General features: G+C 46.7%; 63 protein-coding genes, 2 long non-coding RNA genes, 3 other non-coding genes and 2 pseudogenes across 87 annotated transcripts in view; 34 read left to right on the forward strand and 36 right to left on the reverse strand.

Moving 5' to 3' along the window:
* The first annotated feature begins 2,507 nt into the window (after positions 1-2,507).
* LOC117839714 (binding partner of ACD11 1) lies at positions 2,508-7,028 on the forward strand. 3 transcript variants are annotated; one of them, XM_034720117.2, is made up of 6 exons: positions 2,520-2,793; positions 3,551-3,625; positions 5,166-5,269; positions 5,358-5,433; positions 5,591-5,674; positions 6,175-7,028. In XM_034720117.2, exons 1-6 carry the CDS (start codon positions 2,788-2,790, stop codon positions 6,754-6,756), a joined length of 927 nt encoding a protein of 308 aa, XP_034576008.1. In that variant the 5' UTR covers positions 2,520-2,787; the 3' UTR covers positions 6,757-7,028. The 3 variants fall into 3 exon arrangements, with proteins under 3 accessions (XP_034576010.1, XP_034576008.1, XP_034576009.1); XM_034720119.2 differs by lacking the exon at positions 3,551-3,625 and having other exon boundaries at positions 2,508-2,793; XM_034720118.2 differs by lacking the exons at positions 2,520-2,793; positions 3,551-3,625 and adding an exon at positions 3,639-5,062.
* A 3,863-nt stretch (positions 7,029-10,891) lies between these two features.
* On the reverse strand, positions 10,892-12,252 carry LOC117840468 (mitogen-activated protein kinase kinase 9). Its single transcript, XM_034720979.2, has one exon. It carries the CDS (start codon positions 12,081-12,083, stop codon positions 11,085-11,087), a length of 999 nt encoding a protein of 332 aa, XP_034576870.1. The 5' UTR covers positions 12,084-12,252; the 3' UTR covers positions 10,892-11,084.
* A 1,061-nt stretch (positions 12,253-13,313) lies between these two features.
* Positions 13,314-18,907, reverse strand: LOC117840732 (exportin-2). The gene is made up of 3 exons (XM_034721255.1): positions 17,213-18,907; positions 15,008-16,313; positions 13,314-13,768 (listed from the first exon to the last, which is right to left on the reverse strand). The coding sequence occupies exons 1-2, from the start codon at positions 18,853-18,855 to the stop codon at positions 15,008-15,010; spliced, it is 2,949 nt and encodes a 982-aa protein (XP_034577146.1). The 5' UTR covers positions 18,856-18,907; the 3' UTR covers positions 13,314-13,768.
* An 808-nt stretch (positions 18,908-19,715) lies between these two features.
* LOC117840736 (mitogen-activated protein kinase kinase 9) lies at positions 19,716-21,562 on the reverse strand. The gene has a single exon (XM_034721259.2). It carries the CDS (start codon positions 21,480-21,482, stop codon positions 20,484-20,486), a length of 999 nt encoding a protein of 332 aa, XP_034577150.1. The 5' UTR covers positions 21,483-21,562; the 3' UTR covers positions 19,716-20,483.
* Positions 21,563-23,498: 1,936 nt separating this feature from the next.
* On the forward strand, positions 23,499-27,162 carry LOC117840733 (NADH dehydrogenase [ubiquinone] iron-sulfur protein 1, mitochondrial). The gene is made up of 5 exons (XM_034721256.2): positions 23,499-23,968; positions 24,266-24,512; positions 24,802-25,096; positions 25,219-25,593; positions 26,011-27,162. The coding sequence occupies exons 1-5, from the start codon at positions 23,551-23,553 to the stop codon at positions 26,908-26,910; spliced, it is 2,235 nt and encodes a 744-aa protein (XP_034577147.1). The 5' UTR covers positions 23,499-23,550; the 3' UTR covers positions 26,911-27,162.
* A 252-nt stretch (positions 27,163-27,414) lies between these two features.
* LOC117840738 (uncharacterized) lies at positions 27,415-28,424 on the forward strand. Its single transcript, XM_034721260.2, has 2 exons — positions 27,415-28,056; positions 28,146-28,424. The coding sequence occupies exons 1-2, from the start codon at positions 27,703-27,705 to the stop codon at positions 28,317-28,319; spliced, it is 528 nt and encodes a 175-aa protein (XP_034577151.1). The 5' UTR covers positions 27,415-27,702; the 3' UTR covers positions 28,320-28,424.
* Positions 28,425-28,485: 61 nt separating this feature from the next.
* LOC117840734 (phragmoplastin DRP1C) lies at positions 28,486-35,007 on the reverse strand. Its single transcript, XM_034721257.2, has 16 exons — positions 34,752-35,007; positions 34,569-34,632; positions 34,381-34,485; positions 33,443-33,544; positions 32,760-32,810; positions 32,606-32,667; positions 32,201-32,291; positions 31,993-32,057; positions 31,631-31,825; positions 31,422-31,541; positions 31,153-31,223; positions 30,774-30,999; positions 30,144-30,194; positions 29,829-30,057; positions 29,267-29,406; positions 28,486-28,849 (listed from the first exon to the last, which is right to left on the reverse strand). Exons 1-16 carry the CDS (start codon positions 34,884-34,886, stop codon positions 28,724-28,726), a joined length of 1,833 nt encoding a protein of 610 aa, XP_034577148.1. The 5' UTR covers positions 34,887-35,007; the 3' UTR covers positions 28,486-28,723.
* Positions 35,008-35,971: 964 nt separating this feature from the next.
* Positions 35,972-40,711, reverse strand: LOC117840735 (threonine dehydratase 1 biosynthetic, chloroplastic). Its single transcript, XM_034721258.2, has 9 exons — positions 40,206-40,711; positions 39,235-39,414; positions 38,869-39,138; positions 38,415-38,621; positions 37,678-37,926; positions 37,528-37,601; positions 37,246-37,363; positions 36,757-36,891; positions 35,972-36,456 (listed from the first exon to the last, which is right to left on the reverse strand). Exons 1-9 carry the CDS (start codon positions 40,620-40,622, stop codon positions 36,304-36,306), a joined length of 1,803 nt encoding a protein of 600 aa, XP_034577149.1. The 5' UTR covers positions 40,623-40,711; the 3' UTR covers positions 35,972-36,303.
* Positions 40,712-46,764: 6,053 nt separating this feature from the next.
* Positions 46,765-49,481, reverse strand: LOC117839480 (pentatricopeptide repeat-containing protein At4g01570). The gene has a single exon (XM_034719819.2). It carries the CDS (start codon positions 49,217-49,219, stop codon positions 46,907-46,909), a length of 2,313 nt encoding a protein of 770 aa, XP_034575710.1. The 5' UTR covers positions 49,220-49,481; the 3' UTR covers positions 46,765-46,906.
* Positions 49,482-53,392: 3,911 nt separating this feature from the next.
* Positions 53,393-56,642, forward strand: LOC117838069 (glutamine synthetase cytosolic isozyme 1-3). The gene is made up of 13 exons (XM_034717943.2): positions 53,393-53,649; positions 54,107-54,146; positions 54,345-54,448; positions 54,543-54,591; positions 54,692-54,798; positions 54,903-54,990; positions 55,199-55,327; positions 55,417-55,491; positions 55,590-55,643; positions 55,740-55,777; positions 55,889-56,048; positions 56,202-56,262; positions 56,355-56,642. Exons 1-13 carry the CDS (start codon positions 53,576-53,578, stop codon positions 56,477-56,479), a joined length of 1,104 nt encoding a protein of 367 aa, XP_034573834.1. The 5' UTR covers positions 53,393-53,575; the 3' UTR covers positions 56,480-56,642.
* A 537-nt stretch (positions 56,643-57,179) lies between these two features.
* LOC117838068 (phosphoglucomutase, cytoplasmic 2) lies at positions 57,180-63,376 on the reverse strand. Its single transcript, XM_034717942.2, has 18 exons — positions 63,143-63,376; positions 61,625-61,706; positions 61,258-61,313; positions 60,780-60,893; positions 60,601-60,663; positions 60,397-60,516; positions 60,203-60,303; positions 60,012-60,071; positions 59,830-59,929; positions 59,595-59,752; positions 59,403-59,498; positions 59,023-59,086; positions 58,867-58,948; positions 58,413-58,591; positions 58,256-58,332; positions 57,937-58,069; positions 57,586-57,702; positions 57,180-57,490 (listed from the first exon to the last, which is right to left on the reverse strand). The coding sequence occupies exons 1-18, from the start codon at positions 63,215-63,217 to the stop codon at positions 57,419-57,421; spliced, it is 1,749 nt and encodes a 582-aa protein (XP_034573833.1). The 5' UTR covers positions 63,218-63,376; the 3' UTR covers positions 57,180-57,418.
* Positions 63,377-73,580: 10,204 nt separating this feature from the next.
* LOC117838729 (probable inactive receptor kinase RLK902) lies at positions 73,581-77,056 on the forward strand. The gene is made up of 2 exons (XM_034718867.2): positions 73,581-75,223; positions 76,045-77,056. The coding sequence occupies exons 1-2, from the start codon at positions 73,789-73,791 to the stop codon at positions 76,686-76,688; spliced, it is 2,079 nt and encodes a 692-aa protein (XP_034574758.1). The 5' UTR covers positions 73,581-73,788; the 3' UTR covers positions 76,689-77,056.
* A 6,067-nt stretch (positions 77,057-83,123) lies between these two features.
* Positions 83,124-92,150, reverse strand: LOC117835185 (uncharacterized). Its single transcript, XM_072290395.1, has 13 exons — positions 91,728-92,150; positions 91,125-91,242; positions 89,988-90,289; positions 89,781-89,912; positions 89,605-89,703; positions 88,889-89,411; positions 88,796-88,806; positions 87,441-87,445; positions 86,950-87,240; positions 84,110-84,249; positions 83,897-84,022; positions 83,681-83,807; positions 83,124-83,321 (listed from the first exon to the last, which is right to left on the reverse strand). Exons 1-13 carry the CDS (start codon positions 92,126-92,128, stop codon positions 83,263-83,265), a joined length of 2,334 nt encoding a protein of 777 aa, XP_072146496.1. The 5' UTR covers positions 92,129-92,150; the 3' UTR covers positions 83,124-83,262.
* On the reverse strand, positions 86,154-86,943 carry LOC117838054 (uncharacterized). The gene is made up of 2 exons (XR_004636494.2): positions 86,511-86,943; positions 86,154-86,387 (listed from the first exon to the last, which is right to left on the reverse strand). It is a non-coding gene; the product is annotated as an uncharacterized lncRNA (long non-coding RNA).
* A 512-nt stretch (positions 92,151-92,662) lies between the features above and the next one.
* On the reverse strand, positions 92,663-94,759 carry LOC117838053 (uncharacterized). Its single transcript, XM_034717922.2, has 8 exons — positions 94,548-94,759; positions 94,213-94,462; positions 93,924-94,107; positions 93,729-93,799; positions 93,552-93,629; positions 93,325-93,412; positions 93,158-93,213; positions 92,663-93,068 (listed from the first exon to the last, which is right to left on the reverse strand). The coding sequence occupies exons 1-8, from the start codon at positions 94,611-94,613 to the stop codon at positions 93,001-93,003; spliced, it is 861 nt and encodes a 286-aa protein (XP_034573813.1). The 5' UTR covers positions 94,614-94,759; the 3' UTR covers positions 92,663-93,000.
* Positions 94,760-97,097: 2,338 nt separating this feature from the next.
* Positions 97,098-97,232, reverse strand: LOC117841155 (small nucleolar RNA Z247). Its single transcript, XR_004637184.1, has one exon. It is a non-coding gene; the product is annotated as a small nucleolar RNA Z247 (small nucleolar RNA).
* A 1,656-nt stretch (positions 97,233-98,888) lies between these two features.
* On the reverse strand, positions 98,889-101,055 carry LOC117835186 (uncharacterized). The gene is made up of 5 exons (XM_034714567.2): positions 100,200-101,055; positions 99,967-100,025; positions 99,727-99,852; positions 99,405-99,540; positions 98,889-99,317 (listed from the first exon to the last, which is right to left on the reverse strand). Exons 1-5 carry the CDS (start codon positions 100,899-100,901, stop codon positions 98,952-98,954), a joined length of 1,389 nt encoding a protein of 462 aa, XP_034570458.2. The 5' UTR covers positions 100,902-101,055; the 3' UTR covers positions 98,889-98,951.
* Positions 101,056-104,053: 2,998 nt separating this feature from the next.
* On the forward strand, positions 104,054-104,192 carry LOC117841163 (small nucleolar RNA Z247). The gene has a single exon (XR_004637191.1). It is a non-coding gene; the product is annotated as a small nucleolar RNA Z247 (small nucleolar RNA).
* Positions 104,193-110,121: 5,929 nt separating this feature from the next.
* Positions 110,122-126,417, forward strand: LOC117840388 (probable serine/threonine protein kinase IREH1). Its single transcript, XM_034720893.2, has 18 exons — positions 110,122-110,882; positions 111,929-111,996; positions 112,097-112,282; positions 112,429-113,766; positions 115,609-115,781; positions 115,911-116,145; positions 117,232-117,324; positions 117,399-117,539; positions 117,611-117,703; positions 118,294-118,504; positions 118,602-118,687; positions 123,942-124,030; positions 124,753-124,804; positions 124,900-124,956; positions 125,029-125,202; positions 125,379-125,456; positions 125,784-125,948; positions 126,033-126,417. The coding sequence occupies exons 1-17, from the start codon at positions 110,246-110,248 to the stop codon at positions 125,865-125,867; spliced, it is 3,795 nt and encodes a 1,264-aa protein (XP_034576784.1). The 5' UTR covers positions 110,122-110,245; the 3' UTR covers positions 125,868-125,948; positions 126,033-126,417.
* Positions 126,418-126,856: 439 nt separating this feature from the next.
* Positions 126,857-130,233, reverse strand: LOC117840389 (uncharacterized). The gene is made up of 5 exons (XM_034720895.2): positions 130,009-130,233; positions 129,866-129,906; positions 127,386-127,469; positions 127,244-127,300; positions 126,857-127,156 (listed from the first exon to the last, which is right to left on the reverse strand). Exons 1-5 carry the CDS (start codon positions 130,124-130,126, stop codon positions 127,082-127,084), a joined length of 375 nt encoding a protein of 124 aa, XP_034576786.1. The 5' UTR covers positions 130,127-130,233; the 3' UTR covers positions 126,857-127,081.
* A 2,325-nt stretch (positions 130,234-132,558) lies between these two features.
* LOC117836443 (uncharacterized) lies at positions 132,559-133,786 on the forward strand. The gene is made up of 2 exons (XM_034715866.2): positions 132,559-132,766; positions 132,874-133,786. Exons 1-2 carry the CDS (start codon positions 132,689-132,691, stop codon positions 133,456-133,458), a joined length of 663 nt encoding a protein of 220 aa, XP_034571757.1. The 5' UTR covers positions 132,559-132,688; the 3' UTR covers positions 133,459-133,786.
* A 2,406-nt stretch (positions 133,787-136,192) lies between these two features.
* LOC117836961 (coatomer subunit alpha-3) lies at positions 136,193-141,323 on the reverse strand. The gene is made up of 3 exons (XM_034716491.2): positions 140,952-141,323; positions 139,884-140,378; positions 136,193-139,434 (listed from the first exon to the last, which is right to left on the reverse strand). The coding sequence occupies exons 1-3, from the start codon at positions 141,157-141,159 to the stop codon at positions 136,478-136,480; spliced, it is 3,660 nt and encodes a 1,219-aa protein (XP_034572382.1). The 5' UTR covers positions 141,160-141,323; the 3' UTR covers positions 136,193-136,477.
* Positions 141,324-146,342: 5,019 nt separating this feature from the next.
* LOC117838476 (phosphatidylinositol 4-kinase alpha 1) lies at positions 146,343-163,446 on the forward strand. Its single transcript, XM_034718519.2, has 26 exons — positions 146,343-147,266; positions 147,347-147,688; positions 147,779-147,940; positions 148,794-148,964; positions 149,088-149,246; positions 149,354-149,481; positions 150,673-150,979; positions 152,319-152,487; positions 152,973-153,190; positions 153,837-153,995; positions 154,075-154,257; positions 155,389-155,865; positions 155,946-156,305; positions 157,136-157,350; positions 157,544-157,721; positions 157,871-158,007; positions 158,101-158,254; positions 158,566-158,832; positions 158,954-159,031; positions 159,181-159,225; positions 160,416-160,588; positions 160,670-160,865; positions 161,514-161,654; positions 161,932-162,140; positions 162,217-162,378; positions 162,878-163,446. The coding sequence occupies exons 1-26, from the start codon at positions 146,514-146,516 to the stop codon at positions 163,134-163,136; spliced, it is 5,802 nt and encodes a 1,933-aa protein (XP_034574410.1). The 5' UTR covers positions 146,343-146,513; the 3' UTR covers positions 163,137-163,446.
* A 1,205-nt stretch (positions 163,447-164,651) lies between these two features.
* Positions 164,652-166,538, reverse strand: LOC117838477 (zinc finger protein CONSTANS-LIKE 16). The gene is made up of 2 exons (XM_034718520.2): positions 165,562-166,538; positions 164,652-165,447 (listed from the first exon to the last, which is right to left on the reverse strand). Exons 1-2 carry the CDS (start codon positions 166,468-166,470, stop codon positions 165,136-165,138), a joined length of 1,221 nt encoding a protein of 406 aa, XP_034574411.1. The 5' UTR covers positions 166,471-166,538; the 3' UTR covers positions 164,652-165,135.
* Positions 166,539-170,068: 3,530 nt separating this feature from the next.
* On the reverse strand, positions 170,069-178,853 carry LOC117838994 (protein CASP). 2 transcript variants are annotated; one of them, XM_034719215.2, is made up of 18 exons: positions 178,554-178,853; positions 177,575-177,864; positions 176,948-177,097; positions 176,422-176,510; positions 176,185-176,294; positions 175,992-176,086; positions 175,240-175,292; positions 174,992-175,157; positions 174,353-174,445; positions 173,871-173,999; positions 173,639-173,758; positions 173,264-173,344; positions 172,200-172,307; positions 171,703-171,846; positions 171,240-171,338; positions 171,079-171,151; positions 170,499-170,591; positions 170,069-170,398 (listed from the first exon to the last, which is right to left on the reverse strand). In XM_034719215.2, exons 1-17 carry the CDS (start codon positions 178,687-178,689, stop codon positions 170,509-170,511), a joined length of 2,019 nt encoding a protein of 672 aa, XP_034575106.1. In that variant the 5' UTR covers positions 178,690-178,853; the 3' UTR covers positions 170,069-170,398; positions 170,499-170,508. The 2 variants fall into 2 exon arrangements, with proteins under 2 accessions (XP_034575106.1, XP_034575105.1); XM_034719214.2 differs by having other exon boundaries at positions 171,072-171,151; positions 178,554-178,850.
* A 4,349-nt stretch (positions 178,854-183,202) lies between these two features.
* Positions 183,203-185,481, forward strand: LOC117836146 (ACD11 homolog protein). The gene is made up of 4 exons (XM_034715523.2): positions 183,203-183,764; positions 184,268-184,440; positions 184,734-184,879; positions 185,125-185,481. The coding sequence occupies exons 1-4, from the start codon at positions 183,483-183,485 to the stop codon at positions 185,229-185,231; spliced, it is 708 nt and encodes a 235-aa protein (XP_034571414.1). The 5' UTR covers positions 183,203-183,482; the 3' UTR covers positions 185,232-185,481.
* Positions 185,482-188,215: 2,734 nt separating this feature from the next.
* Positions 188,216-189,993, forward strand: LOC117840593 (uncharacterized). Its single transcript, XM_034721115.2, has 2 exons — positions 188,216-188,721; positions 189,393-189,993. The coding sequence occupies exons 1-2, from the start codon at positions 188,335-188,337 to the stop codon at positions 189,561-189,563; spliced, it is 558 nt and encodes a 185-aa protein (XP_034577006.1). The 5' UTR covers positions 188,216-188,334; the 3' UTR covers positions 189,564-189,993.
* Positions 189,994-191,136: 1,143 nt separating this feature from the next.
* On the reverse strand, positions 191,137-193,370 carry LOC117840592 (heat shock 70 kDa protein BIP2). The gene is made up of 2 exons (XM_034721113.2): positions 192,086-193,370; positions 191,137-192,001 (listed from the first exon to the last, which is right to left on the reverse strand). The coding sequence occupies exons 1-2, from the start codon at positions 193,368-193,370 to the stop codon at positions 191,247-191,249; spliced, it is 2,040 nt and encodes a 679-aa protein (XP_034577004.2). The 3' UTR covers positions 191,137-191,246.
* A 1,901-nt stretch (positions 193,371-195,271) lies between these two features.
* Positions 195,272-200,359, forward strand: LOC117836221 (serine/threonine-protein kinase prp4). Of its 4 annotated transcripts, none has more exons than XM_034715602.2 (12): positions 195,272-195,702; positions 196,499-196,602; positions 197,346-197,515; positions 197,792-197,814; positions 197,893-197,961; positions 198,128-198,200; positions 198,286-198,442; positions 198,540-198,831; positions 198,948-199,062; positions 199,214-199,377; positions 199,661-199,732; positions 199,837-200,359. In XM_034715602.2, exons 1-12 carry the CDS (start codon positions 195,481-195,483, stop codon positions 200,026-200,028), a joined length of 1,653 nt encoding a protein of 550 aa, XP_034571493.1. In that variant the 5' UTR covers positions 195,272-195,480; the 3' UTR covers positions 200,029-200,359. The 4 variants fall into 4 exon arrangements, with proteins under 4 accessions (XP_034571493.1, XP_034571494.1, XP_034571492.1 ...); XM_034715603.2 differs by having other exon boundaries at positions 197,346-197,458; positions 197,756-197,814; XM_034715601.2 differs by having other exon boundaries at positions 195,273-195,702; positions 197,756-197,814.
* Positions 200,360-200,745: 386 nt separating this feature from the next.
* On the forward strand, positions 200,746-203,825 carry LOC117840693 (homologous-pairing protein 2 homolog). The gene is made up of 7 exons (XM_034721212.2): positions 200,746-200,956; positions 201,101-201,126; positions 202,379-202,646; positions 202,752-202,822; positions 202,911-203,099; positions 203,222-203,367; positions 203,489-203,825. Exons 1-6 carry the CDS (start codon positions 200,929-200,931, stop codon positions 203,321-203,323), a joined length of 684 nt encoding a protein of 227 aa, XP_034577103.1. The 5' UTR covers positions 200,746-200,928; the 3' UTR covers positions 203,324-203,367; positions 203,489-203,825.
* LOC117840691 (uncharacterized) lies at positions 203,816-205,456 on the reverse strand. Its single transcript, XM_034721211.2, has 2 exons — positions 204,743-205,456; positions 203,816-204,648 (listed from the first exon to the last, which is right to left on the reverse strand). Exons 1-2 carry the CDS (start codon positions 205,205-205,207, stop codon positions 204,067-204,069), a joined length of 1,047 nt encoding a protein of 348 aa, XP_034577102.1. The 5' UTR covers positions 205,208-205,456; the 3' UTR covers positions 203,816-204,066.
* Positions 205,457-216,495: 11,039 nt separating this feature from the next.
* LOC117840922 (basic blue protein) lies at positions 216,496-217,414 on the forward strand. The gene is made up of 2 exons (XM_034721473.2): positions 216,496-216,829; positions 216,922-217,414. The coding sequence occupies exons 1-2, from the start codon at positions 216,637-216,639 to the stop codon at positions 217,119-217,121; spliced, it is 393 nt and encodes a 130-aa protein (XP_034577364.1). The 5' UTR covers positions 216,496-216,636; the 3' UTR covers positions 217,122-217,414.
* A 2,143-nt stretch (positions 217,415-219,557) lies between these two features.
* LOC117840923 (basic blue protein) lies at positions 219,558-220,443 on the forward strand. Its single transcript, XM_034721474.2, has 2 exons — positions 219,558-219,853; positions 219,929-220,443. The coding sequence occupies exons 1-2, from the start codon at positions 219,664-219,666 to the stop codon at positions 220,126-220,128; spliced, it is 390 nt and encodes a 129-aa protein (XP_034577365.1). The 5' UTR covers positions 219,558-219,663; the 3' UTR covers positions 220,129-220,443.
* A 2,344-nt stretch (positions 220,444-222,787) lies between these two features.
* Positions 222,788-223,694, forward strand: LOC117840924 (basic blue protein). The gene is made up of 2 exons (XM_034721475.2): positions 222,788-223,152; positions 223,250-223,694. Exons 1-2 carry the CDS (start codon positions 222,978-222,980, stop codon positions 223,447-223,449), a joined length of 375 nt encoding a protein of 124 aa, XP_034577366.1. The 5' UTR covers positions 222,788-222,977; the 3' UTR covers positions 223,450-223,694.
* A 23,119-nt stretch (positions 223,695-246,813) lies between these two features.
* On the forward strand, positions 246,814-249,450 carry LOC117838514 (uncharacterized). Its single transcript, XM_034718562.2, has 4 exons — positions 246,814-247,015; positions 247,108-247,183; positions 247,308-247,480; positions 249,174-249,450. The coding sequence occupies exons 1-4, from the start codon at positions 246,903-246,905 to the stop codon at positions 249,256-249,258; spliced, it is 447 nt and encodes a 148-aa protein (XP_034574453.1). The 5' UTR covers positions 246,814-246,902; the 3' UTR covers positions 249,259-249,450.
* Positions 249,451-249,605: 155 nt separating this feature from the next.
* On the forward strand, positions 249,606-250,987 carry LOC117838515 (uncharacterized). The gene is made up of 3 exons (XM_034718563.2): positions 249,606-250,200; positions 250,290-250,459; positions 250,554-250,987. Exons 1-3 carry the CDS (start codon positions 250,012-250,014, stop codon positions 250,639-250,641), a joined length of 447 nt encoding a protein of 148 aa, XP_034574454.1. The 5' UTR covers positions 249,606-250,011; the 3' UTR covers positions 250,642-250,987.
* On the reverse strand, positions 250,868-255,139 carry LOC117838513 (uncharacterized). Its single transcript, XM_034718561.2, has 6 exons — positions 254,548-255,139; positions 253,827-253,944; positions 253,331-253,692; positions 251,820-251,936; positions 251,635-251,733; positions 250,868-251,558 (listed from the first exon to the last, which is right to left on the reverse strand). The coding sequence occupies exons 1-6, from the start codon at positions 255,024-255,026 to the stop codon at positions 251,279-251,281; spliced, it is 1,455 nt and encodes a 484-aa protein (XP_034574452.1). The 5' UTR covers positions 255,027-255,139; the 3' UTR covers positions 250,868-251,278.
* Positions 255,140-256,124: 985 nt separating this feature from the next.
* On the forward strand, positions 256,125-257,467 carry LOC117840791 (uncharacterized). The gene has a single exon (XM_034721328.2). The coding sequence runs from the start codon at positions 256,148-256,150 to the stop codon at positions 257,249-257,251; it is 1,104 nt and encodes a 367-aa protein (XP_034577219.1). The 5' UTR covers positions 256,125-256,147; the 3' UTR covers positions 257,252-257,467.
* Positions 257,468-266,223: 8,756 nt separating this feature from the next.
* Positions 266,224-271,188, forward strand: LOC117838404 (myosin-binding protein 3). Of its 3 annotated transcripts, none has more exons than XM_034718422.2 (4): positions 266,224-267,757; positions 268,271-268,798; positions 268,900-270,238; positions 270,519-271,188. In XM_034718422.2, the coding sequence occupies exons 1-3, from the start codon at positions 266,761-266,763 to the stop codon at positions 270,234-270,236; spliced, it is 2,862 nt and encodes a 953-aa protein (XP_034574313.1). In that variant the 5' UTR covers positions 266,224-266,760; the 3' UTR covers positions 270,237-270,238; positions 270,519-271,188. The 3 variants fall into 3 exon arrangements, with proteins under 3 accessions (XP_034574313.1, XP_034574314.1, XP_034574312.1); XM_034718423.2 differs by having other exon boundaries at positions 266,224-267,700; positions 268,897-270,238; XM_034718421.2 differs by having other exon boundaries at positions 266,225-267,757; positions 268,897-270,238.
* An 8,063-nt stretch (positions 271,189-279,251) lies between these two features.
* On the forward strand, positions 279,252-281,870 carry LOC117839761 (DEAD-box ATP-dependent RNA helicase 21). The gene has a single exon (XM_034720176.2). The coding sequence runs from the start codon at positions 279,325-279,327 to the stop codon at positions 281,557-281,559; it is 2,235 nt and encodes a 744-aa protein (XP_034576067.1). The 5' UTR covers positions 279,252-279,324; the 3' UTR covers positions 281,560-281,870.
* A 3,499-nt stretch (positions 281,871-285,369) lies between these two features.
* Positions 285,370-286,526, forward strand: LOC117839766 (peptidyl-prolyl cis-trans isomerase FKBP17-2, chloroplastic). The gene is made up of 2 exons (XM_034720179.2): positions 285,370-285,854; positions 285,962-286,526. The coding sequence occupies exons 1-2, from the start codon at positions 285,517-285,519 to the stop codon at positions 286,365-286,367; spliced, it is 744 nt and encodes a 247-aa protein (XP_034576070.1). The 5' UTR covers positions 285,370-285,516; the 3' UTR covers positions 286,368-286,526.
* Positions 286,527-286,889: 363 nt separating this feature from the next.
* LOC117839764 (uncharacterized) lies at positions 286,890-290,659 on the reverse strand. The gene is made up of 10 exons (XM_034720178.2): positions 290,381-290,659; positions 290,191-290,260; positions 289,636-289,703; positions 288,358-288,419; positions 288,170-288,251; positions 287,849-288,082; positions 287,454-287,582; positions 287,302-287,363; positions 287,104-287,216; positions 286,890-287,004 (listed from the first exon to the last, which is right to left on the reverse strand). Exons 1-10 carry the CDS (start codon positions 290,429-290,431, stop codon positions 286,994-286,996), a joined length of 882 nt encoding a protein of 293 aa, XP_034576069.1. The 5' UTR covers positions 290,432-290,659; the 3' UTR covers positions 286,890-286,993.
* A 313-nt stretch (positions 290,660-290,972) lies between these two features.
* On the reverse strand, positions 290,973-293,608 carry LOC117839762 (putative F-box protein At1g65770). The gene has a single exon (XM_034720177.2). It carries the CDS (start codon positions 292,640-292,642, stop codon positions 291,500-291,502), a length of 1,143 nt encoding a protein of 380 aa, XP_034576068.1. The 5' UTR covers positions 292,643-293,608; the 3' UTR covers positions 290,973-291,499.
* A 640-nt stretch (positions 293,609-294,248) lies between these two features.
* On the reverse strand, positions 294,249-298,279 carry LOC117839763 (F-box protein At5g03100-like; annotated as a pseudogene).
* A 7,077-nt stretch (positions 298,280-305,356) lies between these two features.
* LOC117837871 (sugar transport protein 7) lies at positions 305,357-309,751 on the forward strand. The gene is made up of 4 exons (XM_034717671.2): positions 305,357-306,150; positions 307,973-308,292; positions 308,387-309,013; positions 309,117-309,751. Exons 1-4 carry the CDS (start codon positions 306,006-306,008, stop codon positions 309,585-309,587), a joined length of 1,563 nt encoding a protein of 520 aa, XP_034573562.1. The 5' UTR covers positions 305,357-306,005; the 3' UTR covers positions 309,588-309,751.
* A 1,755-nt stretch (positions 309,752-311,506) lies between these two features.
* Positions 311,507-315,921, forward strand: LOC117837872 (uncharacterized). The gene is made up of 5 exons (XM_072291296.1): positions 311,507-311,736; positions 313,874-313,979; positions 314,120-314,306; positions 314,517-314,619; positions 315,440-315,921. Exons 2-5 carry the CDS (start codon positions 313,899-313,901, stop codon positions 315,588-315,590), a joined length of 522 nt encoding a protein of 173 aa, XP_072147397.1. The 5' UTR covers positions 311,507-311,736; positions 313,874-313,898; the 3' UTR covers positions 315,591-315,921.
* Positions 315,922-316,354: 433 nt separating this feature from the next.
* LOC117835189 (phosphatidylinositol N-acetylglucosaminyltransferase subunit A-like) lies at positions 316,355-323,296 on the reverse strand (annotated as a pseudogene).
* A 10,467-nt stretch (positions 323,297-333,763) lies between these two features.
* On the forward strand, positions 333,764-337,334 carry LOC117838817 (phytanoyl-CoA dioxygenase 1). Its single transcript, XM_034718989.2, has 9 exons — positions 333,764-333,968; positions 334,139-334,260; positions 334,680-334,740; positions 335,114-335,182; positions 335,758-335,876; positions 335,963-336,110; positions 336,205-336,349; positions 336,443-336,529; positions 337,115-337,334. Exons 1-9 carry the CDS (start codon positions 333,914-333,916, stop codon positions 337,131-337,133), a joined length of 825 nt encoding a protein of 274 aa, XP_034574880.1. The 5' UTR covers positions 333,764-333,913; the 3' UTR covers positions 337,134-337,334.
* A 1,919-nt stretch (positions 337,335-339,253) lies between these two features.
* On the forward strand, positions 339,254-342,441 carry LOC117838816 (phytanoyl-CoA dioxygenase 1). Its single transcript, XM_034718988.2, has 9 exons — positions 339,254-339,413; positions 339,549-339,670; positions 339,927-339,987; positions 340,267-340,335; positions 340,795-340,913; positions 340,999-341,146; positions 341,239-341,383; positions 341,480-341,566; positions 342,190-342,441. The coding sequence occupies exons 1-9, from the start codon at positions 339,359-339,361 to the stop codon at positions 342,230-342,232; spliced, it is 849 nt and encodes a 282-aa protein (XP_034574879.1). The 5' UTR covers positions 339,254-339,358; the 3' UTR covers positions 342,233-342,441.
* Positions 342,442-342,939: 498 nt separating this feature from the next.
* LOC117838818 (phospholipase A2 homolog 3) lies at positions 342,940-344,532 on the reverse strand. The gene is made up of 4 exons (XM_034718991.2): positions 343,977-344,532; positions 343,805-343,853; positions 343,571-343,693; positions 342,940-343,459 (listed from the first exon to the last, which is right to left on the reverse strand). The coding sequence occupies exons 1-4, from the start codon at positions 344,097-344,099 to the stop codon at positions 343,287-343,289; spliced, it is 468 nt and encodes a 155-aa protein (XP_034574882.1). The 5' UTR covers positions 344,100-344,532; the 3' UTR covers positions 342,940-343,286.
* Positions 344,533-347,937: 3,405 nt separating this feature from the next.
* On the forward strand, positions 347,938-356,937 carry LOC117839136 (outer envelope protein 64, chloroplastic). The gene is made up of 13 exons (XM_034719400.2): positions 347,938-348,337; positions 350,898-351,050; positions 351,204-351,328; positions 351,941-352,063; positions 352,194-352,376; positions 352,469-352,610; positions 353,227-353,386; positions 354,239-354,373; positions 355,149-355,349; positions 355,696-355,823; positions 355,934-355,985; positions 356,221-356,290; positions 356,462-356,937. Exons 1-13 carry the CDS (start codon positions 348,129-348,131, stop codon positions 356,542-356,544), a joined length of 1,764 nt encoding a protein of 587 aa, XP_034575291.1. The 5' UTR covers positions 347,938-348,128; the 3' UTR covers positions 356,545-356,937.
* A 4,689-nt stretch (positions 356,938-361,626) lies between these two features.
* LOC117841131 (small nucleolar RNA Z247) lies at positions 361,627-361,762 on the forward strand. Its single transcript, XR_004637164.1, has one exon. It is a non-coding gene; the product is annotated as a small nucleolar RNA Z247 (small nucleolar RNA).
* A 14,041-nt stretch (positions 361,763-375,803) lies between these two features.
* On the reverse strand, positions 375,804-378,388 carry LOC117838658 (DELLA protein DWARF8). Its single transcript, XM_034718773.2, has one exon. The coding sequence runs from the start codon at positions 378,147-378,149 to the stop codon at positions 376,284-376,286; it is 1,866 nt and encodes a 621-aa protein (XP_034574664.1). The 5' UTR covers positions 378,150-378,388; the 3' UTR covers positions 375,804-376,283.
* Positions 378,389-388,925: 10,537 nt separating this feature from the next.
* Positions 388,926-392,299, reverse strand: LOC117840412 (uncharacterized). The gene is made up of 8 exons (XM_034720916.2): positions 391,945-392,299; positions 391,518-391,759; positions 391,317-391,439; positions 390,396-390,512; positions 390,118-390,300; positions 389,880-390,021; positions 389,549-389,714; positions 388,926-389,391 (listed from the first exon to the last, which is right to left on the reverse strand). The coding sequence occupies exons 1-8, from the start codon at positions 392,297-392,299 to the stop codon at positions 389,373-389,375; spliced, it is 1,347 nt and encodes a 448-aa protein (XP_034576807.1). The 3' UTR covers positions 388,926-389,372.
* Positions 392,300-394,989: 2,690 nt separating this feature from the next.
* Positions 394,990-401,609, forward strand: LOC117838329 (uncharacterized). 2 transcript variants are annotated; one of them, XM_034718313.2, is made up of 15 exons: positions 395,533-395,579; positions 395,786-395,888; positions 396,154-396,244; positions 396,335-396,419; positions 396,565-396,649; positions 397,839-397,908; positions 398,497-398,566; positions 399,093-399,138; positions 399,216-399,465; positions 399,832-400,037; positions 400,161-400,235; positions 400,338-400,407; positions 400,521-400,601; positions 400,931-401,010; positions 401,121-401,609. In XM_034718313.2, the coding sequence occupies exons 3-15, from the start codon at positions 396,212-396,214 to the stop codon at positions 401,197-401,199; spliced, it is 1,230 nt and encodes a 409-aa protein (XP_034574204.1). In that variant the 5' UTR covers positions 395,533-395,579; positions 395,786-395,888; positions 396,154-396,211; the 3' UTR covers positions 401,200-401,609. The 2 variants fall into 2 exon arrangements, with proteins under 2 accessions (XP_034574203.1, XP_034574204.1); XM_034718312.2 differs by lacking the exon at positions 395,786-395,888 and having other exon boundaries at positions 394,990-395,579.
* Positions 401,610-406,861: 5,252 nt separating this feature from the next.
* LOC117840952 (uncharacterized) lies at positions 406,862-412,191 on the forward strand. 2 transcript variants are annotated; one of them, XR_011897241.1, is made up of 4 exons: positions 406,862-407,183; positions 408,585-408,708; positions 410,060-410,396; positions 411,536-412,191. It is a non-coding gene; the product is annotated as an uncharacterized lncRNA (long non-coding RNA). The 2 variants fall into 2 exon arrangements; XR_004637123.2 differs by having other exon boundaries at positions 408,585-410,396.
* Positions 412,192-414,042: 1,851 nt separating this feature from the next.
* Positions 414,043-415,886, reverse strand: LOC117840951 (transcription factor TEOSINTE BRANCHED 1). Its single transcript, XM_034721497.2, has one exon. The coding sequence runs from the start codon at positions 415,369-415,371 to the stop codon at positions 414,262-414,264; it is 1,110 nt and encodes a 369-aa protein (XP_034577388.1). The 5' UTR covers positions 415,372-415,886; the 3' UTR covers positions 414,043-414,261.
* A 15,836-nt stretch (positions 415,887-431,722) lies between these two features.
* LOC117835018 (uncharacterized) lies at positions 431,723-433,734 on the forward strand. Its single transcript, XM_034714367.2, has 2 exons — positions 431,723-431,920; positions 432,015-433,734. The coding sequence occupies exon 2, from the start codon at positions 432,061-432,063 to the stop codon at positions 433,333-433,335; it is 1,275 nt and encodes a 424-aa protein (XP_034570258.1). The 5' UTR covers positions 431,723-431,920; positions 432,015-432,060; the 3' UTR covers positions 433,336-433,734.
* Positions 433,735-448,011: 14,277 nt separating this feature from the next.
* LOC117838968 (phosphatidylinositol 4-phosphate 5-kinase 1) lies at positions 448,012-452,558 on the forward strand. Its single transcript, XM_034719185.2, has 8 exons — positions 448,012-449,268; positions 449,364-449,531; positions 449,661-449,826; positions 450,164-450,274; positions 450,351-450,544; positions 450,652-450,782; positions 450,852-450,945; positions 451,683-452,558. Exons 1-8 carry the CDS (start codon positions 448,265-448,267, stop codon positions 451,990-451,992), a joined length of 2,178 nt encoding a protein of 725 aa, XP_034575076.1. The 5' UTR covers positions 448,012-448,264; the 3' UTR covers positions 451,993-452,558.
* Positions 452,559-478,950: 26,392 nt separating this feature from the next.
* LOC117837931 (oxysterol-binding protein-related protein 1C) lies at positions 478,951-487,388 on the reverse strand. Its single transcript, XM_034717747.2, has 10 exons — positions 486,735-487,388; positions 486,298-486,663; positions 485,116-485,215; positions 483,317-483,753; positions 482,369-482,524; positions 481,610-481,777; positions 481,404-481,544; positions 480,518-480,748; positions 480,322-480,435; positions 478,951-479,292 (listed from the first exon to the last, which is right to left on the reverse strand). The coding sequence occupies exons 1-10, from the start codon at positions 487,254-487,256 to the stop codon at positions 479,122-479,124; spliced, it is 2,406 nt and encodes an 801-aa protein (XP_034573638.1). The 5' UTR covers positions 487,257-487,388; the 3' UTR covers positions 478,951-479,121.
* Positions 487,389-496,542: 9,154 nt separating this feature from the next.
* On the reverse strand, positions 496,543-501,672 carry LOC117840326 (uncharacterized). 4 transcript variants are annotated; one of them, XM_034720825.2, is made up of 7 exons: positions 501,143-501,672; positions 500,397-500,840; positions 499,460-500,322; positions 498,342-498,533; positions 497,536-497,697; positions 497,262-497,394; positions 496,543-497,140 (listed from the first exon to the last, which is right to left on the reverse strand). In XM_034720825.2, the coding sequence occupies exons 1-7, from the start codon at positions 501,348-501,350 to the stop codon at positions 497,019-497,021; spliced, it is 2,124 nt and encodes a 707-aa protein (XP_034576716.1). In that variant the 5' UTR covers positions 501,351-501,672; the 3' UTR covers positions 496,543-497,018. The 4 variants fall into 4 exon arrangements, with proteins under 4 accessions (XP_034576716.1, XP_034576715.1, XP_034576714.1 ...); XM_034720824.2 differs by having other exon boundaries at positions 496,543-497,394; positions 499,460-500,244; positions 501,143-501,670; XM_034720823.2 differs by having other exon boundaries at positions 496,543-497,394; positions 499,460-500,247; positions 501,143-501,669.
* A 518-nt stretch (positions 501,673-502,190) lies between these two features.
* On the reverse strand, positions 502,191-504,752 carry LOC117840329 (superoxide dismutase [Fe] 1, chloroplastic). Its single transcript, XM_034720828.2, has 8 exons — positions 504,524-504,752; positions 503,866-504,093; positions 503,598-503,792; positions 503,352-503,523; positions 503,130-503,248; positions 502,999-503,025; positions 502,873-502,896; positions 502,191-502,783 (listed from the first exon to the last, which is right to left on the reverse strand). The coding sequence occupies exons 1-8, from the start codon at positions 504,683-504,685 to the stop codon at positions 502,583-502,585; spliced, it is 1,128 nt and encodes a 375-aa protein (XP_034576719.1). The 5' UTR covers positions 504,686-504,752; the 3' UTR covers positions 502,191-502,582.
* Positions 504,753-505,194: 442 nt separating this feature from the next.
* Positions 505,195-507,341, reverse strand: LOC117840331 (large ribosomal subunit protein eL13y). 2 transcript variants are annotated; one of them, XM_034720831.2, is made up of 5 exons: positions 507,196-507,341; positions 506,643-506,763; positions 505,926-506,059; positions 505,670-505,828; positions 505,195-505,581 (listed from the first exon to the last, which is right to left on the reverse strand). In XM_034720831.2, exons 2-5 carry the CDS (start codon positions 506,746-506,748, stop codon positions 505,357-505,359), a joined length of 624 nt encoding a protein of 207 aa, XP_034576722.1. In that variant the 5' UTR covers positions 506,749-506,763; positions 507,196-507,341; the 3' UTR covers positions 505,195-505,356. The 2 variants fall into 2 exon arrangements, with proteins under 2 accessions (XP_034576722.1, XP_034576724.1); XM_034720833.2 differs by having other exon boundaries at positions 507,092-507,223.
* Positions 507,342-507,351: 10 nt separating this feature from the next.
* Positions 507,352-512,217, forward strand: LOC117840327 (histone-lysine N-methyltransferase ASHR1). 4 transcript variants are annotated; one of them, XM_034720826.2, is made up of 14 exons: positions 507,352-507,531; positions 507,774-507,919; positions 508,073-508,207; positions 508,490-508,544; positions 508,628-508,746; positions 509,369-509,457; positions 509,560-509,641; positions 509,773-509,871; positions 509,971-510,049; positions 510,197-510,316; positions 510,436-510,551; positions 510,748-510,817; positions 511,363-511,426; positions 511,801-512,217. In XM_034720826.2, the coding sequence occupies exons 1-14, from the start codon at positions 507,420-507,422 to the stop codon at positions 511,979-511,981; spliced, it is 1,467 nt and encodes a 488-aa protein (XP_034576717.1). In that variant the 5' UTR covers positions 507,352-507,419; the 3' UTR covers positions 511,982-512,217. The 4 variants fall into 4 exon arrangements, with proteins under 4 accessions (XP_034576717.1, XP_034576718.1, XP_072147301.1 ...); XM_034720827.2 differs by having other exon boundaries at positions 507,354-507,531; positions 510,445-510,551; XM_072291200.1 differs by having other exon boundaries at positions 507,396-507,691.
* A 212-nt stretch (positions 512,218-512,429) lies between these two features.
* On the reverse strand, positions 512,430-515,280 carry LOC117840330 (probable plastid-lipid-associated protein 4, chloroplastic). Of its 2 annotated transcripts, XM_034720829.2 has the most exons (6): positions 514,785-515,269; positions 514,566-514,679; positions 514,270-514,368; positions 513,471-513,545; positions 513,048-513,115; positions 512,430-512,679 (listed from the first exon to the last, which is right to left on the reverse strand). In XM_034720829.2, the coding sequence occupies exons 1-6, from the start codon at positions 515,130-515,132 to the stop codon at positions 512,607-512,609; spliced, it is 777 nt and encodes a 258-aa protein (XP_034576720.1). In that variant the 5' UTR covers positions 515,133-515,269; the 3' UTR covers positions 512,430-512,606. The 2 variants fall into 2 exon arrangements, with proteins under 2 accessions (XP_034576720.1, XP_034576721.1); XM_034720830.2 differs by lacking the exon at positions 513,471-513,545 and having other exon boundaries at positions 514,785-515,280.
* A 1,666-nt stretch (positions 515,281-516,946) lies between these two features.
* Positions 516,947-517,694, reverse strand: LOC140220109 (small ribosomal subunit protein uS13c-like). The gene is made up of 2 exons (XM_072290700.1): positions 517,497-517,694; positions 516,947-517,257 (listed from the first exon to the last, which is right to left on the reverse strand). Exons 1-2 carry the CDS (start codon positions 517,677-517,679, stop codon positions 517,081-517,083), a joined length of 360 nt encoding a protein of 119 aa, XP_072146801.1. The 5' UTR covers positions 517,680-517,694; the 3' UTR covers positions 516,947-517,080.
* A 1,285-nt stretch (positions 517,695-518,979) lies between these two features.
* On the reverse strand, positions 518,980-520,571 carry LOC117838635 (small ribosomal subunit protein uS13c). Its single transcript, XM_034718735.2, has 3 exons — positions 520,390-520,571; positions 519,588-519,827; positions 518,980-519,348 (listed from the first exon to the last, which is right to left on the reverse strand). Exons 1-3 carry the CDS (start codon positions 520,486-520,488, stop codon positions 519,172-519,174), a joined length of 516 nt encoding a protein of 171 aa, XP_034574626.1. The 5' UTR covers positions 520,489-520,571; the 3' UTR covers positions 518,980-519,171.
* A 1,510-nt stretch (positions 520,572-522,081) lies between these two features.
* Positions 522,082-525,220, reverse strand: LOC117838634 (uncharacterized membrane protein At4g09580). The gene is made up of 4 exons (XM_034718734.2): positions 524,798-525,220; positions 523,309-523,579; positions 523,013-523,183; positions 522,082-522,373 (listed from the first exon to the last, which is right to left on the reverse strand). The coding sequence occupies exons 1-4, from the start codon at positions 525,049-525,051 to the stop codon at positions 522,242-522,244; spliced, it is 828 nt and encodes a 275-aa protein (XP_034574625.1). The 5' UTR covers positions 525,052-525,220; the 3' UTR covers positions 522,082-522,241.
* Positions 525,221-540,280: 15,060 nt separating this feature from the next.
* LOC117841041 (mitogen-activated protein kinase kinase kinase 1) lies at positions 540,281-546,178 on the forward strand. Of its 2 annotated transcripts, none has more exons than XM_034721608.1 (9): positions 540,281-541,662; positions 543,346-543,430; positions 543,533-543,595; positions 543,749-543,906; positions 544,455-544,530; positions 544,618-544,677; positions 544,818-544,925; positions 545,501-545,760; positions 545,887-546,178. In XM_034721608.1, exons 1-8 carry the CDS (start codon positions 540,473-540,475, stop codon positions 545,705-545,707), a joined length of 1,947 nt encoding a protein of 648 aa, XP_034577499.1. In that variant the 5' UTR covers positions 540,281-540,472; the 3' UTR covers positions 545,708-545,760; positions 545,887-546,178. The 2 variants fall into 2 exon arrangements, with proteins under 2 accessions (XP_034577499.1, XP_034577498.1); XM_034721607.2 differs by having other exon boundaries at positions 540,282-541,662; positions 545,868-546,178.
* Positions 546,179-546,680: 502 nt separating this feature from the next.
* The window catches only part of LOC117841042 (uncharacterized), a 3,876-nt gene continuing 2,577 nt past the window's right edge, over positions 546,681-547,979 (reverse strand). The window contains exons 8-10 of the mRNA XM_034721609.2: positions 547,553-547,630; positions 547,081-547,168; positions 546,681-546,970 (exon numbers count right to left, since the gene is read on the reverse strand). Coding sequence (XP_034577500.2) covers positions 547,082-547,168; positions 547,553-547,630 — 165 coding nt within the window. The 3' untranslated portion in view covers positions 546,681-546,970; position 547,081. The remainder of the gene's footprint in view (positions 546,971-547,080; positions 547,169-547,552; positions 547,631-547,979) is intronic.

The following is a 547,979-nucleotide window of genomic DNA, read 5'->3' on the forward strand; positions in this document are numbered from 1 at the left end:
GGCCCCACTGTTCGGGCGACCCCTAGGAACCTTGTGCAGTCACATCACTCGAACGCTCATCGGGCACACCTCCGCTCCCTAGCGCTCAACGCGGCCGACATGGGTGGGTGTTTGTGAGCCTGATGGCGGCGCAGCGCTGGCTCACCAGTGTAGCGAATCCTGTGGACGCCGGCTCCCAGCCAAAAAACAATTAATCAAATCAGCTTGATGTCAGCAACAACGACTCTTCAACTCCGTAACTGAATGACTGAGATGTGTTTGACAAACATCAACTGGAGCAATGCAAATTAATCGATTGCTAATTTGCACTTCACGAACTTTCTGTTGTGGTGAATTTCCTACAGCTGTCGCTGGCATAAACAGCTTGGCCTGCCCAGTGCCCACTACCGCTATGGCCTCCCGCCAGTCGGCACCAGCGGCAGCCGCACCCACACCCGATGTGGCCTACTCCATGGCGCAACTGCGCAAGCCACCCCCACGCCCAATGTAGGTTCTGCGCATTTGTGCTTGCCTTAGCTGGCTCGCCGTTTCGCCCCAAAATTTGCCAATAGCCGAACCTATCTCAAACGCGTGGTTGCATAAGAATGCTAGGGATGACCGGCGGTTGCACGACGGCAGTTGCTCGACGCGTGGCACGGGGTTTGGAGTTTGGAATCATTTCACGTGCCACGTCCATTCAGGAGGCAGCCTCTCTGCGTCCCTGGGCGGGCGGGGTCACCGGCTTGTTTTACTGCGGCAGCCTTGCACCACACGACGCCGGAGGCCGGCGACCGGGGTGCGTGTCCGCGGCGGCGCGGTACCTCCCGGCCGAGTTGATTCCAATAGCTTTTGGGCAGCCTTTCGACGGTCTCGGAGCTGCCACTGCCAGGCTAAGAGGGCGTTTGGTTCCCTTTGCTTATTTTTAAGCAAGTGTCACATCAATATTTAGATACTAATTAGGAGTATTAAACGTAGGCTATTTACAAAACCCATTACATAAGTGGAGGCTAAACAGCGAGACAAACCTATTAAGCCTAATTAATCCATCATTAGCAAATATTTACTGTAGCAACACATTGTCAAATCATGGACTAATTAGGCTTAATAGATTCGTCTCGCCGTTTAGCTTCCACTTATGTAATGGATTTTGTAAATAGTCTACGTTTAATACTCCTAATTAGTATCTAAACATTCGATGTGACGGGTGCTTAAAAATAAGCCAACTAACCAAACCAGGCCTAAAGCACGTTGCCGTACTGCCGAAAGAACGTGCGTACGAGCTAACGAAGCTAAAGTCGTGACAGCGCGCCCAGAGCATGAGTAGCTGAGAACCATCACCATTCATCAATTTCTAACGCATCCAATCATTCCGTCACGGACGGCATCAGTGTATTTTTTTCTTTCTTTTGTTTCGAGCAACGCATGCGTTTACCTGATCCAACCTGCTGCTCTTTTTGAGTGTTCTAACAAATAATAGTCGTAGTACCTCGTGGCTTTAATTTTTCTTGTTCTTTTAGGCTAGTCTTAGTGGACAATGTTCATGATAAAAATATGAGAATAGGTAACTTTATCAGCTGAGTTCATGATGATGAAACTCTTCTCACGTATCATGAAACTCTCTCTCCTCTCTTCTTATAATAATCTTGCTGTGTTTCATGATGATGAAACTCTTCTCACATATTATGAAACTCTCTTTCTCCTCTCTTTATAATAACCTTGCCACGTTAGTAAAATTGCTGATGTGACATGTTATGGTCATGAAACTCTTGATGAAATCTCCATTGAGATTGATCTTAGGGTTGTGTCTTTGCACTGGAAAGCGACACGAGTAATTGCTGCTTTAACCAAAAAGGTGACCCGTTTGCATTTACCTCGACAGCAAAGCAATGCAATCAGTACTATTTTTATGGGCCAATCGGCCGTGGATTAATGATGTTATGGTCTGCTCGTTGCGCTCTGTGTCCTAGAGGATGTAAATGTCTGAAATCTGGATGGACGAAAGGAAAAGTCGGAGACGCGCTAGCAGTCTAGCGCATTTCGTTGAAAACACCATGCAATGTAGACTTTGGGTTGCGTGCTGTACTGGTTCAAACCAAGTCAGAAGAACGTTCGTAGCTTTCACCTCAAAACCTAGACTTTCAATTTAAAAAAATTGACCTCCAAAAATTACCAAGCTTTTGTTACAACTTACAAAATCAAACTGTCGCAACCCGATTTGAAGGGGCACAAGATAAAGTAGGCTGCATCAAACAAAAGTTTGGCAGGATGTCAATTCCAAAAGTACTCCATGCAAGAGAACCAAAAAGACAGGAGAGAGAGAGAAAAGAGGAAAATAGACACGAGTGACATTTGAACTCCCAAGCCACCAAATGGCAGCAGCGCCCCCCTACCGCTGACAAATCGTGCATGAGACCGGACCAGACGCCCTACACTACAGCCAGCTACAGGCTACAGGCTTCAGGGCTTCAGGCTACAACTACCGGTCCGCAACCACCGCTGCCGCCGTAGTGGCGTAGTGCCGGCCGCGCCCGTGCCACTCTCAACGCGCATCGCGGCCGGCATCCTCGCCATCTGCCGGTCGGTACGGTACGTTACAACTCCACGCGACGCGCAAGCGTGGGGGGGCGACAAAAACACGCGCCCGCACAAGTCGTCCTCTTCCTCCGCACGCCGACACGGCGCAAATCCCCCCACCCCAAGCCCACAAACCCCGAGCGACGCCACACGCCGGCTCGTGCGGCTGCTCGCCCCGCGCCCGCCTCGGATTCACCGCCGCGCTCCGCGTCGCCGCGAGATCCCGTCCCCGCGATGGAGGTGAGTGCCGGCAACTCCATCTCCACCTAGCCTTCTGCTGGTCTGCGGAGGCGAGCTGAGCCTCAAAACTCCCTAGTACGCGGCGCTGTTGCTGTTTGCGTGTCTGGCGGCTGCGGGCTCAGTCGCCGGCGGGGTTTCCGCGGCGGGTTTGCTTGATTTGTGTTGGGAATGTCCACCGCGGTGAGCGGCATTGCGAATTCTGCGGGACGGCGTTGCTCCCGTTTGGGCGGTGGTTGCGGGTTTTCCTGGTAGATTTGGTACGCCCCGGTCCTCCGGAAGCCTGCTGCTTTGCTGAGAAATTCAAAGTGCAGACGAGCGCGCAAACGCTCGAGTTGCGAATTCGTCTGTTTGCCGTTGGATTCTAGCATTGTGTTGTGTTTGGTTGATGGTATGTGGATTGGCTGCACCTATTCGATTGCTTATTTCAGGCCCATCTCCCTCCGATCAGGGACACACGAACCCTACTGGTCACTCACTCAACCTTTGGCGGTCGTGTGTTTATAAGAGGCGGCTAGATCCGATCTTCAAGTTTGTTTCTCGTTGGGATGCCTCCCCTGAAATTTTGTGGCATGGTAGCAATTGACGATTTGTGCAATGGCAGTAAACATTAAACTGCATATTACTTCATTTTCCACAGTCTACATTGAGATGCCTAATGATGTCATGGTTTTGCTCGAGTTGCGAATTCTAGCATTGTGGTGTGTTTGGTTAATGGTATGTGGATTCAGGGCTGGACCTTTTCGATTGTTCTTTTCAGGCTCATCTCCCTCCAATCAGAGGCTCACCAACACCAAACGCCTGCGGTTCTCTACTATTAGAAGTTACTCTACTGGTCTCTCACTAAACCTTTGACGGCTGCGTGTTTATTGGAGGCGGCTAGATCCGATCTTCAAGTTTGTTTGTTTCTCGTTGGGATGCTTCCTCTGACGTTTTGTGGCATGGTAGCAATTGATGATTTGTTCAGTGGTAGTAAATACTAAACTGCATATTACTGCATTTTGTGCAAAAGGGATGCCATGATTTTGCTTGGTTTGCCATGACCTGTTGCCTTGCTTCATTGATTTGGCCATTTCATTGTGCCTTTTGGGTTTTTTGTTTTCGGTTAATGAATGCTTCTGTTGATTTTTGCATTTACGAAAAAATAATTCGTCCCGTGTCCTGGTAATGTGACAGGATGACAAGGTACTTGCTATCCTGCATCATGATACTAGAACATATATCTTGAAATTAAATCAAACATGCTGAACTTGACAATGTGTAAATGAATAAATGAATTGTGTTTCTACTTACACCGAGTCCCAGTGATACAAATGGTTTAACAAAAACGATTGGAGTATGAATAGTGGGTTGATCATGGTTCGTCATTGTATTTAAACTGAAATTTTGCAAGCATTCATTTCTAATATTTATTTCACAAACTCTCTTAATGTTTATAGTTATTAATACATACAATACTGGAAATAGTATACCCCACTTGAGATTTAGGTTTCTAGAATCAACTTGATGCTGCTATAGCATGTCATCTGTGATCTACAGTAACTTTTGCAACAGTTGTAACTACATCGCACTGCACACTTCAATCTTTTGCACAGAGAGTTTGTTGAGGATAAACATGTTTTAATTCAAAAAAGGATAAACATGTACATATTAGGCATCTGACATGTTACATATTCTGTGAAATATTCTTTAAGATAAGTGGGTTGGCAGGTACATGTTCCTTCTTGTCAGCTTATTGTAGCTTTGTTAGCTGTTACGTTGTTTGCTAAGAACTATATTCAATATGTTTTCCCATGTTAAACTGTTGAGCATTTTAGGCAGCACAAGATCTTATTGGGAAACTTTTAGAAAATACGCGAACCCTCTAGGGCTAAAACGGCACCAAAATTTATCTAGAGTTTATATTTTGCCTACTGCCTTAAAAAATTTCTTCTCAAAATGACACTCTGGCAAGGTTCACAGAGTGCATTTTCTCTAAACCCCTCGCAATTGTTAATTCCCAATTACCCTGTTCTCCCTTTGGCTGGTAGTACGCTGCCTTACTCTTTTCTCTGGTAGCTGTTGCCTCACTGGCACTGATGTACCAGGCGTTCTGCGCCATTGCCATAATCGACTGACCCAATTTGGTTGGATACTACAGTAAACACCTTTTAGTAATTCAGTCCATTCGATTTGACAGCTGCCTGCAATTTGTCCTTTTTCAGCTTGAACTCTGGAATGTTTGGACTTTCAGGAGGGCTGAAATGTGTTGATTCTAATGTCACCTAATGCAGTAATGCATAATCACTAAAATTGCGAGCTTATTTCCTGCCATGTACTGAGGTACTATTCAACCAAAGATCTAATACCATTTGCTCTTCTTCCTTTTTTCACAGATGCGAACAGTAAAAGTTAGCAACCTTTCGTTAAATGCTGTGAAAAGAGAGATAACAGAGTTCTTTAGTTTCTCCGGGGATATAGAATATGTTGAAATGCAAAGGTAATTTGTCACTGCTTCTAGTATTGGCTGTATATGCCTGGAAAATTGGAATTATACTTCTTAAAATATTTGCTTCTCTTTTCATCAGTGAATCCGAATGGTCACAGCTTGCTTATGTCACATTTAAAGACTCACAGGGAGCAGACACTGCTGTTCTTCTCTCGGTATGTTCAAATTCCTGCAACTCATTTCTTGCCATAGCCATTTAGTTTTTTCTGTTGCACTAGGATGGTCTTACCCTTTTCTGTTCATGCTATTTCATCTCAAATCTTTTGTTTTGATCCAGTATATGGCTTGCAATATCTGATTATTTGTTAACAGGGGGCAACAATTGTTGATCGTGCTGTCATCATAACTCCAGCTGAGAACTATCAGCTGCCTCCTGAAGCGCTCAAACAATTATCGGTAAGAATATTTTACATTTTATGACATGATCCTCATTTCAAGTTACATCAAATTCAGAAGAAAACTGGCCATTTTATTGGATTAAGATTACTTTTGTTCCCAAACTGAAGAGCTAGTTTATTGCAAGTTGTTTTCACAAACAATTTATTCTCGCTATGAGAGTGTTTAGGGGTTAGCCGGTTAGGGCAGTTGTTCACATAATCACATTCTACTTATCAAGAAAATACTCAGCATTGCAAACAATAAGAAAGTAGTGTATCTTTAACAATTCTAAACAAACTATGCATGGTGACAATCAGCAAGAAAACTTCTCAATTGGGCAGTTAATTTGAATCAGTTCTATTCAGCAAAATGAAATGCATGTGCTGTCTCTCAAGTCACTTACGTGGAAGTTTACTTTACAGTCCATTTGATGATCTGCGGTTCATTTTCAGATACAGCAGTACTTTTCTTGGATATGTACTGATATACTTTTTTTTGCATCTTGTTGGTACAAAAAGGGAGCAAGCCCCACTACTGAATCTACAGTCAGGAAGGCAGAAGATGTTGTCAGCAGCATGTTGGCCAAGGGCTTTGTCCTCAGCAAGGATGCTCTCAACTTAGCAAAATCCTTTGACGAGCGTCACAATATCCTGTCCAATGCTACTGCTACGGTCGCATCTATAGACCGCCAGTATGGCCTGAGTGAAAAGATCAATCTGGGCCGAGCCATTGTTGGCAGCAAGGTCAAGGAGGTGGATGAACGGTACCAGGTCTCAGAACTCACTAAATCTGCTTTGGCTGCTGCTGAGCAGAAAGCCAGCATTGCAGGCTCTGCCATCTTGAGTAACCAATATGTCTCAGCTGGTGCCTCCTGGTTAACCAGCGCATTTGGTATGGTAACTAAGGCGGCAGGTGACATGACCTCGATGGCGAAAGACAAGGTAGAGAGGGCTGAGGAGGAGAGGAAAGCCATCATGTGGGAGGAGAGGAACGGGCTGGTGAGCGAGTATGCAAAGATGCACCTTGATGAGCCCTCTTCATGGGAACCTGCAGTTCTTCCTTTGGAATCAGTGGATGAGCAGAAGCTCCAGGCTGTGTGATCGCTTCTCACACGTAATTCTTTTGCTGCTTGTCCTATATATAGATGATTCTTTTTCGTCGATGCACTAGATCAAAACAGAGGGTCATAATCACTATAGTGTCATGTAAATTTCAGAGCGTTGTCATTGTTTTCTTACCAGCTTTGTTATACTAGACCACTGAATGTGAATGGTCTACTTGTTTCTGCTACTACATACTGTAATACAGCTTGCTCCGTTAGATACAGCTTCTAATGCTGAGTTGAAACGTGGTTACTAAATTTACTGCTCCAGCACCTTCCAGGATTCCTGTTGCAACTCCAGAACTATGTGCTGCAAGTATCTGATGTTACCTGCTAAATGTTGAACTATACCAATTACCAAAAGAATTCGTCGGAAAATTGTGTCTTGTTTACAGTTTCATTATATACAGCACCAAAATTATGGGACGTCAAGCTCTATGGATCCCGTAAGAAATAATCTGTCTAGCAGACACGATAGCTTTCATCGTGCTTGCACTACGTTACACTTTCAATACACTTGCAGCACAATGACCTTTTCTGGAAAACACCTATGTCTGCAACAAGAAATTTCGTGCGCTAGGGGCTCATAGCAGCCTGACGCTTTGCGTACACCTGACACCTCCCCTCGTGCTTGACGGACACTTCCGTAATCCCTAGCTCTTCTTGTAGCTGTTGCAGCTGGTTATTCGATTATCATGTCCTAATTGATTCTTGGTGTTGCCAATGATACAGGTAGCCAGCAGCCTCTGCTATTGGCGAGAGGAGGCATTGGTTGACAATGGCTTATGGCTTATGCACATGCCGCTTTGGATTGGCTCAAGGAGAAAAACAAATTGCAACTTGCACAGCACAGATAAGCTTCCTACGCGTACATACATTGACAGCCGATGAAGCCTGCAATTAACAAGATCCTAACACGTGTCACGAGCAGCCAAGATTGTATAGTGGTATAGTCAAATGTAACAGCCATGACCAATTTGGTTATGATGATCATGAACTCATCATAACATGGTAACTCTTGGACCGAACGTGTGGTGCCCTAAATTAAGCCCATGATGGTCATGCCTGATCCCTGACGGCGCACCATATGACTGCGCACCACCGTCAAAATGTTTTCAGAGTAGCCGCCAACCTGTTTCTTTCGGCCTAATCCATTTATCTCCTTTCCTTACTCGAGCAGTCTCTGTCTTCTGAAATATCTACGTGAGCTTTAACGATCTAAAACTGAAAAATCGTATACATCACCTGAAATTTAAAGATGAAGTGTTCGTCACTGGCGGCGCTTCCAACCTCCACGTGTCCTGGGTAAATTATCGAATCAAGTTTTGGACAGTTAAATAACGTCGGTCTACCGCACTCCAAAACATAATCTTACCATCAGCACATGGTAAATAATCTTCTTGCCAGGACTTAATCATAGCCTCCATGAACAATAAAGAGCAATAGTCATGCTTATTTGGAACGGATGAATCGCAAAACTAAAACCATAACGTATTTAAATTAAAGTTAGTTAATTATAGAATTTGGCACCAACTAATTCCAACAGGCGCACAATACTGTAAAATTTGCCCACTAAACTAGCGTAAATACAGTCATCTTTTGTAAAAAAAAAAATATTATAGGAGTGTCTGCCTCCATCCGTCTGCCATAGTGCCATGCATTGATATTGATCCAGGCGTGTTGGAGTCACTTCTGCTAGTAGCAGTAGTGTTGCTTTGTACACTATGCATCTTCACGAAGAGGGAGAAAGCATGGGAAAATAAATGGAAATCATTCGGTAGAACAACCTTGCATATGATCGATAGCATCAACTAATCTATAGCCGCCCCCTCAAAACTAAAGTATACAGGCAATGCAAGCATAAACCCTCGTTGTGTTTATTCCAGATATATCCTGATCCGTATCAGTACATCTCTTTCCTAGCACCATCATCTCAGTCGTCATAGAAAGGACAGGCTAACGGAACCGATTGCAACAGGTATGGTGCACCTGTCAGAGCAAAGGGCGGCTGCCTTTAAATTGCTGGGTAAGTAAAGAACCGAAGATTGTGAGGTTTAACTGGCCATCACTCATCACGGCCAATCACATTAGATCGAGTACTCTAAACAATCGTCACAGCATCGTGTGCATCGTTTTGCAATTGATAGGTTGTTACTAAATCTTGCTTCCTAAGATTTGGTAGGTGCTGATGAACAATCAGTCCAAAAAGTATGTTTTTCGTTCCAAAAAGTATTGGTTAGTTTAGTTTTGTTCTAAGTCAAATGTCTTTAACTTCGATCAAGTTTATAGAAAATTAGTTAATCCACAATACGAAACAAATACAATAGCAATATATAAAGATGATTTAATGAAACTAGTTTGATATTGTTGTTAGTCCTTTTTTTTAAAAAAAACTTGATCAAAACCGCTCTATGCTCACGCTTGCTTAAAGCCCCTGGTTTTGCGTCTGCCACTTGTGGACCAAATTGAAGCAATCCCAACTTCGAGGGAAGTGGGAACGGGGCTCTGTTCGTATGCTCAGGTCAGCTTTCAGTGCCACGACTGCGTGCGGACATGCCAACGCGCCACGGCCTCTGCGTGCATGGATGCTGACGGTTTAGTCGGTTGGTTGCGCACTTGCCCTGATGGCCTATGCCCAATGGGTACGATTACTATTATATCTCTTTTATCCTTCCACCATCACAAATTGTATATCGTTTTGATATTTCTAAATTTATAAATTTTTCTATGCCTATAGAGATACACTTTGTTTAGATACGTAGTAAAAGTAGTGAATTTAAAAAATATCAAAACAATCTTATAATTTGGGATAGAGGGAATTAAAATTAGTTGAAGTGAATCTAAATTGATCAGTTAATGAACGTTTGAAACCATAACTAATACGAGCATCAAGGATTAAAGACATGATGATGCCATCCATATCTAAATCGTTTTAACGTCGCTGTCGAAACAGAGGACAGAACAATGACTCGTGAGTCGTGAGTGCGAATGGCAAGACGTCGTGGGGGGTTTGTTCCGATCGACCGAATCAGCCGTCGATCGGATTCAGGCGAACAAGTCACTATTCTAGTCCCAGTGCCACCCAGCCCGACTGCGACACTGCACGCGCGCTTTTGGTTTGGCGGCAGATTCAGAAATCAGAAGATGTAGCCGTCAAGGCGTCAAAATGGCTGCTTTGTTGTTTGCGTCTCTTGGTGGTTGGGCTCTTGCACCACCGGATAAAATGCACGAAGATGGCGTCGGCTCTTACTCAAGCTGTCGACGATCTGTGCGGAGATTTTTGTTTTAGATGACATAGCAGCTGACGCTTCCTGTTGTGCGTGTAATAGCCATGTGTTTTCTTATCTCCTTCTTTTTTAAAAAAAGGAGATAGAGGAAATTTCCCTCGATGAAGTGTCAGTGGCCAGGTACTTCGATGCCAGCGTACATGTAAAATGGTGAACGTGACCGGAATGCTTGTGCATATGCAGGCTGCACTTTCCAGTGAAATAGCTCCCGTGAGTAACTAGGTGACGGGTTTGGATCATAGGAGGACGTAAGAAATGACGGTGCTTGTGAAACTGACAGCGGGAAATCTTAGTCTGCTGATATCCTTTCGTTACGTCATTTCGGTTCATCGCATTCTTATCATTTTTCTTTGACAACTTCAAGGATGCATAAGATCGCTAGATGAAGAACGTATGCATTAGAATTCAAGCAAGCTAGCACCCGCGTTTTAAGATGAGATTTGGAGACAGGATGGATTAATTTTTGCTGCCATGCCACCTATCCATAATTGCCAGTTCCTTTCTCTAGTCTCATCCAATCGGATTAGGAACATTATCGCAATTGAGCGCAGGTTTCAGTACAATTTAAGGAAGTTCTTTTAGTGGTAAATTGTTGTTGGATCTTTGATTCTCTTCTGTGATAAAAGTGGTAAATGAACCCAGGTTTCAGTACAATCGGATTAGGAACATTATCGCAATTGAGCGCAGTGGTAAAAGTTCTTTCAGTAAGGCACTAGGAGAAAGTTCCATTGCGTCCTGGATATAATCTCAAAGCTTTTGTGCGGTAACGATCAAACTGTCCCTCGTACGAGTGGTTCCACATCTCAGTGTGATTCTTGACCTCGCATGAGGGCCATGCCGGCAAACTTGTTTCTGAACAATATCCTTAATCCCTTTATTTATGTACCGTTCTTGTTGAAGATTCATGTCCTCAATCTTATCTGTCTATTTCATGTTAGTCCCTAGATTAGATTAGTAAATTATGAGTGAGAAAGTGCTATGCACATATGCACAAATTGTACAATCCTACTCCTACGGCTGCGATCAATCTAATGCCAGTTCATGCTCCGGCGACCAGCCACCGGAGCGCGTCTTTCGAGGCCGCGACGTCCCTTCCGGCGACGAACGGGTGCGCAAGAAGCTGCGCCACAGATGCTCGCTTCGTGTAGTCCTTCTGCATGCATGCGGCCACGAACGCTCGGAGCTCCGGCGACGCCGCGCCGTCGGGCAGCGAAGGCAGCTCGCCGAAGCATATGGCGCACATCAGCGCTGCCCAGCTCGGCTTCTGCCCGGCGGGGAGGAGCGGGTACCGGCCCATGAGGAGCTCGAGGATGGTCACGCCCAGGCTCCAGACGTCGGCGGCGCAGGGGTCGGCGTGGCCGTGGCGCTCCGTGTCGAAACGCTCGGGGCTCATGTACGCCGCCGTGCCCTCGTAGGCGGCGCAGTGGTCGCCGGCGCGGGAGAGGACCTTGGCGATCCCAAAATCGGCGATCTTGACCTCCCCAGCAGCGCTGACAAGGAGATTCGCCGGCTTGACGTCGCGGTGGACGATGCGGCGCGCGTGGAGGTGCGCCAGGCCGGCCAGCGCCTGCGCCGCGACCTCCGCGAGCGCGAGCTCCGGGAACGCCCCGCGCCGGGCCACGACGGCGTCCAGCGAGCCGCCGTCCACCAGTTCGAGCAGGAGCGCGACGTCGCCGGAGGCCCCCGCCCCCGCCGCGGGGAGCACGGAGTGGCACCGCACGACGTGCGGCGAGCTGTCGGCGCGGCGCAGGGCGTCCACCTCCGACGCGGCGCCAGGGTCGCCGCGGTGCAGCACCTTGAGTGCGTACAGCGCCGACGTCCGGCGGTGGGCGACCTTGTACACCGTGCCCCCGTTCCCGCGCCCCAGCACGGCGACCCTCTCGAAGTCCGAGAGCCGGAACTCGCAGTCAGCCCGCGACGCGGACGTCGAGGCCGGCGCGGCCACCGGAGGAGGGTTGGGGTGCCGGAACGCGCACGAGGGGACGTCGAGCGAGATGTGCAGCTGGGGGAGCCTCCTCTCTCTGACAGTCAGAGCCATTTGCTTTGAGACTAATCACCGAGATTAGCACAATAATCAGGAATATCTTGAGATCGAAAGGGAGGCTTATTGCAACACATATGATCTGCTTATATACTCCCAACTCTGATTATTTTATGATTCGAGCTGATTGTGCACAGAGACTCAGAGAGTGATGTGCAACCGCCAGTAATTTTCTGATTTAGTTTCATTCCCATTTTTTTACTCCAAGATTTTTTCTTGGAAAATGATGGGGAACTTTCTGAACAGCGCATGCAACGTCTGCCTGAACTTGTTCTTGGTGGACGAGAGATGCAGAAGCCATGGCAACAAGGTTTGGTCCATGGGAAGTCTATGAGATGCGCATCGCAGGTAGGCGGTAAGAATGTTCTCCAACTCCAAGCACCTTGGGATCTTTCCGTAACCAACGAGATGGAGACGGCGTGGTGTGGCATGCGGCCCACAATCTCGCCGTCTCCGCCGTCATCGTAGAATAATCGTGCCATTTTAAACTGGGAGATCGGCTGAGAAGATCCCCGGATAAGCATTAGTGATTCAGCATGGCCTGCATTTTTTTTTGAAGGAACAGCATGGCCTGCATTTGTTTTGCAATTTGCAGTAAAAGAAATTGTGTTTTATTAGCCTTTTTTAGGGCAGTCTTTTATTAGCCTTGACCAAACCAGAGTATTACCCGGCGAGGCTCTGATCCGCATTCCAGTGAGGTGGGGGCCGCTAAGCCATAGCCAAGTCGTCAAAGAGGAATCAACGAAGCCACTGGATTCCGGGAGTGAGCTCAAGTTGATTTGTTAATGGCGTTGTGTGCGCCGTGTGCCATCAGTCGCGACCGAACCGTCATCTAATTTCCAATGCAAGCAAGGCACAAAAAAGACGTCTCTTTTAGTTAGATGCGCGATTAATATGGGTAAGACTATTGCAGAAAATGAAACTCGATTCAAGAAGTGAAGCCTGAGACACCTCTGAGCAGCCAAACTGCAAGTTGCTTAGCTGGGCGTTTCAATGAGCAGAGCGGGTAACAATGTAGAAAAAAAGACCTCCGAAACGAATACATTTCTTAAAGCGAAAAAGCTTCAAATTAGAAAAGAAACGTGAAATACCGTCAGCAACACAAGGTTAGTCTGTGTAACTAGTATGATTTAATCATCTCATGTAATTAGCCCATGCATCAATAAAGAGAGAACTATGCATGCAGCAGCTATTGCACGATTGCAGATTTCATAAACTCAGGGGACAGACACTAAACACTTTCCCTTCCCAAAGAAGAAAGGGACTATACGTTCATTCAGTTTAAGCACGGTTTTGACCCAACTGGGGAGGACGCCAATGCATCTGCAGAATACCATTTCCCGTGCTAGGCAGGCACAGATAAAATTACAGCATGTTCCAACAATCATAAGGATCCAGGACCGACAGACACACATCTCGACCAGTACCAATACACTTTCCCCCAAAAATGGACCTGCCTGAAAAAAAAAATCCTCGGCCAAAACACATAGAGAAATCCTCCACAAAGATAATGTTCTTCGTTCTACATGTTTCGGCATCCAAGGATCCATCCTTCCCATGATAACCAACGGTGCCACTAAACAAGGATGACACCAGAAAAGCTTGACAGATAACTCCCAGAGACTCATCTTTTTGACAAAACCCATTGGAAACAAGCAAATGCCTTCCCTCACAGTTGTCTCCTGAAATTTAGGGAGAATAAGAGTTAGAGTTCACAAGAATAAGGACATGTATAGTGGGTCAACTAAGATCAAATTACAAGCTTGCAATGAATACGGTTCTTATTCAAAACCGTTGGAACATTTCTGGAGCAAATATGACACCTCTCATATTCCATACAAACTATTATAAAACGATTGATACTTAAGGAATGAACATGCAACCAACAAGACAGCACATTCTCGATCACTGTAACAGACTTTTTGGGTTCCAGAGACATAAAGAATGCAGCAGAAAAGGGCATTTCTTCACTTAAAAGGGAGTTCCATCTTAAAAGGAAGTGCTCTATTCTTAGCTTCAAAATTCCATATGCTACTCAAACTTCAAAATATTTTGACATTGTCTCTCAAACTATATCTCGAGGAACCTTCATTGGACAACAGATATTCACTGGAATCCTAAAGAATACTGGCTTCCTCAAGACACTTGTATTTAAACCTTTTTCAGAGTTAAAACTAGTGACTCAACACTACAATCCTGTCAGCATATGTAATAAAATATGCCATTTTTTGAACTCGATCATTCTGTTGTGTGCTTTTCTTTATATTTCAGCTCACACATATAATGTGTAAATCTTTTCGCAGCTGCACATTAACCATCCTGATATTTAGGGGTGATAAAATTTCCCAAGACATCTTAAAAGGGACAAATTTAGTCATTTCTTGTGCCAGGAGCAAGAATAATAATGGGACAGCCATGTAGTCTTTCAGTTCTGATAATTTACTAATTCATATCCTAAAACACAAAGAGATAAGATATGCAACCATTAAAGGTTCTGATTGAAAAATGTCAATAAAATCACTGAAGTCAAGAAAATGTTAGCTAGAAGAGTTCCGAGAGATGTTCAATAGCCACTAGTGGCTAATCTACGAACATCTTTTCAAGTGTGCGCAATTGTATCCAGATGTACAAGGCTTTTTAAAGAAATGCTTGAAGCAACTAGATATGAAGTTGCAAAACGGAGAACACAAACAATTCATAACAACTAGATATGTTAGCTAATCGAGCTTTTGCTGCATGTGACAAAATTGATTATTCACTAAAAATGGTGAAAACTGACACCCAAATAACCTTACAGTGTTGAACAGTTTTTATTGTTATTTGGTACAGGTATATGCATGATTAACAGAACTTCAGAACAAAATAGCACTTCTACAGTAAAAGCATGAAATACATAAATGAATATCATCGAAGGCGTTTACCTAGACGACGTTGGCATTGTAGGCTGCACAAAGTTGAAGAAGCACACTTTTGTTAGCTGGATCCACATGCTGCTCAATGACAGGACCAAACCGACCAGGAGATTGTGCAGAAAGTGTGGCCAAAGATGTGACAAGGAACTGTTTTGGATCATTTATTTCTTTCAAAAGGTCATCTTCACTCTTTCCAGCATACTGAAGCCGTACAAATGAGACAGAATAACCTGATGTCTTCTGAATATCCACTGCATCAGCACCATCATTTTGCTCTTGTTGTGCTCCATCTTGATTCGTTCTGGATAACAGCGTGACGATACTGTCAAGTAATTTGCCCCACAACTGGGCTGCAGCAGCATCCAACAGCACCGCAGACTCACAAAGCAATTTTGTTGAAGCAACTGCTGTCAGCTTAACTTCAAGGGCACCTTTGATCAATTTGAGATTGGGAATCCAAAAACGCTGAAGGATTTGGGTGAATAGATTTGGTTGAATTGCATCAACGGAACTGACAAGAACGCCTGATCCATATTTGACCAGCACTAAGGACATGAAGACCACAAGAGAATTCACAAACTTCACTGCCTGTCTAGACTGTAGCCGAGTAAACAAAGCACTCCATATCTCACTTATGTAAGGGTTCATAATGTCCAAACCAACATTTTCCACTAGCGTGTTCAGCATGTAGAATGCAGAATCTTCAGTGCTGCTTCGTGAGAGGAGACTACGGGATATTGCCAAGATATTTGGAAGCCTGCCCTCTTGGTTTAGCTCATTTGGAATTTTCCTAAGGAATGCTCGCAGCAAACGAACCAAGGCAGGAACACATGGTGGCCGGTCCCAAGTGGCATTGCTAAGGAGGACACCAAATAGCTGCATATAATTCTGCGAGAGAGGTGGTCGGCTCAAATTGAGAAGTTGTGCAAATATCTGAAACGCATATGGCCAGAACTCTGAGATGTCTTCAACCAATATCCTCTGGAGCACTGGGAAGAGGCAGGCCTCAAAAGCAGGGAGTAATGCTGGGTCCTGCTCACCAGTACGGCCAATAATTGCTGCCAGAGCCTCAAACAAGTAATGGTTGAAGTCAGGGTTCTTGGGGTTATTGCACACTTCCATGAGAATGCCCACAAGACGAGTGGTGATCTCGTGAACAATTTGACCAGCTATATTAGCAATCCCAAGGACCCGCATCAGGCACTTCATCAGATAGGGGTTTTCGTATGAATCAGGAAAACTTAGTGCCGTGGACAGGTTCTGAATGATCTGTGGGGCAAATGGATTGATATCAGCAGCAACATAACGTGGAGACCTGGCATTGGAAAACAAAGAGTGCAACAAATAGGTTAGGCTAAAAATGTAAATCAGCATTGTATTTCATATTTCTTTTATAGCATAAAAGTAAAAGGGAAGCACATACACATAATACATAATTGGACAAGATGCCTATTATCATAATTAATAAAGTTGCTTTGCACACAATAATAGTCAAGGGCATCTTTTGGAAGTAAAATACACATGACAGAGTCAATCTATACGTGAACAATTCACTATTGCAAGCAAACATGTTCCAACAGTAAATCAACATTAGGAAGATGTACTAATTATCAACTTCTGCCCACAAAATTTCAGTGTACAGAACATGGCATGCTCACGTCAGAATGAAAGAGAATTAAATGGAGCACAATTAAGTCCTTACATGCTAACCAACAGCTATGCTAATACACAACTTATTCCAGAACACATGCACTGAAAAGGCAGAACAGCATATGCAGCTAACAAGAAAGGCAAATAAGGGAAGTTCTAACTGATCAATATCAGAGACTGAAATGCATTGTTTTTGTGCACTCAACAGACTAATCCAGACTTAGCAAGAAAACTAGCAATCTAGTACTAGAAGGAAACTAACTGGCACAGCACTTGTGCACATGGTTATCTGCTTGTCTGGTCCTCTATTCTAGAACTGAAAAACACTGTGGTTGAGGATCTAACAGAATCGATTATAACTAATAGAGCATTGCATCGAAGATCACTCTAACAACACAAGGTGTAAGCAATTCCTAGTGCGCGCTTGAAACCATTGTTAATATGTGGTTCAGCCCAAAAGGCACACTACGGAACTGCTTGCATATAAACAGTGGCGAAAGAGGATATAATGCGTGAAAGCCAAAGTTTAGAAGTTATGGTGGGGGTTGTTGGAATTTTACGCACCTGGTCACTGTGTTCACCCCTGGTACCGGGACCGCATCCTTGATGATCAGCAGGTTCTCGATAAAAGTCGCAGCATATGAATGAACAACATTGGACTCATGTGTGAGAAACCTCACAACGCTTGGTAACAGCGCCAGTGCAGTGGCTTTGGGGATTTGATCCCTGAACTCCTTCAAGAACCTGAGGACAGTTGCCTTCAACATTGGCTCAGACTGCCAATCAGGGGCCTGGAGCTCAGGCACAATCACAGATGTAAAGAAGCTCTCCATGTCAACCACGGGTGTGCCGCCACCTGTTGCACCAGGCTTCTGCATAAGAGCGATAACAAGGTATATCGCAGCATCCTTTTCCTTCCAGTTATTCGCCCGATCAGCTGCATATGCAGCCAACATCTGCTGGACCTGTGCTGACACGAGTGCAGCCACCTGCTCCCGGTAGTTTGCTGCAAGGCCTCGCAGCAACCGGCACGCTGCCCGTCTGAGCGTATCCGCATCACTCCCCTCAGAGTCACGCCTGACATATTCCACCCAGTTGCCCTCAAATAACTCCTCATCCTCATCCCGCAGCCGCAGGTTAGGCACGACAACACTATCACATATCTGCTTCATCGCCTCAGGACTCCCGAACAAGGCATGGTGCACACTCTCAGCGACTGTGGTCAAGAACCTTATAGCAGTCACAGCGAGCTGCGCACGGGATGGTGAAACGGTCTGCGCCATGAGGAGCCCCCACACAGCCTCAACAAATTCCTTCAAGTATCCCCTGAACTCCTCCTCGTACTTCTCCATATAGAGCTGCAAGTTATCACAGACAGCAGCACGCAGGGCGTCCGGGGCACCATCCGCCTCAACAGGCGGTGGGTATGATGTGGTGAGGAAGGCACGGAACTCTGTCATCCACTGGCGCATGTTGTCCTCGAAGAACTCAGGCAGGTCGATGGAGTTGAGCGAGTAGAAGATCTCGCAGCAGAGGCGAAGGCACTCAAACACGGGGCGGAGCTCAAGCGGGTTGGCTGTGGTAGCGGCAGCCTGAAGACGGCGGGAGGCGAAGAGGAAGACCTCAAGGAGTGGGGCGGCAAAGATGTCGAGGCAATACTTGAGGTCGAGGCGGAGGGCATTGTTGTCGAAGGCGTTGCGGAATCGGGAGAAGAGCGACGCCGCCGCGGCGAGGAGGGAATTGGTGGCGGGGACGTCCCCCGCGTTGACGGCGGTGCCGAGGGAGGATACGATGGACGGGAGGAGCGACTCCCATCTGGCGGGGAAGTCGGACGCCGCGGCGGCGGCGAGGGCCTCCGAGAGCTGCGCCTGGATAAGAGGCGGGGCGGTGAGGAGGAGCTGGAGGAGGTGCGCCTTGATGATGGCGCAGTCGGAGGCGGGGAGGTGGTCGGCGGCGTCATCGGCGTCCGCATCGGGCTTGGGCCACCGGCGGCGGAGCAGGTTCTTGAAGTGGACGGCGGCCGCGAGGCGGGCCTGGAGATCGTGGCGCGGGGAGGCGGCGAGGCCGAGGAGCGCGAGCGCGAAGCCCGGGGAGGCGGCGGAGGAGGAGATGCTCTGCTCGGCGGCGCGGCGCGCGGCGGCGTCGGGGGAGAGCGACTGCGCGAACCAGCCCGCGAGGGCGTCGAGCATCTCCGGCGGCACCTCCATTACGCGCCGCCGCGGCTCGGCGATCTGGGTGGGATTGGGAGATCGGGGGTGGGGGTGGGGTAGGGTAGGGGGAGGTAGGGTTTTTGAAATCCTCCTTGCGTTTGCGACTTGGAGAGGAAGGGGAAGGCCGCAAGGTAGACAGGAGGAGCAAAATGGGGGCGAAGTGGGAAACAAGGGGAAAGAAGAACGTCGGCTGGGTTCGGGCCGCAGTATTGGGCCTGTTGTTCGCTGGCCTGAGACTTGGGAAATTCGGGGTCGTTTGGGCCCGTATTTGGGCTGAGAGTATTTGGAATTACGGGTCGAAAAATCACATTTTCTTACACAGTAGATACTACTGTACCTGTCACTTGTCAGGCATTTGGATTTCGGCTTGCTCGACAGAGGACGACACGAGCAGATCCTCGTGTGCAAGTACGTGAGCATTCCGTAACCATTCGCCGGTAAGCCCAATTTTTCGGATTGATGGACAAGTTCATAAACTGACTTCTACGTTTAGGATTGGCCTACTACTATTACCCCTCTTCCACTAAAAGTCAAACTTAACAAGCTTGATTCTTGTTTTGTAAAAAAAAACAAGCTTGATTCTTGTTTGAATAATTGAACTTTGTGTGCCTACTATGTAGGCAAGTTAAATACTTTGTGAACATAGAGGCAACTGCCCACCCGCACTCTTAGCTATCGGATTAAGTAAAATACGCACACGCTCAGCACTATAGTAGTTACACGCAACCAACAGCGCACACCCTCTTCAAACAAAAAAGAACTCTTTAAGAAAAAAACGGCACACAGTCATACCCGCACACGTACAATACAAATATCACCGTTAAAAACAATCACGTGTATGTAATTTACGGGTAGAAGTACAAATTAAGTCGTAGGCAATGACAAACTTACAGGTTCAAAGGAGATTGAAGTAGTAGTAACCAGAAAAAAAAATCTCTGCAAGAGGTACATTTTCTAACTAAAAAGTTTCATCATATATTAAAATGGTTTTTTTTATAACCTCATGTGTGTCTAGTGACATGCTGACATTAATCCACGCGTTGATGAAGATAAAACTGAACGCTGCTTCCCATGTTAGCAAGAAGTCCGAGAGCATACGGACACTGGGCAAGTGACACTCATAATCCCGAAGCTAATTCACAAAATGGCAAGTAGCGCAAGTCCGAAATAAAATCTGGACACGCAATTCGCAGGAGACAAGTTAAGCGTATACTCCCCCATTTTAAATTGTAAATTGTTTTGAGTTATCTAAGTGCAGGATAAAAATTACGAATCTATAAAAATCAAAACGACAAGAGTAGTTAATAAGTTGACCTTTCGAAAAAAAAAAGGATATACTCCTGTCTGTCACTCTACAGTGTTTAATTTTAATTAGTAAAGTGTATCACTTATTTTTGTCCCCTCATTTACATTTTTTGTGTGATACCTAATCCAAATCCTAACACATTTATGTGCAGCATCATGTACAAATGTACAATACATCCTACACAAACATGTACACAGATCTAACAAAATTGATCGTATCCAAGTGCGTGCCGCCGGCGACGAGGTATTTGATGGCGCTCTAGATGAGGTGCGTGATCGAGATCGACGATGCCTCGCCCCCACGCCACAGTGACGGTGGGCTAGGCCTCCGCGACCAGCTCTCGGAGCGCGCGCCTCGACCTCGTCACGTCCCTCCCGGCGACGAACGGGTGGGCAAGAAGCTCCGCGACGGACGCCCTCTTGCGGTAGTCCTTCTGCAGGCACGCGGCGACGAAACTCCGGAGCTCCGGCGACGCGGCGCCGTCGGGTAGCGCGGGACGTTCGCCGAAGCAGATGGCGCACATGAGCGCCGCCCAGTTCGGCTGCTGCCCGGCGGGGAGCAGCGGGTAGCGGCCGACGAGGAGCTCCAGGACGGTGACCCCGAGGCTCCACACGTCGGCGGCGCAGGGGTCGTAGTGCCCGCCGTGCGCCTCCGGGTCGAAGCGCTCGGGGCTCATGTACGCGGCGGTGCCCGCGTACGACGTGCAGTGGTCGCCGGCGCGGGGGAGGACTCTTGCGATGCCGAAGTCGGCGACCTTGACCTCCCCGGCCGTGGTGGCAAGGAGGTTCGCCGGCTTGATGTCGAGGTGCACGACGCGGCGGGCGTGGAGGTAGGCCAGCCCGGACAGCGCCTGCCCCGCCACCTCCGCGAGCGCCGCCTCCGGGAACGCCCCGCGCCGGCCACTGACGGAGTCCAGCGACCCGCCGTCCACCAGCTCGAGGAGCAGCGCGACGTCGCCCGACGCGGGCGCCGGCAGGACGGAGTGGCACCTGACGACGAACGGCGAGGCGGTGCGGCCGAGGATGTCCGCCTCGGCGGCGGCGTCGCCCTGGTGCAGGACCTTGAGCGCGTAGAGCGCGGAGGTCTCACGGTGGCGCACCTTGTATACGGTGCCGCCGTTCCCGCGACCCAGGACGGCGAGCCGGTCGAAGTCGGCGAGCCGGAACTGGCTCGACCGTGCTAGCGGGGTCGAGGCGGGCTGCGCCGCGGCGACCGGAGGGTTGGCGTGGCGGAAGGCCGGCTCCTGGACGGCGGGGCGGGACGGGACGTTCAGCGAGAGGTGGAGTGGCGGAAGCCTCTTCTCTCTGGCTAGAGCCATGTGTGATACGGTTAACCAAGTGCTATGTGGCTAATGACTACAGGTAACAAGTGATTAGTGTGCTATGCTACTGCTTTAGGTTGGAGACTTGGGAGTGTTGGACCTGAAACTAACAGGTTGCTCATTTATACATGTGCAATTTGTGAGTCATCTGTATCTCCCTGTGCTGCTTTCAGTCAATCACACTCAGATTGTGACATGTAATTCTCTCTCTGCTTTTTTTTTTAAAAAAAACTGCCTTTTCCCGAATGAGATCTAGAAGGTGATTATTCATCAAACCTTGCCTGCACTTGTTCTGGGGAGGCTATAGTTGACAAGAGGCTGATCCCTGAATCTTCGTGGACTCTGGTTACTGGTTTACACAGGAGGGCCACGGTAGTTAGGATTTGCTTGTGGCTCGTGAGGACTCTTGCCGGGAATATTCGATTTCCTCGTGGCATGTATTACTCCATCCGTTTCAAATTATAACTTTCCTAAGAGTCAAACCATTTATATTTGACTATAATTATAAAGAGAATCACAAAGTTTTATGGCACCGAATAGATATACTATGAAAATATATTTAATGAAAAAACTAATGATACCAATTTGGTATCATGAATATTAGTATTTTATTGTATAAATTTGTCAAACTTAAGATGCATCGACTCTTAAAGAAAATTGGAACGATTTATAATTTGGAACGGAGGGTTGGGAGTATAATATAAAAGCGTCACTTGCTTAATACTATAATCAGCAGAGGTAGCTGTCGCCCGTCAGAGATTAACAAACAATTTCCGGAGGAATGACGTGTGAGAACGTGACCCAAAATGCTTGTAACTGCGGCAGAAAAATATTGAGGTGTACCGGCGCCAATTGGCATGTTAGGCGTTAATTAGAACAAAAAGCGAGAGATATGAGAGCTCAGTATGTGTGTGCGTGCGTGAAAATGGCCATGTCAGCACCAACGAGTCAAGCTAGCTGTTCTCGTAGGACCTACTGTGTATAGCAGCGGCGACGTCCTTAGTTGAAAGAATGTTGGGCGACGTGTGTGATCAGCCGTGGCCCAGGTTAGACTGCCATAACACGCCGTGGCACTTCAGGCGCGCGCGACCATTGTTTGGCAGCCGCCGCGTGCCCGCGTGCAGTGCACTGCGCCATTCCTGATAGTGATCCAGTTTAGCACCTATAGGTTCAAAATTCGTCAGTTAAAATAAAGTACTCGCTCGCTCGTTAACTTTTCTAGGAAGTTGAACAAACCGTGTCCAAAGGAATTCGAAGATACTCCTACAAATAAGCATACTCGCAAAAGAAAGATATAGTTCAAGTATTTAGCATTTTCTTGGGAGCTCACAGCTGCAAAAGGGACGGGTATCAAATTATCAATTTAAATAATACAATTTAAAAGACACGCATAAAACATGTTAATCTCGGATGGTTTCGAAATGAATATCTTAAACACTTGGATGAAGCTCACGAAATATGAATGAAAAGTGTCCGAATTGGTGGATCGGTCCAGACAATATCTGGAAGGCCCAAGTCCATTGCTACGGATGTCAAATGTTAGGCCCAACTAATAACAAAATTAAGGCCTATCCCTTTCAAAAATCCTGGGAGACTGACCTTACCAAATCCGGCCCATTTCTTCCAGCGTTGGCAGCAGCATTTCATACACCCATAGACCATGCACACTGATCTTCTTCTTCCCTTTGCCTCGTGCCAGAGTGCCAGCTGCCGGCCTGCCGCACCATGGCATTGGCACCAGCCATTTCGGGCCCACCGTCCATGCACCGAGTCCATCCAAGGTCTCGACCCAACACCTCAGCGAAATACAGCGCCCACGCGCCCATTCCACAACCGCAAAACTGTCGTCTCACTGCGTGTGGGTCCCGCAGGTGGAGCCCAGACGTCATCCTCACACCACTCTCGAAACTACGTGTAGACGTAGCAGCGGCCACCTCTCTCCGGAGACAACCGCATCCCTCTCAATTCACCACTCTCCCTAGGCTGAGGGCTCCTCTTCCCCCCCCCCCCCCCCCCCTACCGTCTCCGCGCGATCCCATCGCCTCACCGCCGCGCCGCCGCCGCCATGGCGTTCCTCGCGAGGGCGCTCCGCCAGTCAAACTCGCGCCTGTCGTCGCGCTGCCCCGCCGTGGCCGCATCCTGCCGCTGGATCTCCCCGACCGCCGCCGCGGGATCGCCGGAGGCCGGCGCGGCGGTGGCGCCGGCCGACCCGGAGCTGCCGCCGCCGAGGGAGCCCGTGGGGGGCGCCCGGGTGGAGCTTCCGCCCAACCCGGAGGACGCGCTCGAGGTGTTCGTGGACGGGCACGCGGTGCGGATCCCCAAGGGCTTCACCGTGCTCCAGGCCTGCGAGGTCGCCGGCGTCGACATCCCGCGCTTCTGCTACCACAGCAGACTCTCCATCGCCGGGAACTGCCGCATGTGCCTCGTCGAGGTCGAGAAGTCGCCCAAGCCCGTAGCCTCCTGCGCCATGCCTGCCCTCCCAGGTCAGCCGCAGCCACCCATGCGCGCCCGTCGCGTTTCGTCGGCGGTTTCCTTGTTCCTGCGTGTTGATTTGAGATTGAAAACTGGGTCATGTTGATCTGTTGCTCTGGTGAATTAGCTAGTGTTGGGTGCCTCAAATGCTCAGATCCATTCCGTTCCTTGGCATCTCAGCAATTTAGAGTTATGAGTAGATTTGCTTGTTTGATTTCCATGTCATTGGAAATGGTTGGAGAAAATAGATACCTCAACCTTGATTTAGTGGATTTTGGAGTACTGAATGACCACTCTTGCTGGATTAGGGATGAAGATTAAGACAAACACCCCAGTGGCGAAGAAGGCGAGGGAGGGTGTCATGGAGTTCCTGCTGATGAACCATCCACTAGACTGCCCAATTTGCGATCAGGGTGGGGAGTGCGACCTCCAGGATCAGTCTATGGCATTTGGTGCTGACCGTGGTCGGTTCACCGAGATGAAGCGGTCAGTTGTGGACAAGAATTTGGGCCCCTTGGTAAAGACAGTGATGACCCGTTGCATCCAATGCACAAGGTAATGCATTTGTGCTTCTTGGTCGTACCTGTTAGTATCCGCTTCAGGGGAGTTCATGTCTATCCTGTTTGCCTATGTTCTAAATTCTGCAAGTGCTTCATTCTTAAAGCATTATATACTGGGTTAAGAGCTGATTATCATCAACCTTTGGAGCCCTGCCTTTTTTCTGATCTTTTTTGTGCTTCAGTCTGCTGGTTTCTTATTTTGCATTGTCATTGTCTGCTGTAGAAAAAAACTGTTCTCAATACCTTGGCTGACATGTAATGTTATTTTCTATTTTATATTTCAGGTGTGTCAGGTTTGCAACTGAGGTTGCTGGTGTTCAAGACCTTGGTATGTTAGGTCGTGGCAGTGGTGAAGAAATTGGAACATATGTTGAGAAACTTATGACAAGTGAACTATCTGGAAATGTTATTGATATCTGCCCTGTTGGGGCTCTTACATCCAAGCCATTTGCATTTAAAGCTCGGAACTGGGAGCTGAAGGGCACCGAGACTATTGATGTTACTGATGCAGTAGGGTCAAACATAAGAGTTGACAGCAGAGGTCCTGAAGTTATGCGTATTGTTCCACGTATCAATGAGGTTTGATTATTCCCCACTTCTCTTACAATTTTGACTCCTTTGTGTTTGTTTTAGTCCTTTATTCTATACCTTTGAGAAAACAAAGATTATGTTTAGTTAACATCACTTCCTGTTCCTTGCAGGACATCAATGAGGAATGGATATCTGACAAAACGCGGTTTTGTTATGATGGTCTGAAGAGGCAAAGACTAAATGACCCTATGATTCGTGGTCCTGATGGCAGGTTTAAGGCCGTGACATGGCGTGATGCTCTTGCTGTTGTTGCTGAGGTCTTGCATCAAGTTAAGCCAGAAGAAATTACTGGAGTTGCTGGAAAACTTTCTGATGCAGAATCCATGATGGCTCTGAAAGATTTTGTTAACAGAATGGGTTCAGACAAGGTCCTCTGCGAGGGAAATGGTCCGAATCCTCCAGCAGATCTGCGATCGAACTACCTGATGAATACAGGCATTGCTGGGCTTGAAAAAGCTGATGTCTTCCTTTTGGTTGGCACTCAGGTAGAATTCTCCTCATTGTTCTCATGGCTAATATCTAGTACCATTTTATCGACTTGTGTTCTCTAAAACACCATTATATTGTATGATCACTTAATCATATGCTGTTGGCATGCTTTTGCGATATCTATGTGGTGCACACGAATTAAAATGGAGCTGATACTATTGAAACAAAAGATATGGTTGATTTCAGTTTTCAAGCATATGGAGACACCATTACTATAATTATCTGTCAGAAAGGTTATATAATTGATCTGGTTCGACCCCCAAAAAAAAATTCTTTCCTACATGTAATAGTTCATCTTTGAAGTGTCATGTTCTATTATTAAACCTTTTGTCTCCTCATGCTACCTTTTAGTCATGTCTTGCTATGTGAGGTCTTATTATAATGACATGACCCTCTTTTGTGCCATGGAACAGCCAAGAGTGGAGGCTGCTATGGTTAATGCTAGGATTCGGAAGACCGTTGGAGCAACACAAGCAAAGGTGGGCTACATCGGTCCTCCAGCCGACTTGAACTATGACCATGAGCATCTTGGCACAGGTCCTCAGACCCTTGTTGAGATTGCAGAGGGTCGACATCCTTTCTGCTCAGTACTGCAATCTGCCAAAAACCCTGTCATCATTGCTGGAGCTGGATTATTTGAACGGGAGGACCAAGATGCCCTATTCTCAACGATTGAGACTGTAGCCAAGAAGTTCAATGTGACAAGACCAGACTGGAATGGCCTTAATGTCCTATTGCTCCATGCTGCGCAGGCTGCAGCTCTTGATCTTGGCCTTGTTGCTAATCCTGCTGAGAGCATCAAGTCAGCGAAGTTCTTGTACCTGATGGGAGCTGATGATATAAGCCTAGACAAGCTTCCAGAAGATGCATTTGTTGTTTACCAGGGACACCATGGTGACAAGGCTGTCTATAGGGCCAATGTTATTCTGCCATCTTCAGCATTCAGTGAGAAGGAAGGTACCTACGAGAACACTGAAGGTTGCACCCAGTGGACCATCCCAGCTGTTCCTACTGTTGGTGATGCTAGGGATGATTGGAAGATCATTCGTGCTCTTTCTGAAGTTGCTGGGGCTCAGCTGCCTTACGACAGTCTCTCAGCTGTGAGGGACCGAATCAGTACTGTTGCGCCTAATCTCATTCATGTAGATGAGAAGGAACCATGCACAATTTCTGCTGAGGTGAAGCCGCCAGTAAAGCAACAAGTGAGCTCAACCCCGTTCAAAACCGTCATCGAGAACTTCTATATGACTGATGCAATCACACGAGCTTCAAAGATAATGGCCCAATGCAGTGCGACCTTGTTGAAGAAGTGAGCTCTGCTCCCCTTCAAGCTAATCATCGGCAAACAGCATCCTAGTTCCCTTTTTTCCTTGCTACGAGTTTCACCACCCGTTGCTTGCTTGGTTGGGAGGTTGGTGTATAATTTGGACTGCCTCTAGATTTTCAGAGCAGCAAAACTTGATCGGTGCATTTCTGTGTTGTGTATGAGAAGCAGAGCACACTCAATAAGCTTGTTGTCCTTTTGAATCATACAACGACTGCAAGCAATGATTTTGCCTTTCTCAGATTTGTTCCCTCCGCTCGGTGTTGAATGCCACTTATGTAAGCTGGCAAAATAAATTAGTAGGTTAAATTGCTAAAATGATTTAGGGTCAACTGATATACCACTCTGCTTCCTTTGCCAGATTTTACTGGCCCGTTACTCCGTTGAAAGACTTGCCTCGCACCTGTTGTCATTTGGTTATGTCAACCTGACCTCCTTATCTGGTGATAGTACTTGGACCCTCTGTGTTTTTCCTAAAAGAATTCACATTTTTCACCTGGGTCGCAACATAACTCTTGGAGATCGTAAAATTTCTTCACATAAATTTGGTAACCAAGACCACTCGCAAAGATCAGCTGATCGCTTCGTCTAGAACCTACCCTGTATAACACTTTCACCGTGTCTTGAACATGCTAGAAATTCGAAGAGAGCGTCAGGGCACTCTATTTAGGCTTTATACTCGTCTCCACAGCAAGAGGCTGCAGGAAGCGACCAATAGAGGCAGCGCTCAAGCCGTGTCTTATCCAACCGCCACCTCGCTCGCTCAACACCCACTCTCGGCATGGTGCTCCACGGCGTCACACCGGCCGTGTCTCCGCCCGCCGCCCGCCCCTGCCTCATCCACGGCGCCTGCGGAGCCCTCCCGCACCCGGCTGCAGCCCCAGCGCGCGCTCTCGGGCACCTTCCCTCCCGCCTCCTCGTCAGCGTCGGCGACCCGCGCGCGGGCAGAGCCGTCTGGCGCGTGAGGCGGCGGGTGCGGTACGTGGAGGAGGATGAGGGGGAGGACGACGAGGCGGAGTGGGGGCACAACGAAGACGTCGCGAGGATGGAGCGGTACACCGAGGACGCGCGCGACCAGGCGCTGCTGGTGAAGGCCCGGGTGGACGACGAGGTGGAGGTCGTGCTCGTCTTCAGGGTACTCTCCCAACACTAGCAGGCCGTTGTCCTCGTCAGGATGGATGCTTTGGCTCTGCTGCTTATGCGTGATCGCACTCCTGTGGGCAGGGCTTCTCGTCGAGCTTGAGCGGGGGAACGGCGACGGATCCGGCGAGGAGCATCCTGCCGGAGAGGGCGATCGTACAGTCGGTGGACGTGGTGAAGGGGCCGTTTGACCCCAACAACATCGAGTACCTGGAGAAGGGGGTGGAATGGGACGACTTCAAGAGCCGCCTGCAATAGAAAGAATTTTTCCTTGCAAATGTTGCATGCTGCTGTGTCAGTTAATCGAGAGAAAAAAACGGTCACCGCCTTTCTTTTTGGAAACAACTTCTGTTCAACGACTTATCAAGACGTGCTTGTGCATTGGTCATCACAAATGATCAAGAGATTGATCGAGGCAGTAAAATCAACAAAAGAATGCATCTATACTCGATGGGACCCTACAGATCAGGTCATCCATAGTCATAGAAAAGGCCATGACGGCTGATGAGGAATGTCTGACAAGCAGAAGATCACTCGCGTTTGAAAAATCGTGTACAAACCCCCCAATAAAACTCATATAAAAAGAATCGACCATTCTACTGCAGTCGCACGTGTGCGGCGGTTGTACATTCTATGTTCCAGCTGCGGCTGTCACTAGCCGATCATTTCCATGCGACCGAGTCGATCTCGTTCCTTGCAGATTTGTACAGCTCTAGCCTCTTCACCAAGGCATCCCTCTTCTCCATCAAAGTGGGATCCTCATCCAACATCGCGCTGAGCTGTTTCTTCTGCATTATGAAAAGCAAAGCAACTGAGGGATTAATCCATTGTCCAATTTATTTTTTGAACATGTTGAGAATAAATTTGGAGTAACCAGGAATATATAAAAATCTTCCAAGGATCATTGCTAACACGAAATGATCTAGACTAGATTAATAAAAAAATAAGGGGGAACTAAATGCTACTCTCAGATTCTCTGAACCCTGTGCGCAAGAACAAGAATCACTAACAAAAAGTTCACAAACTACACGAGAAACCAGGCACGCCACACCAGCGTGCCTTGTACAAAACAATAAAATGAAGAGCAATAACAGTACAGTCCCCTATCTTTCTTTTCAGTCAGTTAACTGTGATTTAACTACAAACACATGCACCTGTCTTCTAATTGTGTGCAAAATAGTATAATTAGTGAAAGTAAAACATACCTCCTTGCTTCCCACGTGAGCGTAGAAACGATTAAGCAAATTTCTTTTTGCCTCTTTCACTTGACAATGTACAATGGCTTTCGGAATTGTGTTCCGCAACGTCTCACAGACCATGTTAATATAAGATGACACATTTGATCCTGACAAAGGAAAAAAAGTAAAACAACAATTAAGCCATAATTAGCATACATCATAATGGACTCAATTTACATGGTTATTCACACTGGTGGTGAATTTTACTGACACAGAAAGCATGCAGCTAATGCAGAATATACCACAAGCATGAGCGTTAACAAAGGACAGTGGCACTACAATCATGTGTCTACAGTTGATACAAGGAAGAAGAATGAAAGACACCACAGATTGGTCACTAAGTAGCAACCTATAATATCATATTTCGCCGTGCAATGGAGATATAAAACTGTAACTACAACCAACTGTTGGGGAAACCTATGGCACCGTGGCTGTCTGGCTAAGGGCCACAGAATTCAAGGAAGGTGTGTTGTGCATTTTTTAAATCAAATGTCCTTTTCTACAAAGAGAGTGAGGAAGGTGTATTTACCGATTCTTCTGAGATGATTGTCCTGATACCTATCACTCACTGGAGTGTTCTTATCAGCTGCTTTCTCTGGTTCAGTAGGAAGTTTACGGAAAAATTCTACTGTTAGGTAGCTGGCTTCCATCTCAACTAGACGGAGAACAGTCTTTCGACCGTCCTCGCGGAACCTTTCCAGGCTTTCATTTGCAGCAGCAGCTATATCTGATTGAAGTGTTGGGAATCGCTTCAACTCCTGTGATGTCCAAGATAAATTGTGATTCATCAGTAAGAAGAAATGGTAAGGCAAAAAGAGAAAGAAGAAACAAAGAAGGCACTAACGTCTGTTGCTGCAATAGATCTCCGAACAAGCTCCTTCAAGACCAAATGGACCTGAAAAAATGAGAACATCATTAACTACATGTAGAAGATCCTGTGAAATACAATTCAAGTGGCCTAGAAAACACAGGTAGTGGACATCTTCATCCAGCAACTTCTTGAAAAATTCATTTCAGTGTCAACAATAGAATGTCCTTGCATCACATTTCAGAATGTCCCTGACAAGATAAGCTTTTCTGCTACACATAACGCATAGGGGGCATGGCTTCTATCATTCATTGGGACACCCCTAGATTAGCGTCAGGGAATAGTGTGCACATCATATGATTTTGGCAGCAAGGCCAATGAACCTTTTAATTTCAGCTCTACCTTGATGATTACAAGAGCCTTATAGTAGTTCCCTGCTTTTCCAGTTTGTCTTTCTAATAACAGTAACATTGTCTAAGTTTTTTCCAGCAGACAGTAGAACATCCAAACCAACATGTTGTAGATTTATTAATGGGTGGATAATATAAAAATCTACGCACGCATATAGGATATGAAATTACTAAATATATTCACTTATACATAAACTATTGAAAACATGAACCAAAAAAGACTAAAAGGAGCCATGCGCCAACAGAGAAGCCATACCGCATCAACAGAAGCTTCAGCTGGACCCTTAAAGTAGCTTAGAGAACTATCTATAAGCCTTCTGTAACCCTGCTCAGGGGCAATCAAGTGGGGCTGGTAACCATCAGCCTCTGAAATAACTTTCCGAACATTTTGCATTGAAAGATGCCGGTCAAATGGAAGTTTCTTCAGTGCTGCGGGTAATTGGTTGTCAAAGACACCATAAATCCGATCTCCACCTGGCCGACTGAAAAAAGGGGAGTAATGATTAAGTGTAAATTGTCAAAAGCATTCCTCAAAATGATTCTGCTATCTTAACAATACATATTATAAGTATTGTATTGGCAATAATTATGGAAGGGACAAGCACATTAGGAAAAAGGCCAGTTGAATATCTTACCCGCCATCCAAGTGCTCTTTAAAAACACGATCAAATGCACGGCACATATCCAATATTGTGTACAACTGAGCCTGCAGATTATGTGACCTTTATGAGAGAAATACAACATAAACAAGGTTCAGAAATATATAATGCACAGTTGCTTTGTTTTTTTACTCATCCCTGCAAATAAACAGTGCAGATTGTGGCACAAACCAGCACTGATACTTATACTTAATTCACACAGCAACCTAACACAGATAATAAAAGAAAAATACAGTTATTCTTACCCCAGCATCACCACCAATTGGCCTACCCAGTTTATCTAACTGGGCTTCTATTTCATCAATTGTTTTGTTAATCAGGGCTATAATACTTGGAATTTTTGCTCTGATCACAGCCTCTAAATGCTGCATATAAATGGAAATACATCAGCAGTCAGCATATGCAATTCAAAAGTATATTTTAATAGCATACCGCAGGAGCAAAATGCCCTCACCTGTGACAGAAGCTTGGCAAGATACTCTGCACCCATTTTATGTGCCAAGTGTCCATATTCAGGACTACTCTCAAAGTATTCTTTTTCTTTGCGCCTTGCTGAGAGCATGTCAACATTCCTGTTGATATCAGCTTGTGAGCGGTTGACAATTCCCACCCAGGGGTGTTGTAAGCGATACTGCCTCCCTTCAAGTACCTAGAATTCCATGAGGTGCCAAAGAAGAATGAGAAGAAGCCCCCAAAAAAAGCAAAAAGGAACATAGCCTCCAAGACTATGAAGAGAATAGAACCCCATGAAGAGAGAATTTATTTTAGTGATATGTACATAGACGATGAGTTAGGAGAAACTGGGAAATGTCATACATCAACGGCATTGGTACCCTTGTCCATCAAATCAAGCTTTGTTAAGACTCCAAAAGTCCTGTCACCTTAAGATGTCAAGAAAAAAGATGTTAATATATGATTGGAATTAAATAAGTATACCAACAAAATGATTTATCAATAATCCTATCTAATGGAAAGTGAGATATTCAAATGCTGCAGGGTGGGGGAAAATATTCAAAAACTGCACCTGAAGGATCAACATCCCTAGCAAGCTTGATAGCATCCGATGTTGCTATATCTTGGTTAGCTGGGGAGATGGCCAAGATGATGCAATTTGGCTGAAGTATCCAGACAAAAAGACCATAAGTAAAAAAATGTTACGATTTAAACAACATAATCAAAGCATCTTTAGCAACACATAATATATATCTCATAATTTAGTGATCTAGATACACAACCAGAGTGAAAAATGCTATGTGTAAATTCATAATGCCCAGATCAGGGGAAAAGCGCCCACAAGTCACTGTAAAGCTAGAACAAGGATAATACTGGGAATGGACTAATGTGCCACAGAAGATTCAATGACGTACAAGTAACTCTAGCAAACATCACACTATAGTAAGTAGCAATCAGCAGAGATTATTTTCTTTACCTTGTCAACGTAAGATCGAACCATGTTTTCAATATCTTGAACAATAGATTCTGCCTGCCCCTCTGTAGTAAAATGTTACAGGTACAAAAAGTTAAATAAAAGAAGGATATGGTAACTAAAACCAAAGCAACTAATTCATCAACTCTAGCATTACCTACAGCAACCTTTGTCAATCCAGGAAGATCAATAAGTGTCAAGTTAACAACTGCAAACAGAAGTATGGCAAATTAATTTACAGACGGTTCAAGGGGTAAGGAATATAAATGTACTCACTGCATATAAAACTTCAAGTAACATAGTAAAGCCTGTGCATCAAGAATGTAAAGTTACAGTTTTTGTTACTTGTGCTTCAGGAACAGGAACAAGAAAGAACCTCAATTCTATATATGTGGCTATTGCTTTGATTGTACAATGAATAGAAGACATGACACACCATTTTTCATTATCTTGACACTTTAAAATCAGAGTCGTTTAATCTTAAAATCTTAATGCATCAAAGATTGAGTGTTCTGATCATTCGGTCCTGAGTAAAGTTAAATCTTATGATCTTAATGTACAGATGACTGAATATTATCTCATGCCATTACTCTGTACTGACTTCTGTGCACAGGTGTTCCCAAAAGAAGAATCAACAGGCACAAAATTACTCATATTAGACTATTGCCTATACCAATTCACATGAAAACCTACAATATTTATAGGTTTTGCTGGAGGAGCAGAATCAATGAAATCTTAAAGAAGAGAACAATTGGATTTAAGGCCAATGCTGGAAAGTCCAAATTCCCATGTTTACTGTGCATCAATACTTCAGAAACCAGAACAAGAATCAATACTTACCATGCGGTGAATAGATGCTCAAATGGATGGGAACATTTGAAATAGCTTTAGTTTTCCCAGTTATGCGATCTGTTTCATCAGCAATCTCCTTCCTCACAGCAGCTGCAATTACATGGAGATTAAACAATAGTTCAACTAGACTTATTTAACAAATATACAAAAACAGAAATAGAAGTTCAATAACAAATGCTATTTGATGTCTCATTAATAAAATACAGATATAGATGGATATAAATAACTATAAAATTGCCATTCTAGACACAATAGAAAGCAGCCCAGGAATCGATGGATGAAATCAATTCAACTGCAAGCAAATATTCAGGGCTCCATCAATAAACTGGTTCCCAGTTATCTCTTTCCTGAACTAATAACAATTAGTTCCTTTCACACATGACATTTCTACTTTTTTTTTAAATACAGTGAATAGTTATGTGCAGCATCGATAGAAACTCAGTATACAAATAAAAAGAGATAAAGCCAATGTATTTCATTCGTTTACGGAAAGCAAAGCAACCAAGATTAAAGCAAGGCAAAACTACAATATTTATAATTTATATGCATTGCAAATATTTCCTAAATATGTTGTAGTACACATCGCGTTGGTTGTCCTTGTCAATATTTATATAGTAGCAAAAGGCAACTCCTAATATGCCCTGTTGCTCTCAAATACTATGCCATGCTGACTATTAGTCAAAGCATGTAACAGTAAATGGCATCATACATTGTTTAACTCTGTAGTATCAGTTTCGTTCAATTTCAGTAAGACAGATGCCGCACAATGTTCAAATTGTATCTATCTTATTTGAACATAATTGAAATGAACCTTCCCAACAGGCAGGCAGGCATCTTAGTATAACACTAACCCTAACAATTAGAAGTGAATAAAACAAGCAAATTGCTGTGATAATTGATAAATAAACACAAACCCATCGCCTTACCAAAGTCGGTGAACCGCTTCCTCGGGGCGTGGAGGAACTCCGCATACTCTTGCCCACCCTCCGTCTTGTGCAGCTGCAGCACTAGAGGCCGCCTCGTCACAATACCTAATCAAAACCCAAATTAAATCCTCAAACGCCCAAGCCGATCCAAATCAAACAGCACGCGCGCGATCTAGCCACAGCATTACCAGATCCACGGGGCAGGAAGTCCCTCCCCACTATGCTCTCGAGCACCGACGACTTCCCGGAACTCTGGAGGCATCAGGAGAAGGAAAAAAAACGCCAACCAAACATGAGAGAGAGCGCTGGCTAGATCTGAGGCGGGGTCGAGCGGATCTGGAAGCGAAGCAGCAAGCTGCGGCGGTGCGTACCTGCCCACCGACGACAGCGACGGAGGGGAGCGCCTCCCAGAGCGAGCCCTCGCCGCCGCCGCCGTGGTCACCGAGGACGGTGCACGCGCGCTGGATCCGGTTCACCAGCCCGATCAGGCTCTCCATGGTCGCCATCCCGGGCGAGGCCGCACGCGAAGGTTCGCCGGCGGCTCTGTGTCAGGCTGCGGCGGTCGTCGGCGGCGAGCGGGCGGGAGGCGGTGGGATCTAACGAGTGGGAAGAGGGGAAAATCGCAGCGACAGATTTTAAAAGCGAGCAGCATGTAGTTTTGCTCGCGAGGTGGTGGCGGTCGGGACTCGGGAGGATGGGTTTGCGTGGACGCGGCGTTCGAGCGCCGGGGCCGGGGAGCTGAGCCACTGCAGGTGGGGATACGAGATCTGTGGGGTCACGATGGCAGTGACAGTTTTCCGAGGTGGGGCCGGCCGTCCGGCTGGTATGGACGTTTGAACGCGCGGAGGACGTGCGCGGTGGATGGGCTTGAATGGACCGGGGCTATGGATCGGGAACCGTGGGCTCAGATTGTCGGAAAGCAGCTGGTTTCGGTGTGGCACACTGGCAACCTCTCAGCCGTGTGAGCCTGACGCTTCAGCAAAAGCTACGCGGTGGTGTCATGTTCGATTTGCAGTCGATTTGCAAAATTTACTTCGAGTTTTATTCAAATTTGGAAACTCCAGAAGGCCGATGCTAACAGTGTCTTGGCAGCTGGCAGGACAATCTGTCAACATGTAAAGATAAAAGAAAAGAAATTGAAATTAACAAGTCCTCCATGATACTCCATTATGGATCTATTGGAAAATGCCAGGAAATGTCACTGTGCGTGCCGCACACATGGCGCTTTGTAAATTGTAAGCTTAACCACCAATTGATCATCCAAATAACCCTGAGCATTCGCAACACAACACAGCCATCTAAGCGTAACATCAGAACAGTACACATTCTCAAATTCGCACCACATGACTCACAACCCCGCAGATAAGGTTCATCACAACTGGTAATAGGCTTCCCCAGAGGCGCTTTAATTTACTTGAGAACTGTAATGCAAGATACACTCATGGTTTGTACTCCACATAACTGCTAACAATATAGGGGAGGTTTAAGATGTTAGCATATTTTCCACATTGTTATAAGAAACTCTGCGAAAGTTACCCAATTTTGTTTTAGAACTCGATGTTGCAAAGAGATAGAATGGATACACTACGCGGAAACAATGCAGCCCGGATCTCAATTACATAATTATTATCAGATATTCGGGTTACATATTTATTATCATTATTTGAGAAATACTAGGTGACTTGCACCAGTAAGTTGATACCATAAACCACAATACAGACACACAACAACAGATGCACTACACAATCTAACAAGTTAACAAAAGCCAAACCAGCACTACATAAATAGGTATGGCGATGGCTTTACTCCAACAGAAGCAGCAAGGTGTGCCTTCTACCTTGGAGTCGAACCTTCCTTGCAAAGTCTCACCAATTTATGGGGGCAAAGGAAAATAGCCATCCATTCATCATGTGATGTGGTGCATTAAATCTTTGGATCACGCAACAGCAGTCGGTATATCTCATTGTTGTGCTCTGACATGTACTCGTACCCAAGACTCTCAGCACGACTCTTGAATTCATCGAAGTCTTTTGGTGGCACTTGTATGCCAACTAATACATTTGCTCCAGCTTCACCCTGCACAAGAGAATTAGTTGATGACATTTAAATAATTACAGCTCTTTTTTGGTGGTCTGCATTGTTTACTAACATTCATACAAGCAATATACATGTCCCAGAACAACTTCAGCATGGTATATACTTTTTTTTCGCAAGTTCAGAATGGAAAGAGCACATGATCGTTTAAAGATCAGGGTTTTTTTTATTCATGTTCCGACTTCGTGGACTGGAAGTAACAAAAAGATCATAGTTTCAAATTATGAGATTGCATAGATAGACACGATTATAAGAAGGGTACAGACAAGACTGATCACGTACCTGTGCACGATAATGGAAAAGGCTGATATTCCAACAAGGACTGAATGCATCCAAAAATTTCATGAGGGCCCCAGGCCTTTCTGGAAAAATGAACCGGTAAACAAGTTCATCTTTTATTTCTGATCTGCCTCCAATCTGAAAATTGACAATGGAATCACTAACAAAATAACAGGATATGTGCACAAAAAATGGTCCTAAGGGAACTAAAACAATTTTGGCAATTCAAAACCTTGGTAGTGTACTAGATTATCTTACAAAATACGTGAGCTGCAATCTGCACTTTTTAAAGTAATCATTTCCAAACTAGACAGCTTCTCAGGTTGCAATTTGCAAAAATCATACTAGACATCTTAACGGATGTAAATGCATATCCATTTGAACATACAAACTAGATATTGACGTAATATCACTAACAATAAACTACATTGACAACTGATTTCTTTGAAAAATAATGTGGTAATAGCTATGAGTGTGAGAGATGCAACATACAAAGTATCTAAGATGGTCCTTCGCCAAATCATTGTCAGTAAGGTTAACAGTCCTCAGTTTTGCAGATTCCATGCGATCCACCATTGCTCCAAGCTCATTGTCAGTGTAAATGCCAACGCTGTAACAAATAACAATTTAAGTATTTAAGGTAACCATTGCTGTGCATTAATAAATAAAAAGATCAAATAATAAACTAAAAAATGTACATCTCAGCCAAGGAAAAGAACATTGGCAATTTGATACGGATGAATAATAAGAAAGAGTGTCCAACTTTATATGTACCTGTAAAGAACAAGGGCATCTTTAGCGTTAGAATCGTATCTGTATTTAAATTCAGTAATATTCATCCGGCCAACCTGCAGAATGAGAAGTCACAAGAATTGAATTGGATTTTAAACTATATCATGTTGGCATTACTATCACAGGGTATACCAATTCCGTGAATCTTTTGAAGCTTCCCTGCTCCTCTGGCAGAAATGTAGCTAGCACTGCTTCCCGTTTTCGACCAACATCAGCAAGTTCAGTTACTAGTCTAAGTCGGTCAAAGTTCATATTTGCTCCACTAGTTATTGCAACAACAGTTTCTCCTTTCAAGTTATAGTATTTGCAGTAGGCTTCAGCCCCTGCCAATGCAAGGGCACCAGCAGGTTCAAGGATACTTCTTTTCTCCTCAAACATATCCTGCACACATGAAAAAAGATACATTTCAGTACCATCGATATACTAGGTGCATACTGCAGCATATGTGATGAAACAGGTCGATATGAATACGATAGCCAGTTTGTGCATAGATATTTGTAAATTCTATTTCTGTATCCATACCACCAGAACACTTATGCACAGTATTTTTTTTTTGGGGGGGGGGGGGGGGGGGGGAGGCTACATTAGAAAATGCAATACACAGTACATGAACTCATGCTAGATACATAGTTACTGAATCGTAACCTTATAGGGGATGGCCACTAGTAGTGTTCTGAACATGTTACAAAAACACTTCAAATGGTGCTTTACATTGACCGAATGACCGACCACTACAGCAGAGAATACTAATGGAGCATTGCATCCACTATCCAGAGCTTCAAGTGAGTTGAGACTAAGAAATATAACAGTGTTCAAACACCCATTTAAAATATTAATGAATAGCAGAAAAATACATGTATAGTTCTCACCTTTATAGAAGCACAAATAGCATCTCGACTGACCATAACGATGCCATCTACTAGTTCTCTGCACAGGCGAAATGTTTCCTCCCCTACAGTTTTGACAGCTACACCATCTGCAAAACCACCAACATGCTCTAACATGACCCTCTTGCCATGACACAATGACAATGCCATTGCATTTGCATCTGAGGGTTCTACTCCGATTATTTTCACCTGTACCAAAAAAAAAAGCCAAAACATACAAAAAAAATATCAGCCTGGATAGAAACCAGCGCAAGGTAGCTATACTGGGTTCAATTGTGCAGAGGATTGCAGTAAAATATTGATTCAACATGAAAGAATTCAACTACACAAATGCAATTAAATATCAAATCCAAGTCTCCATGATGGCATGCAAAGAAAGTCGTTGTCTTGAGCATAGGATTGTTTTTGTAAAGAAATGGAACGATGGAAAACTGACCTCTGGGCGAACCCGTTTCACATAAGCAGCAATTCCAGCGATTAATCCACCACCTCCCACAGGTACAAATATTGCATGCAGTGGACCTTGCAGTTGCCGAACAATTTCCATGCCGACAGTTCCTTGTCCAGTGATAACATCAGGATGGTCAAATGGAGGTATGAATGTGCGACCTTCCTGCTCACATCGTAATTTTGCATATGACTGAGCTTCATCGTATGAGTCCCCCTCGAGGACTACCGTTGCACCCAACCTCTCCACTGATTTCCACTGGAATTAAGGTGTTAAGTTTATTATTCAGTGAGCATTAAGTAAAATGAATCGTGAAAAGGGAAGCCTTAAGTTTGGCATCTAAAGATCAGAAACCTTGATTTCTGGTGTTGTCACCGGCATGACGATGACGGCATCACATCCCAGTCTCTGAGCGGAAAGAGCAACTCCCTGGGCATGGTTTCCAGCAGATGAGCAGATGACGCCCCTCTCCAACTGCTCAGGGGAGAGCTTTGCCATCATATTATATGCCCCACGCAGCTTGAATGAGAATACCTATACACCAAACAAACAAAATTTGAGAAAGAAAAGAAAGAAAGCATAGAAGTGAAATAGTACATTTCAGGGAACTTGAAATTAACCACATAGAAGAACTAAATACAGTCAAGCAAAATAAATTAGGAACTGTACTGTATGTAAAAGGTGCGTACGCAAAACAGATAGGGAAACAAATACGAACTTCCCAGACCCTGAATCATGCTGCATTCCACAAGCATAGCTTAAGCTCAAAAAGTGAGATTTCAAAGAAATAAAAGTTTCGTGGAATCAAGTTTCAGACTCTGTCAAGTAAAAAAAAAGAGCCACATCAAGATTTCAGCACTATAAAAATCAAGCGTTAATTAACAAAGGTAAAAGTGCAAAATATCCTAAAACATCTATTCTCCTGGGAGAAAGCGTTGACAAAATGACAAGATCGTATGAAAGCCAAGGTGGAAAATTAAAGGGAATGTCTAAGTACCTGTCCAGGCACCAAGAGAATCCATGAGATTCTGTGAATCCAAACATCCTATTCAAACCCGCAGAACCATAACACGACACTACCGAGGTAAACACCCAAAAAGTCTCACCGTTACCAAAATATTCCATTGAACTTGGTTATTGAGGAGTGCAAAATGTATCCACAAACACAAGTAGCAGCTAAAACTTCCAAACCCTGGCATTTCGATGAAATCATGCTGTTTCGTTGGCAATAGAAATGCGTAAATTGCCGCGTCCATGAACACAAAACCAACCCAAAAAGGTGGCGGGGACAAGTAAATGGAAGGCTGAGCGTCGCCGTCGATTACCGGCTGCAGGTCCTCGCGCTTGATCCAGAGGTTGACCCCGAGGCGGTCGGAGAGCTTGGTGGCGAGCTGCAGCGGCGACTCGATTGCCACGTCGTACACCTTGGACGACAGCACGCTGGTGAGGTACTCCATCGCGCCGGGCCCTCCTCCTCCCCCAGGCGCCGCGTCCCCGAACCCATCCCCATCCGCCGCGCCCGCGCCTCGCTCCCGGAATCCCGCCACGAGGCACCCGCTCTCCCGCTGCAGCGACTCCGGCACCACCCGCACCATCGGCGCCGGGACGGCAGCGAGCGCCGCCGCCTCCGCGGGCGTCGTCGCCGCGGCGCTCACGCGGGAGGGCCGGCGGCCGTCGCGGCGGAGGGCGGCGGCCGCGGGGAAGGAGGCCGAGGCGGCTGCGGCGGTGGCGGCGGCCGCCATGGTGGTGGTGGTGGTGGTGGTGGTGCGGTGCCCTCCCGAATTTCTGATTTGTTTTCCTACGCTAGGCGGCGGCGGGCGGGTAAAGCGCAGCGGGATGCGTCGTCACGAGTCGCGCCCCGCGGGATGATATGATGTGGCGCGGACGAGGACGTGGGTCGTGGGGAGGGTGGTGGAGGCCGGGGCCCGCGCCGGAACGGGGGCTCAGCGTCGCTGCGTCAGGACTCAGGATCCCCACGGTGTGGCCGTATCCGCGCGCGCGCGCCTGGTTCCTTGGCCGTTTCTACCGTCGTTTTCCGCGCGGGCGCCGGGGTGGGAAGCCCGGGAGGCATGCTTAACACGAGCACGTCGAGGGAGACCGGCGGCGGCTGGGCCGGGCGCGTAATGGCGTACGGGATTCGTTTCTTTTATCGCCGTCAGGTGGCGAGCAAAACGGTCCCGCTTTGCCCCACTTCTTCTGATTTTCATCGATCAACCAAGCCGTCACCAGTTCGACTTCACCTTGTTGCTTCGCTCGCGTAAAACCCTCCGCCGCCAAGTTAGCAAACCAAAGAAGTCGTTTGCACCGTCTTCCGACGATGTACCGCATCGGGTAGCCCAGCCAAACTGAGCAACCCACCACGATCCACTACAAGCCTAATTGTCCTACGATGCTATTGCCGCAAGCGCCATCCTCTGACGCAGTCCCACGCCGCACTGATCGTTGTCAAGAAACGCCAGCCGCCGCGGTCTGCTGCAAGCAGCCAAAATCGATACTATACGACAACCCCTGGCCGCCGCCATACCTGCGATCGCCTCCACATGGCCTTGGTAACACCGTCCCGCTTGCCACGCGACGGAAATGCTACCACCAGCTGCTGCCGCCCGTGACCAACGGACCAGAAATGCCACCAACCAGATGGATCTCTAAAGATAACGCCTCCAAGGAGGGCACGACGCTAATGGTGCCGCCGTCGCTCGTCCGGGGACTAGATGGGGTTTTCACCTAGAGTATCATGTGCAGTAGGGTTTTAGCTCAGACATGACGCCCTGTTGAGAGAACGACGCCTTAGGGTGCTGCCGTCATCTCCACCAGCAAACGTCGGCAAGGGATTTTGCCCGAAGCATCCCAACCCCTCACTGCACGCACACGGCTCGGCGCTCCCGAACCGCAGTCACGTCAACCCATCTGGGGTGGCATCGCCGCCGTACCTCCACCTCCGCTTGCTTGCCACCGTGTCCACCGGACCCCCACTCCTCACGGCCTCCTCCACACCGTGCGAGCCCCCACTAGTGCTCAGCCACCTTCCTCTCCTGTCGCCGCCTCCGCAACTCCTCAACCGAGGAGAGGTGGCCCGACGACGCCCGCAGCACCACCTCGGTGCCATCAGCGTGCCCCTGTGTCAAGTGTCCTTGCTGCGCCTCCATGGTGTCGCTCGCACACCTTGCATAGGCCACCCCGGCTGCGACACCACGCCGCCGTCGTTGAAGGCGCGGGAGCTATCGTGCCCCGGCCTATCGCTCACCCTACTTGACCGTCATCGCACTAACACCGTGCAACCACGCGCTAGACCGGCCGCCCTCCGTCCGCCGCCGCTAGCCGGTCCTCTCCTTCCACCACTTGGTGCCACCTCCCTCCGCGCCCGGGGCCAGCCTTCGCGGGCCACGCCGGTCAGCCTCCTTTGCGCTGACACCGTGGAGTCACACGCCGGCCTCCATCCGTATGCCGCTGCCGGTCGGTCGTCTCCTTCCCCCGCGCGGCGCCTCCTCACCTCCACGTTGTCGCCAACCCCCGCACCGTCGCCGTCGGCCCCAGCCACCACGGCCTTGACATCCGCCACCGCCTCGGCCTGTCGGTCCCCCCGCCGAGCAACGAGGCAGAACCATCGGCACGCCGGCCCCCACCAGGCCCATCCACGTGACGCCCCGTGGCTGCCCACGCCGTCCTCCCTTCTCGCTCCGCCGCTCGCTCCCCTCCGGCGCCACCAGCGAGGCGTCGTCCTTGGCGTCTCGGCCACCATCGCCCTCCTCCTCGTCGGCGGGCTATCGGCGGCGGATCCGCCCTTGGGGCACCGGATCCGCACCGGCCACCCATGCGGGCACTGCCATGGCCGTCCTCTCCGTTGATTGGGCGGCCGCGTCCGCCTGGACCCGAAGGGGGGGAGTCGCCCCGCCGCCGCCATCATTGCAGCCGGTCAGGCTTCCAGCGGGTGGCTCGGACGGCGGCGCAGCGAAAAGAGGAGGGAGAGGAGTGGAAGGTGGCAGTGACGGTCACCCGCCCGTGTCGCCCACGTGGGGGCGACGCGAGGGGAGCGAGATGAAATGACTGCTGCTTGTGATTCATGTGACTGCAAAATAAATTAGTAAATTGTTCTTTGAAAACTTTACCTAATTCGCAAAGAATCATGGGCATGTGACTATACACGTTCGTCGATAGTACACTATTTATTTTGACGTAATGATAATGTAAGATTCGGATGGTGGTTGCCTCTACCAACAGAAAATGCAAGGTGAAAAGAATGACAAAATTAGGACTGCAGAATATACACGTGAAAGAACATCGCTAGTGCTCTCTTCTAAAAGAAAAGAGCATTAATACAAAGGTGCTCAGAAAAATGAACGACCAGATCAGCACTTCGCAGGTTTTATTAATACTTGGTTTAGTTGGGAAATGACGCATTTCGTCCATACTCGATTGCGTGATGCTGTTCTGTACGAAGAGGAATCAAAATTCAGCACCAATCATCATAATGCTTGCAATTTGCAAAAAAGAAAACACAAGCATGTGTTACCTTGTTACACCTGTAACTCGACTACGATAAACTTGTTATGTGCACAAGAACTCACGGAAATCGTAGAGCTTCTCCTGCTCAGACTTGTCTGGACCTATTTAAACGAATACTCAAAATAGCACGACGCGAGGCAAGTTGTATGGGATACAGAGAGATATTAGCCTTATTTTTTGCAACGAGAAGGTCGTAGAGCCCAACCAACTTCTATCCAGAGGTGACATGAAGAGGCCTCCAAGTCCTTTTCCTGATTCTGGGACGGTTTACGGCAAGTTGGAGTAGTAGGAAACACTCGTGTAACCTTTTCTGACCTGATTCACTCAACGTGCAACGGCCACTGCCCGAGGTGTGCATGTGAAAACAGGACATACGACATGCCACGCGGTGCAACAGAGAAGAGGACCACATCGTGGCTCCAGGTCTTACAATTCAATCTGGATGGAACAAATTTGGCTCAAAGCACGAGTCTTTTCCGGTATTTAAATATGATCTAGAACTGTTTTAAAACAAGTATCGTCGTCTACCGACCCTAACCTATCTGCAGATAACAATCACTAAATCAGCACGAGTGCCATGAGCTATTTCTATACTATCTACCCTCGAAAGGTGTACAAATTCAAAAGCACAAATCACAGGTGTCCTCCAACTGTTTACCTCTTGGAGTGCTTAGAGGCCAAAATACTTGGGGCTTCGTTTGGATGTCGATATTGTGGGATTTGGCATTGAATTGATCCCAATACCAAATCAGAGTAGTTTTGGAAATGGGTCACAATACCAAAGCGATTGTTTGGATGTCAATGAAATTGCTAGATGGAATTCAACGAGAGTGCCCATACCTATTCGTGTTTGGATGTGCATGGAGTAAGATTTGGCATTGACTCATCTTCTCTCCCCGTTGCTCCTCCCATCGCCGCTGGCCGCACCCCCACCAGCTCCTCCTCCATGCATCATGGACGCCCAGATCCACCAGCCACAAAGAGCTGTTGTCCGTGGAGATGAGGAAACCGAGCCGCCGCTCCGTTTGGCGAAGGGAGGGAGAAAGGGGAGCAGCGGGGAGGGACGGTGGAGCGAGGTAGGGGAGGAGCAGCGCGACACTTCAAGGGCAGCGTCACTCGTCGGCGGAGCGAGGCAGGGGAGGAGCGGTGCAGCACGGAGGGAGGGGAGGGCGTGGGTGGCTCGCCAGCGAAGGGGCTGTGCGGCTTGCCGCTGAGGGAGGCAGGGGAGGATAGGGAGGGGGCGGGGCGCCAACCGCGAGGAAGAAGGGTGCTGACAGGAGAAAGAAGGGGCGCCGGCTGCGAAGAAGAAGATCGAGGAGGGGGACGCCGCCACAGCGGAGTAGAGGCGCGGCGGCGGCGGCATCGTCGAGAGAACGGCTGCACGGGCGTTTTTCAGGAGGAACACGAATTCAACACGATATGGAGGGGAAGAGGTCGGTATTGAGGGGAAGGGTATACTGGAGCGATGAATACCGGTTGGTACTGGAGTCTATTTCCAATTCCGAATTCCAAACCATCCAAACAGCTGGAATTGGAGCTAGTCAATTCTAATTTCCAATTCTGAGGCTGAATATCTACGTCCAAACACTACCTTAATGATTTTATACACAACTAAGTATATTAGGCATCAAGGTCTGCATTTTGCTGCATCCAGATCATATACTATATCTTAATACCAATTGCTAAGTGAAGAATATTTTAAAAAAAACAATTATCAGCGCTGTAGTTACATGATTCCTTCAGATCATGATGCATGATGTAGTGTGCAAACAAAATATCAGCAGAATGTAATGTCATGACAAATTGTTCAGCACAGGAGCAAGCCTATGCTTCTGTTTGTGTCATCCTGTTGTGTTTTACATGTGAGCAATGTCAATGTCTGAATATGTCACAATCAGTTCTCCAACTGAAATTAATTCACAACCAAAAACAAGATGATAGAGACCCTCCTAGTCTAGATCATTGCAAAAGTACAAAATGCTTAATCCAAAGAGAATATATGAACCAATACTGAGCTTCATACACAAGTACACAATGTCCATAAACTAAGCTTTCCAGTTAATAATATATATCTGTGCTTATTGTGAATGAACAGATTGTGTTACATATGGACCAAAATTCTTAAACAAGTTTCATCCGCCAACCTCCTTATGTCAGTATCCTAGGGATAGGAATATAATCATGTGATAGATATCAAATGTATCATACAGTGCAACAGAGTAATCATAAGCAATAATGTTGTGTTCAATGTGATTCTTAATATTTCTCCTAACCAGAATTGCTACTTCTGAAAAGCTGCATCTTTTATTATCAGCTTCAAAATCGGAGGATCGAATTGGCTTCTTTTGAAAGAAAGGAAAATATCTTATGTTACTGAAAAGTAATGCTAAAAGTATCACCATGAACTTCCTATCCCAAATCAACCAGCTACAACCAACCAACCAAAAAATAAAAGCAACTTATTGCACTTAAGCTATTCAGACAAGAAGTAAAAAGAGAATACCAACAAGATGTTGTCCAACATCAATCTGTATGAGGGCAAGTTGATGGCATGACGGCAACATCAACCTCGGTCAGTGCTGAATCTGTACTGCACTTAAGCTTATTGGTATAATAGACATTGCTGGAACGCTGGAGGTTAGTTGTTCTCTATTCTCTCAACAAAACCTTACATGTGCTTCACAAGGCCAAAGCAAGATTCTCAGAACACATAACATTGAAATCAGCATAGATAAAAACCAGAAATTTACATATGTGGTCACCTCAATGAGATCCTGTAACTTGTAGGCAAGTTAAATTTCATAGCAACCATGGTGACATATTAGAGGTGCCTCTTTTTTACATACATTTTTAAAAAACAATTGCACGAGCATAAAGGAATAGGTAGTCCGTAGTCCTGAGTAACTCAACTGTTGACTAGACACAAGGGAGTATTTGTTTTAGCTTTTCTAGGTATATCTAGGTGCATAGCAAAAGCTAAGTATCTAGAAAAGCCAAAACAAATATTAGTTTGGGACGGAGGGAGTATCTATAGGTACCTACTGAGTACTCCAGCTATCCAATACTCTGAGAATCCATTCTTAACAATGACTTTGCAATAGACAATTGTGATTAAGTAATTATAGCTCCAAAAGATAATAAACCAAAACTTACCTCATGGCAGTTTAGATTGACTCTGGAGATGTGATGTGGAACTGGAAGATCCCATTAGATGCAACTAATGCAGTTTGTGGTATTAGACATGCCATTGAGCCAACAGGCTGCCTAATCACCTGAGCACAGGAAACCTGCAGTAATTTCTCTAAACCATCATGACATCAGATATCGTGAGCATACTGAAAGTATCACTCTAGTAGTGCGGTTCAGCCAAGCCTCCTGAACTGTGTTAGTACCCAAATTTTTTATACTACAATAATCATGATTTGCACTGCAGTTTTTCAGTTTGAATATAGAAAGAACATGCCTTGTGATGATCAATACAGATAACAGATGTTATGGTACTGTTTTTGTTCATATTTTTTTGCTAGTTCATTTGGCCTTCTGCCTTTTTCTTTTCAATCTCCTTATGAAGGAAAACCAATATTGTTTCTGTGGCATGGTTTGGCGCAATGCCTTCTGTAATCATCCTCCTCAAATACTTGTCAGCTTCCTTTAATCTACCAGCTTTTGCATTAATATTGATCAAGGTATTAAAAGTGACAACATCTGGCTTCATCCCGCTTCTGACTATCTGCTCAAACAAGCAGCTTGCTTCTTCAACCTTCCCAACCTTCCCAAACTGATGGATCAGTGTGTTATACATGACAATGTCCATGTAAACACCTTTCTTTGACAACCGGTCAATAATTGTGCTAGCAAACTCTGCTTTTCCCATCTGGCCAAGACCCTGAATGATTAGATTATATGTTGCTACATCATTAGGGCAGAGCTGTCCGCCCCTCTCGTGAAGAATTGCCCACACCTGTTTCAGATAACCCTTCTTGACAAATGAGGTCATCAGTGAATTGTATGTATAGCTTGTCCCTTTGTTTCCTAGATTTGTAAAGATCTCAAATAACTTGCAGGCTACACTCAACTTCCCTTTGGCTAAAAAAATTGACAAGTATGTATTGATCATGTCAGCATCGAAAGTTTTGCCCCCCATACCTTGCACCCTCTGCCCTCTGTGCATTGTAAATATAACAGAGTTGTTCAAACTGTCAGCACGTTTAGCAATATGATCCAAGTGTGGTGACAATGACCAATCATCCTTGGGATCATTATTTGTGGGTCCTTCATCAGTATCAGTGTGTCCCGCAGGGTTAACCAAACTCATCACATCATCCATATTACCATCAAAGGAAAACATTGGTGTCCCATCTTTCCCTCTGTCCTGAGGGCCTCTCAGGGCGACCATCATGTTTGATTTCCACCGAATGGCATCCGGCAATACAGAGCCGTCCCTTATAAACTTTACTATTTGTTCTTCCAGGTCCCAACGTTTACTCTTGTTGAAACCTATTAGCAATGATGTTATGGTAACCAAATCAACAACGAAGCCCCGCTGCTCCATCTCCTTCACCAAGTCTAGGGCCTCTGCAACTTGGTCCCCCACCCCCTCCTTGCAGAACTCCCTCACCATGATACTATAAGCAATTCCATCTAACAGTTGCCCTTTCCTTCTTAGCTCATAAAACAGCCGACATGCTGCTTCTGCCCTCCCATTCTTGAACAGCCCATCGATCACAGTGTTGTGCGTGCTCGCTGAGCATTGGATTCCATCCGCTACCATTGTCTCAAAAAAACCACATGCCTCATCAAGCTTCTTCGCTTTAAACAGCCCATCGAGGAGCGAATTGTACACCACAACATCACTCACCGCACTGCTGCCCCGCATCTCATGAAACACACGCAATGCGTCATCCATCCGAAAACTCTTGCAGCATCCGTTCACCACTGCTCGGTAAGTGAACACATCTGGCTCGATTCCAGAAGACTTCATTTCATCAAAGGTCACCAAAGCATCAGTAACCCGCCCACCAATCACAAGCGCTCGGATGATCGAATTATACGTGCATATGTCTGGCGCAACAGGTGGAGTGGCAGCCTTCATTGCCACGAATAGCCTCAGCGACATATCCATCTGCCTCCACTTGCCAAACGCGTAGATGCAAATATTGTAGAACCTTACATTCGAAGGGAGGCCCCTCCTCGACATTTCGTCGAACACATGGCGGAAGTCATCGCTGAGGTTCTCCTTCGACAAGGCGAGAAGGAGGCGGTTCGTGGCCCGGACGGGCGGTGGCTGGGAGGCGATTGGAAGCAGCCTGAGGATGGCGGGAACGGCACCGATGAAGTCCGGGGAGGCAATGAGGGAAGGGAGAGCGGCGGCGGCGAGGCGGGGGAGGAGGTCGGGCGGCGCGGCGTCCAAGAGGGCGAGCGCGGCGTCGAGGCGCGAGGCCGAGAGGAGCGACGCGAGGAGTGCCGGGAGGAGGGTGGCGGGTGACGGGGAGGAGAGCGCGAACTGGAGGAGCGCGTCGAGGAGCGGCGGGGAGCCCGCGGAGAGCGCGCGGAGGAGGGCGGGGAAGGTGGAGGCGAGGAGCGGAGAGGCCGGCGGCGTGGCGGCGAGGAAGAAGGAGAGCTTGGAGGCCGGCGGGAGCGCCGGGTGGCGGAGGATGTGGAGGTGGACGGGGAGCGGCAGCGGCGCCGCGGGCAGCAGCGCGGCGGGCAGGTGCGGCGTGGTGAGGAGGTGGCTGGCGAGGCGGGTGGCGAGGAGCGCGTCGGTGAGGCTGGAGAGCGGCGTGGGGGACGCGGCCGAGAGCCCGCGGCGGATGGGTGCGGCCAGCCCGGGCGCCATATGCTGCCCCCGCGGGCGTGGCTTTGCTGCCTGCGACGGCCCGGCCGCGCTTTCAGGGGTTTCCTCTGTGCGCGACCGCGATTTTGCGTGGTTTTCTGATTTTCTCCGTGCGCAGGGCCGCGATTTGGTGGGGTTACCGGCTATCCCACTTCCCCGGCCGGGCGCGCACCGGCACTGATGAGACGAGCAGAGCTCGGCTTTGCCGAGTGAGCGTTGGAGTGGGGATCGCCGAGGCGGCTCCGCGACTCGTCAAGACAATGCCGTGTCTTTCTGCAACTCCAAACTCCCGTCAGTCTCAAGCCTCGGTGCAATGGCCAACGCTCGTACGTCCTTTTCGCCTCGCTAGGGACGACAAAGGATCCTTGGAAAGATCCAGTGCCACGTCGTGGTCGTGTCGGCTGTATCGCGTTTGCATTTCGCTTCTGCTACCACCCTGCTGATCTGCCATCTGCGCCTTGACGATAATTCGCCGACCCATGCGCGAGACTTTCAGCAACGAGTAGATCGACCTGCAGACAGCTGCACAGCACTTTAAGGATTCTTCTGTACGGACCAACCAGGTTGTCGTGATTTGCATGACACGTCTTTCAAACAAATCAAGCTACAGTGTACATAAGTACATTCGGAGTGCAATTATCCAGCACACTGCACACCCAGTAAGCAAAAGCAGGTTCATGAGCTGCTGCTCGCCTGCTCCTGTAGTATCTCTTTTTTTCTGAGAGTGTTTTGGACTGCCCAGCTGATCGGAGGCTGATGCTGCGTACCAGCCACTTAGAGTTAATTAGGTTCTCTTCTTCTCCCAAAAGGAAAAAGGAGGCCTAAGGTCATGTTTACTTCCCTCCAAACTTCCAACTTTGACACTATGTAAAAAAAAGATTCACCATCACATCAAACTTGCGGTACATGCATGGAGTACTAAATGTAGACGAAATCAAAAACTAATTGCACAGTTTTGTTGTACTTTGCGAGACGAATCTTTTGAGCCTAATTAGTCAATATTTGAACAATAATTCACAAATACAAACGAAACGCTACAGTTGCGCATTTATGGCAAAATGTCAATTTTGCCTATCCCAAATTGGGAACTAAACAAGCCTCAAGCAAAGTTAGGTCTGGATCCAAGTCCTGATAAGCTAGCAAGGCTGCAAACGCGCAATTATGTAGCCTTTTCAATTCGTACCAACCAAACTCCACAAAAACACCCACCATACCCGCAAAAAAGGCACAAACAAACCCCGCATAATAATGTTTTAAAAAACCCACAGAATACCTGGAGATGTGCAATTATGTGAAGATAAGATGACGGTTCTCCTTATCTTCGATCAACAGGCTCATCTTTCGCCGCGCACACCGATCTCATGAGATAGGATTTGGTTATCCTGCGATGAACTGATGATCGTAAATTCGTAATGCCCATCGTGATACGCCTGCACGGTGCCCCTGCCGCTGGGAGGGCAGCTGGCAGCAGCACTTGGATTCCATGCAACGCAAAACGGACGGACGATATACGGCCTGCCCCCTGCTGCACTGCATACTGTAGCCTCGCGTGACCTGTAGCGCGTCCGTGCATGTGTCCGCGGCCCAAGGTTGCTACACGCCACTGCCGCCCATCAAGTCGTACGGCGCCGATCAGTACGGCCAGGTCGGTGAGGAATCCGCGCAGGGATTCGTCCAGTGCCAGCACGACGTCGTGGTCTTGGTCGGTCGTGACTCCGACCCGACTCCTGCCGGTTGTATCGCGTTTTGATTTCGCTTCGTTCCAGGGCCTGTTTATTTCCTAAATTTGGAGTGATGAAATTTGCATTTTGCCATAAATACGCAACTATATCATTCCGTTTATATTTGTGAATTATTGTCCAAACATTGACTAATTAGGCTCAAAAGATTCGTCTCGCAAAGTACAACAAAACTGTGCACTTAGTTTTTGATTTCGTCTACATTTAATATTCCATGCATGTACCGCAAGTTTGATATGGTGGGAATCTTCTTTTTGCATAGTGCTAAAGTTGGAAATTTGAGGTAACTAAGCAAGGTCCAGATCTTGCGCCATGCCAGTGCCGGTACACTCACCGGACGGGCACGGCTGGTGCCGCCGGGCTCATCCTAAACGCCATCACCATGCATGTGCACGAGATCAGTGCAGGGGGGGCGCTGCAAGGTGTTGTCTGCGCGGTGAAGATAAGCTCGATGGGTCTTAGGCAACGTGACGAACGGAAACGCGAACCACAACAGCGGCAGAGCGAGCTGGGTTTATCTGTCAGCACGGACGTTTCTATTGCTTGCGTCGCGTGCAATGGACACGCGCTGCACCTGAACATCACCCGGTGGACGCTACCACGTGCAGAATCACAGCTCGCGCGCAACCTAACATGGAAACCGCAGCGAAACCTTCCTGATCCGTTGCTTTCCAGCCTCGCTCGAGACATTTTAATGAAGGGTTGCATTCAATCAAAGCAGATCTTGAATTCTAGTAGGTTGATCGATCTCGGTTCTGAAGGGGTTATGATCTTTGATGCTTGAGAAACACACACCACAAAATGCCTGGAAAGATTCGTTTCAAAGGAAAATACCTGGAAAGATTAAAAGAACGGCGGGCGTGGAAAGGAAATAAAGGCCGCCGGCAGATAAGGCCGGCCGGCCGGCCGGTGATATGACCCCCCTCATCTCTGCTTCGCCTGGCCGGTTCCTCCATCTCTCGCCGTGCAAGTCGGCCCACCGACCTCCACGGCCACGAACGCTACGCCGCTTTATGCCGGCGTGACCTGTCGTCGTCGTCGTCGTCGCCATCCCGATCATGGCGCGCCAGCACGCCACTAGCTACTGTGGACGTGACGCCTCACCTTGATGATCTATCGATCGGTGTGTCGTCTTCTCCTTTCCGCGCGAGCGGACGTGTACCTGCCTGTCGTCTCTTGCCGGAAGCGGCCGGCGGAGAAGAAACTGGCGTTAGGTGCCGTGCGGTGCCTCGTCACGCGACGCGAGCCAGATCTGGGGTGGTTTTTGCACCGGCGAGCGGCGACACGGCACCGGCTGGCTTCGACCGGAGTTCGGAAAGGGTTCAACGGACGCGGAGGCTCGGGCGTGCGGCGACGTCGGTTTTGGTCGTCTTAGGCCAGTCCACATCACTATAGAAATTACACGCTACAATCCATAATTTCTTAATGTGGTTCGTAATAAATTTATCATCTCTTATCTCAACCGATCATAATTGTTCCTCATCAATTATGAAGACACAATCTTCTCATAATATAAGATTTGGCAATACTTGTGTTGACACTGGATCTTACATAAGATTTAATTTCTTATTTTTTTTCATTCTCTCTCACTTAATATAGTGCCACATAAGCTAAAAATCTTATGTGGTAATACAATTAATGTTACGGAAATCATCTTAATTGGAGTCCCAAGGGTTGGGACTGCTCTCGGAAAGTGGGCGACGACGCATCCATAATGCTGGATCCGCGGCTCCGTATTCTCCATTATTGTTTGCTAATTTCTGCGTGTTGTTATCCCCCAGTCTGTGCATTGAGCGTTGGAGCTTCTCGATGCCACCGCGCTCAAGATCCCATCAGCACCGTCTCTAGCCGATCATCAACGAGGCACAGCAAAATAATACTCCCTCCCGTCACGGTTTGGACATCAACACAACACGCCTCCAAAAGACCAAAACAAACTCAACTTTTGGTTTTCGACATATGGGAAAAGTATATACTTTGAAAGAAAAATGTTTTTTAGGCGAAACAACTCTTATAATTCCCAAATATCCAAAGGAAATTGTAACTGAACTTTCAAATGATATGCTTTGTGCAGCCCAAGACGCCACCTTTTTGTAAGTGGAACTGGAGTACTCATTGGACTAGTGTGTAGAGATAACTCCAAGTTCGATCGGTGCAATTCTGGCCGCTGAAACAGCTAAGCAGGGCTAAGGCAACAGAATAACAGCATCTCAAACTGAAACCAAGCACCGTGTCAAAAAAGCATCCGCTTTCTTACCGAAGCCCTCCAAATGCACTGACAGGTGGTCGAGCGGCTGAGACGTCTGCGGCCGAGGACAACCGTACCACGGAGCCTTCCGGAGTTCAAAGACCCCAAAAGTCAGCACCGCACTTCGCAAAAAGGCCCACCAACCGCCACGGGGGGGGCGCCGGGGCTCTCCCTTCACTATTTAATAGAGAACCAGCCAGCTACGGCTGTGACACAAACGCAGAGATCAAACACTCTCTGAGCCTCGGCCTGCGCAGCTACACTGCAAGAGAGAGGGGTCCCTGCCATTAGAGTCACTGCTCGTGCTCTGCCTTAGCGCCCTTGCCGAGGAGGAGGAGAGGGGATCATCAGGAAGGCATCCCCGTCGTCGCCATGGCTCTGCTCACCGACCTCGTCAACCTCGACCTCTCGGACTGCACCGAGAAGATCATCGCAGAGTACATCTGGTGAGCGTTGCCGCCTTCCCCTCTCGTTGCATCCGATGATTTTCCATTTCGATTTTCCATTTCCGTACGTCAGTCACCATGGTTGTTCGTTGGGACCTTGTTGTGTTTCACGGTGTGTTTATTTTTACATGGAAGGCAAGCAAAGAAGAAAATATATATTCACTGGCAGGAATTTCCATGACCATCTTACGGATGCTGTATTAAACAATTTAGAAATGCTTGTATGAATTATGCTAGCTAGTTTGAGAGAGAGAGAGAGAAGGAACTTCTGAATTGTGGCTTTGTTGATTTTTATCATGGACTCTAGCCGGTTGTGCACCATCATTTGCCTTTTCAAGATTGTTCCAAAATGCTGGTGTCAACTTGTTCCCCTTCACCAGTAAACTAGACACGTCTGCATGTCTGTCACTCTTAGGCCGTACTAATCCACTTGTAATTCCACCTTTGTCTGATGCAGGGTTGGCGGTTCTGGGATGGATGTGAGGAGCAAAGCCAGGGTCAGTACATTTTTTTCCTTCCTCCCTGATAAGTGATAACCATGGACCCTTATCTTGATACAGTTTTCTTTGCATGATATGTGCCGTGCAAGTGTAACTTTTGAACCGTGACAAGTTTTCAAGTGCCACGAAATCTCAAAAAAAAAATCAGTACTTTTCAAAGTGCGTGACAAGCTCCTCTGACTGCCTTTTACTCAGACACTGTCCGGACCTGTGGATGACCCTAGCAAGCTTCCGAAATGGAATTTCGACGGCTCCAGCACCGGCCAAGCTACGGGTGACGACAGTGAAGTCATCCTTCGGTACCATACTCTTGACCCCACCCTTAAAGGCTGTGCGTCTTGTCGTTCAATAGTTGAACTAATTCGCTTTCACAATTTTATTTTGGGTATCAAGTCCTCAAGCCATCTTCAGGGACCCATTCAGGAAGGGGAAGAACATACTGGTAACAGACCCTCCTTCGATTCACATCTGCAGGTTTTCTGCAAGAATGTTGGCCATGGGTATGGAGATGATCTTTTTATCTATCTTTGACCTGTGTGCAGGTTATGTGCGACTGCTATGCGCCGAACGGAGAGCCGATTCCGACCAACAAGCGGCACGGGGCGGCGAAGATCTTCAGCCACCCTGATGTTAAGGCTGAAGAACCATGGTCAGTATCTCCAGCATTCTGTAGTCCTGCACAGATTGAACTTATTTTATCGATATCTCATTGCATCAGATGGTGTTCCTTATGGTGCATCTGTCCAAATTCAGGTTTGGGATTGAGCAAGAGTACACGCTTCTTCAGAAGGACACCAACTGGCCTCTTGGCTGGCCATTAGGCGGCTACCCTGGCCCTCAGGTAGCTACGCATTTCTTACAGCAAAAAGCTACTTTTCAGCATAATTAAAAGAGAAGAGAAAAATTAATTCAGTACCTCCTAAAAACCATAGCTTTGCAATAACCATAGCAGAGTTGCTAAGCTTATAGATCAATGATCGTGTCCATGCTTGCCAACATGCATGCACGAGTTTTAGTAAATTCAGTGAGCGGTGGTCATGGTGTAACAGGGACCTTACTACTGCGCCGCCGGAGCGGACAAGTCGTACGGGCGGGACATCGTGGACGCGCACTACAAGGCCTGCCTCTACGCCGGCATCGACATCAGCGGGATCAACGGGGAGGTCATGCCAGGACAGGTACAATTCTACTCTCACTGCTATTCCGACGGGTTTTTTTTCCCCCGGATGTGTTGGCGTCATCTGCTGATGGGGTTTTGCGTGGACAGTGGGAATTCCAGGTTGGCCCCGCCGTCGGCATCTCCGCCGGCGACCAGATCTGGGTGGCTCGCTACATTCTTGAGGTAGACCTGCTTGCGTTCGGTTCGGATGAGACATGGCGTGCTGTGTCGGTGTGATTTGCTAATGTGACGTGCGTTTCTGTTTTCCCTGTGGTTGGCAGAGGATCACCGAGATCGCCGGTGTGGTCGTCTCCTTCGATCCCAAGCCGATTCCGGTGACCATTATTTCTTTACCAAATGCGCGGGTTTTTGGTCTGTGTCTGAAATCATCCTGCTGATCTTATATGTCATCTTTGCGCATGTGACTGCAGGGAGATTGGAATGGTGCTGGTGCTCACACCAACTACAGGTACAAAACTAAAGCCACTAGTACTTAGCTGGATAGTGAAATCTTGCTCTGGGTAGTGAAATCTTGCGCTGTACCGTGTTTTAATCTGCTCCCTATGTGATGCGCATCCAGCACCAAGTCGATGAGGAGCGACGGCGGGTACGAGGTGATCAAGAAGGCGATCCAGAAGCTGGGCCTCCGCCACCGGGAGCACATCGCCGCGTACGGCGACGGCAACGAGCGCCGCCTCACCGGCCGCCACGAGACCGCCGACATCAACACCTTCATCTGGGTGAGCGCGACGAGACCGCAACCAATTGCACATTTCTTTCAGTCAGTCAGATCACACGGCCCTCCTCTCTTCCTCCCATAACAAAACGTACTCATCTCTCTCTCTCTCTCTCTCTCTCTCTCTCTCTCTCTCTCTCTCTCTCTCTCCTGTCAGGGTGTTGCCAACCGCGGCGCGTCGGTGCGGGTCGGCCGCGACACCGAGAAGGAAGGCAAAGGTGAGGCAGGCGAACGAAACCTTGGATGGATTCAGGAAGTTTTGGTGGGTTTATGCGGCTGAACCGTGTGGGTTTTTCTTGGTTTGTTTCAGGCTACTTCGAGGACCGGAGGCCGGCGTCCAACATGGACCCGTACGTGGTGACCTCGCTGATCGCGGAGACCACCCTCCTGTGGAACCCCAGCCACTCCAACGGCAACGGCGTCGCGGCTCCCTGATGATTCCGCGATCCTGCGGAGGAGCCACGGGTTTCTTCGTACCCGAGTCTCTGCGTCTGCGTGTGTGTGAGCCGCGCGGCTGCGGAGATGACGATTGAGACTGACGCTGTCAGACATCTTCAGATAATAACAATAATAAATTGCCGTGTGCTCGTTCTCGTTGCGTGCTTGGACGTGCAGAATCAGCTTCGCGCGTGTTCGGCTCTGGTCTGTCCTGGACGATCTCTTATCATATCTATGCATTTAGAGGAGCTCAATGTATCTATACATCTAGAAAAGCTAAAATGTCGTATAATGATTTGTCTTCAAGAAACAAAATTATGGACAAGAAGAAGCTCAGAGCGTCTGATACTCTGATCATCACTGAGTCAGGAACAGAGCATGTATCAGAGCTAGCGATTTCCATGCCCAGATGTTTACTGCTCTAATTTACTTCTACCACTGTAAGGCAGGGGATTGAACTTATAACATGAAATTGGCAATAATATCGTCCAACAACTAGATTAAGTGCAAAGACCAATTTAATTCGACCTCAACCCAGATAATCTCCCGGCATCCATGATTTACGATCACTTACTACGAAGGCAGGATTGGCACAGGGAAAGGTTGTCACGTCTGACGATTCATAGCACAGGCTCAACTCCAAGCAGACCACAAAACAAGAGTGACGAGTGTATACAGGTGGGTGAAGATTTTGACATGCTCAAACAAACAAAACACATCTGATATATTACGAGGAGAAACACGCTCCCAATTACAGCACTGTAACAAGATTTATTACCGCATGCTGTGCCAGCGGCAAGTCTGCAGTATGGGCAATAAAAATACATTTTATTCACTGGTGAGATGCAACAGAGGGGGAAAAACTATCAAATACGAGGCCGGAATGAAGGTTTGTAAGTGCCTCAACTCATTCTAAAACACAGGTTCTTCAAAAATTTATGTGATAACGGTGGGGGCAGAGCGGCCAGTGTACTCTTGCATCTTGGAGAGCTTGAGTGCAACATCAACCTGAGATGGATCACAAAATCAGTAAATCAGTTCCACAAAAGTACTGAGCCATGTTCATCTCTGTGAGCCGAAAGAATACACGGGAGATATCTTACCAGTGGAGCAAGGGCATCCGATGATTCCCTGCCGGTCTTGGACGAATCCTTCTCGTACTGCTCGATGTAGACACGGATGGTGGCACCAACAGAACCGGTTCCAGAGAGACGGAACACCTAGAATGCCACGAAACCATGTCAGTTCACCAGCATGTCTTGCAATCAGTATGATACAATCCAAGCTATCAAATATATCCATCTGGCCAAAGATGAACCCAGCATATTATTAAAGATTATTGCAAAAATGTATGGTTGCATGTGGGGTGTGGTTTATACCCTGCTTCTTTTCTTTGGGTTCAGGAAAAAAAATAGAGGATATCTGAAACAACTTAGGTTTTTCACTCTACATACCAGTCGTGAACCATCTCCAAAGAGGTATCGGATACCCTGGTGCTTGGACACAGAGCCATCAACAGGATCCTGATACTCAAACTCGTCAGCTGCAACTACTTCGGAAACATCAGATCGGATCTCCTTGATCAACCTAACAAAGAGATAATTTAGACATGGTATACAAAAAATTAAGTTTTGTGATTGCTTGTATCGATTAAGGAACTACATACAGCGCATATAACTCTAGGATAACAATTTAAAATATCACTTGAATAGTTTGTTTTGGGGAAAATACTAGTTCTTTTTATGTACCAAAGTCAAAAGAATATTCACTTACTTGTTAACATCAGATAGTGATGATTGCATGCTGACTAGATTTGCCATAAGCTCCTTAGCAGCCCCTGCATCAACGTTCTTCACAACAAACATGTACAATTAACATGCTATCTTAAGTGTGGTAAACATGCAAGATGCATGTAAAAAAAAAGAAGTACCTCATAGTCATAGCGTGTGTAATAATGGCGCCCATAGGTGGCCCAGTGCTGACGAACAATATCTTCAACAGAGACAAGCTTATCTCCTCCTCCAAGGTTGTCCTTGTTCTTGAAAGCAAGAATAGACAGCCACGCAAGCACAGCCCAAATACCATCCTTCTCACGAATGTGGTCAGACCCTAACCAAAGTAGTAGATATTAACATTTCAACCATGTCTATGCTGCAATCCCAATATCAACGAGTCCTAGACTTATGGATTTATTAATGCAAATCACCAACTAAAGAAAATGGTGAGAGCTCATTGCCAGAACACATTAAGCCACTAGCTCCATTCATTTACCAAACATTAAACCAATTATTTCACTGAACATGCCAATACAAGAGGCGCTGACACGTTTATTACTGTAGTCAGTATGTATAAAAATGATAGCCACAAGTGTTTCCAAAAATTACCAGTGCCAAAGCTCTCTTCACCACAGATTGAGCACATTCCAGCATCCATCAAGTTCCCAAAAAATTTCCACCCAGTAGGCACCTGAGACATGGTTTTTTGTGTTAGATTTGTCTGATATTCAAAAATCTTACAAATCAAGGTCTTCAAAACTTTACCTCAAAGAACTTGAGATTTAAATTCTTCGCAACAACATCAAGAGCAGCAGATGTTGGCATGCTCCTGCAGTTCCACCAAAGGAACAGCAAAAATTAGATATAGAGAAACCGTAAATGCATCTAAGATTTTACCAGATGAAAAAACTGGCACTAGCAGTCAGCACGTTCCAGATGGAATTATCACTGATATCTTAGACGGATCCATTGAGAAGAACCTTGCAAATCTTTCTTGCAAGAAGAGCACTTTGTAGAAGGAAACTTTCATTTTACTTCAGGCTGTGGTGAAGCCTACCACTTAAAAGCCTTAACTATAGTGAGAAATTTTGACAGCAACATGATCTAGATGCTACATTGGCAGCAATACAGAGAAGAGTTTTTACCTGGCAACTCCCTTCAGGCCGGAAGCAAAGTAAGGAATTGACTGAACAGCATTGGCCGCGATAATGGCGACAGAGTCTGATGGTGTCACAAAGAATCTAGAACAAGAAAAAGGGAGCATCATGAATTCGTTCTGGTCCCTTTCTATATTCCAAAAACAAGTTTTCTACGAAAGATACTCTGACAGATCACACCTTTTACCCAGGATCATGTTTCGGTCAGCATCTCCATCAGCTGCAGCACCAAATTCAGGAGGCTCGACATTGGAGGATGACTTTCCAAGACCCATCCGTTCAACCAACTCTTTTGCATAGGTGAGGTTAGGGTCCGGATGACCACCTCCAAAGTCCTCCTGCAAAAACATAAGTGGTCAATTAATACCAAGCTGCATTCTTAACTACAACTTTGTGACAATGAAGAACAAATTACCTTCGGGACACAATTCAACAGTGAGCTTTCATCAGCACCAAGCTCTTCCACAAAGATGTGTTTGGCATAAGCTCCAGCAACACCATGCAGGGCATCATAACTAAAGTGCAAAGCAAGATTTTAAATGCACTACAATATGTGAATATGAGAATGGTAACATAGTTGCAGTTATAGGTGCGTACCAGAATGTAAATTTTGGAGATGTCAGCAGCTTTTTTATTGCCTCAAAATCAAAAATTGACCTGCAATTGAATAGTAGTAATTAAATCATTAGATTCCCTTGTTAACATAACATAACAATATCCAAGAAATATACAAACATGAAAATTCTCTCTTCAATAAAAGAAATACCAAAAAACAGTAAGCTACTTACTTCATTAACTTAATGTAATCTACACTGGAGTCAAAGACCTCCACATCAAAGGGACCTTCAGGTCCACTGAAGCTAGAGACGCCGATTTCAGAAATATCAACCTGCAGTAGGAAAGTAAAAGGAAAAAATGAATTCCAATAACTTGTCAAAACAAATAGCAAGAAAACATTTAGCAGGGTAGCACTAAATCATACATCTGGAAGGTCCTCGGAGATAAGGTATTCAGAGATTGTCGTTGTATTAGAGAAAATCTTGTCGGTAACAGATTCAGGGGCAGGCCCACCATTTCCCATGTTGTATTTGATCCCGAAGTCCTGGAAAGTTCAGTGGGATGTATTCAACACATAGAATAACGGTGGAACTTGATTTGACAGGGATAGCAGCAGCAAAGTTGGTACCTCAGTGGGACCACCTGGGTTGTGGCTTGCTGTTAAGATGAAGGCACCAGTAGCCTTCGATCCCTATTATCCATGCGTTTATAAAACCAATAGTCAGGTAACTTATTACAGCAGTGAAAAGAAGTAATGAGTAAACATGTTTATACTTCTAAACATTGTCCTTTATTAATCAAACTTACATCTTCACCAATTCTTTCACGGATGACAGCAGATACAGCTGGAGTAGACATGAGACTGTTTTGTCCAACCCAAACACGTCTCAATCCATTGGCAGCAGCCATTTTTGTTATGATCTGTAACAAGCAAAATAAATGTTATTTCTTGCCACCATTATATCTAGTATATGAAAACTAAGACTAAATATTAACAACAAAAACTTGACCACAGGAAGAAAACAACACCCAGAATCAAGACGCCTGCCATGCATGGACTGCTCTGGTCTCTGCTAGTAAGTTAGCATCATGGCATCAAATGAAAAGTGCACAGACTAGTTTACAGCAAACTACTGCATGCTGTAGTATCTAGCTAGCAAGCCAGGCATCTAATGAATCAATATCGAAATTGAAGTCTACAGCAGCCAGTATCAAAACAGTATAAACATTACATAATTGGATTTATAGAAAGGATTTAAGGGATATGGAGACTATTCTAAATCACCTGAACAGCATCTTTTGAGAAATAGCGGCCATCACCAGAGACAACAATAGTCGCACCTATAAGAAAGGAAAGGAGAGGTGAGCAAAGACTGCAGAGAAAGATCAAGGGAGACAATGGAATATTTTGGCTAGGGCAACTGCATGTCCCATTTACAATTCAATTGATGAAGAAACAAATGCATGAAAACAGCACAACCATAATTTATTAAAACCTTGTGTTATCCTCAAAACTAGTTAGGCCCAGTAATACCAGTTACTGTACAGTACACAGTTTACTTGGCTAATCATATTGGATTATATGAACAAAAGAAAAGCAGAGAGGAAGTATGTTTAACTCAGGACTGGTACTTATTTGATAAGCAACTTGCCTTTAACTTCTTTAGCAGGAAGGGCATTGAATGTTGATTGGACAAAGTTCTGCAGATAATGAGGCTGCTGGAATACAGTAACCTGGTAATAGTAACAAAAGATTAATCATAAGAAAATAGCCTGAATTTTACAATGCTACTGATAACATTATAAGTACTAAATTCACAGAAAAAAAATCTGATGAAAAATTCACTAGCATCTGCAATAAGTAATCAGTCCTACATTTTACTTGATGGGGAAATAAAATCATAAAAATTAAAATACTCTTTGTTCATTCCCATGAAGAGAAGACTAGTTGGCTAGGAGCAAATACAATGCTCAGGATCACAGTAAAACAAGGTATGTGTAGAAACACTAGAACTTTTAGCTATCTGTGCAGACAGATACAATAGACATGGCTGCCTCAACTGGAGGAATAGTCCATAGTTCTACCCTGCTAAATAGTAAAAGTGTATTGTTTTAATGTTTTTCCTACTTAACGCAGTACAGTACGATAAATAAACAACCACGTGAAACCAATCAATATTGTGTTAAAACATTAATTTGGTAAGATTCCATATGGACATTGGAATATACCACATTGGAGATCCATAGACATGAATTGAGAAATACTCAGGTCACACCCCAAGAAATTTGCACCGCATTTGGATCAAGACAATTATCAGAATTGCACCATCACATCCAATCAAGAAAAGGCTGAGAGTCCGAGATCAAATTTTTTAATATACTGCAACATACTTCCACCTCTTTACAACACCAAGTCACCAACTACACATTTAAGCCAAGGGTGTCAACAACAAAATAAAAAACCTCTGCCTCATCCCATTTTGGAAATACACAATCCAATCAAGCCTCATAGCCACGACCCACTCAAGCATGGACACATGAGGTGTTATTAGATTATAATTAACATCAAACAGACCCAACCAGATGCAGCAAACCATGGCTGAACAGTTTTTTCTGTGAGATATCTCTCGGGAGTAAACACTGAGAGACCGAAAACCATATGATCCAGTACAATAGCTAGGAAAACAGAGGTCCTGATTATCATCTCCACCCACCTAAGTCGGTAATCTAATCAGTGAGATCCAGTAACAATTAGCCAAAGCTGATCAATGCTCGTACGAATCTTACGGATCAAAGCCATGCAAGCATACAATTCAGATCATTCTGTAGGAACCAATGGATCAGGCCAGCAGGCATGCTCCGAACCACACCTGTCCACAACCTGCTGCACCTATCAACCGCAAGCAAACGCACTACCGCGGATCACGATCACAGCAGCGGGGTTCCCCAGCAGATCCAACCGAAACGACGGATCGAACAGAGCCCCGAGATCCCGAGCGAGATCCGCAAGGCGGCACGCGGCAGGAAGCCAAGGCTGGCGCGCGGCGGATCCGAGGCACCAGAACAGAGGACGAACCCACCGCATCACAGAAACAGAGAGATCCAGATTTGGGCCATAGGAACGTAGAGGGAGATCGGGAAGCGAGAGAGGGCGAGGGCAGGAGGGAAACCTTCTTGCGCAGGCCGGAGGTGCCGGGCTTCTGGCCCTCGAAGGGCGTGGTGGCCTTCTTCGTCACACTGAACATGGCTGGGCCGCCGACGATCCGCCGCCGGTCGCCGCGCGAGGCGAGGAGAGGGGTGGGGCGGAGGAGGCGCTGGTGGTGGAGGAGAGATCGGGAGTGAGAGGGCGGGGAGGGAGTGGTGGTGCGATGACGATGGCGACGAGGGCGTGGCGGTATTATAGCGGGGGAGGGCAGGGAGCAGGAGCACACAGGAGGGATCATTCCGTCGTTCTCCTGGCTTCTTTTTTTTCCCGTTCACTTTTTATTAAAATTTCCTTCCGGCGTGGCCCTTTTTGGGTTGTGTATCCCGCCGCTTCCTGTGGACGTGAAGAGAAAGACTGCGATGGAAGAAAGCGGGTGATGTAATCTGCCGTTTATATACTGTGGTACTAGGTGGCTGTAGTTTCCATGTTTCGATTTTGTTGGCGCAGTATCATCATTAGTCTTCGAATAAGTCATACAGTGTGTGGTTTCAACTGTTGAGGGGTTAGCTTGGAATTTAACAACTTGCTCATCGTGAATGAGCATGGGCTTCCTCTGTTAAGAAAATACCATGGGCAGTAGCAGTTTGCATGTTTGATTTTGCTGCTACGCGTTCTATAATCTTAGGACAAGTCAACTACAAGTGGTTTAACCTGTGCTAATGTGCTAAAGGGTTTAGCTTTGGGGGTCAACAAGTCATAGTTTTTGTGTCTTCTATTTTGAGCAGCAGCAAAAACGAAAGTTTGATATCACAATTTAAAGCGAATATGGAAAAGTGTGATGAGGCCTACGTACTCAAAAGAAAAAATACTACTACTCGTATAGTTTATTATTGAATAAATTACAGTTTCACCGATCTTTTTTCGAGTATAACTCCACTGATTTGTAATAATAACATTTTTGAAAAAAAAATGGGTGACAACGAAATCATCATGAGCTCTAAATACTTTGAGCTGTGCTTTTGTTGCAGTTCATGCATTAGGTACTATCAAATTAGTTAGGCGCAAAAGAAAAAGGAAACAAAAGTAGTTTGTTTTTTAAGGAGGTACTATGTCATATCCTTCCAACAAAAAGCGAGGAGTTCTCTCCTTTGGTAGCTAACTGCACCAAGCTGTAATTTGTTGTTCGCAGCAAAAACGAGAAATGGGCCTGCAAAAGACAATAGTAGCATCTGTGGAAAATATCAACAACCCACATCTTGCACATAGCTTTTCTTTAGCTTCATATATATGTTCTACAGTCCTGACAAACAAAATACATTTTTAAAAATTTGCAAAAGATTTTAATTAGGTAAAATAAGGTTATTGTTCACATGACACACTTGCGCAGATGATGCATTCCAAAATATGAGAATCCTTACGATCGAGCTTTCCGAGCAATGGTTGTATAAGGCTATTTAATATGCGCACTACAAGATTAGTTCTAAATATAAAAAAAAGAAAATATCTTGTCTTTTAAGCATCCTCCCAACGAAAGGAACGCGAGGTCCTCTCTTGTAAAAGCAAGTTGCGGTTGCACACATAGCTGTGCCTCGCTGTTTGCAGCAAAAGCAAGAAATGGGCATGTAAAAGACAAAAGTAGCCCGGGATGAACTGTGAGAAATACCAATGACCCACATGCGATGATTTGCGGCACATATCTAGGCATCTAGCTCTTCCTCAAGTACAAAAGCACCTGGTTTTGCATCCTTGTTGTCTTGTTGAGTAGTAGCTGTCGCCTAATCAAACTCTTCATCCCACTACATTACGCGCAGAAAGCGAACTAAAAACCAGGGATGGCATTGACGTATGCATGTACGTACCAGAAATCGAAGTAGTGCGCGATGATCCGCGGGAAAGAATTGTTCCGATTCCGTGGTCGTGAACACGACGTTTTTCTCAGATAAGTACCACCAGATTATTTCCCGAAGCAAGGTTAGATGTAGCGCCCGGTGTGGTCACCTGTGATCCGGACGTCGCACTATGCCACCAGCGCGGCATCTGATTCGACGGTGACCGGCTACTTAGGCACCGACACCACGTGTTCCCGAGATCGTCGGGCGTCGGTGGACCGACCGGACCCGAGTCCTCGTGAGAGGAGCCTGAGCGGGCTGAGCTGGCGTAGTTTTTTTTTTTATCAGGAAAGGGTACGCTGGAGGCTGGAGCACAAGCCGGAAGGGGCCTTAGTCGTCCTGCCGTAGTAAAAGTTCGGTCCACCAAGCCCGAAACTCGTCGGTGGGTTAGGCCGAATGCTTTCAGATAGATGACGAACAATCCAGTGTCCAGCAAACCAAATCGAGCCCAGGACGGAAATAGCATCGTCGCCATTGCAATGAACGGGTTTTAACTCTTAAGTGCTTCTCTCCCGGCGAAGCCTCCACATCTCGTCTCTCAGATCAGGCGGGAGGCGAAACCAAGGTGACTGAGCCCTCCTTTCCCCTCCTCCCCCTCTAGTTGCTATAGCTACTTCATCCATGCGCAGTCCTGCTAGCTCATTAGTGTTTCTAGTGGAGTTCGAGTCGTTTTGTTTCCACTCAGAGTCGGAGGCCTCGAGGTCGTTTGTGCTGCTCGAATCGGAAGTTTTGTTGCGCTAATCTTGATGTAATCTATGTCAATTCGTTGGTTTAGTGGGTCCTTGACAGTTCTCTCTCTGACTCGTCCGTCCGATCTGTAGAGATGCGGTGGATTCCTTGTTGACTCAAAGCGGTTCCAGACTCCTCTGTTGTTCCCAAATTTTTTGTTTCAACTACTTTGGATCTGTTTGGTAGAGCTTCATGATTCTGATTCTTCATGGGAGATTCTTCAAGAAAAGTAATTCCGTGGCTGAAAGTAATTCTCTTTTATTCTTTAGTATAAACTTTTAAAATCAGGAAGAACCACTTCACAGAACCAGGAGAAACTATTTTTTTTCAGCTCTCAGCCTCTTAGTCACAGAATCAATAGAGAATCATTTCTCTCTGAAAAACCATTTGGCAGAACTCATTCTGGATTTAACAGAGAATCAGCTCTGGGAGCTCTGCCAAACGCACCCTTAATTTGCATGTTAGGGCCCTATCAAGTGGATATGCTGGGATCCTTTGGTGAAACTGATCTGTTTACTCAGACCTGCTGGTAGCTCCGAGGTTCAGGGTAGTTATGTTTATGGTCTAGTTTTGGTAGTTTCATTGCCGATTTCTGTCCATTTTTGTGATGTTCAGTATGTTAAAATACTATATGTGCTTCTCCATGTCTTGTTACATGAATTCGTTGGGTAAACTATGCATTCCTTTTGGCATCATTTTTTTTCTGAAGGTTAGAATTGTCTGCTAAATGGTTGTCTAAATTAATATTCTGGTGTTTCCCTATGCCCGTTCTGATAATCTGTCTGTATTAGAGTGTTTTTTTTGAAGTGATATTGTACATGGTACACCCTGCAGTTTTTTTTTGATGAAATACACCCTGCAGTTTTGCATGTCTAATATTGGATCTCCTTGTTTGTTGTATGCATTAAGGATTAATTTAACTCCTAGTAGCTCCCTGCAGATGCTTTCTTAGTTGTGTAATTTGCTATGTACAATTAAGATAATTCACTTTATTTTTTCTAACTCTTAGAATCTGGGTGCGTTCTTGGTGCCTATCCACTAGTTTGTTTTGATATTCATGTAGAAGTTACTTACAATTTCTGTCCAATATCTTACATGCTTTTGGCCTGTTATTCTAGCCCAAAACCCTCTCGTTCCAGTCGGTGGTGCAGCGAGGTGAGCAGCACAGCGGCGGAAGGATGGCGAAGGGTGGCGGTGGCGACGGCGGAGGATCTGGCGCGGAACCGGCCGGTGGTGCTGTCTCTGTATCGGCAGATCCTGCGGGCGCTGAACTCGCCGGAGTTGCCACTGGGGCATGCCACGCGGCTGGCGAAGAAGGCGGAGTGCCGTGCCACGTTCATCTTTGGCGCCGAGGAGAGGTCAATCCACAACATCCGGGACCTCCTCGACGCCGCGCGCCACACCCTCGGCCTCCTCAACCACGGCCGCCTCGTCTTCCCGTAGGGAGGAACGAAGAGTCTAGCAAGTCTAGCTGTTCTCAATCCCCATCGGTATCTCATCTCCCAGCTTCCTTCATAGGCCCAATTGTAAGATTTGGTGCTGCTGCGTGCTGATAAATGGCTAAAATTGGTGTAGTCTGTTCTAGTAAGCTACTGCTCCGTATCTCGACTTGTTTCCATGCAGGCTGGAGAAAGGGTGTACTGTAGTAAATTGCAAATTGAAAGAAAGAAGTTTTTCAGTATGAAACTATTAACGTGCTGTCACTTGAGTCATCGAATAGCCGGTGTTCTCTTCTTAAATTTGAGATTGGTATGCATGGTTTTGGAGGTACTCTGCAAAAATTGAGTAAATTGTAGCATGGGGGGGTATTAGCATTAGTAGCACGCCTTTGTGCTATCCAAATGATTGGTGCATTATGTCATTGCTTTTTGCACAAGTGTTTAGATTTGCAATTCGTGTGATCAACTGCATTTCACGTACCAGAAATATGCGACCCTAAAAGCAACTCCAAGTGTCTAAAAAAAATCTTCCCCAAAACTATCTACTTGAGGGTCTACTAAAAATTTATTCTCCTAAAATTATATCATCCCACAGCATATCCTCACTAATAAACTATCCAATACTTCAAAACTAACCACATCAACACCTGGACCCCTTGGGCTCCAACAGCTATCTGCACGGTCCAGATGCATGGTCAAGATTTTACACGGCGACCTACATTTCCAAAATCAAAATTTTAGCTGCCCCAGGACACGCGGCTGCTCCCATCGCCGTCCCCTTGCTCTTGCTGGCGGCGCGCCAGCATCTCGGCGAGCGCGGGAGTGCGCCACTCGAGGTTCCCCCGCGACGCAGCCTCCCGGAACATGGCCTCGACGCACGCCAGCGAGTCGTCCGCCGTGTCCTCCACCGTCCGGGCTGACACGTTCGCGTCCCGGTCCGACGCGCCGCCGTCCGTGGCACGCATGATGGGCTTCCTAGTGTCCGCGAACTCCACCTCCGCCAGCGGCGACGGCTTGTGCGTCCGGTAGTACTCCCTGTCCTCCTCCCAGTCCTCCTCCCTCACCTTCCGCGCCGCCGGGCGTCGCCTCCTCGCGCGCGTCCCGCGCTGCGGCGCCGGGCCCGGACGATCGGGAAGGATCGGAACTCGCGAATATACGCGGGACGACGGAGTTGTATTTCACGTTCGCGTATTTTTATAGGAGGGTGGGGAGCTGCTGGAGATAATTTTTTTCCCTTAAACAAAATTTTGAGGTAATTTTAAGGATTTTCTTTTGAGTTGCTCTAACGTAACTGGAATGGCTCGTAAGTTCATCATGAAAGCCGGAGCTGAGTCTGGTGGAGGCTGGTGGGCCTTAGTCGTCCTGCCGTAGTAAAAGCTCGGTCCACCGAGCTAGAGGCCCAAATCATCAATAGCCCATGTAACGTAGACTCCGAAACTAAGAAAAACGTCGGTGGGTTGGGCTGTATACTTTCGGATAGATGACAATCCAGTGGTCCAGCAAACTAAATCGAGCCCAGGACGGAAACAGCATCGTCCGTCGCCACTGCAATGAACTACAGACATGTTCACCAACCACCACCGACCTGATAGCAGGCTCACCACAGAATGAAAAATACCCCCAGGCTAAGCTAAGCATAGTTTAGGGGGTGTTTGGTTCCACCTTACTATTAGTTACTAAAGTTTAGCAACTCAACTTTAGCAAGTTTTAGCAAAGGTGTTTGGCAGTTTATTGGTTGCTAAAACTTGCTAAAAAGTGGATTGGACAATATATACCTCTTCATTTATTGCTTGTCTCCCCCCTCCTGCGCACCTTTAATAAAGGTAGATAGATCTTTTTACAGCTCATTAAATGTCTTTTAGCAAGAGTATCCAAACAACTTTTGCTAAAGTTTAGCAACTAAAGTTTAGTAACTTTTAGCAACTAAAGTTTAGCAAGAGGGAAAAAAAAACCCTAGGTTTGTTTTCTACTACTACTATGCTGCAAAACCAAAGACTGCAATGCAAGGCCAACACCTTCGAGCGGGGACAGAGTCATCGGGACCTCGGGTACCACTCCGCACCCGTGCAGGAAGGACGCTCTGACGGTACGAAGCAATGCAGCGTCGCTGTCGTCTGCGTACAGCCGCAACCGCCCACCTTGTCGCCGCCCGCCGTATCAAGTCAGCACGTGAAGGCGCGCGACAAGTCGTGCTTGGCAACCGGGGAACGGCGCATCGGAGGCCGACCCCGCCCGCTCAACGGCTCAAGCTCTCAAATTGGCCGGCGGGCGCGCGCGCGATGGCAACGTGAAGTCGTGAACACGCGCCGCGCGGCGTCGCCACCCTCCCCGCCTCTCTAGTCCCTACCACTAATTCACTATCAGGTTCACCGGCGAAACTTGTCCACGGCGCCGTGCAGATGCAGACTGCACAGATCTGCCGGGGCACGCCCGGTCACAACTCGCAAGGATGACGAAGCGCTGACGCGCGGGAGCTAGGCATGCAGTGACCTCACACTCTCACGGTCACAGCAATAATAATGCAGCATCGGACAATAGTGGGACGAACCGGGAGCAAATTCGGATCATCAGCTCTCGACGGCAAGTGGGCAACAGCGCACACTCGCGCCGCTGCAATAAGGTGAATTTTGAAAGAAGAAAAGAGGTACGATGTGAACAATAATCGCCTGGTACCGGATGGGCGTACGTTAGCAAGTTTGCCGTGCGACGAGTAGTAGTTTACCAGTTCAGCGGTCGAGGGCTACCATTTTGAGGTGGACAATCCGGAAGTGCAAACGACCTGTGTGCACTTTGGATCCTTGATCCGTGACATGTTGACTGTTGAAACTTGAAACCCGACTACGGAGTGCAGACAGACTCTGTGTTCCGACTTTTACACGCGTCCTGCAGTCGTCTACCCGTGCGTTGCACCCTACCAAATGTCGATCACGCAAACCATCCACCATCCACGCGCACGAAAATTTCCCGGCACGCGACCACGAGAAGGTCGTCCGGTCGTCAGGCTGGACCGGGTCGGCCGCTGTTCGCCAAGGCTTCGGTGCCGACATGCGTTGCGCATTTGCCGCGACGAGCCGCCATTAAAACTTTCTTTGCGCGGGCACCGATACGCCGCCCGCCGGCTCGCGCGGCGCGGTGACCGTTCCCCGGCTTCGGCTTCGCCAGACCCGGCGGCCGGCGCGTTACGACGCGACGCAATTGATTAACCCTCTACCGGCAGGCCGCACGAGGAGCCGCGTGGGAGTGGAGCGCGAGAGACAAGGCGGGCGCCGCGCGCGTCGGGTCCCGCGGCGCAACGGCGTCGGGTCGACGTCGCGCGGGGTGCCGTGCCGTGCGCCGGCGATACACCTCGCGATTCGCTGCGGGCGCGAGTCCAGTTTGAAAGGCTTTTCGTCTTGCTGGTGCCGAACACAGGAGATGGTGATACTTTTTCCTCCGAGCGAGATCCTTGGCCGGCCCATTGCGGAGAACATGTGACCCCGGAACTGGGCCTCATGTCGTCGCCTTTCACTTTCTCCCTTTTCCACTCACTGCGAGCTTTTGCCCTTTTCTTTAGTTTAGCGAAGTGGATTCCTGACTTCCTGCAGAGAAAAATGCTAGCGACGGGGTTAGTTTAACTTCCAACTTTTCACGCAAGAGATTCCAAAGGGGCTCGTCTAGAGGAGCTCGAGCGTACTCTACTTGATTGACACTATATTTTCCTGGGCTATGGATCCAATGACATGCAACTGCTGGAGATGGAGTTGAAGTTGAACGACACGAGCGTGTCACATGGTGGATGTGATCGCAGGGCTGAAGCAGCCGAGGGGAAAAATTGGAGTCGAGGGACTTGTGGCCGTCCTCGAAGCACAGAGAACTTGTAAAACCTAACTACGCTCCACTTCTCAACCATGTGCTTTTATCAAGATGTACCAGGAGGTACAAAATTATAACTTGAATGTTGATACATAAATACCTAATACAGTAACTACCTACTCCCTCGGTCCCAATTCTAATTTTTCTAAGACAGATTAGGGTGACGTGAAAAGATTCTAATACCCTTATTTGTTGGCCACATGCAGTATGTTTTGGCACGCAAATCAGATCTAACACTTAATTAGGTAGGTAGTTAGATCTATTTTCTAGGATGGTACTCTTTTGTAGGATTTTTTTCAAAAACTAGAATTGCACTTTTCATAGGACGGAAGGAGTAAATAACAATAGATGTACCTCAAATGTCAATTATTGATATCTCCTATGTTGCAATTGGTGATACGTTTTGATAGACCGAAAGAAAAACTCAGTTACGCGATAGGGCATTAGGGCCGGCTGATATACATGCATTTAAATGTATCCCTTCACGTTAGGGGGTGTTTTCTTCCCGTATCTTATTTTTAGCACGTGTCACATCGAATGTTTAGATACTAATTAGGAGTAGTAAACGTAGACTATTTACAAAACCAATTATATAAGTGGAATCTAAACGACGAGACGAATCTATTAAGCCTAATTAAGCCTAATTAATCCATCATTAGCAAATATTTACTGTAGCAACACATTGTCAAATCATGGACTAATTAGGCTTAATAGATTCGTCTCGCCGTTTAGATTCGTCTTATGTAATGGGTTTTGTAAATAGTCTACGTTTAATACTCCTAATTAGTATCTAAACATTCGATGTGACGGGTGCTAAAGTTTAGCAAGTGGAAGAAAACAGACCCTTAAAAAAAAAGGGATATCCCGTATCCCTTCCAAAGAAATTGCAAGGCAAGCAAATCGAAGTAACCGGTGCGCACAGTTGTCAATTTGAGCGGGCCAACCAATTTGCCGAGAAAGGGTCCAGGAGGGGCGCGTCAAGCGCCATGCATGATTTATTCCTACCAAGTTCACCAACAAAGTACAGCGTCAAGTGCGTGACGAAAACTGATGGTGGCGGCCGATGGTCTGTCCATCATCAGGCGCCACCCGTCTCACGAAAAATCGTTCAGAGTCCACTGGGTAAGCGAACGGTTCTTGCCTACCCGGCCGGCCACCGCCCGGCCGGGCGCACCATCGATCAGCTCAGCTGGTTGCTTATCGGGAACGAAAAGCTCGGTACGTCGACGCGACACGCAAGTGATCCATGGCGGTTTTGGCCAGGCAAGGCCATGTTCAACGCGGGGACGCAATTTCAGCTACGCGCTGCACGGCTGTACCCGAAACAAGAATGGAATCGGTATACGCGCCTGATGTTCCCGTAAATTTCCAGCGCTAGATAAACGGAAAGCAACATTTATTTAGGCCAGTTTTAATGAAGTTTCATTGTATTAAATTTTACGTCACATCAACAATTTTGTTGGCTTGACAAGATTATTTATGAGAAGAGTTTTATCAGATTTGAGAGGAGTTTCGTCCCCATGATACTCCGTTGTTATAGTTATCTAATTTTCAATCTTGCTAACCTAATAAGAGGGTGTTTGGATCTTTAATCCAGACTAAAATTTATGTCACATCGAATATTCAGAGGCTAATTAGGAGGGCTAAATATAAGCTAATTATAAAACTAATTACATGGACGGAGGTTAATTCGCGAGACGAATATATTAAATCTAACTAATTCATCATTAGTACATATTTACTATAGCATCACATTGTCAAATCATAGAGTAATTAGGTTCAATAGATTCGTCTCGTAAATTAGTTTCTATGTGTGCATTGGTTTTATAATAAATCTATATTTAATACTCCTAATTAGTATCAAACATTCGGTTTTATAATTAATCTACGTTTAATACTTCTAATTAGTATATAAATATTCTATGTGATAGAAATGTTAGGATGTTTGACCAAACACCCTAACTCGTATACGCGTACTAGGACCTTCAGATTGGAGTTTAATTATGGGCATTATGGGTAAATCCAGCATTCTAGCTGTTCATCACCACCGTACCAGTAGGAAACCAGCAAAACCTGCCCAGTATAAACCGGTCAATTAACCCGCCCCAGCCGGCCGGTAGTGGGCCCATCTGTCAGAACCCCCCGCCCCCAGCAACAGCCAGGCCTGCTGCACCTGCACGCGAAACAACACGCATTTGTTGGTTTGTTTGTTCCGGGTCCAGCCGGAGTCCAACGCGCCAGCACGGCACCGTCCCCTAGGCGAGTCTGAACCCAACCACCCACCCCGGCAGTGCGCAGCGCACGCGCACCCCGCCGCTCTCCGCTCCCATTCCCACAGCCGCGCAGCACGGCGGCACGGCGCTCCCGGCCCCGTCCGTCGGATCCCCTCCCCGGAGAGGAAACTGGAAACCCCATTCCCATTCCCACCCAGGCCCTCGCGCCACCCCGTCCCTCTCGCCCGCGCCCCAGCCGCCCACCGAACCCCAACGCCCCGCTCTACTTCAACACCCCCTCCCCCGGAATAAAATCCCGCGCCGCGAATTACCCAACTCCCAGAGCCCCAATCCGCGAAAAACGCGCACGGGACTTTTTAGGGTTTTTCTCCCCGCACGCCACCTCTCCCCCCTCCCTCCGCCCGCACACGCAGACGCGGCACCCGACTCCCACAAACCCCCAAAACGCCAACGCCACCCTCTCCCTCTGCCTCGCGTCACCTCACCCCGGCCCGGTCCTCTCTCTCCACCTTAGCCGCCGCCGCCGGGATGCGGTCGCCGCCGTGCCGGCCCCCGCCATGGGGGCCCCGGCGCCTCCATTCCGCGCTACCCCTGCTCCTGCTCGTCGTCGCGGCGCTGGCGGCGCGGGCGGGGGCCGACGACCTGGCGAGCGACGCGCGGGCGCTGCTGGCTTTCCGCGACGCCGTGGGGCGCCGCCTGGCGTGGAACGCCTCGGGCGCCGCGGGCGCCTGCTCGTGGACGGGGGTCACCTGCGAGAACGGCCGCGTCGCGGTGCTGCGCCTCCCCGGGGCGACGCTCTCGGGGGCCATCCCCGCGGGGACGCTCGGAAACCTGACGGCGCTCCACACGCTCAGCCTCCGCCTCAACGGGCTCTCCGGCGCGCTACCCGACGACCTCGCCAACGCCGCCGCCCTCCGGAACGTTTTCCTCAACGGCAACAGGCTGTCCGGCGGGTTCCCGCAGGGGATTCTCGCGCTCCCGGGGCTCGTCAGGCTCGCGCTCGACGGCAACGACCTGTCCGGGCCCATCCCGGCGGCGCTCGGCAGCCTCACGCACCTCAAGGCCCTGCTACTTGAGAACAATCGATTCTCCGGCGAGATTCCGGATTTGAAGTTGGAGCTGCAACAGTTCAATGTCTCGTTCAACCAGCTGAACGGATCTATCCCGGCCGCACTTCGGTCACAGCCGCGCTCCGCGTTCCTGGGGATGACTGGCTTGTGCGGCGGGCCCTTGGGGCCTTGCCCTGGTGGGGTCTCCCCTTCCCCTGCTCCAGCGGGGCAGACTCCCTCGCCGACACCTGTGCCCAGCGGGAGTGGCGGCGGCGGCGCCAGTAACGGCGGCAGCAACGGTGGAAATGGGGGACGAAGTGGTCATAAGAGCAAGAAGCTATCTGGCGGCGCCATTGCCGGAATCGCCGTAGGCTCCGCCTTGGGAGCCGCGCTTCTCCTCTTCCTCTTCGTCTGCCTCTGTCGCAAGTCTGGGGGCACAAAGACACGGTCTCTGGAGATGCCACCCCCTTCTTCCACGCCTGCCGCAGTGGCCGGCGGTCGGAAACCTCCTGAGATGACGAGCGGCGCGGCTGTAGCGCCGTTGACGACAATAGGCCACCCTAATGTTCCCATCGGCCAGTCGACATCCGGTAAGAAGCTGGTCTTCTTTGGGTCAGCGGCAGCTGTGGCACCATTCGATCTGGAGGACCTGCTGCGTGCTTCCGCTGAGGTGCTCGGAAAGGGAGCGTTCGGGACGACGTACAAGGCAGTGCTTGAGTCTGGGGCAACTGTGGCGGTGAAGCGGCTCAAGGACGTGACTCTTTCTGAGCCTGAGTTCCGTGAACGCATTTCCGAGATTGGTGAGCTTCAGCACGAGTTTATCGTGCCGCTCCGTGCCTACTACTACAGCAAAGATGAGAAGCTGCTTGTATATGACTTCATGCCCATGGGCAGCCTTTCTGCGGTCCTGCACGGTGAGATCTTTGTTTTTCCGAATTGTTTGTCACAAGTTTCTGTTGCATATTACTTTGATTATACACTAGAACTACCATTTGGTTGTACCTGCATTTGCTAGTACCATTGCTTTGTGTTATTCTTCGGTGGTGGTGGTAAGGTATTGTTTGATTTCTTCACACATGTTTGTTGTTTAGGAGCTACTCAGTATTGTTTTTTGGTTTGAATATTTATCCTCTGGTGGTATAGCACCCTAGATTTGTCCTGGTCTAGAGAGACCAAGTCAAATTCAGTTGGGATCAAGGCATCATTATCTGCTTGATATCTAAATCATTTGAATTCTGGGTGATTATTTATTGGGTATACTAAGTCGTATTCATTGTTGACTCAGATTTATGTGTTAACTTGTGTGATGTGAACATGGAAGCTTTGTGATAAAAATAATTGTCATCGTGCCAAACTCCCCTTTCACGTTATTGGTCCCTCACTGTTTCTCAAGTTGAGAATGTTTGAAGTAATTGATTTTGTCATCCTTGGTTAGTTGTATGTTCTTCCGAAGGTCATTTTCATTTTTCAATTTATTTTTTCTGTGCTCTCTGCTTGGCTGTTAGACTATTCTGGATTGATTAAAGAAGATAAACACTTGAGGTCATTGTAGTTTGTGCGATGATATTTTATTCATGTAGATGTTCTTTGGTGCTCTTACGTTTGCCATCTTATTAATTGTGTCCTATGACCATTTACGTTTGCCATCTTATTAATTGTGTCCGTTGACCATCAGGATGCAAGGGGTTAAGACTCAGTCTCACTGAAACTATCTGACTTTCTTTTTGTTGAACAGGTAACAGAAGTTCTGGCCGTACACCACTTAACTGGGAATTAAGGTCAAGCATCGCCCTAGCTGCAGCCCGAGGCGTGGAGTACATCCACTCAACAAGCTCAACAGCCTCCCATGGCAACATCAAGTCATCCAATGTCCTCCTGGGTAAATCATATCAAGCACGTGTATCAGACAATGGGCTTACCACTCTTGTTGGTCCATCATCTTCACCGTCTCGCACCACTGGATACCGTGCGCCCGAGGTTATTGATTCCCGGAGGATTTCTCAGAAGGCAGACGTATACAGCTTCGGTGTTCTGTTGCTTGAGCTGCTCACAGGCAAGGCCCCAAGCCAGGCTGCTCTCAACGATGAGGGTGTTGACCTGCCCAGATGGGTGCAGTCAGTTAATCGCTCAGAGTGGTCTTCAGAGGTGTTTGATATGGAGCTCATGAGACACCAGAATGGTGAGGAACCGATGGCTCAGCTCCTGCAGCTTGCTATAGACTGCGTAGCACAAGTCCCAGAGGCCCGGCCATCAATGGCGCATGTTGTTATGCGATTAGAGGAGATCAAGAAGTCAAGCGTGGCCTCAAACATCGAAGGAGGTGATGATCAATCTTCCAAGGCTGAATCGGAGGTGCCCACCAATCCGTTCGCTCCTTGATCTTGATTGACTTGACAGAGGAATCGGCTATAACTCTAGCTCGGATTCGATCGATTCATGCATTTGATGAATCCTATCTTCAACTGAGTCGACTGTTTTTTTTTCATCTTTTAGCCTATTGAATTTAACGGTTAAACTGATTGTCATTCAGTAGCACAGGGTGCTTGGCACGCTGTGCTGCTGAAGGTGATTGGTGGTGTGTTTAGGGACCAGTTCTAAAGTGTGATTGCTAAATTGCCGTGCTCATTCTAGCCTTGATTAGGTTGGTTTTAGCTTAGTAGCTGCTGCTGTCTTCGTCTTATCCATCCATGTGTAATTACTCAGCCCCATCTAGTCTTTCGAATTATTTTTGCCGGATTTTTCTTGAAGTTTGCTTTTTCTGGTGGCCGATGAGTGATGTGTTTTCGTGGGGTTACGGTTTGCAAGAGTTGGTGGGCTACTGACCTACTGTTGACTACTGGTGGTGGCAGCATTGTCATCGGTTCGTGAAAGCATAGCCTTCTCATGAAGTCGTGACCTGGTGCCACGGATCATGTTGAAACCTACGGATCATGTTCTCGGCGAGACTGTTTTGAAGTTGGAGTGATTGGTTGCCCTGCAGCGGCCCCTGCCTGCCTGATATCTTGATGAGCAATATAGTGATGTGCCCGTCGACGAGCACAATTTGGCCTTGCTCATTAATAGTATCTGACATAGTACTCGCTGATAATTCAAACCGGGTGGGGGCTGCGCCTGTGCTGCCCACCCACAGAATTCAGAAACCGCGAAATATCAGCGGCTCACGCCCTGGATTCTTGCTCCAAAATTGGGTGGGACGCGTCGAAACTGCTGAACAAACTGCTCTTGATTAGTTTCTTCCCTCCTATTTTCCCTGATTCTGGTAGAGCGAGACGCTCAACAAACCGACCGACTTTTTCTCGTCACGAGCGGACGCGTTGCGCATGACAGCACGAGACGGGAAGTGATCCGTTCTTCCGTGGTAGGTCACCTGTGTTCCTGTCCCGCCCGGCTCGGCGTGGTCCTGGACAATCGGGCGGGCGGGCGGGTGAGTCCGCCAAATCTGAAAAAATCCCCGGCCCCTCCCGTGCTCCCGTGTACCGCCGCGCCGTCCCAGGTAGACGACGCTGCCGCGTCACGGACGGCGCCCGTATCGCGGCACGTATTATCCCGTACCGGCGGCTGGCGCTCACGGGGGAGAGCTGGGGGACCGATCCGGCCGTGCGGAGCACCAGCAGCAGCGGCAGGGCTCGTCTCCGGCCTAGGGAGCACCAGTATTGCTGCGGGGACCTCCTCTCATTACCACCACCTCGCGCCAAAGGCTTGGGGTCGTCTCGTCCGATACGCGAGCGCGCCGTCGTCCCGGATCACGGGCCTCAGTGCCGTGTTCTGTTGTGCGGTTGTGCCGCGCCGTCGAAACCTCGTGAGGTTTGAGAGGAATGGCACGTCCGCGTGGGGCTTGTGGCTCGCAGCCGCCGGAGCAGGGAGCACACACCGGCAGGTAAGGGTCTGTTCGCTTCAACTTAGGGGGCGTTTTCTTCCACTGACTTATTTTTAGCACGTGTCACATCGAATGTTTAGATACTAATTAGGAGTATTAAACGTAGACTATTTACAAAACCCATTACATAAGACGAATCTAAACGGCGAGATGAATCTATTAAGCCTAATTACGCCTAATTAATCCATCATTAGCAAATGTTTACTGTAGCAACACATTGTCAAATCATGGACTAATTAGGCTAATAGATTCGTCTCGCCGTTTAGATTCGTCTTATTTAATGGGCTTTGTAAATAGTCTACGTTTAATACTCCTAATTAGTATCTAAACATTCGATGTGACGGGTGCTAAAAATAAGTCAGTGGATGAAAACGGGACCTTATTCAGCTGGCTTATCAACTACCAAATAGTATTTTTCTCTCACAACAAATCAGCCGTTTCAGCTTTTCAGCCGGCTTATAAGCTGAAGCGAACATGCCCTCATCAAGGTCTGCCCAGTGTACCACCATGGAAGTTGGAAATGGCGCGTGATTTCTACACCTACGCGGAAAATTGAACCGATTCACGCAAAAATGATGTGTTGCGAGGCCCTAGCTAGAATTTCCCTATCAAAGATGTACTACTTCCAAAGCTTCAAATCCGGACCAAGACGTATTTCCTCTTCCCTTTACGATTTTCTATAAAGAAAGATTTAGACTTTTTGCCTTTATTTTAAACTTCCAGCAACATGCTGGTTTTAACTTTTAACGACGGCATACTGAGAGAGACTTTGCCGAGTCACACCGCGCGTTGCAGTGATGAGCGCGAGCACCCAAAGTTGAAGCAGGTTAGGGGTTGGTGTCGTCGCAGGCCCAGATGCTGCGTGCGTGACGTCCGTTTCGTTAGTAATCGAGACGGCTTTGCTACACATTGAACACGTAGTGGTGGTGGGGATTTGACCAAACACATCAGGTTTTCAGATTAAGAACCGTGATTCCGACTCGCTTTTATGGCTCTATTGACTAGTGCCACACCAAGAATGTTCTAGCATTGTTAAGTAGGAAAAATAAACAGCATGCACGACGCGACCTTAAGCAAGCGAACTTCCGTCAGATAACACTATCCTTTATTTTTATTTTCTAAGTACCTAACCACACCTTGGTTTGGACCCTTAACTTCAGAGCAAGAAGATGGTCTCACCCTCCCTCCTAGTGCAAATTCCTCCTGTTTTTTACTCTAGCTTTATCACTAGTAATAGTGAATCCAATTATCTTTGAAAAAACATGTCTCAAACAAAAATACTACAAGGAGTCAAGGATAACATATCAACGTCTTCTAGAATTGTATTCTTCCTTACAATGCGAGAAAACAGATATGTTTAAACAAAAGCAAGATTCTTTGAACATTTGCTTTTTTGCCGCCACCTGTTACCGTTAGACATGCATACACCATTCAAATGTCTCCGGGTGTCATCACTCTCATGTTAGAAGCTTCAAAATTGACGAGAAGGAATCGGAGGAAAAACATGTCGTCAAGAAAAGCATCTAGTAATCATCGTTCAAATGTGAAAGTAAAAAAAAAAAGATGTGAAAAGCATCTGACAATGTGACATGTATGCATGTGTCGTCCTGTCCTTCCTTCCACAGGCCGGGCACCGAGCGCCGAGGATGCTGTTGGCCAAAGGCGACGCTCGCAGGCTAAGCTGAGAGCGACAGAGGCCAATCCTTTCCAGCATGACACAGCGGCCTGTGTCAAAGTCCAAGAGACTCTCTAGAATTCAGTTCCCAATGAATAGTATTTGATCCATGAAAAACAGTGATAATGACTTTTGGGATGGAGGCTATTGGATGATCTTGCAGAGGTGAAGGGACTACGTACTGCTGCTAGTGCCTTCTGAAAAAATGAAGATAGATTTTGCTAATCTTAATCTGAACTTGTTGGGGTTTGTACTTGGTACTATTGATTTTCATTATGTTGTCCGGCACCTGTCAGTGATTCTTTAGGGTAAGTGACCACCACCGTAGTTTCCGACTGGTAAAAAATGATCTGGAGTCTGGAGGTGTTGATTGGTATTGTGGTAGTGATTTGTTGATTTGTACTATGTGGTATACAAATATGATGAAGAAAAAAAAAATGAACGTGCAAGGTGCTGTCTTGGGCCCCGTAATTTGTACTACCTCCGTTCCAAATCGTAGGTCGTTTTATGTTTTTTTTTCATAGATATATAGTGTATATCTAAATACATAACAATATCTATGAACCTAGAAAAGTCAAAAAAACCTACAATTTGGAACGGATAGAGTAGAAAAAAAAGCACACCATAAAAAAAGATTCAAACACCGATTTATATCTTTTGTATACGGATTTTAATATTTTAACCTTTCGTTTCTGTTGGCTTCTGACAACATGGAGAACCCAACGGTGAACTTTATATGATCTTGCCAGGTCAAGCGACCCTTGTAGGGATCAGCGTACGCTCTTGAAGCCGGCTCTCAGTGGCCGCCTCAAGGCGACATATTGACTACGGCATCTGTTTGATAGTTTTTGAGATGGGTTGCTAAACGCTGAACACGTAGTGGTCAGAATTTGACCCGACACATCAGGTTTACAGATGAAGGACCGTGATTTTGACATTGCTTTTGCGCCTCTGTTGACTACTACACCAAGAATGTTCTTGTAGTAATATAAAGTGGAAAAAAAATGTAATACTCTCTCTTAAACAAGTAAACTTCAGTTAGATCCTTCTTTCTTCTAACCTACCTAACCACCTTTGGTTGGACCGTTGACTTCACAACAACATATGCGTGGCGTTTTCCTCCTGAACAGCCCAAAATTCTTGAACAGGTGAGCAAATTCCCACTGTATTTTACTCGAGTTTTTGTCCACCATACCCGCTGTCGTTGAACAAACATGTAAAATTTTACTTGAACACTCAACATCTTCTGGAATTCTTCCTTACAAGAAAAAGAAAAAAAAATAAATGTGAAAAGACAGGAATCTTTGAACACTTGTCGCCACCTGTTAACCTCAGTCCATGCTCACAAGTCACAACCATACCAATCATCTTACTAGAAACTTTAGAACCCTAAACATTGACCACAAGGAATAGGAGAAAACACAGCCATGTGGCGGCCATGTCGTCAAGAAAAGCATCATCTGGTAATTGCGACATGCAATGCATGCGTCTTAGTCCTGGCGACGCTCTCACTTTCCCAGCATGCCACATCAAAGTCTCAGAGTCTCTATAAAAAATGAATAGCATGCAGCTCTCGCAGGGAACAGTAGTAGACTAGCAGTTTGGCCCATGAAAGGCGATGATGACTTTTTTTGGGATGATAGGGCAAAGGTGAAGGTACTGCTGCTAGTGCCTTCTGAAAAAGATGGACTGGGAAGCTTTTGCTAATTTTACTTTGAACTGGTTAGGATTTGTACCTGACACAACGACACGTACTCATTTCCAGTGGTTACATCAGGGACCTCTGGACCTGTCAGTGATTTCTTTTGGGTCAATGGTCCCTTTCCAACTGAGGTCTAGACATGTCTAGTTCCCTCCAAACTCCTAACTTTGACACTATGTAAAAAGAAGATTTCCCATCACATCAAACTTACGGTACATGTATGGAGTACTAAATGTAGACGAAATCAAAAACTAATTGCACAGTTTTGTTGTACCTTGCGAGACGAATCTTTTGAGCCTAATTAGTCAATATTTGGATAATAATTCACAAATACAAACGAAACGCTACAGTTGCGCATTTATGGCAAAATGCCAATTTGGCCACTCCCAAATTGGGAACTAACAAGGCCTGAATACTGTAGTTTCTGACTGCTTGAAAAAGGATTTGGGGATGTTGATTGCTACTTATGCGCTGTATTCCTGTATTAGTAGGGCTGACGGCGGATGCCAGGATTAGGGCTGAAGTGCTGAACAATAGTTCTTGTGCTACCTTGAACTTTGCGATTACTGCAGCTCTCCCAATCCAAGCGTTCTGTGTGGCAGACAAGTGCTCGTAGGAGTCGGCCGGCGAGAGAAGAGCAGACGATGACCAGTCGACCATGGCGATGATTCCATAGGATAGGACGTGTCGTCAGCCTCACAACTCGCAAGGTCACAACTCGTAGGAGCATCTCGCTTTCTTCTGATGATCGTGTTGTTGTTGGCCTTTGGCCCGAACGGCAACATGTTCCCTTGCCTTTCGGGGGCGCCTTTTCTACTACCCGTCCTTTCGTTCTCCTGTCCGTCCATGTCCTCTGTGAGAGGAGCTTTCTCAAGCTGAAATGTCAGCAGCCTCTAGATCGATGTGGACAAGCAGACTGCTCAGTGATGATCCGGTTTTTCAGAGATAAGTCTGTGGATATATATGAACGACATAGCCGATTGAAATTGGTTTCAGATCTTTATGCAAACAACTGGTCTGCCTAGCACTTTACATGCAGCGATGAATGAAACTGCCCCTCTCGTCATGCGCTTGACCATGGTTCTTTTTGAATGCAACGCAGAAGCAGTGCTGTTTCATGTAAGACCAAGTCTCATATTGTGGGAAGCGAGGCCTAATCGTATCATTCCCAGTTGATTAAGGAAAACTGGGCAAAAACCACAAGCACCAGGGGCAAACCACCTCGCTAAACTAGGCCAAGAAGCACCGTAAAACGACTTAAACCGCAGCACCTGCCCAAAAAACTTGACCGTGATTCTGATTTCTCATGGTCATGCTCACTGATTACTTGATTAGCATGCGTGTTTCTACCCATCATGCTTTGCAACTTACTCAGAATCGATATCCTTCATGACTTTAGAAAGAGCAACAACCAGGCTGCCGAGATCATATGGTGTCCCTGAAGAAAATACCAGGCCTAGACAGATAACCCAACCGTACAGAGTGTTACAAACAGGCAGAACAAGGGATGCAAAAACTCAAACCTGAATGGGGTTACATGTTACACGGTGCGCAGGCAAATTAACAGAGTCATCAATACTTTATTGCAACGCTTGCGCAATTTGGATGAATTACAGGATTTCCTGAGAGGGTTTCTCACTTCTGCATCTCATGCAGTCATGCTACTCAGCCCGATGCTGTACATTGCAATGCACATCTCTTACATGATGACACATTTAACAGATAGCCCTTTCTGCTCTACTCTTTGGTCTTCATTACCTGCAGAGAAGAAACAAAGATTAAGGAATCAGGGGAAATTTAAACAGAGAATTGTCGCAAGCAAGTGACCTCATAAATTCACCCCACAAGCTTCGATAACTAATAATACTGATTACATTGCATAATGAAGAAGATTGCTTATGACCATGAGCATTAGCCTCCTGTGTTTTCCCATGCTATTAGGTTCCTGTTTTCGGCCATGCTGCCAGCTGCTGGCTTGACACGCGAACTATGTTGTCGCTTGACAAGCTACTCTTGACAAGGATTTCAGATATTCAAGGCAGATTCCTTCAGGTAGCTAAGTTCAACAGCATTCTCAGCATATCAGCTACTGAAGCAATGAAAAGGAAAAAAAATACCTTCTTGAGGTTGGTGCAGCCTGCGATTCTGAGGAGTAGACATCTCCCTTTTCAAGCTGGTTAGGATGTCCTCCATTGTATGTTCCCTTTGCCAGTTTCCAAGCATAGGAAATAGCCTCGGGTCAACCTAGAAAGGTTGCTAGTTAAGTACTAGGCCTAACATCATTTATAAACAGCCTAAGAAGTTGGCATGTATGAAAATAAATGCATTAGTACCAATCCAGTTTCTTGGTTCACACATGTCATATTGATTCGAGTCTGAAATCGAACAGTTGGTGGTTTATCTGGATAATCTGTATCACAGAACAGCTTTAATTGATATATTCGTCCCTCGTGAACAGTCTGCAATAAAATGCAGTAAGTCCTCAGGTTAGAGCACAATCATGCAAATGTAGTATGTATTCAGTTATGGGTATTTCTGCAACATACATTGGGAGGGCCAATAATAGTTCCTGTCCAGGACCGCATATAAATGTCATCAGCATCATCCATCCCATAGCTCACTGTTCCATCACCAATACCCTTCTCACCACGTTCTAGTTCTTCTAGCAGCCTAAAGTTTCTTGGAACTGCAGAAAACATAGTACAACAAAGTATGAACTAAATTATTATTAGGCGACTAGCAACTTGCTTACTGGATATTGTGAATCCAAATTCATCGTTCTTATGAATGAAATAAAAGTGCAATAAAGTTTCATAATTTACTGGAATTTTGTTTGGCCACCCATGAGACTTCAAATTTCCAAAACAATTCATATTGTAGATTTCTATAAAATTAGGGAATGGCAGATATAAATACTGCGCCTGATTTATGTGTGGAATAGCATATTCTGGTACCTTTTGAGGAACAGTGCTAGTTTCCACATACCATATATTTCTACAAAATTAGAGAATGGCAAATATCAATGCATTATACTGAGCCTGCTTTACGTGTGGAATATCATATTCCAATACCTTTTGAGGAACGGTGCCATAAATATACACAGCAAAACAATGATGAACTATTGATGCAAGAAGGCTGAGTGGCCAATAGCCACATCTTTAATAAACCACAAGAAACATTATCTGGACTTCTAGAGGCATTAAAGCTAGAAAACATCCCTTCCCCCCCCCCCCCCCCCCCCCCCACCCTATTTCCAAGGCATCCTTTTTGTGAGAGTGAGAGCCAAATGACTAAATTCAGCATCATAAATACCACTTCACATTTGGGGCAATATAGAAGAGGTTTTGGTCAGATTAAACAGATGGCAGATAGCCTTTTTTCCAGCAAATTATAATTTCTAGCTACTCTAAGATGAAGACGAAGGGCCAACCAAATAATTCCCAATCATCTAAAGAGTGCACATTGAATAATCTCAGATTTCCAATAACTATTTTGACACTTGAAGCTTCATAAGCCATCTGAAACTTAGTAGTTGGGGCCAACGGGCCTTTGAGTTGAGAATGAGCTTAAACTTACCAAATAAGCCAAATAAAAGGCCGTTAAACATGTCTCAACTCTAATTATGTAGTCTCTAGTCTGCGAGATCAACATCGGTGCCATCTCTCGGTGTGTGATGCCAGGTTCCTTTGGTCAGCCATAGCAGGCTGGCAGATTATGATGAGATAATGCTAAGGACTATTTTGTCAAAGTAATGGAAAACTATAACATGACATGGAACTAATTTTGATTGGACTCTGCTTGATAATAATCAGTTAGTAAGTATAGTTGCAAAATCGGGATATTGGTTTAAAAGAAGATTATTGACTAGGACCATTGACCACCCCACCCCCAGCAATGCGAGCGTGTGTACAAAATTTTGAATTACTTTAGTCACTTTTATTAAAGACACCAAATCACCCTACACAGAAAATACATTCATGTTATCTCACTAATCTGTCCTCCTAATATGTACAACAACCCACTTACCCACCGCTCTTTTGCTCAGAGCCAGTGACTGTCTATCTATCCACTGTTGGCAAGCAGAAGTGCGTACCATCTATAAATCTCTCAGCAAGATTGCATAGAGGCGCTTCTACACAAGTAAGGCCACACACATCAACTGAATATGTGATAGGTTCAGAAAATCTGGTTAATCATGGTGAGTCACGGATTGGTGCGATTTCCATCAAGGAATGGCAAACCAAAAAAATGAAGGAAAATGCTATGAAAGCTAGGAGTAGGACTAACAAGTAGATAGAATCGGTATCGCTGCCAAGAATGCCAAGCATCCAAGCCACATGGAAGAAAATTTTACAAATAGATCCTATTTATTAAATGTTAAAACTGTTAGGAGTAGTTTTCACTTTTCGTTGCTTTCGGATTTGGGGGATTATCTTTTGGTTATTTGGGGGCATGCTGGTCAGAAATAGCTAACCTTGACTCATTCTGAATACCATTAGTGTAGCTACTCAAAAGGATTTATAATCACAAGATTACTATATACAAATGGTCCCAAGTAGAATTCGATTCCTACCAGATTGCACTTATGGCTTAATGGAATTCCTGCTGGATAACAGGCAAGTATGCATACAAGTTTGCTACCACACATTACAAGTACCCGAATGAATATATGACTCAACTGTCCTGAAACTTTTACAAAAAAAAAAATAATTCTCAGACTACAAAGCCATTTCATGAGCAATGATTTCCAAGAAAAGATGATGTGACTGCTCAACAAAATTGATGTGGTCCCTCCAAATCCTGAGCCAACCCATTCATCTAGACCTGCACCAATAATTGACGAACTGAACCCATCTTGCTTATTCAGGAAGGAAAAAGCCTTCCAAGTCTCAACCAAACACACAGCATAATGATCATATTTAGAAGGAATGGTCAATTGGGCCTTACCAACAACTACAGGTGGATGCTAACTTTACCGCAGCATTTCACCTTCGCACTAAATCCCGACAGAAAAATAATCTTTGTTTCAATAAACCTATCTTTTGCCGAAGAGTTTCTTCCACCACATGGCGATGGAAACGGTGACCTAAGGTGCGCCAAGGCTAACTTCACATGGCATGGATGATAATCAGAGGCATTGGCGGATCGGGTTCCTCCAGCATCCCCAAGTTACCCTGACCCTGAGCCCAATCCGGCCATCCCGCGCAGCTCCCTCCTCCCTTACTCGAAGCGCGGCCAAATCCGATCAGGAATCCAAGCAGCCACGACCTCTTGGCCACACAGATCCCACCTCTTTTCACTTGAATCAGCAGCCCAAGAAACAAACAAACCCACCACATACACCATGGAACCTCGGGAGAAATGATGAGCAGAGACAGCTACTCACCGACGACCGGAGCCGACGGTCCCTCGGACCCCATGGCGAGCCCCTCCGATTCCTCCAGCTTCATGTGCTGCAACTGCGATTTCTTGAGACGGGATGAGAGGGGGACGCGTACTGGAACCGAAGCGGCGGTGACAATTGGTGCCAAACTGCGCCGGCAAGACAAGGAATATTCGAAGCCCCGCGTGAGGCTCTTCCAGTTCCAAGAATGGTCGAGGGGAAGAAGACTAGAAGGGAGACTGGGGGAGCAGCAGCAAGGGAAGGGAAGTACTCCATAAAGGAAAAGGAATACAACTGGCAAGGCAAGGACAGCACACAAAATAGGGAAGCGAAGAATAAGGGGGTGTTTGATCCCAATATCCCATGGACTAAACTTTAGCACTCTTTTTTTATGTCAAATAGAAGGATTAAAGTGGGCTAATTGCTAATCTAATTGTACAGATAAGGGCTAATTAGCCCTTAATTAGACCATGTTTTAGCCCATCAACACATACATGAGCTAAGTAGAGTAGTTCAAACTTCAGAGCAAGACCGCAACAGGACAGTTTGTCAGTTTGCCTTGGCCACAGCCCACAACCTGTGAGCCTTTCCATCGGGAAAAAACATAAAAAAAACCAATGAAAAAATAACGCCAAGACATGAAATTGTTTTCTATTTTCAGAAATGTTTCAATCCATCGACCAGAGGTCAATTGCTACTCCCTCCATTTAAAATATAATGTGTTTTAGTTTTGTTCTAATCAAACTTCTAACTTTGATTTAAAAGGTACATTAACATATGTAATATCAACGCATATAGATTTAATGAAACTAAATTTATGTTGTATATATTGGTGTATTTTCTTTATAAAGTTGATTAAATTAAAAAGTTAGAGAACACTTGCGATAACCTTTTATTTTAGAAGGAGAGAGTAGGAGACAATCCAGTGCAGCATCAAACCATGCTCAGAAGTCAGGTGCTGTTGTTATTGCCCCAAATGCCATGCCTAGCGAGTAGCGAGGACATTATCTACAATGAACACGCTATTATAATATCTTTTTTTGTAATATCTGCTATTATAATCTTGTGGGTACTCATGAAGGATGACAGATAGAATCTATTGGCTTCGCGCTATGATGCAAAGGATTGACTTCCACTCATTCTCCTCTGGGATCTAGGTAGACAAGCGCGGTTCCTCAAAACATCTTAGACACATCGATTTTCGTTTCTATGTTGTGACTTTGTCTTTCCGACAATTAGCCAGCCTAGGTAAGTGTGAGAAACCTGGACGATATTATTCCCTCCGTTCCTTAAGTTGTTTTAGCTTTCATAGATATATTGATTTTACTATGCACCTAAATACTAGGTCATGTCTAAATGTTATGAATCTAGAAAATCAAAATATATAATTTGGAACGGAGAGAGTAGTATATTTGGAACGGAGAGAGTACTAGGACAGGTCTTAGAAACTTGAACTTGGATTTGTGAAATAAACACGTAAAATCAAAGAACGTGAATTTTTCTTCATGCCAACCATTCATTTGTAGCATCAACTTGAAGCAAACTCCATTAGTTACCATTTTGATCCAATCCCACTGGTTACCGTCTTGCTTTTACTTCACAAAGTTGCAGGATTTAAACCCCATCCTCACTACCTTTTCTTTAGTATTTACATCTACAAGCGTATAGAATTAAAAATACACTAGGGAATATTATTCAAATGCCAGAGGAACAAGAAAATGACACTCTCTGCAGCTCAATGCCTCAATCACGCACAAAGACCCCTAGCAAAATCCTATGATGCCATCTCTGAGCAGCACATAATAGAACTCCAAAAAATCAACAGTACAGTTCTCCATTGAGCTTTTACTTTTTGTTCGCCTGTATTGCGATAACTCTTAAAGATGCAAATTTTACATATGGGAATCCACAAGCCACGTACATTTACAAAATTCAGTTATGCCTTCTCCAGATTCTTATTATTTTCCCCACACGAAAACCATGAGGCGATATCATCATCAGAGTCAACCAATTCCATGCTTCTAGGAAGACGGGCAGGGGCGAAAGGTCGGCTGTGTTCTTGTGATTCCTTTGTTGGTAGGCCTTTGCTTCTCCTGGACATTTCATCCTTCCATTTCTCCCTTTCAAGATGATCTTGGGAAATAGCAGTCTTGCCACCAACAATGGGAAAACTCTCAAGGAATTTGTAGTCCTTCTGTAGCGGGAACATATCGTTAGCCCTGCTATCATCCCCCTCATCATCCGCGCTCCAGAAATCTGAATCTTCATCAGATAGTGGAGCATTCTTCTGTGGAATTTGCCACTTCTTCGACCGGATGCCATCTTGAACAAATGAAATAGTGGGATTCCTACTATGCTCTAAATCATGACGTGATTCGATAGAATCTTGACTGTTCAGAGATTTTGGTCTTTTCCAACAACATTTCAAGCAGAATGCGTTCCTCTTGAAGTTCACATAGTTACACCTGTTATTGAACATTTAACATATAATTAACTTCCATGTTCTGATAAGTAATAGAAGTTACCATCATGGCAGGGGAAGGATAGTCACACATTTCAAACATCTTTTCTTCCAATTATAAGCTCATATTGGTGGTAGACATCAAAACAATTCAATGGATAAAAAGATATAATAGCATAGTGGAAATAGGCACTCACGAGATGCATTCCCATTCTCCTGGATTGAGTAAACGGTTTGTTGGTTTCTCATGGCATTGCAAGCATCTTGTATTCTTTGCAAAATTCAAAAAGTTGCACCTAAAAAATGTAAGGTCAGTACAAGAAAGAAAAGAAAAACTAATTGCAGTAGATCCTAGAGATATAAGCAAGCTCACCTTTTGCATATCCAGTCACCCTTTTTGAGAGGTAGATGCTCTTGGTCTTCATGCTGCAACCGATACCTCTCTTGGAATTCTCCATCGCAGCGCAAACATTTGATATTCTTTGCAAAGTTCAGGAAGTCACATCTGACAACAATTGCAAGGCATTGTGACCAAGTGGATATGTTATAGTCTTATAGAATACAAGCTTTACAAACATACTTGGGACAATTCCAATCACCCTGCTTCCTGGGTAAAGATGATTGACATTTGAGCTGTGCAGATTTAGCAGTGCTGGAACCTGGTCCCCTAGAATCGACCTTGACAACCTCATTTAGTAGGCTCTTTATTGATTCCTTGACAGTTTTGTTCAGGCATGCTCTGTTCTCTACATTGTCAGTAATAACATCAAGACCATAAGTCAAAAGGATGCGTATAACATCCACAGTCCTTCCAACTTCTTCTTTTCGAGCCTTTACATATGCCCTCTCGCAACTTCCTCTTAAATTGCATTGACTGCAAACCTATCAGGACAAGCTGATGCTACATAAATTAATGTCCCTGACTTAAAACACTAAAATTTTCAAGCATAAACGAAATTACTGAATTTACAATATAAAGATTGAGGACCAATGGGTTTGGCAAACTAGACTGCATCAGCAGCAGACCAAGTGAACCTTTCCCCTTGTCACCAAGAGGTATGAACACTGATTAATTTCAATGACTAGTTCTCAAGAAAGGAAAGTATAAAATCCATATTGCAGACATTTTCTATACTCTAGTTCGCTAGTGTGCAATGGATTTGATGAAAGAAGGGTTACCGATGAGTTCAAATAGGTGATCTGTTTTATTCCTTCACGACATACGTTTGCAGTCAAATCTTTCTAACGTGCAGTTCAAAAGCAAACATGTTAAGATCACATACAATTATTATCATCACCCGTTGCTTGGGTGAGCATGTTAGCATGGCGGATCCGCTAAAATGGCCAGGCAAGCATCTCCTATGCAGCCAGGTGACAGAGGGGGCAAGAGACGAACAAGCATGGGGAAAATTAAGCAGGGTAGACGGTCATTTTACATGTGTACATGGCCAGCGTAAAACCTAGTAATTCATTGCTGACTAGTCTGACAACATGGCATGTTATGTCGGACGAGGGATGAAATTGACCCAAAACAAAAGTTGGAGGACTGAAAAGGTTGGTCTAAGCCTAGGGATGAATTTGAGCATTGGGGCAAAGTTGGAGGACGAAAATGACTATTCCATGGATATCTAAAATGCGAGGTACTTTTAAAATTGATGTGAAATGGAAAATGTGGTGCTTCAAGAGAACTTTTCAATAAATAGTTCCATGTAATTACCTCCCCTTCATCAAGGCCTACATAAGCCCGCAATCGCTTCCCAGAATTTACAACCTTCCTGTCAATGCTGGGGCAACCACATCGCAGGGCGACTTGAATGTCCCATCTCGATATATGCCTGCAACAAAAGGCTTTCAACTTTAGCTGCACTGCATCCGTTTAAGTCCTTTAGTTGAAAGTTGGGACTCATGAGACAAACAATACAATACTTTACATGCTGAAACCATGTAGTGTAATTGTACACATGACACATCTAAGCGTTTTTATAGTGTACTACTATACTAGTAATTTTTGCAGCATCGTACTGTACGAAAAGTTGCTACTGAAGTGTGCATGACCAAGTTAGCAAGCTGAGGGGAAAATGCTGCAAAAACTGCTGGAATATGTGCCTTGATGGTAAAGGCGCAAACACCTTGCATGCACCCGCGGAATGCCTGATGAAAGAACTAGAAGGCGACGCAAATAGCTAGTAATACATTTTCACAAACACCTCGCGTGCAACTAAAAACATAGCCCCCAACAGAGACAATGGCCTCGATCTGCACACCAACCCAGGCGAAGAGCCCCACCCCAGCACGATTCCTCCATGCTAGGCCACTTCACCTGATGAGCTCAGGCTGCTCGCGCCCAAAACGGAGGCAGGCGGTGCGGACAGCGTTGGCGTCCTTAGAAGACGGCGAGCTGGCGGCGAAGGCGGAGGGGTCGACGTGGCCCCGCCGGAGGAGAAGCTCCATCAGAGCGACCCACTCCGGCCACGGATGCGCTATATCCACGGCGGCCGGTGCGCCTCCGGCACGAGCAAGACCGCTTCTTGGCCCTTCTGTCACTTGGCGTTGGTCGCTAGGTGGAGGTCGTGGTGGTGGTTTATGGGAGGAGGAGAGGGAGAGGTCGTCGAGCTCGGAGCGGATGAAGGCAAGCTTTGGGTCAGGCCGCGGTGGCGCGCTGTGGTGCGAGAGCCGCCGGAGCGCCGGCGCGGCGGCCGCGGTGGCAAGGCGGCGGTGCATCGCTTGCAGTTGCTGAGTGCAGAGGTCCAAAACCGCATTGGGCTCCGGCTGGTTTCAGGTTGCCCAGTATGGCTGTATCAGACCCAGCCCAGTTTAGTAAACTAGTCCATGTTTGGCCCAACTAATGATGAATGAACATTTTGATTTACTGAGATTTCCATAAGCAAGCAACTTTATCCTAAAAAACTTTATTCGGCCAAGAAAAACCTAAACAGTTTTTAATGTAAGATAGTTTGGAATATGGACAATTCTGTACGATCCCCGCTGGAATCACGCTCGCAAAAATCCACGCGTGGGTATAAAATTCTAGCTCATCCTATGCTAGCTAGCTGGAGTCATTTTGGTGACTCTACCTGATACCGCTAAAAAGGAATGATCTACAACTGTAAAGATATGAATTGGCCGTATAATTCAAGACCAGTTGAAAAATTATACTGCTCTATCACGATACAGTAAAATGACAATTTTCATCAAGTCGTAGACTGCAACAGAGACAATGGACTCATCCTTGCTCTGATCCTCAACAAAATGCGGTTACAATAAATAGACAAGTTGCCATTACGATTACCAGTCTGATCCCTGGGCATCTCATAAGTGACAGAGTTTTTCACATTCTTGGGCACAAAGGTGTACCAAATCAATAGAACACTTACCCTAAGAGGATAAGATGCTCCTCTACTCATATGTCACAGAGTTCCTAACTTCCATTCTTGGGTGCAAAAGTGGAAAAAGTGGACCGTTTCAACAGAAACACTTCACCTAAAGAGGACAAGATGCCTACCATCTAAACTACCAGAAAAGGGAACTCTCACTACAATGCAACCATCATCACTAAATCACTGAAGAAGTGAACATGTTAAAAAGGGTTATCGTCAGAATGCTTGTTGCTTCAGCCTGTCCATGAGAAGGTGCGCAACTGACTCGTATCCTTGCTCCCTTGCTGTTGCGATGACAAAGAAAGTGAAAAGGAGGCACATATATGGAACAGCATTTGACACACATATATAATAGTAGCAGAACCAGAATTACCATTGTATATGGCAATCCCAGTCGGTGGTATCTTCCTCTTCTTCAAGCAGAAGGAGCTGCATTGTTGTATGACCAAAGATTACCACAAGTAAGTGATGGGAGATTAATTCTGAGAGCGCCATTTCAGGCCTCTGATGGTAGAACGAGGTTAGGGAAGCGAAGCTCACCTGTTGCATATCCAGAACTTCTTGATACCCTTCTCCTCAATGCAGTGAGGGCACATCCAGTTCTTGTTCTTCCTCACTTCTTCCATCTCTGCTAAAGCAGTTCAAAATTCAGCTAGCAGGCCAATACAATCCAGCAAGAACAATGGCATTTCTTAACATTGTGCATGATACATACAGCTGCAGTTCAACCACAGCATTTCTTAACAACGTTGAGCAAGTTCACTTACCTTCGCCATACCTAACTTTCAGGCAAGCACGGCAGAGTATCCCATTGGAAGAATGACAAGATGAGCAGTCCGTCTTTCCTGTAAAATATTTACAAGAGTATTGAGTATTGACCATGATCAGACTAGTACACACGATTGGGGAAAAGAAACGAGAAATATTCACGGATTCTTTTTTACCTAAGCATGGTTGTTTCAGGTCTCCTTCCCCGCAGCGCTTGCAGTCCTCCTCGCCGCACAATTTCTTCTGCCTTCGGTCACAAAAGAACGAGTTTTCTCAACTACTTACACGAATACGCTAATCCCGCATGATAACGGGATAAAGAGCACAGATCGGTGACAAACGTTGTTAATGGCGCGAGATTGCGAGTGTACCTGCAGAAATGGCAGCAGATCCCAAGAACAGGGTCGTACACGCCTCCCCTCCCCTTGCTGTCGCATCGCCTCTCCTGCAGCGCCTCCACCCTCTTCTTGTCCACCACCAAAGCTAGATTCTCCTCATCATCATCATCTTCATCTGTCTCCCCCGCCGTGGCCACCGCCAATTTGCTCAAAGCTCCTATGAGACGACAAAAGAAACTTGTTTTGAGTCGTTTCTCATCACATACAACACGAGTAGCGCACGACCCGAATCCACGGAAGAGCAGCAGATTCGGCAGGCAACCTTTGGGAGGCAGCGCCTTGTACTGAACAGACTGCCCGTTCAACCGGGCGGAGAGACGACGGCTCGACGCGGATCCAGTCGGCGTCGCGGCGGCGAGGCGGCCGGAGCGGCGGAGCGGGGTCATGCTCATGACCCGCGGCCTGGGGGTCTTCCGGGGAGTCGCGCTCCCGGCCGTGCGCTGGCTGGAGACTGCGGCGATGTCGCTGAGCTCCCCCGCGCAGCGGCGCAGGCCGAGCATCTCCATCCGGGCCTGCACACGCGCCAAGAATCAGTGGTGCCGCAAGAAATTCCTCATCCGGTGGAGATCGAATCTGGGGAAGACGGTTGCGCCTTACCATGTTCTCGGAGATGCGGGCGTCACGGAGACTCTCATAGTCGGACTTGGCGCTGAGCCTCCCCATGGCGGCGGCTTCCGGGCTTAGCTTCGGCGGTGGCGGCGGCCTTGCCTTGCAAAGATGGGCTGTGATGGATGGGTGGCTGATTGGGTCCAGGGTTCTGGTGGGCGGTGGCTGAGCGCTGACCAACGGCTATGTGCGAAGTTCGAATGGGAAAAGGTTAGGAAATTTTACTTAAAAAAAAAGTTAGCAAACGGCTCTATTTTATGCGCAGTCTTTTGGCAATTTGGCAGAACTTTTTCTACGGTGAAATTTTACCATTTTACCCATGACGCTTAAGGTGGCTAATTCTTTCCCTTTTTCTTCTGCCAAAGGAATGCAGCTAATTCAAATGATCAAATCCAGGAAATGATGAATCAGGAGTGTATGGTAATTTCTGCCGCGTGTCAATGACCTGAGCTGGGTTGCATGAAAAATGCATTAATATTAGTTTCTTTTGTTTTAGCATTCTACTCATTTTTATTGTTTAGTTGCCGTGTTTAGTTCTAGGTTTATTGCCAAAGGGCAAAGGCCAGGCCAATGCCAAATTTCACTTGCATTGCGTATTTTCGCACAAGGAAGATTGTTTCTTGGACTATTTTTCGTAAGGTTTCGTCTTTTGCTCCGAACCCCGGGATGTAAATCCGCCGCGGGAAGCCCTTGCGGCCTTGTGTGCGAACGTGCACTGTTTAATGTTAATGTCGGGGCCTCAAAATTCAGAGACCATGCTCGAAACCTACTTGGACCTTGTTTAGTTGCCCAAAATTTGGAGGTGCAAAATTACTATTATAGCACTATAGCACATTGTAGCGTTTCGTTTGTATTTGTGAATTATTATCCAAATATTAACTAATTAGGCTCAAAAGATTCGTCTCGCAAAGTAACAAAACTGTGCAATTAGTTTTTAATTTCATCTACATTTAATATTCCATGCATGTACCGCAAGTTTGATGCGATGGGAATCTTCTTTTTGCATAGTGTCAAAGTTGGAAGTTTTGAGGGAACTAAACACGGTCTTGGAGTCTGCATGGCGCCATTGCCTGCTATCTTACTCATCTGAAGTTCTCCATGGAGGCTCATGGAATTAATCGACTCTAAACTAGACACGGGTTATCTATATATTTAGCTGGAGATTGCAGAAGCGTGGTAGATGGGCGCACCCTCATGCCTGTAAAACAGTAAAAGATTAGTCAAAGTGATTGCAAATATCAGACGAGGTGGACATGATGGGGAAAAGGACAGATCTTTGCTGCTTCTTGCTTTTACCTGAGCGCTGCACGATTTCCTCTGCATTCGATCACACAACCAAGTTTTCTCAGCAAGCTGTATACGTAAATAATCTGACTACATATTTTTTCCCCTCAGAAAAACGATCATCTTTGCAACTGAAAAGTAAGTACTCTACTGAATAAATCAGCAGTACATATCGTAGGAACAAATCAGCAATGGTATGCGTACCTGCAGAAATCAGCAGTACACGGCCCCCATCGCCTCGCCGTCACCGTCCTTTGGCTCCGGCACCACCTCCTCGACACGCCCGCCGGCGCATTGTGCTCGCCCTCCTCCACCTACACAGCCGTCACCTTCCCCAGAGCCCCTACGAGACAAACACAGAAGAAACGCGCTCCCATCTCAGACAACCCGGAGCAAGAGCAACCTCGGACGGAGAAGGAGACGCAGTGCAAACCTGTGAGAGGCAGCGCCGTGTGCTTCACGGCCTGCCCGTTCAGCCACGGGGAGTGGCGGGGTGGGCCCATGTGTAAGAAAAGAGGGAACGTGGTTGCCTATCTTGGTTCATCACGGTTGCATGTTAATATATGGTGAAATTATCAAGAGATTTACATGAGTATAATTATGATCACTTAGGACTTGTTTGTTTTATAACTTGAATTACAAGAAAACCTATCTCTAAGCAAACTAAATTTATCTCCAAGACCACAACCGTATAGCACAAGCTATCCGGTCTAACCGGTTAAGCTATCCGGTCCAACCGGTTACACACATATTCTAACATCCTCCCTCAATCTAAACTTCTCTTCCTTTTGAGATTTAGATTGTGCTTGAAATCTTCTAACTTACCAATTATCAAGACTTTAGTAAACCCATCTGCAACTTGATCATGAGTAGATACTAATCAGACTTGTAATTACTTCTTGGCAACTCTCTCTCGCGTGCAAAGTGAAAATCAATTTCAATATATTTTGCGCGAGCATGAAAAACTGGATTTGCTGAAAGATACGTAGCTCCCAAATTATCACACCATAAAATAAGTGATTATGTCAATTTCACTCCAAGTTCAAGCAACGAAGATTCCAACCAAATCAATTCTGCGGTAGCATTAGCCATAGACTTATATTCTGCTTCACTGCTAGATCTTGAGACTGTAGCCTGCTTTCTAGCACTCCAAGATATAAGATTAGGGCTAAAAAAATATTGCAAACTTGAATCCTCTACCACCCATATTGGCTGACGACTGAAATTGGCCACCTTCTTGATACATCTCCATGCGTTGATCATATGTAAGCAATTGGGAGTACAAATCACTCAAAGAAAGATCAACCAGGCCAAGCACAGAAGACACAAAGGGATTAAATCAAAATCAAGGCCATTCAAGATAAAGTGAATCATCTCATCATCATCTATGAACTTCCCAACCGTGGCTAACTCATCTTTGAAAGAGCACATCTTGGTAAAATAAGCTGAGGACGTATGTTACCCTTCTTAGTTGTATATAGTAGGACGTGCAGATTTGCAATTCGCGCCTTGGAGTGCGTGAGAACATCCTCTCAACCATCTCCCATTCTTCTGTTGCTGTGGTTGTCATTGCCACCGATGCTAATGCATCCTTGGTGAGAGAATTCAGCAGGTAGCTCAACACCTGCTGATCTTTTGCAACCCAGGAGTCGTACTCGACGTTGTGGACGATCTCCTTCTTGCCGTTCGCCTTGACCACCTCCAGAGTCTTGGGCGGCTCAGGAATAGATCCATCTAGGATCTCCATGACTTGAGCTCGTATAGCAGGAAGGAATTGAGCCTTCCATACGAGGTAGTTATCTCGAGCCAATTTCTCGGAGACAACCCCTGAGTCAATTTCTCGGAGACAGCTCCTAGTAGCGCCGGCGTGGTAGTTGAAGATGGCACCATGGGAGGTTATGGATGTTTGTGGAAGAGGATGTTTTGATTACCATGTAAGAAAAGAGGAAACGTGATTGCCTATCTTGGCTCGCCACGGTTGCGTATTGATATATGATGAAAAACTACCAAGAGATTTACATGAATACAATTGTGATCACCTAGGACTCGTTTGTTTTATAACTTGAATTACAAGAAAATCTATCTCTAAGCAAACCGAGTTTATCTCAAGACCAGGTCTAACCGGACAAGCTATGCGGTCCAACCGGTTACGCACATATTCCGATATTCCAACACCGTGGCGTACTGCTTGTGGACGTAGGGGCGGCGTGCGGGCGCGGCGGCGGCAGCCATCGCGTTGAGCTCCTCCTTGGCGCGGCGCAGCCCGAGCATCTCCAGCCGGGCCTGCAGTACAGCGACGCATGGGTTCCCTGAAGGATCAGTGGTCGATGGAGATCAGGTAAGGGGAGACGCGTGCGCCTACCTTGTTCTCGGAGATGCGGTCGTCGCTGAGGCTCTCGTAGTAGTCGGACTCGTTGCCGCGCTTCCCCATGGCGGCGGCGGCGGCGTCCACCGGCTTGCCAAGTTTTTGGATCGGAGGGTTGGTTGCTTTGGGGCGAACCGAATGCAGGGTAGCTTGCGGCTCAGCTTTGAAATTTGAATGCGAATGGTAACAACGCCGTGCAGGGCGAGAAAGTGGCAGGTGGCCCGTGCATAGCCTCCTGTTCATCTCTAGGGTGTCAGTGGAGACTGGAGAGAGAGGAGGGGAAGCTGGCCAACACAGTCGTCACTCGTCACCCACTCACCCTCAACTCAACCATTCAAAGGCGATCGGGCTTGAATCACCCTCAAAAAGGTCGTGGATTACACAGGAGGAGCTCCATGGTGCAGATTAAGGTAAGCTCTCTTGCACGCTGACAGCATCACCAAGATAATTGGCGAGTCCAATCCCTATCTCTTCCTTTATTCGTTGGACTTCATGCGATACTCCGGAAGGTGTTCGTGGCATTGCTTCATCGGTAGAAGCACCTGATTTTTCTTAGAAGTTCTTCTTCTACTGCTTATCCTAAAATTTATAACTATGCCCGAAGAATGACTGATTTTTGGCTCAAAGACTTGCAGTTAATTGAGTTAATATATCCCAATTGTTGCCTAAACATGACAAATGAATTGAATAATATGGCCCAATTACATATTGGCGGTGGACATACTTGTTGGCAAGAGGCAATATTCTTATTTACAACGAAAAGGCAGATGATTCAGAATGATTTCACACGATTTTTCACCACTGTCATGTCCTAGGTCATCGTCATGTTCATGATCACCTAGGAAAGCCCCCATAAGCTCATCCCACTCGGATGGTTCACTCCTCGGTGACGGTGAGGTGGTGCACGACGTTGTTGAGGTCCTAGGGCTATCAAAGTCCAATGATGACGATGAGGAATTGCCTTGCAAAGTCTTCTCTTCGAGATACACCAGATGCTCAATACTATGAAGGCCGTTTGTCCCCTCCTCTACGTCGATTGACTGCAGCTCCTGTGCTCTTAGCATCTTCTGTTGCGCCGGAGGCGATGTCGACTCTTCTTCTTGCTCCATCAACTGATGACAGTCAAAACAGCTGAAGTAATGTCACAATTCACATGATCACGAACATATTTAGAAGGTGGAATCACGAGATGAGCTCACATCTAAAGCCTTCTGAGCCTCTTTTTCGATCCAAATAATTCCATGGTCAGCGGCAGCATTGCACGACAGAACAACATGCTCGAATCTGCCCACTGTTGGGACTGCTGTTCTGACCTCAGGTGGAAATCTTCCACATCTGCATACATAAAGAACATGGCTGCAATACTAAATTGCAAGACTCCATAATTCAAATTAAGAAACAAGAGAATATGGATTTTGTTTTTTCTGCAGAAACATCGGTTTCATATGATTGCAAGAAATCAGGAGAAACATTTACTTTACTTGCATGATTTAGAAACAATGGAAACCTTGCAAGGAATACCTGCAATTCTTTCGTTCCACGATATGGAACACTGTGCCAGGAGCGTAGAGCTTAGCTGGATCCTTGAGCTTCCCTTCTGAGACAAACGTGTCTCTCATGCAAACGAAACATAGCAGGCACGGCAAACTGCAAAACGGAAAAGAAAACAAAAGTGAGGCAAAGTAGTAAAAAACAGCAGGAACTAAGCATAAATCCTCAAAGCATACTTTTTTTCTTCAAAAGGTGTCCGAGCACACTTACCAGAAAATAGATCCAAAAATGTGCTGTAGGGGTGCCGGAGTTCTGGGCAAGAAATCATCCTGCAGAGGTTCCAGAAATAAGCATGATCAGGACGATTGTTGATTGCCAAAATATTGCAAGTGATATCTATTGTAGTTGCATGTGATTTGATACTGCAATTCTGCAGCTTCAAGACTTTATTTCTTCGCATGGAGACCTGAGAGGAGCAAAGAAGCATCAAGAGGCAGACTTGCCTGCAGCACAACGGAGTGGACGACGTCGGCGTGCTCGACGGCGAGCCCGAGCGACATGCACCGCGGCGGCGCCATGGCGTAGCACCTCACGTCTTCGCGGCGGAGCCTGAGCCTCCCGAGCCAGCACCTCACCGCCACGACGGCCGCCAGCGCGGCCACGCCCGCGCCGAGCGAGTGGCCCACGAACACGAGCCTGCACCGTTCGGGCCCGGCCTCCGCCACCATCCGCCGCAGCGCGGGGCCCTCGCGGTCGAGCAGCCACACGGCGGCGCGGAGCAGGCCGCGGTGCGCGTGCCCTCCCGCGAAGGGCTCGGGCCCGCCGGCGTCGAGGAGGAGGCGGTAGTCCTCGGGCCGCGCGAGGCCGAGGCCGCGCACGGCGAGCACGACCTCCCCGCGGGCGCGGTCGTGGACGAGCCGGTACGGCGGGCAGAGCGGCGACGGCCGATCGTCTCCCGCGCCGTCGTCGTAGGCGGCGAGCGCGGCGCGGCAGGCGCGCGGGACGGGCGCGAAGGAGGCGGGCGAGGCCGCGGGCCACGACGCGCTGTCGTCGGCGCCCGACAGGGAGAGGCGGCGGGCCGCCCACCGTGCGCAGGCGAGGGAGAGCGCGCACTCGGCGGCGCAGGAGATGGCCATGGCGCGCGCGTGGCGTGGAAGCGGCGGGACTGGAACTGGAAGAGCATCGATCCTTGGAGAGCAAGGCATTTAGGGGAGGCCATGGCGCGCGTGGCGTTCTCGAAGGCAAGTCAAGGGGGGTTGATTTCGCCAACGCGCCAACGAAGGTGGCGAAGTAATGCACGGGAGAGAGTTCGAAAATTCGAATTTCTAGATCGGAGAAAGATCCGGACGTCGATGCTTTTGTTGAAAAAAAAAAAGAACGAAAAAATAATTTTTATTCATCGACCGAGAATCTCTCTGACCGTGGCCAGACCAGGAATCGGCCGGCCCAGTGGAGCCCACGGAAACTCCCCCCACTGGCCCACTGCCACTATCCAGTCAAAGGCTCAAAGCGCAGTCGCGTCGTCGGCCGGTGGTCGCCGCTGCTCGCTTGTCTCGCAGCGGCGGAGCCAGGATTAGAGTTGGGTATTCCCAGCTAAAAAAAATTATACCATCCAAGCTACGTTCAACGGTAAATATGTTTGCCTGAATTAGATCCTAATTGTAACTTTTTGCTTAACTTCATCCGTGATACATGTATTTCACAGCCTAATCATCGTGTGTTGCTATTGTCAGAACATGGTTAGAATTAGCAATCGAGGATCATCCATCTTACAATACACTGATCGATACGAAGGGTTGATTAATGATTAGGCTAAGGTCATTGGGATTAGCATGGAACGAGAGCTTGGAATCCTTGGTTTCACTTTCCACTAATGCGCTTCCACAGTTTGCTAGAGGTGCACCCCTCTTTGGTCCGTCGCCATGATGTTGCTCGGGGACACCACTGCGTGCAAGTGCGCTACAACTCCGTCTAAAGATACGTGAAGTTGGGAAATTGTAGCTAAGATTAGGAATTTGAGAAAGGGGAATGGATTTTGGGAGAAATCAAAGAGGAAGAGCCTGAGCGGGATGCAATGCCAGCTATGGTGAAAGAATATGTTGTGTTTGTGGTAGTTGGCACTTTCAGGAGGAACGAATTAGACCTTAGCACAGATGATACTGGTTGGTCCAAGCTACATGTATCGGGCTCGTTTTACTCCAGGAAACGAGAATTGCTTAGTATCTTCCAATTAATAAATATACACATGTATATAGCATGTATGTACATTAATTTTTACGAAAAATGTTGGGTATTCCCGGGAATATAGAGGCATCAACGTGCCTCCGCCCCTGTTGTCTCGTCGCTGGGGCTCAATCGGATCAACCGATCAAGGTGAGATCGCGAGCGCATAGCATCACCGTTGCACTCGGGAGCAGTGACTTCTCGCGCGGACGGGCGCAGGCGGGGAGCCGTCAGCTGGCTCGGCCGGTGGGCGGTGGCGGCGGGAGCTCGTGGGCGAATTGCCAGATTCCAGTAGCAGTGGCTCTAGTAGGTAGGGATGGTAATGGCAAGGTCAATGGAGCAAAACCCACTCATAATAAAACACGTCATATCTATCTACACCCATACTCATAATACCTAATGGGTGGAACTGTGCACACAGGCCCGCACCCGCTGGGCACCCAACGGGCTGGATCTGTTTAAAGAAGTAGAAATCTACATAATATACACATGAGCATACTAGTCAAGCGATATAATACGAACCTGACACACAAAGTACAATTTGAGCAACACACCAAAGTAGGGAACTAAACTTTCATGTTTAATCTCAACAAAAAAGTTAGTCTAGCAATGGCACCAAGCCAAACTTTTATCTAACATTATATGCATGATACATCAATAATACAACTTCACTAAGAAATCAGTCCAAAAGTTCACCTCATAACCCATTGACACATCAACAATTAAACATCAAAAGTCCAAAATATTAGTATTAATTCAATACTTTGACAAGGGTTGGAGATATCAAGACCTTAAGAAATGGGCATCCATTAAGCACCCACGGGTGAAATCGTACACCCACCCCCGACCCATCTCAATATGGGTCGGGCGGGTTTAGACGCATATGTGGAATTTTACACCCATGTCCGTACCCATTGGGTGCAAAACCCGTGAGCACCACGCTCATGGGTCCGACTGCCATCCCTAATGGAAGGGGAAGCCGGCCTGCCGAGCAGCTTAGCAAAAAGGTGGCGATCCTACTCCTGTTCATTTCGGTTTTCTATAAATCTGTTCAGGGTTCACACTCTTTTTGTTTCACGCCTTAGAAGGCGATACTTATCTGCGTTAACGTCTTGTTCAACAACGTGCATTTGAGGTCCTGCGAAACACCAAAGGAAACCAAAATGCAGGCTTCCAATGCGCCAGGAAATGGGATCCCTGGAGGCAATCAGGTTAGCAGGCACCGGTCTGAATCGAACCAGCCAAATATGCTTCGTTTGGCACATTGCACATGGGGGTTAAAACTCAGGAGACGTGGAACCACGGGTGGATTGGACGATTCCCTTCCACCACCCAATCTGCGCGTAGATTCAATTTCGTGTAGTGCACATCTCAATCTACATGCTGTTAGATAGAAAGGTTAGATGCATGCGTATTTACCTTACCATATTGTGCCAAAGCCAAGAGATCTAGATTGTCTATGTACAGGAATAGATCATCTACGTATAGAAGGTTTATATTTAGAAAAGATCTCTTGGCTTAGCCCTCAAGTTGTAACGCCTATATGTAACTGCTACATGCAGGGCTATTATGCATCTAATCAACACGTAATCATCGCACGACCTAGATAGGGCGTCGGTGTTCTCCTCCGCTCCTCTGAACTTTCACAACTACAATGGCGTCATCATCTGCTTCCTCCAATCCTCTCCTCGCCCAGCCTGTCACGGAAAAGCTTAGCAAGAACAATCACGTCATGTGGAAGGCACAGGTGCGTGCTACGATCCGTGGTGCTCGTCTTCAGGGGTACCTCACGGGTGCCACCCCTATACCTGCGGCGGAGCTTGTGCAGAAGGGCGCTGATGGGAAGGAAGTGAGGGTTCCCAATCCAGCGCGCGAAGACTGGGAGGCCACGGACCAACAGGTCCTTATCTACCTCCTCGCATCGGTCACCAAGGATGTCCTCACACAAGTGGCCACCAGCGCCACCACGGCGGATGCCTGGAAGATCATTGAAGACATGTTCGCGTCACAGACGCGAGCGCGATCCGTCAACATGCGGATTACTCTGGCAACGACCAAGAAGGAAAATTCGTCCGTTGCCGAGTACTTTGCCAAGATGAAGGCTCTTGGCGACGACATGGCGGCTGCAGGACGGCCCCTAGAAGATGAAGAACTGGTGGAGTACATCATCACCGGCTTGGGCGAAGATTTCTCACCCATCGTCTCTGCTCTATGCGCTAGAGTGGAACCCATCTCCGTTGGTGAGCTTTATTCACAACTTCTCAATTTTGAAACTAGAATGGACTTGATCTATGGAGGCAGCCCTGGGTCTGGATTGGCAAACTCGGCATCTCGTGGTCGTGGCTCGTGGCGCGGGAAGAATCACGCGCGTGGGAGAGGCCCCTCACGTGGGGGCGTGCAGTCTAGCCGCGACGGGTCCAGTCGCGGGCCTCCTGCAGGAGGTCGTGGCTCCCACAACAACAACAACTCCCGCGGCTTCTACAACAACAATAGTCGCGGGACATCTGGTGGTGCGCCCGATTCAGATGACAACAGGTGCCAGGTGTACTTCAAGAAGAATCACTCAGCCGCTGAATGCTGGCACAGGTTCGATGAGAACTTTGTGCCAGATCAGCGTCTTGTTGCAGCAGCTACAAACTCGTATGGCGTGGACACCAACTGGTACACTGATACCGGTGCTACGGATCATATGACAAGCAATCTCGAGTAGCTGTCTCTCAAGAAAAAGTATCATGGTGGTGATCAGATCCACACAGCTAGTGGAACAGGTATGAACATTAGTCACATTGGTCGTACTACAGTTCGTACCCCCACTCGTAACATACAATTAAATGATGTTCTTTATGTTCCACAAGCCAAGAAAAATCTTGTTTCAGTTCATCGTCTTACCGCTGACAACTCTGTCTTTATAGAATTTCACCCTGATTTCTTTCTGATTAAGGATCAGGAGGAAATGAAGAATATACTCCTTAGAGGAAGGTGTCACAGGGGTCTCTATCCTTTACCTGCGCAAACAATAAAGCAAGCCTACAACTCCAACAGATTGCCCTTGCCTCGATGGCACAGTAGGCTGGGTCATCCATCTTCGTTAATTGTTAAGCAAATTGTCAGTAATAATAGTCTCCCATATATCGATGAGTCGTTGAGTCAGTCAGTTTGTGATGCTTGTCAGCAAGGGAAGAGCCATCAGTTGCCCTATCCCAAGTCTTCTAGTATTTCCAAGTCTCCTTTAGAACTTGTGTTCTCTGATGTCTGGGGTCATGCACCAGAATCAGTTGGTCGAAAACGATATTATGTTAGTTTCATTGATGATTTTAGCAAGTTCACCTGGATTTACTTTCTTAAGAACAAGTCTGAAGTATTTCAAAAATTTCAAGAGTTTCAAACTCTTGTTGAACGCTTGTTTGATCGTAAGATTCTTGCTATGCAAACTGACTGGGGAGGCGAATATCAGACACTTAATTCCTTTTTTAATAAAGCTGGTATCGTTCATCTTGTTTCATGCCCACACACTCATCAGCAAAATGGGTCAGCTGAGAGAAAACACCTTCACATAGTTGAAGTCGGTCTCTCTCTTTTATCTCATGCGGCTATGCCCCTAAAATTTTGGGATGAAGCCTTCCAAACAGCAGTTTATCTCATCAATCGTGTACCCAGCAAAACGATTGGTCATGCTACGCCTCTAGAGCGTCTCTTTAATCAAAAACCAGATTACTCCTCGATGAGAGTTTTTGGATGTGCTTGTTGGCCTCATCTTTGTCCCTATAATAAGCACAAACTAGAATTTCGATCCAAAAGATGTGTCTTTCTTGGTTATAGCACCTTGCACAAAGGCTACAAGTGCCTTGATGTCTGCACTGACCGTGTTTACATCTCCAGGGATGTGATCTTTGATGAAAATATTTTTCCCTTCACTGAGCTGCATCCCAATGCCGGTGCCCGTCTTCGCTCCGAGATCTTATGTCTTCCTTCTGATCTTGTTTATCCGTATGTAGGGGGCGAACATGCAGTAGATCAATGTGCTAATGGTTCATCTAATTCTTCTAATGTTTCCTCTGAGTTGCATGATGAGAATCAGGGAGACGCTGGTGACAATTTGGAAGGAACCGGTGTACACGGAGCAAACCAGACAGACGCAAACTCCGGAGGCAATTCGCATGCGGGCTCGGGATCGGAGTCTGGTTCGGGCGCGTCCATTGGCCAACCGCCGGACGCCACGCTATCTCCGGTTTCTCCTCTCGCGACGGCGCCTGATCCGGACACCGCGCTGCACCAGCCAGGCGCGGCCACGTCTTCTTCCCCGCGCGCGGGAGATTTGCCGGGCCAGGCAGGCCAGACTGTTGCTGCGGCAACAGAGGCACCTCCAGCTGTAACCCAACCTGTAACCAGACTTCAAAGTGGCATACGCAAGGAGAAAATATACACAGATGGTACTGTCAGGTATGGATTTTTGACAACTACAGGGGAACCTAGTAGTACTGACGAGGCTCTAGCTGATAGTAATTGGAAAAATGCAATGGATCTTGAGTACAATGCCTTAATGAACAATAAAACTTGGCACCTTGTTCCACCTCAAAAGGGTAGAAATATTATTGGTTGCAAATGGGTATACAGAATAAAGAGAAAATCTGATGGTAGCTTGGATAGATATAAAGCTCGATTGGTAGCAAAGGGTTTTAAGCATAGATATGGAATAGATTATGAGGAAACTTTCAGTCCTGTTGTTAAAGCTGCTACTATTCGTATTATTCTGTCTCTTGTTGTTTCTCGAGGATGGACTCTCAGACAACTTGACGTACAAAATGCTTTTCTCCATGGCAATCTTGAAGAAGAGGTATATATGCAACAGCCACCTGGTTTTGAAGATCCTTCAAGACCAAACTTTGTTTGTCGCCTAGATAAAGCCTTGTATGGTCTGAAACAGGCGCCCAGAGCATGGTACTCTAGACTAAGTGCTAAATTGATATCACTCGGTTTTCAATCTTCAAAGGATGATACCTCTTTGTTCTTTTATCGCAAGAATGATGTTAGCATGTATCTCCTTGTTTATGTTGATGATATTATTATAGCCAGCTCTACACCACATGCTACCACAGTGTTACTTCAAGATTTGCAGGGGGAATTTGCTCTAACGGATCTGGGAGATCTGCATTATTTTCTCGGTATAGAAGTTGCCAAGGTGCGAGATGGCATTGTTCTCACTCAAAGCAAATATGCTTCTGATCTTCTAAAAAGAGTTGGTATGTCAGATTGCAAGCCTGTTAATACTCCATTATCCACTAGTGAAAAATTATCATTACATGAAGGATCATTGTTGGGACCGGATGATACATCACGGTATAGAAGCATTGTTGGTGCTCTTCAATATCTAACCCTCACTAGACCTGATATAGCCTTTTCTGTTAATAAAGTCTGTCAATTTCTTTATGCACCTACCACAGTACATTGGGCAGCAGTTAAAAGAATATTACGGTACTTGAAGCAATGCACAGAATTGGGCTTGAAAATATAGAAGTCTCCTTCGACTTTGGTGAGTGCATTTTCAGATGCAAACTGGGCTGGCAGTGTTGATGACAGAAGGTCTACAGGAGGGTTTGCTGTGTTCTTGGGTTCTAATCTTGTATCATGGAGTGCAAGAAAACAGGCTACTGTTTCAAGATCTAGTACAGAATCAGAATATAAAGCAATTGCTAATGCTACTGCAGAAGTTATGTGGATACAAACTTTACTGCGTGAATTGGGTATTCCTAGTCCAAAGGCAGCAAGACTTTGGTGTGATAATATTGGTGCAAAGTACTTGTCTGCTAATCCTGTTTTCCATGCCAGAACAAAACATATTGAAGTTGACTATCATTTTGTCAGAGAAAGAGTTGCTCGAAAATTACTAGAGATTGAATTTGTTTCATCAGGAGATCAAATTGCAGATGGCTTTACAAAGACCTTGTCTGTTCGGCTGTTAGAAAATTTCAAAGTCAATCTGAACCTAGAGCGGTTAAGATTGAGGGAGGCTGTTAGATAGAAAGGTTAGATGCATGCGTATTTACCTTACCATATTGTGCCAAAGCCAAGAGATCTAGATTGTCTATGTACAGGAATAGATCATCTACGTATAGAAGGTTTATATTTAGAAAAGATCTCTTGGCTTAGCCCTCAAGTTGTAACGCCTATATGTAACTGCTACATGCAGGGCTATTATGCATCTAATCAACACGTAATCATCGCACGACCCAGATAGGGCGTCGGTGTTCTCCTCCGCTCCTCTGAACTTTCACACATGCATATGGTCACACAGCAAAGCGGAACGTTGCGCGAAGTCCACCCCATGGTCCAGTGTTCCCGCTCAGCACTCGCACGCTCTCGTTTCCCTCCCAGTCCGTCTCCCTATCACTTGCTTCGCTTCTCTTCACTTCACCATATATTTTCTTTGTGTTATCTCTATTCACACTTTCTCTTTAACATTGTGCGGAGTCCACTTCATGGTCTATGTATTTCCCTCCGGTGTTCATGCTCGGCGCTCGCATGCTCTCCGCTCCTCCCTACCAGTCCATGTACCCGTCGCTCGCTTAGCTTCGCTTCCGCCACCTGTTCGCCAAAACTCTTCCCCGACGGGCGAGGCGGAGTGTCGCTTAGCTTCTTCTCATTGCAGCATAAGTCACCAAAGTCCTTGTCCAGCTTAGACCCCGTTTGGATACTCCCTGTTAAAGTTTAACTCCTATCACATCGGATGTTTGAATGCTAATTAGAAGTATTAAACATAGGCTAATTACAAAACTAATTGCACAGATGGAGTCTAATTCGTGAGACAAATCTATTAAGCCTAATTAGTCCATGTTTTGACAATGTGATGCTACAGTAACCATTTGCTAATGATGAATTAATTAGGCTTAATAGATTCATCTCGCGAATTAGCATAGGGTTCTGCAATTAGTTTTATAATTAACTCATGTTTAATTCTCCTAATTAGCATCAGAACATCCGACGTGACACTGCTAAAGTTTAGCACATAGTATCCAAACACCCCTTAGGACGGTAGCAACAGCCCGCGCACGCCTACCTCTCACTATCCCCACTCGCACGCTCTCCTTTCCTTACCAGTCCATCTGCCTGTCGTTGCCCGCTTCACAGTATATTTTTCTCTACCTTATCTGTATTCGCACACTTAGCTATTTCCACATCTAGCTTCACTGCATAAACTTCTACGGTCCGAATAGGATGAAAACACAACCAACTAATACGACTTAACTTATGTTCGATTGTTGTTGTATTTCTTTTTTGCGTAGCACACATCTTGCACTATCATATGCATATTGCGGTTACTAGCGAAAAAAAACACTTCGCTGGGTCCACCCCACTTGTTCCTGCATTTTCCTCCTATTGTTACTATCACATACATATTACGGTCACTAGCGGAAAAACACTTCGCGGAGTCCACCCCATTTGTCCCTGCATTTTTCTCCTATTGTTCGGGCTCGCGCACTCCATAGTCCCTACCGGTATGCATCCACCACGACTATATGTTGCATATGCAACAGATAGTTTGTGGGCCACACCTGTCGGCGATAGGGTCCTCCTCCTTCCTCTTCCTCCATCACCCATCGCTCCCTCCTCCCCCGCTGCTTCCTCCTCTTCCTCCGATCACTGCCGGCTTCAGGCTTCAGGGTTCGGGGTTGCTGGGGAGGTTTATGGCCGCCGGATCTAGAAAAAGGGGTGGGGTTGGAGGGGAGACCGGCGGCGGAGGCAGGTTGCGGGGTGGTGTGGCGCGGCGATAGGGATGCCGATGGTTGGGGTTGGCTGCTGGATAGCCGGTGGGTGAGGGGCGGGTGGGACCGAGGGTTGGAGGTGGGCTCCCGGCGGAGTCAGGTTAAGGCGGTGGAGGGTGGTGGTGGTGGATGCGGCGGTGCTGCCGGAGACGGTTTAGAATGACGGCGCGGGAGTGAGCGGAGGAGAGAGGGCAGCGGCAGTGGGAAGGAATCGGCGCGGGGCTGTCACCAAAGGCAACATCAGCGGATCGTCGCCTCCAGTGACGTGTAGCGCCGCCTGTCTGCGTCCCTGCCTCGCTTAGCTTCAATTCGCAATATATTTTCTCTAATATTGTCTGTATTTTTTTTTTGAGTAGTGCACGTGTTGTCCTACCCTATGCATACTGCGATCTGTAGCCGAAAAACACTGCGCGGAGTCTACCTACTGCTCCGTGCATTTTCCTCCTGTTGTTCCGGCTCGCACGCTCCGTAGTCCCTGCTCCCTACCACTCCGCGTCTCTGTCTTCGCTTCCACCGCCTGTTCGACGGAACTCCTCCCGGCGGGCAGAGCGGGGCGGGGCGACGCGATGGTGTTCAAGGGCCGCTTCTTCTCGTCGCGGCATAAGTCGTCGGAGTCCTCGTCTAGCCCAGACGGCAGCAACAGCCCGCGCACACCCACCTCGGCGCCGGCCTCGGGCTCCGCGGCGTCGCCGGCGTCCTCGTCCTCCTCCAGATCCGACAAGAAGAAGACTAAATCGGAGACTCCCAGGAAGCGTGACAAGCTCTTCGGCTCCGCGGCCGCCGCGCCCAAGAGCGCCTCGTCGTCGGCCTCCTCGAGCCCGGCAGGTGATGGGAGGAAGGGGTCCATGGCGCAGCTTAGGGATGCGGGCGGCGGGGGCGGCGGTGGCGCTTCGGCAGCCGCGCTGTCGCCGATCCTGGCTTCCTCGCTGGGGCTTAACCGGATCAAGACGAGATCCGGGCCGCTGCCGCAGGAGGGGCAGCGCATGGCCGCTGCGCTCGGGAGCAGCAACCTCTCGCGTGGGCAGGGCCAGGCGGAGCCGCCGGCTGCCTCAGCCGGCGTCGGCGGGAGGAAGGGCGTGAGCTCGTGGGCGGATTCGAGTAGCAGTGGTAGTAACAGCCGGGGAAAGGGGAAGACGGCCGAGCCGCCGAGTCGAAGTGCAGCTGGGACGAGCTTGGGAGCAGAAGGGAAGAGCGCTGTAAAAGGTAGCAAAATACTTTCCCTGTTTTTTCATCCAAAAGCTAGTTTAGTTTAGGGTTATCCAGCACGACTCTATAAGCTGGTTAGTGATTTGTCCAAGCTAGGGGTTCGAATTTTGCCTTGTTGAGCTCTTGCTTAGGCAGGGGATGATGGAGAATGGGTGAGCAAACACTAGCTATTCGACGCTCCCTCTAATGGTTAGTGAGTTGGCTGCTTGAGAAAAAGCAGTTGACATAGAGGTCTTAAGCTGTTAGGATTTGAGATTGCACGATTCATCTTGCTCTGCGGTATCTGTTTAAGGAACTTGAAACACTAGTGCAAGGAAGAAAGTTTCTAGCTGTTTAACGTGAAATCCACAAGCTAGAGAGGGTTATAATACAAGTCAAGTTAGCTGTTGCTTGCTCTTTTTGGTGCTTGAACATAAGTCATTTCTAATGAGCTCATAAGCATGGTTTATTCCTATATATGCAGTTCATTGGATCTGTGCTTGAGTGACGTGTTCTATCACATCTAGACACTTTTAACACTTTACACTATAACTTCCTTGACACTTTAGCAATGTTTATAAGAGTTGCGGAAGTCAATTTGCTGTTTATGCTTTAATAAATTAAACTTTTTGAAAAATGAAAATCACAGCACACTGGATGGTATTATGTGGTGAGTGAGAGTGCTTTACTACAAAGATGCATCTCCTTCTACCCGAACTAGCTGATCATTACGTGATCTGAACTTATATCTTTCGGCACATCCCACATGAAACTACATTATGTTAGGCTTGCCAGCAACTAGTCTTGCTTTGCCCCATTGGGCTGCCCAGATGACAATATCTAACAGCTGCACATTTGATTTATAAAAAATGGAGTCAAATGCTTCTTCTGTAGCAGAGATATCTTGTTTGTGCATGTTCATAGTCCTTTCTCCATTAATTTTCCCTCTTTTAGTCTGCTATGAAAATATCCATGCAACTAATTGGTGGTCTCTCTTTTGGAGGCTTTGTTCTATTTTTTTTTATCTCTGTGATATGTGGCCATCTAATCCATCTCATACACAGCTAAACCTAGTGCACTACGAAACCATTCTGGAGATCTGAGGACACCGACTCACATACCAGAGGCTGCGGTAGTGATATTTCCATGTTTTTTTTTCTTTTCTATGACTTCCATTTGAGAAAACGATGGCTAATCTATCCTTGCCTTTGCCTCTTTTGCTTGCATTTTAGTGTGCATATGATCCGTGTGAGACACCAAAGGAATCTGAGTCTCCACGCTTTAAAGCCATCATGCAGGCTACTAGTGCACCGAGGAAGAGAGTCCCTGCAGATATAAAAAGTTTTTCACATGAGCTGAACTCCAAAGGGGTGCGCCCTTTTCCTTTTTGGAAACCTCGGGGCATTTACAACTTAAAGGTAATCCCTGTTCATGGTCTGTGTGAGACAAGTGCCATATATATGTGTGTATTTGACGTCTTCTTTTTTTTCCCTCTCTTTTACCCCATTCTAGATTTTCAAGGTTTGTGAAGTAATAATAATATTGTCTCCTGTTATCTATGCAGGAAGTAATAAAAGTTATCCAGGTGAGATTTGAGAAGGCAAAGGAAGAGGTAAATTCAGATTTGGCAGTATTTGCAGGAGACTTGGTTAGTGTAATGGAAAAGTATGCAGAGTCTCATCCTGAGTGGAAAGAAACCTTGGAGGATTTGTTAATACTTGCACGTAGCTGCTGTGTCATGACACCTGGGGAATTTTGGCTTCAGTGTGAAGGAATTGTGCAAGATTTGGATGATCATCGTCAGGAGCTCCCAATGGGTGTGCTGAAGAAACTGTACACCCGGATGCTTTTTATCCTTACAAGATGTACAAGGCTTCTCCAGTTCCACAAGGAAAATGGCTTTGATGAGGGTGAAGTTGTTATTGATCATCGCGATAAGATTATACAGTCTGCGGATAGGCAGATTTTATCTCAATCAGGTGTGGATGACGCAACATCCAGAGCCAGTAAAAGCGAAGCAAGAAAATCATACAGTCAGGAGCAGCATAATATGAAATGGAAGCGCAGCCAGGAGATAAAGCCTGTTAAGCTCATTCCGCCCCTTGATACAGATATTAAGAAAGAAGCTGATTCTCCAACCAAAGAACGGATGTCTTCCTGGAAACCTTTTCCATCACCTGTTATAAAGGCCCCAAAAGAATCTACTCCTACTAAATCCGAATCGCCTAATAAGAAAACCGATGCACACTCTACAGTTAGTAACCATGTTGAATTAAGCAGCCCAGTCGAATCTGTACCACAACAGCAGCTTCCTTCCAAGCATCAACATAAAACTTCATGGGGACACTGGTCTGACCAGCCAAATATTTCTGAAGAGGGTTCAATAATGTGCCGCATATGTGAAGAATATGTTCCAACACATTATGTAGAAGATCATTCAAGGGTCTGTGCGGTTGCTGACAGATGCGATCAAAAAGGTGTTAGTGTTGATGAACGTTTAATCAGAGTTGCAGAAACATTAGAAAAGTTGGTAGAATCTTATTCGCAGAAAGATCTTCCAAATGCTGCGGGCAGCCCAGATGTTGCAAAAGTTTCAAATTCAAGCATCAATGAAGAATCTGATGGTCCCTCTCCAAAACTCTCCGATTGGTCTAGAAGAGGATCTGCTGATATGCTTGACTATCTCCAAGAGGCTGACAACACTATTTCATTGGATGACTTTAAAAATCTTCCTTCAATGACATGCAAGACTCGTTTTGGACCAAAATCTGATCATGGGATGGCCACATCATCCGCAGGAAGTATGACTCCTAGATCTCCATTAACGACTCCAAGATCAAATCATATAGACATGCTTTTAGCTGGTAAAAATGCAATTAATGAGAGTGATGATCTTCCGCAGGTAAGAGATACAGTTTCCATATTTTGCTTGTCTCTTCTCTCTTTTGCTACCTGACATTGTGCTATAAATTTATCGTTTGATGCATGACTAGAGAATTAGCATCTATTTAATTATTTGTACTGGTGTAATGTGCAAAGCAATTGATCACAACAAAAACCAACTGATTATATCGTTCTATTTGTCTGCTGTTTCTGGCAGTTGAAGTTTTTTCCCATGCAACTGCTGCATATCACTTGGCAAAAATAAGTGATCGTGTATCAGCAAGTGCTTTCATGCAATTTGAAAACATCAATGGGTTTATTCTATTAAAACCTATAATATTAGATTAGATAACTGCATGATATCCACAGTTTATTAAATGCTGGTGTAGTTTATCAATATGCCATATCTCATGTGTGCTACTTTTAGTTTATGTACAGTTTGTCCTAGTTTCAACCTTTCACAAATATGCAGACTTCTTAACTAAAGGTGTGAGATTTAGATAATCACATTTATCTTCTGATATCTCACCATGATCTTATTCTAATCCTAGTGACATTTCACATTTGATAGGGACGTAGGGCTCTAGCACAACCATATTGTGCAACTCTGTTCACACACCTTGTGTGTACCTCTTGGGTGTTTGATCTTTGTAACTTGTTTATAGTCTATGGAATATTAAGTATGTACCACTCTGTTCAATGGGATTCCATAAACCATTCCATTCCCCCATTACCCATATATCAGTGAGGCATCAGGTGGAATTCCTAGAAATTTCCCTCCTCGTGCTATATTTTCACTAGGATTGACGAAGCCAATGGAACTAGGCCCTGTCCTGAAGCTTGAATATGTTGTGGACACTTTCGCCGGCAAGTCCTACACAGGCTGGAAGCAAGAGCAGCAGTTGTCCACAGCTTGAGTTGTTAGGCATCAGTTTGCTAGTTTGTTGAGTCTTTCGTATCCATGGTTGTGAGTTGTTGAATCGACGGAACTGTTAGCTGTTTAATAGGAGTGATAGTTGGATTGTTAGGGCTGCCTCAACATAAAGAGCTCGGCAGAAGCATTTGAGATTAAGCAAGGAAATTGTCCGCCTAAACTGGTTGCTCAGAGCTTCCCTGTGAATACACCATCACCCTTGCTGTTCATCACCCAATAACCCAGTATAGTTTCTCTTGCCTCACCCCACCCCCCAAAAAAGAAGTGAACAGTTTATCTTGTAAATTGTATTACTGATGTGAGTTATCCTGGATTATATTTGAATGGAAGTTTCGAACATGGTAAATGTGTTGTACCCTGAAAGTGTGTTGCGTAGTGCATTATAACGTGGAGTGATAAGTTTTCGCTAGAATGCAGCAGTGAAACTATACCTTGGACGTTTCAGATATTTACTGACTTCAGGGTCCCGAGAAATGTTTGAAGGAAGTTTTGACATGGTGAATCGGTGATAGCTTGATAGTTTGAGATGTCCTCTGCACTGTTAGGTGTGCATACTGAAAGAAAAGAACAGATCCAAAACAGCTGTAATATGTGGTAATGCTATAGAGTTCATGAGATGAGTTCATGAGATTTAGAAGGCAAGTTGGCAACACAAGGGATACATGATTCCAATATATAATTCATGCGGAAGTTATGGTTTATCTGAGAAGCGTAATTTCACAGGCCTTGCTAGCTTAAGAGTAAACTGTAGATCAAGTCAGTAGTAGTTGAAAAGGTTCTCATTCTTGTGTTCACATTATTCCTTCTTTGGCTGTAAGGAAAATGAATTCAGTTGTTAACACTTGTATTCTGGATATTTGATTCCACCTTGAACTCTAGATATCAAATTGTAAGAGTTGCTATAATAACTTCCTTCAATTTATGTAGATTGTTGAACTTGCTGATATTGCACGATGCATCGCGAATACTCCTCTGGATGAAGAAAGTGCATTATCCCAAATGGTTACCTGCATAGAAGATCTTCAAGAAATTGTCAACCGCAGGAAGCATGAGGCCCTCACAGTGCAGACATTTGGAACACGTATAGAAAAACTACACCGGTGAGACTCTTACTTGGCCTTCTATTTTAAGTAATGTCCTGGCCAGATAATAGTAGTTATTATTGCGGGTCACTTCATTTTTCGAAGCTTATCAATGTAGTGATGCTACTTTCTTGTATAATCATTTAGGGAGAAGTACCTGCAGCTATGTGATTCAGTCGATATGGACAAGGTTGATTCAGCAAGCACTATAATGGATGAAGAAGATGATGTTGTTCGTAGCTTGCGTGCAAGTCCTGTCCATCCAGTCAAGGATCGCACGTCAATTGATGACTTTGAAATCATGAAACCTATCAGTCGTGGAGCATTTGGACGTGTTTTCTTGGCCAAGAAAAGAACTACAGGAGACCTCTTTGCTATAAAGGTATTCACTGGTTGATTTTCTTTTTCTTTCATGCAACCATGCACGTCTTTCATCAGACGCTGGTCTTATGGTTCATACCCAAGTTGTGCAAGTGGTTCAGGTCCAAAAGTTGAAACTTTTCTGTATTGCGTCATAACAGTGGGTTCGCCCAATTACTTTGTTTTCAAGTTGTGTGCACATATTTCTTAGTGGCTAGTGCTGTGACTGCTGTTCAATTAGTTTGATGGCCTTGTGTCACCTGTGGATCCACAATGTGAGTCTGGCTGGTACCATCAATTCATTAACAGTTCACATGAGGTTGCACTCAAGCTAAATGGCTGTCGCTGATTTATCTTGGCATAGCAACACAGGGATATTCCTATGGATCACTTTGCACCATATACAAATATCCTCACCCATTATGATTTGACTATCCAATTAAACATTAGCATTCTTATGCTGCAAGCTGTAGTTGGCTGTTCTAGATCATGGTTGTCGCTTTGTGTTGACATGGTAACAGATTTCAATGGGTTTTTTTTACTCTACTGCATATCGTCAGAGAGCTCACGTGTGGTACCTGCTAATGTCAATTACAGATTCAGACCACATGCTGTCATGTTTGTGATGTTCTTGTGATAACTTTTGCAATATAGCTTTTCAGCTTAAGTGAAGTTAATGCTAATTGTGATACTTCTGGTGTGGGTATCTTGTTGAACATATAACATCTTGCTTGCTTCTTGCAAGCATTGTAGTCTAAGATATCTAGCAAATAGCAATACAACTACAACAACAGCAATTTTCTTTTGGGTTTCATGTCCATCAGAATGGCTGAGTTTTTATGCTGGACTGCCAAGCTTGTCACAAAAAAACAATCAGCTATGTCAAAACAACATAGGAGGGGATCTGACTCTGCCGAACATAGGTGGATTTCTAGCAAGGAATGATACCATGAAACCAATTTCACTAACCTTTCTCAGCTTAATTCCGTTTATAATTATAGTAAAAATTGTCTCATACGTACTTCAGCGCACCCTGCTTCCTTTGATTTCAGGGCATACATTGCTATTTTATTGGCTGATTTAACAAGATGTCTTCCTGTTTAAGCAGGTTCTTAGGAAGGCAGATATGATTCGTAAAAATGCTGTCGAGAGTATATTGGCTGAACGTGATATCTTGATTACAGTCAGAAATCCTTTTGTGGTAAGTGACCCTACAAATCTGACCCTGTTTTGGAATGTTATAATTTGATTATAAAGTCGCCATGCTTTTGGAAGGTACGCTTTTTCTATTCATTTACCTCGAGAGAGAATTTGTATCTGGTCATGGAGTACCTAAATGGAGGAGACCTTTACTCATTACTGAGGAATTTAGGATGCCTGGATGAAGATGTTGCTCGCGTATATCTTGCAGAAGTTGTAAGTTCATAGTATCTAATAGTTTTCTATCTTTTTCATTCCCCCTGTCTCATAATCCAATTATCCTGCAGGTTCTAGCTTTGGAATATTTGCACTCCATGCAGATAGTTCATAGGGATCTAAAACCTGACAATTTGTTGATAGCGCATGATGGACATATTAAGGTATGGAGGATATGGTCATTAAACCTTCTCTCCTTGTTATATATTTTTATGTTTCATATTAGATATGGAAAAACTAAAGTTCATTCCCCATGCTTTTTAATGGCAAGCTCTAACTTGTGTTGTCTGACTGGCTGACAAAGTTTGATATATCAGCGATTTGGTATATTTTGTTCATGGAATCAAAATGCATAATGGTTAATGGCAGTTGTAGAACAGCATGCACTAGATTTGCAGTAGGAGAGGCCAGCACATGCGACTATTGAGGAGTGATCTTTGGAGATCATGATGGATGATTAGAAAGTTTGTGATGCCTTCATATTTTCTTTTGGACTTTACATACTGGATAGAAGGCTATGCTCAAAATCTTGGAGGTTCTTTTTTCTTGAAGAAAAAGAGCACTCCACTGTAGTTTTCACATAGAATCAAATATCTGTTGTTATTTACTGTTCAACTTTCATGTCACTAATTCAATATCCTTTGCCTTTTATATTTTTATGGACATGAAACTCATTTTTTTATCTTAATCTGACATGTTTACTTGTACTAGTGTGTTTTCTATTTGTGCTGCTTATTAATGCTCATTTCTTCAGTTGACAGATTTTGGGTTGTCCAAGGTTGGTTTGATCAACAGCACAGATGATCTGTCTGGTCCTGCTGTTAGTGGGGCTTCACTGTATGGAGATGATGAGCCTCAGATGAGTGAACTTGAGCAAATGGATCACCGAGCACGGAGACAAAATCGTTCTGCCGTTGGAACTCCTGATTATTTAGCACCAGAGATCCTTTTGGGGACAGGACATGGTAAATGCTAAACGAATTCATTTTTTAGGTTCGGTACCTATTCATTTTGACTACCTATTTGATACTAACTATTTTATCATTATGTATATCCTCCTAGGTTGCAGTGCAGATTGGTGGTCTGTTGGTGTCATTCTTTTTGAGCTCATTGTTGGCATACCTCCATTCAACGCAGAACACCCCCAGGTATTGTATGTTACATTAAATGAATGATTCTTTGCAGCTAGGTTATCAGTCTCCCTGTAAGTCATGGCCATAACATCAAAATATCAGTTTTGCACAGTTGCAGCCAGCCAGGGCGTATTAGATATTTTCTGGAAATAAGTGTTTCTTACTAATTTTTCTTAATAAAACAAGTTATGGAGCGGTATAGGGAGAAGAAGAAGGACCTACACATAGTTTTCATTGACTTGGAGAAGGCATATGATATGACCAGTTGATTGGCTAGAACACAATGGCAGATTGATAAACAACCTACTCGGCCTCCCTAGGAGGCTCTGAGCTTGAGGTTTCTCTTTTGCTTAATCTAATCTATTGTGCCTATGGCTCTTATTTAATGAGTCGGCTTACAAAACCCAACTAACTCTTATCTCTAATCTGAATCTCAACTAACTAGCCTCTCCTGGAGGAGGCGAGCCCTTGTTCCTGCGGTGGAACTTCTTGCCAAAGAAGTTGTCCACAACACTTCCACCCCCCCTGACAGAAAAGCTCGTCCTCGAGCTTGAAATCTAGGTAGCTCTCCTTGAAAGTGTGAAGTGGCTCCCAAGTAGCATCAGCAGCTCCACGGCCTGCCCATTGCACCAGAAGGTCCCAAGAGGTGGCTGTCGGCTTGGCACGCACCACCTTCTCCGAAGTAGGCATTGCGCGGCCATGAACCACTAGCGGCAAAGCGAGGCACAGGACCCTCGTGCTTCTTCAGAAAGACCACATGAAAGACATCATGGATCCTAGCCTTTGGGGGCAGGCGAAGACGGTATGCCACCAGACCAATGCGTTCGACCACTTGAAAAGAAGGTCCATAGAAGCGGGGAGCAAGCTTGGCGTTGGACTTGTCAGTGATGGCCACGGCCGAGCGTTGATGCAGGCGCAACCAGGCCCATTCGCCCACCTCAAACTCCAGCGCACGGTGAGCTTTGTCATGCGTCGCCTTCATGTAGTCCTGCACCTGGAGAAGACGTTCTCGGATTTCTGCTTGGAACTCATCCCGCTGCAACAGCTGCCTATCCAGGGCCACCACACGTGCCAAGCTCGGTTGGTAGGATAACAGGGACAGTGGATCTCGGCCGAACACCACCCGAAATGGTGAGCACTGCAAAGCGGACTGGTAGGACGTGTTGTAGCAGTACTCTGCCCAAGGCAACCAGCGCAGCCAGCTGCGAGGACGGTTGCCCGCCAAGCAGCGAAAATACACCCCCAACACGTGATTTGTCACCTCCGATTGACCATCGGTCTGCGGGCGAAAGGCGGAGCTGAGGCGCAACTTGATGCCCACAAGGTTGAAGAACTCCTTCCACATGGCACTGGTGAAAACCGGATTGCGGTCATTGACAATGGAACAGGGAAGCCCATGGGGGCGAACGGTGCCGTCAAAGAAGGCCTGAGCCACCATCAAGGTGGTGTAGGGGTGACCCAAGGCGATGAAGTGCGCCATCTTAAAGAATTTGTCAACCACCGTGAGCACCACAAACCGGCCTTCTACCTTGGGGAATCCTTCAACAAAATCCATGGCGATGTCACTCCAAACCGACTGAGGAACGTCCAATGGTTGCAGCAGGCCTGCTGGATGAAGATGCTTGGTCTTGTTGCGCTAACACACGGCGCAACCCTTGACATAATCCCGTACCATCATGGGCGCATGCGGGCTGTAGAAGGAAGCGCGCAGGCGGTGCAGCGTCTTCTGGGTACCTTCATGTCCGGCGTCGTGGGCCGTGGCAAGAAGCTGAGGCCAGAGCGCGGAGGAGTCAGGCACGAAAATCCTTCCTCGGTGCATGACAAACCCGTCCACTATGGTCCACGCCGCCCCTGCCGTGCCGTCTTCGATCTCCTTGGCCTGCACTTCCGGTACTGAAGACGCCTCCTCTCGGAAGTCCTCGAACAGTGCAAATTCCGGTTGGGAGATGGTGTGGACGCGGCCGGCCACTTCATGTTCATTGTGGCGTGACAAGGCATCGGCGGTGGCGTTCTGCTTGCCCAGCTTGTACTCAACCTGGAAGCCGTAGCCGAACAGCTTGCTCACCCATGTATGCTGCGGAATTGTCAATAGGCGCTTGTCGAGGAGGTGCTTCAAGCTTGCAATGGTCCGTGCGGATGACAAACTCCCGGACCCAGAGGTACGACCGCCAGTGCCGTGCTGCCTGTACCAAACCGATGAGCTCCTGCTCATATGCTGCGAGCTTGGCATGTTGAGGCGCCACCGTCTTGTTGAAGAACGCGATGGGATCGGCCCCTTGTGCAGAACCGTGCCAAAGCTTGAGCTAGAGGCGTCGCAGTCCACTATGAAATTAGGAAGCTGTAGCATGGGACCTGTCGTAAGGGCGGACTTGAGGGCCTCGAATGTCGCCGTTGGGGCCGGACTCCACTGGAATGCCTCCTTCAGTAGCATCGTCAAGGGTGCTGCGATGACGCCATAATTGGGCGATGAACCGGCGATAGTAACCGGTCAGCCCGAGAAAACCGCGTAGCGCCTTGACGGAGTGTGGGAGTGGCCAAGCTTGGACTGCGGAGATCTTGTTAGTGTCCATGGCCACGGCGTTGTTGGCGATGATGTGGCCCAAGTAGTGAACCCGATGCTCATCGAAGAGGCACTTGGACCGCTTGAGGACGAGGCTGTGCTCGTGCAAGACGGAGAACACGGCATGGACGTGTTGGAGGTGCTGGCCGATGTGGACGACGACGTTTCGGCAGACGCCGGCGGACGGCACGCGACCGCCGTTGGCAACGCTGACGGTGAGGCCCGACCGTGCGTCGGGAGTGAGCCCAAGCTGGGCGGCGGTGTCCGCGATGATGAACGAATGGGTGGATCCTGAATCCACCAAGGCGGTGAGGCCCACGACGTGGATGACAGTGGCAAGCTGTAAGGTGGAGCTCGTCTGGATGCCTGTGATGGCGTTGACGGAGATCATCGGCTCGTCCTTGGCCGCGCCATCAGAAACGTCATTGTCGCCCTCTAGCTCCATCCAGTAGATGCCCTTCATAGAACACTGCCTGGCGTGTTCGCACGAGAACTTCTTCGGGGCAGTTAAAACACAGGCCGTCGAGGTGGCGCGTGAAACGCATGCCTGACAGTGCAGTAGGCTTGACTGGCGCGCCCAACGTCAACGACGAAACACTGGATGCTGGCGGTGTCGATGGAGGCTGGGACGGGGTGGCGGAGAACGTGCCATTGCATGATGATGAATGCGTCGAACGCACCAGGGAACGTGAGCCGTCATCAACCTCTTGGGTGTGGCGCTCGTAGGCACGCGCAAGCGCCATGGCGTCCTCGAGGGTCTCGGGCTTATGCATCTCCACGTCGATGCTCATCGGTTGGAGGAGGCCGGCGGTGAAGATGTTGATTTGCTGCTGCTTGGTGATGCCCTCGCATCGCGCCAGAAGCTTGAGGAATTGCTCCTGGTAGTCATCGACGGAGCCCGTGCGACGTAGATGGGTCAGCTCGCCGAGGGGATTGCTGCACACCGGAGGGCCAAACCGCTTGTTGACGCCTTCGACGAATGCGGGCCAAGTAGGAACGCCGCAATTCTTCTCCAGGCGGTAGTACCATTGGCTGGCGCCACCCTCCAAGTAGAATGTCACCATCCAGACCTTCTGGTCTTCTGGGGTGCCCTGCAAATGAAAGAACTGCTCGCACTTGTGAAGCCAGCCCAGGGGATCCTCGGTGCCGTCATACTTGGGGAAGCGGAGCTTGTGGACTGACTGTGGCGGCGGTCCGTGCTTGCCATCGCTGGCAGAAGAGGAACCAGAGGCGTTGAAGCGGCCATTCTTCTCTAGCACCTGAGTCTGGATGTTGCTGATGGATAAGGAAAGGCGGTCCTGTTCCTGGCGGACGTTGCCTAGCTCCCGGTCCAACTTCTGGCTGATGTCGATCATCTTGGCGATGGCGTCCTCGAAGACAGCTTGGTTGACGAAGAAATCACCCATGGTTGCGGTGGAGCGGTGGGTTTGGCGGCAGAACGGCGGCGGAAGGGTGGTGGCGCGGAAGAACAGGTACCAGGAGTGGCGGAAGGCTGATACTAGAGAATGTTATGTGGAGGGCTTTGGACAAACATAAAGTCCCAACGAAATACGTTGGACTTATTAAGGACATGCATAACAATGTTGTAACTAGAGTTTGAACAAGTGATGGTGACACAGATGACTTTTCGATTAGAATATGACTGCATCAAGGGTCTGCTTTGAGCCCTTATCTATTTGCCTTGGTGATGGATGAGGTAACAAGGGACATTCAAGGGGATATCCCTTGGTGTATGCTCTTCGCGGATGATGTAGTGCTAGTTGATGAAAGTCAAGCAAGAGTAAATAGGAAACTAGAGTTGTGGCGGGAGACCCTAGAGTCAAAAGGTTTTAGACTCAGCAGAACTAAAACTAAATATATGAGATGTGACTTTGGCATTACTACACAGTTTGGAAAGCCAAGTAGTGCCCAGAAAGGATACATTTCGATATTTGGGATTAATGCTACAACGAGATGGGGATATTGATGAGGATGTTAGTCATAGAATCAAAGTGGGGTGGATGAAGTGGCGCAAGCATCAGGAATTTTATATGACAAGAGGGTACCATTGAAGCTAAAAGGCAAGTTTTATAGGACGGCGATTAGACCTGCAATGCTGTATGGTGCAGAATGTTGGCCTAAAAAAGACGACATGTCCAGCAGATAAGTGTTGCGGAAATGCGTATGTTGCGTTGGATTTGTGGCCATACGAGAAGGGATCGAGTCCAGAATGAGGATATACATGATAGGTTAGGGGTAGCACCAATTGAAGAAAAGCTTATCCAACACCGGTTGAGATGGTTTGGACATGTCCAACGAAAGCCTCCAGAGGCACCGGTACGTAGGGTAACCCTAAGGCGTGACAATAATGTGAAGAGAGGCAGAGAAAGATCAAAATTGACATGGGAAGAGGTATTAAAAGGAGATTTGAAGGGATGGAATACACCCAAAGATTTAGCCTTGGATAGGAATGCTTGGAAAACAACTATTCATGTGTCCGAACCCTGATTTGTGGCTCTTGTTGGGTTTCAACTCTAGCCTACCCTAACTTGCTTGGGACTGAAAGGCTACGTTGTTGTTGTTGTTGTTGTTGTTGTTGAAGTGTTTCTTACTAATGTGTGTTGGTCATTTTAGCAAATATTTATCGATATACTATATTAGATCTTCTCTGTAGATCAATTATCTGAAAACTTGGTTTAGCTTAACATTATTATTACACTTGTGATGTAGACAATCTTTGACAATATTCTGAATCGCAAAATACCTTGGCCACATGTCCCAGAAGAGATGAGTGTGGAGGCACGAGATTTAATTGCCAAGTAAGAAATATGTGAAACTTTTTTAGCACTCAATTGCTTGTGGTATAGGATTTCATGTTATAGCTCGTGTTCAAATGTCTGTGTGGTAGATATTTGTGCTTGGTTGCACGGAATCCTATAACACACAATTTAGGGCTAACCATATCATATTTTTGCATGCTCGTGCCGCAATGTCCTTTTCCTTTGCAGCATTCTTTTTAACTTATTGTTCCAATTCAAGCTTCGAATTCCATGCAGGACTACCTGTGTCATTTGATCCATCATTGTTGAACTGTGCTTCAAAGAAAACTTAAATATGTTCTGCCATATTTTAATTTTGAAATCGTCATTTAAGTATCAGTTGTTTCGGATAATGTTATCTATTAGATTCTCAGAATGGGAGTATCAAACTTTTGTAATCTTACTCTTCTGGAAGTTGCCCGTGAGAATCTAGATAGTTTGTCATTTCCAGTTTGCTTTTATAGGATAATGGCGGCAGAGTAACCTTTATGGCTATATGCTTTCCCCTTTCAGTTTATCAGTTGTATTCTGTTGTTTTAAATTACTTTAGTTTACTTCCTCAAAGGTATGAATTTTCACTAGTATGTATGTTGGGATCTTATATGTTAGGACAGGCATATGCTACTCATCTAGTTCATACTCAATTCTAACTATTTCAGCAAGTTCATTTCTGATATGATTGAATTAAAACTAATCTGAAGATCTTCAAAAACTTTGTCCAGATTATTGACAGAAGATCCTCACCAACGACTAGGGGCAAATGGTGCCTCAGAGGTATTTTAAAGACACTACAGACCATCTTTCTCGGTAAATTTGTTAAAAAAAAGGTTATGATATGGACGTGATGTTGGGAATCTTGTTTCTTTTAGGTTAAACGACATCCTTTTTTCAAGGACATTAGCTGGGATACCCTTGCTAGGCAGAAGGTGAGATAGGACCTACTTCTTGTGCATCTCGTTTCTGTATGTGTACCAGGGATAACAGAAAATCATTCGCAGGCTGCCTTTGTTCCCTCCTCGGATAGTGCATTTGATACTAGCTACTTCACTAGTCGCTATTCTTGGAATCCGTCCGATGAAAACATATATGAAGCATACGAGTCTGAGGATTCCAGTGATAATGGAAGCCTTAGTGGAAGCAGTAGTTGTGTGAGCAATCGCCAAGATGACATGGTATGGGTATTTTTCTTATTTAGTTGCTGAGCAACAAATAAAAATCTTCCTTTTTCATTTTAAGCAGTGTAGGAAGCATAGAAAAGAAAAGCCAAAAGAATACTGTATTTTGAATAGTTGATCTAGCTTTGTGTTCTTAAGTTGCTTTGCTAACTGTTCCATATATTGTGCAATAGGGGGAGGACAGTAGTGGCCTCAATGAGTTTGAATCTAGTGCAAATGTCAATTATTCTTTCAGCAACTTCTCATTCAAGGTAAGACTACATGCACTGGGGACTGGGCTATGATTTCCTATCATGTCTTGACGGTGATTGAAACATAGGCACCTTCTTCCATCGTTTCATTTGGCTTGTTCCTTTCACTTAACGCCCTCTCAACTTTAGCCACATCACCCTTCTCTTTGTCTTGCATCTCGGTCTTATATTTGAACAAGTAGTAACTATCACTTCTTGTGGTGTTACTGTGATTGTAGTATCACTGTATCCCACGAGCCAGATACTGAATGGTTGAGGCATTATCCAGTGACAACTTGCGTAGAAGATTGTACCACGACATTCTTCTAACATCATTTTTCGCTGCAGAATCTGTCACAACTTGCTTCCATCAATTACGACATGCTGACCAAAGGATTGAAGGATGACCCGCCGCCGAGATCAGAAACGTAGCAGTCAATCTAAATCTGGATTGACTCATTTGGAGTAATCCAACAGTTTACAAGGTGCTCGTGTGACGTAGGTCTTGTACATGTAAGAATATCACTTCTTCTATTTGCTCTTAATTATCTCTTCTCAAAATGCTGCTTATCTTGGCTGTTATTGTGACTTTTGCAGATCAAAGTGTGAGGCAGGGTCTGTTCTTGTTGAGGCTGTTCCTACCTCTCGCGGAGCTGAGTACAGTTTTGCTGTTACCTTGTTTTCATGACAATTGCCATGCCATCGTCAGTGAATCATCCTTGACCAAATTTGGCATGAGACCTAGGAGCGCTGTTTTTTGTTCTTTCCCCCCTTCCCATTATCAGCCTTGGGTTCGTGAAGATTGGTCAAGGTTACTGTATTCAGAATACAACCCCTGAAGATTTAGGTGGGTTTCAGAAATTTGCCATTTAATCGACAATGGCTCGTTAAGCTGGCAGCCCGCAGGATTTCTCTGCGGCCAGAACTGTTCGCAACATTTTGGTGGCCGTGGAACTGGTCGAAAAAGATGCAGTTGGCTCTACTTTCTTGGTGATAGTGTTAAACTTGAAATAACTGCATATCTGACCGCGCCAAAAAATTTGCATATCTGACACTGTTTACACTAAACATCTGAAATCTCTCGAGCAGAAGAATATATTGATCATCGACTTAATCGCATAAACTATCTCCACATAAGCATTATGTAGAGTTAGCTGTTACCATAATGATTTATCAACACGAGATTGCATGCACGAGATTGCATGCAAAAGATTGCAGCCCATTTATAGCATCGTGACCCCAGAATCTGTAACATGAAAACATGGCATCACACTCGATCCAGTTTTGTAGTTTTTTGGTAAACTTGTTCAAACTAAATAAGTCATATTGCCGGTTGGGGTTGGCAAAAGAGATCAATTGTTTTAAGTTTAGAACGCTGAGAAGGGAAAGATAAAAGACAAACAAATGGACCAGCCAGCAAATGTCAACAAGCACGCTGCAGAAATGCAGCTTTCAGGTCAATCACTTTTAGAAAGTAGTGAGAAAGTAGTAGCACTTCCTATGGATACGTGCACATTCATATTTATACACAAGGAATAGGCTACTCAGCACATTGAGGTTCCGTCAAAAGTAGTTTGGCACAAAGCACGGGTGTGCACTTCCATGTAACACTGGTACTTGGCCACTTGGGCAATAAGATTGCCATTCTAACTGTTGATGAAGTTGTGATGGCATTTCATGCACTCGTAGAATGTCGTCTCTCCCTCGTCTGCTGAACGCATCTGCAATTTCAGGTGTCAAAAGCTTAGAATTGCAAACAGAAAACTAGGAAGGAATTTACCATCAATGCTTAAGGATGAGTTGCTTACTTGTCTGCTGTAGTATTCAGCTATTGGATGATTGCACTCCGGACAGGGTTTTCTTGTCTAATGCAGAAATCAGATTTGTGAAGAGCTCATAATAACAAGGACTTATTAGACATAGATTATACTAGAAGGACAGAGTACTTACCTTAGGTCTTCGCACAACCACCTCCTGCATTGGTGCTGATTCAAGAGTCACAAATGGCTCGATCTTCAGCTCCCTTCGAATATCCTGCAAAATAGCATGTAGTTAAACACCAGAAGCATATTGACGGTTAAAGCCAGCCTAGCTCAACATGAGACAGCACTTTCATTTCTGCTGGGACAAAAGAACAGGATAAGCGTAGAAATTGAAATTTCCAATTAGTAAGAGCATCTCCAAGAGTTTCTCAAAAAATTCTTCCCCAAAACTATGTATTGGGGATTCTACTAAATTTTTTTCCCTAAAATCATCACATCTCACGGTAGATCACCAATAATAAATTCCTCAATATTTTAAAACTCGCTACATCAGCACGCGTGAGCCCCCTGAGCTGGGCCGCCCCCCTCATCCATGGTTGCCACCACCGCCGCTCCGGTTCCCTGTCCTCCTGCTGCTCTGCGCTGCCTTCTCCTTCCACGGTAAGCACGCTCGAGCCACCTACCTATGTCCTCCGCTGCGTCGTCTTGACAGCGGAAGGCTGGAGCTATGGCAAACTGAGCTGAGCTGGAAGCTCATGTTTTTCCAGTTTTTTCCTTCTTGCATCGGCGCACGGGGTGAGCGGCGGCAGTGGCCACAGGCTCGGCGTCAACTAGGGTGGCAGACGACATCCCCTCGCTGCGGCGGTCCGTGGAGCTGCTACACGCGACGAGCGCCGGCTCCGTCAAGATCTACGATGCCAACTGCTTTCCGTGACGGCACGCACGACCGCTCTGGATCGTCTGTAAATCCATCCCGACCATCTCGTGGACCTCTCCGCCTTGTCACAAAGCCAGAAAGCCTGTTGCTCTGCAAGTATCCTTCCAGGAGGCAGTGCACAGTAGCTCTGAACAACTGAAACATACACTGCACACTCCGAACAACTTGTTATCTGAACACAGCCTGAAAATATGAACAAACACAACCCTAGCATGCTAATCTGAAGTTCTGGTGCCACAGAAACAGCACTGGACATGAAGCATCTGAAATGTAGAGCTTAGCTCCCCTATGGTTGGTCACGGATGCTAGAATTGATGTGGACAAGCCGGGCGTGCGCCGCGCGCTGGCGGGCATGCGTTGGCCCGTCTCCATCATGGTGCCCAACGAGACCATCCCAGACATCGCCGCCTCGGCCGCCGCCGCGGACCGCTGGAACACCGAGAACCTGGTGCCCTACTACCTGGCAACGCGGGTCAAGTTCCTCCTCGTGGGGAACGAGATCCTCTCCGACTACTCAATCGCCAACTCCACCCGGTCGCACCTAGTCCTGGAGATGGAGAACATCCACCTGAGCCTCCGCAAGCGGGGCATCCGCAGAGATCAGCACCATGCTCGCCATGGACGTGCTCGCCGATGGCGACTTCCCGCGCCCGCCGTCCGCCGCTGCCATCCACGCCTTCCTCACCTCCCAAGCTCCACCCTCCACTACTCCTAGGCCCCGAGCATGGCCCCTTCGGCCGAGGATTGAGGTTCCCCAACCCACCATTGCCGCTGCAGCCCAAAGCTCCGCCCCGCCGGTGAACTCCACCCTCCGGCCATCTTCTTCCCCAAGCGACCATCAAAACGGAATCCTGGTGAGACGCTAGTGCCCAAGACCTCGCTTCCTCCCTTTCTCCGCCGTTGTGGTCGCCGGAATCGGCATGCTGCCGGTCCGCTGTGCGCCACCGCAGGGGAAATCAATCGCGGGAACGAAGGAGCGCGCGGGAAAAGAGTGGGCCAAGGGAGCGATTGGGGAAGGGGCGAGGTTGCGCAAATATGCGGGGGAGAGGACGATAGATTCGGGTCACCGTATTTTTCCAGCAAGGAAGCGAGAGCTGTTGGAGCGGCAGTTTTCATTTTTTTCTCCCCAAACCATGTTTTTGAGATGTTTTGAGGGGTCTTTTGGAGTTGCTCTAACTACGGCAAACTGTGAAGGCTTAGTCTGATAACACATCTTGTATAATTCATTGGTCAGCAACTCAGAGTATACCCTATACACACAAAGCTAGAAAATCATCGGTGCTTAGTTCAACTGCTACACAAGATTTTGTGCTAAATTTACACTAGAATCCATAATGTCGGAAGCATGACCTATGCTACTATGTTGTGCATTGTACTTCTAGTGCTCTCTCAAAAATCAAAGGACAATCACCCGAAAGCCAATGGTTTGGAAGCTTGGTTGAAAACTTGACATAGCCTCATTAAGGGGAAATTTTGATAAAATGGACAGGGGCAGAGACAACTTCATAAAAAATTAAGTCGGGGCATGCAAGCATCGTACAAATCATTCACTGAGTTTAAACCAAACTCGGTTTGTTCCATCAGATAACCGTCATTCATATACTTGAACAATTCTCACAGAGGTCGCACATTAGAATTCTTCTAAGACTATGCGTTTTCGTTCTGGATTGAAATACAAGGGGATGAGAAAAGCATCACGACTGCTACAGAAAGAGAGCCGTGAGTTTTACCTCGGCGGTGACGGTGTACCGTGTTTCCTTCCCTTCAATCTCTGCAAAAAGGGGGGCAAAGCATTCCACGTTATTATCAATCAGTCCCACATATCAACGAAGCGCCATAGGAGGAGGAGAAGGCGGCAGAGGAGGAAGGATACCTTTGGCCTTGCGCTTGAAGCCGCAGAGAGGGCAGGACGCGGAGCGGATGGAGTCGAAGGTCAGGAGGGTGCCGCACACGCCGCAGAAGAGGAAATCGCGCGCCTGCCAGAACGCCATGGCTGTCGCCTGTCGCTTGCTCAGTTGCTCGGTCGCCCGGTTCACCCCTCCCGCTCCGCCGCCGCCGCCTGAAAAACAGTCAGCGTAGCCCCCGCCCGCCACGGAGAGAGAGCTAAAAGCGCCGCGGTCTGCCGGATGGCCTCATTTAGGGTTTTGGTGGGCCCAAGGTTGGCCCAATGGGCCTGCCTAACTCGGAAGGGCCTCGTGACGTGCCAGTGCCACGTACGTGTCTACAGTCTACGGAGTATATGTGGCACTGATGAATGAAGGGCTCTAACAAAAGCAACTAGTAGATCTTAAAATAAAACAAAAGCTAGCTTGAGGGTATAATATAAAATAAAGATGCGTATGGAATGATCGTACGTGTTGCTTTTAGCATAAGATTTTTCCAGCTTTGCTTACCATTTTGCGGACACGTCCTTGAACTTGAAGCAATGGTCTGTAGCCAAACCCCTGCTTGTTGTCTTTGCTTGCAACACTTGTAACAGGCTGCGATTAACTTTCTGATGTACAGATTTCTAGCCACGCATTTCTTTTCCTACAAATTACCTATCGAAATTCATGTTTTATCTGATGGCTTGAGATTGTCAAAGCAAAGCATTTGTGTGTCCGCTTATTGTGGCACCTGTATATTGCCTTAAAATAAATAAAAACAAATGTAAACCATAACTGAAACTAATTATAATCTCCCAACAACCCTATCTCCTTTTACGATACCCCACAACTTTGCATTGCCAACCTCTTATCCTCTATTTTACTCAATCACGCCATAAAAAATCAACTCGGGCTACACCACAAGGTGAGGCGCTCGGGGATCGCTTCGATAGTCTCATGGATCTCCTACCCGTGTACAGGGCCATCTCCTCCTCCTCGGTCGGCAGTGGCACCGCAACATCCTTCTGGCACGACAATTGGCTGCCGGTTGGCCGCCTCAGTGAGGCAATGCCAGCACGCTACAGGCACTCCACGGCGCCAGATGCCGTCGTAGCAGCTGTCCTCGGCGCGCCACTGAGGGACCACCTTGTGCCACGCCTGACAAGAGTAGCGGCAGCTGAACTTGCAGCCTTGGAGGAACTGCTGCAGCCGATCGAACTCTCAGGCGACGCTGACATAAGAAGCTGCCCACTTGCAGCTCCGGATGGTGTGCTCCGGGCGGGGCCTCTGTACAGAGCAACCATGGCTGCGCGATCAGGAGTGAGTCCTTTCTACAAATCCATCTGGATCAACAGAGCGCCCCCAAAAGTGCGCTTCTTCGGGTGGCTCCTGGTGCAAGGTAGGATCCAGTGCAAGACCAACCTGCTGCTGAAAAAGGTCGTCGACAACGATCGCTGTGAAGTTTGCAATTCTGGCGCTGAGTCTCCTGATCATATGGCACTGCGCTGCCCCCTTGCGACTCATCAATTCTGGGCTGCAGTCGGCGTGGTCGGAACTGACAGTGGCGACCCTTTGGGAGATCCCCAGGCCGGCGCGGCTGCCTGCGTCGTCCTTCACCACATACATCCTCCTGTGCGCCTGGCAGCTGCGGAAGCACCGACACGACGTGGTGTTCCGAGGACAGGACGCCTCTCCCTCCCACGCCTCATGATGGCCTGCAAGGAAGAAGCACGTATGTGGCGATGCACCAGATTACCTCGCGACGAGCAAATGGTGACTGAAGCCTGATGTCAAACGTTCTGTTTCTGGTTTGTAAAATTGTTGAACCTTCCTGGTTTATTGAGCTTACAATAAGCTCCATGAAATGAAAAGGTGGGGATTCTCTCCCCCCGTCACACCTAAAAAAGCCAACTCGGATTATCTTCTCGGTTAATTCGTTTGATCCGAGCGCAGCGTGTCTACCAGCAACATAAAACACCATGGCATTCATAAGAGCGCAACGGTATCAACAAAACGGCGTACGGAGAAAGTTACAACTAATAAAGTGAAGCGACAGGTGGTCTTGAAACGCATGGACCTCCACCGTTTCCATACACGTCCAAAAAATCACTAAAAGTTGTTATGACTTGCCGTGACATGCTTTGCCTGTGTTTATTTCTCCACTGATTGGAAATTCAGAATCACCGCGAAACTTCCCTTTCCCTTTGGCATCACCAAATTTTTCCACAGCACTTCAGCGCCCTCGTCCTGGTCTGGTCAGCCGCCCATAAAGTCTTTTCAGAAAAGAAAAGGCCGACCATAAAGAAAAAAAAACAAATTGAATGCCCTGGGCAGCCACCACGGTCGACACTCGACAGCGCACGCAGGTGCCGAACGGTCGAGCTGAGCCGCCGAACCCCCCGTTGGAGTGGAGACCGGTAGACCGCGACCGCGACCGCGAGCACCCGCGGCGCCGAGCCGGGTCGCGCCCCGGGTACCACACCACCCGACAGATTCCTTGTCGAAACTGTACTTGCATTCCCTGAGGCCTCTCCCCCCCTCAGATCCGCGTCGTCGCGGCCCCCCTCCCTCTCCCCCCCACCCCCCTCCCGTGCGCTGCGCCCCCAATTCCCAGTCCCCCCACACGCACAGACACGCCGAGGGAGGGAGAGGAAGCGACAGCCAGCAGCCAAGGCGGCCGTGGCAGGCATGGCCACTCCCACTTCCAGTGGCGGCGGTGGCTCGCCCCCCGCCGCCTCCGACCTCGTGCCCCCCTCCTACCCCGAGGCGAGCCTCCGAACCCCTGCCTCTCCCCTGCTCCGTTCCTTTTTTCCGCCAGATCTGCGCCGATCTGCCCAATTGACTGACCCGTGACCGTGCCGTGGCCCCTGCAGATGATCGTCGCGGCGATCGCCGCGCTCGCGGAGGAGAACGGCTCCAGCCAGGCCGCCATCGCGCGCCGCATCGAGGCGGAGGCCCGCGGCGACCTGCCGGCCTCGCACCCGGCCCTCGTCGCCGCGCACCTCTCCCGCATGTCCGCCGCCGGGGAGCTCGTTGCCGTCGCGGGGGGAAAGTACGCGCTGCCCCCGCCTCCGCCTCCGCCGCCGGCCCCGCTGGCGCCGGAGTCACCAGCTGACGACGAGGACGACGACTGCGCCGACGAGGAGGAGGCGCCGGAGCCTCTGCCACAGCCGCCCGCTAAGCGCGGGCGCGGAAGGCCCCCGAAGGTGCGGCCCCCGGGCTTCCCCGCCGCCGGCCCCGGCCCCGTCGGCGCGCCTGGAGCTGCCGCCGCCGCACCCCGCCGGCGCGGCCGCCCGCCCAAGCCGCGGGACCCGCACGCGCCGCCCAAGATCCCGCGGCCGCGCGGCCGCCCGCGCAAGAACCCGCTCCCTGAAGGGATGGCGCCGCGGCCGCGCCCCGGCGCGCCGACGACGGCCAAGGCGGCGCGCCCGCAGTTCGCCGAGGTCGGCTTCGTGTGATGCGAGGACCCCTCTTGCCGGCAGGCCGGGGGCGGCGTGGGTGCAGGCGCTAGCTAACATTTTGCCCTTGTTCCAGCTGTTGTCTGATGTGGGGTTTCTTCTTCTCAGTTCGCGTGTGTTGTCTAATTCCGGGAGCGTGTAGGGGCGGCAGGAGTCTGAGTGGACGCAGGGCGACGGCGGCGGTGGCCGGCGGTGTGTCGTGGTTCGTGGTGTTGCTACCTTACTGCTATTGGCAGTGGTCGGAGGGTTTCGCCTCCGGCGGTGTATCTTGTGTCTCCTTGTCGCGCGCGCAATGCAATGCAGTTAGTCTGATCGTTTCATTTGCCAATCTTTTGTCTTCTCCGTGATGATCCATCTGATTTTGTTTAGCTCAGCCAGCCAAGAATTGCAGTGATTCATGGAATATGCGTCTACGAGATTGAAATCAGCCTGCTTCGATCTGTGGCCTCGTTAGGAACGATGATGAATTCGTTGATGTTTGTAATTTGCAGTTTGCTGTTGCAGTCATGGATCGATGAACAGGATCAGTCCATCATCTCTGCTGTCACAACACACACAGATGATCCAGCGATTGTGTTGGATGAAACGCGTGTGATCTGCTGATGTAGAGAAGCGTCGGTGTGACAGGACGAGCCGATGGACTGCCCCCACCGGATCCGATGATCCTGTGTCAGTTCCGGGCGATGGTGACACACAGACACTGGCCAGTCCTAGGTTTCATGGTGGCACAACCAATGCAGCCGCAGAAGGTTGTTGCACAGAAGACTTGGGCACTTTTTAGTTTGGTAGGTGCCTGTGCAAGTGAGCCTGACACGTTCTGATGCTTGTCAGCTACGCAAGTCGCTGCTACTGGGTGTGCTGTTCACGTGTAGTTAGCTCAAGATTATGATCTGTCAAACAAACAAATCTCACTTGACTCGAGTAGATCAGGGGTGTTTGGATACCAGACGTTAAACTTTAGCAGGTCACATCAGATGTTCGGATGCTAATTAGGAGGATTAAATATAAGCTAATTACAAAACTAATTGCACGTATGGAGTCTAATTCGCGAGACGAATCTATTAAGGCTAATTAATCCATCATTAGCAAATGGTTACTGTAGCACCACATTGTCAAATCATGGACTAATTAGGTTTAATAGATTCGCCTCGCGAATTAGACTCCATCTGTGCAATTAGTTTTGTAATTAGACTATGTTTAATACTCCTAATTAGGGGGTGTTTGGTTCCTCCCGTAGACTTGAGCCCCTATCCCATCGAATGTTTAGATACTAATTAGAAGTATTAAATATAGACTATTTACAAAACTCATTACACGGATGGAGGCTAAACGGCGAGACGAATCCATTAAACCTAATTAGTCCATGATTTGACAATGTGCTACTATAGTAACCATTTGCTAATTATGGATTAATTAGGCTTAATAGATTCGTCTCTCCGTTTAGCCTCATCTGTGCAATTAGTTTTATAATTAACTTATATTTAATCCTCCTAATTAGCCTTCAAATATTCGATGTGACACGGACTAAACTTTAGCTTAAGGAACCAAACACCCACTTAGTATCCAAACATCCGATGTAATAGGTGCTAAAGTTTAGCAGGGTATCCAACCACACCTTTAGTCTCGGCAGCCTTGAAAATAACGGAGTTTGTTGGGAATTTTGGCTGCACTGGCAGGCTGGTTTCGCGTCATCTTCAATGTTTCTGCCGGTTCACTCATCGTGCTCGGTTGAGTTTTTCTGGAGGACGTGTTGTTCCTTAACTTTGCTTGGACTTTAACCTTCCCCGGCATCTAATTGACCTGTCTGAAACTCTGAACAGAAGCGCAGTATGGGGGGAACGGATGGAGTGGCATGCGTTCCCTGAATATCTTCCCGAGTCATTTTCGCCCATCGGATACGGATTCCCTTGACCTGCCATCTCTTTTCTGTTGAGAAGCTATCTGATCCGAAAGCAACGCTCGAGGTCCTTTTCGAGTGGTGTCCGATCTCCGGGACCGAAAGGAACAAGATCCGAGTCCTTGTAAAAGTTGTGGAATTTGTTCGGCTGAGCTGAAACTTCATGCAAGTGACACGTTTGAAAAATCTCAGGTTCATCCCTAGCCTTTGATCGTTGCATACCCTCTCTCGCATGCATCTGCTCTTTAGCTAGGCAAGCAGCAGAGCAGTATGCAGGGATTCAAACCCAGAACTGTTCATGCGCTCCAGAACAGCACCGTTACACACAACGTAACTGCAGCGTTGCACGAGAATCTGTTAGGACAAAACCGTACCATAGCAAGAGAATATTTGCCAGCCGGGGAGTGCAGATAAACCGTATATACCATTATATACATGTCATGAAGTTTGCAACACGAAAATATTTACGATAGTCCAATTACCAAAAAACAGCAGCGCCCATTTATCGGGTTAAAACACATCGAAGGACACATCAAAGGCAAGGCAGCTGTGCTCATGGCACTCGATTCTTCTGTAGACTGCGGACACGGCCCTCTCGGCTCTGGCCTCAGCTTCTCGCAGATGAGCCATCAAACAGGTCTTGCACGATGTTTACCTGATGATCTGAAGAGCACCTGACGCAGATCAAGAGAAGGCAGCAAGTTGAATAACCAAGAGCCAGCTAGCAGGTAAACTCTTGCAGGCTGAGGCGTTTCAACAATCAACATATATATCACATAGAACCAACATATCAAGCAAAGATAAGCTCCAGATTACATATTCAATGCACCCGAGACATCCAAAAGGAATTTTAAAGAGTGAAAGAAACTTTGCATACATCAATGTATATCATAGCTTACATAGGTCGATCAAAAGTCTAAGCCATATGGCAAGTGATCACAGCAGTCTCTAGGCAAACAAAAATTATGGTAAGAAAACACGAAAAAGAAAAACTCGAGATAAAACCATGTATAATACTTATTCCTTACAATCAGTAAAGTTCCTGATAAAATATATGATAAAGTCTTACATTTAGAACTTTTAGACACTAGAAAGAATATAGGGGCCTGTAGCTTCCATCGCCTATCTCAACTGTGTCGGGGAGCAGAGGAGGCCTGAGGCATCTGCCCCAACAGTGGCAAGCTCGCATATGGTACAAAGCTGCCCTTCGATGGAAGGAACAAACCGGGATCCACAGTATGGGCAGGAAACATCCTTTTGGCCACGATAGATAGGAACATATGTAGCACCACAGACAACGAATGGATTTCTGAAGTCATAGTTCAGTTGGTGAGAATCATTCTTGTCCTGGCAAGCTTGCATCACCTGCCGAGCCTTCTTTGCTTGAGCCTCCTGAGGGCTGTTCTCAAGAAGCATCCTTGCAAAGTGTGCTGCAGTAGCATAGTTTCTTTGCTTGAAGCAAAGAGCCATAGCGCTTGCAAGCACAAGCCTCATATGAACTCTCTGAAGCTTGCAATTAGTGAAGTAAGCAGCCAACTCTTGTTGACGGGTCACATCATCCCTCAATTCCTTTCTCTTAAGCTCCATTTTCAGACCAAGAACATACTCTTTCACTATCTCAATTAATTCCTTCACTTCATCAACTTCTCTCCGTGAGTCCACCACAATAACAGGAATGGTATGTAAGATGTTAAGGAACTGCCTCAGTGCTTCTGGGAACTTGCCCTCAGTTGTAGCTTTGTAGGCAGCCTTGAGTCTGTCTTCCAATTGTGAGAAGCTGAAAACAAGTGCAGGAGGGCCTCTCACATTAGGACTTGCAGACTCATTCCATCCTTTCTCAACAGCAACTGATATAACTGGAGCAGCAGCAAGTGCACGTAGGTATGTGTGACTGCCCATGTGCAAATCAAGAAACAAGGGCTTTAGAGGAGTGAAGTTCTTGATACCCAACTGACGGCTAAGCAACCGCATAGCTGTGTCAAAGTTCCCTGCAGCCGCATGCTCCCCAGCCAGAGAAGATCTCTGAGTCCAAATTTGGCTGACAGGAATGCCAGGTGTAGGAGCAACAAATACAGCAGAGCGAGCATTGCCAACAGCTTTTGGAGTCTCTGTTTCAGGCGGAAGTTCCAGATCTTCCAAGTCCCAGCCACCTTCCTCACCATCCTCCTCATTTGGTTCACCCTCCTCAGCTTCAACAAAACTATCACCACCATTTGCCACCACCTCACTTGCATCAATAATATCCAAGTCTTCATCACCCCAGTCAGCACCAGCAGCTTCATCATCTTCCTCAAGCTCTGCCCTTCCAGTAGCATCCAGTCCACCTTCAAAAATTCCACGCATCACCCGCAGCAATGGCCAATCACCACAGGCTGTAAGAGGTGCAGGGGGGATCAGCAGCGAGTGAGATTTTCCTTCAGGCAGAGAAGGAGCATTTTCGCCTAATTCAGCAGCAATCCTCTCGGCAATTTCAGTGAGCCCATGAGTGACAGCAGTAACATAAGCAAGTGGTAGCTGCCCAGCATTCTCCAAGATCTCAACTCGCTTCTTAGCATCCCCGAGATATAATGCATTGTGGAACTGTCCCATCAAATTGTTATTCTGACCAGCAATTTTGCACATGAAGCCTACCTTGTCCAAGTAGCCAGTAATAAGATACAGAAAAGCAAGCCTCTCAAAATTCTTTGTCCGTTGGTATGCATATTCCACAATACCAACATTTCCTTGCCTCAGGGCCTCAATCCCCAGCCTGTACCAGTGATCTTTGTCATCAATCTCCTTTGCGGAAGCAACTGCAATTTGAATGTTACCACTCTCAAGAGCTAGGTTAAATCTGGTCTTCTCATCCTTCACAAAATGTAGAGCAACTTCTGGAAAACCTTTCTGCTGCAAATAAGAAATAACAGCCTGTCCACATAGCTGGGAGTTCTTAATCATACTCATAACATGGTCATAGCGTTTTCGGAGAAGAGCGAGCTTGAAAATGTACTCTGATGCATCAACAGCAATCAGCTTGTTCTTTCCATCACGATCTAGGCAAAAAATATTGTTCCCAACAACCCTTGTTATGTAAATAGGAACATCAAGCGTTTTTATGATCCCGCTGTCTCCATTGGGAAGACAGTACTTCATATGGTTCAGTGTAGTGTAAATGAACACGCCATTCTCATCCCAGGCACCACTTTTCACACGGATGGTTTCATGCAATGTGCATCGATGGACAAGCTTCTTGCTAGCTATAACGACTGCATGCTTGCTCAAAAGTGCAACAGATTCCATATCAGTGGACCAAGCAACATATTTAACAGCAGGCGTCTGGAGCTCACCAAGAACTAGCCTTTGCTGAAGATCAAAGATGGCAACCCGGTCTTCAGCTTTGCACAGCAAGTTACCGGTCCCAGCATAGTATATTGCATCAGTCGCAATTGGAAGGGGGCTTTTCTTCACAATTTCATTCTTAAGATTCTTCACCAAAACTTGATTGCTACTCTTCTCAAGGACTGCAAACCTGTTGCGCGCCACAAAAACAGCAGAACCACCAGCTCCCTTCTTTGCCTCTTGCAAATAATCAGACCTGCCAGCTGAATCCTTGGGAACAATGTAGAGTTCATATGAGCCTCCATCAGCATCTGAACAGATCAAGACAGCATTTTCGGTTGGACTGTATGATAGTGTCCTTGGTGACTGGTTCAAGCTAACTGATCCGGGCCTTCTTATTGGAGCCACTTGAACTTCCTTCTGGGTGGAGTATTCGAAGAATCGGAGAAATCGATCCTTCACATAGAAAACAGTGTCACCACTAACACAGAAGGCTGGGCGTTCCCTCTCTAGTTTGAACACAATCATGCCACTGTCATGACCAGCAGCAAGAAGATTCATTTCAGGGTGAGCAGCAAGAATCCAAAAGCGGTCGTGTTCCCGCCTAAATGTTTGAATACCAGTTCTCTTTGTGGCATCCCAAATGCGAATGCTTTTGTCTTCTGAGTTAGACACAATGATGTCTTGCTTTGCATGGAACATCACGCAAGACACATTATTCATGTGGCCCCTCAAAGTATCAACTTCCCAAGCCTTGGTGTCTGCAATAAAGGGCAAATACAAATTATTACATCTCAAAGATTTTCCTTTGTAATAATGTAATAGCTTTTTGTATATGTAAGTTACTAATGAGTAACAAAATTCTGTGTGCTAAACTTCACCATCAAAAGCCACTTTACATGCAATATTGAAATAAAAAATCCAAAGCAAGAAATTACTAATTGTGAGACATGACTCCGGTATTTAGCAACAGGTTACAACATATCGATTAAGCCATACCTAAATGGTATAAATTTTTATGAGGCAAGATATATCGAGCAGAATGGGGAAAAAAAAGAACCATGTTTAGAAACATATACTATTAGGTAATTCTATCATGTGAAAACATCAAAGCATACATACTCGAACTGTTATTGTTCGGCTACACACAAATAGAAAACCACATGCAAAGATAAGAAGTGGTACAACACATGCAACGTAAACCACTTACCATTCATTCTCCATAGCTTCACTTGCCGGTCATCTGCACCAGAAACAATGAGTGGCAAAGAGGGATGAAATGAGGCCCAATTGACACCACGATCATGGCCTTCCAAGACATATTTCACTACAGCATCAACACCTCCAAATAGATCTGTGTTCATCTGGGTGAGACGGAGGATGTCATCTGCAGGTGACACTGTCTTCTTCCTCAGAGCTCCGATATCCCAGACGCGGACAGTCTGATCAAGTGATGCTGATACAACCAAGTCCTCTTTGGGATGGAAAGATGCACACATGACATAGTGGTTATGCCCAGTCAGCACGGCTACACAGGTGCGTGACTGCCAGTTCCAGATCCGGATTGTTTGATCATCACTAGCACTTACGATCCATGGGTACTCATGATGGAATTGCACAGTGCGAATGTAGTCAAGGTGCCCATGAAGTGTGAAGAGGCAGCGGTGCGTCTTGTAATTCCAGACCTTTATCTTATAATCATCACCTGCATTGCATCACAATAACCAAAATCTTAGAATGAATTTAACATGACATCTCAAAGTCTAAAAGTTGTACAAGTAACAATGGTAACACACTAGAGGATACAGTTTCATTAGTCTGAATTCTATAGTTTTGGCATGTGGAAATGAGAATGCCTTTAATATTTGTGACATCAAGTATTGTACCTCATGTTCCAAAATACTATAGAATCCACTGACTATAGTCGCATGAAAATTCAAGTACTAAGGAACTATTTATCATGCAGATCATCGTAAGCACAGATGATAAAACAAGAACCAGATCTGACCAACCAATCGTACCAACAGTTATTTCCTTAACCACTACACTTCCTAGCAAACACGATCTAATCTAGCAGAACTTATAAACAAGTCTAGCCCAAGCGCCCACGATTACACAATCGACGGATCGCACAGACATCAACGTAACCCGCGCAGGCGGGTCCTGTCCGGGAGAGTGAGGGAATTGGGCTAAACGTGCGAAGCGCAGCAACAATATAGCCGGTCATGACGAATCACGCACCAGACGAGCGACGACGAGGAGAGATCTAGCTGATTACCTCCGGAGACGAAGAGCGGCTGGGTGGCGTGGAAGTGGACGCCGCGGACAGGCCCGTCGTGCTCGTCGAAGCGGTCGAGGAGGGTGCCCATGCGGTAGTCCCACATCTGGATCACCCCGCTGTGGAGGCTCGCCAGGATCCATGGCCGCCGCGGGTGGAAGCTCAGGCCCTTCACCCGGTTGCTCTTCGTCTCGAACTTGGTCAGCATCCTCCCGGCCTGGCGTCCCCGGCCACGGCGGCGGGTGAAGCCCGAGACCCTCTAGCCCTTGGCCGCGGAGAGGAGCGGCGAGGAGGTGGTGGATCTGGAGGGGAACGGGAGAGAGGGAGGAGTATGCACCGGACGAGGGAAGATGGGGATCTAATGAGTGATGAGCCTCGGAGCGGTGTGAGGCGGTGGGAGGGGTCATGGTCGTTCGATGCAGGGGCGAGACAATCCGAGACGTTGGTGAGGGTACGCCCGGGTTGTCAGCGAGGCATTAGCGTTGCCGTACTTTGGATCGGAGCGGAGGGGGAGAAAAGAGTACAGGATCACGATTCCTCGGGTTTGCCCACTGTTCATGCTGTTTGGAACGCAGGATTGAACAATTTCGATCCTCTCCTGAACGTGTACTGTGTTTGGAGGAAATAAGATATCCAGACCACGTTGGAGGAAAATCTTCTATGAATGGACTGTCTAACGTTTAAGGATTGGTCAATTGGACAAAGAGGATGAATCCAAATTAAGATGGATGCCCGATCATTGAGAAAGAAGGACGGCCATGAGCCAAGAAAAAAAATTGGTTGCATGGACCGGCGGCTACAACACTGCTTGAGTCGAAAAGAAGAGAGTATTGTAGCAACCAGCATCGTGTCACCAGCACACGCACAAGAGAGAACTCTCCTTCATCTATCTTGACACTGTATTCCAGTTCCTTTCCTATGTTTTTCTTTTTATTCATGTGTGTTTCTTATCTTCTATGAGAAAAGGCTATTAAGGAGCTTTTGTTGGAAAGAAATTGCATATAACAAAGCCATAACCATAATTGACCAGTTGAGCATTTTACGGCAGCTCGATGCTCGAATTTCGTTGTTCGAATACTTCTTGTTCCTCTTCTTTAACACTATTGAAAAAAAATGGGTTTGTTCACCTGAGTGTTTCGGGACCGTTAAACATATGGGGTTGATGGTATGTCGTGGTAGTTTATTTTAGCAAATTTTGGATCGATCCAATGGTCGGAAACAAATCAAACTTCTAAGCCGCCGGGGATGCTAGCCACCCCCAGGCCTCCTTCTAATCCGCCGAGCATCGAGAGCCCCTCCTCCAAGCCCTAACCCTAACACCCGAGTAGGTGGCTGGATTGAACGTTTGAGAGCAGGCAGCGACGAAGGAAGAAGCACGGGCACGGTGGAGGCGAGTGGGTGAGGAAGAAGCAAATCGAACGGTTGAGACTTTTTCGCATGAATCACGAACATTGGAAGTTTATAAAAAAAAATCCGGAAGCAAGAGGATCTCCGCTTTCTCCATCTGCTCATTGGAACCAATCGGCCCATTAGAACCATCCACATGTGTTTCCTCACGAGCGGCCCATTGGGTCCCCCAGTCTCCGGATCCGAACCTCCTACGGTTTCGTTGGGGCGTTTTTAAACTGACCAATCCCTCCGTCTCGATCCGTCTTTCCCTTCAGCTCCGCGGCCTTTATCTTGTCGATTTTAGTTGCGGTATGAGTAGGATTTTGCAGTCGGATCTTAGGATTTTTCGCTTTTAGCTGCGGTACGAGTTTTTGCAATTAATTCTTGTTTACAATGAACTCGAATTCGAATTACAGGGTTAATGGTCTTCGGAAGGTATCGGATTCGTCGAGTAGGCGTCTTGTCCTCAGGATGTCGAGGGGGGACGATGGACGAGGAAGAAGCAATGATCTCAATGCAGCAGCCGCACCTCTATCTCATTTTTGATGACTGGGAGTGTGGATACAGCTTCCGCAAGGTTGATTTGCCATCTCGTGCCCCTGCCCTGATACCTGAAGGCATTGCCCGGGGAGGCGCCACCTGCCTGCCACCTCCCTTCTTCCGCCTTCAGGCGCAGCGGGGGTTGCCCTATTACTTCACTGCCAGTGGATCCAAGATCTGGAGTTTGCATCCCAACGAAGAAGGCAAAAGCCTTGACAGTGGTGGTTCCTGCTTCGACGTCCATGCAGAGAGACCTTCGCCTTCGTTCCTCGACACACTGATCAACCCAAGCCTGTCTACTTTCCCATTGGCAACGACAAACTTGTCACACTTGGGTGCTTGTCCATCCAGTGCTTGGACATTGGCGTGAAGAAACACCCTACCGGGGTAGCCTTGTCATGGAGCGATCCCCTGGACGTGCCTGTCGACTCCATGGATATCATCTCGCACGCTGTTTTCCCGGATGGACGAACCATCTTCGTCAGCGTTGGGTTTGTGGCTGCCGAGTGCACCTACAGCTTTCACCTTTCAGATGATGGAGGAAGCCTTCGCATGTGCAAACACCAGGGTGAGTGGGTACTCCCTTTCCATGGCCGTGGTCACTTTGACGGTGAGCTGAACACCATGGATTGGCCTTTCTTTGTATCGGGAGAAGCTTGGACACATCTGCTCCTGCGATTTGGCGTCTGCCGCCACTTCCCAGCGCCGCCCAGACGTGAAGTATACCGAGGATTACCTGTTCACCATGGACCCTGATGAGACGCACGTAGGTGCCACCCTCGTCTACATGGGACACGAAAGCACATTCTGCCTTGTGGAGTGCATCATCAACGTCTTCAACGACCGTTACGGGGGACCTTACAACTTTGAAAAAGAGAACACGGACCAAGAGAAAACTGATGATTATATGCTTCGGTTGACGACGTTTTCTCTGGAGTACAGCAGTGATGGAGACCTAACGACTGGCCACAGACGGGTTCGGTACTACAAGATGCCTAAAAATGTTTCTAGGCGTGTTTGTCAGTATCCCGTGGCGTTCTGGATGTAAATATAACCTGCATGTAAACCAGCAACTATTCATTCGTGCTGGATGTAACCCAGCAGCAGTTTCAATTGCGTTTGTACTGCATGTAGACCAGCAGTTTCAACTTTCAATTGCGTTTGTTTTGCATGTAGACCAGCAGTTCTTGCTGTGCAGGATGACAAATTTGCTGGTAGGGGAACAGAATTGTATCTGCCAACGCCATGGTTCTGTGGAACCTGATGGAACCTGTCTGCATCTCCATTCCACTGGTTGCAGTTTAACCGGGGTGCCTAGACAGACAACAAACGCCTAGATGATCTGGCTGCTGTGCAGTATCGTGATAAATAGGCATTCGGGCATGCATTTCATACAAAGCTTATCCTTACCTGTTTGCTACTCTGCATGAATATTCAAGGCACGAATAGGTCCACAAAGCCTGAAGATGCTCCATAGCTGCAGGTCTTCAGTGGTAAGAGGATCCGACCAATGCACAACGATCTAGCACACAACAATAAGAGAAAAAAAAATACAGTAGGCAGGAGCGACGACTTGTTGCAAAAGGAATCAACCAACACTGTTACTTATACTGTTGTGTCAAAGGGAACATTTTTATCATCATCTCTTCTTTTTCTATGGCTACCAGCTGCGATGATAGATTGATAGATGACACGCAGCCTGAAGATATTGCTCCATAGAGGATCTGACGAATGCACAACGATCTATCACACAGCAATAAGGCAATAAGAGAAAAAAAAAATAGGCAGGAGCGATGACTTGTTGCAAAAGGAATCAACCAACACTGTTACTTACTGTTTGTGTCAACTGGAACATTTTTATCATCATCTCTTCTTTTCTTGGGCAACCAACTGCGATGAAGATTGATAGATGACAATCATGGCAACGAACTTCAAAAGGAACTAGCAAGGCAAAAAGGTGCAATGTGGCTCAAATTGGTTCGCTGATGATGCGTCTGCATATACAGCACTAGCTAGAACAGTTTTCCGAAAACTGTTCACGTATCATACTCCAATGATTTTAAACTATACACTCGCATGTCCTCCTGCCAAAGTGTCAGGAGAAACTCAAAAGATAAAGGATAAATAAGGAGTAGCTATATATAATCAGCGGCTAAAGACAGTTGAGACTCTGAAATGACTGTGTCTCTGCGCCCAAAAGTGAATGAACTAATTAAACAGCATCCGCACACGACGAAGCTAAAATAATCAGCACGAGTAGTCAAGCAGCAGAAATTAAGTACCTTTGCAGTCGTGTGGCGCCATGTTCATATTTTCTGAAGAGTGCACAGGGATGGTAGGGCAGATGGAAGCGGTGGACTCTATCGGTAGAAAACGGCGCTAGATCTTCCAAGCTTTTCCTCCTCATGCTGATCGTGAATATCCATGCGGTATCCTTTTCGGTTGTCCCGTTCCTGCGGTTGGCGATGTACGCCACTTTGTTATTCTTCTGACGGAGCTGTTTAGGTGGTCAACTTATCATTTTTCTTTATTTTTTGGGTACATGATAGAGTGCATCTCTGAGCGAGTAAAACCGCCAATTTTGCACTGTAGCTATAGGATACACGCTGTCACCGGCCAAGATGCCTTAAATCGTAGTCGGTCATTGGAACTGAAAACACTGTAGTATTGAAAGCTTTCTCTCTAAACGCTATACTCATTATATTCATTTCATGAGTGAATGATGACTACCAGCAGGAAAATGTGATGCAAACTTATTGCAACTGCATCCTTTGTCGTGTTTATGAGGTTGATGAATCAATGGTTATAAATGCAATTGAAATGATGCGATATGAGGGGTTGGAGGGTTCCCTTTTCTGACGGGAAGAGTTGTTGGGTTCTCAAACTTGTCAGATTTGCGCAAATTCTGTCTGAAAAATTGAATCATCATGGATTTGTTAAAATCAATTTTAAACCTGCCTGGTTCTTGTCTCTTCTCTCCAGTCTCCACGCATATTCTACAACTCTTGTCAGGGTGTTGGAATGACCTTACAGAATACAGATGGACAGTGCAGTTCCAGAACTACCGCGATCTCCAACTCCAAGGGTAGGAGACAAGCGAATGCAACGTAAACGAGAGCATAGAAGCTAAAGATTCGCAGTAAATAATCCAGCTTCGTGTACACGTCCGGACCACTTCTCGTGGGCACAGCAGCGGCATCAATGCATCACACGAGCCGCCACCGGCCGCGTCGAAATCGCGATAGCCTCCCGCAACTCCCACTTCGCCCTTTCCCCGTCTCGCGTCGTCGACCTCCCCGATCCCGACCGCACCGCGCCCTGGGAATCGCATCGACGTCGCCTGCTTTTCTTCCTCGTTTCCCTTGCCTGTCTGGCTGTGCCGCCCACCGGCCCCAAACATTCGGCGGCCGAGTCAACCGAGAAAATTAACACGAGCCGTCCACCCACCCTGCCTGTCCCTTCCCGGCTTCCCCCCCGGTCCTCGGCTCCACCAATCGCTCTCGCGTCAGTGGAAGGGAAAAACCAAGGGGAGGGAGGAGCGCATCTCCGCCCCGCCCGCGTCGCCGTCCCCCGATCTACCCCCCATGATCTGACACCGCATTGCCGCCGCGGTGACCCCTCCCGCCCCCAGGAATGGAGGCGCTCAACGAGCTCTGCGACCTGGTGGCCGCGCACCCGGATCTCCTCCTCGCCGACAAGCTCGCGTGGCTCTCCTCGCGCTGCGCCGCCGCGCCGGCGGCCGCGGCAGCCCCGCAGCGCGCGTCGAGGGCGCACCTCCACTCGCTCCTCGCGCTCGCGCGCCTCCTGCCGGCGGGCGCCACCGGCGATGCGGCGCCCCCGGCCCCGCTCCTGTCCTTCCTCGCGTCCCACGCCTTCCTCTCGCCGGCCTTCTGGCCCCAGTCCTTCGCCCCGGCGCCGTTCCTCTCCAGGCTCCTCCCGCTCCTCGCCGCGGCCCCGGCCTCCCCCGCCCTCTCGTCCGCGCTCTCCGCCGCGCTCCTCGCCGCGCTCGACGTCGCCGACCCGGCCGCCGCGCCGCTCGCCCGCGCGTTCCTCTCTGCCGCGGCGGCCGCGGCGCCCTTGCCGCTCCTCCCCGCGGATGCCGCGCCCGTCGCTGCCCGGCTGCTCCTCGAGTTCCCCGGCTCTGACGAGGCGCCGGCCAGGGCGAAGGGGAAAGGGGAGGACGCGGTGGGCGAGGAGAACGGAGGGGTCAGGGACGTGGTGCGGAGGTTCGAGGAGGAGGAGGTCGAGGAGCTGGAGCGGAAGGAGGTCGCATTCAGGCTGATCGTGCATATGCTTGGGGCCGAGGGTGGGCTGGAGACCGAGCAGGTCGGGAAGGTCAGGAATGCTGCTGCACGGCAGGTCCGATCACTCACGGATTTCCTCAAGGTGAGGTTCTCCCCTTAGTTTGTGCCTCTGTGTGGCTATGCTTGTTGCGCTTTGCTCATTATTGTGGTGATGGTTTGCAGATTAGAAAGCGGGACTGGAGGGAGCAGGGTGCCCAGCTGAGGGCAAGGATAAACACCAAATTGATGTGCTGCCAAGCTGCAGTAGTGGTGCTGGTGCGAAGCGTTTCCACCATTGATACTAATAGCAAGTCTTCCAAGGATATGCTCCAGCAGACTCTAGCTTGGTTCATCGAGGCCACCAAGTCATGCATTCTGTCATCCTGGCGGAAACTGAAGATCTGCGAGGAGCTATTTTGCACCCTGCTCAATGGGATCGGCCAGATAACTGTCTCACGCGGGGGCCAGCTCCTGCCGGTGCTGCTGATTCCCTTAAAACCGCTTGTTGTGAGCACGTGTTCGCAGGCATGTTTCTTTTTCACGTGTCTTGCTTGGACTAAGGAACATTTGTGCTCATGGTGCGTGATCTAATGTGAAATTGTTATTTTGATGCAGGCTGACATGACAGGCAGTAGCCCTGGGGCTTTATTTGAGGCAGTGGTGAAGTTGAGCTGTGAGATTATAGAGTTTGGCTGGACTAAGGATAGGGCCCTTGTTGACACATTCATTATGCGTCTAGCTGCATATGTTCGCGAGCGGAATGACTATGAGGAGGAGGTATTCCCCTTTGCCTTCTCTTAATTAGCACATAAAAGTTCCGTGATCTAGGAGAGTTGCTGCGACTCAGGATCTTTTTTTGTACTATATATTATGACAATATCCACAAATCGACATAACTAGATGTTGCTCCTGTGGGTTTTGTGAAATAGTTTTCTCAGCGGAATCTCAGTTATAGTCGGGCATGATATAGTGCGTCATAGATCTATTTGGATATTTTGATAGGGCAATCTGGCTAGTTGGTGTTTACAACAGCACTTGGTTATATCATGAGCCTTTAGCGATTAACTGATTATATGTATAGATCATCCCGTTTTTAAGCAGGGTTGTTTTAGTAGTGCAAAGTTTGTGTGAATATATAGATAGATCAAGTTCATGTATAATTCTGTAAATTTGCTAAAAAAAGCAGCACTCAATAACTATTCGAAGCTACCATGCTGCTTTAGAATGATATCTGTAACATCTGTTGTTATCAGTGCTGCGACCTGATGCATTTGCGGGCTTCATTTCCAGTTTCTCAAAATTTAAAATCTGCAAGCAGAGTCAGCAGCTATCCTTTTAGTTGGTCTGTATTTTGATTTTTACAGTTTGAACTGCTGTAGCATGATTGCGGATTGCAAGCACTGCAATTGTGGTTGTTAAACGTATGGTCAGGGTGAGACCATTCTGAGAGTGAACTTCACATCTATGTTTGGGGCTGAACATTTGTTCTGTCGAAGAATTAACCTTACTTGCTGCTGGCAGATTTTATATGACTTCACATGACTACTTGAAATGACAACACACATGCATTGCAGTAGCATTGAATAATATTCCATTCCTGATTGTTTACTTGACTGTGAATCTGTTCCAGGATGGTAAAGGAAAAGAGGCAGTTCCAGTTATTCGACTTAATGTCATACGCCTTCTGGCTGAGTTATGTGTTTTCTTGAAAAAATGGGAAGTTGTAGACATGATTTTGCCCCTTTTCATTGAACATCTAGAAGAGGGTGATGCTTCATCTCCAAGTTCATTGCGTTTACGAGTATGGAACTTTGTCTCTTACTCATTTACATATTTCTGCCTTCATTTTTTGTTTGTGTTTCTTGCAACTTTTCATTTTAAACAAAAAGACTCTTTTGGAACTCACTTGGTTAAAATATTGCAGTTATTAGATGCAATATCTCGTGTTGCATGCTTGGGTTTTGAAAAGTCATATCGTGAGAGTATTGTCTTGATGACAAGAAGCTATCTTGACAAAGTTAAAGCTCTAGGGGTTTCAGAAAACAACACAGTGCCATCAGAAGCAACAACTGAGCGTACAGAGGTATGTGATGAGTCCTGCAAGAAATTGATTCTATATGTTTATTTTACGAAGTGTGATTTTGACTTCCTTTCCATGCTCCATGCTAACTACATCAAACAATATTCTAGACTCTTCCTGCAGGCTTTCTGCTTGTTGCCTCCAACCTCACAAGCACAAAACTCAGGTCTGATTATCGTCATAGGTTACTGTCTCTATGCTCAGATGTGGGGCTAGTTGCTGAATCTAAAAGTGGGAGGTAAGGTGCTTTGCTGTTAATTTCTATCAATCATATATATTCTCTAGGAAGCTCAATTTCACCGAGTCATAAAAATGGCATATATACTATCTTGTTGGATGCAAACATACTCTTGCTATGTCTGCAATCTGATTGCGTGCTGGAGTGTTGTATGGAAACCAACAATTTACGGATGGTGGTTTATCTTAATTCTGATTACTGCTAGAAGTCCTGTCAGAATAGGGAAAAATCATCTTTAAGTGCTACCTCTGGACTAAAATGATCCTCAAATTTGTTATGGGCATGGTTGCGTGTGGGTGTAAGGGTGAGGTTGGCCTTTCTCCCTTGACAGGCTGGTGGGGGATCTTTTCAGATGACATCTAACCTAGGCTCTGAGGTGAATTGGAGGGAAACTACAAATTCTTATGATCTGATCATCTCTTGCTTAATGAATACAAAGACACAACCTTTAAACTGCATATGGCTCCTATTCCATATGCTGTGCATCTAACCAATTGATGAAAGCTGCATGCAACTCATACCAAATCCTGAGATATGCCAGCTAATGCAATTTTCTAATACTAGCTTAAATAGATAAGCATGCACACAACTAATCACTGCCCTCATCTGTTGCTGCCGATGGTGCTGCTGCCTCTCCTTGGGGCCACCCTTGCAGGCTATATATTAATTAGACTGTTATCTATGTAATCTCTATATGAATGAGCACTCATGCACGTGCACATCGATCTTTGTTCATCTCTGCTTTTATATGAATACTTTTCAAAGGATATGTTCTGTTTTCTAGCACGCCAAGGTATTATGATGTTTTTTTTGCTAGAATTCATATATTGAGGGCAGCAAAACCTCAATGTAGTAAATAAATGCTAGTTTGACTGTTCTTAGGTAAGTATTTTACATGCTGTCTCGATTCTATTCCAAGACGAGCTGTAGGGACATCCACCTTACCCTTTAGCAACCAAAAGATAGAAAAGGCTGTCTTGTTGGTTTCCAAGTGAAGAGTAATGTCTAATATACAAAGCAAGCAACTAACTTGTGGTGCTATCTGTTATCACATGATTCTGTATGTTGTATTATTTCGGTTCATTTGTTCATTTGTTTTACACGATTTTATTATGTTATATGCTTGTCTATTGGTCATAATAAAGCCAGCTGAAGCATAGTTTTCTTCGATTTTAATTTTCATTAATGCAGGAGTGGTGCTGATTTGATGGGTCCGTTACTTCCCGCAGTTGCTGAAATATGCTCTGATTTTGATCCAGTGTCAACTGTCGAGCCATCATTATTGAAATTATTCCGAAACCTTTGGTTCTACATTGTATTGTTTGGCCTAGCTCCACCCATACAGAAAAATGAGGCACCTACAAAACCAGTTTCCACTTCATTAAACACAATGGAAAGCAGCAGTGCTATAGCCCTTCAAGCTGTAGCTGGACCATACATGTGGAATAGCCAATGGTGTGTAGCAGTGCAACGTATTGCGCAAGGAACTCCTCCTCTGGTAAGTTAATTCGGGGCATAGAGCTAGGAACAGTTTGTTTATGTTATTAGAAATATGAACTTCTCCTGGAACTAGTGAACATAACTTGTGCTTTGAATGAGGGTGGCAGAGGAGTTTAGTCCTAAGATCTCTGTGCCTCCTAATTTGAACCTGCATATTGTGTATTTTTGTCATAGGGTTTCATGCTCCCTAAGTTTGGAGTGGTTTTCATTTTCTGTTGACATATTGTCCGGACAAATCTAGCTTGGCCTTAACCAATACAGTTCCAAAGTCTACATTTAGTAAAAACTAAAAACTAAAAAGGCCTGCATTATCATGTTTTCTCCAATGAACCTCCTCTACCTTTTAAACCAGGCCTGCACCCTGAACTTTGTTTTGAAGGTAGTTTGGCCATATTGGTTGCGGGCTGCCAGCATCCTTTCCGATATGTACCATTTGTCATTGACCATAACTTTTAAAGATAAGAATTTATGAGTTAAAGACAGTTCACAATTGCTTTGGATGGATGAGAGCTTCTCTTATTTTGTCTCCACCCATCATGAATATTTAGGCCCTGTTTGGATCGCAGGACTAATTTTTAGTCCTGAAATTTGTCATGGACTAGTCAGGGTTAAACATGGACTATTTGCTAAACTAAGGGGCTGTTTGGATACGAGGTGCTAAACTTTAGCAGGGTCACATCGGATGTTCGGATGCTAATTAGGAGGACTAAACATGAGCTAATTACAAAACTAATTGCACAGATGGAGTCTAATTCGCGAGACGAATCTATTAAGGCTAATTAATCCATCATTAGCAAATGGTTATTGTAGCACCACATTGTCAAATCATGGACTAATTAGGCTTAATAGATTCGTCTCGCGAATTAGACTCCATCTGTGCAATTAGTTTTGTAATTAGACTGTTTAATACTCCTAATTAGTATCCAAACATCCGATGTGACAGGTGCTAAAGTTTAGCGGGGGTATCCAAACACCCCCTAATTGCACAGATAGTGGCTAATTGGTGGTTAGATCCCATTAGTTTCATGTTAGCCCATTATCACACCTAGGGCTAAACTTTAGTCCTCCACTTTTAGTCCATCCAAACAGGCCCTTAGATGTTATTTCATCTTGTTCAGCTTTACTTCGGTCACCCCCTTTTGGATCTGCTAAAGCCTTTGATGTTTACCATAACAGTTGATCAGGATTCTTGGATTGTCAATTCTTAGTTTTCCCTCTTTTTATATAGTAGTAATTGTGATTAATAATCCATTGTTGATCACTATGTGCAAATAGCTAGTGCTATTCTTGCTGTGATTTATATGGTGTTTACATCCTGTATGCTTTCCTGATTTCAGGTTGTCAGTTCAGTGAAATGGCTTGAAGATGAGCTAGAGCTAAATGCTCTACACAACCCAGGTAGTCGTCGTGGTAGTGGTAATGAAAATTCTGCTGTTGGGCAGAGAACTGCACTTTCTGCTGCTTTGGGAGGTCGAGTTGAGGTAGCGGCTATGAGTACTATTTCAGGTCAGTGTTTATCCTCTAATGAATGCTTCACAGCTTATTTGGTTGGTATTCTGGGGAAAAAATATTGCTCTCCAATAAAATACATTGATGTGTATAACCAAAGTATATTGTGCTGTAGGTCCTTAGTTATAATGTTCTGTATAAGGTCTGTAAACTTCAGTCTTTCTGGTATATGTAAACAGTCATGCAACTAAATAGGCTATGTTCCCTCAGCTTCAGATTTTTCAATATGCCTGATGAGTTTTATCTGTTGCATATTGTTCTGTAGAAATGAATTTCGTTGGGGAACAGCTTATACAGGAAAAACCTGCTATTTTTGGAAACAAAATGGGAAGCAAAAGATATTCTTTTGTCCATTAATTTCCCTTGTTAGAACTAGACTGGGTTGTTGGTATTAACATATTTCTAGGATTCTTTAATTGGTATAATAGGCAGATGAAATTTTGTTGATGTATTCCATTAATCCTTGTTTACTTTCATTTCAGGAGTAAAAGCTACGTACCTCCTTGCTGTTGCTTTCCTAGAGATACTGCGTTTTAGTTGCAATGGTGGCATACTTTCAGCTACATCTACATTGAATACATCAAATAGTGCATTCAGCTGTGTATTTGAATATCTGCTCACTCCAAACTTGACACCAGCAGTATCTCAGTGTTTGACGGCAGTCGTGCATAGAGCTTTTGAAACAGTATTGTCATGGCTGGTACACTCCTCACTTGAGCAATCTTTTGGAAAATCTTTGGCATGTGATAAACTATCCTGTGTCCCATCATTTACTTTGAAATATGACTGGAAGTCCTGCTCACCATTGTGTTTAACTATGTACTCTGTAATTTTCTGTTGAATTTAATTTGTATGTAAAAACGCTACACTTAAGGTCATTGCTCTGTCTGATAGCTTTTAGTTGCTGCTCATATTTCCTTTTGCATTGGACACCTGTTAAAATTGAGGATTCTTATTGAGCTATCAAGTTGTTAGGAAATGTGTGATAGCAAAAGGATATACTAAACACGTTCAAATTGTTACTTCTGTTGATCTGAAATAAAGAAATTGTGCCTCACAAGAAAATGCCTCATCCACTGATGAAGAGGTGTTTTACTTTTCCTTTAAGCAATATTAATGGGGCACTGACTATTAACTTGCATCTAGTGTTCCATAAGCACAATCTTTTTTGAATCTTGTTTGCACCATGAAATTTCTTTGTGCCTGCTCCGTTTAACCTGGAGATATTCCATCATCCATTCATTGCTTGTGCACTGTATTCATTTATTGAGATACATCTTAGAGCTAACAATAAACTGGTACTGCTAGCTGCGCAAATTGATTATATCTTTTAATTTTGTGGCCAGGAGGATCGCATATCCGACATAGGTGAAGGAGCTGATGTTAGAGAATCAGTTCTTTCTGTTCATGCTTGCTTCCTCATAAAGAGCATGTCTCAGAGGGATGAGCATGTTCGTGATGTGAGTGTTAAGCTATTAACACAGCTGAAGGAAAAGTTCCCGCAGGTACCTTTTATTTGGCTTGTCGTGTTTTAATATTATTGATTTGAGACACATTGATGTACACTTATATTCTGCATTTCAGGTCCTCTGGAACTCTTCATGCTTGGATTTACTTCTTATTTCTGTTCACAATGAGTTGACTTCTGGCCCAGTCAGCGATCCTGCTTGGGTTGCAACTGTACGATCACTATATCAAAAGATAGCTAGGGAATGGTTAACAAGTGCTCTTTCATATGCTCCGTGTACCACTCAAGGCCTTATACAGGTTTAGTGAATATAATCTTATTCAGTCTGCCTTTTGTTCCCAGCAACATTGTTCTGAGTTTGCCTGAGGCTGTGCTTTATTTCCTAGTAGACGGTCACTGTCCTGCCAATGTTTCTGTTGCCGATTGATCATGTAGATCTTTTTTTCCTTTATTGGATTTCCTTTATTGTATGTTTTTAACTTCGTTTCGAACAGTTTATTTTCTTCTTTAATTGTGCTCATTAATCATGTTCTGCTGCTACTTTGAATAACTCTTTTGATTGTGCATGCATGCATAACATTTTGTACGACTTCATTAAGAAGTTCTCCTGCGTTGTTTGAGAAAAGAAACATTTTCCTGGCTGTTTTCTTTTTCTTTCTGTTTAATCTTCAAGAGTTCATACTACATTCAGTAATAAACAAGTGGAAGTTTTTGGTATGTGGTAAGGATTTTTTTATTGCTGTGGGGGCAGTTACCAGACATAGATTATCTTTGTTGGATCTGACATGTCGAGGGAAACTATTTCCTTTGGATTAGCTTGTATCAGTAGACATTTATGAAATTAATTTTTCTGAATCAAAATAACTTGCCACAACGTTTAGCATTTGGCCATTTTTTGCTTGAACATTGTACATGAATAATATCTGAAGTTTGTGCTTTGTCTTTTTGGTTATTGCATATGGGTTTCACATCCCATGCAACTACTAAATGGAAAAAAGTCTTCATGGGATAAAATAACTGTCAGTATTACTGCCAGAAAAGGTAAGGAAGAAGTACTGAAAAGTGAAAACCTTTCTCAAGTGACATCGGACTACTGTAAGTGGTGTGTCACTGCATCAGTTCAGTAGCTCATTATCCCATTGTTTATTATCAAAAGATGTCCATTGTTGACATCAGTTGTGTCAAATGATACACACATCTAAAGAGTATCACTGAACAAAAATGATTGAAGAAATTGCCTTATTGTTTTTTGGTTCTATATTTTCCACCAGGAATTCTGAGTCAGCCTTTCTTTTAAATGTTTATAGCGCAAACTTATGCCACTGGCATTTTCGTGCTGGCATGAGAAGTTCATACTTGCAACTAGTCTCACTCTTTTTCCATCCAATGCCTGATACACTATTGATGAGGGTTTTAATTGCATTGCCTAGGAAAATTTTTGCAAGCCAAGCGGAGTACAAAGAACACAGCATACAGCAGATGTTGTCTCACTTTTATCTGAGATACGTATTTGTAGTGGAAAGAATGATTGGAACGGCATTAGGACGGCCAATATTCCTGCAGTTATGGACTCTGCAGCAGCAGCATCAGGAGCCAAAAAAGAAGCACCTGACTTCAGTCTGGAAGTACTCTCTACTGCAGTAGTAAGTGCAACTGTGAAATGCAACCATGCTGGCGAGATTGCTGGTATGAGAAGGCTATTCAGTACTATGGGAGGTGTAAACATGGGTATGGCTCCTCATGGTATGCAGTCTGCACAGCCCCATCAGTCATTTGATGAAGTTTTTGTATCCAAGTTTGTTAGTCTTCTTCAGAACTTTGTTGTTGCGGCGGAGAAACAACCAATAGATAATTCACAATTTCGTGAAACATGTTCTCAGGCTACAGCATTACTTCTTGATCATATGGTAAGTCACTGTTGCATCTAGGTGGCCTGTTTTTCCTTAATTCTGGATTTAATTGTACTTTCCTATATTGTGACATGTAGATGTCTGATTCTAGAGCAAATCTGGAAGGATTTTCTCAGCTTATACGGCTTCTATGTTGGTGTCCTGCTTATATTTCTACCCCTGATGCAATGGAGACTGGAATCTATATCTGGACATGGCTAGTGTCAGCTGCACCTTCTTTAGGTCCTCTTGTGCTTGCAGAACTTGTTGATGCATGGTTGTGGACCATAGATACAAAGCGTGGATTGTTTGCATCAGATATGAATTACTGTGGCCCAGATGCAAAATTGAGGCCACATCTTATCCCTGGTGAGCCTGAGGCACCACCAGAAAAGGATCCAGTCGAAGCAATAATAGCTCATAGACTCTGGCTTGGCTTCTTTATCGATCGTTTTGAGGTATAATCTCACCTTTTCTTCATTTATGTTATGAATTGCTACTATTTCTTTCTAATGGTACCAGCGTGCATGCAGTGCATCTTCATTTGTTCTTACATAACATCTGTTGAACTTGTCTTAATTTCTCCTTTTTTCTGTGTTATCTGAGCATGTTCCATTTGTAGTTGCATATTAGTGTGGAGCACGGAAGGTTTTGCACTGAAGAAAATAAATAGGGCATTGTGATCTATACAAGACTGCTTCTATTAAGCTTGTTTCATATGATCTTTTGGACTGTGGAATTATGGGATATCATACATGAAAAGAAAAGCAAATAATATAATATTTTTTCCTGAGTTGTCCACATTTTATCTCTGTTATCCATCACTTATTAAAGGTTGTTTCATTGTCTAGAACTTCTGTTTGCCTGTCTGTCTGAATTCTCCTGTCGGGTGTGCATTTAGATTCAATCTGAATCTGATATTTAATAAGTAGATTCATACTAAATTGGCTAAATTTAGAATATGTTTATATATGGATACCTATTTGTTTCGTACTATTTGTCTTGAAATCATCTTTATTACTAATGATAAGAAACTCACATAATCCCTATTAAATATTTTGCACCTGTGGAATGAAAGAAACCAACTTGCATTGTTTCTTCAAATAAGAGTTAACCTGCAATGCTCCACAATATTCTGAACAGCAATATAGTACTATTTTCCTGTCAGAGATGTATGTTTGGATTGGTACCTATCTAAGTTACTTTCTCTTGTTGCGGTGTTTAAGCATCTTTCATCTGTCTTTATAATCTGGACCTTTGCATCCTTATACAAATGCTATTCTGGCAGGTGGTTCGGCATGATAGCATCGAACAACTTCTACTTCTAGGTCGGATGCTACAAGGAACAATGAAGTCTCCAGCTCATTTTTCTCACCATCCTGCTGCTACCGGCACTTTCTTTACCGCGATGCTCCTTGGATTGAAGTTTTGTTCATGCCAGTCTCAATCTAACTTACAGAAATGTAATATGGGGCTTCAGTTGTTAGAGGACAGGGTATACCGGTAAAATTTACTTCACTGCATTGTTTCTGTGTCCTTATATAATTATATCCATTAGGTTTCAATGTTTTCTTATATGCATACTATAATGTTTTGTTATTTACTATTTTGATTTTTTATGCTTGTTTCAGCTGCAAGTTTGTATCTTTTTTGTTTTGTGCTTTCCTGATGTACTTTTCTTTGCCCGTCTTTTCAGTGCTGCTTTGGGATGGTTTTCATATGCGCCTGAGTGGTATGAATCTCAAAACAAAGCATATGCTCAGAAAGAGGCCCAGTCAGCGTCAGTATTTGTCCATTTTCTACAAAATGAGCGCAGCGGCAGTCCTGTTGATTCTGCTTTGAAGTCGCAGGGACGTGAAGGTGAACATAATACGGTATGACTGAACAACACTTTTGTTCCCCATTAATTTCTCTGACCTCTTCCCCAATTCAGAGAATAAAAAATGCCTCTCTTCTCCACGCATCTCTATAAATGTTTTGAAAATTTAAACTTCTCTCCCCTGTCATTTTTCTTTGGTTGCAGGCAGATCAGATCCACCCTGTCTGGGGCTGTGTTGACAACTATGCAACTGCAAGGGAAAAGCGTAAGCAATTACTTGTGACACTTTCTCAGACTGAGGCAGACAGGCTTGAAGTCTGGGCACAACCAGTAAATACAAAGTAACTATGCTACCTTGAGTTTCATTCTACCTTTTGTTTCTATGGGTCCTATTGAGTTCGAATTCACATGTGTCTCATGTTATGTGTGGCCAGAGATACGACGACATTTCGTGGTAAAATCAGCTCAGATAAATGGATTGATCATGTTAGAACTGCTTTTGCTGTTGATCCTCGAATTGCTCTCTCTATGCCTTTGAGGTTTCCCACAAATACAACAATGCAATCCGAGATCACTCAGTTGGTACAAGTATGGTTCTTCTTTCCTATAGCTACCTTTTATATTATATTGCTAGTAGGTTTCTTTTTTCTTCTTCACAAGTTCTCTTTCATAATATCTTTGCTTCGCATCATGTTTCATCCTGTGTGTGTAGAGATTTGATATAATCCTGTAGGAATATACTAGTGAGTTTTGGCAACATCCATTTCGATTGGGTTATGTGATTGGTTACTGAGTTTGAGTGACTTATTATGCATATTTGAAATCTTTCTAATTGCTGCTTTCCTTCATTGATAAGCTGGCTGATGTTGATATAATTTATCATTTTTTTTCCTTTATAGACGCGGTTACTGGAGCTTCGTACAATTCCCGAAGCATTACCTTTTTTCATTACTCCAAAGGCAGTAGATGAAAATTCAGTGCTGTTACAGCAACTACCACACTGGGCTCCATGTTCTGTTACACAGGCATTGGAGTTTCTTACTCCTCCTTATAAAGGACATCCGCGTGTTATGGCATATGTCCTTCGTGTCTTGGAGACTTACCCACCTGAGACTGTTACCTTTTTCATGCCACAGTTGGTGCAATCTCTCAGATATGATGAAGGGGTGAGAATTCTTTCAGTGATATGCGTGTTTCTGTCATCAATGCTGATTATAAAAGCCATATTATTTTCTTAAATAATTTGATGCATGCATCTCATTTTTTCCTGCCTTTTGACTTTATCAGAAACTTGTTGAAGGGTACTTGCTTGGAGCTACTCAAAGAAGTAATATATTTGCTCATATCTTAATATGGCATCTGCAGGTGAAATTTATTTAGACCCCCCCCCCCCCCCACACACACACACACACAAAAAAAAAAAAGAAAATCCTTTAATTTGTTTCTATTCTGTAACTTATTCCTCATGTGAAATTCTTTCACTGAGTTTTTTGGTCTTGGAACTTGAAATGCAGGGAGAATACGTTGATGAATCTGAGAAAGATGCGGCTGCTCAAAAGGTTTCATCTTTATAAAGTTTTTTTTTATAGCTAGATTCTCCAATCTGTCTTTTTTTTTGTATCAGAATATGCATTAGCAAAGAAGTACTGTTTTTCTCCACTGTGGTCTTTTTCTAAAGATTCATTAATAATGTTTGATGCCCCATAATTTTGCTCGAGTGTCATTGCCTTCTTGGTGATGGTTACCAATACCTAACCAGTCAAAGATTATTTGAGCCTAAACAAATTGAATTAATTCCATCATTCTTGATGTAGTGTTCCATAAATGATGGGCTTGAACAATTAATGCAATGTTATTGCGGATACGGAGAAAGAGGTTTAAAACATAGAGTGAATAATGTAACTTAGTGGGTGAGAATAAACACACAAGTTGCATGGTATATTATTGATTAATCATGCATACTTATATGTACTTTCTTGATGTTTTCTCGTCTAAATTCATATTATGCTCAGGGTTGTGGTAGGCAAATTGTGTTTAAAGGGAAAATATGATATATTGAAAAAAGAATTTAAATTTAATTTGTGTCCGTGTACAATTCTATTTCATATTCGCTCTATGTGAAGAGGGACCAATGAGAAAATTCTGGCTAGTGATAGATCAAAATAAACAAGATAAGAAATGATAAGTGTTACTAATTACTGTTCCCAGCAAAAAAAATTTTGCTTCTTTGAGTAAATTTTTAGTGTGAAGTTGAAATTTCAAAGGGTGATACAACACTTTATATGCTATTGCATAACCTCTTTTGGGATTTCTTTTCATGATAATCTAGTGCAAGAAGGACAAGTTGAATGCATAATTGTACCACAAAGAGGTGATTGCATAAGAATATAAGATATGTTGTTATGATGTTATTAATGTAATATTCAAGAAAAATCTACACATATTTTTCATGATTTCAGACTGTAGTTTAAAAGTTATTGATAGTCAAAGTTTCAAAAGGTGCAACTCTAGCCTACCCCAACTTGCTTGGGAGTGAAAGGCTATGTTGTTGTTGAAAGTTTCAAAAGGTTGCCTGAACCTTGTTCCGAACGCCAAGTTCTTGATGCCGAGGGATCATAATTTGTCACAGTTAATGTTTGCTGTTTATAATGACGTTTGCAGCAATTTATTTGATTGCATCTATCATATGATTTTGTTTCCAAGCTTTGGTGGTCACAAGTGTAAGTTCATGTTTCATTTTTTTTTTCAGGGCAGTGCATTCCAATCCTTGCTTCCTGCTGTTAAGGACAAAATTATTGAGAGTTTCACTCCGGAGGCTCGTAACATGTTCGAAAGAGAGTTTGATTTCTTTGATAAGGTCACCTCTATTTCTGGTGTTCTTTTCCCTCTTCCCAAGGAAGAGCGGAGAGCGGGTATAAGAAGGTAATTCTAGAGAGTTATTGTAATGTTTCGAAAAATAAGAATTGAGAACTTACTTTTATGTACTTTTAAACTTTCATGCAGGGAACTGGAGAAGATTTCGATTCCAGGTGATGACCTCTACCTACCTACTGCGACAAACAAGTTTGTAAGGGGTATACAGCTGGACAGTGGTACTCCTCTCCAGTCTGCTGCGAAAGTTCCAATAATGATTACTTTTAATGTTGTTGACCGTGATGGGGACCCAAATGATGTAAAACCACAGGCTTGCATTTTTAAGGTAAATATAATTTTCCTTTACAGTTAGTATGCACAAACAACCTTTGCTTCTTAATTTTCTCTAATACAATGATGTGCTGCCCTCTTGCATATTTGAGGAAAAAGAACTTTACTCCGTGTACCTTTTAATCATATATGAGTCAGTAATCCTTAAGATATGGCTAGTGGATTGGTTGGGATTAGCAAAAAGATGGAGTGTGGCCGCTCTCATTAGAGGCTCTGAACAGCTAGATGGAAATGGGGTTCTATCTGCTAGATTAGCTTGATAGCCAAAGCTTTGACATAGAGTTGGCGCCTAGCAATCCGATCTAACAAACTAGCCAATAAACTGAACTAACTTATCCCACAAGTCAAGATCCTAACAAACTACAATAATGAAGAGCTAATCTCCTGTTGCTGTTGTGGGCGCCAGGATGGCATTGTCGCGCTTCTTGCAGCGCTGATGGAGTTTAGGACTGTAAGCTTACCTGCGTTATAGTTGACCAGAAAAGTTAGTCACATTTCACTATTTAAAGGCACCAAAAGTTAATTCGGTAAAGAAAAAGTTGCTGTCCGAACTGTAGTGTTGCTGTCCTATTTCTTCATTTAGCTAGATTAGTAGTAACTCATCCACTATGCTAAACACAAGCTGGTTTCTGTGATATGACAGGTTGGTGATGACTGTAGACAAGATGTGCTGGCGCTGCAAGTTATTTCTCTATTGAGGGATGTATTTCAAGCTGTCGGATTAAACCTGTATCTATTTCCGTACGGTGTTTTGCCTACTGGACCAGGGCGAGGCATAATTGAGGTGAACATATGTTTGCAACTGTTCCTTTTTAAAAAAAAGAAAGTAAAACTATATGGACTGCAGAATCACCAAGTGAAAATTATGTGTTTAATTACCTTTTGTTTTCACTCAAATGTGAGGTGGATTGCTTTAGCTGTGAGTTAAGTCAACAGAGTTCCTATTTGCATTCCTTTAGATAGTGTGTGTTCCTTTGCTTTTGTTGATATGTTAGAATATTCCTTTATGCCCAATGGTTATTGGTTTCTTGGTTTCTACTATTAATCCAAGGCTGCTGCAGGTGGTCCCAAATACTCGGAGTAGAAATCAAATGGGTGAAACAACTGATGGTGGTTTACTAGAGATATTTCAGCAAGACTTTGGTCCTGTAGGTTCACCTTCTTTCGAAGCTGCTCGTGAAAAGTTTATGATCAGTAGTGCTGGATATGCTGTTGCTAGCTTACTTCTTCAACCGAAGGATCGGCATAATGGCAATCTTCTCTTTGATAAGTATGCCGTACTCAGCTCTTCAAAATGAATGGTTAAATCTAGAATTTGCATCTTAACCATCACCTTGTTTATGCAGCCAGGGGAGATTAGTTCATATTGATTTTGGTTTTATTTTGGAGATTTCACCTGGAGGTAACATGGGGTTTGAGAGTGCACATTTCAAGCTAAGCCACGAGATGACACAACTGCTGGATCCATCTGGAACTATGAAGAGTGATACATGGATCCAGTTTCTCAGGTAGGCATATATTGCACACTTGTACACTTCTGCCACCATCCAGTTTTAGTATCAGAATGTGTGAGAACAAGGGATCTAGAGAAAATTTAAGGAGAAGGAAAGGGTTGCTAAACTTTTTATTTTACAAAATGCATCCTAGCCTTCATCGTTAATTTATGGTGGTAAAAGCATGACCTTAGTTGTTCCTACTAGATTGTTATGAACTCATATGGTTGGCAGACAAAATAACCTCAGTGCTGATAATAGTTTGATCAAACCAATTCCTCCAAGGACTTCAGATTGCACTCCCTTCAATTTGTTAGCAATTGCTGATCAACATCCGTGCAAGAACTGAAGAGCAAACATTCGTGATAGGAACCAACTGATCAGTAGTTTCTGAAATGTGGTTCAGACTATTTATAAGTTGATTCTCTGCTGTGAAAAATTCTTTCACTAGCAGTTTACCGTTTTTTATTGGTATATACATTATGATGTTCTGATTTGAGTATTGCCATTCCAGATTGTGCGTCAAAGGATACCTAGCAGCTAGGAGGCACATGAATGGGATTTTAAGTACAGTCAATCTGATGGTGGACAGTGGGCTTCCTTGCTTTAGCAGGGGAGATCCTATCAATAATCTTCGGAAGCGGTTTCATCCAGAGATGAATGAGCGTGAAGCCGCTAACTTCATGGTACGAACATGTGTTGATGCTTACAACAAGTGGACTACTGCAGGGTATGACTTGATTCAGTACTTGCAGCAGGGTATTGAGAAATAGTTTGTTTCTCGTTTTGTAGATGGTATATGTTCGTGTACATCAATTGTATGTAGCAACTAATTTTTTTTCTTATGTAGAATTGATTTTTTTAGTTGTATCATTGTATGGTAAGGATGAGGGAATTCACGTGATTAACAGAGGATGTTTGTTGCACAGAGGCAATTCTTTTCTCCGCACTGTAAGACTGCCTAGCCAGTAGCTAGTAAGTAGCTCGTTGAGTTTTTGTATTAGGGCCTCAGAATCCAAAACTTGTGCATTTGCACCTGATATACTCCCAACTTCACTACATGTATGATTCGTAGTTTGATCATGTGGATTCATGTTTTATTTCATTGGGATGCTTGTTCAATGCTAGACGGTGCGTGGTATGCCTTTGTTGGGCGTGTGTATTGGGCAGTGTTGTGTGGAAATGACAGTAAGATACACGAGCACTCCTGAACAGAGTAAGCACGAGCTCTTGACTGGCTGAAGCAAGGTGTCTATCTTTCAAAAAAAAGAATCAAGGTGTCTGCCCAGACAGGCTTAAACTGAAAGTACTTGCTCTGGTGGAGCAGATTTTACTGAAATTACAGTTAGATGAAATTTCAAACAATGTGCGCCATGCTACTGAGATTGATGTGATAATGCTTGACGCATGCAAAGCAACGGTGATTTAAACTGCCGCGCCGGTCTTTTTTACTTCCCTCCGAACAAGAGTATATGGCAAGGCAAGATGTCATGGACATAAGTAATGTTCGAACTCAAGAGTAAGCACTCTCTATGATCCTCCTAAATATACGTACATATACCTTATAATAAAATATATGTACCTATGGGGGGCGAAAATCTGCCCAAAGTCTAATCAACAAGGCTCAGGCGTCCCCGTAGATTGTGTTAGAATAAAGTTTGTGTTAGGCGGAAGTCTTGGCTTCACTGCTCTCCAGCTTTGTGTCACTTGTATCACCGTGTACCTATGTGTAGGCGAGTGGCAATGCTTTGGGAAGTGATCCATGAGCAATACAATCAGTGTACTCCAAACTTCATTATATTGTGTCCAATCCCATAGAGACATATACTCCCTTCTTTTCAAAATGTAAGGCACTAGTAGTGCACTCTTCAAAACTACACTTTGACCGTTAATCTCACATACTACCCATGTTACAAAATATGTCATTTGGAACAAGCTAATTGGTTTTAAACGAACTGATTTATTTGTCCGAAGTGTCATATATTTAGTAAGGTAAACAAGATAAGGTAAAATCTTGGCTTAGCTATGGGGGGAGTCATCGGCATGCTCAAATGCCGAAATGCCCCAGGTAGGTTGCATGATAGAAGGGCATATAATTTCATCAAATAGATCAAAGGATAACAGAATTACACAACACACATAGCAAATGTGGACATATACAACACCTTATCCCAGTACAGAAGCACAGTAGAATGAGGACTTCGATCAAACTACAAACTTTTTCACGGAGCATTTTGCCACGATCATGGCCACCCAAGACCCAAAACAGGAAGGAAAACATGCATAAGTTATTAAGAACCCTAATCAAACCACATAGCATATCTTCACTTGGATCTTATACAGCTTCAGTTCAGAGTTCCAGACCTTTACACATGTAGCTACTAGTACTCCAATGTTCCGGTCGATGAGATCGAGCATCAAAATCTACACCCTTGTAATTAGTACATCCTTCTTTACAAACAGAAGAGAAACACCCAACCTAGCTATACATACTGATCCTTAGCTACTTTGCGCATTAGATTCTGCACAAGATTACAAACATTTCAGTCGTAATCGTAAGTAGGCATCTTGGGGAGCCCTAACTCGCATGTACGGAAGGACAGGCGATTCTGCTCAAAACTAACACTAGGTACGTTCATCGTCATCCCCAATTAAAAGTAGAGTATAAAGAACATGCTACGTGATAGTGTTTACTTGTAGATCATCATGTGTGTATATACGTGCAGATGCACCGATGCATCATGCACATGCTACGCTTGTGCACGTGTGGCCTCAAAAACGGAAGCGCCCGTGCGCGCCCAGTGGTGGCGCGAGCACCATGCCCACGTGCGGCATCATCGCCCGCGGCTGCTGCTGCTGCGAAGGCGGCGGCGGCGGCCTCGGCAGCGGCGGCAGCGAGCTGCGCTTCACGAACCGGCCCTTCATACGCGGCCGCTTCTCGGCGTTGAGCTTGCGCACCTCGTACCGGATCTTCTTGGCGAACAGCCGCGTCCGCCGCTTCTCCCGGTACCGCGACACCCGCGCCTCCCGCTCGCCGCCGGTCACCGCCGTCACGGTGCCGCCGAGGAGTCCCCTGCTCCCCGCCTGCACAATATCCGTGCAACCGATCAATTATTTGGATCACAAGACACGGTGTATGGAAATGGAAGAAAAACGTGTACTAGATCCCATGCTTGCTTGTTGAACCGAAGTGCTTACCGGGAAGTCCGACCATGACTCGTGAGGATCGAGGTGAGGACGCTCGCCGTGGAACCACGGCGATCCGCCGTCACGGGCCCACGAGGCGATGACTCCGTCGTAGTTGAGCTTGAGTATCATCTCTGGCCGCTTCCTCTTCTTGTCATCTCGTTCCGGCGCCGGCGCCGCCATGGTCTCGAGGTTCATGCTGCCCAAGTCCACGTTCACCTGAGGCTTCTCCTCGTCCAAGAATCCCAGATCGTCAAACCCCTCGTCGACTCCCATGAGGAGGCTCTCCATGTCCGCCGCGAAGCTAGCGAGCTCCATGTCCGGGACGTCGTACCCGGAGAGCCCGTCCGCCTCCGCCAAGCCGGAGGCGAACTCCGGCGACGTCTCCGCGAGAGACGAGATCAGGCAGGCCGCCGGCTTCTGCTCCCCCTCGTCGGCCACGGGGTTGTAGAGCTCCGCGAGCATGGGGTCGAACACCGGGACGCGGTACAGAAGGTCCTCATCGTCCTCCTCCAACCCGTGGTAGTCGTTGTCGCCCACGATGCCGGAGCCTGCAGACTCCTCCGCCTCGAGGTCGGGCACCGCCGCCGACACGGCGGCGGCGATCGAGGCGGGCGTGGTCTCGTGCTTGCTCACCCCTGGTTTGGACCGCGGCGTCCGCGGCCGGCGCTTGAGGCCGTGGAGCCACGCGGGCGCGTCGGGGTCGCGGGGAGGGGAGGAGCAGGACGCCGAGGGGAGGCGGACGCGGTGGTGGCGGCGCGCGAGCGGGTTGGCCGAGTGGACGGAGGCGTCGCAGGCCTGGCACAGGAAGGCGTCGTCAGCGGGGCAGTGCCACCGCGCCCGCCGACGCATGCAGCCGTCGCAGGAGCGCGCCGTGCGCGCGCCCAGCACGGCGCCCGTCGCCGCCCCGGCGTTCGTCATTTCGTCGAACACTTCCGGCGGTTAGGTTAAGCGAGAGCTTAACAAAAACGGGAACAGTGTGGGGGCGAGCTCCAAAGCCCCCTTCCCTTTATAAAATTGTGAACTGGCGGCGAGAACCGGGACCCACCGGTCAGTGACGGCTGGTGCCTATAGTCGTGATCGCGTAGGATGTATGTGGGGCCCATGAATGCGCTTTTGGGCTGCGTGGCGCGAGGAGGAGCGAGGGCCGCGTGCGGTGGGCCCAGGAAAAATGCTTATCGGGAAGCTGATTGGCTGGGGGGCGCGGGGAATCCGCTGGGCTGGAATGCTATTGGGCTGCCTGTCACGCCGTTGGATTTCCGGCGGGGCCCATGCGGTGTGGACGCCTCTGCGGCAAACTCTCCTCCTCTTCTCTCTCTTGCCTCTATGGCCATGCGATCAGGTTCAGCGTGCATGTGATAAGTGATATAGGCTATTATTGGATGACTCAGCAGCTGGTGTGTACTATATCATGTGCAGTACACAGGCTGACTTGTCTTCGTGGTTTGCTCCCATGAACGGATCCTGTGCCAAATATAGGATGATACATCAAAAATTTGGAGAAAACATTAGAAGCACAATTAGCATTTTTAATAACCATTTTTTGGTTTGATTTTTGAAACCAATCCGAAGGCTGTACTTTGAGAACAAATAAAAGTAGACACCTAGCTAGTGTTAGTTGCTCAATATAAAAATGGCCATGTCACATTATGCAGCTCACATGTTTATTTAATTATGCATTAATTAAATGTTTGTAAATTTTATCATATACAAAAACTTGTCAGTGCACAACACATAGAGTGACTAACTCTGAGAGTCGACGAAATCCATATATATAACCGGACATGATTCAAAGCTGCGGTACTCTTCGTTAAGATGAAATCAAAGGGACGCATCTCTCCCTTTGGTCCGATTTTTTATCAAAAAAAAAACACCAATCTTAAGTTATCAGGTGGTTGGCCCCACCACAAGTCTAGTGGCAAGCAAGCAGTGTAACTATCTTTGTGTTTGGGAAATTATGATAAGATTCCAGTTTTTTGAGCTGTTTTGCAGTGTGAAATTTTCAGCTAGATGCATGGATGCACATTTGGTCAATATATGCATGTTAGTACCAAATGTTTTTGGACCCAGGTTCCTGCCCACCAAAAAAGGTAACATGTAGCTCGATTAAGTAGCCATCCTGGTTAGGATATATCCTTGTGTTACCAATTCTTGCTTAGTGTGTTTTTTAAAGAATCTGCACTACATGGTATAAGCTATAGTACCTGATCGTACAAATATGACACACTCGACACCTCACATGCGCCAACTCACACCCTTAAGGCCAGCCCTTTATGGATCTCTACGCAAACCTTTAGGTGTATTTGGAAGTTGGAGCTATTTGGTGCAGCTAGCTGTCTGTTGATGTTACTCATACACAAAAACAAAAAGGTTTTCTGACATCACAGTTGCGATATAAGTAGCAAATTCACAATAGGTGCAGCTTTGTTATAAAAGTTCTATTCAATAATAGTAAAAGGAAGGCAACACAATAAGATCTTTCAAAAGGTAGCAGAACCCTGAGAAAAAGCAAAATAAAATAGTATATTTCTTCTCAAAAAGGCAAAAGGAGAGTTATTATTGTTTGTATTATTTTACATACATCTCTAACATCTATTCCCTACTTGCGAGAAATATGATAAATCTTTCCTAGCTGAAAAAAGAATTTATCGCAGACATTGACAGCATGTCGACCCATAGTAGTCCCCATCAAGCAACGTCACTATCTTTGCTCGCGCACACAATTTCTCGCAAAACCTACAATGGTTGTATATGCAATAATTATGTATGATAACTCTCCCTTTGTTCTCATTCTTATATATGCTCGGCCATTTATTTCTGAATGGTTGAACAACTCTAGCAAAAGGAATTTTGTTCCCCCGCATGTATAAATGTGACTGTGAAACATTTGGAATGCAAGTTGCAACAAGCATATTTGTAAAGTGTGGTTCACTTTTGTTTTAACCTCGCAGGTCTTCGGATCCTCTCGAGACTCCCAAATAGAATGCACTAAACCTTATATAGTTTATTTTTTAAAAAAGAACCCCTCCTCAATTTTGGTGGTCCGGCCACGAACAAATTCACCCAAGTTTGTCTCCATTGAGCAACCACAATGCAGTGAAAAAGCAGTTCATAAGCAATATAATATTTCATTCAGCTCTCTTATCCCATTGTGCAAGCGGTCCATAGAAGAGAAATAGTAAAAGTTACCCATACCTATAGAACTATGGACATCCCATAAGATAATAAAATAGCATATGTGAGTGCAGCATTAAACAAATAGGGTGTATAGTGCAGCATTAAGCAAATAGAGTAGTTGGCAAGCCATGTAAACTGTTGCAAGCCAGCAGGTTTCTGTTGTGGCCTTTTCTATAGCTATTTTTTTTTTACCTCCGGTAGGATCCACCTTTACCGTTTACCATTGTGGTTTTTTCTGTAGTCGTGGACTCCCAGCCGTAGATCCATCTATTTTGATTGTTTTGCAAAATACATTGTGGTCGCCTGGGGTGAAGAAATAACCGTGTATACTACTTATATTCCTTATCCGCATGTGATCTCATCAAGGACTTGTGGCCCACGTGTCAACTGTCAAGGCTAATGGCTTCAGGCTCCCGCTCCAAATTTTCCCCTCGCGGCGCACTTTTTTTTTTATGAACCTCGCGGCGCACTTGACGGATAGGCACGCCAGATCACGCCGACGGCGACCCGGGGTAGGTCCCAGGCGACGCCGCGCCCCCCGCGCTAAACACCTCCGATCCGCGGTGACGTGGCCGCATCGATCCCATGGGACGCATGTGGCCCGTACGCAAAGATCACGCCACGACCGGTGGTTTTCCATTTCCTCCTCGCGTGGCCCCCACCTCCCTGTACCTCCCGGGGCCCACTACCGTACTGGGCGAGAGGCTCTCGCCGCCCTGTGGGGTGTGGGTTGCGGCTATTCCCCATTCGGCAGCCAGTCGTTGATGGCTCCCCGTTTGGTGCCTTCCTTGTTCCCCCGCCATCAGTTGTTCTTGGCCGTGGCCAACTGACCCCAGTGAATCGACGACGATCCCGTCTCTTTCTGGAGGCCTGCTGGTGCGAGTAATCCTTCGCTTCGCCGCTTGGCAGGGTTATTATTCGGTCGCTGTTGCTGCCGCTTGTGAGCGCCATAGGGTCAGAAATGGATGGCAGTGATAAGTGAGGAACCACGTAGCTGAACTGGATATCCTGCTCGGTCCCTGTTCCATGTTTTATAGAAACTTACGGTACTTATATTTCTTTATATGTGCTTTCATAGTTTTTACTTGAATTGCACGCATCTAAAATACCTCTGATTGAAAAGAATACTACAGTACTTATTTCTTTGTATGTGCTTTCATAGTTTTTTTACTTCAATTGTACCATCTAAAATACCGCTAATTGAGAAGAGTTTTTTTTTATAAAATGTGTACTGATGGGAATCGTTATCAAATGTCTGCCTTGCGTTACATCACTCGTACATATGCTAGTAAGATATTGTCTTTCGACCGCACATCTAAACTATCAGAACACTGTCACGGTCTGATGGCCAAGTGTGTGCTTTTCATTTACCAAGAAAATGGTAGTGAATAATACAACAGTATACAGAGACTTAAAAGTCCAATGCCCTGCCCACCCCCTGCCCCCAAAACTGGAAAACTTTTATCTACAGAAATATATCCAGACGCCTAAGGGAACAGAGAAAACAAGTCAATTGCAATTTCAGTCGTGATCCTATGAAGAGATTCTATTGATCAAAACCCACAAGGTCTCAGCTTCTATGATACTGTCGCATGCAACTTCAATTTAGAGCATGTGTGATAGCGTCTGATTGCCAGCATCCAGAATGCTTTCATCATGTCCAGGTGTCATGCTGTGCAAATAGTTCATGTTAGCCATGCTCGGGAATTTAGTCAAAATTTGTTTCTAAAGGCTCAGCTTAAGTTGCTATAGCTATAACGCTGTATACTTACTGGAGATAGCTCAAAGCTGACATTCTGTACAGCAACGTAAATACAAGGAGATGCAATCCAATGCTGTAGAAGAATATAAATGTCCGGGCATACCTGTGAGCAGAAAATAAAATATGTAATATTAATCTCTCATTTCAGTCCACTTCAAGACTGAGTAAAGAAACTCTGGCGTCATGCAGCACAAACGTATCTTTCATGCATCATGAAAGTTTGATATGTCATTTTCAACAGTTTCGCACGCTAAGAAGCTAAAATTAATAAAAGGTGACAGCTAGTATATTGACCCAACATATGAAATTTAAGCACACCTGCTATGACTAGAGCATACTCTCAAGAAGCTACAGCCAAAATAACTACTTTTGTATCACAAGTAATGCACCTCTGCCTAAGTCATTGGGGTCGTTACTATTTCTTTCAAATGTTCTGGCAAATTGAAAATGGTCAAATAGAGACATCTCTAACCGTCTTCACAATCACCTACTGGTTATTATCAAACATCAGCATACAGAATTAAAACAAAAACAAAAGGAGAGAGATTGTGTTTTACACAAAGGGAAGAAGAGAGTATTGTACTTGTTACCAAGGAGAAACCGGCCACTACTGAGAGTGATTTTATCTCTTAAACCAAGCTCCTTGTATCGCTGATCCTTTTCCTGTGCACGAAAAAGGAAAGTGTAAACAAACTATGTGCAATAATATACATACAAGTATTGCTAATGATACGTTAAAACACATCTGTACCTTCTTCGAAAAAGCAGCAAAAGGATTTATGTCATCCTCGTACATTTTCTTGTACTTTGCTTCAACATCTGAAGAACCACTTTCAATATCTTCAGCATACTGAAACAATACATCAAAAGTCAAATGATAGAAAACACAACTAAGACAAATTTACTCCCTCCATTCCAAATTATAAGTCATTCCAACTTTCTTGGAGAATCAAAGCATCTCAAGTTTGACCAAATTTATACAATAAAGTACTAATATTCATGATACAAAATAAGTACCATTAGTTTCTTCATTAAATATATTTTCATAGTATATCTATTCGGTGCCATAAACCTTTATGATCCTCTCTATAATTTTGGTCAAACATAAAATGGTTTGAGTCTCCAAGAAAGTTGGAATGACTTATAATTTGGAACGGAGGGAGTATATCATAAATTGGAACGGAGGGAGTATATCATAAAGATTTATGATAAACCTTCTTTGGTCCTCTGGAAACAATCTTGTCGTGGCTGTAGTCCTGGACGTATCGAATCTTCCCATAAAGTTGGACATTATCAGCTTTAGTTTTTTCTAGTTCAACAGTAACCATTTCGTACTTCTCCTTTAATTTCCTCAATTCCTATGATACCAAATAATAATTGTCAGCAATGCTGTTGCACCGTCATGTTTTATATAGTAGATACACATCATTGATATAAATCGAATCCCACGAGAAGTATAACATAACCAAAGCTTGGATGACAATCAAAGCAAATGGCCATGTCATCTGAAATTCACTCCTATAAATATTAATCTAAAGGTCAGTGCGATCATCTATAAAGGCATAGAGCATAACCACAGTGGTTCTCAAGCTTTGTCCAATGCCTTAGTAAATTGTGAAACATGCTGGATGTACTTATCTGAGGACTAGACAACCAATTTTACTTAACACTAAAACGGTGCGGCCATTTTCTAGACGTTCACCAAATATACCTCCTCAGTTTCACGTAGTCGTGCACGGAAACGATCCCTCTGGTTGCAGATGACCTTGAGCATAGAATTTTGATCTTGATCAGGGGATGCATGCCTTGGATCAGTACCCTGTAAAATAGAAACTTACGCATGAATTTGTGAAAAGTGACCATCCCATTATGTGCATTAAGGGCAGCTAAAGAATCAGAGTTATAATCATCTATCTTTACAGGCCTTCATATTCCTCTTAACAAACTGAAATTGCAACCGCAGATAGATGGCCGAAGGAGTGTTTCCTTAACAAAATGTTTCAGCAGTCAAAATTCTAGCCGTAGTACATGCATTTATAGCCAACTATGTTACCGATACTACATGTTCGGTACAAATCTAAAGGTGTAACGTAAGCAAAATTCGCACACATGACACATTTGCATATTACTACCAATGTGTAGAACGGACTCAGGTGATAAACATCTGCATATACTGCAGTGCCAAACAACAATTATACTTTTAGGGGATGTTATTACTCTTGCTAGCATGTTAGCAAAATAAGATTATTGGCACTTTTATGTTTGTAGGCAATGGATCTTTTTATTAACAAACTGTTAGTACGGAACAAATTGTACTTATTGGGTCAAAGAAGTAACACAATGTGCAAACGGTCACATGCAACAAGATGGGGAAATATCATGTGCACAACAGCATATGCACAAACTCAATCACATGAGCACATCCCTCAGATCAAACCTGAGTAGCCCAAGTTGGGGGGTGAGAGTTCTCTCATTCCTCTTGGGCTGAGTTAGGCCCAACTGGATTTAGTCCAATTAAAAGGGTGATGAGGGAATTCCCACCTCTCACTTGGGCCATTCAGATTGGATCCAATATGGATCAGATTAAGTTTGTGCATTGTGCACAAATATATGGCTGTGCACTTGATATTTCCTCTAAGATGATAGCCATTAATAAGTGACCAATTGTAATACAAATATCTAAAACAAACTCTAGCAAGCATATCCCCAGATAACAAGAGGCATTGCAGAATTACGGTTTAGTCATAATAAGTGAACCTTTAAAGTAGAAATTACCTCTGATGCTTCACTAGTGCCGATTTCTTGAAGATCCCAATCATTCAAAAGTGAACCCCTCCTATCAGTTGAACTGTAGCCCTGCACAGAGGATAAGAACCATTATTTACGTGGGCTGCCGAAAATGGAATTAGGGCAATGACATAGCAACCTTCTGGTTTGTAAGATCCACATTACAGAATTATGTAGCTTCTAAGATCCGCATTACGAATTATGTAATTATATCAACATAGTAACAGCACTCAGACAGTCAAACTGCAGTCCTAAAGTGTTAACGAAAACAAAACAAATGACACTATGGATTTTATGGATATTTGTAAGAAATCAAGAATAAACAGGTGCTAGCAGAGTTATCAAAGGAGCATGTGAAATAACCTTTAGTATGTCATCCTCAAGTTTCAAAATCAACTTTTGCTGCTCTTCAACCTTTGAAGTTAGCTCAGCTATCCTTTTTTCAGCTTCCTCAAGAAGACTTGTCTTCTCTGAGATTTTTACCTTCAAAAACAAAACTTATCAGCCAGTTCCAGAAGATAAAGATGCTGTTAGAGAAAGAATTGCCTAAACAGCAAAAACCCCGCAGCTTGCAGCATCCAAACCAGAAACCAACCTTCAGTTGTGTTAGTTCATGCTCCATTTTACGATTCTTGTCAAGAAGCAATGCTTCCAACTTGCTCATTTCTTCACCATTGGTAGCTAGCTCCCAGTCCTCAGCTTCAATGGAGTTGTAACCAACGGCCTATTGAACAAAATACCGGTTATAAGCACAAATAAGGACCAAAGAGTCAAAATATAGTGGAGTATCATGTAGCAACGACAAAATGGTACATTTTAACCACAAACATATCATTGTAGAATCACCATCACCAAGGCAACAAGACAATGGGGATCATCTAGCAAAGAATGCAACACAGGAAATCTGATCCCATGTTTGAAATTGCATTGCAGAACCAATTTTTATACATGGAATATAGACACAGTTAAGAACTTAGGAATTGGCATATTAAATTACCAACTGTGGTCTCAAAAGAAAGGGGGTTTATTGTTATGATTGCGAGTTTGTGACATGCAGATGTATTTATGTCATGATACCTGCAAAATCTGAACCTTTTTCTTGAGATCATCGACCAGTTTTCGTGTGGGTCGTTCTTGAAGCTCTTTCTTCAACTCCATAAGAGCACTTTCCTACAGATGGAAAATTAGTTAACAAAAAATATAAAGAAAAGGTAAAGTTTAGTTGCATAGTTCCAGGACATACACATGCCAAACCGGTTTATATTTCTACAGAAGATAACTGATAGAAGCAATAAAATATGCACCATCCTTTTTCCTCACTAAAACTGTTCTTTCATTGTATGTGCTCTCTAAGAGGAGATACAAACCAGCAGGATATACTGATGTCTGTCCAACTCATGCATAACAATTTACGATCGAGGTGAATGAAAAATGCCAGATGAACATTGACAAAAGCGAATAAATGAGCATTTACTGAACTACTTTAGGAAAATGGATCACATTGGGTTGAGTAACTAGACAGGTTATGATCCATAAATGATAAATCGAACGGGGAGGTTTTCTAAATAAGCCCTTTACAAAAGTTTACTTAAAGAAACCCGCAAAATAAACAAAATAGCTATAATTTATATTTAGTAATCAGCATCAAAAATAATTTGTTCGTCAAAGAACATCAGTTACCAAGTTTACACATAACAGCCTTTAAGAAGTCAATACCTTTTCAGTGAGTAAAGCAGTCAACTTCTTCAGCTCATTGACATGCATTTCTCTCTCATTTGATAAAGTACTTTCAATATTGCGAAGTTCTGCATTTAACTCCGAGATAATCTTTTCCTTGGCGTTCAAGGAACTCTCAAGTATATCACTTGATTCCAAATAATCACTGTGGAATTATGTAGTTCAGATAACAAGGTCAACAAAAAAACACTGCTAAAAAGCTGCAAAATGGGGTTAAAAAAACTGACCTACTCTTGCTTGCATCTTCATTTGTTGTCTGCAACTGAGAACGTAGATCCCCCTGCAGGAAAAAGGGAAAAAAGTGTATTACAGAATGGTATCTTGGGGTCATGCACTGAGCAAGCAAATAACTTTATGGATTCCCAATCAAAGCATCCTATGCAATTCACTCTGTCCATCAGAAAGAGTTTAGACCATGCGAACTTAAAATTTTCAACCATTGCATAATTCAAACTAAGTTATTTTCAACAGGTTTTCATTGAGTAAACATACTTCATGGTTTGCATAATTCAAACTTAAAAGGCAGGGAACAGCCACCAAAGTACATCATCCACAACTTCATGCTAACATTTAGGAATCATAATTCACTGAGTAAGAAAAAGATTAAGCCTTAATATAGAACACACTAAAGAGCATTATTTCTTGGAAAGTTACGTGGCTAGCTCCTCAATTTCTATATAATGTAGCGCCATTTGGTTCATGAAATCCAGCTTGGTTAACTTGATTCTTTTACGGATGTAAAATCATCAGAAAATTTTGGTTGGTTTGTTGGACAGGTGGGTGGTTGGGTACAAATCCATACAGCTTCTTGAAGTACCTGCTCATCATAGAAATAGTGTGTTTGGGGAAAACATGGAAAAACAGAAATGACCGCCACTAAATCATAACAAATTGACACTAGTCCATATGTTAGAACCATCCACATGGAAAAGTTATGCAGTCAGAAACATTAAAGTTGAATTGCAAATTGCAAGGTTACCTTTTCCCTCTCAAGACTGACTAATCGTGCTTGCGCACGTTCCACTTCGTCCATCAGAAGGCTGACTTCAGCCTCCTTTGCAGTTCGATCCTCCTCTGAATGAAATGAGATGCTTTAATTCACTAGAGCATTTAGAATATATTGTGCCCACTATGTCTGAAGATGATCATAGTAGCACAGCTTAGAAAAAGACCTGACTGAGTGCGAAGCTCAAACAATTGGCTTTGAGCCGATTCATGTAGTTTCTGCATATTCTTTACACTTTCTGTAGCTTGCCTTAGTTGGTCCTGCAATGACCGTTCCCTACAGTAACAACAACAGAAAGGTCAAAATATACGGTACAAGTCAAGGTATATGAATCAGCCTTTGGTGTTAGCTGGGGTGATAATAGAGCCAGGAGTTTTCATATTTTCAGTTAATTTTTGCATACCTATCTTTAAGGGCTTCCAAAGTTTTCTGACTATCTTCAGCCATGCTTCGCTGCTTCATTTCAACCATCTCCCTCACTTTCTCCTCCATCTAAAATCGTTGGCAGGTTAATTGAACATGAAAGTATTGCGAAGTAGAAAAATCTAAAATTGAGCAATAAAGCTGGCATTTTAATCTATCTGGACTAGTCCAAAATATTTTTATAGAAGTTATCAGACTAAGTCTAAAGGCTTGCTACTGTTAGATAAAACAAATTTTCACCCTCAATACACCAATTAGGCAACACTTACATACAAACATGCTTATACAAAATAAATTTTAGCTAATAGTACGACGCTCAAACAAAGTTACCTACACTCTGAAATCTGGAGAAATTTAGCATTTTAATCTCCATCACTCTATGCATAAATTGCCACATATCACTATTTAGGAAGGAACTCATTTTTTAGAACTGATCTCCGAGACATAAAAGAAAAACAAAAAAAACATGAAAATAAAGCAGACAATTGAATGGCAACAGAGCATACCTGCTGTTCCAATTGGCGGTTTCGCTCTTCAAGTCGCCTAATTGTTGCCTGCTGGTTCTTCAAGTGCGCAGCTTCAGCACGGTATTCTTCAAGCTCTAGTTTCATCTTACGGTTTTCAGTCTCAAGTTCAGATAGTTTCTGGTCTTGATCCTGCATGCATTGAAATCCTTAAAACTAGAATTAATGATTGCAGATGAGCTTCTTGTTAGGAAAACTAATTCAAGCTCAAATGTAAAGTAAAGTGAAAACCCGTGATTTTATCAGAGGAATCATAACAAACCATCTTTTGACAAAATTACTACCGCATTTTACAGTTTGAAAACCTACCGCCTATATGTTTCTATGTTGCAATAAGCTAGCTTTTGTTGATGGATGGTAGAATACAGTTGGGTGAAGGTGATTTGCTACAACAGAAATACAATCTAAGAATTTTAACCATATAAAACTACCTTATGTGTTTGAGAAATCACTACGAGATTATAACTGCTGTTTCTCTTTATGATAACATGAAATCTTACAACCTTGGAACCGTAAGGACATATTTCTCCATTTTTTCACAGTATATTGCAAGTACAAGGGAAAACTGAATTAGAAGAGTAAGAAAAGAAAATATTCGAAAGAACATACAGCCATAGAAGCAAGAGCTGGATATGGATCAGGGGCTTCATAGAGCTTCTGATAGATGTTGAGAAATGCATTTTCTCCGAACTTTGCTCTCTTTGTGAGTTTATCAACTTCTTCTTGATAACTCTTCAGCAAAGAGTTAAATAAACTCAGCTTCTCATCTGAAGATGCCTTTTTGAAGTCCCGAGTGTTCTCAGCAAGCTTACGTCTGTTCTTTTGGCTAGTCTCTTGATTCTCCGCAATCTTTAAACCCTGCTCATCCAAACCGCTTCTCTCCTTCTCCAAATCGAAATCTAGCGTGCACAAGAAGCCAGAGTCAGAATTACCACCACTGATAGCATTCCGCAGTGCAAGACACTTCACAGTCAAAGTTACCTCAATGTTGCTAAATCACAAGATGAAACCACAAATAGCATCGAAAAGTACCACAAGCTCAAAACACTTGTTCTCATCTCTAATTCATCACTCAAAGGCAATTGTGATGTTGCAAACTCTATAGACAAAGCTAATTTAGGACAGTAAAATTATCCAAGCTTCTCAGAAATGGGAAGTCTTAAGTTTGAGATGGACACTAAGCATTCTGCACTGAAACTGTTTTCCATACTTGTGTCAGTGGACCATGAATAATGTCATGAGCCACAAGGTCTTCACTCCTAGAGACCCATTCAGATTAAGACTTGGAGTTGGAGCAATCAATTTGACAAAGTGCGCAGAGCAAATGCAGGCGGATAGCTATGGCAAAACCAAATGCATGCCAACATTTCAGGGCAATTAAGATCCGTTCAGTCGAAATTAGCAACAGATTCTAATGATACCTACAACCACTACAGGCGAGTACGAGCGGGCGCGAACAGGAACCGCGATTCCACACAGCTAACGCGGATGATCCAATCCAACTGCTCCCCGGAGCTCACCAGTACGAACCTAACTCCGCCTACTCGACGAGTGGAACACAACCATCAGGCCAAGGGTCGAGGCGCACCTTTCCAGAAGTTGCAGACGACGGCGAGCGGCGACGAGATCGCCGCGGCGGCCGACGACTGGGGCGGAGGAGGGGGAGGCGGCGGCGGCGAGCGGTCGCGGTCCGACGCGCCCGCCTGCGCCGGCGGGGGCTCCATGGGGGCACGCGCGGGTGTCCGGGGATCTGGACGCCTGGATCTGGCAGGGCTGACGGCGACGACGCGCCGAGTGGAGTCGGGTATATATGTGATCTGCTTCTTCAGAAGTGGGTTTCGTGTAGTTGTCGCAGGTCGCAGCGACGGGATTGTGTCTCGTGGTCGTGGAGTGGAGCGGTGGAGATGGCGACGCCGCGACGGGAGGAGGGCACTGGGTTTGGTTTGATTCAACTGCTGGTTTTCGGAGGCTCTTCGAGTGGTGTTTTCTAAAAAAATTTCGCCGTATAAATGTCAGTGAAAATTGAAATTTTGAAGAAAATATTCCTTTTAGTTTGGTGGATTACCAAATATGTTCGCTGCTGTATTTTTCATGTGATGCTGGTTTTCTGTGAGGAGGTTTTCTGATTTTTGATGTGATAAAGGCAACTCTCAATATCGGCACAAATAAGATCGGTAGTTAGTTAATGCAGATATGTGGTTTTGGTCTAAGAAAAATTAAATTCCTGAGTACAGTGCTCTATACCAACCTTGCTTGAAACATAAGACTTCTATAGTTAACTTGTAAACCAAATTATATAGAACCTTTGAGTCTGAATATACAAATATTCCAAACATTAATGGCGCAACAAAATAGAAGGTATTTGTGTTAATGGGCTATTTTTTAAAAGAGGTGACATCTACAAGATGTTTGGCATGAAATGTGTGCAGCCCACATTCTCTCGTGTGCAGCAGGTCGGCCAAATTTTAGGTCGTCAAAGCCCACTAGTAAAAGCTGCAAAATTGATGTTAGCGGGCGGCCCAATAAAAAAGTCTAGCGATGCACGCTGTCCGCTCGGGAGGGGAAAGGCGCCAGCACGAACGGGCTCACTTCTGGATCTTGACCTTGTTCTTCCAGAAAGAAACCCTCGCACGCGAATTCTTCATGGGTCTTTCGTGAATTTTTCGTCTCTTCGAAATGAAACTACAGACATGTCACTTCCTTGGTTGGACCGCGGAAATAAAATCTCGAGTCTCATTCGGCCATTCCCATCCGCGTAGTTTTTCTCTCCATCACTACGGGATACAGGAACATTGCCGAGTGACTGGGGCACTCGGCAAAGCTCCAAAAACACTCGACGAACCCTTTGCCGAGTGTAACACTCGGCATGGGCACACGGCAAAAAACCTGCCGGCAAACAAACTTTGCCGAGTGTATTTTGCCGGGCACCCGGTAAAAGCTTTGCCGAGTGCCTAAAAAACACTCGGCAATAATTTCAGAAAAAAATAAAAAAAATAGTCGCTGACCGCCGCCGCCGTTACTGGCCCAAGCCCTTCCTGGATCTCGCCGCCATCTCCCTCCTCCTGGCCAGCGGCGCCGCCATCTCCCTCCACCTGGCCCGCGCCGCCATCTCCCTCCCCCTCCATGGATCTCGCCGCGCCACCACCGTCTCCCTCCCCCGGCCCGTGCCGCCGTTGTCCCCTCCGCCCCTGCCCACGCGCGCCGCCGTCTTCCTCCCCCGGCCCGTGCCGCCGCCGTCCCTGCCCACGCGTGCCGCCGTCTCCCTCCCCGTCCCTGGATCTCGCCGTTGGGGGAGGGAGGGAGGGAGGGGCGGCCCCGGCCGCCGGATGTCGCCGATGGGGAGGGGGCGGCCGGAGAAGGAGTGGGAGGGAGAAGGAGCGGGCCGCCACCCGGATCTCGCCGGTGAGGGGGAGAAGGAGGGGGCCGCCGCCCGTATCTCGCCGAGGAGGGGCGCGGGGAGGGGGCGGCCGCCGGGGGAAGGAGTGGCGGCCGACCACCGCCGGATCCGACCCCGGGAGGCCACCACGGCCCCCGCCCACCATGGCCTCCGCCGGGGGAAGGAGTGTGGCGGCCGGCCACCGCCGGATCCGACCCCGAGGGGCCACCACGCCCTCGCCCACCATGGCCTCCGCCGGATCCGGCCTCGAGGGGCGGCGAGGCAGAGGAGAGGGAGGGGAGGGGGCCGGGTGGGGGGGCGGTCTCTGGCGGGGTGGATTAAGTAATTGTTTGTTCGCCGAAGGTTGAAACGTGGACTCTCGGCAAAAAAAAATTTCTCATTTTTTTTCGTTTTATAACACTTTTTTCTCCATTTCTTTCGATATATTTTAAAATACTCCATCAAATTACCTCAACAATATATATTTGATTGTTCTACTCATATTATTTCATTATTTTATGCGGTTATAGTTCAAATTCAATTTATATCAATTAAAATTCTATAATTGCATTTAATACATTAAAATTATCTAACGGTTCCAAAAAATTACAAAAATTTCACATGAAACAATTTATGTTCTCTACTGCCTATACAAAAAGTTTTCTAGTCAAAAGAAAACTCGACAGTCATTCTAACTCCAATTCTTATCGAATCCTTCTCAATGCTACTATTCTTTTTCTGAGATGCTTCGGTTTGTAAACATTGTACGTGACAAAATGTGCGAAATCTTCTCAATTTTTTTCCACAGCCTTCACGTATGATATCATCACATAATGACAAATCTCATGATTTTCAGACTTTGCTTGCTTTTTTTACAATTTAAAAATCATTCGGCCACATGTTCGTGGTCGTGTTTCCTGAACAAAATGTTTAAAATTTCTTTTCATTTCGTGGGTCATGTCTCAAATTTGGCTAAATAACATGAATATCATTTTTCTACTCATTTTATTCTATAATTTGAATCACTTGCAGTTCAAATTTGACTTATACCAAAATTTTCCTTAAAATACAATTAATTAAATAAATATAGCAAATAAATCCAAAAATATACCAAATTTTAACATGGAGTACCACATGTTGTATGTGGGGAGTAGAAAAAATTTCAAGGTGAAAAGAGGAAAAAACTTATTTTTTTGCTGAGTGTAAAAAAACACTAGGCAAACCCCCCTCTTTGCCGAGTGTCTTTTTTTGACACTCGGCAAAGTCCCCTCTTTGCCGAGTGTTTTTTTTGACACTCGGCAAAGAGGAGGGTTTGCCGAGTGTTTTTTATTTGACACTCGGCAAAGCCCCGATTTGCCGAGTGTTTTTTCTTTGCCGAGTGTTTTTAGCTTGGCACTCGGCAAAGAGCTTGTTTGCCGAGTGTTCGAAAAAAAAACACTCGGCAAAGAAAAAACACTCGGCAATTTTTAGCTTTCCCGTGGTGCATCTCCTCCTCTCTCCATTCCTTGGTAGCGAACTTGCATGCGTCTAGTTTCAAAAAAAAAATTAGTTTCCAAAAAAAAACTTGCATGCGTCTCGAAACAGAGTGCTTCCGGGACAGGGTAGGGCCAAGAGGCGCGAATAAAAACGCCTAACAAACGAGATAAAATTCGACGGACCGGATATTCTGTGGTGCCGATGCCTAGAATAACGACCTCCATAATGCACAGCATGTGCAGCTAAGCTCCGGCTGTACGTGCGCCACCTGCCAGCTCTCTCCAACGACAGTTGGGCCACCGGGCTTTCGAGTTGTCGCGGGACCTGCGCGGTCGACCCCGCCGCAGCTCATCGCCGGCGCAGACGAGGCGGCAGGGATTGCCGGCCACGGCCAGGGTTGGCTGGCTGCTCGAACTCTCGCTGCGGAGATTGCTGATTGAATCTTCATGTATTGTGTAGGACGTTAGGTCCAGAGTCCAGAGTCCAGACTGTGTCCACTGGTGCACTTCGCATCAGTTCATAATCTGACGTGGGAACAGCTCCATGCGTGCTAAAGACGTTGGCGAATAGCGACACAAACGTCCGGGAGCTCATTCTAAACAGATTTGCGTTCTCTTGGTGAATAAAAATGGCACTGCCACTGAATAGTATGCGAGAATTATCTCGCCTTCGGTACTTGCAAGGACTGCCAGAAAAAAGACACCGGATTCCATGCAAACAATATTTACCCCTCCGAAAGCGAGATTTATTTTATCTAAATAAAGTCAAACGATTTTAATTTCAGATATTGCAAAATGGACAATTCGATGGGGTTTCTTGTGATGAAATCCGCCTACTCGAAAAATCAAGTCGCATGTGCCATACTAACTGTGGCGTGAATCAAGCAACTTCTCTATCAAACAAAAAACTATGACATGCTAGAACTATGGCGTGAATCAAACAACTTTCTACCAAAAGTATGGTATAGTTTCGTCAAAGTGTTTTAGTCAGACAAATATTGCTTATCTTCTAACCTGAGAAGGCCAGAAGGGGCACCCTAAATATGTGTTTTTTAATAAAAAAAACATAGAGAGACTATGATTCACGGAAACTGTTGCTCCGTAGATTTGTTACAATCTCGATAAAATTAGCCTAGTTCGTGACATTCGCTCCAAATTTAGAATGCCGTTGCACCACGATTCTCCCGTGTTTAGATAGATGAAGAAAAAGGCCATCTTTTTATTTTGTTTTCCCTTCCTGCCAGTTCCGCCACTCCGTCACTGACCACCACCAGTCCCTTTCGATTCGGTTACGACTCCACCTGGACTCGCCTCAATTCTACACGAGATGCCTATATAAAGCAGGGCCCGATTCGCCGAGCCGTTGCCCCTCGAATCCTCTTTCTCTCCCACGGCAGAATTCCAGTTCCGGCCGCCTCCTATACATAGGCCAGCCAGCCTCCCCACCCCCTCCCTCCCCAAGGCACCCAGGCCCTGCCGCCCTGCCCAGCCAAGCCGCGCGCGGAGGTGAGGCGCTCGCATCGCACACCTCTCGCCGCGCTATATCCCCGGGGGCGCCGGTCCCTCCCCCTCTCGCCGCGCGTCCTTCGCCTCCGATCCCCCGCGCCACCACCGCTGCCACCGGTGCGCCCGTCAACAGCGGTTGCGCGTTCCTCGAGAGGGCAGGATGCTCGGGTTCAGGACGCAGATGCCGTGGTCGTCGTCGGCGCAGGCGTCGGCGCAGGAGCAGCTGTGCGAGGGGACGGCGGCCGTCGTGGCGGCGCGGCAGGGGATGGAGACGCCGCTCAAGGAGGTGGCGGAGGCGTTCGAGGAGCTGGCGCGCGGGATGGACGCCGACGCCGGGGAGCTCCGCCTCGCGCCCTTCGGCGACACCTGCGCGCTCGTCTCCGTGCTCTTCAGCAGCCTCGGCATGGCCTTCAGGTTCGCCGAGATCGAGTACGTCACCAAGGTGAGCACCCGACGACGAACCCGTCTCCCCTTCGCGATTTTTACGGGCGATCCCTTTTTTTTTCGTTTTCTGCCTGAGATCTTTTTGCTTCGGTGTTGGCGTTGTTTCGATCTCCCGGCTAGAGATCCAAAGAGTTGACAGCGTGACGTGTATTGTTTTTGACTTTCATCAGATCTTGCAGCGTCCACCGACGTTACCCAAAAATCCGGATTGAATTATTATATCTTTTCCTTTCTCTTACATAAAAGAAAGTAAAAAAAATGAACCTTTGCATTCTTTTCCTTCACAAGGAAGTTCCTGGAAAGAACGTTGCCGCGTTGATTTGACTTCCAGTCGATTGCGTGCAGACTCTTTCAGGATTGTCATGGTCGGCGATCATTTAGTACTGTACTAATACTAATCAAAATGTCGCACGTACCCTCTGATTTGTTTGGCATGGGGAATAGTCCCCTCAAGAAATGTAACGCGCTTTACCATATCTGAATAACCGTCCATTCATCCAGGTGAACGACCTCATCGGCGCGGGCAAGTCGTACCGCACGCTGAGCGACATCCTCGACAAGGACATCGAGAACGACTCCGTCAAGAAGCAGGGCAGCCACTCCCGGAACCTGCGCAGGGTCCGCCTCGGTCTTGGCCTCATCAAGGCTCTCTTCGAGCAGTTCCTCACCACCGAGTACGTCTCCTTGCCTTCACCCAGACACAAGTATCTGAATCTCGTCACTAAAGTCTGAACATTTATAGGCAACTTGTCTGAATATTATCGTCCTGTACACAACGTTTTCTGTCCTTTATATGATGACAACTGCATGATCCCAGAAATGGTTGTTTGCTGATAAATCTATTCACCAATTGCCAAGTGGTGCTCGTAAGATGTAGCATATATAACTGCCAAGTGCCATGATTGGCAAGTTGTCTTTAAGAAAATTATTGACAGCTCCCTCTGTTCCCTGGCACTTTGATTTTCAGGGGTTGTTCATTGTATGATGCTGCCACGACAGCTTACGGGCAGGTCTGCGCGCCATTTCATAGCTGGGCAATCAGAAAGGCTGTTGGTGCTGGCATGTACACTCTTCCAAGCAGGGAGCAGTTGATAGTGAGGCTGAACGAAACTGGTAAGTAAACATGATCACCCATCGTGTTCTGAAGGATCAATATGCTTATCAGCCTTCGAAATCTGGGTTTCCCAGAAAAAAATTCACCTTGAATTTTCCTGGAATTGATCGGAGGTTCTGCAGACGATCATTTCATTGTTTTTTAAGGGAAATTATCAAACTTTTAGGATCCTCGGGTTCAGATGTCCTGCTATTTTTTATATATGCCAAGTGTTAACAGTTCCCTTTATTGATTGTTCCTGCAGATTGCTCTGTGCAGAAGGAGATGAGGAGATACATTGATGCTTCTAGTCCTATTATAGAGTACATCGATAACCTCTTCCTCTCGAGGAACATTAGCCTAGATTGGTGAACTGATCTGAACTGACTGAAGATCAAGTTTGTAGCTTGTTGACAAGCTGTTGTTGCTGCCATCGATTTATTCTGTTCATAGTTATTTATTCAGCCTTGGTGGGTGGTGGATGCTCCCCTTTCTTCCTTTGTTGCACGCACGGTCTCGTGCTTGTATTGTACAACTGCATGATTATCCTAGCACAACATTGATATTCTTTCCAACTGTCCACATAGAAATTGATGGATAATGCAACGGACTATTCGGATAAGTACAGCTCTCCCTGCTCCACTAGCAGATCTCGCTTTTGGTTATCCACAGAATTCGAAAGGCTGCAAGAGTTTTGAGGCCTGAAATGTAGAATGGGACCTTTCCTGTTGTTCTCAGTGTCAAATATAAGTTACCTGTGTTCTTTTTAAGTGGAAAAAGTGTATTTGCCGTCCCTCAAATATTGCAAAGTGCGATATTTATCCCTCATGTTTCATTTGATACAAATCAACCCCTTAACCATATAAATCGATCCATTTATCATCCTCAACTTATTTTAATGATAGTTTGGTGTCATGTAACATCGGTTTAGACCTTATAATCATCTCACTAATTACGGCTTAGCCAAAAATCATCGCTATAATAGTTCATTTGGAATGGATCCAATTCTATTGAATCAATTTTGTTAATTTTGCCATTAAAATTTTTATGGGGTGGCCAGTTTAGATTATTTACTGAATTTTTTGAGCTGACTAAAGCTGATTAGTCAGTGATTACATGGCATAAAGTGCCATTAGATGACACTAAACCATTGTTTATCTGGGGTGGGGATGATAAATGCACTAATTTAGTTAGAATGAAACATGAGGGATGAATATCACACTTTTGCAATACTTGAGGGAAAAAATAGACTTTTTCCTCTTTTTAATTAATTTTGTCTATGTGTTAGAGCATGAACATGGAAGGTGTTTACATGCAAATTCTAAGAAAATATAATTTTGTCACGCAATTAAGCATTCATGAAAAAGCCATCAACTCCAATAAATTATTTCCTCCGTACATAACCAATTTATAGCGTGAAGAAAGAAACAAATTCATTCATTACATAGCCACCTTATCTAACCAATCTCATTTTACATGCTCTTAGAGCTTAATTATCCAATTAATCTTTTTTTTTCTTTTTTAAGGTGTGTATTAGGATTTGAAAAGGTCAATCTTATTAACCTTTGACTAGTTAACAATTGGTTTAATTGTATGCATCCTTACTGTACAAAAATTGTATTTGCATCAATATATTCACGTATGACCTCTCACTTTACAACTCTTAAACCACAACAACCCTCCGAAGTGGCATTCCACTTGGCATCCATATCACCACATTTTTCCAAATATACTAGTTGCGCCATGAGCTAAATACATATTTTCCTTACAAAAATATTTTCTTCACTAGCTAGTTGGGGCGAGTATCATGCGTAATTATTTTTCTATGGGTTGGTCACAAGATCAGGGTATGTGCTTCAACCCCCTTAGCTGGTACATATATAATTGAAAAAAGGAGCTCATCTCCCCTCCACTTCTTTAACCAGCTAACGAACCCTAATGCTAAGAGTTGTCTAAGGTTTCAAAAGAGATATGATTGCTATAACAAAAGTATAATATGAGTATAACATCGCCACAATCTATCATCTTTAAAATTTGAGCTCGGATGATGTGTCGTCCGAACTCAGATTTTATGAGATGGTATGTTAATTGTCATGTTATTTGAGCTTACACTATATTTTGAAGTAATTTTGAGCATAGACTGTCAGGCATGCACCCCAGGCCCACGAGTAGGCCTTGGACGGCCCACTAAGGGACGTACTCAGACAAGATCAGAACAAGGATGGATACATCCTACTCGGACTAGTTAAGTATATTTATGGAAAACTACTCGGGTCTTTACCGAGTATAACTATGTAATAGTACCCGACTAGGACTCCGGCTTGTAACCCTGCCCTCCCATGTATATAAGGGCGGGCAGGGACCCCTCTCAGCAACAACTCCAGTTCACCAAATACAAACCAACACACAGGACGTAGGGTATTACGCGATCTAGCGGCCCGAACTTTGTCTAAATCGTGTTCCTTGCGTCACCATTGATTCCTTGATTCTCGACGATCCTTACCGTATAAAAGACCACCTAGGGTACCTCCTAGGCGGGTTGCCGGTCTAAAACACCGACATAGACCATAGCAATTCTTTATGTTGTCATATATTTTCTCAAATTTAGATGGTTCCTAACTCGTTGTTTTGGTTGGTGGATTAAACAAAGGAGGTTGTGTATTTGGTTAAAAGTTTTTTTTTGAAGCAAAATCAGACTTGTGTCTATATCTAGAGTGAAAAACTATCCCACACAAATAAAAAACCAACCCCATTTTTATTGCAGGGAAGTGGGAAAATGAAAATGAAATGGTTTATATTAAGAAAAAAGAAAGAAAAGAAAAAATGCAAAATATACTGAGATTTACTCCTCATCAATCGATTGAAATCTCGGTTATCCATCAATCACCAAAATCTCTACTAGAAAATGAATGAGATTTGAGAATTTGGGGTTAGGGTCTAGGGGATTCGGGGTTGGAGGTTACCCGTGGCTTGTGGGCCTAAAGGGAGCTCCGGGAGGATCGCCAGCTGGCGGTGGAGGCGGGAGAGACTGCGGGGGAGTGGAGGCAGCGAGGGTGTCGCCGGAGTCAGGCGGTGGAGGAACCCCGTTAGGTGGCGGAGGCGTCTGGCTCCGCCAGGTTAGTGTTGGGAAGTAGAGGATGGCAACGGCGGAGGCCACCGGAGCTAGGGGAGGTGGCGGCGGCGGGGGCAGCGTCCCTGAAGTTGGGACTTGGGAGGTGTCATGCCGCGTGTGGAAGATGAAAGGAGGAGGAAGAAAGAAAAAGGAGATTGGCTGTTGGATCAAGAGCCAACGGTTGCAGGCGTTGATCGACAGAAAAACTAAATTTCATCCGGTTGATACAAGACACTTCCAAATATCTTATCTCATCTCCCTCCCCGCTCTTCCAGCTCGAGAAAGCATCCACAGCCAGGAGCTCCTCGTTCGAGCTTCTCCACGTGACCACACGCATTCACTGTGCCCCGCCGTCTCAGCCTCATGTCTCTGCTCACTTCCCCCACGCCGTTCGGCGTGGCCGTCGTCCACCGTCGCGCTGCGGCGCTTCCCCTTCTCCCCGCGAGCGGTCGAGCTGCCCTGCACGTGGCCCTCGCTCGCCGCGGCGGGGTCTCGTCCCGCACGCAGCGGCGCCTCGAGGAGCGCGGCGGAAAGAAGCGCCGCGGCGGGGTCGTGGCGCCCGACGTGGACGAGGACGCAGCGGAGGCGGGGGCGGCCGAGTGGGAAGGGGAGCCGCTGGGGTTCGAGGTGTCGACGGAGCCCATGCCGGAGATTCCGGACCCGGAGACGCCCGACTTCTGGGAGGGGCCCCAGTGGGAGGCCCTCGGCTTCTTCGTCCAGTACATGTGGGCGTTCGGCGTCGTGTTCGGCGTGAGTACATCCTCCTCCTCCATTGGTCCTCATGTAATCCATACTCATTAGTCAAGCGCTCAACAAAGTTAAATACATCCAAAATATTAGATATCCCTGCGCTAATTGGACTCCTCCATGGCTACATGTTGAATTATCTGCATATAGAAGTAATTGCGAAACAGCTCACTCTAAGCTGTTAACGTTAGTGTAGTTTTAAATTGCAGTGTGATATTGTGAGCTTTAGCTTGACATGTGAATCTTGATTGCGCATCTGAATTTGTTTGTAGTAGTAATAGCTACTCCGTATCATTCAAAATCCATTATATGGAGGACTAGTTCCGCTTTTTGATAGCAGTTATTTACCGCACCCGGGCTAAAAAGGATCATTTCCAGTGGCTAGTGGCCTAGCGTGTGGCAGATTATGTTATGCTGAAAACAATCATGAAATTGTTTCTTCGTGTACTGCTTAAGAAGACCTACTGTAGGATTATTTTGTTGAGTTACATCACTGAATGAAACATTTTGATTTTTGTTTATTGGAACTTGGCCTACATCCATGTTGAACTTGTTTGCCTTGAAAAAGACTTTGCTCACGGTTCCTCAAGTATACACTTTTAATTCTCCAGCAATGAGACGTGGTAGTAATTTGTGGGTTCTCAGCTTTGCATCAATGTGGCCTACTTTTGCAGCTCATTGCTTGTGGTGTCGCGGTGGCTACCTACAATGATGGCGCAACAGATTTCAAAGACACTCCTGCGTACAAGGAATCACAAACACAGGAGTTCCCTGAGGAGTCTGAATCATCAAGCGCTGATGTGTTTGAAGGCAATCCGACTGAGGTAGCACCAGCTCTTGAGTAGGACTGTGGAGGAAACACGGGTGAGAGAAGACGATGTCTCTCTTTTATTTGAGGTATAGCCTATAGGGCCTTACCTGTAAAGTAGCCGGTAAGACATGTAAGGTTTGGTTGAAATCATAATGCTCAAAAAAACTGGCTGGTGACTATTGAGCACTGAATTTTCCCTTGGATGAAAATATAGATGGCTAGTGGTGATGGAATTCAAGTATTCAACTGTCAGTTGTACCCAGAAGTAGGGAAAAAGAAAAGAGAGCAAGGATTGCCATCTTTCCTGTATTTTGCATTCATCGTACCCTATACCATCATAGGATGCTTTTCATGCATATAGTCCAAGGAAAATGTATATAATTCAAATGAATTTCACAAGTTACATTCTGTACCGGCACAATTCATCATGTCTCTCTTGGAAAATTTTGGAGTACTACTGTGAATTCCCTTCTGCAACATGTGGCATAATCAGATTCAGTTTGGACCCTTTTTTTCAACTACATATGGCTCATCCAGATCCAGCTACCGTTTCAGACTGCCATGCAATTTGTGCTTCAATGATAATTTTCACTGCGCATCATTTTGGCGTATCTCAGCTGCCAGTGAGCACCCAAGTTACCCCAAAGGGGAGGCACTGCTGTACATGGCTGAGCTGGCTCAACCGCTGGAGCCCCAACCAACCAACGCCCACGGGACGTGCACCGGAGCACACAAAAGCGCCATGGCTGGCCGGTATGGAATTCCCAGGCGGACAGGGAACCGTCGTTAAAGTGGACAGGCAAATATACGCATCGCACGCTGCTGTTCTTGAGCCATGGCGTAACTTTTCACGATCCGGGACAACAAAAGGAGGGCGGGGCCGTCCTCTTTGCGGAGCTCGCTCACACGATCCATGGCGCCGTGGTTGCGCGCGGCACGAGAAAGCTACGGCAGCGGCGTCCATATATGTTAGCTGCCCGTTCGCCATTCCTGGCAGCTCCCTTCCTGCCGAGGAACACGATGGCTGCGTACGCGGTGATCGCCGCGGAGGACGCGGCGCAGCTGGTGTCCCTGCTGGCGCCCCTGCTCGTCGTGGCGCTCGTCGCCGCGGTGGTCGCGTCGGCGTGGGCGGACGGGGCCGTGCGCGTGGCCGCGGCGCAGGTGGACGCGCAGGCCGGGGAGTGGGCGCGGTACGTGTTCGGCTCGGAGGACGCGGAGCTCGCCGCGCCGCCGAGCCCGCTCCCGGTGGCGTGGCGAGGGGAGCACGGCTGAAGGCCTGAGGTAGTAGTCTACTAATCTGGTGCGTGGAATGCGGGCGGCATAATTCGCTGATGCCTTAGACGTGTGCGATGCTTATAGTTGTCAAAGCATCCTCTCTTCGTCTCGTTCACGGATCAAATATTATGGATCCAATGTTCTCGCAAAGTGTCATTATATTGTGATAGTATCTTACCATTTGATTGATGGATGTACTGCTACCTAATGACTGTCAATTAGTGAAAGAAAAAGTAATGATGATGAATTAATGATTTACTAGCAATAGCAACTACCAAGGCCTTCACTCAAATCACTTTACAATAACTTTTTATTTACATCAGGATTCCCTCCAAACACCCAGAAAACTCTAAGCTCGTCAGTCGTCACCCAGAATTCTCTACGGCTCGTCGCCCAGAAAACTCTACACGGAGCAGCTGGCGATCAGCCGATCTCGATCACTCTACAGCTCGTTCACGTCGTCCTCGTCCGCGGCGCCGGCCGACCCGCCCGCGCCGCCTCCGCTCTTCTCGTACACCTGCTTGATGATGGGCCCGCACACCTCCTCTACCTCCCTGAGCTTCTCCTCGAAGTCGTCCTTCTCCGCCGCCCGCCCCGCGGCGCCGTCCTGCTCCTCCAGCCACTCCAGCGCCTCCGCCAGGGCGGCCTCCATCCTCTCCCTGTCCTCCTCGCCGATCTTCCCCGCCATGCCGCCGGCTCCGTCCTTCACCGTGGCGCGCATCCGGTACACGTAGTTCTCGAGGCGGTTGCGCGCATCGACGCGCTCCCGGACGCGGCGGTCCTCCTCCGCGAACTCCTCGGCCTCGCGCACCATCCGGTCGATCTCCTCCTGGCTGAGCCGGCCCTTATCGTTGGTGATGGTGATGGACTCGGACCGGCCGCCGGCCTTGTCCGCCGCCGTCACGTGGAGGATGCCGTTCTCGTCCACCTCGAAGGTCACCTCGATCTGCGGCACGCCGCGGGGCGCCGGCGGGATGCCCTTCAGGTCGAACCGCCCCAGCTCGCGGCAGTCCTTGGTCAGGCTCCGCTCCCCCTCGAACACCTTGATCGACACCGTCGTCTGATGGTCCTCGTACGTCGTGAACACCTGCGACTTCTTCACCGGGATTCTCGTGTTCCGCGGGATCAGCTTCGTCATCACGCCGCCAGCCGTCTCGATGCCCAGCGTTAGTGGCGTCACGTCCAGCAGCAAGATGTCTGGCCATTGTTTGAGAACATGTCAGCAACATGGCAGCCACCCATCAGTGTCATCGATAAACTAAGGAATACGTAGTACGTTACCTTTGGTCTCGGCGCCGCCCTCGCCGCTGATGATGCTGCCCTGGACGGCGGCGCCGTACGCGACGGCCTCGTCGGGGTTGATCCCCTTGTTGGGCTCCTTGCCGTCGAACATCTCCGTGAGGAGCTCCTGCACCTTGGGGATCCTGGTGCTGCCGCCGACGAGCACGATCTCGTCTATGTCGGTCTTCTTGAGCTTGGCGTCCGCGATAGCCTTCTTGACGGGCCCCAGCGTCTTCTTGAAGAGGTCCATGTTGAGCTCCTCGAACTTGGCCCTCGTCAGCGTCTCGGAGAAGTCGACGCCGTCGAACAGCGACTCGATCTCCACGCGCACCTGGTGCTGGCTGCTGAGCGCGCGCTTAGCGCGCTCGCACTCGCGGCGCAGCTTCCCCATCGCGCGGCCGTCCTTGCTGATGTCCCTGCCGTGCTTCCGCTTGATGAGGCGGATGAAGTGGTCCATGACGCGCTGGTCGAAGTCCTCGCCGCCGAGGTGCGTGTCGCCGCTGGTGGCGAGCACCTCGAAGACGCCGCGGTCAAGGCTGAGCACGCTGACGTCGAAGGTGCCGCCGCCGAGGTCGTACACCAGCACGTTCATCATCTCGACGCCCTTCTTGTCCAGCCCGTACGCGATCGCCGCCGCCGTGGGCTCGTTGATGATCCGCGGCACGGTGAGCCCGGCGATGGTGCCGGCGTCCTTGGTCGCCTGCCGCTGCGCGTCATTGAAGTAGGCCGGCACGGTGACGACGGCGCCGGCGACGCGCCGGCCGATGTAGGACTCGGCCGTCTCCCGCATCTTGGACAGGATCATGGCGCTGATCTCCTCGGGGCTGAACGCCTTCCGCTCGCCGCCCTTCATCGGCACCTCCACGTACGGCTTGCCGCCCCTGTTGACGACCTTGTACGGCAGGTACCTGATGTCGCGCTGCACCTCCTCGTCGTCAAACCTCCGGCCGATGAGACGCTTGATGTCGAAGATGGTGCGCTGCGGGTTGAGCGGCGCCTGGTTCTTGGCGGCCTCGCCGACGAGGCGCTCGTCGTCGGTGAAGGCCACCCACGACGGCGTGATCCGGTTACCCTGGTCGTTGGCGATGATGTCCACGTGCCCGTTCTGGTACGCCCCGACGCACGAGTACGTGGTGCCCAGGTCGATGCCGATCACCGGCCCCGACGCCGACGCCGCCTTCCCCTTCTTCCCCTTCGGCGCGGAGGCGCCGTCGGCCACCCCGCACAGGTACCCTGTGCAGAGAAGAGAGAGCAAAGCGAGAGCTAGAACAGAGTGCTTCGTCATCCTCGACGTCTTCCGCTGAGGATTCTCTGATGGATCAATGGATGTTCGCCTCGTTTGTCACTTGTGAGTTGCGTCTTGCTTGGATTGAGAGTTGGAACAAGTGGGATCCTGCAAGAGCAGGCTCTGGCCTTATATAGATTCTGGCCGGCGATGAGCGTGGTAGTCGCCAGAGTGTTCTGGCCCGTGCCGGACCTCCCACCTCACACAAGGCACCATAAAAGACGGTCCACGTTAGGTGGCCAATCGCGCGTCGCCACGTAACAGGGCGGTCGCGGTGCGGTCAGATCCTTCGATTCCGTTCGGGGGTCGTCAAGTCCCACGGTGGTGGGCTGGCCAGAACAGGGTGGCGTTTGGGCTCAAGCCGAGCAGAACCGAGGCCGGCCTGGGTAGGCTAGATTTGATATCTGCAGTGTTGGGCTAAGAAACACATGATATTTGGGTCACGCGGTGAACAGACGGACTGACGGGCTGGGTCTCGGTTTCTTCATTTCAAGGCCATGCTCATCGAGATGCTGTGAACAGACAGACCTCATCAAATTAATAAGGCATGTTAAGATGCTGTCGTTTACGTTTTTTAAAAAATATGCTGTAATTTTAAAACATCATTTAAAAGCATCATAGCATCAAACACCAAGACATTAAACTGTACTAAACAAACATAGCTCTAGAAACTATCCATGGTACAGGAAAAAGATGTCCGGAGTGATGTACTGACGTTCTAACTAAAAAAAGTCCATTTTACTTCCCTCACCTATCCACTTTATCCGTTTAACTCCCTAAATAAAATTTAACCTCACTTTACTTCCCTCACCTATCCACTTTATCTGTTTAACCCCAAATAAAATTTAACCTCACTTTACTCCCCTGGGTTACTTCATTTGGACCAATCGACCTCCTAATTAAATTTCTCTATTTTGTTTCTACGTGTATGAGTTGAATTTTGAGTTAAAATTTTGTGAGAAGATACAAAACATGATATCTTATATTAAAAATTATACTAAGAATTTTTCATGGTTATTTTCATATGTTAGCAATATTTAATATGAAACTGATGTTAGATATACAAAATTTACAAAAAGAAATAGTGAAAAAATGGTAATGTATTTTTCTAATGTAAAGCATCATGTTATAAGTCAATTGGTAAAATTTAAATTCAGAACTCAACTTGCAAAGAAACAAAAAAGAGAAATTTAATTAGCGGTAGACTAGACCAAATGAAATAGTTCGAGGAAGTAAAATGAGTCTAAATTTTGCTTAGGGGGGTTAAGGGGACAAAGTAAATAGTTGAAGGGAGTAAAATGGACTTTTTTCAAAAAGAAAAACTACTTCTAACAATGTCATATTTCTTCAAAACTAGATGTGGTACGCCCTTGAAATTTCCTAAAATCAAATGCTATGCAAAATTGTAGTACTGTATAAAACTCCAGATCATAAATTTTTAATTCTAAACGTGAACATACACCAAAATGGAAAAATGATAGAAAAAAAACAAAGAGGATTGGCGACTTGGCCACGCCTGATAAAAAAAATTGGTACATTGCATACTTTTCTCAATTGCTATTGCTACGCTGAATTTTAACTCGCCCGCATTTCACATTGGTTGGGTACGGTTTGATTTGAAGTTCAAATAATTTGTTTGATGAAAGATTATGCCATGTTTGATTTGATTTAAAAAATTTAGTAAGTTTATCGGTCACTCGAATTAATTCTCGAGAACCAAAAGAAAAAAATTTCACAATTTAGGTCCCTGGCTCGATTTCGCATTACCAGAGTTATTATCATTTGTGCGTGAATAAAACGGATGGTAATCTTCAATTACTATCCATGATGATGTAACGCGTGTGCACAATACAGTCGCGTTGATCGCCACGTTCAATCTCACCTCCTCCGGACCTACTCCATTCCCGTTCCGGGAGTATCCAGTGAAGCGGTGTTGGTGCTACACTGCTGTACCGCGAGGCGCGAGCACGAGACGAGCGTTGAGCCAGTTTCATTCCCGGGCTCGAATCGATTCGATCATTTCGAAGGCATCGCATCCTCCGCCCCGCCGAGCGCCGACCTTCCGTCCCCAGCAAGCCCTAGCCCGCTCCCTCCTCCCGCGTCCGCCTCCATGGACCGGGAAGACGCGGAGGAGGGCTCGGTCCCGAAGCGCCACAAGCGCAGCCACCATCGCCATCACCAGGACAGGGGTAATCCGGGGGAGGCCGCGGGGGCCGAGGCGCGTGTCGGCCCGGCATCGCTGGCGTCGGGGGAGCCGGGGGAGGGCGCTATCGCACAGGACGAGGGCGCCGCCACCGCTGCGGATGCGGGGAGGGCGCTCGCACCTGCTCCGGTCTGTTCCGATCCGCCCCGCCCCCCGTGCTCTCTGTTGCCGTTGGGTAATGCGTGTAGGTTATATTCGTCGCCCTTGTCCTCTCTGCTCCAGAAGTTGTTGGGTTTCTGTGCCTGTTGGTGCTACCACTTTTGAGTTGTTGGGGTGCAGAAATGTCAAACAGCGTATAATCTTCAGAAGATATCAGATCATAGGCTCTACTAATTCTGTTTTATTGTACTGACTAAGAATGCGATGAAGGAACGATCTATCATTGGCAGGACTTGTCTTGATTACTAATAGCGTCAAAACAACTTCTGCCTACTATTTCTAAGCCATAATTGTGTATGATACTTAGTAAAAAAAGGGATTGTATATAATATTCTAAGCCAAAAAAAACAGCATTCTGCGTAGAAGAGTCATGGATTAATAAAATGAAATTTAGTGGAAACTTCTATCATTGAGATTGTTGACAATGCACTCTGACGTTTCTCTGATACACACCTTGAGCAAGAAGTATGGTGCAGTTTGGTGATAGATGTAGCATCCTACTGTGTTGGTATATGTTCTATATCAACTGTCTTGCTTGTGAGAAAAAATAAGCTAAAAGTATTACAATATTTTTATCCAGTTGTAACCTGAGAAATAAATAAGGTTATTGGTTCCTAACCGATCTGCAACTGTGCACAAACAATTTTATATCATATTCAGTGGACAAATGGGAGCTTGATATTTACTCTTATTTCCTGCTAATTTTGGTCAGTTGGTGCTTTGCTGTTTTCTCCAGGAACTAACAATGATATTTGCTTCCCTGTAGGAACCTGATAATAATTCTGATGCAAACTTGGTGAGATCTCCACAGTCACAAAGAGTGAAGGAAGAAAATCACAAGGATGCTGATTTGAATGATCCGAAATCGAGGTCAGTATGAGATATCCTGTTTCTGAAATGGTGATTTGTGTTATACATCATGGCCAACATAATGAGCATGGTGCTAGATCTTATAAAGATTATCGTGTGGAACATCATTCTAGGATGTGTCCATTCTTAAGGAACCATATTGAAGGTCATGCAAAAGATTGCTTAAGGTAACAGTCATGCTTACAGATAGACTAGCTCTCACGCTAATGGATAGCAGTCGCAGCATAGTATGAGGGATGGTTCTGACCATGATAACATGTAGTGAGCTTTAGAGATATTCAACTAGGCTGTGGGAAACTGAAAGAGGGGACTGTAAGGAAAGAAATTAAAATTGAGTATCGCTTTGGATCCTGTCCATGGAGAATGTTGGGAGACTGGGAGAGGCATAGACGGCGTAGTAGTAGCACAAGGCACAAATGTGAAAAAGAGCGGAAGTATACTACTGGTATAGTCGGATAGGTCTTGACAAGTAGATGGTGTTGGCAGTATATGTGAAAAAGGAGAAATTGATGCTCATAGGGGTGGAGTAAATGGCAAAGATACGCATAAGGACTCCGTGCACGCAAACTGTGGTATGTCTGATGGTCAGAAAGACATATAGATCTAGGGAGAATGATAGAGAGGCCATACATAGAAGGGGAGACCTGATGAAGCAAAGGGAAAAAAATCTTACAATTAAAGTTTCTCATACACGACTAACTCATATAGTCATATTCGGTTACCTTATTTAATTTGCTTGCCAGGGAGGAAACTGAAGAGAAATTTGAACAACTGGTACCAAAGCTAGGAGGGAATGATCGTGAAAAACACAAGGCTGAAGCAAGAAAGAGGGCAGATGTTACTCCGACTAAATACGGTGAGATACAGCTGCAGAAGCAACAACAGGAAATTGTTCACTGCAGTAATAACGAAGGTAGCTTGTTTTGACTAAACTATCGTATCTCTGTGTGAAACATTACTATTGTTATGTTAAGTGGCCAGGTTTTCTGGTACTCATAGTTTGGTTACTAAGTTTTTGATAAATAGAAGTAACATCAGTGTATACAAATACTGATACAACAAACCTAAAGATGATAAATCTAAAACCTTAATGATTTGGAGAGATTGAAAATAATCATTAACCATCTAGAGCTTAACATTTCGATCATCTTAGGGACATCTGGTAATGAGAAAACGATGGGTGTTTCAGGTCTTGGAGAGGGCATTCCCATGGTAATAAATAATAATCTTCTTGACATAGTTGCTCAATATTTTAGCATTTCATCATCTTAACAGCCTTGAAATTTGCAGAGTGAAAGATCAGAGGATATATTTGCCAATGATATTTTTGGAGAATCACCTATTGGTGCCCAAGAACTGGTGAATTCTTATATCTTCACTCTCTCTAGTATTGCCAAATCTCGAAGTGTGATTATCACCAAAATTTATGTTTTCTGCCAACTGTCTTGCTATTCCTTTGACAGTTTATGTTCTTGCTAGAGAGCTATTACTTTGTTTGATCAGTAATAGATACTTGTGTGCGCAGGGCAAGAAACGTAGCTTCCTCATCAAGGAAAATGCTCATTGTGACAATTGGGACGATCCAGGAGGATATTATAGTAAGCTCCATCATCTGATACATATACATCACCCTTCTGCTATCCTTTTAGTGCTACGTTTTTCAAGTACTTTGCTTTTATACAGCTTACCACTGTGGAGAGGTGCTACATGGACGTTATGAAATCATGGCAGGCCATGGGATGGGAGTTTTCTCTAATGTTGTCCGGGCAAAGGATCTTAAAGCTGGGAAAGGTGATTCTAGTGAAGTAGCTATCAAAATTATACGGAACATTCCTGTGATGTAAGCTGAGTTCATTGCATTTTATTTTTTCTTTTGGATAATATCCAGTATAAAAGAATATCTTATGACCTGGTAATATGGTGTTCTTGTTATGTAGGTACAAGGCTGGTAAGCAAGAAATTTCTATACTGGAAAAGCTGGCTAGTGCCGACCCTAAAGACAGACGACACTGTGTGAGGTTTATTTCTAGTTTCATGTATCGAAATCATCTCTGTTTGATCTTTGAATCTCTTCACATGAACCTGCGTGGGCTTCTAAAGAAATTTGGTTCTGATGTGGGGCTTAAGTTGACTGCTGTAAGGACGTATTCAAAGCAGCTTTTCATCGCGTTGAAGCACCTTAAAAGTTGCAATGTTCTTCACTGTGACATCAAACCAGATAATGTGCTGGTATATAATTTTGATGAGTATTTTTTCCCATTCTGTTAATTTTGTATTAGAATTCTCTAGCCTTTTTTTACGGTCAGTCTCCAGCTTAATTTTTTTCCACTTGTATCGTTCTGTAGGTAAATGAGGCTAAAACTAAGCTGAAGCTGTGTGATTTTGGTAGTGCTATGCCTACTGGAACGAATGAGATCACACCGTATCTTGTGAGCCGCTTCTACCGGGCACCTGAGATTAGTGAGTTCTTAGTTTTATATGTACAGTGCATCTCAATTCACTATTTGTTAGGGTACTGTTTACTTGGATATTACTTGTAAGGAAGACCACCTTTCTAATGTTGAAATCCTTATTGATTTGTGGTCACATTATAATTTGTTTTCTCCTGCAGTTCTTGGGTTGCCGTACAACCATCCATTGGATATGTGGTCAGTTGGTTGTTCCTTATTTGAACTTTACACAGGAAAACTCTTGTTTCCCGGTAAAACGAATAATGACATGCTTCGGCTTCACATGGAATCGAAGGGTGCCCTTCCTAAGAAGATGCTTCGCAAGGTTAGAAAAATTGATGAGATGTGCATTTAACTTTTTATGAGTGCTTACATATAATACCTGTGAACCCATCAAAACAGGAAGTACTAAGATATGGCCAATGCCTACAAATATCTAAACTTTATGTTTTGCACGTGTAGAACTGGTTTAATTTAATCTTGTTGCTCCATTGAGCACTTCAAGTTCAGTCACCTGTTGATATGGCAGTTTATTGCATTCATTTCATACTAACAAAATAAGGTGACAAAGTAAGCGTGTGCTAACACGAGTGTTTCTAATTGCACAGGGAACCTTTGCAAAAGAGCACTTTGACCAAGATTTCAAGTACTTCCATGAGAAGGATCCAGTGACGAAAATGGTACATCTATAATCCATATTGCAAAATTGTGATGGTGTATTGGTATTCTGTTCTACACTTACAATAAATTTAAAATCATCGAATGGCTTCTTCCTTATGTGTAGACTGTGAAGAGACATCCGGTTATGAACATCAAACGACAGGATGTTAGTTCAGTTGTTTCAAGCTTGCCTGGCGAGGACCCAAAAATGCTATTCAACTTCAATGATCTCCTGAAAAGAATATTAGTGCTAGATCCAGAAAAGAGGCTAAAGGTGGAACAGGCACTTAGCCATCCATTTGTATCTGGCAAGTGAAATTCAGCACAACTTAGAAACTGAAATTTTTGGTTGAACTCGTTTACATTTCTGTCCTGTTCCTGTGCCACCGGAGCTTTAAAGACCATGGATGAGACATGGAAGTGTGGAACAGATGACCAGCTTAGGTATTGTAACGCACAAGCTTGGATATATTCTGTAATATCTCGTAAGACCACTAGCTTGAACACGATTTTTTTTCTTGTGCATTTTCTGTCCAAGGATATCAAATTATCCATTGTAAACATGAATTCTTCTTCGAATTGCTTGGTGCAAAGTTTACCTAACACCTGACACGAATATCATGTTGCTTCTGTTGTGACTTTGTGAATTATTTGAGTTTAAGTATGGTGCACTTTCTAGCTCCTCGAGCAAGCTTGCTGATATTACAAGCTGGTGTCAAATCAGGAAGGAACCAACTATTATAAAAACAAATCAGGAAGGAACTAGGCTTCTTCCTGGGTTCAGATTATCCGCAGCAACGGGCTTCCATGGGCTTCATCACGGCCTTGCAGATAGCCCACGAGGGTCGCGCGCACACCCACCCACCAGGCCACCACCAGTCCACCACCACGCCACGCGTACCGGACTACCGGGGGTTGGGGGGGGGGGGGGGGGGGGGGGGGGGGGTGGCGCGGGGGCGGGGGGCGTGGGGGTGGTTTGGGCGGGAAAGTGGAAACCTCCCGCCCGCGTCACCAGCTAAGGCGGCCCTGCGTTGTCAGTGACCCGCAGAGCAGAGGCCACGCCAAGGCCAACAGGCCGACACACACAACCCCACACCCCTCGGCTTCCCAAACAATCCATTCCCCGCCGGCGCTCTCCTCCGCGGCTCCGCCTTTTCCCTGTCGAGGAGCAGCAGCAAGCCAAGCCACGCCGGCGAGGCGGGCGGACGAGGAGGCAATGCCGCCCAAATCGGATAGCGTGGAAGGTATTCACCCCTGCGGCCCCGCCCCCTCCCAACTGAAATGTTTTTTTTTTGGCTCAAAACCTTCCCGATTTCGACCGTCCTTAGCTTGGCCTAGTCGATATTTCTGATGATTTTGCGGCTCCGTTTTTTCTTCCGTTTCTGCAGGAATCGTCCTGGGTTTCGTCAATGAGGTGCCGTCCCTCCCCTGAAACTCAACCCGAAAACCCTAAACCCCTGGTTCTGCTTATGCTTGTGCAATTAGGGTTCTATTTTCACTCTGTTGGTACTTGTGGGGATTTGTGATGTATAAGAATTTTTCTAGAATCCTTAGGATTGTATGGATGTGACAAAGTTGACAAGCTGGATACTGACTGTGCGGTAATCAGGATAGCAGCATGCTGTTTGATGAATACCAATTATTGTCCATTCTTTCTTTCTGTAGATTCAGATGGGTTAGTTAGAATCATGTAAAAACTCCCTCGTCACCATCCTGATTAATTGATGCATGTTAGTTGCAACTGGCATCACTTCGTTTCTTGATCATTATTCTGAATGGTCGTAATTGCAGCTGTCCTCCAATTAAGCAGCTACCTGCAGTCAAGTGCTGAAATGTTAGCTGGATATGTTGGGAGTGAGCAATTCATTCCTGTGACCAGCATATGATTTCTATGCTACTCCCTAGAATAGAACAAAATTTAGACTAGATTCAGTTTGGATGTTGGACTCCATGGTGTTACACTGCTACTTGCTTTGTTGTTTGTGTTTGCCTTTTGTATAAGATAATTTATCTGGATCTCTTTCAACTATCCTGTCCCAGCTTATCAGCATCGTTTTATGATTTACCAGAAAATTGCCCCCTTGAGTTTGTAACTGCAAAGCAGCTCACAAATGCTTGCAAGTGGTAACACAAGCACAAGGCTTTTGCAGATCAGTTTTGGTTTTTGCTCTTCACCATATGCTGTTTTTTCCCCTCCCCTGTCAGATGTAGTTATGCTCACCTTAGACTGTTTTCCCCTTACAGAAGCTTATATGTGTTTCAACTTTCTAGAGCATGTGTTATCATGTACTTTCATTTAGTTCTGCTTTGTTGCATTGTTTATTTCCCATTTAACTTAGTGAAACTTCCTTCTGAATTCAAATAAATAAAATGGGGAGTAAGTATTACTGTATTTCCCTTCAGATATTGCTCTTATCCCGATTTGGTTAAATATTGACCTGCTTTACTTATGTGCCTAAGTAGTGTATGTGGCTTTCGATACGAAACGACTTTATTCAGAAAGTGCTTTGTGTACAGTTCTTCAATTTTATGCAGAATATATGAAAAAAATTACCACACTATCTGGTCTCACTTTCATAGTTGATATAGTAACACATTAGCCGCACATTTTGTGTTTTTTTTAAGCTCTGCGTATCACTGAGTTGACTATTACCATGACTCTGCAGCAAAACAGGCCACTGAATTCACAGAATGTAGCTGACGCGCTACAGAAGTTTAATCTGAAGAAGACTGCAGTACAAAAGGCACTGGATGCATTGGCTGACAGTGGACAGGTTTCCTTCAAGGAGTATGGCAAACAGAAAATTTACATTGCTCGGCAAGATCAATTCGACATTCCAAATGGGGAAGAACTCGAGGAGATGAAGAAAGCAAATGCCAAGTTGCAGGAAGAACTTGTAGATCAAAAGAAAGCAATTAGTGAGGTTGAATCTGGTAGGTTCCAAACTTCCAATTCTTACCTTGGTCTTTTTAGTGGTCTATCAAATGCAGTATGCAATGGTCATGTTTTGATGACATCTAAATTTAAATCTTGTACAGAGGTACGAGGCCTGCAGTCAAACTTGACGCTGGCAGAGATTAAGTCGAAGGAGACTAAATTACAAAGCGAAGTACGTGCATATAAATTGTTTCCTTCCGCTCCTTACTATGAGTCTGTTCCTTTGGACCTGTTGTATTTACAGGACCATATTTGTTTAGGTCCAGGAAATGGAAGAGAAACTCAATAAATTGCGGAGTGGTGTCATCTTGGTGAAACCTGAGGACAAGAAGATCATTGAGGATTCTTTTGCTGAAAAAGTCAACCAATGGAAAAAGCGGAAGAGGATGTTCAAGGAGCTTTGGGATAATATTACTGAGAATAGCCCAAAAGATCAGAAAGAATTTAAGGTTTTTGCTGCATTTCCCCTCTTATCCTTATACCCTTTGATTGCACTTGGAACTTACCCTTCCTGTAGCTGTTATGTGCCATCTAGCTATTCATGACGCTGATGAACAATATGCATCTGCAGGAAGAGCTTGGTCTTGAGTATGACGAAGATGTCGACGTGAACCTGCAGTCTTATACTGACATGCTGGCAAGTCTCAACAAAAGGCGAAAAATTTCTCGCTGATGTAGCATGGGAGTATCTACATCTCAAGTCAGAAGGAATTTAAGGTTTCTGCTTCATTCCCCCTCTATCCTTTTACCCTTTGATTGCAGTTGGGATTTACCTTTCCTGTTGCTGCCATGCGCCATCTAGCTATTCATGATGCTGATGAACAATATGCATCTGCAGGAAGATGACGAAGATGATGAAGACAGTCTTACACTGGGCATGCTGGCAAGTCTCAACAAAAGGCCAAAAATGTCTCGCTGATGTAGCATGATAGTATCTACATCTCAAGTCAAAAATCTGTTACAGAAGTTTTACCAGCTACACGGTTCATGGTTCTGCTATTTCTTGCAGTTTCTGTAGCTGAGATGTTCCAGATAGATGATGTTGTCCTCTGTTAATATTTAATCATTTATTGCCTTAGGAGTATTCTAGTGGTAACTGCAGTCCTTAGCAGACTTGTTAATCTTGTCAGCAATGAGGTTTAATATAGCTTTTGTACCAGTTGGGTGACAGCAAATTCTCCATCCTCTTTAATGTATCTACAAAAAAAATGCATTCTTCAGCAATATACGCTGATGATTTTGCACCCTGCTTATAAATTGGAAAAGAATCAAATTTGTCCCTTTTCCTTTTTTTAATATCATTTACATTACATATATGGTATGAACGTATACCATAGGATCCTACATATAACGAAAATTCAACTAAATATATTGAGATCAAGAAACCATCTCCTCTGTTGCCATCTTGTTGCGCAGCTAAAATCCCCACTTTGTTCTGACCGATGCCGGCTTGCCCCTGGCTGGCTCCCGCTGCTCATGGTGTTTCTGTTCTTTCACTGCAACGTCGCCATGATCTGCCTCGTCCTCCGGCAGGATCTCAATCTCTGAACTGTAATTCCGCGCATGTCCAATCTTCTCAGATGTCTTTCCATCAAGCATCTCACCTTCTTTCTTGCTCTCATCATCCATCCGCGTGGTTCCAGTCTTCCCCCTGTCGCCTGGCCCCCTGGACTCCCCACGCGAGAGCTCCATGGCTGCCTTCGCGGCGGCTGCGGCCGAGGCGGCCGACTCGAACGCGGCCTGCGCCGCCGCTTCCACGTCCTTGTACCTCTGCGCCGAGTCGCCAGAGACGTCTTCGTCCAGGTCATCAGCTGGTGGCATCCTGATCATCTCTTCGTCGTGCTTCGTCTTCCTGCGGTTGTGGTTGGAGCGTCCGGAGCCCTCGCAGGGTGGTGGCTCGTAGACGCTCACGGCGAACCCTTTCTCTGCGGCGATCTCCTGGAGCACCATCTGCCGGCTCTCGAGGCTCGGCTGCTTGGTCGACAGCTTCTGCACGATCTGTTCCGTTCCGACAAGGGAATCAAATTTCGTTAGAGGCATCCAATTTTGATTCGAGTGTCGAGTCAGAAGGTTCGTCTTCGTCGGTGCTCACCTTGGGGTTGATCCCGCATCCGCTGCGGAGCTCGGAGGCGGCGGAGACGAACCCCCTTCCGAACTTGGCGGCAAGGATGCCCCGTACCTCCTGCAGCTCCGGCAGGTCCCCGCACCTTGCGGCGGCGTACACGAGCCCCGCCGCCGCCTCCCGCAGCTCCTCGGGGCACTCCCTGTGCGCATCGACGAGCGCCGCCCGCTCGACGATGAGGCCGCAGTAGGCCTCGAGCTCGGCGAGCACGTCGAGCGCGTTCTGCTCCCGGACGACGTGCTCGGCGCGTGCCAGCGCGCGGTCCGCGTGGCCCAGGCGGAGCAGCTGCTCGACGTCCCCGCGCGCCTGCGCGAACCGCACCTGCCGGTGGCCACGCACCACGCCCAGCCGCGTCACCGCCAGCCCCAGCAGCGACCGCAGCCGCGCCGTCTGCTTCGTCGTCCGCCCCAGCAGCACGTCCAGCCTCCTCCCCATCGCCGCCCGCCGCCGCCGCAAGCGCCGAGCTTAGCTAGAGCAGCCGCCCCGTCGCTCTCCCCGATCGAGTTGGTGTGCCTGTGAAGACCGGGCGGTTTCGCCCCGGTGTTTTATACCCCCGGGCGCGAGCGCGGGCACGGTGTGGAAGCGTGGGATGAATGGAAGCTGCGCGGGAGCAATTAGGGGGAAGGATCCGAGGGTGGCGGTACGCTTCCTTGTGGGGGTGGGATTGGGTTTGCTTTGTGGCGAAGGCGAGCGAGCGCGACGGGCTTTAAACGTCTGAGCGGACGCGTGGTGGGCCAAGCCGCCGCCGATGAGCTGTCAGACACGGGGGCTCGTTCAGCGGTTGGGTTCATCCGCGCGGAAAGGGTTCAGCGGCCAGTTTCTTTTGGGGGCGGTCGCGCGCTCGCTGGGCACGCGGGTTCTGGCCGCCCGACCGAGCAGGGGGCTTCGTCTTCGTCGCGGCTGGGAACCGGTGGTTACGGCGTCCGGAGTGTGAACCGCCACGTCCGCTCGGCGGGTGGCGCGGTTTTTTCTTCGTCTCCGATTAGTTTTGACTGGGCCCCGCCGGGATCGTGAGCTTCACGAGTGAACTGACGGGGTGGAGTGGTGGAAGAGTCGAAAACGACGGCGCAGCGGCTGCGGTTGAAAACTTGGGAGCCTGGGAGGGAGTGGATACGGAAGAGCACCTGTGCAGTGCAGGGAGCAACCTGGTCAGCAGGGAAAAGCGTCCGTGTACGTTTTCGTACGGCCCGATCGACTGTATGACTGTGTCTCCTCCTGCCCCAGTCGACAGAGTCATTATTGTGGAGTGATGAACGGTTCGTCGTGATGGCGACTGGTTGGTTACTGCGGCAAACGCGGTTTTCCCTTCCTCTCCGGAACTTGTTGTCAGTTTCTTCCGTGGTTGCTCGAGATTATATAGCTCATACCAACAGTTCTTTCTTAATTTGCGTAACAAAAGGGAGATCTATTAATCAAACATAGGTAGTTTCCACGGTTCCAGCATCGACCAGTCACATCAATCGAGATACACGAACTTCAAACCGAACTGATATTCAAGACTAGTTTTATCTCCACCAATCCAGGGCGGATCTAGGGCTCGGGCTGCCCAGGCTGCAGCCCGGGTGAGTCCATATAACCCCTTTAATATATGTGGTGTTTAACTTACAAAATTACGATCTCAATTAGAGAAAACGAGATCTAGGAGACGTGAATCAGCAGTTTAGCTCGGGCGTAGCCTCGTTCTGGATCCGCCCCTGCACCAATCCAAGATTACGTAACTCTTGTGCTTACGCTACCTTAGATCCCGTTTGGATTCCAGCAAGCAGCAGCTAGCTATTAGCTGTGTTAGCTGGGGCAACCAGGTAGCAGCTAATTTTAGTAAGATGGTAGATAAAACACTAGCTAGCTGACATATTAATTTTGATCCAAACAGATTCTTAATGCTAACTATTGGCTAGGTAGGATCCAAACGAGCCTTAATATCGTATAACGTCCGTCTCATCTCTTGGATTTCTCGAATAAATATTTTGATAAGAAAAAAGGGGACCTACATAAAAATGATGGAAGGGTGACCAACAATTAATGGTACATAGAAGTACCTATCTCGGTCTGTTTCTAGGTAGAGCCATCGACATACGAACCCGCTGCAATGTGAAATTCTTCTTAAGTTCACAGACGAACAAAAACAGGGAAGAACTGCCTCAAATCAAATGTACGTAACATCTTCAAGCAATCAAATGCTGCAATTACCTTGCTACACATGTGTACTATGCTATGATAATATGGAGGAATCAGTCTTACACCTATTCCTACACTGTCATTTCTCCAAACAATGTTGGAACTTGATTGGCCTGCAGATTATTGACACAATTACTGGATATCAAATTCTAGAATCCTTTAAGCTTCAGATAGCTCAGTCCTTTTTCATGGAGGCTATAGCCATCATGTCCTGAGTATTTGGACAACAAGAAATGACTTCATATTTGAGAATCAAGCAGCAACATTATATAGGTGTAAAGAAATCTTCATATTGGAGAGTCATATTGGAATTCTCCAGAGTTATATACTCAGAGCAAAGGCAAAATATCATTCGGTGATAGGCTCTTGGTTTCAGTCTCTATTGTAATTGTTCCTTTTATTTTCATGTCTTCTGTAAATACTTCTTATTTTATTTATATATAATCAGGGGTCACCCTCCTGTATCATTAAAAACAAAGCAATCATTAAAAACAAAGCAGTCGCCCTCCATCGAAGAAAAACGAAACAATAACCTAGCTACTGTTCTGCCTGGGATCGGTTGATGCGTGCGACGAGCCTATCCAAGAAGGCAAGCACCGTACGGTTCCGTGCACCACCACCACGCACGCACCACCGGACGGGAAAACCAGCTCTAGCTCGTCTCCGCCTCTCCGGTCATTCTCCGAGGAAGGTTCGGTTCTGGCGGCATGACCATGGAAAAACGGCGCTCGACGCGTCGAACGATTTGCACGGCCACATCAGGCCAGCAACTCGTCTCGTGCCTGCCCTCCTCCACCGGACGGCGACCACACCACGCGCACGTGTGACCCGATGGGCCGTGCCGTTCGGCCATTACCCTGACTACCTGAGCGTAGATATCGTTGACCAGTTCAAATCCCGAGCCCAAAACGACGGGAAACCGATCGTCAAAGTCGCGAGTCATCTGCGTTTTCCCCGCCCCATTTTTGGACGTCCGGAACTGATTTTTTTTCACCGTTGGGCGAAGTTTTCAGGGGGCATGCAGAGCAGGACTCGCAGAGACTACTGATTATTCACCGCTCAACGCCGGCCCTCGCATTCTTCCAGAACGCGAGTACGCGACGCGTCAACCGCGTGTAGCCGTGTCCGTGTACTGCGTAATACCCCGCATGGCAGCGTGCGCTAGCGCACATGAGGTCAGGTACAATACAAGCGATCACCGCTGCAAAGCATCCTATCGTGTGGCGCCGCGCTCTGCGTTTCGCGCTCGCGAGCTACTCGTAGAGGTCATGGATCGATGCGGCTTTGTTGGCCAGGAGGGCATCCTTTTGAATTGCCTAGTTGCTCCCAGCTAATTGATCGCTTTTGGATTGGAAGCACTAATCCGTGTGCTCTTTCGGTTAAAGATAATTCCAACCAGGCTAGCATATGAATAATAAAGATATGTCATATATACATGCGAATGCATAAGAAACTCTTCTTTAAAGGCCTCGCTATAAAGACAGTTAAAAAAAAAGATCAAACCGCGCCAGGTTGCATTATTGATTACTTTCAAGAAGAAAGAAAAGTAGGAGGTTTTAAATTGTTTTTATTCAGAGTCGATTCCAGTCGCCGCTTTTGATGAGCTTTCGTTCTACCTTGCATTCAATTTATTTTCCTCAACTTGATTTTACAACCATTTCTTCTTCCACTTCTTTTTCTATGTTTTTCTTGAGACTAAAAGAAGGATCATTTACTTATAGGGACAACTGATAATTTATGGTCGTCTAAGAAACAGTGCCAACGATAGATGGATCTTCGATCGGATGTTCATTTCCTTTTTCATACTTTCTATGTACTCCAATTACCGACCGCGTTCCCATTCCCCTTTTGGGTTTCGCTTGTGCAGGTGCAGCGCGCAGTCGGTCTGCAGCTAGCGGAACTGCGTCCGTTTGCCCGTTTGGAGATACAGGCTAAAAATTAATCCGATGTTTGATAGCAATTAGGATGATTAAAATTAGCGACATAACCTAATTGTAAAACTAATTGCATAAGTCACCGGGGAGAAATCCTAATTAGATCTTGATTAGTTCATGTTTAATGGGTCATTGTGGCTCGTCCTGTCCCCATCGATGCTCTGTGCTAGTACTGATAGAGAGGTGACCGGTTCGTCGTGATCGCGACTGGAGGCCGGTTGCTACGGAAAATTAAACGCGCCCGTTCCTTTTCCGCTCCACAATTTCGTGTCGTCTCCAATCGTCGGTTAATTGCTTGAGGATCAGGAAGCTCATACGCACGGTTTGCTCCTTTTTTGCAAGACGAAGACGAGAACGATTTGTTCTGTACAAAACAGACGGTACCGTTCCAATACAGTCGTCATCGGCTAAGTAACTCGTGAGTCGCGATCATACACGAGTGCACGAGTACAGTGCTTACGCTACCTCAATCAGGGCGGATCCAGCGCGAGCAGCCACAGGGGACTGAACTCTTCTTCTTCCCTCATCTCTTCTCTCTCTTTTCTTTTTCTCCCCTCAGCTTTCTGCTTCCCTTGTTCCAATGGAAGTTGCAGCCAGTAGGGGCCTGCAGCCCCCCAGCCCCCTTTGGATCCGCCACTGACTTCAATTGACATTGTATGTGTTCGTAAACGAGAGAGCAGGAAAGAAGTGCTTCAATTGTACGCCGCTTCAGCTGTAAACATCTAGGACTAGGACTAAATCAACGCTTTGCCAAGTAGTCGCCTTCCATAGAAGAAAGACGAAAACAGCCTAGTTAAATTCGTGCTAAGGATTGATTGATGCTCCAGCGCCTCCGGCATCATATTCTTCTTTCTTTCGTTTTCTTTTCTTTTTTGATGAAAATTCGCTTCCAGGCAGTATCCCAGGAACAGGAGCGTCAAACGATCTGCACGGCTTCGCACGTCAGATCGTTATCTCGTGCGCCGAGTTGCCGACCTGGCCGCCTACCCGCTCCCGCACGGCCCGTACTTATCCAGGCCCAACAAGCTTCCGAGAACCCACCACACCCACCCACCCACGTCGTGATCTCCATCTGAATGGACCATGGGCCGGTGCTGGACTGCTGATTCGGTAATTTGTCAGAAACACAGTTTCTGATGGCTCATCTAAATATCGATCTCCCCCTCAAAAAAAATTCTAAATATTGATAAGCTCATTTTTTTAAAAAAATATCAATCAGCTCAAATCCCGGATCCGAAGCGAAAACCACTCGTCACAGAGACACGAGTTGTACGCGTTTTCTCCGCCATTTTTTCTGGACGGGCGCCGGGCCTGATTTTTCACCGTTCGGTGGGTTTTCAGAGTCAGCGAAAGACAAGACTTGCAGCTGCTTCATCGCTCGTCGCCGCCCCTCACCTCTTCCGGAACGCGACGCGTCATCGTCAACAGCATGCGCCTCTGCACGACACGAAACGAGACTGTTCCGCGGCGAGCGATTCTCTCGTCCGACGCCGCGCTCGCAAGCTAGCTGCGGGGGCGCGCAAACTTTTGTGTTGGGCATTTGTTGCTGCCAGCTAGGTCGATCGTTTGTTGAAATGGCAGCACAAACTCCGTGTGCTTTCGGTTAAAGCTCCAACCGAGCCAGCATGAATAATATGATTATTAAACTCGGCTTTTAAGGGAGATCGTCCTTTGCAAAGGCAGGCAAGGTAGGACTAAGAGAAGATCAAGCTATAAAGTCGATGAGTTCCAACAAGAAGGAAATAGGAAGTCCACAAAATTGTTTTGTTTTCAAAATGGCAGGTTCACAAACTGTAAAGTTAACGAGAAAAGAGAATTTGTCTCCTTTTCTCGTATCCTTTCTTCGAGTCTTTTTTCTTCTTTTAGTGAGTATTAAGCTATGTTCATCAGCTTTGCTTTTACGATCCTTTATTCTTCTTCGAATTTCCCTGTTTCACTTGAGGGAACTGTTTATTTGCTCTCCCCAACTTGCTGTGGTACGCCACTGACCCCTACAGTAGCTGGCTAGCTGTTGTCTGACGCCGCGCGCCGCAGTCGCAACCCGCCAGAGCTTGGAAGGGAGGGGATCATCTCTCTCGCGAACGGCGTTTCTCCTTCAAGAATCAGCCCATGGATTTTTTTAGATAAAGCCTCTGTGGTGGATGTATACAGCCCAAAGTTAGAAGAGTTTTAGACTCTAATCCTCAAAATTGTGGGGTTCAAAAACACAAGAAAGAAAGCTCTAAGATAGAAAAAAATAGAAGACTAAGCTTCAATCTTCTCCATCCATATTTTAACCTTGCATTATCTTTATGCAGTATAATCCATCACATCTCTTAAATATTATCTTTATGCAGCATAATCCATCACATCTCTCGTCTGCTTAGAAACTTTGACAGAAGGTGTTGTTCGCCAAAACAATGTCAGCAAGCGAGCAGCAAGACTCCGCGCACAAGCCAGTAGCTTCCATCGCTGCCTAGAAGAGGCAAGGGCCTGGGAAGGGATCATATCTCTCTCTGCCTCTACGGGCTGAATTAACGCCTGCTTCGCGGCCCTTCTTGATGGCGGCCCGGTCCATCCATCATGCCGTAGACGGCCGACATCGCAAATTGGGCGGGCCTCGGTGGCTGCTAGTTTCTGTTTATAATGGGCTAAATTCAGTATGGGCTGCTCCGCCCACTCGACGCGCTGCGGAGCCGCCGGGTGGCTTGAACATCAAAGCGGTTGGCTTGGAGGTGCATGTGCATCTGTTTATTCGTGCCTCTCGACACTGCCACACTGGCCTCCGGATGAGCAACACCCCCGCGTCGAGGCTGGTCCTGTACCTGGCCTCGAACACGAGGCGTGCGCACTGCGCAGCCGTGGAGGACGACGACGAGGTTGTGGTCGCGGTAACCGGCGCAGCAGGAGGCGGAAGTCCATGACGTCGGTGAGCACAGCGTCAGACGGAGTCCACCCACCACGCGTACTCCGGCCGCCTCTAGGTGCGCGCGACCATGGCGGCGCGGTTCACCGGTGTCTTGGCCCAGTAGTACCTGGTCCATCGACGGCCGCAGCAGCGCCGTGTTGTACATCAGCTGCACGCCGTGTTCTTCAGCAGCCGCATCAGCGTGTGCGTGTGCTCTCTCCGCCCGGGGCCCCGCACCGCGCGCACGGCGTCGGCTGCGAGCCGGACACCATGATCAGGACGCGCATCTGTGTACGTGGCAGCATGTGTCGTGTGTGCCGTACTCGTACGTGATCATGACGCACGGGCAGCGCACGCCCCCACCACCAAACAGAGAAGCTCGCGAGCGAGCGCGATCACGACGTCACGGCCCCCCCCCCCCCCCCCCCCCCCCCCCCCCCTTCTCACGTCTCGCTGGCCCGGCCACTGCGACCCGACCACGGGCACCGGCGCACGCCACATGTCCGTCCTGCTGCTGCACACGCGAAATTATTATTTAACAATGCGCGAACACGCACCCCTCACCGAACAAGCCCCCCCTCCTCCACTACCGTCCGATCACCTGCGCAGTAGCACGGCATGATTGCGCCGCGGCACTGGCGTCCTCGACCGCTCGCGCCTTTTCTCTGCGTTTCGTTTCCTCCGGGCAAAGCTGACGACGACGACGGCCACTTGGACTTTGCTCTCCCCTGGTAGTGCGCGCGCGGGCCAAAGTGCGTGTGAGCATACGTACTTTCTCCGGAGATCGCGTGGGGTTCGGTGAGACCTTGGTATTGGCGTCGTCGAGCCCGACGTGTCCGGCAGCGGGCGTGGCGGCCTCGTTCGCTCGTTCCCCCTGGCTAGTGCGCGCGGCACATCATGCACCAGGGCACGTCAGGAAGCGTCTACACGTCGCGTTGCTGGCCTGGATCCGCGGCGTGTTAGGTGAACGGGAACCCAGTTGCGCCCCAGCTTTTGCTAGACTTTGCACCAGCGGAGGCCGGCCACGGATTATATATGCTGACCTCGAGCTAGCTTTCGCGGGTGCTAGTAATATAATAACGCTACGTGAGATCGATGGGCATGGGCTCGAGGAACCCGCACATGAGGTGATTGAATCGGAGCTAGGGGACATACGAAACATGGAATGGTCCCACAATCTCAGTGTGAGGCCAAGGATCATAGATTCATGTATCTGATTGTTTAAATCAGGTGCACTGCCAGTGTAGCCTCCTATATTGTATCGTAGCTTGTGGATCAGATTAGAGACGAGAGCACGTAAAGTATGGGACGCCTCTAAGTACACCCGTAAACAAACAGCGATGCTAGCTTTTAGCAGTGTCTAGAATTCCAGCCATACATCTGGAATACATTTGGGTAGTGCGCATGCATGTAGACATCTGGTAGTTATCACCTAGCTATAGTTTATGAGCTACCTCATCCAAAATACTAGATCATCATTCATCAAGAGCACTGCCTACTATAAACGAGGACGGGGGCCTGCCTGCCATTTACATGACGTGCTGGACCGATGATCACATCAATCAGATAAACGCTGGCTTTGAATTTCCAATTTCTAAAACCAGACGAAATCTCTAAATTCACCAAGAAATCCATAGCCCATATAGGAGACGGAGGGAGAGCCAGTAGCTTCCAACACTAAGTACGCAACATGTTAGGCGAAATATTTACGATCTCAAATGTTGTTCTTCGCCGACCTCGTGTATACATCATTGCATACTTCATCATTGTTGCTACCGGGTTGGCACCGCCAAAATAACCGACACTACGATGACTTCGCCCTGCTCTTGCGAGCAAGGGTTCTACGAATTTTGTCGCCACGCACGACACATTTCGGTTCTTGCGCATAACAGCAGGGGATAGGGCTCCCAAAGTTCAGACATGGCCGAGTAGTGACGGAGCTGTTTTTCTGGGAGCCAAACTTTCGTCAAGGTTGGACCAACCGGCTGGCAAGGCGTGGAATGGAAGCGCGCCCAACCGCCCGTCTTCAATGCGATTTGGAAATTTGCACTCCAAGCTTGGACTTGGGCGACTCGAGTTAATTGACTTTCTTTGGCAGCTTCCCATTACGACGAACATGCATGCACGTTGCATGGCAAGTGCGCAGAGAAGAATTGCTTGGTTGAATTGAAAATCATGAGCTTGGAATGGAAGGCCTATTTTCTAGAAGGAGTATTAGTCTTCAAGGTCAGTCAATTTGTGGTGAAACTCAGTACCATTTCCAGCGTCTCTAGTGCGTGATAATTAATAATCCATTTCACTTAATTAACAGCGTGTTTGCATTACTCGTTTTGTTTTCTTTGGATCATCAGCAAGTCAACCTAAAAACAACCCAAATGAACTAATTTAAATTTTAAAGAAAAATAAAAAACGAAAATGAACTAAGAGAGTGGCATAAAAACTAATAAATATTTAAATCATTCAGCAACGACGAACCCCGCCCGCACCTACAAAAATCCGTTCCTCTTGTCCACGTGCAATCGCAAACACTGAAACACCCATTCCCGGCAGCCTTCGCCGAACAGCGGCCACAGCACTCGATACACATGCACGAACAAGGATAGATGATGTGCCGGCTCAGTAATCAACTTGAGTCACCGGTCATTGATAAAACGTCTCGAACCAGTTTGGGCGGGTTGGCGCGCACTTTTGATCCGGTCCGTGACTGGAGGGCCGATCACTGAAATGAACGCACACCGGACGGCCTCCGGCAGACAGCGAAGCTGCCCGGCGGCGTCCTGCCCGGCAGCGGGCTGTCTCCCCGTTTCCCATCTCGGCGGTGCCCACTGCCCACTAGTACTCGTCGCTTTCCGCTGACTTGCTTCGCACACACGCCCGGTCTCCTCCTGGTCCAAAGCCTATGGCCGCGCCCGTCCTCGTGGCCTTGTGGGTGGGTGGCCTCTCCTACTCCTACCCCCATTTGGCCATTTCCACCATCCGTGAACGTAGAAATTCTACTGCGGCGGCGAGCCTTCCCAGCTATACTAGCAGCTGAGCTCGGTGTGGGGCGCCACTTCCGGTATCCCCCGGAACAGCGCCGGTGATCCCGTAACAATTTCTCGCGCGCCGCGTTGCGAACGCAGCAAGTCGCGTTCACACGGCAGCGTCGCCGCTAGTCCACTGCACTGTCCACTCTCGCCGTGTTAAAGTAAACGTACGATATTTTCAGCATTGCCCGAATTTCATTACTAAAAGTAACGAAATTACAGAGTTTTAGAGTCAGAGTTTACATTCAAGTAGCTGAATGAAGATGCAAGGATGAAAAAAGAACTTCTACCGAAAGGCACACAGGGCCTCCAGATGAAGGACGAAACGAATGCGTCTAGCAAAAAAGAGGAAAACACCAATTACAAACTACTGACGACACATGTAGACTTCAGCTTTTAACTTCAACAGCTCAAAAAAAGACTGCTAGAGCTGCTCTTCACTGCAACAGCACTACTCCCGCTCCTGCTTCCTCCGTCGCTTCTCCCTGTGGATGGAAGTGAAGCGCCACCTGCTTCATTGCTTCTGCTCCTTTCTCCAGGTTCATCTTTGCTTCCTGCTTCTGGAGCCCTACCCAATATGTTATGAAAGAAGATGCTAAGCAAACAATCTCAGAAGGAGATTTAACTTGTTTTGTCAAAGCACACTGAATTTCTCGCTCTCCATAGAGCCCAACAGACTGCTGATAAACCAACCATGTGAGCATATTTTACTCGGGGTAGATAACAATCACACCACACCCAAAACTGGTCCACGGTAGTTGGTCTACAGGGAGCCCCAATAACCATAGCTATCAGGCTCCAGAGATATCTTGCTAGGGGTAGTCGAAAAAGAGATGTTCTACAGATTCGTCCATATTGCAAAGATAGCATCTCTTGTCTCCCTGCTAATTACGTTTTACGTTTTAGGAGATTGTCTTTGGTTAGAATGGCATTTTGTTGAGCTAGTCACATGGAAACTTTTATCTTCAAGGAGATTTTAGCTTTCCATCTTTTTGTTTGGTATCTCAATGTCTTCACAGGTGCTTGTACATGGATTTATCAGAAAAGCTTCTATTCTTTTCCCAACTCCATTGGGGTTTATCCCTGTCATCAGATAAGGCACAAGTAGTTAGAATATCTCTCATCTGTCTTAGTTGGGTTTGAGCTCTCTCGTCCAACCACCTTCTAAATGTTAATCTCCATCCTCTTGTAGCCATATTTGCTACACATTCTGTTTGCTCATAACAGATAGCAAACAGGTCCTGAAACTTATCTTTAAGAGGGACAGAGCCACACCAAGAATCTCCAAAAATCTGTGTTCAAACCATTACCAATTTTGATGAATCTACTTTTTAGATATAACTCTTTGACTTTTAACAGATCATTCCACATAGGGGAATTAGTTGGTTTTATTTTTAAATGTGATATTCCTCCTACAATTTTATACTTTTTCCTCACGATTTCATGCCAAAAGCCTTCTTCATTTTCAATCCACCACCATTTACCTAGAAGACTCAGATTCATTTTCCTTAAATCTTTTATTCCCAAACCACCTTTCCTTTTTGATCTTGTTATTTTTAACCACTTAACCAGATGGTATTTCCTCCTTATTCCTCCTCTTGCCAAAAGAATCTTTTCCTAGTTTTAAACGTACAATATAATAGCCACAAGTTTGATTGAGGCTGGCGTGTTAGGCTGCCTATAAAAGGAGCCCCCCGGGAGTGCACCGAGCACTACAGCTCGATCAGCTCACTCACTCATCACTCGCCTCGGCTCACTTTGCTCGAGCACTTCCCTTCCTGAGCTTTTTTGCTAGCGAGGTGTTGTGTTGGTTAGAGAGAGACAGAGGCACAGAGCGGCATGGCGGCTCAGGGAAGGGGCAGTGCTGCTCGTGGCAACACCGCCGCCGTGGTGGCGGTGGTCCTCCTCTGCGTTCTCCTCCACGGCGAGGTCGCAGAGTCGGCGGTGTACACGGTCGGCGACCGCGGCGGCTGGAGCTTCAACACCGCCAACTGGCCCAGGGGCAAGCGCTTCCGCGCCGGCGACGTGCTGGGTGAGTAGTGGTAGTAGCTACCTCAAGTCGCGCATACATGATGTACAGGTGTTTCCTATGCTAGGCTGTTCTGAAACGGCGTCTGTGTGCAGTGTTCAGGTACAGCCCGAAGGCGCACAACGTGGTGCCGGTGAGCGCGGCGGGCTACAGGTCGTGCAGCGCGCCGAGGGGCGTCAGGGCGCTCACCTCCGGCAACGACCGCGTCACGCTGAAGCGCGGCGTCAACTACTTCATCTGCAGCTTCCCGGGCCACTGCCAGGCCGGGATGAAGGTCGCCGTCACCGCCGCCTGATCGAGGGTCTACGGTCGCATCGCAAGCGTCGACCGCTTTTGCTTTATTTCCTTTCCAAACTTAATTAATTATGTGCTGCAACTAATTAGACGGTGCCTGTTGTTGTTCAATAATAATCCCGTGTCGTCCGTGTTGCGTACGTGCGTGTGTTAGTTGTTAGGTGTTGCCGTGTTGCAGATTGGCACTGTAGAGAAGGGACAGAGGTCGGGTAATGTACGTACGTACTGATGTGTTTGTGTGATGATGTGAGGAGCAATAAAAGCATATATACATACAGCCGCGTTTGTCTGCAATGTATCTTGTATCCTGTGTATCCAGTAGATGTGTGAATACGTCGGTCGTTTATGGTCGCCTCTGCACTTATACTTTCGTTCTATCGGCAACTCCAGCCGAATGTTCTTCCTGTGTCGACGAGACGATACGATATGATGATAAGTTGGTAAACACAGCCGGGAAATTTTTTACCAAAGGTAAATTTTCTAACAAGTAGCCACTTTCTCACCCGATAACTCATCAAATTGGCCAGGCGGGTCTATTTGACATGACTCAAGACTGCTTGACAACAAATTTTAAGTCACACAAATCCCCTTGGCATAATTATTCACCTTTTTTAGTCACGCCAAAAACACATTTGCGTGACCAAGTTGAGTCACACCAAATGAAGTTGATTGGCGTAACCAAAATAGTTACTCCTTAAATTTTAATTTGCACATGATATTATTAATATTTACTTCTAGATTCAAAAGTCTAAATCAAAACTACGGCCCCTCTCACTCTTACTTGCTAGAACCGCTGCAAAGAGAGCCGTTGAGACATCACGGGTTATGCAGCCCATCCCATGCGGCCTACTATGGCACTTAGGGGCGGGGTCCATTTGCATAGTGCAATTTGCAAGAGAGGCCCATGTATTCTAGCACGAAGCCACATACCGTAGGAATCAAGGTGAAAGGCCGAAAACATAAGAGGTTTTTATTCCTTCATACAAACCAACATGATGTAGAAGCAAATATTCACAAACATGTATGCATGTTAGCTCCTATGAACGTACAAATTTGGAACCTTGCCCTCTGCCACTGCACACAAACCTGTCCTATGAATGGCTTTAAAGAGACTAGCCGAACATGCAGGTCTTGAGATGTACGAGGACAAGCAATTGATGAAGGCACCCGGCTAGTTCCTTTGAACACTACCATTTCTAGCTAGCATATCCGAATGCAGGACAATTGATAATACATTCACGTTAACATCGTGTTTTCATTACTCTGAGGTAGGGATGTAAGGTCATGAAGTTGATCTCAACTTCGTCCACCGGAAGTAATCCATATTTTGAAATACCAAATGTGTTATAAATGTACGTCAGCTTGGATCCTTGATCCGGCTCCCGTTCCTCATGGTAGCTCGTGAGGTGTGAGAGGTTGTTGAAGATCATCCCATTCGCTTCCTTCAAGCGCACACACAAGGATAGGAACACGAAAGGACACGTCATTATAACGAGGAACCCAATTCTCATTCACAGATGAAGATGTATAAATGGACTTTTTTCACTAGACGAAATCGGTAGAAAGCTAATAGTTTATCATCGTAAGTTATCATGAATAGAGCCTTCGAGGTAGATAGTTCCCTACCCAGCCAACTAGTGCCCCACACTAATAGCCGTTCCTGTTGCTCACATCAAAGACCCGTTCCTGCCAACTTTTGCCCAACAACAGCCACAGCAATCGGATCCCCGTACCCAAAGGATATGGACGACGATGCCCCGGCTCAACAATCAACTTGAGTACCTGACCATCAGTCAAACATCTTGACCCAGCTGGCGCCTGGCATTTTGATCCGGTCCCTGACAGGGCCGATCACCGAAATGGACGCACACCAAACGAGCCTCCGGCATACAGCGAAGCTTCCCGGCGACCTCTTGCCCAGTAATGGGTTGTTTCTCCGTTTCCCATTTCCGGCGGTGCCCACTCGTCGCCGTTGATCTGACTTGCTTCCCGGTCTCCTCCGGTCCAAAATTCTGGCCTTTCCCGTCTTCATGTCCTTGCGTAGTGATTTGCCTCCTAACCCAACCGAAGAAGTCGTGTCAGAAAAAAAAAAGTGAGCTGATAAACCGAAGTAAAATTTTCCTGGAATTCCTCTGCGCTTACGAGGCTACGAGCTCCCACAGATATGATAGCACTGGTAGGCGGTAGCTGATCGGCGTTGTGCGCGTGGTGCGCCACTTCTTTCCCTGCCCTGGACACCGGCACACCGCCGCTGAGGCGCCGATCCTGTAAAATGTTTCTCACGCACCGGCATGCTCATGCAGTCATGCTCAACCTCGATCTGTTGTATTCTCACAGCAGCGTTAGACCGTTTGACCGTGTTAAAGTAACGTACAATAGCCACAAGTTCGATCGACGACTGCTCGTGTTGGGTTGTCGCCTATAAAAGTAGCACCGAGCACCACAGCTTAACTCACACACTCTATCACTCGCCTTCGCCCTGGCTCAAGACCTTCCCTTCCCGAGCTAGCTCCGCAACTGCTAGCGTTTAGAGACACAGAGACATGGCTCAGGGAAGAGGCAGTGCTGCTCGCGGCAGCGTCGCCGCCATGGTGGCGCTGGTCCTCCTCTGCGTGCTCCTCCACGGCGAGGTCGCCGAGTCGGCCGTGTACACGGTCGGCGACAGCAGCGGCTGGGGCTTCAACACCGTCAACTGGCCCAGGGGCAAGCGCTTCCGCGCCGGCGACGTGCTCGGTCAGTCAGTGCTAGCTACAGAATATATCTTCAGCTTTAATCTTTTGCTGAAACAAACGGCGTGTGCGCGTGCAGTGTTCAGGTACAGCCCGAAGGCGCACAACGTGGTGGCCGTGAACGCGGCGGGGTACGGCTCGTGCGGCGCGCCGAGGGGCGCCAGGGCGCTCACCTCCGGCAACGACCGGGTCACGCTGAAGCGCGGCGCCAACTACTTCATCTGCAGCTTCCCGGGCCACTGCCAGGCCGGGATGAAGATCGCCGTCAACGCCGCCTGAGGCCGGCGGCCAACCTTATTGATTTCCCCTCCAAAAGAAGAAAAGGAAATAAAGTTCTGTAACTAATTGGACGGTGCCCGCCGCTGTTCGGGCACGTACGTACGTTCGTGCTACGAGTTGTTGAAGATTTGGCGGATTGGCACTGTGTAGACTTGTAGAGTTGTAGAGAGGACGAACGCGTCGTGTGAGTGTGTGCTGGTGTGATGTCGTGAGGAGCAACAAAAGCGTCTGTACGGCTGCGTTTGTGTGCGCTGTTTTCAATCATTCAATGTGTGATACAAACCACGAGTTCGGGGGCGTACGTTGGCGATTCAATACCGTACAATGTCTTTGCATCTTCGGCTCGCACGACATGTAGATATAGTACTTCCGTCCTGTTAGAAATAGGATTGCATACTGATTTCATTAGACGTTGCTAATAACGGATGCCTTCTCACTGCGGCATCCAAGATCAATGAATACAAACCACGAGTTCATCTTTTTCTTTCTCTCATTATTACCTTCACGGAAATCCAGTCGCGTTCATACTTCTATACGAATTTTAACTTGGCGATCGGCGGCCTAACAAGCAGCCTAACGTAGCCCAAAGCCCATCCCATGCGGTCTAGTTTTGCAGTCGGGCCGGGTCCAGCCTATCTGCTTATCTCAAGAGCGCGGCCCGCGCGTTGGCGTGTGCGATGATGATTGCCGAACTCCAACATCCAACCAAATTGCTAGGAAAAATGCACTATTTGGAAGCGCTATTTATGGATGATCTACTCGTCAGTGACCTAAAACGAGACATGACTTTTACCTACAATGTGTACAACGTCAGTACGTCCAGAGTGGAGTACTCCGCCCGCTTTAGAATATAATCTTCACACAATAACATAAACTTCAGATACAGTCATACAGACCATCGCGCCGTCGGCCGTAACATCCTGCTGCGCGGTTGCCCCAACCGGCCCAACTCCACCCTGCCGCTCCGATTGGATTTGCCGAGGTGAAGCAACTATGGAGCATGATTGGATTGGATTTGCATCTGCCATTTGTTTTCCGCGTCTGATGCTCCGGTTACCTCAACAGCTGTGCTTTTGCCATCGAGTAGTGGCAGGTGTGAATGTGTTGCGTACTGGAGGATGGCAGGGTCCAGCTGCGACAGCATGGTCTACCAAGTGATGCGTCGCAGCGTGGCGATGGCAGCATCGACCACGATTTGAATTCTTCGGCGTCCTGCTCCTACCCATGGCAGCCGGAGTAGTAAACTTGCTTGCCAGCTGCCACAACTCAACCACGAGGGCTCTACTGAGTTCTGTGCATTTACCGTCATCTTCTGATCCAAAAGATCGTGGCAAGGCATAACTTGCCTTTTTAAGCCTGAAGATTCCGTAACATCATATCATATTATCATGTACTACGGCATAAGTGGGCCAGTTTGGCAGGGCTCCGGCTCCTTCTAAAACGGTTCCGGCTCTAGCTCCTCTGGTGAAGCAGCTTCTCTGGTGTGGACGGAGCTGTTTTAGAAACTGTTTGGCAAACGGCTCCTCCTGTATTTTTAGAAATGGATGTAAAGAAATGGATGTAAGAGGTCAAATGTCATATATGCCCTTGGATATATTTTTTTAATAGATGAATTAAATGTTTAATATTAGTTTATAATTTAGGTCCATTTGAATTAAACAAACAAATGAAAAGGGACTCCTCTCCTCTTTTCTTTTTTTCTTTTTTCCTTCACCTTTTCTTCTTTCTTTATTTTCCTTCTCCCTTTCTTTTTTCTCCACGTTCTCCTTCTGCCTTATCTCATTTTCTGCGTCTCCTTTCGTCTTCCGCCGCCCATCTCCCGACCACGCGCGCCCCGCCGCCCAGCTCCCCGTCACCGGCCGGCCCTCAAGTCCCCCGGTGCGGCGCCGCCTTGGCTCGCCGCCACCTCGGGCTCCTCTGCCATCCCCGTCGCCGCGCCGTCTCGGTTCGCCGCCCGGGGCCCCATCGCCCAGCTCCGCGTCACCTCGGGTCGCCGCCCGGCCTCGTCGGCCGCCTCCCGCCCGTCTTCGCCGGCCCCGTCGGCCGCCTCCCGCCCGTCGCCGCCGGCCCTGGTTCATGGCACCGGCGTTCCTGCTGAGGCCATGCGAGGCGAGGAAAGAAGCGGCTTGTGCGAGAGAACGCGTGCGGTGCGAGGATAGAAGGGGCGACATGCTTCTGTTGCGGTGGCATTTTACCCGTAATATTGACCAACTCGGTGGGCAGTTTCGTAACCACCGGCCTGGGCGTGCGGGAAGGAGCCGCTGGAGCCAAAAATAACGGCTCCGTCGCTCACGTTGAAAAACAGCTCCGGCTCTAGAGGGCTTCTCGCTAGGAGCTGTTTGGTTTTTACCCTTTGGCTCGGCTCCGGCTGTAGCTCTACCCGCCTATGTATGAATGCCGTGAGCTCTGAAACGGCTCAACTTTTGCAGTTTTGCTCGTGTGAATAGTTCTGTCCTGGCAGAATCTGCTGCCTGGCCTGCGCTGCACCGGCCTCCGGGCTCCGGGAGACTCTCGTCCCGTCGTCCGTCTGTCTCGTCTGGCCCGTCATGTGATCACGGGCCCGTGTCCTATGCAGCAGCATTGAAGTTGCACAGCCTCCCTGCAGCTGCAGACCTGCTTGCCCTCCCTCTCTGCTCGTCAGCTCTGCGCAGTATTCATTACCTCGGACACCGTGCTCCCCCGAGCAACCCGCCAGCTAGGCAGGCAGCTACACTCCCCTTCCCAGCCGTTCTATTTCACTCGAGCCCTCGTGTGGTGCCAGGCCACACTGCCATCCAGCCAGGTCCAGGAATTTCTTCCCTACCCAAGTACCCAGCCCGCAGCACAGCGACAAGTCACAAGTGAGCGAGATGGCTCGGGGAAGAGGCAGTGCTAGCGCAAGCCGCGCCATGGCGTTCGCCGTCGCCTGCTGCATCCTCGCCGCCGACGCAGGCACCACCTACTACGTCGGGGACAACAACGGCTGGTCCTTCAGCAGCCCCAACTGGCCGAACGGCAAGCACTTCCACGCCGGCGACACCCTCGGTACGTCTCGAGTCAGCGCCGCCCGCACTTCGCGTCTTGCATTGGCCGTGTTCGGCACTGAAAAAAAAAATGCCCGTGCTTCTGTATGCCGGTGCAGTGTTCAGGTACGTGCCCTGGATCCACAACGTGGTGGCGGTGGACGAGGGCGGGTACGACGGCTGCACGACGCCGCCGGGGTCGCGGACCTACACCTCCGGCGACGACCGCGTCACGCTCGCCAGGGGGGACAACTTCTTCATCTGCACCCGCTTCGGACACTGCAACCTCGGCATGAAGCTCGTCGTCTACGCCGCGTGATTCACTGATTTGGTGCGGCTCTGTGTGTGTGTGTGTGTGTGTGTGTGTGTGTGTGTGTGTGTGTGTGTGTGTGTGTGTGTGTGTGTGTGTGTGTGTGTGTGTGTGTGTGTGTGACTGACCGGACGTGCTTGCCCTGGAGTGAACTGCTTTGATTTCTACACTACCATTTCATTCATGTAACCGTTGTGATTTATGGCATATTGTGTCTGAACATTTGCTTCCCGTGACAAATCGTTTGACATTTTCGCTGACGTACCTCTCGAGAAACACCACCACGGTTGATTTCTCCGCTTTATTGCAGCTACCTTGTTTATCAATCATCAGAAAAGGCGCATTTTGTGGATTATGAGGTTTGGTGTTATGCAGATCCCATTCTTTTCATTTGGGTGATTTGAGGGCTTCCATCACCTATGTGATTTGACAAGTCAAATCATCTAAATCTATGAGGAAAAAAGATTTGAGTGATTTTTTGCTTGCCCTCACACGGGTGATTTTGGCACCCAAATCACTCAAACGTTCTGGTTACTAGATTTCGAGTGAAAACAAATAAGTTGCTACCCAAAATTCAGTACACGTAATTAGATCCATAAATACAGAAAAAATATCAAATATATAAAGAAAGATAAAATAGAAAATTTTCGAAAGCAGATGAAAGGAAGAAGTAACTGAAAGAAATCAAAATTTTCAAAACTGTTGGTCAGTGAGCTACTACAGCCTGTCCAATGCAAAATAAAAATATTCAAAGGGGCTGTCTATTGGCAACTCGAGTGGTTTGGCAGCATGTGGCACTCAAGTGCCAAATCTGACAAATCGAGTGTCTTGGTAGCTGCCGCCACTGGATTATCACAAGCACCTGATTTAGATCTAATGACTAAAATTTGTGCACATCTAATTTACTATTTGAGACACAGAATTCACAAACAAAACTTAAACAATCAGAGTCATACAAATTAAGATACAGAATTGAAGCATAAAATTGGCAGACAACTTAAATGATCGAAGGACAAAGTATACTTTGAAATAACCAAATTCAAATATTACGAACTGGAATTGCAGTTTGAGAGTAACATTACAGAGCCTAGTAGCCAACTAGGCTGCACTTGACAAACTGTGGCTGGATGAAACCGCTAAAGACCATGACACAAGAAAAGGAGATACAGAGATAAAAACAGCTGGTAGCAGTATATCTGTGAACAACAATTGATCTACAAATGATGGAATATAGAGTTAGAATATAAGTTGAAGAACATATGATAAGTTACACGTCAGGAAGATTAAATTTACATATAATTTCCTAGTGTAATAAAAGTGACAACAGAAAGGCTATGTTGTTGTTGTAATAAAAGTAACACAACCATGTAACTGAAACTAAATGATAGAATCTGTATGAAAAAAACTGAGATTGAGACAAAAATAATAACCATGTAACAACTAAATAGGAACGATCATGACAAGAACAAGGAGATAAAAAATAACCACTAGCAGCTGATCCATGGATCTACAAATGATGCAATCAGATGAAGTCATCAACACAAGGCTAGCATAATAATAATGAAATATGTATTTCCATGTCAATTAATAATGTAACCAAGGGCTGTTGTATGCGTATAGCATATTTAGACACAACAATAGAACACATAGATGACAAAACAGAAGTTATTAGCTGCAAACACCCACATCAAAAAGAACTCAAGATATCCACTTCTAAAAAAACAACGAGGCTTATGTACCCAATGCTACAACATTATTTTTGATGAAGTAAAACTTAGCTACAAGAAAGCCTCTAGAGCCAAATAAAATTTCACAGAAAAAATATCTTATCACATTAATTATATGGACAAAAAATAAGCTATATGTAGCAGACAAAAAATAGGTATTCGACATATATGAATAAAACCCGAAATGTGTTCAAAAATCATTGAAACTTTGAGATTACTTAAAAATACATGTGAGACCCATGCAATTTAGATGTCATTAGCTAATGTAATATGAGTAATGCCATCATGTATCTTATCCTAAACATGTAGGAGACAAATAAATACAAGATAAGAAACCAAGCTTCTTCAACAGGGGAACACCGAATGCATCTAAAATGAAAATAAAATAAATTATATGTAAAATAAATGATTATCGTTAGCTGTCTACAAGATAAAAGAAATTGAGCTACTGACCCAAATTATTTAGAGAAATGTACATATTAGCAAATTGACATAGGAATTGTGCAGATGGAAAAAAAGTTCATTAACTCACAGGCTAAATCTGACTAGCCATCGGAAACAAAGGGATCAAAATCAAAATACCCAGAAAACAACACCCATCCATCTAACCAGCAGCAACTTAAAAATTATAATCTTAACAAGGAGGGAGAGGGGGAGGTACCAATTGGATCAAAAAAAAGGCACCAAACAAATCAGGCAATCGACTGACAAATTCAACCTATGAATCGAGGTAATCACCCAATCCAACCCCAACTAACGATACACTAGCAACCTACAGGAATTATTTCTGATCTAAGGGTGCGAATCACAAGTCAGTGATAAAAAAAAGACAAATCACAACTCATCGAGCAACAGATATCAGATAGTTAAAGTTCTGGATCTGATAAGAAGAATATAAATGCAGCTAAGCAGATTCTTAAGATTTCCCAAATATATATAGCTAGTCGAACCAACTAGGTAGTTGGAATGTAGGGTCTCTTACATGTAAATTAGGAGAGTTAGTTGACGTATCGACTAGGAGGCGTGTAAATATCTTATGCATTCAAGAGACTAAATGGAAGGGTCAGAAGGCGAAGGAGGTGGACTACCGGTTTCAAGCTTTGGTACACAGGGACAACTGCAAATAGAAATGGAGTCGGAGTTTTGATTGACAAGAGTCTCAAGGATGGAGTGGTGGACGTGAGAAGGCAAGAGGATATATCCTAGTTAGGCCTGTCATTGGTGATATGGTTCTGAACATAATTAGTGTGTATGCCCCCCAAGTAGGCCACGATGAAAGTGTTAAGAGGCTTTTCTGGGAAGATTTAGATAGACTGGTTAGAACTGTACCTTTTAGCGAGAAGCTTTTCATAGGAGGAGATCTTAATGGGCATGTAGGGCAGAACAAGTGCAGGCTTCGAGGTGGTTCATGGAGGTTTTGGGTATGGTAGTAGGAATCAGGAGGGAGAGGAAGTCTTGGACTTTGCAGTAACTTTTGAGTTGATGATAGCGAACACTTTCTTTAGGAAGAGACGGTCCCATTTAGTGAATTTTAGTAGTGGCCAACACTATAGCCAGATTGACTTTATCCTTACAAGAAGAGAGGATAAACAGGCATGCTTGGATTGCAAGGTGATACTAGGGGAATGTGTTGTTTCTCAACATAAGCTTGTGGTGGCGGACTTTCATTTTTAGATGCGCGCACGCAGGGATAAACAAGCTAAGATTGCGAGAACAAAGTCATGAAAACTGTAAGAGGAGACGTCAGAGGTCTTCAAGGAAAGGGTAATCAAAGAGGGCCCTTGGAAGGAAGGAGAGGACGCAACCAACATGTGGGAGAAGATGGCAAACTGCATTCGGAAGGTGGCCTCGGAGGTGCTTGGAGTGACCAAGGGGGGTAGAGGTGTAGGTAAAGATACTTGGTGGGGGAATGAGGAAGTCCAAAAGATTATTAAGGAGAAGAAAGAATGATATAGGCGCTTGTTCCATGATAGGAGTATGGAAAACATAGATAAGTACAAGAAGGCAAAGAAGATCGCAAAGCGAGCTGTAAGTGTGGCAAAGGGTAGGGCGTATGAGGATTTTTTTACCAACGATTAGGTATGAAAGGAAGGAGAGAAGGACATCTATAGGATGGCTAAGGTTTGTGAGAGAAAGATGAGGGACTTCAACAAAGTTAAGTGCATTAAGGATGAAATGGAAAACATCCTGGGAAAGGAGGATGGGATCAAACATATATGGCAAGAGTATTTTGACAAATTGTTCAATGGTGAGAATAAGAACACAACCTTGCAATTGGATGACTCTTTTTGATGACACCAACAGGCACTTTGTGCGGAAGATCCAAGAATCTGAGGTCAGAGAGGCGTTGAAAAGGATGAAAAGTGGTAAGGCGATGGGTTTGGATGGTATGCCAATTAAGGTATGGAGATGCCTCGAGGATACAACCATAGTATGGCTAACCAAGTTGTTCAACCAGATTTTTCAGTCGAACAAGATGTCGGAAGAGTGAAGAAGTATATCGATACCAATATATAAGAATAAGGGATATATTCAAAGTTGTACTAATTACCGAGGAATTAAGTTGATGAGCCATACTATGAAGCTATGGGAGAGAGTTATCGAGCATCGTTTGAGAAGGATAACACGGGCCTCTATGAGCCAATTTGGTTTCATGTCTGGAAGGTCAACCATGAAAACTATTTTCTTAATAAGACAAGTTGTGGAGCGGTATAGGGAGAAGAAGAAGGACCTACACATGATTTTCATTGACTTGAAGAAGGCGTATGACAAAATACCAAGGAATGATATGTTGTGGGTTTTGAACAAACATAAAGTTCCAATGAAGTACGTTGGACTTATTAAGGACATGTACAACAATGTTGTAACTAGTGTCCAAACAAGTGATGGCGACACAGATGACTTTCCGATTAGAATAGGACTGCATCAAGGGTCTGTTTTGAGCCCTTATCTGTTTTCCTTGGTGATGGATAAGGTAACAAGGGACATTCAAGGGGATATCCCTTGGTGTATGCTCTTCGCGGATAATGTAGTGTTAGTTGATGAAAGTCGAGCAGGAGTAAATAGGAAACTGGAGTTGTGGCGGGAGTCCCTAGAGTCAAAAGGTTTTAGACTCAGCAGAACTAAAACTGAATATATGAGATGTGACTTTGGCACTACTACACATGAGGAGGGAGATGTCAGTTTGGAAGGCCCAGTAGTACCCAGGAAGGATACATTTCAATATTTAGGATCAATGCTACAACGAGATGGGGATATTGATAAGGATGTTAGTCATAGAATCAAAGCGGGATGGATGAAGTGGCGCAAAGCATCAGAAATTTTATATGACAAGAGGGTACATTGAAGCTAAAAGGCAAGTTTTATAGGATGGCGATTAGACCTGCAATGTTGTATAGCGCATAATGTTGGTCTAAAAAAAATAACATGCCCAGCAGATAAGTGTTGCGGAAATGCGTATGTTGCGTTGGATTTGTCGTCATACGAGAAGGGATCGAGTCCGGAATGAGGATTTACGTGATAGGTTAGGGTTAGCACCAATTGAAGAAAAGTTTATCTAACACCGGCTGAGATGGTTTGGACATGTCCAACGAAGGTCTACGGAGGCACCGGTGCGTAGCGAAACCTTAACAGTAATGTGAAGAGAGGTAGAGGAAGATCAAAATTGACATGTGAAGATGCAATAAAAGGAGATTTGAAGGGATGGAATATACCCAAAGATTTAGCCCTGGATAGGAGTGCTTGAAAAACAGCTATGCATGTGTCCGAACCCTGATTTGTGGCTCTTGTTGGGTTTCTCAACTCTAGCCTACCCTAACTTGCTTGGAACTGAAAGACTATGGTGTTGTTGTTGTTGTTGTTGTTGTTGTTGTTGTTGTTGTTGTTGTTGTTGTTGTTGTTGTTGTTGCTGCTGCAAACAGTAGAATTATTGGGTTGAATGAAAACCCCCAAATGAACACAGATTACCTTGCAGAACTGCAATGGACTTGTAGATTGCAAGTTCAAATGATTAATCTATAATTAATAAGAATACCAATATGATTAAATCATTATGCACAAAAGGAATCATCTTAAAACAACTACACTCAAGTAGAGTGATATTAGATAAATATTACTGCTATCAAACTGCTTACTAACTAGCTAACATGAGAACTTACTACTGCATCACTAAAACCACCAGCCAAACATGCATGAGATAGCACCTAGAAGGATTAACCTAAATATGCATGCATACAATTTCTAGTCACTTCACTGTAGCTAGAGACTAAATCGAAAGAACTCACGCTATCGAAAGAAGGTCCTAGCATGTGTAACGGCTAAGCTACTATATAATAGATCAAGGCAAAAAGAGAGATTCATGCTTGAAAGATTAAACAAAGATAACTGCACTATAGCATGAAAGAGACATTTCAAGACATATGAGTTAGAGCAAAACTAAACTCAAAAGGCTATCCAGTAAGCAAGTATTAGCACACTGGAATTTTGGAATAAACAAGCAACTGAACTGCACCTTACAAACTTAATGATGGAACCTTGTTGCTCCTCAGGTGCTTACCTGCACAAGCTGGTGATAGAAGCTTCATCAAGTAGCCTGAACATACCTGACGGCTGACCAATGGAGAAATATCGGCGCTGCTTGAAAAACAAAGAAGCAAGCAACTAACTAGTCTAGTGTCGTTGAAGAGACGAACAAGAGAAAAAAAATTGTGCAATCACTGCACAAAACAATAACCAAAAGCTGCTGGCTGGACGAATCACTGCAATGCTCGAGAGTACCTCCGCAAGTGAGATCATTTCGCAGACTGAACAGAGAACGAAACAACATGCTGGTTTTGCAAGGAGATTAGTCAAAACACATCGAGACAAATCCGATCCATTTGAAAATAGAGCCACAAGCTCATATCCTCAAGGATAAATAGACCCGGGAAGAAGAATCCTAAAAGATTAGAATCCAACATCAATTTTGAGAATTTTGGTAAACCCTAGGGGAGGCATAAATTTGGGAAAAACATCAAAATTATAAGGGAAATTGACTCAGTACAACCCATTGCAATAATATAGAGATGAAGCTCATCATAGGTAGATATTAAATAAAAAAAATGGTAGAGCAACCTCACATCCCACCAAGGGAAATGAACCACAACGACATAAAATGGATACAAGAATCTCATTCCAACATAAATGAACAAAGGAATCATCACCTATCGACCAGCGAGTCCTAGTTGCAAAATTGATAGGAGAAATTTCAAAAATTATCATGAACAAACCTAAGACACGGATCACAAACACATACAAAATCATACCTCATAAAATCAAGACACGAGGAATCAACAATAAATGAGAAATTTAGAGAGGAGGAGCAGGGGGGAGGGGGGATAGACCATGGAGTTGAATCGAAAACGAATATTAGGCAACGAAAACTAAACAGCAAAATCACACCGCAACATACCTTGCATAATGCATTCATGAACATTGCGGCTAGACAAATCGAGACAACAGATATAGAACAACCCCACCAAGCAACAAGCATACACAAACGCAAGGGCAAAAATTAGCGCAAATAGCCAGGGAAATCAAGCAATCAAGCTCCTTACCGATGAACAACACAAATCAAATACCCGATCTATTGGTTCAAAATCACAAAAGTGTGAAGAACTCACCGGGACGGTGGAACCCTAGGGGCCCCTCGCCTGCTCGCTGAGCTCGATGGGAGAACGGGAAAGGGGGACGAAATCAGAAACGGAAGGGACGGGAAATACTTCGGCGCGATTCCCAAGATACAAACAGTAGAGACCGTCAAAGTGGACCCAGCCATCAGTGGAAAAAAAATAGTAGCTTGTGTGGACAGGTGGAGCATCGAGATCGAGCGAGAGAGAAATTGAATGGTCGACAAATTGAGTGAGCGGAGACCACAGATCACATGGGTGAGCTATAGCTTTCCCTTTTTATTTTGGTGCGTGATAAAATCATCTGGTAACAGGACTGCACTATCGGCGGGATGAGTTGGTTGATGAGCTATAGCTCGTGTGGACAGGTAGAGCGTCGAGATCGAGCGAGAGAGAAATTGAACGGCCGACAAATTGAGTGAGCGGAGACCACAGATCACATGGGTGAGCTATAGCTTTCCCTTTTTATTTTGGTGCGTGATAAAATCATCTGGTAACAGGACTGCACTATCGGTCCGATCAGTTGGTTGATGAGATCAGCACGACATACATGTTGACAACCTGGTTTAAGCCCTGTGTTGACGCCAGATTTCGTCACTAGTAAAATCGGCGCCAAGAAGAGAGGGAATGGGCAAAGTGCAGTTGGGAATCGGCCGAATGGTGCTACAGTACAAGATCGGCCGATGACTTCTGCCTCGCTTCGGATCGAACGCGCCGGGTTCCCAATCGGTTGCCTTTTGCCGATAAGGAATCGGCCGATTAGGGGGTTGGGTTAATTGGGCCTGTATGGGCTTGGAAAGGAATAGAAGGATAAGGGGGAGATCAGCCCATGAAGCATATAATAACCAACCTAGCACGAATCGTGCTTGTAAATATTCGTTTTCTATTTGAATTAGGGATAGAATTCTAGTCAGTTAAGGAGTCATCTGTACGGGGCTATAAATAGCTACCTTTGTAAATCTGTAATCATCAACAAATCAATACAACCAACTACTTTTTCCTCGTACTTACTTTCAAGCAGGCGACTTCGCCAAATACTTTCTCTTTTCACGAGTTCGTACGGGTTGGCAGGGCTGCATCAACTTGATCTCCGGCCGATCTTGTAAGTTCCGTTTACCGAGTAAATTCTAAGCTTTAACTTCGGGCGCATCGCTGTTGTTTCGTTTAGATTTATTCACTAGTTATCGATATTTACTAGAATTATAGGTTTTACCTGTTTTTCTAGTTTTATCACCAGTTATCCAGCTAGGAATCGATAGTCTCGGCTTTCTTTACATTCAACTATTAAATTCATCTATTTCATATATTGCCGATTAGATCTATTCCTAGTACTGTTACCATAGCATTGTGTCGATTACTCTAGTAGTTTTTTGTCTACAAGGCTATAGTGATCGGCTACCTTATAGCCGATTTCTTTTTTACGGCAAATCAGCCGATTCACTGATAAGCTCTCTCGAGATCGGAAACTTAGCTGATCGCGACTTCCGGATCTGACACGTATTCTACCTTGCCAATCAACAGGTCAGATTGGCTGGCACGCCGCGCGAACCGCACCAGGGCAATCACCCGAACAGGAGCTAAGCAGATTCTCCCGGGTCGTGTGTCAGACGCTGGGGATTCGGTTGACCGATTTCTAGCGCCAACACACTTTTGGCACGCCCGGTGGGACAAATACAACCGCCGCCATGTCGAAAGCTGCCGAAGTCTCCGAAGATAACGTCATCGAGGTGACGGAAGCAGATCTAAAGGACTACCAGAAGGAAGAACTGGATAAGCATACGGCACAGTTCCGGAAAACTTGCCTACAGTCTTTCAGTCGCTCCAGAAGCGGGGAGACTATCAAGAAAACTCCGTTTCCAAGTCCCCGCCAGATCACAATCTCTGAGGACTCGGCCAAGATGGCCGATATGGTCCAACAGTCCGTTTACCACGCCTTCATTGATCAATCCCCAGTACTTGCAAATACGGTGTACAACGCCGTGGTTAACTCCTTCGCTGGTGGGGTACCTCAAGGATATAGGGGACCGGCATATACTCAGCCGATTCCACCAAACCAGGGTTATTTGAATTCAGTTTCTCAGCCGATCCAATTCTCTGTTGGGGGTTCAGGCGCTTCTTCATCATCAGTTCCTATGGGATATAACTCCATCCAGCTGTCCTCTGCGCCGTTCCCTCCGGTTAGCCCAGCGCCTTGGGGGGCACCATCAGCCACGGCCGGTCAGAATCAATCGGCCAGTCTAGGAAGCCCACAATTCCAGGCATCTTTCCAGGCGGCCACTCGGCCAACCATGCCGTCATACCAGCCTGTCGCACCGGAGATCAACAAGACAGCAGAGCTCGTACTGTATGATGAAACGAGTGGCTCATTCAAACAGCCGACCTTTAATACACAGTCGGCTTTCACTCAGATGCCACCTGCTTTCACTCAGCATCAGGCTATTCCACCTCCGGTTTACCAGCACGTGCTGATACCTCAGCCAACAGTTCACCAGCAACAGCCGGATTGGTCAGCACGTATCGCAGAGGTGATTCAGGAGCAATTCGGCTTAAAGCCGAAGGTACAAACTTACACCTATAGGACACCATACCCGTCTACATATGACCTACTGCCGTTTCCCCATCGGTATAAAGTTCCTGACTTCACCAAGTTCTCGGGGATGGATGATACTTCAACCGTGGAGCACGTGAACAGATTCATCATCCAATGCAGAGAGGCAGCTACGCAAGATGCTCTACGGATGCGGTTGTTCTCGTCATCTTTGTCTGGCTCGGCCTTTCAGTGGTTCACGACATTGCCGCCAAACTCGATTATCACGTGGGCCGATTTGGAGAGACAGTTTCACAAATACTTCTACGCCGGGGTGCATGAGATGAAGCTATCCGATTTGACCAGCCTCAGGCAGAGAAGCGACGAGCTGATATCCTCATATGTACAGAGGTTTCGGGAAATAAGGAACAAGTGCTATTCCCTGGCCCTGAACGACGCGCAGCTGGCTGATATAGCCTTTCAAGGCCTCCTGCCCCACATCAAAGAAAAATACGCCTCACAGGAGTTCGAGAGTTTAAGCCAGATCGTCCACCGATTTTCTGGACAGGAGGTACGTTCTTTTGATCCACGGAGGAATTTCCAGAAGAAAGTGGCGTTCCTGGAAGAAGTGGAGGACGAGGAAGACGTCGAGGTCGGACTTGCGGAGTGGGTCAAGGGAAAGAAGCCGATATCATGCCCGTTCGGCAAAAAGGAGCCAGAGGCGTTCGGTTTTGACACGACGAAGGCCGATAAAATCTTCGACCTTCTCCTCCAGGAAGGGCAGATCAAGCTCTCGCCATATCATACAATACCTTCTGCCGAACAACTAAAAAAGATGAAATATTGCAAGTGGCACAACGCCACATCTCATGATACTAATGAGTGCAAAATCTTCAGGCAGCAGATACAGTCGGCCATTGAGCAGGGCAGACTCAAATTTGAAGTGCCGACAAAATCGGCCAAGCCAATGAAGATCGACCAGCACCCCTTCCCCACCAACATGGTCGATACGGGAAAGAATTCACTCCAAACAAAAGTGCTGACGTCTGAATCGGCTAAAAAGAGTGGCGCCGTAGACCCCAGGAATCAAGCTACACCTGAAGATGTCAAGGGAAAGCGGCGGATGGAGGACGACGATGGCGAATCGGAAGAACCACGCATTACTTCCCAGTTCCTGCTCCAGAAATATCAGCGTCAGCATGAACGCTCAAGATCCCGGGAAGAAGCGATGCGGCGGCACGAAGATCACTGGAGGTGCCCGTTCTTCATCCACTGTTGGGAAAGCAACCTCAGGCTACCTTCGGCCGATAACTGCCCAGAATGCAACGGCCCGTATCGCGGCAATCGACCGTTCAACAGGTCTCGCTCCAGAGACGGAAGACCAGAACCGATCAGCAGGAATTGGCGCGACCAAGATGACCAGCGCCCTCCCGTGCGTGATCGGCTGGGGGGCAGAAGTGACCGATATGACCGGTCGGAAGATAGACGCCATAACAGGCAGGGGGGTAGGACTGATCGACATGACCGACCAGAGAACAGAGCCAACGTTCACAGTCGGCTTGAAGAGATGGCCGACGCTCGGGTGACAGACGAGAACTCTTTAGGACGCGAACCGGAGTGGGAACGCGCGAAGTCAGGGGGCAAACCAATAAACCCCAGGTGGTGTCCCGATGGATTGACCAAATCTCAAAAACGAAGGATCCAACGTCTCCGCCAATGGGAACAGCAGGAAGAGGAACAACAGAGCACAACGGACAAGAAGGAAAGCAGGCCTCGGGTATGGCGCCCCAAAAGAAACGATAAAGGGGACGACGAATCGGCGGGTGATGAATCGGCAGCCGATATCGGCATGGTTTTCATACTGCCGATGGAGTTTATGACTCCCGCCGACCGACAGGATGTGTCGGCAATAGAAGAACAGATGGCACAGTTGGCTTTGGAGCCAATGATGGCCACGTTCGAGAAGCCCGAGGATGACAAACGACAACACCTGAAAGCATTGTTCCTAAAAGGGCATGTCAATGGCCGCCCCCTCACTAGATTAATGGTAGACGGAGGAGCTGCAGTCAATATCATGCCATACGCCGTGCTCCGGAAACTGGGAAAAAGCGACGACGACTTGACCAAGACAGACATGATGCTCAAGGACTTCGAAGGCAACGTGTCTCTCGCTCGCGGCGCCCTCTGCGTCAACCTCACCATCGGCAGTAAGACCCTTCCCACCACCTTCTTTGTTATTAACGGCAAGGGGTCCCACAACATGCTACTCGGCCGGGACTGGATACACGCAAATTGCTGCATCCCGTCAACAATGCATTAATGTCTTGTGCAATGGGTCGGCAACAACATCAAGGTAGTCAACGCCGATTCCGCATACAGCATCGCGGCAGCCGACACGCAGCAGTGGAGCTGCGAAACCGTCAGGTGCATATCCGGCAGAGTATGGGAGACCGATTTCCTGAAGGTGAACGATTTTGGTCTACAGCCGATCCGAGCAGTCGGCTCCGAAGACTCAGATTAAATGGATCAGTTCGCCCGAGAAGATGGGAAGCTAGGGCACGGGTTCACGTCGGCCGATTCACTAGAGATGATAGACTTAGGCAATGGTATCAAACCAAGGCCGACTTATATTAGTGCAAATTTAGACCCAGAATGCAAATGTAAATTGACAAACTTGTTAAAAGAATTCAAGGATTGTTTTGCTTGGGAGTATCATGAGATGCTCGGTTTAGATCGATCTATTGTTGAACATCGGCTACCCATAAAACCAGGGTATCGGCCGTACCAACAGCCCGCATGGCGCTGCAATCCTAAAATTCTACCAGACATAAAAGCCGAAATAACTCGGCTAATCGAAGCAAAATTTATTTGACAATGCCGTTATGCCGAATGGATCTCCAACATTGTACCGGTGTACAAAAAGAACGGAAAGTTACGCGTATGCGTTGACTTCAGAAATCTTAATCAGGCCACACCGATGGACGGATACCCCATGCCGACAGCCGATGTGCTAATAGACGCGGCCGCGGGACACAAGATTATTAGCTTCATGGACGGCAACGCTGGGTACAATCAAATACTTATGGCCGAGGAGGACATACCCAAAACGGCCTTCAGATGCCCAGGCCACCTTGGTTTATTTGAGTGGGTGGTGATGACTTTTGGCTTGAAGAACGCTGGCGCTACGTATCAGAGAGCCATGAATTACATATTTCACAAACTCATTGGCATTCTGGTAGAGATCTACATCGACGACGTCGTAGTCAAGTCCAAAGGTCACGAAGAGCATCTGGCCGATTTGCGAAGGGTGTTGGAGTGCACCAAGAAACATGGGCTGAAGATGAACCCCAATAAATGTGCCTTCGGCGTGTCCGCCGGACAGTTCTTAGGATTCATGGTGCACGAGCGGGGAATAGAGATCAATCGGAAGACCATAGCGGCTATCAACAAAGTCGTGGCCCCGCAGAATAAAACTGAATTACAGTCTTTAATCGGCAAGGTGAATTTCATCAGAAGATTCATATCTAATTTGTCCGGGCGGATTCAGGCGTTCACGCCACTGTTGAAGTTGGAGCCTGGCCAGGAGTTCATATGGGGGGAAGAACAACGCAAAGCATTGGAATATATCAAACAGTACTTGGTCTCGCCACCGGTATTGGTTCCTCCTCAGACTGGTAAGCCATTTAAACTATACTTATCAGCTGATGAAAAGGCTATTGGGTCGGCTCTAGTCCAGGAATTCGAAGGAAAGGAAAGAGTGATTTATTATGTCAGTAGAAGACTCCTGGACGCTGAAACAAGATATCCTCCAGCGCAACGGTTGTGCCTATGTCTTTACTTCTCATGCACCAAACTCAGGCACTATTTACTATCGGCAGAATGCGTGGTCGTATGCAAAGACGACGTAGTAAAATACATGCTGTCACTGCCGATCTTGAAAGGTCGAATCGGCAAATGGATCTTAGCTTTGTCAGAGTTTGACCTGCGGTATGAATCGGCTAAAGCCGTCAAGGGTCAGGTCATGGCCGATTTTATCGCCCAACACTGCGGACCAGAAGTTACCCTTGTAGAGCCGGCGCCTTGGACTTTATACTTTGATGGGTCGTCATGTGGAGCCGGATCAGGAATCGGCATCGTTCTCATATCGCCTCGGGGGGCAAGCTATGATTTTTCTCTGCCGATAGAAGCCACCGCCACTAACAATCAAGCGGAGTACCGAGCTGTATTGAAGGGCTTACAACTACTGAGAGAAGTCAAAGCCGATTCTATCGAAGTCTTCGGGGATTCCATGCTTATCGTGGACCAATTAACCGGAAGGTCCGAATGCAAGGACGATGTATTAAGAATCTATTATGAAAATTGCCTACAGCTCCTAAAAGATTTTAAATCGGCAGTAATTGAGCACATCCCAAGGGACCACAACGAGGATGCCAACAAGCTCACCCAGCACGCATCTGGATATCGGCCAATTCTAGGCGCTATGGCTCTGGAACTCGCGGTCGATGACTGGCGAAAAGAAATTGCCGACTACTTGAAAGATCCGTCTAAGAAGGTGGAACGACGAGTACGTTTTCATGCTACTAAGTACGCACTGCTCGAAGACGACCTGTTCTACCGAACGATTGATGGCGTCCTACTCAAATGCCTGGGAACAGAAGAGGCCAAGACGCTAATGGGAGAAATTCATGAGGGGGTATGTGGAGCGCACCAATCGGCCCATAAAATGAAATGGATGATCAGGAATAATAGGTATTACTGGCCAACGATCCTCGAAGATTGTTTTAAATATTATAAGGGGTGCCAGGATTGTCAGAAGTTTGGAAATGTCCAACGAGCGCCCGCATCGGCCATGAATCCCATTATCAAACCATGGCCATTCTGAGGATGGGGAATAGACCTTATCGGCCAAATTTACCCACCATCAAGCAAAGGGCACAAATTTATTCTGGTGGCTACCGATTACTTTACCAAATGGGTGGAAGCAATTCCGTTAAGAGCTGTGACATCGGCTATCATGGCCGACTTCGTAAGGGATCATATCGTCTATCGATTCGGCATCTCCCAGACTATAACGACCGATCAAGGAACAATGTTCACATCGGGGGAATTTGAAGAATTTACAACCAATATGGGGATCAAATTGTTGAACTCTTCTCCGTATTACGCCCAAGCCAATGGTCAGGCCGAATCCTCCAACAAAGGGATAATTAAGTTAATCAAAAGGAAAATCGAAGAGCAGCCAAAGAAGTGGCATCTATGTTTGACTGAGGCCTTATGGGCGTATAGGATGGCTTGTCATGGGGCCACCAAGTTATCTCCTTATCAGTTGGTGTACGGTCACGATGCAGTACTACCATGGGAATCAAGGGCGGGATCGAGGCGCATTTCGCTCCAGGACCAGTTAACGGCCGATGACTACTCATCGCTCATGAAGAGGGAACTCGATGACTTGGCTGGCCAGCGATTGAGAGCTTTAATAAGCATCGAGGAAAACAAGAAGAAAGTAGCCAGGTGGTATGATAAGAAGGTTAAAGTCAAACAACTTTCCCCGGGGGACCTGGTTTGGAAGTTGGTATTGCCGATTGGGTCGAAAGATCCTAAATTCGGAAAATGGTCTCCTACATAGGAAGGGCCATATAAAATCGGCAGGTGCGCTCCAGGAAATGCTTATATTTTGGAAACAATCGAGGGAGAAGAATTTACTAGGGCTCTGAACGGAAGGTACTTAAAAAGATACTACCCTAGTATATGGGTCGGAGCATAAGGCATCGACCGTAATACAATCGCACACAACCGATACAAAACGGTTCAAACATGTAATCGTCCAAATCGGCCGATGTATTCATTCGGTACGGACGGTGGATTACATGGCCGACAAGATACAAGTCGCCCTTAGAACAAAAATATACAATAACTAATTATTCTTCTTCTTGCGCTCCCTCTCAGCCCGACCTAATTCTATCATACGGCGGATGTACTCTTCGTCCATCTCTGAAGCCTCACCAGCCTTTTTCTTACGTTCTCTCTCAGTCTGACCCAACTCTATCATAAGACGGAGGTACTCTTCTTCTATTTCTTTCATTGAAGCCTCCGCTTCGACTTGACGGGGGAGAGGATGGCTCCGGTCCACCGCCGGGCGTGATGTTCCTGCCACCGCATCTTCAAGGGCGACTCGCGGAGGAAGCGGATGACTTCTATCGGCTGGAGGTCGTCGGCGGCCGTTGCTCTCCAGAAAGTCCAAGACCCGACGGGCCTCCGCAGTGACGTGTTCTTGAAGTTCGTCACGATGAGCCCTGATCAGATCCTTATCCTCTAACAACAACGGGTCATCAGAGTGTATGAGCTCGATGGCGCGTTCGAGCTCGGGGCTAAGACGCCGTGGCTAAAAGAAAGGAAGATTAAAAAGGGTCATCTTCTTCCCAAGAGTTAAAAAGAGAGAGGGGAATCAAGGCCAGGGTTTCACCTGGTTGACAGAGGAGGAGGAAGTTGACGAAGACATGACAGGAGGTCGCACCGATGAGAACAAGTTGAGAAAATGAGACCGAAGCTAAGCTGGTGCTCTCGAAAGGAAGTGTCTAGGCCGGTACTTATAGGAAAAAGAGGCGTGGAAATTTGGTAAGGGTGCGTCCCGTCGGGAATAAGAAAGGCAATAAATAAAGGAGGCGTCGCGAAGGACGGTCAAAGCAGTTATTAAAGGTTCGTACAAATAGTCAGCGCCTTTACAGATTACCCAGAAGGGCATCGATGGCCGCAATCGCCCGGCGCTGGATCTGATCGGCAGAGTCCAGGACCCGTTGGTCTTCATCCGCCGATCCGGGGACTTCTGATGCGCTTCGGTGGAGCTTCAAGGCTTCGTGGGCCAAGTGCTGCCTCTCCTGTTTCAAATCGGCAATGACAGAAGGGAGTTCTTGGAGCCTTTTCTCTTCGGCGCTGATGGCCTTGGTCACCCGCTCCATTTCCTTGGCAAGCTCCGCCCTTCGGCGTTTGAGGCGGTCTATCTCACCGACGATTCCTGGGCGGGAGTCCTCCAGAAAATGGATACGCTGGTGCACCTCTTGAGCTTGACGTTTGAATGCGTCTTCCTCTTCACGAGTCTTGGCCAGCTTGGCGCGATCGGCCATGTGACGAAGAGCCCGGAAGACTGGGATCCTCATGGACTCAATAAAAGCGGCCGGCGCCAATGCTTCCTCTGCTTCTTCGGGCACTTGTCCGCTGACGTCGCTGAAGAGCTGGCGAATCGGTGAGGCATCTTCTACCAATCGGCCGATATCTCCTTGAAGAAGAGATCGGATGTTGGTAAGCTTGGCTCGGACGTCATCAGGGATGGAGCTCAGGGTAATCTGGCGAGAGGCGACTTCTTCATCATCAGAGAGGGCAACCGCAAAAGAGAATAGGCTGTTGTCAGGGGTGTCCTGTTTCTGAAAAATAATAAAGAAGAAAGAATAAATCGGCTGACGGTGATAGCAAATCGGCTAAATGAAGCTGAAAGATGTCTTACCACTTTGAAGCGAATCTCTTCAAGTTGCGTTCGGGAGGCCGTTGTTCCCTGCTCAGGGGCCTGTACCATAGGTTCATCGGAAGAAGAAGACTCCACGATGATCGGCGCGGTGCTTGGACCAGCTTCCTGAGAGGGGACCAGGGGTTGAGGAGCGCTCGGTGTGCCGATGACCTGTGTCAAAAGGATGAATAAGCATATTATTCAAATACTAGGGGGATCGGTGAAATAGTGTCGTACCTCAACGGATGGAAGCGGGGGCGCGTCGATGGCCGATTGCGTTGCTGCCGATTGTTGTGTGTACATGGGAGTACTCTGTGCAGCCTAAGATAAGAAGGATTAGTATCGGAACAACAATCGGGAAGATTAAAACATAAGTTTACCTGAACGGCCTCTAACAACAATGACGCGGCGGCTGCCCCAGCTTGTGCGACGGCTTGAGTGTCGATATCTCTGGTAGCATGAGGGGGTGGTACGGCCGAAGTCTCTGCCGATACGAGCATAGGAGGATCCGCCGATTCTATACGGGCTCGAACTCGACGGCTGGTCTTCTTGGTGACCCTCTTCTGAGTTTGTTTTGATCGGCCAGCAATCACGTCCACGGACGGAGCGTCATAGCCGATGAGAGGGTAGGAGGTGTATGGATGATGATCCTCTATTAGCCGACCACTTCGGCTGTGTGTTGGAGGAGTGCGATTCTCAGCCTGAAGAAATAGTAAACAATTAGTGTTCAGTCGCGTTGAAAAAGGAGTAAAAAATCGGCTAAGGAAAGTACCTCGGCATTCGGGTCGATGTTGGCTGGATCCAGGAGGTTGCAGTATGCCGATGCTGAATTGCAGAAGAGGAACTGTTTCCATTCGGCCCACCAAAGTTTGAATGGCTGGACAGCGAAGGGGGCCACTATCCAGTTGTTCAGATCAATAGTGTTGGAGTTCGGGATCCGGTCTCGTACCCGACTGTAGTCCAGACCTGTTGTGAGCCCATCTCTGAACTTGACTCAGCCAGCAAAATATACTTGAATCGGCAGCTGACCCATGCCGAATTGACGTGCTGCAACAGAAGGGTTGTAGAACTCGTATGTGGGGGCATCTTTTCCCGAGAAGAAGTTGGCTGGCAGGATTCCTGGCTTGATTAACTCATCGGTGAGTTCGTCGTCGAATCGGCCAGTGGTTGAGTCGAAGCAGGTTGGGAGTTCAAAGATCGGGTCATCCCGCTGATAAGGAAACCAGACGGTGGCGTCTTCATTATAGCCGTTGTAGAAGCATCGGAAGTACTCGGGGAAAGCTGACGCCGCTTCACCAAAAGACATGCATCGGCGACGAACAGTAGCATCTTCTGCCGATTCAATGTTAGGGAACATCATGTGACCCACATCCTGCTGAGTGATCTTGCTCATATAAAGATTCAACCATAAATTGATGAACCACCAGGGGCCACCTGGGTTACCAATCGGCTCTCCCTTGGATAGTTTGATGCCGATTTGGTGAAGCATGTGGTACGCCGCCCCCAGCAAGTGTTTCCCAAGGGGAACAGGAGTTCCTCCCGATAGTGCTTCGGCTAAAGCCTGGATGTTGGTTGATGGGCCGGCTGCTCTTCCACAAAAGAAATGTTTTTCTAACCACATCATTAAGAAAGCCGTGTGCTCCCTATTCTCAACAGACCCAGCTCTTTTATTGCATCTGATGAATCCTTTCCACCCGCCGATTCCTCTTGTGTCCAGCCGATGTGACGTTGCGGCTAGGAGGCGGAAAGGTGTGTCCGGGGAGGAAATGTCAAGGCCGGTCAACAGAACCACATCGGCCAGTGTTGGGGTCATAGGTCCATGCCCAAATAAGAAAGCATTGAGGGCATCAGACCAAAAGTAAGAAGCCGCTATTACCAACGGTTCATTTCTTTCCATCTGGGATAAAGACAGGTTGATACACTGGCCGATTTTGAGCTCATCCCATGACACCCTCTTTGGCTCGGCTATCCGTTGGTACCATTCCCTCCAACCTGGGGTTTCATTCAGCCAAGACCTAAAGGTGCCCAACCAGTGATCCAGGTCCATGGTGGATTGTTAGAAGGGCATTCTGTGGGTTTCTAAATTGATGAGCTCTATTGGATCTGGGTTCCCCATAGGTCCGAGACAAACAAGGTCGGGATTTCCCGTGAGATGGATATTAATGCGATGCCTAACCGCCTAAAAAAGGAAAGGGGGGTGTAAAAGGGTAAGAAACAGATCTAAAGTAAATGCATTGCCGATAGAAGAAGGATTCGGTAATAACCTCTGGGATGAAGTTCCGTGTAGTCGGCGTGACCGCCGGTGCAGCCGCGGAGGATGAGGCCGCGATGGGGATCGCCAATGGGATCTCCGATGAAGCTCCTTCGTCTGACGACGGAGCAGCTGCTGTCGCTACTACCGCCGGAGGTGCTATTTCCGAAGCATCGCGCGCTGGAGAGCTTCCCGAAGGGGTCGCCATTGGAGGGGAAGAGAAGAAGTAACAGGAGGATGGCGCTAGGAAGCTTCGGCGACAAGGGAAAGGTGCTGAGGGAAGAAGAGGGCGCGCGCGCTGAGGAAGAAAGACGTGAGCTTGAAAAAGGGGTGCGGGGTGAACCGCTATTTAAAGGGTGCCTGAAGAGGGGTAAAAATGGAATTTTTACCGCACCGGCGTTTCGAGTTTTTCGGGAGTAGTGGTTGTCGTGGACGCCCGTTTCGAAAAGATTGCAATCATCAGCTGGAAGACCGCGAAACGGAAGGATATTTTCATTGCGGCTGTTTCGGAGGAGAAGTTGAAAAGAATTTCGAAGTAAAAGACTATGTTTTACTCCGAAACTGGGGGGCATGTGTTGACGCCAGATTTCGTCACTAGTAAAATCGGCGCCAAGAAGAGACGGAATGGGCAAAGTGCAGTTGGGAATCGGCCGAATGGTGCTACAGTACAAGATCGGCCGATGACTTCTGCCTCGCTTCGGATCGAACGCGCCGGGTTCCCAATCGGTTGCCTTTTGCCGATAAGGAATCGGCCGATTAGGGGGTTGGGTTAATTGGGCCTGTATGGGCTTGGAAAGGAATAGAAGGATAAGGGGGAGATCAGCCCATGAAGCGTATAATAACCAACCTAGCACGAATCGTGCTTGTAAATATTCGTTTTCTATTTGAATTAGGGATAGAATTCTAGTCAGTTAAGGAGTCATCTGTACGGGGCTATAAATAGCTACCTTTGTAAATCTGTAATCATCAACAAATCAATACAACCAACTACTTTTTCCTCGTACTTACTTTCAAGCAGGCGACTTCGCCAAATACTTTCTCTTTTCACGAGTTCGTACGGGTTGGCAGGGCTGCATCAACTTGATCTCCGGCCGATCTTGTAAGTTCCGTTTACCGAGTAAATTCTAAGCTTTAACTTCGGGCGCATCGCTGTTGTTTCGTTTAGATTTATTCACTAGGTATCGATATTTACTAGAATTATAGGTTTTAACTGTTTTTCTAGTTTTATCACCAGTTATCCAGCTAGGAATCGGTAGTCTCGGCTTTCTTTACATTCAGCTATTAAATTCATCTATTTCATATATTGCCGATTAGATCTATTCCTAGTGCTGTTACCATAGCATTGTGTCGATTACTCTAGTAGTTTTCTGTCTACAAGGCTACAGTGATCGGCTACCTTATAGCCGATTTCTTTATTACGGCAAATCGGCCGATTCGCTGATAAGCTCTCTCGAGATCGGAAACTTAGCCGATCGCGACTTTCGGATCTGACACGTATTCTACCTTGCCAATCAACAGGTCAGATTGGCTGGCACGCCGCGCGAACCGCACCAGGGCAATCACCCGAACAGGAGCTAAGCAGATTCTCCCGAGTCGTGTGTCAGACGCTGGGGATTCGGTTGACCGATTTCTAGCGCCAACACCCTGTTTGGAATAAAGGAATTGAAAAGAGAGGAACAGACAAATTGAGTGAGCGGAGACCACGGATCACATGGGTGAGCTATAGCTTTCCCTTTTTATTTTGGTGCGTGATAAAATCATCTGGTAACAGGACTGCACTATCGGTCGGATGAGTTGGTTGATGAGATCAGCAAGACTTACATGTTGACAACCTGGTTTAAGCCCTGTTTGGAATGAAGGAATTGAAAAGAGAGGAACGGAGAAAAACACAAGAAAGGAATATGAACATCGTGGACAAAAATGGAAAAATGGAGGAATAGATAGAAGGAGGTATTTGTAACACGGAAACCATACCATATGAATCACAAAATATTAAAATAATAAAACACTTTTAGTACATAGTTGTTGATTAAATAATAGCACATAATCATTAATTAAGAAAGCATTGTATAAACCAAAGTGAATCTGACGTATAAGGCCGGTCCATGGACTCATTCCATCCATTAACACCGACATCATCAATCCATCCTTATCCAGCCATGTGCGAACAGCCACAAATCCTCCACGTCACGGCCATTTGCGTTGTTTCCTGTTTCCTCTCGTTCCCAGGTCTCGCGCTCGGCGACGGCGAGTCAGAGATGGCTGTGTTCAGATGGGAACGGGACGAGCGCCGGCAGGAATCGGCAGAGGGACGAGCGACGGCAGCAGGCAGTCTTCTGCCGGTGGCGACGATGGGACCAAATCTGGCGTTCTACTGGCGAGCCTTCTTCATTAATCCACCATTTCTCTCTCCTATTCTCCTCCCTAATCCGATTTGAATCACGAGAAAAAGCTTCCCCATCGTCTCTTTGCCTCGGGCTTCCACGAATCCTTTAGCTCAGACTGGATGTTTTATTTCATCCGGTTTATCGAGGGGAACTATCCTTTCCGGAGAAATCGGCAGAAGCATTCCTCCATTCCAAACGCCGAGTGACGTAAGCAAAACACAGGAATAACACAGGAATAGGTTTCCTTTGAAATTCCTGTGAAAATACTGCGTTCCAGACGGGGCCTATCAGCATGCTGTTAGCTCCTCTTTTATTTTCGATGCATCTGTTCAAGGTCTGAAGTTTGAACGTGGAAATATGGCCTCAGTTATTGGTTACCAAACTCGAGCCTCGTATTTCTTCCATTCTGGTCTCCTACTTTCTTCTTCGACATTACGGAGGGAGAGTTTTAGTTCAAAAAAAAATGCATCCGTTCCACTGGTTTCCAAACAAGCGACTTCGACTTCTCTAGGTCCTTGGTCTTTCCAAAGTACAGTAATATCTTACAACTGACGTCACGTCCAACGGCGCTCTTAGAGGAGTTTTTAAGGTCCATTTTAAACCATTTTTTTTTGGGGTTCACACATCGGTATTGCTAACGGATGGGAAGATTGGCGGTGGGATCACTCGTGCTGCTTTTTTTTGACGCACATGCTATTGATTACCAGCTTTGTGTCCGATTCACATCGGTGCAGGCCGACTATCTCCAATCCTCTGAATAAGACCGAGCAAATCTGTGCTAGATTATATACCATCAGATGCACAGAAAATATTTGAAGAAAACGTGAAAAATTCGAACATACTTCCAGTACCAGGTGTATCAGGTTTCTACTGGCTGGGACCTGATCATGACTCGTTTACAGTAGTCAACGGTGAACCAAACAAGGCCTAAGAGAAATACGGAATCAGATACGAGATCTAACGGAGGTTGCGTACAGTTCAAACCAAACCCTAACTTTGTTTTCGTTTGACAATGAGTAGGATCAGTAGACATGCATCACGCATGACGTTAATGAATCTTCTGCCGTTGACTGTACCGAAATTTACATCTCTACCAGCAATTTCTAAAGTCCACCGTCTCTTGTTCTTCAAGAAAGAAAGAAAGAAACGATTCTTTTCTTTGTGCACGACACAGCGGAATAAAGTAAAGCGGCCCAACGGGCATCCTACGGCCCAGGTGGCCACGAGGAATCGGTCAAAGCTTTCTTGGGCCAAAGGAAAGTTTAGATTCTAGGAGCTTCCAGACGCCGTCTCAGCCCTATAAGGAGGATGTCTATCAACAGGCCTCTCCAAACCACATAACCCCCTGTTTCCCCGATCTCCTCCACTCCTCCATTTCCAAGGAAGAAAGAACCGAGGAAGCAACCATGGCGGTGGCGATCGAGCTCACGAAGGAGTACGGTTACGTCGTCCTGGTGCTGGTGGCCTACGCCTTCCTCAACTTCTGGATGAGCTTCCAGGTGGGCAAGGCCCGCAAAAAGTAAGCCCCGCGAAATCGAATCGGTCGTCGCCATGGTCGCCCGCCCTTATTCGTCTCCGGAGATCTCATGGGTTTCGGCGATTCCTCTTTAGGTACAAGGTATTCTACCCCACCATGTACGCCGTCGAGTCGGAGAACAAGGACGCCAAGCTCTTCAACTGCGTGCAGGTGCGCCCAAGATTCTGCCGTCCTCTACCCGTCTGATTAATTGCTCTTGTGCGGGGTTGATTTTTTGGGACGAAGAGGAGTGCCCTCTAAATTCCTTTCGGTTCGTGTGTCCTTGTGAGTGCAGAGGGGGCACCAGAACTCGCTGGAGATGATGCCCATGTTCTTCGTCATGCTGCTGCTCGGCGGCCTGCAGCACCCGACCATCGCCGCTGGGCTGGGCGTCCTCTACACGGTCGCGAGGTTCTTCTACTTCAAGGGATACGCCACCGGTGTCCCGGACAACCGTCTCAAGATTGGGTAAGTTTGCATCCGTAGAAGCCGATGCAGAAGATGCTGATGAAATTATGACGACGCACGAAATTTTTGTGCACTTGCAGAAAACATAAATAATATATAGGGAAGAATTAATAGAGGTTAATTGGTTTCTGTGTTTTGGTTTGTTAGGAAATATCAGTCTCCATGTAGCCTAAGATACTAAGTATACTCGTATAAATGATCCCCACTAATAACTGCAATAAATTCTACAAATCTTTTTTAAAACTGAGCCACGTTATAACAAAATATATTGTCTACTTCATATATGTATGTGGTTCGAAGCCTCTGCTATATTCTATGAATACCTGAATACTGGTAGTATGTAGGTACCAATGTTCGGTAGTCAGTATAGAATAGTCCACTTTAAATGCCAGAAATTGGTTTGTTGGTGCTCAGCAACGTGGAGTGGAGTAGGTGTCAAGTACTCAAGTAACTCTTGTCGTGCCCATTTTTTTTTCTGGGAGTTTTAGATGAGCCTTTGTGCTGAGCTCTGCACCACCGAGTTGTACTCAAGGCCCTAGCTACTTGTCTGGACAAGTTTTCAAACCTCTCTGCGTTCAGTGTTCACGTAAGCCATTGCTGTGGACTAAGAACTTGGCTAGTTGGTGAATTGCAATTTACATTGCATGGGTCATTGCTGATTTGCTACGGGTTTAACTGCTGATAAGCAGGGTCAGTAGGACAGCAGGCATGGCAAATTGTAGTCCTATAACAAGGTTTGTCTGACCCTAATCACTTCAGTTTACAACATAATACTCTGAAGTGAGTACCAAAAGGATTGCGCGACTGATGGGGTAGTGGAAGAACGAAGTGTATGCAGCAACTTTCGGAGAAGTCTACAAGTTGTGGGCAGAGCTTTTTGGGAGTTCAGGCCGATGCATGAACCAAAGGGAAGGGAGCAGTTTGGCCCCGGCCATGGCCACAACTGCCTCCACCAATGCACTGCAGCACCAAACAAACCCTTTCAAGTTTCATCTGAAAGTTATTGCAGGCAATTCTGACTGATAATATACCTTTGGTTGGCTCTCAGCTAATGGCGTGGAGTAGTCATAGCCTATAAGCGTTCGTGGAAGATATTGTGCATTTCTTTTAGTTGTCCATTGTGCTTTTGTTCCTTTTCAGCATTCTTAGTATTATTCTGACCATTTGTAGCTATGGCAACAGCTACCTGCTACACAACTGTGCCCAAAATTTCCAATGTTCACATTAAGCAACTGTCGTAGGCAAAGATCTCTGTCGGTAGGTATGGTTTGTTCACATTGTTTATGTCTTAAGGTCATTGCTGGGTTGTTTTGGTGTATAATTTGACCATTTATAACTGAAGCACTACCAATTTTCTACCCAATCTTTTCCAAGTCTACACTCTCCTAAGTTATTAGCAAAGACAAAGACCTTGATTGTAAGGTTTGTTCACAATTCGTAGGTTATAGGCCATCCCCAATTTGTTGGGAAGAGTCAACCATTGATTGTTAGGCATTGCAAATTCTCCTACCTTCCTTTCTAAGGTAACAATCCAGAAGCCTTGAAACCGGCAGCATGAAGGATCACTTTAACGAGATAATCTGAACTTGTAGTGATGCATCTGTTTTAGAATAAATCTCAAATTGTTGCAAGTAACCCATGCCAACTTCTAATAATAATGGTTAAACTGTGTTTCTTGCGGTGTGTGCTGTAGGGGGCTCAACTTCCTGGCTGTGTTTGGGCTGATCATCTGCACGGCATCTTTCGGCATCAACCTGGTCATCCGGGAGACACTCTGAAGTTCAGGTTCACACGTGATCTGCAGACTGAATTAACGGGACAACTTACTTCTTGCGGTCTCACTTAGGCCTTTGTAGTCTGATGCTCGCATCGTTCTTTTCGTGTTGATAAACAAAGTAGCGGACGTGTGCGTGTGCCTGTATTTCACTTTTGGTAGTGCTGGAATAAAGAGATGGAGAAGATTGCTTGAAGCATGAATCTTACAGTCCTTGCTGCCTGTTGTAGTTGTTATTCTTTGCTTTCGCTGTCTGTCGATGGCTTGTGTCTCACCTTTTTTATGTAATTTTTTATGCGATGTAAAATCGGCTGATAGCTCTGCAATATCTGGGTTTGTCGATTATATAGGAGCACTGGCTGGTAACACTTCTACATTACCTGTAGTACTCCCTATTTAACTCCAGCCCTGAGATCAACCTTGTGCTTGTCCTTGAATGCTTGCGCCCGTGATCAATTCCAATACTCCTACCACAAGAACATTACCAACGGCTTCCAAACAAGCGACTTGGACGTCAATTTTAAAAAATCCTGTTGGATTCTTAATACTCTAGGGTCAGTGGACAGGCATCATCCATGTCATTGTACGAAGTCAATGAATTTCTCTCGTTGACCTCACCAAATCTTGCATCTCTCCCAGCAATTTCTTCTTCAAGATAAATTTTACTCGAGCTGGACGTTCAATTCCCCTCCCTCTCAGCTTATCAATTCCTCACGGCCTCTTACCCGTCGAACGGACGCGGAGGAAGCAGCTAGCCATGGCGGTGTCGATCGAGCTGCCCAAGGAGTACGGCTACGTGGTGCTGGTCCTCGTGGCCTACGCCTTCCTCAACCTGTGGATGAGCCTCCAGGTCGGCAAGGCCCGCAGGAAGTACAAGGTGTCCTACCCCACCCTGTACGCCGTCGAGTCGGAGAACAGGGACGCCAAGCTCTTCAACTGCGTGCAGGTACGCGCGACTCCGCCGGCATATCCGATCCCCATCGCGTCGTCTCAAGCTGCTAATCCTTAGCTTGCGCGCTCTGCGATCGAGAGCAGAGAGGGCACCAGAACTCGCTGGAGGTGATGCCGCTCTTCTTCGCCATGCTGCTGCTGGGCGGCCTGCGCCACCCGGCCGCCGGCGCCGGGCTGGGCGCCCTCTACACGGTCGCCAGGTTCTTCTACTTCAAGGGGTACGCCGCGGGTGCCCCGCGGAACCGCATGAGCGGGTACGTAATTACGTTGCGTCGTGAGATTTAACATCGGTTGGATTGTTTCGTGAAGCCGTAACGCGGCGCCACACGCATTCGGTGTATGCTGCAGGGTGCGGTTGAGCATGGTGGCGGGGGCTGGGCTGATCCTCTGCACGGCGTCGTTCGGCATCAGCCTGGTCGTCAGGGAGACGCTCTGAAGTCTGAACTCTCAATCTCCAAGTGACTCGTGCTTGGAACCCTGTAGTGCTGTCTGGATGAAGAAAGCTTGAAGCATGGGATTATACAGTTCCTGCTGCAAGTTTTTTTTCCTTCTTTTGGACTGAAGTTCCTGCTGCTAGTTACGGAGTACTCTGTTTGTACAACATCAGTGTTAAAAGAAAGTGAAACCTGTCTTCATCCGTTCTGCCACACAAGAATACGTGATTCTAGCTGTAAATCCGCGGAAATTTCAACGTTGTAAAGCCCCCAAAACAATGATCATTGTATACCTCGTCATACAGAAATGGCGACAAAGAAATCCTAGTCAACAGCCAGTTGCACCGATGTTGTTTCCCTAATAATCCGTATAATAATAACGGTACAAATAGAACATGTTTGCGTCCCTCGTCTGCACCTCAGCAGAGCGAACGATGCTGTCAATTTTTTTCCTAGGTTCCTGGCACCCTATTATTTCACGAGTCCTCTACCAACTAGTGCATCCCGTGAAATATGTTACAAAGCACAGACATCAAAGATCCGAGCTGCCGGGTGTTCTCACTGGTTTCAGGCAGCTGTGAACCTCCTCCGAGCCGGTGTTGACCTGCTCACAACATGCTGGCGCACGACTAGACGTCATCATCCTCGTCTTCCTTGGAAGTTTCTAGTCTTGGCAGTGAGACCATCCTCCAGATCACCAAAGCCTCTATTTCTGCTTGCTGCGTGCTTGCGGAAACCTTTGTAGCGTGAGGCATCGCCATCATTGTCACTGTCCTGATCACTATAGTCAAAACTTCTACTCTTGCCGGCACCTCTAGTGTTCCTCAGTCCCAACTGGCTATTCTGGGTATCATCCTCAGGGCGGTCCAGGTTGCACTTCTTGCAGACCCTGTTGCGTCCAAAGTTAAGAAAGTCGCATCTGCAAAGGGAGACAATGGCTCATTAGCATGTCAAGAGTTTAGAACAGTCACAAACAGGATTAGGTTAGCACGTACGAGGGGCACTCCCACTCTCCAGGATTGAGCTGCCTCTTCGGACGAGGTTCTTCACATTTAAAGCATATCTTATTGCGAGAGAAGTTCATAAAGTGACACCTAGAAAAGCACACAGAGCAAGGCAATTCAAACAGTGCTAGAGTAGCAAAAGAATAAAAAGCTATAGTGCAAGGTTAGAGGATTACTGTGTACAGATCCAGTCACCCTTTTTCATTTCAGCTGTGGCTGCTTCTACCTTCTTCGGTCCATCTGCCTTGCATTCCAGGCAGCGCCGATTCCGAGCAAAATTTAAGAAGTTGCAACTGCCAAAATAAGAGTTTTTAGAACATAATACATTTAGCAAATGTTCTGTTATCAACAGGCAAAAAATAAAAAGCTACCAACCACTTCCACATGCAGATGAAAGAATGAAAGAACAAAACAATGAAGTGAAAATTACAAGAGCCCACAAATTTGCATATTGCAAAGTAACTTAGGTTAGCAATTAGCATATCATGATTATTTAGCATTCCAATAAAAAAATTGCACCCTGCAAGCCAAGGGGTGTACTCCCTCAGCCATCAAATAAAACAAATACCATAAGTATGCATATTGGAACATAGAGGAACCAACAGAAATGCTTCAGGATTGAAATTACAAAAATTATATGATATGACACAGAAATTACTAAAATCAATGTCAGTGTACATTTTAATTTCACGAAGTCAAACACAGATATATGTATGTTGGAACATACAGGACCCAACAGAAAGTTCAATAAGGATGCTTAAGAAACTGGAATTTATGTAGAAAGTTCGGTAGAATATCTCAGAATGCTACACCGGAATGCTTCAGGATTGAAATTACTAAAATTCTATGAGATGACACAGAAATTACTAAAATCAATATGTAAGCGTACATTTTAATTTCACACATAGCATGCATATTGGAACATAAAGGAACTAACAGCAAGTTCAATAAGAATGCTAAAGAAACAGGGTGTCACAAAATGAACAGAAGAACTTATGCACGGAAGAGAATAATGCATTGACCATGGCCATTAGAAAGAAATGCCTTACAGAGTTATGGATACCAATAGTCTAAAGCATGGCAAGTCATGAATAAGCATAGCAACCACTTCCATGGAAGATGGAACTACTACGTTTAATGCATGTTGATGGTGTTCCAATAGAAATTAGCAATCAATAACCAACAGAAGAAATGATGGCTATGAACATGGCCTTCTGTAGAATGTTGTGAAGTAAAATGCCATGCTCTTCTAACTGTTGCATGCATATACTCCCTCCATCCCCAAAACAAGTCATTCTGCGATTCAAAATTTGTCCCAAAAGCCAAGTCATTATACCCAATTTAGCATGTGTGCATGTGCATGTGGGCATGCAACAGTCAATTAGCACCATATATGGCTAATAAATAGGGGCAATCAAGGTCATTTTACCTCCTTGTTAATCTGTCCTAAAACTCCTAGGATGACTTGTTTTTTGGGACGGAGGGAGTATAGCATAATCGCAGCTCAATAGAGTATACTTCATCCAGGAATAACTCATAACTCATGCTAACAATGGTCGCTAGCTTATACCTTCTACAGGTTGACAGAAATAACAGACAACATAGAACTAAAAAAACTAACCCTTGATCCCTGCCCTCACATGAACATGTCATTAAAGATTCAATTTGCGTAGCATAAAGAACTTACTTCGTGCACAGCCAATCACCCATCTTCATTTCAGTTGGAGTTGTTTCTCTCCCCCTCTCAACTGAGCCCCGAGCCATGGCTTTGCTCTTGTCGGATGACTGCTGCTTACTAGAGGTTTGAAATACCGGTTTAGGATGAGATGGATCAATTGTTGTGTCACTAAGAATAATAAGCTCGGAGAGAAGCTTTCTTGCAGATTCTTGCACGCTTTCATTAACTGAGTTCTCTCCTGAAAGGCTCTTTGTATCTATTGCATAATCTAGAAGTATGCGCATAACATCAGTGGTCCTAACTTCATTCTCTGCCTTTGGAGTGAGATAAGCTCTATCACAAGATTTTTGTAATTTGCAATCTTTGCATGCCTGGTATTAGGGCACAAAACAATGATAGTGTTATTGTGTAGTCAAATTGAAAACTGAAGTGGGAAATATGATGGGAAAACAACAATAAATCATCACATGAGGAGACAATGATTAGAAAGGACAGCTAAGCTTACATCTTTTTCTTCAACATTCAGAAACTCTCTCAGCCTTTTTGCAGAATTGACAGGCTTTCTATTGGTATTAGGACAGCCGCACTTGACAATAGCTTGCATATCCTGCTTGGGAAGGGAACTGCAACGTCGTTCAAATGAAAATCCAGTTTAGCCAGAAAATATAGAATGCTTGTGGCATGGTCATAGATGTGAACAGACTGAAGACTCGGTTAATAACCGAATCACTGATAACAACCATGACCCAAATGTTGATATTTTAACTAGCATCATGGTTTCTGCCCGTACCATTTAATTCTGCTAATAAAAAATTGGCAGGTAAGAAGGGGGTTCATAATTCAAGACTATCATAATCAGCAAGTGATTTACCAAACATGCTCACATATAGAGCAGAGATGTAGTAGAAACTCTTCAGCCGACTAACTAAAATGCAGAAAGTCTAACAATGGATGGCATGCAAGTGAAGACTTATTGGCTATTGCTGTTTGAATCCTAATTCAGGACGACACCAAAGCCCAAATAAGCAATTACTGCTGCATTCCCACCAACTCACCAGTACAACCATTTGCATAGCCTCCAATATATCGAATTCAAAGATATATGGATCATTGGATCCTAAATAACGTGGAAACCTACTATGCAGAGTGCGCGAAAGTGCGCGAAAGAAAGAAAATTAATTCCTGCATAGATGCAAAGCACAAAAGAATCGCGAGGTTTCCTCCACCTTAGGAGATCATAGCGATCGCGCGCGAATTTCAGGCACGCGTTCTTCACCCTGTTCAGGTCCCTGAAAGGGTAAGTGTCTTTCGAGGCCACCGCGCTATCAGCCGCAATCACCACCCCGTTATCAGCAGCAGCCGCTGCCGCGTTATCAGACGCAGCCGCCTCCCCATCTCCGGCGGCGCCCTCGCCAGCGCTCACGCCGGATGCGGGAAGAACTTGCTCGAAGTACCCCTTCGCCCGCAGCTTGTCGAGGAACTCGCCCCACTCCGGCCATGGGTGGCCGCTGGATACAGCCGCCACGGCGGGGTCAGCGGCGACATCGACGGCCGCGGGGGCGGCGGAGCAGAAGCGGAGGGAGAGGAGCGGCCCCGGGTGGTGGCGGGAAGCGGTGGGGAAGATGGAGGTAGAAGCGAGGCGGCAGGAGCGGAGGAAGGTGGAGCTTAGGGTGAGGTTTAGGAGCTTGGAGGAGGAGGCGGCCATGGCGGACGGGTAGCGGCGGCCGAGGAGATCAGGCGGGCATGGAGGCTGGCTGGCTGGCTGGGCCGCTGGGGGCGCGGAGGGGAGAGGGGGATCGATGGTGGATTAGGGTTTAAGGGTTTAGTCGTTAAGGACCCTTTTTCGGCCTCTTCTTAGTGTGAAAAATAAAACTTGTTATAAGATTGATTTACTAAATTTGTAAGAAGTGGTTGGAAGTTGGAGAAGTTTTTTCTGTTGACCCGCAGAACTTTAGATCCATATTACTGTAGTATTAGCAATAGCAGGATCTCCAAATAGAGAAAAAATTACATGTAATGCGATGAGTTCTTTATTATTTTGACACTATGCTATTGCTTTGCGTGAGCTTTGCATTTCTTAGATGCAACTGTGTTTGACTTGTCATTTTGTAGAAACATATATGCCTTCATTTTTATTTTTAGATGATCTTAAATTTAAAATAAAAACTCCTGAAAAAGTGTTCGTTTCACGAACTTTTAGTTATTAGTAGTTATGCGTGCATGTACATGAGCACGCAATTGTGTTTCACAAAAGAAAACTAACTAAGGAAATATATGGATGCATAAAATTGCCACAGGTTTTTTTTTATAAGCACTGGAGCAGACAATTTTATACGCCTTTTCAAATTTCATAATGATGTGAGAAAAATCGCATGAAACCGGCGTGCTATTTAAGCCCACCAAGGAGTTGCCTGACCCGTTGTGCACGCGGAGGAGCCACGTCTCTCGCCGAAGACCGAACCCAACGCGCAAAGCGCCCCCAGCAACACCCTGGGGCCCGCACGTCAGTGAGCCAGCCGCAACCCCACGCGAACACCAACGCACGGCGGCGCCCACCGGCCAGACGCGGCCAGAGGCGACAGAAGCCACGGATTCCGGCCGAGCCAACCAATCCGCCCGGCCGCCCCCAACCTAACCCAATCGGCCCCCTCTCCCCCGTCCCGTCCCAGCCGTCTCCATCCCACCACCTCCCCCGCCCCGTCCGTCCGCGTCCGGCCGCGCCGCGCCGTGCGCGACCCAATCCACCACGCCACTTCCGCCCCCCCCCGTCCCGTCTCGTTCTCGTCGCACCTCGCCTCGCCCGCCCGCGCTCGATCCGTGCGCGCCATGGCCTCGGGCCAACAGGCCCTCCCGGTCCCTGCCCCCGTCCCGCCCAACCCTAACCCGACCGCACCAGCCGACCTGACCCCGCCCGCGGCCTCCGCCGGGGCGCGCAAGCTCCCCATCAAGCGCCGCTCCCCGCGGCCGTCCTCCTCGCCCCCCTCCTCCTCCTCCCCAGCCTCCTCCGACCCGCTCCGCGCCCCCACGGCCGGCGGCGGCGGCGGATCCGACCAGCAGCAGCCGCCCTTCAAGTTCCAGCGCATCTGGTCCGAGTCCGACGAGCTCCGCTTCCTGCAGGGCCTCCTCGGCTGCGGCGCGCAGGGCCTCGTCTTCCCGCGCGACCTCAACGTCTTCTACGACCGCTTCTCCGAGTCCATGCCCCAGCCCTACACCCGCGCCCAGCTCTCCGAGAAGCTCCGCCGCCTCAAGAACAAGTACCGCAGCGTCTCCGCCCGCGTCGCCGGGGGGCTCGACCCGGCCCGCCTCGCGCCGCACGACCGCGACGTGCTCCACCTCTGCTCCAGGCTGTGGGACCCCGCCAACGCCGCCACCTCGCCCTTCGCGTCCGGCGCGGGGTCGTCCGGGAACAAGCGCCGCCGCGCCAACCCGCGGGGCACGCCGCTCCCGCCCCCGGATGCGTCCGGGGATTGCAACTCCCATGACTACAATGGGATTAGTTCCTCTGCCCCGGGCTTGTTTCCGGAAGTTTCCAATGGCGAGGATATGTTCTACCTTGAGCAGGAAAGCGGGCACCTGGGAGACCACGAAGGTGCTGCTCTTGTAGCCGACAGCAGATTTGGTGTTATTGTGCAGCAGCCTGAGGCCGCGGCTGCTCTCCCAAATGGAATTGGCAATGAGATGAACGGAGACCAAAAAATGGTGGTGCCATGTAGCAACGAGCATCGCATGGCAAATGCTGTGCTGGATGTGTTTGAGGCGTGCCTGAGGGAGGCAAAGTCTAACGGGATTATCAATGGTGGCAACGCGGATGGGAGTGCTGAGGAAAGCGAGCTTGCAAAGCGGTGGAGAGTGCAGAGGATGGATGAGCTTGATGTCTTAAGCCAGAGGCTGAGGTTGCTCGTTGAGGATGCTGCAGCGGCTGGGCACTAAAGCAGAGATTTTGGTGGTTTTGGTGATGTGATTCCACCCTTTGCCCCATTTGTATAGAAGCTAGGTTATTGTGCTATGCTTTGTAATGTTTTCCTCAGCTTGACCCGTGCCTTTAGAAAGTCTACTATATTTGGCTATGTACACCGCTATGGATATTATTGTTGAGTTTAATAATTTGAGCAGCATAATAATCTATGATTTTAGCATTGTTCTTCATCTGGCTTCCTGCTGTTGATATAAATTATGGTTCTGTTCATGTAGCTTCAGGCTTTTGCATTCCCTTCTTCCAATTAGAAGCTCTTGTAATTCGTAAGCAGTGAAAGAATAATATTATGTTTCCTTGTCAACAACTTTTGCTCTGAATGATTTTTCCAACCATCTCAATCCTTCTGTTGTGACTTAATTTTAACATCTGCATTCAGCCTGCTACGCGGAGTATGTATTGTGGAGGAATATTGTTATGGTACAAGACTAAGTACAAGGAATGCTGCACCTTGTCAAAATATGCTGCTGTTACTAGAAATACATACCCTTCCTCAGTACAAAACATGTGAGCGCATGAAAATAGAGCAAGAGTGGTTATTAAAGTTATGTATTTTCATTCAGTTCACACTTGTTATATGGTCTTGCTTTAGACTTCAGCACTGATACTATGAAATAATGCTGTGGTTAATGTCTATGTTTACCGTGTCTTTTCAGTTCTTGGATTTTAATACAACATGTTGCTACAATATTTTTTGGTATATTGTGTTCTTTTTCTTCTGCTTTCGTGTGCTAGTGAAAGAGAGCAGTAGCAATAACAACAGCATAGCGTAGTCCAAATCAATGTTAGTGCATTTGCTGGATGGCATACTGTGATCCAATTTGAAGTACATCTGTACATGGAACATAGAAGTTGGCAGGCCATACTTCAATAGTGATTGCTCCTCAGATATTGATATCTTCTTTTGTGTTCTGAGCTTACTATTTTATTACCATCATCATAAATAACTTATTTGCAGAAATGTCTTTTGTCAGTAAAGCATTGTCTTGCCAACAGTACATGGTGGCAATTTTTTATATTTAATTGCTACAATATATCTTGTTGTTTGGTGATGTGATGCTGGTTGTGTTACTTGCAGTTCCACACCGGTGATGAGGCGAGGCACTTGTCCTGGTGTACATTAAAGAATCAGAATATTAGATTTCTTTTTGAGAATGTACCGTGCACGTATCTTATTAAGGACACACTAAACCTCCATAGTCCATAATGTTTGTCATCCACAACATACTCCAAGGACAACTCCACTGGATCTGACCTAAGGTTTGTTGTGCCACCGCGGCATTTGGCAGCAAGAAGGTGGCTTCAATGAAGTTCTGTTTGGCCCAACTTTCTACCTTAAAGTTGGAACAGTGTGGTGCAACCACAGCTCTTGCCTCTTGGCAGCAAGACGGTGGCGTCAACAAAGTCCTATTTGACCCAACTTCTTGTCTCCATGCTTCAGGGTGGAACATCAACGATCCACATACCTACCAGGCTACCACCTTTAAATATGAGAGAGAGGTGATGTGCCAGAACCCCAGTCCAATTTCTATCCAACGCCTGAATTCGTTCAACTTATCATTGCAAATTGCCTGTAACATGTACTGTTTTCAAGCATCTGGTTTTGAAGTTTGAACTGCTGTATGATTTAGTTAGATTAACAGAAATCCTCAACCAGCAGTTGCCTGAAACCTTTCTGATAATTCAATTTGTCCTGCAGTTGATGTGTTTTGCCTTATGATCAGTGCTTGTTGCTGTGGGGCACTTTTTTTCTGCATCCGTCAGTTGGGAGAGTGGTAACTGAAAGGTAATTTGTTTTAAGTTACCTGATGAGGATTGGAGAGTCACCCCCTTATATAGACTCTTAAGTTGCAGGTGTGAAATTTTAAATCTAATTTCATCATTGGGTCTCATGATTTGTGGCAATATGGTCCTCATTTGCAGATCGCAGCATGATATATCAGAATTGTTGGGGTGAAGACTCTAATTTTGTTCTTTGCTGTCAGAATAATAACCTTGAATATATACTGCACATGTTCCCCTAATTGAAAGCATATTCTCTGTTGAATATGATATTGTAGCCAGCCCATACACACAACGCAACAGCCAAACTGGAGTTCCAGTAATCCGCTACGTCGAAGAACTGTTCACCTCAAGGAATTTGGGCAATCCAGTCAGATGGTCCGCTGTGAGCTGGGCTCCAAACACTCAATCCTGGTTTCGCCGTTTGCAAGTTGTAACCAAAATGACATCCTTCTCTGTAGTTGTTTCTGATGGGTAGTTGCGTAAACAATTTGCAAGTTTGGACTCGAATTTCATGTGTGTGACTATATCCATCGATGATGAGGAAATATATCTACTGGCTGAGATTGCAAAAATTTCTAGATATATGCTGCTTCATGTGTGCTCACCTAAGATAATCTGCCTTTGAAAACGTAGGGTAGGCACAGGCACCTTGCAACAGGGCGATGGGCCCAATCTCATCTTTCGAGTGACATTTCAGTAATTCGATGAACATGGCTTCAATATCTCACAGTATCTTGCCGATTTCAAATCGAATTTGCCAGCCGTCAGCTAGCGTCAAACTGTTATACAGAGAACTTGTATATGAATGAATCATCTTTGATTCGTCCATGATGTCGCAGCACTATAAACAAACTCATGAGTGATGATCTCACATTTGAAAGTTTTCATATCCTAACTAGTTCTGAGCTTAATGCAAACTTAAGCGATGACTAACAACATCCTGAACACCCCAGATGCTGAAAAACTGCCTCTAGTGACATGTTCCTGCACTATGCAAGGATTCATCGGACGACCCGGACGGCCTCTCCACCGCCGCGGTGGCCGTGCTGTAGGCGCGCTTCTTCTCCGCCCGCACCATGCTTGCCAGTTGCCACCGGCGGCGAGGTACCACCGTACCAGTGCCACCGGCGGCGAGGTACCACCGGGCGGCAGATCCAGGAGGAGGAGAAGCCGAGCCGAGCCGAATTCCGCCGGGCCGACGATGGCCCACACCCACCCACAACATGAGATGAGAAGGACAAGGCCCACACCCACCCACAACATGAGATGAGAAGGACAAGGACAGCGCTATGTTTGCAGAGCAGTAGCGTTCGACGAAGCCGCGGTCTCTCAGGATGGAGCGAGCAGCCACCATCGTGGTTGCGGCAGGAACACCGTGCTCCGGGAGGAGACGGAGGGGGTGCTCGTGTGGCTCACTACGAACCGAGCTTCCATTCCCGGCCAGCGCGTGGAGCTTGAGACCTCGCGTGGTCGGATTTCTTGCCGAATCGGGCGCGCCTCATCTCTGATTCTTGCAAACTGCAGGGGTTAGGGGGACCGGAGAGCCGGTTCTCGTGCATGAGAGGGTAGCGGGTGGCATGGAGCTTTGCGCTACCGGCAGGAAAGGATGCTGGAAGGACGGCGGCAGCGGCCGTCGGCAGCCGAGCCGATCCAAAACAGGGTCAGGAGCCCTTTTGCAAATATTCGTATCGCGATCCAAATTAGGAGGCTATTTGTAAAAAACAGGGGGAATATGCAAATAATCGGATCGCGATCCAAATAAGGGGGGCATTTGTACATTACGGGGGTCAATATGCAAATAATCGGATCGCGATTATTAATCGCGATCCAAACCAGGGGGCTTCATGCAAAATTTGGCGCCGGCGTCATGGCGGCCGGCGACGTCGCGTTGCCGCCGGTGAACTCCGCTTGCGACGTTGCGCGTGTGCCGCGCGAACCTCCGGAGGATCCGCGTCCCTGCCTATGGATCCCGTCGCGCGCCGCCGCCGCTCACGGCCCTAGCTCCTGGAGATGCTGCAAGCGGTCGCGGGTGTGTCAGAGCGCGCGCCGCGCGGCGCCCAGTGACGCGGATGGCGCAAGCAAAGCAGCGACGGCGTTGAAGGTTTCCTTGGCTACGCTACCCCCGTTGGCTGCTCATGAGCTGAAGGTCCCGTTCGTGCCTGCTCCAACGTTTCCATCCTCGGCATCGCTGTGCCGTGCGCCGAGCTGGAGTGCTTCGTCAAGGGCTCAAGGCACCTCCTCTGTCCTCTCTCTCGGCCTCGTCTTCTCTCCCTCCTCTGGTTTGTAGATTAGTCACTGCTGCGCCCTGCATTCTTCTCCGAATTGCAGAGCTGATTGAACTTCTGGTGCGATTTAATCCAATGTTTAGTTTGCTTGTACGGAGTATTTGCATGTTCTAACAGTGACGGTCATGTCTTGTTGCCTTGCCTTCCTGCAGCAGCGGCAGCGTATGGAGGACGAGGTGGCGGTCAAGCTGAGGAGGTTGGAGCGCCACCGCGCCGCGGCGTTGGCGAGCCACGCGCTCGCTCCTCTTTCCGCATGGAGGATCACCTCTCGTTTCTCCTTCCCTGCCGCTTCTTCTCCGTCCAGTTGGGTTGAGGAATCATAAGAGCTGATGAAGCGTGCACTGAGCTTTCCTTTGGAGCAAGGAGCTTTCCATTTTTTAGTATGTTACTCCTTAATTCCTTTGTAAACCTGCGCATTGATTAATCAAGTGTGCTTCTACATGTTGTTATCTTTGATTGGTTTGTTTTTTTATTATTCAATTCCCCCCTCTTCCCGTTTCTTCTAAACAACCGGCAAGATCAAACTTCTGTAAAACAATGACTGCGGTTGCAGACCACACCTGTAGGCTACAGTCTGAATGTCACCAGAAAGAAGCAGCGGGTCCGCAAATGTGCCCAGCAACCACACAATCTCTGATCACCTTACCCAATTTATCCTTGGCTTTCCATGCAAATGGTTTAGTTTTTTCAAAGCAAACTATGATGTAGTTTTTCTTGACCACATTCATCATGCTCCCTGGAATTTATTGAAGTTAAGACTTTCTGGAGTCTGGTTTCCAGCCTAGCTGAGTTTGGAGGAAGAAATTTGTTGTACTGTTGTTTTCCATTTGTTTGGCGATACTGGTGCGTTCCTTTTATCCTCGACGTGTTGGCCTCGTCTGCGGCGATTTGATTGTATCGACTTCAGCATCGACCTTCTACTTCTACAATTGGATCGACACGTCACCATCCTCGTCTCCGGACCACCCTCGTGGTGCCTCCTCGTGCGCCCGCAGCTTCACGTGCGGCTCCATCGTCTTCAGCAACCTCGACAGCTACGTCTTGACCACGGCTATCCTACGCACGACATCCTCAACCATAGCTATTCGTCCTCATCCCCAGCTACCTCAACATCGGTATAAAGTATATCGTAAGCATGAGTTACGTGCTAGTTTTCTCTTCACTCGTAGCATCTGCACCGCATCGATATTATAATTGTGGCAGGATGTCAATTTGTTGGCTTCTATTTTTAGCTTCTTCTTCCATCTCACCGTCTGCGGTGCTCCCGACTGCGGGGGATGTTAGAATATGTTTGGTAGTTGTAGATATAACTATTGTAGACTACCTTATGTATCCGGAGGAGTCTTGCCCTCCAAATCTTGTACTCAATATATACCGGTCAAGAAGTTCAATGCAATACAATCCATCCATTATACACAATCTATTTGTCATACAGTGTTGGCGCATGTATTATACGGTACCACTCCAAAACAGCTCATGTATTATACGCAAGTCAGCGTGAGCCGTGAGGTTTCCTGTCGTGTATGGATGATCTCCATCACCTCAAGGCGGTCCTACATGAGTGGGTTCTGCTGTTACCAGCCGCAGAGAAGGGAGCATCGGTTGAGCGTGTCACCGTAGAGCTGAAGATGACAATAATAAAAGAGCGTTCGTTCATATGACACGTACAGTACGCACATCATATATACCTCGAGCGTTTTGCAAAGCCATCGATGTCCGTCCGGTCTGAATTATGTCCAAGAAACATGATTCTACTGTCCTGAATTCTATGTCTAATCAGAAATAAACGCCACAAACTCAGTCGCTCGTTACTGGTGGCTGGTCGTAGCACTTGAAAATTCTGGGCTTTTGGTTAAAACTAACCCGTACTTGGCATGATGATTTGCTGGGTTCCATGGCTTCTCTTTCAACATCATATAAGCTGTCCTTTAATTTGTTTGGGCCAACACGTGCATGCACTACCGTTGTAATCATGTATCGCGACATCTTCTCTCGGCTCTGCCCTTAATAAAACACCAAAAGAGCTCCGCAAGATAATGCAGATTCTTTCGCGATCATGTTTCCATCTTTATTTTTAAAGCCGGCCGGGGTACGTGCGAGCAAAGGAAAGAGGAGCTTTGGAAAGTTCATTGACGTTGGAAATCTGTAGCTTGAGCTAGTAAACACTTGTGTTGCACACACCTAGGTTGGATAGCCGAAAGCAAAAGCTGAGCTCATTCGGCGCGCCAGATACTAAACCAGCAAGAATTAAGCTAAAAGAAGAAGAAGAAGAAGAAGAGAGACTGACACAGGAACCAGCAAGCCAGATACTAAACACAACAGCAAGAACAGCAAGAACTACGAGTGCTGTGAACATAGGATGCGTGCACCTAGCGCCCGAATCCATACCCCACCGCATCTTCCTGCTGTGTTTTTGTTTGTGCCAACACGAGGCCGTTTGATTCCAGCTGCCTCCGGCGTGTACTTTTCCGTTGCCCTTTCGGCCGCACACGCCGCCCTGACCAGCGCATTCAAACGTCAGGGGGGGGCCTGAGCTGTCGCGCTGCATTATTGGAAAAATGCTCGCGATCGATCCTTTGGAGCCCGATCGAACTGCCCAACTAATGGCCACTCGAATTGAATTCGTCGTCGTCTATGGTTATCGTCATCGTCAGGTTGATGCTAGTGTTTCAGTTGAGATTTGTTTATTTTGCGTATTGATATCCCGGATGATCCGTCGCTACACGTCGAGCCTGATGGCGACTGAGCAAGGATATAGCAGCGCGCGTCGTGTGCACGGCACGGCCTGTTGACCCAACGGTGGTTTTCATTAGGTTTCGGAGTTTTTTTGTCGGAAATCTGTGCCTAATTATCAGATGGATCGCGATTTCCTCCTGATCGCCGTTGTACTTTCGAGTTTGGACTTGGCTTGATGTTTTCAACCGTGGAACAATGCGTGATCCAGTGGCAACGATCAGGAACGACCCTGCAGGCAAGTGACTGCGCTTAGCCGGGCGCTGATGTGCTCAGAGCATCTCTGACTCTCTGTCCCTCCGTCGGTCCCTCCGACTCCGAGCACGGTGTCTGTCTGACTGTCTGGACACGGAACTTGCAGGTTGCCGCGCATCGTCTTTGCTCTTGCCTCTTGCTACCTGGGCAAATGGAGAATCTTTCGGCATCCCGGCAAATCATAAACTATGTTGTCTCTTCCATGTCGTTGGTTTCTTCGAAACAGTGCGAGTACTATAAAAGAGACTATTTTTGTCCAACATGGCACACATGCACGCGTGCTCACAGTATCGGGCGACGATGAACAACCACGCAGCACATCCATCTCGTCATCAGAAACACTCCTCCTTAAACAATCTACTTAACAGTTAACATGCCTTACCTGCTACTGTACTACCTGGCGATATTCATATTCTTATGGACTCGTGCAGAGGTTTCGTGAAGCTCACCGTGCGCACTAAGAAAAGTGTCCAATGCCTTACTCTTAGGCGAATATAGGAATTAAAGTTTAAGTACATGCCACGTCGAATGTTTAGATAATAATTAGGAGTATTAAATATAGGTTAATTACAAAATTAATTGTGTAAATGAAAGCTAATTCGTGAGATAAATCTATTAAACCTAATCAGTCTATGATTTGACCATATGTTGCTACAATAAATATGTGCTAATTATGGATTAATTAGGCTTAATAGATTCGTCTTGTAAATAGCCAATAAACCACTAGTTCACATTTAGAATTAGTATATAAATATTCGATGTGACCCAAACTAAAAATTAGTCATGCATCCCAATACCTCCTTAAAAAACCATCGTCATCGTGATCGAGAACCTAAATCCGTCATATCCAATGCATTCAGACATCTCCTATCGGCCGACCCACGATACGCAGTTGCTGAAGATGTTGCCGCTCCTATTTGCTGAACCTGAACGCCTGCCGTTTGAGAACGCCGACGCGCAGGGCTACGAACAAGCAAAGCTGGAGAGTTTGGCTGGGTCAAACGCACAGAGCGCCTCCATCCACCAGTAGTGCCGCCACGTTGCTCCCAGTTCCAGTTCCAGATCCTGAGGTGGCGGCGGCACCGGAGCCGGAGGGAGTCCTCCGATCCATCCAACCAACGGCTCCCGTATGAATGTCTCTGATCCGGTCGTCTCCGGGGCGCCAAATAAACAAGTGCGGGTCCACGTTGCCGTGCCGATTTCCTCTCCGATGCCTTTCTTCCCTCCCGCTCCCGTGCGTGGTTGCGTCGCGGATCCGGAAAAACAACAAGAAAAAAGAAGAAAAGAGCAGATCCATCGCCGTCGGTCCTCAAGCCCGCGACGCGACGGCGACCGACCAGGCCTCGCCGGCTCGCCGTCCGCCTGACGCCAGGCCGGCCGGTCCCCCGGAAAACGACCGGGGAGTCGAAACCCACCGCTACCCCCACCGCAGAAAGCCAGGAACCGAAGGAACGAAACGAACTGGTCCTGCTACTGCACACTGCGTAGTGCGTACAACGACTAGCGCACGTACTGTTCGGAATTTTGCTGACGCAGGCAGCCGTCGCCGTCGCCGCTGCCGCTGCCGCTGCGTAATCTCGGAAGAACTCACTAACCTTTCAAAAAAGGGCACCGTAATTACATCCTTGTCAGCGAGAGCCGTGGCCGGTGGCCCTGCTCGTACTCCGACCGAGGCCTACGGCAACAAGCTCTGCCGAGCCGCCGGTCTGATTACTCCAACGGAATCCGGTGCTACGGCGTCATCCCAACGTTCACATTTTTCGTTTAGGGCTGCTTAATCACGGTCATTAGGGCCCACTAATGCGAATTACTCCAGCCTTTTTCTTTTTCGGTTTCGCGATATTTCTCGGCTTCCAAGTCGCGCTTCCCCTCTATTAGTCCATCCGCGTTCCACCAAACGGGCCCCTTTCCCCCTCTTCTCCCTCCCCTCCTCCCCTTCGTCCTCTCTGTTCTTGTTAATAGCGCTCGTAATCCCGTCACTATCGCTAGTCCCCCCGCCCCACATCCTCTCCCTGTAAAGATTTCGTTCTTTCATCCTTTTGGATTTCCGATCCCGTTCTCGGTCCCCGTTTTGATTTTGCTTGTGAAAAAAAATCTCGTCTTTGTTGCAATCTGCAGTAGTAGCGGGGAGGGAGGAGGGAGTTTGTGCAGAGTTTGTTTTCCCTCTTTTTTTGTTCTTTTTTGATCCGGAAGCGGAGTTCTTGTAGTGGTTACTTGCCACTAAATAATCGCGCTTGGATTGCGTTCTCCGGCTCCGCTCCAATCCAATTTGTGTCGCTGGAGGAGGGATTCGGGGGCGGAAGGCACTGTTCTGTGCTTCCTTGGATTCCACGGCAAAGCCCGGCTGCGAGGTTGGCGTCCCTCTCGGTCGCATTCCGCCGGTTGCCAAGGGGCCGGGCTGCGGGAAGATGGTGTCGCAGGCGCCCATGGCGGGGGCCAACCTCACGGCGGCGCTGTGCAAGAAGAGCAACCGCGTCGCGCGGGTGCTCGCGTACGCGCTGCTGGAGTGGATCCTCATCGCGTTGCTCCTCGCCAACGGCGTCTTCTCGTACCTCATCTCCAGGTTCGCCGCCTTCTTCGGCCTCGCGCCGCCCTGCGCGCTCTGCTCCCGCCTCGGCGTCGACAGCCTCTTCGAGCGCCACGCGCACCGTGGCGTCGGCGGCGCCGAGCCTCTGCGCCGCGTGCTGTGCGACGCGCACGCCGCCGAGCTGTCGTGCCTCGGCTACTGCAGCGCGCACCGCCGGCTCGCGGACGCCGGGGACATGTGCGAGGACTGCGCCGCGGCCGCGGCGCCCGGGAAGGCGCTGCTCTCGTGGATGGGCCGGAGCGAGCTCGGCGAGCGGGACCTCGCCTGCGCCTGCTGCGGCGTCGCGCTCGAGAGCGGCTTCTACTCGCCGCCCTTCTTGCTCCCCACGCCGGCGAAGGGTGGCACAGATTGCGGCAACAAGGAAGAGGAAGAGGCGGCGAGGCTAAATGGAGACGTTGTCTTTGTGTCCGAGGAAGGCCCTGTGATCGAGCTCTTTGACGAGAAACCATTGCTGGGGGATGACTCAATCAGTGTCTTGGCTCACGGTCCTGAGATTGTTGCCAATGTCGAGCGTCTGGTGCCTCTTGAATCCATTGACTCATTGGCTGTGGACATGGGTGCAGTGTCATCCCAATCTGGTGTTGAGAAGAAGGAAGCGGTTGATCATGTAAGGCAGGACAACGTGGTCATGGAGAACATGGTTAATGCCAATGAGGAGAAAATTGTGATGACAAATGATGATGACAAGGGGGATGGTGTGGTTGATCGGCTGATTGATGAGCAGATTGCTGACGTAGCCCTTGTGCCAGCTTGTATGGAAGGTACGTTTGATGATGTGATAAATGCAGGCAAAACTGTTGAGGGCTTTGCTGAGCAGTGTAAGTCATTCCCTCTCTGATAAATTATCTTTTCCGCAAGTCATTATCTTTTGCCGTTCCAGTCTAACAATGATGTGGCTGTGGGCATGAATGTGAGCTTTTTCAATGGCTTCATTGCATATGTATTAATCGTGCTTGTGTTCATTACCACATTTATATTTGTTTTGCTAGTCATCTAAGTAATGAATTAGAATGTAGTTTTCTCTACTTAATGGAATGTGGTTCTGCTTGGGTGTTCATTGAGCTGTGCTATTGTACTCATTTAATTATACTAGATTTTAGATAGCACTGTTATATCAACTGCACTTTTGCTGTCATATTTGATCTGGTGAACCTATAGTCAAAGAGAAAAAAAGAAGTAACCTAAGAAACTTAAAAGGATGAAATGGACCTCTTAACAAAAATAGAAGGCAACCCATGTCATTTACTGTCCTTGAAGTTGTTCCGTGCTGATGTTTTTCCCTGTTTCAAGTTACTAAGCCATCCGCCTTGTTTTCAAAATATTAAATGCAGCTCCTGAGGAGGACAGTGGATTGAAAGATAAGGATATGGAAATATCAGTTGAGGATGAGATATCTGAGGATGATCAAGTTAAAAAGGTGTATACTATGCTAAGTGACACCAGTGACCATGAATTTGTTGAGAAGTTAGACAGAAGTATCGAGGTGGAGCATTTTCAACAGGCTGAGTTAAAGCAAAAATTGAACTTGATGACAATGGTAGCTTCTGCGTATGTCGCTGTAACTCAGCCTGAGGAGAAGCAGGTTCACCAAGCTGAGGTGAATCAGGAGTTGGGTTCAATACCAATACAGCCAAGGGAGCATTCTGGTGAAGAACTTGAAGGAGAGAGAGCTGCACAGGCTGGGCTGGAACAAGAGTGTGACTCTATGCCAATTGATTCTGGGGAACATGCTTGCATGACTTCATATGCTTGTACTGATGATGAGCAGGTTGAGATGAAGCAGAAAGTCACTTTAGCTGCAGCAGATGTTCCGGAGTTTCCAGCAGACACTTTTAATGATGACACAAACGCATGGAAAGGTAAGATGCTGAGATCTTAAGAATCCTTTGTTTATTTCCACCAGTTTAGTGCATTGTGATTGTGTAAATTTTTAAATTGATTCTTAAATGTTGAACAGAAGATATTGAAGAGGATCCAACTGAAGCTGCTCTAACAAGCATACACGAACCTTTGACAAGCTTAGACAAGTTCTCTCCCAATCATACTGTTACCGAAGAAGAGAGAGACCCTGAGACGCCAACTCGTATTGAAGGTATATGTGATTCACAGGAATTGTTGGATTCTAAAGCAGCTGTTTCTGATGCTAAATCCGTAGATTCAAGTGTTGCTACTATGACTACTGATCTGGAAAGCACTGAATTCGTTAGTGTCGATCAACTAAAATCTGCCTTGGCATCTGCACGCAAGTCATTGAACAGCCTATATGCTGAACTTGAAAATGAGAGGAACGCTGCTGCTATAGCTGCTGATGAAACCATGGCAATGATAAACCGCTTGCAAGAACAGAAAGCTGCAATGCAGATGGAGGCGATCCAGTACCAGCGGCTTATGGAGGAACAGTCAGAGTATGATCAAGAAGCACTGCAGAGGCTGAATGAACTAGTTGTAAAGAGAGAGAAGGAGAAGCAAGATCTGGAAAGAGAACTCGAGCTGTATCGCCACAAGGTTCATCTCTATGAGGCAAAGGTGAGAAAAATGTCCAGGCACAAGGCTGATGACCAGAATGGGTCATCGTCAGCTTCATCAAGTGCTGAGGACAGTGATGACCTTTCGCAAAGTTTCTATGAAGGCGATGAATCTGCCCATGGTCTTAATGGAAGCAATGGGAGTATTCCTACAGATGTTGTTCTACAAGAAACTGCCAGGCATCTGGTTACCCTTGATGGCTCACTAGCTGATTTTGAGGAAGAGAGACTCTCCATTCTGGAACAACTTAAAGTGCTAGAGGATAAACTTTTTGACCTTGATGATGAAGAATCCGATAACATGAAGACAGACAAGCATTTCTCAGAAGAACACCATTTAAGCGGTGCCTCAAATGGTTTCTCTGATGATGAAAGCTGCTTTAAACTTCATGACAAAAGAAAAAGTGTAACATGTAGAGGAAAGAAGCTTCTGCCACTGTTTGACGACGCTACTGTGGGAGCTAGAAATATCGTTCTAACTAAGCAAGGTGATGAGGCAGATCATTCAACAGAAGTCACATTGGACCTTGCTCGAGAGCAAGATAAACTTGCAATCGCCCATGAGATTGATCAAGTCCATGAAAGGCTGCATGCTCTTGAGGCAGATAGGGAATATATAAAACAGTGTGTGAGATCTTTGAAAAAGGGAGGCAAAGGGTTTGATCTTCTTCAGGAGATCTTACAGCATCTTCGAGACCTGAGAAGGATTGAGCAACGTGCAAGGAACTCTGGGGAGCTTTCACCCCACTATCTGCATCTTTACACGGACTAAAGGTAACATGCTACATTTAGTATTGATGATCTGCTGAATTTTTATTTTCAACATGAAGATGGTGGCGCAATCATTGTTCTTTAAATTCTAAGAAAATCAGTTCAATGTTAATCCATTACATACACGACGAATAAACAAAATTCTAGTTTCTTAAAGTAGCTATGCACCCCAAATGTCCGTAGCACATTACTAAATTTTGTGCCAAACTTTTGTGCCTAACTATACCACATTCTACCCTGATTTGGTTCTATCAGAACCCTAATTCTTGCTTGTTGGTTCCAGATCAGCTGCAGGCCCTGTGCTCATGTCCGACCGACCAATATAGCTCGAAGACGGAAAGCATACAACACGGTAAGAAAAAAAGGGATTGCCGACTAACTAGTATTGTCATTGGAGAAATTTGGTTCATTCCCGGAGAGAAAGGAGCTCCTCCAGGAAACACCATCACAGTTGGTTCAGCGACGCCATCCGGAAGGCAGATCATGGAGCAATCCTGCCTTCCAAGGTCCAGGGTTTTTTGTGGACCACTTTGCACGTTCTCTCTTTGTTTTTGTTGGTTTAAGTTTTCCAGGGTAGGGGGGGCTTCCAAACTTTTGCCTATGGGCAAGAGGTTGGTTGGTGAGCCGCCCTGGGCCATGGGGTGTGTTTGTGGGGTTGTGGCGGCAATCATGGCCTTGTGCAAGCTTTGGAATTCATTCATTAGCACGAAAACATGCCGCTGGCAGCTTTGCTGCCAGGTATAGAGTGAGTATAAAAAGAGGTAGTCCCAGCGGGCTTCACTAGTTTTTGTTTCTTTTTTTCCGTCTAAATTCTTTTCCTGTAAATCCTCTAGCTGTATGTAATGCGCTTTCGGCTTATGGAATGGTGACGAGGTGTTGGGTGTGTGTGCAGAGCATAATTGCTGTTTGATGAGAGCATAGCTGTGCGCCTGTGCCGGCGGCCTTTTCCGTTCGTTTCTTTTCTCCTTTATTGTGCACATACAAAACTAGTAGCCCTTTTGATGCAAGTGCTACTTGGTTAATTAAACCCTGAAAGCAACCGGCGTCATGCGCTGATGCATGATTGGTTTAGCTGTCAAGGATCATGAGATGGATGACGAGTTGGCCGCTGGCCAGGGGCATGGATGCAGCTCACCGAACAGTCTGTTGGGTGGGGTGGACCTGCCCTACCATGTTCTGATGCTGCTCACCAATGCTGCATGACCTTGTTGGTCCTGTGCAATACCTTCTCTGTTCCGGTACTGGTGCTACGAGGCTGTCAGCTGTCAGCAACAGCTTCCGGCTTTAATCGAAGCTCTGTTAGGTTTCCTCATCTTCCTATAGCTAGCTTTGGCTGGTCCGGACAGTGCGGGATGGTTCTGTCCGTAGCCGTACAGCTTTGGCCAAGGGCCGAGCGAGGCTATACATGGCCAACCGGACGGCACGGCGCAACACGGCACTATGCGGCACGGTGGTCATGCCGTGTAGTACCTTCGTGCCGACATCTCGACCCTGGCACGGTCCTATGGGCGGTTAGCCGTGCCGTGCTGTCGAGCACGGTAGCCCGACGTGCCCGCGCCGACCTGAGGTCGCGCCACCCGCTCCGTCGCCGCTGTCGCCGCTCCGCCGCCACTGCCGTCGTTGCCTGCGCGCGCCTCGGGGGGCCGTGCCGCCGCCGCCTGCGCGCGCGTGGGAGACGGGGAAGAGAATAGAGAGTGAGGAACTAGGGTTTCCACAATTATATATGACTCGATGCGAATCTAACGACTCTGGTTTAGTTAGGAGATCCAACGACTAATATTTATCGGGCCAGCATAGTGCCGGCCCATTAAGCGTGTCGTGCCCGTGTCGGCACTGCGGGCTGAATAGGCGGTCCAGGCCCGGCACTAACGTCGTGCCGTGCCTCGCACTAGATGGCTCACGGGCCGAGCCGTTGCCGGACCGTGCTTCTTCGTGTCGTGCTCGAGCCGGCCATCGTGTTAGTGCCAAATGGAAATTTATAAGCGAGGCTGTGTGTGACCTGCGACTGCGAGATGCATCGCATCCAGTGGAGTGAAGTGAAGGCGCGAGGGCGATGCTTGCAGCTTTGCTTTACCTCTAAGCATGGATCCGGGCAGAGGTGAGGTGTTCATCTGTTACTATTAGGATGTGACAGACTGACAGGGTGCCCGTGATTGTTCCCGTCTCCGATCCTGCGAGAGTTGTACTACGGCACGTGGTGTGTGCGATGGGATTATGGGAAGGTATGGAACACGTGCAGTTAGTAGTTAAGCTTACTTCATTAGTTTCAGGAGATCATCAATCGTTTCTTTATTCTGCCAGGAAAGATTGTTCTTGGCGTTGATGGATTGGCTATTGGTACAGACTACAGTACCACGGTTATGCTAGAAACTGGCTACTCTAGTCTAGTCCTAGTCATGTTTGGCATCTGCTGAGACAAAAACATGGATGAATTCTTTAACTTTGAGCGACATCTTTGTCAAAGTCTATGTCTATATGACCCGTGAGCTAAGAGACTACCTGCCACCATCTCCCCCGTCCTCCCAAGCTCAACGGCCGACCGGCCCTATCTTTGTGACGCGAGATCCTTCTTCCATAGCATGGCGTGCGGCGACTCGTGCAGCGAGTCGCTGCGGCACAAGCAGGCTTTCCATTTTCTTCCGTGGCTGGCTGCGGGGATCCTATCTATATCTTGTGGGAGATAGAGATAGGGGAGAAATCTTCTAGCCCACCTCCAACCCATTAATCTCTTCTCCCATTCTTCCCCGGCGACTCCCAAACTCCCGCCGCCTCCTCCACCACCCCAGCCAGCGGCTGCCGCGCCACCCGTCCACCCACCATTGTGTTAGCACCAAGTGTAGCAAGGACTAGGATCAGAGGCAAGCAGCAAGGGAAGGAAGCAAGATAGATGGATACAGCACCAGAGGTCTGTTGCCTTGAGAAAGAAGAAGAACAGAGTATGTTGTTTACCAAAATTGTCCTCCTTCTTCCCTCCTCTCCAAGCTAATAAGTACTTTGTCTAAAAGCTATTACATGGGCTGGGCCCGATAAGCGAAGGAGATGCTACGCAGACCATTCTGGACCGAAGACTCTTGGGTTAGCTTTCCTGGGCCTGGTGTTCCTGCTTGCCATCGGTTCTTCCTCCTCTGCATTACTGACATTCCCCCTCCGATAAGACGTCGCTTGACCCCAAGCAGGCACAAAAGGATAAAGCTGCTGTAAAGCAATAGCATCCTCCTAAGTCGCCATTTCCAGCGGCTAATTGGACCATTTCACCAACACCTGCTGCACTGGTTGGACACCCTTGGTGACTAGATGATGATGTAGTATCTTTCCAGACACACGAGGAGAGTCCACATCAGAAGGCATGACAGGAATTACCTCAGTACCTTTAGTAACCGCTTGTTTCAGCTGGCTGACATGGAATACTGGATGGACGGAAGAAGAATCAGGTAGCAATAACTTGTAAGCCACCTTGCCCACCTTAGCAATGATTTTGAATGGACCATAGTATTTGAAAGCAAATTTCTGATTAGCTCGAGGGGCCAATGAAGTCTGCACATATGGTTGCATTTTCAAAAACATCATATCTCCCACAGAAATTGTCTCTCTGACCTATTCTTATCTTCTTATCATTTCATCTGTAGACGAGATCTGGTCAGGTGTTGCTTGAGCAGGGTATTCATAAGCTACCTGTCATATAACCAAGATGATAGTTTTGGAACAGAAACTGTAGTAGCATCATCAATACCAAAATGCTTAGGCTCATATCCATAAAGAGCTTGAAAAGGAGATCTCCCAATAGCAGAATGATAGCATGTGTTGTACCAATACTCTGCTAATAACAACCATTGCGACCACTTGGATGGACATCATTGACAAAGCATCATAGGTATGTTTCCATTATTTGATTCAATCTTTCAGTTTGGCTGTTAGACTGCGGATGATAGGAGGAACTCATCCGAAGAGTCACGTTAGCCAAACGAAATAGCTCTTTCCACCAGAGACTTGTGAAAATCCTATCACGATCAGTAACTATTACCTTTGGCATACCATGCAACTTATACACATTCTCCATGAACAACTTGGCCATAGTAGCAGTAGTAAAGGGGTGATGCATTGGAATAAAGTGGTCATACTTGGTAAGGTAATTCACTACCACCAAAACACAATTTGTTGAGCCTGAAGAAGGAAGACCCTCCACGAAGTCCATTGAAATTATCTGTCAAGCTTCAGCTGGCACTTCCAAAGGCTAAAGCAATCTTGGAAGCTTACTTCTATCTGGTTTTGCTTGCTGACAAACCACATAATGTTTGACAAAGTGAGTAATATTTGATTTCATTCCCTTCCAGGCAAACAATTTCTTCATTCTCATGCGCGTCACTGGGTCTGAATGTCCACCTAATGCACTGCTATGACAGGCTAACAGAAGTTTCTTTTGAAGACCAGGATTGGCCCCAATCTATATCCTTCCCTTGTATCTCATCAACCCATTTTGCAGAGAAAAATTGAGAACAGCCTCTGGATCAATAGCAAGTTTGGCCAGCAATGAGAGGGCCCACTCATCCTGCTGATATCCTGCAATCACATCTTGCATCCATTGTGGAGTAAGAGAAGAAATTGTAGCACACACCATCTCATAAGCTAACTTTCTGGGCAGGGCATCTGCCACTCTATTCTCAACCCCTTCCTTGTACACTACTCTGTATTGAAGGCCAAGGAGTTTAGAAAAGACTTTCTGTTGCCAATGTGTGTGGAGCCTTTGTTCAGTGAGTTGTGTCAAACTTTTCTGATCAATGAAAATGGTGAACTCATTATGCTGCGAGTAACATCTCCACTGTTGTATTGCCATTAGCTTACATTAGCAAAGCTTTGGGGCCTCAGTCACAAGGCTTATCAACATATGAGAAGGAGTATTTAGCTGCTGCAAGTAACATCTCCACTGCTGTATCACCATCAATATAGCTAAATACTCCTTCTCATATGTTGATAAGCCTTGTGACTTAGGCCCCAAAGCTTTGCTAATGTAAGCTAATGGATGACCATCTTGCATAAGCACAACCCCTATCCTAGTACCACAAGCATCAGTTTCAATTGAAAAGGGTTTGGAGAAATCTGGCAATGCAAGTACACGTATAGGAGCAGTACATAGTGCTTTTTTAAGAGCTAGAAAGGATTTGTCATGTACAGAAGTCCAGACAAATATGACATTTTTCTTAAGTAGTTCAGTTAATGGTTTGCTAATCACACCATAGCCTTTACAAATTTCCTGTAATACCCTGCTAGTCAAAAAAACTTCTTAACTGTTTGGAAGAAGTAGGTGTTGGCCACTGAGAAATACTAGAAACTTTTGTAGGATCTGTCTCCACACCTTGTTCACTGATTACATGACCCAGATAAGAAATCTTTCTATTTGCAAAAGAACATTTAGACAATTTAATTTTCCACTAATCTTTGTCCAATAGCTCAAATACCATTCTGATGTGATTAACATGTTCTTTATACGAGGCAGTGTATATTAGAATATCATCAAAAAATAGTAGCACAAATTTTCTTAAATAAGGGGGTCAAAGTAGAATTCATTACTTCTTGGAATGAACCAGGGGCACCTGTGAGGTCAAAATCCATAACTTTGAATTCAAATTGACCACAATATGTTTGCAAGGCTGTTTTGTATTCTTCCCCTGGCTTCATCCTAATTTGGTGAAATCCAGCCCAAAGATCCAAACTAGTGAACCAAGAAACTCCAGCCAGCTCATCTAGAAATTCATCAATTATGGGCACGGGGTACTTGCTCTTGATTGTGATAGCATTAAGATGTCTATAATCCATACAAAACCTCCAAGCATTATCCTTCTTTTTGACCAGTAGCACTGAAGATGAAAATGGACTTGAGCTTTTCCGAATCAGGCCATTCTTCAACATTTCTTTGATCTGCTTCTTAATTTCATCCTCTAGAGCTGGAGCATATCTATAAGGTCTCACTTGAACTGGAGTAGCACCTTCTATTAGAGGTATATCATGGTCACAAGCTCGTGGTGGAGGTAACTCTACAGAGACCTTAAAAAATTCAGCAAATTCCTGAATAAGATCTTATATTTCAGTTGGCATAGACACCATCACTTGATTATCTGTAACAAACACATCAATTGCATAGACTTGGATAATTGTGCCCTCTAGGGTTGCAGGGAGATTGCCATACAGAAGAGCTGTAGAGTCCTTATAAGGAATGGGGCTGTGGAGTTCCAGCCAATCCATGCCAAGAATCATATCATAAGCAGACAATTTGAGAATTTTCAAGTCAATAGAAAACTCATAATTTTCAACTGACCATACTGCCTGTGGCATTTGATATGAGCAATTCAACTTCTCACCATTAGCTACCTGCACTGTCATAGAGAACTGCATAGGAACAACTCCTAATAACTCAGATGCAAGAGTATCACTGAGGAATGAATGAGAGCTACCAGAATCAACTAAAACTTTCATCTGATGACCCTGAATTCGACCAGAAAGACAGAGTGTCTTTGGAGAAGGAATGCCAGTGACAGCAACCAAGGAAATAGTGAGAAACAACTGATCATCACCAGTATTGGAATCCCTGACTGTTGAGTCATCTTCCTCTTTCAGTTGAAATAATTCCATCAATTCCTGTACTACATATAACTGCACAGTATCTGAACGTTTATGGTCTTTAGACCATTTTTCAGCACAATACTAGCGTAACCCCTTTGATCTTCTGAAAGTTTTCAAAGCACGCCACTTGTCTTCTGCTGAAGAGGCCCAAGTAGATTCTGTCGACTTTCTGTCCTCAAATGAGGAATTCATGTGTTTTGTTTTGCTTGAATGGTTGAGGTGGAACAGGCAAAACGGACTTGAAGTAAGCCTTGCTGGAATAATTGGAGTCCATCTTCTTGCATTCCTTCTTTCGACCGGAATCCAATAACTCCTCCTGCAACTGAGCAAGAACATAGGCAGTATCCAAATCGTGGGGGCATTGAATAAGCACAGAAGCTTTCAATTCATCTTTCAAACCATCAATAAAACGCATGGTATGATGCATAGGATTAGCTTGACCTAATCAATTAAGCCAGCATATTTCTCAATGTATTTAGAGACAGAACCTAACTGCTTAATGTTAAGAAGCTGCCTAACCAAGAGCTCATGTTGGTCTCTACCAAAACGATCTAACAACAAGGAAGAAAATTCAGACCAAAGGCAGGATTTAAGCTTGTGGTCTATTGATGGCAACCAATGAGAAGCTGGTGGAACAAAATGCATCGTAACAACCATTATCCAACGATGTTGCTCAACATCATATAGCTCAAAGTAATCAACAAATCTACTAAGCCAGAGTTTAGGGTTGGTGCCATCAAACGATGGGAAATTCAACTTAGGAAGCCTACGAGAACCTAAACCTGAAGGACTAGCAGATCTGAAACGATTACCATTGCTAGGTAAATGAGAAACCATAGATTTAGGTGGAGGAGTAGGAAGACGCAACGCACCCTTGATCGAGGGATAAAGCAATGTTGTAACAGACCCCATACCCATCCTCCCGGTGGAAGTTGTTGACGCAGTGCCTTGGGCCTGTCGGCTTCACTCGAAGTAGGTGGGCGCTCGGCAGCCGAAGGTGTGATCGACAATAGAGGAGGCTGCCGATCCAGAACCGCATGCTCCCAGTGCTTGTTCAGCTTCCCAACCTCGAGGCGAATGTCATCGACGGTGCCGTCGATGTCGGGTCTCCAATCTTCGAAGGACGACGCCACGCGCTCCAACGCATCCAGACACGCGTCCTGCGCGATCTTAAGGTCCGCGAACTTGCGCTCCCACTTGTCGTCGGACTCGGAGAAGCGATTGTCCCACTTCGACTCTAGCTCATCGAAGTGCTTGGTGAATTCATCAAGTATGATCTTGGTTTCGGGATTCATCGCTCCGTGGCGGCGCTAAAACCAGATATAATGATCATGGGAGAAACGTGATCCAAATCTGCATGAACTAATTCACCCGAGGATCGGCTAGACTGATATCAATTGTTAGCAGCAAGTGTAGCAAGGACTCGGATCAAAGGCAGGAAGCAAGGGAAGGAAGCAAGATAGATGGATACGGCACCAGAGGTCCGTTGCCTTAAGGAAGAAGAAGAACAGAGTATGTTGTTTACCAAAATTGTCCTCCTTCTCCCCTCCTCTCCAGGCTAATAAGTACTTTGTCTAAAAGCTATTACATGGGCTGGGCCCGATAAGTGAAGGAGATGCTATGCAAACCATTCTGGGGCGAAGACTCCTGGGTTAGCTTTCCTGAACCTGGTGTTCCTGCTTGCCATCGGTTCTTCCTCCTCTGCATTACTGACACATTGCCGCTGCCTTCTACCCCACCCTTCCTAATCCGATGCCACTCGTGACCCCCGCCGCCGGCCACCACCCACTGGGTGTCTAGCCCCGTCCGGTCAGCAGCACTCCTGCGCCGCCTTGCCCCCCCTCCCACTGGCCGAAGCGCCACCACCGCTGGGCCTGCCGCCGCTGCCAACCTCCTCCTCTTCTAAGGCCGATGGTCATTAGAACCCTCGAAACCCGGACCTCTAACCCTAAGTACCGCCGGTCTCGATCACCACCTGCGCCTGGCGGCGACCAAGCCGCCGTGCTAGGGCGCCCACCTCCTGCCCCTCTAGCAAGCTTCCTCCCCCCGACCTTGTATCTTGGCGGCGGCGTGCGTGCGAGATGAGAGAGAGGCGGGGAGGCGACGGGAGGAAGAAGGAAGGAGAAAAAATCGTGTGGTCGAGAATAGCTGCACGAATCTTAAAGATTGGAAGGTCAAGGGCCTATCCATCTTCCGGAAGATGGACAGGATTTCCGCTGGCTGTGGACACAGCGTGGGCCGTGTACAGCGTTTTGCCGAAACTTTGACCCACACACATCTCCAGCACAAATTCAGGCCCACATCTACGTCGGTGCCGCCCGCCATCGAGCCGATGACCAACACGGCCCAATTTGGGAAAGTCGGTAACTTCAGCCCTGGCAACGCGGCCTTCGTTCTGTTCACCGAATCTATCGTCCGCCACACAGGCGCAAACCCTCCTTCCCCCTCGCCACATCTGCCACGCCGCCGCCGCCATGAAGCGCTCAGCCGACGCGATGACGGAGCCGGCGAAGCCCGTGTTCCTCACCAAGGCTGAGCGGGAGCGCCTTGCGCTCGAGCGCCGCCAGGCCGCCGTCTCCGACCAGCGCCGCACCGCGCTCGACCTCCTCCAGTCCCTGCCCCGGCCCCCTCCGCCGCCGCCTCCGGGCGGCCCTCCCCCGTCCGGCTCCAACTCCGCTCCTCGTGAGTCCTCCAGCTCCCACCGAGACTCCTCCGACCGGGACCGGGACCGGGACCGGGACCGGGACCGCCGCCGCGACGACGACTCCCGCCGCGACCGAGATCGGGATCGGGAGCGCGACCGGGACGACTCCTCCCGCCGCGACAGGGACAGGGACAGGGACAGAGACCGAGACCGGCGCGACCGCGACCGGGACAGGGATCGGGAGCGGGAGCGAGACCGGGACAGGGAGCGTGGAGACCGCGGGGACCGGGAGAGGGACCGGCAGGAGAAGATGGCGGAGCGGGAGCGTGAGAAGGAGCTCGACGCGATCAAGGAGCAGTACCTGGGGTCCAAGAAGCCCAAGAAGCGGGTCATCAAGCCCTCGGAGAAGTTCCGCTTCTCCTTCGACTGGGAGAACACCGAGGACACCAGCCGTGACATGAACACCCTCTACCAGTCGCCGCACGAGGCCCGGCTGCTCTTTGGGCGGGGCTTCCTTGCTGGCATCGACCGCCGTGAGCAGAAGAAGGCGGCAGCCGCGCACGAGAAGGAGACCCGTGCGGAGCTGCGGCGCAAGGCTGGTGTGGAGGACCGCCCAGAGGATGATGTGGTGGATAAGAAGAAGGCTGCTGCGGCTGAAATGTATGATGCATTTGACATGCGTGTGGACAGGCACTGGTCTGAGAAGGTGCTTGAGGAGATGACCGAGCGGGATTGGCGTATTTTCCGTGAGGACTTCAATATCTCCTACAAGGGTTCTCGCATACCGCGTCCAATGCGGAAGTGGAGTGAGAGCAAGCTTGGGACTGAGCTGCTTCGTGCCATTGACAAGGCTGGCTATGAAAAACCATCACCAATCCAGATGGCTGCCATTCCACTTGGTCTACAGCAGCGTGATGTTATTGGTATTGCTGAGACAGGTTCTGGCAAGACTGCAGCTTTTGTACTCCCCATGCTGTCGTACATTACCCGACTGCCACCCATAAGTGAGGATAACGAGGCTGAGGGTCCTTATGCTGTTGTCATGGCACCTACTCGTGAGCTTGCTCAACAAATTGAGGAAGAGACTGTGAAATTTGCAACCTATCTGGGCATTAAAGTTGTATCAATTGTTGGTGGTCAGTCCATTGAGGAGCAGGGTTTCAAGATTAGGCAGGGCTGTGAGATTGTAATTGCAACACCTGGCCGGCTTCTTGATTGCTTGGAAAGGAGGTATGCTGTGCTCAACCAGTGCAATTATGTAGTGCTTGATGAGGCTGATAGGATGATTGATATGGGCTTTGAGCCACAAGTTGTTGGTGTCCTTGATGCGATGCCATCAAGTAACTTGAAACCTGAGAATGAGGATGAGGAACTTGATGAGAAGAGGATCTACAGGACAACTTATATGTTTAGTGCCACCATGCCACCTGCTGTAGAGCGTCTTGCTAGGAAGTATCTCCGGAACCCAGTTGTGGTGACAATCGGTACAGCTGGCAAGGCCACTGATCTGATCACCCAGAACGTGATCATGGTGAAGGAGCAAGAGAAGATGTCACGGCTCCAGAAGATACTCATGGATCTTGGAGACAAGACAGCCATTGTGTTCTGCAATACTAAGAAGACAGCGGACATGCGTGCTAAGGATCTGGACAAGGCAGGCTTCCGTGTCACAACCCTACATGGAGGGAAGTCACAAGACCAGAGAGAGATTAGCCTTGACGGATTCAGAAACCGACGTTTCAATGTTCTTGTGGCTACTGATGTTGCAGGGCGTGGTATTGATATTCCTGATGTCGCACATGTGATTAATTATGAGATGCCTAGTTCAATTGACACATACACACATCGCATTGGAAGAACAGGACGTGCTGGAAAGAAGGGAGTAGCAACTTCATTTTTAACGCTGGAGAATACTGATATTTTCTTTGATCTGAAGCAGATGCTCATTCAGAGCAACAGTCCTGTGCCTCCTGAACTTGCAAGACATGAGGCATCAAAATTTAAGCCAGGCTCAATTCCTGATAGACCTCCAAGGAGAAATGACACAGTCTTCGCAAATCATTGAAGCGACCTACTGAAGTAGCGGTTGAAGATCTTTTGGACTAGTATGAGCGCAATTTCTACTGGAAAGAGAGGGATCTAGATTAGTGTTGAAGAGGTACAAAGACTATTATGATTAGAGATATTTTAATTTATGTTTGAAAGCTGGCTTTATATTGTCATAACTTTAGTATGTTTTGGTGATGATTTAGCTGTGGACCATGTGTATCCTATCATAATTTTGTGCTATTTTGCAAGCTTTGACATGGCTGAATTATAGTATTCCCTGTGTATTTTATAAATGCTTTTGGTATATTTAGGTAGCATATTGCTTCAGACTTCGGAGTCATTCTTTTATCATTTTTGCAGAGAGCACATTATCTGACTCTCATTGTGGAGATGTATTGCATGTAGTTCACATCATTTTAGTTCGAAGAGGTGCTAATTTTATTTCTTATTACATTTTATTTTCCTGCTATGTGGTGATTCGGTGATCAATTTTATAACTTTCTCTGACCTTTGATCTGGCAGTAGTACAAAAGAAACTAAATCAATTGGGTCCCTGTTGTTTGCTTTCACTCTGGGCATTTAGAATAATATGGTGAAGTGCAGTGCGCTATACTTCTGAGCCTAGGTTGGTTGTGCTAAAACCAGTTGAATCATTAGTGATGTGGATCATTCTGGCAGCATTTAGAACTTTAAATCCGGTGACAATGTTTTGGCTAGGGAGCAATGATTATACCAAACAAGTGTCCATGCAGAATAATCTTATACGATATTTGTAGATGGTGTCAAATAGTACTAACATAGCATATATTCTGTTTAACTAGTGTTCTATGTTTTTCTATTAGATTGTGTATGTTAGTTATATGCTTGTACAAAAAAATTAGTTCTGAATATTTATCTTAGCTGTGGTGTTGCATAGGATAACAAGAGGTACCTGCTAGTCATAAAATTGTTAGGTATAAAGTCTTAAAGCAGTGAACTTTCAGATTTTAATGAAAAATGGTGCATAGACATTTCCCTAGTAGTTTTGGGTGCTCATTATCCATGCAGAAAACAATTTTTGCTAAATAATTCCTCTTATTCGGCTGTTTGCTTCCCTTTGATCCTCACCATTTCAAGTTTGATTTGTGTTTATACGGTCTGAATCCAATATGAAGTTGATGAAGTATGGTATACTGTACTTGTGGATATTGATTCTTGCCAATGATTGAAATCTTAGCAATTATATCCACATGCTTGGATCGCGCCGGGTTTCTTAGGATGCAGAGGTTTCTTAGGGTGCAGATAACAGCAAGTTATGAACCTGTTTTATTTGAGCTATCATCTTTTTTTTTGTTATCCTTTTAATTTATATTGTAGTCTTTTTTTTTCAGTCGTCCGCACGATTTTCATTTGGACCTGTTACATTTGAACGTGGACTTTAATTATCCCTGATGTATATTGACCTTTTGTTTGTAAACATAGCAAGATTGTGATATATTCTGAAGCTCGTTTCGAAGTGATTCTACTCGTTATCATTGGCAATGTTGACACTGTATACAGAGTGTTCAGGAAGGGTGCATTCTATTGTTCAGATGACGTGAACAAGTTCTATTCATCGAAACAAACAAGCACAGGCTCTGAATCAACTGTTCAAGATCATTTCTCCATAATCTCCAAGCCTTATACCACACTAATTTCTTGTGATCACGTCAACTCACATTCAATTACTGGTAAGCAGCACAGCACATTTTACAACCCAAAAAAGGCACACCTAACCGGAAACTAAAGCAGCTCAACACCATTATGAAGAACCCAAAGTAAAATAGTTGCACACCACGTTTGCAGCCATGGTATGCCAAACAATACTAAGGAGCAAGTACAGCGGATACAATTCTAAGTTTCATCGAAACAACAAATGGAAAAGAGCACAGAAGTTCATCGAAACCAAAAAAAAAAAAGGAAAAGAACAGAAGGGTTCGCTCGATCTGCTAAAGGCAATTTCGTCCTAACCACCTATAAACTTAGACGACTATAGTTCGACCCAATGTCACTATTATAACATGCAAATACTCCGTGCAAGCAAACTAAACATCAGAAGCTCAATCAGCTCTGTAGAGTTGCTGTGCGATGTGCCTGCCATGAGATAGAAGACGAGTAGCCGCTGGTGCCGTGAGGAACAGAGAGAGAAGTTGCAGGCCGCTGGTTTGCTTGCTCGTCGCTGACAGAAGCGGAGAAGGAGATGCTGTGCTGCTGATTGGTTCGGCAGAGAAGATGGCTGGTGCTTGGATTGGCTGCTTGTCTGCCTGTGGAGGAGTAGGGATCGATACTTGGCAGTGGAAGAGGAAGAACAGAGGGAGATCGATGGGGCTTCTGCTGATTGGTGTCGTGGAGAAGAAAGAGCAGAGGAGAAAGAGCTGGGAGCGGCGGCAACCAGGGACAAGAAAGCCGCCTCCCGCGAACCTGCAGCCGCTCGATCCGCGTAGCCAAGGAAATCTCGGGCCTGTTCGCTTCAGCTTATTCAGCCGGCTTATCAGCCACCAAACAGTATTTTCCTCTCACAACAAATCAGCCGTTTCGGCTTTTCAGCCGGCTTATAAGCTGAAGCGAACAGGCCTTCAGTACCGTCGCTTCTTTGCACCATCCGCGTCACCGGGCGCCGCACGCTTCGACACACCCGCGACGGCGGAGCTGCCTTTGCCGCTCGCAGCATCTCCTGGAGCTAGGGCCGTGTGCAGCGGCGGCGGCGGCGCGCGAGGGGATCCGGAGGCACCAACTGGGACGCGGATTCTCCGGAGGTTCGTGCGGCACACGCGCGACGTCGACGGCCGCCATGTCGGCGGCGCCGAATTTTGTAAGAAGCTTCCTGGTTTGGATCGCGATTAATAATCGCGATCCGGTTATTTGCGTATTGCCCCCCATATTTTACAAACACCCCCTCTATTTGGATCAAGATTAATAATCGAGATCCAATTATTTTCATATTGTCCCCCGGATTTTACAAACAACCCCCTAATTTGGATCGCTATCCGAATATTTGCAAAAGGACCCCTAGCCCTGGTTTGGATCGGCTGGCGTCCGGCGTCCTTCCCGCCGGCTACCTGCTCCTGCACCAGCACAGGCTCTCTGGCATCCCTAACTCCTGCCGTGCCGGAACAAGCCGCACAAGCATAAGCACATCCGCAGCCATGTCGAGCTCACCGTTGTCCGCGCACGAGAATACGCGCGGCAGGGACATGGCCGCCGTGGCCAGAGGAGAGCCGGTGCCCAGGCCCCCGCACGAGCCGGGCAGCGTCGCGGACTCCGACGCTGCCGGACGACGTCGCCGACGGGCGCCGCCCCGTGATCGAGCTGCGCACGGCGCCGACCGACTTCTGCTTCCCGACCCAGAACCAGACGCGGCACTGCTACGTGCGCTACCCCGAGTACCACCGGTGCGTCAAGGCCAAGGACGGCGACGACCGGACGGAGTGCGACAAGTTCCAGCGCTACTACGGGTCTCTCTGCCCGACGGACTGGGTCGTGGAGTGGAACAGGCAGAGGGAGGAAGGGATCTTCCCAGGGCCTATCTGAACCAGCCGCCGATGAACTTGTCACCGGCAATGATCTCTTTCAGCTTGCGTCTGGTAGAATGTACGTGTAATCTAATACCACTAGAACGTGTAACTGAGTTTGTTCAGACTTCAGCAGAGTTCAGGCCTGTTCTTTCTTGGTTCCTTGCCTTGTGTGACTTTATCGTGCTGCTTTCTCTTGGATAAGAAAGTACCCGTGGAGACAAACAGATGACGAGAAACAAGATAAGCCTTCGTGCAGTCGTGCCCGTGTATGTGTGGCCATATTTCCTCGCAGGAACACACATCCAGAACCGACCAAAAAATATCAGAAGAGCTCATATCAGAAACATACAAATGCGGATTTGGTAAAAGAGACGGCAAATATCGACACCGTCATCCTAGGCTCCTAGCTACCTCACCCGAGAGAGAAGCACCGTATCGCCATGGCCACTTTCTTGGGCAGCTCGCCGGCGTTCCTCGCCCGCCCCGTCGCCAAGCCGCACAGCATCTCCTGCGCTCAGCCCCCGCGCCCGCCCAGCGTCCAGAACCAGCCGCCACCCGGCGAGCAGCCGCAGCAGCAGTCCGTGCAGGCGCAGGCGCAGCCGGCGGCGAGGCCGAAGCGCGCGGGTGGCGCGGACTCCACGGACTGGGTGGCCTCGTCGCTGACGCGGCGGTTCGGGATCGGCGCCGGGCTCGCGTGGGCCGGGTTCCTGGCCGTCGGCGTCGTGTCCGAGCAGCTCAAGACCCGCTTCGAGGTCGCCCAGCAGCAGGCCAACACCAAGTCAGTGCCACTCACCCAGCCGTGGCCGTGTTCGTTAGAATAATTCAGTTACAGAGGCCCGCCATTTCCATCCCGTGCCAGCCTGAGGCCTGACACTTGTTGTGCAGGGACGTGGAGCAGGAGCAGGAGGTGGTGCTCCCCAACGGCATCCGGTACTACGAGCTGCGCGTCGGCGGCGGTGACGTCCCGCGCCCCGGCGACCTGGTGGTGATCGACCTGCAAGGCCGGGTGGCCGGCGGCGGCGGGGAGGCGTTCGTGGACACGTTCGGGGAGGGGAAGCGGCCGCTGGCGCTGGTGATGGGTTCCCGGCCCTACACCAGGGGCATGTGCGAGGGCGTCGAGTACGTGCTGCGCTCCATGAGGGCCGGCGGCAAGCGGCGGGTGATCGTCCCGCCGGGGCTCGGGTTCGGCGACGACGGCGCCGACTTCGGGGAGGAGCACGTGCAGATACCGCCCGGCGCCACGCTCGAGTACGTCGTGCAGGTCGACAAGGTGTCCATCGCGCCGGCGTGAGGCGCGGGTAGATAGATCACAGTCGCCATGAGACAAGTTTCTCCTTTAATCGTCGAGCTTGCACACTGTTTATCTCATTAAATGAACTGTTTTGGGGGAGTTTTGCTTCTCAGAAACAGATTTTTTTAAAAAAAATAAACTTTCTTGCAAGCTACCTAATCCTATCTTTCAAGTTTTCGTTACTGCCTGGCTTTTGTTTCCTTTGGTTCCAAATCGACCTGTATAGATAGGAAAACAAAAGAAAAAAATGCTTCTGCAGGGGAGAAGGCAGGGCAACAAGGTACAAGCTCAGAAGTCAGGAGTATACTAACACGAGAATATAAGATACAAAAATACCATGGCTGCGTAACAGATACTGCCAAATTGGGATACTCACTACTGGCTCACAGTTCGCTCAAGTCACTTAGAAGATGCACTTGTTGCATGATCTAACTCACTACTGATCTGCGCATGGAGACAAAGGGGGCACAAAAGGAAATCTAACTTTTAGCCAACAAGATACATGTTTCTGAGCCTCACGAGTGATAAATAAGGATAAACTTCAGTGCAAGCCCTTGGAACCGAAGGGGAAATAATTGCCACGTACACAAACAACAACCTAAATTTAGGCTGACCCGTCAATGGGTTCACTGTAGTTCTGTCAAAAACAAAAGGAAACCATAAATACACTGCAGGCATATACTATACATGTCTGTCACTGAAGACCAGCAGAACAATTTGGCACGCTTCACTCAACTGATAGGATCACTTCCCGGGCCAGGATTGTAGAGGGGGAGCTCAAGGAGGAAGGCGACCTTGAACCATGCAGGCAGGGCTCCATAAACAGCAGGTGGCAATGGGATAAGGGGACTGAAGAGAACAATAAACACGCTAATCAGTTAATCTGCGCTGCTGAAAACCAGGGGTTGGACTCTGGAGAGAAATTTATGTCTACCTTGTAGTGTTCTTGTATACACGGTATTCCTCCAATCGTCCATAGCGCTTATCAGCAGATGACTTTGCAATAGAAATATGAAGGATATAATGTGTTAGTATTTTGCAAGCACTATAGTTATGCCATCTGAACGCACAAAAACAGTTGCTGACCTCAAGGAGTGGGATTCCACTAACGAAAAGTAGCAGAAGTGTCAGGAATATAGGTCCCAAAATCACAAGCCATTCAGCACCTGAGAGAACTGGGGTTGATGCTACAAATACTCCCCACCAAAGGAATATCTGCACCAGATTCAATTGTTATACAGATGTCGGTCACTTTTCAATATTGATGTATATGAATAAAACTAATCGGCATCATAAAGGCTGTATGTAGAATATTCTGTACTTGCAATCAAAATTCATCAGCATGTAAACGACAATATGCATTGAGATCACTACACAAACCATTACTAACAAGTAGCTATTCTAAGGGCAGCTGAGTTTTTGCTATCTTACTGAATTAACTGGAGTATACAAGGTCAGTGAGTGTACATGAAATAACTAACCTCCCCAAAGTAATTCGGGTGGCGAGTATACTTCCAGAGTCCCACATCACACCACTTTCCCCTATTACTTGGAGAGTTCTTGAACACAAGCTTCTGCTGATCAGCTGTTGCTTCTACGCATATCCCAACCAACCACATTATCCAACCAATTATATCCCTGGCTTCAATCGGGGGGTTTCTGTCACTTGCATTCACAACAGTGACAGGCAAGCTGACAGACCAAACCCACACAGCCTGCCCAAGCAGGAAAAATGGCCTGGTGAGTATTCTTGTGAAAATCATGATCAGATCTAATAGCAGAACACAAGTAGCAAAAGGTACCTGGAAAGTCCAGAAAACTGCTAGTTTCCCCAAATTATCACGCATTTCATCAAACCGGCGATCTTCACCCCATTGCATAATCCTGGAAATTACTAGGAAACAGAAGCATTAGCAATTTATTGAACAACATCGACATGTTTTTGGTCATGCTAAATGATTATTTGTCATGTAACAGCAATACAGCATACCTCATCAATAAAAACAGTCCCAGACGAAGGCCCCAGATTGTGACAAGCACTGTCAGCACAATCTGAAACAAAGATCAAGTTTTTTTCATGCACAAATTTTAAAATGATCTTTATTTATTCCTACAAAGGATATCGCAAATAAACTATTACTGCAGTGTAAGGGCACTATCCTTTTGTTTCATTTCCTTTTAAAAGAAACAAAGCTATTTTTGAGACTTTATGCTCATCTCTTTCCCAGCATTTTTTTATAGATTTTATAGGAAGAAAAACATGCCTACTCCCTCCATCCCGAAAAACATGTCATTCTAGGAATTTTAGGACAGATTAATAAGAAGGTAAAATGACCTTGTTTGCCCCTGTTTATTAGCCATATTTGGCACTAATTGATAGCCGAATGCTCATGCACATACCAAATAGGGTAAAATGACTTGTTTTTTGGGACAAATTTTGAATCCTAGAATGACATGTTTTTTGGAACGGAGGGAATATATTCCTTTCCTACGAAGATGGAATCAGATGACCATGTCTCGATGGATTCACTTAACATGATTAAAAAATTTCAGTTTCTAATTTTAACGTAAGCGACAAAATAGTTCTGCTAGCTTTAACAACAATGTAAAATTTGCAGCATCTAAGTTTAACAATTGTTCTAATCTAATTTTAATGTTACTGACAATTCTGCTAGTTTTACAAACATTGACAAATTTGAGGCATCTAATTTTAATGTAAGTGGGTGAAGCAATTCTGCTAGCTTTACAAACATTGTTGAATTTGCCGTGTCTACTATAATTATCGAAGCAATCCTGCTAGCTTTGTAAACTTTGTTATTTAATATTAGATACTGCAGAGGTAGTTTTAACCGTGCTAGATTGCCACAAATACCATAGTACACAGCACCTCCAGCTAAACATCAATAAAATCACGGTAACTCCAGAGATCTATGACCTAGAGAAACAGAGAATGCAACTCAAAATTCCCAATAAATAGCTTGCGGGTCATGCTGCAGCTACCATAACTCACATTTTCACTCAATGACAGAAATTCAGTAAGAAAAGGTAAATCCAGTTTATGTAATCCACATAGTCAACTGCTAGTAACAAAGTTGTTGCGGCAATTGGCCAATAGATTTTGTTTCAAGTGTTTGCTCCAAAAAAATAGACAGTGCAGCATAAATGAAAAGGCTCCAGTAGTTCTGATGAATTCAGGCTTTTTCCCTACTGAACCAACCAGACTATGTTTACATTGAAGCGAATAGATTTACCATCAACAAACTATTACCTGACGGAAATGCCATGCTCCCTTCAAAACTAGTGTTAGGATGGCGATTATGACAAAATTTGTACTGCCTGGAAAGAGGAACACAAATCATGGTGGGGAGAAAAAACAACAAAGCTAGTATGCTACAAAGAACTTGTGTCAGTTCAGACTTCAGAGGCTGGTACACAGATAACCAGCTTTATCAGATAGATTGTCCAGAACGCAAGGTTGACTTGTAAAAATAAAGGATAGGTTGCATGTAAGCTCACAAAAACAAGTAGGAAAATTATAGTACTGGAGAGATTATTATATGTCGGGCAGTAGTTGATTGTTGGAGCAACGGAGGCCGCACAAACTGTCATTAACCAATCTTGCTAACGGTCATCCAAACTGAACTCCCGAGGAAAACTAATCACGACAAAAACAATACCCTCCAAGCATTAGCAGCAAACTAAATTCACATTCCCCGCCGGAATTATGCTAGAAATTGCGCCTTATTTAGTTATTAAGGACAGCTATGGAAAGTTGGCAACCCATTCAAGCCTCAATTAGGCGAGAGCTGGCCGAGGTAGTTACCTGCGAAATCCGTGACCTTGTCGAACCGGAGGAGAGCCGTGATGATGAAGAACATCAGCTGGTACCCCACCTACACGCACCACCACCGAGAAGGGAACGAGGGGGTTAGCAAACCCTCACGGTCGGAGAACCGCGCGTTCCAGAATTTGCTCAAGGAGACGAGAGGGAAGGGGGGGAGTTCGGGGCTTACGGTGACGATGGCGGTGAGCGCCAGGAAGTGCGAATCCAGCACGGTCCCCATGGCTCCGGGGTCTCTGTTTCGCCTCGAACCGCCTCGACGCAGCTCGTGGTGATGGAGGCACGCGTTAATTGCGAGGAGAGCTGTAGCGAGCGAGTATTTAGCGAGGTGGGTTTGGTCGACGGCCGATGCGGCGGAGGCCGGTGGGAGTCATCCCCATAGGCCACAGCCCCGGGGCGCGCTTGTGGCCAGGGTTGAGACAGGGAGGCTGGTGTTGGACCGGACCATTCTGTGCTGCGACCGCGAATACTTGCGCAGCGGGCTATACAAATGCTTGGCCCAAAGCGAAAGGCGCGGGGAGGAAGAAAAGGAGAACGGATCACCAATGTTGCACGCCGAATCTCCGGAGATGGAGAACGAGATCGCCCACTTCTTTGAAGAGAAGATTGCAGCCCACCACGGCACCACATAGGAAACAAGTTACTGACATCCTAACAGAAGTCGACAATCTTGCAATTACTGATGAACATTGTTAGCTTGGGAAATTTTCAAAAGTCCTATCTGGTTGTCAAAGGACCCGTTCTGTAACGCGAATTTATGAGAATTCATGCAGAAATTAAATTGTACTAGTATATGTGGCGAAATAACAGGAGGGCGCCAAATATGCCGAGGGCGAAATAACAGGACTATGCCGAGGAATCATGACACAATAACACACATAAATTATATCGTTACCAGACAAATATGCATATACTGACACATCACACACGGAAGTGGAAGAATCCACAGGCAAAGCGAGGAAGCCTGGAGAACGCAGACAGGAAAGAAAGAGTAGCGTGCTCGATCAAGATGATTCAGCAACGCCATCATGCTCTTAGGACAGACAGATTGCAAGATGCACCCCCGACGAACTCATCGACGAACCATCCGACACCTACTCGTATGGTAATGCAGCAAGCGAACGGAACTTGAACGCATCACGACTAGGAGTGGTAGCCTAGCAAATTTAAGGATCGGAATCCATAAGAGTCGGATCATAATAATATATAATTTTGAGTTAGAAATGAATAGAGCTGAGTTGGATGGTGAAGAAAGCGGGCGTGGTCCATTCCCACTGATCACGACTCGTTTTCACGGCTGCGAGTACACCTGCGCGAACCAGAAGCACGGCGGCTTGTACCCTTCCGCGGTCGGGAGCGCCTCCACGACCTCGATCCGCTTGTGCCTGCCCGCGAGGCTGTACGCCCACACCCGCGTCTCCCCCTCGAGGTCCACGGCGAAGTACACCGTGTTGGGCCTCAGCGCGGGGCACTCCGCGGTGGACGCGGCGACGGCGCCCGTCGCGTCCACGAGCACCGCGGCGTCGCCGATGTCCTCCGTCTCCTCCCACGTCTCGCCGCACTCGTCCAGCACGCGCACCACGAACCCCTCCCCGCCGGCCGCGCGCACGGGGCGGAGCAGCTCCACCTGCATCAGCTCGCCGCGGGGGGACTCCACCAAGAAGCTGCGCTCCACGTACGCGCTCGGGCGGCGCGTCACGGAGGGGATGATCTCGGGGGACGCCGACCCCAGCCCATGGAGCTCCGGGAACATGTACATCATCCCGTACCGCGTGTTGGCGTAGAGCTGGCCCCGGTGGACGACGACGTCGACCACGGCCGGGATGCTGGTCGGCGCCACGGACTTCCACGCGCGGTCCCCCGGCCGCGCCGTGGCCCACTGGTTGCGGTGCTGCAGCTGGCGGTAGATGGCGACCACCATCACCCCGCCGTCCGGGGTGGGCACCGGGACGGCCTTCTGGATCAGGGCGCCGACGGGGAGGACGCCGCCGCCGCGGTGCTGGACCTGGAGGCCCTCGACGCGGGCGACGAGCGGGAGCGTGGCGACGGGCGGGAGCGGCCAGCGCCCGCCCGTGACGGGGTCGAGCAGGTGCATCTCGCCGCGGTCGTCGGCGGCCACGATCGCGCCGCAAGCGGAGCCGAGGGGCACGAACCGGCGCGAGGTCAAGCGGCCGAGGCGCGCGGGGAGGGTGGCAACGGGCACCTCGTGGTCGGCGCGCACGACTAGGCGGCCGTGGTCGTGATCCGTTGCGACATCGGCGGGGAGGAGCAGCCAGGGGCGGTCGGGGCGAGGCTGGCCGCGGCGGGCGGTGAAGGCGGTGGCCGCGGCGCGCCAGGAGGCGCAGACGGCGCGGAAGCGGAGGAGGTCGAGGGACGGGAGGCGCACGACGACGAGGTCGAGCAGATCCCCGTGGAGCCCCGTCCAGTCCGCCATGGCGATCGCGGGTGACGTCGTGGGGAGGAGCGGAGCAGAGGGGTGGGGGGGTTATATTGTGGGATCGCGGCGAGGGGCGGCGGAGGAGCGACGGTCGCGGGGCGGCTGCCCATTTTGGGATAAAAGGGGGCTCCGCGTTCCGGGGGTTGCTTGCTTCTCACGCGCGTCGATTTGGGGGTGGTTTGGTTGTTTTTATTGTACTTTCTAAGCTGGTCGATTGGGCCGAGAAAATTCCGCACCGGCCCGTCAGAGATTTAAGCCTGTTGTGACGGGGATCATCGAGCAAGTGTTACCCTCGCGTCGCCGTCGCCGTCGCCAGAGGCTGCGGGATTCTCCCGTTGCCGCCGCACGCCGGGGACCCTGAGCTCCCCGCTCCGCCGACGCACGCCACCACAGAGGAATCGCTGAGTTCCTCGTCCAGCGGGGTGAAGCCGTGAAGGGACGCTCCCGCTGACCCGGATCCTAGATCCAGAAAGATCCAGAAGGGGGGCACCCGAGGTGGTGGAGCCCGGGCAAGGCAGCGGCGGAGCTTCTACGAGCCGATGGCGAGAACTCGGCGCTGCTGCGGGAGCTTAACGACGTGGCTGTCGAAGGGAAGCCGGCCTCGAGCGCAGCGGCGGAAGCAATCCCTGGATGAGCGGTCCTGGACGTGGCCGTGGAAAGGGTGACGACCTTGAGCATGGTGGTGGTCCTGGAAGCTTCGACGATCTCGACCGCAGCGGCGGAAGCAATCCCCGGTGAATCCGTTGTTCCTTGCTCCCCCTTCTCCCCTTTCTCTTCCCTGTCTTATTTTTTTCACATGCCTTTCCCATTTCATTTACGTCTCTTCAGATTAGGAGTTCACTAGGCTGATGAAGGCGGGGCCATGACAGATGTTGTAGGTAGCAGATCAGGGCGATCCCCATGTCGATATGGGCAGGGTGCGGTAGATGCGTGCACAGTGACTTACAAGCCCATTTGTGTTGATCGATTGCGTATGGATTTTTTTTCAGGTTCCTGCTTAGTGCTTGTAGAAGCATTTAACTAGTTGCATCTTAGATTCCACACCGAGCACTGGTCATGATGTGCTACTCTCTCAAAGTCTTATTTGCTTATGTCATACTCTCCTAATGTTTTTTCTAAATTTTGAAACTTTAGTATTTCTTTTTCTTCCGAGTGTGCCTTTTAGCATTTTCATTCCATTTTATTGTTTGATAGGAAGCATAATGCCTAGATATTTACTGGACCGATACTTCAAGGACTTTCTCTAGGATGCCTTGTTTAGTTTCTAATATTGTGTTCACTGTCTACAATCTCAATGCATAATTCTTTCACTTTCCAGTAATCACTTGTTAGTGTAGTGACTACCTAGCTACTCTGTATTAGATATCGATGTGTTGTTCTCTTACATGTTTAGCTTGGTTTTCTGTCTTCCATCAGGATCGATTTCCTCATGCGCATTGTGATAATGGTTCAGCATTCCTTTTTATCTAGTTTTTGATTTTATTTCTCCAGAAAGGTCAGAATAATCTTATGCTTTAACCAAATATACTCGTATGTCTTTGTAGGTTTTCCCGAGAATTGATAGTGACAATAATGGATCAATTGATGAGTCTGCAATACCAGCGTGAAAAACCCCCCGGCCTAAATTGTGACAATATATTGCACAGTTAAAGTAACTTATCCAATAACCAAAATAAGGTTCATTAAGCGATTGCACATGGTGCAATTACATGAACTTACGATATCAACCTAACTTATAGTGACAATATAAAGTACATTCAGCATACTTATCCAACCACACTAAAATGATCACACATGGTGCAATCACAATAACTTATACCATCTACCACCCTCCAGATATTATCAGCATCTTACGGGCTGCAATTTGATCTGTAGTACCATCATCAACGGGAATGACGCCGTGTACAAGGCTCCAGAACAGTCAGCTTAGATGTAGGCGCAACTTTGTGTTCAATATACATTCTTATGGCCACGACCGCTCTAGACGCTTCCTTGAGCACATCATTGCTAATGGGCCAGCAAGTTTTATTAGCTTCCCCAGAGCACCTCCAAGGATCATGAAGAGTGTCCAATGTAAGACACTCAAGTGAGACTGCGTTCTTGACAATGCAACATGTTAGCTCAACCAAGCTCTTTGCAGAGCTAAACCCTATGATCTCCACAATCTTGAGGCAGTTGTGTAGTTGTTCAGGCAGCTCCCCCAAATGTGAGGAAGCTCCAAAAACTGATTCATGCGTCACATCTTCATGAGGCACCTGATGATGAAAAGTAAATTAGATCATGGACCTAACAAAGTGGCCAGATACCTTCGAAGGATAGGTTTCGTCCAAGAAAAAAGTCTCCAAGGAAGGAGACGCATCAAAGAAATAAACCAGAGAAAAATAATTATATGGTGGGGAAAATGTCCTTTCTGAAATCAGAATGGTTAGATGCTTGAGGTAGAGGAATTTGGTAAGCACCATTGGTGCATTAACCACCTGCACAATAAATATGTCATGTTTGGAAAGATCACACACAGGGTATGCCTATGTATCGCTACACTGCAGCACCTGAAGTCTTAAGAATACCTCAATACCCGAACCAATTAAAAGAGTCTCAAGATTTGGCATAATGGACGGAAGCTCAGCACAAGCATAACACACCACATCTGACTGGGCATGTCCAATTTCTTCATTTTCAACAGTAGTCCAAGTGAAAGTTTTATATTATCTCCGGAAAAGTCAATAATTGAGATCTTTGGAGCTTTGCACTCTACTGTCTGCAACCTATAGCAATCAAGAACAGTCAGGCGGCTGAGCTGCTGCAGCACACAAGGCATCTTCAGAAAAATGATCTCCTTGCAACTATAGAGCTCCAACTGCTCCAAAGCAAAGGAGTTGGAAAGAAGGCACTCTAATTCATCACCCGTAATACGAACCGAACTCAGATTCTCAAGGGACCAAGTTCAGATGTGGGATGAAAAACACAAGTGTCAAGTTGAAGATCCCGAATTGAGTTTCTAACACCATCAGAAAAAAGCGAGCATGGGAAGTTGTACTTTTTATATAGGTAAAGGTTGAGCTTTTCAATCCCTGATCTAACAGCAACCTGGAGCCAACTGTCAATATAAGGAAAGGTATTGTCTTCATCACCTAAATTAAGCTCCAATGTCTTCAAGCCAATGCCCGAGTGGTTTCTCAGAATCCTGTAGATATTCCACTTGAGCAGTGTCCAAATCAAGGTGAGGTTGGGATGACATCTCCAGGATCATAGAAAGGCATGAGAAAGGCAAGCAGCACGAGCAACATCACGCATGGGCATTAGGGTATGTATATGATACCAGATGTCCTGCATGTACAAGCATGGGTTACAATTTCAAAGTTAAGACCAAACGGAATGTCAACATTAAAGCCAAAATGGAATATTGTCTACCCCATGCATGGTTTCACAAGGTGCACTGTATTACATAGGTATATGATGCAATGGAATGCAACGGTGGTCGATAAATTGAGCAGAGCATTGCATAGAGAAGTTTTTCCCAAATATCCACTTCTGGACTAGCAAAAGTAAATTTCATCCCACAAACAAGAGGAAAATGGAATTTAATGATGTTTGCCGTGCTTTATGCCAATTGGCCAATATAAAATGAGTCCATCTTATTAGGTTGTACTTGTACCTTCTAAGGAACCTAGAAGCAGTCTTAAACTTCATGTCAAGTGCATCAATGTAGATGCTGCTGACAATAATTTTGGCATACTCTGTGCTCAAAGATATATTTAATACGTATTCACAGGGAGAAGATGAATGCAATTTTGTTATGTTTAGGAACGAGAAATATATAACTAAGATTCTGATGGTTCTCTTGCTATAACTGTCCGCTCTGCAAAGCCTGGTGATATCACAGTTGAATCCTCTCGATAACCAGCAAAGAGGACAGCCAAGAACTGGGGGATCCTAGGCTGTTCTGATTATATTGTATAGTTTATCAAAAACAGCATGTAGCTCTATCAACTACTCTCAAACAGCAACAACAGTCACATGCCTCCTTATTACTGGTAGATACACTCAGGCTCTGGATGGCAGGACATACGCAGGAGAAGTGAGAAAAAGTGGAATGTCTATTGATCCGAGAATCTCAAGAGAATATTGATCCGACAATTTCGGAGAATTTAAGGTTATTTAACCTTCACAAATAGAAAAGAGCGTATAGATAGTAATATAAATGCGGTAGTGATGTTATAGTCTTTGCACAGAGAAGTTAGAGCAAAGCAAAGCTACCAATTCACTAGGAGCAGGACTGTGAGCAAATGCAGCACTGAAGGATCTTATGTCTGTTACAAATAATATCCAGCTAGCACTAGCAGAGTCCTATGAATTAGTTTAGTTAGAGCAGTCACAGTGAAATGCGTATAGATAATTGGGGTGTTTGGATCCTAGAGCTAAAATTTTGTCCGTATCACATCGAATATTCGGAGGCTAATTAGGAGGACTAAATATGAGTTAATTATAAAACTAATTGCATAGATGGAGGCTAAACGGCGAGACGAATCTATTAAGCCTAATTAATCCATTATTAGGAAATGGTTACTGTAGCATCATATTGTCAAATCATGAACTAATTAGGCTTAATAGATTCATCTTACCGTTTAGCCTCCATCTGTGCAATGAGTTTTGTAAATAGTCTATGCTTAATACCCTAATTAGTATCTAAACATTTGATGTGACATGGGCTAAAGTTTAGCCCTGGGAACCAAACAGCCTAAATACCTCAGGAAGCCATGGGATTAAATTGCTCGATGTTTCGCCATGTCGAGAATCAGCATCACCAGGGGCGCACCCAACGTGGGACATGGTGAGACCTGAATACAAAAATTGAAGTTAGGCTATCCGCACCGCTAGGCTCAGTAAAAAAACTTGTAAAACACAATGGCCCACAGGACAGGTCAATTAGAGGGAACGGTAAAAAAACTAAGTTGTCGTGCGTGCGCCTCTATCCGCATCTCCTTCCGTCCCTAGCGGCTCCCTCCCTCCCTTCGCCGGGCGCTGCTCCAGAGCCTCCTTCTCCCCGCCGGCATGGCCATGGCGGCCGTGCCGCCACCCAGGAACCCCACCGCTGCTCCAGAGCTCCTCCTCCCCGTCGGCCACGACCTCCTCCTCCCCGCCCGGCCTCCGCACCCGCTGCCGCCACCCTGGATGTGCTGCTCCTCCACAAGAGGATAGTGTTCGTGTACAGGAAGCTCTGGATTTGGAGATCTCCTGTAGTGAATGGAAAGGTGAAGTTTGTTTTAGAGGTTTGCGGTGTCGGAGTCTCACCTGAATATTTCCAGTTACGGGGCATTTGGTGAGCCACGGTGCAGATAGCCTTAGTAGGTAAAATACATGGTCAGCTTTGAATACAAAAATAGCATAAATTAGGGTTTGGGGGTGTTCGATTTCGCACAGCAGGAAGGTCCGAAGGTAAGGTTAAGGGAACGGGCGGCCATAGCCTGGCGGACGCTTGTCGGCTTGTCGCTGATGAAGCGCCCGACGAAGACCTGCCCACGATCGTCGCTGGTAGGAAGGAAAGGCAGTTTTTTTTTTTTTTGGTATAAAGGCAGAGGCAAGGGTTCCAAGCCTTTAGATTGCAGACCCTAGCAGTGCCCGAGCCGGATAGCAACTGGCACAGGAGTCGGCCCAGCGGCTTATACAGGTGGCGGCCCATCATATGGCCTAGCTTGCGCACGCAGAGAGACCCGTGGGCCGTGGGCTATTGGCAACAGCCAGCTGGGATGGGCCAGCAAAGGGCAGCAGCCCGTGGGTAGACCGGACTATATAACACGAGTCTGTTTGTCCGAGCTGCAGTTGTTGGAGGGCTGAATTTTTTTCAAAAACAGCTAATAATAATTTTCCAAAAATGCGTTTAACTTTCTGACTTTTCAGCTTTTCATATAAACTCAGATTTACTGAGCTTCTAGCTTTTCGAAAACTGCACGAGAAGTTTTCTGTTTGTTTAAACTTCTTACTTTTCACACTTAGAAGCTGCTAGAAGCCTCAAACAAACATCCTAGCTCCGGAATCTCTTTTTTAATGGACCTTCCACATTTGAGATTTGTGCAAACAATCACCTGTCTGCTGCGGTCTAGCTCTAAGGTTCCAGTCTGCCACCACCTTTTACTCTCTCGCACGACGCTACCCCCTGTGCCGCCGCCACCGCCTGCACGTGCCATCCTCTGCGGCCCTGCGGCCACGCATTGTTGTTGTCCGCGTGCTCCACCGTCGCCACCCGACACGTCGCCATCCGCGTCCTCCACCTCCGCCGCTACCTGTGTGCAGCCTCCACCACTACTACAGGTCCTGCTACACCTTGCCTACGTTGTGTTGGTCATCCCAAGCCACCCCATGTCGCCTTTGTCGTGCCGGCCATCCCACACGACCCCGCCATGCGCCGTTGCCGCCACCATAGTCGCAGAAAATATTGATTTTTTTTTCAAAATGTTGATCATGTCTTGGTAAATGTTGAATCAATTCGTTGAAATAGATTTTGAAAAAATTGAAACTAATATTTTTTAAAATGTTGAGCTAGCTTTTCAAAAATTGTTGAATCTATTATTTTCACATGTTGATCCGTTATTCAGAAAATGTTAAAACCCATCTTTCGAATGTTTAATGTGAACCTCCAATTTAAATTTATGGATTTTAAAGGCATAAAGCTTGATCAATTTCCACATGTTGTATAGGAGGCCTGTGGTAGACCTGACGGGGGAAGTTTGCATAATCAATTATTGAGAATGCATGGCGCAAGAAGAACCCAGGAAGTGATTTAGGTGCGCTGGCAGATTCGCTTAAAGCAGTCACCGCTGATCTGAAAGTCTGGAGCCGGGAGAAATTTGGCCACGTTACAAAGCGCATTGCGGAGCTGAGAAAAGAACTCGATGAGATCTTATACAGAGAAGAGATGATGTGGCTCCAAAGATCGAGAATTACATGGCTGAAGGAAGGGGACAGAAACACAAAATACTTCCATAGGAAAGCCAGATGGAGGGCAAGGAAAAACTGGATAAAGAAAGAAGATGGTAGTTGGGGCTCCGGGCAAGATGAAATGCAAGGTATGGCAGAACAGTACTTCTCAAATTTATTTTGAAGAGATGAAGGGGTGAATCCTGCAGAGATTGCTGATTTGTTTGATCCACAAATTACTGAAGCTATGAACTATGACCTGTGTAAACCATATACACCTGAGGAGATTGCGGACGCCCTTTTCCAAACTGGGCCTCTTAAAGCACCTGGGCCAGATGGCCTTTCAGCTAGGGTTTTTCCAACGAAACTGCCCTTATCGAAGGATGACGTTGTCCAAGGAATTCTTTGAAACGGGAGTTATGCCTGAGGGGGTTAATGATACTTGCATTGTGCTAATACCTAAAGTTACATATCCGGAGACTTTAAAGGACTTCAGGCCCATCAGCTTATGCAACGTCGTCTATAAAGTGGTATCTATATAAAGTGGTATCTATGTGTAGTGTGAACCGTTACGACCTCTTTTGCAGGATATTATTTTCCCAAGCCAAAGTGTTTTTGTTCCGGGAAGTCTAATTACAGACAATGCTCTTATTGCTTTTGAATGCATCCATGCTATAAATTCAACCACAGATGAAAGGAGTAGCTATTGTGCATACAAATTGGATCTCTCTAAGGCGTATGACAGAGTCGATTGGAGTTTTTTAAACAACGTTCTGCTGAAGCTAGTTTTTTAAACAACGTTCTGCTGAAGCTAGGCTTTCAAAGTAATTGGGTTCAGAGGATCCTGACTTGTGTGACCTCTGTAGTCTGTACGCTACTCGGTCCGCTTCAATGGCGCCATGTCGGTGCCTTTTACTCCAACGAGAGGTCTTCGCCAAGATGATCCTTTGTCGCCATATCTATTCTTTTTGTTGCTGGTGGTCTATCTAAATTGATTAGCAGGAAAGTTCAAGAAGGGGCGCTCGAGGAATTGCGGGTTTGCAGAGGGGCGCCAGGTATATCACACTTCTTACTTGCTACGACACCTTATTATTTTTAAAGCAAATTCAGACCAAGCCACTAAAGTTAAAGCTATTTTTTTAGATTAAGAAAATTATCCTGTCTTGAACATTCACAAGTGAATATCTACGACCACAAAGAAATAAATCCAACCACCTAGTTCAGAGGCACATGAGTATTTAGACTCCACGCCTCAACACGAGGGTCAAAGAAAATAAGAAAGCAAACCACTAAGAAAAAAAAGCTAAAAGGACTAAGCTTCAAACTTCTTCTATGCTCTTGCTTCCACCTAGCCATGGGCCTTGTGCAGCAACTAATCCCTCCCATCTATCATTTTTTTAGAAACTTTAGAAGTTAGGATGATCCTGCTCGACGGCCAACTATTTCCTATCGCGTAGAAACTGCACTTAGTCAATCTCCACCATGCACACTGGCATTACACTAAAACCGCCATCCCTCCAAGCTGAACGCATACCGCCATCCAAGGATTTCAAAACGGCACCTCAAGACGAAAGCGATGTCAAGACGCCTCTGCCACCTGAACCTGCTTCGGTTCTTCTTTTTTCATATGGAAAAAGTCTCTAGGTCAAGTTCCTCACCGCAACGCCTTCAACAAGAAGCACGATGCATCACGGCACCGTCGTCACCAGCACCGGTCAAGACCGATCATGACTTTCGCCTGAGGACCTCGACACATATGAGCACTGTACAGGCCAATTAATCAATCCCACGAAGTGCTCCATCATATTTAATGAGAAGGGACAACATGAAAGGCATGAACAAGTGAAGAGGATTCTGGGGGTGAAGCTGTCCTCTTTTGAAGCCAAATACCTTGTTCTGCCAACGCCCTCTGGCAGAATGAAGGGTGAAAGATTTCAACATCTCAAGGAGCGGTTGGAGAAGAGGCTTCAAGATTATATGGAAAAGAATATGTCAGTGGCTGCAAAGGAAATTCTAATTAAATGAGTGGCACAAGCGCTCCCCACATTCATCATGAGTGTGTTTAAGTTACCACTTGGTCTGTGTGATGACTTCACTAGCATTATACGGCAGTTTTGGTGGGGGGTGGAGAATGGGAAGAGGAAAACGGCATGGATTGCCTAGAAGGATCTCACCCAAAAGAAGTGTTGTGGTGGAATAGGTTTCAAGGATCTGCGTCTTTTCAACCAAGCCCTCCTTGCTCGACAAGCCTAGCGGCTAGTGGCGTTCCCAGAGAGCCTTTGTGCTAGGGTGCTGAAAGTGAGATATTACCCAAGAGGGAATTTGGTTCAAATTCTTCCCAAACTTGGCAATCTATTGTCCATGGTCTCGACCTCCTGAAAAAAGGTGTTATCTGGAGGATTGGGTGCGGGACACAAGTACGTATATGGTGGGATCCGTGGATTCCAAGGGAATACTCCTTAAAGGTTACTACAAGGAAAGGAAGATCACGCATGAAATGGGTTTCAGAACTTTTGGACATCACTGGCCATAATTGGGACTATGATAGACTTATTGGCACATTTAATCCAGCGGATGCGGATGCGGATGCTATTGCTAAGATCAAATTACCCAGCACATTGTCGGAGGATTTCCTAGCTTGGCACCTGGAGAAATCCGGCATTTTTATGGTTCGCAGCGCCTACAATCTGGCCTTAAAACTACAGGAGGTAGGAGTAGCTACTGCATCTAGTTCAGCTCCAGATGGAGAAAGGAAATTGTGGTCGCATGTTTGGGAGGGCAACGTGCCCCCAAAGGTCAATACATTCGCTTGGAGAAGCAAGTTTGTCAGGAAGCTTGACCAGATGGACACCTGCCCTTTATGTGGGCAGACAGCTGAGACAAGTTACCATGCTACGGTGACCTGCCCACAAGCGCGTGACATTATACAAGCGATGAGGGATCACTGACCGGTACCTGATGAGGAACTTTTTGAATATTCAGGACCGGACTGGCTACTCCTACTGCTGGAGCGATGCTCTGGCGAGCAAAGGGATTTAACGAAATTGATTTTGTGGAGAGCATGGACAGTTCATAATAATATAACCCATTGCTTCGGGCCAACCAGTATCCAGGAGTCGGTGCACTTCTTGCTGAATTTGAGGCATGTTTTGTGTCAGCATGAGTGGAAAGATGTGAATCCAGAGGACAAAGGTAAGGCTCCCTGTAGCTGGTCCGACAATAGAGTAGAGCGTGGCAGGATTTTGAAGAATGAGCAAGGTTGTGGATATTGGAAGCCACCACCTGAAGGTTGGGTCAAGGTCAATGTGGATGGGTCCTTCACAGAGAATGGGGACGCTAGGGTCGGAGTAGTGGCGAGAGGTAGCAATGGGGAAGTCTTGTTCACGGCTTGGAGAGTCCTTTTCAGATATGCGGATGCTGCTGAGGCGGAGGCTAGAGCATGCATGAAAGGAATTAGGCTAGCCACCCAATGGTCCCAGGGATCGGTGATCGTCGAATCTGATTGCGCACGGGTGGTCCATGCCATGCAACGCAAGCAGGACAAGTCTGAGCTATGCTTCATCATTGCCGAAGCTAGAGAACTCACCACGCTGTTGGAGAATTGGGAGATAGCCCAGGTGAAAAGAGATTGTAATCGAGTTGCTCATGAATTAGCTTTGTTCGCTACGAAAAACACTCACACTGGTCTGGCTGAGACACGCGCCTGCGTGCGTACTCAATCTTATCCAAACTGATTGTAATGCCCATCATTCCTAGTTAATAAAGCGCTCTTTTCCCTCGCAAAAAAAGGAGTAGAACAATTGAACAAAGACCAGCAAGAAGACGCACTTGACCGATGGTGGTCCGACGGCATGGGCCGTGGCACAGAGGGGAGGGCACTCGACGCCGCGATCGTCCGTGACGCGGAAGCTGTATTGCCAGATGATTTCCCGGCGCCGATTGCAGTTCGGCAGTCCTCCATGTACATGGATGAAGGAGAGGCACTCCACCAAGTCCAGGTGCAGGAACAGCGTGAAGGTGAGGCTGTACTTGACGCCGGTTGGTTCTTCACGGTCAGGGATCGATACAATGTGAGGTGTAAGTCCTACCTTGTTGATCGACTATTTTGCTTGGGTCTCCACACCAAGTCCAGAGGTCGTAGGTGCCAACTTCCCGGCGGCAGGAGCACCGGCGGCCGATCACCGGTGCGCGACTGCGCGGCCACCCGCTCACTGGACGCGTGCACCGGCATCCTGTCAATCATGATGAGGGCGTGGAAGGCCGGCGACCAGCACTCAGGTACTGCTCGGGATGGCGAAAGCACCGAACGATTTTGCACGGACATGGATGATGGATCGGTTACCATTCCCAACTGAAAGGGGGCTTTGGCAGACAAATGTGGTGTTCGCAAGTTCTAGAATTTCAGAGCAGTCATCTCCTGACAGTTTGTATGTCGAATAGTATGTCAAATCGAAGATTCCGCAAATATCACCACACATTACCGTGTTTAATTTGAAAAATGCACGTTGTGTTACAAGTTACGTTATAGTAAGACCTTTTTAAATGAAATATGGCGCTACAGTGTTCATTCCATTTGCTTTTGCCATCCTGAGTCCCGGCACGAACTGAAGTTCTTGCTTCATGATTATTACAGTGGTACGTGCGGTTGACAAAGAAAAAAAACGAAACAACCACACCATCAACGTGGTCACCCGCCGCATTTCAAACAAATCCACCCGAACAGAGAAGATCAGAAGCCCAAAGCAAAATCCAAAGAACTGGGCCGGGAAAAATGGCACGCCATGGCCAGTCACTATTCTCAAACCATAGAAACACAATACTTTTCTCCTCCTAAAAAAAACCGCAATACTTAATTATGGCTGCAGTTACCATATGCTAATGGCGCTCAACTTCAGAACACTCGTTAGCCTGAGTGGGAGTATGTGCAAGCACATGTATCTCTGCTATAACTTTAAGGGCCTGTTTGGATACATCCTCATAAACTTTAAGACACTCATAAAGTTTAGGAGCTAGAAATTGGTAGTCCTAAAATTTATGAGTGGGTTGTTTGGATGAAATCATAATCTTTAGGATGTTAGAGGGGAAATGACTTTTGTACCCCTAATTACTCCACCCCTGCTCCGTTTCTAGCGCCGTGGAGAGAGAAGGGGAGGGCCAACAGGGGTAAATGATGGGTTGGGGACCACTTTTAGGAGAAAAATGACCCATTATAATGGTTTGGTCCTCCTAATGAAAAGAGCACTCCTAAACATTATGAATGCACTTTTATGACATATGTTTGGATGCACAAGTCCTAAAAGTGGACTAAAAGTGAAGTTCTAAAGATTATGAGTGTGTATCCAAACAGGCCCTAACCTATGGTGAAAATAGCTTCAAGCACAACCCCAAAATGATCCTACTTGGAAGTTTGAAAAGGTGTTCTACACCGTACACGGAAGCAACATGGTTCCATTCTTCTACTTGGGCCGTGCATGCTGACAGGTATGAGTGAGGCAGAGCACCACCGTTTGATGCCTGGCGGACGGTGGATACGAGGCGATCGGGCCTACGCGTCAGCTACTGGCTGCAGAGGATTTTCCGCCGCGACGACATCGTTCCCCAATCCGCCGGCACCCGGCAGGCACCAGCACCACCCACCCCCTCTTTCTCTCGTCAATCCACTGCAGCAGGGCAGCGACGGTGCCCGGTGAAACTGCGAGATCCAGCGCGGCGGCGCTGCCCCCCACCCCGCCCCCCCGCGTCGCGCTCGCGCTCCTTGTGCCGCCCACCTCCCCGTCAGGGCAGTTCCCCTGCTCCCTCCGGTACCCCTCCAGCGGCCTGACCTCCCGGCCTCCTGTATCTCCTGCAATCCCGCTTCCTCAGGTACTAGTTGAGAGACTAGTACTAATGGCCGTTGAGAGACTTCACTCGTCATTTATTGAGCGGAGAGTAAGAGACACGCGCATCACCCTCACTCGGCATCACTGGCCACGGTGAGGCGCCCGAGCCGCGGGAGATGGGTCAAGGTCAACGCTCAACGGCCGGGCAAGCGGAGGTTATGTATCTCTACAGCCAGGCCGACGCACGCGTTAGCTGTCCGCGCCTGCTCTGGCTCGCGGCTTATGTAGGCGACCGCAGCCCCCATCCGGCGGCCATCCCATATTCCCATCCCCCAACTTGCCGCTGGCAGTAGCGGCTACGCTGTCCGCGTTCACTTCACTCGCCTTCGCCTGGCATTATCATCTCTGCCTGAGCCGGTCAAGAGCTGCCAGGGAGGTCAAGCCCTGCCGGTCTGCTCCTCCTACATATATCCGCGGGGGGGCTTGCCGTTGGTTGGACCACTGCTTCGGTGTGGCGTTGGCGCGGTTGGTAGCTCGCTTCTTCATCCTCGGTCCAGAGCCAGCAGGCCAGTTCTTGGAGAGCAGAGGAGAGGCGGAGGAGCGAGCTCGCGGTAAAAGGCGGAGAGATGGCGGGCGGCGGGGTGGCCGCGCTGGGGGTGAACACGGAGCGCGCGGCGCAGTACAAGGGCCGCATGACGCTCGCCGTCGCCATGACCTGCCTCGTCGCCGCCGTCGGGGGAGCCATCTTCGGCTACGACATCGGCATCTCCGGTACGTTCTCCCGGCCGTTTCTTCTCTTCCCTCTGTTCGCGTCAGCTCTGCGCTCTGCTTCCGTATCCCGTGGCCGCGACCGCGCGCTTAATTCTCAGTTTCTCAACCATGGACGGCAACGGCCGGACCACCGCCGGCTCGGCAATCGTTCCAGCCTCTCGCTCGGATTTGTTGGCCGCGCGCACTAGACCCAGTAGCCACTAGCCGTCGGCGCGTCGGGCCTGGCCCCTCGGGCGAGGCTTAAGGTGTGTGTGAGGTGTCGGTCTCGCTACCGCGACAGTTCGGCACGTACGCATCAGCGTCCATCGCACAAAAGCCTCTTTGGATTTCATGGTGTCTCGAGCGGGCCGGATGATTGGGTTTGGGTGGAAATTGGGGGTAGGACGGAGTGAGGAACAAGGCCGCAGGGAAGGCGACACGAGGACGCTACAAAGCTTGCGGTCCGACCTGGCGGCGCGTTCTGCCTCGGCGCCTGGCGCTGTCGTCCCGCGTCTCCTCCTGATCTTCTCCCTCATCGGTGGGGCATCCGTAACACGCTCCCCGTACCTGCATGTCCGAAGACCGATTATTTGACCACCGAAAGTGTTTTTAGCTCGTGTTTCATGAGCCCTTCACTCGAGCATCGGTTGCGACTCGTCAGAACTGGTGACCAGTGGACCCACCGGCCAGTCTCAGTGTTTGCTGCAGGATTTGTTAGTAGTTGGTCCAAATAACACGGGTGCAGATTATGCACGGTAGGGACGGGGAAAAGATGCAGAAACGACGAGCTCACACGACCAGCAAGTCTTAAATCTGGCAGTGGTTGAAGAGACCATTGACCGGAGCCATCGCTGCTCAGACCTCACAGGCGAGGACAAAACCTGCAAAAATCCTAGCTATAAAGTATTATTTCTAGAAAAAACACAAATAATGTTATATTCTCAAGTCAAAACATCGTCACATGCTAGACCCAGTTGACTCAGTGTTAAGTGTTAACTACTCTACTCTATCGTATTGCAACTACAGATTTACAATATCCTCGAGATTGGCTTTGTTTAACAAACCTCAACATCTATAGGCTATAGCCACTTGCTCGACGTGAACTGTGATTATAAAAATAAAATAATACGTATCGTCAATGGATATTATCTCCAACAAGGCAACAAGGAGTGGAGGTCACCACTGTTGTAAAGAACAAAAAGAAAATGGCAGTAGTTGTGTTGATCAGGTGAACACTCTGTTAGTCCAGCTAATGTCGTGGAAACGAAAGTTCAACACATAAGATTGAAGATGCTTAAGAAGTACTACCTTGTATTAAAATATTCGTCGCTATTGAGTTTTGGTTACGACGTTTGACCATTTGTCTTATTCATAAAAAAAATTATATAAGTATCATTTATTTTATTTGTGACTTATTTCACCATCATAGGTATTTTAAGCCTGACTTATCTTTTCGTACATTTACAATAATTTTTTAAATAAGATGAATGGTCAAATATTGCAAGAAAAGTCAACAGTGACAAATATTTTGATACGGAGGGAGTACTAGTACTAGCGTAATAACAATTTTACGAACCACGTAAATGGATGCGAAATGGCCTTTAATTTTGGCATGCAAGATTATCTAAATGTTTGAATGGGAAATTTAGGATTGAAATTATTTGGCACTTTGTGATACGCGAATTCATAATGAGATTAACACTTATCTGATACAACAGAAGGTTTATTTTTTTTGAAGAATTACGTGCTTGGGGCCACTGGTAGATTTTCACATGCCATGAGAACACAAATCTAGCAGTTTGAACTCTGAAGGTCTGCCAATCTGACTGGCCGAATGCTGCAGGAGGAGTGACATCGATGGACCCATTTCTCAAGAAGTTCTTCCCGGCGGTGTACCATAGGAAGAACTCCGGCAGCCAGAACAACTACTGCAAGTACGACAACCAGGGCCTGGCGGCGTTCACCTCCTCACTGTACCTCGCTGGCCTCGTCTCCTCCCTCGCGGCGTCCCCCGTCACGAGGAACTACGGCCGCAAAGCCAGCATCGTCTGCGGCGGCATCAGCTTCCTCGTCGGCGCCACGCTCAACGTCGCCGCCGTGAACCTGGCCATGCTCATCCTCGGTCGCATCATGCTCGGCGTCGGAATCGGTTTCGGCAACCAGGTGCGGACCTGACGAGCTTTTTGATCGCTTGGTTGACTGAGCAATGCGTGCTTGGACTCCGAATAACAGTGTGTGTTCTTGGTGTCGCACGCAGGCTGTGCCGCTGTACCTGTCGGAGATGGCGCCGGCGCACCTCCGCGGCGGGCTGAACATGATGTTCCAGCTCGCGACGACGCTGGGCATCTTCACGGCGAACCTGATCAACTACGGCACGCAGAACATCAAGCCGTGGGGTTGGCGGCTGTCGCTGGGTCTGGCGGCGGCGCCGGCGATGCTGATGACCCTGGGCGGGCTGCTCCTCCCGGAGACGCCCAACAGCCTCATCGAGCGCGGGCGCGTGGAGGAGGGGCGGCGCGTGCTGGAGCGCATCCGCGGCACGGCCGACGTGGACGCCGAGTTCACGGACATGGTGGAGGCGAGCGAGCTGGCCAACACCATCGAGCACCCGTTCCGGAACATCCTGGAGCGGCGCAACCGGCCGCAGCTGGTGATGGCCGTGTGCATGCCGGCGTTCCAGATCCTGACGGGCATCAACTCCATCCTCTTCTACGCGCCCGTCCTGTTCCAGAGCATGGGCTTCGGCGGGAACGCGTCGCTCTACTCCTCCGTGCTCACCGGCGCCGTGCTCTTCTCCTCCACGCTCATCTCCATCGGCACCGTCGACCGCCTCGGCCGCCGGAAGCTCCTCATCAGCGGCGGGATCCAGATGATCGTCTGCCAGGTTGGCATCGCAATTAATCACAATGTACTATTACATCATTTTCATATACCACGGGCTAAAGAAAGAGTTCTCCCTGCTTGGATCATTGGACGCGTGCGTGCAGGTGATCGTGGCGGTGATCCTGGGCGTGAAGTTCGGGGCGGACAAGCAGCTGTCCCGGAGCTACTCGATCGCGGTGGTGGTGGTGATCTGCCTGTTCGTGCTGGCGTTCGGGTGGTCGTGGGGCCCGCTGGGGTGGACGGTGCCGAGCGAGATCTTCCCGCTGGAGACGCGGTCGGCGGGGCAGAGCATCACGGTGGCCGTGAACCTGCTCTTCACCTTCGCCATCGCGCAGGCGTTCCTGTCGCTGTTGTGCGCCTTCAAGTTCGGCATCTTCCTCTTCTTCGCGGGGTGGATCACCGTCATGACCGTCTTCGTATACGTCTTCCTCCCGGAGACCAAGGGCGTGCCCATCGAGGAGATGGTGCTGCTCTGGCGCAAGCACTGGTTCTGGAAGAAGGTCATGCCGGACATGCCGCTTGAGGACGGCTGGGGCGCGGCTGGGGGTCACGCTGCCAATAACAGCCACAAGTGAAGAAGCATACGAGTGGTTTCATGTAGTACTCCCTAGATGACGAGGCAGAGTGAGCTGTAGGAGGAATGGAGGATGTTTATCATTGTATCCAGCTTATGTGAAAGTTGTATGTAGTTTCATGGTGTGCGTGGCGACAGCGGTAAAAGTGCAAGCATCTTCAGTCATTCTTTTTTTCCTAACCTACATTACCATAGTTGCAGAGACATACACTTCATACTCATATCATGGCATAGGAAACAAAGGTAAAATATTCTTCAAAAATTGATGCTTTTTTGTCTATTTAAATTGAAAGAAAAATGCACATACTGAGTAGGAATTTCAAGGATCCCGTAGGTGACACGTAAACATGTTCTGAATTCACATAATACGTAGAAACGTGTCGCTTCAGGACGATCCTAATTCGTTCTAAGCTTTTATCTAATCTACATACGACGGAGCATCACATAAACAACAGTGGGGGCATTGCTACAATCTTGACGATGACATATATAAGGAAGCGAGCGTATGCCTGTGGACGGCGGTCTACGGGAGCTGCTACGGCATCGTCCTCTCGTGCTCTGCTGGAGCTGAGGAGTTCGGAAGTGCTACGATTCGTCTTCCGGATTGCTCCGGGCTCATGCCGCCGCAGCCGTGGGCACCGGCGCGCGGCCGTCGTCAGGCGGCGCACGGATCGTCCGAGCGGCCCTTCCGCGGGTCTTCAGCAAGAGCACCGGGATGGGTAGCGATCGGGGATCAGGCGCGGCCGCGGCGAACGACGGGCCCGAGTATGCGGCCGGTAACGCCTGCTTCGCCGTCGTGGCGGCGCCCGTGGTAGCCACGGGTGCTTGCTCGGTTTCCTCCTCCGCCTGTGGGAGGACGGTCTGGTGCGCCGGGGTCGCTACGGGCTCTGCCTTTGCCGGCGCGCCGGCGGCGTGGTGCTCTGCAGCCTCGGCATTCTTTGCCTCTGTGTCGGGAACACGCTTGTCTTCGGCTGCTGCAGGCTCGGCACTCGCCGCCGGCGCGCTGCTCTGCCCCGCGAACGCCACAGGCTCGTCCTCCTCCTTAGTCTGTTCGCCGCGTTCCACTGCGGCCGCCACAGTCCCAGCCTCCTCCGCCTTGGCGTCGCGCTGGCCCGCGGTCGTCACAGCATCAACCTTCTCCGCCTCTGAGCTGCTCTGCTCCGCGGCCGCCAGGGACTCATCCACCTTGTCCCGCACGCCGCAGTTCGCTGCGGCCGCCACTCTCTCGTCCGTCCCCGCCAGCGCGCCGCGCAGGTCTGCAGGCTCGGCTTTCTCTGCCTGCGCGACGCTCGGCCCCGCGGCGGGGAGCGCCGCCGCGACCACGTGAGGGATCGGCTCCCCGCGCTTCAGGATCACGACGTTCTCCATGACGCGCTTGTGCGGCGGCGGCGAGCCAGCCCCGGCCGCCGGGGGAGACCCGCGCCGGCGCTGCCGCCCGTTCGCCCGCTCACGCGCCGCAACAGGCGGGGAAGCCGTGCCTGGAATCCGGCTTTCCTGCTGCTGCTTCTGCTGCATTGGACGACGGGGAGCCGGTACGGGCGCGGGCGCGGCTCGCACGCCGCGGTGCGCCCCGAAGAACGCGCGGCCGGCGAGGCAGTCCGTGGGCCGGGTGCACAGAGTTGCCATCCCGGCCGGCGCGGGGTGCTGGGCGACTTGTGTTTGGGGTTACCGCCGGAGCGCGAGGGGACGATCGCCTTCGTCCGGTGTGTCGCCGGCGCTGAGCTCGAGGAAGCGGACGAAATCGTGGTGGCGCGGAGGCGGGCACGGCACGCGGATATATACCGGTGACACGGCGGCATGGCGCGTTGGAATCGGAGTCGGACTGGGGTCCACAGTCCAGACGTCCAGCGCGTGCTGGGTGGTTCTACTTCTACCGTTCTACGCGGGCCCAGGGGCAAAACCGGGAAGAGAAAAAAAATCGAGGGGTTCGACTCATCCACTCCCCGCCGACTCGTGGGTGGGACCCGTGTGGGTTTAACGCTCTCCCCCCCTTCTCCATCCACTCCCCGACTGCTTGGGTCTCGACGTCGGCGCCCTCACCGCCGGCGAGGCCCCTTCTTCCGCCGGGCGGAATCTCCAACGTCCCTACCCGTACCTTGCTGGGAGTGCAGATCCATCGTTCGGAAGTCGATCGGGTTCTTCTTTTGCCGGTAAGCAGCCCAAGCTCTCTTGTATGGATTGGCCTAGGGTTTCGTCCTAGGATTAGTCGTATTCTTTGCGGTGACTCTAATAAATGGGATCCGGAACCCATTCCTCCTCACCATATCAGTAGGATGTGGATGATTTGTATGCTTCGTGGTTCACCCCCCACTAATCCGACCTATCCACCCGTAGCTCGATTAGGTTCTTTCTTCAGCGCGCGGCATCAATCCCCTTTGGTTTCAAGAAGGATCAGGAACGTCGTCCAGCCTTGGAGATACTTCCCCGCTCCGCTGCGTTTGATGCATCATTTCAGGATGGTAAATTCTTGATTCATAGTATTTGCCAAAAAAAAACAATTTCAGTTTATTGGCTGGCTCAAGCTTCGGTGGAGTGGTTCTTATGTTTGTGTTGATCTTTGCGTTCTCTGGTTTTGTAAGTGATGCTCAGTGCTTAGGCCCCTACTGAGCTGCTGCTGTGGGTTTTTTTCTTCTTCTTTGCGAAACGGAGGTGGATTTTATTAACAGGTTATAATCTGCTCTCACAAGGTGTACAAGAACTCCGAGCTAAAACATGTGCTCCTCAGTGAGAAATTTAACTTCCTGGATGAGAAAGGCGAGGCGACTTCTGTCCTCCAATGTCAAGTTCAAAGCATTGCAGACATTTTGACAATCCGATTCCAGTATTAGTGGTGAGTGTCTCCATTGGATAGCTAAGCTCAACCCCTCCTGGCAAGCAAGCAACTCGGCTTCCTTCGCATCGCCACACCTGAAGACAACTTGCCTGGCTGCCAGGACCACTTCACACTTTTCATAACGAGCTGCTGTGGTGGTGGTGTAGGTCGTGCTCAGTGTGTTTTCCAGAGTGGTTTGTGTTTTCACTGTGGTGGTGTGCTGATTGTGCTTTTTTCTTTCTAGAGGATATGACAACCAGCTTGATGGTTTCTAGATTAGAAAACTCGGGGGTTGAAGGCAATGAATAATTGCACGTTGGATTACCACAAATGACATTTGTTCTATAGCAAGCTGGAATTAAATCATTCATTTCCCGCTCATGCAGTACTTTGTCATCACCCACTCATTCGTCCAATAGAACTTACGATGGTTTAACCTTTTCAGGATTATCAACTGTCGGCTATGTTAGCATGGTTCTCTTTTTGTTATTTAGAGCAAGTTGTGTCGTCATGTTGTCACTACTGTTACTAGTAGTCTGCAGTGCAATAATGTCAGTACTTACTCCCTTCTCTCGCCACATGCGTGCATAACCTTTTCTAATTTCTTTATCCCATGGCTTATGAAGTTGACAAAACTCCTTCATATTTGATCTAATTCATGAAAGACCTATTCTTTTTGGTGAAATCCTCTAGGATTGAACGAATTCTTTGCTGTGAATCTAAGAAATGAGATCCGAAACCCTTTCTTTCTCACCATACCAGTAGGTTGTGGATGGTTTGTGTGCTGTGTGGTTCACCCACCCCCCACTAATCCGACCTAACCACCCGTAGTTCAATTAGGTCCTTCAGCGCACAACATCAATCCCCTTCAGTTTTAAGAAGGATCAAGATCTTCGTCCATCCTTGGAGACGTGTCCTGTCCGCTGCATTTGATGCATCATTTTCTGATGATAAATTCTTAATTTATAGTATTTGCTCACAAAAAAAAAATCCAATTTCATATTTGCTTCATTGATGTGAGTGACTATAGTTGATGTAAGACAATATGACAACGAGCAGACAGGGCTGATGGTTTTTAGATTAGAAAACTTGGGGAGTGAAGGCAGTGAACAAGTGCACTCTGGATTACCACCAATGGTATTTGTTCTATAGCAAGCTGGAACTAATTTGTTAACTACCCGCGCATGCAGTATTTTCTTGTCACCCGCAGATGCAGTATTTCGCCCAATAGAGCTTATAACGGTTTAACCTTTTATGGATTGTCAATGGTCGGCTGCGTTAGTGCAGCTCTCCTTTTGTCATTACTACCGTTACTAGTAGTCTATAGTGCATTTATGTCGGTATTGTGTTCATTACAAGAACACTTGCTGTTTTTACCACTGAACTTTACTATGTTCAATACACTTTTTGAAGTAGTGTTCAATACACTTTGTGTTGTGACTACAACATATAACTAATATGTAACAATTTGTCAGGACCAGTCCTCTCAGTTTATTGGTGATGGAGCCTCCCATGAAGCATAAGCCCAGTGCTGTGCCAATCAACACTTCGGTGGAGGAACTGGAGTTAGAAGATAAAAGTGTAAGAAATGGCCAAAATATCTTGCATCCGTTTCCCGTCTTCCTTTTGAATTCACTGCAGCATGCTTGAGCTTATTTTCTCTCTCTGCAGATTGAATTTATGTTTCTGTATTTTGATGGTACCAATTGCTGTCCTTGTAGGCTGTGTTAGTCAAGCGCAGGAGGATTGAATTTTTGGGATCAATTGTCCAACCACAACAGGGCATTGAAGTTGACATGGAGCACAAAGTTGCTGATGATCTTCCAGTTGAAATTTCTACTGGGGACGATCCCATGGATGTGCTCATTGATTGTGCGATGCAGAGCTCTGGTGACGCGAATGGTTGTGGTAAGGGGAACATACTAAATGGCAATTAATACAATTAGGCTTTATGTGCTTTGGTTTCTTTCATTCTTGAAAGTTGGCCAGGAGGTATGGCATGCACATGAATGTAAATGCATCAACGTTCTTGCTTCTTCCTTGATCAGATATCTAAAGGTACACTTCTTTTTTTTTCCTGTAATCTATTGTTTTTACTGAAATCCAGAGGTTATACAGGTAATCAACCAGCAAGGTTGAGACTGCCAAAAATATGCGCTGCAATTGGCTGGAAAGAGCCATCATTTGACTTTGAAGAACAAGGACCTCCTCATAACAAATTGTGAGTTTTCCTATTAACCGATGAATGTTACATTTAATGTGCATGCACTTCCAATGTGTATAACACTGTTGTGTATTATGTTACCAAAAAAAGCTAAACCGTCAAGCGATATCCTGTGAGGCAGTATTTTCTGCGCCCCCCCACCCACACCAGCACCACCACCACCAAAAAAAAGATGAACCATAATGTTGTATACAATATATTTTTATTGTAGATTTTAATGTTGCGATATATTATTATGTCAATGCTGGAATATGATCACTGCAAATGCATGAAAAGTACTCTAGCTGCATAAATTCACATACACAAGAGCAGTCCAGAACCGGGAAAATAGCTGAAGTTCCATAAGTAGAGGGTACCTGTAAGTTTGTGTCCTTTACGTAAGAAATATAGTCGCATGTAAAAACTATAAAGCTCTTTCCAATCTAGATGGCTGAAAGAAGAAACAAAGGTGAAAAGAAAGCAGCATTGTTTCTAAGAATAAAACAACCAAGTCATTGTTAGTACAGTACAAGAAATAAGAATATAATTAATTCAAAAAGAATGAAATGGAGAGCTGTCAAACTTTTCCAGAATTTCTGGTTACAGGAAACGGCAATGGGTTCATTTTTTCTCCTTTTCTTTTTTAGCCAGTATTCTAACCATGATGTCCACCTTTAACTCCTTAAGTAGCACCCGTAAAGTGGCCCAAATTTGGTTAGCGACCATCATTTGTCATCTATGTGATACAATAATTCATTGACTTTCCATGATAAACTGGTTATTATTAGACTCAACTGTGGTAGAAATGGGAATGAATGATTTCTCCTGAACCCTGCAGATTCACTTGCAAGGTGACTGTCCACCTAGAGGGACTCGTCAACACTGTTATGGAGTGCTTCGGTGACCCCAAGCCTAAGAAGAAAGCTGCACAAGATCATGCTGCTCAAGCGGCACTGTGGTGCCTCGAGCGCTTTGGGCATGCCAAGTGATCTTCAGATGTGTCGCTACAAGCAGCGCGTCTGTCTGCACTCCTGCTGCTCTGTCTGACCAACCTTTGTTTCCGTTGCCATATGTACATGTCTCGTTTAACCTAGGGTCAGGTGGTATAGTTGTTCGTTCATTGGTGCTTAGCCGTGCTTGAACTTGTTGCTGGTGGCAGAATGTCAGCACCATCATCGTCGTCCTCTGTGGATCCCTCCCCGTGAGGAGTCATTTTGGCCTGGGCGCGTGGTTAAGAATTTCATTCCTGGGTAGTACATATCATGCTGTGACGATTGTTGTGGCATATCGATTATCCAATTGTCCTTGCAGTTGTGGGTACCTGACTGTCGCTTGATTTTGAATCCCGAGCCATGGCATGAGTTTTGGTTTACGCCCCGCCACCACCGGTGCCATTCTGCTGAACACCACGCCGCTGCCACCGCTGCCTCCTCCATATACCGGACCACGGCTGATATAGGTTCTCTTAAGCGAGGACGTTGGCATTACCCTTTGGCTCTCCACAATTCCACGCCCTACGTTGTTTGGGATAACCATATAAATTTCTTTCGTAGTGTAAACTTACGAGCCCTTGGTTCTTGCGATCTCTTGTTGAGGTACAGCAAAGTGATACCCCCTAGATCGCTCTTAAATTGCATGAGATGGTTAAGTTCCATCCACACAATTCAAGGTTGATGTTATTCGTGCTCAATTCAGTTCTTACATGTAAACTCACGTTTCCAACTCGTTCTAACCAGAGGAGCATGTCAATATACCAATGGCAAATAGATTGAACAAAATGCATATTTACTGTTTTAGTAGAAAAGGCCAAGTGGCCATTTTTAATGTCATGGAGCTCTCTCTGTTTTTGTTCATGACTGAAATATAGTTAAAAATTAAAATATTTCTTGAGGTGGCATGTTTACACGACTGAATTTCTGTCTTTTTTTTTTGCGGGTCTTCTATTAGGTGACAACATAGGATTCTACATATACGATAATACTTAATAGCACTGCAATATCTTGTCATTGAAGATATCAGCAATTAAAATCCTTGGCTTTCTATTTAACTTCAGTGGCCAAAAATATGGAAAGCTTGCTAGACAATTACAGGCAAAGATCATATCCGCCGATAGCTAGTTTAGCATTAGTTCCCTGTTGCAATTGGTGGATAGGACTTACCTGTAAATGAGAAATTGCACCCCTACATGATGTTGGTCATTTCAACACTCTGCAATGCACAACTGGTGAACTGATTTGACAATGCTGCATTGAACTTCAGACACAGTTCCAACTCGTGCTCATGCTTTGCTGATAGAGTTAAGTAGTTAACTAAAAGTCAAAGACGCCAACCAAACTATACATTTAGATATGCCTGCCTCTAAGGCTCTAACATGGAAAAAAAATCCCAAAATGAGGGGTGTCCATCTATTTCAGAAACATTGAAAGAAATTTCTGAGTAGGATCACATCATAAGGGTCCTGTAAGTGCAGAACATACCATGACTGCAACCTGGTCATATGAAAAGTTCTAAATCATATCTTGCTTCTAAATTCACTATCTCCAAACTTCATAAATCATCTCTTGAATCTAAAGGAGAAAAATTGTGGCGACATTGCCTAGCTCTAAAACCAAATACTATCTGGCAGGATTTAGCACTGGGACAGCAGATATTGATAATTAATTTTGCTGTAGTCAACAAGATGAGTTTTTGACAGTTTGTGTTTACTCACCGGGGAAGGCGGTCTAGCAAATTTGTTGTCAAGGATTGCACTGCACGATCATAAGCAATCTCTGTTCTTTTGGCCAAATCATCCCAACTATAAAGTTTTTTCATCTAGAATTCACATTAGAGACAACTGAATGAACACCAGAAAACTTGCATAGTGATCTCTGACTTAAAAGGCTCATGTAAAATGCCCACAAGTGACATGGTACAATGCTGAGTTCATGCAAGGTGTAGAAATCTGAGAGTTAAACTTCACCTGAAGATGCATAAATTGAGGATTTATGCCAGGTAGCATGTCAATAGCTTTCTTAACAGCTCTGACCATATCTTCTGGTGTTGATTCTGCAAGTACTATCATGTCATCTGGAAGAACCTGAAAAAGAAAGAATGGTTAGCAGGAAACTCTGAAATCATCTGACTAAAGTCATTCCCTATAAAACTTAAAAGAGAAACTTACTACTCCCTCAGTTTTTAAATTTTTGACGTTTAGAACAAGCTAATTAACTAAAACGGAGGCAGTATCATAAAGCACATACCTCTGGGACACCTCGACGCTAGCGCTTACTGTCAACAGTCCACAGCTAGCTGCTTCTAAAATGGCGATGCAAAATGCCTCCGTAAGTGAACTAAAAGTAAAAGAAAAAAATGCTATGTTTCAGTATTACTGTGCTCTATCCACATACAGGTTGCACACTCATCTGTGGCACGTGAACGAACAATCTATTCTCTACGAGAGGTTAGAATATAACAGATGAGGAAAAGAACTCTGTACTTCTGTTTACCCCTGATCCATTTAAGTACATTCAAAACTCCAGAAAGAAAAAACTTCCCATAATATCTATGAACCAATCTATACACTAAATCCTATGTCAAATATATGTTGGCAGCCCACATGTTCACAAGAGCACTTCATTAATCTGATATAAGGATGTCAAAATTCTACTGCAAGTGCACAAAAGATATCCTATATTCAAAATGGTTCAAGACCTCCAATGAGAAAATGAGGGACAAACGCACTACAAAGCTAGAAACCATATATTAACAGGGCATGCCTGTTTAAAAATATATGACCAGAGATCAGAACTGACCGTACTTGAGCATGAGGTACAGCTCCTAACATTTCAACTCTATCCTGAAGGGAGAACTTCTCCCTCATCTCTCCAAGTCGCACACGTTTTGGACCATCACCTCCGACAATAAAGCGAACCTGGGTCCATAGAGTTGTTTTATAAAAAATACAGCCAACGGATCAAATACACCACATCGTATACTTCAAGAAAGTAATGGTGCAGGATGACTAGATGAAAACAGCTGGACACTAACGCCCAATGAATCTGTACTGTCATATACTTGGTTTTATGATGCAAAATCAACAAATTTGTAATATCAAGACAGTCTATGTTTATATGCTCCAGAACACAGGCTTCTCCCCTAGTATATGCATGCACTAACCTATGTGATTTTGATTCGGAGTGATGTAGCTCCAACTCACCTTTGGAAATAGACGACACACTTCTGGAATTACTTCCACAAGAAGGTCTGCACCTTTTCGGTACACTAACCTACTGATCACAACAATAACTATTTCATCACAGCCTAGGCGCTCTGGGGAGGGAGTAAACATTGCAGTATCCACGGCATTAGGAACCATAAAAACTTTCTCCGGAGATATCCCAGACCTCAAGACAGTATTCTCTTTGCTTGTATGAGAAACACATATTGCCTGGTCAATATCTGGAAGAGTAAACTGGATGTGAATGCTTCCAGCATCAGCAAAACCATAAAGTGAGTGATCTGTGAAGACAACTTTGTACCCCATCATCCGAGCATTCATCAACGCTTCATGACACAATGTTGAAAAAGCCTGATGTCCGTGCATGACAGAAATCCTCTCACGTATAATAATGGTTCTTACAACTGGAAATGTCAAGAATAACGTAGGCAGTGTATTCTGCATCAGGAATGGTCTCCATGGTACATAATAAACCTTCAAACCATTTGTGACATAACGTACTCCAGATCGGTTCCATATGCGTGTGTCATGACAACAACCTAGGCAATCAAACATAAATTTCTTATATTTTTCAATAAAATATAGTTTTCAATTAATCCCAAACAGGGCTGCTTGGAACTCTGCTTATGAGAAAGGTTTTGTTGAAATATTACATGACTATAAAGATAACCCCAAATATAAAGATCAAAATGGTTCGGTATCGGAGGGCTGGAGGATTACCACCAGCAAGTTCAATGAGAAGTTTCCCGTAGCTCATTTCACAAAGAAGCATGTGCAGGAGAAGGAGAAGGAGCTCAAAACTAATTACAAGGCACTAAAAGATGCTAAAAGAGATAGTGGTAATGGTTGGAATGAATCTTTGTGTATGATACTAACGGAACCAAAAGTATGGGAGAAGCTAATTGCGGTAAGCCATTTGGACTCTATATAAAATATGCTAAGAAGTAGCTAAGTTATTGTTGTTAACTAATTATCCTTTTTTGTTATATTCAATAGAATCACCCAAGAGTAGTAAAGTTTTGCAAAAAGCCATTTTCCCTCTTTTACCAATTGGAATCACTATATGAAGGTGAAGTTCCCTCACTTGCATATCTTAATTTGTTACTTTCAGCATCAAACAATTTATTGGTTCTTTGAAACTCATATAATCTAAGTTCCAATGGCATCTATGAACAGGAAGTGTTGCTACAGGAAACCTAAACTTTAATCGTTTGCACCTGCACCTTCTGCTCCTACTCCTACACCTACTCCTGATCTCCCTCCTCAAGCTCCTGCTCTCCCACCTCCAGCTCCTGTTGAAAGAAGTAATTCTAAATAAAGCCTTCATTATGATCTCAGTCTCTATGGTACAAATCCCTTTGCCTCCAGTTTTGATGTCCAAGAGACCTCAAGTGCACGTAACGAAAACAATGAAGCTCAATTTGCCTCATCAAATCAAGATTCAAGGCAGGGAGAAGGTGGAAAAAAGCGTAAGCAAAGTCATATTGAATCTGCTCTTGAGGGATATGTGGAGTATAAAAAGAGCCAAACCAGCAAAACTTTGGAAACTCTTGAAGAAAAGAAAAGGCATGAGGAAGAATTTTCAGTTGAGAAGTGTGTTGATCAAGTGGATGCTATGGTTGAATTAACCGATGAGAAGAAGATGCTTTGAATCTTTTTGAATCTGAGACACTTGGGAAGACATTCATTACAACAAGAATCCTAATGTTCGATTACTGTGGCTAAAACAAAAAATCAGGTATGTCTCTTTAATATGCTTAGTGTATGGTTCATGAAAATTTACTTATCTGATCATGTCTAACCATGTAAAATTTTGCTTTATGTGAACCTTCTGCTGAGCTGCTGACATGGCTAAATTATTTCACTTTTTTGTTTAATTGTAGAGCCCTTATGGGAGGCACTACATGATGTGAGAGTTAGTCGCCAAAATCCCAAAGGTAGCTTATGTGTTGTTTCTTTCATGCTAAGTATCATAGCTTTTCCATCATGTCAGTTTTGCTACATTTTACTCTATGTTTACTGAAATGATTAGTTCATTTTTTCTGAACTTGTTATAGACCAACTTATTTGCTAATCCTTGATTTGTTCCATTGATCATTGGTTGGTACAGCAAGTTACTATTAATCAACTTGTGCTGGATATTACACTCTTGCTTTGTGTGAATCTTCTGCTACTGATATGGTTGAATTATTTTAAAAATTTTATTCTTTTGTTAACTGTAGTGCCCTTAGTGTAAGCACTACATGATCCTAACATCACGTGGATTGTCAAGATCACTAAATAATGAGTATCTGAAAGACCAAAACAATATATAAGTGATTGTCCATGCAGATTTCTAGTTACTTGTGACATTTTTTATCTGGACAGATTGGATTGCTAGTTCAGTCTCATAAGCTTCCTGAAATTTAAGCACAATGCATATAAGAAAAGTCATGTCCTGTTTGCTTGTTTCCTGATAAGGAGGATCTTGTTACATAAGCTTCGTAAAAGATCTCGTGATAGATTTTCTTTTGACCATCGTTTTGTGCCAAATTGTTGTGAACCCTTGCGTAAGTAATTCTGAAAAAGTCCTTGTGTAAGTAATTCTGAAAAAGTATATTTGCTGCAAGATTTTGTTTGCATTGTTGTAGCAAAATTATTGTGAGCTAAGCTAATCTGTTTGGTTTTATTTTCGAGCTTAAGCTGAAGCCATATTTTGATCTTGTCTTGTCTAGTAGGAAACTACAACAGTGTTGTCTCTCTCGTCTTTGCAAACTTGTGCTAGATATTTACATCTTGCTTTATGTGCTGCCAGTCTGCCACCTTCTACTGTTGACATGGCTGAATTATTTCACAATTTTGACTCTTTTTTTTTACCTGCAGAGTCCGGAAGCAATACATGATCTAAGAAAAATGAAGCGATTTGTGCTGAATTGACATGCCAGTTTACTAGTCCTTGATGCTTGCACATGTGTTCTTTACATGCTGAAGTGCGTGGTATTGTGCCACGATAGCAGTTATGAAAAATTTTGAGTATATTGTGTAACATAGAGTTGCATGGTGTGAATCATTTTAGCTATCTTCTCGTTTTGAGTATGTTGGTGCTGGTCGAGAAGGGTTAAGCTTATATGTAATAGCATGTGCCTGTTACCCCCGAGGATCATGGAGTAATATTCTGCTACTTTGAATAATATCTTGATAATATATGCATTATGCTTATATGGACTAGTATAACATATGACACTCTATGTCCATTAAGTTTACAGACAGTACATCCTTGTATTTTGCGGCGAGAAGAAATCCTCATCCCTGTCAATGCTCATGGGGGTATTTTCCTCCCATCCCCATCACCGCGCGGGGAATAATTCCCCATGGGGTCCCGTCCCCGCAAACTATCCAGCGAAAAATCACCATAGGAGGTAAATCATCATCGCCGGCTGCAGCAGTCCGTTACAAAAATGTCGTTCGTACAAAGAGTTAAAGCGATGGCCAATAAACATTGACGGGGAGCACAGTGCGCTTGGGGCTGTGGGTGGGAGCTGGGAGCACAGCACGCAGGAATGCGTCAGGGAGGGAGGCGGTCAGGGACGCCCTCTTGTTGTGCCGCCGGTGTCTACCGGTAGTGGCGCTGTGACTCAAAAACCTTGAGAAGATTAGGGTTGGGACATTGCGGCAGCACTACATATCTGAGAATTGATGTATAGATGTTGGCTAGTGGCGGACGGACGGTCAGATGGGACGTGGGGAACAAAATGGGCCAGTTGGGCATTTCTTGACTTCGGTGCTCATACATGGTCTAGATAAATCGGGGTCTTGCGGGGAATAGGGACAGAGGATAGGGGATCATCCCAGCCTGGCGGGGGAGGAATTAGCCCCGTTTTCGTCCCCGTGGGGATAAAAATACTACCGTCCCCGTACCCTAAGGCCTAGTTTGGTAACATGGGGAGCTAATCCAGGGAGTCCAGGGAGTACGCCCTGGAGGTGAATTTTTACGGGAATTCTTTTTCCCATCAATTTCCTAGGTGGTAAATCCCTGTCAATCTTGGAGATCATAGAAATAAATAATAATTTGTCAGCACAGCGAAGCTTGTGGCCGCACAGGCGCACAACGGTGTCCCCAGGGCCCGTGCGTCAATGCACGTGGCCTTGCAGCACCGCTCCTGGAGCACAAACGGCGGCGCCGGTGGCCGTGCAATAGAGCCCCTCGAGCGACTACATCAGCACCCCTCACCAAATATGAAGGACGCGAAGCGGCGCCAAGAATCGAGCCGTCGGCACACTAGCTGCTCGGCCACCTACTTGGGGTTGAGCAGCGCAAGCTCAGTGAGCTTCTTAGCAGGCCCGGCGAGGTGGTCCTGTCCATGGAGCTGCTCATCTTATACCCCGCGGCCATGGCGCAAGCGAGCTGGAGGTCACGACCTTGCGCGCCAGGGGCCTCGTCAGCCGCGCCCCGATCTCGCTGCCAGCTACCCCGCACCGGGACCTTGTCGGTCCCATCACGGCCTAGCTGCTGAGGCAAGGCGCGCTCCTAGACCTTGCACCGTGCCGAGTTTCTGCGGCCGTGCCCAGCTCCAGTCCCCTCATCGGCTGCCCCCCGCGCCGCCGAGTTGAACGAGATGGGGAGGCAGGGGCTCGGGGCAACGCTTGGACGGAGGGTGTCGGTGCCTAGTCGGAGGCGGGCAGCGGCGCTAGGCGAAGATGACGCATCGAAGATGGGTACCTCGACGGGGAGACAACAGGATGGAGCTTGGGCGCGGAGTGGAGAAGGGCTCGTGGAAGGGGAGGGGGAGCGGCGACGGGGAAGTGCTCACCTCGTATCGCTCGCGATTCGCGAAGCGGGACGGGGAAGCTGTGCCTGGACCCTCGAGGTGGGGAAGAGCCGCCCTAGGGAAAACACGAGGGTCGGGTCGCCCTTCCCGTTAGCGTGGGCTTCCAAAAGGTAGGAAATTTGACATGTACTTAGCTTTCCACGTGGTAGTCCAGCTCGGGGAAAACGGGGGCATCCCGACGGGGATTGGTGCTCCCAAATTAGGCCTAATGAGGGAATTCCTCATGGGGAATCGGGGGTCGGGGCCGTTGCCATCCCTAGGCCCCATTGGCAGAGATGACAGGTGGGTCCAATGGCCCGCTATTAGCAAGGGAACGATGGTCGACTTTTCTAATTATCTAATTACTAGCAAAATGCCCGTGCGTTGCTACGGTAAAAGATCAATTGTGTTTTTCAAACTAATGACACCGTCCGGACGCACCAGAGCTGCCTCCCCGACCCCGTCCACCCGCGTCGCGCCGCCCGGCCTGTGCCCGCCGCCCGGCTTGGCTGGGGCGGTGTGGGCGGCTGGGGCCGAGGCTGGGCGGCGCGGCTCGAGCGCGGCCGTGGCAGGCGGCCAGGGCCGAGGCGGCGCGGGAGCTCTCTGACAAGTGACGAATTTTTTTTGGCAAAAGTCTTACTTGCTTTAATATTAGGTAGAGATAGAGATTATGTTCTGAGCGAGTTCAAAGCGCTTGCCCATTTCTTTCCAACTGACGTTGCGGAGTGCTAGAGCTTATCTCGCACAGACCACCTCCTCTCCTCGTTTCTCTCATCCTACTCGTTTCTTCCTCTTTTCACCATTGCTTATTTTTCCCTCATATCCCGGAGCTAGCAAAGTATGCGCTTCCTGCTAGGAGGTGGTGGCTCGGGTCACCAGTCAACACTCCCGAGCTCCGCCGGTGAGCTTGAGCATGACGTTGAGAGGGAAAGGAGGCAGCTTCTCTTCCCCTTCTCTTCTTCTGATCTTCTCATCTTTCTCTCTCGGCTTCTCCAATCCAGCGAGCGTAGCAGTGTGGCTGAGCAACGGTGGTGGCACCGCTGCGAGCGCGGCTCCTGCACAAATCCAATGGCGGGCCGAGCGAAGCGCGGCAGCTGGAGAGCTACGGCGAAGCTCGCACGCATCGGCGTTGCGGCCACGCGGCGTCGTCACTCGCAGCAATACCAGGCTTAACAGAGCACGGCCGGTCGAGCGGCCGGCCTGCCTAGCACAATTCAGCGGGAGCGGGCGGCGAACAGTCTACGTAAGAAAGCACGCAAATAAAACAATGAAATTAGATTCCATAGGATATAGGATATGAAGTAGATAATAGCAACAAAGGGAACGCCAGCATTATAAGAAACCAAGAGAAACAAATTGAGGAGTATTCATCAACATAAAGAAAACACCATTTTTTCAAGGTCAAGCAGTGAGAAAAACAGAAACAGAAAAAAAATGGCATCTCAAATAGCATTGCTAAATCAATCTAGTGGCACAAACTATGTGTTCCACCACAGACCTAACATTCTAAACTATCGGTTTAATAAACCTAGAAACAAAAAGGAAAAATGCATGAGTTGCTACTGGAACAGACCTAACATTCTAAACTATCGGTTTAATAAACCTTGAAACAAAAAGGAAAAATGCATGAGTTGCTACTGAGGGACTACTGCTACCCTTGCTGGGTAACATTTTAGATAGCGTATAAAAGTACAATAGTAACGAAAGCAATTTCTCCAACCAACCATCAGCATTCTTGGAAGGTTCAGAATAGTTCAGGATAACGATTGTGCTAATAGAAAGACCAATTTGTAATGGATATTCAGTTATGGTACTCAGAATTTGAAGAGTCTAACTTTGTCCAAAATAACACATGAAAAATAATGCACTGAAAATGGAGAGGAATTGACACAACGTGAGTTTTTGAAAAGGAAAAACAACTACACCATCAAACAGCTTTAGATTCTTTCGTAGCCTAAATACAATATGAATTGCGACATCCAGAATGGCTGGCATACCTCACAAGCAACAAGTCCAACAATGGCTTCTCATTTCATCCACTGGTGAGAACTTCCTTTTGAAACACAATGACTACCTTCTGCCAAATCCTGTCGCGCTTGTGAAGTTTCATTAAGATTATTGTCTTGAGAAAGCTCATGACTTGGACATGTATCAAGGCTGTTGATGGACCTGACATCTACCATAAAATTTTTTACCTTCACCTGCAAGGAAAAGGGAATTATTTACCCGGTAGAGCATACACCATGTTTAATGTAATGATTGTTTTTTATTGCAAAACTGAGAAGCAAATGCAACAGACATCAGTTACACCACTGTGAATCCTTGCTTTTGTGACGTATGTCTCATGGCACTATCACAGTTGGTCTAAGCATTCTTTTTTTTTCAAACACGCAGGAAAGCTGCATATCATTATATTAATTGGAGAAGATAGAGTCATACAGAGACCCAAACACACACTCACACACCCCAAAACCTGGTTAAATGCCCGCCCTGTTACCTGTTTTGAAATCTGAAGAGCAATGAGTTCTGCTATGCCAGTTCCAGCCTGCAGTCAAATACATAATCAGAATCTTTTCTTCCGTGTCTCTAAAATGAAGAATCTCATTGATGGGAACAATTTCAATTCAACGGATATATTTCAACAGTTTGACGGCAAAGGGAAAAAAAAGTCCACCAAGATAAGCTATGAGGCTATCACAGTATCACTAACCTCCCCAGCACCAAGGAACAAATACGTGTGCTCTGCTAGGGTCCCACCAACCACCTTGAGTGATGCTAACAAACTTGCAAGGACCACTGATGCTGTGCCCTGCAATCATTCATATTTCCATATTGGTACAACCATAAAAGGCAACAGACTGGATGATGGTGATGACTCAATTAAGGATCACACCTGGTAATAGTAAAAAAGAAAAATATCATTGTTTGGTTCCATTTACCTGGATATCATCATTGAAAACAAGATGACTCTTGCTATATTTTTCAAGCAGATCAAAAGCATTATGATTGGCAAAGTCCTCAAACTGTAAAAAAAAAACGGTTACATTTTGTGATAAGAGTAAATTGATCTGACATAGCAACAATAGTACACTGAAAGTCTCTGACTCACCTGAATGAGGACTTTCTCACCGTAGATTTGCACCACAGCGCTCATGAATTCTTCTATAAGCTCATGATATTCCTGCCATTAAGGAAAATGCACATGTAAGGCCTCAAGTGCCTGATATTTTGCCAACTCCTTACTTCCTGCAATCTTGTCGCAACTACATACCTTGCCAGTTGCACGTTTTTGCCGCAGTCCAATGTAGAACTCATCATTAAGCAGTTCCTCACCCAAACTAAAGCGATAAATGACCAAAATATGCAACCTGACAAACTTAAAAAATCCACTGCCACTCAAATTTTCATCTTCTTATTTCCTACATACCGCCTTCCATCTTCTGAAGCCTTCCATCATCCCTTTTACTGGCACCTTGCCTCCTGAAAATGGACGGCAATATTTAATAATATGTTCACAAGTAAAATTTTCAAGCACCAGATTTAACTGACATATAATTACCAATTGGACAAAAACAGGGAGTGAAAATGACAAAATAATATTTACTGAATAAAACATCTGAATGGTGAAATAGGAAGATGATAACTACTGATAATACTGACAGGCTAGCATCTACACCAGATAATAGCTAGTGCCAAATTTGTCTGCACTACTTCATGAATAAAAAGAAACATAGGTTTTTCAGTTTAATCAATCTGACTAACCTTACATTTGTGAACCGGATCTACTTGACCCTATACCCGGCCAGCCCATAAATCTGACGAGCAGGGCATCTCAGCTATCCAATTAAGCAATCAAGCAACCCAAACAACACCTTGATTGGGATTTGTTTTCTACTGATGCACAAACTGAACGAGAGGGAAATTACCTAGGATTTGTGGAAGAGGATTGACCTCCGTGGCTGCCAACATGCTGCACTTGGCGGAGGCTGTCATGGTGAAGATTTCAGGTTCACGAATCCCTGATGTGGTGACGCGTGAGTTAGACCTCTCGGTGAAGAAGCCGTCCGTTTGCAGGGGCCGCCGGCCATTCTTCTCTAGGCCCGCCATCGAACGGCGCTGCTGTGCGGCCTACGCCGGCAACGCCGCAGAGACCTACCATAGCCATCGGCCACTCGCGATGAGATTGGAAGGGAGAAGTGAGGCGAGATATGGATTGGAGATTGGCGGGGAGCCTGGCGGGAAAGCTTGCACCACGCGGGAGATCGATAGAATCACAGGAGGAGCTCCACGCTTCGCACGGGATCGATGAGGAGGCCCTGCGGCGGTGCTGCTCGAAGGCGCGGAGGAACTCGAGCGCGGGCGGGCGGGCGGGCGGCACGCCCACAGGCCTCCTCTCCTCCTCCCTCCGGTCCCCACCTCCTCTTCTTCCTCTCTCTCTCTCTCTCTCTCTCTCTCTCTCTCTCTCTCTCTCCCCCCCCGGCTCCTCCTCCCTCTCCCCCGGCCGAGGCGGGCGGCCGGGGCCAAGGCTGGGGAGGGGGCGGCGCGGGGAGGGGCGGCTCGGTCGGCGCGGGATGTGGAGGGCGGCGCGGTCGGGTCGGCGACGCGCCGCCGGGTCGCGCCGCGCCCAGGGGCTGCGTGGGGGCGCGCCCAATCCCCCGAAGAAAGAGAAGCTTTTTCCCCTAACCCCCTCCCTTCCCTCCTTTTTCCACCCGAGGCCCCCGTCTCTTGACAATTGGACTGCGGGTTGATTACACAAAACATAAGGGGTTTTTCTGCAAAATTACCACGACGTACAAAAATCCGGACAGAGGCGTTACTTGCTTTAATAATAGGAGGCGTTACTTGCTTTAATAATAGGTAAAGATAAAGATACTGTATCTGTTAAATTTTTGCAATAGAGTACTACCGATGGTGCCTGGTGAGAGTCGGAGCATATGTAGTATCATCCCTGCTCACTAGCTTATTGATTCGACATTTTATTTCCATATCCATGTGACGCGTCGCGTGTGTATATATGAGTTACTCCTTCCGTTTCAAATGGTAGGTCGTTTTGATTTTTTATTTATAGTTTTTGCTATACATCTAGATATACTCTATGTCTAAATAGATAGCAAAAATTATATATCTAGAAATGCCAAAACCCACAGGAAAATATCATCTGTGCATGCAGTAGTATCATGGCACAAATTCTCACTAGCTTATTGATTAACGTTTTTATTTGCATGTGATGCGAATTTGATGCTTCCATATAAATAGCATAAATGCATCTTCAATGTGCGCATCAACCGTCATTTGTGCTTTGACGGCATGGATTTTCAGAGTGAAGATGCGGTACTGATGACTGATGATCGTGTGCCACCTGGACCTAATAATTACCCTCACGATTCTGGTTCCCGTTTTGTTACTTGTTTCTGGCTGAATCTCGAGCTTAACAGTCGATAATACTTTTGCAGAAACTCAAATGTTGTCGCAAATCCATTGCATAGGTTTCCTGAACCAAGAGAAAAAAAGGATCTTGTCACGTGATGCTGCTGCTGCCATGACTCGTCGCTTTGTCAAACAATAGAACATGTACAAATGAGGAGGGAGCCGTTATACATGTCCCCGTCTCCCTGAGCAGTAGTCTACGGCATCCGGTGAGAGTGCCAAACCCAGACGCCTGGCGCATGACCACGGTAACATGAACTGCTTCCAGCGGATCTGATCGTGACCGGTGCAAGTCCAACGCATGTTCAGAGTCCGTATCGACAGCAGCTTTAGACTAACCCAAATGGATCCGGGCGCTTGCGCATCAGCATGAATAGTCAAGGTTTGGGGTAGTGGTTTAGTTACTTTTTTTGGCAGGTGAGGTTTAGTTCTTGAATGTGATTGCTCAGAACTTGTTTCCCCGTAGTATGGTACACATGTAGAAAGCAAGTACTTAGCAATGTTTAATTCTTATTTGTGATGCAAGTAATATGATGTACATCAAGTCAGCACTGCCGGGAGGCGCATTATGGCCCGACATGGTGCCTTCGCGACTAGTGGACATGGTGTCCATGCATGGTCATGGCCCAGCGAAGACTATATCTCTGAGGGTCCAGCAGCTATGCAATGCAGCCTCCCTTAATCATCTAGACTCAAATGCCCTTTTGGCTTAGGTTATTGCTTTTTCTGCACATCCAATTTTTTTAATGTTAGACATAGAGGTTATCTGTACACCAGTAGTAAAGTTATGCGCATAACTTTTATGTATATCAATAAATTAGGTGTTGAAATATTTATCATATAACTTTTTATACATAAATTATATAGCAAAATTTTATATCATCCCCGATTTATTTTTTTACTTTTTACATAAGGTATGCATACAATTTTTTCTTAGTCAATAAATTAGACCAAGAGTATATTTTTTCGCATAAGTTATGCATATAAATTATTGATCATATCTAATCCAGGGATATAAATTATTGATCATTTCTAATCAAGCTTTTATCTTTGACACATGACTTTTCCCTTCACAACTTTTTGCACTAATAAGTTTATAACCAGGCATAACTTATTTATGCAAAGAAGTTATATTTACGCAATTCTTAATTCATTATCCCCCAAAGTTTTGCATGTTACAAGTCATTCGCATAGCATGCCATTCACATAAGTTATATGCATACCAATCATAAGTTTATGCATGGACCTTCTATGCGAATCAATAAGTTAGGCGTTCAAATATTATTATATACAACTTTTTTGTACATAAGTTATATAGATAAATCTTATATCATGCTTGATTTTTATTTTTGCATTTTGCAAGTTAATAAGTTAGACCGATACATTATTTATAGATATTTTTTCGCATAAGGTATGCATATAAATTATTGGTCATATCTAAATCCAGGGATATAACTTTATAAACAACAATTTTTCACAAGATTTTTTCATCATTTTTTGATAAGGGAAGTTCTCAACTTAGTAGCATTTATCTCCTCTTTTATTCAGGACATCTACTATACTTTTTTGTTATCTTCAAAACATGCATAATATTTTACTTGATAAAATGTTGTGTACAATCTACTAACTTCATGGTGTTTTCATGTGCAGCACTAGCACATTTTCTACTCCTTCTGGAATTGCCTCTGTCAATGGCTGGTGAGTAGTCACATAATTTGTATTGCAGTTGGATAGGTCATGCTGCTCTATGTTGTGCCCCTTAGTTTCTTTTGACTCCAAGCTATTGCATATATACACAATACAAATGAGGTCGTAAAATGTTTGTGTTGCCAGACCTATTTAGTGCACAATTGTTTATGCATGTCCTCCCTATCCATTGTGTTGTTTAGTATTCATAATAGATAACGATGTTTAAGATAAACTTTTTCCCTTGAAAAAGTGTGTACAACATAGGTCATGCAGATAAGTTAGATACATAAGTTATTTGTTATGCACCTAAGTTATATATGTCAGAAGTTATATATTAGTTATAAGCTATGTGAAGAAATTATATATTTGTTTAAGACATAACTTTTTTCCTTTACAAGTTTTGTATATGGTATAAGTTGCACATCGATTATGCATAGACTTATAACTTATATGTCTCAAGTTAATACCGGTTATAAATTATGCACAAAAGTTATATAAGTTGTGTTAGTAATATAATAACATTGTTTCATCAAAAGTTTATGTAAGTTTTGACCTTAAGTTTTTGTTTCTTTTTGTTAAATAATTGCACATAACTTTCTGTGCATAAGTTATGTGGATAAATTCTGTGCCATGTCAATAAGTTAGGATGAGATAAAACTATTGTATACATATATTTTTGCACATAAGTTATGCTCATAAATTTTGTATATGTCAACAAGTTAGGCAAATAGATCATTTATATATTTTCCGTGATTAATCAACGTATATAAATTATTAGTTGTGTCATTAAGTTTATATAAGAATGTTTATTTTCACAATATTTTTGACTTTTTATCATGTCAATAAGTTAGGCTTAAAGATTATTACATATAATTTTTTGCACAATATAGGCAGATAAATTTTGGTCATATCAACAGGTTAGGTTGAGGTATTATTTGCATAGTTTTTTGCATAAGTTATGTAGATAAACTATATTCTTGTCAATAAGTTAAACCTAGAGGTTTTTTATATATTTTTTTCATAAGGTATGCAGATAAATTTTGGTTATGTCATTAAGTTAGATAAGTGGCTTTTTTATATATATTTGTATGCATAAGTTATTTGGTATGTCAAACTTAAAACTTAAGAATATAACTTCACATGACTATTTTTTCATTTGTTATATACACTACTAACTCTATTCTCATTTTCTAAAATTTTGATGACAAATTAGAAATGACAGGTTACGCCGCATGTTCCTAGGGTCAAGCAAGAATTAAGATCAGTATTGTATGAAAGAGAGATGGGGCAAAGTTATATATGACAACTTGTATATACATTTTTTGTTAGCTTTAATGATTTTCTGAGTTATATATGCAAACATATCTTCACGTATTGAAAATACCATTGAAAATAGCTTTCATCTTGAAATTCCCCACCTAATTTTACTCCCTCTCACCCAAACGGTTCCGAATGATACGAGCGACAAAAGAGAATCCTAGAAATGCGCATGTAAGGAAAATGGGCTCCCGGAACAATGCTGGCACGGATCTCAGCGCATGAAAAAGAAAATGTGAAAAAGATGAGAGCAAGTCCAATAGTTCTATAAGACAAGACATGTCAGCTGTAGACGAGTTTAGAGTCTAATTCACACAACTTTGCTCTTCACGTTCTCCGAGACCCACTCGTCATACTTGCAGGTCTTTATTTCTTAGGGGGTGTTTGGATGTTTAGGATCTTCTAAAATTCATGTCACATCGAATATTCAGAGGCTAATTAGGAGTATTAAATATGAGCTAATTATAAAACTAATTACACAGATGGAGGCTAATTCACGAGACGAATCTATTAAGCCTAATTAATCCATCATTAGCACATGTTTACTGTAGCATCACATTATCAAATCATGAACTAATTAGCCTTAATAGATTCATCTTGCAAATTAGTCTTCATCTGTGCAATTGGTTTTGTAATTAGTCTATATTTAATACTCCTAATTAGTTCGATGTGACACAAATTTTAGGAGGGACCGAAGAACGTACACCCCCTTAGCCTTCTATCCGCTCAACAGACACAGCACGTGCATCGATGACTTGGAGCTCGTGTTCAGCTGGTCGACGGAACCAGCGCCAAGCTCCCTTCTCTCTCTACGCCAGCTCCCTTCTCTCTCTACGCCAGCTCACAAGCAAAGCTGACGTGCTGGGCGATACGACTGTTATTGGGCTTGCTCTGATGTGGAAAACGGGACCTGTCGGGATAGCCCATCTCAGGTCCAATCTATATGGATGGGCTAGAAATCTGAGCGTTGTGGACTTCAGCGAAGATAGTATTTTTTTTTTTGGAACCTGGAGAAGAGAGGATTAAATTCCTTCATATTGTTCTCTATCTTTATTTTGCTCTCACATCCAATACTGAATATGGTCGGTCAACAGTGGGTCATAGCCTGGGTCGTCTCTGATGACTGAAGTTGGTTCTCGTCTGTGTCAATGACCGATCAATGCTTCTGATTGACATGACCCCATAGCTCTAATCTATAGCAATCATTACCAATAGTGATATGATATTTTTTTCCTTTGCCAAAGAAAAGGGGAGAAAAGTCCCCATAGCTCTAATCTATACCAATCATTACCAGTAGTGATATGATATTTTTTTCGGAGTCTAATTCGCGAGACGAATATATTAAGCCTAATTAGTCCATAATTTGATAATGTGGTGCTACAGTAACTATTTGCTAATGATGAATTAATTAGGTTTAATAGATTCGTCTCGTGAATTAGTATAAGGATTCTGCAATTAGTTTTATAATTAGCTCATATTTAATCCTCCTAATTAGTATCGAATATCCGATGTGATACTGCTAAAAGTTGGATGTTTGAATACCGTGGAACGACAGTGGCGAGGAGAGCGAAGGACGATGGAACCGTTTACCCTCCTCGTGCTCCTCGCGGCCCCTGCGTTCTGCACAACTTGACGGCAAATGGAATTTATTTAACGTGATTTCGGGCCATGATGGGACCTCACAAGATTCGCAGCATCAACATGAACATTTTTAAGAACTTGCTGAGCAACCAATGCCCACGCCCCACGGAGCTCATTTTGGCGGGTCTCCCGACGCAGTAGCAAGCAGAAGCAGATCCGCACCGTCTCCTCCACCAGTCAACCCATTCTGAGTAGTACCTCCACCCACTCCCGGCAACCTCCGCACGCTGCCATGCCGCCGGTCGGTAGCCTCACCGCTGAGCAGCTCGGCCTCTTCGACGCCAACGGTGAGCGCATGCACCGCTCCTCCGCATTCCCTCGAGCTCTCGCCTCGCTCGCTCCCTGCAGCCGGAGAGGCGGAGAAGAAGTGAGGGCTGGTGTAGTGGCGTGCGGTGCAGCCCCTATTGACGTAATCCGTCTTAATCTTATCCGGGATCTCGTTGTTTCTTCCCTGCAGGTTACCTCGTGCTGGAGCCGTTCTCGAGCGAGGAGGATGTGCGGGCGCTGCGGGACCGCATGGCCGAGCTCGTCGCCGGAATCGGCGGCAGCAACAACTCCACCGGATCCTGCGAGCATCACGTATCTGATCACCTCGAGCCCTGCCTTACACTTGCGCTGTTTCATCTCCCAATACCGAACTCTGGAGTACTAGGCGCGTAGAGAGTACACCGCAACAGTTCTGTATCCGCTTGAAATTATAAACCGGAGTTGCAGGTATCAAACTTAGTGAAATGCATGTTTAGCGTCTAATCAGGCTAAGTGTCTAATAATTGATAAATAGAGTTATGTTGCTCAGTACGATCGCAAAGGTGCGCGTGCGCCAATTGAAAATTATCATCGCAAGGATCATGGGAGTTGCAAGATATACACACCATTTTTTCAGCTTCATTGTTACCAGGCCATGATGCGAAATGACGGATTTGTTGGCACCGTGGTTAATGCATAACCTGTTTATTTTTGTTTGGCTTAATTAAAAGTAGTACTTTTTTTTGTTGCAGCGGATGGCAATGGATGACTACTACTTTAAGAGCGGGGATAATATATCATTCTTCTACGAGGGTATCTGATTTATTTTCTATTGACTTGTAGGCATGAGTCACACAGTTCATTTTTTTTACTATAATTTGGTAGCATTTACATGTTATGTTTCGACTATATGAACTACTCGCCACTATCTTTAGTTACTTCGAAAAAAAAAGAGGACATAAATTTTTCTACTGCCTTTATGTTTATTTAGTACACATGTAGTTTAATTTCTAGCTCTGGTATTGCTATGTCACTTCTCAATATTGACTTGAATGACCTTATAAAAAAAATATTGACTTGAATGATGATATTTCTATTTTATCTCTTTTGATGTTTTTCTGGTTCAGGATATTTGGATTTTGGGTAGTCTGATTGCCTTAACTTCTTTGTATTATTCCACTCATAGATAAAGCATTTGGAGATGATGGATGCTTGAAGCAGTCGAAGGAACTTTCAATTAGATTCGTTGGCCATGGTTAGTATGTAAGTTTTGCATTTACATCTAAGCAATTAAACCCTTCAGCCTGCTTGTCTTGAATACATTTTATCTATTGGTCCTAGCAATACTATCTTTATATTAAGGTTTCGGACTGCAAATAATCATTTTGCTGAACAAATGTCTTATTTTTCTCACCACTTACGTTTCAGTCATTCTCTGCATGCTACTCTAGTTTCTCTAACAAGAAGTGTTTGTCAAAAAGGAAGGGAATCATCTTGTTTTAGTATTAATGTTGTACATCTGGCCCATTGTCATAGGAGATGGAGGGGGAGGAAGGCTATAGTTATAGGAGATTGATGTTCTTATGAATGTATAGCTTTAGAATTTAGCGTTTCTTATATCTAATATTTGTGCTGCCAAAAATCTATAATCTGGAATAGGGATAAATTGGATAACTTATATTTTCAAGATGCTCAAAATTCATCTATAATCATTGTTACCTTATGCTTGAAAGTCGTAGTTATCACCTCAGCTAACGGGTTTTTAAGCCATCTTTGATAAGTATCGATTCACCGTTACATCTAGTTCTCACCACGTTATTTTCCATACAGCATTACATGAACATGATCCGGTGTTCAAAAAGTTTTCTTTATCGGAGAGTGTTTCAAGCATATTCTCTTCTTTGGGATACAAGAGACCTGCAATTGTTCAATCTAGATACATCTTTAAGGTAGACTTCACATATCCTAATTTATTACTACGACATGTTCTTTGACGACTTTATTTATCCTTATTGTATTATTTTCTTCTTTGTAGCAACCAGGTTTTGGTGCTGAGGCAATACCACACCAGGATAATACATACCTACACACAGAACCTCCATCATGCACGGGGTTATGGCTTGCACTCGAAGATGCAACAATTAACAATGGTTGCCTATGGGCAATTCCAGGATCACATAAAAGTATTTCTTTTGTGTCCATTTGATGATTAAAATAAACTTCTTTTGAAAAGCTAGACTATGTGACTTTTTTTCTACTTTTAATGTTTTGCATCAGATGGTCTGAAAATACGAATGATCAAAGACGAAAATGGTACTTATTTTGACCGCCCTATCCCATCCTATGATCACAAAGAATTTGTGCCATTGGAAGTAAAATCAGGGAGTTTGGTAATTATACATGGAGATCTCGTACATAAAAGGTGGAGTTATGCTTTTGTATCACATTTGTTTCCTAGTTATGATTTGCCTTTTCATTTCTTGTCCAGTAACTTGTTTTAGCTTATTTTCTGTAGCTTTGAGAATCTTTCTCCAGCTTCAAGACATGCATTGGTCTTGCATGTTATAGAAACCAAAGGATGTGAATGGTCCAATGGAAACTGGTTAGTTCATGATGGGATTTTTTGAGATGGCTCCAATTATATGACTCAGTTTTATTTGTTTATTGTTTTAGAATATCTTGACACAACTAACTGTGCATCCATAAGAAAAAAATTTCTTATATAGTAATCGAAGCCTATTTTTCACGCTTGCATTGGACATGGCATGCACCGGTTCGGCGGTTCCTCATGAAATCACTTGCATGATACTTTCATAGCAAATTGAATTCATATGAGTGCTCTATACTAGCAATTCAGTTACATGTAAAAGAAAGCAAAACAAGGTATCATATAAGTAAATTTCTTGTTTGTTTATTAGGAATATTGCACATTTAATTACCATGCGAACAACTATTGAAATATATCTATGACAATATGTTGATTGATTGGTGCTCTTGTTTTGTCTAAATGAAACATGTACTCTCGTTTTAGAATAGAAAAAGGACAGTTTGTTTACAGTGGTGAAGCATGTCATACCCTTTATCATCTATGATTGAGCATTGCCAGACAACGGAAAATGATATGTTATCTTAACATCTTGATTTTCCTCATTCTCCTAACAAACTTTCCATATGCTTATATTCTCAGGTTACAAAGGAAATCTTAACTAAACGGGGAGTTGCGGCTATGGAAGTGACTTCCAGCCCAGGCTTCCAGTAAGCAAACTACACGGATGGTTTTAGACTTTTAGTCACTGTCCTTGTTCCAATAAAATAGGGGAATGCTGCCGAGCAATTCGATTCCATATTCACATGTAAACTTTGTAAACACTCCCCTTAATTAAATATCGTGACAAAGTCGTTGCTTATTTCTTTCTTAGAGTTGGCGCATGCGTGGATGTACAGAAATAGACACGTCTTAGTCGGATGACGATTCACATGATGCTTAGACTACCAAAAGTTTGTTATTAGCCTAATTGAAAACACCTTTTATCTCAATTAAAAGGAAAATAAACTTCAATTCAGCCAGTAACCCAGGTAGCTACGGATCGTCACAAATCTGCTCCATCTCCCACATTGAAAAATGCTGCTATAATATTGTCAATTAAAAGCCAGATATAGAAAAGTTAAGGGTAAGGCTAAAACTGATACTGGATTGAGAATCCAAAGTTATTTCCTGTAATTTTCTGCAATGATAGAAGCTTTGTGGGTGTAAACTAGAAATTTTATATACGGGCGTATGGAAAATTTTACCAGGCATGATACATTTTTTTTCCATGGGAACTACTCCCCCGTTTCAAATTAAAAGTCATTCCAATTTTTTTAGATTCAAACCATTTTCTGTTTGACCAAAATTATAAAAAGGATCGCAAAGATTTATAGCACCGAATGGATATACTATAAAAATATATTTAATGAAAAAACTAATGGTACTTTATTTGGTATCATGAATATTAGTATTTTATTGTATAAATTTGGTCAAAATTGATATGTTTTGACTCTCAAAAAAATTAGAATGACTTATAATTCGGAACGGATGGAGTAGTAGAATCTATACCTAATATTAAAGTGTAGTTGTTTCTTCCAACCATTGTGGTTGTTTTAAAAAAAGCCCCTCAACTTTTTCGTAATCAACTCGCAGTTCTTGGAATAGTTCAACTTTTCGTAATCAACTCGCAGTCCTTGGAATAGTTCTTGATGATTTTCGCAACACTATCCACAAAGCTTCACACCCGCGCAATAAGCTGTTGGTGCTACCATCCAATGCGCCACCGTAATCAACTCGCAGTCCTTGGAATAGTTCTTGACGATTTTCGCAACACTATCCACAAAGCTTCACACCCGCACAATAAGCTCCTGGTGCTGCCATCCAATGCGCCACCGAGCATCTTCCACGACGGATGAAAGGCTCTCGTAACTCGTCATCTCATAAGCATTGCTTGTGAGAACAACAGAATGCTTATGAGAACAACAGTTAGCTCCAGATCTCTCATGGCGTCCAGGGCTTCTTCCCATTTCTCGACGACACTCTTCTCCTGGAAGTATCTAACATACCCTGGCATGGTCTGCATGACCCATGAACACAGTTTTGTTACTTACTTGATCATCACTAGGTAATTAGCTGAAGATCCCTTTCCCTCGGAGAGGCCAACCGAGTCTTGGCGAGCGACAGTAGTGCGTGGCAAAACGAGTGGGCTCAGGAGCTCCGTCAGCTGCGAGAGCTTCCCTGCCCGTGAGGTCCGCCATGAAACGAACGCAGACGCCACCTGACATTTTCGCTGACCAAACGTGAATGTTTGGATGTCAGGCAATCTAGAGGCGGCATCAACAGCAGCTGGACACCAAAACCATACCAAGATCTTTCCTAGAGCTATACATCCAATGCAACTATATGGAACTATAGATAGCTTAATCTCTTGTTCATCCGATCTTAGTTATTCCAAACATGCACGAGCGAGCGATATCATCTAAAACTATTTAACTTTGATCATCAAAAGTGTGGCGAGGTTTGAGATACCGAGGAAAGTTATGCTTGGGCCTTGGAGCAGCTGAACGACGGTTGGTCCTCCAGCTCGTCCAACCGAGCCGGTGTGTTGTGCTTGTCTGAGCTGATTTGTCATGGTCAAACTAACATTATTATATATAATTGTTGTAATGTACGAATGTCTAAGTTAATACATGTCTAATTTTAAAAATAGTATAGCTGCCTACTTCATATAAAAAAAATTTCTTTCCGTGCAACGCACCGGCACATTTGACGGTTGCCTGGCGCCGTGCCAGATCTTCACCGGACGATCAAATCGCCTCTCCGCAGACAAAACGCAGTTCCGTACCCGTCACTTCACTGTTCCGGTCAATCCTTCTCCCCTCCCCTCCGCCTCCGCCCTCCGCCATGCCGCCGGCCGGTAGCCTCACCGCTGACCAGCTCAGCTTCTTCGAGACCAATGGTGAGCGCGCCGGCCGCTCTCTCAGGCCTATCTCCTCGACCCCTCGCTCCTGGTCTCCTGGCAATCGGAGGCGAATTGAATGCCGCCGCTCGTATCGAAGCGGGAACCCTAACTCGTCGCTTTGCTTGGTTCCAGGGTACCTCGTGATGGATTCGTTCTCCAGTGAGGAGGAGGTGCGGGAGATGCGGGACCGCATGGCCGAGCTCGTCGCTGGGTTCGACGGTGCCAACACCAGCGTTTTCTCCACCAAGGACCATGTACGCCTCGATGGGGATTAGTGTCGAATCCTTGTTTCCTTCTCTATATAACAAACTTCATAGGCGCGTAGCATACACAGGTCTCAGTCTCTTTTAAAATTGCATTGCTAGATTTGAATTCCACGAATGTTTGCCTTACAATCTCAAATTGCATTGCTAGATTTGAATTCCACGCGATTGAGAATGTATTTATAAATAGCTTATGGAATGTATTTGCCCAGATTGAGAATGATTCGTTATGTTGCTTTCACTGCAGCCACAGTTAAAGGATGACTATTTCTTCAAGAGCGCAGAGAATATCTCATTCTTCTTTGAGGGTATGTGATTTATCTTGCATCTGACTTGTAGGGGTGAGGAACTATTCTGCTTTGTGAACTATGAACTATTACTGTTTATAGGTTATGTAGCTCATAGTTAGTTTGTTAAAAGAAAAAGGGCCTTTCTACTGTAACTATGTTACTACTAGTTTTGTTATTGCTCTACTTCTTCCTAACCTTTAAAAGTTTGACATAGATGGTGAAAAATTGTATTAGTACATTTTTTTGCTATTTGTATGATGGAGTACCCTTTTTTATTTCACACTTTTTCACTCACAGAAAAGGCGTATGGAGATGATGGATGCTTGAAACAGGCAAAAGAACTTTCAATTAATAAAGTTGGGCATGGTAAGTATGTACACGGTGCAATCAGATTCAGTGAGAACTGAGAAAGCATAATGTAACAAGTTGCTGCATTTCATTTTCATTGCATTATGTTATATTTTATTCTGAGCCTACCTCTTTAGAGTTGCCTTTAATTTTGTTGTTTGCAATTCCTGTAATCTAACTAGGTTGAATTAAACATCTATATGGTTCAATTTTTTTTTTGTGACAATATAACCTCCCCTGCTTTACAATAGTTACTATCTTCCATGTTGTTAATGTATTTTTTAAGCCATTGAAGAAGAAAGGCCTGGATACTTGTTCGCTTCAGCTTATAAGCCGACTAAAAAGCTGAAACGGCTGATTTGTTGTGAGAGGAAAATACTGTTTGGTGGCTGATAAGCCAGCTGAATAAGTTGAAGCGAACAGACCCATAGTATGGCTTCTAGGTTTCTAACCTTCACCATCTTGTATGATATGCAGCATTACATGAACTTGATCCTGTGTTCAAAAAGTTTTGTTCCTCGAAGAGTATCGCTAGCTTGTTCTCTTCTCTAGGCTACAAGAGGCCTGCAGTTATGCAATCTATGTACATCTTTAAGGTAGATTTTGCAGGCTCTACTCCTTTTCCTTTTGACATGATATTCAATTTATTGATTCCCTTTTTGTGTATTTTCTTTTTCGTAGCAACCAGGTATTGGTGGTGAGGTGGTGCCGCACCAGGATAGTACATTCCTTTACACAGAACCTAGAACATGCACAGGGTTGTGGCTTGCACTTGAAGATGCAACAATTAACAATGGTTGCCTGTGGGCAATTCCAGGATCACATAAAAGTATGTCTTTTATCCAATTATTTTATGCCAAAAAATCTTCTTTTAGAAAGTGGAACTGTCTAACGTTTGTTATCTTCAATGTTTTATATCAGAGGGTCTGGTAAGGCGAATGATCAGAGATGAAAATGGTACTCATTTTGATCGCCCTTCCCCATCCTATGATCAGAAAGAATTTGTACCGCTGGAAGTAAAATCAGGGGCTTTGGTGGTTATACACGGTGATCTTATACATCAGAGGTGGAATTCTCCTTTATATTACTATATACTGCTTCTTAGTTGTGATGTACTGTTTCAGCTTTTTTAATAATGTGTTTTTTAACTTTTTTTGTACAGCTTTGAGAATCTTTCTCCAGCGTCAAGACATGCTTTCAGCTTACACGTAGTTGATACTGAAGGATGTGAATGGTCCAAGGACAACTGGTTAGTTCATAAGACACTACTGAAGAGTGCTTCTTTACAATACTTTTTTTGTTAGCGCTAGTCTCTAGAAGATCTTGACTTAATTGACTATCAGCATCGAAATTTAGAAATGCTTATGTACAAGTCTTATTATGTCTTCAAGCTTGTATCTGACATGACCAGCACTGTTTTCCTCCTAAATCAAGCTACTGGCAACTGTGTCATTGTCTGTGATTGGTACATTTGAATGATTGTTTGCATTTTGCAGTAACCAAGAACATATTAGCGCTTTGGTTATTTGCGTAGAAAAAACAAAATAACTTATGATCTGGATACAAGCTGCCATTTTCTCATCAGGGCTGCTGCTTATCTTATTAAGCTGTAGATCAGTTGGAGACTGATGAGTGATGATAGTATGTTGTTTCTGTTTACAATGTTGCTCTTGGATGAATCGATAATAGTGGTGACAGTTAATACAGGGGATAATAGGGTGGTGTTTCAACGAGATGGTACACCCATCATTAAATATGAAACTAGGCAACCCTGAGTTTCTGGGTGTTGCTGAACATGCACATTGATGTCAACATAGTTTTTGCGTTTCCCTCATTTTACTAACACGTCTGCTTTGTTTTTTTTCTTATCAGGATACAGAGGAAAACTGCCCCAGAACCGCTTTATGTATCTTAGACAAACCATCCAGTTACCAGTAGTGCTGTAAAAAAACAGAGATTCCCAGCAAGTGATTTGTGTCGCATATCATTGTCGCAATAAAATTGGGGTATCCTGCCGTGCCATGATGTTTTCCTTTCACTTTTCAGCATGTAAATACCCTTCCTTTTGGTACTGTGTTCCCATGGATATATCATATTTAGCATACAATAAATGCCCATTATCAATATCGTGTCGAATTCCCTTCGCACAAACTAAGAAGGGAACAACACAAGCTCACTTTTCAATTGATCATGGGATGCTGCTACTGTCTGTTTTTGGCGAGGGAAGTGTGGAAACGAAGCCATCTCGCTTCAGATTTCTGGTCCAGTTGCCGTGCTTTTTCATTTTGTTCCTCGCCGTCGAATCCGCTTTGTAGTTTCGGCTAGGAAGGACGCAATACGTGGAACTCCCAAATATCTGTATGCATCCCAATGAAGGACGGTTCACACTTGACAGCGATGTGTGTACATGATCTGTATGACTCTTAGATGATATCAGCATTTCCGTGGGTGCGCATATGCCCTCAAGAAACAAACAAGCTGCACGATCACGAAATCGACCCGGCACCAGTACACGTACAAGATCTCAAATCAAGGTTCTGATCCTAGCTCCCAAAGGACACTGCATACATCTATTTCTAACGACGCGAGTTGCATACACTTGTGCACAGTGTAGAATACAGATTATCAACAAACCAAAACCAGCACGAGCAAGCTTAATTTCTTTATACTTATACAGTAATACAGTGATAGTGAGACGAGATATGAGTTAACATTAAGCCAAAAAACACCCAAACCCAAGTTTTTTTTTTATCGCCATATGCCCATATACCTTGTCGTAAGTTTTGGCCGAGCTGGGAGAGCCCGTAGCTAGGTAGCACACAAGCCGCCATGTGAGCCGACGCAGCCGGGGCCCCCGGCCAGCCGGCCAGGACGCCAGACGCCACCACCCTCCCTACACCAAAGCACGCAAAAGATGTACCACCCACCTACCGCGCAAGCTGTGTTCCACGCCCACCGCGTGCGGCCGGCTACGGCTTGTGGAGCACCCTGCCGGCGACGACGGCGGCCTCGATGACGAGCGTGATCACGTCGATGACCTCGTCGATCATGCACTTGTTCCCCTCGAACGTGGACGTGCCCTCCCGCAGCCTCGCCAGGCAGTCCAGCAGCGCCTCGTTGCACCCCGTGCTCAGGTAGTCCTCTGCAGATACACACAAGGTCACAGGCGTGTCGTTGAATTCTCAGGAGCTAGGACCTAGTAGGAGCTATCAATGAGTTAGTTGATCGGTGGCTGGACGGAGCAGTGGCGTACTCTTTGCCTGGACGCAGTTGTCGTGGTGCATGCAGCAGGCGTCGAGCGCGTCGCACGGCGCCTCGCCGGGGCAGCCGCTGTAGAGGATGCCGCAGTACTTGCCGTACCGCAGGAACGGCGCCGCTGCAAATGTGAAGATTGAAGAACGCAATCGGGTGGCAGAAGGTCATGTCGGGCGCTTAAGCGAGCGGCGTAATTAAGAGGAAAATAAGCTAATTGTAGTAGTATACGTACTCGTGCAGTGGTCTGACTCGCACGTGCGGCTGCACGCCTGCTGCTTGCTCTGCATGCGCGCGGATCAAAGAGCACAATTAACAAGAGATCATCCTCCTAACACACTCGCGTGCCGTGCGCATATGAGAGGAGCTACTACATACGTACAGTTCAGTGGTCTGTGTGTACGTACCACGCCGTCGCCGGCGGACTGGATGCCGATGTCGAGCGCCGCGGCGGGCGGCGCGAGGACGACGGCCGCGCAGGCGACGAGGACGCCAACCGCCGCGAGCCGCCAGGAGCTGCCGCGCGCCATCCTCTCTAGAGAAAATCTCCGCCGCGCGCGCGCTCTCCTCGACGGGCCGGCGGCTGGGGTGAGCCTCGTGACGGCGCGGCCGCCGTCGTCCTTGGGCGGGGCGGCGAACTGGCCTCTCAAACTGCAGATGCGGGGACTCGCTGGCTGGCGCTGATTTAGAGGGGAGAGACGACGCCCAGGAGCGGGGAGGTGAGTGAAGATGGGGGGTGGCGGGCGCGCGTTTGGTTGTATTCGTCCCGTGAGCGCCCCCGGGCCTTGTTGGCTAGCTCACGGGCGCGCCAGTTGACAGCACACGGCAACGGCGGGGACAAAGAGAGGCCTGTGTGGCCTGTGCTCTTCGTGCTGTGCGTGCACCAGCCAACAGCAGCTGAGCGGAGCCAGCGCAGCCTGCACACAAGCGGCGCGATGGATGGATGAGCCGCCGGTGCCCTCTTTGGGATGGTTCCTTTCGGCGGGAGAATAAACGTTTTGTTGCGTTCACGGGCGGCGGGCATATTTTTAGTTAGGGTTTTATTGGTTTCTTGGTCGTCAGAGAATGAGATGGATAGACACATGCTTGCTTGCTCCGTCGTCGATCTGCCATTGCTGTCGCGATGTGTAGTGCCATGTGCGGGTGCCACGCTAGTGTTCTTCCTTTTTGGGTCACTGGAGCTGGGAGGACAAGTTGCTGAGATGGTATGTGTGTGTCCAAGGATGCAGTGGAACTGTGTGATGGTGACAAGATCTGAAAGACGTCAGATTATCATTCAGATTCTTACAAAAACTAGTAGAGCAAAAGTAAGTGCCTCGTAGTGTTTGGATACGAGGTACTAAACTTTAAGAGTGTCACATCGGATGTTCGGATGCTAATTAGAAGGACTAAACATGAGCTAATTATAAAACTAATTGCAGAACTCTTAGTCTAATTCGTGAGACGAATCTATTAAGCCTAATTAGTCCATGATTTGACAATGTGCACATGATTAGGCTTAATAGATTCGTCTCGCGAATTAGACTAGATCTGTGCAATGGGTTTTGTAAATAGTCTATGTTTAATACTCCTAATTAGTATCCAAATATCCGATGTGACGGGTACTAAATTTTAGGAGGTGTATCCAAACATCCCTAAAACGTGATGTGCTGCATCTTCTCTGTTTCTTTTTTCCTTTGAAACGTGCTGCTTCCTGGTCTGCGTAGTACTGTATGAACTCTGTTATCGAATCTCAAAAAGGAAGGCAGTTTTTTCTCCAAGGTAAACCTGGGAATCATTTTTCGGGGAAAAAGAAAGAACTGGTAACCGTTTGGGACCATATATACATCATTGTAACTCCAAGATCATATCGAGGGACAGGAGAAGAGGGCCTATGGATCATTATTCACTAGAGCTCATCTCTTGAACTTTTGCAGACACTGTGGGCTGAAGCAAAAACAAGAAATAGAAAGCGAACTAATGAATGCAGCCGCAATCATTTGCCGTTTCAAAGCTACAAATAGAAAGCAAATAACAGTACGATCGAGTATATACATTAGTATGCTAAAGGCAGGGCTTTGATGAAGAGCATTGGATTGAAACGATCACATGAGGCATCGATCTTGTACTGTGTTTTCATGAGGTGCAGACATGCTGCATATTTTTCAGCAGTTTCAGAGTTAGTCCATCAGCGTCCCTTGGATTTAGGTACCAAGTAGAATTTTCTGCAATTTTTAAAGAAAGAGACTCTCTAATGGAGGACATTGGTCCCCGGGGCAAATGCGAAAGCCGGAGAATAAACAATCCAAGTACTCCATTTGATGGTACAAAAAAACATGCATGCATGGATATAGTAGTTCACTTCATGGCCTCACAGTACTCTAATGATGGATGTGAAAGCTTGATTAGCACGCTAGTGAACCATTGGCGGCAAGTAAAGAAGTTAGTTGGGGTAATCAATGTCGAATATAATATAATTCAAATTTTAAAGAAAAATAAATAGGAGTTTTCTTTTACATGCGGACAAGAAAGAAGACAAGGCTTGAACTTGAGGATTTTGCGCTTGATTGGTTTGATGCCAAAATTTTGGCAGGTTTTGACAAGCTAAAAGTTGGGTAAAAACTTGCCAATATTTTGACAAAATAAATAGGAGATGTGGCAAATTTGTGTGCCAAACCAAGTAGTGATCAAAATGTTGGTTTGCCAAAATTTTGGCATACCAACATTTTGGTAGCAAACCAAGCAAGCCCTTTATATGCTTGATTATTACAAGTTTACTATAAACACGGCAATTTGCATTATAACTTTTCAGTAAATAGTGTGTTTATTGAGAAGAAGTCTGCATACAGTGAATCCACTTTGTTTTTTTTTACATGTAAGAGGGTGTAGTTTTTGCGTTAGAAAAAAAGAAGAGACTCATTCACGCTTTACACGTGCCATATTGAGTTCTCCCGTCTCACATAATTCTAACAAGTTTCAACACCAAGTAAGAAAGTTTTTTTAGCATTCAACTAACTTCAAATCAGTTTTGGGAAAACTTTGGGTGTGGGAGTGGGGCTTTAGGGCATGTTTGGTAGGGTTACACCTGATTATGATTCTTTATGAGAGCTGATTCTCTAAGAGATCTAGTTCTGTGACTGAAAGTGATTCTTTATAATTTTATATGATAAACTTTATAGATAAAGAGTTTCTGCGCGAGAAGTGATCAAGAGAAGTTAGTCTTTTTAGCTCCCAACCCTTTAGTTTCTTTCAGAAAATCACTTCTACTCGGAAAACTGTTTGCCTCCATGTTACTCTCGGTTATTTAGCTCCCGCAACCGAGGATGATAATGAAAGAATCGCCTCTCGCATCAATGAAAGCTACCTCAAACAAGAAGATAAGCGTAGGAAGAGAAGGAAAAAAAAGACAAGGCAAACGAGAACGAAGGGACGGAAACTTGCAGGATGCATCATGTGTTCAGCGACTTCGTCACATAAAAAAAAGTTGCAGTTAGCTCGCACTTGAAGGCAGAATTTCCAAATAAGGATCCAACGGATTTAAGAGCGAAGAGAAAGAGGATCCAATGATGCTTGAGTGCTGCCTTTGCTGAAGGAATCAGCAAATATTTACTGATATCTCTCTCTTGTTTAGTAGAAAAAAAACATTTGCCAGTGAGTAGACATTAGAAGGCCCCGTACATTTCTACCACTTTTAGTTAACGTGAATTCAACCAACTCAGCTGCTTTTACAAGTAACTAAAGCTCCATTATTATCTTTGAGAATGGGTCCGATGCCACACAAAATACAAAGAGCTACTGCTGCCTTATTCCATCGCTCGACGTGATCTTTAATTAATTCTAAACCTCACTGTTGTGGCTCCTCCGTATCTTTGTGCGTGCTCAACAACCTCATATACTACTTAAATTATTTAATAATTTAAAAATAAAAATTATAGAATGGTTGGAAAAAATGAGAGCCGTCCATCCCGAAAAATCTAACAGTGGGTAATGAGGATGAGAACCGAAGAAAAGGAAGTAACTTAAAGTTCATAAAGAGAAGTTTAAAAGAAGTATTAAGAAGTAACATCAATAGACCAAATATTAAAAATAAACTTTAAACTCTAAATTTTTTAATTATTTTTTCAGATTAGATTACCTTAAAGTAACAACAAGTTCCGAGCTCATTTAAAAAAACGTATATCTTTGCCAAAAGAATTCGTTGTATCTCCAGTAACTATTTAAATTATGCCGGTAGTCACGAATATTTTTTTAATGCAATCGCAGAGTTTTTAAGCTGTACTACGGAGTAGTACGTAATTGTAATTCCAGTTCGATCTCAGTTTAAGGAAAAAGTTTCTTTTCTTCGGCTCAGCACCCCCGCGGTGTTTAGGTCTGGCAAGCCAAACGCCCGCGGTATTATCCATCCACCACGCGAACTCCTCTTCTCACGCCGCCTTGCCTCCTCTTCCATCCCTCGCCGTCCCTCGCCCTCCTCTGCGCCCGTGCGCTCGCCTCAAAACCCCCGGGGCGCCGCGCTAAAACCCTAGCCCTCGAATCCCCCCTCGCCCGCTCGGAGCAGTCGAGCCCCTCCCCTATCGCCTATGGCGTCCTCGGGGGCCGCCGCCAACCTATGGGTGCTGCTCGGCCTCGGCATCGCCGGCGTCCTGCTGGCGGCGCGGCGGCTGAGGCGGTCCGCGCGCCCCGACCACGGCGCCTTCATCGCCCGCCTCGAGCTCCTCCCGCCGCCGCAGCCCCCGCCGCCGCAGGCGCCCCACCCGCTCACGGGTCTCTGCTTCGCCATCGCTGACGCGTAAGCTCTCGCGGCCCCGGACCCTCGTGTTTGGCTGATTCTATGTTTTAGCATCGGGTTTAGATCGGTGGGAAGCTTTGTAGAACTGCATGATTGGTAATTCGATCGCTTGGATTATACTGGCATGGTGTCAGTGTCAGGTCTGATGTTATGGGTTGTGGAACTTTTCACTGGAATCACTTTGCTAGGACGGCACAAATTCACTTGACATGATGATTTGGATGTCATTCATATCGAAATATAGCATGCTTTTGCTCTTAGCTATTGCAATGAAACATGATTGTGTGTGTTTTATCCTGGTTTGCTTGCAAAAGTGAATATTTTCTCGCAGCTGATAGTAAATTAACTCATGCCAGACACGTTCATGCATGCCTTTCCTGATGCCAAAAAAGGGACTGCAAAGGAACATGAATTACAAAGGTTACGTGATGATGAGATTTGCAATTACCTGCCATATAACTAGGCAGGGCAATAGTACAGAACGCATTACAGTGAGGTGAAGTTTTTGAATCATGACAAGGCATTTTGGGCTGTGTACCTTGGTTACTAGTCACTTCAGTTACAAATCACTGGCATCATGATGATCTAGTTACCTGATTCATGAAATTTATCCCTTTAGCTTTTCCATGGCAATAAATTGTTAGTTTGTTCACGACTTGGGGTCAGTTTTATGAAGGGTTACACACATCTATTGTACAGGGGAAATTAGGCAGTACAATTTTTTGTCCAAGAAGCAACTCTAGTTTCCTACATGTTCCATGAATATTATTGCTTTCTGTGTTAAATAAACTGTTGAAATCTGTTTTTTTCCCTCCAAAGAATTATCGAAGTTTTGAGAACTTTGAGACATAAGATAGTACTCTTACCAGTTTCAACATGATAGTTCACATGCCATCTATCTCATGTTATCTGCAGCTGTATGGTATTTGCTACTGTGCACTGTAGCTAGGCGGTGCTATATATATGCATAAAGCCATTGTTGGCAATAAGATATTCTAAACTTGTGTTAAGAAATAATTATTCATTCCCCCAACCACATTCGGCCACTTGGCTATGTAGCGAGTGACAGCATTCCACTGAAGCTAGTATCTTGAACCAAGGATTTGTGTTACTGTACTGACATATTAAAAAGCAGCTATGAAATTTTTGGGCTTATTTTACCCAACCAAAAACTAATATTATGCTACTCATATATTTACCAAATGTGATTTCAGGACTCATGAGTTGGTCATGTCAAGCTGGACCCACTGTAAAAAGCGATAGTCCTGTGTCTGCTAGGTTAGTGTATTACAAAAAAAAATAGTGAGGATATGTATGTGGGCTGGATCCAAATCTGAAAATAATCCTGAATACAGAAACATGGATAGGGCATAATTCATTGAAAGGATAGCCATACACTTTCATTTTCTCTACATGCGGCGCGTGCGGGGAGGGTGCTGAGTAAAAGTCAATGTAAAGTGTAACACAAAATTTAACCAAAACTGTTTTGTTTATATTGTCTTCATTGTAATTGCAATAAGAAAACACACATCTTGAAGTTCAAACTTTTGTTCATTTCATGAAACAGTCTAGATGTGATGTCACTTTTACAGCAATTAAAATTTAAGCATGCAAATAGAAGGTTGTGGGATTTGTTTTTTTTTCATTGAAGGAATCGAAACATAGCAGAATTTGTGAAATCAGTAGTACTAATTCCTAAGAAACAAGACAGCACAAATATTTGTAACTGTATATGTTGTGACTATTCTGTCTGAAGCGCGACAATTGCCAAAGTGAGCTTAACTATTTTTGGTGTACCTAGGAACTGTGTGTTATTAAGAATTATTATTTCCTGCCCTCCCCTCCCCACTGCCCCATTAGGTCCGCCTTGTTAGATAGTTTGTCCTTCACTGCAGTGGCAGAGCTTGAGCTGAATACTAGCAGGGGCCAATGTCTAGAGAAAATGATGGAGCAGGCTCATTTTCAACTAGAAACAAAGTGCTAATAGAAGAAATTTTGTTGGGGGGGGGGGGGGGGGGGGGGGGGGGGGGGGGGCAGGGCCCACATTGGTCACAACAAAGCTCCGCCTCTGCTTCACTGCCTTCCCTTGTACATTTATAAATAAATGTCTAATATATATCAGTTTGGCATGTTTTTATGCAATAAAACATAAGTGCTTGATGGAATTTTACTTTATTGGTCTTCTGAGTTGCATTTAGCTGCTTTTATTCTTTACTTTGCCCCCACTACTCCCTGAAAGTGTTCATGTGCTTAGTGGTTTTTTTTTTTGGAGAAAAACAGTTTCGTTCCTGATCCTTTTCAAGTGACATATTATGGCAAAAGGTTGATGCTGTTTTGAATACTTTTTAATCTGTAAACATAGACAAAATGTTTGAGCCAACACATAATGACAAAGAATTTAATAAAAATGCTTGCCCAATCAAGAGATCAAATTTATTCTTTTGAATTGTTACATAAAAATAGTTAATGTCATGGTTTGTGGAACTGAGAACCGGTAGGTCATTTGTACATCTTGCGTTATTTACCATTGAGCATAAATATCTACTTTGATGATTTGCAGATTGCATGTCAGTGGTTATGTTACAAGTTTCGGCAGTCTTGAATGGGCAAAGACACATGATGCCGAGACGCAAACATCTCCAGTGGTTTCAGCTCTTGTTGATGGTGGTGCTATTTGTGTTGGGAAAACTGTTATTGATGAGATGGCCTACAGGTAAAATGATTTTTCCTGGATTCTCCTTGTCTCTTGCTGCTTCTATTTTTCATACATATAATGACAACAAATGTTCTTCACATTTACTAGGATTTATTTTTTAGCTGTCATTTGCCTGTTGTGTGTTTGACTTAATGCAAATAACTTCTTCAGTATCCATGGTGAGAATAAGCATTTTGATACACCAACAAATCCTGCTGCTCCGGAGCGAGTACCAGGCGGATGCTCAAGCGGATCAGCTGTTGCAGTTGCTGGTGGAATGGTAGATTTTGCCCTGGGTGAGCTTTTTTTTTCATTAGTAAATATATGCAGAATTTCTGGACAGCTTGTGCGTGTAACGTGCTTTCTTTATTTGAGAGACATCAGAAGTTTATTATTGGTGACTGCATGCACGGGCATTCAGTACTATGAGCAGCATGGGTAGCAAACTGAATCGTCTATAAGAAACAAAAAAGAATACATTATTTGAAGTTTGATAAATGTTTGCATATACTTTTCATATTTGCCCTTTAATGTTCTCCTTTCATGACTATTATGGTGCTTCTGGTCCACTTGCTTTCACTGTACTTATCTGCAGCTCTCTTATTACTGGTCTTCTAGCTGTATTTTAATTTTACAAGAAGAACAGCTTCCGAGTAACACTCTGATCCTGATCCTAATACTGTGATGTTTTGCGATTCCTTCATGCACAGCCCTATATGCCCCTACAACTATCCTTTAACGTCCCAACCTGAACCGATAAAACTTAGTAATCTGGTTTTAGAGCCTTGGTTCCTACTGAAACTTTTTAAAGCTATGTTTGTCTATTCTTACTGTAGGCATCTTACAATGTTATTTTCATTTGTTTAATGCTAATAGAGAATAATATTGAAAAAAATTTGGTTTTCCAGGTATTGACTCAATTGGAGGAGTAAGGATACCAGGTGCTTATTGTGGTGTCTTGGCGTTCAGGCCTTCCCATGCTGTTTCCAGTGGTGGTGTCATTCCCGTTGCACCCAGCCTTGACACCATAGGTACTTGCTGCAAGTTTTTCTGAGTGTGGAACTTATGTATCTTGAATGTTGTGACCCCCCTTTCAGAGCTGAGCTCCGAATTCAGTCTTCTGAATTCGTCATACTAAATATTTTATTTCTTCTATTACAGGCTGGTTTGCAAGGGATCCAAATGTGTTGCGTCGTGTTGGGCATCTCCTCCTTAGACTTCCTTATGCTGATATTCGCCCACCTAGACATTTTTACATAGCAGATGATTGCTTTGAACTTTCGAAGATACCTGCTAGAAGGCTTACTCAGGTGGTGACAAAATCTGTGGAGAAGCTTTTTGGAAGTATGTGTTCGCTTGTTCCAGTTTCCTTCATTATTTCAAAGTTTTTTTAAATATTTTCTTGCAGTGAACGATTTTCTCGTTTATTTTCTCAGGACAAGTCACTCGTGTGAATCTTGAAAATTATTTGGCTTCAAAAATATCCAGCCTGAGGAACTATTCAAATGGGCATAAGAATGGGGATTCAAAGTTCCCTTCGTTGCTAGCACTTTGTAATGCCATGCGATCACTTCATAAGTATGTGTCTTTCTAGCACAAGCCATACTGTTGTTGCTAAAGAAATAAGGGTTAATGGTTGGATGTGCAACATTATTTGTACTATTCGGTCTATCTAGTAACTTATTTGAAGCTGGTCATAGGTTTCTTACACCAAACTGTGAGGGCCTGTTTGGAAAGGTGTTTAGGATCCAAATACTTAAGATTTAGTTTGAACGTTAACTAAATTCTAAAAATTAGTCATAGGTTTCTAATACCAAACTGTGAGGGCCTGTTTGGAAAGGTGTTTAGGATCCAAATACTTAAGATTTAGTTTGAACGTTAACTAAATTCTAAATATTTGTAGAGCACACATCTTCCATACAGGCCCTGAGCTGGGACTTCTTTACCTGCAGAGTTTAGTTGGAGATTCTGTGGTGTAAGATTGCAGATGCTCTAGTTCTCCATAATGATTGCAGATCTTGTCCATGTGCCCACCACATCAATGGTCATATCTATTATTACTTGATTGTATTAATGAGTAATCTGATAATTTTCAATTTATCAGTTGTTAGTGTATTGGTTAGATCTCTCTTTGTCCTACTGTAGCAATTTGGTGTCATACAATTTAGTAATTTTAATTCATAAATGGGTCCAGGCGTGAATTCAAAGATCAGCATATGGAGTGGATAAACTCAGTTAAGCCTGCTGTGGATGCTCGCATAGTCAGTAATTTGTCTGAGGATGGTGATTCAGATATTGACGCTTGCCAAGATGCAAGAAACAAAGCACGCTTAGCTCTAGGTGCACTTCTTAAGGTAACATTGATTTCATAATGAACTATTGTTTAGTCATGAGCTTGTGATAGTGCATGCTAACAATATTACTTAAAAAATGCTGGCTAGATCTTTTTGCTGATTGCTTAGGACAGTTATATGTTAATTAGGCAGTTATACTGGATAATTATCATTTGAAAACCTTGGTATGGCTAATGTTTCTGGACTACCATAGGGAAGCAAATATTAGTGTCATAAGTTTTACAAATGCCATTTCCATTTCCTTGAAATTTTGTATCTCGTTCCTTGTGTATACAATGACAAAGTTGTCCTGGCAAGTGATAATGGTTGTTTCCCCACTAAACTAACTTTTGATGGTTATCACTAAACTAAATTTTGATGGTTACCAGAAAAATTATTTACTCAATTATGGATACTGGTGCTTGTCGCCAATACCCATGTATGTGTATTGTTGTCGTATATTCTTTATTACTTGTTCAGCTTTGAATCTGAAAAATGGCATGTTCTCTTAGTCACAAGCATGTGTAACTGACCACTCAAAGGGACATTGCAGGAAAGCAAGGTTCTTTGGGTGAAATTTTGTAGCTTTGCTGTTCAGCTCAGTATAATGTCTCCCTGTGTGTGCAGCAACTGAATTTTCTTTTTGTGGATAAGCAATCCTTAGTTAAATGTTTCCTACTTGATCTGCGTAATGGTCTAATGGAGCAGTGTTTCCTTTCTCATGCGCTTCTATCAATACTGCTTGTTTTCTAATTCATAATTTTTTTTAAAAAAAAGGTGATACCACTGGAAGTGCTGCAGCTGCTATCATCTTACTTAGTATTAACAGCGTAGTACTAATGCCTTATATTCTTATGATGTGCTAATCCACAGGATGATGGGATTTTGGTCATTCCAACTGCTTTGGGATGCCCCCCTAAGCTTAATGCTAAGGAACTCTCTTCTGAAAGCTACAATTCTCAGACATTATGCCTTTCATCTTTAGCTAGTATGTCAGGGTGTTGCCAGGTACAGTCTCTCCATAGGCCATCTTTCACTGAAAATTTGGTTATTAGCACATACTGTATGACCTTATTTTTGTTTCCCTTTAATGATCTGCTTGACCGTGTAGTGTTGCAATTATTTGTCTCTAATTGGCATCTTGGACTGGACATTGAACATTACATGCAAGTCTAGCACATTCAGTCCTAACTCCTAAGTGAACAAGTAATAAGCAACAACTGCTGCCTGGACATAAACTCATGAAATGTGTGTCCTAGTGCATAACGGCTTGTAGAGTGTCTTAAGTATGTTTAAGCAGTGTCGAGACAGGTAAAAGAGTCCTAGAGTGATGATCAGTTGATCTTTACACAGACGAGTTGAGGTGCCAAAATAATTGAGTTTATGGAGATCTTCCAGCTAAAGGAATCACTAAACAGCAAACTGTATTTTAAATGAAATAGAAGTTCTAGAGAAGTTATTCCAAAATGTGGCAGATCACTGCGATGCTAACAAGTAAAAACAGAATTAACAATGTATGGAAGGATAGTGATGGAGCTGTGAAATATTACTTTGTAAATGAAGCTAATTACTTCTATGATTTAGGTTTGGACCTGGGTGTGAATAGCAGTGGGTGTTAGAATGGATAATACCCTGGATAGGAGTAGGATGTTTGGGTAGCATATGTTCTGGATAAAGATGAGTTTCACTTTCAACCCCAGATTTAGCTGCATAGCACATGGCCTTGGTTTTCATGTGCATTTTTAGATCTGTACTGATACAGGGGTTTTGATGACCATTTCAGGTTTCGATTCCTCTGGGTACGCATGATAAGTGTCCTATTTCAGTTTCATTCATTGCTAGGCACGGTGGTGATCGATTTTTATTGGACACCGTTCAAACCATGTATGCGACCATCCAAGAACAAGTGGAGATCCTAGCAAAATCTAATGTTTCAAGTAAACAGGCAATGAACGAAGAAGCGGCTGAAACTGCTAAAGAGAAAGTCAGTTTCCTTATTGCATATATGCTTGTAGGATGTATCTTTTTAGTTTTTTAACTCCTGTGCAAATCTTCTAGTAACACTTTGACATCACAGCATTGATAATTCAATGTATGAAAGAACAACCTGATGGTACACTTAGGATATGCATAATCCTACTGCATCAACAGGGTATCTTGGGCATTATTTTCATATGACATATAACTACGCATGCTCAAGCAGGTGTTGTGACTAGTAACACTATGCTGCCATGCAAACCAAATCTGTCTACGAGGATTAGTAGGTTAAAGTTTTCCCTTTTGAGTTTTGTTCTTATTGGGGTTTCTTTCTGTTTTCTGTTTCTGGACAGGGTAATGCTGCATTCAAGGAAAAACAATGGCAAAAGGCAGTAAATTTATATACAGAAGCAATCAAATTAAATGGAAAAGTGGCTACATACTACAGCAACAGAGCTGCTGCCTTTCTTGAACTAACTAAGTATGATTTCCCCCTATTTAGCATCTTTTTTTCTTTAATGATTTGGCATGTAAGTGTTTTTTGAACACTCCTTTGTTAATTGATGATGATTTACCTTTTGGACCTTTCAGCTACCGTCAGGCTGAGGCAGATTGCACAAATGCCATCGATCTTGAACCAAAGGTTAGGTCTTGTTATTTGTGTTCACAGGCTTGGATTTTGCAGGATGATGCTCAATGGACATTACAGTATACTGTATAGGATAGATTAGAATGGAAGTACAAGATAGATTTCAGAAATTTTGGATCTTTTTCCTTGAATTTATATTCGAACCTCTATGGATTTAAACTTGTTTTTTAAAGTAGACACTTAAGAATCTGGTTGAGGTTTCTAACTTTAATGCATCTGTCCTTTTTAGAGCGTGAAAGCTTATTTACGGAGAGGAACTGCTAGGGAGATGATGGGTTATTATAAGGAGGCTGTTGAAGGTCAGTCTTGCCCTCTATCCCCTTAGTACTGAGGTTCATGTTTGTTGGTTGATATTCCATGAGCTTAGATTACTTCTTTCCCTCCCTCGCTGTGCCTGATAAGGAATTCATGTCATTTGGTTTGCTATCCAATGAGCTGGATCTGATGGTATGTCCATGGCTTATTTGCAGATTTTAACCATGCCCTCGTTCTAGAACCAATGAACAAGACGGCTGGTGTTGCCGTTAACAGGTTAAAGAAGTTGTTTGCGTAAATACGAAGTCGTTGAATCATTTCTGCATGAAGATGTGATGACATCAGATTTTGTGCACACACAAGTTGTGTGTGTCCGGGGGGTGGGATCGAAGTACCTGGGGGGCTCAATCGACGGATGCTGCTGCACATGCTCTATGCTCTCACAAGGTACCGAATCCTCACAGCTGGTGGCAACGGATTTCAAAAGCAGTGGTCAGTTACAGTCAATTTACCCGGCTCCTATCCCCCCAAAGTTTTGGAAAAGCAAAATAATACACAAGTTTTTGGGAGTTGATCACAGTAAACATTGTCTTCAAAAGCGCTTTACGGGTGTCCTCGGTCCCCCACCATGTATAATATCAGCTCCACCAATTATTTGTTCAAACGCTTTGCCAATAAAACCTTTTCGACATATGCTTGCCTGCACTCATCCGGCTTTGCTGTTCCGAGCTACTGCTTCCAGGGCTCGCCCCGAGAACGGCGCTCGTGGAGGCTGTTAGGCCGCCATGTGCTGACGACCAATTGCTTCGCCGGCTGAACCACAGAACCTTTCTGCCATTTGCCCCTTTCGGTTTCGGTTGTTTGCTTGTTGCTGTCACTGAAACTTCATGTAGTATAGTAGCGGCTGTCCGCATCCGATGATGCGTGCCTAATCTATCGTTGATGGATTGCTTAACAAGAGATCCCCCGTCCTGTGGCGTGGATGGACGTGCAAGTGGGCCTGGGGCTGATCCCCCTGTTCCAATGAATGGGTGACCCGTTTCTTGATAGTGTTAGGACTCGGGCGTAGGCTGTTGGGTCGGCTTTGGGCATGTACAGGAGCGCTACCGGTTCTAGCCTACCTAGCTCGTTCCCCTGTTTGTTCTCGTAACCACTGATAGTGAGCTACGAGAATCGGACGTTGCATGTTTCCTCACTACGAGAATCGGACGTTGCATGTTTCCTGGGGCCCGGTCCTTGATTGTGCAGCGTGTAAAGATTATATTCCCTCCGTGCTGGTTCTAGCGCGAGGCCGTGTTGTCATGTCCCGAAAGGCCTAACAAATCCGTCCTGCGAGAGGCAAAGCTACAGTCTCACCACGGCGAACCGCCGAACAGCTGTGAGAACATCACTGATTACTCACTCCAGTTGTTACGCCTATGGAGCCAGCCATCCAGGGGCCTAGGAGGAGGGGGAATCATTGGCGGCAGCGAGAACAGCTGCTGGTTTGACCGGCACGGGGCGGGGCGGCACGGGCGAGGCGAGCACGGCAGTGCCGGCGTCCCTCTCCCCCCGTCCAGCCGCTGCTGCTTGACGGCGACGTGAACGGGACCGGCCGACCGGCGCCGGAGTGCGTTTCCCTATCATTGGAAGTGAAAAAAAAAAGGCAGTCGCCAACCGCACGGTGGAGGAGCGATCCTTTGACTTGGCATCCACTACGCCCTGCCCAACGGAGGAGGGCGCGCGCGGTTGTAAACTAAACTGATCGCGATCGCGACCTCTTTTTCGCGAAGCTGGAGCACAGAAAACATCCCCCTTGGCCCTTGCACGAGCGGGTCAGGATGAAAAGGTTCCGCGTCAACTGAAGTGAACACACTGGCTACTTGCAGTTCGCAAAGCTGCGAGGACTTCCATTAAATAAAAAGGTCGGTGTGATTAACTTTTGACCGAAAGTAAATCATTCCCGTATTTAGGAAACGTGCTTACAAAGATAAGGATTTTTTATTAAAAAATATTGCATCACAGTATTTTGAAGGATTTTTTTTTCCTTCAGCGGGTTGCACGGGCTTGGTCAGTACTGTGGGATTTTCACTCCCTGCGCAATCACGATCACATCCCTGAATCCTGAACGGATAAACACCAGTACGCCACTGAAGCCGTGAAGTGAACGGACAACATCATGCAGAATGCACTGGGAGCCTCGCAAGACAGGACCAGCACGAGCACGAGGCCGGGCCCCAGCCCCGCCCGTGAGGCGCAGGAGGCATCCGTGTGGTGGTTAGGTACGGGGGCCTCCTCCTCGGTGGCGCGCGCTTCGGTAGCCGCTAGCCTCCTCCCTCTGATCCCGGGACCATGCCATGCATCAACAGAACTGCGCCGTGACCACAGTTCAGAGCGGGATCGAGATGGGGGGTTGGTTGTACACGAGAATGAAGAGGGCGTGACCACCCTCCCCTCCCCGCGACGCCAGACGGCCGGACCCAACGGGAAGGGGATTCGAGGCTTGGTCCTTGACGGGTCGCCGAGAGGCGCCCCCGCCGGCTCCGATCGAGCACGATGCCCCCGGCCGCCGTCCGCGGCAAAGCAGGAAGCCTCAAGCCCTCTCTGATTGGAGTTACTGTGACTCACGGTGCTTCCCCGGTGACACGTCCTGTCACCCGAGGCCGCCAGGACCAGGACTGGCGATGGGTATCCGTACCCTCTTACCAAATCCATACCCACCTCAAATAGGGAGGGTATGAATAGAAAATTATATACACATTAGATACGGGGAGAATATGATTAATCAATTAGATATGTATATATAGTAGTTTAAAGTTAATTATTTATTGGATATAGGTGGAATTGGAGAGGGTAAAGAGTGAAAAATAATTATTTGTATTTAGGTATGAACGAGGTGGGTTTGCCCGTCCCCTCCTATTGGCGGGTCTAGGCGGCAGGACCTTAATTTCACAGCGCACCCAAGTATGTGGTCGGGCCGGCGATCTCCTCAGTCCTCCCCACCCCCATGTGATGCGCCCTGCATCGTTTGCATTATTTCACGTCCGTCTCGATCATGCATATGGGTCTACCACCAGCCGGGAACACAACTTGTACGAACCCTGTCGCCGCGCGTGCATCGCTGCGATCCCTCCTCCTCGTTTACCAGCGTCGGTCTCGAGCCAGATCGCGAGGAGGAGCCGAGGACCATCTGGGCGACAAGCTTCGGGTTCCATGCTGCCGCGCCCGCCTTTCCGCTGCCAGATCTAACAGACGTTTGTTTGGAGAGAGCATTTATCTTTTGGGCGCGCCAGCACAGCACAGCAGCGCCTGCAATCCGAGCATGCATGTGGCCGCATGCAGTGTTGGCGCTTGCTTTCCTTCGCGCATTTCTTCGGAGGGGGCCCATGCCAAATGCATGCATGCATGCGATGCGATGCGAGGCCGGGGCGGAGCCGATCGAGTTGTGCTGACCGGCGGTGGGGCTCGCCGCCGCTCTCGGCGTCCCTTCGTGCGTGAAACCCATGGATCTCATCTCACCGTGATCAAGCACGCAACCAGGAGGATGTGCGGCGTTGAAACCTCTCCCTCCTCCACACGGGGCCCTGGATCGTTTTTCCTCCGACCGGTTGTTGAACTGCACCTTTCAGGATCTATCTCTGTCGTCCCAGCTGACGGCTACTGCTTGTAAAAAAGAAAATCGTCTCCAGCGTCGCGAGAAGAGTAGGCGGTGATCAGTAACCGATTAGACGGTTAACTGATTCGTTGTTGGTGTAGAGAGCTCGCGGTGTTCTCTGAGAATGGTAAGCGTACCGATCGACGGGACCGGGTACCGTGACAGGATCGGTGAGTAGGACGTCAATTCGCGATACCAGAGTCCTCTGCTATACACGCTAGGCTGGCCGCCGGGTCGCCGGGCAAACTGTTAGTCAGATTCAGATTTCTGTTGAGGACCCCTTTGTTGCCATGATTTTTCAAACCCAATTTTTGTAGTGTGCATATAGAATTATAGGTGTAAAATTGTGGTGGAGCGTTCTTGATGTGAGCCCGCCCTCTCACATCCTCCACAGTTTCGATTCCCTCTACTCCTGCACCCGGGTAGGCGGAGGCCCTAGCTAGGTACGTAGGAGTAGCTGGCTAGCCCATGGATGGCCATGCCTGCCTTTTCTTCCTTTCTCTCTTTCAGTCCAGTTCGACTTTGCTTCTCCTCGCTTTGCAGGGCACGCTCACACTCGCAGATCACAAGTCGCAACCCGTTGTCACGCCCATGTTTCCCTCGTTAACCTCTGTTGGTAGTACTGTACGATGCAACTGTTGTTTTCTCGGCAGAGACGCGCGGCCAACGCGACACGCGTCCGGACGGCCGACAGAACCAGCTCGAGCTAATCCATCCCCGTACACGGGCACTTTGCTTTCGATGTGGCTCAACGTTTTGTTGACTACATGATCCGATCCGATCGCGGCTGTTCTGCTTGCTGCCTCCCGTTATCGCCCTCGCTTGATGCAGAGACTCTAGCTAAGCTAATCTCCTCCGATCTTTAGTCTTTAGCTTGCTGACGGTGCAACACTCTGCTTTTTCAGTGACAAGCCAGTGCAACCACAATGTCCGAGACCAAGGAGTGTAGCGTGTCGCGCAGCGAACGAAGCCGTGCTCGTCGTACCGCGCGTCTGGATTCACGAACGCCTGTTAGAGTAGATAATATCTCGGATAACAATAGGAGCTGTATCAGAGATTGGTTCGGTTGATCTAAGAGATATTCTTGATGTACAAATATAGATCCGAACCAAACTCATGAACAACTCCTACCCGTGTAAAACTCTTGGCATTGGCCACCTATAAGCATGCAACCCCTAGGTCTACCGAGTTTGGCAACCACGATTCCTCCAAATTTCATATGGTCATCGAAGCAACCTCTTCCATATACATCCACCAACTTGCCTAGTTTGCCCATGGCATCATCTTCCTCTTCACCATCCGCACAACTTGGCATTATCTCTGAGAAGTTGACTCGTGACAATTGCCTGCTATGGAAGGCCCAATTCCTTCTAGCTATTCGTGGTGCTAAATTGATGGGGATCCTAGACATCTGAACCAGAACCGCCAGAGACCATGGAGGTGGTCAAAGCAGCTGACAAGAAGGAGATCGTCCTGACCCAACCATGATTTGTGGATCGCCAAGGATCAACATGTACTGAGTTATTTGTTGAATTCCCTTACAAAGGACGCCCTTGCACCAGTTGCCACAGTAACCAAATCTGCACAAGCATGGGAGGCACTTGAATCTATATTTTCAGCGCACTCCAAAGCTCGGGTTGCAAACCTGCGCATGCAGCTAGCTACTCTCAAGGAGGGTAGCATGTCTTGTTCCACCTTCTACACCAAGATGTGTTCAATCGGGAACGAGCTCGCAACATTGGTAAAATCATAGATGATGATGAGATGGCTCACTATATATTAACTGGTCTTGATTTCGATTACAACCCCTTTGTATCATCTATCATGGGTCAAGTGGGGTCTATCTCCTTGGGAGATCTATACTGCCAGCTTCTCTTCTATGACCAGTGCATGGAGATGTACCAGGAAGGTGGGCAATATCAGTCATCTATCAATTCAGCAAGTCACGACCGAGGAGGTGGCTATCGTGGTCGTGGAAACAATAGTCGTGGACGTGGAAATCAAGGCAGCAACAACACCAGCAACAGCAGCAACAATGGAAATTCCTCCAAGCTCAAGAAGCCGGTGTGCCAGATCTCTAAGAAGGTTGGACATGAGGCTTCCAAATGTTGGTATAGATATGATAAAGATGAAGAACAGCCAAATCAGAAGACTGCTGAGGCTGCACACACTAGATATAGCTATGACACAAATTGGTATGCAGATACCGGCGCTACTGACCATGTTACGAGTGAGCTTAACAAATTAGCTATTCGTGACAAGTACACAGGACAGGATCACGTTCACACCGCTAATGGATCAGGTATGAAAATTAGTAATACTGGACATATAACTTTATATACCCCTAATAAAGATCTTCACCTGAAAAATATTTAAAATATTTTACATGTTCCTAGTGCTAGCAAAAATCTTGTTTCTATTTATAAGCTAGCCCTTCATAATAAGGCCTTCCTAGAGTTTCAGCCCAACTTCTTTCTTATCAAGGATCAGAAAACGAAGAAAACTCTCCATCAAGGTAGATGTCAAGGCGTCCTCTATCCCCTAGGATCTCATCAAGGAGGTTCCAATAAATAAGTCTATGGAGTTAATAAACCATCTACTTTTAGATGGCACAGTAGGCTAGGTTACCCAGCCTCTCCTATTATGGATCGTGTGATTAGTTTAAATAATCTTCCTTGCCATAGTGAGAAAAGTTTAGATTTGGTGTGTGATTCATGTCAATTGGTCAAGAGCCATCAGCTTCCTTACTCTCGTTCGAATAATGTATCAAGTGTTCCTCTTGAATTAATTTTTTCTGATGTCGGCACATATACTATGTGAGCTTCATACCATACATGATTACAGTAAGTATACTTAGATCTATCTTTTGAAGAAAAAAAATCTGATGTTCTCCAAGTCTTTCAAAATTTTCAGCAACTAGTAGAGAGAAAATTCAGCAAAAAAAATCTTATACATGCAATCTGATTGGGAGGGGAGTATGAAATAAATTCTTTCTTCCAAAAGATAGGAATATCCCATCGAGTTTCCTATCCTCATGCACACCAACAAAATGGTGCTGCAGAAAGAAAACATAGACACATTGTTGAAGTAGGCCGTTCTCTCATTGCAAATGCATCTATGCCTTTAAAGTATTGGGATCAAGCCTTTCTTGCTACCACCTATCTTATCAATCTTCTTCCTAGAAAGGTTATTGACTTTGAAACTCCTATAGAACGCCTGCTTCATAAAAAACTAGATTATAACTCTCTACGAATCTTTGGCTGCTCCTGCTGGTCCAATTTTGGGTCTTACAATTCTCGAAAGCTTGCCTTCCACTCCACTCGTTGCGCTTTTCTTAGGTACACTTCGATGCACAAAGGTTTCAAGTGCCTGGATATAGCTACTGGGCACCTTTACATTTCAAGGGATGTAGTCTTCGATGAAAATCACTTTCCCTTTGCTCATCTTACACCCAATGTAGGAGCTCAATTAAGGAAAGAAATTGTTCTTTTACCCAGCTATTTTCTTAATCCAGGAGTGTAAATATTGATAATCCTTTTATTACTAATTGTCCTGGAGATATTGATGATACATAGGAACAAACTTCAGAAGAATTGGAACACAACACAGGTGCTACTGCAGGAAATACTAATGCTGATCCGGTGGCTAGCCCGAGCGCAAAAGATCTCGGTGTCTGATCCAATGCAGATCCGCCGACAGCTGCAGAAGAATCCAACACGGGATCCGGTGCTGATCCGCTAGTGCAGACAACATCCGCCTCTCCTACGTCTGGCGCCGATCGGAGCGCGAAACGTGGGGGAACAGCCACAGTGCCGCCCACGCCCATGTCCTCCATGTGGACACCCACCACCAGCGTCCCGACGCGCGGCGCAACAACACCTCCCGCACCCGAATCCTCCAATCAGGAGGTTCGCAGTCCACCACCGGTGCGTGTTTCTCCTCTAATGACTCCAGGCGGCGGATCTTCTGCATCCAACTTGGTATCTACTATGGAAGAACCAGCTTTGCAAGTTGAAAGCTCTCCGCCAAGGTGTCGCACCAAACTTCAAAGTGGTATCGTTAAACCTCGAGTACATACTGATGGTATTGTAAGATGGTGCGATGTTTGTCCAACAGAAGAACCAGCACATTTACAGGAGGCACTAAATGATCCAAATTGGAGAAAAGCTATGCAACACTGCTTAGAAATCAAACATGGCATCTTGTGGAGGAGAAAGGAGGTACAAACCTAATTGATTGCAAATGGGTCAACAAAATCAAGAGGAAAACAGATGGTACAATAGATAGATACAAAGCTCGCTTGGTAGCCAAAGGTTTTCGACAACGGTATGGGATTGATTATGAGCACACCTTGAGTCATGTGGTTAAAATTGCTACAGTCCGGCTTGTACTTTCTATTGTTGGATGGTGTCTAAGATAATTAGATGTTCAGAATGCGTTCTTACATGGCGTTCTGGAAGAGAAGGTTTATATGAGACAACCATCAGGGTTTGTGAGTACAGATGCTCCACACCTTGTGTGTAAGCTTAATAAAGTTGTCTATGGATTAAAGCAAGCTCCGAGAGCGTGGTATGCTAAGTTAAATCCTAAGCTTATTGATCTTAGGTTCAATACTTCCAAATCAGATACCTCTCTATTTATTTATCAAAAGTCAAATTTCACAATCTATATGCTTATTTATGTTGATGATATTATTGTTACAAGCTCTTCTAGTGATCTAGTGAAGCAATTTCAGCCCTACTGATGGATTTGCGCAAGGACTTTGCCTTAAAATATTTAGGTGATCTACACTATTTCTTGGGTGTGGAAGTCCAATGTGATAGCAATGGTTTGTTGTTGTCACAAGAGAACTATGCACGGGAGATTCTTGCTCGTGTTGGGATGACAAATTGCAAGCCGTCGTCAACACCCTTATCAACATCAGGAAAGTTATCAAATCATGATGGAGTATTATTGGGTTCTGAGGATAGCACTCGGTACAGGAGTATAGTAGGCGGTCTTCGGTATCTCATGCTCACCCGGCCAGACTTGGCATTTTCAATCAACAAGGTATGCCAATTCCTACATGCTCCCACTAATGTTCATTAGACTGCTATCAAAAGAATTCTTCGGTATGTAAAGCATACTTTGGATGTTGGGTTAACACTTCAAAAGTCAAGTTCCTTACTACGCCTTCTCTAATGCTGATTGGGCTGGCAGTGTTGATGATCGAAGATCTACCGATGGCTTTGCTATTTTCTTTGGTCATAATCTTGTTTCTTGAAGTGCTAGGAAACAAGCTACAATATCACGTTCTAGTACAGAGGCAGAATACAAATCATGGCTAATGCTACAGCTGAAGTGATTTGGTTGGAACCTTTGTTAAAAGAATTGGATTTTACTTTGGAACAATCGTCGCCGATCTTGTGGTGTGACAATTTAGAGGCTACTTATTTATCAGCAAATCCCGTCTTTCATGCACGAGCAAAACACATAGAAATTGACTTCCACTTTGTAAGAGAACGAGTAGCAGAGACAGTTGCAGGTTCGGCTCATATCCACCAACGAGCAGATTGCTAATGGCTTCACTAAAGCGCTATCTGCTATCTGTTGGAAAGCTAGAAGACTTCAAAGGTAATTTAAACCTCAAGAAGAAAAGAAGTTTAGATTGAGGAAGGCTGTTAGAATAGATGATATCTCATGTAACAGATAGCACTAGGAGTTGTATCAGAGATTGGTTTGATTAGTCTAGAGATAAAGCTTAAAGATATTCTTGATGTACAAGTATAGATCCGAACCAAACTCACGAACAATTCTTGCCCGTGTAAAACTCTTAGCATTAGCCACATAACATGAAATCCGTAGGTCTACCGAGTTTGGCAACCACGATCCCTCCAATTTTCACAACCCGATGTTGTTTTCGCCCACACTGGTTAGACGGCCCAGATCTGAGAATCTCTACCGACTCCTACTGTGAGCGTACGAATCCCCATTAGCTGGTAATCAAGTTTACGATAGGTCATGCGTGGTGCTATTGTGCTAATTGCTACTTATCTTGTCTGGATGACTGGATCCCTGTAGTGGCGGTGGACCTGGGATTGCATTGCGACGCACCAGTCCACGCTATCTTTCTTGTGCGGAGGAGCCGGCCGGGCGGTCGGTCGGCACCCGTCCCCACTCCCCGGCCGGTGAGATCGGTCGAGCTGCGGCTGCCTGTACCTGGCCGGCCACGCCAGCACATGGAACCGTGTCCACCTCCCGATCCCCATCGGCACGGACGCCCGTGCCGGCCCGCCGAGATGGTGGATCAGATCACAGTCACAAGCTCTCGCCCCCCGTCGCTCGCTCACGCGCGCACCAACCCGTCAACCGCTACAGCTCAGCACGGCCGCGTACAGCTCGGCAAAGCCAAGCCAAAGCTACGCGATAGCGATAGGAACGGGCCGCGCCGGCCTCAGATTTGGCCACGGACGCATGTTCCGCGCCGATCGCCCGAGCGCGGGGCTACGGCTACGCGTGCGACCAGGCTCACATGGTCGGGCAGGCGCAAATATTATTGTACGGCTACGCTCCGGGGGAATCGGGTGGGCGCGCACGTACGCGCCGTGCGCTCCCTCGCCACGGGGGTCGCCGCGCGTGCGCGCTGCCGCGGGGCGATGGTCCGGGACGGGAGCCGCCCGTACCCCCGCGGCGGGTTTCCGTGGTTTCTCTGGCAATCCACCCGGCCGGCGGTTGGCGAGTTGGCACGGCGGGGCGGCCGGCAGTTCGGCCGTGCTACTGGCTGTAGCCCAACTGCCCAAGTTGTAGCCGTCAACAAAGATCGCATCACCGATCCCTACCAGATGGCTCGATCTGTTTGTGCAGACAACTGGTACTTGACTGCTGATACGTGCGAGTAGCTCGGAACGAGATGTCTCCTCGCGCGCACTGTTCCGGTCACTTGCCGCTAGTTGGCTACCGCCCGGCCCACCACGGGAGCAAAAGCAATCAGGCGTCACCAGTGATTGAAAATGCGCTGCGCGACGCGGTAGAAACTAGCCCTGTGACGAGCCCCGCTCTCTCCAATCAGACGCCCCGGGGGGACAGCAACGTGATCGGTGACTCGGCACGCCATGCCCGCCGCGTCATTATGCTTGCCCCCAACCGGCAGAGACACCGCTGCACTATCCTCCCGTCTTGCTTGGCCGGATACCCCAAATTCCATACAAGGCTCGCGCGCACTAGCTACCTCACCGACGGTGCACCCCCGATCTACCTATCGATCGATCGAGATCATGCGCCCCGCCCGGTCATCTCGGTGCGCCGGGCGCTTCGGCGGCCTCATCAGGGTGGCCGTAAAAAGCTGGACGGGACCTCACGGATGAGGGGTTTTTGTGGTTTGTGCGACCAACACTCACTCCGACCGGACAAGACGTCACTTTGCCAACCCCCTCCTGATTCCGACGACGAGAGAAGGAAAAAAAAAGAAAGAAGAGAAAGCTTCGCTTGGCTCCTGCCCGCGTTACGTAGCGCAACAGCGACGAGAGCGCGGGGCCAAGAAAAATCACCTTGGGTGCCCCTGTTTAGATAAGAGATTCCGGCAGCTTTTTATCTGTCTGCCCCTATTAAGCCCTTGTTGCTTGTTGGAGAAATTGTTACCACAAGCCCTAGATATAATGCATTTCCTACGTGTTCCATCATGACAGGTCTCCAGGCCTGTGACTCTGAACGCACAAATAAAATATAGCAGGCCAGAATAATCTGGATGAAATAAAATAAAAGGGCACCGAATGTATTGATACAGTTCAGAGCAGTAGGCGGAAGGCAGAGAGGCTCACATGCACGTCGTCCTTGCGGCCAAAGGGAAAAAAAAGTACGTGAAATATCACCCTAAACATGGCTACGAGTTACGACCCAGTACGGGTTGCATACCTTTGTAACGTCTTTCACCTTTCATCAAAGACGGTGGCAGCGCACGCAGAGAGTAGCCCTAGCCACACTAGTACTCCTGCTACGAACGAAGATGCATGATGGGTGCAAAAGCCAGGGGTAAAGCGAAGTTCCCAAGGGAATAGAAACAAGAAAGCGAGGGGCGAGAGGCCGAGAGCACAGACGCGTACGTACGGTACAGGTACACAAAGCACGCAGAGCAGAGAGCACTGGAGCGATCGACGGGAGGAAAGGCATCAAAAGCTAGGGCGTTTGCTCGCTTCTGAGTCCTGACTGAGCATGGGCTCTCCCTGCTCGATCTGCACGGCGGCCAGCGCGCACCACGCACACCACAGAGACCACACTCACACAGACACACGAGTGACAGCGTGACGCGACCCCCGTATCTGGCTGCAATCTCGCCCCGGTGTATCAGATCTCGACGTGCAGATAAACCATGCCGCCAGTTGCGTATCGTTCGGTAAATCGCGAACCACGGCAGCGACAAGGACAGGCGATGGCTCCCGTTAATCCTAGCTAATTCTTCCCTATAGTCAAGGTCAGGGACGGGCAACGTGACGGGGAGCGGCGAGAGGTAGTGCAACGCAGCGTCGATCGATTGATCGGCAGATCAGACGTAGTGATCGGTCGGCCGGTCCTGATCAGATCGAGGGCGGCGACGACCGATCGAGACGGTGGATGGAGTATCCTAATCGATCCCCGCATGGCTCCGCGCCCTCGGATGGGAAGGAAAACCCCCGGCTTTTGGCGAGGAGACACGGATCGGCGAACCGACCGGAACCAAACCCTGTCGCCGTCGCCGCCTGAATAAAATTTCGCGTCCCGTTGCTCTCCGATGTCCGATCGGCACCCCGGCCAGGTCCGCAAACGACCGCACGAAAGTCGAAAGTGCAGCCCTGCCGGTGTCGTCTGGTACGTTTTTTTCGCGTCCTTGGACGACTCGAGACCATGAACACGGTGGTAAAAAATACCCCTACTACAGGAGCTCACTAGTAGAGGAGCGGCCAAATGGATCTGCCAGGCTCCACGTCGCCGCGGATGGTTCGGCAGCTGAGTCGGCACGGAATGATGCGCGCGGGCACGGAATTGGATACGCCCAGTTGCCACGACGCCCACGCCCTGCTGGAAAAATCAACGGGGTGTCCGAAAGTTTTGACGCCCGGGAGTTGTTTAGGTTAGGGTAATTTTCATTTCCCGTAAAATATTTCGTAAGTTTTTTTTTGGGTGTGTGACGTTTGATAGGTTCAGTGGTGCTTCCAACTTGTATTATTGGATCCATTGTGCCCGCAGGTACTTCTCACCTTTTCAGGCCTCTCAAACCAGTAAACCACGCTACAGCTCACCAGCTGCACTAGCCAGTACGCCAGACACCAGAAGTTTGAAAAACTCAAAACCACTGGAGATCGACAGAGGAACACCCTGTGCGCAATTTTTGAACCCCTCCAAAGTTTTACTGGCTCCGACGGCATGGTCCAGCCACGCCAAGCTGCCAACGCAATGCGCGCTGCCACAACAAGCCCACAACACACACATGCAGATGGCTTGGAACAAGAGATGAATGTCTGGGGCTGCGACCTCTGCAAATGCTGCTCGGCAGAAAGGGTGAGGAGGTGTGGGAGCAGGGGCCTTCACGTGAGGAGGGTATATATCGGGGCGGGGCGAGATGGGGATACGGTTGCGGCTCCCAATAGTGGGCGCGCCACCACCGTTTCGCCGTCGCCCAATGCGTGCTCCGATCCGCGCACACGAATCAACGGCCGCGAACGAGATCAGATCAGATCGGGTGAGGGCAGGGGTTGCCAGCCAGGGGGAGCGAAAAGAGGCGTGGCACTGATCTTCTGCGACCCAACGGCGGACACTGGCTGCGCCTTCCGAGTAGTTCTAGGGCTTTGCTTCACTTGCCGCGTCCAATGTTGTTCCCGAGACATTTACATACTCCATCCGTTTATTTTTACAAGACGTGATGTGATATGACACGGTCTTTCAAATTATATTTTCATCATTAATTTATCTTATTATTTATGGTTATAAATTTATAATTATTGAAAAATACATTTGATTACAAATCCAACCAAGTTCACAGCATAAAAATAAAAAATTGTTGATTTATTGGTCAAAGATAGCAAAGTTTAAATTTTGATATGTGCGTACGACTTCTAAGTGTAAACGGAGGGAGTAGTATACTAGGAAGAGGTTCGCAGTTGGGAGTCACTGATATGTAGACCTGGTTACTTGGTTTATTGATCCAAACAAAAATGGATACGACAGGGAGAAAATAGCAATTTGTTTTTTGATCTAGAAAACAACAAATAGTTGTGAAAATATGTGTGAGAAAAAAAGAGAGAGTAATTGTTCCATCCCCTTTGCAATATCTTCTGTTTTTTTCTAGGAAGTGCCATTTTAGAATGTTTATGTTGCAATAGGCTAGACAATGCCACAACGGTATTCATTTCGTCCTTTCACTGTAGTATACTCTTTGCAATCAATTGGAGGTGACTATTGAAAGCATCAAGTCATAGTTGCCAAGGAAATACTTGCCAATGGTTGCCGAACGAACCGATGACAAATGGACATATTCCGTCCACTTGTCCAAGTTGTCCAAGGCATGAGCAGTGCCGTCTAAGGCCAATGACGAGACGAAACAAGATAGAGCTGTCCACAACAATGAACAGGTGATTCCCATTCCATTGACTAGCAATGAACTTGTGAGCAAGGCACGCCACGGTTTTGAAAAGAAGCCATCAAGCCTAGTCATTAGATAAACAATGTATTATTGTGGAGTTTGTTTAAAACGAATTGGATAAATATTTTCTTGTTGTCCTGGTTGGATTTATCATTTATCTCTTTATAAATAGTAGCATTATCTGTTTGCGCATCAAGGCACGCCTTGATTACGAGTAATAAACAACCTTGAATTCACCACTAGAAAATTCACAAAATAAATACCCATCGAAAATTTCCAAGTTACATGGTTACAAAGGTATATGTTTTTGCAAAATGAATGCCTTATTTTGAAAGTTGATAAGTTCTTCTCCAGCGATGCACAGATGCGCGAAAATCTGAAAGGTTTCGAATTTTTTAGACTATAATGCTCCTATCTTTTTTAATAAGCAGCTTAAAACTTGCCATTTCCAAGCGAAAACCTTATAAGCAAATGAAATTCCAAACTTTATCCATGGAATGCCCGCTTAGTGAAAGCGCGAAACCCGACCGGCCACATCCTCCTCCGCTCATCATGCGAACCCAGACGACCCACGCTTCCAGAAGTAGCAGCGAAGAAAGGCCTGCACCGAGGCGCCCGCACGCCATGCAACATTTCCAACCCCCCCCCCCCCCCCCCCCCCCCCCCCCCCCCCCCCCCCCCCCCCCCCCTGGCAGTAGGCTCCACTCCCGCACCGGCGACCCCAGCCGAGCTGAGAGCCCGAGACCCCATCCATATCAACGGCAAGGGCAGGGGCAGGGCCCCGTGTGCGCAAAGCTGCAGGAGCGCCCGGACAAGCACTCAGCTTTCCGAGGCCGGTGTAGGCTCTCGCGCGGATTAATTAAACAGGCCAATTAGACGTGCTACTTGCGATTAGGTTAACCATCCCGAGAGAGCGAGAGGGAATCCGGCCTTCCTTCCTCTTGCTATTCTACTCCAGTTCCTGATAATTGCAGTGCTCAAAGCAGATTAAACAAAAAACCGCGCCGATTCCCATCTCCTGCTCCTGCGCGACACCCTGCAGGCCACGCTGTGCTGTGCGTGCGAGCGAGCGCAGGAGCGAGATTTCTGCAGGTGACACGAGCTGGCCGGTGGGTCTCTCTGACCGTCTGATCACGGAGGGACCACCTGTAAATAGGTCACACCGGTCTAAGAGATTCTGTACGGGAGAGGGGGGAAAAAATAGCCTGGTCTAAGACTTTCTCTAAGTACTACTAGCATTCCGGTATAAATATTCGCAGTAAACTTGGGCCTCTCTCCCTCGTGCAACCACTGCTAGCTTGGCTTTGTTTAATCCGGAGGCCGTGTTGGTTGCGAGGATCTCGAGATGCGCCCTGCCCTGCCGAACTGCCGATCGATCGATCGACACGGCCGGCCGGCCGGCGGGTTCAAATGCTGCTGGAATGAATGATTAGCCCGGGGAGTTGGAGCTGCTGACACTGCGTGCTGTGTGTTTTTTAAGCGATGGCGCATGTGAGGATAATGGGATTGGGACGAGACAGGGGTGGTTATCTTAAGATATGGCGGGGGAGAATGAGTGATCCGGATGAGAGTGTGGCAGGGCAGGTCCCGCCGTGTGTGTGTTGAGGGAGAGAGAACGAATGACGGGACGTAGTAACGATTTGGGAGAATTGGGACAGGACACGAAGAATGGCGAGGCAGCCGGTAACATGATCAGGCCATGGTGGGTGGGTGTTTTTCGGTGAACGGTGGTGCTTCGGATTTCCTTTTAACTGTGACAGTGAAAGAAGAGAAGGTTGCAAGGAATCGAAAGCTTGATTTGAAGAAGGGGATTGCGGGATTGGGATACGGTTGGCAGTTCAATATCTTTGACAGACCATTTGGAATTGAGATTCGTGGAGGAACTCCTGTGAATCGCTATCACCTTTTTGCATCCTACTACGAAAAGCTCTGAGTAATGTTTTGTTGAGTTTCGATTGGATGAGCTCAAAGAAAAAACTAGCGTAAAGCCTCGATATCCCCGTTATTTCCTCGATGAAATGCTTCGCGTATGCTACAAATATATGTAGATGAAGAATCTGGCGTTGCAAACACAATAACAATCCACATGATGCATCCATTAAAGTAGAAAAATTATTTTTCAAGGAGAAATGAATGCTATTCTAAGGTACATGCGGTCAAGCTATCGAAAACCTTGACAAGTACTAAACGCTAAACTATCCAGGTTTGCCACATACGAACGGGATCAAGGTGAGCACGAGATACCGTCCCCGTATCCTACGCAACAATTATACTGGACACTGGAGCTAATAACTGCCAAACAGGCCGTGTCTATACCGTCTTAAAACTTACACAGCAACCACACGATCGATCAATCACTCACTCACTCACCCTCGACAACAAGATCACTTCGAGTTGGTAGCTTGTCCTGCTGCCGCCGTCCATCCGTGTAATCCCGATCTCAGAACTCTGATTACCTAGCCCGTCCATTCACCCAATAAAAAAGGCCCCCTATCGAAAAGAACCACATGCCATCGTGTGATACTGTGATTCATCCCTCCCTCCAAAAATTCCCCTATTCTTTTCTCCTTTTTTCCTCCGCATACAGAGAACACATCCTGTCAATGGAGACCTTATCCTATCGTCGTAGGAGTGCGGAGCTGAGTTGACGCAGGCCCTTTTTTTCCTTCCTTCGCATCGGCGCCGAATGTGCGATCGCGAACTTGTTGAGTCCCGCGCCCTGACCCGCCAGGCCGCCACCGCACCCAACCCGCATGTGCGCGCCCCACCGGCTCGGACAGACCGACCCGATCGCGCGCCCCGCATCGCCCCGTCCCGTCCCGCCGAACCGACCCCGTTGTACACGGGGCTCCACGCGTAGCGCCGCGAGGCCGCGCTCGCGGTGCTGCCGGCTGCCGCCGCAACGAAAATTCCACACGCTGGCGCCGCGCCCTCCGCCCCCATCCCCTGCGCGCCGCCGCGGCGTGGGCCGGAGCGCGATCCCGCCGCGGGGGGATAGATGGATGCGTCGAATCGATGGATAGGATAGGGACGACGAGCTGTGTTAGTTACGCGTGAGGTCACACCCCCACCCGCGGCGCGCGCGACGCGAGGGTGCCCGTCCCTTGCTGCTGCCCCCCGGGGCGCGCGCAGCCGCGCACCGGCGCGTCATGTGGGTGAGGGCCGCAAAACAGGAGCACAAAACGTCGCCCGCGACGGGGGGAAAACGGGGGCGAGGGGGGATGGAACGGCACGGGGCGGGCGCGCGATCGCGTCGGGGGGTGGTGGGTCAGCCCCCCCAGTCATACGCGAATTGACCCGCCCGCGCAACGCCCACCCGGATCAGCGGGCGGGTGGGGGGGGGCCCGTCCCCCGGCGAGAGGCCATCTCATATTTTTCTCTGCTCCTTTTCGTTTTCTTTAGCCTGCGGTGGGGCCGGCCTGTCCCCGGCGCGGGCAGGCGGGGGAGTCAGAAACCCAGAGCTCGAGCTAGCTGGGTGACGGGGATGGGAAGGGAGAGGTACAGGCCGACGGGTGGGTCCCACCACCACGCTGCCTCCATCATCTCCTGACATGAGCCACCTGATCCCGATTGGACAGCTGTTGCTGCTGCCCGCCTCCGGCCTCCCCTCGCGCGCTCTCTCTCTCTCTCCTCCTCCGGCCAAGTTCTACCCCGATTGGCCCGCCTTCCTGCCGCACCTTACCGCGGATGGTTAAAAAACGGCAGAGAGATCAAGGATCGGACTAAACAAGTTAAACCCTCGTAGCAGTAAAGTTTGTTTTATCAGTAACCCTCTCGGTGAGCCACGCATTCTCGAGGAGATTTCGTGGGCGAGCGCGTAGATTCGACGGACCATGCGCGTCGCGCTGCCACACGCAGATTTCATCGCTGCGAGGGGGATCACGGGACGCGTGAAATGTTCCCCTGAGGCCCTTGGGCCCGCGCGGCAGCGAACAATTACCGCACCGCGCGGTTAATTTGAAAGCGGGGAGAGGGCAAGGCCACGCCGCGGGGTGCGGTGCGCCCCATGGGAGGACAAGACCTCAACAGAAGTGGCAATGTGCCGTACTGTACCAGCAGAGCCCTCTCAGGTTGCCACTGCTCCCTCACCTCTGCGCCAATCCCAGCACAGCAGGCAGTAAAAGTTCCTGTACCCCCGCGCTGCGGCGATTAACGGCGCTACATTAACCATTTACTATTGGTAGGTTAATTAGGCTAATCCCAGTGGGAGTTTCATAGAGGTTTCATGCACATTAAATACGGTGACACATCAGCATATGTGATGACATGGCATGGTAGTTATGAAGTGAGAGAGGGAAGGGGTTTCATCAGGATGAAACTGTGTATACACTGTTTCCAAGATTATGAAACCTATTGAAACTTGCATTGGGGGCTATAGAGTTTCATTTCAACTAACCATATCCAATCACATGCCTCACAATTAAATGTCATGGGCATCCTATGAAATCGTGAAATGAAACTGTGCACTGGGACTCCTTGTTTCATTCATGAGAATACACCTCATGGGATGATGTGACATCCTTGGAAACATTGCAATGAAACCTTGCACTGGGACTGGCCTTAGAATTAATATATTCGCGAATTAGATTCCATCTTTGCAATTAGTTTTATAATTAGTTCATATTTAATTCTTCTAATTAACATCGGAACATCCACACTGCTAAAACCTTCTCACGCCGGGTGAATCTTAGAGCGCGCGCACGGGAGTCGCTCCCCCGCCTGCAGTAAAACGCTACCGCTCCCCGGGTCCTTTTCGCCTGAGCAAGGGTCTACCTCGTGCTAACCTGGCTGGTGTTTGCTGTGCTCGCCATTGGTGATTGTTCTTCTTTCTCCTGTCAAAGCTCGGAGAAAACACATAGTCATGGCCGGGCCCCTTCCCTCCCACTGTAGAGCTGTAGTCCTGCTGCCTGATTTCTCTGATTATGTGATAGTAGATGGACTAGTTAATAATAATGCGCACTGATTGCATAGCAGATAACAACCATTCAATATTGCGCAGGAACAGTCAGCCTGGTTCGCGATGCAGCTCCCATGTGAACGCTCATGTTCATTTTTAGATCAGGGAACAGCCGTCAGAGGACGGCCATACAGGCGAAGGGATACAATGAAGGCAACGTAACGAAATGTTTCAACATTAGCAAGCGCAGGACGCATCGACCATGGCCATCTCTCCGAGACTGGCAGAACGTTCTTCCAGGATGGGCAAGGCAGTAAGGACCTCTAGTGGTCTCGTGAAATGAATACAAGCAAAACAAGGCCCGTATCGATGGATCCACAAAGCAAAGCAAAGCCACAAATTCCAGTCGAGCTTCATGAGCTGAATACACGAGGGTGGCATCAACATGCAGCACTATGAATCTATTGATCAATAGAGGGAACAGCGAAATGAATACATGAGGCAACAGCATTGTGTTCAAGCATTTGAACAGATGAACATAGCTCAGTTTTGGATCCGATGCCTTGTATACAAAATTTTCATTAGAGCTAAAGAAATCCGGTTCGTCCTTATTGGATATGAGCGATTGGAGGAATTACACATAATAATAGACATTTAAACATAATAATAGGCTACCATAGTTCGTGGATTGAAGGAAGGGGAGGGGAGGGGATCGGGAGAAAGAACGAACGCAGGCCGGTCCTGTCGGAGTCAAAGTATCCATCTCATCACGCCGGCGGGAACCGTGACCCGGTCGCTCACTGCAATTCAGCGTTCATTGACCTCTAGCTTCAACTGTGCCGGCGAGCTGGAGGGAGGGTGCGCCATGCCCGGGGACGTGCATCTTGATCAGCGTCCAAAACCCCACCAGCCCGATCACGGCGCGGCGGCGCGCCATGCCGAGGTGGCGATGAGCGGGCGCGTATGCCACCCCAGGGTCAGGCACCCGTCCTTCTCCTCCACCCTGTACCCGTCGCCGCCGGCGAAGAGCGCCAGCAGCGTGCTCGCCTGCTTGTAGGCATTGGAGCCCAGGTGCACGGGCTCGAACCCAGCGCGGCCCAGGCGGTTGCGCCACTGCCCCAGCGTCTCGTGGCGCTCCGTGCGCTCAGTGCCCTCGCACGCCACGACGTTGCAGATCTGCCGGCCGAGGTACACCTCGGACATGACCTGGTCCGTGCCGCCGGCCGGGGCCGGAGAGGCATCGGCGGCGGAATTGCCGGAGCCGGCGCCCTCGAGAGAATCGAACATGGTGGAGTAGTAGTGCAGCGACTCCGTGAAGCGGTCCAGGAATGAGCCGGAGTTGTGGTTGGCCTCCTGCTCGACCACGGTCACGATCCTTGGCCGCACTGCGCGCACCGTGCCCAGGACCTTCTCCAGGGCGCCGGGCTGCGCCAGCAGCCGATGCAGCTCGAACACTGAATTGACGGCGATCACCTCGGGTTCGTCATCCGTGTCCTCGCCGTCCGGTTGCAGCATGAACGGCTCCAGGTCAGCGAGTGTGGCGGCGACGAGGCCTCGGTACTGGAAGTCGACGCGGATGGTGTGCGCGAACTGGGCGAGCTTCCAACCCACCTGCTGCAGGGCGTCGGTCTCGTCCGGCTGCGGCGGGCCGACGCCGGTGAGGCGGAACGATGGGGGACCGCCAGGACGGAGGGCGAGGGCCTGGAGGAGAGCCGGCCACTGCATCCCCTGCTTGATGCCGAAGTCGACGACGTGGACGCGGCGGCAGCCGGCGAACGCCTCGAGGATGGCCTGGTTCGCGGTGAAGTGGGCGAACTTGAGGTAGGGGCAGGACTCGTAGAAGTGCGCGTGGAGGAGGTCGGCGAAGGCGGCGTCGAGGAGGGAGCTGTCCGGGGCGGGGCGGAAGCGGTACACACGGCGAGCGAGCGCCTCGCCGAAGTAGGCGGCGACCTTGCGCATGGCGCCGCCCTGCGACGAGGCCAGCATGGGGATTTGCTTGACCAGCGCCTCCGCCGCCGCGAAGTTCTCCTGCTGCACGGCCTCCGCGCAAGCCAGCAGCGCGTGCACGAGCCGGATCCCGGCCTCCTGCGTGTCCACCACCACCACCGGCACCGCGGGCCCGCTGGCCGCCGCGGACGCTTGCGCCGCCGGCGGGGCCGCCTCGACCACGGAGCTCCTGGTGCGACCGCCGTCCAGGGATGAGGACGATGAGGAGGAAGACGACGTGCTGCCGCCGCCAGTTCGCATCCGCTTGGGCTCCCGCGCCGAGTCCGTTGACGGGTCGGCCGACGCCGCCGCCGGCGAGGGGATCGGCTTGAGGGCGTACGTGCTGCTGGACGAGTCGACGGCGGGTGGGAGATCAAAGTAGACGCCACCGGCGGCGGCGCCACCCGTGACGGTGGAAGAGGTGGACGCGAGCCGCGGAGCCGGCGGCGCGGGCGGGAGCGGCGGCGGGGGCGCGTTGAGCTCGGACAGCATGCTCTCGACCCAGGACGACAGGTCGGAGGGGTTGTAGTGCACTGTGTCCGTGGCGAGGTGCGACACGAACCCGTCATCGGCAGCAGCGCCGGCGCCGCCCATCCCCATGGCCATCTCGAGCTGCTCCAGCTTCTGCGCGACGTCCGCCATGTCCGACGAGCGCACCTTGTACCCGAGCGCGGCCAGCAGCTCGTCCACCTCCTCATCCTGCTCCCCCGCGCCCGCCACCGCCGCCATCATCTTGTCCTTGGAGGAGCCCATGTCACCGCCGCTCCCGCCGGCGTCTTGGTACTCGCGCTTCATGATCTCGGGGCTACGCACCTAGCTAGCCAGCTAATAATTGCTTGCGCGCCTCGGTTTCGGTTCTGGGATAGCTTGGGATTTGGATCCAGGGTTGGGAAGTGGGAGTGGGGAAGGAAAGGGGAAGGGAAGGGGAGGGGGAAGCGAGGCTGGAGGCGAGAGGGGTGGGAAGCGAGGAAGGCCAACTAGTAGTAGAAGCAGCGGCGGGGGAAGGGGGCCGCGAAGGCATCAGCCATCAGGTGATCAGAGAGGAAGGCATCTATCTATAGTCTCTCGCTGCAGGCGGGGCCCGGCAGCTCCCTCCCCCCCAACACGCGCACAGCGTTGGATCGATGGACGGATTCGTCGCGGCCGTCCTTTTCACCAGACAAACTTCACCATCCAGTTAGAAATCCTCCGCCCACCACCCCAAAGATCGCCACAATTAAAAAGGGGTGATCAGAAGTGGGGAGCTGCGTCCACGGCTCACTTCTCCATCTTGGTAGCCAATGGGGAGCCGAATTCTTTTCTAGCATGTGGACTTAACTCTGTAGCCCAGCCTGTGGCTAGCAAATTGTAACCTTTTTTTCTTTTCTTCTTTTAAAGAAAAAAAATCTTCATCATACCTTGGACTACTAAAGAAAACCACAAACACTCATACGGCTTTGTACCACAATTCCTATCAAACATTAATCTATTTAGAATAATCATTAAAACTAAAGAATATTTTTTTTGTGAAAATGGATTACTCCTATATTTTTAAATAAGTGCATGTCATCGGAACTTACAAATAGAACCCTTGCAAAGAAAGAATACCTAAGTATGCCAAACATTCTTTGTCTAATATATGTGCATGGTGTACATCACCACGAACTAGTGCTAGACAATGAGCGAGCTCAACTCGTCAAAATACTATTTCATACCTGTAAATACTCCTTCGTCAAAATACCCAAAGATAGATGATATTTTTAGCTCTAAGCAAAATCATCAGCATCTCATTCATGAAGAAAGCCCTCCGTTTTCCTACAAATAGCTATTTCGATCGATCTAGTTACAAGGTTGAGCTAGCTCATGAGCTAATAATAGTTTGAACTTAGTATCATGAGTTGGAGTGAGGTTAAACATGTTAACAATATATGATATGGTCACGAGGGTGGTAGAAAATTACCTTGACATGGGTTGATGAATTAGAAATGTGAGTGTTTTGAAAATCAAAATAAACGGTATTAAGAATAGGGTTTGTGTTGACTTATGAGTTGGATGGCAAGTTTAGTTTGGCCAATCAGAAAAATAGCAAACAAACAAACAAGTTTAGTATTGCCGTATTCACTGATGAGCTAATCAAACAAGCTCACGAGTCGCTTTCTGAAAATGTCTAGGCTCAATTTGTGTGAAAAACCAAGAATGTGAAAAGGAAGAGCGGATTCACAACTCTAAGCGCCTTTTGCATGTCATGGACACAACTGAAATCCCTAGTATTATTTCGTCGTAGGAGCGTGCTATGTAATTCAAAGGGTGGCAAGGATCGGTAAGTTGGTATCCGTTTTTCATGGCCATGGCATATGAATACCATTTTTCTGTAGGGTGCGTAACGCGAGAGGGTTTTCTAACAAATGATTGCAAGCTTTAGCATGAGCTTTAGATGTGTATAGGAACTAAACACATGAAACGACAATATAACACTCATATCACCTTGGGAAGAATTAGTGGCAAAATAAGTCGAGGAACTATTAATTGGCGCATATGACCTTGCCATGACATTTTGCTAGGGAAGTTTTATCTGCTACATTTGAGACTTTAATTTGATAGTGGCAATTGCATTTTCAATGGTACTATATACGTGACTTTAAACAATAGTACTATTAGAAAATAGTAACCAGTATAAGATCAAATAAGTTTTGTAAGCATCTTGGTACACACATTTCAATTATGACTAACATTAAGTTCCATCTAAATTCAATGAAATTATTTTTACAATTCATTTTTTAATGATTATGTGCAACCAGTAACATATGGTCACGGACTCATGGTGCACTAATGATATTGGCCAATATTCGATGGTATTTTCTTTTCAGAAAAAGAAAACCACTTGGGTCTCAAATATTTTTTTTAATGAAAGTGTATAGAAGACTGCAAAGATCCTGAAGATATTGGTACGGTGAAACAAAACTACGTTTGTATAGTCAAACTAGTGTATTAAAACCATATTTATGATGTGTGTCTCCGGTATAAGTCTGTTAAATGCACTTCATCAATGGAACAACAGAAGAATTTTCAACCCACTGCTGCGCTAGAATAATACTTTTTGACCAATATCCCTGAATTAAATAACTGAAACATGTGCTCTGGTCTCAAAAAGATGAAGGCTCCTGTAGATATTTGCCGGAAGCCACAGGGAGGCAAACATGGCTGCGTGGTACTGAAATGCTCCGGTGCGATGGGCAAAATCGTTGGACCCGGGCCTCCCACTTATTTTTGTTTATTCCGTGGCATCCATCGATTCTGCTGCGTACAGTTAAGTGGCAACCCAATCACAGGCGCGCTGAGCTGCCGTGGGCCACGGACGGTCGCCGGCGAGCCCCCACGCGCTTTGCGATTCGCGCGACGGGATCCGGGTTGGCCGGCCCGGTCCTCGACGACGACGAGCCAGCCACAGGTTCACGAGGCCCCTAATCCTTATCGCGAGCGAGCCCACCCCTGCCACGTGCCAGGCAGCGCCATGTGCTGCTCCCTGGGGAGATCACTGTGAAGCCCGAGTCCACCGTGCACCGGGCGTTCGCGCGGGAGCTTCTTGTCGTACAACAGGCGAACAGGGGTGCGGTAAACTCTTGGTGATGAGGTGGTGCGCCTTGCCTTGTGCGTGACTGTACGGGAGTGGCTGCAGAATCGCTACGCCTACACGTTTATGTTCAGAGAACAGGAGCAGGTTGTGGATGTCCATGCGTTGATTCACTCACGTCCTTGAGATGCAAGCGCCAACCTGATCCGCCTTTCGGAGATATCAAGCCGTACTAGATTAATGAAGTGCGAGGTTCTTGTGCACCCTAATACTACTATAAACTTGCATTGCATCTGGTAGTTGAGGTATTTCTTTCTCGAAAAGAATCACATACATGATTTGGGTATAAACAACCGGGATGCAATTGATACCACAACAATGAACTTTAGAGTGTGTGCAAATATAACTATGTAATCGGCCTTTTTCTATTTAATTCACAACAACCTTGGTTAAGCAATTTCAGGTGAGGAAGCGCCACTTTCTTTCAGCCTATCTTATTTTAATTACACTATTGGAAATGAATCATTAGGACCCCTGATCCTACACCAATCGAGCCGAGAGGCTTGCACGCGTCCCTCTTCGCCAACCGCGAACTTATCTCAAGCTCAGCATAGATAAGCTCATAAGCTCCCCCGAAACATTATTTATGCTACTTCAACACATCCGTTAGCACATCGAGGCAACCTGTTTCGCGTCATACTTTTGGCTAATCATCCGTCGTGTTAGCGTAGGGTACCAACACGCATCTGAGAGCTCCCAGCTGCTACCTTCCCAATCATCATTTAGGACATCATCAACTACCCATAATCAAGTTCCGCTCGAGAGGTTGAAGGGAAAAAAGAAAAACTCGCCGTCGTCCAACAGCAGCCAGGTGTAAGGAGCGCAGTGCCCGTAGCGTCAGGCCTTGGAGCCCCAACTCCCGTGCAGACCGAGGACCGGACGGGGCCCCGCATCTTCCCCCGCCCCGGGCGGCCGTACGCGCACACCAGGCACGGGCCCCCCGTCCCTGCCATCCGGGCCCCGCGCCCCATACGCCGGTGCAGGGGCGCCCGCCCCCACCGGGCCAGCGCGCGCACGTTCCCGTCGCGCTCGCGCCGGGCCGTGTCGCGGTCACGGGCGTGCTGTGCCGTGCGTACACCCCCCGTGCCGTTTGCGCTGTGCTGGTGGTCTCGACGCGACGGGACGCGACGCCGTTTTGGCCCCGCGCCCGCGAGGCCCGCGGCGCCGTGCCTCCCCGGCGCCCCGTCCGTGGAGGGCGCCTGTGGCCTTTGGGGGTGCCAGCGTGGGGGTGGGAACTGGGAACGTGGGGTGGAGGCGGCGGGGAAAGGCGATGATTCGGCGTTACGGCACCCGTCGCGACGGCCTCCGGCGGGCGACTGGCGTGGCGGGACGGCGATGCCGATGGCGGGTGTGCCCACCTATCCGGCTCCGGCCAGGCCGGCGTCACGTCACGTGGGCGCGGGGGGGGGGGGGGGGGGGGGGGGGTGGCGGGGGGTCAGGCAGCAGCAGGCGCTGGTGGGTGGGGCTCCCCCTTGCCTTTGCCCCGGTCCGGCGCACGGAACGGGCCACGCGTACAGGAGGCGAAATGGGGCGCGATCGTTACATGCGGGGCGCGACGTGTCCTGCCTGCATGGCGCGGCTGGCGTGCGTGGACCAGCGGGGCCACCGGCGCCGTTGATCCTTCACTGAATCCGGTCGCTAATCTCGATGCTTTAGGCTGCCGTTAGGGTGTGCCAGGGTCGTTCTACATCTGCTTCAATGGCAACACGACCATATTTCATATTTGTTTCAACGTTAGATTGCGTGGATGGACTCTAGCAAACCAATAGTCTTTTACTCAGATCCACGGTCCTCTTGCTCACGATCCAGGAATCCAACATCCACTCTTTACGAGCTTCCGATCGACTTAAAGTCAGTCCACATATAAAAAATCTACTCGTCAAGAATTCCTGCAGGTCATGTTTGTCTCCGACTCCGATCTTAGACAGTTAGTCTGTACAGTCTTCGATTTCACAATCCATGATCTACGTGTTGCTGTACATAATCTCTAGCTGAAATGAACGAGAGATCTCCAGGATTTAAAGCACGTCTCGTGCTACATTTTCATTACGATCTTTGATAGGGCGCTTCGATTGACCTGGTCCTGCATAGCTCAATTTGGGTTTGCTATCCATCAGTAGGCTCTGGCCGGCCGGCCGGCCCTAGTAGCGTGGCCACGGACCACACAACGCATCGGCTTGCTGACCGGCTAGGAGCCGACGAGCCGGGAATGAACATGCTACTACGTTGGATCTCTGAACGCCTCACATCGCCCCTGTCCAGCGACTATTTACATCACTATATGTAGCTCTGTCCAGTGCCCACACTACGATCATGGTGCCCTCCATAGCCAGCACAATCAGCGTCGTCCCGGCCTCTGTTACGCTCAAGGTAGCTGGCCGGCGACATGTCAATCGTTTAAAAAAGTTTTCGTTCACGTCCACTGCATCTCTGGTATTCAGAAACTCGTATTATCTGATGTGAGATAAAGCCTGTTGAAAGAGCATCCACCATACACATCGTTTCCATCGCACTTAAACTTGCCGAGGATGGAAAAGAAGGAACCGTACGTGCTCGGGAGTTTTCAGAGTGTGGCACCCCCACCCCAACTATGCAATGTTCGTCGCCACTAGCGCCCTGCTGGTATGCTGTCAGCTCCAACTTTTTCCCCTCATGCCGAGCTCAAAAATGGCCACACGGTTGCTGAAAGGCGCCCCGAAAGGAATAATGGTGACGGCCCCCTCCTCTCAGATCACATCACCGGGAACAGTAGTACGACTGTTTTGTTTTCCTATACGGGAGCTCCACGGCGTCAATCATCTTAAAGCACATTTATTAGGGCATCTCGTTTGCTTTGCCTATCCGGGCGTTTCGATCGCGCACTCCTGTTCCGATCGGTTTATTGGCACCTTGATTTTTCGATCTCCCTTTGCTTCCTTTCATCTTTTTGCTACCTTGTGTCAGGTTCTTGTGCGGATGTAGCAACGGCATTCCGGCCTGCCTGCCGGATCCAGAAAGAAGCAAGTGGCGAGATGCTATCTCCACGTCCACATGCATGCAACTCTGAAGACCACATACAATACAGCATGAGCTATCATCTGCAATTGTTTTAGATGGAGTACCGGACGTAACACGCCGGCTCCGCCGATTAAGGATGCTCATATACATGAGGCTATCATAACAAACTCCACACGCTTGGTTAGCGAGAAACATATACTACCCAACCTTTCGGTAGCTTGGCACAACTTGCAGGCTGATTTTCCCTCAGAAAATACGCACAAGTCTCACTTGCCAGATCAACAGGTCCGAATAAGATTCTTAAAAAGACGTGGGGAAATAATAATGGACATCAGCCACCTCCAGAAACGTACGTGTGGGTTTTGTGCTGTGCAGTTTTTATACCAAGTGGCGGTCTTCCTTCCAACCAAAAATATATGTTTCAGTAGTGTGACCGAATGATCTAGACAGCTCAAGTGGCCGTCAGCTATTATCAGCAATTCGGCATTAGGACCGAGCACTACTCCTTCAATTGTACTCTACTACGGCCATAAACTAAGATTAGTTGAGTAATTCGCCAGGAGCTCGCGAGACCTATCCAAATAATCATGCCTCATCAAGTGGCTGGCGTAATCACCTGCAGAAGAAATCTCGCAAAGTATCTTCCAAGAACAGAAAACGATATCTCGATAAGACAGCAAAGAATACGCAAAAGAAATGAAAAGGAGATTTATAAATGCGCACACAAATATAATTGTGTGAGAAGAACCCAGGGGCCGGGGCCGAACGGCCGGCGACGGTGGAAATGAGGCGTAGGTTTCTGAAACAACTGTTTCATGATTGATGCCAACGTCAGACGCGAGCTTGCGCCGATTAAACAAGCAGTTGGGCAGTTTGTTTAGGGAGTTCTTGTAATTGTAGCTGTCACATGAAGCGGGCTGGGCCTTGCATCCGGCGTTCAACTTGACCGCCTCCAACCGGCCTCGCCGTGCACGGGCACCAGCACCACACGGTCCTGAGACCCGCCGGCCGGCTGCGTGATGCGCAACCCCTGGCTTGTTTATTGCAACTGGACGTAGAAACTTGTTATTAACATGCTTGTCTCTGCTTTGTTGCAGGGAATTGTCGGGTGGCGACTGGCCGGCTCCACAGTAGTAGGTTTTCAGCTTCCATGGACGCATTGTGATATAATTAAGAACATGCACGTGCTTTTTAAAAGAAAATAAAAAACTACTATTGTACACCATTATCCATTTCCTTTCCTTCCATTATAATCTTTTTAGATTACTATCTAGACGGCATATAATTGTACAATGTTATCCATTTCCTTTCCTTCCATTATAAGCTTGTTAGATTACTATCTGATCATATACATCACATTCATGCTCGCCGCTTGAGACTAATTCCATAAAGAACATTTACCTGAAAATAATCGAAACTCTATGAACTTAGTGTAGCTCTGCTTATCCAAGTTCGAGTCTCTAACTTAGAACATGTCATCATATTTTCACCTAATTATTTTTTTAGTCAGAAGTGATATGACTACGATAACTTTATTAGTTCGAAAAACTGTTAGCTCAATAATGTATTCATAGTGTTATGATAGTGTGCCTGTGCGTGTTCACCACCATTTAAAAAAAAACACTACGCATGTACTACTACGAATCTATGATGGAAATAGTAAAACGATCAAAACAGTAACATCACTAATTCGTACCTTGCGCGTAGATATTTTAGGATATGAGTGATCCAAATGGCGCTGCATTGCAAAGCCGCCGCAACCGGAAGAGGGATGGTGGGCGCATCACCGGGCAAGTTGCCGTGGCCGTGGGAGGAGGCGTACCGTAGTTGGTCAACAGTGTTACAACTTACAACTGTTCCAACGCACAAGCACAGTCCGAGCAAAATGGTTAGCCCTACGGCATGGAGCTAGCAGCCCTTCCATAATTGGCCTCGTTGGTTGCTTTGCTTGCATTGGCAGATGGTGCATGTTCCGGCAAAAACCACGAGGCAAGACATCAATCATGGCGGCCTACGATGCATGTAACCCGTGCCTACGGCTGCCATACGCCCATATAGGCCATAGCAGCGTTGAGCTCCATTTGATAGTACTCCTATTTAGTAGTACTACTAAACTTCTTCTGTGCTGTACACCACGGGACCAACTCCGGCGTCCACTCTATCACTCTCTACGCAGCATCGAGGCTCGGATCTCGGCTACTGTTTCGCACGAACATTACTCGAAAGAAATTCGTCCCGGAAACGTGGCGGCGTCAGATCGTTCCGTGGCAAGTAACCAACGCAACTTGCGCGAGAAAAAAGCAGCGGGTACCACACGGCACAAGTTCAAGGCACCTGTCAAACTCAACGCGCCGAAATTCTCCGCTCACCAGTCCCGCCCGAGTCGCGTCCCCGCCGCGCGCACGAATTTTCCCCTCCCCCTCCCTCCGTGCGCACATCGTTTTCCGATCGCCATCCCCCCCGTCGCCGCAAAGGAGCCAGCCAGCCAGCCAGCCGTCCAGTCCAGGATGCTCCCTCCAGCCGCGTGGCGAGACGATGGGGGGCAAACAAAAATCTGGGGCTTGCACGGGGGGGAATTCCGGGCTCCGGAGCCGGGAGGGAGGCCTGTGGAACGGAATCGAGGACAGCCACCGCGTGACGCGGACGCGCGCGGGCGTGGGCGTGGGCGCGGGCGCGGCGGGAGAACGTGGCGATGGGGCCGGCCGGCCGGGGAAGGAAAACGAACCGAGATGGGGGGCCGCCGCTGGCTGCCGTTGGGGTCCCTAGCCGGCCTAACGGCCAATTGAAAAGGCGGCACGTCGCTCTCCGGCCACCATACGCCCACGCTGCCCCTGCCCCCCCCTGTGCACCAGAGAAAATCGTCGCCCCAAGGACCCCGTTCCGTTCGCGGCATCATCATCGAGCGGTCGATGTGGACGGCTGGGGGGCTTAGAATACTCGCGTAGCTGAGCTGGACTGCAAAGAATCCACCACTTGTTTAAGGGCAGCTTCTTTTTTTTCTTCCTTCACCGGTCACCTAGGTGATGGCCTAAGCAGTTGTTTATCTGTTGTAATATTATACTATGTAACAAGTTGAGAGGTCTATGAGCCTGATTGGTTGCTTAGGCATGCCAACCAAAACTTGAGAAAAATGTTGCCAATATCTTGGTAGAAGTTGCCAATTTTTTTTGACAACCCAAATGATGATCAAAATATCAGCTTGCAAAACTTTAGCATTCCAAAATTTTGGCAGCAAACTAATCACGATCATAGAGATCCGGTACGAATAATGTATGTACGAACTTTAGGGGGGGGGGGGGGGGGGGGGTTGATCTCAGCTGCGAAAGAGATCCGGGGCCGTATTAGGAAAACGTGTGGATTCATGCGTTACGGAAAAGAGGCTCTCCTCAGATAAACATATTTGGGGGGTTTGACTGCACGACGCATCCTCTCGTCTTTCTTTTTTTTTTGGACTCCGCGATTGTGCCGTATGTGTTGTGTGAGTGCATTTGCTTGCTTTTGCTTTCGCTCAAATCGTGGCCGATCTGACTCTGATCTTTTGCGTTTGCGCACAGGCACGAGCTGTGCCACGGTTTAGGGAGTGGTAGCTCGCAACCGAACCAGAGAGACCCACGGCCACGGTGTTGTTAATCATAAGGAAGTTGTCACATGCGCGCCTTGGAGTTGGAGCCCCTGGAGATTTCTGGCATTTCCGAGCAACTTGCTCCGGCGGCCCCCAAATCGTCTTTCCGAGGAAACAGGCGAGGGCAGGCAGGAGGACCACTAGCGTTAAACTTCAAATGCGCGGTGTTTTGTTTACGAACAACATGCTCCAAGTACCAGCATAATTAGACAAGAGCTACCCACAAGTTGCGGCTAGACATTTAGGAAGGCTGTTGCCGAGATCCGAACCTAAATTTGTAGCGTGCGACTTGCGATGAAAAGAAGCGATGCTATGCTACTTCAGTTCACGCCTTTGGCATGCATGTTACTGCTATGTTGTTGTGATCTTTCTAAAGTTGCAACGACTTTGTTGAACGCTCGCTTGGGCAGCCCATGACGAAGCCTCTCGCGGACTGTTCTCAGCTTATGGACCAAGCAAGCCCATGAAGATTGTCTGCCTGGTCACTTTCTTGTACATACCGGCCCAGTTGTATTCACCAGGCCTAGCCGTAATCCAGCCCGGTATGTGAGCGCGATAGAGAGAGAGAGAGAATTAGACAGACAGGTAGACAACTGGTTCGTACTGGACAAGCTTATTGGCAGGTGCAGAGTAGGGGTCATACAGGCAGGAATTCAGGTTGTTCCACACTTCTACTACCACACCTGCTTTCATTATGCGACTCGAACTTGCTGATTTGTGATAGAACTGCTTAGCCTGTCTTATCTGTACCTCTCCAGCGCGATAACTTAGCATAGGTAGTAGTAGTACTGCATCTGTCTAATTGCTGGATTGTTTTCTTTGGAAGCAATGGACGGTTTCAGAGTAAAGGAGTGTGAATGTATGATGCCTGCCATAAAAGAAAACAGGTCAACAGCAGCACATCTTCTGCTGGATCAGGAGTTCCTTTTGCCAGGTTCCTCTTGCCTGTTAGGGATCAAGTTCTAACTGAATAAGCTTTCCTTCTGGGCTTTGTTCGGCTGCTGGCACCGTCAATTTCTGGCAGCCCATATGTGTTTACCCGTCTGGATTGTAAAAATGTACTTAATTAGCCTGAAGAACAACTTGATCTTGGTCCTTTGATCAGTATAATCAGTTCTTAAGCAACATTAGACAAGATGAATACCAACTTCTAGAATAAGGCGGCCTACTTGAATGAAAGTGCAACTACAATCTGCAAGGGGAAGTAACTGAGCAAATAACACGAAGCTGACGTCACACGAGCAGAACACAAAGCTATATGTTCTTCGGCCTCAAATTCACGGCCACAACTAAATGTCAAACAGAAAACAGTATGCCCTGAATCTATAACTGCAACCCCAAAGAAGTCAAATAATACCACCTGTGGTATTTGTCATTTCAGTACTATACAGAGGAATGCTTAGTTCGGCATTATACAATTATCTAGCTGCGCACACATATTTACATGAAATCTGTACAGTTGAAAACGCCGAAAATTTACTAAGTTATTGCACTCAACGTCAGTATTTGTGTCTAGGTGGACCATGGACCTCGAGTTTCCAGCTAGCAATGCCTCATTTCCTAATATGCATGAGGCATTCTAGCATGTAGCTGGCACAGTCATCTGAGAACAGAAATCCAAATACGAGCTCCAAGATAACGCAAACAGGAAAGCATTCTGCATATAGAGCATTGGTCGTGCAACATCCTCTCACATTGATCAGCCAAGAAAAGATGCTTCAGGATCAGGATAATGATTTGATACCCGAGCCTGCCATTGCAGGATTTCCTTACTTGCCTTGATGTTGGGCTACAATGCATTGTCTTTCCTATATTGCAGAAAATAGATAATTTAGCCAAAGTAAATGCAAAGACTGTCACGACACAAATGGAACCAACAAGATTGGAGATCGAGCAAATGCAGGAGTAACTGACAGTCAACAGATAAAAGTTTTTTTATTGAACATATCAACAAATAAAAGTTACCTTTCTAATTGTCTTCCCATGATCTTCCTGGAATCAACTGGTATAGGAGATAAATATAAGTAGTCTTGTCGCTTCATTGGGGTTTCCAAAGGATTGCTATTGCGCTTTTGAACTTTCTTGGACTTCTCAGGAACTGACCCAAATAGCTGGACAGTTAAACTGCCACCTGATGAAAAGAATGGTAAGAGTGTATTCAATTAGCTCGAAGATATACTTAATTCAGGTCCTCCGTTCACTGTGGTCAGTTTTTAAGCAAAGGTAGAATGCCAACTTCTCGATCAAGGTTGTGCAAGTGCAGAGGTAAAGAACTAGATAAGGAACACAAGCTTACATAATACAAGAGCAGCTCCAATCAATGCAGCGTTGTCCCATCTTTCACCGAGAAGGAACCAAGCGAAGGCAGCTCCCCAAACTGGTTCCAAACCGTAAACAATTGCAGTTTCAGTTGCTGAAACATCGCCCATCGCTACCATCTGCGTGAAGAGATGTACATGATCGACATGCTTAAACCAAGCAGGCCTTCAACGAGAAGAGCCCTAAAACTACTAAAACACTCAAGGTAGACTAACCTCTGCCCACATACATAACACCGTAGAAAGAACTCCAGTGTACAATGCTGGTATCCAAGGAAATGAAGCTGCTGTATCCCAAAGCATACCAAAAGTCCATGATTCAAAGCTGGACTCGCTGGTATCAACGTAGCCATCTTTGAACATAAACCAAAGTATAGAGGATAAAGCCACCACAAGGACCTGGTTGTTAGAGGATTTGTGAGATTGTGTATACATCACAATTGGTAAGATATAGGAACAGTACAAGGATGTGAGAGAGTATATGTTCACACAACCTCGAAGCTAAGAAGAGCCAAAAACTTCTTCTTGTCTGTACTCCTTGATATTTGCTCCGTTCTGAGCATATGGATCCCAAAAAATACGGCGCTAAAGAAGTTCAAAACATCACCAACCTTTGAAAACAATAAGAGTGGTTCAAAAAATCAATATCATCATATTATTTTCAAACGCATAAAGCAAGCAAGTCATAAATATATCCAAATACTTGAAATCATGAAATCTATTAAATTTGAGGATTTAACAGAGTTCCTCTTTGTTGGATAATGATCTCAGCTAACAAACTGATTCTTTGTGTGCAAGTTAGGGCTACAATAACATGCACAAAATAGTATTCCCGTTGCCGCAATCGGAGGCAACCCTAGCGAACTAATAGGATCGGCCCTTGTCCCCACAGGGCATATAAGAGGGATCGCATTGCACACAATTTATCTCTCGATCTCGTGCTACTGCGACACGCAAAACCCATCTACACCGATCAATTAGGGCACAGGAAGGGAGCAGAAGGCCAACTCCACATTCAGACCAACGTTAGGGAACTGAATCACCTCTACTACATCCTCAAGCCTGCATCAAGCAGGCACCGGGTCATCAGCAGCCAAACAGAGGCATCTCCACGTCTAATCAAGTCAGTGCAACTAACGTTAGTCATGTACTTTGGTGTTCATGTTCATTAGGCTAGAAGATCCTATGGACGAATCATATTTAAGTTCTAACACTCCTATGTTTTGAAACCAGCTGATCATCGTTATTGCAAGAAGATTCAATGAGTGCAACTATTGTTGCATAAAGAACCTTTTAAGCAGCAATCAGGAAAATAAGAAATTGTGCCAGAGGTCTTTAAACATCATGTAAGATCCTGAAAAGCTATAGCACAACAGCCAGTAACCTACAGTACAAAAAGGGAAGTTGTTACTTACACATGGAGGAGAGCCACCACATTCCAGGAGGCCAATTCCTACTAGTGACACGATAGCTCCGAACCAAGTGAGCTTGGGGATCGAGGCACCAAGAAGGCCATCAATCAGAGGCACTACTATGACCTGTTTGCAGTAGATATTAGTGATCTCAGCATAACAATCAAAATCCAGAATGAACTCAGCGTGCAAAACAGGATGTACCGTGAAGGCCGTGATGAAGGATGCTCGGCCAGCATCGGATGAGAGCAATCCAATAGCTTGAGCAAGGTAAGCTAAGCTGACCCAGACTCCCAGCTCCAGTCCTGCATTCCGTACACGGCGGTCCCCAAAGGCGCAGACCGCAAACGGTATGAAGGGGATCGCCGCAACAACGAATCGCACCATGTTGAAGACTGCGGGCTCTGTCAGGGCCTCAACCTCTTTCAAAACTGGAATATCACTTGCTGGCAAAAACAAAGGTGGGTAGTAAATTTTTTTATTTAAGCATGGGCAGTCACTATTGCAGAGGTTTAGTCTTTGAATACGAAATAAGAATGGCCAAATCGAGGTGTAGAGGTCGAGATCGAGCAGCTGAGCATATAGTACGAACTGGGAGGAATTATATCAAGAGAAAGAAAGATGCGCACACCATAGATGACGGTGAGGGCGTTGAGCATGATGATGCTGCGGGTCTTCTTGGAGGCGAACAGGATCCGCCTCCACACCGGCCGTCCCCGCGCCCGCTTCTTCCTCTCGCCGCTCTTGTTCCCGTCCTCCTCCTCGATTTTGGGCCTCTCCTCCTCCTCGCCGGCGCCGGGGCCCTCGAGCGCCGCGCACCGGGGCGCCACGAGCACCCTGGCCCGGCGCAGCGACGCGGCCGAGCGGGGCGCCGCGACGGCGAGCATCACGCGGCAGGACGGGCCCGCCGCCGCCGCCGCCCCAGCCCCGCCCCCACCCGTCTGCAGCGGCAGCGCCCACGATGCGGACGCGATGGAAGAAGCCATGCGACGCGAGCAGGGAGCGAGCAGGCAGTGGTGCCACTCGGCGCTCGTATAGTGGTCGGAGGAGGAGTAGAATAAGAGAGAAATCGCAGGAAGAAGGCCTGGTCCGTCGAAATGTGGAACTCGTGGGTGGTGTTTGGTGAGAGAGTGAGGAGGACTGGAGTGTGGAGACGTCTGGAGGAGGGCGAAGCGGAATGGGACGGGGAGATAATTTTCTGTGTAGCGAGGTGGCTTGATCTGCTTGCTCGGCGACGGCGATGGTTTTCGGATTGCGATATGATGATCTCGTGCTAGTAGCACTGTCATTGGCCTGTCGTCTGTCACCCACGATTGGCGATTGCATACGGTGCGAACATCATAGACCGTCTGCGTCTGGATTATCACTGGCTCGGTGCTGCCGGGCCTTCGTAATGATCCTCGGAGGGCTAGCTGCCTAGCACAGGAGAAGTTGTACCCCCCATCTCGTGGACTATACGAAGATATCGACATACACTCTATAGTCATTTGCAGGATTGCGAACACACATGACATCAGTGATCAGCCTATGGCTCAACAATAGCGATGAGTGATGATGGCAAATGAGGAATACATGAGGCAATGGGGTGTTGACTGACTGAATGACTGTGGAGGAATGGACGGGCCCAATTTCGGCCTAGTCTATCTAGCCCATTGTGGATCCAGCTTGTTGGTGGGTTTAAATCGAAGAGAACGTGGACGACGGAAGGCCATCCTGGGCCAAGAGCTTTTGTGGGTGGAGCCGTGGAGGCCCGCCCGACTTGAGCCTTCACAAAAAAGGCTTCATGCTTTCCTTAGGAGGAGAATCAGGAGATGACTTCTAGTGGTACTTCACTGTCCGACCGAAATATCTCAGTCCGAATTCCTTAAAAACCTCAGCCCAATGAATTCTACTTCATTCGCAGAGCAGCGTAGCAGATCTGAATTCTGAATATCTTCTGATCTGGTATGATTTGCGGCCACAGGGGCCTTTTTTGTCTAGAGACTCAAAGCCAGGGTCCAGGGCCCGCATGCTCCCAATCATTTCCTAACGATGTCGATGGCCAATTGGCACAATACGGTAGATCACTATAGCCGAATTTATGAATTTATACATGACAGTGGCCTGCGCTATATGTGCCCAAGTTGTATCTTTGGCTTGCTGGCCAACTGAAATCCACCGGTAGGGCAATTTGATTGGGAATTGAATCCACCAAACACGTTGTTTCTTTGCCTCTTTCCTGTCAACAGAAATCGGCACCATCTGGTGACGGTCGGTTCGTTGAAACAAATTATTGTTGTCAACAAATGAATATGCGGTCCTTCATCAACAGAGTGTGCCAAGCACTTAAGCAACCTACGGAAGCTTTGGCAGATAAGCCTGCTACGAAGCCTTGATGTCACTGTCTCCGGATTGGACGCCGTCTAATAAAATATCTGGGTTTCGTATTCATTCTTGTCATGGGATCAAGAAATACATGGAAGCTATAACAAGCCGCAAGTTGGTCACCGGACCAGCCTGACATGGCCAAGATGCGCAAATGCGTCCATGCATGAACAACTTACGACATGATTTGGTCGCTGCATCTCACGCGCGGCGCAGGTCAGGCTAGCAAATCTAGGCTCGAGAGGCGCGTATAGATGCCGGGTGTTTGGATCTGGAGCTAAAGCTTACGAGTCAATTATAAAATTAATTATACAGATGAAGGCTAAACGGCGAGACGAATTTATCAAGTCTAATTAATTCATTATTAGTAAAATGGTTACTGTAGCAGCACATTGTCAAAACATAGACTAATTAGGCTTAATAGATTAGTCTCGCCATTTAGCCTCCATCTACGCAATGAGTTTTGTAAATAATCTGTGTTTAATACTTCTAATTAGTATCTAAACATTCAATGTGATAGGGACTAAAGTTTAGCCCTGGGATCTGAACCCGTAGACCTGTTCAGAGGCAGATGCAAATCCCCCGATGGATGACATAGGCAACGTGTTCGCAGAATCGCAGCACTAGAGAGCACTGCCCGGCGATTTTTTCCCAGCGATATCACCATCAAACTTCCCGAAATCCTCCGGTAAGCCACTGTTGATGGTCTTGTGAGACCTCGTTCACTCCATAGAAACTGCAATTGAAAGGGTCGAATGGAAACACGGTCGGCTCTTTTCCGGTGCTCAGTCCGTCTCCTTGACCAGACAGTACGTACTGTAACTCTTAAGTGGCTAATTGCCCTGTGATGACGCGGCGCCGCACGAATGGTTGATTTGGGTTGCGCTCACGGCCGGTTTGCCGTCGTCCCAGGATGCGCGCCCGAACCCCATCAGGCCACCAGCTATCCGGCCGTAGCTGGCTAGCTAGCTACTGCGCCGACAGCCGGCACGAAAGCGAAACACGCGTTTGCGAGTTTGGTATGGCCCCATTTCCCCAACATGACTCCGTAGATCGGCACATCTGCGGCCACACTGACTCACGGACCCACCTCGCGGCGCGGTGCCTTGCGGCGCCTCCGCGAGCGACCCCGTCTCGGCGCGGCGCGTGCGCAGCGGGTGACGGTAGGGGCGGATCGTCGCGGGAGCGTGTGCCGTGCAAGCGACGCCAAAACGGAAACGGGGGCCGGACGGAGCCAACAAGTCGCAGTAAGAAATTACCGCGGAATCCATTGCGAAAACTAACAAACGAGGCAGAAACGAAAAAAGAAAGGAAAAAAATATCCAGCTCGTCGGCTTCCACGAGCACTTGAGCCTTGAGCGCAGGAGGCGCATCTGCCTCCTTCGGTCCCTCTCCCTCCCCACCCTGTCCGACCCGACCCGATCCAATCCAATCCAATCCAATCCATTCCTCCTCATGAACAGCTCCCCGGCAATAGATTACTGCTAGATTATCCTACTCCGATACAAAGCGCAGAGAGAGAGAGAGAGCAGAATAACTTATCAAACTCCATGACTCCCTTTATCAAAAAAAAAAACTCCATGACTCCATCATCAGACTAGAGAGAGAACCCCTTGTCCCCCCTCTGTTCCTCGCTTTCATCACCCATTCCTCCGAGTCTCCGACCCATCTCCACCAGCGTCAAGCCCAAGGAAGCGGCGGCGGCGGCGGAGGAGGAGGAGGAGGGGAGATTCGGCCTTCCCGTCGGGAGCCTAGGGAGGAGGAGGAGATGCAGCGGCGGCGGGGGCAAACGTGGGCGGGGGTGGGGAAGACGGCGCAGGCGGCGGCCGCGCACGCCGCGCTCTTCTGCTTCACGCTCCTCCTCGCGCTCAGGGTCGACGGCCGCACCACGTACTCCTGGTGGTACGCACTCTAAACCCTAGACCTCCCCGTCCCGTCCCCCCTCGCTCCGCTTCGATTCGATCTGATTGGGTTGGTTTGCGCGAGCTGGGGGTTTCGAGTTGTCCGTTTGTGCGGTGATATGGGGGAGAGTGGCTCCCCTGCGTTGCAGATGCAGTTTTTGGGATTGGTCGATCCAACGCTATGCGTTTTTTTTTTTTGCGAGGAAGCTTTGCGTGCGATTGGGGGTTGTTTGCTGGACTAATCTGCTCTACTGGCGTGTGATTCATCTACCTGTCTGTGACACGAATGTCGGCTAGTGAAGATTTGCTGGTAGCATCCCTTCAGTTCATGCTGCTCACTGACCCTAGTTATTATTATGCCGGCCAGCATTTCCCTTAGTTATTGTTTTGGGAAAGTAGATTTCATGCCAAATTTGGTACCTTGAGGCATTCTTCCGATTTGCCTATGTTTTAGCAGAACTTAGAAACTCTTCTAGCTACAATTTGGCCTATTGCGGTTTACTCTACGACAACTGCTGTAATTTGGCAATGGTAAAGCTAATGTGGAATGCTAATTTATGCTACTTTGATGATAGGATAATATTCATTCCACTATGGCTCTTTCATGGGATCGTTGCGCGCGGAAGGTTTTCAATGCCAGCCCCTTCTTTGCCTCATGGCCGTCATGTAAGATTTAGAGACTGATCTATCTGTTTGCATTAGCATCGTTCCTTTGGCACCCAAGAAGGGGCCTAATATGTTTCTGATTGCGTGCAGTGGGCACCCTGTCATTCGATTGTCGCAGCACCTCTGCTAATTGCGTTTGAGCTACTTCTTTGCATATACCTTGAAAGCTTAAGAGGTAGGGTCTTAATCCATTGGGTAAACTAAACCTTGTCAATCACACTTGAGATAATGGGATCTCTATAATTATTTAATCTAAACTGCAGTTGTTGCTAGCTCTTTCGTTCTGTGTTCTTCACACCTTTTCCTTTGTGTCTACCCAGTTAGGAATCATCCATCTGTTAATCTGAAGATTGTGTTCCTTCCTCTGCTGGCCTTCGAAGCAATTATCCTTATCGATAATTTTAGGTAATCAATGCGAACTATCCCCTTTTCTTTCCAGGGAATTCTTAGACTGTGATGTTGTAAGTTCCTTTTTCCAAATATGAGAATGTATTTGCCCATGAGCGGGAGTTACTGTCGTTTTAACAGTTTACCTTCTTACATTTTCAATCACACGTTTTGTTGAAATAGTTTTTAGTTCGTGTTTTAATATTATTCTTCTGTCACACTTTTTGTTGAAGCTGCTGTGATGTACCTTTGTATGTACAATTGATATGCTTGGAATTGCTGTAGACAAATGACCTTTCTGGTTTTTGGATGTTTAATGGGCCCTTAGAAGCAGATAAATTCATCATCTTACAACTTCCACAGTCTCAACAATTGTTAGCTGTGTGTGCTAACTTCTACCAGTTACCACATTTTGTCTAGGAAAGGTGTATGTTGGGCTAAAAACTATCTTAGTAAAAGATTAAACAATGTGGGCATGCAAATTTACAGGTGGTGTATCACAATATGAATCAAAGTGAATGTCCTATTCGTAGTGGCCCGTTATGGTACTTTAGCTTTCTTCTGAAACAAATTTTAAGTCTCTCAATTATCTATATGGAGGTTAAAACTAGTCGTGCATACAGATTTTATCATTACTTGTATTTCAATTGAATCATTTATTTATACACACATTCTAAGCTATAAAGTTTGATTTTAGTTCCAAGTAAATCTTTAAGTTATGTATTGCTTCTACTGCTTAAGCCTATATTCGTTTCCATTGCCTAAATTATATGTATCGGGCTTGGAGAACTTTGGACACCTAATCTTGCGTTGAGGGTTTGTCTTCCATTGTGCTTTGGACAACATGAACATAGTTAATTCACAAGATCCTTCTGTCCATGTTAGTTTGTTCTGCTTGTGCCATAACATCGTGGTGTGACTTTCTTTGCTGCATAGAAGTAGGATTGTTGCATTTTAGTATTCTAACTCAAAGTTATGGATGATATCGTTAAATATTAGCCATTGATCACTCTTTCATGTTTGCATGCATTCAGGACATTGATCGATGTTCGATTCCTTTTTATCATCCTCATCTGTGCTAATTGTGAATCCCACTGGCCAAAGATAAACAAATTATTATTTATTTGTACTTTCAGAGAGTAATTATATTATAGTTACTATGGAAATTGACATGCATCTATTTCTTGCCATTGGTTTTGTTGTTCAGAATGTGTAGAGCTTTAATGCCTGGAGATGAAGAAAGCATGAGCGATGAAGCTATTTGGGAGACACTTCCCGTAAGTTTCTCACAGTAGTGCATCTGACTACCTTAGGCACAATTTGTCCACTGATTTGAATCGCAGTCCATTTTTTTTAGAAAAAATAAGTATAGAATACATCACTTAACCAGGAAATTTTAAGTCGTGCAATTTTGTAGTATTCATTTGATACTCTTTGGTAATGGAATGGAGCACTATGTGCCATGAATCAATTGTAGGGTTGAAAACTGATACAATGAACTATAATGAAAACTGATACAATGAACAAATATATTAGTTCACTATTATAACAGATTGAAATTTGTTCTAATCAGAGCAATCTTTCACAAGAACTTGCAGTTCTCCAAACATGTTTGGGTTGGTCTCTGATATTCTATGTGGTAGCTATAAATTTACTTCTTTCATTTCATATGAGTATTTAGCTAATGTAAAGCATCACACGTACCCCTTATAATTAGAAGCATTATATGTTTGCACCCTTTTGAATTTTGATCTTGCATAGAGATCTTGCTAATAGCTCATATGATCTTGAGAATGCACCATTTTTTACTAACAATAGAATGTTAGACATTTATCTTATGATGTTTGACCTTTTTTCGTAACCAGCATTTTTGGGTGGCAATTTCAATGGTGTTTCTTATAGCTGCTACAACATTCACACTTCTCAAGCTGTCTGGTAAGTTTCCTATTACTACTTACAAAACTGATTGCCTCATTACTGCTGACGACATGTCCTATTCTCTTCATGATTGAACATCTGCAATTTTCTAGGCAGCACCTTATTTATTTCGATTACTTTAACTATGAAGTTAACAAGAGCATATGTCATGTGTTAGTTGTCCTGTTTGTAGATCATGATGCATTGTGAATAGTACCTTGCCTCCTTACTTGACCAGTTCAGTTCACTTAGGTTCTTTAACATGAATCCTTAGAATTTGAAAATGTATTTCTTCCTATCATGATATTGTTTCTTCTCTTAGATAGCATTTTGGGGGTTGGGAGTGGGATATTTCTTTTTGTTCTTAGGTTGGACATACCCAGTTTGGAACTATTGTTCTCCCTGCCCATGAGCCTTTAGGAGGTAGTTGAACTATTAACTATTTTAAGTTGCGCAATGGTGAAGTTTATATTTTTTCCCCTCTCAGGCCTCCTTTGCCTTTATTGTACAATGTTTTGTAATAATGTGTTATTGCACATGACAGGTGATGTTGGTGCATTGGGTTGGTGGGATTTGTTTATAAATTATGGGTGAGACTTGTCTCAGTGTCATTCTTCCTTATTTTTTGAGATGTCAAATAACCTAATTCGGCACCTTGGTTATCCAGGATTGCGGAGTGTTTTGCATTTCTTGTTTGTACCAGATGGTTTAATCCCATGATTCATAAGCCTCCCACTAATGGGGAAGCTAGCTCGTCATCAGCAGCAATTAGATACCGTGATTGGGAAAGTGGTCTTGTTCTCCCATCACTAGAAGATCACGAACAAGAGGGGCTTTGTGGTCTCCCTGATATCGGAGGTCATGTAATGAAAATACCTCTGGTTGTTTTCCAAGTTTTTCTCTGTATGCGGTTGGAGGTATGTTCCATCCAGATCTTGTAGGGAAACATTTGTTTGATAAACAGCATACAGGGATGAAACTGCAAGGACCGTGTTTTTTCTTTCTTTCTTTCTTTTTAAAGCAACCACATCACTGTTTTAACACATTAGAAAACAATTAGATAATCACTACTCTATATGACAACAGTTTTATTGAAACAATTGAAACAGATGCAAACAAGTCAATAATACTGGCTGAGTTCATTTTTTTTTCTTTTTTGGGTAAACTCTGTCCCAAGACCAGAACAGCTGGAAACTAGCTGATAACAGCAATTGACTGCTCTCTATTAACTGATATAATCACTTTCATCAGTAGCATGACTGTACTATACTATTTTGTTTCAGGGCACACCACCTAGTGCTCGCTACATCCCAATATTTGCGGTTTTCTCGCCACTATTTATTCTGCAAGGTGCTGGTGTCCTTTTCTCTCTAGCAAGATTGGCGGAGAAGGTTGTTCTACTATTGCGTAATGGACCAGTTAGTCCTAATTACCTTACAGCCTCATCAAAAGTTCGAGATTGTTTTGCTTTTCTTCATCATGGTTCAAGGTACCATCTGATATATTGTATTTATTTTAGCTGGTGTATTTTTGGCCGTGTTTGAACCATATATTAGCTTTTCACCTGCACACAAGCTTTAAACTGTGGCTTATTTATCCATGTGTTATGCAGGCTTCTTGGTTGGTGGTCTATTGACGAAGGGAGCAAGGAAGAGCAAGCCCGATTGTTTTATGCTGAATCTACTGGGTATCTTACTGCTCATTTGAGTTCTGTTAATTTGCCCACTCTTTTGCTATTCCTCATTTTGTTTCATGCTTTCTATGCTGATTGTTTGCTCTTTGTTTGAAGGTACAATACATTTTGTGGCTATCCACCTGAGGTGGTTAGGAAAATGCCTAAAAAGGATCTTGCAGAAGAGGTTACATGATATAATAATCTTTTTTGTTCCATGAATTTTTATGTCACCACATATCTGGGATCATTGCATGATATAATCAGCAAAACACTGACTTCCTGCTTGCCTGCTTTCAGGTTTGGAGGCTACAGGCGGCATTGGGAGAGCAATCTGAAATTACAAAGTGTACCAAACAGGAATATGAAAGGCTTCAAAATGTATTACTCCTTGCTGTGTCTGCATTCTCATTTTTCCATTTGAAGTATGTTGTGCCTGCATTAGCATTTTTCCATATGAAGTATAATGGCACCATATGCCCTCTCACACGTGAATCATTTAGATCTAAGCTGTCTACTTGAAAGACCTTAGGCAATGAAACCTTGATTCTAATTATACTGTTTTAGGGAAAGTGTTGATGTTGTAATGGGGATGGGTTATTGCCATTGCCTATTGATAATTACCTTCTTTTATATGGGGCACAGATTATAACTTGTTCAATTCATCATCGATTCTCTGTTGACAGTCACCTTTTCCTCATTTTTTCCAGGAGAAGGTTCTTTGTAGGATTTGCTATGAGGGAGAGATATGCATGGTCCTACTTCCCTGCCGACACAGAACTTTATGCAAGTATGTTTCAGTCTCTTTTTTTACTCTATCATATACACTCTTACCAGCTGAGCATTGTTTGAAATCATTTATTTACATATTGATTGTGATTGCACATTTCACTGTATTAGGTCTTGTTCTGATAAGTGCAAGAAGTGTCCGATCTGCCGTGTGCCAATTGAAGAGCGCATGCCTGTATATGATGTTTAAAGCTCACTAACTCAGCTTAACATTACAAACGTGTACATGTGGGTTCTGTCATGCCGTGCAGTTGGGCTCGATCACAACTTTAAGCTGATTGAGGTTTGCACAACATCAGAAAAGGTTTACAGTAAGCATATATGGGGGAAATACAAGTATATCATGTCTCTAACCAAAAGCATGGAAAGGTGGCTGATGAGCATTTTGTTGGTTCCATCCAGTTATCTAATGTAAGTATGTGGTCAGTGTATTTCCCTTCCTCTTGCGATTGATAGACGAGTCAGGTAGTCTTGTTTGGGTAGCAGCATCTTCTCAGTGATACGCAGTTGTTGTCACAGTGTAAATAAAAACGTTGCCTTGTTTGAATGTAGTCCTCTCTTGGTTGAGAAGAAAGTGAAACAAAAACAGACTGTGAACCACTTGTACCATCTGATAGGATAATATCTGCGCCCAATTATCTGACCGAGATATTGTTCGTTCAGTAAAGGGGTTCAGGTGGCTTCTCACAATGTGAAGGGTCGCCTAAGGTGTGTGGAAGTGTGTCTGGACAAGAAAGGTTGCGTCTGGTCTGTGGCAAGGAATCATTGGTGATGTAGTTATATGACTTGTCGAGCCGTACTGAGGTGATTGGAGCCAATTATATGTTTGTCTTTGGTATCTTGAACTAAAATAGAATGAAGCTGCTGGAAGATGTTAGGCAGTTTGGGGCTGTTTGGTTGAAATTGCCTGGCTGCACACTTGCCTGGAGCTTGCATGGTGTTTAGTTACGGTCCTGGAAGGAACACCAGCGGTAACCATGTGGCGTCGGCCAGGGAAGATCTGGAGATGTTAAATTTTACTATGTCAACCTTTTTGGAGGCGCTTAAGTGGTATGTTGAACATGCAATGTGCCCTTAATAAGGATGAGTCCACTTGCATATCTGCTTACAAGTCGCTTAATAGAAGGGAAAATGGTGACTACTCCCCGTTCCAAATTACTATTCGTTTTTAAAAAATTAATTTTTTTAAGTACATAATTTGGGACGGAGCGAGTACTAATCGATCTCAGGCATTCCTGCTGGAATAATACGCCCTCGAGTTACAGACGGAACGGAATTGATCCACCGCCGGTCAAAATGTAGCTACAGCACGAGTTCTGATTTAACCAGACTAGCTATGAGTCAAAGTCTTTGCATGTATTCTCACACTCCAAGCGCTGCGCGCCCGCGCCCGTGAGCCGGCCGTGACGCGTGCTGCGCGCTGCGCCCGCACAGCTAGCTAGGGTTAAGCAGCCGCCAAATTCAGGCCTGCCGCATCAACAGAAAGCCTATGGTCTGCGTCAAGATCTGGTGGCGCGCGAGTGATATGCACGCATCGTCCAGTGCGCTTCCTCCTCCCCGGCCGGCGTGCTCCGGATTTGAAAGGGCGCCGTGAGTCGTTTAGCTTCCTAGCCTCTGTCTGTCCGCTTGCCTGTCGGGCTGCGTTTCCCTGTTTTTAGAACATGGGAATCGCTGTTCATCATACTGTTGATCACGCTTCCACACAGACGATCGATACGGCCCGCTGCAACTGCCATCAACCGATTTGAAATCCGCGGCACTATACGAATGCATGTGCTTTCGCAACCGCAATCGATTCTTTGGTACTGCTACGACGTACTGCTTATGGCTCTTCACTGCAAAGAACGAATGCCAGGGAGATCTGACGGTTTCACTACTGTACGAGCTACTCTAAGCTCCCGTTTGGGAGGGCTCATCGAGCGGCTTCATCCAGAGACTAAAATTACCAGGTTGCTTAATTCCCTAGCACTAAAAATGTTGCAAACTGGTAGGCTCAGGTCAGGTGCGCCCTGAATAGCTGCATCCACGCCCTGGCCTGAATGGTTGGATCAGATGAGCCGGCCCGGCGCCGGCGCGGAAGTGTTCGGGGAATTGGCCAACAGAACGTACGCGTCCGCGCGCTCATCGGGATGGGACGGCACGAGGAGCGTGGTAGCCTTAGTAGGGGCCCGCCCCGGCGGCCAGACAGGCAGCCGCGGATGGGGCCGGGCGGCCGGGCGGCGTACGTTGCAGACGCGCGGCTGTGCACGCATGTGGCGCGCGCCGCACGCGCCTGCTCCCGCTCCCGGCCGAGAACGTCGCCTTTGTCCGGGGCCCCACGCGGTATATAGCACGCCCTGCCATTGCCATCTCTCTCCTCCTCCCACTGGCGTCTCCTCCGATCAGAGCGATAACAGAGAAGGGCTGCGCCCTACTGTGAGCACGGAGCAATGGCGTACGTAAACGCTACAGGTTGACGACGACGACGGAGCCAGCGGGTGGATCGAAACGGGGTCGGCTCAGCAAGCACCAGCCTCCGGGTGTTCGTGGGAAGTATCGATCCGCGCGGCCGGGCACAGCGCTCCGCCTCCGGATCCTTCCATTGTACAGCGCCGATGTGCTCGGGGCACTCGTTGAGCTTCGTCTCCCCCAGGGGATGCAGGCGCACGGACGCATGGTTGTCCTCGATCGATCTCTTGGTTAATGACGCTGCTGATCGGCATCGTCTCAGAAATTAGCAGGCACTTTATATGGCATGCATGTGGAGATGGCAACACTTGCAGAGTTGTTATTTTAACTGACAGGGAGTACAACCCTCCACTCTCCAGATGCAGGAACAGATAGATTACCGCATGGAATATGCAATACACGCATGCACCTTTCAACAACCCTTTTCTTTCACTGATCTCATCTGCACGCGCGTACTGCCTCTGATTATATGGATAACTTCACTCTTGTGCACTATGTAAATCGCACTAGTCATGTAGAATGATCTTATTGTGGAGAAAAATGGTAATATGCAGTTACTGTTTACTATGCGTTTCCCCTTCGATCCTGACGTTCTTGAGGTGCATGATATTGTGACGAATTTCACGTGCATATAAGTACACACTTATAATCGATCTATGAAAACTGAACTAAGTAGTATATAAATCTCGTATGTTTTGCTGTATATCAAATCCTAAACGATAATGCATTGTCGAGAATCATCTTTAAAACTGACCATATGCTAGCTAGCTGTGTCACCAAAGCTGGCTCATGCTGTAACAGAAAGACGTATTTCCTAAACTTTGAGAAGCCCCATTTCTTTACTATTCAAGTCTAGTTTGTGGTTTTGATGCTACGTTACATATCGACTCTCTAATGTACACACTAAATGCAATCGATGAGGTTGTGCTATTATATATTCCAAAATGCATATATGGTTCTAACTAATATCTGTAACATTTAGATATGCATTACCAAATGAAACCTTAAATAAGATGTAAAATGTTAAGTAGATTGCACATGTTGTTAAATGGTATAAATTTATTTTCCTATTAGTTACAAAAAAAATACTAATGATAGGCTCTCCAATATGTAACTTTCACTGGTAGTATGTTGGAAATGCAATACAAAATTACAATGTTGCCGTGCCAAACAGTGGAAGGATTAGAACGATGATGGGTGGGTGATTGTGGGGTTAGGGAGGAGGGGTCTAATTTCCTCCTCTTCTACCTCTGGCCTCCCTTCTTCCCTTCCATAGTAAACAAGAAAGAAAGAAGGGGCTCATGGGTGGCTCCATTGGTTGGCCGACACTAGGGGAGTTCCAACCCCCTCCAGCCTACGTACCTGGCTGGATCAACCCCTGAAGACAAATAAACTTATATTTCATGGTCACTTGATGTACTCATAAATAGAGAGAGCCTTCAAACAGCACATGAGCCAACAAAGCATCTTTTACTATCTAGAGGGAGTAATCATATGTGGCCAATTCAGGACAGTAACTATTACGTCGAGTGATTCTAGCCAGGCCATCTACCACTACATTATATATACTCTCTCTAATTTACACATAGTGCTCTTTTAGCTTTGTCCCGAGTCAAACCATACTAATTTTAATCATTTTTTAAAAAAGTATCAATATTTATTATACCAAATAGGTATATTATAAAAATATATTTCATGGTGAATCTACTTATTTGACATCATAAATATTAGCATTCTTTTGCATAATTTTGATCAAACTAAAGATGGTTTGACCTAAGCACACTCATTTTGGGACATAGAAAGTAGAAATGTTGAAGGGGGTGTCCAGTCCTAGAGTCAAAGAGGCGACTGTAGTTATTTTGTCTTTGCGGCACACAAACACTTTTTAAAAAGCTATTGGTTTGCCAAATGAAACGTGAAAATTACCAAGTAGATTGCACAACAAGTTTTAATATCTCCCGGTAATAGAAGGTGGCATTTTGGCGACACAAATCACCCTCTTTTCCCATAACTATTATTGTATTTTTATCACCACATTTTTTTCAGGAACACAATGTAGGAGCGGATGCTCAAATACACATAACCATCCCTTATTAGCACATTCAAAAGACCGTCACATCGTCGTCGACCGGCACATCGCCCCACTGAAAGAGAATAAAGTCTTTAATTTCTGACATAAATCAAGAAAAAGACGAGTACCCTTAATGAGTAGGATTTGAACATGTGGATAGGTTCCACAAACAAAATAACTTAACAACTAAACTACTCTCATTTCATATATTCTTTATAATTAGTTTATGCCAATATAAAATAATTTTTCTCTAAAACCTACATTGGCGTGTATAGATGGAGTCACTCAAGCTAAGTGTGATGTCACCTTATCCCCCCCTTTCCCCCATTATTTTATACTGATTTTATGTCTCTTGAACTTATATATAAGTTTTACAACCGGATCGGATCGGTACGGTGGCACTGTAACATGCATAAGGCCGTGAAAGCTCAAACATCGCCAAGTTAGCCTGGGAAATATTATGTGGAAACCATCTTCTCGGTGCAAACATGAAAAAACTAAAAGAACATAGTTACAAGTATTCAAACAATTTGCAAACATGAAAAAAACTATCCTCTTGTTGCAAAAGTTGATATGCGAATCCAGTTTATTAAAGTTCAAATGGAAACAATAAATTTCTGATGCAAGTGCATCCGAAGACAAAATTCCAAAATTCTTCTAGTGTTCATACACCTTTTTTTTTATTTTCATATGAATTTTACTTTAAACATTAAGTTTACATCCCAACTTTTGTGACAAAGTATATGTACGAATGTATTACTGTTATGGATATACTTTAGGAGGGTTTCACTTTCACGAAAGGTGGTTTCCACCTGGTATTTTCGTTCCCTAGCCATGTGGATGTGCGTTGACGAGTCACGCGCCTAGCAAGCAGCTAGCTGGGCATTCCTCGGAAAAATAAAGAGAGAGAAAAGAAGGCAATGCGACATCGATGTTTGGATATTAATTAGAAGCACTAAATATGAACTAATTATAAAACTAATTGCATAAATGAAAATTAATTCGCGAGACGAATCTATTAAACCTAATTAATCTATAATTAGCTCATATTTACTGTAGTATAATATGGGCTAATCATGGATTAATTAGGCTTAATAGATTCGTTTCGCGAATTAACCCTCATTTCTGTAATTAGTTATCATTAAACTATATTTAATAGTTTTAATTAATATGTAAACATCCTACAGGATTAAAGTTTAGCCTCGCGTACTAGCGATTTCTGTTGATTTGATGGGTCGTACACCATGGAAACGACATTTCCTATTTGAGGTGCTTTATATTCCTGGGGGCTAACAGTAAAAGTTGTCCGCATCCTCTAGTTTTATCCGAAGCCACGCGACGTGTTGGAGGTCGAATGCACCAAGCTAGTTTCGTCTTCCTTTGTTCCCTTCTCTGGAAAAGAAACGAATACCTGCAGCCTTTTGCTACAGCAACTTTGAATCATTTCCTCGAGAAGGCAGGAGCCATCACGCCGAATGGTATATCCACTCCAGAGAAAAGAGGGAGGGAGAGACCAGTGGTGGGAAGCAGATGCTGCCATTGGTGGGGAGGAGATCAATGGCCGCTTCCTTTACCTCCTGGTTTCTCCTCCCCGGCCGGCTAGGAAACTGCTGGGTCAAAGAATCAGCAATTTGTTCCGACGATCGAGTAGGGTGGTAAGCGCTAATGAATCACTTCCTCTCCTCGTCTCCTTCTCCTCTTCCTTGGCATCCCATCATGCTTTCATTTGAGTTCCCAGGCCTCAGCTAGATTCCGCCCCGGCCCTTTCCAGAGTTTTCTAGTATAAGATTCTTTTTTGCCTGAGAACTTGCCTGCTGGGCAAGCATTTCGTTTGGAAGTTCTAGTCTAAGAACTGAAAGAGATCAATTGATTCCATGTTTTTAGGCATCGGCTGCTCCTGATGCTTAATCCCTCGTGCGCAATTTCTAGGTTATATTCTGGTGGTAAGCTAGCAATTAGAGTGATATTTCTATAAGCAATCTAGAAGAGTAGTGGTGGATTATTTTATTTCTGTTCTTGTACCCGCCTACAAGGCTATAGCATTGATTTCTTCTCCATTTTTTTTTTCACTCCGTCGTCCAAAATGCTGAAGAAACAACACACGCAGGCTGAACTTTCTTGTAGCACAAATTTTCGTACTCATGCGTTTCATTGTGGTATTCCTATAAAAGCATTTAAATTTTTAGAGATGGTGTTTGGTTATCTTAATTCGGTATCTCTTCCAGGCCCTTAGTTGTTGTGGTGTTAATTGATCTCTTAGAATGAATAGCAAGCTCCAAGATTTGTTTTAGGATGTGTTAAAATTGAAAAGAGCAAAATGAATCAAGTACTATATATGCGACTAGTGTTTCTTACTGTTGTCATGATAAGAATACTAATAATTCTCAAGCTTTTGTAAGTCTTTGTATAGCTAGACAGCTTAGATATGAAGAATGTTAAAAGATTTGCATGTTTGGTTCTCTACCACACTATGACTGCTGCCACAAAATGCATCTATAGCGCTCTTTGGCAAACTGTGGTAGCCGGCCAAATTAGTTCCAGATGTTCGTCCTGTATAACTGCTGTTTATATTATAATCTCATGTTTTGTTGACTAGGTTATACAATTTAGATACACGCCCATAAATCTTTTGTATACCTCATGTTGTTGCATTCTCAATTGTGTCAGAAGGCCTAATTACATATAATATTAAGATACTCAAGATTCAGCTTATAGTTTCCACGTACATATGTGGTATTTGTAACAAATAAAGATATCTATAGATGAAGATTTGCATAGATGGAAACAGCAAAACTGTTGTTCCTTAAACCGAAAATTGACAAGGCGAGTTAACTTGTCAAGGACTGAATCCATCAGTTAACAAGTAGTGTTGGTGATCTCATTAATATCCAACATTTTTGTGATGTCAAGTACTAGTGTTTCTTTCAATGCATGGAGTCAGCTAGAGCTGCATCATGCATGAAAGTAGGTAACATATGGTTCGGTTTTCATATATTTATAACTATATAAGCAATCCACAATGATTCAATGAATGATTTGATTATTGCCTTCCCAAGCTTTTTGCAGGTGATCTCCTTGGACTGATGAGTTATGCAACAATTCTTAATTGGGATTGGAGTTCGGAATTGACCATATACTAACAATTTGAAATATCTGAACCCCTTATTAAGTCAATTCAAGGTATATCTATTTCCCATAGTATATATAGTGTTGTATGAACTTGTTAGCTCTATCACAAGAAGGCATGTGTGTGCTCTAAATTCGGATAGGTTATCTTCACTTCGTTCTCAAGTTTGATGTTACTGAACTTTTATGTTGATCTCCAATATACTCTGAAATAATTGAGCTACGTTGTTTGAAAGTACTTAAGGATAAGCTTATTAGCGGTATATTTTTATATGTCCAATCTTGATAGTTTCAAGCATACTGATGGTAGAGTTTTAATATTAGCACTAGTTCTAAACATGTAAAAGCACAAACTGCGCACTTATCGGTCGAGTAGAGATGAATGGATGTTCAATTTCTCCAAAATATTTACTGAGGTATATGTAAAGGATAAACCGATGGCCCAAAACAGATGTCTCATTTTTTCCTGATGATTTAATACGAGGTTTAGTTTCATATGAGACAGGAACACAAACTGCTGAAGTTATGAAATCCACTATAATAAGCTCTGTCCCATGCGTAAATCCCAAGGCAAAAGAACACAAAAATAATATTGAAAAGACGGATAGCTATAAATACTTGCGTAATCTGCACTAGACCAGTATATGTACTTAAATAAATAAACACAAACTGCTCATATCGAGCCTAATTATTGTTATGGTTAGTGGTTATTACACATTTATTTTGTTACATGATCATATATATGAGGAGAAAGGTACCATAGACTATGATCCAGTGAAGCAGGGGCTGAGTAAGATGTTGTAGTCTTGGTGAAATGATGTCAGGTGAATTAATCGAACTTGCTGAAGGGATGATCTCTTTATCCTTCCCTTATGTAAACCAAGCAGTGACTAACCTCTGGTACTCACTTTTCAAAGCACAATGTAATACAGTTCGGGTAGTTCGGGTTTAGGACGTAAGAGATCAAGCTTCCACCCCCCACAAAATAGACTATTAAACTTTGTATGATTTTTTTTTTGAAACGAAAACTTTGTATGATTAAAGCATGACATACATCTTTTTAGGTCATGGATAGCAGTGCTGCTGATAGTTGTTAATAGAATTGATACATCCACCACATAGACCACAGCACAACACTATGGACGCTTCATCTTCTTTTCTTGTACATGTTTTGCTTCTATTAATTGCACATACATCGCCAACTCTAATATGCACAGTTAGCAATAATCAATCAATTAATTAATACCGACATGTGGTGAAAAGTGATGGTTCAAAACCAAAATAAGTATATACATTTGCAAAATAAATAATTTGCTGACTACTAATTGCTGTGAAGAATATAATCTACGTTCCAATTAGTATATGCTAAGATTTTCTTATTCTTGAAGAGCATGCTTTTTTCTAGATAAAGGCCATGGTGTGTGCAGAAGAACAGAAGGGAGCCAAAAATGATGGGAACAAGAAGTTAGAATGTACTCCCTCCGTCCTAAATTACTATTCATTTTGGTTTTTCTAGATACATCACTTTTGCTACTTATCTAGACATATGTATATATCTAGGTGCATATCAAAACGTGTGTATCTAGAAAAAGCCAAAATGAATAGTAATTTGGGAAGTAGGAAGTACATAAAGATGAGGAACTACATCAACTATGTATTGTAATACGAAGGAGGCCCAACAGCTGCAGTCCCACACCAGAGCTTAAGCTCTGATGCTAAATTCAACAGCTCAGATATGCACGGTACTGCTATTTTTCCGGAACACCCTTGGATGCCTTTCGAGCTGAATCTTCCAAAAACATAAATAGATTGAACTTGGACCTCGAACCTGATCTGAGTTGTTTGGGTTTCCCAGCTGATGTTTTCAAGTATTAGCTGATGTTTTCAAGTGATTGAATATTTATAATTTTTAAGCCCTAATGCGACAAGTGTTTCAATTTCTCCTTTGGTGTAAATAAATCTGCTTATAACAGGTGCTAAACTGATCCTGGCTCAAGATAGGAGTCTGCAGCGAACGAAGCACTTGTTTTGTATGGTGAACCAAATGAACAAATTAGACGCACACACTCTTTGTGTGTAGATGACCGCAACACAAAACTTAATCTGTTTCCATATATAGCTAGGCTTGAATTGTCATCATGGTTGTAGTATACGGATTTTATAGCCTATGCTTGAACAATCATGGCATAGTGTACTTCAATTTGTAACTGTAATTTATTGGATTAACAAGTATATTGGGCTAGCCCCCGCATTTTCCCCAAGTAACTGTTCATATCTCTAGGAAGGAAAATCTTAGTCAAGGGTGGCAAAGGCATATATATATTGGTTGGTGTGGTCATATGAAGACTCTATGATTTTATTCTTGTAGATACTGTACAACTTTAAGACAACTTGATAGAAGTACTCCCTCCATCCCAAATTACTATTTGTCGAGATACATACTAAAAATTATGTATCTAGTAAAGTGAAAACGAATAGCAATTTGGGACGGAGGGAGTGCAAGACTAAAAAATTCTTTTGCTTATAAACATGTCATATTTTAAAAAAAATAAAGAATAGCATATTTTTGTAAAACTTTCCTACAAAATTATATTTTCCCCAAAATTACATGGAGTCTTCAATTTTACATTTCATGCATCACATTGAATTGTATATAGCATCAAGAACAACTGTATGCTGCTTAATTGATCTCATAGAAAGATCAAATGGTGAAATCCTTACATTTCAATTTCTTACTTTTTATGATATGGTCAGCATCATTTTCCGTTTAGGTAGATCCATGCATATATCTTGCATTGTGTCAATATTCATGCATACACAATATGACATTAATGTTGCCCTTTGGAACGGAAAAATTAAATGTTTCCGTGTTCTTTCGCAGATTGCGTTCTTGCCCGAGGTCCTGCCTTTCAAGTGGGGGCGTGCAGCTGGTTTCATGTTCTTGGATAGGCCGGCTGCAGAATGAACAGTTTCCGGTACAGTGGCGCAGCTCAATGTACGTAGTGATCCTGATGTGTGGTACGTACGTATGCCTGTTGCATAGATACAATTGCCTTGGTCCTTTTTTTAACACAAATAAAGTACCTCAGAATGACAAGACTAGATACATGTGCACACACTGTTTGTCATAAGCCTTGCAGTACAGCATGTGACCTTTGAGAGGCTGCATTGTGTGGGTGGAATTAATCGGTGTACAATTTTACGTGCACAAACAGTTACTGCATATTACTGCTAGGGCCCATCGTGGTGATAGATCAATTGCAGTTTCTGTTATAGCTTGCTACGGAGAGGTGGCCAGTGAAGGACTACAACACAACAGAATAGATAGGCTTTCCCATTAGGCACGCATTCCTTTTGTTATGCAATGAAATTTTAACTGTGAAACTGTGCACATATATGTGTGTATTGGTACATGCACCGTGTCGTCCCTTATGTGGAATAACTTGTGATCTATTACATGCATACACCCAGCTGACAGAAGTGTTAATAAGTGGTAATGAAGTATAATAAAGGAAAACTGTGATCTTACTGTAAATTCAATTATCACCTCTCCAAAAGATGCTATTTAAGGTACGTGATCAGAAGGTTGTGGTTTATTCTTTAGCATTAGATTTTGTATACGACAAAACATACATGGGGATGGTTTCTTGGAAATTCAAGATGGGTTGCGAAGATAGACAAACCATCCTGCTGCAAGATAGGCAAGCTTTTTTCAAAATGCACAATTACTTCTCCACAATTAGTTTAGTTCTCGATCTATGGAATTTATGTACCTTGATATAGTGTATACCCTCTGGTAGTATGTTTCACTTTGCACCCACTAGTAATATGCATACCGCTCATTCTTATACTAACTCTTGGAGATTTCATTGACCATCTCTCCTAAAATCTAGCATGTATTAATCCCAGAGCGTTTACATTTCTTACCAGAGACCACCATTACATGTGCTAATTTGAATGCTGCTAGATACTTGTGTACAGTACTTAGCACCCTTGGGGGGAATCAAACTTCCATCTAGCAATAATTAGACTAATCTGTTTAGCTGCATTCAGTTTGTTCTGGAAAGATTTTTTTTCTTTTACATTTTGCAGCTAAATTACAGGCAAACTGCATCCTATAATATTGTAAATGGAGAAACGTGTTCACATCTGGAAGCTGCAAGACTTGTGCATATAAGTAAACACGTGCAAGTATATACACCTATATGTAGGTTAGGTTCATGCACTTCCAAAAATTCTAAAAAACAAATATAATTGCTTTTGTGCAACTAAAGTTCATATATAAACAACAATTTAAAAAGATTGCATGAGAGATAAAGATCTTTTACCGAATGCAGGTTTATATACTTCAAAATGGTGTACTATACTAGTATGATCTTTTAGAACTTCTTGAAATATTAAAATGCACAAAAACAATCTTTGATGTTGATACACCTGAGGTAGAAAACAGCTTGTCTCTTTCTTATGTTAACATCGAAGTAAGCTGCGAGTGTTGACAAAATTAAGATGCCAGCATCTCACTTTAAACTGATTATGATGTTGTCGCCACGGACCTATTTGGCTTCTGTCGGCTGTGCAAGCAATGGCTGTTACTTGAGAACAGCATGACTGGATTCTCAATAAAGGCCAGGTTTGAACTAAGGACATTGATGTGCCTCTTGAACCTTGATAAATATTGCTTTCAACATATACTCTATGCTACAGAAGATGTGTGATTAAGCTTGCTGCATGGAGTCGGCAAGTTAGCATACTTAGCTGCATGATATCCAATAATCCAATCAAAAAGCAATTTGATAATTTGGTATACAAACTGAAACCATGCATGATCTTTTCAATGTGGAGATGCCGTTATAATTTAATATCTAGTCTCATTTTTGAAAATGTAATCAGAATATGACGAGCATTTACAAATAACTTTTTAGCGTGAATTACATATAAGAAATGCACGAGGCTCCAAGAAACACTCGACCAAAAGGAGATATGATGTCAATCTATCTTGAGGGACAGAATACCTTGAAGTACTCTCAACAAGTCAGATTTGAAATTCATAAATAAATTAGTGGGAAATAAAAGAAAATAGCTAATCATTAACACTCAATTCTAACTTTACACAATGATCGGCTTGCCTGATCAAAGAGTGGTGTAATTATTTTATGAGCATCCCATGAACTATAAGATATAAAGCCATTAGCTGTTGATTTTAGCATGCACAGAAGCTGCATCATGGTAGACAAATTGATCTTCAGGGTTTTCTTCTACCTAGCAGGCCTCTCTTTCAGCACGCTTTTCATTCTTTCATCAAACCATTGAATCATACTTGCTAGCCAAATACAATAATGAAGTTCCATCAGCAGATACTATCTGATCTCCTCCATTTGAGAGATTCAGTTTGGAAATCACAGAATCAACATAGATTAGATTCCATTGATGAATCAACACAGTGCATGCTAGCTATAATACATCATGCGATGACCAAACCAAGTTCAACGTCACGCAGTCAATTACGAATGCTACGTAGAGAGATACACACAGATGAACACAAGAAATTATTGGGAAAGTTCATGGGAGGGGCAAAGGATATATGTAAGCGGTACCTAGTTCCCGTGTTCAGTAGAAGCGTGAGTTCTGCTGAAAGACGACTCCACCGAGGTCCCATTGTTCTTGGCAGTAGTAGTTGCCGGCGCCGTATCCTCCATTTCCGAAGGGCAAGATCACGTCGCTGGACCCCGTGATTTCTTGCATCCTTCCTCCATTGTTGAGGGTTGATGAGCACCTCTCCTCCAATTCAGCAGCGGCACACGCCATGTTCGACGACGCGTGGTGGCTCAAATTGTTGGAGCTCGGCCTGTCCCTCGCCACCGAGGCAGCCGCCGCCTCGACGTCGATTGCTGACGCAAGCTTCACCCACCGCATTCGGTGCTTCTCCTTGGTCCGCTCCCTCGCCCTCTCCCTCGCCTTAGCCCTCGTCTCCTTGTCGGGGACCGGGTGTGCATTGACCGACGACTTCCTTGGCGGCTTCGGGGTTGTTGCCGGCTTTCTTGCCTTGGCCGGCTTCTTCCCCTCGCCGCTGCGGCCGTTGCCCTTGTTGGGCTGCTGATCTCCTCCGCCCAGCAGCTCCGCCGGGTTGGGCTTGCCGTCGACGGAGAGGCTGCTGGAGCCGTCCTCCACGCACTCCGACGAGGCGTCGTCGGTCATGATCTCCTGGATGGCGGACTTGGACGTGTTGAGGAGCCATTGCACCGTCTTGCTGGCCTTGTCGAAGCCGAGCATGTCCTGGAGCGCGAAGAACTTGCGGGCGACGTCGAGGGAGAGCCGCATCCGGCGGTCCCTCATCCCGCCGGCGGTGCATATCTTGCTGTGCCGGTCTTTCCTCGCCGCCGCGGCGGCCCTGTCGAGGCCGGCGCCGGCGCCTTGTGCATTGGCGCAAGCGGCGTCCAGGTCCAGCTCTGCAGCCGGCGCCGGCGCCGGCGCCTGCTCCATCACCGGCTGCAGCGGCAGCTCCGGCGAGTCGATCACGGCTTGTGGCGGAGTGGCGGCGGCGGCGCTACCGAGCTGGTAGCTGAGGTGGAAGCTGGCGTCGGCGGCGGCGAAGGGAGGGGAGCACGGGTAGTAGAAGAAGCCGGTGGATTGGTCCGGCTTTGGGGAAGGCGGGCTGAGCTGCAGCTGTTGGTAAAGCGGTAAGTCCATGGGGCTTGAGGAATCGCAGAAAGGAAACATGTGCTTTACTGATGGGACTCCAAGGCCCCCTGAGGCCTCTCCCCTCCCCTCTAGGTCCTGGCACTAAGAGCAGTGTGTGTCGATCTCTGTGAGTATGTGTGAGAGAGCGGCAGGAGGAGGAGCGTGGCCTATGATCAGATGTGTCCGGCCATGCATAAGGTCTAGGCTTGTGCTTCAGACAGAGGTGAGAGAGAGAAGAGAGAGAAAGGGAGAGAGAGGTCTATGTGATCAGATCATCTCTCTATGCAAGTGCAGAGACCAGAGAGAGAGAGAGAGCACTGGAGGAGAGGAGGCATGGGCTCATGTTCATACTTCATAGCCTGTGTAGGAGACCAAGCAAGAGAATTGTGCTTAGGAACCTTGGCTTTCTTTCTTTTTTGATGTGAGAGTGAGACACTCGCCCCTACCTGAGAGGGCTGTGCCATCTTATAGAGAGGATGGGGGAGGGATACTGCCTGTTCGTGTGGATGAGGTGAGGTGAGGGAGAATACAAGGACCTGCACTATTGGGGAAAAAGCTGCGTGCATGTTGAGACGCTATTGGCTACAAGTGACCTAGGACATTTATTGGCCAGATGGGGGCGGCCATAGCTGCAGTAGGGTGGATGCGCCTCCTTGAAATCCTTCTTCAGGAAACCAAAGACCGTGTATTTTTGCGACACCCAACAGGAATTTGAGTTGTATACACTGAACATTGTGGGGGTGTCGAAACAAAGGACCAGTTCTGTATGTAGTGTAGTACAAACATGGTAGGGGACCGATGTGGTCATATGGGCTGGTCTTCCCAACTTTAGGCATATGGGGACCTGTATGAGTGGTTGATAGATCCAGGGCAAATGTGGTCGATCTCGACGTCACACAAAATAACTGCTTGCAGCCATCGGAAAAAAAAATTGGCCTCCAATGCAGAATGAGTCTCTGCTCACTGCAATGCATTTGTATTTATACACATACAATTTGCAGGTAATTAAATTGATAAGATAAAAGTTGTGTGGATTTGTCTTTAAAAATAAACACTTTGATAATATAATGCTATATTTTTGTAGGTCCTAAACAAATGATGCAAACGCCAATGTTTTGTATTGAGAAAGTTTCCATGTCCAATATATCACAACTTCTGAATAGAAGTGGGAGTTTTGTCCTATTTCCTGCTAGTAAAAATTTTCAACTCTTATTTTTCTCATGGACGTGTCATTTGGACCTATAGGTCCAATATGTCGTAGACACAAGATATGGATGATAGTTATTTGGACATTTTTCTTCAATGGAAATGAAGAGCTGTACCATATTTGTTAGTACTAAGTCCATACCAAATTTCCAGTCAAACCACTTGCATAGCAAATTATTGCATGTAGTTTCATCACAATTTCCGTTTCTGCACAACACATAGTTTTGAAGAAAAATGGTGAAAAGTCTAGCCACATTAATTATTTAAACTACTTTTGAATATTTCTTGCGTTTGGCATCTTTTCTTAGACTACATTGCACAAAAAGAAAACAAAAATTCCAAATGAGGAAATAAGATACTCCCTCCGAATCACGATACACGTCATTTAGGACAGTGATATGGTCTACGAGGTGGTGTTTTTACCAATAATTTCTATGAAAATGTGGCTTTTACAAATAAAGATAATAAAATATTATGAAAAAATTTTCATGAAGACTAAAAAGATCTATCTTATATAGTCAATCTATGTAATTTTTGTTATAAAGATGGCCAATGTTTAAAAAAACATCATCAGCATGAACGCTATGTATTGTGAATTGGAGGGAGTAATGATCCACCAACACGACCAATCACCTCCTGATGAGTGACCACTACAAGGCGTCGTCCTCCCTGGCACCAAAGGGCTAGCAAAAGAACTCACGTGGTAGTAAAAACTTGTTATTTCATATTATACTAATTCAATTTATATTTGTTCCAAAACAAAAATTAGTCAATTTGGAACAACTTTTTGCTCTATAAGGCTTGGCTCATTAGCTTTATAATGGAATTTCTTCTAAACTATAAATAAGATGAGCCTTAACCCGCAAATATTTAAAAATTTTAGCAAAAGCTCACTTGCTTGATAGCCACCCCAATCCACCCAGGCTACCTCGCACTAGCACTTGGCTCGCAGATTCAGCAAGGCCGTTGCAATTATTTCAATACCTTATACCCTACGTCCCTACCACCACACATGATGTTCTATGTTCTTCTTCCGATGCTCTTGGATCACTTAAACATGAACCATAACCTCACCGTGTGAGGGTCATCATGATGTCCTCGACGAAGAGTTGTATAGTTTCTAAGGTGATTACTCGGTATAAGTTCATCTTATGTTATTTCTAGAAATATTTGTGTGTACGATGCAAATGTTAGGAGCTGGTGTACGGCTGTGAATACAATTGTGACTAACCTGGGCGTACGTCTCCCCTTGTGGTTGTAGCCTAAACCGTATGGGCATACATTCTGTACTTGTTGCTCTCGCACCGTCCATTACGGCAACCCCACTGTTGATTCCCTCAAAAAACTTGGGTGTATCATGACGTGCTAACAAAGCCCTATGGTTGGTGGTTGTATGTGAGTTGGTTGGATGTGTAGCCATACACTTTATTTCCTGGTCTTATCTGTTCAATACTCTTTAGGCCTTGTTTTTTTGTTTTTAAAAGTCAATATAATATTCCTTGCTTCTTTTGTGCATGATTGCATCTGCCCTAAGAAACAACCACATCAATGCAAAAGGAAGCATTCATGGTCCTCCTAATATAATTAATTAATGATGTGTACGCAGTTGTATGGCACTATTAGTTTTGGAATATGATTTAGCACATGTTTGGATACTCCCTGCTAAAGTTTAGCACATGTCACATCAGATGTTTGGATACTAATTAGGAGTATTAAACATAGGTTAATTATAAAACTAATTGCACAGATGGAGTCTAATTCGTGAGGCGAATCTATTAAGCCTAATTAGTCCATGATTTGATAATGTGATGCTACATTAACCATTTGCTAATGATGGATTAATTAGGCTTAATAGATTCGTCTCGCGAATTAGCACAGGGTTCTGCATTTAGTTTTATAATTAGCTCATGTTTAGTCCTCCTAATTAGCATCCGAACATCCGATGTGACACTGCTAAAGTTTAGCACCTAGTATCCAAACACCTTTACGCTCAGCTCCCACCGATCAACTCGATAAAAATAAAATAATTCAGAGAAAGGTCAAATTTTGACATTTACTAATGCTTTTGTACTTTTTGGATAGTTAGGTTCATCTTAACTACCACACAGTAAGCACATATATACTAGCATGCATATGCACTGTAGATGGTCCACACTCTGAACAAAAGGCCCTATAGCTCCCTAGGTTTTGCAAAAGAATTGGTGAGGAGCTGGACAGGTTAGCTGCACATAGAGCAGCTCGATCGGATATTTTTGTAGGGTTATTTTTGGATTAGTTGCTTATTAAGGTTATTTGGACCTTGGGAAAAAGATCCATATTTGTTGTCATGCTTATCTTTGATATTTTCAGAAAAAGGAATTACACTACTTACCTTCTTTCGCTTACTATTGTCCTAAAGTGCTTGGTAACGAAAATCTCAGAGACCCATCCTTTTTTTCCATTACAGAGAAATCCAGAATTTGATTTCCCTGGTTTCAGTACAGTTGAGTCAAAAGCTGTCAAGTAGCTTTCATTCATGGTGACAAAATTTTCCAACAGCACAGGAGTAAATGCATAAGTGGTGCATATGCCTTACAGGTACTAGCCCGACATGGGCTGTTGACGACACAAGTGCGCTGAAAACCAACTTTTAGTGTTGGATAGAACCTGCTTTTCTCCTGAAACAAATCATGCCTAGATTCGTGATCAAGAACAGAAGTTTGCGGCCGCGGCATGCATTTTGACTCGCATTGGTGCCACTGCGGACTACTTTGCCTGCGACTCGATTGGACAGTGTGTTTTCTTTCGAGTAAGTGGCTAATTGCCGCTATTCGCACCGGTCCGTTCGTTCCTTGGGAAAGAGTGGTAGTGAGGTGAAGGGGCCAGCCAGGTGACAGTGAGCCAGAAGGCCTTTCGCCACCAAAGTGGAATTTGCCCCTGGTCTCAATGCCGTTATTGGGGCACACGTTTCGGGATGCCAGAGGGAAGCGGACACTGGCATGCCTGTAGCCTAAAGCAGGCATTGAAAGTGACACCATGCAATGCATGCTTGTGCTCCCAGTCCCAGGCCAGGCGCCCCCCAGCTTTATAGCCAGCCTCTCACTCACAGACACTTCTGTGGACACACAGTCCGACTCCATCCCCCAACAGATGTTTGGATGGAAATCGATCGATCACGATCTATCCATCTATCTATCGCCTGGTAAAAGCTCGATGGCCCTTGGGAACTTTTCTCCCCCGGGCCGATTTTATTCACGCGGCAATTGAGTTGCGTCATGTGAAACCTCCGTGAAATACGGTCGACCTCCATCCGTATCTACTTCCTACTGAGGTTGAAAAAAAAAAGCCCTAAAGAATGAAGATGTAGTGCTTAGATCCCGAAGCTAAAGTTTAGTCCGTGTCACATCGAATATTTGGAGGCTAATTAGGAGGATTAAATATGAGTTAATTATAAAACTAATTACACAAATGGAGGGTAAACGGCAAGACGAATCTATTAAGCCTAATTAATCCATCATTAGCAAATAGTTACTGTAGCAGCACATTGTCAAATCATGAACTAATTAGGCTTAATAGATTCGTCTCGCCGTTTAGCCTCCATCTATGCAATGGGTTTTGTAAATAGTCTATATTTAATACTCCTAATTAGTATCTAAACATTCGATGTGACGGGATTAAAGTTTAACCTGGTGATCCATAACACCCCCGCAGATCCTAGATTTCATGGGATCGATCGACTGTTGTAAAATTCAGAAACATGGATGGCCGGCCGGACCTTGGGTATATAGCTGAGGTTCTTTACCGGTTTACCCTGCCCCAACAGTTCTTGCAGTCGCAGCAGCAGGATTCTGGTCCAGATGCTAGCCCGCAGCGGTAATGTTTGGACGTGTAGGGAGGTGTAGCGGCAGTAAATAGTTATGGATATGTCCATCAAGCTAGCAAGCATCGACTGCAACTGGCGTGGCGCATGGCAACAGTGGCCGGCCACGGCCATCGCCTCGCCTCCTTCCCCGGCCTGCCCCTCAGCCCCTGCCCCTGCGTGTGCGCCGGCGTCTGCTCCGCTTTCACTTGTCGCTATAGGTGAGCAGTGATTGATCTGAGTTTGGTACGTACGAGCGAGCCTCAGGGCAGGGCGTGGTGTGGTGGGTGCGCTGCGCCTGCGCAGGGCAAACACTCCACCTACAAAGCCTACATGGCTAGCACTAGCCATCCCGCTGGTGAGTGTCCCCTAGACTGCAGAGCGGCATGCATGAGTGCATGACCTGATGACCGGGCGCGCCTTGCTTCTCTCTCCTCACCTCTCTGATTCTTCTCTCACCTTCACTCGTGTTGCTGTTGGAACCCCGAAGGGACAATTATTTCTTGCTGGTGCTGTCACCAGCCTCCTCGCTGCTACTCTCTGTCTAGCGTGTGTGTACTACTGTACTCTCCCTGCCCGCCCTCATCACTTGCCCCTACTGTTTGACCGAACGACGATTCTCTCTCTCTCTCTCTCTCTCTCTCTCTGCTAATTGGTCAGACACTGATGGGGATCTGAGGCACAGTCGCTTGTTTCAAGGATGCGCGTGGTAAAGAACACAGTCATCCTAGGATAAGGTTTTTCTTCTTTCTTGCAGACAGTTTTTTTATGGTTTCTTGCTGTCCTTGATTGAGAGTTGAGGCAAACGTGCAACAACCTTGGACGTACAGGAGGATAACACCAGTTCATCGCGCTGGCAGCAGGCGTAAGAAGAGAATGATGGAGCAGATGGTCGAGCTTGATGAGTTCTCTCGGCCGGCAGCAAAAAAAGCCTGGCTGCTGTTTCCTGTTTTCATTCCCAACTACAAGGCTAAGCCCAAGCTCACACCAGTAGTGCGAGCAGGCCAGAACGGACCATGGTCTGTGCCTCTGTGGACTGTGGTTTGCATAAACCTGAACCTGCTGCTGAAGAACCTGAACCTGGACCGAGAACCTCTTTTGGTGCTCTTCGGTTTACATACAAAAAACACAGCGGGGATGGCCCCGTGGGCCGATTCGTGACCGAGGCGGCGAACCAGCAGGGGGCAAGAGATGCGACTGGATAGATAGTGGGCCGCAGTACGCCCGCGCGCGCTTCCTCCCTCCCTCGCGGCCCACAGTACAATGCCTTTCGACCTGGATTAACAAATTCTTTCGGAATAGAAACTGGGCCTGATGTCCTTGGATTGTGACCCTTTATAGGCCGAGGGCCGATTGCGACGAACATTAGCCTCGGTAGGCCATGCCGGGCCGGCGGCATTGGACCAACTCCATGACCTGGGCTGGATGCCTAGCAGGCCGAGACCGTCTGAGTACACAAGGACCGACCCATGAAGTGCAGAATTGTTACGTTGTGGAGACACGCTATTGCGTCATCAAATCGTACCAACAATCTGACATTTGCAAATGCACTCGTCACCCTCCGCATTTGCCCAACTGATCCGGGAGCAGGTTGCCAGCCCCTCAGCAACAGACCAACCTTTTTGGGACAACTAATGCCAAGCCATACCCCTGACCTACTGCAAGTAGCCAACTAGCAGGGCTGCCTTCCATTCCATATCACATCATCAGATGCTGAATCGGGCCAGCTTAGCGGAGATTCAGCAGTTCAAAAGGATCGCATTATTATTTCCCAAATAAAGGAGAGGGGAAAAAATAAAAAGACGTGCATTATTTGATGTGCACTAACAATACAATCGCACACGAAAGAGAACCCAGCGCAAGTTGCCGTTCCACTGAAGAGGCAGAGCCAATGTCCCGTCCCATCCAATGAACGGAAAGAACGCACCCAAGCCCAAAACAAAAAAAAAAAACACGCATGACTTCATCCGTTCATCGCATGTGTTGCACGGCCCCCGGATCCCCACAGCCGCGGATCGCGCCACGTACGTGACGTTACCCCGGCCGGCCGGCCTTGCTTAGGGGCTAAGCATACGGGCCCGTTCGTGCACGCCGAGCCCCACCCCACCGCGCGCTCGGAGCCGGGCGCGATCGAGGCCGTGCGGCACTCCCAGCGCGACGCGAGTGCGCGAGCCTCCGACAGGGAGAGGGGGCTTGCGTCGCCCGTCGCGTGGTGTGCGCGATTAACAAGTCGCAACTTGCCCGGCGGCCCTGGCCGCGCGGATGGGCTTAGGATCTAGTGCGAGCACGCGTCACCGCGCAAAAAGGGCTCCATTATTACGCACGCACGCACGTCGCCGTCCCGCCGGGGACCCGCGCGCTCCCGGCCCAAAGGCGCCGATCGAGATCGCCCGCGCGGGGTTGGTCTCCGTCGCCTCGGCTGTGCCTGTCAAAGCCAGCCAGCCAGCCAGCCACGACCAACCAACCATGCGAGCGAAGCGACGCGATCCATGCGGAGGAAGCTGGGCACGACGACGGCATGTGTATCCCCGCGCGATCGTGCTTTTTCGCGGAAGCAGCTTTGCTTTTGTCGTCGCGAAAACCTTTGCAAAGCAAGCGCACGATCTCGGCTCCAGGAGCGCGCGAGCTCGCTCTCATGGGGTCAAAGCTGCTACCGCTAGTCACCGGCAAATGTCAGCTTCGTCGCTGGTGCGGCCGCGTGGGATGGGATCGATCGAGCACCGGAGGCCAGAGCACGAGCCTCGCCTCGGTGGGCGGCTCTGTGCAGGGCTAGTGGTGTCAGGTGTTGTGCGCTGCGCTCCGCTCGCCTGCACTGCCTGCACCGAGCGCGTACGCAGGTACGACTACGAGGATTCGCTGACAGCGACCTCGATCGTCACGTCTTAGGGGGTAAACACTCCTGCTAAACTTTAGCACAGTCTAATTATAAAACTAATTGCACAGATGGAGTCTAATTCGCGAGACGAATCTATTAAACCTAATTAGTCCATGACTTGACAATGTGGTGCTACAGTAACCATTTGCTAATGATGGATTAATTACCTTTAATAGATTCGTCTCGCGAATTATACTCCATCTGTTCTATTAGTTTTATAATTAGCTCATGTTTAATCCTCCTAATTAGCATTGGAAGACACTGCTAAAGTTTATACCATACCAACACGCGTACACGAACTCTAAAAGTCCGGAGCAACACACAACAGTGTACCCACTGTACGGCGAATCCGCGGCCGATCCGAGACCTGTACCGGGATGCAAGTGCGATGTATATGGTATGGAGCTAGCTCACGCCTCACACCACAGTGTCCGAGTGATCGGTGGGATCGGTGGTGAGGTGACTGATAGCTGCCGCCGCGCTGTGCGCGCGTGGGTCTCTCCCGGCCGGGGGAGTTGGTCGGGTCGGCAAGGAGATGGAGATGCTCCTCCTCCGCCTGATCGGGTTTTTTTCGCTGCGGCTGGGCCCCCCGGAGATTCGCGCTCGTACCGCGGGGCGTCCACGACCACGTGTGACGGATATGGCGTATATATAATTGCACCCCCGAGTGTCAATTCGCGGGGGGATAACAAGTGAGATGGCTTGTCACGGGCCTGTCGGTAGATCGCGCCGGCCGATCCTCCGTCGTACGATCGCGGCCGGCGGGCCAGCGCCACTCAGCGCGATTCTCCCAAAGCTGGCTCGGAGGTCGAAAACGATTGTTCACCGGGGAGAAACCGATGGCGAGTGGTGACCGGTGACTGCTGATTGGTGAGCAACAGATGAGAGGAGTGGAACGCCCTGTGCCTGCTGGGGAGCAACAGCAAGCTCTTATCCGAATTCTCAATTCATTGATCATGTATGATGCGCGTGTATCTAAGGTTTTTGCAGGTCAAAATGAAACTAAGATCACATGAAAATTCAGGTATATTTTCTGTCGGGTTGAAGTTGTTCGGTAGTAGTACCAACTACCCATCAACAGCACGTGCTGTAGGCTTTGGGTCGTACGCCTAATCCCGCGTAGGTCAATAAAGGCAGAAAAATATATCCACTTTTCGAAATTAAATTCTACCCCTCTCACCCTCGGATCGGAGTACCACCGACGAATCCGTGCTGAAGATTTATGAAAAGCATGCACCACCATCGGTTCAGCTGTTAAGACAGAAATGATGAACAAGAGCAACCAAGGTTTCGTGACATTATTACCATCAGCCCATCCAATTTAGGTCATGCGGGGCGGCTTCTGCCAAACAAGATGAACAGCAGTGCCGCGGTGATGCAAGAACGTCACTGTCTGAATCCAAGTGCACTTAGATGTCGTTCACCTCTCTGCTAGTGCTAGCTGCAGGGCGCAAACAGCAGAAACGAGCAGGCAATCCGGATCCAGTTCGAGGCGGCGAGGCGCCATTGGCACACGCCAAAAGGTGCATTACATTATGTTTGCTCCATTGGTCCATTCCTACAAAAGCTCGTGTTGTCAAAAGGCAGGGCCTCTGCTTCCATCATCTCTCAACTGCAACAGTGAAAGCCGATCCCGTAAGCACCAACAAACTGACAAAGGAAGTTCTTGTTAATTATAACGAACTTCTTAACACCCCCAATCGTGAGAAATTAGTTCGCCGAGTGCGTGGATTCTGCTTGTGTATGCATACAACATGTTTTAAAATGCTTGCGAAAGCTGGATTCAGTGGATATATATACACGCAATCGGTCTTGCTTTCAGCTGTTCCAAAGAGGAGTCAGAGGCAGGCCAAAGTACCCCCGTGATGCATTGGTTCTTTTCGCTCCCATTTTGCAAAAAGGAATGGTGTGAGCTTTGCGCCTTTCATTCAGTACCTAATACTGTGATATCACTGAACTTATCCGGATGCTTAAAAGTAACTGGAATTGTTTAATCCCTCAGCTGAGAATTACCGGTGCAGGATGCCATAATTTTTCAATTTATCCCAGGACGCTAGACATGGGGTTGGCAACAGGAGTTCGTCCGTAAACACTAAACAGGGAGGACGCTGGATCGGCAACATCCCTGCGAAAAAGAGTGACTCCATTTTGCATCGCTCGTCGCACTCTGACAACTGACGTGCCCATGAATGGATTCAGTGTCTTGATCGTCCAACCTGGTTTCATTGGTCCTTTAGAAAAGAAACACACGATTTGATCTTGGTGATCCAGACTTTGGAGTACATCGTGGTTGATATGTCAAAGATGTGTCGCGCTATGTGAAGACCGCCAGTACACAAGTCCCATTGCACGAGCAGGCTGCTGGCCAATTTTCGATCCTGAGGATCACGCAACTCGTCTTCGGGATTTCCATTGGAATCTTGACTACAGCGTAAAAGATACCCTGCCTGTTGCAATTGTTGCCACTCGCAGAGGAACAAAATCCTGACAACTGAGGGAAATCTACACTTGGAGTGGCTTCTGTCGGATTCATATATGTGCTCACAAGAGAACTACTCATACTATATGTCCGAGACATAAATGCCTATAAATTATTCACCATATCCAATAAAAACATTATTGGCTATTGGAGATAAATGGATAAAATTGTTTTTAAAGGATAAAAGTATTGGAGGTTTAAGGATGGGAAGGATGTGGTTCTAATAAGTATGGGCTGTATGGTGGGCACGGTGTGTAGGGCATCATCCTCATTTCCTTTCATTTTTCAAACGTTTAATCCTTGTGATAGATTTGGTAACTTACGATGAGAGGGGAAATGGGGGGAAATTGTAAAAATCCACATGCAGTTAGAGGTTTTCTATAAACCCGTTTGCAAGTCGTTCTGTCACACATGCAAGTTTCATTTGTCTCTACTATATTAGCCCCGGTGTCCATTGACCATCCGTATGGCACTTGTATATACTCCGTTCGTTTCAAATTGTAGGTTGTTTTAGTTCTTTTAGGTTCATAGATATTATTATGCATTTAGATATACACTATATTTAGATGTATAATAATATCTATAAATCTAGAAAAGGCAAATCGATCTGCAATTTGGAACGGAGGGAGTAAATCTTATGCGTCAGTGTACAGACTATACCATGTCTACCCTCAGTCAAGTGCGCAGCGCCGCAGCCCATGGTGATGTACTAAGCTTTTGTAGCTTGTCATGTGATTCTTGATCTTCAAGTGACAGTATGCATGGATATGAAGAATTCAAAAATGCGTGGATCCACGGGGATCTTGCAAAGGTGTGATGGGTCATGCTGCACAAAATAGAAGACATGATGGAGCTGGTAAGATCTAAACAGTGTGAAAATATACCCAAGCCACTGTTTATTCGAGCCTATGCATGAGTTGTGTAATCAACCATTCATTATTACAATTCATGGCTTGTTAACAAAAATGTCAACAAGTAGTAAACAATTTTGTAAACAGAACTGAATTGGATGAATTTAATCTCATAATATGCTATTACAGGATACCCAACCATGGCTAGTAAATATTTCCATGATCATCGTTTCCAAAGCACGGTACACCCACTTCTTCTAAGCCAGCCCATCCTCTTTCTATAGCAATAGTAAGGAACAAAAACATATCTAGTGTGTCATCAGGCTCATCTAGATAGCTCAACATACTTACACTTGTAGCCAATTTCCAGACAAATTAAATTAGCTAAATTTTCAGAAAATTCTCCTTTTTTGGAAATTTTTCTAGGGGGAAAAGGCAATAACTTGTGCACCAAAACATGCACAGCACACTTAATGTGATAGGGGCAGGGAATCTTCATCGGCATTTGGCAAGATCCCCCTGTCGACTACTACATCACGAAGAAAGTCTCATTGGTCCCTTGTGCAGTTGTGCTGTGCTCTTGGGTCGTTCGTTAGGGCTTAGCTACCTCGGGCCCCCGTGCACGGAGACCTTTCCTCGAATTTTGCAAACAGGACCACGGAGCGGACCACACCAGCTTTAGAATAGATCACGGTGGATTTGATTACGTCCGGCGCTGGGCCACGCGCCCCAAATCGCGTCCAATAGACTCTGCAGGGTCGGCAAAGCCACGCTTTCCCGAGATGCTTTCGCAACCGCGATGGCTGGCCGCATCGGCTCCCGTCCGATCAGATTCCGACGATCCGGCGGGAGCGCCTGCTAGTGCCGTACAACACATCTCCTGAAATTTCTGCCCCTGATCCAAAGCGGAGCAGCCAAAGAAAAAGACGCAAAAAGACAGGTAAGATCGCGTACCAGGGCAGGAGGGCAGGGCTGCTTGCATCGCAATAATTCGCGGCGGGAATATCTTGCCCGCGGGCGCCGGCCGGCCGGCCGGCCGGTTCGCCCCGAAGCGAGCGCCTTAGCCGGTAAGCCAACTAGCCAGGCTAGCACCTCGTGATGAGAAGAGATGAGGAGAATGGCCGGCCGCGGCCAGACCAAGCCAGGCTAGCCCCCCCCCCCCCCCCCCCCCCCCCCCCCCCCCCCCCCCAAGGCGTCGCGTCAGTGGCGGGCAGATTCCGTGGCCGCCGAGGGCGGGCGCGGTGCGAACCCAGCCTCGTGCGTGCGACGAGGTCGGGCTGGAGATCGCGTTCCAGACACACGCCGGTGGCCGGTGACGCCTCGCCGTACGCAAACGCAACGTAACGTAGGGTACGCTAGGTTCGCTAGGCAAAAGTCTGCGGTCGGCGGGGGCGGAATGGAGGCCATCAGGATATTGCACTGGGGGACTGCCCGGGAGTGTGTGGTTGCTTGAGCGAGCCGGACCACGAATGGACAGCGCGGTTGGTGGTGGTCTCGCGTCTTTTGGTGAAAATTTTGTTTGGTGCCATGGGGATGGTGCGTTCTCGTCGAGCTTGTCTGGTGCGCAAAGGCAAGGCGGTCCGTTTGGAAGCTTTCGTACCTGTTGAGAGGCCATTGGTCGCAGAGACATGCTATGAGCTATGGCTGCTATGCTATGTGCCTGTTTAGTTTCTTTTTTTGTCCAAGAGGAATGCTACTGTGAGACATGCTTAGTTCTAGTTTTGATCGAGGTTTTGACACTGCTGGATTGCTGGTGTCTTGCTAGACGTTTTCAGTTATAGAAGGATTAAAATAAGAAAAACACTGGTATCTTCTTTTACCTAGCGATGAGGCATGACACACGATGGGCTAGCTAAAGGGGGTGGCGAGGGAAGAGGCAACAGATAATCTGAAGGTGGCGAGGACAAGACCCAATAGAACAGCACGGCGCAGTAGAGCAGGAGTTGAAGGACGTATGGGCGGCACGAACGTTCACCAATCCTGCTGCTAATCTTCCTCGTTTATTTATCTCTCGGTAATCATGCTTCGATACAACGCAAGCAACAGGAATCTGCCAAAAGAAAATGCAAGAACAGGGCCCTCCATTCATTTCCTTTTGGAGCAACAATTATCGCACGGATAAAGGAGCATGGACACCGTCACACTAAAAAAAAAGGTGCGTGCACCGTTGTCTCATTTGAGAACAGGAAACCGAAACCACGTCAAATCGAGTCCCCATGATAAACAACATTACTCACCTACGTGTGGCGTCTTATCCACCTTAAACAACAACGGGAACCGACTGCTACGCCCGCGCACGGGGCATCTGCATCTCCGCTGGGTTGGGTACCAGCAATTTCCGTTTCGGGCGGCGAACAAACGCGAGTGCGCGCGCCAAAGCCCCCTGCCGGCCGCCGCTCGCCCGAAACGCGTCGCCGCCGGGCGCGCCCGACCGCAGAACCGGGGGACTGCCCGAAATTCCCCCCCTTTTTTTTCCGGGGGTCATTTCATTTCGCTCGCCCCCCGGCCGCGGCGGGCACATTCCATTCGCCCCCGTACCGATCGATCCCACTCACCGAACCGAGCGAATCCGACGCCTTTTAGGCCCGTGGGGCCGCGCGCACCGCGCGGAGGACGGCCGGATCCGCCCCGGCGGCCCATCAGACGGCCGCGCCGCCGCGGGGGCGCCGGCCGCTCACGTCGCCTCCTTCGCCCAGGTGGCTCGCCGGTGAAAGTTCGTTGGTTCGTTCGCGGGGACCCGCCCGTGGGACGGGTCTTTTCACGGGAAAGGCCGGCGAGGAAGGCCAGCCGCTGGGCTCGGCGAATGGACGGTGCTCCTCCTGTACCGTGCCCTCTTTTCTGTTTTCTCGCCTGAATCGCCCGCCCGGATTGGTGGATCACGAGTAGTAATGGAGGCATCTGCGACTTTGCTCGATTGGATAAAGGGTGTAGAATAAATCGGTGAGAGCCTGCGGTTGCATATGCACGGCTTTCCTTTTGGAAAGAAAAGAGAAAAAACGGCGTAGTACACGTACATTGTACAGGGTGGGGGTATTAACAATGGTTTGGAATAATCTTGGTAAACCTAAAACAATTCAAAAGGTCAATGACGAATTTGGACTCCGTTGGATGCTCCAAATACTGAGCTTGTTTGGACCACGGAAAAGTCTTGTTCTTGTTAAGCTTTCCAGGCTGGGTTAGGGCCTGTCCCGCACTATACTATTGCGAGTAAACTTTTTTTTTTTTAAAAAAAGAAATAAATGGAGGTAACTAAGATGATTCTGTCTTGCAGTTTCATGTACCATGTGTTTAGATGAGCCTCTCCAGTGAAGAACATGGTTATTACGTGCAATAACTCGTTATAATTCGTTGTTACTGGCGGTTACAACCCATTCAAATAGTTTGCCATTTGTTTAGACGCACCAAATTAGTTTAAGCACTTAAACTTGCACACAAGTTTACTAACTTGGCCGTCACTTTTGATTTATCTTAGATCGTCTCAAAACTTTCCCTTACAGTGAACTTAAGTGTACTTCTACGTAGTACAAAGGGTACTACCAAAAGAAGCACTGTAAGTTTGAGCTTGATTAACGATCCACAAATAAAGATTTATATATGTAGCTACAAAATAGTAAGACATGACAACACATTCTCTATCCGACAAAAATGTGCTAAAGCCTATAGAAAGTATCTCCTTTCCACTTAAGAAGAGGACAACGAGTAGGCTAAGGGAGAAAAAGGCTACCTGTAAACATATAAATATTTCCTTGTGCTAAGAAAAGTGAGTAAGATGTAAAACAGAGAGCAAATGGAGTCATGCTGCGTGCTTTTCTCACTTGTGCAAGGGCGTGTAGTGAATAGGGCGATTGTCATTTCAGCACCAGACAGTGACGAAGGATAATTCTTGTTCCTGGATGGAGACGCAAACAAAACTTAAAGGAACAAAAATAGAATCTTTCGATGCAGTGCTTAGCTAATAAACCAATATGTAAGAACGAGATCAACGTTAACAAATTGATGAGATAACACAATTGGTGCGTCGATGATGCTCCAGCTGTAAACGGGTAGTAACCACTGAGAATTTGTCCTTTGACATAAACCACCCCCTCCCTACGCACACAACACGGGTGTATCACCTTCTACTGACTACCGTGGAAGCTGGATGTTTTGGCCACAACGTTCAATTAATTGTGAAAGGGTCCATTAGTTCGGATGAGGTACATGGTGGGGATTGAGTGAGTTCCATAAAATTTGCAGATTAGCGTCATCGAACATTGGTTATTAAAAAAATCATTAGGGGGACGGTGTCGGTCAACCCTGATTGAGAACAAGTTTATGAACATGAGGTAATTGGGAAGAAGGAAAACATGAGGTGAATGACATCCTATAACCCCTAATTATTTTTAGCATAGAGACCTTTGTCCGCTACGGGCGCAGTCATGTATGGTAAAAAAAACTAATTGATTTTAGGATGCACTAGCACGGACATTATAAAAGGAAAATTCTTAGAGTTGGCTTATTGCTGTACTTGTACGGTTTTACCTAGGATGTTACTTCCTTCATCCTAAAATATAGCTACGTTTAGATTTTTTCAAAGTCAAAATCTTTTCAGTTTTGACTACGAATAGCGAAATTATCATAGAGATTAATAACGTAAAAATGATGTTAGTATTCTCAACATCCTGTTTAGGTTTCTCCTCGTAATTGTGAGAGACCTAAATAACTAATACTATAAATGTGAGGAGAAAATAAGAAAGATAACTTTGTGGAAGAACAAGACTCTGATCTAGCATAGGAAAATAATAATGAAATATGAGCAATATACGCAAAGTCATCGCTAAATAACTTAACTTCTTATTATTACCAAGCTCGAGTCACCACAAGCTATGTAGACCCATAATAACCATTTTATCCATATGAATGATGGCCTCAATGTAACCATATGTCCACAATAAGCTCAGCAACATTATTTTATGCATCCCGGCTAGACCATGACAACATACCCTGGCAAGAAATGCCAAAGCATAACTTGCAAAAAGGCAGAGGAAAAACAGAGGATGGTGGAGGCAAGTAGTGGAGGAGCATGGGCCCTTGCCCCTTTGGCCCTGGACGGCCAATGCCCCCTCTCCTCTCTCCCCATCCCAGCCTACAAATAGCCCCCGAGCCGAGCAGCCACACCATACATGCTTGCAACAAAGCTTGTTCTGTGTGAGAAGAGAGCAGCACAGACATCAAGCTCAAAGAGTCAGGGCTACTAGCCAAGATCACAACTGACCAACCACTTCCAAGACCCCAAGTGCCTCCAAATTCCAAGCTCCCTTGCGGCGCTGCGGCGTGCATGCTCTGCCCGCATATCTGAGGTAGTTGTTGGTTACTCTTATTACTCTGACTCTTCTCAACAGCCGCGCCAGTCATCTGTTGCTCACGTCTCTTTACGATCGTGCCTCTTCACAGGGAGCAAGCGCGACTGCCACTTCACATCTTTCTCCAGGCGGCGAAGATGTCGGTGGCGGTGTGCCGTGGCCCGGTCATGACGACGTTCGAGGCGCCCAGCTGGTTGCGCCCCGTCGAGACGTACAAGAAGCCGGAGGTCGTCGTCGACGACCGGCCCGCGCAGCTGGACGTATGGAACGCCATCCAGGCCGCCGACGTGGACAAGGCGGCCAAGAAGGCGTCCAAGCCGTACGTGCACCCGCTCGTGCGCCGGTCGTCGAGCCTGATGAGCCAGAAGAGCCTCGAGGTCTGCACTGAGAGCCTCGGCAACGAGACCGGCTCCGGCGACTTCACGTCATCCCTGGACATGGCCTGCCTGTTCGACTCGGCGCTGCCGGCGGCGGCCGCCACGGCGGATGAGCCCTTCTGGCAGCACGACGCTGCTCGCGATTGCGAGAAGGAGCAGTGGGAAGCCAAGGACCTCGCGGCGGTGAACTACCACCGCTCGGCCGGGACGCGGTCGCCGCGCCGCGCGTTCCCGCCGCCGCTGCCGTCCATGTCGCGCCGCGACGGGCCGTGCCTGCAGATGCGCCCGCGCCGCCAGGACGGGCGCCTCGTGGTCGAGGCCGTGGCGGTGAGGCCGCGCGGGTACCTCCACGCTCGGCGCCAGGGCGGCCGCCTCCGCCTCTCCTTCGTCGAGTGCTGCACCCGCGATGACCAGAGCGCGGTGAGCAAGATCGCCGAGGCCGCAGCAGAGGCGCCGTTCTTCCCGATCGTAGAGCCCAGGAACGTGCAAGAGGAAGAGGCGGCCGTGGAAATGGAGGAGGAGGACGAGGTGGGTGAGGAGGAGGAGGTGGAGGTGGTGGACAGGGGTACCGTCGTGGAGGTCAAGGTCAGCACGCAGCCGCAGACGCCAGCCGCCGGCAAGGTGCACCGCTCGACGCTCGTGATCAACAAGTTCGTCGGCAGCACGCCGCTGTCCGTGGACCAGCCCCGGTGCCACGCCGACACCACGGAACCCGATGCGGAATCCAGCGACGACGAATTGGCGGCGTACTCACCACGCTCGACCCTGCGCCGGGTGCCGTCGTCCACGACGTCGCTGGCGGCCGCGGTCGCCGTGGCCTCGACGGGGAGCGACGTCCATCCGGCCCCGGAGGACGACGACGAGTGCGGCGGCATGCACCTGTCCGCCGCCGCCGCCGCCGAGCCCAAGCAGCTCCTGCTGTTCACGTCGCGGCGGGGAGACAAGCAGGACCTTCTCCAGAGCGTGCGGCGGTGCCGGCAGCTGCGGCAGAAGCCGCTCTTCATCCTGGAGCCCTACTGCATTGCCACCTCCTGAACAGAGCCGCCGATCACAGCCACACTCCAGACAGCTGATGCGAATGCGACAGTCCCGTCGCGTCGTCGCCATTTGCTAGCCTCTTAAATTAATCACTAGCAAATCAAGCACGGTGCTGATTAGCCCCCATTATTATAATAACCTCGTCAATCCGTCGTCGTCGTCACAGTGGCTGCTGCATGCCGGGCATTTTTTTTTTTTGCGACACATTCTTTCCATGTGTTGCTTGGTGTTCTTTTTTGGACTGCGCGTGCATCGACCAGTCGCCCCTTTGGTCCCTCGCAGTGGCCTCTCGTGCGTGCTGTAATTGTTGTTGCTCTAGTAGCTTTGTCTCCCCTGTATTATTTGCAGTGTGATTTGAGTAAGTAATTTATCAATGGATTAACAGATTTGCCGTAACCACCGTTCTTCCCATGTGGATTGTTCACCGCTGTATTTGGATGAGGCATCATCCAACAGAGCTTGTCATTTTCATACGCATGACGCCTTTGATTTCTTTTTTTACCGGTTTCTACCGAATCATGTTGTGATGATGGGCTCCTGCATGACGCCTACTACTCGTGCGCTCGTATCCTGGAGAAGATTTTTGGAGGAGACGTATGTGCGTACCGAACAATTGTCGCAAAGGGAGAAAGGATGAGATAAAGAGATACGTGAACTAGTATGGCCTGTCTTGCTGCTTTGGGTAACCCTTGATCGAGCACCGAGAGTGGATAGATAGATATACGTGACGTTTCGGTGCTATTCATAATTTAATATCAAAGATCCATGTTGCTTTCTTTGGGGAGGTAAATGGTGCAACGACAACTTTTGTTGCAAAAGGTTGCTTTTGTGGCAACGGAAAAAATGTAACATTACATTAAGTTGATTATTTGTCATAGCTATTTTTTGTGCGCTGAGTATTTTTTTTAATTTTCATGGCAATATCGCTTTTATTGTCACAATCACTTTTTTTTGGTAAATACTAAATAGGGTAAAACATGAAAATTTTTAATCTTATATAATATTTTTTTAACAAAACTACTTTTGATCTCAACTTTTGCGACAAAACATATGTATGGGTAAACTATGGGTGTGCCATTTTTTTAAAAAAACTTGAAGTACGTTTTTCGATTAATTATAACTGTTTAAGAAATCTATGCCGTTTTCATTAGAGTTGCACCCTTGTTTCCTATTGCCATGCTAAGATACTCTACTAATTGCAGAGTCTAGTGCTCTATTGATTATATTTAAAATTCTTGCAACAATGTAGAAATTTCGTCATGATTTTCACCCTATGACTAAACTTTAATGGTGGAATATGCTAAAGGAAAGCTAAACTTTGACTACTCGTTTAAGAATACGATGGAACTTATCAAGTAGTCAAGGGTTAAACCTAGACATACTCATTGGTATTCCACTATAATTACATATAGCGGGTCGTAGGATTATTATCTCAAAGTAGATCAGAACCTGTATAAACTCTAGGGTTGTTGTGGGTTTGGATCAGGGGTGGCTATGCTAGTACATATGAGTGTTCTTTGCCGTGTGTTTTCTGGTTGATCTACCTTGGCCAGCGGGAAATATGAACTCTGAGCGTTAAGGAGTGTTTGGCAACACTCCACTCAAAAAAATCAACTCCACTCCACCAACTTCACTAAATTTCTTGCCAAACGCGTCTTGCTTCACAAACTAGTGTTTTTGAGCACTCCCTGAGGTACTCCAGGAAAAACATGGATCCGATCCCCAACTCTACGTTTTTTTTCTCTGAAGCTAGAGTTTATGGAGCAGGACGTGTTTGGCAAGAAATTTAGCGAAGTTGGTGGAGTGGAGCTGTTTTTCTAGTGGAATGATACCAAACACCTTCTGAATAACAGACATTGTAGTACACATCTATAGTATAGACCGCACGCTATCCTCAGTCCACAGTAGGCAGCACTGCCCTAGTGTCATGGAAAAGCGCCCCAGTGTCTGTTCCTTTCCTTGTGCTAGTTGGAGGCATAGAAAACATTAAACGAAGGTAGGGAAAAAGAAGGAATCCTCTCTCGACCAACGGAAATGGAGCTCACGTACTGAATTATTCGGCCCAGGAACCAGCTCTCCCGGTTGTGTTAGATGACTGAAGATCTCGTCTCCACGTCACGTATTTTGTGAGCTCCGGCTCGCTGTCACGGCAACTTGCCGCAGGGCCAGTCCCGCAACTGGGCTGCGGTAGTGGTAGTAGACTAGTAGTAGCAAGCCTGCAGGGAACCGGCTGACCGCCGCCGTCGCCGCCGCCCACTGGGCGCTCTCAGGGGCTGAGGGGCCAATCAATATCATACGCCGCAGGCTGGATGCTCTGCACCGGAACGCGAATACAACCAGCAAATTGCATGGATAACGTGCGAAAGCGAAAGCCTGTACCGAGGGCGAGACCCGGAGCTGACCGGTATTCCTATATGCTGACAGTGACAGCGGTAAGCCACACAGCAGCATTCAGGCCTGGTCGGCAAATGCAGCCCGGGGGCTGTTATTTTTTTTTGTATGTGTGTGTTTCTTTGTGATTTGGGCGGCAACGCAGCCAGCTACTAATAACTCGCAGACTTGTCATCTAGGGAATGCGCTGCTGACCGAGCGGCTGTTAGTGCCATTGCAAGTAAACTGTAACCAGGGAGTCTGTTCTCGATCACATCGAGACAGCAAAGGCTCCTCTGGTGATATCTGCCCTCACATCACATCTGGCGATCTGCTTCTTCGTCTGCAAGGCATATATGATCAGAAAAGGGGGGAATTGCAGGGACCAAATCGTTCCTGAAGAACCACACGATCGCGCTATTATTCCTCTTCTCCTCCAAGGTTCAATCAGTCGGCGGCAGGCACACGGGAAAAAGCGGGTGGCGAAAGGGAGAAAGGAAGAGAGGTCCCCGAGCAGATTGTACGGGGAGATTTTGCATAGGCCGCTACTGTTGTAGCGGGAACCGATGCTCATCCAGCTGACAAGATTTTGTCTCTGGCCGACGCGGACACGGACGTACTACACTTGTCGCAATGGCATTGTGCTTGCCACACCCACGAGACGCCTTCCTCCTTTTTTTTCCCTTTTCTTTTGTGAACGAACCTACTGTTAAAAGCTTAAAAATGCAGTGGTGTGTCCACACGGAGTTTTAAACTGAAACCGTATTTATAAGGGAATTGTTACTAATGTTCAGATGGAATCTACATGTTGTAGGCGAGTTCAGTCATTGGGCTGTTGTAGGTCAGTGATAACAATTGCCGCCCACTTATGATCCTAAACGAGCTGATGGTCCAAAGACAAGTAGCCATCATGTGCTGACCGAACGGAGGCTGAATTCCTCGGCTCAGTGCTCAAATATTTTAGCCTCTCTCTGCCCAAAAGTACTAGTACAAATCCTCTCATAATGACCCTTGAGGTCAAACTATGCTCCATGTGTGACAACTACTATCTGTGATCTGTGGCATTTCAGTGGAGGTGTTTGGCTCTTTTACCTATGTCTGTAGACACATTAGTCTGTCTGTCTATGGATAACTCGCAAGATTTTTCCCCCCGACCATGGGACTCCACTCTGTCTCCCTGTTTCTTTTTTTATATGAGGCTAGCCTACAACGTCAACATTATGGCAAGAAAAAAGCAGAAGCAGCAGCAGAAGAGAAATACCAAAGTCATGCAAAAGCTTCTCCTCAAAGTCAACTGCATAAACAAGTGACCGAAAGGGATGCGTGCATGGCCAATGGGCACAATTGCGTAGGAATTAAGGTACTCCTCTTATCGGCTCACTTAGCAAGAGAATTTCCTCCCTAACGTACCCTAATGCAGTGCAAAAACAAACATAACGAGATGCTGGTTTTCATGATGCTGCTGTCATGTTGACCTACCCATATTGGAAAGTGTCCATGTATTATACGCGCGAATGACGTATGGTACTTCAAGGGGACCAAGTCGATCCCATTGGCTCGTACGATTAACAAGAGTTTATACTAAAGTCATGGAAAAAGGTCAGCCCCACTACCCCATTGTTGTAGTAATAACAAATAACTATAGAGATTTTAGTTTACGGAAAAAAATGCGAGCGTGGTGCATCACGACGTGGAAAAGAAGAACCTAATGCTTTCCCTCTCATTGGCAAAAGTCACTTTAGTTTTACCATTAGTATAGCTCGCTGCATCTCGTAATCGCAAGTCGAAAAACCAGTACCCGACCGGAATATGAAAAAGTTTACCTATTATAACCTAAAATACCAGTTCGGCGGCTACCGTCTTCTTCATCCTTCGTCCAAAATAAAATTCCCAACTGAAAATAAAGAAAAATTCAGCCAGAATAATGTTCAGAAAAGAAACCCGTCTGAAGTGAAAAAAAATAGGGGTTAGCCGTTAGCATGCATTAACCATACGTTGAACTGATGTCATCAGTCACAGCGCATCTTAATTTGCATTCAGGCGGATGTTCGATGGGAACACGAGGGGGCTTCTAATTCCTCTGGAGATGCGGCCTTATCTCCATCCGCCGAAGCAAACATTCCCCCTTTCACCTTTCTCCCGCTTCACCCTCTCATCGGGACATAAAACTATTGCGGCCTCACGACATCTCATGGCTCACGTTAAGCACCATCGCCGGCCGGGGCGATCGAGGAGACATAACCGGCCAACACCTCGCATCGTCGCCAAATTCCCTTGCCACCTATTATGCATAGAAAAGGCCAGTGGTTCCTCCTTCCACTTACAAGCCCTGCATGCGATGGAAATGGACGCCGCAGTTGCGAATGTAAGACGCGAGAGCGACAGCTAGTGGCGCCATCTCGTCACGTCCCCCACATGCCTAATCCTTGTCCTGCGTATGTGCGCCGATTTTGCCCGGAGTGAATCCTATGGATCGGTGAACGGTGACAGCCTCGTTCGGTCCAATCTGTCGTGGAATTTGTTCTGCGCCTGGGCCCGTGATTTAGACCGCCGTGAAGAAGACAGTGGTAGTACCATGTCGCTACACGCAATTAACTTTCTTTCATGGCATCTCATCATCAGCAGTTAACCTTGAGACGCCGCACATAGGATCGATTGGGTATCATATCGCACACTTATTATTGGAAGGATCACAACAAGGAAGAACAATCTGCTATGTGGCCAGAAACCCGGGAGATGGCGCGCCTTTTATTCCCGGCCGCGCGGCCACGTAGGCTGCAGATAGGATCGCCGGGGTTTTGTGGTGAAGGAGCGCGAGTAAAAAAAGGGGCGAGACCGACCTGCTGCATGGTTCCCCATCCATGCGTGCAATGCAATGCAAGGCGGCGGCACCTTGCATGGAGGCGAGGCGACGTTGGCTGGCTCTGGCTGCCTTTTCGTTAATAACTCGGAGAAGATGGGTGGCTGCCTGCAGCGTGGAATAACCGAATAAGAACTGTTACGGGCACCGATGAACGGGGGTGCGGTTGGAGCAAGCGAGCACCGAAGTGCCTGTCTTCAGCTAGCCTTCGGGGGGAAGCCACTATATCCGGTCGAGCGGTTGATGATTCTTCACCGGCCGGTTCGGAGAGTTTTCTACTGGGAAAGTAAGAATCTTCTAGCCTCTAGAAATGATTAAACCGGTGGTGAACTGGTGGTGGCGTGACGGAATCCGTCTTGGCATATGCCAATGACCTTTGGGGCTAGCAGATTCTAGGTGCCAGCTCGGAAGAACTGTGGCATAGATAAGCCTCACTCCCTAGTCCCTAGTGACAGAGAAGTTCACTGAGAGACGTCACCGTCACCGGACCGAGGGAGCACGAGGGTCGAAAAGGGAGGAGGGCCGAAGAGCTTTCGCAGAGACGCAGACACACCGCGCCCGCGCGCAGTTTCGTGTAGCCTGCACGCGTTTCGCGCGGCCGAAATCGATTTTGGCTCCCGCGGGACTCGGTGGCAAGTCATACGAGTTGGGCTGGAGCCTCTGATCCGCATACCAGAGCGGCCCGGAGACGAGTTGGGCTGCCACCCGATCGATGGCGCCTGTTGAGACTTGGGTGGGCTACCCTTTGCAAATAAATCGAGATCTGCACGGCCCATATACAAAGGACCGTGGTTACGAAAGCCCAAATAGTCGTTTATTTAGATTGGACCTGCGCGGCGCTTGCACAAAACCATGGGCCGGATGCCCATCGACGACGTCCACACGGGCTCATTAAACCACCTTTCGTCCCCCTCAAAAAAAAAAAAATTAAACCACCTTTCGTCCTTCCTGAAACTTGTATATTTACTGGTCTGATCTGAAAAGGGAAGAGAGCAAACTGCAAACCTGAAGGCAACGGCGTACGAATCCATATCATGTCATTTCATGTCAGCATGCATCTGGCCTGATAATTCCGTTCCCCTCGCGACTCATGCCGTTCGTACATGCGGAAGACCCACGGACGATGCCCCGTCCCACGATCACGTGTTCAGATCATGCTCACGCCGCGGCAACAGGGCGCGCACACGCGCCACCCGTGCCCGCCCTGTACCCTCCCTAACGCGCCGATCGACGTGAACCCGCATCTGCGCGAAGTGACACTTCGTCAGGTACTCGCCGAAGGACGACACGACGCTCGTGGAGGCGTAATCCAGCTTGGAGTGAAGCTCGAGGAGCAGGGATCGAGCCGGGGGGCCGTGGATCCATGATGCCACGGGACACAACAATCCTCGCATGATGTACATGCATATACTACGCTCCCTGATAGCGTCGGCGTTTCCGAGGCAAATCTTTGCCCGCGAATCGAACGGTCTAAGACGGCATTCAGCAGGCTATCATGTTGCTAACCCTCGGGTGCTTTTCATCAGCATCAAATCCTACCACTGCTCTCATTAGCAGGATCTTTGTAAGCACGGGGATCCATAAAGAACTGGAGCGTAGAGAGTAGGGATACTTGGGCTTTCGACTTTTGCGAGATCACCACCAGCCCAGAGAAGCAACGAAGCCTAGTACGGTGTATCTTCGCGCATGATTGGTGCCACACGGACGGTCGGACGGACGCCTCGGAAGCTGCGATGCCCCCTGCCTGGTGCTGTAGTGTATCTCCCTTGAAAGCCGCGGGTGTCGCCGTCTCGTCGACGCCATCTCTCACCGCGACAAACGGCGCCATTGCCGCGCTCCTTATCACTGTGCTGCCGCTGCACAAGGTGCCAACGCTACCGGCCTCGCCGTGCGCGCGCGCACTGTCGCGGCGTTGCCACGAACAGTCGCCGTCGTGGTAAAAGAGCCGAGAAGCGCCGGGTACATGTACATGTCCTGGATGCATGTAGAGGTCGGTCGGGCAAGGACACGGCACACGGGTACGATCCGCTCTGGTGATCTCGCTGCCGAGCACGCACAGCGCGAGAGGTCCTGGCCATCTTTTTCTCGCACGGAAGACGAGCAGTCGAACACGGCTGCACTGCAGGTACAGGCTAGAGACTACAGGGTTCTTTGGGCGTTGCCGCGACCGCCAGCAACAGCAGATTTGGCTGTTTATGATCCAAGCAAAGGCTATTGCTGATGACAACGATCGGTGTCGTGTTAACGTTGAACCTTCTTGAATTAGTTGGGAGTATTGGAGACTTTGACGTGCGGCTTTGTTCCTCTCTGGAGCTGATGTCGATTCCAGTTGCCAATCATTGGGCAAATCGTTCGATCCGTGTGTGATTTGACGCCTTTGATTTTTTTGCTAACGGACAATAATGCGCAGTTTCTAACGAAGTCGCGAGGCTACCAGCACTCCAGCAGTTTGTGGATGTGGCTTGTGAAAGGAATTTACCCAAAAAAAAACGGTGAATTGTCCAGGAACTTCCATCGCGTTGTTCACGTCTGGTGTCTTTAATTTTTTTTCATAGGACGAGTGTGCTGGCTCGATGTGCTTTCATTGGTACGTTCGATTGACAGACTCCACCATGTCTTTTTCCCAACTGTGCACTATGTCACGCGCGTTACTGCTATACCATCTCGAATCTTGATTGTTTAGCATGGCGAAATTTTAATCGCTGCAGCAGCTTTGTAGTCAAACGAGATCGGATCTTCCAGGACTGAGATATCCGAACGGAGCCAGAAAGGTTTAGGTCACGGCTTGGTTTCTCGAACCAGAGAGATAGAAACCGGGATGCGTTCTTAGTTGATCCGGCGAGGGGGAAAAACCTTCTAAACTTAGATATACCTTATGTCTAGTTATACACGTTGTTGATCGATTTGATCCCATGTGTGTTTTTTTTATGGAGGAGAATACGGATGCAAATCCACAAGTAACCTTTTCTAATTCATGCTATGGTTATATTGTTCACGTTGAATTCTTGCATGATTCTTTAAGATTTCTTTTTTGAAAAGGAGTTCTTTAAGATTTCTACTTGAATCCTACCTCTAAGACTTGATTGGCATCTTTGGGAACCTCTCTATGCACATCTACAAGGTGATTCTGATTCATGACCTAAATAATAGTAGCAAAATGTAGCATCGTAAGTGCGGAAGTGACCCCTTTCTAAGTCTAGTATATAACACAAGTAAACACACATGATTCGTGACATCAATTGTTCCCATTGAATTCTTGCATGATTCTTTGAGATTTCTACACACATTGAATCCTACCTAACACTTGATTGGCATCATGGGGGACCTCTGCACTACCTGTGCTGTTGTGCATATCTACAAGGTGATTCATGACCTAAATAATAGTAGCAAAATGTAGCATCATAAGTGCGGAAGTAACCCTTTTCTATAAGTCTAGTATATAACGCAAGTAAACGACACATGATTCATGACCTAAATTGTTCCCGTTGAATTCTTGCATGATTCTTTGAGATTTCTACGCACATTGAATACTACCTCTAACACTTGATTGACATCATGGGGACATCTGCACACCTGTGCTGCTGTGCATATCTACAAGGTGATTCATGACCTTGATATAGTAGCAAAATGTAGCATTGTAAGCGTGGAAGTGACCCTTTCTAAATCTAGTATATAACGCAAGTAAAGACACATGATTCATGACCTAAATTGTTCCTGTTGAATTCTTGCATGATTCTTTGAGATTTCTACGCATATTGAATCCTATCTCTTAACACTTGATTGGCATCATAGGGGACCTCTGCACACCTGTGTTGCTGTGCACATCGTGATTCATGACCTAAATAATAGTAGCAAAATGTAGCATCGTAAGTACGGAAGTGATCCTTTTCTTAAGTCTAGTATATAATGCAAGTAAAGACACTTAAACACACGTGACACGTGACATATGGTAATTCCCTACCTTGGATATTCCAACACACAGGAAACTAATGACGACTACGGATCCTAGCACATCTCCATCCATCTCCTTCTCATCTTTAGGCCATCACCCTCCGAGGCCTGGTGATCGATATCAAAAGGACAGGTAATCAAGAACATCACCTTCTCCTCCTCGTAATCTTAGCCTCTGGTAAAACAAGTTCAGAATAGAAGGCTTACCATGCTACGCCATACTTAGCCTCTGTTGTTGACCCCTACAGTGTTCTTGGCTGGCCAGCTTAGGCCATACTGATCGGAAAGCAAGCATAGGATTCCCAAAAAATCAGCCATTTTTTTAGCCCAACGCACGCGGCTCTCATTTTCATTTCCTACCCAATCCACCCTGGTCCAGTAATAGCTATGCAACCTATGCTTATGCGTAACTGTTACCCGGTTTGGAAATGTCACCGGCCAAACTAAGCCCGGTTTCGACAGCGACGAACCAGTGAAAACCAAGGGAATCGTGGCGACATATCCCTTCACGGGCTCCATAAAAATACCAGCAAAATCTCCCAGTACGTGACACCAAGGCGACAACGACCGGCGAGAGCGCCACAACAACACGTACGCGTAAGCAGGCCGCGCCTTGGTTCCACCCTCACGTCATTTTCCGCGCCTCGTCGGGGCAAGCTCGCATCGCACGCACGCCGCGCGCGCGCGGTGGGTGGTGGCTGTCGAGAGTCGGGACAGGAACGAGACGACCCGCCCGACCCACCCAAGCCAGCGTGACGCCGTTTTCTTGTCCTGGCCTCCTGGGCTGCGGGGAGGAGCTAGCACCGCACGTCGCCATCGCTGATGGCTGATGGCGTCGCGCGGGGTCGGGGCACGGCGGATGGAACAAACCGGGCGCGCCAGGGAACTGGTGGGCGATCGAGCGCGCTTTTTGCCGCGTCGGCGTGGCTGCCGTTTTGTTTAACGCTCTCGGCGAGGGCGGCGGGTGGTAGGATTCGGCGGCACTTGAGGCTTGCTGTTACGGGCAAAAATCTCCCCAGGTCTGAACTCTGTGAACTCCACGGCTGTCTGCTGAAAGTGTTGAGGCAAAAATCTATCTGAATCTCGTCTGGTCGGTGTTCTCCGTGTGTTGGCTTCAACAAGGAAACTCAATCACAAGATCTTGCTGAAATGAAACATGGGAGCTGCTCCATTTAGCAGGAACTGAAGCATTGCGATTTCAAGAAACCAGATGATGCCTTCAACTTGCAATGGAACCACCCAAAATCCCGCCTGAACTCTTCTGCATCACCGGCAAAGTTGATGTCATGGTCCGACCGAATGCGTCCTGATCAGCTAGACCAGCTGCTAAAGCTATAGCTCCAAGCTCACCTGGTCAGCAACCTAGCGTCAGCAGACAGCAGCTTGACTGCTTGAAGATGCAATCTGAACGCCTGCAGCAACGTGTGCATGGGAGGAAATGACAAGAAAGAAAGGTGCGATGAAAATCATCGTCGGTTTATTAAAAAAAAAGGATCATCGTCCTCGGAAGGTGAAGACTCGTCAACAACAGAATCCTAATCATGGCTCACTAGTTCATGGGGGGTACGCATAATCCACCAACTCGATCTGATCCCCACGGGCTAAACAAAACACACACCAAACCAACCGTGACTCGAGCAGTTCACACCATGCTTTCGTTAGGTTTAGATCCTATAAGTGGCAATAATACAGTGTGTGCGGTACGATCAGGCGTGGTCACAATTATATAAGAAACCCGTACAGCAAGATTGGCATCCAGCAACGTCTCCAAAGCTGACAGCGACCAAGAGCCCAACTAAGGGTCTGTTTTGGTTGTTTAGATGTACCAAGGCATCCAAAAATCACTTGCTTATTGCTACGATGCAAGAGTGCTCGTGCTGTAAGACTTACCCCAAACTGCTTTGTTCAGTGTTCACAGTATTCATATTTAAGGAAAGAAAGTTCTAATTAGCTCTCCATTCTCTTAAAAATAATTAGCCACGCCTCTGCTATTTTGGCTCTTGTTATCTCTTGTTGTGGCTTTTGTTGTTTACATGAATGACTACTTAATTGTAACCATGCACATGTAGTTTCATTTCTATGCAATGTATTTGCGGACATCAAACATGTTTTATACCAAAACAATTACAAATTTAGGCGGTGTTTGGATCTTTAGTCCGGACTAAAATTTATGTCACATCGAATATTCGGAGACTAATTAGAAGAACTAAACATGAGCTAATTATAAAACTAATTACACAGATGGTGGCTAATTCAAGAGACGAATCTATTAAGCCTAATTAATCCATCATTAGCACATGTTTACTGTAGCATCACATTGTCAAATCATGGACTAATTAGGCTTAATAGATTCGTCTCGCCAATTAGTCTACATCTATGCAATTAGTTTTGTAATTAGTCTATGTTTAATACTTCTAATTAGTATCTAAACATTCGATGTGACAGGAATTTTAGAAGCTCCTAAAGAAACAAACACCCCTTTAGTCGCATTTGAAAAGCATGAAACTGGAAATATCCGCTCCATGATTACATATGTACTTTTAGTTTTGCTCTGTAATATAATCCCTAGAGCACGGGGAGCTCTCTTGTGGTTTCCCCTAAAGAACTTATTAGCTATGCCGTGCATTGTGTGTCTCTTGTTGTTGCTTTTGTTGCCTACATGAACGGTTACTTGTAACCTTGTCTGTGTAGTTTTGTCCCATTGCAAACGTGTCTGTAGATACCAAATATACTTATACAAAACCAAAACAAATTTGGTCGTATTTGGAAAGTGTGATGCTATCCATTGCGTGGTCATGTATGTATTTTTGTCTTGCTCCGTGTTCCCTGGAGCATGGGAAGATCTCTTACGATTTCTCTTAAAGAAATTAATTAACCACACAATCCGTTGTGCATCTCTTATTGCTGCTTTTATTATCTATGTGAACAGTTACCTGTGACCTTATACATATAGTTTTGTCGCATTGCAAATGTGTTTGTAGATATCGAACATATTCATACCAAACCAACACAAATTTGGTAGTCCTGGGAAAGGGTAACGTTGTTTGCTCATTGGTTGCGTGTGTACTTTTGTCTTGCTGTGTGTTCCCAACAAAGTGGGAGCTCTCTTACAGTCTTCTTAAAGAAATTAATTCACCACAAACTAGCCTCTTTGCAGAATTTTAATTTTTTTTTTCAGGGTAAGGCTGTCTAGAAATTCCCTTCCCTAGACCCCACCTTGTGTGGGAGCTTTTCGTACTAGGTACGCCCTTTTTTTATCATTGTGGGGCTCTTGTTATTTACATGAACGATTCCTTATAATCCTTTTGTCGCATTGCAAATGTTTTTTGGATCTCAAACATATTTATATCAAACCAATACTAATTTGATTGCATTCGAAAAGTGCATTGCTATATGCTTCTTGGTTACATATGTACTTTTTGTCTTGCTCTGTATTCCCTATAGCATGGAGAGATCTTTTACGATTTTCCTTAAGAAATTAACTATGTCATCCTTACGTGTCTCTTGTTGCTTTTGTTGTCTATATAAATGGCTACCCATAATCACATGTAGTTTTTTTCATTGCATCGAAAATTTGCTTATAGATATTGAACATTTTGGTACCAAACTAACATAAATTTGGTCGCATTTGAAAAGTGTAATACTGTTTTCTACTCATTGCCTACGCATGTACTTTTGTCTTGCTCTATGTTCCCAACAAAGTGGGCAGCTCCATTATGGTTTCCCTTAAGGAAATTAATTAGGCACGCTATCTTTGTGCGGCTCTTGTTTGTTTACATGAGAGATTCCTTGTAAATTTATACATGTAGTTTTGTAGCATTGCAAATGTGTTTGTGGATATCAAACATGTTTACACCAAACTAATACAAATTTTGTCACGTTTGGAAAGCCCAATGCTAGCAATATCCCCTCCACGATTACACAACGATTACACAATTTACTTTTGTCTTGATCTACGTTCCTTAGAGCAGTCCATGGTTTTTCCTATAGTGTTAGCTGTGACGAATTAATATAAAACACCTCTTTTATGCTAACATAATAAATGATAATGCTGAAATAGTTGCATTTGGAGAAACTTTACACATTAGTTTGATGCAAACATCTTGTCGTACTACATTACATACATATTACATACATGTGTTCCTGAATATCGAACATGGCCATCTCAAGACATGGCCATCTCAAGATCGACAAAACTTTAGTGTCATCTTATGCTCATAAGTCGACAAAATCCTTCCTCTTTTTGTTTGCAATTTTTGTTTTTCTTTGTGTTCTTCGAAGAGGTTCACCACTCCATATTTATTGAATATGAGCATTTTTACAACAAATTACTTGACCAAAGTCCAAAAAAAACACATACACAAATAATTATTTTGTAACAACTTATTCACAATAGACAAAATCATAATGTTATCGCGTAGGAGTTACCGGGAAGCTAATCTACCATTTTCAATTTAGCGTACAAGAAACAATTGATGCCATATGGTTCCCTTTGGAGAAACCTTATCATTATGTTGCGTAGTAGTCTTGTCGTGCCCTAAATAATTAGGGGTGGATTTTTCAAAACCAACAAAAACTCTGATGCGATCATACTCATACGTCGACACATACGTCGACAAAATGTATCCTCCTTTTCGTTCGCACATCCATTTTTTGTTGTGTTGTCATGTTTAGCATTAGCCTTGTCGCGTCCTAAATAATTAGGAGTGGATATCTCAAAACCGACAAACCTCTAATGCGATCATGCTCCTTAAAATGTATCCGCTCATACTTTTTCCGTTGTGTCCCTCAAAGATATTAATCATACCAGTGTTATTTAACTGCAAACCTTTTCCACAAGATCCGAATAAAACGTGAACATCAATTAAAAAAATCATGCAGTTCTACCGGGACACCTTGTACTCCTACTACTAGAAGAAGAAACCGTCGTATCCTGAAGACCTCGAGTATGATTGCATTGCGTAGGAGACTAGGAGTTGCCATTTAAACCTAAAACCGTCGACCCGACACCATCCACCAAGCAGAGCAAAGCGTAGCGAAGCATGCCTGCCCCTGCCCTCCTTCCCGGATGAGTCAAGCGGACACGCTGTCAAAACCAAAGTGCCGCCGACCCCAGACGTCAGTCGCCGCGACACGCCAGGTCCCGTGGGCCCCTGTGTGTCGGCGGGTCCACCCCATCGCACCCACAAACCCAAAACCCGAATCCTCGGCCGCTGCGTGCAGCACGGGCGCGGGGCGCGCGTTGCGTCCACCGATCCCTGCCCCGACCCGTCCCGGACGAGGCGACGGGGCCCACTCGTGACTCGTGCCGCCCCGTGGCCCCACCACCCCACCCCTCAAAGGGGCATTTCCGTGAACTGCCCCGGCGTTCAGGAGATCCGCGCGGGGAGCCTCCCGTTGCAGCACGCGCTGATCTCAGCCGAGGCCTGGGGGCAGTACGGTAAAAGTGCGCCACCCCCCTCGCTCCTCTATTCCTATCTCCTCCCCATCCTCCAACTCCAACCCCTTGCACGCTATAGGAGTACTAGGCCAGTACTGGCACCACTCGTAGCCCAGATCAAACGACCAAGTAGCCAGCGGGAGCACGAGAAAAAAAAATCGAAGCGAAAAAAAGTGGAGGCGAAAAGCTTGGGGGAGAAGAGGGGAGGAGAGGGAGCGGAGCATAAATCCCGAGCCCCAAATCGCAAACCCTAGCCGCTCCCGATCTGCAATGCCGCGGGTGTGAGTGCGCGCGGGGGCGGGGGGATGAGGCGGGTGGCGCCGGCGATGATCGCCGTCGGCGGCGCTGGCGGCGAGGAGACGGCGGAGGGGGCGGTGGTGGAGAAGACGCTGCAGAACGGCGACGTCTACCGCGGCGGCTTCTCCCAGGGCGCGCCGCACGGCAAGGGCAAGTACGTGTGGGCGGACGGCTGCATGTACGAGGGGGAGTGGCGGAAGGGCAAGGCGTCCGGGAAGGGCCGGTTCTCGTGGCCGTCCGGGGCCACGTTCGAGGGGGAGTTCCGCGGCGGCCGGATCGAGGGCCAGGGCGCGTTCGTCGGGCCCGACGGCGCCACCTACCGCGGCGCGTGGGTAGCGGACCGCCGCCACGGCGTCGGCGCCAAGAGCTACGCGAACGGGGACTTCTACGAGGGCCAGTGGCGGCGCAACCTCCAGGACGGCCACGGCCGCTACGTCTGGGCCAACGGCAACCAGTACGTCGGGGAGTGGCGCGCCGGGGTGCTCTCCGGCCGCGGCGTGCTGATCTGGGCCAATGGGAGCCGCTACGACGGGGTCTGGGAGAACGGCGTGCCCAGGGGGACCGGGGTCTTCACGTGGCCCGACGGCAGCCGCTACGTCGGCTCATGGCCAGGGACCTGCGTCGACCTGCCGGCCATAAGCGGCACCTTCTTCCCGCCGGTCGGCGCGGGGGCTGCTGGTACGGTCAGGAAGAGGTCCTCCGTGGAGGGTGTGGGGGAGAAGGCGGCGCCGCGGATCTGCATCTGGGAGTCGGAGGGCGAAGCTGGGGACATCACTTGCGACATCGTCGACGCGCTCGAGGCTTCCATGCTCTACAAGGAGGCTGCTGCCGTCGCAGGAGGAGCAACCTACATGCGGACACTGCCCCAGAGGAGTACCCGGCGAGCAGCCAGCGGAGTCCCACGCTGGGCATCGTCGGCGGCCACCACGCCGGAGAGTAAGCGACCTGGGCAGACTATCTCCAAGGGACACAAGAATTACGAGCTCATGCTGCAGCTGCAATTGGGCATCAGGTGAGGTTTTAGTATTGCTGTGGTTTACTCGCAATGTTGTCTGTTTTTTGGGAGACTTTGTGGAATTGGAGTGTTTATGGTTCTGCATCTTGCAGGTATTCGGTGGGAAAATCTGCAGCAGTGCCGATGCGAGCGCTTATTCAGGCAGATTTTGACCCAAAGGAGAAGTTCTGGACGAAGTTCCCACCGGAGGGCTCGAAGGTTACGCCACCACATTCATCTGCGGAGTTCCGGTGGAAGGACTACTGCCCCATGGTGTTCAGGTGTTTGTCTTCATATACCATTTCTCTTCATATACCATTTCATCTGTGTCTGTGCTGTAGTCTCGTTGTCAACTTGTTATGCATCTTGTGATCAAATAATTAACTGGGGTGTTGGATTCTGCATCGCAGGCATTTGAGGAAGTTGTTCGCTGTTGATCCAGCGGATTACATGCTTGCCATCTGTGGCAATGATGCTCTGAGGGAGCTGTCTTCACCCGGAAAAAGTGGGAGCTTCTTTTACCTTACCCAAGATGACCGCTTCATGATTAAAACAGTGAGGAAATCAGAAGTCAAGGTATTGTTTTCGGTTTAAGCGTGCCAATGAACTGGGTGAAATTGTATAATTTTTTATCTGAATGATAGGATTGTGTAGTCAGTTATGTTAATTTGTTTTTGTCACTAACCTTCATTGGTGGATCAGTATTCCATCAAGTAAATGTGGTTTTTGCTGGTGGAGCTCCTTGCGACCCTGCCTTGTGTATTATCTTTGTTTTGGTGTTATGAGATTAGCTATGTTTCATACTATTAAAAATAAAAAATGTGCTACTAGTACAATTAGTCCCATAGAAGAAAACATGTCTTTCCTTCTTGTGTGTAGAGGGGCTAATTGCCTTGGTATCTTGTTGCTGCAGCTGCTAATTCGAATGTTAAATAGCTACTACCAACATGTCAGTCAATACAAGAACTCTTTAATCACGAGGTTCTATGGTGTACACTGTGTGAAGCCTTTTAATGGACAGAAGGTTTGTGATATTTACTAAGAACCTCTTATTGCAAATGTTTGCAACAGTCATGGTTTCTGACAATTCCTTTCTCCAGGTCCGATTTATTGTCATGGGCAATCTGTTCTGTTCGGAATACCGGATTCATCGCCGTTTTGATTTGAAAGGTTCATCCTATGGCCGAACAGCAGACAAGTTTGATGATGAGATTGATGAGACCACCACTCTGAAAGACTTGGACCTCAACTTTGTCTTTCGGCTGCAGCGATCTTGGTACACTGATCTTCATGAGTAAGTTCAACCTCTACAACATCTAGGATATTTCTTTAGGCGAGGTCTAGGATATGAATTTTACTTGCGCTGAAATAACACTGCTAATTATGGAGTCAACTGCACAGACAACTGAGGCGAGACTGCAATTTTTTGGAATCGGAAGGGATTATGGATTATAGCTTCTTGGTAGGAGTTCACTTTTGTGATGACATCTCTGCCTCAAAAATGGGATCATCTACTTTTACTGCTTCTCCAAGTAAGTTAGGGCAGTTTGGTTTGAACCTTGATAATGTAAAGTGCCTGCTCTAACATGTTCCTTAACCAGAGCTTTTAACGAAGAGCGAGTCATTTCAAGGTGGTGGCACACCAGAGCTTTGCTTCTCAGATGATGATTTTGATATGATGCCTGATTGCCGCCGGTAAGTTAGTGTTTTTATATACGCATCTCTGTTTTGTGTGACTAGCATGCATTACATTTGCATGCCATCAGAGCTGTTAACTGATTCTAATTCTCTATTTAAGCAGCATATCCCTTAGAATTACATGATATACTAATTGAATAACTGATGAGTAAATTCACGCCCTTTTTTGTTAGGGGATGAATGTTGCCAATAATACCACTTTTTACATGCATACTTTTAAACATTTTTCTGATGAATAAATGCCATTTAGTTCTGATGTTCTGTATTTACTCAATATTTGGGCGTAAAATGAATTTGTATCATTCGGGGAATGTGTTTGAGTTGAGTATAACAGCAAGTTTTGACCTGTAAGATAAATCAACTGCGATAACCCATGTATAACAAAAGAATTTGTTGATCCTTGGTTTTAAAGATGTGTCAACCTTGGTGATAAAAATGGAATTTATGTTTTCGCCGTGAGCTACCTTAAAATTTTTGCTCATGCCTTGGTGAGTTGTTCCTGGTCTCCATCTCACATGAGACTTGGAGCTGTCATCATAGCGCAAACTTCATTGCCGCCCACTTGGCTTACACATGGATGTGTTTAGGCATTGTTGGGGCCTAGTTGTTTGCTCATCTGTATCAGGGATGATTGATCCTTCTAGTTAAAAAGCAGCCAATGCCTCAGAGCTCAAACTCAAATAATTTAATCAGTTCTCTAATGTGGCCTGCCAACATTTTTTTAAATTTTTCAGGAAACCTTTGATTAGACTGGGTTCACACATGCCAGCCCGGGCAGAGCAAGCATCCAGAAGAAGCGAGTTCGACCCGTATCTCTTCACTGGCGGTGGATTCCTGTTCCCAAACCAGACTGGTGAAGTGCACGATGTCATTCTCTATTTCGGGATAATCGACATCCTCCAGGATTACGACATCACAAAGAAGCTTGAGCATGCTTACAAGTCATTGCAGACTGATCCCAACTCCATCTCTGCTGTGGACCCGAAGCTCTACTCGAAGCGGTTTCAAGACTTCATCGGCAGAATTTTTGTGGAAGACGGCTAGTAAGCATTGGGTGGAGATGCCGCCTGAATTCCATGCGAAGGCCAGAGCACCTGCAACGATGTGGAGATGGTTTGGAGGGCTTTTTTTGGGCGCAGTAAAGAAGCCTCCACATAATTGCCGAGAATCATCTTCATCCATGGGGATCCGGTAAAACAGCAGCTCATTGGCTGGGCAACTACCGTCGAGCCTCGATCAACAGTGCAGGGGATTTGAGTTCGAAGCAAAATTTGCTGAGAATTCTCTCTGGAAATCATCGGAGTGGCTGGATTTTGAAGCACAGCCATGAGATCGGAAGATTTTGTCTGTAAATTATGTGATTCGGCGGGTGAGATTGGTTCTTCCAGCTCCGTTGTAGGTAGCAGTAGTTTTTTTTTCCTCCTTAATTTTGGTAGAGGATTTCTTTTCCATTTTCACCCCTTCTATATATCGGTCCGATGTAAAGAAAGGGGGTAGGGTTTTTCTTTCCAGAAAGAGGATATTTAAGGCTGCGGCAGGCAGTGAACAATAAGATCATGTACAGATACACCTTGATCCTGAGAATGGGTGGATTAGAATTGAATTCGGCATCTTCATGACCCGTGGGCCCCATGCCCCGGCTTCTCCCTCTCTTTTGTGTTGTTGGCTTCTTCCTTTCCCAGTATTTATATTGTACCTTGCCATAGCTTTTTGCAGGCTGGAGAGAGACTGGGGAAACTTGCAACTCCTTGACCTGAGGTGGGTGATGTGTCAGGGAGGGAGAGAGGTGTGTGTTGGAAGTGGGGAAAAGTGATGGGAGAGGAGGGAGCATGAAAAGACGAGAAAGAGGGGGCACACCACGGCAGATGGTTAGATTGGAATGCCGATCTTATCTATCCTTTTCGCTCCGTATAACGCCCAAACCTCGAATCTCCTTGCTGATACCGGCTGCTAATCCGGTTCACCACCGGGTGTTTTGGTCTCCGGTCCCCAAAGCCCCTATCGGATCAGCCCCACAGATGCAGATGGGGTCGTTTTGCCTTGGGCTGCACAAGGGAGCGTCTCGAGCTGTGGCCAGCGGATGCGGACCAGATTTGGGGCGCGTCATGGTCCACTCTTCCTGAGCTAATGCAGATGGTCACAGCCTCACAGGCATGTTTAAGGGCTAATGCTACCGTACTGTGCCTACTTACGAGTACTCCTTTTGCTAGTCTCCTACTTGCGAGTACTTTTTTTGCTAGTGTATCTGCTTGCCAGCAAATCACCTCGGTTAAAAATGTTCTTCTTTCGGGTCTCATTGGAATCTCTCCTCTGACTCTTTGGGCTTTGGGGACTGTGCGAGCCTATAGATGGATGCCACGTGGACGGAAGGTTAGTGCCTTGGTAGTGGCTTGCCCTGGTCTGCAAGAAAAGGAGGTTTGGTCTAAACTGGGTGATTTGATGTATTCATCTAGGCTTATTTGTCAAGCCAACTACCCAACAAAGTTTTGTTTTTACATAAATAAAAACTAGCCGTTAATGTATTCACATCGTGCATTTTGATAAAAATGTGAATTTGATTGTGGGTTGACCATGCACCGCTTCTTGACTTCTTGTGGCTGAGAGCCAGAGACTGAGCCTGTAGAGATTACGGGCACCATGACAAAATCCCTCGGTACCGACTACGGAGCGATCTGGAAACCCCTGACGACACCATCTTCCAGGCTTTCAGCGCAGGAGTTTAGCACCTATCACATCGGATATTTGATACTAATTAGAAGTATTAAAGATAGACTAATTATAAAATTAGTTGCACAGATGGAGTCTAATTCGCGAGACGAATCTATTAAACCTAATTAGTCCATGATTTGACAATATGGTGCTACAGTAACCATTTGCTAATGATGGATTAATTAGGTTTAATAGATTCGTCTCGCGAATTAGCACAGGGTTGCAATTAGTTTTATAATTAGCTTATGTTTAATCCTCATTAGCATCCGATGTGACACTGCTAAAGTTTAGCATCTAGTATCAAACACGATTTAGCCCCTCAACACGAGCTCGCCACTTCCCTGTGATGCTGTGCGGCTGCTGCACCTTTTGAAGCAAACAAAAAAACCTAATTAAGCTCACTAGTATCAAAGGACCTGCAAATGTAGCATCGTCGTGCGGCAGTTCCTTTTTATCACCCACCGCAACCACAAAAGATAACATATATATATCTTCTCTCTACCTCTACACACCAACCAAAACCAGGTCAAAGAGCAAAGATGCATGCATGGCTCGTGGCAGTAGCGCCCGAGCCTTTCCGTACCGTTCTACTCGTATTGTCATTTCCTCCCCCTCTACCTGCTCTACGCACGCCATCTGACCACTTCTCCTCGCTTTATTCCTACGCCTTGACATCTCCAGTTTTGCCAGCCGAAGTCGCCCAGTTTGAGGTGGTGTCCCGTGTCCGTGTCCGACCAAGCAAACGATTCGCTGCATCGGCATCGGAGAAAATGGCGTCAGATCAGCTAATCAAATGTGTGCTTTGTTTTGTTAGCAGCCGACACGGGATTTGATGCGGCTGCCTGCGACACCGATACGCCGTAGGATTGTACTCGTACGACGGGCGACGCGGTTATACTAGTAGTACTAGTAGCAGAGTTCCGGCCGGTTCGTATCTGCCGTGGCTGCGGCTGGGGACGCGTAAAGGGAGATCTCTGCAAATCCCAGGCCATGCCGGGGGGAAACAATTTCTTACTCGGCTCCGGTCAATGGATGGCGCCGAGCCGTGGAGATTCTTGGATTTCTTCACCTGCTCCTGGGATTTGTTTCGTTTGGGTTTCTGTAAAAAACTCGGGGGGATCGGAGCACTAGGGCCTGTGGAGTGAGGGCTTGTTTGCTTCAAGGTTGAAGCAAATCTGCTTGATTAAAATTCTACCTGCACCTAGCCTGTGACGTGTTTGGTTGAAGTCCTAAGTAGCTGCCTGGATCAGATAAGTGGATCGTCCCCAGACCAACAAAATTGACTGCCTGGCTGCAGCACCTGGCCTAACTACCGTGATTAGTTGATTAATTAATCAGATCACGTAGCTTGCGTATTAGTTTTACCAACTTATTTTCTCGTTGCTTTTTGTCTGGTTTTTGGTACGACGAGGGCACAATAAGAGCACAATATCATGTAGCTTAATGAATGATATTTGTTTCCAAATATTTTGTGACGGTTCCGTTCGTTTGGTCCTTGCTTTGATTAAATATTTCATCAAAACATGTTAAGATTTTATTTATTAGAAAAAATATTTTACTAGCAAAAACAATAGCACAGACTATTAATATATATTTGATTATACTTAAAAAGCATATTTATTATGAACATCTTGTGTCACTAGTATGCTCTGATCAGGTAGATTTTATCAATTTTATAGGCAACTCTTAGACAACACTTTTTACTCGGCAAGTCACCTAGGACTCTAAGGGGGTAAGGGGGTGTTTGGTACTTTAGAGGTCCTAAAATTCTTGTCACATTGAATGTTTAGATAATAATTAGGAGTATTGAACATAGATTAATTGCAAAACCAATTGCACAGATGGAGACTAATTTGCGAGACGAATCTATAAAGCCTAATTAGTCTATGATTTGACAATGTGATGCTACAGTAACCATTTGCTAATGATTGATTAATTAGGCTTAATATATTCATCTCGTGAATTAACCTCCATCTGTGTAATTAGTTTTATAATTAGCTCATGTTTAGTTCTTATACTTAGCATCCGAATATTTAATGTGACACGAATTAGACTTTAGTCATGAACAAACACGCCCTAACAAAACAAGCCTGCTTTTGCGCGTCGAGACGGCGGGGAGGGGGTTCGCGTCGCGCGGATTCCCTGCGGTGGGCAACGATGCCGGCGGCCGTTTCTGCCGTCCTCGGGGCCGTGGAGCGCGGGCCGACGCGGAGTTGGTGGGTTTCCGCGGTCTCCGCGTTCGAGCGTGACAGATGCCAGGTCAAAACAACCGATTCGAGTGATGCGTTTCAGGAACTAGTAGTATATAAAACTACCGTGTCTTGGTGAGGTGACATTCTATGAACATGTAAAATCACGGATGAAATTTGATTTCTACTGGAACCCATTTGTATATACACTGACCATCGACAAGATGACATGAGTGTCACCTACCACGGTTATTGATCCGAACATTCAGAAAAGAGGTCGAGGAGGCCTTCTGGACCAGACAAGGCGACTACAGCGAGATCGAGTTACGCGCAGGCCGGGGAGCGCAACGTCGATCGAATACTCCCTCTGTCGCTAGAAAATTTCAAACACATCAGTAATGATGAGAAAATATCTATATTACCTCTAATAACTAATATTAATTGTGATTGAAAATCGTGCTGACTGTTTAACATAGTTTTCTGAATTCTGAATAAATTCACGTGCATTGAAACAAGAAAAATAACATCAAGTAATTATTTGATTGGCTATACACGTTTCTCCATATATTTTTTTATTTGTGTGAGTGTTGATTTAATTAATTGATGTTTACTAAGAGGTAAAATGTGGGATAAATTTTAGTCTAAATGGACACTCTTAACACGACAGAAGGAGTAGTTAGTTTTGCACGTGAAATATTGAAACGTACGTCGCAAGGACTCGTGTTTTTCTGCCCGTTCTCTCCACAGTGAGATGCTTGTCGGCTTACGGCTTATCTATGGCCTACGGGGCATCACTGGGGCCGGTCGGCCGTGTCCGGTGCATTGGTGCGCGCGTACGGACCGGGACGGATTCATCAGCGTGCTCAGTGGTTGCTATCACTAAACAGTAGGCTCCCGAGCACAGCGTGTAGTGACAAGTTGTCATGTTGCCGACCAGTGTTGGGCACTGCTTCGATCAGTGCCTTGTTTATCTACACGAACCCGGGGTACGGTCATCATCCTCTGCATCACTGCATGTTCCTTTGATAGGTCGCAAGCAAAGGAAAGCATGCATGCACGCGTCCGTACCGCTCGCTCACTATACCAGCATCGGCCGTGCGGCGGCAGTGGTTCACGTGAAGCTTTCGTTCAGCTGCGCGATGCCTCACTAGTCACCACGCGCATGCGTGCTTGCAGCGCTTAGGCACCAGGCTGCCAGCAGTGTTTGCATCTCCAGTGATTAGTTACTGCATTGTCTAGACGACCTGTCCAAGCACCAACCTCTCTCTTGCTCACGGATCGACCACGCGGTGTATGCTCACGAAGGTGTACGTGCAAAGTCGGCTAGGAGCATGGATGCGCGTGAGTGTGACTGCATCAGAAGTCGCGTGTCGTCCTGCGTTTGTACGCGACTCTGCATACACCGGATCGGCATCGACCGAGACCTCGCGCTTTTCTTTGGTCGAGATCGCGGCCAACGCATGGCATCGATGAATCAAAGTCCGCATCCAGGTGCATGTCCGAGTCCGATCCTTGGCCATCAGTTGTCAGGAGTTGGGATCTTGTGGGTGAATATATGGTATCATGGTACTTGTGACTGAACGAAGTGGATTTTTTTTTTGTGCGTGCAATTGTAAAGGTGTTGCTTGAAAAAGTTACAAAATCAAGAGGGAATTTCGAACATCAGAAGTAGTATATATTTGGAGCAACCAAATAGCTCACTTGAGACATTGGACGCCATGACTATGTTCATTTCCACAAATACATATGTTCTCCTTTCCATGACTGGTTAGCCTATATGGACGTGAAAACTTTTGAATGAGATGCTTTACATTTATCCATACATGATCTTAAGAACTTACCCTGCCCCGCAATGCAGCCATCTCTTGCTTGTAACAGCAACAGAGCATCTGCTCGCGCCTCGCACCTGCGGCGAACATTCCCATGCAAAACACGCGTTAATCCACGATTCCATCCCGCCAACATTTTCACGGGTACTCCTTCTATTCCAAATTTTTCATTTTAAATTATAGATCGTTTTGAATTTTTTAAGCTCAAATCTATCATTATGAGAGTACCATTTCAAATTTCAAAGTAGAGGTTGTTTTGATTTTTTAAGTTCATATCTATTATTATGCAACTGAGGGAGGGAGGGAGTAGGAGGTAGCCACCCTCGACCTCGCCGACCGGCCCAGCGCCGCGCGCTGCACGTCTGCAATCTGCAGACGGATCCTGACCGGCTTTTGGCGGCATGGGTCAAAGTTACCGCTGCTAGTTACCAACCGAACCAATCTATTGCACCGAGCACTAGTTGCGATGGGCGATGGCATCTATCTATCCGATCCTTTGCCCCTTTTGACCACCCAGAATCTACATGCTCCTTTTACCCCAGCGGCCCAGCCTACCGCGATCCACAACAACCGCAAGCTTGAGCTAGCAAAGGGAGCAGGCCGGCCGGCCGGCCGGCTCCAAAGGCAATTCAATTCGTTGCGCGGCTCACAGCTCACATGCTCGTCTCGTAGTATCTATAGGCTCCAGCAGCAATGTGGTAACATTGTATTGGTATGTTTCTCTCTCCTCTACCTCCAGCCTTTCTCTCTCTCTGCCTCTCATTCTCCCAGGAATGCATAGTCTAGGCACCAACTTTAGCTTTGCAGGCGTCTTTGATCTGCCCAAATGGGGGCTCTTTTTGGACCGTGCCCGGAGCGTTTCTTTGCGCCATAAAAACGTAAACAGTCTCTCTGTTGCATATGCCTAGGGCATGCCGGAGTGCAGCTAGCTGCTGCTAGTACAATAGTGTGGCCACTACCACTACTACAGCTACATACTACATAGGCATGCAGGGCTACTGCTCCCAAGTATAGTACGTAGCTGTCAAAGCTCTACAGCTCTACAGATCTCACACGACGTGCTTCAGTGCTTGCTTCTACTTGTATACGTATACGAAGAGCTGTAATACGTACGCAGTAGCTGCTACGTTACGCTGCGCAAGACCATTCCTGCACGCCACAACGGTCAGCAGCAGCTCACGTCTACTGGTGCCTCAGAGGCCTGTGCAGATAGCTCTGTCAGCGACGTGTCTTGCTGAAAGCGCTGGCTACCTGGCTCTGGCTCCCGTTCGGACTGGCGCCGGAATCTCCCTGCCACGGAGCTGCCCGGAACATTTCTACACCGTCCGTCTGGTTCCCTTCCCGCGCCGCGAGACACGGCCTATTCCTTTCCCTGGGGGTTGGGGGCTTTGCGCGCGGCAGCAACAGGGCTGGGATTGCAAGTTTTGTCAGGGTGAAAAAACAGAAAACGAGCTGGTCGACGGCCCAGAATTGAAGACCGAGGCCGGCATGGAAGGAGATGGCGGTGCGGATCCCGAGAGCCGTGGAGCATTACGGGCAAAGCTAAACCTAAACGGGCGAGCGCGTCCTGATTCCTGGAGTGCGAGGAGGGACCACCTGCACATGGGACCCATTCCCCCATTCTCTCTCTATCGCTACCTCTGGGCGAAACAGTCCTCATCGTTCTTCCTTTTCCTTTTCCTTTCTCGCTCGCTCTAGCCTCTGGTTCTTCTCCGACCTTTTTCATCAGCGTAATGCAAGGCAACGGAACGGAAGCAGAGGGTTATAGGAGACAGTGCCCCATTTGGCGAAAGGGACGTATCTTCGGAGCCTTAAAAGAGTGCTGTGAGGCTGCAGGACCCCCGGCCCCACGGCCCTGCATGCTCCGTTGGGCCCATCCTCAGGCGGGCACACGACAGTACAGCTCCATGGGCAGCAGGACGGCATGATCAGTCGGATGGGCCGCGCCACGGTGACGGACCAACAAGGCAACAAAGCGCCTGCTACTGTGCTTGCTCCATGGGTGCGTCGGCCACCACGTCGGCGCCGACGTGGCCGCCGCGTGTTCACGAGCTAAAAACACACTCCTTGAGGTACTAGCTTGCGATGCATTAGCACTAGTGGGATAGTGGCTTCGCTGCTTAGCGCTAATGATGGAGCTAATTGTGGTGGCGAGCAGTGGATCATGTGCCACCGGGGTAATCGTGCCCCGCGGCCGGGGCGCGGCAGGAATCATGGCCGCGGCCCTGCATCATGCAGCCACGTTCTGGCGCGCACACGCGCGCGACGCGCAGGTGGCATCATTGCTGCGGTGCTACGTCGCGGTGGTGGAGGTCGTGGTACTTCCTGCTGGGCATTTTCGGCTGGGCGACCGGCGGCCGGACTCGATGGGTGTGGCCATTTTGAGGTAGCGGCCAAACTGCTTTCCTGGATGGCCTGAACACATTTGGCCTGGCTCGTGGAAGCGCAGTTCTTGTTCTTGGTAGGACACTTGGACTTTGGACCGGATGCGGATGGTGGATCTGGAATTCTGGATGAGTGAGCTGTGCATTCAGATGGCATGAACTATCAAATTCAGACGGCCATGAAAGTCAAATAAAATGATGCATCTCTCACTTACAACGGCAGGATCGATCCTGTATATTCTCAGCTGCAAGCGCGTTCAGCGCAGTGCTCTCAAGAGTCAAGACTTTCAAATTCAGCTGGCAGTACTATTCTCGTTCGTTGCATCCCTCTGACAGTCATTTACCCCTGTCCGTTGTTCCGGATATCCTTTTTCTGTTCTTCCTTTCTTACGGGACATTTAGGGCGCCTTTGGCAGCCCTTGGGCCAGGCCCATCTGGTGCAACCAGCTATGCCTGCACCGCATGGAACGCAAAAGTCAGCCGTTTCACGAGGTGCAGGCCCGCGCGAGCGCGTTTTCACGCACGCGGAGGGAAGCAGGGGAGACGGACGCGGCCTGGTGCCATTATTTAGGCCAGCTAGGGTTAGCACCGCCGGTATATAACGGTGGTCTCCCGGGCGCGTCGCCCTCCTCCCCCGCAGACGGGCCGCCTCCACTAGCTCCTCCACTTTTCTCTCATGTCTCCCTTTCGCACTCAACTCCTCCACTCCTCTCCTCTCATCCCGGTGACTTTAGGGCGGAGGCGACGATGTGGCTGGTGGCGGGGCGCCTGATTCGGAGGCGTCCGTGGCCGCTTGCACCGGTGGCCGCGGGTACTTCTTCACCAGCGAGCGCGGGTACTTCTTCACCAGCGAGCGCGGGTACTTCTTCAACGGCGAGCGCTGGGTCCTTGTTAGCAACGAACACTGGATCCGTGCTTCGTCTTCGTCACCAAGCAGATCTGCTACCTCTTCATCCCTAGCAACTTGAGCAACATCTTCGTCCCCGACGTGACATGCTTCTTGCTCTGCGCCGTCTACTTGCTGTTCCAGGCGTACCTTGGCTCGTCCACTTGCACGCGCTACTTCCTCATCTTTCCCACGACTGTCATCTTCATCTTCGTGGAGGTATGCTGGATCCACTATCCTCTTTGCAGTTAGGGTGGAGGTTCGTCTTGTTTGTGATGGGGTAGGCTCTCCTACGATGGAGTCTTCGTATTGTTGTTCGATGTTTTACGATTTGTTGGGTGGAATCTCTTGGGTTAGGGTTCCCGTGAAGTGGATTTGATATTATGGTTTCTTTGTGCAGTTAGTGGGGTATCCTCGCCGGATCTGCATGTCTATTTGATGCACAGTCCTAGCTTCTATGTCTTGACTTGTTGTTTACAGTCGATTCATGAGGTTATTCACCATTCATGTGTAGTTACAGTGTGGATGTGAACTTGTTGCTATGAATCTGTCTCTACTGTCAGTCTGTGTTGACCACGAGGAGCCTGCCTGGGGTTAATATGGTTGTTCTGTGAAATAATGAGCCTCTAGGAGGCTACCTTGGGTAGCAGCTGTGGCAATGATGCTGTTGTGGGATTTTCTTTGTTCGATGACGTTGAGGAGGAGCCTCTGGGAGGCTACTTTTCATAGTTGCCGGGGAAATGGTACTTGTTGGACCTGTTTCCTTGTATGCTGGTTGGTTTTGGAGGATGATGTGTTCTGGAGGAGCCTCTAGGAGGCTACCTTGGTAGCAACCAAGAAAGTGATACCTGTTCGACATGTTGACTTGTTTTTTGGGTGTTTTTGGTCGATGATGTGTTGAGGAGCCTCTGGAAGGCTACTTTGGTAGCAGCCAAGGCAATGATCTCTCTGTTGCCATGCTGTTGTATAATGCCACATCTTAGGATGTCTTCAGTTCCATTTCAATACTTAAGTTCTAAAATTTCTTTATTACCATGCGATGATGTAGATGGAGTTGCATGACAACCATTCTAGGATAGCTTCTCAAGATGCTGGTCTTGTTGTTGTATGCATTGCATTTCTGTACACTAGGCTTAGGAGGGACATGTCTGATTTAGATGATGAAGAGAACTCTATTTGGATTCTTAGGGCAGTGGTCGATGCTGAGAGGCAGGCAAACCTAGATAAGATATATAACTGCACAGAGGTTGAGTTTGTAAGCATGCTAAGGATACGTAAAACTACTTTCTTTCAGTTGGTTAACCTGTTTAGGGAGAGGCATCTCCTAGAGGACATCATACACACTAGTGTTGAGGAACAGATTGCCATGTTCCTCCACATTGTGGGACACAACCAGAGATGGGTGATCCATCATACCTTTAAGAGATCCATAGAGACTGTCAGTAGGTATTTTGCACAGGTGCTTTATGCAGTTGAGGAGCAGAGGGGTGAGACGATCAGAGCCCCTGATGGTGCCACCCATCCTAAAATCCTTGGGAGCAAGAGATGGAACCCATACTTCAAGGTACTTTGGTAGTTTGTATTGTACGTTGTTGCTGCACTTTTATTTACACAATGCATGGTACATTGATGCATGCATGTTAATTCTCCTAGGATTGCATTGGAGCTATTAATGGCACCCACATTCTTGCTAGAGTGCCATTTAGGATGCAACCTACTTTTAGAGGTCGTAAAAGCAGCACAACACATAATGTGCTAGCTGTTGTTGATTTCAACATGAGGTTTACCTTTGTCCTTGTTGGGTGGGAAGGATCAACTCATGATGCGCTAATCCTAGCTGATGCAGAGCAGGATGATGGGCTGAGGGTGCCACAAGGTACATTGTCTACCTAGCTTGTTACACGCACAAGTTATTTTATTTTCTTCCACTAGGTAGCTCATGTACCATAAATCCATTCATGTGTAGGGAAATTCTACTTTGTTGATGTTGATTATGCTTTGCGGCCTAGATTCCTTCCTCCGTATCGAGCTGTTAGGTACCACATATCTGAGTTCGAGGGTAGAAGAACCCCTAGTAATGCCATAGAACTGTTCAACCTAAGGTACTTATCCCTCCGCACAACAGTTGAGAGGGCATTTGGGGCTCTTCAGGGCAAGTTTCGAATGCTAGACAATTGGGCATACCATCTATACCCCTCTCAAGTTAAAGTTGTCATTAGTTGTCGTATTCTACATAACTAGATCTTGGGGTTTGGGGTAGATGAAGTTGTCCCAGGGAGGATTTCTCCCCACCACCCTCACAAACACAGCCTGCACCCACTCATGCAGCCATGTCACAGGAAGCTAGGGCCTGGGGTGCTAAGAAGGATGAGTGGGCTTTAGCTATGTGGCAGAACAAGGGGTCTTCTACTGTGTAGTGTCTTGTGTGCTTTAGTGGAACTGTAAGAAACCATGGTGTGGTAGTGATGTGATGCTGGCTGGAACTTGCTGAGACCTCAACTGTACTTAATTTAATTTTCTTTCTCCCTGCATCTGCTGTTGTTTAAATTATGTTTGTTTTTGCACATTTCCTGTTACTATTTTGTTTTCATCATCTTCTGGTTACTTTGATGTTTTCCCTACTGCTTATTAATTTGCTATTGCTATGGGATACAAGGATTGCAATGACCTAACCTATGATATGTCTGGTACTTAATGGTTTGTGGTGCAATCTATGTTATTGGTTATTTAGGCTAATAGTTGAGGAGGACGTGTTCTTTGGTTCTGCTGCTGCTGGGTTTGCTAGTGCTAGTAAGCTACATATTGGTCAAGGTGTTGTTCCTGCTGCCTCAAGCCTGGGTCTGCCTGGTGGTGGTGGTGGTGGTGGTGGTGCTGGTATGGGTACTGTTGCTCAGGCTTTGGGGAGTGGTAGCAGCAGCGGCGGCGGCGGCGGTCCTGCGGGACTGGGGGTGGTGGTGCTGCTGGTGGTGATTAGGGACAGGGTGGTAGAGCTGGTGGTGGTATCCTTGCTCTCCTATGAGGTGGACCACTGTCACCTTCGGATTTGTGCTGCGTTGCATGTGTGAGCTCATTGGCACTGGTGTGAGTCCAGAGAAGGGCTTCAAGGAGTTGCGTGTGAACAAGGTGGCCAAAGCACTGTGGGAATGGACCGAGGAGCTTATCACCGCCACTTAGGTGTACAAACACCTGCGTATGTGGCGGCAGAGGTGGGGTAGGGTGTGCAAGCTCAGGGACCTCAGTGGTGCTTGCTGGGATGGTGACACGTGCAACATCACTCTTGAGCAGGAGCACTACCTGAGACACTAGAAAGTGAGTGGTTCATTATGGTTTCTATTTATTTTTCATTAAGTGCTTTCATTTACCTTTGGTAAGTGCTAACTTAGCTTGTTGTCGTTGGTATTTTGTTTTGTAGGATCATCTCAAGGACGCTGAGCTGCTGAACAAGCTCATTGAGCACTACGCAGATGGAGATCATCTTTGGAGGGGGCATGGCAACAGGCCATTGCGCTATGGGTTTTAGAGAGACGTTGGGTGTGTTTTCTGGGTTTTTGGGAAATAGTAGAGAAGAAGGTGGACAAGTAGTAGCTGGTTGACCTGACTTCGACTGAGCAGCAGGTGGATCAAAAGACAGTCACGAAGGCAGCTGTCCATGGTGAGGGTTCAAAGGCCCCTGGATGCTGTGCTAGGAAGAAGAGGAAGAGGGCTGCCATGTCCGAGGAGGAGGGACTTGTCCTTACTAACATGACAGATGCTATGAACAATGTGGCTACTGCACTGAGGGGGACTCAGCCTAAGCAGGTGCACCCTGACCTCTAAAATACTGTGATGCTGACCCCTAGCTTCTCTGAGGAGGCCCTCGTCGTTGCTTTTAGCCACCTCCTGGACAACAAGTCACATGGCAATACCTTTGTGAAGATGGGCGAGAACTACCACACCCTCTAGCTCAAGACCTGGCTGGGCAAGCACTACTACATGTGATGTAGTAGCCGCCACTGCCTTCTAGTTCTGGTAAAACAGTTGAGTATATCTCCATCCCTGACCACTTCCTTCTTTTGCACAGATCTCTATATACATAGGTCTGACCTGTTAATGTGTAGCCTCACTTGCACATGGCCTTTTGTGTTGGTTTTTGGATTCCCATGGGGGTGGCTAATTCCTAATTAAGTTCTATGGCAACATGGCAAAGTTAAAAATATTGGAAGTAACTATTTGCTAAGAAACTGCATGGTAAGTAAGGATTGTAATATGATAGATCTAGTACTGCTGTATGGCTGTGATGCTTGTGATGTGATGCCATGTGTCCATGTTTACATCAGATGCCTGTTAGATTTACCTTAACAATTTGTCATCTTGACATTTTTCTAATCTATTTTACTTTGCCATGATCTTAGTCTGTTCTTTCCGATGTTGTCATGTTACTACTGTTATTTAACGCTGCATGGACAGCACAACAACCGTGGAAATAGGTCCCCTTTGAATAGAACCATATAACCCTTCGCATACTCGAGATGCGGAATCTGCGCATGTATAATAGACGTGAGCGAACAACCGTGATGATAGGCTCATTGGAATCGAACCATACCACCCTTCGTATGAGCTAACATACGGAACCTGCGCATGTATGATAAACGTGGGCGAAACAACCGTGATGATAGGGTCCTTTGAATAGAACTCCCTATCAACCCTCGCATACTCATGATGCGGAACTCGACACACGTACGATACACGTGGCGAAGTGCTGGAGGTTAGCAAAATAACCAATAAGTAATAGCGACCTAAAAATAACCCCAAAATTCCCCTAGGGCCTCTCGTACTAAGGTCATCCTTAACGATCGTACGAGATTTTTCAACACATTTCTTGCAAATTTTATTTAGAAAAAGTGTTTAGGACCTATTGTGTTCTCTGTCCTACTAAACCTGCTCTGGTCCCAGCTGTGGCGGAACACCTCGGATTAACTTAGCTAAAGCACATTTATGTCGCCTAACATGCGATCATATGCTTTAATCAAGTTAACTCGACGATCCGTCGGATTTTATACGATAAAACCACTTATACAGGACCGAGTTAGCATAGCTCACACGAAGGTGAGTGGTTCCAGAGAATACAATAGATCATCCAAGTTAAACAAGTTCAACAATTTATTTCAACACTAGTTCAAAAATTAGAGTTTTACAAGTTAAAAAGCAGCGAAAAAGGTAAAATAGAACGGCGGAAGCTAGCGTTGGGTCGAATGTCCCTAATAAGGCCGATCAGGACATCACTAATCCCTTTCCTCGCCGTCCGAGGAGGGATCCCACTCGACCGTCCACCCAGGAGGAAGCTGGAGTGGCCAAGTGCCAACAGCAGCACTCTCAGGAGCTTCAACTTCACCTGAAAGAGATGCCACAAACAAGGCTGAGCTACTAAGCTCAACAAGACTTAACCGATCGGTGGGAAAACTACTCCACCAACTTCGAGACATGCAAGGCTCTTTGGCTGAGGGGTTTGTTTTGCCAAAAGCAACTAAAGTAGGTCCTTACTTTCAATATTTTAGCTCTGGTTCTAAGTTCATTAACCAGTTTATATTTGCAACTTATGCTAAGCAACATAGTTTCCAAACAGTATATATAGAGCAAGCATCAAGTTCATATCATCACCATGTTTCATCTTTACTTAGTGTAGCATAGCGATCAAGCAGTCTCAAACTGTGACAGGTAGACGAATCGATTCGAGTTTCTTAACCATGCATGGCGAACCTAATCTCACGACATCCGCGCACCGAGGGTCGCTTCCTGTGTCGGCCGTCCCCATCAATCCCCTGACCCGTGTCGGACCCACTTCTCTTGGTGCAATGTTCCACAGACCCGGACTCTGCCGTTCTGTGACCACACCTGCCACCACATGCGGCCGCAGGGGAAACTCTATTCCAGAGACAGTGGATCGAACCGCTCACGTCCAGGTTCAATCAGGTAGTAGGCTTCCCCATCCCATACTAGGTATGAGATTAGTACTTCCAAATACTTGATCACGAACACTATCACATCTCGACCTTAGTCCAATTTTAAGTAGACAGACGGGACAATCCACCTACCACCAAAAGAGTTCACAAGGCTCTGCCCCGTCCACCGTCCTTATAGTTGTAATCAGAAAGAGAACAAGCAACTCCTATAACTCGCGAGTGACAGGGAATCACTCGACTTTTACCGAGTCCTGTTAAGCATTGCAACTACTCGGACTTATCAGACTAGTGTTCAGATTCAAGGGAACTAAGTCATACAAAAGAAGGCATGTGCAGGTTTAGAAAGTTGGGGTCATGCTCCGGGGCTTGCCTTCGAGCGGGGCGGAGGCAAACTGGTCTTCTGCAGGTTCTGCTTCAGCTCCTGCGGTCGGCGGCTCAGCTACCGCTCTGTCTTCTGGCACCGGATGCAGCTCGTAGGTGCCATCGGTGAGATTTAGTTCTACACGAAAATGCAAATGCAAGGGTTAAACATTTAGACGATTATTTCAACAACACTTGTAAGATTTCACTCAGAAACTTGTAGCAAAACTACAGGAAAAGGGTGGAGGCCATGGCGGCGTGCAACGGCTGCGGAGGGGCGGTGGTGCGCGGTCACGAGGTGTTGGGGCCGCTGAGGAGAACATCGCGGGAGGCGAGACAGCAGCCACCGCCGCGGCGCACGGAAGAGGTGGTCGACGAGGACGGCCGCGAAGGCGCGCGGGGCCGTAACGGCTGTGAAGGAGATGCCTTGAGGGGGCTGCAGCGGCGCTGCCCCAACAGCTCTCGAGGCTACCGTGTCCACCACCAACTCCCGAGGCCACTAGCGTGGGGGCAAGAAGGGCACGGCTGCCCAGGACCTCGCCTACGGTCGGGGATAGCACGCGCATAGATCGAGGTCGAGCCTAAGCTTCGCAGCCCAACCGCCGCCGGAGGCTCCTGTCTCCATCACCAGTTGCCCAAGCCATTGTCTCCACTCTCCACCGCAGAGGGGCTGGGGGTAGGGGACCGCAGAGGCGGCGCGCGGCCGCGGTGGCCAAGCGGAGGTGAGGTCAGGGATGGGGGATGCGAGGCGAGTGGATTTAACAGTGACGACAAGGTGGGCGGCTGGATTTGGTTTGGAGGATGCGAGGGGGTAGGATGCGGCCACGACGGGGCGCGGGATCCGGCCGCGGCAGCACGGAGGCCATGGACGAGCGCGCCATCGGACCGCGTCAGCGCGCAGCATAGAGGTTGGGGGCTGCAGGGGCGCACCGCGAGCAGAGGATGGTGCCCGCGGCAAGCTCGGTGGTGGCGCCTTGTCAGGTGTGCCATCGTGGAAGAACAGTGGAGGAAGATAGTGGTAACTCTACCACATTCTCAATTCAAGGTAAGCCTACTTCGTTGTGCAGCCTACCAAACAAATTTCCAACCAAGCTAGCACCATAGGGTGCAGATGTGCCAATTAATATCTCTGCACCTCATGAGTCTGGCCTGTCTGGCTCGAGCCTGGCTCACAAGGCCGGCTGAGCAGCTGCCAAACGCGCCGTCAGCAAGTCAGCTCTAGCGCGTTGCGCTTTTAGGGTCGTTTGGTTCCCTTTGCTTATTTTTAGCAAGTGTCACATCAAATGTTTAGATACTAATTAGGAGTATTAAACGTAGGCTATTTACAAAACTCATTACATAAGTGGAGGCTAAACGGCGAGATGAACCTATTAAGTCTAATTAATTCATCATTAGCAAATGTTTACTGTAGCAACACATTGTCAAATCATGGACTAATTAAGGTTAATAGATTCGTCTCGCCGTTTAACCTCCGCTTATGTAATGGATTTTGTAAATAGTCTACGTTTAATACTCCTAATTAGTATCTAAACATTCGATGTGACGGGTGCTAAAAATGAGCAAACCAACCAAACCAGACCTTAAGCAGGCCAGGCGCCCAGCCGTCCAAATATTCCGTTGGCGCGTTGCTCAGCAGCTGCTCTCTGGCATCTGAGGCAACAACACACATATCGATCTATCGATCATCGATCTATCGATCGAGTCAGAAGTCAGAATTTACTCGGCGCAGCAAGGCAGTGTATAGCCACGCACGGCAACGGCAACCCGAAGCACTTTCACATCGGCGAGCACGCCGCTGGGCCACTGTTCGAGAGCGCCCCTGCCGCGAGGCTGCAGCGTCCGTGTCAGGCCTCCGCGCTTGTGCGCCGGCTGCCTTCCCGGGTTGCCTTGCCGCTCGGCCCGGCTACACGCCCTGCCCTGTGGTTTTTGTGATACGGTGCGCTGCTTGGGTTGCCCGCTGCCGGTGCAGGTCTCCATTCCTCTGTATCATTCCCGGTCGCCGTCTCGATCCCTGTGCGTGCATGCGGCAGCCGCATCTCGTCGTCGTCGGCGACCGTGAGATGCAGCCACCGCAGGGTTCCACGGCCTGCCACGGAAGTTTCCTGTTCCCCGTCATGGCTGAACGCCTGAACTGTGCCACTTTTTTTTTCCTGTTCACCCCGTTTGAAGACACGATTCGAATGTTTACATATTAATTATAATTATTAAATATAGATTAATTACAAAATCAATTGCATGACGAATTTTTTAAATCTAATTAGTTCATGATTTGATCCTGTGATACTAAAGTAAATATGTGCTAATCATGAATTAATTAGGTTTAATAGATTTGTCTCGCGTATTAGTCACGATTTACACAATTAGTTTTATAATTAGTTCACATTTAGTTCTTATAATTGGTATTAAACATCCGATGTGACCTGAAGTTTTAACCAGATCACGATGGATCCAAACAGCTAACTATACAGACTTTTACTGACACAGATAGTATATACATATACTATGCTACGCAGTTACGTGCCGACCAATATTGTTAAGATTTGGCCTTGACAGTCGGTTGCCGTCAAAGAAATGCTGACGCTAACGTGGATCGAACGCACGAACGTACAAGGCCGACCCGTGTCGTCGTGCGCGCGTAGCTACCGAGAACGAGGCTGGACCCGGACGTGGCCTCGACTCGAGCACACCACATGCTGCTGCTGTAGCTGGCCGATCGGATGGCACGTCCACTCCTGCCGCACACTGTCACTCGCTACGTGCTGTTGCCCTGTCACGTACGCGTATCATTGCCCCGGCCATCACGTGCGTTCCCATCTGTCTCGCCCAGCCAGCCACCAGCAAGCCCCCAGCGTACGGCCGGCGTACCACAACCTCCGCAGGAATGAGTGAATGCAAGAGGGATCGGTCGTGTCATCGCAGCCGTCGCGATCGGCCTCGCCTCCTAGTCCTTGGCCCCGGTCCATCGCGTCACCGTCATCGCATCGCGCGGTCAGGACCGCGCCGCCGACCTGGCGACCCCGAGCGCGCGTCGCGGCCCTGTCCGCGCAACGACCCGCGCGATCGGGTCGAGCGAGCGAGCTGTCGTGTGCCTACGCCGGCATCGGTTAGGTTCCGCGGTCGGCGGCCGGCGCCCGGACCGAAGGCGACGGTTGGTTGGCAGCGGCTCGCATCGCATGCCTCCCGGCTGCCGCCTGGCCCGAGCAGCAGCTATCCGCGCATTTACTCGTCTGCCGCGCGCGACCGAGCGCGACGATGCCATGTGGGGGCGCGGCGTGGGGCCTTGGTGCCGGCGGTTCACGCGGCAGGGGGCGGGGGGCCGGCGGAACAGAAAGGTGGCCGGCCGGCCGGCCGGCCGTGGCAGTAATGAAGATTGAAGAGGGAGCGCGGCCCTGCACACCACACATCGCGTTCTCCATTAATTTCAGAGCACGGCGAAAGTGACCGGAGGCGCTCTCTCTCAAGACGAGAGAAAGGAAGAAGCACTGAAGCAGCCAAGCAGGAGGGCTTTGAATGCCGCGGAGTGAGTGAGGTCGAGCTGCTGTGCCTGTGCACGGCGGACGGGACGGAGATCGTTCTGCTGCCGCGCAGCAGCGCTTTCGGGTGCATTGAACGCGCCGGCGCCCGGCGGCTCTCGTCTCGGGCGAGAACCAGAGAACCTGTGAGATGTGATGGCGGTTTTTCATTGCGAATTACTGAGCGCCAAGCCGCCAACATTGTTGCAGTAGGTTTTAGGATCGTGAAGGGAGTGTTAAAGTTTAACAAGGTGTTAAAGTTTAACACCCTCAAATAGAGTGTTAAACTTTAGCATCTTGAGGTGTTTGGATAGTGTGCTAAAGTTTAGCACATTTGGCGACAAATGACCCAAGTGCCCCTCTTTTTCCCTCTTCCCTGACCGGCGCACTGCCCCTCCCAGTGCTCCCTCGTTTCAGTTGGGCACGGCCACCCGCTGCCCCTTGCCGCAGGAGCCCCCGGTGGCCGGGGTGCTTGGGGAGCTTCAGATCTGTGGAGTTGGACTCGCGGCTCGACCGCCCGGGCTCCTCGCCGGAGAGCCGGTCGTTGCCGCTCGCCTCGTCCAGCTTCGCCTCGCCGGAGACGCTCCGCTCCCGCTCCTCTCTGCCGTTTTACTCCTGGCCGACTCCTCGCCCTTCAACCCTGCCGAATCCCACTGCGCCGTTTGCAAGGAGCCCACGCAAGGCCGCCGCCTGCCGCCCGCCGCCCCCGCCCGCGCGAGGCCGCCGCCCGCCGCCCGGCGTGGCATCCCGGCGCAGGAGTGGCGCGGACCGGCAGTGGCGGGCACAGCGGCGGCGCACGACGGGCGGACCGGCAGCGGCGCGCGACGCGCGGATCGGGGAAGCAAGATGGGGGCAGCGGAGGAGAGAGCGGGGGGCAACCAGGAAATAAGTGGGGAGGGGGACCACTTTTAACACCTTTGGCACATTTTAACACCCCCTCCATGTGTTTATGAAAAGAGAGGTGTTAAATTTTAACACCTCTCTTTTAACACTTATGTTTGGCAGCCAAGGTGTTAAAAATATGTTAAAAGGGGGTGTTAAACTTTAACACCCCCTTCCCAAACAGGTCCTCAGTGGGTATTTGGATCCACGAGCTAAATTTTAGGGACTGTTTGCAATAGTTTAGTCCCTGTCACATCAAATTTTTAGATACTAATTATAAATATTAAACATAGATTATTTACAAAACCCATTGCACAGATGAAGGCTAAACGGCAAATCTATTAGCCTATTTAAGTCATGATTTGACAATGTTCTGCTACAGTAACCATTTGTTAATGATGGATTAATTAGACTTAATAGATTCATCTCGTTGTTTAGCCTCCATCTGTGTAATTAGTTTTATAATTAACTCATATTTAGTCCTCATAATTAGCCTCCGAATATTCGATGTGACACGAACTAAACTTTAGCTCCAGGATGCAAACACCCCATCTAGGTCGTTTAAAGGCCTGTTTGGCTCCAGGGGCTAAACTTTAACCCCTGTCACATCGGATGTTTGGATACTAATTAGGAGTATTAAATATAGGCTAATTACCAAACTAATTGCACAGATAGAGGCTAATTTGCGAGACGAATCTATTAAACCTAATTAGTCCATGATTTGATACTATGGTGCTACAGTAACCATTTGCTATTGATGGATTAATTAGGCTTAATAGATTCATCTCGCGAATTAGCCCAGGGCTTCTGCAATTAGTTTTAGATCATATCAGATACGAGTTCCGCCAATTGAGCCAACTGTGTTGTGTACTTGTTCTGAGGCATCGCGTGAGTGATGAGATTAATAGACGTGACGGTAGCAAGAGGAGTACAATGATGACGCGTTTGAACTGCTTCAAAGGCGTTATCCAGGTTCTGGATTGGTAAGTCTATCGCAAGGTGGTGGTGGCGCTTTTCTCGTGCGGCGTTTCTTGCTCGTCGTCTAGTTCTTTGAGCTTAAGTCTCTTCTCCAACAACATTGGCAGTGAGATCATCCTGCGAGACGTTATATGGATGACGCTCATGTCGTGGGTTTATGTCCCGTTGCTCTTCTTCCTCGTGTTCTTGTCCAGTAATGAGGGCGAAGAGTTCTCACTCTGGAGAGTAGCTTCCCGAGCTTGAAGTGATGACCTCCGTAGTGCCGCCTTCTTTATAGATGGGCAATAGAGAAGTTGCCTCCTGGTACGGGAGGGTGTTGAGATAGGCGATGAGGCGTGAATCGTTGTCCTTAGCGAGAGCAGGTGGCTTCATATTTGGTCAGTAAATGAATCTACCTTGGGAGGTTGATGTGATCACCAAGCCCTGCTGCGAACCTGATAAATTGGTCTCCTCGTCTAGGTCAGAGTAGTAGTCGAGGTTCTCGTTCGTATCCATATCGGATTGTGATCTGGTCAGGGCAGCCTGATAAGTAGTGGTCGTGTTGCGGTGTCCGAATGGGAATCGACTCGGGTGGTAGTCCGACTCGCATGATGATTTATGAGTCGGCTCGTGAAAGTCAATCCGTCTGATGGGAGAAGTCAAGTTGTACTTGGACTCATCTTCCCAGGATGTGACTAAGTCAGAAATTGAAAATTCGTCAAAATTCTCGACGACATCTTCCATAGCTTGACGCTGGAGCTTCATGGTTTGCTAATTCTTCGGATTGACCCAATGTGGAGGTGGAAATTTCCAGCACCGTCTGCGATGCAAACCCAGGAGCCGAAGATAAACGTCGCGCCTGCTTCAAATGCGATGATTGGCTTGATGGGAAAACACCGACAATGATAACTTGGACCATCGAGTTCACCAGTGGATTATCGACGAGAGCCTTTACCTGGCGCGCCAGTTGTCCATGTTTAGCCCCGACAACCTACCGAGGGGGTGCCTGAGGTAGTGTTTTTGTTAGTGGGCTCGTCGAGATCAGGAACTCGAAGGTAAACTCAGACACACGATTTAGACAGGTTCCGGCTACTGGATTGCGTAATACCCTATGTCCTGTGTGTTGGTTGGATTGAATTGCTTTGGAGGGGGTCCTTGCCTTGCCTTATATTACCGGGGCAGGGTTATAGGTCGGTTTGTTACAAGAATACTGGTCAGATTTGACTAGATGACTTCTACTCTTATTGCTACGAGTACTTTTCCTAATCCTCGACTAGTCCTCTCTTGCCACGTAGACTACGCCGTTCTGCGTCATAGTCTCCATGCCAGATACGTCTTGATTTCCAGCGACTGTCCAAATTTTCTGGTGTGCGTGTGAATTTACGTGCGACAACCGGTGCTTGGCGTGAGTTAGAGATGAGCTCCACCGGATATCAGCCATGTAGTACTTGTTTAGCCTTCATTAGTGCGTAATCCATCTAATATTTGAGGGAAATTACCTGACACTAAGGAAATTATTGGAAATTATTGCGTATGACTTTCTCCTGATTTAGTACTTGTATTTATCCTATCAGCTAAGTACAGTGTTGATTCTATCTTTCTGAAAGTGTAGGCCTCTCAAATATATCATTGAGAGAAATAATTTTGTATTGGTATAGGATGGAATAGTACGTGGTCTAGCAAGGTTTGCATAAATCGCATGTATAAACTAGGCACCAAATATTCTACTTAGCGAGCAATATGTACAACTGATGTGTGCTAGGTCTGACCGAATACGCAGGTGAACACTTCGATGTGAACTATACCTAAGAAAAACTTATAATTGCATTTTTGTTAAAGGCCCTCAAATGCAATTAGATGGGTAGCCTGGTAGAAGAGGATTTTCTTTATTTTCTCTTGTCTAAAACTTCTGAATTTGTCGATTATTGCAGGTCATGATGGGCTACTATGACTCCGGCAAGGACGCAGGGCGCTTCATGGTCGCATGGGAGCTGTACAAGGCTCAGGTCGCCATCGGCAATGAGTCCATTCAAGAGCTCAGTTAGAGCCTCTCAATTGATAGGATCAAGGTGATGCGGTGGTATAGATCGCATTTGGAGAAGGAAGTGAGTGCCTTTCCTATGTCTATGGACTGCTGGTGGATTGCTTGGAGCTTCTTTCTGTAACAAGAAATTTTAATACAATGTATCTAGGATTTTTGAAGAACAAAAAATCAAATTGCAACTCATGTGTAGTAATTAGGTATTAGTGATATACCACAATGGTGCATTATAGCATCGAAGATATTAACACAAAAGGAACAATAATGAGCTGGATTTGGGATGCCATGCTATCTTTCTTGGCATTAATCAGGAGTAAGGAGTAAGTGCTGCGCTAAATGAGTATAGATTTAATTTATGTTATCATACGTGTTTGTTTGATAATCTCATGGCAAGCAGGTCGCAACATAGCTGATTGTATGATCTTGACAGCAAGGTACCCGTCAATAGCGAGGTACCGTGGTGGTGGCGGCGGCGGCACCAGATATGTAGAAGACTAGAAATGTATAGATTTCTCTTTAACATGATTATTTATACCATATGCTGTAGACTGGTACCTTCTATTGGTCATGTTTTTTATTTATTTGCCAAGAAGATCTTTATTATCGAAGATGGAAGATTGACTCGATTTGGCAAGCACGTTGGTGAACACTTTGATGTGCAATATGCCATAGAAAAATATTGTTGTGCAATGTGCCCTAGAAAAACATAAAATTGCTTTTTTTTTTCTTACGAGCTGCTATTTTGTTTTTTTACGGCGCTGGACTGATAAAACAACAAGTGCAATACGGCATGCAGCGCGATACTGAGTCAGCGGCCAACAAGAATGGGCCAAGCTGCGCCACCAGCCCGCCACTCCTTTTAGAAAACAGCAAGCCCCCCCCCCCCCCGGTCCGCCCCCGCGCAACGGGGCTGCCTTCCCGTGACACTTGGCCCAACGAAGGGCGCAACCACAACGTACACCTGGGCCAGCCCGGATATGTGTGGCCAAGTCGAGGCCTCGATCTGGCCACCGGCCGATTCCTCCGACCAGGAACCTAGTCAGCAGCCCGATCGGAAGGGGCCGGTCGGGGGTGGGGCCACAGTCCGACCCCGGCTAGGTTCTCCCGACTGAGTTCTCTTGACTGGGTTCTCCCGACCATATCCTTCCGACACGGGATGCACCGTTACGCCCGTACCGCTCCCCTCCCTGACCGACTCGGTTGGGGCGGACTGGGACAACCGACCGGGGATCTCTGCTCGGTGTGGACCCAGGGAGCAGGTGGGATGAAGGAAGCGCCCGGGGCAGCCGGTCGTACGCAGAACCGTACTGCACCACACCCTGCACACGCCTTGCACAGTGCCGTCGTAAACCTACTCGCTACGACGGAGTGGCCTGACGAGGAGAACAGGGACCGAGGACGAAAGCCATGCCGCACCAAACGACGTGGGCTTCGACAAGACTAGGCAGCGCCTGTACACTCACTCTCTTATCCTCTCCGACTTGTAAGGCCGTTCCCTTGTACTGTAAAAGGGGACGGACCCTCCACTCTGAGGGAGACGAACGCTTTCACACTCTCATACACTTAGCGCACGTCTGAGCTCCTGCCACTCTCTTCCACTAAGACGAGAACAAGGCTAGGACTCAGGCACCCCCCTCTCGTTTGTACCCCCACTGCAAACTTTGAGCACCCGAGCTTAGGAATAAAGTCGACTGATTGACCCCGACTGGACGTAGGACGCGTTGCCCGAACCAATATACATCCTGTGTCATTGTGTGCTAAGCCATATCCAATCTAACGCACGGCAAAACTACAAATATTTACTTATCGCTCAGATTCTGCATCGACAGTATACAATGAAAATGGTAGGTTTGTACTTTTGAAAATGACATTTTGAAAATAATTGCAACATTGAGTGGGTGATTTTCATTGTGGTACCAGGATTTGAGTGGTACATGAATCATACATGCGACATTTTGTAAATATTTGCGAAAGATTTCTTTCATTATAATGGGCGGTTTTATTCTTTTCTTCATAGTTAAACGGTGACAGGGTCTATGGTAGTATTTTTTACATATCAGTGTGATTTTGGTTCATCTTGTTTTCATTTTAATTCTTATGGTACTGGGCTAGATTGAGTTGCTAAATACAGATTTGATCTTGTTTTTCTGATATTTGCAGGGAAACAGGTGACATGTTTTAGGTGTTGTGTTGTAATTTGTTTTCTGAAATTTGTAGGTAAATTAGGTGATTTGTTTTATGTGACTTGAAAGAAAGTGGTACATATATACTATGATCTTGTTTAGTTAATATTGGATAATGTTACTAGCTTCAAAGATACATTGAAAGAAAAAGTGGTACATGTATACTACAATAAAGATTTGTTGAAAGAAAATGGCACATGTATAATTGTATACTATGATTTAATCTTGTCTATTTATTATGTTATTATTTATGTATAACTGTCTAGATGAAAAGTGTACCTCGAAATCAAACTGTAATGAGTTTTCTAGCACATGTACAGCACCAACCGGAAGGTACTAAGTTTACAATACATATGGACTCTAGGAACATAATACAAATTATTTATTATAATGCTTTTTTCACACAACATGCTTGATGGTACAGAGACGTTGGAATTTTGGGACATGTGCATGTGCTATTGGGTATTCATGATTTTTTATTCCACCAGGGGATTCAAATTTTGAATGAGTGGTGGAGGTTAGCTGGATGAGAACATCATAGTAAAGAAATGGTCCGTGTGTTAGGTGTCATACTTTATTTCTAATCGATCATTTACGGTGAGAATACAGTCACAAAGGACAGAAACGCACACATCCTATCACGAAATGAGCGGATGAATAGAAACTATGTCAGCACGTGCGAGTAAAACGTCCTTTTCGGGGGATTTTTATGACGGACGAGGTTTTCATGAGCGTGTGTGTGTGTTTCTGTCACGCACCTCGCCGGTTATTTTTTTTATGGCCTAACACGATGTGTGTGTGTGTGTGTTTCTGTTTCTTTTTTTTTTTTGAGGAACTTGTTCCTGTTTCAGCTGCGCAAGTCGGGGTCGGGGGCGAATAGGACGGCCCGATGCTGCGCGCCGATTGGGCCGTTCAATGGGCTGTAACGGACCGGTAAAATGGACCAGCTGCTGCCCTGACATAGGCCAATGATCAATGAAATGCATAGGGATTTCTTATTATATATATTTTTAGTTAAATCGTTTGTTTGCAAAAATAATGTCCCGAGTAAAAAAATTACAAAAATAAACGTCACCTGCCGAATCAAACGGCTGAACTTAAACACCACCAATTCAAAAATCACAACTTTTTCAAACGACCTCAGATATGAAGGTAAATTTATAGTGCTCAACGATACATACAACTTTGTGGTTCAACATTTGTCCATTTCAATCAATTTTTAAAAATAACTGGGTTCGCTTCCTATTGTCCTCACTTGCTCTCAAACCTAACCCCTCTCATATCAACAAAAATAACAAAAAGATACAATGGGAAAACTTAAAACAAAATTTATCCAGACAAATATGATAGCTATTTATCCATAAACATTGTAGTAATATGTCTACTCCCTATTTATTAATACACAAACCGGCAGTGTTTAAAAAAATATGTACTCCCTCCGTATAGGAAAAGAAAGTCGTTTTGGACAAGGTTTGGGTCGAACATTGGGAATATAAATTATGAATAACTTTTAAGTTGTTAAGTTTGGAAATGTGAAAGCCATATAAATAGATTTGTCTCGAAAAATACTTTCATAAAAATATACATATATCACTTTTTGATAAATATTTTTATAAAAATAAGGAGTTAAAGTAATGCTTTGGAGACCATATCGCTGTCTAAAACGACTTCCTTTTCCTATACGGAGGGAGTATGTTAGCGATCCACATGGTACTGGAAATTTTACTCAATCTGAGTTATCCGACTACAAAATTGGTAGTAACCCACAGAATATTGAAGCTTTTTCTCAATGCCCATGTATATTCAGTTGATGACACTGATGCAACGTTTTAGGTCAGGCAAAAAATGGTAGCTTACATGTCAGTGTATCTTACTGTCAGAGCACTACCATGATGCACAAGTAGCCTATTGTGCTTCAACACGCATGCGAAATTATGCAAATGATCCACATAAGTGTCTTAATTAGCACTACCATCGTAATGCACAAATTCACACCCTCCTGCATTTGTATGCATACTTACGTATCCAACATGTGAAATACACAGCCGGTCACATGACACCATTCTTTAACTTGCGAGGACGAAACCCTCGCAAGAAAACAATTACTTTCCTGGAAGTTTAAGGTGACATGTGGGACGAACCATTCTCTTCTTATTATGTACGAGACCAATATTATCTGAGGCACTGCCATTGCTTACACGTCAACGGGCATTTAATTGCTCTAATATGAACCGCTAAAATTTCTGGAATCAAGTGATCCCAACAAAGGCAGAGAACCAAAAGACCTGTAACCTACTCAAACCTAGTCAGTTATCATCGGATCGTTTGGGACTTGTCCAAAGATGTCGGGGCAGCCTTCCCAGCTGCTCTTTTCTCTGGATTCCCAGTAACCACCAAGGTAACGGTATGTGTCAGTAGCTTTGTCCTTTGCAAACCACCGAGGCTTCCACCCGCTCTCCTGCATCTTTCTTGCCTGCAATACAATTGGTACAGCTCAGTTAGCTTAAACTAATCAATCCAGACTGCAACTATAATTCAAGTCAGGTAAACTGAGTCAACATGTTATGACGACTACTTGTTCTAATAAAGTAGAAATTAGACATTACACATCAATCCTTTAACATTCCCACTCATGTATGCAGAATGCTGCAAATTTTACCTTCTGTTCTCAATTGTTCATGAAACTTACAGAGTTTCAGGGCTGAACCAGAACCTTTTTTATCACAAGTTTCTCAATCCAATTTGCTTGTGGAGCATTGATTTGGTTATAATTCTCAATCCAGAACCTTATAGGAGATGGATGAAATAGTGTGTTGCAAAGCATTGATTTGGACTTGTGAGTCGTGGGCAGCTGAGAAAGAAGACTTAGGGTGTGTTTGGTTGCATGCACCACATGATGCATGCATGGATGATCCTGGATGGGGTGGTTCAACCAATTTGTTTGTACCATATGGTTCACTCTAATTAGTAGAATAATGTATTAAGTGGGATGGCCTCATCCTGGATGAGTTGGTCCAATTCACCCAACCAAACAAAAGGATCATTATTATTTTGAATCATTTCATACATGAATCAAATGATACAACCAACCAAACACACCCTTAATGTAGTCTGTTTATTTGGAAAGAAGCAGGGAAAAAGGATTAAACTTCAACCAAACACACGCACAGCCACAGGTCATTCAACAAACCAACATATAGCACATTAAACTTCGACTGGCACTGGCACTGCCACAGGTGTATGTAACTGTACAAACATGTTTCATATTATACCTATGCAAACTTTATTAAACCTATGTTCTTCATGCATAAAATGAAAAATATAAATTCACAAAAGATCCAGTTAGTATTAAATGGGGTTTGTGCCAGAACAGTCACAAAATATGCCAAATGTTGAATCTGCAATGCAGTTGTACGAATGTTTGCTGCACCTGAATTGCAATACATCAAATGGGAATGTTTAATAGAACAAAGTGTGTGAAAGTGGGAAGCCATAGGCTGACCTGCCGCTGTCTCTGTTCAAGCCTCAACTTCTCAGCATTTGCCCTTTCATATTCACCATTCTCCAGACATCTCTGATCTGGTCGTAATCTTGAGTCTGTTGGTGGCAGTTTTTCCTGCTTACATGTTAAAATTATGAGCCTGACCACAGTAATATGATCTTGAGATGAAGCTTGAATAGTGCACAATAAACTTTACCTTCAGTCCAGGGGTAAGTTCATTCAATGTAATTGCAAAGCGAGTGAGATTGTATCTAGTGGGAAACTTAGGTGGTTTGCTTCTTTTCCACAGCAAATGGGCCTCCGAGAATTGTTCAGATCCCTTGCCTTTCCCAAAGCAATCACCCATTACATAGTGCATACTTTCATCCCACTTTCCAAATAGTGTAGCAACTGTTCGACCACTTCTATCTTGAACAACACCTTGCACCTACATACGCATTGGCTGAACTGAATAAAGCTTGATAAAATAACTAAGTCCATAAAATTGGGCAGTAATAGGAAGTTGGTACATCCTCAAAATAAGACAGTGCAGAAAATTAATACAGATCTTCAGTATAAATCTATATTTGATGAGATCATTTTTTTCAACTGGGAACAGAAAGAATTGTCAGTGGTAACCAGCAAAGGGGCAGGACATTTTGTTTCTATAAAACTGCTCCAACTTGCATTGAAAGTTTACACAATCAACAAACAGGCTTTTATTAAAAGTTTTTACCAAGTTGGTGGATCACTGACCATTACTCATTAGTGCACAACAAATCCCTTGCTCTTATTGTATGATTTTGCCCTTTGTATAAGATCTTTCAGATCTATGAATCTAACAACAATTAGAGTGCTCAGGCTCAAACCCATGCAGCTGAAATTATTTCAAGCAAGATTCTACACACTACAGTTCCCAGTGCTTTCAAAAACCAGTTCCAATGCAATCTTCCGAATGAAAATGCATCACTTACCTAACATGCAAAGAGATTTTATATATTGTCCAGAAACAAACTGTAAAGGAATGCACTGAACAAAGAAACTGGAATAACTGACATGCTGATAAAAATAAACCGCAGTGTTCAAGCAAAAATGCTAATTACCTGGTGAGGATTGCGATCAATTATTGACTGCTCCTTGAACTTCAGCTTACATGAATACTCACGATTACCTTGTATGCGCATAGTGCCATAGTGATCACAATATAGCTTGCCCAATATGAGATTGTAAATTGAAGTCGTCACCTGAAGATATTTCCGATCAATTAATTTGATTGATCAATCATTCATTATTAGTTATGTGATAGTACCTTGCTCCATTGGAAAACTTCACCATCATCAAACTCCAGTGTCAATGCACCAACCGGATCAAGTTGAATGGAACGGCCCCAGAATTTACTCTTTAGGTTGCTATCAGCCCAAAACCTCCAGCCAGTTCCCTCACAATGGCATGCAACAACCATAGGGTGATGGCTAACCTGCCAAGTGGTTGAACAAATTCCATCAACAATAATGCAAACCAAATAGATCTAATATTGCAGAAATCCTACGGTACACTCAAGTAGCTATGATTTGTGAGTCTTATAGATCACATGCTATCTGAAGATTAAATATGTACAGAGCAGTAAATCAAAATCAGCAGATAGGTAGTGTTTATCCAGTATCTTACACAAGTACAGAAATGACAAATACGGTACCATCACAAGTACAGAGAGCAGTAAACAAGAATAGGAACTCAATGTCCTATGTGCTGATTGACACTACAGTTAGTCATTCATCAACAAAGAGTTTAGAGAAATTTGAGGCGACAACATAATATTCACCAAGGAAGGCCTTTGTCTGGAAATAGTGAAGCATCATAATCTATAAAACATGGATAAACCCAAACTTGTATTAACATTTCAAGGAAATAAAAAACTTAACTAGATAAATCATATTGTGTTACTCATCATTTTGAAAAGCATAGGTTATTTATGAAAAAACTACTGACATACTGTATGAAAAGGCACAGTCAGCAGAAAAGGAATGATGATGCCAACTCAACAAAGAATTGTGCTTAATTAACAGACCTTTTCAGAGAAAAAACGGAGGCCTTTATCTGGATAGTCTGCTTCATATGTCTCCCCAAGAAGGGGATTAAAGGGCTTACAGCTTCTCCCATCTGTTGAGGCATATCCAGAAACAGCAAATGCTGCTACGCTAAGAATCCTCATAAGACTATTCCCCTGGGTATAAAACACAAAACAAATAGGTGAGCTGCTTAAGTGTGACTAACCCTTACATATGCAAGTAAGCATCTTTTTAATTAATTGGCTATATCAGTAATCACACATAGTGGGAGCGAATGTTTTTACTGTCCAGTGGCATCCAACGGTGGCTGGATGAAAGACTTGGCATACACATACAAGCAATAGTGCAGGAACATTCTTCCAATAAGGCAGATGCAGAATCAATTTAGGAAACAAATCAGTAGATAGTAATGTCACTCTAAGACAGATAGATGACCAGGGATAATCATCAAGTATTATGATTATCTCTGAAATGAAGGGGTGCTAGATGAACCATACTGCTGGCCTACATCTTTTTGTACCATGTTAGGCAAGGCATGCACAGCTGACAGCAAGATGAAGTGCCCATGTTGACAGGGAAACTTAATATGTTTTCATGCTTAACATTTTTCAAATTGTTGGCATGGTTAGTTTGCATATTGTTAAATTCGTAAAAGTATTTACATAAGTTGTCAAGAGATCAACTCTATATGGAGGGGTGTTGTAACCTTTGGCAAAAGATGAAACAAATAAAAAAGTATCTAGTATCCTTTTTTCTCTACCCAGGAAGTCAACAGTGTGACCTGTCTGTCACAAGGCAGGATAAGTATCATGAATTAAATGAGTTAGTTGCAAGTTTGAGATTATATGATGCAATGAAAAATCTAATAAATTAAACCCTAAAACTACTTGCACTCAATATATTACAGAAGATGTGTGCATGAAAATGTCAGAGGAAAAAAGTAATACCCTTTTCCCCCATTCAGATGCACGATCAATAAGGTAGGAATACTCAAGATCTTCAAAACATTTTTGCAATGACGAGAGTGGCTCATTGAAATAAACTGGCAGACAGACTTTCGTGAGATCCTTTCCTATGTTGTCCTTGATCATTGACCACAAGCTTACACCCTTCTCTTTCTCAACAGGATCTGGTAGTTTCTTCCGTCTTCTTACATATGGATAGCTAATTCCAACAGACTTCATGGAAGGATCAATTCCATCCATTGGATAGTCATCTTCATCATCTGAACCAGCTTCAGATCTTTGGAAATCAGATCCACTGCTTTTAAAAGAGCTCGAAGATAGAAAATCTCTTGTATCAAAATAAATGTTCTCATCATCGTCAGTCTCTTCAGCAGGATCTTGTGGTTCATTATAATCATCAGATTCGCTAGCACTTCCTTCTGGAAATTTAAAATGATAGCTCAGTAAACCAAGTAAAGTAAACCAAATTGGTACACAATGTAAACTAGAGTCTGAAATAGATGGATTCCACATTATGGATAAAAGAACGAACTAAATGCACGTTGAAGAACTGAACCGTTTCCTTTTCTGGTCAGGAGGGACCACAATTGGCAGCCACATGGTTAATTAGGTCAAGGTAGGTAACGGGTAACCTATTAACCTATTCAATGTGCTCAGATATGTGTCGTGGATGTAGCCAGCGGTGATGGCTGGAGAGGTTGTTGCTATTTCTTGTGGCTATACACTTGGGATGGTGTATAGCCACTTCGTGGCATAACCTTGAACTCAGACCAGGTAACTAGGAGAGAAAGACAATGAGTCTAAGTGGTCCTGTGCAATCAATTAAGTCTCCATTTACTTTCAAAGGGAATAAATGTGGTTTACTTTGATACTGCTTCCATCTGAAAAGGCACTTTGGGTAGGATATAAACCCCGATATATTCAATTAAAATTTTATAAAGCATTCAAATGGAAAAGGTTTGAAACTATTTAAACTTAAAAAACATTGAGCAGTGTTTGGAACTATGTTTTACAAGAGTTGACCAAGGTCAGACAGAATAATAATTCTTATTGCATGACTCATGCAATCCATCAGAGAAAACCCTTGCTACACTAGAAAATTATACCAAAAGACAGGCTTCACATAGCCAATCAGGTAGATAAAACACTTATTGAAATTAACAAAAGGGCCAATAAGGTGCATGAATCAGCACACAGGAATCATAACATTCAACAATCATACACGAAGCTGTTACCATCTTTTAATACAAGATGATTCTATTTTAGAAATGATCATGGCAGCATAGTGGATTTAAAAACCTCAGAAGAAATCATCCGCATGAGTGAATAACCTAGCCTTATTCCTGCCATCACTAAGCTCAGTTTGATTCTGGCAATAACACAACCAAAACGCAGTGGTGGTTTAGAAATGCTAAGGGTAATCTGTTTGGATTGCAATTTCCTAGTACTTTTAAAGTAATTAATACATGGAACCAATAACTGGGTGACATTGCGGCCAACTGACCCAGCAATGGTATTACTCAATAAAATGTAAACCATAGCCAACAAATTGGTCTTAAATTCCGCTGGCTTAAAGCTAATTTGTTGGTAAATGCCACTGGGAAATAAATTAACTGGTAATATCCAAATTGGAGTGGCATTTCATCATGTAACTGTTTTGTAGTATCCTATTAGCATGGATGCATCAGAATAACCAACAAGTTTTGACCACAAAGGCACAGTGCATGTCAATAACAAGTGTAGCAGTGAGACATGACAAACCATTCCACCAATTATCATACCACTATACTTCTCATGCCTTGATTTAGAAGCAGATCCATACTCTTTCGACTGTCTTTGGCTCTCATCAACAAGGGTATTCTCCAAATCAACCTTTTCTGTCTACAGCAAGGAACCACAAGAATACTTCGTCAGACGAGGATATCACTACCATAAACATTTTACAGTTCAAAAGCTCCACAGTAAACATCAATATACAGATCCTACAAATTAACGAACATGGAAAGCAGTGACAAAAGGAAAAGTTAAAACATCTCAATATACAAATGGCAGAACTAGTTCACACAAACACAAAAGGAAGACAGTTTTGGAAGTGAAAACAATAAAAAGGTAGTCAGTTATATTCTCACTACAAAGAATTATGTCCCTCTATGTTCTAAGCTCCAGTCAATAGGCTGACTCCTTATTCACGTGCACTGTTAGAGCGTACTTGGTCATCTATACTGATATATACTAATATAAAAGCACCAGTTCCTTCTCTTCTACATCCACTACCGTAGTAGTGTGCACGGGTCAATCCTATCCATCCGATCCTCCAATAGTAGTAACAGTAACATAACTTGTAATAAGAAATCCTCAACATAAAATCAAATGATCAGCAACCAAATGCCAATTAACCTGAGCTAAAGCAAAAACATCTGTCACTGGATAGATGCTCTCGTTTGTTTCGGGCCTGACATGACAGAACAAATATCCTAATGCAGTTAGCTGATCCTGAGGTTAAATCACCAAAGAAGCAGGTAAAAAAAAACCAAACAAACATCCAGAACTAGAAATTGAACCTTTTCTTTGTTTTCCGGTTCTTGACAGGACATTAGATAGACTGCGTCAGTAAGGTTTGGTAGCACATTCCATTATCTATGTTTGAGTACATTTGGCCAACTGACAAAAACAGCAGCATGAGAAAGTAGAAGTAATGAAAAACTTGGAGTATGGATCCTTAAAGTAACAAGGAAAACTCAGATTCCTGAGTACAATACGGTCAATTGATGCAAGCTACTACAGAAGGGCATGCTCTGTACGCAATATTTACCAGTAGCTCTGTACTTTTTCCTCAATGAATTCAATCATGTACAAGATGCAGAATATCACAAGCATGACACAGCATGCACTGAAAAGCAATCATTCTTACTTCATGCACAACCAGATTCTGTTTGATCTGCAAGTACAGTTGATGGAAGTACCTCTAGCTGGCGAAGAGTTTCCACGAGGAGCGCATGCTTCTGCTTGGCGAGCACAAGCTGCTTGTGCAGAGCCTCGAATTCTGCTCGTACGATGCTCTCGCTGTCAGCAATGGCCGCCTCGCTGACCCCTTCCTGCTGCAGCCGCTGCCTTAGCCGCTCGGTTGAGACCGCCACGGCCGCTGCGGTGTCCCCTGGCCCGACCATCTCGCTCGAGGACATCCTCGGGAACATGTCCTTGGTCGCCCGCAGCGCCTCGAGCCATGCTGCCCTGTCCTCCCTTGTCTCCGCCCGCAGGTGCAGCGTCTTCGTGCCCGAAAAGATCGAGAATCTCCTGTCGTCCGATCTGCTCTCCCTCACGGTTGACACCTGCACACGCAACCGCATCGTTAGCTGACGAAATGGATCTGGCGATCACGGAGGCGAACAGAACCGATGACCTTGAGGTGGATTTCGCCGATGGGGTTGCGAGGCTGGTGGTGGCCGTTGGAGTGGGAGGACGAGGAGGTGGAGGGGCGGTTGAGGCGGCGGAGAGAGTCCTCGCCGATGACCTTGGCGCCCCGCTCGGTCTCGCGCGAGAGAAAGATGCGGTCGGGCCCGTGGATCTTGTAGTAGGAGAGCACGCCGTCTTGGAGCGCGAACCAGCGCGGCCTCCACCCGCGCCCGTAGTTGACCCACTTGTACAGGATTCCCGAGATGCCGCCGCCGACGATCTCGTTCAGCTTCACCCCCTCGGGCGGCGAGGAACCGCCTCCGCCGCCACCGCTGGCCCCCGCCGCGCGCGCGCGCCTCTCGCCGACGGGTGCCGAGTTGCTTCGCGGCGGTGGAGGCGGTGACGGCGGCGGCTGCGGCGGCGGCATCATGGCCGGGCCGCCCGCCACCGCAGAGGACGCTGCCGCGGCGGAGGCAGTGGAGGCCGCGGGCGATACGGGCACGAGCGGCGCGCAGCAGAATGGGTGCATGGAGCGGTCGGGATCGGCACCGGCGGGGGCGCGCGCGGTCGCCCCTGTCGCCGGCGAGGTAGCGGATTTTTTTTGTTTTTTGTTTTTTAATTTTGCGCTGGGAACGGGCGCATTTTATTAGGGAGAGTTGGGTGAGGGGTTTAAATGCCGCCGGGAGCCGGGGAGAAGAAGAGGACTGGAGGAGAAGAAAGAAGGGAGGAAGGTAAACGGCTGCCTGACGGACGGTTGGGGGACCCTTTTTACTTGGTCCCGACCTGGTTCGACTCACACGGCTCGCCGGCCTCGTGAGCCATTAGCGAGCGCGCGTGTTGATTTGCCAAGTATTTTTTGAAAGGTTTGATTTGCCAAGTAACGCGCGGTGTTCTCTCTGATTATTGTTTTGACCTTTTTTGAATTTTGTTCAATTTTTGTTGCATGGAAGGCAGTAACATTTTCGAACGATGAATCAACAATCTAATGATAACAAAGAGGATAAAAGATTATAAAAAACAAAGATGATAAAACAAAAAATGCAGTGCATGGAAACTCCAGGGTGAGAGATGACTAGTCGGAGTAAGGAAAATGAGGATGGATAACGGGTAATAATATCCGACCTGAACAAATGTGTGAAAAAGCAAGGTTAGACCCTTGATTGGTTGTAATTTCAAAAAAAAAATCTTGATTGGCTAGCTCCTCCCTAAGGAGACTAGCTAGTTGTACTAAGGGTAATTTCGGTCGGTCAGAGCTAAGGTCAGGTCAAGGAATTCTTTTTTATATAAGAAAAGCAGTAATAACAAAGATGAAGTACTACTATTACTTCTTAAGGCTATTCCTATAATGCACTACATTAGTGTTATTTCTAAGCCAGCTACGAAGTATATCATAACAATTGTTATATGTACAAAGCAACTCTTATAGTTTGTTGTACATTATTGTTATTTCCTATCCAGGACATTAATTACTCATGTTTGTATCTACAAAGTGTAACCAGAATGTATCAACAATTTTCTAGTCTCTCATGTAAAATACAAAATGTATCTTTGTGAGGATGCAGCTTCAGTCTCTACATTTTTGTAGCTCCATGGTATATCATCAAAAAAATATCATATGCGGGGCTCATTTAATATGCCTACCACATCCATAATGCACTAAAACTAGCTTGAGCACATTGTTGATAACCTTTTTGGCGTATGGATAAAATCCTTTGGTCATAATTGGTTTCCTAGCGGACTAGACACCTAACACACCTTTCTGTCACGAACCTAATATTGGTACAACACGTCACACTTGAATTACATCCCAACAAAAGAAATTAAAACATATGTTCAAGTTGATCACATTTATAATACCATGTGGCGCTGGTTTGCGTGGTACACTATTGAGGCTCCTTGTTTTTTGTTTGCTTTCCCCTTCGGCCTTCCTTGAACCTTTTTTCCTCTCCCATCTCTCCGTGTCCATGCCATTACCATGGCACTGCCACCATCCAAAGTATCCAACGACGGAACGACCCAATAGCGCAAGACAAAACCGCACTGTGTTATACCACTGTGAAAAGCGTGGAGGACGGGACGGCCCCGCCGGTGCACATTCGCGATCGAGACGCGGCGGGGGCACAAAACCGGCGGCAGCAACGGCGCACGATGCCGCGCGCACGCATGATGTCGCGGTACACGACGTGAGATGGCTGTCCCGCGTGCTGCCTGGCTGCTGGTCTCGTGCGGGCGCGCACGGAGGCATCGGCCGTGCGCCCGGCGGTTAATCAGTGCCGGCTGCGCCGATCTGCCGGGACCCGTCGGACGGACGGCACCGCTCGAGCGTTGTCGGTGTGCTGATTGGTGACCAAGCCACGGCCGGCGGCCGGCCAGGCACTCACCGGACACGTCTGGTCGTTCACGCACGCACGTTGTGGGGCGCTGAATTTGACAATGACGAGTTGCACGTGGGGGAGTGCCCCCCGTCCCGTCCAGCCATGAGCCATCCTGTTGGAAATGGGATGGATGGATTGGGTATATCCCGTACAGGCGTACAAGTACGGCATCGTCTGTCAGCCGAACAACTCAGGCAGCGTGATCGCACAGGATCGGACGATGGCGCGGCATGGCGGTATGGGTAGCGAGCAATGACTATGACTTCGTAAGTTGCATCGCGCGGGTCTAGTTGCGCACGGCTACGCACGAGTCACGACCATCGCATATGACACCAATCTTCGTTGCGCTCCGTTTGTTCGCCTGTTCGGTGGATTTAGCCGTCCATGAGTCCTGACGTCGTTTGACATGCCGGGCAATCGAAGGTAATGCAGCCAAAGATGGCGGCAGATCATAATCGCTTCGAGGATGCTTCCGCGCTCTCTCTTGGAAAGAACTTCCACAAACCACGAGCCGGAGTAAGAACTTTACGAAGCTCCCCAGTCCCCAGTATAGGAATCGATGACAAATCAAGACATGTAGTAGGTCGAAAAGGACCGCTAAGGCATCTCCGCCACGACGAGAACGACCCCTAACCAGAACAAAATGGTCCTTTTGGTGTTGAGTTCGCCTCCGATTTCCCAGTCACGGAAGCTGGTGCCCCCCACCTTTTTCCTGTGCGAAAGCCCGAGACTCCCGATCGGCCCATGCCGAACGAACGCCGGAAAGCTCACATGCCGCACATCGCCTTTATAGCAAGCGTATCGTCTTGTGGCGTCCGGCAGCCGCCAAGCGGCGAGCCGGCGACGCTCGCTCCCCCGCGCCGTGACTTGTCCTGCTCATCATCAACGAGCGCGCCTACCCAACACGTGCATCCCGTGCCGCCGAGCCCCCGCCCGCGTCGGTCCCCCGGCGTCCCCGAGCGCCGAGCGCGAGGGCGGCCACCGAGCCAGCCGCGCGGCGTTTGGCGCTGCCGCAATCATCGATCAGAAACCCAGCCGTCCCCGGCCGCGCGCGCCGAACTCGGCATCTGTCAGACGGCCTGCCACTTGGGGTTGGGGGCTTGTCGAGCTTGTTTTTTTTCCGGCCGTCTTGCGTGTACGATATCTGGAGAGGGAGTTTCGGGACCACTCGCCGAGAAGCAGACGCTGCGGTGCGGAGCCGAGGCCGAGGTCGGGCGTGGCGTGCCGGACGGCGATGGCATCAGATGTCATCTCACCTCCCGTTGTCTTGTCCGTTCCGATCCAACCACTACACATGCATTCTCGCTTTTGTCGCTGCCAACTCGAGCTCGCCGTCTCCACGCCTGACGCCAAGCGGATGGGTGGCTCGGTGCTGCTTTGCTTTTTCGTCGTCATAGGTTATTAGGTTTATTGGGGCCGGGCCGGATGGTTAAAGTTAGGTAATTATGCTTTTTAGCCATCGCTATCGCCTCAGTTTGGTTTTGATCATACAACTCCAAAACCAGAAATTTTTGGCCATCAAACTATCAATACCGTGCATAATTGGCCATCGAACGATTTTGGAGGGTGGTTTTGCTGACATGGATGACATGTGGCGGTGGGACCCGCCTGTTAGCACCTTCCTCTCTTTCTTCTCTCCTCTCTCTTAACTCTGTCTCTCTCCATCCACGTCGACGGTGAGCACATGGCGCCACAACCTTCAGTCGAGCTCGTCCACCCATGGCCGCCCCCCATGGCTCCTCCTACCTCTTCCCCTCACCGGCGCACGGCGGTAGGTGGCAGCAGAAGCAGCGCCACCAGTGAAGTAGCCCTCCGGCGCCGCTGCCATAGTAGCCATTCGGCGTCGCCCGTAGCCCTCCGCTGTCGGAGTTCCTTGAAATCGAGGTGCTCGCCGGCCTCAGCTCGCTCTCGATGTCTGGCGAATGGAGGACCTTCGACGCACCGTCCTCAAGCCGGTCGTAGACTCTGCTCTTCGTAGCCGCCGATTTGCTGTCCCCGTCAACCACCAAGGCAAGCCGACACCGTCAACAGCTTTGTCTCGTCGAGTCCTATCCATCCCGCATGTCCTCATCGTTGATTTTCCTACCGGAGCGCTATCACCCTACGAAGGTCCACTCGCCGCCGTGTCCCGCCACTATCGGGCAAATTCCAGCCAAGCCCGTGTCTTCTTGCTGTTGGTGAGCATACCCCGGTGTCATCTAGACTTCCTCTCCCGTTTCCCTGCCTCGCCTAAGCCCGTCGCTCGTCGGAGCACCGCAATTTGTCGGCCGAGCCGCCCGTTGGCCATGGGGAAGAAACCCCCGAGCTTTTGCGATCCTCGGGGAGGAGCAGGGGGATGCCGGCGTCCGACACCAGGGACGCACAAGGCGGCCGACATGGGGGATGGCGGCATCCGACGCTAGGGAGGCACGGGGGCCGGCGGTGGGCGGCGCAGGAGAGGAGATAAGAAAACGAGAAGAAAGAGAGGGAGGTGCTGACAAGTGGGCCCCACCGCCACATGCCGTCCATGTTAGCAAAACCACCCTTCAAAACCGCCCGATGACCAAATATGGACGGTATTGATAGTTCGATAACTAAAATTCCTAGTTTTGGAGTTGGATGGCCAAAACCAAACCGAGGTGATAGTTTGATGGTCAAAATAGTCTTTTTCCTTCTATAAACTACATATATTGCTTGCCAATGAAATTCTATGCACGTTCCTAGTAATTGCTAAGCTTGTTATTCTTCGCGCTTTTCTAAAAAAATTTACACGTAAGCCGTGTGTACCTCTAGTTCTCTATATTAATTAGGAAAGGATACATGAAGCAGCTGAATAACCCATCGTGCATTGCTCGATCGCCGATATTCTTCGTACTCTTTCCTTTTTCAATGTTTTGTTGCATAGACTTTGAGTTAGTTAATTATGTGCTCGCTTGAAGTGTTTTTGCTTGCTAATGAAGTTCTATGCACGTTCCTATCAATTTCGTGCTTATTGTTCTTCGTGCTTTTCTTAAAAAAATTGTACACGAGAGGTGTGCATCTCTATATTAATTAGGAAAGGATACAAGGAGAAGAATCCGACGCCCCAATGTGCATTGTGTGATTGCCGATATTCTTCATACTCTTTCCTTTTTCAATGTTTTGTGATGATATCTTGTGGCATAGACTTTGACGGACTTTGTCATTTATTGTATGCCGAACGCAATAAAAATTGTCATTTTAGTGAGGGGTGGATATCCTATTGTATGCCGAACACCTAAAATCCTAAGGAAAAAAAAATGTCATCTACTTTGCATATTATGAATGCACTGTAAATATTGGATGAAATGGTGCATGTTTAGTCTAAAAAAAATAACTACTTTATTCATCAATATTTGTTGTGCTTCATGTTTGATCGTCAAATTAAAGGTGTAAATACTGGGTCCGGCACCGCGTTCGACTCAGAGGGTAAGGAGAGATAAAACAAGTTAAAGATGATATGTAGGGCTCAACTTACCCCATAACTCTTCTTTGTGAGGCTTAGAGATAAGCTCGCACATAACAATATGCCCATGGTCTTTGTGTGTGGAACAGCACCTGGGTGCGCCTTTGCGTGCTACCTTCACCGCGACTGACCCAGGCGTACAGCCCACGGACGTCGTCTTTACGAACGGAGAGGCTTGCATATATTGCGGCACGGAACTCCGCCCTGCAAAGCAAAGGCGAAAGGCCAAAAGGCAGCCAGAAAAAAGCGGAGGCAAGAGAGGAGGTCGTGATCGTGAGGCAGGCAGCACATTTCGATCGAGACGCATGCAGGCTATAAACAATATTCGCACATATCCATCTCCACCCGCCTGGCTACGATACGCGATTCGGCCGGGCGCCAAAACAACAGGACCCTGCACCGGGATCCGATGCGCCCCCGCGTACGTTTCCGACCGCCTAATCGCTTGGGTTAATGCTCTGAATTCTGATCAAGATAAAGCTTCTTAAAAACGCTGACTAATCGCATGGAGTATTCAATCTTGCAACCATTGGCTTGATTCCGTTTTGTCTCTGGCAGCATGCGGTAATAAGATAAAACGGCAGTAGAAAAAACCCGGGTCAGAGGGTTTAACTTTAAACATACGAGGTCATGGAGATAGATCAGTTCAGGTTCAGTAGTAATTTCCCTGGGAGTTGGGAGCAGCCGAGCAGCGCACTTGTTGAGTAGGGCAGGTGGGGAGATTAAAGTTTGGGACGGACCAGCTAAACGTGATGTTAGCAGATGCCAAGATGATTTGGTTGGCAAGACTCCGGAGAGTCCGTCACTTTTCAGGTAGAGATATATATAGAGAGAATAATATCTTCGTCGGAGTGATGGCAATATGGCATGATGCTCTCGGTGAGGCATCTTCCTCTGCATGTGCTATCATTTTTTTGACCCTGCAGCTGCAGCAGAGGCCTGCCCGCCTGATTGGAGCTGCGGGCACTTGTCCTGAAAACGACTCGCGAGAAGGCGCTCTCTGCTCCGCCGTATCGAGAGGTTTAGCTGGGGACAACGATGTCCACACGTCTTTTCCCTGTGCGTCTGTAACAGGGTGTTACGTTGAACGTCATAGGCTAATCAACTGCTACGTCAGCATGCTTCTAGAATTTGCTTGAGGATTGGGTTCATACTTTCCAACCTTTTTGCTTGTATTGTCTATATGATGATTGGAACGATGACTGACTTGGCTTTATGAGGGGTGTTCAATGTCAAGTGAAACTGCGGAAGCATATACTTTTTTATTATCCTATAAAGGAATCCGTAGACCTACTCTTTTTCGCAGACACGGAGAGAGTCACACAGAGGAATGGATTAGCGCGAGTAGGCATGCATTTCGGTGCCGGAACGCTCATTCACACGCTGGACCGATAAGGGAACAAGGTCTAGAGGGTCACAGGAGCTTGGATCTGGCTTTTGACGTGTGCACGTGAAATTCACAGAAACACATCTGGATTGCGCTTCCAACCGTTGGACTGATCTGCTCACCTGCCCCCAAACACGATAGCTTACCCGATCCCCGGCTGCCGACCCAAACCCAACTCACCAGCTGTCTCGGCATGAGGCGAGTGACGCCCGCGCGCGGGGGGCGGGGCCGCGCTGCCGTCGGTTGGCCCGGCCGAGCGACCGCCCGCGCCCCGCGCCCACGCGCCCCGGCACGGATCATGTTGCGCCCGGGGTAGCTCGCTTGCTCCCAGCGCCGGCGCACACCTGGTGGATTGGCCGGCCGCGCCCGCGCCCGCGCGCGCGCCGCTCACATGCGCCATTCTCCCGGAGGCCGGACCGGAGCGCATAGGCCTCGCCGCCCCACGCTTGCGCGCGTGGGCTCCGGCGTCCACTGCATGCATGTGTGTTCGGTATCAGCCGTGATGGTTGGCGGCCGGGTTAAATCATTGATCTCGCGTCGCTCATTCTGTTGTTCCAAGTTCCAACTGTGCCGGGCAGGGGGGGCGATCAATGCGACCTTGACCGGTGCACGTTTGTGGGCGCGGAGGAGGAAGGATGGGGGACGTGCAGTGCAGATAAACTTGATTGAATTCGTGGTCCTCAGCCCTGATGCAAACCATTATTTAATCCGTTGCGGCGTTGGTGCTCTGCTCAGTGCTCACTCTGGTGAGTGGCGAGTCTGGCCAGTCAGCACTCAGCAGTGTGAGCCAGTGACTAGGACCAGGGTCTTGTACTTGGATCAGGCGGGGTGGTGTAGACAGCTGTAATAACACATGCATCATTTGATAGTACCACTTGAATCTTCTAGTGTTTTTTCTTTTCTTTTTCTCAAATGAGTTGCGCAGCTGCATAAGCATCGAGATTTCCCCCGTCGAAATCAGATCCCTAACGGGCAATCATACGAAAACCACCTGCACGTCTTGGCTGATGGTGTAGTACGATAGCAACAAGGCATTCCATGTACTGATGTACAGTATGTATGACCCAGACAAATGGCCAGCACCAGCAAAGCATTTGCTACACCAACAATGAACAGCCTCATCTTCGGCCATGACACATGGTTTTCTTCGCGACAAGGACCCCGCGATTCCCCCGTCCAATATGCCCCCCCGTGAAACTCTGGTTTCCTTTTCAAAGACAGCCGAACCAAAGCTCCTGTTCTCCACACAGTCGTCAGTCCCGTCGCACTAGCGATCGGACAGCCAGGCGCCGCTGACGCGGGAACAGTCGCCGCCCACGAGCCGGTACCGTCGCGAGTGCCGGCACTGTCGCGCCGGTCACGGTAGGCGCCTAGCGCGGCAGCGCCGTGATGCCGTCGCCGGGAGCGGTGGTGGCGTTGCGCTACAGCCGAAAGACCAAGGCAGTGTTCTGTTCCCCAGTTCCGCCCACTAACCCGACCGAACCAGCTGGCTGCTCGGGCGCTCGGCCCGGCGCGGACGTCACTTCAACTCCATCGTCAGTGACAGGCGTGACGACATCGTCAGAGCGAATAGCTGTCGGGTCCTGAGCGGCTGAGCCCCCCCGCGAAAGCGTGATCCTGCCCAGCGGCAGCGCTGCGTGCAGGGCTTTGGTGCAGCGCAAGCGCGTCCACATTTCGCCGCAGCGCCAGCGCTTCCAGCCTGCCACGGCCGCACGGATGGAGCGTCAGCTTGGTGGGTGTGGCCTGTGAGCGACTGCAGACTGAAAACCGCTGGCCTTTTGTCATGGCGCTCTGCTCGCGGCGCGCCCCATCGCCAGGGCCTCGGCCGGGGGGTCCCCTCGCCGACCAGCCGCGCGCCCGCGTCCTGCGGCAGCGGCCGAGCCCGGACTGAGTCGCGGCTGCGATCGGCCGGCTGCGGCGCGCGCTGAAGACCGCAGTCGGCGGCAGTGACCAGCGAGGGACTGAATGCCATGTGCCTCGCCGAGCCCCCCGTCATTCCCCATCTCTGATCATCTTCTGCATGCATGCTTCGAGCTTAAGGCTGAAGCGGCTGGCGACGCAAGGCGATCTCTGCAGATTTGTGTCCGCTGGCGAGCATTTGCCTCTGAAACTGTACTCTGGTCCGTGGACGCAGCCTCGTCATCCGCAGAATCCGGCTGGCGACCTCCAATTCTCCAAACGACAGGGGAGCAAATTAGGAACCGCCAAAATATGCTCCAATCTCTCCAGGTACCAGCTCATGATGCAAGGTACCATCTACAAACTACAACAGATTCCTACCAAATTCAAGACAACACAAGAGAGGCAACTGATGCAAAATACTTATGCTGCGACCAAGCACCAGGCGGGCGGAAAATCGCTGGGCTCCAGAAGCAAATCCTCTCAAGAACTTCTGTCAGAAAGAGGCTCCGTGTTTTCGCACCCTAGTTTTGAGGGTAAACGAAGCGAAAGAAGAAATCCTATAAGCGCATCAGCCCACCATCAGCATGGGCTTGTGCCAGCAAATATCTGCTCAAAAGAAACGTGTAGATTCTGGAGTGCACAAATGAAAAATTCTAATCCTGTAAAAGGACAAAGGATACAAGTCCCATTAGCCCTTCAAAACTGGAGGGTTCTCGCCGTCCAGTGACAAATTAAGGCAACCGAAAACACAGTCACAAACCACCTAATGTTTCAACTATGTACACCAGGAGATGCTTCCTGCACCCAACAGACAACAAATGGACCTTAAACAGACAACAGATTTACCTTCAATTTAACATTACTCAGCTGGCATTTCTGAAAACCTGTTACACCATCAACTTCCAAACACCAGGGGGCAAAGAATGCCAGGGCAGAGGGCACCACCAAAAAACTGCTCCCATGAGTCCAACTGATGAAGGTACTATTTACAAAATACAACAGATACCTACTACAACTCACAAAAACCAGAGCGATACAGAAAGTAAAGCACTCAATTATGAACGTTCATTCCTTCTTCCTAGCACTGATCCTCATCAAGCTTTTCAATTACACTACGAAGTTTTTGAACCACTGGATTATCCCAGTGAACTCTGATTCTCTCCATCAGCAACCTACATGGATCATGGTTGACAGGAGGCACATCCCTGGGAACCGGAGGATTGAGGAAAGGATGGTGAAGTAGCTGAGGTATTCTCCATCGATCGTTCCGGTCCCATGCAAGACACCTTTGCATCAAATCAATGAGCCATGGGTTGTCAACTGGTTCATAGATGATCTTGTGATTCCTATCAGTCACTTCTTTATATTTGGCCCAAAAACTCTTGTAGTTTGCAAAAGGTGTCTTACCATACACCATCTGATAAAGAATACAGCCAAGAGACCAAATATCAGAGGGGCGCCCACACTTGATAATGTTACCACCTGAGTCGGTATCGTCGCACATGAATGCTTCAGGCGACATGTAGTTCAGTGTCCCTACCTGCTCATCACAGTGAGAAAACCAAAATTAGCATACCACAAAAAGATGCACACATAACTGAAGATAACTATATTCTTATTAATATACAAGTGAATGCAAAAAGGAAAGGTTGCAATTGTGCCAGAGTGTATCACACGGTACCTGAGCATCACGTCGAATGTTTGTTGTATCATTCATTATTGCTTTGGCAATGCCAAAGTCAATAAGTTTAAGCGAGCCCCTTACAAGCATAAAATTGGCAGGCTTCAAATCAGAGTGCACTATCCGTTCATCATGTATTGTATTGACAGCTTCAAGCATTTGCTATAGCACAAACAAAAGAAAAAAAATGAGAAGGTGCCTAAAAGGTTCACATTGTTTCCTATTTTATCATGTAAGTACAACACCAAGTTGCACATAGGTTATGGTATCTCAGTATGTTTCAGACTTTCAGTGGTTTTGTTCGGTAAACTGCATTGTGGTATAGAAACAGGTACAGTAATAAACCACAAGAAATTCTAGCAATTCACAGATATGGTTGCACTGGGCAACAAGATACAACAATTAATTCTACACAATTCTTTTCTGTTAATGTTTTGCATAAATAAAGAAGCAATACCTAAAAATCTAGGAGAACTAACATAGATAATTTGCCCAGCGAAGATAAATCAAATATTAGTACCAGAACCAGAAACCACTTGGCCACTAAATACAATTGATCTAACTACCTACCCACTAATGGGAATAGTCATGAAGGGTAATAAAACTAGGAACAATAATATATAACTGGTTAGTTTAACAGAAATACATTTTGAAACTTCAAAGATCGCTTTCACAAAGATTCTAGGACATGACTTTTGGTTTGAAAACTCTACAGTAAAGAGACTTAATATTTAGTTACAGTAAAATCTAATTGTCCAGTATTCAGATGCCTCATTTTAGTCTAATTGGGATAAAATGAAGGTTACCTGCCAATAAAAGCGTAGCCAATTTTCATCAATTTTCATATTAGAGTTGTTCCTCTCCTTCCACTTCTGAGCAACCATATGAGCTAAGTCGATTTCACCATACTCCAGGACCATGTAAATATAGTGGTCATCCTTAATTGTTCCATCCCTGGGTGACATGGAACCTTCTAGAAGCAAACTTTTGTCAGTGACCTGGTTAGAAGCAAACTTTTGTCAGTGACCTGGTTGATGCAAAATCCATAGGCAGATCAGATCAGAATGTCTCTCTGGAGATAGAATGGGTAATCTGTGTAGAAAAGTACAATTATTCTATGAAAACCAATATGCGTAAAGAACAATTAGATGACAGGTGTATTTTAGATAACCAATAGTTGCTTAAAATTTATAATTGTATGGCAATGCGGGTTGAAATCTTAGTAACCACACACAGTTTATCACCCTCTATAAAATAAAACCATTTCTGCAACATGTGACCTGCCTGTATAGTACTGGAGTTTGTAACCGAAGTTTTTGTATCTATACAAGTAACAACAATTGTTTTTAAGTACTGAAAGTAAAGGGTCATCAATTTTGCAGGACACGATAATGTTAGGTCTGCTACATAGGATACTAGCATATGAACATGGAGAGCTCAAGATACAGATGTTGCCTGCTAATACGTCCTATGGGTGTATGTCTATGTCCATTGTCTGGCAATGTGCAACTAGGACCAGAAAACAGCATAGGGTAGCATTGCAATGACATCTGTAATTGTGTCAAGTTTATGATACGCATGAGAACACAAGAACATAAGAATTTTTCATGATGCGAGTGTAGTTTTTTATGAGTTTCTGTAAAGTCTGGGAAGCAAAATATTACCAATATAGATCCTAATTCTATCCATTCATCATCATTGATAATTGTCCTATGGGAAACTAACTAAACCGTAGAGGTTTACATAAAAATAGATTAAACAGAGGTAGGAAATGCATATGATAATTCAAGAGTAATCTCTGCAAGTACATCAAGACAATGCTTTCATCGTTTAGGTGAGGAAGCAAATCTTCTTCACACAGAAAATCAAACAAAGACACCGAAATAGGAAAAGGTATTTGGAAATAAGGTTAGTAACATGGTACCTCATAATCAATCAGCTGTATGATATTGCTCTTCCCTTTCAACTTATTTAGATACTCAATTTCTTGGCAAAAACCATAGGCAGTGGGGTAGTCACGGCCCCTAAGTTTGATCTTTTTCATGGCATATATTGTGCAATCTGATGATATAACTTTGTGGACTTCACTGCTACCCCCGGATCCTATTTTACCAAGTTTCTGATAAAGTTTCCCATTCACCTTAAAGAACACATTAGGATCATAATTCTTTTTGTGCCGCTCCTTCTCACCCTTGTTTGGTCGGGGAGCACCACCATCCCTGGCAGATGTAGACTGGTCATTTGCAGGTAAGCCTTCAGCTCGCAAACTGCCAACACTGGAAGCAGCTTTGTCTGTGGCACCATTGCCTACACGAGCCTGCTGATCGAGGGGAATCCAATCACCAACACCCGTCGCAACTGCATGCTCCTTTTGAGGACAATGGCCCAATACACCTTTAGATGATTCTGCAGCAGATTCTGGCATCTGCATTGGTGAAGCATATCCGCTACTCTGTGGAGCTTGTGAACTTTGGACAGTAGGCCCTGAGTGTATTGATACAGCAGTAACAGATGAACCAATGGCAGAGCAACGGGTCATTGGCTCTCCATGATTCTGATTACGAGCCTCTTCAATCCCTCTCTGAGACAAATTAGGCGCATCAGCTGGTGATATCGACAGCTCCATATCGACAGCTGCATCAGCAATTTCAAGCTCCTGATGCTTCTGCTGGTGATACTGTGCTCCATGATCTGCAGGATTACTTTCTCCTGCTGTCAATGAAACAGAATGCAGATAAGACAACATACTGTCCATTCTACTATCAACAGTGATCCCTACATTATCACCTGCAATGTAAACTGATAACTAAACATGCACACAACTTTGTAGTTAAATATCGAAGAAAGGAAACGATTCTTACTCTGGGAAGTTAACTGTGGATCAACAACTGAGTTAAACTGTTCTTTCTTAAAACTTTCCGCCACCAATGAATTGCGAGATGCAATTTGAGATGAAGCTTCCAGAGATGACTTCTCCCTATCAGCCAACAGATTAGCCTGAGTCTTCTGGTGGTAGTTCTGGTCAACACTCTGCCCACAGGTATCTGTGCTATTTTTTAACACTGAGGGTGTCGTCAACATCAACTCATCTGGAGTAGAGTATCCCAATTTAGCCGTGCCAGAAATTTTTTGTTGATCAGGCGTGGCATTTTGAAGCCTGGAGGGTCCCAACAGGCCTCTCTGAGACTGCATGACCTTTCCTTCACGATTTTTCACTTCAGAAGTGCTGGGTCCAGCTTTATTTGTCCGCTCGGCTCTGGAGACCAGAACCCGAGTCGCTCTTGGAAAGCTTGTCTGAAGTGAGCCTGGGGTAAGATCAGTTAGAAGCTGACCAATATCACATCTGACATAATTCATTCGGATAGCAGTACAGTATACAAAGTTACAAACTCGAAACAACGTCACAGGTAGTTCCTAGAAACTCAACGCCAATGACAAAGCCACCAAATCAAGTGCAAGCGTGACTTTTTACAGGGTGCCCAGTAAATCGGAAACTTACATAATAGCATGCACTTAGATTTACAGTGGAAAAGCACCAAACACAAATTAGAACCCTAGACGCTAATGACTCCAGAGGAGAGTAGGCTACAGAGTCGAGTCCACTCACCAGGAGGCCTCTGGCGCTTGACAGCGGCATGAATCTCTCTCAGTAAGGCGGTAGGGGAGATCGTGAGAGACGAGGACGACCCCGACGACGACGTCAGGTTGCCGGCGGCCGTGTCCCCGCCCGTAGGGGCAGTGGTGCCCTTTCCGGCACTGGCTCCGGCGGCGTGGTAGGGTGTTGGGGGCCGAAGGAAGCTATCCCTGCTCTCCATAGGCGGCGGCGATGGGGCTCACCGGCATCTCGCCGGAGAGGCGGATCCGCGGCGCTAGGGTTCCCTGGCGGCCGACGGGGCGTGAACCGATCCGGTCAACAGCGGGCTGGGGAGGCGTCGCGAGGTGCGGGCCGGGAGGTGGCCATGGAACGGAACGGCAGCGGAGATGAAGCGAATCGAAGGGAGGTCGAGCTGCTGGGGGAGGAGGCCAGGAGGGAATGGCAAAAATTTGAAATGGAGGAAGGCGAAGATGCCGTGAATCAGAGAGGGCTATTTTTGTCCGAAATTGCATAATTTTTGTTAGTTGTTTCCGAATTGTGGCTTGGTCTAGAAGCCGATAGGTTTTATGGGCTGGACTTGGAGTTTGAAGCTGGTGTGTACTCTACCCCACCCAGCGGCTAGAATTGTGGGCGGACCGGGCCGTTTCGCCCTTGAAGGCCCAGTTGCCACCGCCGCCGCCTCCGCCTCCCTCGGGGACGCCTGCCGCCGTGCCGTTGCCGGGAGAGATGGGATCGGCGGCGGCTTGGAAGGCGCCGTCGCTATTGGACCTGCTGCCGGACCTGTCCGCTGAGGAGAAGGAACGACTGCGGTTCTAGGGGAGCCTGGCCGACCCCCAGCGCGAGGACGTCGCGTTGTCTCCATCCTATCCGGTGCCTTGTGTCAGGTACGTCGACTCGCCCCTCCCCGTTTCCTCATCTCCGAGGCAGCGTTTGCAGCTAACTAGGCTTACGCCATGATTGAAGTTTGGATTGAGGCCTCTGACGCTCTTCACTACAAATTGATTTGGTCTGTCCAATTTGACACGATGACAGTGACAACAAATTTATCTAGAGATCGCACTGAGAGCACCCTGCAGTCTTTGTTCGTCAATCAAAGGTTCAGAACACACCAGTCAGTCTTCCTTTGTGATCACTCACATCCCACAAGCAATAGTGAGCAAAAGAAATTACTATCTATCCTACCTCTACCCTGATCCTAGTTACAAAAATTTAGCCCACCTGTGCAGTACTGAGGGTGTATCATGTATGCAACCTCAGCAGACCAATATGCGCATGCAAACTCTGAAGACGGTCATCCACAAAGGTTGATCGCATTCTCTGGTGGTCTGGCTGCAGGTTCTTCCCCATCTTTGCGTCTCAATTCAGCTACAGAAGGACCGAGATGCACCTCATTTACCAGCTGCATTGTCATGCCTCCACGGGACTGCTGCTGGTGACTTCATGCCTTCATGGTCACCTTGCCTCCTGCGGAGTGCGAGATCTAGCTCTATCCTGGCCATTCGCCTGAGCTAAATGTCGTTTCTTTAGAACTCTTTTCCTGAGATACCCATCTCTTTCTACCGCCCGTTGTACGGCTTTCGTGAGCCTCGACTCAACCACTTCCCACGATACAAGCTTCTCCAGAACCGCAGCAACATAATCAGCCCTTCGATCCTGCATGGATGTAAAGAAAGACAAACGAAGTCAGAGAAAATATCTTATTTAACTACTGACGAAACTTTAAGCACAGTTCACCATCTAACCTCGTAATCCAGGTAGTATGCATGCTGTTCCCAGATGTGAGTAGAATTGTTAGTAAAGATGTATTTTTAGGGAAAAACTAAGAAGTAAGGGAAAGGAACATGTATAATGTATTGCAACATCCATACCTCCCAAACATCAATCGCGAGGAGTGGCTGCCAAAGAAATGGATTCATGAGACTCTAATAGATATGGTCATGATGATATACCGGGGGGGGGGGGGGGGGGGGGGGGGAGTTGCAGACTTGAAGATACTCACAGAATGGCCCCAAACAAGAGGGTTGATGGCATTTGGAGTCTTTGAGATGACCAGCCTACCGTAATTGTCAGATGGGATTGGACTTCTTGACTTCACGTAAGGCAACTTGCTTTCTTTGTCTACAAGCAGTTATTGGAAAAGAGTTATGTTCATCACACCAAAATGTGCAAGCTACATCTTAGAACAGTGAAGGCAAGAGATAAGGTCGTTAGCATCACTTACAAGAAAGCCAAACCCATCCAGAACCAAACTGAGTCAGTGCAGCATCCATGAATTGTTGGATCATGTGCTCATAGGAGCCGAAGTCTCTGTTAATAAACTTCAGAAGCCGTTCCGGTGGTTTGCCCCCACCGCCAGGTTTCATGGATCGCCAATAAAAATCATGGTTCCATACCTAAAAAACATGGCCAAGAATTAGGCACTTGAAGTATACAGAAGTTGGCAAAGATGCATTGCATGCAATGATACCTGCGCAGCATGGAAGAAGGGAGGATGGGGCTGCTCCCTGCCCTCGTTGAAAGAGGACAGCATCATCTGCCCCAGTGACATGCCTTCCCACTCGCTGCCACCGATCATACCATTGAGCCTATCCACATGCATCTGCTGATGAACTACCCAGTGCTGCTCAACTGTCTCCTTGCTTATGTATGGCTCCAGCGCATCCTACATAACCACCCCCATTGGTGATTCCATTCACTACTTAATCTTTTAGCAAATTGACACCCTGAGTACTTACTGAAGGATAAGGAAGTGGCTGCTGCTTTATCCACTCAACATCCTCAGGCAATGAAGACTCCAGTTCATCTTCTGTATCACCATCAGCATCAATAGTGTCATCAGTGTCAGTCTCAAGGTCAGTTTCATCATCAGTAGCATCAGCATCCAAAGTGCCATCCTCAGTCAACACATTCGCCTCATTGGTACAATGAAATATCAGGGAACTCCGTCTCCTCGTCCTCTCCCCCTGATGAAAAGCATTCATTTTATCACATCAAATCAAACATGCAATTAAGTTGGTGAGGCCTCCTTGACCCAAAAATGATACAGATGTGCTCCCCCTTAATTCTACAGTGAAAGATGGTAGTAGTCTTCTGACACACAAAAGAAATAAAATGCTGTGGCTAACCTACTGCTTGACGTTGGAGAATAAATCAACAAGAGGCCAAAACATGACTTGTTATTGCACAGGTTAACATCACAAAACTAAAGTAAATGGTGTTGCACAGAAGAAGTGAAGAACACGAGAACCATTTTCCAGTCCCGACAAGACGCTAGCCAACACACAATAGACCACAGATGCCAAGCATGGGCTACCTCCAAGCATGGGCTACCTCCCAATCCAAGCTACCAACTGGTGAATGACAAGACGAAAAGGGGAGGGGGGAAACACTCACCCCGGCGCCTCCTCTCCGCAGGAGGACGAGGCGGCGGCCATGCCGTCGGAAGCCGCCACCGGCGCTCTTGGAGAAGGATGCGGCGGTGGAGCTGCAGCTGGAGGCAGCGACGATACAGAGAGAGAGGCCGCCCCCCACCCCCACCAGCGCGGTGGACGCCATGGACGCGAGCTCCGCTTGGGCAGGGTATAAGCCTTCAAGTTCAGTCAGACTTCAGAGGGCAAGAAGACTCGACGAGGTGAGGCGGAGGAGATAAGCGGCCGCGTGGTTGGATTGCTCTGTGGGCTCAAACTGACCACGGGCTTTCGGCTCACCATGGACGCTACTGGGCCTCACTTTATTTACAGGCCCGTCGAAAGAATTCATTTCGCTTGTGCATTTACCACTCCCACCTCTTGAGCTGATTACCAGACTCGCAAATCTTCTAGGTTTCTGATTCTTGTTTTTAGTTTCTGACGTGGGAAGTGGGATAAATATTTCACTGAAACTCGTCAAACAACGAATGAATCCTACAAATTTTCGATGGAAGTTCCTAGCTGTCGAACAACATCTCTGCAGAATAACATCGCATTGCCACAACAGCGCTCCAGCAGGAACCGGAACATTTTAACTTGAGATGTACGAGGTGCCAATTCGTAAGAGCAAGATGAAATTACAGAACCACCCGTACATGCAGCCAAATACTGAATTCATCTCAGGATAGTATGGAATTAGTTTGGTTCACTTAAACTCAAAGCATAAGATAAATAGCAGTATCAAAACGCCAGATGAACTTCAGAAGCTAACGATAAACTCTAGGTAGAGAACTATTCTTTGCGATGCGAATCCTCAGTTTACTTCTTCTCTTCCTTCTCAGCCTCGGCAGCCTTCTTCTGCCGCATACCCTGGTGACGTTTGTTCATCCTTTCCAAGCGAAGCTTTTTGTAGGCCCCTGATTCCTTCATCTCATCCGTCACCTTGACAACTTCGATCGAGCGCTTCTCGCCACGGGTGATAGGCATGTACTCGCCCTGGACCTGGGTGGCTGTGGCAAGTTCCTCAGGGGTGGAGTCACCAGCCTGCAGAAGGGAAGTTTTGTAAGATGTCTTCAACACAGCAAAACAAATCATCGTGAATTGAACAGACAGAGAGGAAAGGCTTCCTCACCTTGACCTTGCGAGCACGTCTTGGGAAGATCACAAGCTTGGCCTTGTAGGTCTTCAGCCTCTGGACATTGGACTGCAGACCCTCAAGTGAGCGGTTCTTGCGGCGGTGATCCACTGAAATGCCAATGGTTGGGGCAAGCTTCTTGGGAATACCAGCTGCCTGAAGTGTGCAACAGGTCAATGAAAACTCAGTCAATGAGAACCATTGGTATAGGTATGACACCACAAAAAAGCTGCAAATGAGCAATCAAGTTTACCTTAAGTTCTTCAAGGGTGAAGCCCCTCCCAGCCCTAGACTTCATGTTGTACTTGCGTGACTGGCACTGAACAATGGGGCGAAGAGGTCCAGCAGTGGGGCGTGGGAAGATCTTTACAGCCTTCTTTTGCCTAGCTGAAAAGCCAAAAACAAAAGGCATTAGCTCATAATCCAAACCGAAATAGCATACTGGAGGCAAATAATGAAACATGTCTCATGCGCAACTGCAATGGACCAGGTGAATTCATGCAGTATGCAAATTTATGCACATAACAGCAAGTAAATACTGTTCCAGAAACTCAATGGCCACACAGTAAGTAACAGAAAGGAAACCAGTCTCAATAAATAATTCTGGCCTGACTAGCATAACTGTGTGAATATAATTCTGAAGAACTGCACCAATCAGAAACAACAAGACATGTACACAATCTATCAATTGTGGGTCTCAGATAACATTTGTATGTATGATGCATACAATTCAGTTCTAGGAATTCGTACATGTTTATTAACTGGTGTTCTCACAGGCCAGCCAAACATAGCCCACAGAACACAAGCCATAGAACCAGTCCATACTTTATGTGAGCATTTAGACATAATTCATGCAGTTCAATACTCATAGGCAATTTGATCTCTCTATGCATTACTGCAGTACCTACTTGCTCATGTAAAGAGCCATGGTACAGAGAACAAATGGCAGGGAATGGATAGACTTAGTTACCAATGCGGCGCCTCTGCTTGCGGGCAGGCTGGTTGAACCATGTCTTGACATAGTTCTGCCAGTGCTTCTTGAAGTGCCCGTTGGGGATGACGTTGTTGTGCTTCATCCTTGCTTACCTTATCTGCACCAAATCAAACAACCAAAAGCCAAAATCAGCATCCCCGCCACCATGTAATTCCTTCACAGCACAACACCAACAATATACTGGTGCAAGCACACTAATCTAGACCAAATTACAAACTCTAGGTCCGCACACTGTTCTAGATCCAACGAGAGTTTCGAAACCAAGCACACAAGGATTAACCAATACCGCCCGCTGTTCTGATTACGATAACACATCGAAACCAAGCACACGACGCTATGTATCTTCCTTCTCCCACGGCCACCGCATCACATATTAACAGGGGAAGAAAAACAGCAGATCCGGAGAGCAGGAGATGAAAACGAACCATAGCTACATCGATCTAAACAGATGCATAGGATGGCCTACGGGTGCACGCATCGATCCAGAGTGCTGGGCAACAGGAAGAGTTGGGGAGGATCGGGAGGGTACCTTGCGGGAACGAGGCGGAGGAGGAAACGGGCGCCGGGCGAGCGAATGACGGCGCGCTAGGGTGCGGACGCGTCCGCCCTTACTGGGCCTCTTCAAGGCCGTGTCAGTCTGGCTGGGCGAGCGACGTCGTCCTTGTTCTGGGCTGAGTAAAACCGGTTGGGAGTGCCGGCCCATCAAACCGGTTGGGAGTGCCTTCTAGTTCTCTCGGCGCGGAAGGGAGAAGGATGGCGTCGTGGGCGGAGCAGCTGCAGCGCGAGCTCGCCGGCCGCGGTCTCGCCGTCGCCTCCATTCCCGGAAAGGGCCGGGGACTCGTCGCCTCTCGCACCTTCTTCCCAGGTTAAACCGCCTGCTCTCTCTCAACTGAAAAGGGCGCTGTTGCTCTGTCACTTCAGGACCAAGCGTGTTCGCGGGTTGCCCACAAACTGCTCGATGAAATGCGCGACTGGCACCCGTCATGAACGCTGGTGCCACGGCACGGTGAAGCATCCTTGATTTGGTTTGATGGTTTGCTGCACTGATGTCATGGCAATTTTGCTGTGCCTTTTGCGCCGCTGACGGAATCCTGCGATGTGTTGTAGGTGAAGTCATTATCAGCCAAGAACCTTACACTTCCACGCCTAACAAGATTTTAGTCAGATCAAGCTGTGACCATTGTTTCGCCTCTAGCAACCTGAGGAAGTGCTCGGCTTGTCGAGTAACTTGGTACTGCAGCAGCGATTGCCAGGTGCTGGCTCTAGTCTTTTCTGTAGTGGTACATTTCCATTGATTGTGCAGCCACATGCTTCTGTGGTTATGCATGAACGTTCCTCTAGTAATTGCCGTGCTTTTGATGATATGCTTTTTTTTTTTATTTCACTGAGGAATGCTGTTAGTGCAGAAAGAAGAATGGAAACTGCATCAGCTCGAGTGTAGAGTGATGGCAGCGCTTACGGAGGATAGAAAGAAGATGCTTACTCCTACAATTCGTTTGATGGTGCGGCTGGTACTGAAAAGAAAATTGCAAAATGAGAAGGTATTGGCTGGTTCCATGCTTACCTTTTTATAGATTGAAGTTAAGGCACTTTGTTGTACTATGAGTGGTGTCTCTCAGTCATTCAAATTTCAATTTTTCATATTCATTGTAGTACCTATATGGTAACTTTTTGCCACAAGGACATTTCAAATCTCAAAGAAGTATCTGATGAATTTTATTTTCTGCCAATACCTGCTCTTATCTTGCGAATGCTATAGCTTTGTATGTATGTACACTGTAACTGGTCGTATTGTGTTAACTTGATATGACTTGTATTGCCAGGCCATTCCATCTTCAAACATAGATAACTACTATCTAGTGGAGGCATTGGAGTCTCGTATCCTTTCCTTTATTACATCTGGTTAATGATGAATACAAATATTATGATACATGAGTGTTGGATTGACTTCATACTAACAGATATATCGAAGGTTGATGAAAATCAACTTGTACTCTATGCTCAGATGGCCAATCTTGTGAGCCTGATTCTTCCTTCGCTTGAGCTTGATCTTAAGGAAATTGCACATACTTTTTCGAAGGTAAATTTCCCTAATGTTCCATAATCATGATCACAAATTTTATCATTTTTGCACTTTAAGGTAGCATAGCAATATTTTGGATACTACAGAATACAGATACTCAACTAGGTTCAGTAGTACTCATCATCTTGAACATAGTTGGTTTTAGGTGTTATAATTGACATATTTTGTTTGTAAATGCAAAATCTGTTGAGGGCCTATTTGGATTATTCCTAACTTCCTGGAAAATTAAATTAGAATCTAAGTCACAATCTAAGTCACCAAGGGAATCCTGTAGCTTTATTTGAGTAGAGTAGCAACCTGTATGATACATGTGCTGTTCTCCTGGTCTCTTTTGTACGGCAGCTTGTATGATACATGTGCTGTTAAGCTTATTTCATATCTAGCTCATTTTCAATTGAGCTGTAATCCTTTAGGTGCCACTGAGATGGTACATCATTCCCTCTTGTCACCTTTCTCTTGAAAGTGAGACAGTCATATTGTCAAAATTGTGGAACCTTGTAGCATTGCGATTGCTGATTGTGGTTTTAACTTTGGCATGGCTGTGAGAATTAGTTTACTGGCTCAATGATATTTGTTGATGAATTAATGCTGAATTATTGATTGTCTGCCTCAAATGCAGTTTGCCTGCAATGCTCATACAATATGTGATCCTGAACTTAGACCTCTTGGGACTGGATTGTACCCTGTTATATCTATAATTAACCACAGGTGGTATACTAAGTTTAATGTTTTCTTGTCTAGAATCTTGTCAGATTTGAGCACTTTATAAATCAATGTTGTCTTTTCACCCCCTTATTTTGGCACTTCCAGTTGTGTACCAAATGCAGTTCTGATATTTGATGGTCGGACAGCTTATGTTCGCGCTCTGCAACCTATAGGCAAAGATGAAGAGGTAAGGAATACACCTCTACCTTGTGTCCTAATCATCTAGTGCTTAACTTGCATAGCATGCTTTCGTTCTCCCTTTTTTTCCTTGGCCATTGTTATCTTTCTGGACAACATCAGTTGTGTGTCTGTTGTCAGGTGTCGATAAGCTACATTGAAACTGCAGCAGTCACTAAGAAGAGACAGAATGATCTGAAGCAGTACTTCTTCACCTGCACATGCCCTCGCTGTCTCAAGGTTTTCATTTTGCCTGCCCAGTATTTTCTATCTCTTTCATTGAAAATTAACAAACTCTTGACCTTTGAATTTTCCTTCTATACAATTTCCCCAATATAGGATTCTGAGGAGGATGCTGTACTTGAGAGTTATAGATGCAAGAACCAAGCATGTGATGGCTTTCTACTGCCTGAGTCAGGTTGGTTGCTATGAGCCCATGAAGCTGGAAAATTCTTACTGATGTGCATGGGGAAGAAACAGAAAATTAGCCAAATATCTTATATTAGAGTTGTAGAACTCATCATTCATCATAAATCTCACATTCTGTATGTGTCTGACTCTATAGGAGGAAGAAGTTACACATGCCAGAAATGTAGCATTTCCAGAGATGAGGAAGAGATAAAAAAGATGACAAGAGAAATACTACTGTTATCAGATAAAGCGTCTTCATTTGTTTCATTAGGAAGTATCCTTTATCCGGTTGTCCATGATTAAATGCCCATTAGACAAGAAAAAAATTCACAGCTGCAAAATTATTATCGCCTCTATTTATTGCATCTAATAAACTTTTACTACCTTAATAAGGGAAAATAGATACCACTGAAGCAGGTTCTATCTACGAGAAAATTGAGCAGCTAGAGCAGAACCTCTACCATGCTTTCTCAATCACTTTGCTGCACACACGTGAAACATTGCTGAAGGTATATTTCTACCTCTTGTAGGGTCGCAAACCAAGCTGGCTCAAACCAAGCTACACCTTTCTTTCTAAAATTTGTTGTCATCAGATAGGTCCCTGTTCCAAAGTGCTGTCCGCTGTGTCTATAGGATAGGGACCATTGACACTGACCATTCATTTAACTCTGTTCTACTATCTTGTTGATACCAATTGTTGTGCAGGTACATATGGAGTTACAAAATTGGCAGACTGCATTGACGTATTGCAGATTGACAATTCCTGTTTATGAAAGTAAGCCTGCTTTAGTCTTTTCAGAGCAAATTGTAATTCTGTGAGACTATTTTGCACATGAACTTTCTTTCTGTTTTATATATCATATTTGTGATTTGACAGGCTTATTCCACCTAATCAGTAAGAAATCAGATATGATTATGTTCTAATATAAAGGCTCCTTTCCTGTTGTTATACTTAATTCTTGTTTCATCACATCTGCTAGTGCTTTGTTTTAGATCCTAAAATTAGTCAGCCAGAAACATGCATGCTTAAAAGTAAAATGTAGCAATTCAGGATGACCTGGAAAGCTTGCCATGTGGAGATCTATCTATAGTGGAAAGCTATACCCAGCAAGCAAGCAAGCACAAGTGCAAAACTGTAAAACCTCATATGATCTCAGCAATTGGAAATTATAGTCTTTGGTGAAAAAATAAAAACAGAGAAAACAAAATGAAGTTCCTGTTTCCAGAAAGTAAATGATTTCTCTTCATAGCACATCTCACAGTTTTCTGGATTTCCAATAAAGCATGATTCTGGCTAATATTCTTTACCCGTTCCATCAGGAGTTTATCCACCATCTCATCCAATGATCGGATTACAGTTCTATACTTGTGGAAAGCTTGAATGGTATGCCCTGATAGCCGTCACCTGTTTCTCTCGCACATTAAGATGTATATCATATGATAGTGTTCCTTATCTATTGTAATGTTTGGCTATTACTCTCTTGCGCTTTACTAAAATGGATGCTGTTAATTTTGACAAAAGCTGATCTTAGATGTGACACTGACAGTACAGGATCGTTAAAAGAATTCTAGCAATGTGTTGACATAAATCTGTAACCTTTGATCACGAAAAGTTCACAAGCATCATACCATTTTGTCCAGTGTTCTATGATAGTTTCCTTTTTAAAAATATCCTAATAATTCCTTCTTCATAGGGATCTATTCATGATATTTAAAGTTACATGTTTACATATAGATTTTTTTCTTTCCCCATTGTAGGCTGCTCGAGTGCACAGAGGATGCTCTGAAATCTTTAACCAGGGCAGCAGATATACTTGGAATAACACACGGTACAAAATCCCAGTTCATGAAGGAGCTCTTTGGCAAGCTAGAGGAAGCAAGGGCTGAAGTTTCTTTTAAGCTATCCTCCAGTCGTGGGCATGATGAGCAATTTTCATGAGGGACTGCAGGGCAACTATGATGGAAAATAGAGGATAAAAAACATCCTGCTATCTTGGAGACAATGTTAAAAAATAGGAAAACATTGTGGAGACAATGTCTAGGCATATAAATAGCACTGTTGGGATAACAACCTGCTCTTCCCAAGCTTCATTGTGGTGGAAATGGGGATATAGCATCTGGTGTAAAATGGATCATATTTTTTATTTAATTGTCAACATGTGGCGAGTTGAACTCCATGATATCTTCATGTTCCAAATTGGACAGTCTACTTCACATGTCACAGGAAGAAGCACCAGTATGCGTGAGATTTCACCTTACTTTGTGAGAATCCAAACGCAACTACTGATACTTTCAGACTGGTGAAATAAATTTTGGACCAATTGGACTTTCCTATGCATCAATGTCAGTTTGCATGAGGCATGTTATATATGAGCTATGCTTAAGTATTGGGCCCTGCAACCGTTTCCAACTGGGTTTCCTATGTACGTATCAAATAGAATCTTCAATATTTACATGCATCACGTTGCCTCAGGGAATGTTACGCATAGAGCTGACACCTAGTAAATATATAGTGATGTACTTTTTTAGGACAGTACTGCAAAAAGCGGCATCGTTTAAGATTATTACAATGGAACTCTGTATGCTGGGTCGACCATCTTCAGTACAAACAAATTTCCCTTGTCTCCTCTTGAAACCCTGCGAGCAAAGTGGTCTCTTCCAATTAGCAAATGCTATTACCCAAACTACCAAGCATTAACCACGTTGTCAGTTCTACAAATACCAGAAGTAACATTTTTATTTTCAATTTTCCCCCAATCACTATACAAGGAATAAGGTCAAGAACAACCTTATTCATCAACATTCCGATTCTATATTTAAAGGGTATTCTGGAAAGCTTTCGACTTCCAAACAGGCTATAACTAGACTTATAAGATTGAAAAGCTTCAAGTTTTAGGCAATGGTAGTTCAAGGAGAATGCAAAACCATAATGAAGAATGGATGAGGAAATGGAACAATTATTGTGGGTTCACCACAAGCCATTTGGAGGGGGGAAATAAGCTAACCTGAGCTCTTCATCAAGATAAGTAATTTCTAGTTCACCTTTACCACTTCCAGGTGATTTGATTGGGATCTAATCACAGAGAAGAAAATAACATTAGTGATTTATGAAGCATATTGTAGCCTAGAGATCGAATATGCCATTTCAAGGATCAATTTTGCAATTCTTAAGAACCTTTTGGTGGACAGAACATCGAACATGGCTAAGAGCACGAAAAGTAAAACAAATCAGCAAGGCAAATAAAAGGAGTACATCATGACACAGAATATATATACATGTCAACATCATGGTATTAACACACCGGTGAATTACTATGGTAAAACTAAAACAAAGACAAACATTTCAAGCATGAGCTAGAGAGAAGAATTACTTATAAACTATCTGGTGTAACACCTAAACAACTAATTGAAGGTTAAAAATGTCTTACCAAACTAAATATCTTGAAGTAGTCAAACTTAACTGCCACTCTTCTAGGATTAAGAGGTACCAAGTTGGCAGTAACCTGTAAAAACAAATGTTCGTATATCACGCTAACACCATGCTCCAGAGAACCAACAAGCACTAATAAGCACTACCTAGTAAAACAAAATCACCAAAACATCGAGTATACTATTCCATATATATCAGCATCCAAACAGATTTGTATTCAGAGAACACCATATCTAACATGGTCCTTATTCCATATGCTGTTGTGTTCCAACACAACTTCATCCCTCCACTGGTCCTTGTTCATGCCGCGGGGGCTGACTTGAGTCTTTGGGCTCACCGCGGTCACCGCGTTCCTCACAGGAACCGCCTGTTGTTGTGGAGTAGTTTCTTATGTAATACAACTTAGCTACAACTCTCCCCTTTTCCCTCTTTCACAAATTCTGTATGTACAACTTCGCATATTAATACAAATGTTCAGGCCGGCTTCTTGCCTGCCGTAGTTCCCCTCAAAAAAAATATCTAACATGGCAACTGTTCAAAGGAAAATATGACATGATTGCACAACAGAAAAACATACAAACATGGAGTTATATAGTTAGCAGGCCAATGCCTACTTGCCAAAATTCCTTGGTCATTACACACCAGAAAGATCTCGGCTACATGCCACAAGAAAGCAGTAAAGCCTATCGTTTCTAAATGAGAACTCTTTGCTTCAGAACAAAGAAAGGAATTGCAGAGTAACGAAAAATAGCTCTTGAAAGTGAAGGTACACTGGAACAAATTCTGGTGAAAATCACCTGATTAAAGTAAGGCCACGTTTCCATGTTTTGGGCTCTCAAGGTGTCCGCATTGATTGCTTGGTAAATCTTCCCAAATGGCCTAAGATACTTTGGCCTCTGCAATACCAAGTGAGCAGAATTTGACATTTGAACATGGGGAAAACTCTAGCTAACTAGCTATTCTATTCAGCAGAAACATATTCCTAAGATAACGTTTTTTTAGTGAAAACTGTATTTGATCACTAAGGATCTACAGGTATTTTATGCAATGTATAGAAACAGAAGTAAAGTAGAAACAAAGAATAGTAGGAAACCTGTGGTTGCAGTATGCTTGTGGAGGTGGTATAGAGAAGCTCCCATTTGCCGTTGAGGAGATCGGATTTGAGCGGCTCCTTCACCTGGTTCACTGCCTCCAATTGCTGAACGATCTGAAGAAACGAAAGCAGCCCGCGAGTAAGCTCTATGCTATGCATCAATGGATGCACGGACCATGACGAGAGAAAGAACAAAGCATAGCTATTCCACGTCCTCACCTGCTCGACGCGCTCCTTGTCCTCGGGCGTGGCCTCGGCGCCGCGTTCGAGCGGCGCGATGGCGGTGAGGAGCTCCTCCTTGAGCCTCATCGCCTTCTCGGCGTCCTTCTCCCCTCTATTATTCCCCGTGAAGAACGACGGCAGGAAGGAGAAGGACGACACGCCCGCCCTCCACCTGCCGCCCTGGCGCCTGGCCGGTGCCGCGGCGAGCGCGATGCCCGGCCCTCTCCTTCGCGACGGCGCGGCAAGGTGGGAGCAGGCAGCGACGCTGGTGCCCGGGCCGGCTGGCGGCGCGAGAGGCGCGCCGGGCGCGCGCGGGAGAGAGAGCATGAGCGAGGCGGGCGCCATGGCACGGCGCGGAGGCGAGCGGGATTTTTGCGTGCGATTGCGGTGGGAGTCGCGGGGGCGCGACCGCAATTTCGCGAAGAAGGCAAGCGAAGGCGTCGCGTACTCGCGTGTTTTTTTGAGTGGTGGATAAAACGCGCGGCGCGCGGGGTGAGGACTGGGGTTCTCCCCGCCGCGGCACCGCGATTGTTTATGGAACAGCACGGCACAAGAAACCTGTTCGTCCAGGTGTGTTCAGGGGAGTTTGTTTCTTTAGCACCTCCCACATTGAATGTTTAGATATTAATTAGGAGTATTAAAACTACAAAACTAATTACACGGATGGAGACTAATTTGCGAGACGAATCTATTAAGTCTAATTAGTTTATGATTTGACAATGTGATGCTAATGATGGATTAATTAGGCTTAATAGATTCGTCTCGTGAATTAGCCTCCATCTGTGTAATTAGTTTTATAATTAGCTCATGTTTAATCCTCCTAATTAGCCTCCGAATATTCGATGTGACATAAATTTTAGTCAGGACTAAAGATCCAAACATATTTTGAATATGTTTAGAGCAACTCCAGCTATAGCCCTCAAACCAATGCTCCCAAAGGTCAAATGTTGGTTCTCTCAATTTTTAAAGGATCACAAAAATATCTCAAACTCTAGCAATAGTCCCCATGGATAGAGGCTCCTGAGAGACCCAGGAATTGAGGGTGGATGGGGTATTTTGGAGGCCTCCCCAAAATGGGAAGCCCAGTAGAAAGCCTATTGAAGTGCATTTTTTGACTTGATCTTTTAAACTTGGGGTAGAGGTTATTTAAAGGGTTTGCTAGAGTTCTCTTACTCCATCCATCCTAAAAATAATACAATTTTGACTATGTGCCTCCACTAAGCTCGCCTGCTCCCGCTCCTCCTCGATGGAGTTTGGCTCCAGTCATTGGCCCTTGCCCATGGATGGCCCCATGGAGCTGCTTGCTCGTAGTATTCCACTATGCTGCACTGCACGGACTGACTGCTATTAGTCTTGGGGGTTGCCAAGAACTTGACCCAAGAAAGCAGCAGTCATATGTTTGCACCCCTATGTTTGTAGCCTTAACTTCTGCCAAGTACTGCAGGCTTTTCGGTCGCACATGCATGCATCAGCTCCTTCATGGCTCCACCACCGTCCTTCGTTTCTCCGTGCTCGGCGAGAGAGAGAGAGAGAGAGAGAGAGAGAGAGAGAGAGGAGATGAGGAGTGAGCAAGACTGCAAGAGCAACTGAGCATTCGGCCATTCGCCATCCGGTAGCAGTATTTGGCGAGGCCGATTGACCTCTAGCCGGCACTGCTGGGCAGTCACACACAACTTGAAGTCTAGTAGAGGACTAGTAGAAGTGACGAGTGAGGCGAGAGGAGGATGCAGAGCTACACGCTACTTTCTACCTGTGCGCCGAGAGCATCATGTCCAGGACTCCCTTCAAATGCTACTTTCTCATTATTCAAAAAGAAAAGGTACTTTCTCAGCTAAAAGTTTTTAAAGAAATTTGAGCTAAACAAATGTCACAAAGTCCAGAGCTCCTTGATAAAACTACACCGGCGACTGGTCTAGAGACCCAAACAGGCAAGCTTTACAGTGTACGGGGAAGATGAGAGCAAATATACCATCGACACTCTGTTTCAAGCTTGTTTGAGCAGAACACTGGTTCTAGTAAAGAGTAATTCTAGGAACAAGTTGAACTCCTTGGTTCATAGATGAAGGGCTTCAAAGAGACACCAAAGCGGTAAATCATGAATGTGACAAAACAAGAATGAAACCTTTGTTTAGCATCGATCCATATAAGCTATTTCACAGTATAGAATTTGCAGCAGCTGATCATATCCCAATGATTCGTCTATGACACTCATCAAAGCTCAAAACGGAACACCCAGCAGTAGTGATGTTACACAAAAAGAACCAAACAGAACTTAAATACATGGTAATGCGACTTATTCCTCCTGGGAGGAAGATGACTTCTTCTTGGCAACTGAAGCCCTCTTTCCCTTGAGTGTCCGGCAGTTGTTCTTTGTCCTCTGGCCACGGACTGGGAGCCCCAGCTTGTGCCTGATGCCCTTGTAGCACCTAATCTCCTTCAACCTCTCAATCGCCACACGGTTGAACCGTTTCTGTAAAGCATGCAAAGAAAAGTGGGCCAGTGTTCAGTACTTTAAAGCTAAAGTGTCAGATATGATCAATGAAAGTAAAAAGGAAATATAAGTGTCTGCATAATGAACTTTAAGCTTCCAAACTCTCAAGGAATCATTGATCAGCTAGTTATGGTAATCATAGAAATTGCTAATCATCATACACTACTAAATCAAAGAACCGCGGAGTATTGAATTAGCAAAGCGATCAGGGACATTACAAGGTCTCCCTCAATCATGTACTTGCCGACCTCCTTACGGAGGGTGATGACCTCCTCCTCAGAGAGATCCTTGGTGATCTTGTTGTCGAAATTGAGGTCCAAAAGGATCTGACGAGAGCGTGACCGCCCAATGCCATGGATGTACTGCAGTGAGTATTCCACCCTCTTGTGGTTTGGGATCATATGCACGCAGCACGCACCTGCTGCGTTCCTCGTTCCTTGCTGCGTGTGTGTACACTGTAAAGGGGGACCTGTGCGGCTGTGCTGCGTAAACTGTAAAGCCTGCGGATCAAAAGCCGCTGCGACCACAGTAACAAAAGGAGGACGACTCGCATATACAGTTTTAGGAGACAAGCTATCTTGGGATTCCTGAACATGGCCGCAGAGTCCACTAAGCTCGCCTGCTCCGGCTCCTCCTCGATGGAGTTTGGCTCCAGTCATTTGCCCTTGCCCATGGATGGCCCATGGAGCTGCTTGCTCGTAGTATTCCACTATGCTGCACTGCACTGACTGACTGCTATTAATCTTGGGGGTTGCCAAGAACTTGACCCAAGAAAGCAGCAGTCATATGTTCCCGGCCTTTCAGCCAAGGTCAGCTATGTGCCTATGTTCATACTAGAACAGGGCAAAAATTGTGGGTAACGTGTGGCCTCCTTACAAACGGATCCACGTTCCATGCGTGCACACGGACAACCTTAAACCCTAGACGTCATCTGCCGCGCGCCTCCTACGAATCCAAACCGAATCCACGGCTGCACATGTGCTCCTCTCTCACACACACTTGACCCAAGGACGACCAGATTACCAGACTCCCACGATCTGCATCTCTCCATTGGATTGGACCACTAGCTGAGCTTGGACCCCTATGTTTGTAGCGTTAACTTCTGCCAAGTACTGCAGGCTTTTCGGTCGCACATGCATGCATCAGCTCCTTCATGGCTCCACCACCGTCCTTCGTTTCTCCGTGCTCGGCGAGAGGAGATGAGGAGTGAGCAAGACTGCAAGAGCAACTGAGCATTCGGCCATTCGCCATCCGGTAGCAGTATTTGGCGAGGCCGATTGACCTCTAGCCGGCACTGCTGGGCAGTCACACACAACTTGAAGTCTAGTAGAGGACTAGTAGAAGTGACGAGTGAGCACCGAGAGCATCATGTCCAGGACTCCCTTCAAATGCTACTTTCTCATTATTCAAAAAGAAAAGGTACTTTCTCAGCTAAAAGTTTTTCATGAAATTTGAGCTAAACAAATGTCACAAAGTCCAGAGCTCCTTAATAAAACTACACCGGCGACTGGTCTAGAGACCCAAACAGGCAAGCTTTACAGTGTACGGGAAGATGAGAGCAAATATACCATCGACAATCTGTTTCAAGCTTGTTTGAGCAGAACACTGGTTCTAGTAAAGAGTAATTCTAGGAACAAGTTGAACTCCTTGGTTCATAGATGAAGGGCTTCAAAGAGACACCAAAGCGGTAAATCATGAATGTGACAAAACAAGAATGAAACCTTTGTTTAGCATCGATCCATATAAGCTATTTCACAGCTATAGAATTTGCAGCAGCTGATCATATCCCAATGATTCGTCTATGACACTCATCAAAGCTCAAAACGGAACACCCAGCAGTAGTGATGTTACACAAAAAGAACCAAACAGAACTTAAATACATGGTAATGCGACTTATTCCTCCTGGGAGGAAGATGACTTCTTCTTGGCAACTGAAGCCCTCTTTCCCTTGAGTGTCCGGCAGTTGTTCTTTGTCCTCTGGCCACGGACTGGGAGCCCCAGCTTGTGCCTGATGCCCTTGTAGCACCTAATCTCCTTCAACCTCTCAATCGCCACACGGTTGAACCGTTTCTGTAAAGCATGCAAAGAAAAGTGGGCCAGTGTTCAGTACTTTAAAGCTAAAGTGTCAGATATGATCAATGAAAGTAAAAAGGAAATATAAGTGTCTGCATAATGAACTTTAAGCTTCCAAACTCTCAAGGAATCATTGATCAGCTAGTTATGGTAATCATAGAAATTGCTAATCATCATACACTACTAAATCAAAGAACCGCGGAGTATTGAATTAGCAAAGGGATCAGGGACATTACAAGGTCTCCCTCAATCATGTACTTGCCGACCTCCTTACGGAGGGTGATGACCTCCTCCTCAGAGAGTTCCTTGGTGATCTTGTTGTCGAAATTGAGGTCCAAAAGGATCTGACGAGAGCGTGACCGCCCAATGCCATGGATGTACTGCAGTGAGTATTCCACCCTCTTGTGGTTTGGGATCTCAACACCACCAATACGGATGCACTCAATCCGCAGGCTGCCGTGACCGATCCCTCCCTTCTGCCAGATCCCCAACAAACAGAAGAATGAAAAACTATTAAAGAATCGCCAATGTGAGCCTAGGTATGAAGGGTCATCAGAATGATAAAAACAAATAACTCATATCATCACATCAGCACTGACATTCCAATTACAAGATCAACACATTGCTGTACAATGAAATACTAGCAAGTAGCATTATTATTGACAATGTGATTGGGGCAGGGGATTCATCGTATACCTAAATCAACATAGACAACAATTCCTATCATTGGGGTTCGAATTCCCAAGCTACAGAAGACAATCCTTGCAAAATACCGGACATGACCATGCAATTGCACACATAAGTGACATATGCAGAATTACGGACTAATGCCACACCATACTACCCCTAGCTCATCTGTCCCTTTTGCTCCAAGTACTAGGTCAAAGTCTCATAGAAACGCAAGCGCACGGACACGAACAAACACAAGCTCGCACGGCATGGTATGCACAAGCAAACGGTCGTGACGGTGAGGGCAGGACGAGCGGTCGCGACGGGGAGGGAAGGACGGGGGTGGCGGGAGAAGACGGGAGCACTAACCTTGGGAGAGGGGAAGGAGACGGAGGAGCAGCGGCCCCGGGTGGAGAGGGGAAGGGAGGAGGGTGCGATGGGGACGGAGACCATGGAGAGGGTCGCCATTTTCGCTCTCCTGGAGCCGCGAGGTGAGGTGCGTGCGTGCTGTGTCACGGATAGAAACCCCCAGGCCCGGGGGGAAGACGATAAGGTTGTGCAGGCTACTCCTGACGCGGGCCTGGTGGGCCTTGCAGAGAGGCTTTATTTTGGTCCGGAAAGAAGTCCCTATTCATTCCTCCTCTATAAGTCTTTCCTAAAAAAAAAATAAGGTATCATGGAAGTTCCTATTCATTCCTCCTCTATAAGATGGGTAAAAATAAAATGCTTCCTACTATAAGAGTTCGGTAATTTACTAACGGCAACTTTCTCTCTTCTATTTTTTCTCCTCTCCACGTCAGATAAAACCTATGCGGCACGTCTCGGCTGTCGGTTGGCACGCGAGCTGACACTTGATCGTTGCAGTGCATCCGATTAAATGCTCGGTGCTCTTGGAGGCGGAAACATCAAGATCTCCTTGAGTGCAGGAGTGCAGGACCCATTTGAATCCATGCCCGGGTCAAATTGCTGGATGAAAGACCGCAACCAGTTTGACGATCGTCATTATACTTGCAGAAGCAAATGCAGAAAGAGAAGAAACACGAAATCAGCACATCGAGCAAAACAAATTCCTTTCCATATGGATTGATCTTCGAAGAAGAAGCGGATGGTGTTGGTCTGCTCGGGCACCTGCATGATGCCGAGCTCGGCGGCGAATGCGGGGCCGCCGCGCCGTGCGGCAACGACGGTCGTGATGACAGGCGAGAGCTCGCGCGCGAGCGCGAGGGCGAGGACACCGCCGACGGATCGGTGAGGCCGAAGCGGGTGAACTCGCGCACGAACTGGATGGCGAAGCCCGTGCCGACGATGGCGACGGTCAGGAGAGCGAACCTCTTGGCAGCGGCGGCAGCGAGACTGGTGGTGTAGCCGACTAAGCCGTGCAGCCAGAGGAAGAAGGATTTGGGTGTAGACGAAGACGGCCGGGCCCGGGTTTTTATTTCCACAGCAAGCTTCGGCAGGGGGTCCAGCGTGGCGAGGCGACGTAGCGCCAGCTAAACTAGGTCGAAATCAATGTGGCATGAAAAATACTGCTAAACTAGGTCGAAATCAAGGTGGCCGGAAAATAAAATACTCCCTCCAGTAAAAAAAACGTAGTCTTAGACCGGCAAAGCAGTTTTATTTTCTACTACTGCTTTTTTGTTGCTTGTATCACTTGGTTTATAAAATAGCTCAAAATAATAATTATTTGTTTGGTTGAGTGAATTGTATCGTCCCATTCAATATAAAATCATCCCACTTAATACATTATTCTACTAATAGCAGTAAACCATATAGTACAAGTAAATTGGTTGAACCCCACAATCATCCATCCATGTATCATGTGATTCATGCAACCAAACACCCAAAAGTTCAGTACTGTTTTTTAGACATTTTTAATAATATGTAATAATCAATACTTCAGAGATGATATATATGAAGACTTGAAGAGAAATACTGAGTGATACGGAACAAACCGAGCTCATAAAAGCCCTCAAGGTTCCAGGTCAGATAATTAGCATGCACAACAGCACAATTGAACAACTGACAGTGATATAGAGCAATAGCGAACATGGGACCAGCAGATAAAATGATGGGGTCATCTCGTATTAGAAAGCATTCGATGTTACATCTCTACAGCTAGAATCGAATAGGTATACAATATCAAGAAAACAAAAAAAGGTAAAAAAAATTGTGCTAATACATTTTAGAGCATCTGAGGAAAGTATTTAGATGCACTAAGGCATCACTCGTATGTTCTCTTCCTTTTCAGGATTGCTGGAGCGACAGCAACAGATCCAATAAGGAATAGAACCACTAATGTCTTGAAGTCATACAACTCTCTAACTGATTTCAGATCGCCTAGGGCTCTACCAGCCTGCACGACAGTAGCAAAGATCATGAGCAAAGTATGAACTCATCCTTCAGGACTCAGGAGGAAAGAAAACAACACAAGATGCTCTCAGAAGAAAGCAACAAGCCAACAAGACAGTCGGCATGAACAGGTAAACATACAAGTCTACCTTAAAACAAAGGTAAGTACCGATACTACACGGTAAATCTTGTTTCAAAAGGTATAAATGTCACTACAATACGTTGTAGTTTGATACTACACAGTAAATCCTGTGAATAAGAAATTTCTATACAGACTCACAGAATGTGATAAAACAACTGTCCACAGGCAAGTCCACCCTACGCAATGATCTTTGCTCATCGAGCTTTCGATGAACCCAGAAATTTCAAAGACATTGAAGGCTTCAAGACATCTGCACAAACATGCTTACGCAGTTCGTGGCACATGATGCCTCTCATCTCCATTCGTACATGAAACTTCAGCAAAAGAACAATGCCATAATATTTAAAACCCTAAACATGCTACGATATTTTTCAATCTAGGAGCTTTACCCAAGTCCATTTTTCAAATGATCTCATAACATAAAACATGGAACGTTCAGATAATTGACTCAATCTAATTAAATAATGAGACAAACAATAACACCATAAAGAAGATGTTTACCTTTACAGTAATATAAGATGCTGGGATGAGGCCAACAAGTGTTGCAGCAAAGAAAATATGGAAAGGTATGTCAACAATGGGTGACGCCATACTTATGAATGTGTTGGGTAAAGTTGGTGTTATTCTCAGAAAAAGCATATAGTTCAACAGCTTTTCTTTCCTCTTAGCAATCTGCATAAAAAGCAAAAATTGTTATATAAAGCAAGCTATCTTTGTATGAAATAGAGACATTGCTGACATTTGCCGTTTTGCGGGAAGGATATCAAGAAAATGTTAGCAGGCATACAGAAAAATACCTCTGACTGGAAATATCTCAATTTTTCGGGCCACAACCAACTAACCAAGGGTCTGCCAATCAACTTGGAGACAAAATAGCAAGACGATGCACCAGCTGTGGCAGTGAAGACAACCAAAATGCCACCTTTAATCACTCCAAAAAGAGCCCCGGCAAGTAAAGACATGAATATTGTTCCGGGGATCATGAATGTCTGCATGAATATGTATATCGAGCAATAGCCCAATATAAAGTTCGCTTGATAATCTCTCGCATAAACGGCGAGGTTGTCTCTGCAAGTTTAGAGACTTATTAGCAAGCAGCAACATATATGTCAGATTCAGTATTCCAAACTATATTCACCCAATTCATTATTGCCACAGTCTATAAAGAGTGCAGAATGAAACACTGCATAACCGTAACTATGAATTTGACGATACTAAGATTTTCATATTATTATCCAATAATAACGGAGTCTAATAGAAAATCAACAATCCCAAATTGACTATTTCTATGTAGTTACCGCCTGCACTAAGATTCGCAATTCAGAGATTTAGTACCGCCCGCACTAAGATGAACTAAGATTTAGCAAAGCAGATTTAAATATCTATTTACAAGGTTACATTGTGTAGTCATGATGTAAAACTGCAAAAGAAGTGTAGCTCTTGACTTGAGTTAGATCCAATATCTTTTATTAGTGCTAGTAACTCACAAGCTTGGAATTTTTGTATTGAATATGCAATAAATCATAAGGAATCTGTACCGTACTTAGCTTGCACAATGATAATAAAATGAAAATATTTACTCTATAGTACTTAGTATGTTGATAACTAAGTACTTCTCTAACATGAGCCAAACACAAATGCGGGTAACACCTTTTGTCTTGTATGGATGTTGGTAAAGGAAAGCTTTGACAATTGAGACACAAGGTCAATAATATAGCAGACATCCCCCGAATTTAACCTGGGAAGAATTATAGTGGTTGTAACAACCCAGACAGAAAATTTCCAGAAAGAAAGTAAGCAAGTGGCTGTCCACAACAATGGCTCCAGTGCAAACCGTGCTGCCAATGAGCTCATAATCCTGCCTAATTTCTAACGAAGTTTGGACTTAGACCAAGTCCCGTTGTTTCAGCTGCTGCAAGATCAACGAGGAAAGCAACCCTCCCTTGTCCTCTTCCTTCAAATTAGTAACCACCATAACGTTTGTTTCTAATTTTCTAAATTAGTATCTACTATAAAACGTGGTTTCAGTCTCGTTTGATTGTACTGTGTTCATACAATCTCAAGCCCCACGAAATCTCACATCTCGATTAGGTTATTGGGACGGGTAAAGAAACAGCTAATCCCCAGAATCGGCCTCCAGAACCACCCCCAAAACTTGCACTAGCAAATCAACAGACACCTTGCTTGTGCGATTTAGACTAGCGTCTCAGACACGAAACAGCTTCGATCCAAAGTAAAAGGCCGATCAGAGGAAACATAAGAGCAGGCGGACGGGAGGTGGCTCACTTGAGGAGGCGGACGTCGGCGAGGCTGCGCGGGAGGCGGAGGATCTGCCCAAACTCGCGCCGTGGCGCGGTGAGGAAGACGCAGAAGATCCCCGCGGTGAAGAGCGCGAGCACGGCCGCGAAGGCGAGCGCCTCCGACCGCGTCAGCGTGGGGCGCGCCCCGGGGAGCTCCGGCTTGCCCTTCTTCGCGGCCGGCGAGTCGTCGCTGCCGGCGCCCGCCGCCTCGATGTCGCGCCGCGCGAACGGCATGGCCATGGCCGCGGCGGCGGCGGCGGGGCGGGGGACGCGGGCGGCGTGGGCACGGCGCGGAGGAGGGGGCGGTGGCTGCGGCTGCTGCTGCTGACGCCGGGGCTACGAGGCATATCTCGGCGGCGGCCACATGAGGTGGCGGACGAGACGACGACGCCGAAGACAGGAGCGGGCCGGTGGTGCGGTGCGGTGTGCTCTCTGTTTTCTGTGCCGCGTCGTGTTTTTTCTCGTTCGGTTTTTCTTCTGTTTTTTTTTTGGTTGCCGTGTTTGATCCGGTGCGTCGATTGGTGGGGGGCTCTGTCCTTTGACTCGCTAATGGGCTAGACTTGGGCCGGTCTGTCTCGGTCCCTGACCCATGGTGATATTCATCGTGAGGAGACAGACACCTGGACTCCACCACCAGACCGACAAGATTACGGTTCGGCCTCCAAGGCTCCAACAAGTGTACACTTCGTGCATTGCCAGCGCTCGAGGATCATCATGGCGCCGCCGCGGCCCGCTCTCCCGACGGACTGCCTCTTCCACGTCTTCCTCCACCTGGACCCCATCTCCATCGTCCGCTGCGCCGCGGTGTCGAGGCACTGGCGCCGCGCCGTCACCGATAACGCCTCCGAGATCCGCCGCCACTCGATGGGCCGTGCTGACCGCTACCTCCTCTTGGGCCTCCACAGCCGGGAGATGTACCCTGGGGAGCTCAGCTTCTCCCCCCGCTCGTCATGGCTGCCGCCCGCTGGGCGGCACTGGTCGGACTTCGTGCCCGTCCCTTCCCACATGCGGGAGGCGGCGGAAGCGGGGAGCGCGAGGACGAAGCTGTACGCGCAGCTCGCGTGCAGCGACGGCCTCCTCCTCCTCTGCCGAGGCCTCCCGTCGGAGATCTCCGTGGTCAACCCTCAGACCGGCTTCCACACCTCCATCGCCCGTCCCGGCGAGCTCGCCAAGTTCACGCGCCGCTACATCTTGCACTCCTGCCATGGCGCCAAGCACAACTCTTTCCAGGTGCTCGCCGTGGATCTCAGCCGCAAAGGCATCCGGTCCATCCAAAACTACTGCTCGGAGACCGGTGCCTGGGGCCCGGTTCTCCGTCCCGACGCCGGTGAACTCAGGCTACCCACGCCGTCGTCCGATTACGGTGCCATCCGGCCCGCCCCACCAAGGCCACTAGTGTGCCAGGGAGCCATCCATTGGCTATGCAGCAACGTTTCAGATCACTCACCCGACGGACGATACTTAACGCACACCGTCGCGGTGGACGTAACCACCGGCCGAGCACGGATGACGAGGCTACCAAAGCAGTGCCCGATGCACGACGACGACGTGTTGGACAGGAAAATGCTAATGCTGGCGACGTCTGAGGGTGACCGGCTGTCTCTGCTACGGAGAGAGGAGGCAAGCCTGGAGGTGTCCGTCTGGTTGTATGTCGGAGATCAGGGTGGCGGCGGCGGCGCGACGACGACGCGGAGAAGAGTTGGTTGTTGCGGGAATCCATCGACATCCGAAAACTCATCGAGGATGCTGGCTTGTCACGTTTTCGACTAGGTTGCAAAGATTGGGAGGTGTTGGATACAAGGTTGGAGTGGTTTTGTCCGAGGAGCCGCAGAGTGATTCTCTGGATTCCTTACCTCGGATTGTTTGTTCGCAGCAGGCTGATACAAAGGGGATACGAAGGGGTGTTTGGATATTTAGTCCGGAGTAAAATTTATGTCACATCAAATATTTGGAAGCTAATTAGAAGGACTAAATATGAACTAATTATAAAACTAATTACACAGACGGAGGCTAATTTGTGAGACGAATCTATTAAGCCTAATTAATCCATCATTAACACATGTTTATTGTAGCATCACATTGTCAAATCATGGAGTAATTAGGCTTAATAAATTCATCTCGCAAATTAGCCTGCATCTGTGCAATTGGTTTTGTAATTAATTTATATTTAATACTTCTAATTAGTATCTAAATATTTAATGTGACAGGAATAAACAACCAAACACCCTCAAAAAGCCGCAGGGGATAGCTATGGACACGTCTGACCTTACGAGATAGACTTGACACTTAGCTTATGCTCCATGAAATCGTTCTAGTTAATTACCTTATTTAAGTTTTGTATATTACGCTGACCCATGAGTCTAGGTTTTCATACAAGTGGGAAGGGCTGCACTATAACAGCCTGAGAAGTTTGAGGACAAGCCTGATCAATATTGTGTGCCTGATGCAGCGCATGGCCAAATAAACATGTTTGGCGGAAAACTCTTTGCCGGGAAAGGCATCTGCCGACAGACGGTCCGTTGCAACGTTCTTAGGGCCAGTGTGCTAAGTTTAGTACCTTAGTACCTGTTACATCGGATGTTTAGATACTAATTAGAAGTATTAAACATAATCTAATTACAAAATTAATTGCACATATGGAGTCTAATTCGCGAGACGAATCTATTAAGCCTAATTAGTCCATAATTTGACAATGTGGTGCTACAGTAACCATTTGCTAATGACAGGTTAATTAGGCTTAATAGATCCGTCTCACGAATTAGACTCCATTTGTGCAATTAATTTTATAATTAGCTTATATTTAATCCTCTTAATTAGCATCCGAATATCCAATGTGATCCTGCTTGTCATTGTCAAGATTAGCCGATTAAGACTTAGACTAGTAAATTTCTTTTATGCGCGTAAGGCTTGCTTAATCTAGTAAATTTCTTTTATGCGCGTAACGCTTCAGATGGTGGCGTGAGAGACACGGGGTTTAGACTGGTTTAGGCAAAGGAACGCCCTACGTCCAGTATCAGGAGCTGCTCGTGTTGCCCACGCGGGGTTCTGTAGTAAGGGTTACAGGAGTGCGAGAGAGGGAACCGATCCCAGGTCTCTTGGGTGTGTACTGATGCTCTAGCAGGGCAAGTTGCGTATGTTCTGTTGGCTTGGAAGCGTTGTGGTGTTTCGAGTTGTCTGTCCAGCCTCCCCTATCTCAGGCCCCCGATTCTCCTTTTATAGCGTAAGGAGACCACTGGGATTACAGGCGAGATCGAGTGTGGGGAGAAGTAAAGAGATAAACATAGCTAGGTAAAAATACAACACGAAGGGGGGAACCAAGTTCCCAGGTCACCGGCGTCCTCACCGGCCTTCAACTTCCGCCGGCGCATTTGCCGGAGGAGGGTGGCCGCCGTCGCATCCTGTCGATGGCTTCCTCGGTGACTGTAGCCGCCGGGCGTGATGATGGCATTTCGTCGTGACCCTTGTGTCCGTTGGGGGAGGCGGCGGATCTCGCCATCCTGCTGACGGCCCGCGGAGAGCGGACGTCGCATCCCTGCCGTCGGGCGCGCGGGGCACGAGAACGGGCGAGGCTTCCCCCTGCTCCGGGCGGTGCAGGCCATGAGTGCCCTGTGGCGAATCGGAGGAGGCCGCAGCTACTGTATCAGGTACTGTGCGGCCGCCCATGGGTACTTGCGGCAGGTTGCGTGGGGGCGCGGATATCCTTCTTCCTGACAGATCTGCGGCGCATTTATGGCGAGATCGACAGGGGGAACCCCGAGATCCGTGCCGAGGCGGATACTTGTCTGGAGGGCCCTAGTTAGCCCGACCCCTTACGCCTGGAGTCGGGCGAGGCGGAGACCTGCGGCGGGGGGTCGGGCGCGCCCGACCCCAGACCCGCGGTCGGGCGAGGCGGAACTCGGTACTTCAGGGGTCAGGGGCGCCCGACCCCGGGACACGAGGTCGGGCGAGGGGGAGCACGGCTCTCTCCTCCCATGTTGGGCCGACGTCGGTCGATCTTTGTTACCTTAGGTGGGCCTGGACCTTTATGTTTTGTTGTTTTCATGGGCTTCCAGGAGTCGTTAATATTTTCCCCCAACACTGCTAAAGTAACGCCTCGTATTAAACACCTCCAGGCTATGAGGCCATCCGCATTGATGATCCGATTCATTCTCTCCGCTGGATCTACTTTAAATTCTCTCTCCAACTGTTACATCAACTAAATTGTGATGGATGGGGTCCACTGCCAAATAGAGAATCATTTACTTCCGTGTTTTGCTCACTACCTTCCCTCACAAGAGCAGCCGTAGATGGAGCAGCTCTTTTTTTTATTCGGCATGAACCGGATCAAAATCTTGGACCTTATTTAGTTGCCCAACTTTAGACAACCAAAATTACTGTAGCGTTTCGTTTGTATTTGTGAATTATTATCCAAATATTAATTAATTAGGCTTAAAAGATTCGTCTCGCAAAGTACAACAAAACTGTGCAATTAGATTTTAATTTCGTCTACATTCAGTACTCCATGCACGTACCGCAAGTTTGATGTGATGGGAAATCTTCTTTTTGCATGATGTCAAAGTTGGAATTTTGGGAGGAACTAAACAACACCTTGAATCGATTCTTCTCTCTTCTTGAATCGGCATTCTCCCGTCATTGAATCGATTTATCAACCTGCCACGTTGGTCCATGCACCGGTCACCGGAGAAGCCCTCAGCTTTATAAGCACAAACTCAATATCCTGATACTAACTGCTGTACTTGTAAATCTTGTCATTGCACATACTGTCCGGTGTTTGCAATGCAGCTACACATTAATTATAGTCAGTATAAATTCCTGACTAAGAGATGGTGACTTGTAACTTATAACGACCATGTCTTATATGCAATGATCTATCAGAATGTTCAACAGTAAGCACAGTTGTCTTGAGCTTTGCTCTGCGACCACAGCCAAAAGAACTTATTTTGAGGACTAGATACTCATCTTCACGTACAACTGCCAAAGGGCGAGTTAGAGCCACCGACCCATCTGCAGCATTTGCGGCGACGGCACCCAACGTTCACTGTGGTATAGCACCATCTTACTTGGATCTTCAGAAGTGCAGGCTACCCAGCTCCTGGAAAATTCTCGTGGCCCTCTCAAGATGTTGACCCCGACAGTAGCCTCCGCAGCGTAAATGCACAAATCTGTATACAAACTCTAACGTACTCAGCCAATTTGAAATGTCTTTTTTTTAAGCACCCTTTGAGGAGCTCCGGAGAAACCTTAGATTTGCTCCCCAGATTAGTATAGTTGGGCTGGAGGTGTTTGGCAAGATGATTTTGAAGCGGAGCTACAAACCTGGAGCGGAGCAGTCCCAAATATGCCCTTAGTTGGAAGGGTCATGAACATATCCCTTTGATCTTTCTTCACATACAACTCAGTGGCAATGAAATTCTCATTGATACTATACCCCACTCCACACTCCAAAACAAGGTCCATTACTTGTTCAACAGTAACTTCGCCGAGCTTCCTTGATGTGAAAGCCTTCGCTTGTTCAGCTATCTCACTTAATTTTTCTTGAATCACAGTTGTTGTTTCTGTTTTTGCTTTCTTTCCTTTGTCTATGACAACCCTTGATCTTCTTTTTACATTGTCAATGGATGGAGACACCTCCTCAATATCATTCCCAGCAGCACCTCCATTATCTTCTTCTGTTGGGGACACATGAATATCATCCCCACCACCATCAAGGTTTCTCACCATCATCATTGTCTACATCAACAGGAGTATCATGATTTTAGGGTATGATAGGGTTGAAACTCATAGGGTTCCAATGATCAGTTTTCATTAATAATATCACCAAACATAACTATCAAATCATCCACATTTTGTAGAGGTTTTGTCCTAAAGCCACCGCATCCTGGGATATCGTAGTAAAAAAAAATTGAAAATAGTGTTAGTAATGAGTACGAATGATTCATGAAATTATTTTAAAAATATATCCTCACCTTTCTCCACCACTCATCGTTCATGTCAATCGCACCATTTATTCTGTCCCAACCTGTTCCTGTTTGCCTCTTCATTAATCTATTCCATGCTGATAATTTTAGCTTCAACTTATCCCACTTGTTTTTTAGTTGCATCTTGCTAAAATAAATTTCTATCATCTGATAAAACCTATTTGACACTTCAGTATAGCCTACAGGGTTCAAATGTGTATTTGGTTTATTGCCTTTCTTAACTTGTTTTGCAAACAAGTTATAAACAATCAAAGCGTATGCGTCGGTCCAGTCCATCATATGTGACGATCGGCCCCAGATCTCCCAGGTTAATCTTAATCCTAGCCCCTGATCATCTGTCTAGTTGCCGCGCCTGAAAGTTCAACCTTCCGACCGGTCCCGACCCCTGAGACCTGACCCCTCCCCGCCTTGCTTCGGTTCCGACCCCGCCAAAACCAGCCCACCGTCGGATCCTTTTAAGTCTTTCCCAAACGTCCGTTCTATCTGACCAGTGGACCCGCGAGATCTTTTTCCCCAGATCTTCCGCGGCAGGCGCACTCGAGTTGCATGCCCGCTTCAGAGTATCCCCGCCGCGTGGCTCGTCTTCTCCGACGCCCGCCGCTCAGCCTCGTCTCTGGCCCGCGACCGAATGGATTCTCCCGCCCCCTTCCCCAATGGCAGCGGAAGCCCCTCTGCAACCTTTCTGCAGCACCTCGCCTCCCGCGCCCATCATCACACCGCCAGATCCCGGCCGCAGAGCCCGATGTCGCCCGTCTTTTCCGTCACTTCGAACACAGTCGCGTCGCCTGGTCTTCGCTACCCGACGATTCCTCCTTCGCCAACCCCGACCACGGCAGCGACAGCTCCTTTCCCCGTCCTGTCAGAAGCCGCCCGACAATCTGTTGCTCCGCGCTCGCCCGCGCGCCCGCGGCTGCCTGTCTTCTTACCTGTGCGCCCTCGATTCTAGCACCGTTAACTCGGTCGCGTCCATCAAATCTACCGCACGACGACGCCCGCCTCCGCCAAATCTCAACCACCGGCATACCCGCTCCTGCGCCGCCCTGACGCTAGAACCCAATGACCGCTGGCGTCACCCCCGAAGTCCTGCACCACCGCCCTCGTCGCTCAATCGCCGCCCCGGCAGAGAACTCCATTGCTTCTCCCCGGCTTTCGCGTCACTCCCCTTCTCGCTCCTGCGCCGCTTCCCTTTCCCCGTCCCAGCCGCTATAAAAGGGAATGCGCGAGCCCGCCGGAGTTTCCTCCGCCATTGCTGCCTTCCGCCATTTCTCTTGCTCCCTGCTCAAGCTCCTAGCGCCACACCCTAAGTTCCTGAGGAACTCTCCTCTCAGCTCCCCTCCGTTTTCCCAAGCCGTCTCAGCCGCTTGCTCCTCCGTGCTGCGTAAGAGCTCACTTGTGATCCACAAGAAGCACCGCCGCCGCCGGAGCACTGCCGGACTTAGCCGTTGTTCAGAGTTTTCCTTGTAGGAAGAAGGTAAGCTGCCGACCCCAGTCCACTTCGCCCGACCCCTCTTATCCGCCCGACCCCGGTTCCGTCTTGCCCGACCCTATCTGTTCCGCCGACCCCTATCCGCCTCGCCCGAGGGCTCGGCTGTGATCTTTTCTTCAACCCAAGGGGGGTATGTGTAAAACTTGGGAACCCTTCAGCGATTGCGTCTGAGGATCCCTAGTATACCAAATCCTCTAGTTGAAGGATCAGATCATAAGTTCCTTTACAACCCTTACCTTTTGATCTCCACCAGCTCCTTTAAACCCCCACCCTCCTGCTCTTTGTCGCGAGTTTCTGGGCTCAGACGTGCAAGTGTTGCTGTTGAAATAACCGTCTATGCTAACTCTTGCATTGCATTCGTGTAGAGCTGCGCCTCGCCGACGGCTTCTACGAGCTACACCCGGTGCCAGAAGACGAAGCTGTAGCTGAGCTCCTGCCCCCAGAAGCCGAAGCCGCCCCCGAAGTCGAGCAGTTCTCTTTCTCTTTACTCGAAGGCAAGCCCCGGTTGCATGAAAACCATGTGTTGTTTTCCAAACTTGCGCATGTCTTCCTCAAAACATGCTTGTGCATTTACGTATAGGAGTTGTTTGAAACCCTAGATGCATGACCTAGTTTCCTATGATCTGAACACTAGCTGTTGGACTGAGTAGTTGCCTTGCTTAACTAGGAGACGGTAAAAGCCGAGTGATTCCCTGTCACTCGCGAGTTGTAGGAGTTGGATGTCTACCCTTCTGTTACAACTATAAGGACGATGGACGGGGCAGGGTTTTGGGTAACTCTTTGGTGGTCGGATGATCGCCCCGTCTGTCTATGAAACTTGCTAAGGCCCGACAATGGTGATGTTCGTGATCAAGTGTTTGAAAGTACTAACCTCATACTTAGTATGGGATGAGGAAGCCTAGTACCGGATTGAACCTAGACGTGAGCGGTCGCCCCATTGTTCTTGGAACGGAGTTTCCCCTGCTGGTTGTCGCACGTGGTGGCAAGCGTGGTCACAGAACGGCAGAGGCCGGGTCTGTGGAACCTTGCACCAAAGGAAATGGGCCCGACACGGGTTAGGGGATCGATGGGGAAGGCCGACACAGGAAGCGACCTCCGGGTGCGCGGATGTCGTGAGGTTAGGTTCACCATGCATGGTTTAAAGAACTCGAATCGATTCGTCTGCCTCTCACAGTTTGAGACTGCTTGATCGCTATGTCACCTTGAGTAAATGAGGAATCTAATGATGACATGGTTTGTTGATATATATATATATATATACCTTGTTTTGGTTCTATGATTGCTTAGAATAGGTTGCAACACCTAGACCAGCTAATGAACTTAGAACCGGAGCCAAAACCTGAAAATAGAGTTTAACTTAGTGCTTTTGGCAAACAAACCCCTCAGCCAAAAAGCCCTGCATGTCTAGAAGTGTGGAGTAGTTTTACTCCTGTCGGTTAAGTCTTGTTGAGCTTAGTAGCTCAGCCTTGTGGTGGCTCCTGATTTTTTTAGGTGAAGTTGCTGCTCCCGACCCTTCTCCTGCTGGCACTTGGCCGCCCCAGCTCCCTCCGGGTTGGACGGTCGAGTGGGATCCCTCCTCGGACGGCGATGAGAGGGATCTGTGATGTCCCGGCTGGCCTCACCAGGACGTCCGATCTCGACGATTGCTTCCGCTAGTGTTTTACCTTCTGTGTTTTTCTGAAAATCGTGTAAAACTCTGATGTTCTTTCGCAACTAAACTAAAGTGGTTAATTTGTTGACTCGGTGGACTTGTTGTACTCTCTGGAACCGCTACCTTCGTGTGAGTCTGCTAAAATGGTCCTGTTCAAGTGGTTAAATCGGAGGAAAATCCGACGGCACTTCGTATTTACTCAGCTTAGGCATGAGCGTCGCGTATCAAGCGGCTAAATCATGTTTAACCAAGTAGATCCGAAGTGGATCCGCCACATCATATCTCCCTGACCATGATATTCACATGTATTTTCAACTACTTCGGACACTAGCAATTGTTCAAATATCACGACACTCATGGCACATTCATATATGCATAGCAAATCTATCAACATAGATGAGGACAATTTACATATCTCCTCTTCTTCATTCTTCTTGGCTGCCTTGGAGGGCTTCTTGCTCTATCCTTGGCCTCGGCCTCTTCCTGGCCGCTTCTTGCCACGGCCATGGCCGACACTTGCGTCTTCAGCACAAAGAACGACCTCTTCAAGGTTAGGGTTAGCCCCGACTAGGGTGTGGCTGCTCCTGCCCAGGCTACAGCACCTTTGGCCAGGCCACGGCCGTCCGCCCCCAGGACACGCCCACCCCTGGCCAGGGCCTTTTCGAGGTCAGGCTCAGCGCCGGCCAGGGGTTGGCCGCTGCTGGCCTGGGCACGGCCGCCCCCAGCTAGGCTGCCAGCTAGGGCGTGCTCCAGGCCCAAATCAGCGCCAGCCAGTGGGTGGATGCTGTCAGCCAGGCCGCGCCCGCCTATGGGCACCGGCGGGTGGAATGGGTCCAGCTGATGGAGGTAGCAACACGGGCGGCATTGACGGCGAGAACTCTTTGGACGGCGTGGGCTTAGGTCAAAATCGATCCGGCCGGATGAGTACTCACTGGTGTGCCATGCTTGGGGAGTTGAGGATCATCCTCAGCATCCATCCTGTCGATTTTTGGACGTCGGAGGAAGGGGATATGACGGCGGCGGCAGAGGCAGAGGCGTCACGAGGGAGGGGGCGGCGGCGGAATAGGAGGCGTCACGAGGGTTCTTTTTTTCCTCGAAGTGGTACGTGTAAACAATGATATTGGTTGAGGAGCTTCAGAAAAACTTTGGAGTTGTCCTCCAAATTCACCTTTTTTCTGGAGTTGGTATAGTTGGAGCTAGAGGTATTTGGTAAGATGATTTTGAAGCGGAGCTGCAAAACCTGAAGTGGAGCAGTCCTAAACACATCCTTAGTTCGTGGACCAAGAGGATAATCTTCGTCAATCAAGCTCCTACTAAAGATTCTGTCCATAGTTTGCTCTTCGCCCCTGACCTTCAAGTTGATCTCGAAATAAAAGGTATCCGCCTCGAACGGCCCTCGATTAGGCCCCGTCAAAGCTAGCATTTCACCCTGCATGCAAACAGCAACAGCAAGCAGGTATAAAAAAGACGTCAGATGTATTCCTTAAGCAGGGATAAAAAAATGTCAAATGTATAATGTAGTCCCTTACTACTAAGTACTAACCATTGACGACGAACATACTAATACTCCGACATAGGCGATGTGTAGCTTGACGAAGGATTGATACTGACCGGAGAATTGATGACCTGGCAGTTGTCTCTGCCAGGTTGGAAGAGGTAGATGCATTTGAAGTCCAGGTCATCTCTCATCAGCACAGTCCCATAGGCACTGATCGGGAAACCGACATCCGAGGCTAACACCTTCACATGAATGACGTTCAGCGCGAGTTTCAGATGGTCTAATTCAGAATCCGGGATCGTGTCGAGCGGCCGCGCGATTCGAGCCGTTGCTGTGAAGTCATCAAGAGAGAAGCAAACACATCTCTATGTTGGTTAAATGGATGAATTCTGGATGTGCATTACGGGTCTTGTTGAATTTGCATTGGATCCGAGAGGAGAGGACGGATCGGATCTATGCTTACATTCTTCTTCGTGGTCGAAGACGGCAGGCTCGCACACGTTACGGTCGAAGCCGCGGCAGCAGCGGAAGTTCCGCCGCTTGGGGTCATACAGCGTGGCCTGCTCCTCGCGCACGCCGATGAGCGACGCCGTGGTCTCGTCTTTCCACCACTCTGTGGGACTCGGCGGCGGCTTCGGCCGCTTCGCCGACGCCGACCCCTCCGCGTCGTCCTCCGCCGGGCGCTTGACCTGCCAATGCTCCTCTGCCGCGTCTCCTTCCATCGCCGTGCCTGGCGCCACCGGGCGGATGCCTCGCAAGAACGTGCTCCTCCGGCGTCGCCTCGATCGCGGCCTCGCCTTTGGTTCCCTACTGTGCCCTCTCCTGTGATACTGTCTAGTCCGTGCAGGACAAGGGCGGCGGCGTGCATGCGTCCGGGACTCTGCTCGGGCCCGTTTGGCCACCAGGAAGAGATTCAGTTCCTGGAATCTGATTCGTAGCCAGTTTCGGCCTCAGTGTCTGTCTATCGATGTCGGCGTCGTCTGATATTGGGAGCCTCAAGTCTCAACACGGCTTGACGGCTATCTCCCCTGTACCATACTGTTTCTTTTTTCCTCAGCAAATCAAGCACGAGATCACATCGCATTTTCTCGCGGCCGCTGACGCCGAGCTCCAAGCGACGACGCCCTCCGTCCAGACAAGTGCGCTGACTACGCCGGCGAGGAATCAGGAGTTGGGATCCAACGAGGGCGAGCTCGATCGGTTTCTGAAGGCTATCGGAAAATAATAACAAAACATCATTTTTCTCTTCTTCGCCCTAAGTCTAAAGCAACAGGATTCAACCTCACGAGTTTCTGTCGCGATGGTTCAACATTTGTGCTACGATGCATGCGCCATCATTGATATTATTCCGAATTAAGCCAGCCAGCAGTCAGCATCGAACACGTGCATCCACCCCTGATCGCCTTTTATTTCTTGCACGATGCATTCTCTCTGATCCTACTGGCTCGCCGAAGAAATGTCCAGATCCAGAGCCGGGCGCAGGACCGCAGCCTGGAGCACCAACTCCTCCTTCCGGGCCTTGTCATCTGCCACCACCACACAAGTGACAAGTGAATCCGTGCACTGGCATGCGCGTGGAAACAAATACCAAACAGATGTTGGCAAATGCATCTTACAGCGACGTCGCCGCCGGCGACGCGACCCGCCTTCCATTCGCCCCACTCCAGCAACGGCGGGCCTCTCTGCTGCCCCCCGCGCCGTCGACGCCGCAGCTGCTGCGCGTACGCGAGCAGCAGCGCCCGGCGGCTGTACCCGCCACCAACCTGCCTTGGCGCCGATGCCTTGGTGATGCGCGTGGCCGCCGCCGTGGGCGCGACACGGCTGATGGGACGGCGCCGGCGCGGCAGCTCCTCGTAGGCGGACACGATCACCCTCGCATCCATGGATGCCAATAACTTTTTTTTTTGGGTCGTTTGATGCGGTCGTGCGAGGAGGGCGAATATAGGGAGAAATTTGTGGCTGGAAATGGCGAGCCACCGGCCCACGGCAAAGTCGGGGGCTTGGCGCCGGTTCCTGTTGCATGGGATCGGGAGTTGCCGTGTCGGCCATGCAGCGACGCACTCATGCGAGAACAGTTCAGCTCCGTCGCTGTCACCAGAGACGTAAGAGGCAGCTGTTAAACTTAAGTTTCGAGTCGATTTCCCGGCGGAAGAAATCGCGGTAAGTTAATACGAAAGGGACGTGCAAGACAAGTAATAGTCCAGGCCTCCAATCAGGGGGGGAGAAGAGGACTAGTGTTACGGGATGCTTTGACTAGCGTGGGAGAAAACATAGGATCTCTTGAATGGGCATCTGCGGGCAGTTTAATCCGAAAGGAAGCTATGGGTTGGCATCGTAATACGCCAGCTAGACTCGGTGTTTGCGTAGTCTCGTCACAAAGACGAATCCATTAGAGTAACTGTTAACATGCACACTAGAAAAACACATGTAAGGCCCCCTTTTGGATATCCCTGCTGAAGTTTAGCACATGTCACATTAGATGTTTGGATGCTAATTAGGAGTATTAATATTAAACATAGGCTAATTATAAAACTAATTGCATAGATGAAGTCTAATTCGCGAGACGAATCTATTAAGCCTAATTAGTCCATGATTTGACAATGTGGTGCTACAGTAACCATTTGCTAATGATTGATTAATTAGATTTAATAAATTCGTTTCGTGAATTAGCATAGGGATTCTGCAATTAGTTTTATAATTAGTTCATATTTAGTCCTCCTAATTAGCATCCGAACATCCAATGTGACACTGTAAAGTTTAGCACATAGTATCCAAACATCCCTAAAGCTAGCAGAAGAATGCACAGTTTCTCAATCTGAATTTTCTGATAGGCTGAGTCACTGTTGTGAACATCAATCGTCTTGCGCATACGAAGGCCAGCTCAGACTCAGCTCGAAAATAAAACACATGCTATTTGAGGTAAGCGACGTAGGACCGTTCACAGGAGTACAAGGAGCCGGCTCAGACAGAAACGTCACAGGAATAAACAAATCGCGAGGAGCCGATCGACTTGCCACGTGCGGTCACCTCGGTGCTAGCCGCCACCAGCGTCATCACTCATCAGATGATCAGAATTCGGAACAGACTGTGAGATGAAGACGGACGGGAGGCGTGCGTTGGCGGGCACATGACGCTTGCGCGTCGCGCCAGAATCGCCGTTCAGACGGGGGCGCCTCCGCAGGTGCGGATTGTGGGAACACATGGAGCGTCGCCGTCGAGGCGTCGAGCACGTAAACAATGCATGCCGCGACCCCGCCGGGAACGTTTCATACGGTTCGGTCGCTCTCAGCTTCCTCCTTTCCAAATTATAAATTATTTTAAATTTGTAATTTATAAATTTTGTTATGCACTTAATATAAGCATACATCTATATGCATAATAATATATATAAATCTACAAAAATCAAAACGATCTATAATTTGGAAAGGAGGAAGTAATTGGGAAGAATATTTTGATCATAATTTTTCAGATTATACCGTGAATTTGCTTTTTGTCTACTATGAATTTCCTCTGTTTCAAACAAGCTCTGAGAAATTTCAAAAGGTTTCTTACTCTGACTTCGGTTAGTACTAGGTAGCACCACACATCTTGGGTTGCTGGACTGAAACTCCAGAGATATGGACAGGGTCGGCTCTGGCCCCATGCTGCAGAGGCGACCGCCCGGGGGGGCCTAAGGGAGAAGGGGGCCCAACAGCAAATATGTGCAGCAAATCCCCACGCTGCAGTCAAGACTTCATCACATGAATCGTCTCATTTTCTATCTTCAAAAGACTGGACATTGCTCGATCGTGGACTCATCTCGTTTATTTAGCATGTTAGTTCTTTAATTTTAAGCTTCGAATCCCAGCGATTAGTATTTACATTCCTGTATAATTTAGGTCTTAGATGTTGCTGGAGAAGCAATTTTTAGTGCTCAAAAAGAAAAAAAGATGATCAATTGGTTAAACTGCATTATTGTTGATGGAGTCACGAGACGAGGTAATGCTAGTTTTATTTTGCCGTTCTTTTAGTTTGTAAATATATATCATTAATACTATTACTTCCTTTATCATGCTACAAATGAAAAAAAAATATTTTAAACTTAAAGGGCCTATGATGTTTGGTTCGCTGGAGGCCCTTCAAATTATAGTGTCGGTCCTGAATATGGACAACTAAGATATTGTTCCAAAAGCCGTAATATTCATTTCTCACATGTCCCAAGGATGCAACTGCACTTCACATTTCGGTAACGTAGAAGGCTGAATTTGAAGCAACAATTTTTTTTCACACAATTACATGAAAACACAGGCTCCAAATGGGTACACAATCAGTGACTACGTATACGCACTACGGATTTACGGCCACTCAGCTCAGCTCAGCTAAGCTATGTAACGAAAGTAACACGCACAATCCCCACGTGCTGTTCTCCGATCCAGTGGTTTGGAGCAGCGGCTGCTGTCGCAGTTCCCAGGCCAGCTCGTCCCGAATTTTCTTGCCTGCCTCGCCGGCAACCGCCGCCGTGCGCCGTGCGCGCGCGCGAACAGCCGTTGACAGCGCGGAGGATGAGGCGACGGTCCCCGTTCACACGCTCTGGCCCCCACTGACCTCACATCCACGCCAACGGCAGCCATTTATTTACTCACCCCTCCGCTCTTCCACTGACGCCAGGGCCCCACGCGGGGCCGAACCGACCCCTTCTTACCGCACCACCCCCTCGTCGTCGCAGTCAACCCGCGTCCGGCCAGTCCTCCGCCACTTCCTTAAAGCCACCCACGGAGGAGCCAGCCGCGGGGCCCCCGTGTCTCTTTTCACTGGGCCCAAGCGTAGCTGCAGGTCCACTGGCATGGACGCAAAGCGTGTTAGGCTCGTGTGCTGTAAATTTCACTTCCCAGTTTCCACCACGACGCCACGGCACACGCCATACCCTCCCCGCAAGCAGCCGAGCTCCTCCCCCCAATCCTTCCCCGATGCTGCGGCGCAACCGCGGCTGCGAAATCGAGTCCGAATTCCGACGCGCTCCCATGGAGCTGAGATTTTAGGTGTGGGCTGCGCTCCTCGTATGGATCCAGATGTTCTCGTGGAGCCGTAAGCAGTCGTCCTCCTCCGGCTCGCCCTCGTCATCCTCCTCCACCTCCGGCCGCCGCCGCGGCGGGGCGGACGCCTCCATGGACTCCAGCAGCCGCGGCGGCGGTGGGAGTGGGAGCGGGAGCCGGGGACGGAGCCCGCGCCTGGATCGCCGCAACGCGGCGAAGCGCATCGACTACGAGGTCGGCGCGGGGGCGTCCGCGTCGGTGGGCGCGTCGTGGTCGTCCTCGTCCTCGGCGGAGCAGCAGCGGTCGCCGGGGCTCCGGCCCTCGCGCTCGCTCGACCTTGCCCCCGGCGCGGACCTCCGCATCAGCGGGAGCGCGGAGGGGGAGGTCGACGAGCTCTGCCGTAGCCTGGGGCTCTCGGGGCCTGAGGAGTTCGCCATCCCCATCGCCGCCTGGGAGGCGCGCAAGTCGCGCTCCAACTCCGACCTCCTCCCGCGCCCCCGCCTCGACTCGTCCCTTCCCGCCGACGAACTCTCGCCCATCGCGCGCGCGGTATCGGCGCCCAATGTTCAGCCGGTTCTCTCCGTACCTGCCCCCATTCCTGAGGAGTCGCTCCACTCTTCGTCCGCTTCCACCGCCACCGAGTCGGCGGAGGAGCCTATCGTCGCGGCGCCCAAGGAGTCCCCCAAGGCTGCCCCTGCCGTTGCTGCTGTGCCTCCCGTCGGGGGTTTGCCCTTCCCCTCGCCAAGGAAGGGGGGCGGGGAGGTAGGGATACGGGGCGCCCGGCCGCCTCTGCTCTCCCCGCCTCCACCAATCACTGCACTCGCTCCTCCGCCGGTGAGGAGGCCCGTTGTTGCTGTTGATATGACTGGGTCGGCTTGGGACATTGTGCAGTCGTTTGCTCCCAGTGAAGAGAGAAGCGAACTGGGAGGGGCTCATGAACGCGCACACACTCGTCAAGTGTCAGACACAGAGGAGGACGGGGTTGAGGATGGGGTGGCAGCGGTGGAGGGGGAGCTGAAAGAGTTGAGAATAGGAGAGACCTTCGAGGGTTTCACTGGAACATCTTCCTTGTCGACTACGAATGATGATGATGCCTCCAGTACCACCACGGAAGCCATGTTCATCATCTCACCGAATGGCAAGTTCAAGCGGAAGATTAAGTCATGGATGCGTGGTGCTCTTCTGGGAAGTGGCTCATTCGGGATGGTGTATGAGGGGATCAGCGAGTAAGTGCCAGTGCTAGTTTGAATATTACTGTGTGCTCATTTTGTTTGCACTATTACTCATCATTATCCCAAAAAATTCTGCAGCCTTTGTTCCAATATATGCATATCTTAAAAGTTTCCCTGTTATTTAGCCTTTGTGCAGGGTTAGATTAAAGATGAACTTAGTCCAAATAACACCTTTGTTATAAGCTTGGCACAGTCTTTTCATTTGGCACCTAGAGTTTTCGTCCGGTACTGATTTAGGTAGCCACCAAGACATTCGTTTTTGCAACTTATTTAATATATTGAATTAAACTAAAGTGGCATAGCTCTGCGAGGAAATCTGAATGTTTGTCACAAAGATCATATGTCGTCGAATGAATATTTGTTGCTTATAGACATACTTTAACCTGACACCTTTTGAATAAATGAAGCTGTGTTTGACAACAGATTCTTTAGTGACCTATTACGTCTGAAGCATTAAAAATGCACTGGCCAACATAGCATAACAGGAAGTATGTTGCCCTTTGGCCTGTCCTAATGATCCCAGGTCTGACTCACCACATTCGTCATATGTTACCTTATTATTTTCTGAACAAATCCTCAGATTGCTATCATATTTTGCATGTTTTTTCTTAAGGATATGCCCCTTTTGTGATGATTGGATTTGTATAATGATAAGTGGATTGTTTGATTGGTTTTTTATCTAATGGCTAAGAAAGTTGACACAAGGCATAACGGTCACTTCGCAAATAGAAAATCACAGAATTGTTTACCCCAGACAACATGGACATTGTGTTGACAGGAAACAGAGAATACAACATGTTAGGGCAATTAACTTCAGTGTTGTGAACCTTATATTTGTAATTCTGTACCACATCACATCTTGCAAGTATCTCGTTGTGGTGCTAGTGTATCATGCATATGAGCACTGTATTTGCACAATCCAGTGTATATGGACTGCCGTACACAAAGGATGGTGAGGTGGGAGAGCACCTGAGCCATTACTTTTATAGGATGAAATAGCCTTTGTGAACTCAGTCCTTGCAATATCTCTGATTTGTCATGTTATCTAATTTGCTATGGCTAAAGTGTAAATTCTGGTCTCCCTTATCTTGAAGTCATATAACAAGCATCTCTGTACTCTTGCCTTGAAGCCAAGAGCGCATAGCAACCTGGCCAAACTGATAGAGTATATTTGATGCTTTATCTTGTTCCCTGTTTCGCCAATTTGTGCAAACTTAAGATAAGCTTTAGCACTGGTTAATTTTGGGGGAATTATAGCGTACAGTACAGTCGGGAACAGACAAATAAGTATCCTTACAAACAGATATTTAGTGACTGATTTCTAACTGCTTGTCATCTGTAACCTGCTACTGCTACAATAAACTTTATGGTAATTTGCCCTGTAAGGAATCTTTGTAGTTGAGAAACACATTCTTTTGAAGGTCTCTATCTGATTATCAATAAATGGACGATTTTCTTTCATGAAAAATACTTCAGGAATGTAATTGCAGATTCAGCTTTGTAATATTCTCAGCAGTACATATATAATCATATATAATGTATTTCACCATATTATAGAAGTTAAATCAAGAGCCACTTTGAAAAGTGTAAAGTGTACTCCTTTTTGTCACTCCATTTGAAAATATTTCACCTTTTTGTCACTCTATTTGAAAAATTATGTCAATGATATCTGTGCAGTGAGGGTGCATTTTTTGCTGTGAAGGAAGTATCTTTGCTTGATCAAGGAAGCAACGCACAACAATCTATTCTCGCACTTGAGCAGGTTATAGCTGCTGATTAACGTTATAATACCATCTGTTGTCTGTTACGCTACATTTGTCATTACTTGTGTCCAGCTGTATTTTTTAAGTTTTGTGGTTTTCAGGAAATTGCTCTGCTTAGTCAGTTTGAACATGAAAATATAGTCCAGTACTATGGAACTGACAAGGTACTCTGCTGTTCTTTTGATGTTATCTGGTTATGCATTTATTTAAGAGATCATTTAATTTTAAGCAATCACTATGCCATTTGCAGTATATGCGGACCTTACTACCTTAGTAATATTATTCAACTCATGTGATGTGTTTATGTTTCAATGCAGGAAGAATCGAAACTCTATATCTTTATTGAGCTTGTCACTCAAGGATCTCTTTCATCCCTCTATCAAAAGTATAAACTACGAGAATCGCAAGTCTCTGCATACACTAGGCAGATTCTTAATGGATTGCTTTACCTCCACGAGCGAAATGTTGTCCACAGGTATAAACTGGCCGTATTCTAATATTTCAGGGGGATAATGTAATGCTTAGAATGCTGTAGGGGTAACAGGTTATTTTCTAAACCTTGTCTCCAACAAAGGATAAAGTGGAGCAGGAAAAACGAGTCTTTGATAGACCATGTAACATACATTTCTGTTTTGAAAAGGATATTTGGGGAATAAATCTCTTTCCAGTATCTTCTTCTGGAACTGCCAACTGATCCATCTTTTTGTGATATTGAGGTCATGTTCCTCATGTCTCATATAAAGAAACTATTTGTATGTAGGACCTTATCCTTCTATTTTCTAGTTTTTCTTATAGAATTCTTGGGTGCCACGAGAGACTGAGATGCAGAGTTGATATGAAATTCTCAGTTTTAATTTGTGAGTTTAGGGAAGCCCTGTTAGAGTTAGTGCACCTGGGTTAGCTCACTATCAGCATTTTGGGTAGTTTGGATCAAGAACTTTTTTTAATTTTTTATTAAGACCCTGCAAAAGACCGTTTTGTGATGTTTGTAAAACTTTTTCTAAACAATTGCTTCATATCCAGAGATATCAAATGCGCCAATATATTGGTTCATGCAAATGGATCTGTGAAGCTTGCGGATTTTGGACTGGCAAAGGAGGTTAGCCTTAATATTTCTGCTCAGTTAATTGCATGTTCTCCATCTCAAAGTATCTTATGGAGGTAGTTTTCTTTGTTCAATTTTCAGATGTCAAAAATTAATATGCTAAGATCATGCAAAGGAAGTGTTTACTGGATGGCACCTGAGGTAACCAATTTAACATTTCTTATTACTTTTATGTAATTACCATCCTCTGTAATGAAAATTATCCATTTCAATTATATTTTTCACAGGACCATACTTGTGTAGTATCTCTTGAACGGAACTAATGCACCTTCTCATTTCAGGTTATTAATCCTAAAAAGATGTATGGGCCTTCAGCTGATATATGGAGCCTTGGCTGCACTGTATTGGAAATGCTAACCCGTCAAATACCATTTCCTAATGTCGAGTGGGTATGTCATGTTTCAATTTTAAAATTCGTAGTTATATAATATTTTGTTGACCATATCTTTTTTTTCAAATATTTGAAACTTTAAATATTGTTTGTTGTGTTGGGCCTTATCTGATGTTTAGAATATTAAACTTATGGATAAGAAGAGCATAGAAGTCACAATGAAGAAATATTTATATTCACTGTTTGACTTTGCAATAAAGAAACAATAGGATGTCGATTCCTCTCTTCTCTGTTTTTCTTTATGGAAATCTCCCTTTTTCTGTGTAGTAAAGTTAATTGGATGGCTGTGGCAGAACAAAGGAAAAACTGTAGTTTTCCTTTCATGCCAGTAGCATCTCTTGTAATTTGTATTGGAAGTACATCAATTGTATCCTTGTGGCTATAAAGATTTATTAGACCTGCTGCTGCCTCTGCCTCAAGTCTTTCCTTAATCAAAAGCACTTAGTATTAGTGTGTGAGATCATTTTAAATCAATTGCGCTTCTCCCTTAATAATGCCCTGTGTATAACTTGCTAAAGTCGTAACCCAGTATTGGTCTCCATCTCTCCACTAATGTTGCTTTGTTACTTGTAGACAAATGCTTTCTTCATGATTGGAAGAGGGGAACGACCTCCTATCCCCAACTACCTGTCAAAAGAAGCACAAGATTTCATTGGCCAATGTGTAAGAGTTGATCCAGAGAACCGGCCTTCTGCGTTACAACTTTTGGAGCACCCATTTGTTAACAGGCCGCTGAGAGCTTCATTCGACTCTTCGTCTCCCCCTGCCATCCGCTTGTAGTACTGATGGGTGGGTGCTTGTCTTTGTGAAGCCAATGCTTAAGTCATCTACCGGTAAGTTTCTTCTTTCCACTAGAGCAATGATGAAGCATCCATGATCTAAGCTGTCGAGATTATCCAATTAAATACAGTTTTCCACCATTGTAACTTTAGTTGGTCAGTTATGACTATGCTTTGCAGATCTTCATGATTTCCACTTCTGGTGCCAGAAAGGAGCTACGTGGCCTTGTTTAGGATATACTACAGTTTAGTATGTGTAGTCAGTTGGATAGTGAGCTTCAGTATTGAATGTGTTCCATTGTATTCTTTGGGTATTCTTCGTTAAGCGAAGGGTTTTCCATTCAGTAGGGTTTTTTTTGTACACTTGCTAGGTAAAAGGGGTGGAATTTTCTGTGATAGTGATCTAGACTTGGCCGATGTCTGTAAATGTTTGACATCATCATTCGTTAATGCACGGCTTGTTGCTCGAAAAGCTGGTAAATTTATAATTTTCTCATCTGTTATGCTATTCATTAGCCGGACTAGGTAAAGTGGGGCTTTATCTCTAATGTTGCTTTTCATATGCATGCATACATCTAGGGCAGAACATGTAGCAGGACGCGAGGAAAGGGCGACCGAACTAAGTGCTTCTCTGTCGATTCACTCCACTGACGGATTGACCAGTGACCTTAAGTGAAGAACTGTGCATGTCGCTTGAAAATTAGCTACTCCAAATTTATTCATTTCGCATACGCATTTCTACCAGAAGCTATCCAAATTCGGATGAGAAAACTACGAGATTGTATACAGAACAGGTGATATTTGACCAAACCCGATCTTGCACTGCTAATGGTATGACATAAGCCACGATGACGGATAAAATTGCAGCTTCGACATGAAGTGCATCTCGTACACAACTGCCAATCATGCATCAAACCGCGGCTATCCAACAAGCTTGATCATCGGAACTTGTTTTTAGTCATAGCCACAGATCATTAATGCTACTAGGAAGGGCTATTCATTCCCCCGCCGTATGATCGTACAGCGGAGCTTAAGACATCCGTCCAGGATGCAAAAATCAACTGCAGTATAAAAGGAAGGAATATATACAGAAGTGATTCACAGTGTACATCAACCACTGCAAACATATATGCATATAGCTTACGCATAAAAATGTATATAAACAATCAGTGCTGAATTAGATCCTGTGTAGACGCGGGAGATGGCATCAGCATTGTAGAGCAACTCGTATTTTGTAGCTTGCTCCCCAATCAAAGCTGCTACACTGGAAGGGAAACAGATTGCAGTAAGCATATGAAGGGCAACAGATACGGAGTAGATGACAAGAAGAGAAGTTGGAAAGGCAGAAAGACAATCATCTCGTCCAGATATTACCTTAGCTGAAGACTTCATTACCGTCAGACAACTCTACAGTTAAATGTATGATTCTTCGGATACCTTTGCGCACATGAAATACCTCAACCTACGAAGACAAAAGGAAAAGACCTTTTTTCGTTAATATCAACCAAATCCAGTCCACAGCTCCACCTCCAAAACTCAACAAAAAAAGGGCAAATGAGTGATTCAGGATTGTTTTTTTTAAATATTTTAACTTCAATAGAATAGAACAAACAGGGAAGGAGGCTATATCAAAGATCTACTAGCTCTCAAGCTTAACAGATCAAACGGTAGTGCATTGAGGGGATTACATTTAAGCTCAATGGCATTAGGTGAGGAACAATGCAGTGAAAGATCAGGTACTCTAGTTTAGCATAGTGGCATGAAAGGGAATATCTTTAATCCATAACCTAATCCGTTCCAGCACCAATAAGTAGTTTTTGACGTTCTTTATCTGCAGGAAGTTTACCTCAACATCCGCTTTCAAGCTTAAGTCATTGCTCTTTTCAAGATGCTCTCCACCAATACCCAACAATATCTCCTCCCACTGAAACAAAAAGGTATGATTAAATTACTGTCAGATAAAATTAACACAGACGTCACACTTTTAGGCCTTGTTTGGACCAGCTGGGCTGGGATCCAGACCTCTAAAGAAGGCCTTCTGGACTGAAATATGGGCATGTTCGCTTCAGCTTATTCTGCTGGCTTATCAGCCACCAAACAGTGTTTTCCTCTCACAACAAATCAGCCGTTTCAGCTTTTCAGCCGGCTTATATACCTAAGTTACACTTGAAACAATCTTTCCTTGGCATGAAAGAATAACATCACCAGCTCTAATGCCGAGTTTCTCTGCAACACTTTCTGCTGAAACCTAGCAGCAGTTGAGAATAGTTATA

This window comes from Setaria viridis, chromosome 9 (assembly GCF_005286985.2).
Source record: "Setaria viridis chromosome 9, Setaria_viridis_v4.0, whole genome shotgun sequence".
Lineage (NCBI taxonomy): Eukaryota > Viridiplantae > Streptophyta > Magnoliopsida > Poales > Poaceae > Setaria > Setaria viridis.

Excerpts from the sequence above, each read along its gene's own strand:
- LOC117839714 (XM_034720117.2), top strand. Across the intron at positions 3,626-5,165 it reads TATTAGAAGTTACTCTACTG|ATGCGAACAGTAAAAGTTAG; the intron begins GTCTCTCACTAA and ends CTTTTTTCACAG. Across the intron at positions 5,270-5,357 it reads GAATATGTTGAAATGCAAAG|TGAATCCGAATGGTCACAGC; the intron begins GTAATTTGTCAC and ends TCTTTTCATCAG.
- LOC117840468 (XM_034720979.2), bottom strand. The coding sequence starts at position 12,083 with ATGGCTCTGACTGTCAGAGAGAGGAGGCTCCCCCAGCTGCACATCTCG.
- LOC117840732 (XM_034721255.1), bottom strand. The coding sequence starts at position 18,855 with ATGGAGGTGCCGCCGGAGATGCTCGACGCCCTCGCGGGCTGGTTCGCG. Across the intron at positions 16,314-17,212 it reads GGGGTGAACACAGTGACCAG|GTCTCCACGTTATGTTGCTG; the intron begins GTGCGTAAAATT and ends TTCCAATGCCAG.
- LOC117840736 (XM_034721259.2), bottom strand. The coding sequence starts at position 21,482 with ATGGCTCTAGCCAGAGAGAAGAGGCTTCCGCCACTCCACCTCTCGCTG.
- LOC117840733 (XM_034721256.2), top strand. The coding sequence starts at position 23,551 with ATGGCGTTCCTCGCGAGGGCGCTCCGCCAGTCAAACTCGCGCCTGTCG. Across the intron at positions 25,097-25,218 it reads TTGTTCCACGTATCAATGAG|GACATCAATGAGGAATGGAT; the intron begins GTTTGATTATTC and ends TGTTCCTTGCAG. Across the intron at positions 25,594-26,010 it reads TCCTTTTGGTTGGCACTCAG|CCAAGAGTGGAGGCTGCTAT; the intron begins GTAGAATTCTCC and ends GCCATGGAACAG.
- LOC117840738 (XM_034721260.2), top strand. The coding sequence starts at position 27,703 with ATGGTGCTCCACGGCGTCACACCGGCCGTGTCTCCGCCCGCCGCCCGC. Across the intron at positions 28,057-28,145 it reads AGGTCGTGCTCGTCTTCAGG|GGCTTCTCGTCGAGCTTGAG; the intron begins GTACTCTCCCAA and ends TCCTGTGGGCAG.
- LOC117840734 (XM_034721257.2), bottom strand. The coding sequence starts at position 34,886 with ATGGCGACCATGGAGAGCCTGATCGGGCTGGTGAACCGGATCCAGCGC. Across the intron at positions 32,292-32,605 it reads TTCGATCTTACGTTGACAAG|CCAAATTGCATCATCTTGGC; the intron begins GTAAAGAAAATA and ends TGGATACTTCAG. Across the intron at positions 29,407-29,828 it reads CAATCATCTCAGAAGAATCG|GATCAAATGTGTCATCTTAT; the intron begins GTAAATACACCT and ends TTCCTTTGTCAG.
- LOC117840735 (XM_034721258.2), bottom strand. The coding sequence starts at position 40,622 with ATGGCGGCCGCCGCCACCGCCGCAGCCGCCTCGGCCTCCTTCCCCGCG. Across the intron at positions 39,139-39,234 it reads TGACAACACCAGAAATCAAG|TGGAAATCAGTGGAGAGGTT; the intron begins GTTTCTGATCTT and ends CCTTAATTCCAG. Across the intron at positions 38,622-38,868 it reads TGAAACGGGTTCGCCCAGAG|GTGAAAATAATCGGAGTAGA; the intron begins GTCAGTTTTCCA and ends TTTTTGGTACAG.
- LOC117839480 (XM_034719819.2), bottom strand. The coding sequence starts at position 49,219 with ATGGCGCCCGGGCTGGCCGCACCCATCCGCCGCGGGCTCTCGGCCGCG.
- LOC117838069 (XM_034717943.2), top strand. The coding sequence starts at position 53,576 with ATGGCTCTGCTCACCGACCTCGTCAACCTCGACCTCTCGGACTGCACC. Across the intron at positions 54,592-54,691 it reads GGAAGGGGAAGAACATACTG|GTTATGTGCGACTGCTATGC; the intron begins GTAACAGACCCT and ends ACCTGTGTGCAG. Across the intron at positions 54,799-54,902 it reads GTTAAGGCTGAAGAACCATG|GTTTGGGATTGAGCAAGAGT; the intron begins GTCAGTATCTCC and ends GTCCAAATTCAG.
- LOC117838068 (XM_034717942.2), bottom strand. The coding sequence starts at position 63,217 with ATGTTCAGTGTGACGAAGAAGGCCACCACGCCCTTCGAGGGCCAGAAG. Across the intron at positions 60,304-60,396 it reads TCTCCGAGGACCTTCCAGAT|GTTGATATTTCTGAAATCGG; the intron begins GTATGATTTAGT and ends TTCCTACTGCAG. Across the intron at positions 58,070-58,255 it reads TCACTATCTGATGTTAACAA|GTTGATCAAGGAGATCCGAT; the intron begins GTAAGTGAATAT and ends TCTCTTTGTTAG.
- LOC117838729 (XM_034718867.2), top strand. The coding sequence starts at position 73,789 with ATGCGGTCGCCGCCGTGCCGGCCCCCGCCATGGGGGCCCCGGCGCCTC. Across the intron at positions 75,224-76,044 it reads CCTTTCTGCGGTCCTGCACG|GTAACAGAAGTTCTGGCCGT; the intron begins GTGAGATCTTTG and ends TTTGTTGAACAG.
- LOC117835185 (XM_072290395.1), bottom strand. The coding sequence starts at position 92,128 with ATGCACCGCCGCCTTGCCACCGCGGCCGCCGCGCCGGCGCTCCGGCGG. Across the intron at positions 89,412-89,604 it reads GGAGAATGGGAATGCATCTC|GTGTAACTATGTGAACTTCA; the intron begins GTGAGTGCCTAT and ends GTTCAATAACAG. Across the intron at positions 83,322-83,680 it reads GCTGCACCAACCTCAAGAAG|GTAATGAAGACCAAAGAGTA; the intron begins GTATTTTTTTTC and ends TCTTCTCTGCAG.
- LOC117838053 (XM_034717922.2), bottom strand. The coding sequence starts at position 94,613 with ATGGGGAGGCTCAGCGCCAAGTCCGACTATGAGAGTCTCCGTGACGCC. Across the intron at positions 94,108-94,212 it reads CAAGGCGCTGCCTCCCAAAG|GAGCTTTGAGCAAATTGGCG; the intron begins GTTGCCTGCCGA and ends GTCGTCTCATAG. Across the intron at positions 93,214-93,324 it reads AAGTTCTGGATATGCAACAG|CTCCTTCTGCTTGAAGAAGA; the intron begins GTGAGCTTCGCT and ends ACAACAATGCAG.
- LOC117835186 (XM_034714567.2), bottom strand. The coding sequence starts at position 100,901 with ATGCCTTGCTCTCCAAGGATCGATGCTCTTCCAGTTCCAGTCCCGCCG. Across the intron at positions 99,541-99,726 it reads GTGGAACGAAAGAATTGCAG|ATGTGGAAGATTTCCACCTG; the intron begins GTATTCCTTGCA and ends TTATGTATGCAG. Across the intron at positions 99,318-99,404 it reads AGGCTCAGAAGGCTTTAGAT|TTGATGGAGCAAGAAGAAGA; the intron begins GTGAGCTCATCT and ends GACTGTCATCAG.
- LOC117840388 (XM_034720893.2), top strand. The coding sequence starts at position 110,246 with ATGGTGTTCAAGGGCCGCTTCTTCTCGTCGCGGCATAAGTCGTCGGAG. Across the intron at positions 113,767-115,608 it reads AGAGTGATGATCTTCCGCAG|ATTGTTGAACTTGCTGATAT; the intron begins GTAAGAGATACA and ends CAATTTATGTAG. Across the intron at positions 124,805-124,899 it reads GGGCAAATGGTGCCTCAGAG|GTTAAACGACATCCTTTTTT; the intron begins GTATTTTAAAGA and ends TGTTTCTTTTAG.
- LOC117840389 (XM_034720895.2), bottom strand. The coding sequence starts at position 130,126 with ATGGCGTTCTGGCAGGCGCGCGATTTCCTCTTCTGCGGCGTGTGCGGC. Across the intron at positions 127,470-129,865 it reads GGTACACCGTCACCGCCGAG|GATATTCGAAGGGAGCTGAA; the intron begins GTAAAACTCACG and ends GCTATTTTGCAG. Across the intron at positions 127,301-127,385 it reads TGGTTGTGCGAAGACCTAAG|ACAAGAAAACCCTGTCCGGA; the intron begins GTAAGTACTCTG and ends TTTCTGCATTAG.
- LOC117836443 (XM_034715866.2), top strand. The coding sequence starts at position 132,689 with ATGGCCACTCCCACTTCCAGTGGCGGCGGTGGCTCGCCCCCCGCCGCC. Across the intron at positions 132,767-132,873 it reads TGCCCCCCTCCTACCCCGAG|ATGATCGTCGCGGCGATCGC; the intron begins GCGAGCCTCCGA and ends TGGCCCCTGCAG.
- LOC117836961 (XM_034716491.2), bottom strand. The coding sequence starts at position 141,159 with ATGCTGACCAAGTTCGAGACGAAGAGCAACCGGGTGAAGGGCCTGAGC. Across the intron at positions 140,379-140,951 it reads GCCGCTCTTCGTCTCCGGAG|GTGATGATTATAAGATAAAG; the intron begins GTAATCAGCTAG and ends GATGCAATGCAG. Across the intron at positions 139,435-139,883 it reads GAAGCTATGGAGAATGAATG|ACACCAAGGCTTGGGAAGTT; the intron begins GTAAGTGGTTTA and ends CCTTTATTGCAG.
- LOC117838476 (XM_034718519.2), top strand. The coding sequence starts at position 146,514 with ATGGAGGCGCTCAACGAGCTCTGCGACCTGGTGGCCGCGCACCCGGAT. Across the intron at positions 157,722-157,870 it reads GTGAAGGTGAACATAATACG|GCAGATCAGATCCACCCTGT; the intron begins GTATGACTGAAC and ends CTTTGGTTGCAG. Across the intron at positions 160,589-160,669 it reads CGGAGAGCGGGTATAAGAAG|GGAACTGGAGAAGATTTCGA; the intron begins GTAATTCTAGAG and ends ACTTTCATGCAG.
- LOC117838477 (XM_034718520.2), bottom strand. The coding sequence starts at position 166,470 with ATGACGAACGCCGGGGCGGCGACGGGCGCCGTGCTGGGCGCGCGCACG. Across the intron at positions 165,448-165,561 it reads AGTCATGGTCGGACTTCCCG|GCGGGGAGCAGGGGACTCCT; the intron begins GTAAGCACTTCG and ends GATATTGTGCAG.
- LOC117838994 (XM_034719214.2), bottom strand. The coding sequence starts at position 178,689 with ATGGAGCCCCCGCCGGCGCAGGCGGGCGCGTCGGACCGCGACCGCTCG. Across the intron at positions 177,865-178,553 it reads CGTCTGCAACTTCTGGAAAG|ATTTCGATTTGGAGAAGGAG; the intron begins GTGCGCCTCGAC and ends TGTGCACGCTAG. Across the intron at positions 171,152-171,239 it reads TTGCTGCTTTTTCGAAGAAG|GAAAAGGATCAGCGATACAA; the intron begins GTACAGATGTGT and ends TTTCGTGCACAG.
- LOC117836146 (XM_034715523.2), top strand. The coding sequence starts at position 183,483 with ATGCTCGGGTTCAGGACGCAGATGCCGTGGTCGTCGTCGGCGCAGGCG. Across the intron at positions 183,765-184,267 it reads AGATCGAGTACGTCACCAAG|GTGAACGACCTCATCGGCGC; the intron begins GTGAGCACCCGA and ends CCATTCATCCAG. Across the intron at positions 184,441-184,733 it reads GAGCAGTTCCTCACCACCGA|GGGTTGTTCATTGTATGATG; the intron begins GTACGTCTCCTT and ends TTTGATTTTCAG.
- LOC117840593 (XM_034721115.2), top strand. The coding sequence starts at position 188,335 with ATGTCTCTGCTCACTTCCCCCACGCCGTTCGGCGTGGCCGTCGTCCAC. Across the intron at positions 188,722-189,392 it reads CGTTCGGCGTCGTGTTCGGC|CTCATTGCTTGTGGTGTCGC; the intron begins GTGAGTACATCC and ends CTACTTTTGCAG.
- LOC117840592 (XM_034721113.2), bottom strand. The coding sequence starts at position 193,370 with ATGACGAAGCACTCTGTTCTAGCTCTCGCTTTGCTCTCTCTTCTCTGC. Across the intron at positions 192,002-192,085 it reads GGGCGGCGCCGAGACCAAAG|ACATCTTGCTGCTGGACGTG; the intron begins GTAACGTACTAC and ends AACAATGGCCAG.
- LOC117836221 (XM_034715601.2), top strand. The coding sequence starts at position 195,481 with ATGGACCGGGAAGACGCGGAGGAGGGCTCGGTCCCGAAGCGCCACAAG. Across the intron at positions 198,201-198,285 it reads CGATCCAGGAGGATATTATA|CTTACCACTGTGGAGAGGTG; the intron begins GTAAGCTCCATC and ends GCTTTTATACAG. Across the intron at positions 198,443-198,539 it reads ATACGGAACATTCCTGTGAT|GTACAAGGCTGGTAAGCAAG; the intron begins GTAAGCTGAGTT and ends CTTGTTATGTAG.
- LOC117840693 (XM_034721212.2), top strand. The coding sequence starts at position 200,929 with ATGCCGCCCAAATCGGATAGCGTGGAAG. Across the intron at positions 202,647-202,751 it reads AATTAGTGAGGTTGAATCTG|AGGTACGAGGCCTGCAGTCA; the intron begins GTAGGTTCCAAA and ends AATCTTGTACAG. Across the intron at positions 203,100-203,221 it reads AAGATCAGAAAGAATTTAAG|GAAGAGCTTGGTCTTGAGTA; the intron begins GTTTTTGCTGCA and ends ATGCATCTGCAG.
- LOC117840691 (XM_034721211.2), bottom strand. The coding sequence starts at position 205,207 with ATGGGGAGGAGGCTGGACGTGCTGCTGGGGCGGACGACGAAGCAGACG. Across the intron at positions 204,649-204,742 it reads GATGCGGGATCAACCCCAAG|ATCGTGCAGAAGCTGTCGAC; the intron begins GTGAGCACCGAC and ends GGAACGGAACAG.
- LOC117840922 (XM_034721473.2), top strand. The coding sequence starts at position 216,637 with ATGGCGGCTCAGGGAAGGGGCAGTGCTGCTCGTGGCAACACCGCCGCC. Across the intron at positions 216,830-216,921 it reads CCGCGCCGGCGACGTGCTGG|TGTTCAGGTACAGCCCGAAG; the intron begins GTGAGTAGTGGT and ends GTCTGTGTGCAG.
- LOC117840923 (XM_034721474.2), top strand. The coding sequence starts at position 219,664 with ATGGCTCAGGGAAGAGGCAGTGCTGCTCGCGGCAGCGTCGCCGCCATG. Across the intron at positions 219,854-219,928 it reads CCGCGCCGGCGACGTGCTCG|TGTTCAGGTACAGCCCGAAG; the intron begins GTCAGTCAGTGC and ends GTGCGCGTGCAG.
- LOC117840924 (XM_034721475.2), top strand. The coding sequence starts at position 222,978 with ATGGCTCGGGGAAGAGGCAGTGCTAGCGCAAGCCGCGCCATGGCGTTC. Across the intron at positions 223,153-223,249 it reads CCACGCCGGCGACACCCTCG|TGTTCAGGTACGTGCCCTGG; the intron begins GTACGTCTCGAG and ends ATGCCGGTGCAG.
- LOC117838514 (XM_034718562.2), top strand. The coding sequence starts at position 246,903 with ATGGCGGTGGCGATCGAGCTCACGAAGGAGTACGGTTACGTCGTCCTG. Across the intron at positions 247,016-247,107 it reads GTGGGCAAGGCCCGCAAAAA|GTACAAGGTATTCTACCCCA; the intron begins GTAAGCCCCGCG and ends ATTCCTCTTTAG. Across the intron at positions 247,184-247,307 it reads AGCTCTTCAACTGCGTGCAG|AGGGGGCACCAGAACTCGCT; the intron begins GTGCGCCCAAGA and ends TTGTGAGTGCAG.
- LOC117838515 (XM_034718563.2), top strand. The coding sequence starts at position 250,012 with ATGGCGGTGTCGATCGAGCTGCCCAAGGAGTACGGCTACGTGGTGCTG. Across the intron at positions 250,201-250,289 it reads AGCTCTTCAACTGCGTGCAG|AGAGGGCACCAGAACTCGCT; the intron begins GTACGCGCGACT and ends GATCGAGAGCAG. Across the intron at positions 250,460-250,553 it reads CCGCGGAACCGCATGAGCGG|GGTGCGGTTGAGCATGGTGG; the intron begins GTACGTAATTAC and ends TGTATGCTGCAG.
- LOC117838513 (XM_034718561.2), bottom strand. The coding sequence starts at position 255,026 with ATGGCCGCCTCCTCCTCCAAGCTCCTAAACCTCACCCTAAGCTCCACC. Across the intron at positions 253,945-254,547 it reads GATCGCTATGATCTCCTAAG|TTCCCTTCCCAAGCAGGATA; the intron begins GTGGAGGAAACC and ends ACGACGTTGCAG. Across the intron at positions 251,734-251,819 it reads GGTGACTGGATCTGTACACA|GTGTCACTTTATGAACTTCT; the intron begins GTAATCCTCTAA and ends GTGCTTTTCTAG.
- LOC117840791 (XM_034721328.2), top strand. The coding sequence starts at position 256,148 with ATGGCCTCGGGCCAACAGGCCCTCCCGGTCCCTGCCCCCGTCCCGCCC.
- LOC117838404 (XM_034718421.2), top strand. The coding sequence starts at position 266,761 with ATGGTGTCGCAGGCGCCCATGGCGGGGGCCAACCTCACGGCGGCGCTG. Across the intron at positions 267,758-268,270 it reads TGAGGGCTTTGCTGAGCAGT|CTCCTGAGGAGGACAGTGGA; the intron begins GTAAGTCATTCC and ends TATTAAATGCAG. Across the intron at positions 268,799-268,896 it reads TGACACAAACGCATGGAAAG|AAGATATTGAAGAGGATCCA; the intron begins GTAAGATGCTGA and ends AATGTTGAACAG.
- LOC117839761 (XM_034720176.2), top strand. The coding sequence starts at position 279,325 with ATGAAGCGCTCAGCCGACGCGATGACGGAGCCGGCGAAGCCCGTGTTC.
- LOC117839766 (XM_034720179.2), top strand. The coding sequence starts at position 285,517 with ATGGCCACTTTCTTGGGCAGCTCGCCGGCGTTCCTCGCCCGCCCCGTC. Across the intron at positions 285,855-285,961 it reads CAGCAGCAGGCCAACACCAA|GGACGTGGAGCAGGAGCAGG; the intron begins GTCAGTGCCACT and ends CTTGTTGTGCAG.
- LOC117839764 (XM_034720178.2), bottom strand. The coding sequence starts at position 290,431 with ATGGGGACCGTGCTGGATTCGCACTTCCTGGCGCTCACCGCCATCGTC. Across the intron at positions 287,364-287,453 it reads GTGGAATCCCACTCCTTGAG|TCATCTGCTGATAAGCGCTA; the intron begins GTCAGCAACTGT and ends TCTATTGCAAAG. Across the intron at positions 287,217-287,301 it reads GTATACAAGAACACTACAAG|TCCCCTTATCCCATTGCCAC; the intron begins GTAGACATAAAT and ends TGTTCTCTTCAG.
- LOC117839762 (XM_034720177.2), bottom strand. The coding sequence starts at position 292,642 with ATGGCGGACTGGACGGGGCTCCACGGGGATCTGCTCGACCTCGTCGTC.
- LOC117837871 (XM_034717671.2), top strand. The coding sequence starts at position 306,006 with ATGGCGGGCGGCGGGGTGGCCGCGCTGGGGGTGAACACGGAGCGCGCG. Across the intron at positions 308,293-308,386 it reads GAATCGGTTTCGGCAACCAG|GCTGTGCCGCTGTACCTGTC; the intron begins GTGCGGACCTGA and ends TGTCGCACGCAG. Across the intron at positions 309,014-309,116 it reads TCCAGATGATCGTCTGCCAG|GTGATCGTGGCGGTGATCCT; the intron begins GTTGGCATCGCA and ends GCGTGCGTGCAG.
- LOC117837872 (XM_072291296.1), top strand. The coding sequence starts at position 313,899 with ATGGAGCCTCCCATGAAGCATAAGCCCAGTGCTGTGCCAATCAACACT. Across the intron at positions 313,980-314,119 it reads TGGAGTTAGAAGATAAAAGT|GCTGTGTTAGTCAAGCGCAG; the intron begins GTAAGAAATGGC and ends CTGTCCTTGTAG. Across the intron at positions 314,307-314,516 it reads TGGTGACGCGAATGGTTGTG|GTAATCAACCAGCAAGGTTG; the intron begins GTAAGGGGAACA and ends GAGGTTATACAG.
- LOC117838817 (XM_034718989.2), top strand. The coding sequence starts at position 333,914 with ATGCCGCCGGTCGGTAGCCTCACCGCTGAGCAGCTCGGCCTCTTCGAC. Across the intron at positions 335,183-335,757 it reads AATTAGATTCGTTGGCCATG|CATTACATGAACATGATCCG; the intron begins GTTAGTATGTAA and ends TTTTCCATACAG. Across the intron at positions 335,877-335,962 it reads AATCTAGATACATCTTTAAG|CAACCAGGTTTTGGTGCTGA; the intron begins GTAGACTTCACA and ends TCTTCTTTGTAG.
- LOC117838816 (XM_034718988.2), top strand. The coding sequence starts at position 339,359 with ATGCCGCCGGCCGGTAGCCTCACCGCTGACCAGCTCAGCTTCTTCGAG. Across the intron at positions 339,671-339,926 it reads TTTTCTCCACCAAGGACCAT|CCACAGTTAAAGGATGACTA; the intron begins GTACGCCTCGAT and ends CTTTCACTGCAG. Across the intron at positions 339,988-340,266 it reads TATCTCATTCTTCTTTGAGG|AAAAGGCGTATGGAGATGAT; the intron begins GTATGTGATTTA and ends TTTCACTCACAG.
- LOC117838818 (XM_034718991.2), bottom strand. The coding sequence starts at position 344,099 with ATGGCGCGCGGCAGCTCCTGGCGGCTCGCGGCGGTTGGCGTCCTCGTC. Across the intron at positions 343,694-343,804 it reads CGAGTCAGACCACTGCACGA|CGGCGCCGTTCCTGCGGTAC; the intron begins GTACGTATACTA and ends TCACATTTGCAG. Across the intron at positions 343,460-343,570 it reads CAACTGCGTCCAGGCAAAGA|AGGACTACCTGAGCACGGGG; the intron begins GTACGCCACTGC and ends GTGTATCTGCAG.
- LOC117839136 (XM_034719400.2), top strand. The coding sequence starts at position 348,129 with ATGGCGTCCTCGGGGGCCGCCGCCAACCTATGGGTGCTGCTCGGCCTC. Across the intron at positions 351,051-351,203 it reads ATTGATGAGATGGCCTACAG|TATCCATGGTGAGAATAAGC; the intron begins GTAAAATGATTT and ends TAACTTCTTCAG. Across the intron at positions 354,374-355,148 it reads GTATGTCAGGGTGTTGCCAG|GTTTCGATTCCTCTGGGTAC; the intron begins GTACAGTCTCTC and ends TGACCATTTCAG.
- LOC117838658 (XM_034718773.2), bottom strand. The coding sequence starts at position 378,149 with ATGAAGCGCGAGTACCAAGACGCCGGCGGGAGCGGCGGTGACATGGGC.
- LOC117840412 (XM_034720916.2), bottom strand. The coding sequence starts at position 392,299 with ATGGCTTCTTCCATCGCGTCCGCATCGTGGGCGCTGCCGCTGCAGACG. Across the intron at positions 391,760-391,944 it reads CGCCCTCACCGTCATCTATG|CAAGTGATATTCCAGTTTTG; the intron begins GTGTGCGCATCT and ends TGTTTTTGCCAG. Across the intron at positions 389,715-389,879 it reads TGGAGCTGCTCTTGTATTAT|GTGGCAGTTTAACTGTCCAG; the intron begins GTAAGCTTGTGT and ends TCTTTTCATCAG.
- LOC117838329 (XM_034718312.2), top strand. The coding sequence starts at position 395,446 with ATGCAGCGGCGGCGGGGGCAAACGTGGGCGGGGGTGGGGAAGACGGCG. Across the intron at positions 396,420-396,564 it reads ATACCTTGAAAGCTTAAGAG|TTAGGAATCATCCATCTGTT; the intron begins GTAGGGTCTTAA and ends GTGTCTACCCAG. Across the intron at positions 400,236-400,337 it reads TTTTATGCTGAATCTACTGG|GTACAATACATTTTGTGGCT; the intron begins GTATCTTACTGC and ends CTTTGTTTGAAG.
- LOC117840951 (XM_034721497.2), bottom strand. The coding sequence starts at position 415,371 with ATGTTTCCTTTCTGCGATTCCTCAAGCCCCATGGACTTACCGCTTTAC.
- LOC117835018 (XM_034714367.2), top strand. The coding sequence starts at position 432,061 with ATGTCGGTGGCGGTGTGCCGTGGCCCGGTCATGACGACGTTCGAGGCG.
- LOC117838968 (XM_034719185.2), top strand. The coding sequence starts at position 448,265 with ATGAGGCGGGTGGCGCCGGCGATGATCGCCGTCGGCGGCGCTGGCGGC. Across the intron at positions 450,545-450,651 it reads TGGTACACTGATCTTCATGA|ACAACTGAGGCGAGACTGCA; the intron begins GTAAGTTCAACC and ends TCAACTGCACAG. Across the intron at positions 450,783-450,851 it reads TACTTTTACTGCTTCTCCAA|AGCTTTTAACGAAGAGCGAG; the intron begins GTAAGTTAGGGC and ends TTCCTTAACCAG.
- LOC117837931 (XM_034717747.2), bottom strand. The coding sequence starts at position 487,256 with ATGCACCCATTCTGCTGCGCGCCGCTCGTGCCCGTATCGCCCGCGGCC. Across the intron at positions 481,545-481,609 it reads AAGTTTTCCAATGGAGCAAG|GTGACGACTTCAATTTACAA; the intron begins GTACTATCACAT and ends AAATATCTTCAG. Across the intron at positions 480,749-481,403 it reads TTGATCGCAATCCTCACCAG|GTGCAAGGTGTTGTTCAAGA; the intron begins GTAATTAGCATT and ends ATGCGTATGTAG.
- LOC117840326 (XM_034720821.2), bottom strand. The coding sequence starts at position 501,350 with ATGGAGAGCAGGGATAGCTTCCTTCGGCCCCCAACACCCTACCACGCC. Across the intron at positions 500,323-500,396 it reads TCCACAGTTAACTTCCCAGA|GTGATAATGTAGGGATCACT; the intron begins GTAAGAATCGTT and ends TTTACATTGCAG. Across the intron at positions 497,698-498,341 it reads GGCTACGCTTTTATTGGCAG|CAAATGCTTGAAGCTGTCAA; the intron begins GTAACCTTCATT and ends TTTGTGCTATAG.
- LOC117840329 (XM_034720828.2), bottom strand. The coding sequence starts at position 504,685 with ATGGCGTCCACCGCGCTGGTGGGGGTGGGGGGCGGCCTCTCTCTCTGT. Across the intron at positions 503,793-503,865 it reads AGCCACTTCCTTATCCTTCA|GATGCGCTGGAGCCATACAT; the intron begins GTAAGTACTCAG and ends GTGGTTATGTAG. Across the intron at positions 503,249-503,351 it reads TGGATGGGTTTGGCTTTCTT|ACAAAGAAAGCAAGTTGCCT; the intron begins GTAAGTGATGCT and ends AACTGCTTGTAG.
- LOC117840331 (XM_034720831.2), bottom strand. The coding sequence starts at position 506,748 with ATGAAGCACAACAACGTCATCCCCAACGGGCACTTCAAGAAGCACTGG. Across the intron at positions 505,829-505,925 it reads TCACCCTTGAAGAACTTAAG|GCAGCTGGTATTCCCAAGAA; the intron begins GTAAACTTGATT and ends TGCACACTTCAG. Across the intron at positions 505,582-505,669 it reads GACGTGCTCGCAAGGTCAAG|GCTGGTGACTCCACCCCTGA; the intron begins GTGAGGAAGCCT and ends TCCCTTCTGCAG.
- LOC117840327 (XM_034720826.2), top strand. The coding sequence starts at position 507,420 with ATGGCGTCGTGGGCGGAGCAGCTGCAGCGCGAGCTCGCCGGCCGCGGT. Across the intron at positions 509,642-509,772 it reads CTATAGGCAAAGATGAAGAG|GTGTCGATAAGCTACATTGA; the intron begins GTAAGGAATACA and ends GTCTGTTGTCAG. Across the intron at positions 510,050-510,196 it reads CTTTCTACTGCCTGAGTCAG|GAGGAAGAAGTTACACATGC; the intron begins GTTGGTTGCTAT and ends CTGACTCTATAG.
- LOC117840330 (XM_034720829.2), bottom strand. The coding sequence starts at position 515,132 with ATGGCGCCCGCCTCGCTCATGCTCTCTCTCCCGCGCGCGCCCGGCGCG. Across the intron at positions 513,546-514,269 it reads CGTGGCCTTACTTTAATCAG|GTTACTGCCAACTTGGTACC; the intron begins GTGATTTTCACC and ends TTGTTTTTACAG. Across the intron at positions 513,116-513,470 it reads ACTTCAAGATATTTAGTTTG|ATCCCAATCAAATCACCTGG; the intron begins GTAAGACATTTT and ends CTCTGTGATTAG.
- LOC140220109 (XM_072290700.1), bottom strand. The coding sequence starts at position 517,679 with ATGATCCCAAACCACAAGAGGGTGGAATACTCACTGCAGTACATCCAT. Across the intron at positions 517,258-517,496 it reads ACATGATTGAGGGAGACCTT|AAACGGTTCAACCGTGTGGC; the intron begins GTAATGTCCCTG and ends CATGCTTTACAG.
- LOC117838635 (XM_034718735.2), bottom strand. The coding sequence starts at position 520,488 with ATGGCGACCCTCTCCATGGTCTCCGTCCCCATCGCACCCTCCTCCCTT. Across the intron at positions 519,828-520,389 it reads TCTCCTTCCCCTCTCCCAAG|AAGGGAGGGATCGGTCACGG; the intron begins GTTAGTGCTCCC and ends GGGATCTGGCAG. Across the intron at positions 519,349-519,587 it reads ACATGATTGAGGGAGACCTT|AAACGGTTCAACCGTGTGGC; the intron begins GTAATGTCCCTG and ends CATGCTTTACAG.
- LOC117838634 (XM_034718734.2), bottom strand. The coding sequence starts at position 525,051 with ATGGCCATGCCGTTCGCGCGGCGCGACATCGAGGCGGCGGGCGCCGGC. Across the intron at positions 523,580-524,797 it reads GCCGACGTCCGCCTCCTCAA|AGACAACCTCGCCGTTTATG; the intron begins GTGAGCCACCTC and ends CTAAACTTGCAG. Across the intron at positions 523,184-523,308 it reads TGAGATATTTCCAGTCAGAG|ATTGCTAAGAGGAAAGAAAA; the intron begins GTATTTTTCTGT and ends CTTTTTATGCAG.
- LOC117841041 (XM_034721608.1), top strand. The coding sequence starts at position 540,473 with ATGTTCTCGTGGAGCCGTAAGCAGTCGTCCTCCTCCGGCTCGCCCTCG. Across the intron at positions 543,596-543,748 it reads AGTACTATGGAACTGACAAG|GAAGAATCGAAACTCTATAT; the intron begins GTACTCTGCTGT and ends GTTTCAATGCAG. Across the intron at positions 544,678-544,817 it reads TTTACTGGATGGCACCTGAG|GTTATTAATCCTAAAAAGAT; the intron begins GTAACCAATTTA and ends TTCTCATTTCAG.